Here is a 576,716-nt window from a genome sequence, read left to right as displayed (position 1 = left end):
TGTGTGTGTCTATATATGTATACATATGTATTTATATGTGTATTTATGTATTTACAGACAAATATACACATATAAACACACAAATACGTAAGTACACATATATAGACATATATATGTTCAAAGTATTTATAAATAGATATAGATATACTGTATGTATATATATATATATATATGTATATATCTATACCGATATCTATATATATATATATATATATATATATATACTAGTACTAAAGCCCGTGTACACGGGCCATTTTTTGCAGTACAGCGGTCCCACCCCTTGCTCTCTCCCCCTCTCTTTTGCTCTCTCTTCCCCCCTCTCTTTTGCTTTCTCTCCCCCCTCTCTTTTGCTTTCTCTCCCCCCTCTCCTTTGCTCTCTCTCTCCCCTCTTTTGCTCTCTCTCTCCCCTCTTTTGCTCTCTCTCTCCCCTCTTTGGCTCTCTCCCTCCTTTCTTTTACTCTCTCTCCCCCCTCTTTTGTTCTCTCCCCCCTCTTTTGTTCTCTCCCCCCTCTTTGGCTCTCTCTCCCCCCCTTTTTGGCTCTCTCTCCCCCCCTCTTTGGCTCTCTCTCCCCCCCCTCTTTGGCTCTCTCTCCCCCCTCTTTGGCTCTCTCCCCTCTTTGGCTCTCTCTCCTCTTTGGCTCTCTCCCCCCTCTTTGGCTCTCCCCCCCTTTGGCTCTCCCCCCCTCTTTGGCTCTCTCTCCCCCCTTTGGCTCTCTCCCCCCCCTTTGGCTCTCTCCCCCCCTTTGGCTGTCCCCCCCCTTTGGCTCTCTCCCTCCCCTTTGGCTCTCCCCCTCCCCTTTGGCTCTCCCCCCCTCTTTGACTCTCCCCCCCCCTCTTTGGCTCTCCCCCCCCTCTTTGGCTCTCTCCCCCCCTCTTTGGCTTTCTCTCCCCACTCTTTGGCTCTCCCCCCCCCCTTTGGCTCTCTCCCCCCCTCTTTGGCTCTCTCTCCCCCCTCTTTGGCTCTCTCTCCCCCCTCTTTGGCTCTCTCTCCCCCCTCTTTGGCTCTCTCTCCCCCCTCTTTGGCTCTCTCTCTCTTTCCTCTTTGGCTCTCTCTATCCCCCCTCTTTGGCTCTCCCCCCCTTTGGCTCTCCCTCTCCCCTTTGGCTCTCCCCCTCCCCCCTTTGGCTCTCTCCCCCCCCTTTGGCTCTCTCCCCCCCCTCTTTGGCTCTCTCTCCCCCCCCCCCTTGGCTCTCTCCCCACCCTTTGGCTCTCCCCCCCTTTGGCTCTCTCCCCCCCCCCTCTTTGGCTCTCTCCCCCCCTCTTTGGCTCTCCCCCCTCTTTGGCTCTCTCCCCTCTTTTGCTCTCTCTCCTCTTTGGCTCTCTCTCCCCCCCTCTTTGGCTCTCCCCCCCCTCTTTAGCTCCCCCCCCTTTGGCTCTCCCCCCCCTTTGGCTCTCTCCCTCCCCCCTCTTTGGCTCTCTTTCCCCCCCCTCTTTGGCTCTCTCTCCCCCCCTCTTTGGCTCTCCCCCCCCCCTCTTGGGCTCTCCCCCCCCTCTTTGGCTCTCTCACCCCCTCTTTGGCTCTCTCCCCCCCCCCCCGCTCTTTGGCTCTCTCTCCCCCCTCTTTGGCTCTCTCCCCTCTTTTTGGCTCTCTCTCCCCCCCCTCTTTGGCTCTCTCTCCCCCCTCTTTGGCTCTCTCCCCTCTTTGGCTCTCTGCCCCCTTTGGCTCTCTCCCCCCCCTTTGGCTCTCTCCCCCCCCTTTGGCTCTTCCCCCCCCCCTTTGGCTCTCCCCCCCCTTTGTCTCTCTCCCCCACTCTTTGTCTCTCTCCCCCCCTCTTTGGCTCTCCCCTCCTTTGGCTCTCCCCCCCCCTCTTTGGCTTTCTCTCCCCACTCTTTGGCTCTCCCCCCCTCTTTGGCTCTCCCCCCCCCCCTCTTTGGCTCTCTCTCCCCCCTCTTTGGCTCTCTCTCCCCCCCCTCTTTGGCTCTCTCTCTCTTTCCTCTTTGGCTCTCTCTCTCCCCCCTCTTTGGCTCTCTCCCCCTTTGGCTCTCCCTCTCCCCTTTGGCTCTCCCTCTCCCCTTTGGCTCTCCCCCTCCCCCCTTTGGCTCCCCCCCCCATTGGCTCTCCCCCCCTCTTTGGCTCTCTCTCCCCCCCTTGGCTCTCTCCCCACCCTTTGGCTCTCCCCCCCTTTGGCTCTCTCCCCCCCCTCTTTGGCTCTCTCCCCCCCTCTTTGGCTCTCTCCCCCCCTCTTTTGCTCTCTCTCCCCCCTCTTTGGCTCTCCCCCCTCTTTGGCTCTCCCCCCTCTTTGCTCCCCTCTTTTGCTCTCTCTCCTCTTTGGCTCTCTCTCCTCTTTGGCTCTCTCTCCCCCCCCTCTTTGGCTCTCCCCCCTCTTTAGCTCCCCCCCCTTTGGCTCTCTCCCCCCCCCTTTGGCTCTCCCCCCCCCCTTTGGCTCTCTCCCCCCCTCTTGGGCTCTCTCCCCCCCTCTTTGGCTCTCCCCCCCCCCTTTGGCTCTCTCCCCCCCTCTTGGGCTCTCTCCCCCCCCTCTTTGGCTCTCTCCCCCCCCCCCGCTCTTTGGCTCTCTCTACCCCCTCTTTGGCTGCCCCCCCCCCTCTTTGGCTCTCTCCCCTCTTTTGCTCTCTCCACTCTTTGGCTCTCTCTCCTCTTTGGCTCTCTTTCCTCTTTGGCTCTCTCTCCTCTTTGGCTCTCCCCCCTCCTTGGCTCTCTCTCTCCCCCCTCTTTGGCTCTCTCTCCCCCCCTCTTTGGCCCTTCTCCCCCCTCTCCTGCTCCTTCTCCCCCCTCTCCTGCTCCCTCTCTGGCTCTGTCTTAATTGAAAGCCTTTGCCTCTCTGGCCACGCCCCCATCACGGCACCCCGCCCGGCCACGCCCCATCACGGCGACACCCGCCCGGTCACGCCCCTCGCGAAGCCCGGCCACGCCCCCATCACGATGCTTCCGTCGGCCACGCTCCCTGACACTCCGCTTCAGCCTTGCTCTGTGCTGAGTGTCAGGATCCAAACGGCCAGGAATGTTTGTCACGTGCAGTCTCTACTGCGCATGACTGCATCTGACAAACATACTTGGCCATTTATTATATAGGATATATATATATATATATATATATATATATATATATATATATATATATATATATATATATATAGGTATAGAGATATATTGTACAAAAATACCATCAGATAAATATAGAAATACATATTTATGAATGAATAGAACATATTCTGCTATGTGAAGAACATTGGAATGTGAAATATTCATATTTTTATGTCAGTTATTGCACTTGAGAATATGCATTCGGGCTAGCATGAGAGTGGGGTGTTTTTCCCACATTTTGTCTCCATTGACTTCTATGAGGGGAATAGGTTATTACGCATGCAATATTCTAACTTCAGCTTTTTGAGTGCATCAGGTTTAGCGCAAGAGTGATAACTTTTTACTTTCAACTCATAATAATAAGAGTGTATCCCAACACACGCAAAAGTTTACTTCTAGTGCTAACGCTCCACTTGTAATGTAGCCCATGATCAATTAAGTACAGAGAGGACCGAGTCTCCTACTATTACGTTAAAGTGGTATTTCCTTCCATTCTCCGGATACCCGAATCTAATTACTACAATATCTAAGCACCATCACGGAAACAAGGAGCACTTCAGCACATGTACATTTGTGAAGCCGGTGGAAAAAAAACTGACAGGCATAGATGCTGAAAGGGTAAAAATTACAAAGTGATGATATGAAAAAAAAAGAATAAATAATGCATTGTTTACTTATTCTGGGTTTATATCTAGACATTCCGTATGCATAAATCAAATACTATACTTACCAACAGGCCCAGCAGGAGGAAAATGAATACATTTGACATACAGATTTACAGTTCCCTGCAGTACTGAAGAGAGATTATTTTTACAATCTCTTACCAGAAATGTCATAAAGATTTTGTACAGAACCTCCAGGAGACGTTTTACCACACACATTAAGATACACTGGGAAGTAGATGTTGGTTGATTGTCAGGGTTATTTGATGGTAGCTTAGTACTATATATTTTTTTAATTCCTAGATGTAAAATACAAACATTACATTATAAATTATCACCATCGCAATCATTTTTTAAAATCTGCTATTATAATCAGTAGACTGCTAGCTCTCTTTTATTCAATGGTTCAATTTACTGATATTAATGATAACATTTATGCATGTATACTCGCTCCGATATAGCTAGGTAGATAGACAGACAGACAGACAGACAGACAAATAGATAGGTAGATAGACAGATAGAGATACATAGATACTAGAATCCCAATTAACCCCTTGTGTGATTGATGAGTGATATCGTGGCAACGAGTATTTTTAGTGGAAAAATTTTCCGTCACCAGTTTCGCTTTTATTTTCAGAGCTCCATTTTTATTTTGATTCTCAGTGGAATCAATAATCAGTGGAATCAATAATCCGCTTTTCTGTGCAGAAAAATGATTGGCTGTCAAAGCTGACTAGCATAGCGACAACCATTTTGTTTTCATCAGAGGATTCAGAAACCCTACAGTAAAATATGAATCCTAAAAAATATTTTTTGGTGAACCTGTGTATTTCTTAATGGGCCTGCAGACTGAAGATGATTGTATTTCCATTTCATGTTACAGATTTTCTTTATATTATGTAATATTTTATCATAAATAATCTGATCATCTTTTTTTGTCTGTTTCTTTTCGTGCAGGCCTTTAGTTTATCTTGGGCTCAAAATGTTTGCTCGATTTGGTGTTTGCTCATTTCTAAGCTGCTCAGAAGCTACCATGAGGTCTTGGCTGCATGTTATTGAAACAAACTACCATGCGAGCAATGCCTACCATAATTCTACACATTCTGCTGATGTCTTACACGCCACTGCGTATTTCCTTTGTAAAGAAAGGGTGAAGGTGAGTTAAAAGGAAATCCCAACTTGTTTATTCCCAAGATGCTTTTTTATTCCAGAAAGACTTGTGGCTCATAACATTTTCTAATTCTGCATTAGTACAGTTTAAACACTTTCATTATCTGTGTGGAGTATAATATGGGGCAATTCCTTCATTGGACAGTAAAGTCAAAATTAAACTTAAATGGATTGGATAGTGCATGGAGTTTTAATCAACTTCCCAATTTATTTCTAATTTCTCCTTTCTTAGTTCTCCTAGTAATCCTAGATGAGCTCAGGAAAGTGCATTTGTTTTTAGTCCTCTTTTAGCAGTGTTTGCAACAATGTTTATAGGGATTTTTTACATTTTTGCACACGCTACTGCCATATAATACTAAAGACACGTTTATGCTCCTGTCAGCCTACCTAGGTTTAATCTTCAACAAAGGATACCAAAGCAAATTTTATAATAGAAGTGAATTGGAAAATTGAGTAAAATTGCATGCTCTGTCTGAATCATGAATTTTTAAAAGGTCAGTCTACGCCAGAATTTTTATTGTTTAAAAAGATAGACAATCCCTTTATTACCCATTCCCCAGTTTTGCATAACCGACACAGTTATATTAGTACACTTTCTCTTGCAAGGTGTATCCATTCCACGGCTTCATCCTTTACTTGTGGGATATTCTCATTTCCTACAGGAAGTGGCAAAGAGAGCACACAGCAGAGCTGTCCATATAGCTCCCCCCCTAGCTCCGCCCCCCAGTCATTCTCTTTGCCGGCTCTGGCAGCAGGGCCTCTCTACGGGAGGGTAAAGTGAATGTGGTGTTAGATTTGTAGTTTTATATCTTCAATCAAGAGTTTGTTATTTTTAAATGGTACCGGTTTGTACTATTTACTCTATAGCAGAAATGTGATGAAGAATTCTGCTGAGAGGAAAATGATTTTAGCATGTTGTAACTAAAATCCACTGCTGTTCCCACACAGGACTGAGGAGTACCAGAAAACTTCAGTTGGGGGGAACAGTTTGCAGGATTAACTGCAATAAGGTATGTTCAGTCATATTTTTCTAGACAAGATTCAGTTAATGCTAGAAGACTGACAGGAATCCCCACGTGGGGAAGGTAAGCTATGTTCTGAGACTCAGTATAGAATTGAAGGCTTACTTAACAGGGCTCAATAGGCTGGTTGACACTGTTACAGGGCAATCGCTTATTATTTGAGAAAATACTCATTGTAGACACTTTTTAAGCACTTTTGTGTGTTTATTATGGGGTTATTTTCCACATGGCATATGTTTAGTCACCTAATTGTGATTTTGAAGGCCCCACAACTCCGGAGTGGAGGGGGCCTAATTTTGCGCCTCAGTTGCGCAGTTAGTATTAACAGACAGTTCATGCTGCTTCACGTGGAGGGTCCAGGGACTGTTGAGGACTTCAAAGAAGCTTGTTTTTCCCAAAACTAATCCCTAAGGGCAGGTAGGGCCACAGCAGCAGGCTGTGGCAAGGTGCTGTAGTTGGTTAACCGGTTGTTGGCTTTAGGCTGCTCCGGTTTGGGCATTAAGGGGTTAATCGGGCTGAAAATTGTTGTGCAATCATATCAAAGCCTTAGGCTCATACGGTGAAAATTTCAAAAAGATTGGTTTATTTTTCACGATTTTGTAAAATTGTGTGCGCTTTTTATTTCTTAAAGGCACAGTAACGGTTTTTTTAAATTGTAATTTTTATTTGAATAAAGTGTTTCCAAGCCTGCTTGTGTATAATACTAGTCTGTTAAACATGTCTGACACTAAGGAAAGGCCTTGCTCTATGTGTTCAGAAGCCATGATGGAACCCCCTCTAAAATTGTGTTCCAAGTGCACTAATGTGTCTATACACTTTAAAGATCATATTGTGTCACTTAAAAATGTAGCCCTAGATGATTCTTTGACTGAAGGTAACGAGAATAGTCCACCTTCCTCTCCCCATGTGTTGCCACCAGTTACGCCCGCGCAAGCAATGCCTAGTACCTCTAGTGCGTTGGCCCCTATTACATTACAACAACTAGCGACAGTCATGGATAATTCCCTTGCGGCATTTCTATCCAAACTGCCAGTTTTTCCTACAAAGCGTGATAGCTCTGTTTTAAGAACAGATTATGAGCAGTCAGAAGCTTTGGGAGGTTTATCTGATGTACCCTCACAACACTCTGAAGTGGGGGTGAGGGATTTGATGTCTGAGGGAGAAATTTCCGACTCAGGAAAGGTTTCTCAGCGGGCAGAATCAGATTCACTAGCGTTTAAATTTAAATTGGAACACCTCCGCGTATTGCTTAGGGAGGTTTTATCCACTCTGGATGATTGTGACCCTATGGTGGTTCCAGAGAAATTGTGTAAGATGGACAAATACCTAGAAGTCCCAGTATACACTGATGCGTTTCCGATCCCTAAAAGGGTGGCGGACATTGTTTCTAGGGAGTGGGAGAGACCAGGTGTCCCTTTTGTCCCCCCCCCCTAACTGACCCCAGGTGGGACTCATGGCAGACGGTCCCTACGGTAGAGGGGGCAGTTTCTACACTGGCTAAGCGCACAACTATTCCAATTGAAGACAGCTGTGCTTTTAAAGATCCTATGGATAAAAAGTTAGAAGGTTTACTAAAGAAAAATCTTTTCAACAAGGTTTCCTTCTCCAACCCATTGCCTGCATTATTCCTGTAACTACTGCAGCTGCTTTTTGGCTTGAGGCGCTGGAGGAGTCGCTCCAGAGGGAGACATCATATGACGAAGTCATGGATAGAATTAAAGCTCTAAAGCTGGCTAATTCTTTTATCACAGATGCCGCTTTGCAATTGGCTAAGTTAGCGGCAAAAAATTCAGGTTTCGCCATTATGGCGCGCAGAGCACTATGACTCGTCATGGTCGGCCGATGTGTCGTCAAAATCCAAATTACTAAATATCCCTTTCAAGGGCAAAACCCTTTTCGGGCCAGAATTGAAAGAGATTATTTCAGAAATCACCGGGGGAAAGGGCCATACTCTCCCTCAGGATAGGCCCTTTAGGGCTAAAAACAAAGCTAATTTTCGTTCCTTTCGTAACTTCAGGAGCGGTCCCGTTTCAGCCTCTACAGTTGCAAAGCAAGAGGGTAACGCTTCACAGCCCAAGGCAACCTGGAAGCCTTTACAGGGCTGGAACAAGGGTAAACAGGCCAAGAAGCCTGCAGCTGCTACTAAGACAGCATGAAGGGGTAGCCCCCGATCCGGGACCGGATCTGGTAGGGGGCAGACTCTCTCTCTTCGCTCAGGCTTGGGCAAGAGATGTTCACGATCCCTGGGCAGTAGAGATTGTTACCCAGGGATATCTTCTAGAATTCAAGGACTCCCCTCCAAGGGGAAGGTTTCACATTTCTCGTCTGTCTACAGACCAGACAAAGAAAGAGGCATTCTTACGCTGTGTAGAAGATCTACTCACAATGGGAGTGATATGTCCAGTTCCAATTGCAGAACAAGGAATGGGCTTTTACTCAAACCTGTTTGTGGTCCCCAAAAAAGAGGGAACTTTCAGACCAATCCTGGATCTAAAAATTCTAAACAAATTCCTCAGAGTCCCATCATTCAAGATGGAGACTATTCGAACAATCTTACCAATGATCCAGGAAGGTCAATATATGACTACCGTGGATTTAAAGGATGCATACCTACATATCCCTATCCACAAAGATCATCACCAGTTTCTCATGTTCGCTTTTCTGGACAATCATTACCAGTTTGTGGCTCTTCCTTTCGGTTTGGCCACTGCTCCCAGAATTTTCACAAAGGTGCTAGGTTCCCTACTGGCGGTGCTAAGACCACGGGGCATAGCAGTAGCGCCTTACCTAGACGACATCCTAATTCAGGCGTCGTCTTTTCCCAGAGCCAAGGCTCACACAGAGATTGTACTGGCCTTTCTAAGGTCTCACGGGGGGAAGGTGAACATTGAAAAGAGTTCTCTGTCCCCGTTCACAAGGGATCCCTTCCTGGGAACACTAATAGATTCAGTAGAAATGACTGAAAATGACAGAAATGAAATGACGGAGGTCAGAAAGTTAAAGCTTTTAACTACTTGCCGAGTACTTCATTCCATTCTTCAGCCATCTGTAGCTCAGTGCATGGAGGCAATCGGATTAATGGTAGCGGCAATGGACATAGTCCCTTTTGCTCAAATACATCTCAGACCACTGCAACTGTGCATGCTCAAACAGTGGAATGGGGATTACGCAGACTTGTCTCCTCAAATACAATTGGACCAGGGGACCAGAGACTCTCTTCTCTGGTGGTTGTCTCAGGATCATCTGTCTCAGGGAACATGTTTCCGCAGACCAGAGTGGATCATTGTAACGACAGATGCCAGTCTGTTAGGCTGGGGTGCAGTCTGGGACTCCCTGAAAGCTCAGGGTTTATGGTCTCGGGAAGAATCTCTTCTCCCGATAAACATTTTGGAACTGAGAGCGATATTCAATGCGCTTCAGGCATGGCCTCAACTAGCTGCGGCCAAATTCATCAGATTTCAGTCGGACAACATTACGACTGTAGCTTACATCAATCATCAGGGGGGAACGAAGATTTCCCTAGCGATGAAGGAAGTCACCAAAATAATCAGGTGGGCGGAGGATCACTCCTGCCATCTCAGCAATTCACATCCCAGGAGTGGACAACTGGGAGGCGGATTTTCTAAGTCGTCAGACTTTTCACCCAGGGGAGTGGGAACTCCACCCGGAGGTTTTTGCTCAGCTGACTCAGCTATGGGGCACTCCAGAATTGGATCTGATGGCGTCCCGTCAGAACACCAAACTTCCTCTCTACGGATCCAGGTCCAGGGACCCCAAGGCGGTATTGATAGATGCTCTATCAGCGCCTTGGTCCTTCAATCTGGCTTATGTTTTTCCATTGTTTACTCTTCTCCCTCGTCTGGTCGCCAGAATCAAGCAGGAGAAGGCTTCAGTGATTCTGATTGGACTTGGTATGCAGACCTAGTGGACATGTCATCTGTTCCACCATGGACACTGCCAATGAGGCAGGATCTTCTAATACAGGGTCCATTCAAGCATCCAAATCTAGTTTCTCTGCGTCTGACTGCTTGGAGATTGAACGCTTAATTCTATCAAAGCGTGGGTTCTCTGAGTCAGTTATAGATACTCTGATTCAGGCTAGAAAGCCTGTCAGTAGGAAAATCTACCATAAGATATGGCGAAAATATCTTTGTTGGTGTGAATCCAAGGGTTACTCATGGAGTAAGATTAGGATTCCCAGAATATTGTCTTTTCTCCAAGAAGGATTGGAGAAAGGATTGTCAGCTAGTTCCTTAAAGGGACAGATATCTGCTCTGTCTATTCTCTTACGCAAGCGTCTGGCAGAGGTACCAGACGTTCAAGCATTTGCTCAGGCTCTAGTCAGAATCAAGCCTGTTTATAAACCTGTGGCTCCGCCATGGAGTCTAACTCTAGTTCTTTCAGTTCTTCAAGGGGTTCCGTTTGAACCTTTACATTCCATAGATATTAAGTTATTATCTTGGAAAATTCTGTTTTTGGTAGCTATATCTTCTGCTCGAAGAGTTTTAGAATTGTCTGCTTTACAGTGTGATTCACCTTACCTGGTGTTTCACACAGATAAGGTTGTTTTGCGTACCAAACCTGTTTTTCTTCCTAAGGTTGTTTCTAACAAAAATATTAACCAGGAAATAATAGTTCCTTCTCTGTGTCCTAACCCATCTTCAAAGAAGGAACGCCTGCTACACAATCTTGATGTGGTTCGTGCTTTAAAATTCTATTTACAAGCAACTAAAGACTTCAGACAAACATCATCTTTATTTGTCATTTATTCTGGTAAGAGGAGAGGTCAGAAAGCGACTGCTACCTCTCTTTCCTTCTGGCTGAAAAGCATCATCCGGTTGGCTTATGAGACTGCTGGCCAGCAGCCTCCTGAACAAATTACCGCTCATTCTACCAGAGCTGTGGCTTCCACATGGGCTTTCAAGAATGAGGCTTCTGTTGAACAGATTTGTAAGGCAGCAACTTGGTCCTCACTGCATACTTTTGCCAAATTTTATAAATTCGATACTTTTGCTTCTTCAGAGGCTATTTTTGGGAGAAAGGTTTTGCAAGCAGTGGTGCCTTCCGTTTAAGGTACCTGTCTTGTTCCCTCCCTTCATCCGTGTCCTAAAGCTTTGGTATTGGTAACCCACAAGTAAAGGATGAAGCCGTGGACTGGATACACCTTGCAAGAGAAAACAGAATTTATGCTTCCTGATAAATTACTTTCTCTTGCGGTGTATCCAGTCCACAGCCTGCCCTGGCAATTAAGTCAGGTAAATAATTTTTTGTTTAAACTACAGTCACCACTGCACCCTATGGTTTCTCCTTTTTCTCCTAACCTTCGGTCGAATGACTGGGGGGCGGAGCTAGGGGGGAGCTATATGGACAGCTCTGCTGTGTGCTCTCTTTGCCACTTCCTGTAGGGAATGAGAATATCCCACAAGTAAAGGATGAAGCCGTGGACTGGATACACCGCAAGAGAAAGTAATTTATCAGGTAAGCATAAATTCTGTTTTTTACCTCTGTGATTACCTTATATCTAAGCCTCTGCAGACTGCCCCCTTATTTCATTTATTTTGACAGACTTGCATTTTAGCCAATCAGTGCTGACTCCTAGGTAACTCCACGGGCGTGAGCATAATGTTATCTATATGGCACACATGAACTAACACCCTCTAGTTGTGAAAAATGTCAAAATGCATTCAGATAAGAGGCAGCCTTCAATGGCTAAGAAATTAGCATATGAGCTTACCTAGGTTAATCTTTCAACTAAGAATACCAAGAGAAAAAAGTAAAATTGATGATAAAAGTAAATTGAAAGTTGTTTAAAATTCCATACCCTATTTAAATCATGAAAGTTTAGTTTTAACTACACTGTCCCTTTAAAATTTTGGCTTTATTGTCCCTTTAAAGTTGTTAAGTTATTCAAAGCTGTTAAATTGTTCAAAGCTGGGACTTCTTGACCCCAGCAAAAAAAAAAAAAATGCATGCATTTGCAAAATATTATTATTATTATTAATAATAATAATAAAGAATTGTAAACAAAAGATGCATGCAGGACACATACCAGGTATAGATCTCCGTTCACAAAAATGCCAACAAACAAACGGCTAGATTATGAGTTTTGCATTATCAGTAAAAAAGCAGCGTTAAGGCTCATAACGCTGCTTTTTCACTACTGCTGCTATTACGAGTCTTGTAGGTACAGCTGTCCCGCTCACTTTTTTGGCCGTACCGCAAATTAACTTACACAATTTTCGTAAAGTTTTTTTTCAATGGGACTTCCATAGCGCCGATATTACAAGCTTTTTTTTGGAGGCCAAAAAGTGAGTGGTACAGAATATCCTGCAAGATTCATAACGCATTCTAAAGTCAGTAGTTATGAGTTTTACACTACAAAGCTGTAGCATAAAACTCATAACTAAAGTGCTAAAAAGTACACTAACACCCATAAACTACCTATTAACCACTAAACCGAGGCCCTCCCGCATCGCAAACACAAAAATAAAATTATTAACCCCTAATCTGCCGCTCCGGACATTGCCACCACTAGAATAAACATATTAACCCCTAAACCGCCGCACTCCCGCATTGTAAACACTAGTTAAATATTATTAACCCCTAATCTGCTGTCCCTAACATTGCTGCCACCTACCTACATTTATTAACCCCTAATCTGCCGTCCCCAACGTCGCCGCCACTATATTAAATTTATTAACCCCTAAACCTAAGTCTAACCCTAACACCCCCTAACTTAAATATAATTAAAATAAATCTAAATAAAACCTACTATCATTACCTAAATAATTCCTATTTAAAACTAAATACTTACCTGTAAAATAAACCCTAAAATAGCTACAATATAACTAATAGTTACATTGTAGCTAGCTTAGGGTTTATTTTTATTTTACAGGCAACTTTGTATTTATTTTAACTAGGTAGAATAGTTACTAAATAGTTATTAACTATTTACTAACTACCTAGCTAAAACAAATACACATTTACCTGTAAAATAAAACCTAACCTGAGTTACACTAACACCTAACATTACACAACAATTAAATAAATTACATAAATTAAATACGATTACCTAAATTACAGAAACAAACAAACACTAAGTTACACAAAATAAAAAACAAATTACAAGATATTTAAACTAATTACACCTAATCTAATAGCCCTATCAAAATAAAAAAGCCCCCCAAAATAAAAAAAAACCCTAGCCTAAACTAAACTAAACTACCAATAGCCTTTAAAAGGGCCTTTTGCTGGACATTGCCCCAAAGAAATTGGCTCTTTTACCTGTAAAAAAAATACAAACAACCCCCCAACAGTAAAACCCACCACCCACACAACCAACCCCCCAAATAAAACCCTAACTACAAAACCTAAGCTCCCCATTGCCCTAAAAAGGAAAGGGCATTTGGATGGGCATTGCCCTTAAAAGGGCATTTAGCTCTACTGCTGCCCAAACCCTAATCTAAAACTAAAACCCACCCACTAACCCCTGAAGATCCACTTACAGTTTTGAAGACCGGACATCCATCGTCAACGAAGCCGGGAGAAGGCTGGAACAGCCAATAGAATGGCATCAGCCAATAGGATTTTTTCAACCTTAATTCCGATTGGCTGATAGAATTCTATCATCCAATCGGAATCTAAGGGACGCCATCTTGGATGTATTCACTTAAAGGAACCTTCATTCGTCGGGAGTCGTCGTAAGAAGAGGATGCTCTGCGCCGGATGTCTTGAAGATGGACCCACTCCATGCCGGATGGATGAAGATAGAAGATACCGTCTGGATGAAGACTTCTGCCCGTCTGGAGGACCACTTCTCCCGGCTTCGTTGAGGACTTCTTGCTGCTTCGTTGAGGACTTCTCCCGGCTTCGTTGACGATGGATGTCCGGTCTTCAAAACTGTAAGGGGATCTTCAGGGGTTAGTGTTAGGTTTTTTTAAGGGTTTTGGGTGGGTTTTAGTTTTATATTAGGGTTTGGGCAGCAATAGAGCTAAATGCCCTTTTCAGGGCAATGGGGAGCTTAGGTTTTTTTAGTTAGGGTTTTATTTGGGGGGTTGGTTGTGTGGGTAGTGGGTTTTACTGTTGGGGAGTTGTTTGTATTTTTTTACAGGTAAAAGAGCTGATTTCTTTGGGGCAATGCCCCGCAAAAGGCCCTTTTAAAGGGACAGTCTAGTATAAATGAAACTTTCATTATTCAGATAGGACTTTTTATTTTAACCCCTTAATGACCGCAGCACTTTTCCATTTTCTGTCCGTTTGGGACCAAGGCTATTTTTACATTTTTTCGGTGTTTGTGTTTAGCTGTAATTTTCCTCTTACTCATTTACTGTACCCACACATATTATATACCGTTTTTCTCGCCATTAAATGGACTTTCAAAAGATACCATTATTTTCATCATATCTTATAATTTACTATAAAAAACATTATAAAATATGAGGAAAAAATGGAAAAAAACACACTTTTTCTAACTTTGACCCCCAAAATCTGTTACACATCTACAACCACCAAAAAACACCCATGCTAAATAGTTTCTAAATTTTGTCCTGAGTTTAGAAATACCCAATATTTACATGTTCTTTGCTTTTTTTGCAAGTTATAGGGCCATAAATACAAGTAGCACTTTGCTATTTCCAAACCACTTTTTTTCAAAATTAGCGCTAGTTACATTGGAACACTAATATCTTTCAGGAATCCCTGAATATCCATTGACATGTATATATTTTTTTTCAAAGACATCCCAAAGTATTGATCTAGGCCCATTTTGGTATATTTCATGCCACCATTTCACCGCCAAATGCGATCAAATAAAAAAAAATGTTCACTTTTTCACAAATGTTTTTTCACAAACTTTAGGTTTCTCACTGAAATTATTTACAAACAACTTATGCAATTATAGCATAAATGGTTGTAAATGCTTCTCTGGGATCCCCTTTGTTCAGAAATAGCAGACATATATGGCTTGGGCGTTGCTTTTTGGCAATTAGAAGGCTGCTAAATGCCACTGCGCACAATACGTGTATTATGCCCAGCAGTGGAGGGGTTAATTAGGGAGCATTTAGGGAGCTTCTAGGGTTAATTTTAGCTTAAGTGTAGTGTAATAGACAACCCCAAGTATTGATCTAGGCCCATTTTGGTATATATCATGCCACCATTTCACCGCCAAATGCGATCAAATTAAAAAAAAACTTTAATTTTTTCACAATTTTAGGTTTCTTACTGAAATTATTTACAAACAGCTTATGCAATTATGGCATAAATGGTTGTAAATGCTTCTCTGGGATGCCCTTTGTTCAGAAATAGCAGACATATATGACTTTGGCGTTGCTTTTTGGTAATTAGAAAGTCGCTAAATGCTGCTGCGCATCACACGTGTATTATGGCTAGCAGTGAAGGGGTTAATTAGGTAGTTTGTACGGAGCTTGCAGGGTTAATTTTAGCTTTAGTGTAGAGATCAGCCTCCCACCTGACACATCCCACCCCCTGATCCCTCCCAAACAGCTCCCTTCCCTCCCCCACCCCACAATTGTCCCCGCCATCTTAAGTACTGGCAGAAAGTCTGCCAGTACTAAAATAAAAGTTTATTTTTTTTTTTTTTTTGTAAAGAAAAAAAAAAGCATATTTACATATGCTGTGTTTAGGATCCCCGCTTAACCCCCAACCTCCCTGATCCCCCCCAAAACAGCTCTCTAAGCCTCCCCCTCAGCCTTATTGGGGTCCATCTTGGGTACTGGCAGCTGTCTGCCAGTACCCAGTTTGCACAATCAAATGTTTATTTATTAATTTTCTTTTAATTTTTTCTGTAGTGTAGCTCTCCCCCCCCCCCCACGTACCAACCCCCACCACCTAAATGACACCTAAGGGGGTTTTCTTTTTACATTAAATGTCCCACTTTTATTTTGTTTTGGGACACATCTTTTCTGTAGTGTAGCGGTTCCCACCCGCTCCCTCCCCGTGCACGCGCCCGCCCCCGCCCCCTCGTGCACATGCGCGCACCCGCGCGCTCCCCCGGACTTCCCCGCCCACGATCCCGCCCACCCTCCACATGACCAGGGCCATCGATGGCCGCCACCCACCTACCACACCGGCTCCCACCCACCAACGATACCGGCCATCGATGTTCGGTGCAGAGAGGGCCACAGAGTGGCTCTCTCTGCATCGGATGGCCGCAAAAGGTTATTGCAGGATGCCTCCATATCGAGGCATCACTGCAATAACCGGAAAGCAGCTGGAAGCGAGCAGGATCGCTTCCAGCTGCTTTCCACACCGAGGACGTGCAGGGTATGTCCTCAGGCGTTAACTGCCTTTTTTCTGAGGACGTACCCTGCACGTCCTCGGTCATTAAGGGGTTAATTAACTTTCCAATTTACTTTTATCATCAAATTTGCTTTTTTCTCTTGGTATTCTTAGTTTAAACTAAACATAGGTAGGCTCATATGCTAATTTCTAAGCCTTTGAGGGCTGCCTCTTATCACATGCTTTTTAAATCTCTTTTCAACACAAAGAGACAGAAAGTACACGTGGGCCATATAGATAACACTGTGTTCAGGCACAGGAGGTTATTTGAGATCTAGCACAAACCAATGCTAAATTTAAGACAATAGATAATAAACAGTCACAGTCATGTGATCAGGGGGCTGGAAGAAGGTTCCTAGATACAAGGTAATCACAGAGGTAAAAAGTATATGAATATAACTGTGTTGGTTATGCAAAACTGGGGAATGGGTAATAAAAGGATTATCTATCTTTTAAAACAATAACAATTCTATGGTAGACTGTCCCTTTAAGGGCTATTGGTAGTTTAGTTTAGGCTAGGGTTTTTTTTTATTTTGGGGGGGCTTTTTTTACTTTGATAGGGCTATTAGATTAGGTGTAATTAGTTTAAATATCTTGTAATTTGTTTTTTATTTTGTGTAATTTAGTGTTTGTTTGTTTTTGTAATTTAGGTAATTTAATTTAATTGTATTTAATTTAGGTAATTTATTTAATTGTAGTGTAAGGTTAGGTGTTAGTGTAGGACAGGTTAGGTTTTATTTTACAGGTAAATTTGTATTTATTTTAGCTAGGTAGTTAGTAAATAGTTAATAACTATTTAGTAACTATTCTACCTAGTTAAAATAAATACAAACTTGTCTGTAAAATAAAAATAAAACCTAAGCTAGCTACAATGTAACTATTAGTTATATTGTAGCTATCTTATGGTTTATTTTATAGGTAAGTATTTAGTTTTAAATAGGAATTATTTAGTTATTAATAGTAGGTTTTCTTTGAATTTATTTTAATTATATTTAAGTTAGTGGGTGTTAGGGTTAGGGTTAGACAGGTTTAGGGGTTAATAACTTTAGCATTGTGGCGGCGACGTTGGGGGCGGCAGATTAGGGGTTAATAAATGTAGGTAGGTGGCGGTGATGTTAGGGGAGGCAGATTAGGGGTTAATAATATTTAACTAGTGTTTGTGATGCAGGAGTGCGGCGTTTTAGGGGTTAATATATTTATTATAGTGGCAGCGGTGTCTGGAGCGGCAGATTAGGGGTTAATAAGTATAATGTAGGTGTTGGCGATGTGGGGGCGGCATATTAGGGTTTAATAAGTGTAAGATTAGGGGTGTTTAGACTCTGGGTTCATGTTAGGGTGTTAGGTGTAAACATAAATTTTGTTTCCCCATAGGAATCAATGGGGCTGCGTTAGGGAGCTTTACGCTGCTTTATTGCAGGTGTTAGGCTTTTTTTCAGCCCGCTCTCCCCATTGATGTCAATGGGGAAATCGTGCACGAGCACGTACAACCAGCTCATCGCTGACTTAAGCAGCGCTGGTATTGGAGTGCGGTATGCAGCACAAGTTTGCTCTATGCTCACTTCTTGTCTTTTAACACCGGGTTTATAAAAACCTGTAATACCATCGCTGTAGGTAAGTGAGCGGTGACAATAACGTGCAAGTTAGCACCGCAACCCTCATAACGCAAAACTCGTAATCTATCCGAAAGGAAGTCAAAATCCTAGAAGTAAACTGGTACTGACATTTTCCTGCGGCTTACTTCACCACTGAGCTCTGTATTCTTCTTTCCGCTCCCTTATTGCTGGAGGATAGCTACTTCCGATATCACCCATTCTCCGTGGACTTACTCACCAGGGGGGATGGAATCAATGACACCTCACACGCAATTCAGCTTGCCGCGGTTCAGGTTTCCTCGGATTGACAGTTCGAGCTGTGTCGGTTGACTCCTCCCACTCCTTTGACGCACACACTTAAGCCCTCAGACAGCAAAGGATCCGTACAGTAACAACGGAGACCTCACTCCGTGAAGTAGGTATTTAAAAACATGAGTAGAACGGATCCCTAAAAATATATCAAACTTTATTCCAGTTTAAAAATGCATAGTACAATCCACCTCGTAGCTAGAAAATAGGCTAAGAAATGGTCTTACGCGTTTCGGCGTGAGCCTTAATCATAGACCATGGTCTTTATTAGTTCTTTATTACTGTAGAACCAATTTGGAACATTTTTTAAGAGGTTTAAGAGGTTGTTTATAGAATGCGACATCTCTCTCTATCAGACTTAACTCATCAGTATGTATTGATGGTGACTATGAAAACTTGGCAAGCTTTTGAAACTGTAATACAAATAAAAAGTTTAAAATTCACTTGATACAAATAAACAATACAATAAAAAGTGAAAAGATAATGGCAATATTTAAGGATACATATCTTGAGTCCACGTGTTATTTCATGATAATTCGTATTTTTGTATTTCAAATGACTTCTTGCCTCAAAAGTAAAAATAAAAATATATAGTGAAGTATAGTTTCAGTGGTGATATTCACACAGTGATCCCGCCAATGGGTTACTCACACTGCTAGGAGTAGACTACTGCCAGGTACCCAGTATTCATCCAATCGCAGACCGCTGCTTTCGATGATAACATATGTTTATTTGGAACACCACGCTTCATAAATTCACTCTGGCATCTGTCCACAAATAAGTATAAGTGGGCGGTATGTCAAAAATGCCTGTCCGGATGGAATACTGATAGAGTGCAGAGCCTGCTACGCTCAAAACCGCTGCAATTTTGCAATACCCGCGATACCTGTCCTGGTGACCGTAGAGGAGGTGTGGCTATGACATATATGAAGCTTTTGAAAATGGAAAAGTTAATGCAAATGTCATTAAATATATTGATCCCAACAGAATAAAGATTATAATATCAAAAATATTTATTTTCATTGCAAATAAATGTATATACTGTATGAGTATTCTTGGGAGCAAGTATAGGTAATGTGCAGTAACTATATCAGGATATTGGACGGATGTTTACATGTGTTTGATATACCACCTAGTAGCTTCTGAGACACAAGATTAACAAAAGGATGCATAGGGAACACAAAATAAAATAGTTTGATCCTTTTTGCTCCTGCCCTTTTAGAGCAATGTTTCTCAACTGTGATCATCCTGTACCCCCAACTGGCCAGGTTTTCATTATAGCTAAACTAGAACACAGGTGAAGTAATCAGCTGATCAGTAACCATGATTACTAATCTGCTTTCACCCATCAGCTGATTATTTAACCTGTGCATTGGTTCAGTTATAATGAAATTCTGGCCTGCTGGGGGGTGGTTTGCGAAACACTGTTTTAGAGCTCATCCTTTCCAGGTCTGAAATCTTGAAACTACTAGAACATTATGCTTTTAGCTGTGATTAAATGTGCATATTCTTATTGTTACTGTTGTATACTCATCATGTAGCTTTAATAGGCAAACAACATTTACATAGTTTATAAAATATATTGCCAACAGTATTTGCATCAAGAGTTAAACATACCTGGATTCACCTTTGGTTATCTTCCCTAGCACTAATTTTACAAGTAACCTTTTCAATGCATTTCAAGGTAGGAAAGAGATGTTTATTTGGGCTATAGATACTTAGCTGTCATTATTATTATATCTCTCCTCAGCAAAGTCTGGATCCAATCGATGAAGTTGCTGCTCTTATTGCTGCGACTGTACATGATGTGGATCACCCAGGGAGGACCAACTCATTTCTGTGCAATGGTGGGAGTGACCTGGCCATTCTCTACAATGACATAGCAGTGCTGGAGAGTCATCATGCAGCTCTGGCGTTCCAGCTGACCCTGAGAGATGATAAGTGCAATATATTCAAAAACATGGAAAGGTGATGTTTCTCTTTCCTATACCCAGAAACTGCATATAGTTAGCAGGCAAAGAAATCATACAGAGAACTGGCAATAAACACCCTGTATTTACAAAATATAGCTTTACGTTGCATTTACAGCCAGGCACAGAAATGTCTCCTCCTTTTTAAAGGTTTAAATGTAAGTTGTGTTACTCAAATTAATCTTTTATTTTTTTTATGGAGATTTCTTTCTTTTTTTACTATTTCCAATTTAAAGTAGTACAAATCTGATCTCAAGTGCAGGTGCATGTGTTGCTATGCTGAGCTTTTGTCTGTGATCTACCTTTAAACAGGAATGAATTTCGGACTTTGAGGCAGGCCATCATCGACATGGTTTTAGCAACTGAAATGACAAAGCACTTTGAGCATGTAAACAAGTTTGTTAACAGCATCAATAAACCATTAGCAGCACTGGAAGAAAACGGGGTGAGCAACACAATGATTCCAGTAATACAGGACTGCAATCTTTTTAGTCTGAACACACAGTGGTTATAAATGACAACACTGTATGCAAGTTTTACTAGGGGATATTTAAGGCATATCACTTAAATATCACATGTTGCATTTATTTGTTTAATTATGTTTCTACTAATTTGGGTCTGAGCAAAGGTGTTTTAGCTAAGAAGTTTTAAAATCTGAGCTGTAGAAAAGGGTTAGTATCACCTTGTGTTTGTCAGGCCTCAGAGCTGTCTTCTGTGAGAATGCACCAGCTTTTGGGATAAAATATCAGAAATCACATTCAGGTAGATTACGAGTTTTGTGCGCTATAGGGAAATTAACGACCGCCACAAAAGTGGCGGTATTTAACCTCCCTATAGCGCTGCTATTACAAGTTTTGTAAAACCCGGCTTGCGCGGGCGATATAGTTGCGTTGAGCTACATACCTCACCCAAATACAAGCAGTGTTTTGACGTGCTCGTGCACGATTTCCCCATAGACATCAATGGGGAGAGCCAGCAAAAAAAAAAGCCTAACACCTGCAATCGCGAAAACAAAAGCTCCGTAACGCAGACCCATTGATATCTATGGGGAAAGAAAAAGTTACGTTTAAACCTAACACCCTAACATAAAAACCATGTCTAAACACCCCTAATTTGCTGCTCCTAACATCGTCGCAACCTACATAATGTTATTAACCCCAATCTACTACCCCTAACATCGCCACCACCTAAATAAACTATTAACCCCAAATCTGCAGCACCCGATATCGCCGCCACCTACATTACAGTTATTAACCCCTAATCTGCCATCCCCAATGTCGCCGCCACTATACTAAAGTTATTAACCCCTAAACCTCTGGCCTCCCACATCACTAACACTAAATAAATATATTAACCCCTAAACCTAACGTAACCCTAAGCATAACCCTAAGTCTAACCCTAACCCCCCTTAACTTAAATATAATTAAAATAAATCTAAATTAAACTTACAATTATTACCTATTTTTATTTCACAGGTAAGTTTGTATTTATTTTAACTAGGTAGACTAGTTAGTAAATAGTTATTAACTATTTAATAACTACCTAGTTAAAATAAATAAAACGTTACCTGTAAAATAAAACCTAACCTGCCTTACACTAAAACCTAACATTACAATTAAATTAATAAAATACAATTATCTAAATTACAAAAAAATAAACACTAAATTACATAAAATAAAAAATGAAATTATCAAAAATAATAACGAATTACTCCTAATCTAATAGCCCTATCAAAATAAAAAAGCCCACCTAAAATAAAAAAAAACCCTAGCCTACACTAAACTGCCAATGGCCCTTAAAAGGGCCTTTTGCGGGGCATTCCCTCAAAGAAATCAGCTCTTTTACCTGTAAAAAAAAAATACAAACACCCCCCAACAGTAAAACCCACCACCCACCCAACCAAAACCCCCAAATAAAAACATATCTAAATAAACCTAAGCTAACCATTGCCCTTAAAAAGGCATTTGGATGGGCATTGCCCTTAAAAGGGCATTTAGCTCTTTTATATAGCCCAAACCCTAAGCTAAAAATAAAACCCACCCAATAAACCCTAAAAAAAAAACTAACACTAACCCCCGATGATCCACTTACAGTTTTCAAAGACCAGACATCCATCCTCATCAAGGCGGCAGAAGTCTTCATCCAAGCGGGCAGAAGTCTTCATCCAGACGGCATCTTCTATCTTCATCCATCTGGTGCGGAGCAGGTCCATCTTCAAGACATCCGGCGCAGAGCCACCTCTTCTTACGATCGTCGCTGGAAAATGACGTTTCCCTTTAAGTGACGTCATCCAAGATGGCGTCCCTTACATTCCGATTTGCTGAAAGAATTCTATCAGCCATTAGGAATTAAAGGGGAAAAAATCATATTGGCTGTTGCAATCAGTCAATAGGATTGAGCTTTCATCCTATTGGCTGATTGGAACAGCCAATAGAATGAGAGCTCAATCCTATTGGCTGATTGCAACAGCCAATAGGATTTTTTCCCCTTTAATTCCTATTGGCTGATAGAATTCCATCTTGGATGACGTCACTTAAAGGGAACCTTCATTTTCCAGTGGCGATCATAAGAAGAGGATGCTCCGCGCCGGATGTCTTGAAGATGGACCCGCTCTGCGCCAGATGGATGAAGATAGAAGATGCCATCTGGATGAAGACTTCTGCCCGCTTGGATGAGGATGGATGTCCGATCTTCGAAAACGTGGATCATTTTTTTTGTAATTTAGATAATTGTATTTTATTTATTTAATTTATTTTATTGTAATGTTAGGTTTTAGTGTAAGGCACGTTAGGTTTTATTTTACAGGTAAATTTGTATTTATTTTAACTATGTAGTTAGTCAATAGTTAATAACTATTTACTAACTAGTCTACCTAGTTAAAATAAATACAAACTTACCTGTGAAATAAAAATAAAACCTAAGATAGCTACAATATAACTATTAGTTATTTTGTAGCTAGCTTAGGTTTTATTTTATAGGTAAGTATTTAGTTTTAAATAGGAATTATTTAGGTAATAATTGTAAGTTTTATTTAGATTTATTTTAATTATATTTAAATTAGGAGGTGTTAGGGTTAGACTTAGGCTTAGGGTTACGTTAGGGTTAGGTTTAGGGGTTAATATATTTATGTAGTGATGTGGGAGGCCAGAGGTTTAGGAGTTAATAGTTTATTTGAGTATATTTCATTGTGGGGGCTTGCGGTTTAGTGGTTGATAGGTTTATTATAGCGGCGGTGTTGTCGGACGGCAGATTAAGGGTCAATAATATTTAAATAGTGTTTGTGATAAGGGAGGGCCGTGGTTTAGGGGTTAACAGGTTTATTATTGTGGCGACAATGTCGGGGAGCGGCGGAATAGGGGTTAATACATTTTTTAAGTGGCGGCGATGTCCGGAGCGGCAGATTAGGGGTTAATATTTTTATTTTAGTATTTGCAATGCGGGAGGGCCTCGGTTTAGGGGTTAATAGGTAGTTTATGGGTGTTAGTGCACTTTGTGACAGTTTAGTTATGAGTTTTATGGTACAGCTTTGTAGCATAAAACTCATAACTACTGACTTTAGATGGCGGTACGGATCTTGTTATTTTAGGCTGTACCGCTTACTTTTTGGCCTCACAGCAAAACTCATAATACCAGCGCTATGGGAGTCCCATTGAAAAAGGACTTTTTTTAAAGTGCGGTACTGACGTTGCGTGACGGCCAAAAAGGTGTGCGGTACAGCTATTCTGACAAGACTTGTAATAGCGACGTTAGGGAAAAAGCAGCGTTATGAAGCATAACGATGCTTTTTCACTCATAACGCAAAACTCGTAATCTAGCTGATTGTGTGTTCACATTAAAGAGACTTCTTTATTATATGAAAATAGTATTTAGAAATACAAAAAGGAAATTCTGTAGTGATATGTAGCACTTATATAAGACACATAAATTAAAAATGATGGTAGCTTGTGGCTATTTGCAGACTCCAGTAATTAACAGACAAAAAATAATCAATTCCCTCTTTTAAAAAAAAAGAATTCCCATCTTAGTCCAATTTCTAAACAGTATTTTCTTTAATGACAAATCACACATTTCTAACAAACTTGTCAATATATAGAACACCTCTTTGTTGACATCATTTATTAAAGCAACATGAAACATGTTTTTTTTTTTATTTCATGGTTCAGCTAGAGCATAACATTTTAAACAACTTTCCAATAAACATCTGTTATCAAATTTGCTTAATTTTCTCTGTATTCTATGTTTTATCAAAGTAGTAGTAACAAAACTCTGTGTACCAATCACTGCTGATAAAATCATACACACTGTCAGAAATAGATCACCCTTTCATTACATTGAGGTGTCTAATAGTTTATATCTCCCACTCCCTCTCTTTCTGTAGGGTGGTGTTGCCGATGAGGAAGCCGTCAAAACTATTTTGACATCTCCTGATAATCGAATCCTCATTAAGAGAATGCTTATTAAGTGTGCAGACATTTCCAATCCATGCAGAGCACTCGATCAATGCATTGAATGGGCAGGCAGAATATCAGAGGAGTACTTTGCACAGGTAATGCAATAATAACCTTAACTTTATAGGTACAGCAAACAGAGCTTTCGTTTTTGATGCATGATTAAGGCCGTAATGGGCTGAAACGTTGGAGATTGTGGTGCCACAATGGATTAAAAAAAAGTTATTATATTTTATTCAGCTGGTGTTGTGGAGTCTATACTTATTTGACTTCATAAAAGGGTATGCAAATTCATAATTTGGCTATCTAGGTTTTATTTATTTGAGTATTAATGGTCTTGACAAATTTCTATCAAATTCCAGAGCCAGAAAAAGTCATAAGAAGCCAGACAATAATTTGTTTATATATGTGCTAAGGGCCAGTTGTAAAAATGTGATTAGTTCACACCTGTCTTAATGCATTCATCTTTGCCATATTTAGGATCAGTATCACATCTGTTCTCATAGGTCTATATTTAAACAGATGTTTACTATATTTACTGCCGGCCCTCCATTTTGACAGTTGTTGTATGTATGATTCTTTTTATAACTATTATATCTAAACCCTTAAGGACCAATGCTATCTTGCACATCTTTCAGTTTGGTCTTTGACATGATGTATTTGTTTTAGTCTCCTTTACATAGTGGTTTGTTATTCTCTAGTATCCATCTCTGCAGGAACTAAGAGAACTTGTCTATTAAACAAAAAGTCTCAGCTATGTGTCTCACTTGTCCAGAAGAAGCTCACATTGTGTTGCTAGTGCACATACAACAGTTGTCTGATGTGTGTAAGCTCTGCTCCACCATTTGTGTGGTGTCTCCATGATAAGGTAGTGTATTTGTGTTGTTACATGTTTGTCTTGCCACTTTTAAAGGTGGAGCGTTGCCTAGGCATTTTTCTAGAAAATAGGGTTTCTTGAGCCATCTTCTTTATAGAGCATGTTTTAGACCTCCTTGCAAGTTTAGATCTTCACAGAATTACCGAAACCCAGTAGTTTATAGTATGTGTTTCTCTGCTTCCAAAGCTTACATTTTGGAATTCATTACAGGAGCAAGTCCTTTTCTGGTAATGTGTCTTCTTATAATGCCAACAAAAAAAAGGTAAAAAGATTATGCTAGAAATTGCATTTTAAATCAATCAATGTTAGGCAATTACTTGTTTGTTTTTCTATTGAATCAAAGGAAGTGAGTATGCTTCTAAGTTTTTATAAGCAGTGGCATTGTCCTGGTCAAATGTTTTCATCCATGTTTAAAATTTGTTATGCTTTTTTTCTGATTATGCCCATTAGATTTGGGTAGGTGATGTTAAAGGGGAACCTCCCATCTGCAGATTCTCCATACATACTGTATATATATATATATATATATATATATATATATATATATATATATATATATATATATATAGTGTGTTTTCCCAGGACCTTCTTAGCGGGTTCACCACCCAGCTACCAACATTAAAGGGACATAATACTCATATGCTTAATCACTTGAAACTGATGCAGTATAACTGTAAAAAGCTGACAGGAAAATATCACCTGAGCATCTCTATGTAAAAAAGGAAGATATTTTACCTCACAATCTCCTCAGCTCAGCAGAGTAAGTTCTGTGTAAAAAGTTATACTCAGCTGCTCCCAGCTGCAGGTAAACAAATTTAAAAAAATGAAGAAATGAACAGCAGCCAATCAGCATCAGCAGTGCTGAGGTCATGAACTCTTACTGTGATCTCATGATATTTGACTTAACGCTCATGAGATTTCATAGTAAGCTTCCTTTACCTGATTGGTGAAATAATATGAGAGTGCACGATGCTAGTCCCTTCAGATGTCCCAGGACAAACACACTAAAATGCTGCTTAGAAATCCTTTACAATGGGAGGTGGCTACTGAGGAACTTTTGAGGTAAAATATCTTTCTTTTTTACATAGAGATGTTCAGGTGATATTTTCTAATCAGCTTTTTACAGCTATGCTGCATCACTTTCAAGTGTTTAAACATTTTGGGTATTATGGCCCTTTAAGCTGATAAGCTGAAGTTAGCCAGTATTAAAAGTGTTTAGTGCACACACTATCATTAAATACTTTTATGTTAAATTACGCAGTTACCCTGTGCATTGGATAGCTGAAAATGAGATAATATTACACTGCCCCCACCCGGCTATTTCATAAAGCCAACCGGCTGTCAAAATTTTCTGTTGAGAGTACTATATTACAAGCTGAACAAGCAGAACAAAAAATAAAGGGAGAAAAGAAAAAAAATTCAAACTGTTAGGTTAGTGTTTAGAGGTTGACCATATCAGCTGAGGACACTAACAGCAAGGAAATGCCAAAGCCATCTGGTCTGTTAAGGGAGTATGTCAGCGCTAGTTAACATGCTTTTCTATAGTGACTCATATTCAACAAAAATAAGGCTGATTGGTGATGTACTTCACACGTCATTAGACAAAGATACTCAAAACTTTAAATTAAGTTAATACTAAATAAGAGACATGAAGGATGCTTCTGCCTTCAAGGAATATATGCTTATCTCAGCTGCATAGTTTTAAGGCTTTTCAGTCTATCCGCTTTACTTATACATTAACTGTGTCTACATTTGCATCTTATATGGACATCAGTCTGCTTTTTTGTATCTGATTTTGAGTAAACTTGCTTTAGCTGAGCTTTCTAAGTTACTATATTTTTAGTGCACCAGGGATATTCTGTGTTAGTCTGTCCGCTCACTTTTTCTGCACAAACTAGTGAAGCCCTGAGGAGTTTACCTGGTGAGTGAATATGCTTTATGCATGCTATTTCCATTTCTGAATTAAGGAGATTTACTCTGTTCTTTAGATCATCTGCATGTTTGTAATACATATCTAGGCTTCTTCAATTTGAAATTTTACTGGTGGGGAATAGATCAGCCTAAGTTTAATCTCAACCATACACATCTCAAGCTTTCAAAATAGGAAAGCATTTCTGAGTTATCCAGACTTATTTAAATGAAATGTCTCTTCTTATCAATATCTTTCAGGATATTTTGCAAGAGTTGTGAAATCCAGATTCAAAAGTAAACAGAAAAGGTGCTTGTTAACCAAGTATTGGTCCACAAAGATGGATTCAAAGACATTTGAGATTTCTGGAATATTTTGTTTTTCGGGTGATCAGAAGGCTTAAATTAAATAAATAGGGAGTTATCTTTCTGGCTATTTCCTATCCAGGAAGAACTTGGTTTTCAAGCCTGGCTCTTCTCGTTAGACAGAGACTTGACGGTGCTTGCACTGATTGCTTGATTACTGTGTCTTAACTCTACAGGACAAGATGGCTACCACCTTTTTGTTTGTGCGTAAATGTTGAAAATGTTACAGTTTCTCCACAATGGTGTGGCTATTTATTAGTAATTTGAATGGCCACGTTTCTGCTCTTTTTACTTTGTTTACAAAAAAATTGCTCTTCACCCTGATGCTTTGACATTCTTCCTGGTGATGGAGATAATGTGTCTTTGTTTTCAGCCCACCCTTTTCACCATGGGATCTGAATTAAGCTCTTTAAGTGTAATTTTATCATATTTAAGAATATATGCAAAAAATATCCTTAAATGAGGAAAAACACAGCAATTGATCTCCAAAACATTTATAGCTATGGATATAAATGTATGCTTAGTCCATGAGCCCTGCCCTTTCTTTATGCAGTTGGAGGCAGTACTTGTTTTGCACTTCATTTGCCCGGCTTTGTCTTTCTTGCTTTTCTGTTTCTCTCCATTTACTTGGCCATATGTATGACTGAGGGATTATGGGAAAGTGGGAGGGATTAAAGATCCTGAATGTAGGGGTATTTTTGCCTCCTCCTATAGGACTGGACTTATTCCACATGGACGCACAGAATTCCACATGTGATGTCTCCTGGACCATAATGAAAGAAATTAATTTATCAGGTAAGCATACTAAACTATACTATATTTTCTGCTGGTCCTCCAGTTTAAATTGTGTAAGTATGTTTCTCATTGTAACCAGGGATGTCTTGCACATCAAAAAATTCACATTTCTCTTGTTAGGTGTATCCAGTCCACGGATCATCCATTACTTGTGGGATATTCTCCTTCCCAACAGGAAGTTGCAAGAGGATCACCCACAGCAGAGCTGCTATATAGCTCCTCCCCTAACTGCCATATCCAGTCATTCTCTTGCAAGCTCTCAACATAGCTGGAGGTAGTAAGAGGAAAGTGGTAAAATATAGTTAGTTTTTTCTTCAAACAAAAGTTTATTGTTTTTAAATGGTACCGGAGTTGTGCTATTTTATCTCAGGCAGCATTTAGAAGAAGAATCTGCCTGCGTTTTTCTATGATCTTAGCAGAAGTAACTAAGATCCACTGCTATTCTCACATATGTCTGAGGAGTGAGGTAACTTCAGAGGGAGAATGGCGTGCAGGGTATCCTGCAATAAGGTATGTGCAGTTAAGTTTTTCTAGGGATGGAATTTGCTAGAAAATGCTGCTGATACCGGATAAATGTAAGTTAAGCCTAAATACAGTGATTTAATAGCGACTAGTATCAGGCTTGTTATCAGAGGTATATACTCTGATTAATGTGCAATATAAAATGTTTGCTGGCATGTTTAATCGTTTTTATATATGCTTTGGTGATAAAACTTATTGGGGCCTAGTTTTTTCCACATGGCTGGCTTTATTTTTGCCTAGAAACAGTTTCCTGAGGCTTTCCACTGTTATAGTATAAAAGTTACAGTTGGTGCAGTTAAAATTACAAACTGTGACATTCAGCTTCCCTCAGCAGTCCCCTGCATGCTATAGGACATCTCTGAAGGGCTCAAAAGGCTTCAAAAGTAGGAGCTGTGGCAGTTGTTATGACTGTTTACAAAACATATTTTTCGTTTTGTTAATCTGTTTTTTGTATTAAGGGGTTAATCATCCATTTGCAAGTGGGTGCAATGCTCTGCTAACTTGTTACATACACTGTAAAAATTTTGTTAGTTTAACTGCTTTTTTTCACTGTTATTTCAAATTTTGGCAAAATTTGTTTCTCTTAAAGGCACAGTAACGTTTTTTTTATATTGCTTGTTAACTTGATTTAAAGTGTTTTCCAAGCTTGCTAGTCTCATTGCTAGTTTGTATAAACATCTCTGACATAGAGGAAACTCCTTGTTCATTATGTTTAAAAGCCATGGTGGAACCCCATAGGAGAATGTGTACTAAATGTATTGATTTCACTTTAAACAATAAAGATCAGCTGTTATCTTTAAAAGAATTATCACCAGAGGATTCTGACGAGGGGGAAGTTATGCCGACTAACTCTCCCCACGTGTCGGACCCTTTGACTCCCGCTCAAGGGACTCACGCTAAAATGGCGCCAAGTACATCAAAGACGCCCATAGCGATTACTTTGCAGGACATGGCGGCAATCATGGATAATACCCTGTCAGCGGTATTAGCCAGACTGCCTGAATTCAGAGGAAAGCGCGATAGCTCTGGGGTTAGACGTAATACAGAGCGCGCAGATGTTTTAAGGCCCATGTCTGATACTGCGTCACAATATGCAGAAGCTAAGGAAGAGCTTCAGTCTGTGGGTGACGTCTCTAACTCGGGGAAACCTGATTCAGATATGTCTACTTTTAAATTTAAGCTTGAGAACCTCCGGGTGTTGCTTGGAGAGGTTTTAGCTGCTCTGAATGACTGTGACACAATTGCAGTGCCAGAGAAATTGTGTAGACTGGATAAATACTATGCGGTGCCGGTGTGTACTGACGTTTTTTCCAATACCTAAAAGGTTTACAGAAATTATTACTAAGGAGTGGGACAGACCCGGTGTGCCGTTTTCCCCCCCTCCTATTTTTAAAAAAATGTTTCCAATAGACGCCACCACACGGGACTTATGGCAGATGGTCCCTAAGGTGGAGGGAGCAGTTTCTACTTTAGCAAAGTGTACCACTATCCCTGTCGAGGACAGTTGTGCTTTTTCAGATCCAAGTGATAAAAAATTAGAAGGTTACCTTAAGAAAATGTTTATTCAACAAGGTTTTATCCTGCAGCCCCTTGCATGCATTGCTCCTGTCACTGCTGCTGCGGCGTTCTGGTTTGAGTCTCTGGAAGAGGCCTTTCAGACAGCTACTCCATTGACTGAAATACTTGACAAGCTTAGAACACTTAAGCTAGCTAATTCTTTTGTTTCTGATGCCATTGTTCATTTGACTAAACTAACGGCTAAGAATTCTGGATTCGCCATCCAGGCGCGTAGGGCGCTATGGCTTAAATCTTGGTCAGCTGACGTGACTTCAAAGTCTAAATTACTTAACATTCCCTTCAAGGGGCAGACCCTATTCGGGCCTGGTTTGAGGGAAATTATTGATGACAGTATTGGAGGTAAGGGTCATACCCTTCCTCAGGACAGGGTCAAATCAAGGGCCAAACAGTCTAATTTTCGTGCCTTTCGAAACTTCAAGGCAGTTGCAGCATCAACTTCCTCTGCTACAAAACAAAAGGGAACTTTTGCGCAATCCAAGCCGGCCTGGAAATCTAACCAGGCCTGGAGCAAAGGCAAGCAGGCCAGAAAGCCTGCTGCTGCCTCTAAGACAGCATGAAGGAACGGCGCCCTATCCGGCAACGGATCTAGTAGGGGGCAGACTTTCTCTCTTCGCCCAGGCGTGGGCATGAGATGTTCAGGATCCCTGGGCGTTGGAGATCATATCTCAGGGATATCTTCTGGACTTCAAAGCTTCCCCCACAAGGGAGATTTCTCCTTTCGAGATTATCTGTAAACCAGATAAAGAAAGAGGCATTCTTACGCTGTGTGCAAGACCTCCTAATAATGGGAGTGATCCATCCAGTTCCACAGATGGAACAAGGACAGGGATTCTATTCAAATCTGTTTGTGGTTCCCAAAAAAGAGGGAACCTTCAGACCAATTTTGGATCTAAAGATCTTAAACAAATTCCTCAGAGTTCCATCGTTCAAAATGGAAACTATTCGGACAATCCTACCTATGATCCTGGAGGGTCAGTACATGACCACAGTGGATTTGAAGGATGCTTACCTTCACATACCGATTCACAAAGATCATCATCGGTTCCTAAGGTTTGCCTTTCTAGACAGGCATTACCAGTTTGTGGCTCTTCCCTTTGGGTTAGCTACAGCCCCAAGAATTTTTACAAAGGTTCTGGGGTCTCTTCTGGCGGTCCTAAGACCATGTGGCATAGCAGTGGCCCCTTATCTAGACGACATCCTGATACAGGCGTCAAACTTCCAAATTGCCAAATCTCATACGGACATAGTGTTGGCATTTCTGAGGTCTCATGGGTGGAAAGTGAACGAGGGAAAGAGTTCTCTATCACCCCTCACAAGGGTTTCCTTCCTAGGAACTCTGATAGATTCTGTAGAAATTAAAATTTACCTGACGGAGTCCAGGTTATCAAAGCTTCTAAATTCCTGCCGTGTTCTTCACTACATTCCGCGCCCTTCGGTGGCTCAGTGCATGGAAGTGATCGGCTTGATGGTAGCGGCGATGGACATAGTGCCATTTGCGCGCCTGCATCTCAGACCGCTGCAATTATGCATGCTCAGTCAGTGGAATGGGGATTACACAGATTTGTCCCCTCTGCTAAATCTTGATCAAGAGACCAGAGATTCTCTTCTCTAGTGGCTATCTCGGGTCCATCTGTCCAAAGGTATGACCTTTCGCAGGCCAGATTGGACAATTGTAACAACAGATGCCAGCCTTCTAGGTTGGGGTGCAGTCTGGAATTTCCCTGAAGGCTCAGGGATCGTGGACTCAGGAGGAGAAACTCCTCCCAATAAATATTCTGGAGTTAAGAGCAATATTCAATGCTCTTCTAGCTTGGCCTCAGTTAGCAACCCTGAGGTTCATCAGATTTCAGTCAGACAACATCACGACTGTGGCTTACATCAACCATCAAGGGGGGACCAGGAGCTCACTAGCGATGTTAGAAGTCTCCAAGATAATTCGCTGGGCAGAGACTCACTCTTGCCATCTATCAGTGATCCATATCCCAGGTGTAGAGAACTGGGAGGCGGATTTTCTAAGTCATCAGACTTTTCATCCGGGGGAGTGGGAACTCCATCCGGAGGTGTTTGCTCAATTGGTTCATCGTTGGGGCACACCAGAATTGGATCTCATGGCATCTCGCCAGAACGCCAAGCTTCCTTGTTACGGATCCAGGTCCAGGGACCCAGAAGCGACGCTGATAGATGCTCTAGCAGCACTGTGGTTCTTCAACCTGGCTTATGTGTTTCCACCGTTTCCTCTGCTCCCTCGACTGATTGCCAAAATCAAACAGGAGAGAGCATCGGTGATCTTGATCGCGCCTGCGTGGCCACGCAGGACCTGGTATGCAGACCTGGTGGACATGTCATCCTTTCCACCTTGGCCTCTGTCTCTGAGACAAGACCTTCTACTACAAGGTCCTTTCAATCATCCAAATCTAATTTCTCTGAGACTGACTGCCTGGAGATTGAACGCTTGATTTTATCAAGGCGTGACTTCTCCGAGTCAGTCATTGATACCTTAATACAGGCACGAAAGCCTGTAACCAGGAAAATCTACCATAAGATATGGCGCAAATATCTTCATTGGTGTGAATCCAAGAATTACTCATGGAGTAAGGTTAGGATTCCTAGGATATTGTCCTTTCTCCAAGAGGGTTTGGATAAAGGATTATCAGCTAGTTCTTTAAAGGGAAAGATTTCTGCTCTGTCTATCGTTTTGCACAAGCGTCTGGCAGAGGTTCCAGACGTCCAGGCATTTTGTCAGGTTTTGGTTAGAATTAAGCCTGTGTTTAAACCTGTTGCTCCTCCATGGAGCTTAAACTTGGTTCTTAAGGTTCTTCAAGGAGTTCCGTTTGAACCCCTTCATTCCATTGATATCAAACTTTTATCTTGGAAAGTTCTGTTTTTGATGGCTATTTCCTCGGCTCGTAGAGTCTCTGAGTTATCAGCTTTACAATCTGATTCTCCTTATCTGATTTCCCATACAGATAAAGTAGTTCTGCGTACAAAACCTGGGTTTTTACCTAAGGTAGTTTCCAACAAGAATATCAATCAAGAGATTGTTGTCCCATCATTGTGTCCTAATCCTTCTTCAAAGATAATAATTTGTACGTAGTCCATGCATTAAAGTTTTACTTACAAGCGACTAAAGATTTTCGTCAAACATCTTCCCTGTTTGTTGTTTACTCTGGACAGAGGAGAGGTCAAAAGGCTTCGGCAACCTCTCTTTCTTTTTGGCTTCGGAGCGTAATACGCTTAGCCTATGAGACTGCTGAACAGCAGCCCCCTGAAAGGATTACAGCTCATTCTACTAGAGCTGTGGCTTTCACCTGGGCCTTTAAAAATGAGGCTTCTGTTGAACAGGTTTGCAAAGCGGCGACTTGGTCTTCACTTCATACCTTTTCAAAATTTTACAAATGTGATACTTTTGCTTCTTCGGAGGCTATTTTTGGGAGAAAGGTTCTACAGGCAGTGGTCCCTTCCGTTTAAGTACCTGCCTTGTCCCTCCCTTCATCCGTGTACTTTAGCTTTGGTATTGGTATCCCACAAGTAATGAATGATCCGTGGACTGGATACACCTAACAAGAGAAAACATAATTTATGCTTACCTGATAAATTTATTTCTCTTGTGGTGTATCCAGTCCACGGCCCGCCCTGTCCTTTTAAGGCAGGTCTAAATTTTAAACTACAGTCACCACTGCACCCTATGGTTTCTCCTTTCTCAGCTAGTTTCGGTCGAATGACTGGATATGGCAGTTAGGGGAGGAGCTATATAGCAGCTCTGCTGTGGGTGATCCTCTTGCAACTTCCTGTTGGGAAGGAGAATATCCCACAAGTAATGGATGATCCGTGGACTGGATACACCACAAGAGAAATAAATTTATCATGTAAGCATAAATTATGTTTTTCAGTTTGGTCTTTGACGTCCTGTATTTGTTATAGTGTCCTTTTAGTTAGTGGTTTATTACTCCTTAGCATCCATGCAGCAACTAAAACAACTTGTCTGTTTAAAACAAATACAAATAAAATGTATACCTGATAAATTTCTTTCTTTCCGGACATGGAAAGTCCACAACGTCATTCCAATTACTAGTGGGATATTCACTCCTGGCCAGCAGGAAGAGGCAAAGAGCACCACAGCAAAGCTGTTAAGTGTCACTTCCCTTACCCATAACCCCCAGTCATTCAGCCGAAGGGAAATGAAGAAAGAAGATAACACAAAGGTGTAGAGGTGCCTGAGGTTTAGAAAAAAATTACTGTATAATCTTAAGGGAGGGGTCGTGGAAAGAAAGAAATTTATTAGGTAAGCATAAATGTTATTTTCTTTCCTAAGAAATGGAGAGTCCACAACGTAATTCCAATTACTAGTGGGAGCCAATACCCAAGTTAGAGGACACGGAATGAACAGGGAGAGAGAACAAGACAGACAAACCTAAACAGAAGGCACCACCACTTGAAGAACCTTTCTCCCAAAAGAGGCCTCAGCCTAGGCAAAAGTATCAAATTTGGAAAAAGTATGCAGAGAGGATTATGTTGCAGCCTTGCAAATCTGTTCCACAGAAGCTTCATTTTTGAAACCCCAAGAAAAGGAGACAGCCCTAGTGGAATAAGCAGTAATTCTCTCAGGAGGCTGCTCTCCAGCAGTCTTATATGGAAAACGAATAATACTTCTCAACCAGAGGGAAAGAGAAGTAGAAGTATCCTTTTGACCCTGAGAAACAAACAAACACGGCAGAAGACTGGCAAAAATCCTTAGTAGCCTGTAGGTAGAATTTTAGAGCACGCACAACATCCAATTTGTGCAACAGACGTTCCTTATGAGATGAAGGATTAGGACAGAGGCAAGGAACAACAATTTCCTGATTAATATTTTTATCCGAAACCTCCAAGGAGGAAGAGATGACATCTTCACAAGGTCTGCATACCAGATCCTGCAAGGCCAAGCAGGGGCTATTATAATTACAGACGCTCTCTCCTGTTTGATATGAGCAATGAATCGTGGAAGGAGCGCAAATGGAGGAAACAGGTATGCTAGACCGACCTTCCAAGGGACCGCCAGAGCATCTATCAGAGCGGCCTGCGGATCTCTTGAACCGTACCTTGGAAGCTTGGCGTTCTGATGAGACGCCATCAGATCTAACTCCAGCACCCCCCACTTTACGTTTAGCCTGGAGAACACCTCTGGATGGAGAGCCCACTCCCCGGGATGAAATGTCTGTCTGCTCAGAAAATCTGCCTCCCAGTTGTCCACTCCTGGAATGTTGATAGCAGATAGAAAACAATTGTTTTGGGGAGAACAGACTCCTCCCGAGTCCATAGGCCCTGAGCCTTTAACAAGTCCCATACTGCTCCCCCAGCCTAGAAGGCTGGCATCCGTGGTCACAATCACCCAGGAAGGTCTCTGGAAGCATGTGCCCTGAGACAGAGGATCCTGAGAAATCCACCATGAGAGAGAATCTCTTGTCAACTGGTCCATATCTATCCTCTGAGACAGATCTGAATGATATCTGTTCCATTGTCTGAGCATGCATAATTGTAGAGCTCTCAAATGGAATCGAGCAAAGGGAATGATGTCCATGGAAGCGACCATCAGACCATTTACCTCCATACGCTGAGCCACTGATGGCCAAACAGTAGACTGTAGAGAGAGGCAAGAGGAGAGAAGCTTGGATTTTCTGACCACCATCAGAGAAATTGTCATAGATAGGGAATATCTGATGGTCCTTAAGAAACAGACCAAAGGAACTCTTCTCCAGATAGCAAGGCCAAACGTTAGAGCAACAAACTGAAAGTGCTTGTCTAGGAAAGCAAATCTCAGGAAATTGTGATGATCCCTGTGGATGGGAACATGAAGATACGCGTCCTTCAGGTTTATGGTTGTCATGAGCTGACCTTCTTGGACCAAGGGAAGAATGGAATGAATGGTTTCCATTTTGAAGGACGGAACCCTGAGAAACTTGTTGAGACACTTTAGGTCTAAAATAGGTTGGAGAGTTCCCTCTTTTTTGGGAACCACAGACAGGTTTGAATAAAATCCCAGACCTTGCTCTCTTACTGGAACAATCACTCCCAGGGAGAAAAGGTCCTGAACACACTATAAGAATGCCTCTCTTTTTAACTGATCCGCAGATAACCTTGAGAGGAGAAATCTGCCCTTGGGAGGATGAGATTTGAATTCTATTTTATAACCCTGAGATACTATCACCAGAGCCCAAGGACTGGGACATCTTGTATCCACGCTTGACAAAAAATGGAAAGTCTGCCCCACACATGATCCGATCCCGGACCGGGGGCAGATCCTTCATGCTGACTTAGTCTCAGTTGAGGGTTTCTTTGATTGCTTCCCCTTGTTCCAAGACTGATTGGGTCTCCAAGAAGACTTGGACTGCTCCTGCTTAGAGGAGGGGGAGGAAGGCTTTGGACCTTTGAAGTTACGAAAGGAATGAAAATTACTTTGACATACTTTAAGTCTATTCTTCTTGTCTTGTGGTAGATAATTTCTACCAGACCAGGACCAAACAAGGTCTTACTTTTATAAGGTAGCGACGGAAACTTGGACTTGGAGGTAACATCAGCTGACTAAGATTTTAGCCACAGAGCCCTACGGGCTAGAACAGTGAAGCCAGACATCTTGGCTCCAAGTCTAATAACTTACATGTTAGCATCAGAGATCAAGGAGTTGGCTAGTTTGAGAGCCTTAATCCTATCTTGTATCTCCTCTAACGGAGTCTCTTCTAAAATCAATTCAGACAAAGCATTGCACCAATAAGATGCTGCACTTGCTACTGTGGCAATACAAACTGCAGGTTGCCATTGAAGACCTTGCTAAACATACATCTTCTTCAAATAAGCCTCCAGCCTTTTGTCCATGGGATCTTTAAAGGAACAGCTATCCTCAATAGGGATCATAGTTCTCTTAGCCAGGGTAGAAATAGCCCCTTCTATTTTAGGCACCAAGCGCTATGAATCTCTAATGGAGTCGGCAACAGGAAACATCTTTTTAAAGACGGGAGATGGGGAGAAAGGTATCCCTGGCTTCTTCCATTTCTGTGTAATAATCTCCGTCACACGTTATGGAACAGGAAACACTTCCACAGAGGAAGGAACATCATAGTATTTGTTAAGCTTACTAGATTTCTTAGGGTTGACAGCGACAGGAGAGTCGGAGTCGTCCAAAGTAGCCAGTACTCCTTTAATAGTAAACAAAGGTGTTCAAGCTTAAATCGGAAGTTTACTTCTTCAGCATCAGACAAAGGGATTATACTGTCCGAATCTGAGATTTCACCTTCAGAGGCTACTGAGGTATCCTCCTCATCAGACTTATGAGGGAGGGCAACCAGCGTAGTAGCAGACAGGACAGACACCTTACACTCTGATTTTTTTTTAGATTTCCTCTTGCACTTCCCCATCATGGGAAAAGCACATAAAGTCGCTGATATCGCAGAGGATATCTGTGCAGCAAAATCTGATGGCAAATAAACTCCTCCAGGAGGCTGAAAGGAACTGCAGGGCACTGTATGTGAAGCCATGGAGGCTTGGGTAGTTAGAGGAGAAAGCTGTGGCATTGCCTAAACAGTATCATCCTGAGAGACATTAGGCTCAGAAACAAACATTTCAAAGTCTTTTCTAAACATGAAGAACAAAATTGTATAGGTAACACAATTTGGGCCTCAAGACACAATAAACATTTATCCATAGGAGCAGACTCCTGTTCCATGTTTATAGGTAAAAGAATTCCCAATAATTAAAGGAATGACTGATATATGAAAATGACACTGTCACTTTAAGAGAAACTTTTAATCTCCTCAGAGCAATATTCAAAACAAATGAAAAGGTGCCTCTACACCTCAGGCAGACTGAGGTGCCTTACCTTAACCTTCAATTCCCAAATTGTTTGGCAAGCAACTGTACATCGATCGAAAAAACAATCTGACACCAAGAAGCTGTCCAAAATGACTCCGCTCAACTCAGGAACTCAGTCGGGTGAGGGAGAGGTCACATGACCAGCAGAAATAGAAACTGCACAGCAATAACTAAAAGCGCACGTTTCTAGCAGTAACTGCCTAGTAAAAACTTGATACAACAAAGTAGAGCCCAACAATCACATTCCGTAATAAATAAAAGTCCCAATAAACTGAAACTTATATATAGAAAGCCTCAGAGAAAACAACCCATAACCGCATGTAAAGTTAACCCCTTGGTCTCCACACATACATAAAGTGCGTGCACCCTGCCCAAATAAATCCTTCCTAAATGATTAATTATGTCCCAATAATTACTGCAGCTAAATCTTCTCAAGTGCAAGTCTACAATACCTAGAAGACAAAAGCACCTGCAAATCCAGCTGTCCGGCAGGAAGACAGCTCACAAGGTGTGATATCACACATACTCCTATCAGAGACCTGCAGAAAAAGAAAGAACAGAGTAACCAACACTGGCTTTCTATAACAAGGGCAGCAGGCATGTTAGAAAACCAAGCAAGGACTACCTCACAACTTTCTAACTGCTTAAAATCCACCACTACTCTTACTCAAGAGATTGACGTGGACACAGCTAAACCCAAAGCCTTGCTTGCAGGGAAAAGTACCTGAAAAAGGAATCCATTCTTCAGACACCGAACTTCACCTCTTCCATTGACAGAGGCAAAGAGAATGACTGGGGTTATGGGAAGTGACACTTAACAGCTTTTGCTAGTAATTGGAATGAAGTTGTGGACTCTCCGTGTCTTTGGAAAGAAAAAGGCGTTATCATGTTTCAGCTGTGTGTCTCACTGGGTTGTCTAGAAGTAGCTCAGATTTTTGTTTTAGTTGTAATAACTTTATTAAAGATGTTTAGATAAAAGTTACAAATATCAACATTGAAGTACAGTATAAAACAAGCTGCTTACCTCAAAGTGAGATGGCACTATATAGATGAATAGTGCAAGTAGGCAGGCTGAATGTCGCAGCCACCGGCTGGCTAATGCTGCCAGCAAAAACCTCCAGGTGAATTCCTCCTTAGACTTGAGAATCTCCAGTATCCAGCCACAGGCAATCAGGAGAAATTCAGCAGCCACTTTCCACAAAAAAGTACGCTGCAACATGATTAAAGTACTAAAAATTTTACTAAAACTTCTGGATACAGCTGATCTGTTAAAAACATGCAACGTGTTTCTCAGCCTAAAGGCAAGCCGTTTCATCAGGCATTACAATAGAGTGAAAAGTGCGCTCTTTATATACATCATCATATCCAGACGTTACCATGGTAATGATTATTGTTTTCATAAACATCTGAAATTTGCAACTATCTTACATCATGATCAAAACAAATACAGAACTTCTTAAAGAGATCAACAGTGGTATTTACAACATAGGAAAAATACTATGAAAAAAATTCTTAATACAAACTCTACCCCACGGAGCATTACAAGTTGTTTTCTATTTCTGAATTGTGAAGGAAGGCTCATAGTCCTGCAAGCAGCTCATGTTTTGTTGCTAGTGCGAATACAACAGTTTATGTGTGTAAGCACTGCTCCGCTATTTCTGCAGTGTCTGGATTTGTTATAGAGTCTTTTTACATAGAGATTTTTTTTCTCCCTGGCAAATCTATCTCTGAAGGAACTAAGAGAATGTATCTGTTAAAAAAAAAGCTTTATAATGTTTCAGCTTGAATTATCTTTAAATGTGTTTTTTCCCATCACGATAATGTTTGGGTAAATAAGTTTCTCATCTCCTTCTCAAAAATATATCCTAGCTTGTCAGGAAGGGAAAGCTTCTGCAAATTTCTACCTACTCCAATTAGCCATGAGGCCCATACCCCACCCGTACTTGAATTAGACAATACTAGTATGAAAAAGATATTTATTGCTTATTACAAAAAAACTATTTTCCCTTTGAGTGTAGACACCTAAGATGTCCCCCCCCCCCTCAAAAAAAAAACTAAAATAAATAAATAAGGTTTTGAAAACCTTACTGTTTATTGTGGATGACTGATTTACCAGAGTAACGCAACCGATCCGTTTTCCTCTCCATTACTTTGTGCATTGTGTTGCCTTTTTCTAACATTTTTTTTTTGTTACTGAAAAAACATAATTTATGTAAGAACTTACCTGATAAATTCATTTCTTTCATATTAGCAAGAGTCCATGAGCTAGTGACGTATGGGATATACATTCCTACCAGGAGGGGCAAAGTTTTCCAAACCTCAAAATGCCTACAAATACACCCCTCACCACACCCACAAATCAGTTTAACGAATAGCCAAGAAGTGGGGTGATAAGAAAAAAGTGCGAAAGCATATAAAATAAGGAATTGGAATAATTGTGCTTTATACAAAAAAATCATAACCACCACAAAAAAGGGTGGGCCTCATGGACTCTTGCTAATATGAAAGAAATGAATTTATCAGGTAAGTTCTTACATAAATTATGTTTTCTTTCATGTAATTAGCAAGAGTCCATGAGCTAGTGACGTATGGGATAATGACTACCCAAGATGTGGACCTTTCCACGCAAGAGTCACTAGAGAGGGAGGGATAAAATAAAGACAGACAATTCCTGCTGAAAATAATCCACACCCAAAATAAAGTTTAATGAAAAACATAAACAGAAGATTCAAACTGAAACCGCTGCCTGAAGTACTTTTCTACCAAAAACTGCTTCAGAAGAAGAAAATACATCAAAATGGTAGAATTTAGTAAAAGTATGCAAAGAGGACCAAGTTGCTGCTTTGCAAATCTGATCAACCGAAGCTTCATTCCTAAACGCCCAGGAAGTAGAAACTGACCTAGTAGAATGAGCTGTAATCCTTTGAGGCGGAGTTGTACCCGACTCGACATAGGCATGATGAATTTAAAGATTTCAACCAAGATGCCAAAGAAATGGCAGAAGCTTTCTGGCCTTTTCTAGAACCGGAAAAGATAACAAATAGACTAGAAGTCTTTCGGAAAGACTTAGTAGCTTCAACATAATATTTCAAAGCTCTAACAACATCCAAAGAATGCAACGATTTCTCCTTAGAATTCTTAGGATTAGGACATAATGAGGGAACCACAATTTCTCTACTAATGTTGTTGGAATTCACAACCTTAGGTAAAAAATCAAAAGAAGTTCGCAACACCGCCTTATCCTGATGAAAAATCAGAAAAGGAGACTCACAAGAAAGAGCAGATAATTCAGAGACTCTTCTGGCAGAAGAGATCGCCAAAAGGAACAAAACTTTCCAAGAAAGTAATTTAATGTCCAATGAATGCATGGGTTCAAAAGGAGGAGCTTGAAGAGCCCCAAGAACCAAATTCAAACTCCAAGGAGGAGAAATTGACTTAATGACAGGTTTTATACGAACCAAAGCTTGTACAAAACAATGAATATCAGGAAGATTAGCAATCTTTCTGTGAAAAAGAACAGAAAGAGCAGAGATTTGTCCTTTCAAAGAACTTGCGGACAAACCTTTATCTAAACCATCCTGAAGAAACTGTAAAATTCTCGGAATTCTAAAAGAATGCCAAGAAAAATGATGATGAGAAAGACACCAAGAAATATAAGTCTTCCAGACTCTATAATATATCTCTCTAGATACAGATTTACGAGCCTGTAACATAGTATTAATCACAGAGTCAGAGAAACCTCTTTGACCAAGAATCAAGCTTTCAATCTCCATACCTTTAAATTTAAGGATTTGAGATCCTGATGGAAAAAAGGACCTTGCGACAGAAGGTCTGGTCTTAACGGAAGAGTCCACGGATGGCAAGAGGCCATCAGGACAAGATCCGCATACCAAAACCTGTGAGGCCATGCCGGAGCTACCAGCAGAACAAACGAGCATTCCTTCAGAATCTTGGAGATTACTCTTGGAAGAAGAACTAGAGGCGGAAAGATATAGGCAGGATGATACTTCCAAGGAAGTGATAATGCATCCACTGCCTCCGCCTGAGGATCTGGAGAGATACCTGGGAAGTTTCTTGTTTAGATGAGACGCCATCAGATCTATTTCTGGAAGTTCCCACATTTGAACGATCTGAAGAAATACCTCTGGGTGAAGAGACCATTCGCCCGGATGCAACGTTTGGCGACTGAGATAATCCGCTTCCCAATTGTCTATACCTGGGATATGAACCGCAGAGATTAGACAGGAGCTGGATTCCGCCCAAACCAGAATTCGAGATACTTCTTTCATAGCAAGAGGACTGTGAGTCCCTCCTTGACGATTGATGTATGCCACAGTTGTGACATTGTCTGTCTGAAAACAAATGAACGATTCTCTCTTCAGAAGAGGCCAAGACTGAAGAGCTCTGAAAATTGCACGGAGTTCCAAAATATTGATCGGTAATCTCACCTCCTGAGATTCCCAAACTCCTTGTGCCGTCAGAGATCCCCACACAGCTCCCCAACCTGTAAGACTTGCATCTGTTGAAATTACAGTCCAGGTCGGAAGAACAAAAGAAGCCCCCTGAATTAAACGATGGTGATCTGTCCACCACGTTAGAGAGTGTCGTACAATCGGTTTTAAAGATATTAATTGAGATATCTTTGTGTAATCCCTGCACCATTGATTCAGCATACAGAGCTGAAGAGGTCGCATGTGAAAACGAGCAAAGGGGATCGCGTCCGATGCAGCAGTCATAAGACCTAGAATTTCCATGCATAAGGCTACCGAAGGGAATGATTGTGACTGAAGGTTTCGACAAGCTGAAATCAATTTTAGACGTCTCTTGTCTGTCAAAGACAGAGTCATGGACACTGAATCTATCTGGAAACCCAGAAAGGTTACCCTTGTCTGAGGAATCAATGAACTTTTTAGTGAATTGATCCTCCAACCATGATCTTGAAGAAACAACACAAGTCGATTCGTATGAGATTCTGCTAAATGTGAAGACTGAGCAAGTACCAAGATATCGTCCAAATAAGGAAATACCACAATACCCTGTTCTCTGATTACAGACAGAAGGGCACCGAGAACCTTTGTAAAAATTCTTGGAGCTGTAGCTAGGCCAAACGGCAGAGCCACAAACTGGTAATGCTTGTCCAGGAAAGAGAATCTCAGGAACTGATAATGATCTGGATGAATCGGAATATGCAGATATGCATCCTGTAAATCTATTGTGGACATATAATGCCCTTGCTGAACAAAAGGCAAGATAGTCCTTACAGTTACCATTTTGAACGTTGGTATCCTTACATAACGATTCAATATTTTTAGATCCAGAACTGGTCTGAAGGAATTCTCCTTCTTTGGTACAATGAAGAGATTCGAATAAAACCCCAGCCCCTGTTCCAGAACTGGAACTGGCATAATTACTCCAGCCAACTCTAGATCTGAAACACATTTCAGAAATGCTTGAGCTTTCACTGGATTTACTGGGACACGGAAAAGAAAAAATCTCTTTGCAGGAGGTCTTATCTTGAAACCAATTCTGTACCCTTCTGAAACAATGTTCTGAATCCAAAGATTGTGAACAGAATTGATCCAAATTTCTTTGAAAAAACGTAACCTGCCCCCTACCAGCTGAGCTGGAATGAGGGCCGCACCTTCATGTGGACTTAGAAGCTGGTTTTGCTTTTCTAGAAGGCTTGGATTTATTCCAAACTGGAGATGGTTTCCAAACTGAAACTGCTCCTGAGGATGAAGGATCAGGCTTTTGTTCTTTGTTGAAACGAAAGGAACGAAAACGATTATTAGCCCTGTTTTTACCCTTAGATTTTTTATCCTGTGGTAAAAAAGTTCCTTTCCCACCAGTAACAGTTGAGATAATAGAATCCAACTGAGAACCAAATAATTTGTTACCCTGGAAAGAAATGGAAAGTAGAGTTGATTTAGAAGACATATCAGCATTCCAAGTTTTAAGCCATAAAGCTCTTCTAGCTAAAATAGCTAGAGACATAAACCTGACATCAACTCTGATAATATCAAAAATGGCATCACAGAGAAAATTATTAGCATGTTGAAGAAGAATAATAATATTATGAGAATCATGATCTGTTACTTGTTGCGCTAAAGTTTCCAACCAAAAAGTTGAAGCTGCAGCAACATCAGCCAGTGATATAGCAGGTCTAAGAAGATTACCTGAACACAGATAAGCTTTTCTTAGAAAGGATTCAATTTTCCTATCTAAAGGATCCTTAAACGAAGTACCATCTGACGTAGGAATAGTAGTACGTTTAGCAAGGGTAGAAATAGCCCCATCAACTTTAGGGATTTTGTCCCAAAATTCTAATCTGTCAGACGGCACAGGATATAATTGCTTAAAACGTTTAGAAGGAGTAAATGAATTACCCAAATTATTCCATTCTCTGGAAATTACTTCAGAAATAGCACCAGGAACAGGAAAAACTTCTGGAATAACCACAGGAGATTTAAAGACCTTATCTAAACGTTTAGATTTAGTATCAAGAGGACCAGAATCCTCAATTTCTAAAGCAATTAGTACTTCTTTAAGTAAAGAACGAATAAATTCCATTTTAAATAAATATGAAGATTTATCAGCATCAACCTCTGAGACAGAATCCTCTGAACCAGAAGAGTCATTAGAATCAGAATGATGATGTTCATTTAAAAATTCATCTGTATAAAGAGAAGTTTTAAAAGATTTTTTATGTTTACTAGAAGGAGGAATAACAGACATAGCCTTCTTGATGGATTCAGAAACAAAATCTCTTATGTTATCAGGAACACTCTGAACATTAGATGTTGATGGAATTGCAACAGGTAATGGTACATTACTAAAGGAAATATTATCTGCATTAACAAGTTTGTCATGACATTCAATACAAACAACAGCTGGAGGAACAGCTACCAAAGGTTTACAGCAGATACACTTAGCTTTGGTAGTTCCAGCACCAGACAGCGATTTTCCTGAAGTATCTTCTGACTCAGATGCAACGTGAGACATCTTGCAATATGTAAGAGAAAAAACAACATATAAAGCAAAATTTATCAAATTCCTTAAATGACAGTTTCAGGAATGGGAAAAAATGCCAAGGAACAAGCTTCTAGCAACCAGAAGCAAAGAAAAATGAGACTTAAATAATGTGGAGACAAAAGCGACGCCCATATTTTTTTAGCGCCAAATAAGACGCCCACATTATTTGGCGCCTAAATGCTTTTGGCGCCAAAAATGACGCCACGTCCGGAACGCCGACATTTTTGGTGCAAAAGAACGTCAAAAATGACGCAACTTCCGGCGACACGTATGACGCCGGAAACAGAAAAGATTTTTTGCGCCAAAAAAGTCCGCGCCAAGAATGACGCAATAAAATGAAGCATTTTCAGCCCCCGCGAGCCTAACAGCCCACAGGGAAAAAAAGTCAAATTTTTAAGGTAAGAAAAATGATTGATTCAAATGCATTATCCCAAATATGAAACTGACTGTCTGAAAATAAGGAATGTTGAACATCCTGAGTCAAGGCAAATAAATGTTTGAATACATATATTTAGAACTTTATTAAAAAAGTGCCCAACCATAGCTTAGAGTGTCACAGAAAATAAGATTTACTTACCCCAGGACACTCATCTACATGTTTGTAGAAAGCCAAACCAGTACTGAAACGAAAATCAGCAGAGGAAATGGTATATATATAAGAGTATATCGTCGATCTGAAAAGGGAGGTAATAGATGAATCTCTACGACCGATAACAGAGAACCTATGAAATAGACCCCGTAGAAGGAGATCACTGCATTCAAATAGGCAATACTCTCCTCACATCCCTCTGACATTCACTGCACGCTGAGAGGAAAACTGGGCTCCAACCTGCTGCGGAGCGCATATCAACGTAGAATCTAGCACAAACTTACTTCACCACCTCCATAGGAGGCAAAGTTTGTAAAACTGATTTGTGGGTGTGGTGAGGGGTGTATTTGTAGGCATTTTGAAGTTTGGGAAACTTTGCCCCTCCTGGTAGGAATGTATATCCCATACGTCACTAGCTCATGGACTCTTGCTAATTACATGAAAGAAATTATAACTTTGGGTTGTTTCCTTTATAAAAAAAATGTTTTAATTGCTGAATATCCCTGTAACTAAGCAGGCAACTACGCAGATTATTAATCCTATATTGATGTTTGAATACTTGAATATGCTATCATCTTTAATGTTTTTTTAAACTGAGTCTTCTATATCCGTTCATCTTTCTTTAGAATACTGACTTTGTTTGAGTCTCCTGTACTGCATTCACTTGCCATTTTGCTGCGTCAATATTATCTTTGAGTCATGACATCTGAGATTTAACTGATTATTTATTTCCTTCTCTCTTGGTTTCTTTTTCTTGTATTAGAAAAGTTCAATAAAAGTATTTCACTTAAAAAAAACAACAACAAAATCATTGCTTGATTTTTGTTTTGTTTGCTTTTGTGTTTTTGTTTTTTCGTTTTCTCAAAAGACATAGACCAGGGCTCAACAAACCCAGGAGCCTGTGAGCCATTGGTTGCTAGAATTTTACCCCTGGCTCCTAAGTTTTTGGGTTATTCTCCATATATCTATATACAAATCCAACTGTTTGGCTCCTAAAAATATGACTGGCTACTAAATATTTCTTACTGGCTCCTAATTTTTAAACATGTTTGTCAAGCACTGAGTCATAGACAACAAACTAATATCTGTTTCTTGCACATTTTAAGTAAATGTATTATGTGGTTTGGCATTGAGGGCCCAATGATCTTAAACTCTTCGCTCAGACCAGATCATCTTAGATGGCTCGTCAGTACTGTGAGATCCCTCAATGAATTTTAGAAATGCAAATTTTAGATTGAGAGCTGTTTATCTTGCTATGCAGGGTTCTGGGTGTGAAGCACAGACAGCTATATTATAACAAAAGTTATGAACCAGTTTACTCACTAGTAACTCACAATGTGCCAGATTACAAGTAGCATGCTAACTAAATTTACCATATCCCTTTTAACCCTTAAAAATCATTTTTTATTTTTTCTATGATTTTTTTTTATCAGAAGGTGTGAGTATATATATATATATATATATATATATATATATATATATATATATATATATATATATATATATATATAAAGGTAAAGTCCAGCACCAATTTCTCCCTTTTGTTGATGGGTGCAAGCTGCCTCTGTCCCACCAAGACAGATAAATATAGAAATATTGAATAAGTTGCAGCACTCCAAGTTGCTTTTTTATGTGATTTTATTATAAGCAGTAAGACATAGGCGACGTTTTGGGCTTTCGCCCTTTCTCAAGCCAAGCCACTTGGCTTGAGAAAGGGCGAAAGCCCGAAACGTCGCCTATGTTTTACTGCTTGTAATAAAATTACATAAAAAAGAAACTTGGAGTGCTGCAACTTATTCAATATTTATATATATATATATATATATATATATATATATATATATATATATATATATATATATATATATATATATAAGTAATAGATTAATTTAAATGTGTTTGTGATGAGTTTTGTACAATTTTTTTTTACCCTTACACTATATGTTATGTCTTCAGGCACGCTAATACTTTGAGCGCAAATTTTGTTTGTGCTCATGTGCAATTGTTTACTTTCAACTAGTAATATGCGTGTTAGCACAGTCGTGATTACATTAGCGCGACACTTATAATCTAGCCCAGTGTACGTAAAGTAAAGCTCCGCCAAACTCCTTCACGCAAACTTAGAAACATTTACAAATAATCTTTTGTAATATAAGTTATGTTGAAACAGAGGCTATGACTTTTTAAAGAGACATTAAGCTACTCCAAACCAAATAACATGTATGTCCAATGTAATGTAGTATTATTCCTGTAATTTCCCTCTAAATGGAGAGCATACTTTAGTGTTCTGCAGTTTATTTGGCCCTGCTATTTTCTACATTGTGAAACGTAAGTGGGCTTTTGAAGAGTATATCCCTGTACTGTTATAGAATAGTAGGTGCTTATCACTTATAACAGGAAAATTATGCTAACATGAATTCCCAAATAATTTGCATGCAGGAGGCACCTCTTTAGGTTTCATTGGTATAATCCACCTATATTTATTTATCTGAAATCCCTAATATTTCTACAATGGTAGCACTGAACTACAAATATACAATGGCATACTTACATTAATGCACACAGTATTAGTACTTAAGTTATCTATGATACACACAGCTACTCGTGCATACACATCCATAAAGCCGCTACATACATACATACATACATACATACATACATACATACATACATACATACATACTGGCACAGACCATAGGAAAATAAATTTCTCACGTGGTCACACAAACGTGCATATGGCAGGATATAATGTAATGCAAGTAGGAAGTTTGCATAAGAGAAAGTAATGTGTTATAGTTTTCTTTGAGAAACAAAATGTTGATTTGCAGTGCACTGTGAAAGCGAAACACTTCTGATCTATCTTAAACATTGTTTGCTTTGCAGACTGATGAAGAAAAACAGCAAGGTTTACCTGTGGTAATGCCTGTGTTTGACAGAAATACGTGCAGCATTCCCAAATCACAGATCTCTTTTGTTGATTATTTTATCAGTGATATGTTTGATGCCTGGGATGGTAAGATTAAACTTTTTAACTTTCAGTTTTCTAGAGATAGAAAATAAACAATAAAACATTTTAAATGAAAAATTTCACCACAGAACAGGTATAATGAACTACAGTCACCTTGTAGCTGTGTAGAATTGAATTGGTGACGGTATATATGAGAAATATTGTCAACTGTATAATAGTGAAAACAGACTGTTTTATAGCTTGGTACTCATCTGCTAGCTCTTCTTACATCACTGATATCTATTTAGAAGCATTCTAAAACCCATTTAAGGATCCACCCATTTATGTTTAAACACTTTGCACGATTGCCAGTTGCAGGCATTGGTCATAATGTTAAAGCTTTCGGTTCAACTACAGTAACAGGGTCACTATTCACCATGCTATTGATTTTCCTTCTGTGCCTCCAATCCTCTTCTTTTGACCCATTGCAAGTACGGTTGGGGAATATCTGCATCTTCATACTGGAGACCGCCATTTTGAAGCACATGTATTCTTGCACCTTGTTCATAAGTGGTGCGCAAATATAGATATTCAGTTTAGCTCTCACATTAGAGAGTGGTAGCTTTTTATGTTTGCAGTTTTTTGTTTTTACACAGTTTAAAAGTTACATAACACATATTAAAACTAAATCAGGAATAATATAAATTAATGCTGCCACTACAGAGCGCATGCCAAACTAAAGTGCACTATGCGCTTGTAAAAGTTACATAACACATATTAAAACTAAATCAGGAATAATATAAATTAATGCTGCCACTACAGAGCGCATGCCAAACTAAAGTGCACTATGCGCTTGTAAAAAAAAAAAACGTCACTGATCTGTGAATGTGCACCACTGCAAGAATACTTAAGCTCCAAGATGGAGGTGCCCAGTGTGAAGATGCTGTGCTTCACTAAATGACACATGTAAGAGAACGGCTTAAAAGAAAGTTGCAGGCACAGTAGGAAAAACAATTGCATGTTAAGTAGTAACTATGCAAATATAGTTCCATCCATCAGTTTAATGTCTCTTTAAGAGATAGACAACTGCTCCCAAAGTTCTTCTTGCTTTCATTATTTATTTTCTTTTTACAATCCCAATTCTGAAAACGTTGGGACAGTATGAAAAATGCAAAAAACAAAACAAAAAGATTGATTTAAAAATCCAATTCGCCCTGTACTATATTGAACACTATGGCTGTTTTTTAGAAACCTATTTAAAATGTTGACTCATCAGACCACAAAACAGGAATCCACTGTGCTACTGTCCATCTCAGATCTCAGAGAAGTCAGCTGTGCTTCTGGACAGTGTTGACGTATGGCTTCTGCTTTGCATGATAAAGCCTTAACTTGCATCTGTGAATGCAGCAGTGAATGGTGTATACTGACTAAGGTTTACCAAAGTATACCCAAGCCCATGTCAGGATATCCATTATAGACTCATGATGGTTTTTGAGACAGTGACATCTGAGGGATCAGAGATCACGCGCATTCAGAAGTGGTTTTCGGCCTTGCCCTTTAGGCACTGAGATTAGCCCGGATACCTTGAATCTTTTAATTATATTGCGCACTGTAGAAGGTGAAATGCCCCAAATCCTAACGATTTGTCTTAGGGGAATGTTGTTCTCAAAGTGTTGGATTATTCACTGATGCATCTGTTGGCAGATTTGCGAGCCTCAACCCATCCTTGCTCTTGAAGGACTAGGCCTTTTTGGAGGCTCCTTATATACTATGATTACACGATTACCTCACCTGTTTCATATCACCTTCTTATTTCAACTTGCTACATCGCTATTAGTCCTAAATAGCCCCTGTCCTAACTTTTTTGTAACGTGTTGCAGTCATCAGATTTGAAATGAGTATATATTTTCAAAAATACATTAAATTTACAAAGTAAAACATCAAATAATGTGTTTCCAATATAGTACAGGGTGAATTGAGTTTTCAAATAACTGTTTTTGTTGGGGGGTTTTGCATTTTCCATACTGTCCCATCTTTTTAGGAATTGGGATTGTATGTATAGTACCAACTATACAGTGGGATATACTTCATTATAATCAGTGGGCACAATGAGCTGTCAAAAACATCACTTTCACGTGCTCATCAAACTGTTTTCAGCCATTTACAATTAAACATTAACTTAGGTGCTTTTACTTTAACCCTTTCACTATTTTAGGTGTTTGGCTATCGTTGCATTTACACATACATTTTAACTTTTTTCTATGAGGTAGACAAAGCATTTTTTAGGAAATAACTTTAGTTTGCAGAAGTATCAGAATATAGGAAAATACCACGATATGAAATGCAAAATATATATATTGTCATTTTCTATAGATGGGAGTCATTATTTCCCAAACATTTCAAACCCAAACTTTATCTTCCCACATTTTGCATCAGTTCACCTTCCCAAGACACCAACATTTAGGATTTTATTTTTTTATTTTTCAATTAGTATTGATAATTGTAAATTAGAAGATAAGATTTATTATTTTTGGAGCTGTTGAAATTGATATAGAATATGAGTAGGTATAGAATCTAACCATACAAATATTAGATAGATTAAACCAATTTGGCAATTTATGTATGATCCTACCCCTGTCCAAACTCAATCAGCACAGAAAAAATACAAAACAAAAACAGCATACAATAGTTCTATCAAAAATCATCCTATATAGAATTTCACAAATATCACCTATTTTTACATTTACCCAATTCTCCCATTTATTTTTATTCCTAATTTTTGTATTAGTTCAGAGGAACATGGACCTATAAGCTTTAACATCAACAACACAAACATGAGACTATCTGTTACTGCTAGGTTACCAATCTTACTATGGCAATTAGTTCATAGCTATAAGGACATGGAACTCCTTGTTTGAATTGTGAAACACCACTCTTTAAAAATGTTGTGGGGATCTTACAAAATATTATTATTGTGAAGGGTTAATGAAGGCCTCTTAAAATGTGATGTAACCTCCAAAATTGAACCAATGCTGAGAGGTTATGACAATCGGCTGGCAGAGGGCAGACACAGGACCACTCATTTCAAAGGGCAGGATTGTTGCTTTCAAATAAGTGGTCTCAAGTTTTTGTATGTATTGTGGGGAGATACATGGGGTATACCCCACCCACTGATGTTCCATATGCTTATGGTTCTGACCATATGCTTATGGTGGTTGCTGTTAACATTGGTCAGTGGATAACCACCTGGGAATGGGACCCCTCATTTAAAAGAACAACTGTATGCTACACCTAGTATACAGGTGGTTGCTATTTCTATGGCAATCACCTGCTATTTGAGACCCCTCATCTGATAATGGGTAATCTCCTCATTCATGTAAGGGATAGTATGTGAATATGTGTTGTATGTTGTTTTTTATGGCATAGGGGCTCCTTTGGGAATTCTACCCCCATACAGTAAATATATTAGGTAGGTGATAGCCATGTGTATGCTTATTATCTCACTAATCATAGGAGTTTGAGAACCCATACTGTAAAGAGGGAGTTGTTCCTCTTCTATACTGGTGTCTCATACCCCTCTGTGTTTTATGGGTAGGCACTAACAGTGCCCCCTCCCCATCTCAACACAGAGCGTTATTCCCTCTAATTAAATCACCTGCATCCTGCAAGTAAACCATAATTTGAAAAAGGAGATTCTGCCCTTTCAAATGAGGAGTCACCTGTCCCTTTAACCCACTGGTTTTAAATCCTGTCCTCAGGCCTCCCCTACAGTCCAGGTTTTCAGGATTACCTTGAATGAGAGCAGGTAAAATAACCGTTAACTAATCAGATGATTATTTCACCTGTGCTCTAGTTCAGATATCCACAAAATGTGGCCTGTTAGGGAGGTCTGAGGACAGGTCTGAAAACCAGTGCTTTAACCCAAACAAGAGCATAGATAGGGGCTTTGTTAGAGCCCTCTCCTCCTTAGGTTCAACATCATTTTAAATGCTGCTGCAGGTAATCACCGTTTTTATGGTGATCACATGCTTCTTACAGGGACATGCAATCCCTCATTTGAAAGGGTTTACAAAAAAAAGCACCCCATCTCTGGCTTGCTTTCTCTAACTCCTTTATCAGCAGTGAGTTTCCACCCACTTGTGACATCACCATGCATGTCTGTGGTGATGTCACAGGGCCTAAGAGGGGGTCCTCAATCTCTCAATTGGAAGGGGGACCCGCCCCCCACAGGATAACTACATGGTCAGTTAGGGAGGTAAAAATATCCATACAAATCAAGGCATAGGGGCCGTTTTATCAAGCTCCGTATGGAGCTTGATGCCCTTGTTTCTGCGCTAGCCTTTAGGCTCGCTGGAAACAGAAGTTATGAAGCAGCAGTCTAAAGACCGCTGCTCCATAACTTGTCCGTCTGCTTTGAGGCCGCGGACAGAAATCAACCCGATCGAATACGATCGGGTTGATTGGCACCCCCTGCTAGCGGCCACAAATCTGCAGTGGGCATTGCACCAGCAGTTCACAAGAACTGCTGGTGCAATGATAAATGCCCACAGTGTATGCTGTCAGCATTTATCAATGTGCAGCGGACATGATACGCTACATCATATCATGTCCGCTCGCACTATGATAAATCTACCCCTTCGTTTTTTCCACAGACTGATAACTCTAGCTGCAATTTATTCTACAGTGGCAAAAAGCTATCATAAAAATGCAAAAAAGTGATATTTCAATGTCATTTTTTTATAACGTGCAAAGTAAACATCAGCATGGCATTAATTTTTTAATATTTTACACACTCCTTAATGGTTTCACATTAAGGCATCTATTTATCAAGCCGTCAACCGCAAATACGCTGGAATTCCGCAGCGTATTTGTGGCGAGCCTGATTCCCCTTAGTTATCAAACCCTACAGACCGTCAAAAGTAGAATTTTGTGACGTAACATACGATCCGCCGGACTCAGTCCGACACAGATCAATGCTTACTTCACTACAGATGTTCCGAATGCAAATTCGGCACAATCTGACTACTTTTGCTAGTTATCAAGTTTCTACCAGGTACGCTCGCCACTATTCCGGCCCAGCGTACCTGTTTTTCAATCCGCCGCCCTGGAGGCAGCGGATACCATAGGAATCAATGGGAGTCTGAAAGCAGCAAAAGCTCATGTTCGCTGCAGCCCGATATCCCACTGATTCCTATGGTAACGTTTACACCTAACACCCTAACATGTACCCCGAGTCTAAACACCCCTAATCTGCCGCCCCCTACACCACCGCCACCTACATTATACTTATTAACCCCTAATCTGCCACCCCCTACACCGCAGCCACCTACATTATACTTATTAACCCCTAATCTGCCGCCCCGCCACCTACATTATACTTATTAACCCCTAATCTGCCCCCCTACACCGCCGCCACCTACATCATACTTATTAACCCCTAATCTGCCCCCCCTACACCGCAGCCACCTACCTACATATATTAACCCCTAATCTTCCGCCCCAACGTCGCCGCCACTATGATAAATTTATTAACCCCTAAACCTAAGTCTAACCCTAACCCAAACACCCCTTAACTTAAATATAATTAAAATAAATCTAAATAAATATTCCTATAATTAACTAAATAATTCCTATTTAAAACTAAATACTTACCTGTAAAATAAACCCCTAAGCTAGCTACAATATAACTAATAGTTACATTGTAGCTAGTTTAGAGTTTATTTTTATTTTACAGGCAAGTTTGTATTTATTTTAACTAGGTACAATAGTTATTAAATAGTTATTAACTATTTAATAACTACCTAGCTAAAATAAATACAAATATACCTGTAAAATAAAACCTAACCTAAGTTACAATTACATCTAACACTACACTATAATTAAATTAATTCCCTAAACTAAATACAATTAAATACAATTAAATAAAATTATCTAAAGTACAAAAACAAACAAACACTAAATTACAGAAAATAATAAACAAATTACAAGATTTTTAAACTAATTACACCTAATCTAATCCCCCTAACAAAATAAAAAAGCCCCCCCCAAAATAAAAAAAAGCCCTATCCTACACTAAATTACAAATAGCCCATAAAAGGGCCTTTTGCAGGGCATTGCCCCAAAGCAGCTCTTTTACCTGTAAGAAAAAATTACAAACCCCCCCAACATTAAAACCCACCACCCACACAACCAACCCTACTCTAAAACCCACCCAATCCCCCCTTAAAAAAAACTAACACTAACCCCTTGAAGATCACCCTACCGTGAGCAGTCTTCACCCAACCGGGCCAAAGTCCTCAACGAAGCCAGCAGAAGTGGTCCTCCAGACGGGCAGAAGTCTTCAGCCAGACGGCATCTTCTATCTTCATCCATCCGGCGCGGAGCAGCTCCATCTTCTAGACATCCGACGCGGAGCATCCTCTTTATCCGATGTCTTCTTGAACAATGATGGTTCCTTTAAGTGACGTCATCCAAGATATCATTCCTAGAAGATCACCCTACCATGAGAAGTCTTCACCCAACTGGGTCGAAGTCCTCAACGAAGCCGGCAAAAGTGGTCCTCCAGACGGGCAGAAGTGATCCTCCAGACGGGCGGAAGTCTTCATCCAGACGGCATCTTCTATCTTCATCCATCCGGCACGGAGCGGCTCCATCTTCTAGACATCCGACGCGGAGCATCCTCTTCATCCGACGTCTTCTTGAACAATGACTGTTCCTTTAAGTGACGTCATCCAAGATGGCGTCCCTTCAATTCCGATTTGCTGATAGAATTCTATCAGCCAATCGGAATTAAGGTAGGAAAAATCCTATTGGCTGATGCAATCAGCCAATAGGATTGAAGTTCAATCCTATTGACTGATCCAATCAGCCAATAGGATTGAGCTTGCATTCTATTGGCTGTTCCAATCAGTCATTAGATAATAGATGTAAATTGGAATGTTGTTTAAAATTGTATACTTTAATATATGCAGTCAGGTTAGAGTGTGAGTATGGGTGTTAGTTTTTTTTTTTTAGCAGTTTTCGCACTCCATTGAAGTCTATGGGAGAAGAAGTTAACTTGTTCACGATCATTTTTTGGCACGTGTCAGGTTTATGCTTGCACGCAAACATTTTACTTTCGATACACGCAAAGAACCTCCATCTAGCAACGTTTACAGGCGAGCGGAAGTGCTAAATTGCTCTCCACTTTTAATCTAACCCTTAGTGTGGTAAAATATTTGGAAAAAAAGTTTTGACACATGAAAAGCAGGTCCCTAGGATGACAACACATTGCCATACATGTTGTAGGCATAATACATATGGCTACTGCAAGTCCTCATCAAAGGTAGTGGCAAGGGCTTAGGTGGGTAATTGTTTAGGCAGGGTATGGTTGTGGCAAGGGCTTATGTGGGTAATTGTTTAGGCCAGGTATGGTAGTGGCAAGGGCTTAGGTGGGTATGTGTTTAGGCCAGGTATAGTAGTGGTAAGGGCTTAGGTTGGTATATGTTTAGGCCAGGTATGGGCACATTTTTGTGTATGTAAAAGCTTTTGTTTGCATATGTAACAAATAGTTGTATTTCTATGTAGCTGGAGCTATGTTTGTATATTCAGCCTTTTCATAGACTAAAATTAATTATTTTTATTATATTTGTATGTGTATGGATAACTTAAATGAACAGTATACACCAATGTTCATATAACTGCATTTAATAGACACTACTATAAAGAATAAGATGCACAGCTACTGATATAAAAATCCAGTATAAAACCTTTTAAAGATCTCAGTTTAGCTCTCTTGAAAAGGTAGCTGGAAAGCCCACTGCAAGTGGGAAATGAGACACTCCCCCTTCTTTTGCATATGAAAAGACCCTTTACACAAGTAGGAGCAAGCTGGAGTAGGTATCTGACGGTATTCTCCTAAAACTTTGGGGCTTGGTTAGGAGTCTGAAAATCAGAGCAATGTTATTTAAAAATAAGCAAAACTATACATTTAAAAAAAAAAAAAAACTTTATGGGCTATATACAGTTGTGCTCATAAGTTTACATACCCTGGCAGAATTTATGATTTCTTGGCCATTTTTCAGAGAATATGAATGATAACACAAAAACTTTTATTTCACTCATGGTTAGTGTTTGGCAGAAGCCATTTATTATCAATCAACTGTGTTTACTCTTTTTAAATCATAATGCCAACAGAAACTACCCAAATGACCCTGATCAAAAGTTTACATACCCTGGTGATTTAGGCCTGATAACATGCACACAAGTTGACACAAATGGGTTTGAATGGCTATTAAAGGTAACCATCCTCACCTGTGATCTGTTTGCTTGTAATTAGTGTGTGTGTATAAAAGGTCAATGAGTTTCTTGACTCCTGACCGACCCTTGCATCTTTCATCCAGTGCTGCACTGATGTTTCTGGATTCTGAGTCATGGGAAAAGTAAAAGAATTGTCAAAGGATCTGCGGGAAAAGGTAGTTAAGCTGTATAAAACAGGAAAGGGATATAAAAAGATATCCAAGGAATTGAGAATGCCAATCAGCAGTGTTCAAACTCTAATCAAGAAGTGTAAAATGAGGGGTTCTGTTGAAACCAAACCACAGTCAGGTAGACCAACTAAAATTTCAGCCACAACTGCCAGGAAAATTGTTCGGGATGCAAAGAAAAACTCACAAATAACTTCAGGTGAAATACAGGGCTCTCTGAAAACATGTGGTGTTGCTGTTTCAAGATGCACAATAAGGAGGCACTTGAAGAAAGATGGACTGCATGGTCGAGTCGCCAGAAGAAAGTCATTACTACGCAAATGCCACAAAGTATCCCGCTTACAATACTCCAAACAGCACAAAGTAATTTGGAGACAACCATAAACGCTACATTTGGAGAGGTGTCAACAAGGCCTATGATGAAAGGTACGTCATTCCTACTGTGAAACACGGAGGTGAAAATGTGCATTTATCAGCCCAGAAGCTGTGCATGGACGTACTTGGACATTCCAACATGACAATGATCCTTAACACAAGGCCAAGTCGACCTGTCATTGGCTACAGCAGAATAAAGTGAAGGTTCTGGAGTGACCATCTCAGTCTCCTGACCTCAATACCATTGATCCACTCTGGGGAGATCTCAAACCTGCAGTTCATGCAAGACAGCCCAAGAATTTACAGGAACTGGATGCTTTTTGCCAGGAAAAACGGGCAGCTTTACCATCTGAGAAGAAAAAGAGCCTCATCCACAAATACCACAAAAGACTTCAAGCTCTCATTGATGTTAAATGGGGCAATACACGGTATTAAGAACTGGGGTATGTAAACTTTTGATCAGGGTCATTTGGATAGTTTCTGTTATTATGATTTAAAAAGAGTAAACACAGTTGATTGATAATAAATGGCTTCAGCCAAACACTAACCATGAGTGAAAGAAAAGTGTTTGTGTTATCATTCATATTCTCTGACAAATGGCCAAGAAATCATGAATTCTGCCAGGGTATGTAAATTTATGAGCACAACTGTAATATATAATCTACAACACATTTATGCAAAAAAAATGAGTGTATAATGTCCCATTAAAGCATCCATATATTTCTTTTCTATCTTACACAAAAAAATCATATTAGAAAGTGAGCTCATGCTAATTGTTCTAATTGTTTTTGTTTTTTAATAGCATTTGCAGATTTACCGAACTTGATGCAACATTTAGATAATAACTTCAAATATTGGAAAGGACTAGATGAAAGACAGCTGAAGACATTGCGACCACCTCCTGAATAACGGTGGGAGCCCTGTGTGACATGAAGCAGTCAGTGATGCTCACCCTCCACTCTCACGGGGCTTGTATTTATTTTGGTTGGTACAGCATTAGCAGACCTGGTTTCTACATCTTGGAACGCTTATGTAATAAGTATCATCAGGGCAGACATTACCTCCAATACCCTGCAGTAAACGTAAAAAAAGCCTTTCGAGTTGACTTATCTCTCAAGTTGAATTACACTGGATTGCTGCAGTATCAGTAATGACGGGTTCTATGTTCTACAAAACATTTCGGTTCATTTTCTTCATGCCTGTATGAAAACCTTGAAGATATAACCTTGGGGGAAAAGTACTTTCTCCAAGACATTGCTCAGATGAAACCTCAAATTTACAAGTGAAGGAAAAACCATCTTTTGTGTCTCAGAGCTGTTAAGAGAACACTCTGCTTTTTTTTTAAAGCACTTAGAATTGTAACAATCAACACATTAAAATGCACTCTTATGGAGTTTTTGATCTCTGAAAAATAGATTCACTCTATTTTTTCATATCACATAAGGGGCGATCATTCACTTATGGGCACTACTGATAGGGAGCTTTCTTAAGTCTATTTAGTAGCAGTTGTATAAAGAACACAGAATAATTTTTGAACTTGATCATTAGCATATATGATTGAAATATGTTTTATTTATTTTGTTAGATGTTCAATATTTTCTATGAATTTATAAAAAAAAAAGCCAAAGCCAACCTTTAGATGCATTACAAATTCAAATGATTCATAGTCATAATATACCTTTATTGATGTACAGACCTTTTATTTTCATAATGCAAATACAAAATTACTATTCAATGACGCATTTGTATTGCACTGTAAGACTGTGGATGTTGAACTATTTTTTTAATGTTTTTGATTTATGTTGATTTAGAATGTTTCTTTTAAGGGACGGTCTTGCAGAAAATACGGTAGCATGAACTGTGTGCCACTTTTGAGTTAGTTTTGGTGATGGTCCTCTTTTGTTTGTTTTTTTAGTTGATTGAACTCTTTGACGTCAGTGGACCTGCAAGAAATTGCTATGCAATGTGTTGGATGGTCCATTGGCTACTAAGGGGAAAAAAATGGGACTTAGTGTAGTTTTCCCAAATTTTACAGTTGAGTTCCCTATCAGAAGTCTGCCTTATTTTATACAATATTTCTACAATGCATTCCACTGCATAGATGACAGGGGAGGTCAGAATATATTTAAGCATTTTGTAGCTTCTCTATTTTATTTTGCAAGGAGATTCCTTAACTCCAGTTTGTAAAGGTATGTACCTTCACAAATCAAATAAAACATTCACAATAAGCACCAGTAACAATAAAATGTATATTTTAATAATTGTTAACTCTTGAGAATTTTTTTTGTACATTTTTTTTTTCAGTTCTTGAAAGTGCAGGTAGCCAGACCGGTTCCCTGAAAAACAGTCAAATTATACTGAAACCTTAATTTGATTAATTGAAGGGGGAAAGTACAGGGTAAAGATGGTTTTACTATTAGTTTAATTAAAGGGCCATAATACCCAAATGTTGAAACACTTGAAAGTGAGGCAGCATAGCTGTAAAAAGCTAACTAGAAAATATCATCTGAACATCTCTATGTAAAAAAGAAACATATTTTACCTCAAAAGTTCCTCAGTAGCCACATCCCATTGTAAAGGACTTCTAAGCAGCAAATCAGTATGTCTGTCCCGGGACAGCTAAGGGATTGAGCCTCGTGAACTCTCATGTTATTTCCCTATTCAGTCTAAGGAAGTTTAGTATGAAATCTCATGAGAGTTAAGTCAAATCTCATGAGATCACAGTAAAAGAGTTCATGACCTCAGCACTGTTGATGCTGATTGGCTGCAGTTCATTTCTTCTTTCTTTTTCTTTTTTTTACCTACAGCTGGGCAGCAACTGAGTATAACTTTTTACACAGAACTTACTCTGATGAGCTGAGGAAGTTGTGAGGTAAAATATCTTCCTTTTTTACATAGAGATGCTCAGGTGATATTTTCCTGTAAGCTTTTTACAGTTATACTGCATCAGTTTCAAGTAATTTAGCATATGAGTATTATGTCCCTTTAAACTACAGCATAGGGCCTTAGACCACAATAATAGGAACCCATCCCTTTAACAAAAGCATGCCCTATGAAATTATTTTAAATATGTACTTACTACATTATTTTACTTTGGATTACAACAATTTGCAGTCCTTTTCTTTCATAAACTACCTTCCATACCAGTAGGAGGAGACAAAGATTTCCACCCAAGAGCTCTATATAACCCCTCCCACCTTTATGGTAGTTAGTCTTATCTTTGCCTCCACTGGAGGAAGGTAAAGATTAATGAAGCACAGATGATTTCTTCATTGAGAGTGGTTCTCAGACTGAGTTGAGGCCTATTTCCCCTCAGAGTGCAGTGTTTGTCAAGAGGGAAGTTTAAGGAGTTTGGCATCTGTCTTATTTTTTGTTTGAAAATTAAGAGAGAACCGAGCCCAATCCATATAGTTAAAACATAGCATTTATTGAACCCCAAAGGGTAGTATAAAAGTTCAAATCCGTCACCATAAAATACACAACAGTGTAGAGATCAAAAATTAGCTGTGTTAAGCATACGCGTTTCAGCAAGAAGCCGTATTCATAGCTTAACCTAAACACACATAATACTAAGTTTCTCTTGTTAAGTGTATCCAGTCCACGGATCATCCATTACTTATGGAATATATTCTCCTTCCCAACAGGAAGCTGCAAGAGTCCACCCACAGCAAAGCTGCTATATAGCTCCTCCCCTAACTGCCATATTCAGTCATTCTCTTGCAAGCCTCAACATAGATAGGAGGTTGTGAGAGTCTGTGGTGCTTTCTACTTAGTTTATTCTTCAATCAAAAGTTTGTTATTTTTAAATGGCACCGGAGTGTGCTGTGTATCTCAGGCAGTATTTGGAAGAAGAATCTGCCTGCGTTTTTCTATGATCTTAGCAGACGTAACTAAGATCCATTTGCTGTTCTCACACATTCTGAGGAGTGAGGTACTTCAGAGGGGGAATGGCGTGCAGGTTTTCCTGCAGATAAGGTATGTGCAGTAAAATATTTTTCTAGGAATGGAATTGACTAAGAAAATACTGCTGATACCGAAGTAATGTAAGTAAAGCCTTAAATGCAGCGATAGCGACTGGTATCAGGCTTATTAATAGAGATACATACTCTTGTAAAAATGTGTTTTAAAACGTTTGCTGGCATGTTTAATAGTTTTTTAACAAATGTTTGGTGATAAAACTTATTGGGGCCTAAGTTTTTTTCCACATGGCTGGCTTAAATTTTGCATAGAAACAGTTTCCTGAGGCTTTCCACTGTTATAGTATAAAATTTACAGTTGGTGCAGTTAAAATTACAAACAGTGACATTCAGCTTCCCTCAGCAGTCCCCTGCATGCTATAGGACATCTCTGAAGGGCTCAAAAGGGCTTCAAAAGTAGGAGCTGTTATGACTGTTTAAAACATATTTTTCGTTTTGTTAATCTGTTTTTTGTATTAAGGGGTTAATCATCCATTTGCAAGTGGGTGCAATGCTCTGCTAACTTGTTACATACACTGTAAAAATTTTGTTAGTTTAACTGCCTTTTTTTCACTGTTATTTCAAATTTTGGCAAAATTTGTTTCTCTTAAAGGCACAGTAACGTTTTATATATTTGCTTGTTAACTTGATTTAAAGTGTTTTCCAAGCTTACTAGTCTCATTATTAGTCTGTTCTAACATGTCTGACATAGAGGAAGCTCTGTGTTCATTATGTTTTAAAGCCATGGTGGAACCCCATCTTAGAATGTGTACCAGATGTACTGATTTCATGTTAAACAATAAAGATCATTTTTTGTCTTTAAAAACATTATCACCAGAGGATTCTGTCGTGGGGGTAGTTATGCCGACTAACTCTCCCCACGTGTCAGACCTTTTGACTCCCGCTTTAGGGACTCACGCTCAAATGGCGCCAAGTACATCAAGGGCACCCATAGCGTTTCTTTACCAGGGGATTCTGTCGAGGGGAAAGTTATGCCGACTAACTCTCCCCACGTGTCAGACCCTTCGACTCCCGCTTCAGGGACTCACGCTCAAATGGCGCCAAGTACATCAAGGGCGCCCATAGCGTTTATTTTACAAGACATGGCAAAGGTGGTGAATAATATTCTGGCAGCAGTATTAGTCAGACTACCTGAAATTAAAGGAAAGCAGTTAGCTCTGGGGGTAGATACAGAGCATACAGACGCTTTAAGAACCATGTATGATACTACCTCACAATATGCTTAGTCTGTGGGTGATTATTTTTTTTTGACTCAGGGAAGATGATTTAACCTGATTCTGATATTTCTACATTTAAAATTTATGCTTGAGAACCTCCACTTGCTGCTCAGGGAGGCTTTGGCTGCTCTGAATGAATGTGTACAATCGCAGGGCCAGAGAAATTGTGTAGACTGGATAAATAATATGCAGTGCCGGTGTGTACTGATGTTTTTCCAATACCTAAAGAGGTTTACTAAAAAATTTTTTAATAAGGAATGGGATAGACCAGGTGTGCCGTTCTCTTTCCCTCCTATTTTTTAGAAGAATGTTTTCTAATAGTTACCACCACACGGGACTTCTGGCAGACAGTTCCTAAGGTGGAGAGAAGAGTTTCTACTCTAGCTAAGTGTACCACTACCTCTGACAAGGACAGTTGTGCTTTTTAGATCCAATGGATAAAAAATGTTTATTCAACAGGGTTTTATCCTGCAGCCCCTTGCATACATTGCTTCTGTCACTGCTGCTGCGGCGTTCTGGGTTGAGTCTCTTGATGAGGCTTTACAGTTAAGCGACTCCATTGGATGAATATATTTGACAAGCTTATGCTAGCCAATTCCTTTGTTTTCTGATGCCTTGTTCATTTGACTAGACTAACGGCTAAGAATTCTGTTTTTTACTATACTGGCGCGCAGAGCGCTATGGCTTATATCATGGTCAGCTGTCGTGACTTTAATAAATAAGCTACTTAACTTCCCTTCAAGGGGCAGACCCTATTCGGGCCTGGTTTAAAGGAGATTATTGCTTATATCACTGGAGGAAAAGGTCATGCCCTTCCTCAGGATAGGTCTAAATCAAGGGCAAAAAAAAAAAAGTCTAATTTTCGTACCTTTTAAAAACTTCAGGGCAGGTGTGGCATCCTCTTCCTCTAAGGCAAAACAAGAGGGAATTTTTGCTCAGTCCAAGGCGGTCTGGAGACAATCGGACCTGGAACAAAGATAAGCAGGCCAAGGAGCCTGCTGCTGCCTCTAAGGCAGCATGAAGGAACGGACCCCTATCCGGTAACGGATCCTATAGGGGGCAGACTTTCATTCTTTGCCCAGGCGTGGGCAAGAGATGCCCAGGATCCCTAGGCATTGGAATTTATATCCCAGAGATATCTTCTGGATTTCAAAGATTCCCCCCCCAAAAAAGGGAGATTTCGCCTTTCACAATTATCTGCAAACCAGATAAAGAAGGAGGCATTCTTACATTGTGTACGAGATCCATCCAGTTCCAAGAGAGGAACAGGGACAGAGTTTTTACTCAAATCTGTTTGTGGTTCCCAAGGAGAGGGAACCTTCAGACCTATTTTGGATATAAAGATCTTAAACAAATTCCTCAGAATTCCGTCATTTAAGATGGAAACTATTCGTACCATCTTAACTATGATCCAGGAGAGTCAATAGAGGACTACAATGGATTTGAAGGATGCTTATCCTCACATTGTGATGCATAAAGATCACCATCGTTTTTCAGGTTTGCCTTTCTAGACAGGCATTACCAGTTTGTAGCTCTTTCCTTTGGGATATCTACAGCCCCAAGAATCTTTATGGAGGTTCTGGGGTCGCTTTGGCGGTCCTTAGACCGCGGGGCATAGAAGTGGCCCCTTATTTAGACGACATCCTGATACAGGCGTCAAACATCCAAATTGCCCAGTCTCATACGGACGTAGTACTGGCATTTCTGAGATCACATGGGTGGAAAGTGAACAAGGAAAGAGTTCTCTATCCCCAATCTCAAGGGTTTCCCTCCTAGGGACTCTGATAGATTCTGTAGAAATGAAAATTTACCTGACGGAGTCCAGGTTGTCAAAGTTTCTAAATTTCTGCCGGGTTTTTTTTTTTTTCATCCCATCCGCGCCCTTCGGTGGCTCAGTACATGAATGAAATCGGCTTAATGGTAGCGGCAAGGGACATAGTACCGTTTGCACGTCTACATTTCAGACCGCTGCAACTATGCATGCTCAGTCAGAGGAACGGGGATTACACAGATTTGTCCCCCTGTTAAACCTGGACCAAGAGACCAGAGATTCTCTTCTCTGGTGACTATGTCGGGTCCATCTGTCCAAGGGTATGACCTTCCGCAGGTCAGATGGGACAATTGTTACAATAGATGCCAGCCTTTTAGGTTGGGATGCAGTCTGGAACTCCCTGAAGGCTCAGGGATAGTGGACTTAGGAGGAGACCCTCCTTCTAATAAATATTCTGGAACTGGGAGTGATATTCCATGCTCTTCAGACTTGGCCTCAGTTAGCAACTCTGAGGTACATCATACTCAGTCGGACAATATACACGACTGTGGCTTACATCAGCCATCAAGGGGGAACAGAAGTTCCCTAGCGATGTTAGAAGTCTTACAATAATTCACTGGACAGAGACTCACTCTTGTCTATCAGCTATCCATATCCCAGGTGTTGAGAACTGGGAGGTGGATTTTCTAAGTCGTCAGACTTTTCTTCCGGGGGAGTGGGATTTCCTCCGGAGGTCAAGACCAAGCAGGAGAGGGCTTTGGTGTTTTTGACAGCGCCTGCGTAGCCACGCAGGACCTGGTATGCAGATCTGGTGGACATGTCATCCTTTCCATCACGGTCTCTGCTTCAGAGACAGGTCCCTCTACCTCAGGGTCCTTTCAACCATCTAAATAGAATCAATCTGAGATGGACTGCCTGGAGACTGAACGCTTGATGTTATCAAAGCATGGCTTCTCCGAGTCAGTCATTGATACCTTAATACAAACATGAAAGCCTGTCTCTAGGAAAATTGAACATAGATATGGTGTAAATATCTGATTGTTATGAATCCAAGGGTTACTCATGGAGTAAAGTCTGGATTCCCAGGATATTATCTTTTCTCCAAGATGTTTTTGAGAAAAGGGTTGTCAGCTAATTCCTTAAAAGGGGACAGATTTTTACTCTGTCTAATTTTTTGCACAAGCGTCTGGCAGGTATTCTAGACGTTCAGGCATTTGGTCAGGCTTTGGTTAGATCCAAGCCTGTGTTTAAAACTGTTGCTCCGCCATGGAGCTTAAACCTGATTCTTAAGGTTCTTCAAGAAGTTCCGTTTGAACCTTTTTTGTTCCATAGATATCAATCTTTATCTTGGAAAGTTCCTTTTGGGTAGCTAATTCCTCGACTCGTAGAGTCTCCAAGTTATCTGTGTTACAATGTGATTCTCCTTATCTGGTCCTTCGTACGGATAAGGTAGTCCTGCGTACCAACCTGGGTTTTTTCCTAAGGTGGTATCTAACAAGTACATCACTCAAGAGATAGTTGTTCCATGCTTGTATCCTAATCCTTCCTCAAAGAAGGAACGTCTATTACACAATATTGGACGTGGTTTGTGCTTTAAAGTTTTACTTACAAGCTACTACAGTTTTCATCAAACGTTCACCTTGTTTGTTGTCTATTCTGGACAGAGGAGAGGTCAAAAGACTTCAGCAGCCTCTCTGTCTTTTTGGTTAAAAAGCATAATTCATTTAGCTTATGAGACTGCTGGACAGCAGCCTCCTGAAGGGATTACAGCTCATTCTACTAGAGCTGTGGTTTTCACTTGGGCCTTTTTTAAATGTGGCTTCTGTTGAACAGATTTACAAGACGGAGTCTTGGTCTGCGCTTCATACTTTTCAAATTTAACAAATTTGATACCTTGCTTCTTCGGAGGCTATTTTTGGGAGAAAGGGTTTTTTACAGGCAGTGGTAACTTCCGTTTAAGTACCTGCCTTGTCCCTCCCATCATCCGTGTACTTTAGCTTTGGTATTGGTATTCCATAAGTAATGGATGATCCGTGGACTGGATACACTTAACAAGAGAAAACATAATTTATGCTTACCTGATAAATTTATTTCTCTTGTAGTGTATCCAGTCCACGGCCCGCCCTGTCACTTTAAGGCAGGTAATTTTTTCATTTGAACTACAGTCACCACTGCACCCTATGGTTTTTCCTTTCTCTGCATGTTTTCGGTCGAATGACTGAATATGGCAGTTAGGGGAGGAGCTATATAGCAGCTTTGCTGTGGGTGGACTCTTGCAGCTTCCTGTTGGGAAGGAGAATATATTCCATAAGTAATGGATGATCCGTGGACTGGATACACTACAAGAGAAATAAATTTATCAGGTAAGCATAAATTATGTTTTTATTACCATAATAACACAGCCATTGGATAAAACGAAATTGGTCACAGCTAAATTGAACTAATTAATTTCTTGTAACAGCCCTCTATTTAAGACAACTCCCAGTAGGGGAGAAACTTGTGACTATTTAACCATTTATAACTTAATGTTTACTTTATTTCTTCCACTGATATTAACTGATAGCTTCAAAGCTTTGTTGTGACTGATTGCAGTAAGTGCAAATAAATTGGATTAAATTACATGTTATCTATTCACAAAAAAATCACTCTGTAATCTGAAAAATTCCTGAGTTACTTAATGCGAAAAGATTAACATCTTGTCAAAAGGAGATAAAAAATTGATACAAAATTATTGTTAATGTAGAGTAGCTATTAGGGGAATCAAACTCTCAACCCCATATTTCTAGGCAAAGGAGACTACCACTAGTCTATGTGGGAAACATGGTCTAAACAAACTGAGTGACTAAGTAATGGGCCATAGTATCCAAAGCCTACTCGTTTACCATATCAAGTGACATATTTTGCAAACATTATGCTTATGATGGAATACACTGACAAAAATCTAAATAAAACATAGTTAAATAGACATGATAATATAGTAGCTCATATGTAAAGGACTATGTCCCATAAGGTACAGAATTCAAATAGGAGAATGATAAACCTAGGCTATAGAACTTAGTTTTCCGTATATACCTTACTCTAAATAAACAAGATTATATAGTGGCTCATATATAAAGGACTATGTCCCATATTGTGTACAAAATTCAAAAAGGAGAATGATAAACCTAGGCTATAGAATTTAGTTAACCATATATACCTTACTCCAACCTCTAAAACAAATGCACATTCAAAATCAAAAATAAAAAATAAAAAAGAGAGTACTCTAGTGATGTGAAACCGGAGGGAATTGAACTCTTCATCTTCTAGTTGATAAGCAAGGGAATTAGTCCCCTAGACCATGTCAGAAATAGATGTGAACTAATTAACTCTGTAGAGGAAGATTGACATTGTAGAGGAAAACCCACCTAAACTGATTGGACTCACTGGATCAAAAGAAGGTTCCTAACTAGAAGAAGAGTGTGATAGTTAATCTACCTATAAGGAAACTTCCAGCTGAACTACAGGAAATTATGATTTGAAAAATGCATTAAAACTGCCAATGATTAATAAGATCATATTCAGAGTTGAAGCCCTGTGGGACTCTTGTCTCCAACCTGAAGATCCAATACATCTCATTGCGGCTTACGATTTTGCTTCTATCACCCCCTCTTTTGGGAAGAACTATCTTATCTATTACCTGCCAGCTGAATGTTTCTATAGTCGTATTATGATGTAAGGCAAAATGTTGTACCAGAGGGGTGGTTGATTTACCCACCGTAATCGTAGAGAAATGTTCTCTAATAAGTGATCCAACATCTCTGGTAGTTTGTCCAACATATTGCCGCTTACATGCTACACATGTAATGAGGTAGACCACATAGGAGGAGTTGCAATTCAATAAATATTTGATGTCAAATGTTTCTTGTGTAATTTCAGACTTAAAAGTTTTAGAGATCGTGGCATAGTCACAAGGTTTGCACATGTTTCTCCCACATCTATACATCCCTGTGTGAGTAAGCCATGAATTTGTACAATTGATACTGGGGCAAATCAGATGGAGATCATGATTCCTATGCTCATTCCTCGTCTGAAAGAGGTACGAAGCCCTTCTTCCACACAAGGGATGAGTTTGTCGTCAGCTTTGAGAATTTCAAAGTTTTTCTTAACAATGTCACAAATTTGTTTGTACTGTCTACTATGCCCAGTGACAAAATTAACACCTTTAAACGTATTTCTCTCTTTGTTGACATCACATGTATTGTTCAAGAGAAGGTCTCGTCTGAGGTTACTCACCTCTAAATTAGCTTTGTTAATGACTTTGTTGGAATAACCTCTCTGTCTGAGACGTGAGTCTAAATCCCTTTCTCTTTTCTGATACTGAAGTCACTACAGTTCCGTTTAAGGCGTATATATTGGCCCTTGGCCACTGCATGAGGGACAAAATCAGGATGACAAGATTGTGCGTGAAGCAGGGAATTAGGTTTTCTATATACATCAGTATGTACTTTTCCATCTATACCCGCCGTAAGAGTAAGATCCAAATAGTTGATGGACTCTTTTTGGAACTCAAAAGTAAAAGCCAAATTTAAATCATTATCATTTAACCAGGTGACGAACAGAGAGGCTGTATGCTCGTCCCCTCTGAATATGAAAATGAGGTTGTCAATATATCTCTTATAAAAAGAGATATATTGACGGAAGGGGTTTCCCTCTCCATATATGCGGGACAGCTCCCACCAACCTAAAAATAGGTTGGCATAGGAGGGGGCAAACTTAGCCCCCATAGCTGTCCTGCATACCTGGAGATAGAAAACCCCCTCAAATCTGAAAAAATTGTGTGAAAGAAGGAACTGAGTTACTTTCAGGATGAATTCCTGGAAGTCAGACGTGTAATCAGTGTATTCTCTCAAACAGAACCCTATAGCCTCAACACCCTGCTGTTGGGGTATTGAGGAATAGAGGGCTACAACATCTATTGTGAGCCAAGAGTCAACACTGCAGTTCCAAGTGACCTCATTAACCAAATTCAGGATGTGTTTGGTATCTCTCAGATGGCTTTTAAGAGAAACTACCAAAGGACGCAATAAGGCATCCAGCCACTGGGAAAGGTGTTCAAGGAGTGAGCCAATACCGCTCACGATTGGACGTCCCTTCACCTCCTCTAAGGATTTATGTACCTTAGGGAGTTGATGGAAAATGGGGACTACTGGATTCGAAACATACAAGAAATCTGCAGTATCTTTGTCAATGTGTCCTTTATCCAGGGCCTCATCTATTAGATGTGACAACTTCTTTTGGAAAATTTTGGTTGGATCAGACGGAAGTGTTCTGTAATTTTTAGTATCCTGTAATTGGCAATGTGCCTCTTGTATGTATACCAAACACATCCTGAATTTGGTTAATGAGGTCACTTGGAACTGCAGCGTTGACTCTTGGCTCACAATAGATGTTGTAGCCCTCTATTCCTCAATACCCCAACAGCAGGGTGTTGAGGCTATAGGGTTCTTTTTGAGAGAATACACTGATTACACGTCTGACTTCCGGGAATTCATCCTGGAAGTAACTCAGTTCCTTCTTTCACACAATTTTTTCAGATTTGAGGGGGTTTTCTATCTCCAGGTATGCGGGACAGCTATGGGGACTAAGTTTGCCCCCTCCTATGCCAACCTATTTTTATGTTGGTGGGAGCTGTCCCGCATATATGGAGAGGGAAACCCCTTCCGTCAATATATCTCTTTTTATAAGAGACATATTGACAACCTCATTTTCATATTCAGAGGGGGTGAGCATACAGCCTCTCTGTTCGTCACCTGGTTAAATGATAATGATTTAAATTTGGCTTTTACTTTTGAGTTCCAAAAAGAGTCCATCAACTATTTGGATGTTACTCTTACGGCGGGTATAGATGGAAAAGTACATACTGATGTATATAGAAAACCTATAGCAGGTAATTCCCTGCTTCACGCACAATCTTGTCATCCTGATTTCTCTTGTTAAGTGTATCCAGTCCACGGATCATCCATTACTTGTGGGATATTCTCCTTCCCAACAGGAAGTTGCAAGAGGATCACCCACAGCAGAGCTGCTATATAGCTCCTCCCCTAACTGCCATATCCAGTCATTCTCTTGCAAGTCTCAACAAAGATGGACGTAGTAAGAGGAGAGTGGTGTATTATAGTTAGTTTCTTAACTTCAATCAAAAGTTTGTTATTTTTAAATGGTACCGGAGTGTACTGTTTTATCAAAGGCAGCATTAGAAGAAGAATCTGCCTGTGATTTCTATGATCTTAGCAGAAGTAACTAAGATCCATTGCCGTTCTCACATATTCTGAGGAGTGAGGTAACTTCAGAGAGGGAATGGTGTGCAGGTTTTCCTGCAATAAGGTATGTGCAGTAAACATATTTCTAGGGATGGAACTTGCTAGAAAAATGCTGCTGATACCGGATTAATGTAAGTTAAGCCTAAATGCAGTGATTTAATAGCGACTGGTATCAAGCTTATTAACAGAGATACATACTCTTATAAAAGTGTAATATAAAACGTTTGCTGGCATGTTTAATCGTTTTTATATATGCTTTGGTGATAAAACTTATTGGGGCCTAGTTTTTTCCACATGGCTGGCTTTATTTTTGCCTAGAAACAGAGGCTTTCCACTGTTATAGTATAAAAGTTACAGTTGGTGCAGTTAAAATTACAAACTGTGACATTCAGCTTCCCTCAGCAGTCCCCTGCATGCTATAGGACATCTCTGATGGGCTCAAAAGGCTTCAAAAGTAGGAGCTGTGGCAGTTGTTATGACTGTTTAAAAAACATATTTTTCATTTTGTTAATCATCCATATGCAAGTGGGTGCAATGCTCTGCTAACTTGTTACATACACTGTAAAAACTTTGTTAGTGTAACTGCCTTTTTTCACTGTTATTTCAAATTTTGCCAAAATTTGTTTCTCTTAAAGGCACAGTAACGTTTTTTATATTGCTTGTTAACTTTGTTTAAAGTGTTTTCCAAGCTTGCTAGTCTCATTGCTAGTCTGTACAAACATGTCTGACACAGAGGAAACTACTTGTTCATTATGTTTAAAAGCCATTGTGGAGCCCCATAGGAGAATGTGTACTAAATGTATTGATTTCACCTTAAACAGTAAAAATCAGTCTTTATCTATAAAAGAATTGTCACCAGAGGGGTCTGTCGAGGGGGAAGTTATGCCGACTAACTCTCCCCACGTGTCGGACCCTTCGCCTCCCGCTCGAGGGACACACGCTAATATGGCGCAAAGTACATCAGGGATGCCCATAGCGATTACTTTGCAGGACATGGCTGCAATCATGAATAATACCCTGTCACAGGTATTAGCCAGATTGCCTGAATTGAGAGGCAATCGCGATAGCTCTGGGGTTAGACGAGATACAGAGCGCGTAGATGCTGTAAGAGCCATGTCTGATACTGCGTCACAATATGCAGAACCTGAGGACGGAGAGCTTCAGTCTGTGGGTGACGTCTCTGAATCGGGGAGACCTGATTCAGAGATTTCTAATTTTAAATTTAAGCTTGAGAACCTCCGTGTGTTACTTGGGGAGGTATTAGCTGCTCTGATTGACTGTGACACAATTGCAGTGCCAGAGAAATTGTGTAGGCTGGATAAATACTATGCAGTGCCGGTGAGTACTGATGTTTTTCCAATACCTAAAAGGCTTACAGAAATTATTAGTAAGGAGTGGGATAGACCCGGTGTGCCCTTTTCCCCACCTCCTATATTTAGAAAAATGTTTCCAATAGATGCCACTACACAGGACTTATGGCAGACAGTCCCTAAGGTGGAGGGAGCAGTTTCTACTTTAGCAAAGCGTACCACTATCCCGGTTGAGGACAGTTGTGCTTTTTCAGATCCAATGGATAAAAAAATTAGAGGGTTACCTTAAGAAAATGTTTATTCAACAAGGTTTTTATTTTACAGCCCCTTGCATGCATTGCGCCTGTCACTGCTGCGGCGGCGTTCTGGTTTGAGGCCCTGGAAGAGGCCATCCATACAGCTCCATTGACTGAAATTATTGACAAGCTTAGAACACTTAAGCTAGCTAACTCATTTGTTTGTGATGCCATTGTTCATTTGACTAAACTAACGGCTAAGAATTCCGGATTCGCCATCCAGGCGCGTAGGGCGCTATGGCTTAATTCCTGGTCAGCTGATGTGACTTCAAAGTCTAAATTACTTAACATTCCTTTCAAGGGGCAGACCTTATTCGGGCCTGGTTTGAAAGAAATTATTGCTGACATTACTGGAGGTAAGGGTCATACCCTTCCTCAGGACAGGGCCAAATCAAGGGCCAAACAGTCTAATTTTCGTGCCTTTCGAAATTTCAAGGCAGGTGCAGGATCAGCTCCCTCTACTTCAAAACAAGAGGGAACTTTTCCTCAATCTAAGCAGGCCTGGAAACCTACCCAGTCCTGGAACAAGGGCAAGCAGGCCGAAAGCCTGCTGCTGCCTCCAAGACAGCATGAAGGAGCGGCCCCCTATCCAACAACGGATCTAGTAGGGGGCAGACTCTCTCTCTTCGCCCAGGCGTGGGCAAGAGATGTTCAGGATCCCTGGGCATTGGAGATCATATCTCAGGGATATCTTCTGGACTTCAAAGCTTCTCCCCCACAAGGGAGATTTCACCTTTCAAGATTATCTGCAAACCAGATAAAGAAAGAGGCATTCCTAAGCTGCGTGCAAGACCTCCTTGTAATGGGAGTGATCCATCCAGTTCCGCGGACGGAACAAGGACAGGGGTTTTATTCAAATCTGTTTGTGGTTCCCAAAAAAGAGGGAACCTTCAGACCAATTTTGGATCTAAAGATCCAAAACAAATTCCTCAGAGTTCCATCATTCAAGATGGAAACTATTCGAACCATTTTACCCATGATCCAAGAGGGTCAGTACATGACCACAGTGGACTTAAAGGATGCCTACCTTCACATTCCGATCCACAAGAATCATCATCGGTTCCTGAGGTTTGCCTTTCTAGACAGGCATTACCAGTTTGTAGCTCTTCCATTCGGGTTGGCTACAGCCCCAAGAATTTTTACAAAGGTTCTGGGCTCACTTCTGGCGGTTCTAAGACCGCGAGGCATAGCGGTGGCTCCTTACCTAGACGACATCCTGATACAGGCGTCAAGCTTTCAAATTGCCAAGTCTCATACAGAGATAGTTCTGGCATTTCTGAGGTCGCATGGGTGGAAAGTGAACGAAGAAAAGAGTTCTCTATCTCCTCTCACAAGGGTTTCCTTCCTAGGGACTCTGATAGATTCTATAGAAATGAAAATTTACCTGACGGAGTCCAGGTTATCAAAACTTCTAAATGCTTGCCGTGTTCTTCACTCCATTCCGCGCCCCACGGTGGCTCAGTGCATGGAAGTAATCGGCTTAATGGTAGCGGCGATGGACATAGTGCCATTTGCGCGCCTGCATCTCAGACCGCTGCAATTATGCATGCTCAGTCAGTGGAATGGGGATTACACAGATTTGTCCCCTCTACTAAATCTGGATCAGGAAACCAGAGATACTCTTCTCTGGTGGTTATCTCGGGTCCATCTGTCCAAAGGTATGACCTTTCGCAGGCCATATTGGACCATTGTAACAACAGACGCCAGCCTTCTAGGTTGGGGTGCAGTCTGGAACTCCCTGAAGGCTCAGGGTTCATGGACTCAGGAGGAGAAACTCCTCCCAATAAATATTCTGGAGTTAAGAGCAATATTCAATGCTCTTCTAGCTTGGCCTCAGTTAGCAACACTGAGGTTCATCAGATTTCAGTCGGACAACATCACGACTGTGGCTTACATCATCCATCAAGGGGGGACCAGGAGTTCCCTAGCGATGTCAGAAGTCTCCAAGATAATTCGCTGGGCAGAGACTCACTCTTGCCACCTATCAGCGATTCATATCCCAGGGGTAGATAACTGGGAGGCGGATTTTCTAAGTCGTCAGACTTTTCATCCGGGGGAGTGGGAACTCCATCCGGAGGTGTTTGCTCAATTGGTTCTCAATTGGTTCTCCGTTGGGGCAAATCAGAACTGGATCTCATGGCGTCTCGCCAGAACGCCAAGCTTCCTTGTTACGGATCCAGGTCCAGGGACCCAGAAGCGGCACTGATAGATGCTCTAGCAGCGCCTTGGTTCTTCAACCTGGCCTACGTGTTTCCACCGTTTCCTCTGCTCCCTCGTCTGATTGCCAAAATCAAACAGGAGTGAGCATCGGTGATATTGATAGCGCCTGCGTGGCCACGCAGGACCTGGTATGCAGACCTAGTGGACATGTCATCCTTTCCACCATGGACTCTGCCTCTGAGACAAGACCTTCTAATACAAGGTCCTTTCAATCATCCGAATCTACTTTCTCTGAGACTGACTGCATGGATATTGAACGCTTGATCCTATCAAAGCGTGGCTTCTCCGAGTCAGTAATTGATACCTTTAATACAGGCAGGAAAGCCTGTCACCAGCAAAATGTACCACAAGATTTGGCGTAAATATCTTCATTGGTGTGAATCCAAGAATTACTCATGGAGTAGGGTTAGGATTCCTAGGATATTGTCCTTCCTCCAAGAGGGTTTGGACAAAGGACTATCAGCTAGTTCTTTAAAGGGACAGATTTCTGCTCTGTCTATTCTTTTACACAAGCGTCTGGCAGAAGTTCCAGACGTTCAGGCATTTTGTCTGGCTTTAGTTAGAATTAAGCCTGTGTTTAAACCTGTTGCTCCCCCATGGAGATTAAACTTGGTTCTTAAAGTTCTTCAAGGGGTTGAACCCCTTCATTCTATTGATATCAAACTTCTATCATGGAAAGTTCTTTTTCTGATGGCTATTTCCTCGGCTCGAAGAGTCTCGGAGTTATCTGCCTTACATTGTGATTCTCCTTATCTGATCTTTCATTCAGATAAAGTAGTTCTGCGTACAAAACCTGGGTTTTTACCTAAGGTGGTTTCAATCAAGAGATTGTTGTTCCATCATTATGCCCTAATCCTTCTTCAAAGAAGGAATGTCTTTTGCATAATCTAGACGTAGTCCGTGCATTGAAGTTTTACTTGCAGGCTACTAAAGATTTTCGCCAAACATCTCACCTGTTTGTTATTTACTCTGGACAGAGGAGAGGTCAAAAGGCCTCGGCAACCTCTCTTTCTTTTTGGCTTCGGAGTATAATCCGTTTAGCCTATGAGACTGCTGGACATCAGCCCCCTGAAAGAATTACAGCTCATTCTACTAGAGCTGTGGCTTCCACCTGGGCCTTTAAAAATGAGGCCTCTGTTGAACAGATTTGCAAGGCTGCGACTTGGTCTTCGCTTCATACCTTTTCAAAATTTTACAAATTTGATACTTTTGCTTCTTCGGAGGCTGTTTTTGGGAGAAAGGTTCTACAGGCAGTGGTTCCTTCCGTTTAAGTTCCTGCCTTGTCCCTCCCATCATCCGTGTACTTAAGCTTTGGTATTGGTATCCCACAAGTAATGGATGATCCGTGGACTGGATACACTTAACAAGAGAAAACATAATTTATGCTTACCTGATAAATGTATTTCTCTTGTAGTGTATCCAGTCCACGGCCCGCCCTGTCCTTTTAAGGCAGGTCTAAATTTTAATTAAACTTCAGTCACCACTGCACCCTATGGTTTCTCCTTTCTCGGCTTGTTTCGGTCGAATGACTGGATATGGCAGTTAGGGGAGGAGCTATATAGCAGCTCTGCTGTGGGTGATCCTCTTGCAACTTCCTGTTGGGAAGGAGAATATCCCACAAGTAATGGATGATCCGTGGACTGGATACACTACAAGAGAAATAAATTTATCAGGTAAGCATAAATTATGTTTTTGTCCCTCATGCAGTGGCCAAGGGCCAATATATACGCCTTAAACGGAACTGTAGTGACTTTAATCAGTATCAGAAAAGAGCAAGGGAATTAGACTCACGTCTCAGACAGAGAGGTTATTCCAACAAAGTCATTTACAAAGCTAATTTAGAGGTGAGTAACCTCAGACGAGACCTTCTCTTGAACAATACACGTGATGTCAACAATGAGAGAAATACGTTTAAAGGTGTTAATTTTGTCACTGGGCATAGTAGACAGTACAAACAAATTTGTGACATTGTTAAAGGGACAGTACACTGTAAAATTGTTTTTCCATAAATGTATTTTAAATGACTTGTTATACCAACTGCAGAGTATAAAATATTTGAGAAATTGCATTTTCAGGTTTATTTGTGTATCTGAAGTAGCTGGTTTTGTGCTTTGAAACCACAGCCTATTACAATGGGTTGAGCTTCAGGTAATATCAGATCTCATTATGTTATCACTTTTATGTACACAGACTTGCTTCCTTATCTTATATTTGTCTGGAACACCAAAGCTCAATACATAGAGAGAACAATGGAAAATTATCATTTTATTACTTAACTATCATGGCCCCCACTGAGGGTGTAATCTCTTCTGCTGGCTGTGTTTACTTAGGCTTGTCAATAGCGTATACGCCAGTATCAAAACTTTCAGTATAGGTTGGGAAACCACAAGCTAAATCAGCTATTTCAAATGCTGAAATATGTGTAAAGGAGCTACTTGCAACCAATTTAATACACTCTAGCAGGTAAAAAGGATCATTGGGAATAATTTAAAGGGGAGAAAGTTTTTGGGTGAACTGTCCCTTTAAGAAACACTTTGAAATTCTCAAAGCTGACGACAAACTCATCCCTTGTGTGGAAAAAGGGCTTCGTACCTCTTTCAGACGAGGAATGAGCATAGGAAACATGATCTCTCCATCTGATTTGCCCCCAGTATCAATTGTACAAAGTTCATGGCTTACTCACACAGGGATGTATAGATGTGGGAGAAACAAGTGCAAACCTTGTGACTATGCCACGATCTCTAAAACTTTTAAGTCTGAAATTACACAAGAAACATTTGACCTTAAACATTTATTGAATTGCAACTCCTCCTATGTGGTCTACCTCATTACATGTGTTGGATGTAAGCGGCAATATGTTGGACAAACCACCAGAGATGTTGGATCACGTATTAGAGAACATTTCTCTACGATTACGGTGGGTAAATCAACCACCCCTCTGGTACAACATTTTGCCTTACATCATAATAAGAGTATAGAAACATTTAGCTGGCAGGTAATAGATAAGATAGTTCTTCCCAAATGAGGGGGTGATAGAAGCAAAATATTAAGCCGCAATGAGATGTATTGGATCTTCAGGCTGGAGACAAGAGTCCCACAGGGCTTCAACTCTGAATATGATCTTATTAATCATTGGCAGTTTTAATGCATTTTTCAAATCATAATTTCCTGTAGTTCAGCTGGAAGTTTCCCTATAGGTAGATTAACTATCACACTCTTCTTCTAGTTAGGAACCTTCTTTTGATCCAGTGAGTCCAATCAGTTTAGGTGGGTTTTCCTCTACAATGTTAATAAGTTCACATCTATTTCTGACATGGTCTAGGGGACTAATTCCCTTGCTTATCAACTAGAAGATGAAGAGTTCAATTCCCTCCGGTTTCACATCACTAGAGTACTCTCTTTTTTATTTTTTATTTTGAATGTGCATTTGTTTTAGAGGTTGGAGTAAGGTATATATGGTTAACTAAATTCTATAGCCTAGGCTTATCATTCTCCTTTTTGAATTTTGTACACAATATGGGACATAGTCCTTTATATATGAGCCACTATATAATCTTGTTTATTTAGAGTAAGGTATATATACGGAAAACTAAGTTCTATAGCCTAGGTTTATCATTCTCCTATTTGAATTCTGTATCTTATGGGACATAGTCCTTTACATATGAGCTACTATATTATCATGTCTATTTAACTATGTTTAATTTAGGTTTTTGTCAGTGTATTCCATCATAAGCATAATGTTTGCAAAATATGTCACTTGATATGATTAACGAGTAGGCTTTGGATACTATGGCCCATTACTTAGTCACTCAGTTTGTTTAGACCGTGTTTCCCACAAAAACTAGTGGTAGCCTCCTTTACCTAGAAATATGAGGTTAAGAGTTCAATTCCCCAGATAGCTACTCTACATTAACAATAATTTTTTATCTATTTTTTTATCTCCTTTTGACAAGATGTTAATCTTTTAGCATTAAGTAACTCAGGAATTTTTCAGATTACAGAGTGAATTTTTTGTGAATAGATAACATATGTAATTTAATCCAATTTATTTGCACTTGCTGCAATCAGTCACAACAAAGCTTTGAAGCTATCAGTTAATATCAGTGGAAGAAATATAGTAAACATTAAGTTATAAATGGTTAAATAGTCACAAGTTCCTTCCCTACTGGGAGTTGTCTTAAATAGAGGGCTGTTACAAGAAATTAATTAATTAGTTCAATTTAGCTGTGACCAATTTCGTTTTATCCAATGGCTGTGTTATTATGGTAATAAAACTTAGTATTATGTGTGTTTAGGTTAAGCTATGAATACGGCTTCTTGCTGAAACGCGTATGCTTAACACAGCTCATTTTTTATCTCTACACTGTTGTGTATTTTATGGTGATGGATTTGAACTTTTATACTACCCTTTGGGGTTCAATAAATGCTATGTTTTAACTATACGGATTGGGCTCGATTCTCTCTTAATTTTCATCTGATAATGTGTCTAGCATTTTTGAGCCTTTTCTACCCCTGTAAGGAGTAGATCCTGTTTGCTGCCGGAGAGGAGCGCCCCTGATTGGATCTGGAGACAAGCCTCCTGAAATGGACCCACTGATTGGAGACTGCAGCGACACTACGATACGCCCATGTCTTGGCGTCATCTGGAGCAGCGTCTGGAGTATTAGTGCTTACCCTGCATGCACAGACGGAGAAGGGAGCCGTTCTGACAGGAGAATCACACGTGTGTGGACCCGGTGCGATCCGGTTGATCCCCCTGAATCTACAAGGATCTCCGAACCTTTGGCTCGTACCCTGCACAGAGAGCATTTCCTGACAGCAGTAAGTACCCCCAACGCCCAAGCTTTGGCGGTTTGTGGAGGGGTCGTCTCGATTGAAACAGGGTAAGCCAAGATTTGAACATTTGAATGCCTGTGTTACTGGCACTTTTACATATGGGCTGCTATAATTATAAACTGTACTCCGGCATTTGGCTCCTCCTAAGTACTAATCTTTACATACTAACTTTTATACAGGCCTGAATACATATATACATTAAGAGGCCTTATTAGTAATTCTCTGTCTCAGGATTGTCTCTGTTTATTTTTTGTTTCCCATGAAAATGTAAAGTTACTCTTTTGCCTCTCCTATTGGGTCTACAGTTGACTGCTTTAGTGTGTCCACTGCTGATATATTTTCATCACCGGACTGTTTTTTCCTGCTATTGAGCATAGTAGGAGAGGGTTTTAGGTAAGTGGCTTTTATTGTTCATTTAACAAACGTAACACTTGTATAAAACCTATACCTGGCATTGTTATATATATATATATTATATATATTAGCCTGGGTCCAATTCGTTTGCAACCCATATATAAGGGGCTCTCTTTTGGGTTAAACCTCCTGGTTAGTACAAATACATATGCTTGCGGTACACACCTGGATGCATGGGGGTGCACAGGGGTGCTTGTGCGTGCACGCTGACGCACTTGCCTGCTTGTTTAGGCTCTTTTTTGTTACTTTTAAATTTCCATTTGTTTGGGCGCTTTCAGCTATAGCTGTGATCCCAGGAGGGGTATTGTATACTCATTCCCTAACAGCTCATGAAGTTATTTCTCTGTGTTTTTCACTATAGAATCTTTTGAATCTGTCCCTAATTCTCCTTTGGAAGCTGAAATTGCTGAACATCTATCTACCAATATAAAGTGTGTTTATTGTAAACAGCCTGAGGTTTCCCCTCCTTAATACTTACGCGATACCTGTCTTAGGGCTAGATTACAAGTGGAGCACAAAATATCGCTTTTGCAAAAGCAATATTTGCGCTCCACTTAGTAATACCAGTGCACGCAAATGTGCGCAGGTATAACAATTAGCCGCAATGCAGGGAAGCATTGTGCTCACAAGAGACGCGTTTCCATAGACACCAATGAGTTCTCATGCTGTGAGACATGGCATGAAAATCTAGCACAGCGAAGGGATGGACAGCAAATTGAAATATATATGTATATGCTTATGTATATACTTATATACATATATATTATATATATACATATATATTTATAGGAATTCCATAGTTCCCTATAAACTGCAATGTAAAGGTACTTTTCAGTGCTTTTTTTTTCACACCTCCACTTTTAACCCCTAAAAACTACTTCAAGCTGTTTTTTTTTTTGGGGGGGGGGTTTAATAAAGTGCTACAATTTTTTTTTTATAACATTAACTTCACAGTTGGGGTACATTTAGAAAATTAACCAAAGATCTGATCTCTAGTTAATTTTCGGAGCACTAATTTCTACCATGAGCTTGTAGTAGCAATAACCAGTCACTTGTAATGGCTAGTTATATATTGCGTGCCCGTAAACGGTTGAATTTGCCGTTAACGGGCACGCAATAAATGAGTGCTCCACTTGTAATCTAGCCTTTAATGTTTTCATGCATTTCGACCAATCTAATGCTGCACTTGCTTCCAAAGGTTTTATTGCTCCTTCTGTTTGTTCATTACAGGAACAAACAGAATTGCTCCTGGAATTAAAGAATTTATTAAAGCTACAGTGTCTGAAATTTTGGCGGTCATTCTGCCTTCAAGCAGGGCCGCCATCAGGGGGGTGAAAGGGGTGACTCTAGTCAAGGGCCCACTGGGCTAGAGGGATCCTGGCACTGACTAGGTGCTGGCAGCATGTTTGGGGTCCTCTACAGGGCCCTCCTACTGACCGCCGCTCCCGAAATTTAGTCTAGTGCTTCCGGACCCAGTCTCTGGACTGAAGGGCTCGAACTACAAGTTCCAGAATGCCTTGCAGCAAGTGCCTGCAAATCGGAGGGACAGGGAGGGGCTCCCGCCGAGTGGAGGTGGTACGAGTACGATCAGGTTGATTTGCACTATTGATTGACACGATTGGTCGCGAGTCTGCAGGGGGGCGTTGCATCAGCAGCTCATGTGAGCTGCTGGTGCAATGCTGAATACGGAGAGCGTATTGCTATCCGCATTCAGCAATGTCTGTCGGACCTGATCCGCACTGTTGGATCAGGTCCGACAGACATTTGATAAATATGCCTCATTGTGTCAGATAATCACATTGGAAGGATGGTGAGAGCAGAAACAGCTCATATCTTTGGATGGGAAAAACACTGTGGGGCACTGACTGTTCCCTCTGAGCAAGAACTCAGTTTGCTGTCAACTAAGTTACACATAGTTTTGTTTGAAGACCCTGATTTCTCATCTGCTGGATATGCCACAGCTGTAATTAATCTTTATGATGGTGCAGTCCACCTGTTAAATAAACAAAACTGACCCTCTCTTTCCTTTATTAAAGGAACAGTCTAGTCCAAAATAAACTTTCATGATTCATATAGGGCATGTAATTTTAAACAACTTTCCAATTTACTTTTATCACCAATTTTGCTTTTTTCTCTTGGTATTCTTAGTTGAAAGCTAAACTTAGGAGGTTCATATGCTAATTTCTTAGACCTTGAAGGCCGTCTTTTATCTGAATGCATTTTGACATTTTTTCACCACTAGAGGGTGTTAGTTCATGTGTGTCATATAGATAACACTATGCTCACACACGTGGAGTTACCTAAGAGTCAGCACTGTTTGGCTAAAGTGCAAGTCTGTCAAAAGGACTGAAATAAGGGGGTAGTCTGCAGAGGCTTAGATACAAGGTAATCATGGAGGTAAAAAGTGTATTAATATAACAGTGTTGGTTATGCAATACTAGGGAATGGGTTATAAAGGGATCATCTATCTTTTAAAACAATAAAAATTCTGGTGTAGACTGTCCCTTTAACCCTTACTGAGCAGACAGCTCACTGTTATTGTCAACCCCAGTGTCTTTAATAATGACTTGTCAGTTTAGGTGTTGAGGCTTAGAGGAGTATGTTAATTTTGTTCTGCTTGAGTGAATAAAACGCCTGCTTTTGAAGCTATCAAAACTGCTAAAAAATGCACATTGCTGCTCCTGAGAAAACTAAAGTTTCCATGTGTGGTTTATTACAGCCAAAGTAGGGATTGTGTACACTCAAGCAGAATAAAAATGTGTGTGTGACTGTGTTTGTGTGTTTGATTGTGAATGCATGTCTTTCAAGGTGTGTGTGTATGTCTGGCTATGTGTGTGATTGTGTGTATGTCTGGCTATTTGTGTGATTGTGTGTATGTCTGACTATGTGTGTGATTGTGTGTGTATGTCTAACTATGTGTGTGATTGTGTTTATGTCTGGCTATTTGTGGGATTGTGTGTATGTCTGACTATGTGTGTGATTGTGTATATGTCTGACTATGTGTGTGATTGTGTGTGTATGTCTATGTGTGTGATTGTGTGTATGTCTGACTATGTGTGTGATTGTGTGTGTATGACTAACTATGTGTGTGATTGTGTGTGCATGTCTGGCTATGTGTGTGATTGTGTGTATGTCTGACTATGTGTGTGTATGTCTGGCTATGTGTGCGATTGTGATTGTATGTCTGGCTATGTGTGTGATTGTGTGTATGTCTGGCTATGTGTGTGATGGTGTGCATGTCTGACTATGCATGTGTGTGCATGTCTGGCTATGCATGTGTGATTGTGTGAGTGTGTATATGCATGTCTGGCTATGCGTGTGTGATTGTGTGTATGCATGTCTAGCTATGTGTGTGTGATTGTGTGTGTATATGCATGTCTGGCTACACATGTGTGAGATGTGTGCGTATATGCATGTCTGACTATGTGTGTGTGTATGTCTGGTTATGTGTGTGATTGTGTGTGTATGTCTGACTATGTGTGTGATTGTGTGTATGTCTGACTATGTGTGTGATTGTGTGTGAATGTCTGGCTATGTGTGTCATTGTGTGTATGTCTGGCTATGTGTGCGATTGTTTGTATGTCTGACTGTGTGTGATTGTGTGTGTATGTCTAACTATGTGTGTGTATGTCTGACTATGTGTGTGATTGTGTGTGTGTATGTCTAACTATGTGTGTGATTGTGTGTGTATGTCTGGCTATGTGTGTGATTGTGTGTATGTCTGACTATGTGTGTGATTGTGTGTGTATGTCTGGCTATGTGTGTGATTGTGATTGTATGTCTGGCTTTGTGTGTGATTGTGATTGTATGTCTGGCTATGTGTGTGATTGTGTGAATGTCTGGCTATGTGTGTGATGGTGTGTATGTCTGACTATGCGTGTGTGCATGTCTGGCTATGCATGTGTGATTGTGTGTGTGTATATACATGTCTGGCTATGTGTGTGTGATTGTGTGTGTATATGCATGCCTGGCTATACGTGTGTGATTGTGTGCATATATGCATGTCTGACTGTGTGTATGTCTGGCTATGTGTGTGTGAGTATGTTTGATTGTGTGTGTGTGCCTGAGAGTATGAGGCCTATTTATAAAAGGTCTGTCGGACAGGCATCGCTGAATACGCTCTCCGTATTCAGCATTGCACCAGCAGCTCACAACGTGCAACGCTGCCCCCTGCAGACTCGGGGCCAATCGCCTGCAAGCAGGGGGGTGTCAATCAAACCGATCGTACTGGATCGGGTTGAATTGTGGCGATCTCTGTCTGCCTCATCAGAGCAGGCGGACAGGTTATGGAGCAGCGGGCTTTAGACCGCTGCTCCATAACTTGCGTTTCTTCAGACTCGCGAGAAACACAGGCCCTCAAGCTCCATTCAAAGCTTGATAAATGGGCCTCTATGTCTCATTCTGTGTATGTCTGACTATGTGTGTGTATGTCTGTGTGTGTGAGTGAGTGAGTGTGTGTGTGTGTATGTCTGACTATGGGTGTGTGTATGTCTATTTGTGTGTGTGTGTGAATGTCTGACTATTTGTGTGTGATTGCGTGTGTGGGGATGTCTAAGTGCTTGATTGTGTGTGAAAGTCTGGTTATGTGCGCATGTCTGGTTGTGTATGTGTGTGTGATTGTGTGGCCGTATGTGTGTATGTTTCACTATGCGTGTGTGCAGTAGTGGTGTACTGTGTGATTTCTTTTAACAAATTGGGTGAATATATGATGTCTTTATAAATAGCATTTTCACATATACAATCATATTTTTCTATGCCTGATGCAAAGAAACTCATAACTGATTCCCAATGTGGAATGAGTAGGTCTGACTTTCAGTTTAAAGCAGCAAGCATTTTGTTTGTGTGTGTGGGGCATGATGTATGTAGGTGTCATGATGTGTGTATGACGTGGTATAGTATATAGGAGCCCCGACAACTAGTTTAGTAAAGAGGCCCTGCTTTCAAGTAAGCGTAAAAGGTCAATACAAGATATGCCTTCTACTAGTAGCAATATTCCTGTGTCTCATGATGCTAATGAAGCTTCTGAGGGTGAGTTTTTTCTCTTGTAAGGTGTATCCAGTCCACGGATAATCCATTACTTGTGGGATATTCTCATTCCCAACAGGAAGTTGCAAGAGGACACCCACAGCAGAGCAGTTATATAGCTCCTCCCCTAACTGTCATACCCAGTCATTCTCTTGCAACTCTCAACAAGCTAGGACGTTGTAGGAGAGAGTGGTTAAATATAGCTAGTTTATTTTCTTCAATCAAAAGTTTGTTATTTTTAAATAGTACCGGAGTTGTGCTATTTTATCTCAGGCAGTAAATAGAAGAAGAATCTGCCTGAGGTTTCTATGATCTTAGCAGGTTGTAACTAAGATCCATTGCTATTCTCACATATGTCTGAGGGGATTACACAGATGAGGTAACTTCAGCGAGAGAATGGCGTGCAGTTTATTCTGCTATCAGGTATGTGCAGTTATAATTTTTTCTAGAGATGGAAAACACTAGAAAATGCTGCTGATACCGGATTAATGTAAGTTAAGCCTGAATACAGTGATTTAATAACGACTGGTATCATGCTTACTCCCAGGGGTAATACCCTTATGATATTTACAATATAAAACGTTTGCTGGCATGTTTAATCGTTTTTATATATGCTTTGGTGAAAAAACTTTATTGGGGCCTAGTTTTTTCCACATGGCTGGCTTAAATTTTGACTAGAAACAATTTCCACTGTTGTAGTATAAAAGTTACAGTTGGTGCAGTTAAAATTACAAACTGTGACATCCAGCTTCCCTCAAAGGCCCTCTGAATGCTATAGGACATCTCTAAAGGGCCCAAAGGCTTTCCAAAGTCGTTTATTGGGGAAGGTAGGGCCACAGCTTGCTGTGGCAGTTGGTTGTGACTGTTAAAAAACGTCTATTTCGTTTTTTTGATCCGTTTTTTGAACTAAGGGGTGCAATGCTCGGTTAGCCTATTATACACACTGTAAAAATTTCGTTTGATTTACTGCATTTTTTCACTGTTTTTCAAATTCTGACAAAATTTGTTTCTCTTAAAGGCACAGTACCGTTTTTTATATTTGCTTGTTAACTTGATTTAAAGTGTTTTCCAAGCTTGCTAGTCTCATTCCTATTCTGTATAAACATGTCTGACATAGAAGAAACTCCTTGTTTATTATGTTTAAAAGCCATGGTGGAACCCCCTCTTAGAATGTGTACCAAATGTACTGATTTCATTTTATGCAATAAAGATCATTTTCTGTCTTTAAAAAATGTATCACCAGAGGAATCTGACGAGGGGGAAGTTATGCCGACTAACTTTCCCCACGTGTCAGACCCTTTGACTCCCGCTTAAGGGACTCATGCTCAAATTGCGCCAAGTACATCTAGGGCGCCCATAGCGTTTACTTTACAAGACATGGCGGCAGTCATGGATAATACACTGTCAGCGGTATTAGCCAGACTACCTGAACTTAGAGGTAAGCGAGATAGCTCTGGGGTGAGACAAAATGCAGAGCATACTGACGCTTTAAGAACCATGTCTGATACTGCCTCACAATATGCAGAAGCTGAGGAAAGAGAGCTTCAGTCAGTGGGTGATGTTAATGACTCAGGAAAGATACCTGATTCTAATATTTCTACATTTAAATTTAAGCTTGAACACCTCCGCGTGTTGATTAGGGAGGTTTTAGCTGCTCTGAATGACTGTGATACCATTGCAGTGCCAGAGAAATTGTGTAGACTGTATAAATTATTTGCAGTGCCGGTGTGTACTGATGTTTTTCCAAATACCTAAAAGGTTTACAGAAATTATTAATAAGGAATGGGATAGACCAGATGTGCCGTTCTCTTCCCCTCCTATTTTTAGAAAAATGTTTCCAATAGACGCCACCACATGGGACTTATGGCAGACAGTCCCTAAGGTGGAGGGAGCAGTTTCTACTCTAGTAAAGCGTACTACTATCCCTGTCGAGGACAGTTGTGCTTTTTTTTTTTAGATCCAATGGATAAAAAATATTTATTCAACAAGGTTTTATCCTACAGCCCCTTGCATGCATTGCCCCTGTCACTGCTGCTGCGGCGTACTGGTTTGAGTCTCTGGAAGAGGCTTTACAGGTAGCGACTCCATTGGATGACATACTTGGCAAACTTAGAGCACTTAAGCTAGCGAATTCTTTTATTCTGATGCCATTGTTCATTTGACTAAACTAACGGCTAAGAATTCTGGTTTTGCTATACAGGCGCGCAGAGCGCTATGGCTTAGATCATGGTCAGCTGACGTGACTTCAAAATCTAAGCTACTTAACATTCCCTTCAAGGGGCAGACCCTATTCGGGCCTGGTTGAAGGAGAGTATTGCTGATATCACTGGAGGAAAAGGTCATGCCCTTCCTCAGGACAGGTCCAAATCTAGGGCCAAACAGTCTAATTTTCGTGCCTTTCAAAACTTCAAGGCAGGTGCGGCATCAACTTCCTCTAATAATAAACAAGAGGGAACTTTTGCTCAATCCAAGACGGTCTGGAGACCAAACCTGACATGGAAAAAAGGTAAGCAGGTAAAAAAGCCTGCTGCTGCCTCTAAGACAGCATGAAGGAACGGCCCCCTATCCGGGAACGGTTCTAGTAGGGGGCAGACTTTCACTCTTTGCCCAGGCGTGGGCAAGAGATGTTCAGGATCCCTGAGCGTTGGAAATTATATCCCAGGGATATCTTCTGGACTTCAAAGCTTCCCCCCCAAAAGGGAGATTTCACCTTTCACAATTATCTGCACACCAGATAAAGAGAGAGGCATTCTTACACTGTGTACGAGTCCTCCTAGTTATGGGAGTCATCCATCCAGTTCCAAAGGAGGAACAGGGACAGGGTTTTTACTCAAATCTGTTTGTGGTTCCCAAAAAAGAGGGAACCTTCAGACCAATTTTGGATCTAAAGATCTTAAACAAATTCCTCAAAGTTCCGTCGTTCAAGATGGAAACTATTCGTACCATCCTACCACTGATCCAGGAGGGTCAATATATGACTACAGTGGATCTAAAGGATGCTTATCTTCACATTCCGATACACAAAGATCATCATCGGTTTCTCAGGTTTGCCTTTTAAGACAGGCATTACCAGTTGTAGCTCTTCCCTTGGGATTAGCTACAGCCCCAAGAATCTTTACAAAGGTTCTAGGGTCACTTATGGTGGTCCTAAGGCCGCGGGGCATAGCAGTAGCCCCTTATTTAGACGACATCCTGATACAGGCGTCAAACTTCCAAATTGCCAAGTCTCATACGGACGTAGTACTGGCATTTCTGTGGTCGCATGGGTGCAAAGTGAACGAGGAAAAGAGTTCTCTATCCCCACTCACAAGAGTTCCTTTCTAGGGACTCTGATAGATTCTGTAGAAATGAAAATTCACCTGACGGAGTCCAGGTTATCAAAGCTTCTAAATTCCTGCCGGGTTCTTCATTCCATTCCGCGCCCTTCGGTGGTTCAGTGTATGGAAGTAATCGGCTTAATGGTAGCGGCAATGGACATAGTGCCGTTTGCACGCTTACTGCTGCAACTATGCATGCTCAGTCAGTGGAGCGGGGATTACACAGAATTGTCCCCTCAACTGAATCTGGACCAAGAGACCAGGGATTCTCTTCTCTGGTGGCTATCTCGGGTCCATCTGTCCAAAGGTATGACCTTTCGCAGGCCAGATTGGACAATTGTTACGACAGATGCCAGCCTTCTAGGTTGGGGTGCAGTCTGGAACTCCCTGAAGGCTCAGGGATCATGGACTCAGGAGGAGTCTCTTCTTCCATTAAATATTCTGGAACTAAGAGCGATATTCAAGGCTCTTCAGGCTTGGCCTCAGTTAGCAACTCTGAGGTACATCAGATTTCAGTCGGACAACATCACGACTGTAGCTTACATCAACCATCAAGGGGGAACGAGAAGTTCCCTAGAGATGTTAGAAGTTTCAAAAATAATTTGCTGGGCAGAGATTCACTCTTGTCAACTATCAGCTATCCATATCCCAGGTGTAGAGCACTGGGAGGCGGATTTTCTAAGTCGTCAGACTTTTCATCCGGGAGAGTGGGAACTCCATCCGGAGGCATTTGCACAACTGATTCATCGTTGGGGCAAACCAGAACTGGATCTCATGGCATCTCGCCAGAACGCCAAGCTTCCGTGTTATGGATCCAGGTCCAGGGATCCCAAGGCGACACTGATAGATGCTCTAGCAGCACCCTGGTCTTTCAACCTGGCTTATGTGTTTCCACCGTTTCCTCTGCTCCCTCGACTGATTGCCAAGATCAAGCAGGAGAGAGCATTGGTGATTCTGATAGCACGCAGGACCTGGTATGCAGATCTAGTGGACATGTCATCCTTTCCACCAGGGTCTCTGCCTCTGAAACAGGACCTTCTATTTCAGGGTCCTTTCAACCATCCAAATCTAATTTCTCTGAGGCTGACTGCCTGGAGATTGAACGCTTGATTTTATCAAAGCGTGGCTTCTCCGAGTCAGTTATTGATACCTTAAGACAGGCACGAAAGCCTTTCACCAGGAAAATTTACCATAAGGTATGGCGTAGATATCTTTATTGGTGTGAATCCAAGGGTTACTCATGGAGTAAGGTCAGGATTGCTAGGATATTATCTTTTCTCCAAGAAGGTTTGGAAAAAGGATTGTCAGCTAGTTAAGCGTCTGGCAGATGTTCCAGACGTTCAGGCATTTTGTCAGGCTTTAGTTAGAATCAAGCCTGTGTTTAAACCTGTTGCTCCACCATGGAGCTTAAACTTGGTTCTTAAGGTTCTTCAAGGAGTTCCGTTTGAACCTCTTCATTCCATAGATATCAAGCTTTTATCTTGGAAAGTTCTCTTTTTTTTTGGTAGCTATTTCCTCGGCTCGTAGAGTCTCTGAGCTATCTGCCTTACAATGTGATTCTCCTTATCTGATTTTTCATACGGATAAGGTAGTCCTGCGTACCAAACCTGGGTTCTTACCTAAGGTGGTATCTAACAAGAATATCAATCAAGAGATTGTTGTTCCATCCTTGTGTTACACAATTTGGACGTGGTCCGTGCTTTAAAGTTTTACTTACAAGCTACTAAAGATTTTCGTCAAACATCTGCTTTGTTTGTTGTCTACTCTGGACAGAGGAGAGGTCAAAAGGCTTCGGCAACCTCCTTTCTCCAACATAGGTGTGTCCGGTCCACGGCGTCATCCTTACTTGTGGGATATTCTCTTCCCCAACAGGAAATGGCAAAGAGCCCAGCAAAGCTGGTCACATGATCCCTCCTAGGCTCCGCCTTCCCCAGTCATTCTCTTTGCCGTTGCACAGGCAACATCTCCACGGAGATGGCTAAGAGTTTTTTGGTGTTTAAATGTAGTTTTTATTCTTCAATCAAGAGTTTGTTATTTTAAAATAGTGCTGGTATGTACTATTTACTCTGAAACAGAAAGGAGATGAAGATTTCTGTTTGTAAGAGGAAAATGATTTTAGCAACCGTTACTAAAATCGATGGCTGTTTCCACACAGGACTGTTGAGATGAATTAACTTCAGTTGGGGGAAACAGTGAGCAGACTTTTGCTGCTTGAGGTATGACACATTTCTAACAAGACTTGGTAATGCTGGAAGCTGTCATTTTCCCTATGGGATCCGGTAAGCCATTTTCTTAATTTTTAATATAAGAATAGGGCTTCACAAGGGCTTTAAAGACTGGTAGACATTTTTCTGGGCTAAAACGATTACTTTATAAGCATATTTAATGGTTTATAACTTTGAAGGGTTATTTTAATCTTGGGAATTCTGTTAAAAAAACGGCAGGCACTGTATTGGACACCTTTTTCACTGGGGGCCTTTTCTAGTCATAGGCAGAGCCTCATTTTCGCGCCACTAATGCGCAGTTGTTTTTGAGAAGCAAGGCATGCAGATGCATGTGTGAGGAGCTCAGATCCACTGAAAAAGCTTATTGAAGGCGTCATTTGGTATCGTATTCCCCTCTGGGCTTGGTTGGGTCTCAGCAAAGCAGATACCAGGGACTGTATAGGGGTTAAATGTAAAAACGGCTCCGGTTCCGTTATTTTAAGAGTTAAAGCTTTCAAATTTGGTGTGCAATACTTTTAAGGCTTTAAGACACTGTGGTGAAATTTTGGTGAATTTTGAACAATTCCTTCATACTTTTGCGCATATTCAGTAATAAAGTGTGTTCAGTTTAAAATTTAAAGAGACAGTAACGGTTTTATTTTAAAACGTTTTTTGTGCTTTGTTATCAAGTTTATGCCTATTAACATGTCTGAACTATCAGATAGACGATGTTCTGTATGTTCGGAAGCCAAGGTTCCTCTCCATTTAAATATATGTGATGAATGTGACAAACAAAGTAGGGACAATGATGCCACTGATAATAATGTTGCCCAAACTGATTCCTTAAGTGAGGGGAGTAAGCATGGTACTGCATCATCTCCTTCCATGTCTACACCAGTCTTGCCCACTCAGGAGGTCCCTAGTGCATCTAGTGCGTCAATCCTCCTTACTATGCAACAATTAACGGCTGTAATGGATAATTCTATTAAAAACATTTTAGCCAAAATGCCCACTTATCAGCGAAAGCGTGACTGCTCTGTTTTAGATACTGAAGAGCATGAGGACGCTGATGATAATGGTTCTGACATGCCCTTACACCAGTCTGAAGGGGCCAGGGAGGTTTTGTCTGAGGGAGAAATTTCAGATTCAGGAAAAATTTCTCAACAAGCTGAACCTGACGTTATTACATTCAAATTTAAATTGGAACATCTCCGCGCTCTGCTTAAGGAGGTGTTATCTACTCTGGATGATTGTGACAATTTGGTCATTCCAGAGAAATTATGTAAGATGGACAAGTTCCTAGAGGTCCCGGTGCCCCCCAAAGCTTTTCCTATACCCAAGCGGGTGGCGGACATTGTAAATAAAGAATGGGAAAGGCCCGGCATACCTTTTGTCCCTCCCCCTATATTTAAGAAATTATTTCCTATGGTCGATCCCAGGAAGGACTTATGGCAGACAGTCCCCAAGGTCGAGGGGGCGGTTTCTACTCTAAACAAACGCACCACTATCCCTATAGAAGATAGTTGTGCTTTCAAAGATCCTATGGATAAAAAATTAGAGGGTTTGCTTAAAGAGATGTTTGTTCAGCAAGGTTACCTTCTACAACCAATTTCATGCATTGTTCCTGTCACTACAGCAGCGTGTTTCTGGTTCGAAGAACTAGAAAAGTCGCTCAATAAAGCATCTTCTTATGAGGAGGTTATGGACAGAGTTCAAGCACTTAAATTGGCTAACTCTTTTACCTTAGACGCCACTTTGCAATTAGCTAGATTAGCGGCGAAAAATTCAGGTTTTGCTATTGTGGCGCGCAGAGCGCTTTGGCTAAAGTCTTGGTCAGCGGATGTGTCCTCCAAGAACAAATTGCTTAACATCCCTTTCAAGAGGAAAACGCTGTTTGGCCCTGACTTGAAAGAGATTATTTCAGACATCACTGGGGGAAAGGGCCATGCCCTTCCTCAGGATAGGTCTTTTAAGGCTAAAAATAAAACAAATTTTCGTCCCTTTCGCAGAAACGGACCAGCCTCAAATTCTACATCCTCTAAGCAAGAGGGTAATTCTTCTCAAACCAAGCCAGCCTGGAGACCAATGCAAGGCTGGAACAAAGGTAAGCAGGCCAAGAAGCCTGCTACCGCTACCAAGACAGCATGAGATGCTGGCCCCCGATCCGGGACCGGATCTGGTGGGGGGCAGACTCTCTCTCTTCGCTCAGGCTTGGGCAAGAGATGTTCAGGATCCTTGGGCGCTAGAAATAGTTTCTCAAGGTTATCTCCTGGAATTCAAGGAACTACCCCCAAGGGGAAGGTTCCACAGGTCTCAATTGTCTTCAGACCAAATAAAAAGACAGGCATTCTTACATTGTGTAGAAGACCTGTTAAAAATGGGAGTGATTCATCCTGTTCCATTAGGAGAACAAGGGATGGGGTTTTACTCCAATCTGTTCATAGTTCCCAAAAAAGAGGGAACATTCAGGCCAATTTTGGATCTCAAGATCCTAAACAAATTTCTCAGGGTTCCATCGTTCAAAATGGAAACCATTCGGACAATTCTTCCTACCATCCAGGAAGGTCAATTCATGACCACGGTGGATTTAAAGGATGCGTATCTACATATTCCTATCCACAAGGAACATCATCGGTTCCTAAGATTCGCCTTTCTGGACAAGCATTACCAGTTGGTGGCACTTCCATTCGGATTAGCCACTGCTCCAAGAATTTTCACAAAGGTACTAGGGTCCCTTCTAGCGGTGCTAAGGCCAAGGGGCATTGCAGTAGTACCTTACTTGGACGACATTCTAATTCAAGCGTCGTCTCTGCCACAAGCAAAGGCTCATACGGACATTGTCCTAGCCTTTCTCAGATCTCACGGGTGGAAAGTGAACGTAGAAAAAAGTTCTCTATTCCCGTCAACAAGAGTTCCCTTCTTGGGAACAATAATAGACTCCTTAGAAATGAAGATTTTTCTGACAGAGGCCAGAAAATCAAAACTTCTAAGCTCTTGTCAAGTACTTCATTCTGTTCTTCTTCCTTCCATAGCGCAGTGCATGGAAGTAATAGGTTTGATGGTTGCGGCAATGGACATAGTTCCTTTTGCGCGAATTCATCTAAGACCATTACAACTGTGCATGCTCAGACAGTGGAATGGGGATTATACAGACTTGTCCCCGACGATCCAAGTAGATCAGAGGACCAGAGATTCACTCCGTTGGTGGCTGACCCTGGACAACCTGTCTCAAGGGATGAGCTTCCGCAGACCAGAGTGGGTCATTGTCACGACCGACGCCAGTCTGGTGGGCTGGGGCGCGGTCTGGAACTCCCTGAAAGCTCAGGGTCTATGGTCTCGGGAAGAATCTCTTCTCCCGATAAACATTCTGGAACTGAGAGCGATATTCAATGCTCTCAAGGCTTGGCCTCAACTAGCAAAGGCCAAATTCATAAGGTTTCAATCAGACAACATGACGACTGTTGCATATATCAACCATCAGGGGGGAACAAGGAGTTCCCTGGCGATGGAAGAAGTGACCAAAGTAATTCAATGGGCGGAGATTCACTCCTGCCACTTGTCTGCAATCCACATCCCAGGAGTGGAAAATAGGGAAGCGGATTTTCTGAGTCGTCAGACATTTCATCCGGGGGAGTGGGAACTCCATCCGGAAATCTTTGCCCACATAACTCAATTATGGGGCATTCCAGACATGGATCTGATGGCGTCTCGTCAGAACTTCAAGGTTCCTTGCTACGGGTCCAGATCCAGAGATCCCAAGGCGACTCTAGTAGATGCACTAGTAGCGCCCTGGACCTTCAACCTAGCCTATGTATTCCCACCGTTTCCTCTCATTCCCAGGCTGGTAGCCAGGATCAATCAGGAGAGGGCTTCGGTGATCTTGATAGCTCCTGCGTGGCCACGCAGAACTTGGTATGCAGACCTGGTGAATATGTCATCGGCTCCACCATGGAAGCTACCTTTGAGACGGGACCTTCTTGTTCAAGGTCCGTTCGAACATCCGAATCTGGCCTCACTCCAACTGACTGCTTGGAGATTGAACGCTTGATTTTATCAAAGCGTGGGTTCTCAGATTCTGTCATTGATACTCTTATTCAGGCTAGAAAGCCTGTAACTAGAAAAATTTACCATAAAGTATGGAAGAAATATATCTGTTGGTGCGAATCGAAAGGATTCCCATGGAACAGGGTAAAAATTCCTAAAATTCTATCCTTTCTACAAGAAGGTTTGGAGAAAGGATTATCTGCAAGTTCTTTGAAGGGACAGATTTCTGCTTTATCTGTTTTACTTCACAAAAAGCTGGCGGCTGTGCCAGATGTTCAAGCTTTTGTTCAGGCTCTGGTTAGAATCAAGCCTGTTTACAAACCTTTGACTCCTCCTTGGAGTCTCAATTTAGTTCTTTCAGTTCTTCAAGGGGTTCCGTTTGAACCCTTACATTCCGTAGATATTAAGTTATTATCTTGGAAAGTTTTGTTTTTGGTTGCAATTTCTTCTGCTAGAAGAGTTTCAGAGTTATCTGCTCTGCAGTGTTCTCCTCCTTATCTGGTGTTCCATGCAGATAAGGTGGTTTTGCGTACTAAACCTGGTTTTCTTCCGAAAGTTGTTTCTAACAAAAATATTAACCAGGAGATAGTTGTGCCTTCTTTGTGTCCGAATCCAGTTTCAAAGAAGGAACGTTTGTTGCACAATTTGGATGTAGTTCGTGCTCTAAAATTCTATTTAGAGGCTACAAAGGATTTCAGACAAACATCTTCCTTGTTTGTTGTTTATTCTGGTAAAAGGAGAGGTCAAAAAGCAACTTCTACCTCTCTCTCTTTTTGGCTTAAAAGCATCATCAGATTGGCTTATGAGACTGCCGGACGGCAGCCTCCTGAAAGAATCACAGCTCACTCCACTAGGGCTGTGGCTTCCACATGGGCCTTCAAGAACGAGGCTTCTGTTGATCAGATATGTAAAGCAGCGACTTGGTCTTCACTGCACACTTTTACCAAATTTTACAAATTTGATACTTTTGCTTCTTCTGAGGCTATTTTTGGGAGAAAGGTTTTGCAAGCCGTGGTGCCTTCCATCTAGGTGACCTGATTTGCTCCCTCCCATCATCCGTGTCCTAAAGCTTTGGTATTGGTTCCCACAAGTAAGGATGACGCCGTGGACCGGACACACCTATGTTGGAGAAAACAGAATTTATGCTTACCTGATAAATTACTTTCTCCAACGGTGTGTCCGGTCCACGGCCCGCCCTGGTTTTTTAATCAGGTCTGATGAATTATTTTCTCTAACTACAGTCACCACGGTATCATATGATTTCTCCTATGCATATTCCTCCTTTACGTCGGTCGAATGACTGGGGAAGGCGGAGCCTAGGAGGGATCATGTGACCAGCTTTGCTGGGCTCTTTGCCATTTCCTGTTGGGGAAGAGAATATCCCACAAGTAAGGATGACGCCGTGGACCGGACACACCGTTGGAGAAAGTAATTTATCAGGTAAGCATAAATTCTGTTTTTCTTTTTGACTAAGAAGCTTAATCCGCTTAGCCTATGAGACTGCTGGACAGCAACCTCCTGAAAGGATTACAGCTCATTCCACTAGAGCTGTGGCTTCCACTTGGGCCTTTAAAAAGGAGGCTTCTTTTGATCAGATTTGCAAGGCGACGACTTGGTCTTCGCTTCATATTTTTTCAAAATTTTACAAATTTGATACTTTTGCTTCTTCGGAGGCTATATTTGGGAGAAAGGTTTTACGGGCAGTGGTTCCTTCCATTTAAGTTCCTGCCTTGTCCCTCCCTTCATCCGTGTACTTTAGCTTTGGTATTGGTATCCCACAAGTAATGGATTATCCGTGGACTGGATACACCTTACAAGAGAAAACACAATTTATGCTTACCTGATAAATTTGTTTCTCTTGTGGTGTATCCAGTCCACGGCCCGCCCTGTCATTTTAAGGCAGGTAATTTTTAAATTTAAACTACAGTAACCACTGCACCCTATGGTTCCTCCTTTCTTGGCTTGTTTTCGGTCGAATGACTGGCTATGACAGTTAGGGGAGGAGCTATATAACAGCTCTGCTGTGGGTGTCCTCTTGCAACTTCCTGTTGGGAATGAGAATATCCCACAAGTAATGGATTATCCCTGGACTGGATACACCACAAGAGAAACAAATTTATCAGGTAAGCATAAATTGTGTTTTTCTGATGATTAGGGGCCTATCTCTGATCCTGAGCCTAATTCTTCCTTGTTTTTATTCAAGATTGATCACATTTGTTCTTTATTAAAGGAAGTTATGCTTACGTTAGAAATAAAGGACATTTATGTTTCTTGAGAGTGGTCTACCAGTCTTTTAGATTCTTATAATAGACCTGCTAAGGCCTCTTCTGAGGTTTTTTCCAGTGGCTGATGCTTTGGCTTGAATTATTTTAAAAAGAATGGTCTAAACCTGGTAGTTCATTTAATCCTTCTGCAAGGTTTAAAAAAATGTATCCTCTTCAAGCTTCTAATATTGAGCTTTGCTAATCTGTCCCTAAGGTAGATGGGGCTATTTATACTTTGTCTAAAGGTACTACTATCCCTTCTTTTAAAGACCCTTTGGATAGGAAACTTGAATCCTTTCATAGAAGGGCCTATTTGCAGGCAGGTTATCTTTTCACAACAGCTATTGCTATTGCTGATGTCTCAGAGTCTTCGATCTATTACTCATGGGAATTACATTTCCTACTACTAGGAGGAGGCAAAGATCCCAAACCCCAAGAGCTCTATAAAACCCCTCCCACCTTTCTGTACCTTAGTCTAATGTATAGCCAAGCAAGATGAGGTAAGAAAAAGTAGTAGAGAAAAAGATGTGCTAAAAAAACAGATACAAGAACCCAAAAAACAAAGGGTAGGGTCTTGTGGACTCTCACCACTCTGAAATAAATTAATTTATCAGGTAGGCATACATTATGAAGCAATGTTAGCACTTCCCTTCAGGTGCTCGCTGCCAGCCCCGGTTCTCCCAAACCATGTATAGAAGCAGAAAGTGTTGGAAATGGAGGGGCTGTGTCACCTCCAGGGAACCAAGCTGACCACGTCCTCTAAATCAACCTTGCTGCTTTCACCTCCAAAATAAGAGCCTTTTATTAAAATCATCACAAAGGTGTCTTCAGGTGCAGGTTCAGGTTTTATTTAAAATACAACTCAACGCGTTTCGTCTAAAATAAGCCTTTATCAGGAGCATAAAGTTAAAACTATTTCTGGAACATATGGTTATAACGAAACGCGTTGAGATGTATTTTAAATAAAACCTGAAGCTGCACCCGAAGACACCTTTGTGATGATTTTAATAAAAGGTTTATTTTAACTGCAATCTTGTGAGTATAACCAGTTTGTGCGCCTACCACATTGTCTGAAATCTGCTACACTATTGTGAGCTCTTTTATTTTGGAGGTGAAAGCAACAAGGTTGACTCAGAGGACGTGGGCAGCTTGGTTCCCTGGAGGTGACACAGTTCCGCAATTTCCAACACTTTAGGCATAAATTATGTTTTATTTCATATAGGTAATGTGAGTCCATAATCCATTACTCATGGGAACTAATACCCAAGCTGTGGAAGTCCACAAGTAATAACATAAAGGGGAGGGATTTAAAAACACCTTTTCTTTCCTATGGCATAGAGAGTCCACAACGTCATTCCAATTACTAGTGGGATATTCAATTCCTGGCCAACAGGAGGAGGCAAAGAGCACCCCAGTAAAGCTGTTAAGTTTAATCCCCAGTCATTCTCTTTGCCTCTGTCAATGGAGAATGTGCTAAAATGGTGTCTGAAGATATTTGTTTGGGGTTCTCTAAAAGCTCAGGGCCTGTGGTCTCGGGAAGAGTCTTCTCTTCCCATAAACATCTTGGAGTTGAGAGCAATCTTCAATGCCTTGACAGCTTAGCCTCAATTATCCTTAGTCCGGTTTTCAGATTCCAGTCGGACAACATCACCTCAGTGGCTTACATCAACCACCAGGGAGGAACTCAGAGTTCCTTGGCCATGAAGGAGGTGACTCACATTCTGCAGTCGGCGGAAGCTCACAATTGTCTCCTATCTGCCATCCATATCCGAAGAGGGGACAATTGGGAGGCAAATTTACTGAGCCAGACAGACTTTTTATCCTGGGGAGTGGGCTCTCCATCCGGAAGTGTTCTCAAGGATAACCCTCAAGTGGGAGGTACCGGAGTTGGATCTGATGGTGTCTCGTCAAAACGCCAAGCTTCAAAAGTATGGATCAAGGTCAAGAGATCCTCAGGACGCTCTGATAGATGCTCTGGCGGTTCCTTGGAATTTTGGTCTAGCATACCTATTTCCTCCATTTGCTCTCCTTCCACAAGTCATTGCTCATATCAAACAGGAAAGAGCGTCTGTGATTCTAATAGCTACTGCCTGGCCTCGCAGCATCTGGTTTGTGGATCTAGTGATTATGTCATCTCTTCCACTTGGAGGTTACCTCTGAGGAAGGACCTTCTAATTCAGGGTCCATTTCTCCATCCAAATCTAGATTCTCTGAAGCTGACTGCTTGGAGATTGAACGCCTAATCCTGTCTAGATGTGGTTTTTCTGAAGCGGTCATTAAAACTATGCTTCAGGCTCGTAAACCTGTTACTGGCAGACTTTACCATATGGTATGGCATAAATACCTTTTTTGGTGACCCCCCTGCCACCCACTCAGCTATTTTTTTTAATTTAAATTCGACTGTCGCATGTCCAAATGAATTCTAATCTCAACAAATACAATCATATTGCGCAAGTAGGTAGAGGCTGTGAGCCCTTCCGTTGCGCAATATGATTGTATTTGTTTGTAAGGGCCACAGGAGACTTCCACCCAGTGGCAACTAACATTTTATGTCTCCTCTTCGCGGCCCCGTACAGCTCCCAAATGAGGCTGGTCTATGGCAGCCCTCTCAGCCCTGCCTGCCCCGCCTCAGCCAATCGCGTGGTCCCAGTCTCTCTGACAGTGAGTGATTAGTCAGTGGGTGGGACTGGGAGATCATCTCAGGCGGCGGCGCGGAGTGAGAGACGCGTTGTGAAGTCAGGTGCCCGCCCGGCCCCAGAGTCACTAGTGATTAGTGAATGAAGAGGTCGGTGACACCCAGTGAGAGGTCTCGATGGATGGACTGACTCTGCACTCTGCAGCCGCTGCCACGCACAATATGTTCCATGTGTACTGAGTCAGTGTAGCAGTGTATGTCTTCTATGCAGCTTTTTAAGGCTAAATAGATCAGGAGGGGAAACGAATGAAAATGTGAGGTTACTAAAAAGAAACCCTAACAACTGCAGCGAGCGACTTAAGGTGGCATTACCATATGTACCACAGTATCCACATCACTGGCTTTAATGCCGAGTACAGAAGAGAGAAAGGACATTGCGAGTTAGTGAATGCAGGTAAAATGGATGTAAACTTCCTGCACATCTAATAGTAATACACTCAGTACAGTAACTCCAATTAACACCTTAGCTGCTGGCGCCAGAATAAATGAAGCAGTGACATAAAAAAGGCATTAGCAGTGTAATTACTACTTGTTAAGCACATTAATTATTGACTATACGCTGTAAAACAAATAAACAAGCAAGCTGTGAGGGAAATGCTGGTAAAATGAATGTAAAATAATAATATGTCGGTGCAGAGGAAATACATGGCTATAACTGCTTGTGTCCCCCATGTGTGCTGAGTGTAGCAGTGTATGAATATGAACCTGCTGGGGAAAAAATACAAAAATTGTTGTGGTAGCAAGCACACATAGTAATTGCGCCTCTGAATTAAAAAATGTAAAGCTCAACTGTACTTACTTTAATCCTCCAATATGAGAATTAAGTGTATGTCCATTTGTAATAATCTTTATTTCAAAGATTTTTTAATTTAAAAGCTATGGTTGGTTTTGATATTTGATTAATAGCAATCCCTCCAGAAGGCTGTAGATTCCCTTGTCGGTGAGGCTATTACTGGCACTTGTCTCTAGTTTGCTGCTTGTTCCTACTATTTTGATGCACCAGCTCTGCTGACTTGTCTGCCGCTACCTTACTTTCAAGGGTTAAAACCACCCATTAAATATCATGTTAGATCATGGATGTGTGTGACTAGTGAGTATGCTGCCTAATGCCTTCCTCAACTAAGTGTCGACGTGGTGTGCTTAACTGCTCAATTCCACCATAACAGCAATACACTGTCTCCCCCCCCCCCCCTCCCCTGTGTCTCTCCCCCCCTCCCCTGTGTCTCCCCCCCCCCTCCCCTATGTCTCTCCCCCCTCCCTGTGTCTTTCCCCCCCTCCCCTGTGTCTCTCCCCCCCCTCACTGTGTCTCTCCCCCCTCACTGTGTCTCCCCCCCTCCCCTGTCTCTCTCTCCCCCTCCCTTGTCTCTCTCTCCCCCTTCTCCCCTGTCTCTCTCCCCTGTCTCTCTCCCCCTTCTCTCTCCCCCTTCTCCGCTGTCTCTCTCTCCCTTCTCCCCTTTCTCTCTCCCCCTTCTCCCCTGTCTCTATCCCCCTTCTCCCCTGTCTCTATCCCCCTTCTCCCCTGTCTCTCTCTCTTCTCTGTCTCCCTCTCCCCTCTGTCTCTCTCCTTCTCCCCTCTATCTCTCTCTCGCTCTCTCTCGCTCTTTCTCTCTCTCTCTTTCTCTCTCTTTCTCTCTCTCTCTCTCTTTCTCTCTCTCTCTCTCTCCCCTCTGTGTCTCTCTCTCCCCTCTGTGTGTGTGTCTCTCTCTCCCCTCTGTCTCTCTCTCCCCTCTGTGTCTCTCTCTCTCTCCCCTCTGTGTCTCTCTCTCTCTCTCCCCTCTGTCTCTCTCTCCCCTCTGTCTGTCTCTCTCCCCTCCGTGTCTCTATTTCTCTCCCTCTCCCCCTCTGTCTCTCTTTATCCATCTCTCTCTCCCTGTCTCTCCCACCCCCTCTGTCTCTCTCCTTTCATGTCTCATTCTCCCCCATGGTCTCTTTCTCTGTCTCTCTCCCCTCTGTCTCTCTTTGTGTCACTCTCTCCCCTCTGTCTCTCTATTTATCTCTCCCTGTCTCTCCCACCCCCTCTGTCCAATTTACATCTAATATCTAATTTCCTTAATTCTCTTGATATCCTTTGTTGAAAATCATATCTAAATATGCTCAGTAGCTGCTGATTGGTGGCTGCACAATAGATACCTCATGTGATTAGCTCACCCATGTACATTGCTATTTCTTCAACAAAGGATATCTAAAGAATGAAGACATATCCTAGAAAGTGCCTCACCTGCCTCTGACCTCACTGCACGTCACTGAACGTGGAAAAATTATAGTTTTAATTAATTTAACCCTAGCCATTAATGACAGAGGAAAAGAGGTCCATAATTGTAGATCTGTCTTAATTTTTTGAAATAGAGGCCTATAATTGTCAACATACCAGTGTTTAGGATTTTTATGTAACATCAGTCCCAGATATTTAATGGTATCTACTTGCTTAAAAATATTACTAAAGGTTCTGGGCACTGTCTTTCCTATTATCATCAATTCGCTTTTTTCAGTATTAAAGGGCCATAATACCCAAATATTTAAACACTTTAAAGTGCTGCACCATAGCTGTAAAAAGCTGACTAGAAAATATCACCTGAACATCTCTATGTAAAAAAGAAAGATATTTTACCTCAAAAGTTCCTCAGTAGCCACCTCCCATTGTAAAGTATTTCTAAGCAGCATTTTAGTGTGTCTGTCCTGGGACAGCTGAAAGGATGAGCGTCATGAACTTTCATATTATTTCACCAATCAGGTAAAGGAAGCTTACTATGAAATCTCATGAGAGTAAAGTCAAATCTCATGAGATCACAGTAAGAGTTCATGACCTCAGCACTGCTGATGCTGATTGGCTGCTGTTCATTCTTCATTTTTTTATATTTTTACCTGCAGCTGGGAGCAGGTGAAGTATAACTTTTTACACCGAACTTACTCTGCTGAGCTGAGGAGATTGTGAGGTAAAATATCTTCCTTTTTTACATAGAGATGCTAAGGTGATATTTTCCTGTCAGCTTTTTATAGTTATACTGCATCAGTTTCAAGTGATTTAGCATATGAGTATTATGTCCCTTTAACTCTATATCCTGAGAATGAACCAAATTCTTCCAATAAATTAATCAGGTTAGGAATCGATTGCTGCAAATTTTCCAAGAAAAGTAAAATATCATCCGCATATAATAAAATATTTAGACGATATGGACCTAATAATATCCCTGAAATACAACTCCTTACCCGAATCGCGAATGGCTCTAATGCTACATTAAACAGTAACGGCGATAATGGGCAGCCTTGCCGTGTGCCTCGCTGTAATATTATCTTCAGGGAAACAGTCCCATGCACTAATATATGCGATATAGGTTTTGAATATATTCTATGTATAAATTGCGCAAAATTCCCCATAATGCCGAATTTTCCCAATGAAACAAATAAATGCTCCCATACTATAGAATCGAATGCTTTGGCTGCGTCCAAAGTTAGGACCGCCCTATCATGCCCTCTACTTCTTTTAAGTTCTTGCTCATCATTCCAGGCATAATCAAGAAAGGTTGTTAATTTTCTTATATTCTTACATGAATTTCTATTACTCATGAACCCAGTCTGATCTGGATGAATGAGTTTCTGTATACAAAATGAAAATCTACTAGCTAAAATACTAGTAAGAATCTTGTAATCAGAATTTAAGACCGAAATCGGTCTATATGATGCTGGATCCTCTGCATCTTTACCCTTTTTCAATATAAGCGAGATGTTCGCCAATGAAAAATAAGTTGAGATCGGACTATCTACCGTATAGTACCTGTTAAAAAGATTCTCTAATACTGGTAATAAATCATCCTTTAAAGGGACACTCAATCAAAATTAAACTTTCATTATTCAGATAGATCATGCCATTTTAAAAAACTTTCCAATTTACTTCCATTAACTAAATGTGCACCGTATTTTTATATTTAAACTTTTTGAGTCACCAGCTCCTACTGAGCATGTGCAAGAATAAGTGTGTATGCATTTGTGAATGGCTGATGGCTGTCACATGGTACGTGTATGCATTTGTGATTGGCTGATGGCTGTCACATGGGACAGGGGGAGTGGAAAAAAACATAACTTTTAAAATTGTCAGAAAAACAATCTACTACTCATTTGAAGTTCAGACTAAGTGCTATTGCATTGTCTTGTTATCTTGCATTTGTTGATTATGCAAATCTACTGTGTTGACTGGTCCTTTAAGCATTTATAGAATTCTGAAGGAAAACCATCTTGGCCAGGGGCCTTATTTGGTTTCAATTTATCAATAGCAATAGCAATTTCCTCTCTTGTTATAGGTTCATTTAACCTAGAGAGATCTTCCGCCTGCATCTGAGGGGTCAAGATATTTGACCAGAAAAAGTCTTGTTTATCTAAGTCAATCTTAACCGCAGAATAAAGATGCTGATAATAAGAAGCAAATATTTTACAAATATCTGCAGTATCAGAATATCTAATCTCTTTGTCTTTAATAACCGATATAAAAAAAAAATTCCTCCTACATTTAATAAGATTAGCTAGATATTTTGCCGAGCATCCATGAATACCTTTATAATGACGATTTATTCTAATTTCCTCCAACTGGGATTTTTGTTTTAAATAGAGATCTTGCTCTTTTCTAGCAATCACATAATTGTCCCAATTTTGCTGTGAAGGAACACTCTGTACCTGCGAATATGTAGTTTTTACATTTTTTGCCAATAAGCTTTCTCTGGCTTTAATCTTCTTCCCTCTTATATTCAAAAAGGCCATAATCTCACCCCTAAGCACTACTTTAGCAGCCTCCCAGAATATTTCAATTTCTCTTGTAAGGTGTATCCAGTCCACGGATTCATCCATTACTTGTGAGATATTCTCCTTCCCAACAGGAAGCTGCAAGAGGATCACCCACAGCAGAGCTGTCTATATAGCTCCTCCCCTAACTGCCACCCCCAGTCATTCTCTTGCAGCTCTCGACAAGAAAAGAAGTATCAAGAGAGATGTGGTGAATTAGTGTAGTTTATCTTCAATCAAAAGTTTGTTATTTTTAAACGGTACCGGTGTTGTACTGTTTTTACCTCAGGCAGAAATTAGAAGAAGAGTTTTGCCTGAGGTTTTTGATGATCTTAGCAGGTTGTAACTAAGGTCCACTGCTGTTCTCACACATAACTGAAGAGTATAGGAAAACTTCAGCTGGGGGAACGGCCTGCAGAATTAACTGCTCTGAGGTATGTTCAGTATATTTTTTTCTAGAGAGATGATAAGGTCTAGAAAATGCTGACAGTGCCTGATATATTTAAGGTAAGCCTGATTACAGTAATTTAACAAACGACTGGCATCATGCTTGCAGTAAAGGGTAATATTCATGTTACTTGCTCTTATTGCTTAGTATGTTAAACGTTTGCATGATATATAAAAAACATTTTTTACTGAGGGTGATAAATCTTTATTTGGGGCCTAGTTTTCCACATGGCTGACTAGATTTCTCCTAGGAGTAGTTATTTATGGCCCTTTCACTTTGAGTGCATGGTGGGAGGGGCCTATTTTCACGCCCTAATTGTGCAGAAGTTTTTACATTCTGAGACATCCAGCTTCCCTGAAGGAGTCCCCTGACATATTGGACCTCTGTAAAGGGTTTTTTGTGCCTACAAAAGTCGTTTTATGGGCAGGTAGGAGCCACAGTAGAGCTGTGGCAGTTTGCTTGTGACTGTTATAACGGTTTTACCGTTTTTCTGCTTCGTTTTTGAGCCTGAGGTGTTAATCATCCATTTGCAAGTGGGTGCAATGCTATTTTAGTCTATTATACACACTGTAAAAATTTTGTAGAGTTAATTGCTTTTTTTCACTGTTTTGCAGTTTTTGTGTTTGTTTTTTTCCCTTAAAGGCACAGTACCGTTTTTTATATGCTGCCTTTTCACATTAATTAAAGTGTTTTCCAAGCTTGCTGGTCTCATTACTAGTCTGTTAAACATGTCTGACATAGAGGAAACTCCTTGTTCATTATGTTTAGAAGCCATTGTGGAACCCCCTCTTAGAATGTGTACCAAATGCACTGATCTTACTATACATTTTAAAGACCATATTCTGGCTTTAAAAGATTTATCACCAGAGGAAATTGACAAGGGGGAAGTTATGCCGACTAACTATCCCCATGTGTCAGAGCCTATAACTCCCACTCAAGGGATGCCAAGTACATCTAGCGCGCCCATTGTGTATACTTTACAAGACATGGCGGCAGTTATGAATCATACCCTTACAGAGGTATTGTCCAAACTGCCAGGGTTACAAGGAAAGCGAGACAGCTCTGGGGCTAGAACAAATACTGAGCTCTCTGACGCTTTAGTAGCTATGTCTGATATACCCTCACAATGTGCAGAAGCCGAAGCAGGAGAGCTTCTATCTGTGGGTTTAATTTTCTGACTCAGGGAAGACACTTCAACCTGATTCTGATATGTCTACATTTAAATTTAAGCTTGAACACCTCCGCGTGTTGCTCAGGGAGGTTTTAGCAACTCTGGATGACTGTGACGCCATTGTAGTCCCAGAGAAATTGTGTAAATTGGATAAATACTATGCAGTGCCTGTTTACACTGATGTTTTTCCAATACCCAAGAGGTTTTCAGAAATTATTACTAAGGAATGGGATAGACCAGGTGTACCATTCTCTCCCCCTCCTGGTTTTAAAAAGGTGTTTCCTATAGATGCCGCTACACGGGACTTGGGGCAAACGCTCCCTAAGGTGGAGGTAGCAGTCTCTACCCTTGCAAAGCGTACAACTATCCCTGTCGAGGACAGTTGCGCTTTTCTAGATCCAATGGACAAAAAATTAGAGGGTTACCTTAAGAAAATTTTTATTCAACAAGGTTTTATTCTCCAGCCCCTTGCATGCATTGCCCCTGTCACTGCTGCTGCGGCCTTCTGGTTTGAGTCTCTAGAAGAGGCTCTACAGGTAGAAACCCCATTGGATGATATCCTTGACAAGCTTAAAGCTCTTAAGCTAGCCAATTCATTTGTTTCTGACACCGTTGTTCATTTAACCAAGCTAACGGCTAAAAACTCAGGTTTTGCTATTCAGGTGCATAGGGCGCTATGGCTCAAATCCTGGTCAGCTGACATTACTTCAAAGTCTAAGCTTCTCAACATTCCCTTCAAAGGGTAGACCCTATTCGGGCCTGGACTGAAGGAGATCATTTCTGATATTACTGGAGGAAAAGGTTACGCCCTTCCTCAGGATAGGTCCAACAAATTAAGGACCAAACAGACTAATTTTCGTTCCTTTCTAAACTTCAAGAGTGGCGCAGCTTCAACTTCTTCTAATACAAAACAAGAGGGAAGAGACCTAACCAGGCTTGGAACAAAGAAAAGCAGGCCAAAAAACCTGCTGCTGCCTCTAAAACAGCATGAAGGATCAGCCCCCGATCCGGAAACGGATCTAGTAGGGGGCAGACTTTCTCTCTTCGCCCAGGCTTGGGCAAGAGATGTCCAGGATCCCTGGGTCCCAGGGATATCTTCTGGATTTCAAAGCTTCTTCCCCAAAAGGGAGATTTCATCTCTCACAATTATCTGCAAACCAGATAAAGAGAGAGGCATTCTTACATTGTGTTCAAGACCTCCTAGTTATGGGAGTGATCCACCCAGTTCCAAAGGAGGAACAGGGGCAAGGCTTCTATTTAAATCTGTTTGTAGTTCCCAAGAAAGAGGGAACTTTCAGACCAATCTTAGATCTCAAGATCCTAAACAAATTTCTCAGGGTCTCATCCTTCAAGATGGAGACTATTCGAACCATCCTACCTATGATCCAGGAGGGTCAATATATGACTACCGTGGACTTAAAGGATGCTTATCTTCACATTCCGATACACAGAGATCATCATTGGTTTCTCAGGTTCGCCTTCCTAGACAGGCATTACCAGTTTGTGGCTCTTCCCTTTCGGTTAGCTACGGCACCAAGAATCTTTACGAAGGTTTTAGGGTCACTTCTAGCAGTCCTAAGGCCGCAGGGTATAGCAGTAGCCCCTTACCTAGACGACATTCTGATACAGACGTCGAATTTTAAAATCGCCAGGTCCCATACGGACATTGTTCTGGCATTCCTGAGGTCTCATGGGTGGAAAGTGAACGAAGAAAAGAGTTCTCTATCCCCTCTCACAAGATTTTCCTTCCTAGGAACTCTGATAGATTCTGTAGAAATGAAGATTTACCTGACAGAGGCCAGGTTGTCAAAACTTCTAAATTCCTGCCGTGTTCTTTATTCTACTTCTTGCCCTTTAGTGGCTCAGTGTATGGAAGTAATCGGCTTAATGGTAGCGGCAATGGACATAGTGCCGTTTGCCCGCCTACATCTCAGCCGCTGCAACTCTGCATGCTCAGTCAGTGGAATGGGGATTACACAGATTTGTCCCCTCTACTAAATCTGGATCAAGAGACCAGGGATTCTCTTCTCCGGTGGCTATCTCGGGTCCATCTGTCCAAGGGTATGACCTTCCGTAGGCCAGATTGGACAATAGTAACGACAGATGCCAGCCTTCTGGGCTGGGGTGTAGTCTGGAACTCCCTGAAGGCTCAGGGCTCGTGGACTCAGGAGGAGGCACTCCTTCTGATAAACATTCTGGAACTAAGAGCGATATTCAATGCTCTTCAGGCTTGGCCTCAGCTTGCTGCGGTCAGGTTCATCAGATTTCAGTCCGACAATATCACGACTGTAGCCTACATCAACCATCAAGGGGGAACAAGGAGTTCCCTAGTAATGTTGGAGGTTTCAAAAATAATTCTATGGGCAGAGGTTCACTCTTGCCATCTATCAGCTATCCATATCCCAGGAGTAGAGAACTGGGAGGCGGATTTTCTAAGTCGGCAGACTTTTCATCCGGGGGAGTAGGAACTCCATCCGGAGGTGTTTGCACAGTTGATTCAACTTTGGGGCAAACCAGAACTGGATCTCATGGCGTCTCGTCAGAACGCCAAGCTTCCTTGTTACGGATCCAGGTCCAGGGATCCCAAGGCAGCGCTGATAGATGCTCTAGCAGCGCCTTGGCCCTTCAACCTGGCTTATGTGTTTCCACCGAAGATCAAGCAGGAGAGAGCTTCAGTGATTTTATAGCACCTGCGTGTTCACGCAGGACTTGGTATGCAGATCTGGTGGACATGTCATCCCTTCCACCATGGACTCTGCCGCTGAGGCAAGACCTTCTACTTCAGGGTCCTTTCAACCATCCAAATCTAATTTCTCTGCATCTGACTGCTTGGAGATTGAACGCTTGATTTTATCAAAGCGTTGTTTCTCCGAGTCGGTCATTGATACCTTAATTCAGGCTCGAAAGCCTGTCACCAGGAAAATCTATCATAAGATATGGTGTAAATATCTTCATTGGTGTGAATCCAAGGGTTACTCATGGAGTAAAGTCAGGATTCCTAGGATATTATCTTTTCTCCAAGAAGGATTGGAGAAGGGATTTTAAGCTAGTTCCTTAAAGGGACAGATTTCTGCTCTGTCTATTCTTTTGCAGAAGCGTCTGGCGGATGTTCCAGACGTTCAGGCGTTTTGTCAGGCTTTAGTTAGAATCAAGCCTGTGTTTAAACCTGTTGCTCCGCCATGGAGTTTAAATTTAGTTCTTAAAGTTCTTCAAGGGGTTCCGTTTGAACCTCTGCATTCCATAGATATCAAGCTTTTATCTTGGAAAGTTCTGTTTTTGGTAGCTATCTCTTCGGCTCGAAGAGTTTCAGAGTTATCTGCCTTACAGTGTGATTCCCCTTATCTGATCTTCCATGCAGATAAGGTGGTTTTGCGTACCAAACCTGGGTTTCTTCCTAAGGTGGTATCTAATAAGAATATCAATCAATAGATTGTTGTTCCGTCACTGTGTCCTAATCCTTCTTCAAAGAAGGAACGCCTATTACACAATCTTGACGTGGTTCGTGCTTTAAAGTTTTATTTACAAGCTACTAAGGATTTTCGTCAAACATCTGCATTGTTTGTTGTCTACTCTGGACAGAGGAGAGGCCAAAAGGCTTCAGCAACTTCTCTTTCTTTTTGGTTAAGAAGTATAATCCGCTTAGCTTATGAGGCTGCTGGCCAGCATCCTCCTGTAAGAATTACAGCTCATTCCACTAGAGCGGTGGCTTCCACATGGGCTTTTAAAAATGAGGCTTCTGTTGAACAGATTTGTAAGGCAGCGACTTGGTCTTCGCTTCATACTTTTTTTCTAAATTCTACAAATTTGATACTTTTGCTTCTTCGGAGGCTATTTTTGGGAGAAAGGTCTTACAGGCAGTGGTGCCTTTTGTTTAAGCGCCTGCCTTGTCCCTCCCTTCATCCGTGTCCTATAGCTTTGGTATTGGTATCCCACAAGTAATGGATGAATCTGTGGACTGGATACACCTTACAAGAGAAAACAAAAATTTATGCTTACCTGATACATTTATTTCTCTTGTGGTGTATCCAGTCCACGGCCCGCCCTGTCATTTTAAGGCAGGTGTTTTTTATTTTTAAACTACAGTCACCACTGCAGCCTATAGTTTCTCCTTTCTCTTGCTTGTCTTCGGTCGAATGACTGGGGGTGGCAGTTAGGGGAGGAGCTATATAGACAGCTCTGCTGTGGGTGATCCTCTTGCAGCTTCCTGTTGGGAAGGAGAATATCCCACAAGTAATGGATGAATCCGTGGACTGGATACACCACAAGAGAAATAAATTTATCAGGTAAGCATACATTTTTGTTTTTGTTTCTGTACTCTATATTATTCAGTCCATGCTCTTGCCATTTTATTTGTAACCATGCTTGGAATCTAGGGTCTGCGCATAAAAAGCATGGAAAGCAAAACACCTTCTGGGGTCTACCCTTATTTCCTAAGGAAAGAGTTAAAGAAATTATTGCGTGGTCCGATATCATGATCTCTCGAATCTCTGTCCTCGTTTGCCATATAGAGAGAGATTCAGCGACTAGAAACAAATCGATCCTAGAAAATGTTCTATGGGCTCTAGATTCACACGTATATTTCAAACTATCTGGGTTTTGAATTTGCCAGATATCTGTTAATTTTAATCTATGGCAAAATTTCTGAAAATATTTTGCACTATATTTATTCGCTACTATATTTTTATGTGAAAATCGATCTATTAATGGATCTAGAGTCAAATTGAAGTCTCCACATATGATTAAATTTTGGCTTTTAAATGGGTATACTCTATTTTGGATTTTTTCCCAGTATTCTATTGAAAATCTATTAGGAGCATAGATATTACAGATTACAAATTTTATACCTTTGACATATATTTGCAGCAAAATAAATCTTGCTTGATTATCAACATCTATCTTAAGTATCTTATAGTCTAAATATTTATTTAATAAAATTGCCACACCACATTTTCTATTTGTAGCTTTAGTGGAGATTACTTCCCCTACCCAGTTAGTCTTCAACTTTATTGCCTCTAACTCATTAAGATGAGTCTCCTGGAGACACACTAGGTCGGGTTGTAATTTACCCAAAGTTCTAATTACCAGTTTACGTTTCACTGGGGATGATATTCCTCCCACATTCCAGGAAAACAACCTAATATTCTCTAGCGTTATTTTTTAGATAAAAAGAAAAGAAAAAAACGCCCATAACTACATATCGCTAATTCAACTCCAGTAAAAATATACATATCGCTAATTCAACTCCGAAGAGCTAAAAACAAGGGGGGGGGAGAGAGAAAAGGGAAAGAAGAGAGAGGAAGAAAAAAAAAAAAAAAAGAAGAAGAAGAAACCTAAAAAGAAAACCTAAAAAAAACCTGTCACAGGCTATCAAACAAGGACACCATTGGTCCAAAAATAAACTGCAATTCACAGCTAACATATTATTATCACAATCATCAACCTATAATATATACAATGCATCCTTATCCTAAAGTCTTTAAAAATTCAGCAATCTCTGTTATAGTATTAAACGTCTGTCTATTGTGCTTATCCTGGATTACAATCTTAGCCGGGTATACCAGCCAGGCCTCTATACCTTTATTTATTAATTGAGAACAATACGGGGCCATGGTCTTTCTCTTGGCAGAAGTCTCGCTGGAAAAATCCTGAAACAACAAAATCTTGTTGTTACAGAATGTCACCTGCTCACTTTTTTTTTTTTTTTTTTTTTTTAAAGATTTAATAATTCTACCTTATCCTGGAACCTCAGGAGCCTGAAGACAATCATCCTTGATCTCATTACCCCATTACCCATGACCCTTCTGGGGCCCACCCTATGCTCTCTCTCAACTATCAATGGTAATAAATGGGTTGGCATACCTAGGGCCTGTGGTAGGGTTGTGGAGGTGAAAGTCCTGAGATCCTCAAACTCCGGAAGCTCCGGTAGACCAATAATCCTAATGTTATTTCGCCTGGAGCGATCTTCAAGGTCCTCCAGACGCAATTGCATATTATTTAGCTTATCCTCTTGCTTTTGTATAGTTAATTGCTGTACATTTGTCTGATCTTCTAATGTGGAAATCCTTTCTTCAGCTTCCGTTAATCTAATAGCAAACTGCTTGATTTCCAAAGAGAGTGCCCCTATCTCAGATGCAATAATTCCTAACTCTTTTTTGATAGAATCGAACTGGGGTGTAAAGACAGCAGATAACTGGCCAATTAAAGCCTGAGTATCTATTACTAAAGGAGCTGCATCTGTTATATTATCAATGCTGTTATCTGCCATTTTAGTCTTTTTATCTTTAGATTTAGCCGGCATTTTAGGGGAGTTAGTTTTAGTTTGACTAATTAATTTTTCCATTGAATGTGCACAAAAAACCTTAAGCTTTAGTGAAGAAAAAAAACACGGTGATAAAAAAAAGAAAAAGAAAAGAAACAACTTATGTGTGGAATCAATAATAACAGTGTATTACATTAAATAAGGCTGACAAAAGTATTATTTTAGATTTTGTCCAGTGAGGACAAAAAGCCCCCTTTTTTTTTTTTTTTAGAATGTGTGATTACAAGCGTGTATAGTGACCTATAGTAAGTGTTTACTAAAAATCAATATTTGTGTTATGGGAAAAACACCATTTGACTTAGCTAGTGAATACAAAAAGAAAAAAGCCATGCAATATCAAAAAGCAAATAAACATATCCAACTGATATATTTATAATTAACTATATAAAACCAAATATCTAGACCTTTCTCCTCTAGTTCCAGACTCAGGAATAACTTGGCTATTGTTTATCTACAGACCATATCCATTTCTTTGTTATATCCAATTATTATCCTTTATACACCTTTTACTAAGCTTTGTTAAAGATTTACACTAATTTTAAACCTGCTGATCTTTTACTTATATACCTAGAAATAGTATCTAGATCCAGAAATAAACAACTTGAACACAGCTCATAACACAGGTCCAATGTAGCAGCATATTTGAACATAATATCTCGACATATCATTTGCTAAAGATAGTTTGAAAATTAACAGCAAATCTTTTCTGCAGAGATAAATCCAACAGATTCTCCTGTATCATTAGGTCCACTGGAGAGAAAACAGAGTGTTCCAGGCTAAATATATCTGCCGCCAGTTGTAGTCCAGTATAATAATTAAATATATTTGCCACTAGTATTTAGTCCAATATAACAATTATTAAACCGAAAATACAAGCCACTAGATTTTTTCTTTTTTTGCTGCGTTTGTTTCTCTTTTTTTTTTAAGCTATAATGTCCAAAACCAATGTTTCCGAACTTTAACATACGTAGCCTATCACATATACTTGCAGTCTTTGCTGTACAGTCCCAGACGCCTTCAGAGTTTCAAGCCCATGTATCTCTGCCACCACGAGTCCACCAGGGGACCCGCCACCAACTTCATCCGAGGGGCACAGTCGATGCTCGGCCACAACTACTCAAACGCCGGGCCACGCTCTAGCAATCCAGGTGCACAGCGTTCTTCTGGGCCCTCACCATGCTGCACTGCCTGCAGATCTCTCCGCGGCTCGTCAGCAGTCCCTACGTTAGTGTGCCTCCGGTCGGCCTCCGACACACACCGGGCCTCGGGACTCCTAATACAGGTAAGACTGGACTTGAAATGCCTCCACAGCATTAACCGCTTTCACTTTAGGCCGCCACCAGTTGTCAGCCAGGGCAAAACAGTAGCACTATAATCCAGTAGACCCGTGCCTGGAAAAAATCATGGGGATTCTCCTTCTCCCGTCTGGGCACTCTGCAGCTGAACTTAGCTTGAGACAGGTTGTGCGGCCATGCCGCTAGCCAATTGGCTTCCTAGACTTCCAACTCCGGCAGGTTACACTTGCCACAGCTCCAACAGAACCACAAGAGCCTAGTGTTATAGGGCGAACAGAGGGGGGATATCGTGTTAAACGGTCGAACTAACCGCCACCAAACAACTTGCGGCCGTCAGTCATGCCCCCTAACAGGAAGTCCTCCCTCAGGGATTATTTTAAAGGCAATTTTACCTTGGGAAATATTTATCTCATTATGGGGTGTTCACTTATATTTTTATATGAAGGAAAGATACTTACTTTATAATTTAGTGCTCAGTAAGATAAGCTGGGAGTTTTTGATAATCAGTCACTGTAAAAGTCCAGGACTTCTAAGACCATTTTTCTTGCTCAGAATTAAAAAAACTATGCTCATATTAGCCTCATTGACTGGCCCTGTTGCATAGATAGTTATTTCTGTAATATACAAGGAACACAGAAAGGTATTATGCATTATGAAAATCTTAAAATGCAATGATTATCTGACTCAGAATATGGAGCTCATCACATTTCCTTGTGTTTGATAGAGTTTCTAAGCTTTAGTATTGGGGCTAGAGTCTTTACATGGTTTCCACAAAATAAACAGACGTATCCAAAAAAATATATATTAATGGGCTGTAAAAATACAAAAACAGTCCCCTTATAGTTCTTCCAGTACCACAATAGCTGAGAAAACGTCTGTGAAGGAGTGACATCAAATCTACCCTAGATCTCCCCATTCACCTTTTAGGCAATATTATGTCGTCTATAACTGGTATGTATATCCAATGCTGCAACAACAATTAGTCCTTAAGCACTCCGCAGCCCCTTTGTTTACTTTGTTATCCAGTATTCTGCACTTAGGAGCTAAGTGTAAGACAGGTACTCACATGTATGTAGCCTGCCCAAGAAACAGTTGCTGTTGTCTTCCACGTGCAAGTGCTTCACATGTCCCTTTAACACTGACCTTCTATATATAGGCAATACAGAAAATAGTGGTTCTCACAGCGCCTACCCTGTGTCCTACTAGCTCCCCAGAAAACAAGACACCTAATATATCTTGGAAGTAGTAACAGATAACAGTGGGGTCTGAGGAGCGCCTCGAAATGGGCAGAGGATAACTACGTCGCTATGGTTTCAACAAATTTATTAATCCACAGACAGTAGATGATCTAATAGTGACCAGTTAAAATGGTAAAAACAATGTCACATATAATAGATGATCTAATAGTGACCAGTTAAAATGGTAAAAACAATGTCACATATAATAGATGATCTAATAGTGACCAGTTAAAATGGTAAAAACAATGTCACATATAATAGATGATCTAATAGTGACCAGTTAAAATGGTAAAAACAATGTCACATATAATAGATGATCTAATAGTGACCAGTTAAAATGGTAAAAACAATGTCACATATAGTATCACATATAAAATCACATAAAATTATGAAAATCACATAAAAATACATGGATCCATGTTACATAAAAAATAAGATCAATACATATCACAATGTACAATAACCTTGAAAATTATGCAAATAAAACACTGAAAAAGCAATCTTTGGTTATCCTATTTAGCCAATCAGATATGGTGTTCTGAAAGAGTGGCGTGGTTTTTGAATGGCTCGTGATTGGTGAGTAAATTTATTCAAAAAATATAATTCCTAGTCTTCGAAGGTTATTTGGTCAGATATAAATCATAAATAATGTCTCTCCTATGAATAAAGGTGTCGGTGTGACAGTGTCCAAAAAAAGATGAAAAAAATAGTAAAAATGTAAACATTTAAAATGTGTCGGCGGTGATGCTGAATTCAGTGATAAAAAACAAATTTAAAAATTGAGATACATGGTGAAGTTCCAAAGAAAACTCTTGATGGAAAAATGTGGTAGACAAAATAAAAATAAAAATATAATTCCAAATGTGTACTGAAAGTTAATTTCCACAGATAAGTTCTGTCAGAATCAGTGAATCCTGTGTTGTGGTGTATTAAACAGTTTATCCAAAGATATGGTGTAGTACAAAGTATATCCAAAAGAAATCGAAAAAATTATAAACAAAAATAGAGCATGAATTCCCAGTGTCCCTGTGGAAAACTAACACAAAATAGTGCAATAACGCTAAATAATTCCTATATGCAATTGAAATAAGGCTTACCATACAATAGCCAACGCGTTTCGGCCCTTCCCTGGGCCTTTCTCAAGACTGTAGTATGGTAAGTGTTGTTAAGCCTCTTTATATACTGTTTGTGATTCAGCCTAATTTGCGCTATTTTCGCGCCAAAAATAGGGCCTTTGACCCGGAAGTGGTAGCTTCCACTCTGTGCCTATATTCTCATGTATTACTTCATAGTGTTTTTATTCATATATTAGTGTTTCCAATTATAATATTAGTGTTTCTAATTTAAATGTTCCTTGGAGAGTGTTAGTTTCATATATCTACTCTCTTAAACGCTAGACTTCTTGTATTGATCGAAACCGGAAGTGTGATGTATTAGTAATACTAATACACTAATACATCACACTTCCGGTTTCGATCAATACAAGAAGTCTAGCGTTTAAGAGAGTAGATATATGAAACTAACACTCTCCAAGGAACATTTCAATTAGAAACACTAATATTATAATTGGAAACACTAATATATGAATAAAAACACTATGAAGTAATACATGAGAATATAGGCACAGAGTGGAAGCTACCACTTCCGGGTCAAAGGCCCTATTTTTGGCGCGAAAATAGCGCAAATTAGGCTGAATCACAAACAGTATATAAAGAGGCTTAACAACACTTACCATACTACAGTCTTGAGAAAGGCCCAGGGAAGGGCCGAAACGCGTTGGCTATTGTATGGTAAGCCTTATTTCAATTGCATATAGGAATTATTTAGCGTTATTGCACTATTTTGTGTTTGTTTTCCACAGGGACACTGGGAATTCATGCTCTATTTTTGTTTATAATTTTTTGGATTTCTTTTGGATAAACTTTGTACTACACCATATCTTTGGATAAACTGTTTAATACACCACAACACAGGATTCACCGATTCTGACAGAACTTATCTGTGGAAATTAACTTTCAGTACACATTTGGAATTATATTTTTATTTTTATTTTGTCTACCACATTTTTCCATCAAGAGTTTTCTTTGGAACTTCACCATGTATCTCAATTTTTAAATTTGTTTTTTTATCACTGAATTCAGCATCACCGCCGACACATTTTAAATTTTTACATTTTTACTATTTTTTTCATCTTTTTTTGGACACTGTCACACCGACACCTTTATTCATAGGAGAGACATTATTTATGATTTATATCTGACCAAATAACCTTCGAAGACTAGGAATTATATTTTTTGAATAAATTTACTCACCAATCACGAGCCATTCAAAAACCACGCCACTCTTTCAGAACACCATATCTGATTGGCTAAATAGGATAACCAAAGATTGCTTTTTCAGTGTTTTATTTGCATAATTTTCAAGGTTATTGTACATTGTGATATGTATTGATCTTATTTTTTATGTAACATGGATCCATGTATTTTTATGTGATTTTCATAATTTTATGTGATTTTCTATGTGATACTATATGTGACATTGTTTTTACCATTTTAACTGGTCACTATTAGATCATCTATTATATGTGACATTGTTTTTACCATTTTAACTGGTCACTATTAGATCATCTATTATATGTGACATTGTTTTTACCATTTTAACTGGTCACTATTAGATCATCTATTATATGTGACATTGTTTTTACCATTTTAACTGGTCACTATTAGATCATCTACTGTCTGTGGATTAATAAATTTGTTGAAACCATAGCGACGTAGTTATCCTCTTCTATATATAGGCCTCTATTAAAAAATACAAGCTGCATGTTTTTTTCACCCAGGTTTGCTTTAATGCCATATTTCTAAGTATATTAAAAAATAAATGGGGGCAAAATAAGTTGCCAATATTTGCACAAATGAAAGTGAGTTTTCAAGCACTGCTTAAAAAAAAAAAACAAGCAGAGAAATTGGGGTATTTTTATTTCTGTTTTTTTTTTACTATGGCCATTTTTTTTCAGTAAAACAAAATTGTGTTTAGTGCTTTAAATGGCCATAATAGTAAAACAAATACATGCTCTAAACCATTAGAACATGTCATTTTAAGACTATCGACCCTAGACTACTGCGTATTTAACCCCATATGTTCATTATGTCTAGAGAAGCTTACGAAGAGCTCATGTTTGGGGTAAACTTGCTCTATGTTTAGATAAAATGTGAAATGTACAACAAATATTATTAATAAGGTTTATTTTGTGCAAATTTGTAAAAAGAAAAAAAAAGTTCCTTTGACTTGGCGATGCATTCCCATCTTATTAAAAGAAAATAAACATTGCTTTATTGTTGTATATTGCACCTACCAGCTATTAACATGAATATATACACGTTTCACATAGCCTGGGCACATAGAAATATAAACCACGCAACTTCTATAACAGTTTCAGGCACTTTGGGAACTTTTAATAAGAAACAATATTAAAAAAAATGGGTTACTGTAATTTTATATTGACCAGTTTACATATAATAGCTCTGCGGTGCAGTAGTCATTTTCACAAGCAGGTAAAGAGCTCTCAAGGGAAAGGTCGGTTTGACACCCAGGCTTAACAGAGCTGGTGCAAATTTCATCATTTTAGCACCTTATTTGCTGGGCTTAATTAATTTCAGTTTAAAATAGCTATTTCAATAAAAATTCCTTAGTTGCAGTTATTGTATATACAATAATTAGTGTTATTGTAGATCAGCGGTATTTAGTGCCATAACTATATTTGTTTAACCCATCTGGGATTAACTATTTCTCTTGTTAAGTGTATCCAGTCCACGGATCATCCATTACTTATGGGATATTAACTCCTCCCCAACAGGAAGTGCAAGAGGATTCACCCAGCAGAGCTGCTATATAGCTCCTCCCCTAACTGCCATTACCAGTCATTCTCTTGCACCCAACGAATAGATAGGATGTGTGAGAGGACTGTGGTGATTATACTTAGTTTCATACCTTCAATCAAAAGTTTGTTATTTTATAATAGCACCGGAGTGTGTTATTCCTTCTCTCGTAGAATTTGAAGAAGAATCTACCTGAGTTTTTCTATGATTTTAGCCGGAGTAGTTAAGATCATATTGCTGTTTCTCGGCCATCTGAGGAGAGGTAAACTTCAGATCAGGGGACAGCGGGCAGATTAATCTGCAAAGAGGTATGTAGCAGCTTATTATTTTCTGACAATGGAATTGATGAGAAAATTCTGCCATACCGATATAATGTAAACTCAGCCTTAAATGCAGTAGCAGCAACTGGTATCAGGCTGTCATGTATGTATATTTTACACTTCAGTATTCTGGGGAATGGCACTTCACTGGAATTATACTGTATGCATAAAACTTTAGCCTAATTTGCAGGGACTAGCAACAGGCTTTTTAATAACACTCAATTTATTAATGTTAAACGTTTTTTGCTGGCATGTAAAATCGTTTAATTTTCTGAGGTACTGGGTGAAAAAATGTTTTGGGCACTATTTTTTTCCACTTGGCAGTCATTTTATTTAAATTATGACAGTTTACTGATCTCTCTCACTGTTATGTGTGAGGGGGAGGGGCCTTTTTTGGTGCTTTTGCTACGCATCAAAAAATTCAGTCAGAAGTTTATTGTCTTCCCTGCATGATCCGGTTCATCTCTACAGAACTCAGGGGTCTTCAAAACTTGTTTTGAGGGAGGTAGTTGACTGTGATAAAAAAAAAACGTTTATTTCTGTATTTTTTTTTTTTTTTTCTGCTATCAGGGTTAGTTATCCTTTGCTAATGGGAGCAATCCTTTGCTAAAATTGTGTTTTTTACAAAGATTTGATGCTATAACTTTTCAGTTTATTAATTTTCAACTGTCATAACTTTTTCTGTGCTTCTTATAGGCACAGTACGTTTTCATATTATAGTAAATTACTTGAAAAGTATTTCCAAGTTGCTAGTTTATTTGCTAGTGTGTTAAACATGTCTGATTCAGAGGAAGATATCTGTGCTATATGTGCTAAAGCCAAAGTGGAGCCCAATAGAAATTTATGTACTAACTGTATTGATGCTACTTTAAATAAAAGTCAATCTGTACAAATTGAACATATTTCACCAAACAACGAGGGGAGAGTTATGCCGACTAACTCGCCTCACGTGTCAGTACCTGCATCTCCCGCTAGGGAGGTGCGTGATATTGTAGCGCCGAGTACATCTGGGCGGCCATTACAAATCACATTACAGGATATGGCTACTGTTATGACTGAAGTTTTGGCTAAATTACCAGAACTAAGAGGTAAGCGTGATCACTCTGGGGTGAGAACAGAGTGCGCTGATAATATTAGGGCCATGTCAGACACTGCGTCACAATTTGCAGAGCATGAGGACAGAGAGCTTCATTCTGCGGGTGACGGTTCTGATCCAAACAAACTGGATTCAGATATTTCAAATTTTAAATTTAAGCTGGAAAACCTCCGTGTATTACTAGGGGAGGTGTTAGCGGCTCTGAATGATTGTAACACAGTTGCAATACCAGAGAAAATGTGTAGGTTGGATAAATATTTTGCGGTACCGGCGAGTACTGACGTTTTTCCTATACCTAAGAGACTTACTGAAATTGTTACTAAGGAGTGGGATAGACCCGGTGTGTCGTTCTCACCCCCTCCGATATTTAGAAAGATGTTTCCAATAGACGCCACCACACGGGACTTATGGCAAACGGTCCCTAAGGTGGAGGGAGCAGTTTCTACTTTAGCTAAGCGTACCACTATCCCGGTGGAGGATAGCTGTGCCTTTTCAGATCCAATGGATAAAAAGTTAGAGGGTTACCTTAAGAAAATGTTTGTTCAACAAGGTTTTATATTGCAACCTCTTGCATGCATTGCGCCTGTCACGGCTGCAGCAGCATTTTGGTTTGAGTCTCTGGAAGAGACACTTGAATCAGCTCCATTAGATGAGATTACACACAAGCTTAAAGCCCTTAAGTTAGCTAACTCATTTATTTCAGATGCCGTAGTACATTTAACTAAACTTACGGCTAAGAATTCCGGATTCGCCATTCAGGCACGCAGAGCACTGTGGCTAAAATCCTGGTCAGCTGACGTTACTTCTAAATCTAAATTGCTTAATATACCTTTCAAAGGGCAGACCTTATTCGGGCCCGGGTTGAAAGAAATTATCGCTGACATTACAGGAGGTAAAGGCCATGCCCTGCCTCAAGACAGAGCCAAACCTAAGGCTAGACAGTCTAATTTTCGTTCCTTTCGTAATTTCAAAGCAGGAACAGCATCAACTTCCTCTGCACCAAAACAGGAAGGAGCTGTTGCTCGCTACAGACAAGGCTGGAGACCTAACCAGTCCTGGAACAAGGGCAAGCAGGCCAGGAAACCTGCTGCTGCCCCTAAGACAGCATGAATCGAGGGCCCCCGATCCGGGAACGGATCTAGTGGGGGGCAGACTTTCTCTCTTCGCCCAGGCTTGGGCAAGAGATGTCCAGGATCCCTGGGCGTTAGAGATCATATCTCAGGGATACCTTCTAGACTTCAAATTCTCTCCCCCAAGAGGGAGATTTCATCTGTCAAGGTTGTCAACAAACCAAATAAAGAAAGAGGCGTTTCTACGCTGCGTACAAGATCTTTTATTAATGGGAGTGATCCATCCGGTTCCGCGGTCGGAACAAGGACAAGGGTTTTACTGAAATCTGTTTGTGGTTCCCAAAAAAGAGGGAACTTTCAGGCCAATCTTGGATTTAAAGATCCTAAACAAATTCCTAAGAGTTCCATCGTTCAAAATGGAAACTATTCGGACAATTTTACCCATGATCCAAAAGGGTCAGTACATGACCACAGTGGATTTAAAGGATGCTTACTTTCACATACCGATTCACAAAGATCATTACCGGTATCTAAGGTTTGCCTTTCTAGACAGGCATTACCAGTTTGTAGCTCTTCCATTCGGATTGGCTACGGCTCCGAGAATCTTCACAAAGGTTCTGGGTGCTCTTCTGGCGGTACTAAGACCGCGAGGAATTGCGGTAGCTCCGTTCATCAGGTTTCAGTCGGACAACATCACGACTGTAGCTTACATCAACCATCAGGGAGGGACAAGAAGCTCCCTAGCAATGATGGAAGTATCAAAGATAATTCGCTGGGCAGAGTCTCACTCTTGCCACCTGTCAGCAATCCACATCCCGGGAGTGGAGAACTGGGAGGCGGATTTCTTAAATCGTCAGACTTTTCATCCGGGGGAGTGGGAACTTCATCCGGAGGTCTTTGCCCAAATACTTCGACGTTGGGGCAAACCAGAGATAGATCTCATGGCGTCTCGACAGAACGCCAAGCTTCCTCGTTACGGGTCCAGATCCAGGGATCCGGGAGCGGTTCTGATAGATGCTTTGACAGCACCTTGGACCTTCCGGATGGCTTATGTGTTTCCACCCTTCCCGATGCTTCCTCGATTGATTGCCAGAATCAAACAGGAGAGAGCATCAGTGATTCTAATAGCGCCTGCATGGCCACGCAGGACTTGGTATGCAGATCTAGTGGACATGTCATCCTGTCCACCTTGGTCGCTACCTCTGAAACAGGACCTTCTGATCCAGGGTCCCTTCAAACATCAAAATCTAATTTCTCTGAAGCTGACTGCTTGGAAATTGAACGCTTTATTTTATCAAAACGTGGTTTTTCTGAGTCAGTTATTGATACCTTAATACAGGCTAGGAAGCCTGTTACCAGAAAGATTTACCATAAGATATGGCGCAAATACTTATATTGGTGCGAATCCAAGAGTTACTCATGGAGTAAGGTTAGGATTCCGAGGATATTGTCTTTTCTACAAGAAGGTTTAGAAAAGGGTTTATCCGCTAGTTCCTTAAAGGGACAGATTTCAGGTCTGTCCATTCTTTTACACAAACGTCTGTCAGAAGTTCCGGATGTTCAAGCTTTTTGTCAGGCTTTAGCTAGGATCAAGCCTGTGTTTAAAATTGTTGCTCCACCATGGAGTTTGAACTTAGTTCTTAATGTTTTACAGGGGGTTCCGTTTGAACTCCTTCATTCCATTGATATCAAGTTGTTATCTTGGAAAGTTCTGTTTTTAATGGCGATTTCCTCGGCTCGAAGAGTCTCTGAGTTATCTGCCTTACATTGTGATTCTCCTTATCTGATTTTTCATTCAGACAAGGTAGTTCTGCGTACTAAACCTGGATTCCTACCTAAGGTGGTCACTAACAGGAATATCAATCAAGAGATTGTGGTTACATCTTTGTGTCCTAATCCTTCTTCGAAAAAGGAACGTCTGCTACACAATCTAGATGTAGTCCGTGCCCTGAAATTTTATCTACAGGCAACTAAGGATTTTCGACAAACGTCTTCCCTGTTTGTCGTTTATTCTGGTCAGAGGAGAGGTCAAAAAGCTTCGGCTACCTCTCTCTCCTTTTGGCTTCGTAGCATAATACGGTTAGCCTATGAGACTGCTGGACAGCAGCCTCCTGAAAGAATTACAGCACATTCTACTAGAGCTGTGGCTTCCACTTGGGCCTTTAAGAATGAGGCTTCTGTTGAACAGATTTGCAAGGCTGCAACTTGGTCTTCTCTTCATACTTTTTCCAAATTTTACAAATTTGACACTTTTGCTTCTTCGGAGGCTGTTTTTGGGAGAAAGGTTCTTCAGGCAGTGGTTCCTTCCGTATAAAGAGCCTGCCTGTCCCTCCCGTCATCCGTGTACTTTAGCTTTGGTATTGGTATCCCATAAGTAATGGATGATCCGTGGACTGGATACACTTAACAAGAGAAAACATAATTTATGCTTACCTGATAAATTTATTTCTCTTGTAGTGTATCCAGTCCACGGCCCGCCCTGTCACTTTAAGGCAGGTAATTTTTCCATTAAACTACAGTCACCACTGTACCCTATGGTTTTCCTTTCTCTGCATGTTTTCGGTCGAATGACTGGTAATGGCAGTTAGGGGAGGAGCTATATAGCAGCTCTGCTGGGTGAATCCTCTTGCACTTCCTGTTGGGGAGGAGTTAATATCCCATAAGTAATGGATGATCCGTGGACTGGATACACTACAAGAGAAATAAATTTATCAGGTAAGCATAAATTATGTTTTATGTGCATTTATATTGTTTCTGTGCTACTATCTCTCTCAGATGTTCAGGATCTGACCTTACTGTTTTATTTCAGATGAATTTCTGGTAGGAGCAGATTGTATCTTTTTCAAGAGGCTTGGGAGAGATCAGATCAAGACCTTTGGGTGCTGGAAATCATATCTTGCAGTACCGAATAGGCTTTTCAATCAAAACCTCCTCAAGGAAGATTCCTTGTGTCTCGAGTTCTGCAAGAATCATTTGAAGGCCATAGTCTTTCTAGCTTATATAAAAGACTTGGAGACAATGAGAGAACAAGGGTTCTATTCCAATCTCTTCATAGTACCAAAAAGGTACCTTTTGGACTATTTTGGATCTCAAAAATTTAAACATGTTTCTGAAAGTGCCAACTTTCTAAATGTAGAGGATTTGCACTATATTTCCTTTAGTGCAGAAGCATCAATTTATGTCTACCATCAGCTTAAAGGGACACCAAATTCAAAGTTTTTTCTTTTGTGATTCAGATAGAGCATGCAATTTTAAGCAACGTTTTAATTTACTCCTATTATCATTTTTTCTTCATTCTCTTGCTATCTTTATTGGAAAAAGAAGGCATCTAAGCAATGTTTTTGGTTCAGACCCTGGACAGCACTTGTTTATTGGTGGGTGAATTTTTCCACCAATCAGCAAGAACAACCCAGGTTGTTCACCAAAAATGGGCCGGCATCTAAACTCACATTCTTGCTTTTCAAATAAAGATACCAAGAGAATGAAGAAAATTTAATAATAGGCGTAAATTAGAAAGTTGCTTAACATTGCATGCTCTATCTGAATCACGAAAGAAAAAAAGTTGGGTTCAGTGTCCCTTTAAAATATGCCTATTTATATATCCCTATTCACAGGGATCGTGTCAGGTTCCTGAGATTTGCTTTTCTCAACAGGCATTATCAATTTGTGGTCTGCCAACTGCACTGAGAGCCTCTACAAATGTTCTAGGGGCATTGCTTACTGTGGTGCAAACTCATGGAATCTCTGTAGCGCTTTACCTGGACAATATTCTTGTGCATGCAACCTCTCTTCAGCTGGTAATGAAACACACACAATTGGTTCTTCAGATGCTTCACAGTCATGGTTGGAAAATCAACCTACCAAATAGCTCCTTGACTCCTTGGACGCAGAGATCCTTGCTAGGGTCTATGATTGTCTCACTGACTATGAGACCTAAATTGCAACAGGCCTATTTTCAACTCCAGCTCAATCCCCTTCCTTCATTTGTTCAATGCATGAAAGTTGTAGGCCTCATGGTCACTACATCAGATGCAGTTACATTTGCCAAATTTTATCTGCAGCCTCTCCAATTAACCCCTTAATGACCGAGGACGTACGCCATACGTCCTCAGAAAAAATACAGTTAACGCCTGAGGACGTATGGCGTACGTCCTCGGTTTGGAAAGCAGCTGGAAGCGATCCTCATCGCTTCCAGCTGCTTTCCGGTTATTGCAGGATGCCTCAATATCGAGGCATCCTGCAATAACAATTTGTACCCCTCCGGTGCAGAGAGAGCCACTCTGTGGCCCTCTCTACACCGGACATCGATGGCCGCAATCGTTGGTGGGTGGGAGCTGCAGTGGGAGGCGGGTGGGCGGCCATCGATGGTTTCTGAGACACAGAGGGGGGCGGGATCGGGGGCGGGACAGTCAGGGGCGCGCACATACACGCGCACGTGCACGGGGGGCGGGCGCGTGCACGGGGAGGGAGCGGGTAGGAACCGCTTACACTACACTGTATAAGTGGGAGGAAGAGGGGGAATAAATGCCCCAAAAAAGTAATCTAAGGGATCTGGGAGGGGGTGGGGGTAGGGGTTGGTCGTGGGGAAGCTACACTACAGAAAAACATAAAAATAAAATAAAAAAGAGAAAAAATATTGTAAACTGGGTACTGGCAGACAGCTGCCAGTACCCAAGATGGCCCCCAATAAGGCAGAGGGGGGGTTAGAGAGCTGTTTTGGGGGGGATCAGGGAGGTTGGGGGTTAAGGGGGGATCCTACAAAGTAGCATATGTATATATGCTAAAGATGTATTTTATTTTTATTTTTTTTTTAAAAAAAACTTTTATTTTAGTACTGACAGACTTTCTGCCAGTACTTAAGATGGCGGGGACAATTGTGGTGTGGGGGAGGGAAGGGAGCTGTTTGAGAGGGATCAGGGGGTCTGATGTGTCAGGTGGGAGGCTGATCTCTACACTAAAGCTAAAATTAACCCTGCAAGCTCCCTACAAACTACCTAATTAACCCCTTCACTGCTAGCCATAATACACGTGTGATGCGCAGCAGCACTTAGCGGCCTTCTAATTACCAAAAAGCAACGCCAAAGTCATATATGTCTGCTATTTCTGAACAAAGGGGATCCCAGAGAAGCATTTACAACTATTTGTGCCATAATTGCACATGCTGTTTGTAAATAATTTCAGTGAGAAACCTAAAATTGTGAAAAATTTAACGTTTTTTTAATTTGATCGCATTTGGCGGTGAAATGGTGGCATGAAATATACCAAAATGGGCCTAGATCAATACTTGGGGTTGTCTACTACACTACACTGAAGCTAAAATTAACCCTAGAAGCTCCCTACATGCTCCCTAATTAACCCCTTCACTGCTGGGCATAATACACGTGTGGTGCGCAGTCGCATTTAGCAGCCTTCTAATTAGTAAAAAGCAAAACCAAAGCCATATATGTCTGCTATTTATGAACAAAGGGGATCCTAGAGAAGCATTTACAACCATGTATGCTATAATTGCATAAGTTTTTTGTAAATAATTTCAGTGAGAAACCTAAAGTTTGTGAAAAAAATTGTGAAAAAGTGAACAATTTTTTTTATTTGATCGCATTTGGCGGTGAAATGGTGGCATGAAATATACCAAAATGGGCCTAGATCAATACTTTGGGATGTCTTCTAAAAAAAATATATACATGTCAATGGATATTCAGGGATTCCTGAAAGATATCAGTGTTCTAATGTAACTAGCGCTAATTGTGAAAAAAAGTGGTTTGGAAATAGCAAAGTGCTACTTGTATTTATCGCCCTATAACTTGCAAAAAAAGCAAAGAACATGTAAACATTGGGTATTTCTAAACTCAGGACAAAATTTAGAAACTATTTAGCATATGTTTTTTTTGGTGGTTGTAGATGTATAAAAGATTTTGGGGGTCAAAGTTAGAAAAAGTGTGTTTTTTTCCATTTTTTCCTCATATTTTATAAAAAATTTTAAAGTAAATTATAAGATATGATGAAAATAATGGTATATTTTGAAAGTCCATTTAATGGCGAGAAAAACGGTATATAATATGTGTGGGTACATTAAATGAGTAAGGGGAAAATTACAGCTAAACACAAACACCGCAGAAATGTAAAAATAGCCTTGGTCCCAAACGGTCAGAAAATGGAAAAGTGCTGTGGTCATTAAGGGGTTAAGGATTTCAAGAGTTCTTTAGTTTCTATAGGACAGTCTGGACAAAGGTGTATCAGACAGTTCTCTATCAGATTTCGGCCTTATCCAATTTGTATCACATGAAAATTGCCAGGATCCATGATATCCAGACCTTTGTTCAGCCCTTAAAGTGAATGTAAACTCAGGTAGTTTGCTATAGTTCTGCGTAACAGTTAGGTTTAAATAACATGAGTTTAATTCATGATTTTTTTTTAAACATCGTATTTACCATAATTTTTAATCTTTATATCCTTTCCCCCGTCATCCGTATCCTCCGCATCATTGTAATTTTTAGTCACGCTCCTTACAACCAATAACGTTATTAACCACGGGGGGACCCACCCCCTTTATATGTCGTCATGCGTCTGTATTGCGCTTGCGTTTGACAGCTCTTTCGATCATCTTATATGAAGCTCGTTCACATTTTGCGCATGCTCATTTGAATACTTCACGGACTTCATCCATTCTACAAATATTATAGTGCCCGATAAGTATATTTTGAAATGGGCTCCGTATATCTATTAGATTATATTGTAAAATATCATGTTGAATTATTGTTCCAAATTTAGAAAGATTTATAAACGTAATGATTGCAAAAAAGACGTTTCAAACTATACTTAAAATCGTATTTTTTACACAAGAAGCTTCTGAATATTACGGTAATTCGGAGGAGATGCTTTGCTTCTATAGCCAACGATAGTATTCAGTGAATTTATTCATTCACTGAATACTATGTTGAGTGACAGCGGAATCGGGGTTTGACGCATGCGCAGTGTTGAGCAGAGACGGGAGCGCGCATTGCCACTACGTAAACAGCGGGTGGGACCGCTGTATACGTAATATTGAACATAATAAGGAAGTTGAGAGTGGGAGGAGCAGGTATACACAAATATCGATATTTGCAAATGTATATAAAACTTTTATTATACATCTTATGACAAAATGAAAGTTACAGTTCAATTAATATACTTATTAGCTATATAATCATACTTTTTGAACTTAAAAAATTGACATTCACTTTAATTAGGATCAGACTGTTTTTTTGACCAGTTACTCCATTGTGGCATCTTAATCTGGTTTAGACCATCAGCTGTTATCCTGGAAGGTTCTCCGTCCCTTGGCCATTTCTTCAGACAGGAGAGTTTCTGAGCTTTCAGCTTTATTTTACAATCATTCTTGCTTTTTCATCACGATAAAGCTGTTCTGAACTAACTATTCTTTTATTTTTCAAGTAGTTTATATTAACCAAGAAATTGCGGGTTTCTTTATGTCCTGTTCATAAGAATTCTAAGAAGTGAATTCTTCACAACCTGGATGTTGTGAGAGCACTAATATTCTATGTTGAATCCACAAAGTATTTTAGGCTTCTTCTTCTTTGTTCATTAATCTTTTGGGGCCTCTTAAAGTCAGAAAGCTACAGCAGATAAACTAGCTTGATTTGATTTGTAAAGCATATCTGGTTGCAGGAAAGACTCCCCGAGTGCATTATTGCTCATTCCACTAGAGCAGTTGCCACTTCTTGGGACTTCAGGAATGAGGCTTCCATAGAAAAGACATGTAAGGCAAATGCGTGGTCTTCATTACATACTTATACAAAATGTTACCACTTTGATGTGTATGCCAATTAAGAGGCTGCTTTGGAAAGAATGTCCTGCTGACCGCAGTTCCTGATCAGTAACATACCTTCCTTAACTGTTGTTAGGGTGGCTACTTCAAAAGTGGTCTCATGGACTTTCACTGCATGAGTATAGGATCCCACATGTGATGTCTTGTGGATTGATAAATTAATTTATTTCATGATCGTGATTCAGACAGAGCACACAGTTTTAAGACACTTTCCAATATACGTTCAAATTTTGCACACTCTTTTTATATTCACACTTTCTGTGGAACCAGATCCTACTGAGCATGTGCACAAGCTCACCAGGTATACATATAATAGTCTGTGATTGGCTGATGTCTGTCACATGATACAGGGGGCAAAAAAATGGAAGAAAAAAGAAATACTGCTTATTTGAAATTCAGAGTAGGTTTTATTACATTGTGTTTTTATTATGTACGTGTTAATTATGTAATTCTACTGCATTGTGTGGTCCTTAAAGTATATAAACTTTCAGTATAGGCAGGGATACCATGTGCAAAATCAGCTATTTGTAAACATTTTAATACACTCCAGCTGGTAAAAGAAATCATTGGGAAAAAATTAAGGGGGGGGGGGATTGTGTACATTGCCCCTTTACTGATCAGGTTTGTAAGTAGGTCCTAAGGACTGCCATTAACAAACCTTCAGTACTAGCTTGAGGCTATAATGCAGCATTTATAAAATAAAAAAATGCTTCAGTAGTTTCTGACCCTGATATCATCACCATGTGCATGAACAAGATGGTGTTCTGAACAGTAACACAGGCGCCAGTTATCAAGTATGCTCTGCATGCTGCATAGAGATCATATCTTCCAATAAGTGCCTGTGCCGCATTTTATAATGCACTCTGCATTGCAATGTGCCCTGCTGTAGTATGCTGAGGCTGTACTATGTCCCTAGCTCCATGATGCAAAGAGTCTTGAGATAATAGTAAATCAAACCTGCATGGAACATCATTGTATGAAATGGTTTACTATGCAGTGAAAACAGGAAATCACTAAATAATTATTTTATTTCTTTACAGCAGAAAATGGTGTAGATGTTAAAGGCCGCTGTCAGCAGTAATTAGCAGTTATAGCAACTAGCAGCTACGGGTTAGATTGCAAGTGGCGCGTTAACTGTTGCCCATGAGCGATATTGTGTTTTTGTGCACGTCAGAAATAGAGCTCGTATTAAGAGCTAAAAGTAAACGCAATTGCGAGAGAGCAATCGCATTTTACACTCCGCGGGTTGGCGCCACTAAAACCCTTGTGTAAAGAGTAATGTGTTTAAAAAAGTTGCACTAAACACAACATAAATCCATTATAAATTACAGTTACACTCATATAAATACTAACTGATAAAAATTATTCATATAAATATTTAAAAAAGTTATAAGGGTTAAAAGGTATATGGTATATCACAAGTGTTTGAATGTAAAGGGCTATATTGTATATATACAAACATATACACAGAAGTCTAACTGATGTGGGCTGCTCTGCGTTTAAATATCTGGGCCTAATTTTGGTCTCAGTCTGGTCCTGATATATATATATATATATATATATATATATATATATATATATATATATATATATATATATATGTGTGTGTGTGTACATATCTATTTATGTGTTCTTTTATTCATACTATTTGTACGGTGATCTCATCAGATGAAAGTTTTTCAGGCTTGGGTGCAGTCTGGGTGAGCACCAGGGGTGTCTGGTCTCCTTAGGAGGATAGGTTACCAAAAAAATTTTTTTCCTTTTTTTTTTAAATGCAATTTTGAAGGCCCTTCAGAGTCGGCCCCTCTTGGAAAGGAGGTCTTATCTGTGTTTTCAGTCAGACAATGCTATAGCAGTGGCATATAGTAATTAGGGGTAAAAAAAAAAAAAAAAAACAACAGGCAACATGGTAATGATTTTTTAATTATTTTTTAAACTCATATCCCCTTCTCACCATGTTGGAGATTGTTAATTGATAAAAAAAAATGTTCAGCTAGTAGTGGAAAGGAAGTGGTCTAGGAAGGTCCCAGGTTTATTATGGGTTCATCAAACATCTTTTGTGTAAATAGTTTGCTTTGTCCAACACTCCATAGGGAAGCTAAAAAGCAAATATCTATAACACAGTTTTTTTTTTTTTTTTTTTTTTTTAAATGTATTTTTATTGAGGTAAAATTAGCTTTTATAATACAGTCATATCGGAAAAGATACAAACTATACACATCCTGTAGGAATAACACATATCAAGCAAGTACAATACATCATATGGAAACATCAACACTCATCAAATCAACAGGATATAATATTCTGGTTACCTCATTTTTTTAAGATTGTTGGATCGTAATGTCCTCCAAGCAAACAGGCCCACTTAGGGGGCCAGAAACCTTAGCCAGTCACTGAGGACCCAAAAACAAAGCGAAAATCAGAGAGTCTAGTGTCAATGTGAATGAAATAGCGTCAAAGTTGGGAGTCCATAGATACTATTGAAGTATAGAAGTACAGCAGTGTACTTAAGTTATTCCTAGTTAATGTATTATAGTCTACTCGACAAACTGATAGAGGAGATATATTGATATGGGCTTCTGTTACTACTGCAAACCTGGGTAGACACAAACATTGAACATTATTAAGTACCCAGGATCGCCACTCTGAGCTAGAAAAATAAGACTGTAGTGACTGCGTCTCGCATAACTCTGTAAATTAGTAGGGGAGTAAATGTAGCTAGTCATCCTAGATCAGCTAGTACAAGATGAGTAGGGTTCGCATCTAAGGTTGCAAGCTTAGGAAAATGAGTAATCTATCTGGAGAAATACATGGGGATCGCATATATTAATCACTCAAAATCTTCGAACTTAGATCATCACATCAGCAGTTCTAACACATTTGTCAAACATATAAACAAGCTAACATCAACATTAAGATTATGATAGCAAACAGTCTGTAAACATTAGACACATAAAACAATCCTAACAAATCTATTTATTGTAAAGATCCGAAGAGCCCTTTTTTCATGCTCATATAGGTGCAAGATGCGGTAAGGGCTCTGCGAACAGGGCAGAGACTACCTAACTCTGCCAAAAGGGGTGTGGAGGATAAGGTGATTATCCCTTCCCACACAGTTTTTTTCCCTTTTTTTTTTTCCTCCCTTTTTTAAAAAAAAATAAAAAAAAAGGGGGGGGGAGAGGGGAGGGGAAAGAAAAGGTTGGAGAGGAAGGGAAGGAGGGAGTGGAAGAGGGGAAAGAAGGAGGGGGAGAGGGGGAAAGAAGGAGGGGGAGAGGGGAAAAGAGAGGGGAGGGAGAAGAGGGGGGAGAGGGGGGAAGAGAGGGGAGGGAGAAGAGGGGGAAGAGGGAAGGAGGCAAGAAAGGGAAAGGGGGGGTGAAAGGGAAGGAGGGTAGAAAGGGAGGGAAGGGAAGGTTGGGAAGGGAGGGGGAGAAGGTGGGAAGGGAGGGGGGAAAGGAAGGAAGGAGGGGAAAAGGGAGAGCGGGAAGGGAAAGGGGTGCGGAGCCTAAAATGATAATAAAGTCCCACTTAATAAGCAAACAGTGGTTCTCAAGTCGTTTTCAGATGGAAATACTTTCTCTCTCCTCAGTGCATAATCTCAGAGAGGGGCCACAGTAGAGATGAGGGGTTTGTCTTTCTACAGGGCATATATGGAAAAGGGATCTTAACCAGACCTCTAATAGGGCCCTAAGGTTATTAAATTCGATGGTAACCTGAGCACAAATCAAAAATTAACTAGGTAAGTTCTATATTGTTGGTTATATGCTATAAAAGCATCACTCTCTTCAGCTCTCAGGGTGTCCACTTTAACACTAGACTGACCCCTATTTACATAAATTTGGCTACTGTGATCTAGAATTTATCGTATTCATTTTACTTAGTGTAATAACTATAAGAATTATCTGTTTCTCACCAGGTCAATCTCAATAAAATATTGTTTACTCTAATATAGTTGGATTTGTGACTTTTCATTATAAACCAAAGGATGGGTAACGGGTCACAGGATATTCAAACATAACTCCACAATGTGGGGCGGACTAAAAGATATAATCTTTATAAAAGCTCGTGTGCAGTATTAGACTGAGATGGTTGGCTTGCATGTGTACATTTAAATGTTGTATAAGGCATATCCCTCCCACACTGGTTTCACTCATCAAACTAAGCAGATTTCATTTATAGGACCGAACATGTATTATGGACTTTCTTCTAGGAAACATATTAATGAGGGGGATCAAGGAGGCAGGAAACACCCCAACTGCACAATAAACTTATAGTGAAAATTGGGGGAACTTCCGGGCGGTGGCCATCTATGGACGCAAAACTGCTAGCTGCTCACACCTTCCTACTAAGATTACAGAATATAGCAAGAAATCGCTATTATTTGGGCTTCAAATTGTCAGAATCAAGACTATAAAAAGTTTGTCTTTCATTTGATGCCTCCTTCCTTAGGATCGTGCAGCACTTTCGGTTACCGGAGCTATTTCGAGGCTGAGGCCTTTTCAGAACCCCCCCAGTGGCTCCCGTACGGGTAACCGCTGTCGCGCAGCCCCCATTGTGGGCTGTTCAATACATAAGCACCTAACGCTTCTAATATGGAACCATATACCAATGAGGGCTTTCTTGAGGAGCTGCGATCCCTACTAGCTGACTACCTCGTGGCATTTGAGGAATCACTGTCAGCAGCACTGAGCTCTAATGGCGGCTGCTCCGCTCAGAAACCTACCCTACCTAAGCTGGATTCTCCGGAGCACATTAGAGAGACTGATAAGGAGCACCAGTGTTCACTTCCCACACCTTACAACTCTCAGCCGGAATCAACTGATGTGGGCTTGGTAGTGTGGAAGGAGGAAATTGCAGCTGGGTCACCATCTCTGAGTATCCACATAGGCACTGGAGATACAGGCAGACATGTCTCGGTGCTGCTCCGAGAGCTCTGTGGCCTTACACCTACAGGGACCACGGGTGTAAACTCTGCTCTAGTCACTCTGATCCCGCTGCCCGCGCCGATGATCATACCAAGTATCTTCCCTGCTTAAATTAAGGCGATCTTGCCCATGGGATCTCTGACTCCAGCTACTGAGGTGGCCATCGTGCCCAGGCTTACTTGCACTTACTCTGCCCACCTTGATACCATGACCGCCACAAGTCATTTTCGATCGTTGTCCCAACTCGGGGCTGAGATCGCAGGGAACCACTTGGCCTGGCGGTCTGGGGGCTTGGCGATGGCTTCAAGGTATGTGTTTGGGTCCCAGGTCACCCGAGATGTCGCACTTCCCACTCGCGCTGGCATAGGCTAGCAGAAGACAGCTCATGGGGCACTCAGGACATTAAGCTCCTACCCGGTGGCTATTAACTTTTTCCCTGAACTTATTTACTTGTCATTTAAAGGACTTTACTGAACTGCTCCCATGTAGCCCCAGGTGGACTTTGCCCTATGATCTACCTGTTAACTTCCCTTAGAATGCATTTTTAGGCCAGATGCAATGTGTGTCTTCATTATTATTTATATTATGTGCACCATACAAACACAATCACCACTGTTTAACTCACACCTGTTATTGAATACTGTAGCGTTTCATTGCATGGCAGGCGATGCATTTATATCCCTTCCCCCACAGTGGTATAGCCACTTGAAAGTTATGTATTCTTTGTCACATGCATGCTCTTCATTTTGGCCATCCTATTCCCTGAGTTCTTAAGGGTACACATTAACTTTTTAAATAATTTTGGACCTGATGTGTCTAGCAGTTATACATACTTAAGGTATACTGCTTTTCCTTTATTAGACCTCTGCCTGCCCTGTTATATGAATAGGTTTTTTATGAGAAGCAGAGTTCTGGGTGCACAGCGAAAACCTGATATCTACAAGCTGATGTTGTTATGGAAATATGACTGTTTGATATGTTTTGTTTAACTCTCTCACTTAGCCCCAGAGTATCATTTGTATTTATTGGTTGCACAGGGTTTGAAATTCGAAATTTATGTCACTCATATGCCTCATAGGTTTTAGATAAGCTCTTCTGCTGTTTATATTGCCTTGGATATCCTTTTATTGACTATCTAACACAAGCTGGGTCTGTCTCATAGATATATCATACTAATGTGGGGAGGCCTACCAGTTTAACCAATCTACCCCTATACATCACTTTCACCAGTTAAACCTGGCAGAGCCCCTGAACAACGAAGTATAAAGCACAGGGATCCCTTATACCAATAAATTAGGCTCTTAATTTCCAAATATTGTGGATACAGATGCATTTACCCATTCCCATAGCCATAACTAAATCCTCTCAGGAGTGCGGTAGAGGGGGTTGCACCCTGAAGTGGTAGCTAACAATGATCTGGGTACATGCATTGGCCCCCGATTGATTAGTATAGTCACTTGTACCATTCTTGCCCCATTCTGAAAACATCAGTAACTATGACTTTACTGATAGGGGTGTTTATTTTATTGGAACCTCATACTTTCTCATTTAGCTATGATAATAGGGGTTCATATTAGAAATCATCTACACTAATGCCTCTATGTTGAAATTTGCTTATACACTGACCTTTGACAGAGGTATTGGATTATATTCCCTGTATCTCTGTTTTTTTTTGTAATGAGGCCCTACTGCACCTACTCCTCCCAACAGCTCATTCCTTAACTGTTCTTAAGAATGGTTCCCTTACTAATATTGCTATTACTATTACCATTATTAATATATTATTACATCAATATAGCTCAATTCAAGGGTCTTATATAAGTTTTTCAGTTTTCTCAATTGATCTAAACCCTAAAAAAATAGAAAATGGAGATTCTTTCATAGAGACCCATGAGTGGTCTCCCTAGTTTCAGAAGTTACCTTCCTAGATTATGTTTAAGATTGTAGAAGGGGCCCAAAAGTGGTCCTGCTGGTTTTGTGAAGGTACAAAGCTGTCTTGGCATTGACTCTGATAGTTGAATATGTGGAAACCATTTGTATGTAACTCTTTCGACATGTTTATGTTTGTTTGCCTTTTGATGAATCTCAATAAAAACATTTATTAAAAAAAAAAAAAAAAAAAAACTTATAGTGAAAATTAGTAAGATGACGCACAGCTAATATGTGAGCCCTGTCAGCCTCTGACTCCCCACCCCAGTCCCAGGATATATATGATAAAATCGAAGGCTTAAGTTGCACAGACCAGTACAGTTCAGTACTATTATAGAATGTTTAAACATGAGTGTATTGAATAAGACATACAGTATATTATAAATTTCCAATCCTGAAATGTATAGGGAGCCCATCCAAGTTCAGACCTCGTGGCTTCATACAAACAGGCTCCCCACACCTAGGTACGATCGCTACCCCCCACACCACAAACCCGTTCTATATATACAAAAAATGGGTGCACAAAGGAGGTAAATTTGTAGGTGTCCACCCTGTCTCAGTTGCTTTACATTTATGAGAGCAAAATCCTCCGCTTCAACTAAAGCAGCCAAGGCAACAGTGTTCAAGACTCAGTGCGGGGTAAACGGCAGGGACCAAGAGCTGTACTAGTCCTGAGCAGACCGCATCCCCGTTTGTGACCAATACCTCACCCGACTCCGACTGGGTCATGAATGTCAGACAGCCAAGTGCCCCCAAGCAGTATGGTCCCAAGCTGTAGGGCTATATCCAGATCTAAAGCGGCTGCGGGACTCAGGTCAGTAAAATGGCGGCAGACCACTTTCTCCTTACTCACGTCGGCAGTGTCATGTCCGCGGGCGCTGGTCACACACCAACCCACATCTCCACCAGTAACCTTAACTGCTTCCGTTACCTCACTGCCATAAGCTGGGGCTTCCTTGTACACATAGACACTGTGCTTGAGTGCCCATAGGTCACGATGCAGCCCACCAGGTGATCCACTAGCGCTGCCGAAGCTATCCACCACAGCTACAGCCTGCGACCGCGACTCCTGAGGGTAGGTAGGCATATCAGGAGCTTCCGCCATGTTTAGCTGAATGATGTCGAGCTGTACTCTGGGGCTTGTCTCCTCCTTCACAGCAGGCTCATGTCGCCTTACACTGGTGTGCTCCGCTTCTACAGCTGCTATTAGGGTGTCAAATCTATTGAGTATCAGCAGCTCATGCCTCGCAAACAGGGCTTGAATCTCAGAAAAGATGGCTCCCTCCATGCTATTGATGAGATCTTCAGCGCTGAAAAAGGCTGCAAGCTTGCAATCATTAGGTCCCCAGCTAAAGTCCTCGGCAATATCCCACTGCAGGGTGCAATTATCTTTAGGATCCTGTTGGAAATCTTCCTAGAGGTTAGATTAATATAATTTAAAGCAAATAAATTCAGGAGCCTCTTTAGTATTGTTAAGGAAAAATGTTTTTAATTCTATATATATATTTTTCTTATATGTGTTATGAGGGACTGACAAGTGATATTTTTAAACAGTTACATTTCTTTTTGTCAATTCAGCTAGTATAGAAACTGCTGTATATGCAAAGTAAGTATTTTCAGCTACAGTAACACCCAAAGTTTGTATGGACAAGATAAGAAGAAGACCACGAGGTGCATAATGTGAAGATTCTCAGAAACACCCAAGATGGCCTATAAAAGAGAGACATTGCTGCAATCTAATGCTGCACGCCACACACTCTGTATTACTGTAAAATGACCGGTTGTCATTTTTGTTGTAATATGTTTAATTGTACAATTATAACCTTATTAATTTGGACCAGCTGTCTTCACGTTATTTTACTTTAACAATTTGGTGCCGAAACCCGGGAGTTTGAAAGCGATTATTGACGGAGCCAGGACTGGAACTATGAGGACAGGAGACCACAGGCGCCAAAAAGGTGAGAACCTTTGTTTCTCAAATTGCTCTCCTATCCTCTGATTCCTAAACCCTCTGTCCTGTCGTGAGTACAAACTCCCAAGAACCTGAGACAGTTGTATTTTATGTTTTATGTTTTAACATCTTTTGTTATGAATGTGTGAGTGTAAGAGGTCCTTTACGGCGTGTGAATGTACTGCTCCAAGACGCCCCTCTGCGGAGAAAGCAAGTGGGAGCAGTAGTGTGTTAAGTAAGAGGATTCTACTGTCCTCAGAGACAAATGTTTTCTATTTTCTGTGTTTGTTAAGTAAACGTAAACTGTTACTAAAATGGTCTGTACAGCAGAGGAAAAATAGAAGGTTAAGTGTGGGTAGCTGCAGAATTTCTTACTAGTCAACCTTGGTCTGTCAGTACAAAGTCTCTGGGTACCCCCTATGCTCGGCCTATGGACATCGTTGATTAAGTTCAGCTTCAGTCCATTGCTGCTATTGGGCATAGTGCTATTCCCAGAGAACAAGGGCGAATTCTGATCTTTTTGATCACCTCTTGGCTTTGTTTCTGAAAACCTTGGACACACTGGTTTGAGTTTGCACGCTCCTATACTGAAGGGCGCATACCTGAGCTGTAGTAGACTTGTCTCTAATGATGTATAAAACTGTTGATGTAAGTCCCCTAGCATGGTTTGATTTTGATGATATAAGAGGCCAAGTACTTTTAGGATTTCTCTCCCTACTGTTTATTATTTGGGTTTGTTGGAAAATTAGGAGGGATTTATAGTGTGGGATTTATAGTGTGGGCCTTTCCCTGACAGCCACAGTATTGCTAAGAGTCGAGAGAGAAGGGTAAGAGTCCCCTCCATCATAACTGGGTTATGAGAAACGATTCTTAGAAAGGGTGACATGAGGTCATCCTTAAGCAATGGACGTCCAAAATTTCCTCAATAGCCCACAGGAGGAAATGTATAAAGAATATAGTATGTGGGTCAGCTGGCATCTACCTGAATGGTGCAAGTTGACTAAGGGAATGGATGTTGGGTTTCCAAAGGGGGAACCTTTGAATTATTCCACTAGGAAAATCTCTATAAAAATAACTGTAGAATCCTATCAGAAACAGCCCAGTGTATTTTTCTGTAGAAGACAAAGTATGTTTAGAATCCAGTTTCTCTGATGTGTGCTGCAGCTGCTGTACTGGGTGGAGGCTTCCAATCCCCCCTCCCTCCTGTTGTTTTTTTAACCCTTTTTTGTCCTAGACTTTATGTGCTGTTTAAAAGTTTTGTTCAACTGAATTAAATGTAAGATTATGTATGTTTTGCACACACACATATGCAAGTCTTTCATTAAAAGACATAAGAGTGTATGCTATGTTTGAGGGCATTTAGGGCTTTTACATTTCTGCTTGGTATTTATATGGGTTAACTGGAGTTTTAAAAGGCCAGCACTACTGTGACTTGCATAGGTGACACTGCAATAGACATACATTGTCCCTTTGTACATTATGGTCCTTCTTTGCAGTAGAATTAATATAAATTACAATATACACAAGATTCTAGTAGTGAATCTTTAAGAGGTCTGATTTGCTAGTTACTTAATTGGTAATTACACTTTTACTACTCTCAAGTATTTTCACTACTGATAAGACCACTAGTACTTACCCCCTTGAAAGTTTTTTGGTTACTAATGGTAGCCCTTGCATTTATAAGGTTAGAGTGTGAATATTTATGTCACAGTGTGTTCATGTGTGATGTATATGCATATATGTATGTGTATGTATGCGCTGTATATGTGTATAGATGTATGTATGTGTATACTGTGCATATATACTGTGTATATATATGTATGTTTTTCTAGGTAGGTTTGGGAGGAGGAATGCATTACTGGGAGCTAGCTGTTGATTGTAGGCTGCACATAGATGGACCTTTTCTTTGGTTTACCTGATGTGTTCAGCTGACTACCAGTGGTGCCTTGCTGATCCTTTAATAAAGAATATCAAGTGAATAATGATATTTTGCTAATAGACATGAAATGGAAAATTGTTTACAACTGCATGCTCTAAGTAATAAAAGGAAACTGTTGGGTTTTAGTATTACTGGGGAAAAAAATTTGTGCCCCGAGTTTTGACTGCAGTATCTTATGTGCCCAATACCACCTCATGGCAAGATGTATATGCCCCAAGGGGAGGTAACCTTGAAGACCAAGGTATGGGAAAAATGCTCACTGCCACATTGGTGTCAGGACTGACTAAAGAAATCCATAATAAATTGGTTTCTCAATTGGTTTCCGCCCATTCTGATTGGCGATATAAATCAGTCCCAACACTAATGAGCTTAGCGAGCGCAATACAAAGGAACATAGAAGTATAGAAAAAGAAAGCACTAAGGGTAATGCCAGTATGTGCCCCTGGGAAACCCCAATAGAAACAGTTTAAGGGATAAATGAGGGGGAACCCAGAAAAGGTAAATGTTATAACTGTGGGAGAACATTTGATGGACTGGGCTTCCAGTGCTACCAATCTGTCTGAGAGCAGAGGGGGTGATGCCTTTGTTTGCCTGACCCTCTCTGACATGCCATACCATAGTTGTGGAGTGTTTGGTGGACACTGGAGCAGACCGCAGCGTTTTCAAAAGAGCTATAGCTGTTATGAAATTAAAGGCACATCAGCGAGCAATAGATCCTATCACTATAGGTAATAATAGGGTAGATGAAGCAGCCAAGAAGGCAGCTCTCATGATACTCCAACAGTCCTCTGAAACTGTGGAGAATTTGAAAGTGGAAAATGCTGGTTGCAAACTGGAAAATAAGGTTTGGAAACATGGGGATGGTAGATTATGTGCACCTACAGTGCTATATCCTGTTTTAGCCAGTTTATCTTATCTCCCTTCCCATGTTTCCAAAGGGGGAATGATTGCAAGAATGATTGCAAGTGTTAATAAATTTTGGTTTGCACCAGGTTTCTCACAATTTGTAACTGACAAAGTTGGAGATGAAACACCTTGTAAAACCTGACTACCCATTCCAAAGACTGCAAACGGCTGCACAAATGTGGTGTGTATGAGTATGTTTTGGTGTGTGTAGACGTTTTCCTCTTGGGTGGAGGCCTGGCCGGTTGCCAAGGCAACAGCAGGTGTAACAGAAAAAAACTGATAACTGAAATTGTGTGCAGATATGGTTTACCTGAAACAGTAGAATCTGATAGAGGGACTCATTTTACTGGGCAAGTGTTTGCAGAAATGATGAAAGGGTTGCAGATTAATCATCTGGGAAAGTAGAGAGAGCCAATGGTGTTTAAAAAATAAAATAGCTAAAATCTGTGAGCAGACAAAACTTACTTGGGTACAAGCCTTACCTTTAGCCCTCTTTGCAGTAAAAACACACCCCAAAGGCAAAGCATGGCCTTTCACCATTTGAAATTTTGTTTGGTAGACCACTAATAGGTCTTTTCTTTCCACAAGAATTACATGGGCAGTATGCTTCTCTAACTGATTATGTTGTTCAGCTGCATGAGCAACTGACTCATTTGTATGGAAAAGTTTTCTCTTCATTACCAGATCCAGAACAAATAACTGGAACTCACTACCTACACCCTGGAGACTGGGTGGTGATAAGAAGATACGTGAGGAGACACTTAGAGCCCTGGTTTGACGGCCCATAGCAGGTGTTACTGACAACACCCACCTCAGTCAAAGTGGAATGGAAACCAAACTGGATCCTCTCACTGTAAGAAAGTGAACTTCCAGGCTGGTGATAAAAACCTGTGTCAAAGGGTGAGACCACTGGGGACAAAGTGGGTTAACTAACTGCCAAGATGCATATACTGTCCTGTTTTTTCTTTGTCCTTTTCTTTGTGTTTTATACCTCTATATACCAGTGAAGGGTGACAAACGGACAAAATTCCATCTGGCTTTTACACCAACAAACCGCCAAGCAACTGAATGCCACAGACTGTTGGATATGCTCTCATGTTCCTGCCAATCATAAAGGAATCCCTTTAATAGGTGTACCAATATCAATGAATGATTTAAATGTGACAGATTACAGCTATGATGTTCAAATAGATATAGATAACTCTGTTCATAATGCTATCTCAGATCAAGGTACATACTTAGAACTTGCTGGTATAGTTTCTATAGCTACAATGTGTCTTGGGCCAATGTATGTTAATTACATAGCAAACATGAAAGGTTACATATTTAGTTTGCCCAAGGTATATGTGGGGGAAACAGATTGTAGAAATGCTACTTTAACATTTAATATGGAATCTAACAAAGTACCATGTGATACAGTAACTGCTGATTCTAATAGTTTATGTTTTTGTTCAACATTAAAAGCTTTGTGTACCACTAGGTGTGCCTGTCTTGAACAGACAGACAATGATGAATGGACCTGTCAAACTCAGTTATATAACAATATGAGATGGTTTCAACTATGGCTGGGAAAGATGGTAAGATTATTCCAATGGTCCTTAAACAAGGTATAAGTGAGAATTATTCTCATCTGCAGATAAAGTCTGGATGTGGTTTCCTGCCTGGACAGGTTGGGGAATTGAGCTAGCAAATAGAATTAACAAATATGCTAGTTTTATGGATGGGATTATTAATGACACTATAAGTTTTACACATGAATAAAGTAAAAGAGTTACAACAAAGATCTAGAGATATAGCTAAGGAAGGATGGGATCGATTGGAACCTGGTTTAAAAATATGCTTACAAATCTTTTAAAACCCATAGTGGTAGTGATAGGAGTAATTCTAATGTGCCTAATTGTTTGGAAATTGTTAATGATTTGTGTTTCTCATTGCAGAAAAAGATGAAGATACTGATTGTTTAGGGTGATGATACAACGGCTACAGAGATGACCGACTGATAACTTAGTTCAGCTACCTGCCTTCCCTGCAGACCCTCCAGTCATTTTAGGAGACAGGTGGAAGATCTCATCTCTGCGAGGGGGTCCCACAATTGCACCTCATCAGCTTTGGGCCTACTACAGGATTTGGACCTAGGCCTGTGAATGGATGCAGTTCTGGCTGCTGTTGTTATCTGTTTAGATAGAGATTGCATATTTTGTGTTTGTGTGCTACCAATAAAGATGTGTGAATGCTTAGAGGAAATGATAACTATGTAGGCAGATCTGGAATGGAGGCTCAGCATCCCACTGTCTATGCAGCTTATCTGTATACTCAGTGATATACAGTCTGTTTAAGGGGTCATTTCCAGGTAGGAAGGTTGTTAGTTAGTCAAATGAGAGACACAAAGTAATAATGGCGTGATAATAAACGCAAGGTAATAGATAAATACATGTGATAATAAAATTATCAAAAGGGTGAGAAATGTTAAGGAAAAATATTTTTAATTCTATATATATTTTTCTTATATGTGTTATGAGGGACTGACAAGTGATATTTTTAAACAGTTACATTTCTTTTTGTCAATTCAGCTAGTATAGAAACTGCTGTATATGCAAAGTAAGTATTTTCAGCTACAGTAACACCCAAAGTTTGTATGGACAAGATAAGAAGAAGACCACGAGGTGCATAATGTGAAGATTCTCAGAAACACCCAAGATGGCCTATAAAAGAGAGACATTGCTGCAATCTAATGCTGCACGCCACACACTCTGTATTACTGTAAAATGACCGGTTGTCATTTTTGTTGTAATATGTTTAATTGTACAATTATAACCTTATTAATTTGGACCAGCTGTCTTCACGTTATTTTACTTTAACAGTATGCGTCTTGCTTCTTCAGCTACAGGCTCCGCCCCCAACACAGTTTTTTAATGCAGCAAATTGCCTATTTTATTTGCAGGTTATAACACTTTATTTGGGGGGACAATCACTTTTTTTTCTTCATAAAAGCAAGATGTATTTAATGTCAATTTAATTGGGAATATCCAGATTTCTACTGTAAATACTAGAATATATAAGACAATGTGTAAAAGAGTGAGTCAATTTGACTATTGAATGTACTATACCACAATTGCATGAAAACAAATTCTGTCTCTCAATTCATGGTAATTGGAGTGAGGCAGTAACAGCAATTTGTAAAGGTACTTGCAATAGAGCTTTTCTATAAGATTCCTAAATGAGCTCTGCATTTAATAATAATCAGTTTTCATAATTAAAAAGTATTATATTGGATCTGAGATGTGTTTTTGAAATGTAGTGCCTCATTCACTGAACATCTTATCTACAAAGTATTTATTTAATCAGTAGTAATTATGTGGCCACAGAAAGTAATAACATAAGTATTTTACAGTGCCATATTTATACAGTTTTAATAATAAATTATAATTATATTATATAAATAATACATAATAATAATAATAATAATAATACATTAGTCACAATTGCACCATTGCAGAAAACTGAAATGTGCAACAAATATGCTTCAATGACAGAGTTGTTATGCACACCAGTAACCAGACGATGGAGCCATAGAGAAAAATGTGATGCAAAAAGTATTGGTAAAAACAGAGCGTCATATTTTCTTGAAGAACCATACAAAGATACACCTGACCTCCAATAGTGCTATATGGGTATGAATGAATCTGCTGTAACAGAAATTACAGTTGTAGCACTTTTCATGATGTATTTTACAGACGAATTTGTTTACTAACTGGGCAGCATATAGCAGAAGTGTATGATTGTATATTCTTTACTGATAGGCATCCAGTGGTTTTGTTATGATTGTTGTGAGCAGGAACTATTTTTATAACGTATCGATCTACATTTGTTACAACCTCGTGGTTTGTTGTTTGTAACATTCAGATTTCAGAAAAGCTTAGAACTCTTAAAAGTAGGTCAGCAATGCACGGTGCTGCTAAATAGGAAGGTGGGATTCAAATGGCGTTTAACACGTTCAGAATCTGTAGCCTTGTGGTAGCGAACGTTCTATACAGAGCAACTCCTTCTCTAAAGCAGAAGTTCGAATTCCACTTTCACTGATGTTTAAAAAATAATACTAAAAAAAACAGCGAAATCAAATGGAGGACTAAGAAAGTAAATCCTAGCAAAATTCATGGAATTTACTGATACTATCCTCCTATACTATGCGGCAGAAGAACAGATCTTGTGCGGAAGTTGTACATTGGGTCTACTAAGTCTGCCTACATTTTTTTCCCCCTGGTACTGTGTTCTGTTGATTTGTAAATATGTGACAGAAAAGGCGCCAGGTTTTGCGTGTAACTTACATGGAGAGGCACCTACAACATTACTGCAAACATTATAGGTAAAGAGGCAACAAGGCTCTGTAGAGGAGGGATTATCAACTAGTCTGCACTGTTGCCCTTTGTGCAATACGTATTTTCATTATTTATGCACTTTACGTAAAGTGTATTGTTTGTGAGCATTTATTAAGTGTCATGTGTTTATTTAAAGAGCCCGTAATTTATTTTAGTTTGAGACTGTATTTCTGGGTTATTAATTGTTGAGCTGGCTACTTTCAACCCGCCCCCCTAAAACCCATAATTTAAAATAAAAAAAAGAAAATCATAATTAAAATATTAAACATGACATTTGCGTTGCCCTCCATATACATTTAAAAAAGTTCCTTTCCCTTTTGAAATCCTCTGCAACAACAAGGGCTTTATCGGGGATGTACTAAAAGGAATGACAAGGGTGAATGACAAAATGGAATGCCCATAGACTTTAATGGGATGTAAAATTAAAAGTGTTGAAGCAACAAAACTATGAGACATATCAACTAGATATTTACCAGATATGTTCCCCAGGTACAGTAGCATATTCTGAAAGTGAGATTATGTGAGATTATAGCTGCTTTCTATGGAATTAAAAGGGTGAATGACAAAGTGGAATGCCTATAGACTATAATGGGATTACATTTAAAAGTGCTATAGAAACTAAACTATAATACATATCAAATAGATTTTTACCAGATATGTTCCCCAGGTACAGTAGCATATTCTGAAAGTGAGATTACGTCAGATTATAGCTGTTTGCTATGGAATGACAAGGGTGAATGACAAAATGGAATGCCCATAGACTTTAATGGGATGTAAAATTAAAAGTGTTGAAGCAACAAAACTATGAGACATATCAACTAGATATTTACCATATATGTTCCCCAGGTACAGTAACATATTCTGAAAGTGAGATTATAGCTGCTTTCTATGGAATGACAAGGGTGAATGACAACATGGAATGCCCATAGACTATAATAGGATTACATTTAGAGCTATAGAAACACAAATATGAGACATATCAAGTAGCTATTTTACCAGATATGTTCCCCACGTACAGTAGCATATTCTGAAAGTGAGATTAAGTGAGATTATAGCTGTTTTCTATGGAATGACAAGGGTGAATGACAACATGGAATGCCCATAGACTATAATAGGATTACATTTAGTGCTATAGAAACACAAATATGAGACATTCTGAAAGTGAGATTAAGTGAGATTATAGCTGCTTTCTATGGAATGACAAGGGTGAATGACAAAATGGAATGCCCATAGACTATAATGGGATTACATTTAAAAGTGCTATAGCAACAAAAGTATCAGACATATCAAATATATATTTACCAGATATGTTCCCCAGGTACAGTAGCATATTCGTAAATGAGATTATTTCAGATTATAGCTGTTTTCTATGGAATGACAAGGGTGAATAACATAATGTAATGCCCATAGACTATAATGGGATTACATCTATAAAGAGGGGGAAAGAGCAAAATAGAGGGAAAGGAGAGAGAAAAAGAGATGGGGAGAGAGCAAAAGCGAGTGAGAGAGAGAGCAATAGAGAGGGGGAGAGATCAAAAGAGAGGGGGAGAGAGAGCAAAAGAGAGGGGGGAGAAAGAGCAATAGAGAGGGGGGGAGAGAGAACAAAAGAGAGGGATGGAGAGAGAGAGAGCAAAAGAGAGGGGAGAGAGACAGAGCAAAAGAGAGGGGGAGAGAGAGCAAAAGAGATGGGGGAGAGAGAGAGAGCAAAAGAGAGGGATGGAGAGAAAGAGCAAAAGAGAGGGATGGAGAGAGAGCAAAAAAAAGGGGAGAGAGATAGAGCAAAAGAGAGGGGGAGAGAGAGAGAGCGCAAAAGAGAGGGGGAGAGAGAGCACACAAAAGGGGGGAGAGAGAGAGCGCAAAAGAGAGAGAACGCAAAAGAGAGGGGGAGAGAGAGAGCGTAAATGAGAGGGGGAGAGAGAGCAAAAGAGAGGGGGGAGAGGGAGCAAAAGAGAGGGGGGAGAGAGAGCAAAAGATGGGGGGGAGAGAGAGCAAAAGAGAGGGGGAAGAGCGAACAAAAGAGAGGGGGGAGAGAGAGCAAAAGAGAGGGGGAGAGCACAAAAGAGAAGGGGAGAAATAGAGCAAGGGACTGCTGTACTGCAAAAAATGGCCTGTGTAAACAGGCTTTAGGACTAGTAGACTATAATGGTATTAAAAGTTCTATAGCAACAAAAATATCAGACATATCAAATAGATATTTACCAGAGATGTTCCCCAGGTACAGTAGAATATTCTGAAAGTGAGATTATGTCATATTATAGCTGCTTTCTATGTAATGACAAGGGTGAATGACAGAATGGAATGCCCATAGACTATAATGGGATTACATTTAAAAGTGCTATAGCAACGAAAATACGAGACATATCAAATAGATATTTACCAAATATGTTCCCAAGGTACAGTAGCACATATTCTGAAAGTGAGATTACGTGAGATTATAGCTGCTTTCTATGGAATGGCAAGGGTGAATGACAAAATGGAATGCCCATAGACTATAATGGGATTGCATGGAACAGGTATATATAAACTGCGCTTTCCAGTTATCACATAAAGTATTTCACAACAGATATAGAACCAACATATTAAAATACTATAGAAAGTAAGTGGTATATAGTTTTACGTACACTATACAATACAGAGAATATAGGGTAAAACTTCAAAGTGACCTGTATACTTATAACCAGATCAGAAAGTGTATATCACCCCTGTTGGTATGTAAGTTCCTGCATATAATGGAAGCAGAGGAAAATGTATTTTTCAATATATGTCCCTGGAAAGCGGTGTGGACAATTCCAAGCGGAAGCCTCAGAAAATGCTGTCAATGGATGCTGCTCTTATTATACTGAGAGGACTATGATCCCCCTCCCAAATGGAACTTGTAAAATAAAAACAGAGAGTGCAAACCACTCTAAGAGTAAAAGTATTTAATACAAATTGTAAAGTGCAAGTAAAAAATATACGTACAGGAATTAAAAACAACAAAGCATATAGTGCATATCACCACAGAAACTCTGTTGCAGGCCAGATGAGTGTTGACTTGTGTCACTCGGTCCTTCCTACAGTCTAAGCGCAACCGGAACACCGTGAAGACTTGGAGGTGCGGGGCTACTCAAAGTAATAGCCTGTGTCTTGAGATCATGTGACTACGATATAGCTCGTCAACGCGTTTCATCGGGATCCGACCCAACTTTGTCAAGAAGTGATGTATCAACAAACCGCTTAGAATCTTTTGAATTCAGCGGGCTTTCAAAGGTCAGGTACGTTGCAGCGTCTGATTGGCTGACTACGTGTCACTTAATGATTGGCTACTGAACGCCAATGAAATCCTCCCAAGCAGCTGTCATAGCGATATGTGATATAATACATAAAGTGCTAAGAAGGCATATACCTAGCTATTGGACAATACTCATATAGCTATACACATACAAGAATGTATTAAGTAACACTGTAAAAGGGGTACAATGTAAAAAAATTCAGTAATATAAAACGCTTATGATTGAAAACATTAGAATACGTAAAAGGCTATCCGGCAGAGAAAATACAAACTATCAATAGTTAATGATGTAAGTAATTGTGTACTGTGATATGATAAAGTGATCCAGGATACTAAATTTGAAATCCTATCTGCTATCAAAAATGGTTGACTATTATGTGATCTCATAGATAGTTCTGAAGATTATCAGCTGCTACCGCTAAAACACTGTCCTTACTAAAAGAGGGGAGAGATAAGATATATGGAAACACTACTCCTCTGTGATACAACATGGCGTGTTAAACCAAATAACGAAAATAGATGTATGAGGTTGTAGAAAACTGCGCCTAGATTTATATATATATATATATATATATATATATATATACACGCTACACTATATAAGACCCCCTAACTGGATCTTTGATTCAAAGTAACGAAAAAGGGAATAGTAGCGCCAAGGTTGGCTAAAGTATATATAAACAGGATAATTCCGGGACAAAGCTGACTGAAAAGGAGGGTGATATTGTCAATGGTTTATCTAATAATATACAGTTGTGCTCATAAGTTTACATACCCTGGCAGATTTTATGATTTCTTGGCCATTTTTCATAGAATATGAATGATAACACAAAAACTTTTCTTTCACTCATGGTTAGTGTTTGGCTGAAGCCATTTATTATCAATCAACTGTGTTTACTCTTTTTAAAACATTATGACAACAGAAACTACCCAAATGACCCTGATCAAAAGTTTACAGACCCTGGTGATTTTGGCCTGATAACATGCACACAAGTTGACACAAAGGGGTTTGAATGGCTATTAAAGGTAACCATCCTCACCTGTGATCTGTTTGCTTCTAATTAGTGTGTGTGTGTATAAAAGGTCAATGAGTTTCTGGACTCCTGACAGACCCTTGCATCTTTCATCCAGTGTTGCACTGACGTTTCTGGATTCTGAAACCTTTTAGTAAGGACAGTGTTTTAGCGGTAGCAGCTGATAATCTTCAGAACTATCTATGAGATCACATAATAGTCAACCATTTTTGATAGCAGATAGGATTTCAAATTTAGTATCCTGGATCACTTTCTCATATCACAGTACACAATTACTACATCATTAACTATTGATAGTTTGTATTTTGTCTGCCGGATAGCCTTTTATGTGTTCTAATGTTTTCAATCATAAGCGTTTTATTTGCGTTGCAAAGTTTTTATATTACTGAATTTTTTACATTGTACCCCTTTTACAGTGTTACTTAATACATGCGTGTATGTGTATAGCTATATAAGTATTGTCCAATAGCAAGGTATATGCCTTCTTAGCACTTTATGTATTATATCACATATCGCTATGACAGCTGCTTGGGAGGATTTCATTGGCGTTCAGTAGCCAATCATTAAGTGACACATAGTCAGCCTATCAGACGCTGCAACGTACCTGACCTTTGACAGCCCGCTGAATTCAAAAGGTTCTAAGCGGTTTGTTGATATATCAATTCTTGACAAAGTTGGGTCGGATCCCGATGAAACGCGTTGAGGAGCTATATCGTAGTCACATGATCTCCAGGCACAGGCTATTACAAGTTTGAGTAGCCCCGCATCTCCAAGTCTTCACGACGTTCCGGTTGTGCTTAGACTGTAGGAAGGGCACAAGTCAACACTCATCTGGCCTGCATCAGAGTTTCTGTGGTGATATGCACTATATGCTTTGTTGTTTTTAATTCCTATACGTATATTTTTTACTTGCACTTTACAATTTGAATTAAATACTTTTACTCTTAGAGTGGTTTGCGCTCTCTGTTTTTGTTTTAAAAAGTTCCATTTGGGAGGGGGATCACAGTCCTCTCAGTATAATAAGAGCAGCATCCATTCACAGCATTTTCTGAGGCCACCACTTGGAATTGTCCACACCGCTTTCCAGGGACATATATTGGAAAATACATTTTCCTCTGCTTCCATTATATGCAGGAGCTTACATACCAACAGGGGTGATATACACTTTTCTGATCTGGTTATAAGTATACAGGTCACTTTGAAGTTTTACCCTATATTCTCTGTATTGTATAGTGTACGTAAAACTATATACCACTTACTTTCTATAGTATTTTAATATGTTGGTTCTATATCTGTTGTGAAATACTTTATGTGATAACTGGAAAGCGCAGTTTATATATACATATTTGATATGTCTCGTATTTTCGTTGCTATAGCACTTTTAAATGTAATCCCATTATAGTCTATGGGCATTCCATTTTGTCATTCACTCTTGTCATTCCATAGAAAGCAACTATAATCTGATGTAATCTCACTTTCAGAATCTGCTACTGTACCTGCGGAACATATATGGTAAATATCTACTTGATATGTCTCATATTTTTGTTGCTATAGCACTAAATGTAATCCCATTATAGTCTATGGGCATTCCATTATGTTATTCACCCTTGTCATTCCATAAAAAACAGCTATAATCTGAAGTAATCTCACTTTCAGAATATGCTACTGTACCTGGGAAACATATCTGGTAAATATCTAGTTGATATGTCTCATAATTCTGTTGCTTCAACACTTTTAATTTTACATCCCATTAAAATCTAAGGACATTCCATTTTGTCATTCACCCTTGTCATTCCATAGCAAACAGCTATAATCTGATGTAATCTCACTTTCAGAATATGCTACTGTACCTGGGGAACATATTTGGTAAATATCTACTTGATATGTCTCACATTTGTGTTTCTATAGCACTAAATGTAATCCTATTATAGTCTATGGGCATTCCATTTAGTCATTCACCCTTGTCATTCCATAGAAAGCAACTATAATCTGATGTAATCTCACTTTCAGAATATGCTACTGTACGTGGGGAACATATGTGGTAAATATCTACTTGATATGTCTCATATTTGTGCTTCTATAGCACTAAATGTAATCCTATTATAGTCTATGATATGTCTCATATTTGTGCTTCTATAGCACTAAATGTAATCCTATTATAGTCTATGATATGTCTCATATTTGTGCTTCTATAGCACTAAATGTAATCCTATTATAGTCTATGGGCATTCCATTTTGTCATTCACCCTTGTCATTCCATAAAAAGCAGCTATAATCTGATGTAATATAACTTTCAGAATATGCTACTGTACCTGGGGAACATATCTGATAAATAGCTACTTCATATGACTCATATTTTTGTTGCTATGGCACTAAATGTAATCCCATTATAGTCTATGGGCATTCCATTATGTTATTCACCCTTGTCATTCCATAGAAAACAGCTATAATCTGAAGTAATCTCACTTTCAGAATATGACACTGTACCTGGGGAAGATATCTGGTAAATATCTATTTGATATGTATCATAGTTTAGTTTCTATAGCACTTTTAAATGTAACCCCATTATAGTCTATTGGCATTCCATTATGTCATTCACCATTGTCATTCCATAGAAAGCAGCTATAATCTGATGTAATATAATTTTCAGAATATGCTACTGTACCTGGGGAACATATCTGATAAATAGCTACTTCATATGACTCATATTTTTGTTGCTATGGCACTAAAAGTAATCCCATTATAGTCTATGGGCATTCCATTTAGTCATTCACCCATGTCATTCCATAGAAAGCAGATATAATCTGATGTAATCTCACTTTCAGAATACGGTACTGTACCTGGGGAACATATCTGGTAAATAGCTACTTCATATGTCTCATATTTTTGTTGCTATAGCACTAAATGTAATCCCATTATAGTCTATGGGCATTCCATTTTGTCATTCACCCTTGTCATTCCATAGAAAGCAACTATAATCTGATGTAATCTCACTTTCAGAATATGACACTGTACCTGGGGAAGATATCTGGTAAATATCTATTTGATATGTATCATAGTTTAGTTTCTATAGCACTTTTAAATGTAACCCCATTATAGTCTATTGGCATTCCATTATGTCATTCACCCTTGTCATTCCATAGAAAGCAGCTATAATCTGATGTAATATAACTTTCAGAATATGCTACTGTACCTGGGGAACATATCTGGTAAATAGCTACTTCACATGTCTCATATTTTTGTTGCTATATCACTAAATGTAATCCTATTATAGTCTATGGGCATTCCATTTTGTCATTCACCCTTGTCATTCCATAGAAAACAGCTATAATCTCACTTAATCTCAGTTTCAGAATAAGATACTGTACCTGGGGAACATATCTGGTAAATATCTACTTGATATGTCTCATATTTGTGTTGCTATAGCACTTAAAGTGAAGGTCAAGTCTGGGGTTGTGCTTAGCAGTTTTCAATATTTTAGCTAAAATGAGTATGATGTTCATTCATCAAAGTATAGATAGATACAAGCAAAAGATTTATATTTTACGTTTTGAAACCGCTCCGTTTCAGCTGTAAAATCCGCCCGTCATAGTGCCTTTATTGATTGACATCTTTTGGCTCCAATCTATTGTTTTACCCCGTGGCGTCCAGCCCCTTTTCGTTTTCGTCATTGTCAGCTTATGCGCATGCGTGTAAGTAAACATCGCGTCATCATCATCATGCTCGTCCCCGTAACGCGCATTCGTTGTTTGCTCGCAAAATTACTGCATACAAAGTTACGGCCGTTAATTACGCGCATGCGCTATTGAGCTGACCGTACGCATGCGCATTTCAAACAGAACAAGGGTGCACGAGCGTAGTCTCGTTGTAAGAAACAAAGCGACGTCATCAAGTCAGAATAAGGAAGTCCTGTATGGGCGGAGATAAACGCAATAACGGAGCAACATTATAAATACATTTTTTGGGCAAAGGGTTAGTTATTTATACATATAAAGTAAGCGAATTTAATGTTTTTAAGATAATCTTCAACATGATGTATTTTGAATCCCAAAAATTGACCTTCACTTTAATGTAATCCTATTATAGTCTATGGGCATTCCATGTTGTCATTAACCCTTGTCATTCCATAGAAAGCAACTATAATCTGACATAATCTCACTTTGAGAATATGCTACTGTACCTGGGGAACATATGTGGTAAATATCTACTTGATATGTCTCATATTTTTGTTGCTATAGCACTAAATGTAATCCCATTATAGTCTATGGGCATTCCATTATGTTATTCACCCTTGTCATTCCATAGAAAACTGCTATAATCTGAAGTAATCTCACTTTCAGAATATGCTACTGTACCTGGGGAACCTATCTGGTAAATATCTAGTTGATATGTCTCATAATTTTGTTGCTTCAACACTTTTAATTTTGCATCCCATTAAAGTCTATGGGCATTCCATTTTGTCATTCACCCTTGTCATTCCATAGCAAACAGCTATAATCTGATGTAATCTCACTTTCAGAATATGCTACTGTACCTGGGGAACATATCTGGTAAATATCTACTTGATATGTCTCACATTTGTGTTTCCATAGCACTAAATGTAATCCTATTATAGTCTATGGGCATTCCATTTAGTCATTCACCCTTGTCATTCCATAGAAAGCAGCTATAATCTGATGTAATCTCACTTCAGAATATGCTACTGTACCTGTGGAACATATCTGGTAAATAGCTACTTCATATGTCTCATATTTTTGTTGCTATAGCACTAAATGTAATCCCATTATAGTCTATGGGCATTCCATTTTGTCATTCACCCTTGTCATTCCATAGAAAGCAGCTATAATCTGATGTAATATAACTTTCAGAATATGCTACTGTACCTGGGGAACATATCTGGTAAATAGCTATTTCATATGACTCATATTTTTGTTGCTATGGCACTAAATGTAATCCCATTATAGTCTATGGGCATTCCATTATATTATTCACCCTTGTCATTCCATAGAAAACAGCTATAATCTGAAGTAATATCACTTTCAGAATATGCTACTGTACCTGGGGAAGTTATCTGGTAAATATCTATTTGATATGTATAGCACTTTTAAATGTAACCCCATTATAGTCTATAGGCATTCCTTTATGTCATTCACCCTTGTCATTCCATAGAAAACAGCTATAATCTCACTTAATCTCACTTTCAGAATTTGCTACTGTACCTGGGGAACATGTCTGGTAAATATCTACTTGATATGTCTCATATTTGTGTTGCTATAGCACTAAATGTAATCCTATTATAGTCTATGGGCATTCCATATTGTCATTCACCCTTGTCATTCCATAGAAAGCAACTATAATCTGACGTAATCTCACTCTCAGAATATGCTACTGTACCTGGGGAACATATCTGGTAAATATCTACTTGATATGTCTCATATTTGTGTTTCTATAGCACTAAATGTAATCCTATTATAATCTATGGGCATTCCATTTTTGTCATTCACCCTTGTCATTCCATAGAAACCAGCTATAATCTGACGTAATCTCACTTTCAGAATATGCTACTGTACCTGGGGAACCTATCTGGTAAATATCTAGTTGATATGTCTCATAATTTTGTTGCTATAGCACTAAATGTAATCCCATTATAGTCTATGGGCATTCCATTATGTTATTCACCCTTGTCATTCCATAGAAAACAGCTATAATCTGAAGTAATGTCACTTTCAGAATATGCTACTGTACCTGGGGAACATATGTGGTAAATATCTACTTGATATTTCTCATATTTTTGTTGCTATAGCACTAAATGTAATCCCATTATAGTCTATGGGCATTCCATTATGTTATTCACCCTTGTCATTCCATAGAAAACAGCTATAATCTGAAGTAATCTCACTTTCAGAATATGCTACTGTACCTGGGGAACATATCTGGTAAATATCTAGTTGATATGTCTCATAATTTTGTTGCTTCAACACTTTTAATTTTACATCCCATTAAAGTCTATGGGCATTCCATTTTGTCATTCACCCTTGTCATTCCATAGCAAACAGCTATAATCTGATGTAATCTCACTTTCAGAATATGCTACTGTACCTGGGGAACATATCTGGTAAATATCTACTTGATATGTCTCATATTTGTGTTTCTATAGCACTAAATGTAATCCTATTATAGTCTATGGGCATTCCATTTAGTCATTCACCCTTGTCATTCCATAGAAAGCAGATATAATCTGATGTAATCTCACTTTCAGAATATGCTACTGTACCTGGGGAACATATCTGGTAAATATCTACTTGATATGTCTCATATTTTTGTTGCTATAGCACTAAATGTAATCCCATTATAGTCTATGGGCATTCCATTATGTTATTCACCCTTGTCATTCCATAGAAAACAGCTATAATCTGAAGTAATCTCACTTTCAGAATATGCTACTGTACCTGGGGAACCTATCTGGTAAATATCTAGTTGATATGTCTCATAATTTTGTTGCTTCAACACTTTTAATTTTACATCCCATTAAAGTCTATGGGCATTCCATTTTGTCATTCACCCTTGTCATTCCATAGCAAACAACTATAATCTGATGTAATCTCACTTTCAGAATATGCTACTGTACCTGGGGAACATATCTGGTAAATATCTACTTGATATGTCTCATATTTGTGTTTCTATAGCACTAAATGTAATCCTATTATAGTCTATGGGCATTCCATTTAGTCATTCACCCTTGTCATTCCATAGAAAGCAGATATAATCTGATGTAATCTCACTTTCAGAATATGCTACTGTACCTGGGGAACATATCTGGTAAATATCTACTTGATATGTCTCATATTTGTGTTTCTATAGCACTAAATGTAATCCTATTATAGTCTATGGGCATTCCATTTAGTCATTCACCCTTGTCATTCCATAGAAAGCAGATATAATCTGATGTAATCTCACTTTCAGAATATGCTACTGTACCTGGGGAACATATCTGGTAAATATCTACTTGATATGTCTCATATGTTTGTTGCTATAGCACTAAATGTAATCCCATTATAGTCTATGGGCATTCCATTTTGTCATTCACTCTTGTCATTCCATAGAAAGCAACTATATTCTGATGTAATCTCACTTTCAGAATCTGCTACTGTACATGGGGAACATATCTGGTAAATATATATTTGATATGTCTCATATTTTTGTTGCTATAGCACTAAATGTAATCCCATTATAGTCTATGGGCATTCCATTATGTTATTCACCCTTGTCATTCCATAGAAAACAGCTATAATCTGAAGTAATCTCACTTTCAGAATATGCTACTGTACCTGGGAAACCTATCTGGTAAATATCTAGTTGATATGTCTCATAATTTTGTTGCTTCAACACTTTTAATTTTACATCCCATTAAAGTCTATGGGCATTCCATTTTGTCATTCACCCTTGTCATTCCTTTTAGTACATCCCCTTTATCGCACTGCAATAGTAAACACTTGCTTGAAGTTCCTCTTTTTATATGGGCAAGTTCTTGAAGTTCTGCCTGTACACTACACATAAAAAGAAAAAGTAAACAAGATCTACGGCATCCCCTGACTATGGTCTAGAATGGGTTAAGAATAGAATTAACCCCTTGGATTCCAGAGAAAGGAATGCTCACTAATGGAGACTGATAATATTTACATGTGGTTGGTGTTTAATAGAAGTATTGAATTAATATGTATTTATATCATGAGTTAAATTTATAATACTTGGAATGCTTTGTGTATGTACAGTATCTATGTATGTATATAGACAGACAGATATAATTTGTGGAGCATTTAAAGCCATAGCTTCAGTTATACAGGTATACCTCACTTTACAGCGCTTCACTTTACAGAGCTTCGCTAATACAGCGCTTTGTGGAGCTGAAGTTCAACTTCCAAGAATTTTGAAACAGTGCTGTAATCTTTGTGAGATTGCAATAAAAGTGACTGGCACCATTTTGCTATGCGCAATTCACCCTTTGTACAGCATTACAGTGCAATCTGTGTCTCAGTGTTATAGTCTGACAAGTTTTACTACAGTAATTGTCACTATTTTACAGGTACAGTTTCTAATGAATACCAATTGAATGCTGTGCTGTGCGAGTGTTAAACTAAACTTAGCACTATTGCACCCCTAATATATGTTAGTTCAAACATGTTTTCATGTTGTTTAAACACTGGCAAGTGAAAAGAAAGCTACAACTGCCTTGTTTCACTTTAAGGCGGTTTTCACTTTACAGCATGGCTCCGGTCCCTAACCCGCTGTATGAGCGGGTTATACATGTACTTGATTTTATATTTAAAGGGCCATAATACCCAAATGTTTAAACACTTGAAAGTGATGCAGCATAGCTGTAAAAAGCTGACTAGAAAATATCACCTGAACATCGCTATGTAAAAAAGTAAGATATTTTACCTCAAAAGTTTCTCAGTAGCCACATCCCATTGTAAAGGGCTTCTAAGCAACAAATCAGTATGTCTGTCCCAGGACAGCCGAAAGTTTGAGCCTCGTGCACTCTCATCTTATTTCCCTATTCAGTGTAAGAAAATTTACAATGAAATCTCATGAGAGTTAACTGAAATCTCATGAGATCACAGTAAAAGAGTTCATGACCTCAGCACTGTTGATGCTGATTGGCTGCTGTTCATTTCTTCATTTTTTTACCTGCAGCTGGGCAGCAGCTGAGTATAACTTTTTACACAGAATTTACTCTGGTGAGCTGAGGAAATTGTGAGGTAAAATATCTTCCTTTTTTACATAGAGATTCTTATATGATATTTTCCTGTCAGCTTTTTACAGTTATACTGCATCAGTTTCAAGTGATTTAGCATATCAGTATTATGTCCCTTTAACCCTTATCAACAGGTGAGCAATCAATTAAAACATGGGTCAGAACATTATGTACTTAAAAAAACCTCCTGAGGAACTAGTATAGTATACAGTCATTTTATTGTAATTACATTAATTTTCAATTAACTTCTTGTAGTTATTTTTCTACTACAGCTGTCAGCACCAATTAATGCATATGTAGTGCTATAAATACAGGTAATTACAAAAACATGTCCTTATCTTGTAGCAACTACTATTCCTAGATAACTGAACAACATAAAGGCAAAAGTAACAGTTCAGGTGAAGTGATGAATGGACAGCAAAGTAGATCAAATTATTAAAATAAAGGTCATAAACTGTCATATCTGTGGCTTTTTGTAATAATATGTATTCTGTTGTAGCTTTGTGTTCTTAGTCTTTCTTTGCTGTGTTCTGGGGGTTTTAGGGAACTTGTATGCTCTGGCGGGGGGGGGGGGGGGCTTCTATTTGACTTATCGTTTAAACTGTGTTTGTATTGTAGACATTTCCTTTACAACTTGTATTTATGTCTGATTGTATGTACTCAGACTTGTCCTATGGATTTATTAGTCTCTTACGGCTAGATTTAGAGTTTTGTCGGTAACAACCCGCGTAGCTAACGCTGGCTTTTTTTCCCTCCGCACCTTTTAAACACCGCTGGTATTTAGAGTTCACAGAAGGGCTGCGTTAGGCTCCAAAAAGGGAGCGTATAGCATATTTACCGCCATTGCAACTCTCAATACCAGCGGTGCTTACGGACGCGGCCAGCTTCAAAAACGTGCTCGTGCACCACCCACATACTTGAAACTGATGCAGTATAACTGTAAATAGCTGACAGGAAAGTATCACCTGAGCATCTCTATGTTAAAAAAGGAAGATATTTTACCTCACAATCTCCTCAGCTCACCAGAGTAAGTCCTGTGTAAAAAGTTATACTTCAGCTGCTGTCCAGCTGCAGGTAAAAAATAATAATGAAGAAATGAACTGCAGCCAATCAGCATCAACAGTGCTGAGGTCATGAACTCTTTTACTGTGTTCTCATGAGATTTTACTTAACTCTCATGAGATTTCATAGTAAACTTCCTTAAACTGAATAGGGAAATAACACAAGTGTGCACAAAGCTCGCTCCCTTGCCTGTCCAGACATACTAATTTGCTGCTTAAAGTCCTTTACAATGTTGTGTGAATACTTAGGACATTTTGAGGTAAAATATCTTTCTTTCTTTCATGTAATTGGCAAGAGTCCATGAGCTAGTGACGTATGAGATATACAATCCTACCAGGAGGGGCAAAGTTTCCCAAACCTCAAAATGCCTATAAATACACCCCTCACCACACCCGCAATTCAGTTTTACAAACTTTGCCTCCTATGGAGGTGGTGAAGTAAGTTTGTGCTTGATTTTTATGATTTCTTCTGTGATAAGCGCTTCTAAGCATTCTGAAGCACATAGAGATGTTAAGGTAATATTTTCTGGTCAGCTTTTTACAGCTATGCTGCATCACATTCAAGTGTTTCAAAATTTGGATATCGTGGCCCTTAAAGCAATTTTTTAGAGAGTTTAGTTTACAAGTTTGGTTATATCATTTTCTTGTCTCCTACTTTGCTACTTTGTGTTTAAACTTGCAGTATACCAGTAAGAGAATTTGGTAAATGTGGCCTCTCAGCCATTGATTCCAGCTCTCTGATATTTGGTAAATCACAGCATTTCCACCTGACATTGGTGGCCAGGAATGCAGTTTGCTGTTTGTTACATAAACAAAAATAGAGCACATATGTTGTGGCATAAACTTTATTTCTCATTTTAAATCACAGACAATGGAACCGGTATACCATTGTGTATTTTCAAAGTACCTGGCTTCTCCAGAGCAAAACATGGATGTACAAAATGTCTAAAATGGCAATCAAATGTAAACAAGTGTTGAAAAATTCCCATGTTAAAAAATGACAGTTTCTCGTGATCATAATCCAGAAGAATTCCAATTCTCTTTGGTGGTATTGTAAGTCGAATATCTGGAGAAATCCCACAATGCAAAAATTCATATTTGTGCCTGTTAAGAAATTAAAATTTTAGTAATATATCATCCCCTATGTGTATTGTTTCAAAATATTCTCCAATATAAATGCAGGAAACAAAAAAACCCTGATATAAATGGTCAGATTGTAGCATATCCCTTTAAAAAAGACGCATCATTTGTAACTAACAGATTTTTAACTTTCAAACTAGACAATCAAGAGTGATCATAAAGCTCCCTAAACAGACTGTGCTTACATTTTTATAATGTATATCAATGAGCAACAATTGCTAAAATCTTTTTTGGATGAAAATGTTTTAGTACAGCCAGTTTAAATGTAAATCAAAATGAACAGGATATTGATGTTTGTGCATAGCTGATACTGCTGTAGTTATGTAATGACAGAACAAGGCCTAAGACCTCTGTTGATAGATAGAGACTAGTCTTAACAACTGTGGCAATAAAAGGTTTGTTTATTCAGTATAGTAACACCAGCAAAAAGTTGCAGTACATATTGATTTTTTTTGTTATTTGGGGCAAACAGTACAATGTCCCTTCAAGACAAGCCTCCTAATAATTTGAATGTGGCACTAGGTTTCAAATGGGTTGGATCTTGGGTCTATGCAAGCTATATGTTTTGAATGTGTTAGTCTTAGGTGGATCATTCCTAAAAGGTGGTATGGCTTGTGCAGATTATTGTAGAGACAAGTACTTTCACTGAAGCCTGGTAATCATTACTCACAATTAGCAGTAACCAAGACTTACCTCCTACCCCTCAGTAATCCCCACCTCCAATAAGGATGTGGCAAACACAGAATTGACCACTGCTCATTTTGAGGGTACAGAGTGCATGGAGAAGGATGAGACAGCAAGACAGATGTCAGTTCAATGAGAATATTTATATTTACCACATATACACCTTTATGTCAATTGTAATAGGTAGAAATTATAGCTAAAAACTTTCCAGAATTCTTCAAGAATCTTCCTCCATTTCCTGTGTATACTCACCTCTCTCTGAGAGAACTTTTGTCTGGGTTTGCTATATGACGTATGGTAGCAGAACACCCTTTTAACCTGTACATTGCACAATTATAATATTTTGGGAGTTTTGTTTTACCTCACTTCTACTGTGTTCCTACTTTATTTTAGTTAAGAACTGTGGACAATTGAAACCAACCCACAATATCCCTAGCCCCCAAACCTGAACCCTATACCTATGGATCACCAACCGTTTCAGCTGAGTTTTATACTGTCCTTGCTTTCACAAATCAGCCTTATCACACTACTGCAGCAATATTCCCAATTTGCTGATCAAACAGCTCCAGAAGTGTTCTCACGTAGCACCAAGATTATGCCTTTATCCCTGCAGGGCAATCAACTCATGGTAGTCTAGTTCAGGGTGTTTCTTGCAATTTACTAGTGAATTGGGCTGTCACGTTTCTTGCTACATCACAAAAACATTAACCTCCAGGTACTCCTGCAGTGCTTATTTAGATGTGTACACTGAGAAATATATTTTTTTTTTTTTGAAAAAAGGTTTTTATTGCGTTTTTCAATTAAATTTATACATACAAGAAAATTCAAGACAATGCAAATCTGGTAAGTATATTCAGGATGCATACTGTGAAACCCTTGACATTTTAATTTTTAATAAGCTATACTGATCCCCCTCATATCCTATTTTGTTATGCCCATTCTCATCTCAACAGAGTACAGACACTCCCTATTTCCATGGGGCAAGGGGCCCAGCCATGTTATATTTGTCACACAAAATCCTACTCTACATCGAATGATCACTAGGAATCAAACTAAGTATCAGGTTTGTGAGTATGTCGTCTACTTCTATCTTCTGTATACATAATCCAGGGTTCCCAGATTGATAAAAACTGATCTTTAGTATCTAGAATGTCCGCAGAAGCACTACTCATCTGGAAATAAAAATTAATCTTACGTTTGATAATTTGAAATGTTGGTATTACTGTAACCAAATGTTAGAAACATGACTACAATACCACCACATATGTAAGTTCCCCTCTCGTCACAACCTCTCAGGCAATTATTATTATGATCCTGTTTGCCATGTATTCTAGAAGGGTGAAAGTACCACCTAAATGTTGGTATTACTGTTTTCCAATATCTCGCTTTACTTATAACTATAGTGCATATCATGGCTACTAATTTGTTTGCCTTGGGATTGAGACCTGATACTGGTTAATGCAACAGAGCTTGAGTAGGTGTAAAACAAATGGTTTTATAAAAAATTTGTCTCTGCAGATTAGAAGCCTGTAACCAAATGTTAGAAACATGACTACAATACCACCACATATGTAAGTTCCCCTCTCGTCACAACCTCTCAGGCAATTATTATTATGATCCTGTTTGCCATGTATTCTAGAAGGGTGAAAGTACCACCTAAATGCCACCTTTAAATAGTTTTCCTTTAAGTGTGCGCATATGGAGAAAGAGGGACCTGATCCCAAAATATCATGCCATTTTTCTGTTGGCCAGGCAAAATGAAAGTCAGATTCCCATTTCTGCATAAACGGGAGCATAACTGTTGTGGAAGTATTATTGAACATCATATATAAGTTAGAAATAGTGCCTCTTGTTCTGTGTGGTGTAAGACATATATGTTCTAGGTAAGTGTTAACGCCTGCCTTGTTTGTCCTTACTACCTCAGCAACTCTAGATCTTAACTGTAGTGAAACCAGCTTGAAGTCAAAAAGTTATTACCCCTAATGGTGTCTGCAATTCTGTAAAGGCCTCTGTTGGCCCATTTTTGTTGAAGAATATGATCTTGTTCTTCATTTGAAATTACGAGGGGAGTAACCCTCGAACCTGATTGAACAATAGGATATTTAGTTTTTAAGTGGTCCCATAACATTATAGTATGAGAGATAGCAATAAATATTCGCCATATTGGGGGCCTGTCTTTTTTGGGCACCAAAGCAATTTATAAAGTGGGAACATCATCAGCATGTCAGATTAAATTTTTACCCAACTGATATTATCTGCTTGGTTATACCATAGTGACGTTTGCACTGTTCTTGCAGCATAATAATACGCGACCAGGTCTGGCAATCCCATCCCACTCTTTTTCCTATGACGCACGAGAGTTTGTTTATTGACTCTAGCTTTCTTTCCCTTCCAAATGAATGATATTAGTTCTTTTTGAATTTTCAGCAGGATTGTTGTCGATATATTTATAGGTAATGACCTAAATAAGTAAAGGATCTTTGGTAATATTGTCATTTTTACTGCAATTAATCTACCATATAAAGATATGTTGAATTTACTCCATTTAGATAAAAGGGTTTTTATATTTGAAAATAAAGGGGTATAATTGAGTTTGTACAATAAATCTAAATTATTTGGCACCAAAATACCTAACTATTTTATGCCCTTATCTGACCACCGAAAGTCAAAGTTAATTTCAAGCAACTTTTTGGTATGTTGTGGAAGGTGTACTAATAGCCTCGCATTTATCGTTATTAATTTTATAACCTGAGATCTTAGCAAATTGATCAATAGTAGATTATATTAAGGGGAGGGATATCATGGGCTTAGTAACCAATAGACTTATTTTATGCTCTAGATAATTTATTTTAATTCCTGAAATATCTACATTTTGGCGAATGTGAGCAGCTAAAGGTTCGATGCATATGGCAAAGAGAAGTGGAGACAGAGGACATGCCTGCCTAGTTCCATTCATAATGTGTACGGATTTTGATTTTTAGCCTGCCACCTTAATAATAGCTGTTGGGCATGAGTAGAACGATGAAATAGCAGAGCAGAAATTTCCGGACATTCCCCTTATTTTAAGGACTGAGTGCAAATAGCTCCAATTCACTCGATCAAATGCCTTCTCTGTGTCTACACTGAGAAATATTTTAAAATACCCCAAATCTTTTTACCCTAAAAGAGAAATGTTAAAGGAGAAGCACATTATAATGTAATACTACGTGGATATCATCCAAACGATACTGAATAACTAAATTGTGACTCAGCCTTCAAGGAGATAAGTGTGACAGAGTTGAGATTGTCTTTATCTTGCAAACGGTAAAAAACGTTTTGTTTATTAAGCCCTCTTAAGTAAAGTCTATTGGTTTTCTGTGAGGTAGCTGTCCCATAAGGAGGAAGATTTTGTAAACACATTTGGTGTCCTATCATCATTATAAACCTGGCGTAAGAGGCTTAAAAGGATAGAGTCAGCACTAATTGCCTGAAATGCAAGTCTTTCAAACTATCTGAGATAAGGAGGCAGTCAGCAGAAGCTTAGATACAAAGTAATTGCAGAGGTCAAAAGTATATTTCTATAACAGTGTTGGTTATGCAAAACTGGGGAATGGTAAATAAAGGGATTATCTATCTTTTTAAACAACAACATTTTTGGTGTTTACTATCCCTTTTAAGTACTGAACTTCTTAACGTTCCATGATTGCCATATAGCTTTTCTCAGACAGGAATTGGTTTTCTTTTAAATACTCTGTCTTTCGAGTGTTTTATTTTTTACATTTTTCTAAATGATTGTGATCCACTCCTAAATGAGAAATGCTAAACTAAATGAGAAATGAGTTTATCTCCCCTGTGGTATCAGTCTTCCTTTTAATGAAACCCTCAACCTGGTTAAATTATTTTATTTTTCTAGCAGGCTTGAATATGTTTTTCTTTCTCTTGAAGTCTTATTGAAAATCTTAGATTATTTCCCCATAGTAGACAAGCTTTTTTATTCTTCATTTATTCCTCATGTATCTGTCCTTTGAGATCAGACTCCCTTTGCATTATTCTATGGATAAACAGGCCGAAGATAGCTTCAAAAAAGACTATGCAGTATACAGAGACGTAACTAGAAACCACAGGGCCCAGGTGCAAGAATCTAAGAAGGATCATTTTTAACCAGTGCTAGCAAGTCTCTCTGGAACTCTAAGTCTCCTCCAGGAAAGGCCAGAAAAATAAGACCAAAGATGCTTAATTTTCAAGTCATTCCCAGAGAGTACTTGTTAAAAGAACATTTACTTCAGGAGAAATATTTTTAAAATGCCTATGCTATTTAATTATCTTTAATCCTTTTAAGATCCCGTTTTTCTATGTAAGAAATGCTAGAGAAAGGCACTGTAGTATCTGGCTTCTTAAGCACTCATCCAATTCGAGACAAATTATCTAGCTCAAAGAAAAAGGAACAGAAAACATACAATAATCCTATATTACATAAAAGAGAAGAAGCCAGAATCAAAACATATACACTTGTTTTTGGGACCTCAATTCCACATGGATTTTTTTTGTCCTTGGTTTATAGTTCTTTTTAGCGCAAGACTAGCAAAACTAGACATTTCCCTCTCTAGAAAAGAGGAGCTTGCATAACAATATTACTCTCTACTTTGTATATTGTAAGAGGCAATTTAACATAGTTTCATCTACAGAAAAGGAACTGCCTACTGGTAGGCTGTGTCACTACAGGGTCTGAAAATATTACAATTTGTTGTTTAAAAAAACTTTTTAAAAATTTCCACCATGTGGACTATGGATGATACCAACTCTCAATGTTTACTGTCTTTCACTGTGCTGTAGCTAACTTTATGCTTGAACAACACCCCAAGCTGAGCTGCTTCCTCGCTGAGCACAGGAAGTCCTCTATATATGTTCCAGCATCCACATAACTCCAGCTACAGCTAGACCATGTATACATATACACAGTGGGCCCTCTCCAGCAGATTGTGGCTTTGAGGAAGCAGAGAACCACTCTTCATGATCTGCATTGGCTCCTGGCATCCTATAGTGTATCCAGGAGTCTTTAAAGCTATTTCTGCCTATGTCCATAAGTACAGTGTGTCAGATCCTGGGGATCTAATCTGTGTGACTCATTTTCTGAATGACAAGGCAGTTCTGATATTATTTAATAGTGATATAAGCAAAACATACTACATTATTTTGTCCTCAGTTCTGGATCTAAAAAGAGACACAAACCTTTAGCTGATTGGAAGTTTTTCATCTATTTGTATGGCTGTTAGTTCAGTATGACACTCCAACTTGTTAAGGGGGATGTGTATCATGGACCAGGTATAATGATATATCTTGATTGGCTGTACAAGGAATCACATGGTCTTACATGCAAAATGTTTACCATTTAAATGTTTTTGCTTTCTTGCTATCAGATTTTTGTATAAAGTTGAGGACAGTATTTGGCTTAGATAAGGAGTTGTCGCCAAATCCATGTATTTATATAGGTTGCATTTGTATTATCCCATAAATCAAGGTGCATGTATGCCAGCTAGCACAAGACTATAAGGGAAACAGAATGTGCATTTATGACGAAGTAACTGATTCATACAATGGGGGGTAGTTATCAAGCTGTCAACCTCAAATACGCTGGAATTCCGCAGCGTATTTGTGGCGAGGCTGATTCGCCTTAGTTATCAAAGGCTAGAGACCAGCAAAAGTAGAATTTTGTGACGTAAGCTTCGATCCGCCGGACTCAGTCCGACACAGATCGATTCTTACGTCACTCCAGATGTTCCGCACACAAGTGCGGCACAATCTGACTACTTTTGCTAGTTATCAAAAAACTAGCAGGTACGCTCTGCACTTTTCCGGCCCAGCGTACCTGGTTTTCAATCCGCCGCCCTGGAGGTGGCGGATCCCATAGGAATCAATGGGAGTCTGACCATAGCGAAAGTTCAGGTTCGCTGCTGCCAGACATCCCATTGATTCCTATGGAAGATGTCTGCACCTAACACCCTAACATGTACCCCGAGTCTAAACACCCCTAATCTGCCCCCCTACACTGCCGCAACTAAATAAATGTATTACCCCCTAAACCGCCGCTCACAGAGCCCACCGCCACTATAATAAACATGTTAACCCCTAAACCGCCACTCCCTGACCCCGCCGCAACTATAATATATGTATTAACCCATAAACCGCCGCTCCCAGACCCCACCGCCACCACCTACATGATACCTATTAACCCCTATCCTGCCCCCCTATACCGCCGCCCTCTATAATAAAGTTATTAACCTCTATCCTGCCAATCCCGGACCTCGCCGCAACTAAATAAATAGTTTAACCCCTAAACCGCCGCTCCCGGACCCCGCCGCAAACTATATTAAACTTATTAACCCCTAATCTGCCCCCCTACACCTATAATGCATTTATTAACCCCTATCCTGCCCCCCTACACCGCCGCCACTGTAATAAAATTATTAACCCCTAAACCTAAGTCTAACCCTAACACCCCCCAACTTAAATATTAATTAAATAAATCTAAATAATATTTCTATTATTAACTAAATTAATCCTATTTAAAACTAAATACTTACCTTTAAAATAAACCCTAATATAACTGCAATATAAATAATAATTATATTGTAGCTATCTTAGGATTTATATTTATTTTACAGGCAAATTTCAATTTATTTTAACTAGGTACAATAGCTATTAAATAGTTATTAACTATTTAATAGCTTACCTAGCTAAAATAAACAGAAATTTGCCTGTAAAATAAATCCTAACCTAAGTTACAATTACACCTAACACTACACTATACTTTAATAAATTATTTCTATTTAAAACTAAATACTTACCTGTAAAATAAACCATAAGATAGCTACAATGTAATTAATAATTACATTGTAGCTATTTTAGGATTTATATTTATTTTACAGGTAACTTTGTATTTATTTTAGCTAGTTAGAATAGTTATTAAATAGTTATTAACTATTTAATAACTACCTAGCTAAAAGAAATACAAAATTACCTGTAAAATAAATCCTAACCTAAGTTACAATTAAACCTAACACTATCATTACATTAATTAGATAAATTAAATACAAATAACTACAATTAAATCCAATTACATAAACTAACTAAAGTACAAAAAATAAAAAAAGCTAAGTTACAAAAAATAAAAAAAATAAGTTAAACATTTAAAAAATATTACAACAATTTTAAGCTAATTACACCTAATCTAAGCCCCCTAATAAAATAACAAAGCCCCCCAAAATAAAAATTCCCTACCCTATTCTAAATTAAAAAAGTTCAAAGCTCTTTTACCTTACCAGCCCTTAAAAGGGCCTTTTGCGGGGCATGCCCCAAAGAATTCAGCTCTTTTTCCTTTAAAAGAAAAATACAACCCCCCCAACATTAAAACCCACCACCCACATACCCCTAATCTAACCCAAACCCCCCTTAAATAAACCTAACACTACCCCCTGAGGATCATCCTACCTTGAGTTGTCTTCAGCCAGCCGACCCACCGATGGAACGAAAGAGGAGATCCGGAGCGGCAGAAGTGATCCTCCAAGGGGCGCTGAAGAAGTCTTCCATCCGATGAAGTCATCATCCAGGCGGCGCTGAAGAAGTCTTCCATCCGGACGATGTCATCTTCCAAGCGGCGCTGAAGAAGTCTTCCATCCGGGCGATGTCATCTTCCAAGCAGGGTCTTCAATCTTCTTTCTTCAGGATCCATCTTCATCCCGCAGACGCGGAACATCCTTCTTCCCCGACGGACTAACGACGAATGAAGGCTCCTTTAAGGGACGTCATCCAAGATGGAGTCCCTTCAATTCCGATTGGCTGATAGGATTCTATCAGCCAATTGGAATTAAGGTAGGAAAAATCTGATTGGCTGATTCACTGAGCCAATCAGATTTTTCCAACCTTAATTCCGATTAGCTGATAGAATCCTATCAGCCAATCGGAATTGAAGGGACACCATCTTGGATGAGGTCCCTTAAAGGAGCCTTCATTCGTCATTAGTCCGTCGGGGAAGAAGGCTGTTCCGCGTCGGCGGGATGAAGATGGATCCTGAAGAAAGAAGATTGAAGACCCCGCTTGGAAGATGACATCGCCCGGATGGAAGACTTCTTCAGCGCTGCTTGGAAGATGACATCGCCCGGATGGAAGACTTCTTCAGCGCCGCCTGGATGATGACTTCATCGGATGGAAGACTTCTTCAGCGCCCCTTGGAGGATCACTTCTGCTGCTCCGGATCTCCTCTTTCGTTCCATCGGTGGGTCGGCTGGCTGAAGACAACTCAAGGTAGGATGATCTTCAGGGGGGTAGTGTTAGTTTTATTTAAGGGGGGTTTGGGTTAGATTAGGGGTATGTGGGTGGTGGGTTTTAATGTTGGGGGGGTTGTATTTTTCTTTTACAGGCAAAAGAGCTGAATTCTTTGGGGCATGCCCCGCAAAAGGCCCTTTTAAGGGCTGGTAAGGTAAAAGAGCTTTGAACTTTTTTAATTTAGAATAGGGTAGGGAATTTTTTTATTTTGGGGAGCTTTGTTATTTTATTAGGGGGCTTAGATTAGGTGTAATTAGCTTAAAATTGTTGTAATATTTTTTAAATGTTTGTAACTTATTTTTTTTATTTTTTGTAACTTATCTTTTTTTATTTTTTGTACTTTAGTTAGTTTATGTAATTGTATTTAATTGTAGTTATTTGTAGTTAATTTATTTATTTATGATAGTGTAGTGTTAGGTTTAATTATAATTTAGGTTAGGATTTATTTTACAGGTAATTTTGTATTTCTTTTAGCTAGGTAGTTATTAAATAGTTAATAACTATTTAATAACTATTCTAACTAGCTAAAATAAATACCAAGTTACCTGTAAAATAAATATAAATCCTAAAATAGCTACAATGTAATTATTAATTACATTGTAGCTATCTTAGGGTTTATTTTATAGGTAAGTATTTAGTTTTAAATAGGAATAATTTATTTAATGATAGTGTAGTGTTAGGTGTAATTGTTACTTAGGTTAGTTTTTATTTTACAGGTAATTTTCTCTTTATTTTAGCTAGGTAGCTATTAAATAGTTAATAACTATTTAATAGCTATTGTACCTAGTTAAAATAAATTGAAATTTGCCTGTAAAATAAATATAAATCCTAAGATAGCTACAATATAATTATTATTTATATTGTAGCTATATTAGGGTTTATTTTAAAGGTAAGTATTTAGTTTTAAATAGGATTAATTTAGTTAATAATAGAAATATTATTTAGATTTATTTAATTAATATTTAAGTTGGGAGGTGTTAGGGTTAGGGTTAGACTTAGGTTTAGGGGTTAATAATTTTATTACAGTGGCGGCGGTGTAGGGGGGGCAGGATAGGGGTTAATAAATTTATTATAGATGGCGACGGCATAGGGGGGGCAGGATAGGGGTTAATAAATGTATTATAGGTGTATGGGGGGCAGATTAGGGGTTAATAAGTTTAATATAGGTTGCGGCGGGGTCCGGGAGCGGCAGTTTAGGGGTTAAACTATTTATTTTGTTGCGGCGAGGTCCGGGATCGGCAGGATAGGGGTTAATAACTTTATTATAGAGGGCGGCGGTATAGGGGGGGCAGGATAGGGGTTACTAGGTATAATGTAGGTGGCGGCGGGGTCTGGGAGCGGCGGTTTAGGGGTTAATACATTTATTATAGTTGCGGCGGGGTCCGGGATCAGCAGGATAGGGGTTAATAACTTTATTATAGAGGGCGGCGGTATAGGGGGGGCAGGATAGGGGTTACTAGGTATAATGTAGGTGGCGACAGTGTCCGGGAGCGGCGGTTTAGGGGTTAATACATTTATAAGAGTTGCGGCGGGGTCTAGGAGCGGCAGTTTAGGGATTAATAACTTTATTGAGTTGTGGGGGGCTCCGGTATAGGGGGTAGAACAGTGTAGTTTAGTGTGGGTGCTTAGTGACAGGCTAGCAAGAAAGCTGTCAAAAAGCCGAAGAGCAGCGAGATCGGATGAGTGATAACTATCACAGTCCGCTGCTCATCGCCCCGTACTTGGTGCGCGGCTTTTTGACAGATTTATTGATAACTTTGGCGAAATTTTGCAGGTCCGCGGCGGCGATGGTAGGCGGCGTATTGGGCCGGCGAAGGCAGGTAAGTTGACACGTTGATAACTAGGCCTCAAAGTGTTAACATTTCTTTTGGCACCATTTATCTCATGTTTATAACCTTTTAACTGGTTCATTGTTAGAGACAACCCTCTTTCTCTTTCAAAATGCTAGTTTGGCTATTTGTGATAAGGAGGCTGCTCAAAACAATTTGCCATCTAGTTAAAACCTGTATCTTATTACTTCTGAATACAAATAAATTAGTGCACTCATGCAAGTAATTAATGAGTGTTACACAAACTCCCATTTAAATGGGCTGGGCTCCTTTTCCCACCCCTACTTGGAAATTGATTTCTGCTTTTTGTTTTTGGTTGCATAGCTTATCTATAGTAAATACAGCAATATTGAAATTTATAGGTTGTGGTTTCAACAGGCAACAGCAGCCTTTTCAAATGACAAGGTACTATAAACGAACTATTTGTGAACAACCTAATACACCCCTGCATATAAAATGTATCTTTGGAAAAATATTAAAGGGGAGAAAATGTTACAGTTTCATATCCCTTTAAATTATTACAAATATAAATCCGGTTTTGTTTTTTATTACTAAGTAGTAACATTTACAATGGTATTAGCACCTAAACCCATGTTAAACTATTTTTATAAATCTTATAAAAAGTTAAAATGTTTTTTCATGACGAGAACAGATGTGTTTTTATGTTATTTTCTTCCTCTAATATAATAAAGTAATGCTTGCTAAGTAGTGCTAGCAGAGTAGAACCAACAGAAAACAAATCTAGTTGGCATGGAGAGCATTGCTTGCTTTATGTTCTATATAAACATTCTTCACTGCAGGCGGTTTTCAGAATTTACGCTTTACAAAAAAACATATTCTGAGTTTGTTTTTCACTCTACCAATCTGCTTTAAAACAGTTTATCTGCACAACAAATTTATTTCTGCAGCAAAGCTGTTTATGGGGAATATAGTCAGTTCACCAATACTGTCATCCTGATATTAAAGGGACAGTCTACTCCAGAATTGTTATTGTTAAAAAAAGATAGATAATCCCTTTATTACCCATTCCCCAGTTTTGCATATCCAACACTGTTATATTAATATACTTTTTACCTCTGTGATTATGTTGTATCTAAGCTTCTGCAGTCTGCCCCCTTATTTCAGTTCTTTTGACAGACTTGCATTTTAGCCAATCAGTGCTGACTCATAAGAAACTCCAAGGGAGTGAGCACAATGTTATCTATACAGCACACATGAACTAGCGCTGTCTAGCTGTGAAAAACTGTCAAAATGCAGAGGCTTTCAACAAAGAATAACAAGTGAACAAATCAAATTTGATGATAAAAGTAAATTGGAAAGTTGTTTAAAATTGCATTCCCTATCTGAATCATGAAAGTTTAATTTTGACTAGACTGTCCCTTTAATATTTGGATGTCATTTACAGGAGATAAAACAGTATGATTATAAACTACACACAAATATATCATCATTGTACCACAATTTACTGTATACCTGTTAATAACTATGCTATATTGCAAGTTCATAGGACCAAAGTTAATTTAATTTTATTACTGTTACTTTAAATATTTAATTTTGCTCTGAAACCAGTTCAAAGACGTATTACTTTAGATAATCATTTTCTTCTGTTGTGTTAAATAATGGCAAACAGATTATGAGCCCATTTATCAAGGGGTCTGAGCGCTGTTAGCTGCAGGTTTGCATAAGTGAACCTGTAACAGAGATTTAAGAAGCAGTGTTCCTAAGACCGCTGCTTCTTAAACCACTTCTCCACCTGTTATGTGGCGTACGTCAATCTCCCCCAGACGTTTCCGACCGGGTAGATTAACGCCCATTGCTTGCACGCTATTAGCTGTGGTGTACAATGGTAAATGCGGGCAGCATATAACACGTGGAGCGCAAAATATTGCTTACGCGAGCACGGTATTTGCGCTCCATTCAGTAATACCAAGGCACGCAAATGTGCGCTGGTATTACAAGTTAGGTGCAATGTGAACGGGACCTTGTATTCACATTGCACGGAAGCTTTGCGCTGATGAGAGCACGCTTTCATAGGCTCCAAAGGGAGCCTCGTTCTCATGCCATGAGACAGCAAAGGGGTAAGTCGCACATCGATGGGCAGCAAATGTTATATACACAGTATCTCACAAAAGTGAGTACACCGCTCACATTTTTGTAAATATTTTATTATATCTGTTCATGTGACAACACTGAAGAAATTATACTTTGCTACAATGTAAAGTAGTGAGTGTACAGCCTGTATAACAGTGTAAATTTGTGCCCCCTCAAAATAACTCAACACACAGCAATTAATGTCTAAACCGTTGGCAACAAAAGTGAATACACCCCTAAGTGGAAATGTCCAAATTGGGCCCAATTAGCCATTTTCCCTCCCCGGTGTCATGTGACTCGTTAGTGTTACAAGGTCTCAGGTGTGAATGGGCAGCAGGTGTGTTAAATGTGGTGTTATCTCTCTTACACTCTCTCATACTGGTTACTGGAAGTTCAACATGGCACCTCATGGCAAAGAACTCTCTGAGGATCTGAAAAAAAAGAATTGTTGCTCTACATAAAGATGGCCTATGCTATAAGAAGATTGCCAAGACCCTGAAACTGAGCTGCAGCACGGTGGGCAAGATCATACAGCGGTTTCACAGGACAGGTTCCACTCAGAACAGAGCACGTGCTCAGCGTCATATCCAGAGGTTGTCTTTGGGAAATAGATGTAGGAGTGCTGCCAGCATTGCTGCAGAGTTGAAGGGGTAGGGGGGGGGGTCAGCCTGTCAGTACTCAGACCAATACGCTGCACACAACATCAAATTGGTCTGCATGGCTGTCGTCCCAGAAGAAAGCCTCTTCTAAAGATGATGCACAAGAAAGCCCGCAAACAGTTTGCTGGAGCTATGTCCTGTGTTTCCGATAAGACCAAGATAAACTTACTTGGTTCAGATGGTGTAAAGCGTGTGTGGCGGCAACCAGGTGAGGAGAACAAAGACAAGTGTGTCTTGCCTACAGTCAAGCATGGTGGTGGGAGTGTCATGGTCTGGGCCTGCATGAGTGCTGCCAGCACTGGGGAGCTACAGTTCATTGAGGGAACCATGAATGCCAACATGTACTGTGACATACTGAAGCAGAGCATGATCCTCTCCCTTCGGAGACTTGGCCGCAGGACAGTATTCCAACTTGATAACGACCCCAAACACACCTCCAAGGCGACCACTGCCTTGCTAAAGAAGCTGAGGGTAAAGGTGATGGACTGGCCAAGCATGTCTCCAAACCTAAACCCTATTGAGCATCTGTGGGTATATCCTCAAATGGAAGGTGGGGGAGTGCAAGGTCTCTAACATCCACCAGCTCCGTGATGTCATCATGGAGGAGTGGAAGAGGACTTCAGTGGCAACCTGTGAAGCTCTGGTGAACTCCATGCCCAAGAGGGTTAAGGCAGTGCTGGAAAATAATGGTGGCCACACAAAATATTGACACTTTGGGCCCAATTTGGACATTTCCACTTAGGGGTGTACTCTCTTTTGTTGCCAACGGTTTAGACATTAATGGTTGTGTGTTGAGTTATTTTGAGGGGATAGCAAATTTACACTGTTATACAGGCTGTACACTCACTACTTTTCATTGTAGCAAAGTGTAATTTCTTCAGTATTGTCACATGAAAAGATATAATAAAATATTTACCCAAATGTGAGGGGTGTACTCATTTTTGTGAGATACTGTGTGTGTGTGTGTGTGTATATATATATATATATATTTATGTGTTTATATGTGTATATACAAATATTGACACATAAATATATAAAGTATATAAGCATATACATATATATTTTTAGAGAACACACAGTTCCCATAGTCCGCAATGTAAATGCACTTTTCTAATACCCTACAGCCACTCACTTTAAGCCATAAAACTGTTCTGTGCAGTTTTTTTGGGTTTTTTAAAACAAACCTTATACTTAAATTTGGGGACAATTGGGGGGACATTTAGAAAATTAACCAGAAATCTTTTATTTGGTTAATTACAAGCTTGCGGTAACAATAACCAGCCACTCATAATCTAGCCCATTGTAGGATAAAAATGCTTATAAACCTTATTTTTTTCTTAAATAGGATACATTATTTGTAATTCCAGTGTTCTGTTGACCTGCCCCAAGTATTTGATTCACAAGATATTAGCAGACCATTATTAAGGTGACAAACAAACTTCTGTTAAAAGTCAGGAGCTTTAAATAATACATTGAGGTTTAAGCTTAAACAACTTTTTACATTCCCTAAAAATACTTTCAGTTTTTCTTTTAAATTCTAAAGGCACCAATACAACTAATGACATCAAAATACTTACTGCCAGTACTCTTGTATTGGTCTGGCTTTACTAGGTGTTGTTCTAGTCAAAATCACCTCAATTTTTCATTTTGCACCCCCATTAGGCTAAGGGTGAGCGTGAAAAGGTAAAAATGACTACTCCCTATCCCTTTTAGACAGGCTATGCCCCACAACTAACACTAACCACACCCCCGGGTGACCTATCTCTGCCCTCAGAACACCTGCTACTTCACCTTCCTCTGGCCTGCAGATGTAACATCCATAACTACGTCTCCACCCACATTGTCCCCACCTGTGACTAATACCAGGAGTGTCTGTCCCCCATAATAAGGTTTCTGGAACCGCCACTAGGCTTAAATTTGACCTTGCCTGCAGCAGTCACTCAGGGCATGCATCTGGATAGTGTTGGAAGCAGGCAAGATACTAAATCTTTACAAACTTTAAGATATTTATATTCTTCAACAAAAAACAACTTTATATCAGATTTCAATTTAATTTTAAAGTTATCATATTAAATGCCTGCATCAAATATAGTAGCAACGAAAAACTTCAATACTGTATCATATTGTGGTTTGTTCTTATATATTACTTATACAATTGGTCTTTGTAGCAGGGTCAGCAATGTAGTCACCCCAGATGTTTTGGAACTACATTACCCATGATGCTCAGACACTCTTTAGGCTGGCTTAGTACCATGTGAAATGTAGTTCTAAAACATCTGGGGTGCCAAGGTTACTGACACTTGCTGGATTATTTAACAGGTGTAACAATAGCACAAAAAAATGTTATGCTGGTCAAGAAGTGCACATTTCTTTTACCTTGAAGGTGTGAGGATATGTCTGAGGCACCAAGAGGTATTGTTTGCCCCGATTAATCCATTTCTGTTTGTATCCTCATAGGCTATTCCAACTCTATATTGTGTGTCTTCATCAACTTCCACCTCCCAGTAATGATACCCTTTGAAAGGTATGAGATTTCCAAGAACTGCTATGCATCTACCGAAAAAACATATATTAATAAACAAGTATTAGAGGAATCATATATGCATCATTTCTTTCAGCTTTTTAACTCTGCCAGTCACCATCTACATTGTAAGGACTGGCAAGAGCAGGGTCCTCAGATTCTTCTGTAATAATATTTAGGTTTTGTGTTAACCATTCATTGTACCCCTTGTATTTGGCGTAAAATGTGTTGCCACCCTATAAATAAAGGATATATTTCATAACAGAAGTAAATTGAAAACCATCATTGAACCAAGAGAATATAATTTGATGTTCATGTCCCTTTAAAGTGAATGCAAATTTAGATGATAAAGTGCTTGGTTTTTTAAAAATCCGATTAAAAACAGGGGCACTTTAATTCATCAAAATTTACATTTCATGCATGTTGTGAAAATACTTACCATTTAATCTTGACAGCCGCTGCATCGCTTCCCCCGCCTGTTGCAAAGCCTCTTCCCGGGTCTAAAATTAGGAATCTGGCTTCCTCCATTCACGGCGTGGAATCAGAAACTGATTCCCCCGGGGGGGGGGGGGGGGGGGGAAGCCGTTATTGGAGGGTGACCGATCCGTCATTTCTGGCGTATGAAGAGGCTTGCGACGTCCGGGGGAATCGCTGGAGCGGCTGTCAAGATTAAAAGGTAAGTATTTTCACAACACGAGTGAAATGTAAATTTTGATGAATTAAAGTGCCCTTAAAAACCAGGCACTTTATCATCTAAATTTACATTAACTTTAAGTGTGCTAGCTTGTTCAAGGAGCATCAAATGCAGTAGAATTGCATATTCGACAAGTGCATTATAAAGAGAATGTGATAGCTCTTACTCTGAATTTACACTTTTTTCTGACAAATTTCAAAATGTACTTAAATGTTCTGGCCCCTTTTATAATGTGACAGCTATCAGCCAATCACAGACTCATATACGTACACACTGTGAACTCTTGAACCTATTCAGTAGCAGCTGATGACTCAGAAAGTGTGCATAAAAAAACTGTGCACAATTTGAGAATTGGAGTAAATTGGAAAGTCTCCTAAAACTGCATGCTATACCTGAATCATATAAGTCTAATTGTCCTCAGAAAAAAGGCAGTTAACGCTTGAGAACGTACCCTGCACGTCCTCGGTGTGGAAAGCAGCTGGAAGCGATCCTGCTCGCTTCCAGCTGCTTTCCGGTTATTGCAGTGATGCCTCGATATGGAGGCATCCTGCAATAACCTTCTACGGCCATCCGATGCAGAGAGAGCCACTCTGTGGCCCTCTCTGCACCGGACATCGATGGCCGGTATCGTTGGTGGGTGGGAGCCGGTGTGGGAGGTGGGTGGCAGCCATCGATGGCCCTGGTCATGTGGAGGGGGGCGGGATCGTGGGCGGGGGAGTCCGGGGGCGCGCGCGGGCGCGCACACGTGCACGAGGGGGCGGGCACGTGCACGGGGAGGGAGCGGGTGGGAACCCCTACACTACAGAAAAATTTGTCCCAAAACAAAATAAAAGTGGGACCTAGAATGTAAAAAAAAAAACCTTAGGTGTCATTTATGTGGTGGGGGTTGGTCCGTGGGGGGTGGGGTGGGGGCAAGCTACACTACAGAAAAAAATAAAAAAATAAAAAAATAAATAAATATGTGTTTGTGTGCAAACTGGGTACTGGCAGACAGCTGCCAGTACCCAAGATGGCCCCCAATAAGGCAGAGGGGGAGGCTTAGAGAGCTGTTTTGGGGGGATCAGGGAGGTTGGGGGCTAAGGGGGATCCTAAACACAGCATATGTAAATATGCTTTTTTTTTTTTTTTCTTTAAAAAACAAACAAAAAAAAACTTTTATTTTAGTACTGGCAGACTTTCTGTCAGTACTTAAGATGGCGGGGACAATTTTGGGGTGGGGGAGGGAAGGGAGCTGTTTGGGAGGGATCAGGGGGTGGGATGTGTCAGGTGGGAGGCTGATATCTACACTAAAGCTAAAATTAACCCTGCAAGCTCCCTACAAACTACCTAATTAACCCCTTCACTGCTAGCCATAATACACGTGTGATGCGCAGCAGCATTTAGCGACTTTCTAATTACCAAAAAGCAACGCCAAAGTCATATATGTCTGCTATTTCTGAACAAAGGACATCCCAGAGAAGCATTTACAACCATTTGTGCCATAATTGCACAAGCTGTTTGTAAATAATTTCAGTGAGAAACCTAAAATTGTGAAAAAATTTACGGGTTTTTTTAATTTGATCGCATTTGGCGGTGAAATGGTGGCATGAAATATACCAAAATGGGCCTAGATCAATACTTGGGGTTGTCTACTAAACTACACTAAAGCTAAAATTAACCCTAGAAGCTCCCTACATGCTCCCTAATTAACCCCTTCACTGCTGGGCATAATACACGTATTGTGCGCAGTGGCATTTAGCAGCCTTCTAATTACCAAAAAGCAAAGCCAAAGCCATATATGTCTGCTATTTCTGAACAAAGGGGACCCCAGAGAAGCATTTACAACCATTTATGCTATAATTACATAAGTTGTTTGTAAATAATTTCAGTGAGAAACCTAAAGTTTGTGAAAAAATTTGTGAAAAAGTGAACAATTTTTTTTATTTGATCGCATTTGGCGGTGAAATGGTGGCATGAAATATACCAAAATGGGCCTAGATCAATACTTTGGGATGTGTTCTAAAAAATATATATACATGTCAAGGGATATTCAGGGATTCCTGAAAGATATCAGTGTCCCAATGTAACTATCGCTAATTTTGAAAAAAAGTGGTTTTGAAATAGCAAAGTGCTACTTGTATTTATGGCCCTATAACTTGCAAAAAAAGCAAAGAACATGTAAACATTGGGTATTTCTAAACTCAGGACAAAATTTAGAAATATTTAGCATGGGTGTTTTTTGGTGGTTGTAGATGTGTAACAGATTTTGGGGGTCAAAGTTAGAAAAAGTGTGTTTTTTCCATTTTTTCCTCATATTTTATGTTTTTTATAGTAAATTATAAGATATGATGAAAATAATGGTATCTTTAGAAAGTCCATTTAATGGTGAGAAAAATGGTATATAATATATGTGGGTACAGTAAATGAGTAAGAGGAAAATTACAGCTAAACACAAACACCGCAAAAATGTAAAAATAGCCTTGGTCCCAAACGGACCGAAAATGGAAAAGTGCTGCGGTCATTAAGGGGTTAAACCATGATTTTGGGTGCTTGTGAAACTTAATTGAATACATTTCTAAAAAATAATATTTTTTAGATATTACACATTAAAAGAAATTTAATGTTCAATGTAAAGAGATAAATTAATTATTAGGCCAACCAATATTTATGAAATTTGGTGTATGTTAATGTCAGAGTTCAAGTTCCCGATCAGAAGCTTAAAAAATATCCCAGAAACTTAGAAATTAAAATGTTCCCACCCCTCAGAATTTAATAATTTTATATAATAGAAAAGATCTTTTGATAGGGGAATTTAACATTTTTATTACACAATTACCTGCACTTTATACATATTAAAAGTAATTGGTCAATTTTTATCCACACGTGCTTACCTTGTGAAATTTTTGCAGTGATAAGGTAAGTCCTCCAGACTTTCTTCCTTGTCGCAAGTAATTGTAAATCCATTATCAGTAATAGACAAAAGGGGATGTGCAGTTTCTTCGTTGAGATGAAAAAAACTGCCTTAAAACACAAGAGACGCATTTTGATGCAGTGTTTTACAAAGTGGGAGTCAATTTTCTGCCTAAACCAGTTATGCAGAATATAAAAATGATATCCTGTCAGTAATATAAATTATTCGTACCCATATAAAGATCATCATTCATCAATTGTAGGTTTTATGTGTTTACCATTTAATTGGATTTGAAGTTACGAGTTTAATTAATTATGTAGGCAAAATTATATAGAACTGAGAGCTTTATCACCACATTCCAGAATATATTTGTTATGGGCAGAAACATTTAAAGCTTTAACCTGAATTAAAGCTTGTTGAGACGATAGCACAGTTCCTCATAGTTTTTTATTTGGGTGATCAGTGTAGGGTGAATCAGCTGTTTTGTTTTTTAACATGTGATAAATCCTGCTGCTATACAGGTGTTTTACACGAGTTTTGACAATAAGTAAGTAAATAACCTTTATTAGACAAAGCAGAACTAATATCTTTGGATTTTAATGTGTATTGCACAATTTAATGTTAAATATGTTAGGCCTTTGTAAAAATAATATTGCACAAATTCATATATGTTTAGCTCTTTCTCTCATTCATTTAAACGGAGGTGTTAAATGTTATTAAGTTTTAACATTCTTAGGCCTAGATTTAGAGTTTGGCGTTAGCCGTGAAAACAAGCGTTAGAGGCTCCTAACGCTGGTTTCTTACGGACTCCGGTATTTAGAGCTCATTTACCGACACTCAAAAATCACCCAACGCACAAATCTCTACCGACAGCTCAAACCCAGTAGTTAACATATACCGACAAAATAAACATCCACGAATCACAAAACAAATATTACACAAACTACACTTACACTCATACACAACACTATATTTATTTTTCAGATTTAATAATTTTTCATCCAAATACAAAGGATCAAAGTTGCGAGATCTCGGGTGTTAGAAAAAAAACAACACAAATCCATTTTCCCATTGACTTACATTGACACACGGGAAAAGACCCTCATATAGCTACATCTAACTAATAACATTATCACAAACATACACTCATCGATGCATACAAACAATATACACCACATTACATACACAAACAAGTTATTTATTACAAAATTAACACGATTTAGCTACTTTTTCACACAAGCTCATGACGTCACTCACTTTACGAGGAAAACCAGTCTTAGAAAAAAAAATTGACCAAAATTTGGAGCCTCCATTGACTTCTATGGGGAAGACGTGCTTGTGCACGCGACAGACCAATTTCCCTAACGCACGCAAATAGCGTAGACAAAAAAACTCCAAATACCAGCGCTAGAAATAGGAAAAAAATACATGCTTTTCTGCGTTACACCCAGCTAGGATAAATAGATCAAGAAATGACTATTTCCCTATGGTGGACTTAGGGATTTTACTTATTGAATATTCACAACACCATTAAATTGTTTCAGACTTTTATATTACATCAACTACAAATCAACATCACTAGTAACAAACTTTTTAAAAAAAAATATTGCATTTAAACCGACACAAAAATAATTTAAACTTTTCAGGATTCACAAACAGTACACAATGGGAAACACCTCTCATTTACCTTTATTATTGCATTTCATTTATTCAACTCATATGCTTGCAGCAACTGCATATCTACATAGGCTTAACACATGATCAGTCATGGATGCACATACATTACTTTTACCATTCACTCATACATGTGCCTTCAAATGATGGGGGAAAAACACATTACATTCTCTATAGGAATCACAAAACAGAACATATGGATTTTAATGTACTTTTAACATCATGATTCCATCACAATATACCATTAGGAATTACGTACAAGAAGAACATCATTACACCAGATTACAGATGTCACTTTATGGGAAGGAACAACAATACCAGACCGCTATATAGAAGTCATCATATGTGGGACACAATCACAATATATACGTATATGTACATAACACGCATCACGCAACCACAAAGCACACATTTATATTTAATTCAGCACACAATAACAATGTAGCACAATACAACAACACAATGAAGATTTCAGAACTACATAGGCAGGTTAATAATATGATGACGTCATTAGAAGATTCAACCATACACAGATTCACCACTGTACCGCCCCTTTCTGAACTTTAACACTCAATACTACAATACAACATATACGTAAATAACAGTTTGGAACAGCATACTACAGATGACAGACGGAAGTTATTCAGTATTAGTGCGATTTGAATGGGACGCATACAATATTGACAGCTCGGCAATCACTTATATATACAATACTACAGATGGCAGACGGGAAGTTCGGAATTATTATTGCGATTTTAAAGGGACGCATACAATATTGACAGCTCGGCAATCACTTATATATACAATACTACAGATGGCAGACGGGAAGTTCGGAATTATTATTGCGATTTTAAAGGGACGCATACAATATTGACAGCTCGGCAATCACTTATATATACAATACTACAGATGACAGCCGGAAGTTATTCAGTATTAGTGCCATTTGAATGGGACGCATACAATATTGACAGCTCGGCAATCACTTATATATACAATACTACAGATGGCAGACGGGAAGTTCGGAATTATTATTGCGATTTTAAAGGGACGCATACAATATTGACAGCTCGGCAATCACTTATATATACAATACTACAGATGGCAGACGGGAAGTTCGGAATTATTATTGCGATTTTAAAGGGACGCATACAATATTGACAGCTCGGCAATCACTTATATATACAATACTACAGATGGCAGACGGGAAGTTCGGAATTATTATTGCGATTTTAAAGGGACGCATACAATATTGACAGCTCGGCAATCACTTATATATACAATACTACAGATGGCAGACGGGAAGTTCGGAATTATTATTGCGATTTTAAAGGGACGCATACAATATTGACAGCTCGGCAATCACTTATATATACAATACTACAGATGACAGCCGGAAGTTATTCAGTATTAGTGCCATTTGAATGGGACGCATACAATATTGACAGCTCGGCAATCACTTATATATACAATACTACAGATGGCAGACGGGAAGTTCGGAATTATTATTGCGATTTTAAAGGGATGCATACAATATTGACAGCTCGGCAATCACTTATATATACAATACTACAGATGGCAGACGGGAAGTTCGGAATTATTATTGCGATTTTAAAGGGACGCATACAATATTGACAGCTCGGCAATCACTTATATTTACAATACTACAGATGGCAGACGGGAAGTTCGGAATTATTATTGCGATTTTAAAGGGACGCATACAATATTGACAGCTCGGCAATCACTTATATATACAATACTACAGATGACAGCCGGAAGTTATTCAGTATTAGTGCCATTTGAATGGGACGCATACAATATTGACAGCTCGGCAATCACTTATATATACAATACTACAGATGACAGCCGGAAGTTATTCAGTATTAGTGCCATTTGAATGGGACGCATACAATATTGACAGCTCGGCAATCACTTATATATACAATACTACAGATGGCAGACGGGAAGTTCGGAATTATTATTGCGATTTTAAAGGGACGCATACAATATTGACAGCTCGGCAATCACTTATATATACAATACTACAGATGGCAGACGGGAAGTTCTGAATTATTATTGCGATTTTAAAGGGACGCATACAATATTGACAGCTCGGCAATCACTTATATATACAATACTACAGATGGCAGACGGGAAGTTCTGAATTATTATTGCGATTTTAAAGGGACGCATACAATATTGACAGCTCGGCAATCACTTATATATACAATACTACAGATGGCAGATGTTACTTTATCGTTTTCAAACAATGTTGCAGCAACATTGATCGATCACATTCGATGCACATTATACACAACTATGCACTTTCATTCATGTTAGCCTGGACGTGTGCTTGTTACTATAAGATCGCGTTTAAGAAATATTGATTACGCATATGATCAAACATTACAAACATGCACTGTATGTGTGATATTTTACACTTTCACATTGAGATTCATTGGGGGAAAACAACATTTCAGCCAAAAAAACAAAAACGCCCACTTTGAAAGCATTCGCGCCGCTCACATACAAACAAGTGAATACAATCAGCAATCATTACAAACTCACTACCATTGGACTAATTGTACTATAAATCCCCCAAACAACATGGCCAAAGCATCACTTGTGATCCACATCAGATCAAGTGCATACCTTGTTACGCTGTTTTGAAAGATGGATGACGATGACATGGTAGACACTGCTGGTGCTGCTATTGGCGAACTAGCTGTTGATTGAATCAGACAGCCTCGGCGGCTCAGACTGAGACGAAGGGGTCATCTGGTTCGAGGTCCTCGTGTCTACAGGGTGAGACCCACCTTGGAAAACATGAGCGACTTTGAGGTTTATGATAAGTATCGGCTCAATCGCGAACAGCTCATTGGCCTTTACGATCTTCTTAAACCTCATTTGGAGCCACGTATAAGAATAAGGACTGCTGTTCCCGCCATGAGTAAGATGCTAAGTTGTCTATACGTCCTGGCCTCCGGGAGTTTTCAATCCAGAGAAATGTACATGCATGGCCTGGCTCAAGGTACATTCTTTGTGGTGTTTGATAACTTTCTGGACGCCATGGTACGTATCAGTAAGCATTACATAGGATTCCCACAAAATGATGGTGATTGGAGGCGCCTGAAGCGGGAATTCTTTGATATTGCTCAATTGCCCAATGTCTTGGGAGCCATAGATTGTACCCACATTGCGCTGCGTGCTCCAATTGATGACTTGCCCTTCAGAAATCGCAAAATTTTCATAGCCTCAACGTGCAGTATGTTTGTGACGCACAGATGAGGATTATGCATGTGTGTGCGAATTTTGGAGGGGCTTGTCATGATGCCCGCATCCTCGCTCAGTCGTCCCTGTGGAGACCGTTTGAGGAAAGACAAATGCCCCCTGGTTATCTCGTTGGTGAGTATTTGTGCACAACATGGTTAATTAGTTAGACAATTGCCACTGTAGTTTTAAAATGTTAGCGTAATGTTCAGCTATAGGATGCAATTTAACCATTTATTTCTTTTTCCGCAAATGTCTAGTTTTAGTTCAATGCAGATATGTAGCATGTCTTACCTTAAATGCTCAGATAGAGAATGCAATGTAACCATTTAGTTTGCATTTTACACAAGGTTTGGTTTAGGAGAAATACGCATATGTAGCATGTCTTAGCTGAAATGGGAAGATAGAGAATAAGATTGAACTAGATTATTCTTTTAAAATAAAACAATTTGTTAGTGGATTATTGTGTACAAAAACTTTTATTGGAATCAAAATACTATTTTGAGGATTCAGTTTGAATTATGTTCTGTTCATAATTTATAGGTGATTCTGGGTACATGAGCCGGCCTTGGCTTATTACCCCCTTGCGTAGCCCGACTGATGTGTCTGAGGAGCGCTACAATAGGGCTCATAAGAGAACCAGGGCGGTGGTTGAACGGATGTTCGGGCTCCTGAAGATGAGGTTCAGGTGCCTGGACCGGTCGGGAGGAGCCCTCCAGTACAACCCAAAGAAGGTGGCTAAGATCGTTGTAGCCTTTAGTGTCCTGCATAATATTGCACAACGGGCTGGGATGCTGCAGGGCGTCCAGGCGCACCGAAACCTCCTCAGAGATGAGGAGGATGATCCTGTTCTAGAGGGGCCATTCCGGGACGAGGGGCTCAATGTCAGAGCAGACATCATCAACCGCCACTTTAGACGGTAAATAATAGAAGTTAGACTGGAGTATTGTCAATAGATGTGAACTCTAGGGAAATGACAAGTAGAAAATTGTGCAAACATGTTAGGATTGTTCATCAAATGCTAAAAATGTGTTTGATTTATTAATATAGGTGATGCTCTGGTCATTGGGTCCTGTAGTGAGTCTTTGCCACCTGGTTTTTAAAGAGGACATCAGCTGGTAAGTATAAATGTATGGACTGTTGCTGGCATGAATTGTACACAAATACATCATATGGCATACATTTTCAAAACTAGTATTTAGTTTACACATTACTTAAAATGTACATACTCAGAAAGGGATCCTCTAGCATAACTATCCTCTAGCATGACTATGGTTCAATGTCACACATTAGAGGTTCGTTCTGCTCAATATGACTCATCTTCACACTTGATAGAACAGAACACAAGATGCTACACACGCTTAGTAAGCTAGTGACAGAAATGTATTCTGAAATGGGGGGTGGGAGAGGGGTACAGAACTGATTCACACACTTGTAGTAATTTTTATTAAACTTTTTCTGCCATTAGGGAGCTGACTTAATCTAAAGACTGAAAGGGAAGAATTAGAAGCCTGACAGTGAAGATTGCCCAGACTGACAGTGGAAAAAGCCAAGATTGAAATTGAAGTATACCAATGGGATCATGTCTGGCATTATCTTTCCAATCTGCTGACCTTGAAAAACATACAAAGACATGTTCACATGGTAAGTGCCAACTATTTGATAGAATAAGGCTGTGGAGGCATCCTATTGGAGACACTTAGATTATTTTCTAATTTTTAGATGGTATTTCACAGTCCTCTATTTTTGAAATGATGAATAAGGCACCTATTGAAGATCAACTGTTTACCCCTGAATTGACTTTCAAAGACCATGCATTATCCAGGTTGGTTTACCAATGCATGCTAGTGAAGAATGTTGAATATTAGTAGCTTACATACTTAGTCATATTTAGTTCATAATTAGATATTTAGGGATCACAATCAGACACTTAGATGATTTTACTTTTTTAGATGGTATTTCAGTCCTCTATTTTTGAAATGATGAATAAGGCACCTATTGAAGATCAACTGTTTACCCCTGAATTGACTTTCAAAGACCATGCATTATCCAGGTTGGTGTACCAATGCATGCTAGTGAAGAATGTTGAATATTAGTAGCTTACATACATTAGTCATATTTAGTTCATAATTAGATATTTAGGGATCACAATCAGACACTTAGATGATTTTACTTTTTTAGATGGTATTTCAGTCCTCTATTTTTGAAATGATGAATAAGGCACCTATTGAAGATCAACTGTTTACCCCTGAATTGACTTTCAAAGACCATGCATTATCCAGGTTGGTGTACCAATGCATGCTAGTGAAGAATGTTGAATATTAGTAGCTTACATACATTAGTCATATTTAGTTCATAATTAGATATTTAGGGATCACAACCAGACACTTAGATGATTTTACTTTTTTAGATGGTATTTCAGTCCTCTATTTTTGAAATGATGAATAAGGCACCTATTGAAGATCAACTGTTTACCCCTGAATTGACTTTCAAAGACCATGCATTATCCAGGTTGGTGTACCAATGCATGCTAGTGAAGAATGTTGAATATTAGTAGCTTACATACATTAGTCATATTTAGTTCATAATTAGATATTTAGGGATCACAATCAGACACTTAGATGATTTTACTTTTTTAGATGGTATTTCAGTCCTCTATTTTATGAACTGATGAATAAGACACCTATTGAAGATCAACTGTTTACCCCTGAATTGACTTTCAAAGACCATGCATTATCCAGGTTGGTGTACCAATGCATGCTAGTGAAGAATGTTGAATATTAGTAGCTTACATACATTAGTCATATTTAGTTCATAATTAGATATTTAGGGATCACAATCAGACACTTAGATGATTTTACTTTTTTAGATGGTATTTCAGTCCTCTATTTTATGAACTGATGAATAAGACACCTATTGAAGATCAACTGTTTACCCCTGAATTGACTTTCAAAGACCATGCATTATCCAGGTTGGTGTACCAATGCATGCTAGTGAAGAATGTTGAATATTAGTAGCTTACATACATTAGTCATATTTAGTTCATAATTAGATATTTAGGGATCACAATCAGAAAAAGGAATACATATTATAGTTGATATAGAGGTATTTGAATGGACATGAAATATTACATTTATGTTCAGCATACATATATATTTATTATTGGAATGTGATATACATTATTATGTATAATTCGAAATTCTGATATTTAAATTTAATTTTTATTACACAATATAATGGTGTATGTTTATTTTTTTATTTTTTTAAATTTAAATCATAAATATCTTGATAAAATGTTGAACAAAGTTAGAGCATAGACACAAGATGATTGTAAATGTATTTTATGAATATTTGACAACGTGTGTATTAACTTTGTAAAATTTTGTTTTTTAATTTCAGATTGTCATCTGATGACTTCCAGTAATATTTTTTTGTTTTTGTTTCAAAAACTTTTTTTTTTTAAATGGTAATAATCAACATTTTATTATTAAATACACTCTTTTGAACAGATTATAATAAATATCCATATAATCTGTCAATAAAAAACAATTTGACAAGCACATGCATAAGATCAAATAATGCATTAATTTTAGAAAATCCACTGATTCAGAGAATATTAAATTAAACTATCTTTTTTAAATTAATTGGGGAGTGAGATCCATCGATGCTTTTCTTTTGAAATTCTTAGATGTTAAAATAATTTTGGATATGTATTCAAAATTTTACATAAATTATTTTGTTTCACTTTTAAGAAGGGGAAGTGGTTCACTTACATTAAAGTGACAGTGCTGTTGAATGTAAAATTAATTTTATAAGATCTTGTATCTTCCTTAGGTATCTCAAAACATTATTTTATTAAATTTATAAATTTTTACATTTATAAATGGTAGGTCATTTAACTTCATATTTTTCACAAGCTAGTTATTGGATGCCATGTTAATAGATTTTATTTTCTAGTGGAGTCATTTAAAGGGACATTTAACTATAGTTATTAATATTATGTAGTTTTTAAAATCTTACCTCTTGGGTTAGACATCACATATCTATATATAATTTTCATTCCCCTTTAGTTTCTTTTGACAATGTTAAATCAACATTCAAAATGTTTTGGTCCTTAAAGGGACATTCACAAAGTATATTGTGTCTTGATTTTTAAAAAAATCATAAAAGAATTTAAACATATTTAGAAAGTACTATAGAATTACATTCAGTCTTTAAATATACTTCGAAAAATATACATCAATATACATATCTTAGTCAATTACATAAGGCATCTATGTGCAACCAACAATCATCATCAAAATAGCCTATGTAGATATGTATTTAATCCAAGAATATATATAATTACAATCTAATGATTGAATACCAAAACATATTAAGTTGTTCAAATATTATAATCTTATCCAAAATGCATACATAACATATAGCTTAATGTCCCTCTAAGCTGAAGACTGCGAAATACATCCATTACAATATATATTTCAGTCAGTGTGTAAAACAATCCAGAAGTTAATCTAAATATGCTTTACTCATATGTTATACTAATTTAGCAAAAGGAAGGTGGCTAGGTTTATGATTTTTCAAGCATTATTGTGAAATGTCTCTTTAAAGGGACATGAACTCAAAATATACTTAAAGGGAGACAGTTAAAAAAATTAATGATTTATACATTCTGAATGAGTATTCTATTTTAAGCAACTTTAAAAATTGTCTCATATTATCAATGTTCCTCGTGATGTTGCTATCATTACTTTAAAAATAAGGCATTAAATAGATAATTTATTTGCTTCAGTACTCTGGACAGAACTTTTTTTTTTTGGTTGGATTAATTGATCCAACAATCATCAAGGACAACCCAGGTTTTTTTGCAAAAATTGTCCGTAATCTAAAATATCATTATTGATGCAAAGAAAGATAACAAGATAATTCTTAACATTTGAGAATCGGATTAAATTATAAAGTTGCTTAACATTTCATGCTCAATCTGAATCACGAATGCTAAATTTGTTTGGACAGTGTCCCTTTAAGAGATTTAAAGAGTGTATTTACTTCTCTTCTTATCTTGACATACTTTGCTTGAAAAGCATATCGAGATAGGCTCAGTAGATGAAGATTGGTGGATGCACAGAGATGCTTTATGTGATTGGCTCAACCATGTGCATTTAAATTTCTTCTGTTGAGAATATCTAAATACTAAGATACATTGAGTTACATTTTAAAGTCTAAACAATTTTCTATCTCACAGATCATTTGATACAATTGTTTGTTTGTAATGTCTATTTAAAAATAAAGACGCCATTACACAATAACATATATGAACACTTCAGACAAATACAAGCTCAAGGTTTATTTACTAATAACAAACAAACCTGTAGTTTAACATTTATAAACAGATTATACAAGTTACGGACATTATAACCTGAATTTGAACATTCAGAAATATTGCGTGGGAAACGGATCTTGAAACAACAGATTTGCATCTTTAAACATTAGAGTCTAATGTCACGCAATAGCACACAATCAATGTGCATTATAAATACATTTAATAGAGCAATGTCAATACTTCACAATAAGTCAACAAATTGATTTTATGAACAATAAAGACATACAATATTAAATGTGTATTTGTATTAAAGAAACAGACCGTTATTAAACCGAAAAATGTATACAACATTTAATAATGTGATAGTATTAGATTTTAAAGAGAATTTAAACATTAATATTTAACGGATCACGGATATTAAATCTGCGTCACACATATCCGCATGACAGGCCCATGAGTTACAAATAAGTCTACATGAAAAATGAAGTAACAGCACCACCAGGAGGTATGTGTAAGGAAGTTACTAAGATATGAAACATTAAGGAACGGCCAATCCGAGTTCATCACACAAACACAACTTGAGTCAGGATGGTCTCACAGACATTCTAACAATATTTCAAACTTTTATCCAATCAGATGTACAGATAACTTGTCCCATGGTGCATCTCATGTTTACTTCACCATATAAAAGTCCATTACACGTTGCCATCTTTGTCAGTTCTCTAATGCCTGCAGGCAGTTATATATTTATATTAGACAACCTAGCAGGCATGACGTCTCCCAGGTTCACCAAGCCAGAGAGTGCTGCACTGGTCCACGCCGTCAAGGACTTTTATCCCCAGCTGTTTGGGAACAAGAGGAGGTCGACAGATGCGCCTGTTAAGAAGACCCTCTGGGAGTCTATCACCAATGCGGTTCAATTGGTGTGTGACGTCCAGAGGAGCCAGGATCAAATCATGAGGAGATTCGGAGATATGAGGTTGCGCTTGACAAAAAAAGTCAACCTCATAAGGGACTGGGTACAAGCCCGTAAAAGAGGGGGCCAAAGAAAGGCCCCGCGGAAACTATACCTACTCCCTTATGAGGTGACTTTATGCGAGCTCCTCAATCTCCGGGTCCCCAAAAGATTTAGATCCTCGCCATCCTCGGCCTCCTCTTCTTCCCTCCCAGCTGCGGGATCTGAAAGTCCTGACGTGGGGGCCAGGGCAGCTGCTTCTCCGTCCGGTGGCCTGGGAGGAGCTGATAGAGAATCTGAACCAGGTAACTATCCAACTTCATATAATATCTTAATATTTGATTATTTTTTAAAAAATGTGTATATAGTCAGATACTAAACCTATACAGATCTCACAACATACACTACATATGATGTTTAGATATCTGATTTTAGATTAGTGACACATGAAATAGAAATGATGTTTCTTGCGCTCTACAGAATATGCGTCACAGAGCGAAAATTGAATTGCACATACACGTTAACATGGGTTTGCTGTAAGTGGCATTGCTTTATACATGTTGGTCAAATGACGGATGCGTAATTCCGCTTGGAATCATTGTGCAATGATCGCGAAAATTGAATTGCGCATACACGTTAACATGGGTTTGCTGTAAGTGGCATTGCTTTATACATGTTGGTCAAATGACGGATGCGTAATTCAGCTTGGAATCATTGCGCAATGATCGTGAAAATTAGAATTGCGCATACACGTTAACATGGGTTTGCTGTAAGTGGCATTGCTTTATACATGTTGGTCAAAATGAAATGTGAATTATTATATATGTGAAGAATCCAGTATTCTTATTTTCAATATTATGCATAATAAAAAAAAAGCAGAATCAAAAACAAAAATAACATATGCCCATCAATTGATGAGAATGAAATAACACCAAAAAATAATTAAAGCTACAGTAAACAACACAACTGATTGAAAATAAGAGTACAGGATATATTTATCATGAATTTAATTGAGGAAACAATTAACTCATGGAACTACCAAAAGATTAATAGTTTTTAATTGATTTGCTAATAATGTAAAGATTTTAAACATGGCATGATTTGTATTAATGATATCCAATCCTCATTTAATATATTACAGATCTGGATGTTGGTGCTGGATCCTCAAGCCAGGGCTTGTCACAGTATGGTATGTCTCATTTTAATTGACATTTGTCTTAGAAACATGGACAGAACATTACATACTAAATCCACATTGTTCAATATTTATATGTATCTGCAAAATGGATTAGTAAAATATTTACAAATAAGAATTAAAAAAATATAAACAGAGGATTACATTGTAAGACTACTCTGAATTTTTATCAAATTTTAAATATCCCATCTATTCTGGATATCTTAATTTTAATGTAAGATTCTTAATCTTATTTGTATACATTTTTAAAAAACTCACACACTTTTGCATATGATTTGTTTTTAAAAATATAGATTCCATTTTTGAAATTGATCACGTCATTTAAGGGACATGCCAACGAAATTTTACATTGAATGATTTGTAAACGTGATTTTATTGTTTTGTTTAAACATTTTATGAGCTACATTGGTTCAGTCTATTGTTTTAGTTCTTCTAAAAACATATTGATTTTGGTTTAGGTTAAACAATTCATTACTGGTATTATCCGGCTGTTTTTTTATGCATAAATTGGCATTGGGTCAAAAGTTAAAATCATGTGTTGAGATAACAGTAGTACATAGTTTCAAAAAGTATACAATTACACATTTAGAGCTTCATGTCCCTTTAATAGATGAAAATTAAATAATTCTTAGGATATCCTTAAATAACATATTAGATTCGAATTGCATGCTCAATCCCATTCATTACTTCAACATATGGAGTAGAGAATTCATTAACACCAACCTTGTCAAATCAATATATTTTTATATTAAAGGGACCCTGAGCTAAAATTATTAATGTTGTCATTCAGATAGAGCATGCAATATTAAGCAACATTTAAATATAATACTATAATCATATGTGAAATATTCTATTGCTAAATGTATTTTAAAATCAAGAATGTACGTTTATCTGCAGCTCAATTTTGGTTGACCAACCTGGGTTTTTATTGATGATTGTTGGATACCTTCAACAAACAATATTTATTGAATCCAATATTGCTTATCTGCCTTTAAGATTAAAATGTAGCAACATTAAAATTATAATAGGAGTCAATGTTAAATCATTTGGAACAGTTTGAACAGTGAAATCAATGATTGAAATAAATCATGTCAGTGTCCCTTTAATAAACAATAGATTCATTAATCCTTCCATTCTTTGGATTAGACAATATTGATATATAATTCACATATTCACTGTTGGAGTTACTTTCTAGATATAAGCATACTCTAACAGCACCATGATTACATATTTGTACTAATCAATTTGGTTTGGTATTGTGATCAATATGTGTTGTGTCCTAAACAAGATTACTGTACATTGCACAAATGGCTCGATGTGCCACATGTCTTTGTTTATATTTGTCAACAGCTGTTATTCAAAATGTGGTTTGTGTGTATTCTTTGAAGAACATTGCTCAATGGGTATATTTAGATATGCAATAGCATCGTATGAGATGAGTTTGATGTCTAATATAGTCAGAAATTAAACATATGTTCAATACATCATTTTTTACAGAATCCCCTTGATTCAATCAAGCATTTTATTTTATAATGACTGCTCTATTCTTCACATTTTAAAGTTGATTATTCTTATAAATCGATACAGATGTGATTTAGTGCTATCCCAAATGTGTTCACTAATATATATCTATATCATTCATAGAGAGAGTTGGTGTGGGGAGCCCAGAGGAATCCAGCACTGACACAGAGCCGCCTTTGCGGTCTTCTGGTAAGTCCATTGACTCATTTATATGTCATTGAAGGTGTATTGGTAATCAATATTATGAGCATGATTCTGATGAAGCATAACATTTGAAACAAACATATAATTTACTCCTCTGATTATATATTCATTTTATTTGAATATTGAAAGATTAAGAATTAAAACTTTCTTAGTCTACACCTTTGTTATTCAGAAGATGTATAGCATATGTTTGTTTCCATGTTCATTTTTGACAACAATCATCAAGTGATACACACATGAGAAATCTTAAATGTTCAATGTACTATGCTTTTATGATTTTAAAATTAATACAAACAATAAATAGAAAATCTGAATCATTGATAATAACAAATCTAATGTCATTTGTATGCTCCATCAAAATGATGTAAATCATAACTTTGGGTGTGTATATCTTTAATGCAACATTGATGTGTGTCTTTGAGCAACAGTAACATATGTTATAATATCTGATCTTAACGTGTACACAACATGTTATGTTTTACAGAGATTGATTTAACATGTGGGACGGAGGAGGAAGAGGCTCCCTTGGAGTCTGATGGTATGTGAAATATATCTAACATGTATCCAACATGTTTTTTTATTGGAAATCATTTTATTGAAGACATTCAAAGTCTACAGCTTTTGCACTTTAAAAAGGAATATTATTTGTCTGTTCAAATACACTACTGCCCCCTTTATATATCAGGCAGCATGAAGATATGCTTGGATTTGTTTAAATATTTGGATTGGAAATTCATGCCATCATGATGTCACATGCATATTCTAGGCCAAACCACAATAATAATTTTAGAATTGTACAGACAGTCATTGATATTCATCTGAGTGCCTATATGCATACCATATCCTCATGTCATCATTGTTTAGAAATTCAAACACACTTCTAAGTATATTGCAAACATAATCAAGTTGAAATGCGTTGATTTGATTTCATGATGTATGAGATGTTAATATATTTATTATATTTATTTCAGATGGATCCTCTGCTTCTGGTCATCATTGTTCCTCCCCTGCCCAGTCCCCTGCCCAGCCCCCTGCCCAGTCCCCTGCCCAGCCCCCTGCCCAGTCCCCTGCCCAGCTCCCTGCCCAGTCCCCTTCCCCTCCCGGCCCTTCCCATTTGTCCTGTCGTATCCCTCCCAAAAAACGCCCCTTCGTCCCCCTTCGCCGCTCTCCCCGTCTTTTGGCCCGTACAGCTACCCCAGCTGCCCAGCCCCCAACTCACCACTCCCCAGCTGTACGGGCTACCCCAGAGCAGCAGCCCATCCCTCCCCAACCCAATCCCATCCCTCCTCCCTGTCTCAACCTTCATTGTCCTGGGTGTCGGATTGTCCTTCCCAGGCACAGCTGTAAGTATCATTCAAAATCAACATTATAAGATACTTAAAGGTACACTGACTGAAAATTTTTCAATTGTGATTCAAATAGAGCATGCAATGTTAATCAAATTTATAATTTACTACTCTTATCAATTATTCTTCATTCTCTTGCTATCTTTATTGAAACAAAGAAATGCCTATATTTAGTTTTTATTTAAAAAAATATGGACATCATTTCTTTATTGTTGGATGGATGTATCCATCAATCAGCAGGGACAACCAAAGTTGATAAACAAAAATGGCCTGCCCTATAAACTTACATTCTTGCATTTAAAATATAGCTTGAGAATTCAAACATTTAAAGAATACGAGTAAATTAATAATTATTTTTAATGTCATGCTCTATCTGAATCAGTAACTAAAATATTTAGGTTTACTGTCCCTTTAATTTGATATCACTACATATACCAATCACCACTATTTGGATCCAAATATTTATGTCCAAATGATCATACATTATCTCTTGTATAACCCAGTGGGAATGTAATTTCTTCTGGTTGCTATGTTTACACAGCTTGTCCTCAACGCCAAAATGTTTAAGGATAGGTGTGCCTACCACAGTATAACTAAAATCTTAAAATTGCTAATGTAAGTACAATGTAAATCCTTTAACAAGATTTAAGACACTCAAGCTGTAAAAGTGGATCATCAAAAAACAATTAAAGGGGACAACATGTTGGATTAAAATGTCCATTTAATGGTTTAGGTCTGTCTGAATAACATATTTCATGTGTAAATAATCAATGTCAACAAATTAATTTAAAAAAATATTTGTCTTTATGATGACAATGTATATTTGCTTTTAATTTTGTCTGTTGTGTAATTATCATTAATATTTTATTTATTCTTTATTTTAGGCTGTGACTGAACATGGCTCATGCTCGAAGCTCTAGCACGCATAGAGCAGGCCGTGTTGAGGAACGCAGCTGTCCTGAGAGAGATGGCCGACACCATGCAGGCCCAGCCAAGGGCGCAGATAAGAATCCTCCGTCCACATGTTGATGTTTTTGTTATGGTTGCCATTTGGCCTTTTTTTCTTATTATTGTTGTGCCTGTTGCACTCTTTTACCTTGTCATATGGCTCAAATGGGGCTATGCTGGCCCTTGGCAATTCTCTTCATGGACTGTGATGCACTCTGTTACCTTGTCATATGGCTCAAATGGGGCTATGCTGGCCCTTGGCAACTCTCTTCATGGACTGTGATGCACTCTGTTACCTTGTCATATGGCTCAAATGGGGCTATGCTGGCCCTTGGCAACTCTCTTCATGGACTGTGATGCACTCTCTTACCTTGTCATATGGCTCAAATGGGGCCATGCTGGCCCTTGGCAACTCTCTTCATGGACTGTGATGCACTCTGTTACCTTGTCATATGGCTCAAATGGGGCTATGCTGGCCCTTGGCAACTCTCTTCATGGACTGTGATGCACTCTCTTACCTTGTCATATGGCTCAAATGGGGCTATGCTGGCCCTTGGCAACTCTCTTCATGGACTGTGATGCACTCTGTTACCTTGTCATATGGCTCAAATGGGGCTATGCTGGCCCTTGGCAACTCTCTTCATGGACTGTGATGCACTCTTTTACCTTGTCATATGGCTCAAATGGGGCTATGCTGGCCCTTGGCAACTCTCTTCATGGACTGTGATGCACTCTGTTACCTTGTCATATGGCTCAAATGGGGCTATGCTGGCCCTTGGCAACTCTCTTCATGGACTGTGATGCACTCTGTTACCTTGTCATATGGCTCAAATGGGGCTATACTGGCCCTTGGCAACTCTCTTCATGGACTGTGATGCACTCTCTTACCTTGTCATATGGCTCAAATGGGGCTATGCTGGCCCTTGGCAACTCTCTTCATGGACTGTGATGCACTCTGTTACCTTGTCATATGGCTCAAATGGGGCTATGCTGGCCCTTGGCAACTCTCTTCATGGACTGTGATGCACTCTTTTACCTTGTCATATGGCTCAAATGGGGCTATGCTGGCCCTTGGCAACTCTCTTCATGGACTGTGATGTACTCTCTTACCTTGTCATATGGCTCAAATGGGGCTATGCTGGCCCTTGGCAACACTCTTCATGGACTGTGATGCACTCTGTTACCTTGTCATATGGCTCAAATGGGGCTATGCTGGCCCTTGGCAACTCTCTTCATGGACTGTGATGCACTCTCTTACCTTGTCATATGGCTCAAATGGGGCTATGCTGGCCCTTGGCAACTCTCTTCATGGACTGTGATGCACTATGTTACCTTATCATATGGCTCAAATGGGGCTATGCTGGCCCTTGGCAACTCTCTTCATGGACTGTGATGCACTCTGTTACCTTGTCATATGGCTCAAATGGGGCTATGCTGGCCCTTGGCAACTCTCTTCATGGACTGTGATGCAATCTCTTACCTTGTCATAAGGCTCAAATGGGGCTATGCTGGCCCTTGGCAACTCTCTTCATGGACTGTGATGCACTCTCTTACCTTGTCATATGGCTCCAATTTTCCTGATATTTACATGATTATTTATAAACGTTGTTGATGTTTTCTGACATACTAATAAAAGACATGTCATTGCACGATTCTTTGTCCTCCTTATTCATGTCATTGATTGAAATCTCTAGTTTATCTGGTTGATCCTTAAAGGGACCTTACCAAAAATAATGGTGTTTCCTGAATCATATATGTAATACAATTGTAAATGACTTTAAGATTAACATCTCCAATGTAATTTTATTATTTGTCTTTATATATTTTTCGAAAAGCTTTATCATTGCATGATTATGATTAGCATAGTAATTGTTTATATATGTATATATAGATAGTTATTTGTGTATATATATGTATATTTCAAATTTCACATCCATGTGTGTATTTATAAACTCTGCATGAATTGATGCACCTTTAACAAATGATCTGAGGATTGATACAATGATATAATCCCTGTAAAGTGTTCATGTTATTGAATTAGTATTGTCTCTGTGTATCCTCTTTTTATAAATAAAAATCATGTCCCTTTAAGTGATGGTGAGCACAATTGTTAATGAATGTATTTCCATTTCTAAAGCGTTTTTGTCCTTTTTACATGGACATAGGACATATAATCTTATTAATAAACAATCTTATTGTAATGTTGACAGCACATGTATTTAATTTTCAATTCTATCTTATTGTAAAAGTGTAACCAAATCAATCTCTGTGTGTAATGCGCATATTTTAGATGAGGAATATTTTTCCCCAAATATTTAAAAAAAATACTTCTCCCATATATGGCTATAGGTAGGCTGACCATATTTCAACTTGAATAAATGACACGTTTGATCAATACATGTGTCATTATTGTTATTCCAAAACAATCTAAACATATCTTAAAACATCAATGGCATATGTATTTCTCATGTGTATCTTTTAAATGTTAAAGATATACACCATAGCTATAGTTAAAGGGACAGTCAAGTCCGAAAAGATGATTCATGATTTCGTGACATTCCTAGATAGCAATCTAGACACATACTAGTTACTAAAATATAAATACGTTTCTTATTGATATGCCAAGCTGTCAACTGAGTCCTTGTATTGGCTGCAGTTTTTCAGCGATCTCGGATGCGCCATGTTGCTTAAGACGTCACCTGCCAGGCTGTCCAATGATTCCTTGTATTGAGTGACGTTTTTACGCGATCAAGGATGCGCCTTTTTTTGGTTTGCATTCTTACGCGATCAAGGATGCGCCTTTTTTTGGTTTGCGTTCTTACGCGATCAAGGATGCGCCTTTTTTTGGTTTGCGGTCTTACGCGATCAAGGATGCGCCTTTTTTTGTTTTGCATTCTTACGTGATCAAGGAAGCGCCATGTTAATTAAGACGTCACATGCAAAGGTAAAAAATCGTCTGATTGTATTACGTATTCCCGCAATATTTGTTTGTGCACGTTAAACACGTTTGTGAATGAGAAGACAGGTTTAAAAACATGGCGAATATGGATTTTTTGCATCATGTTACATTGTTGACCCATAGCTGATAAAGACCACCACATTCTCTTTTGCTGGATGTCTGGTTGAATAAACGAACGAAAGCAAAATGTTTTCATGCATAAGATATATTGAGACAAGTGCAAATCTCTATAGTCCATGTTGTTTAATATGTTGGTCAACAATATGTTCCTTTTTATGAAAAAGGACTGTTGTGTTTAATGTTAAAGATATCTAATTCATAAATATGCGCTATTGTGTTAGAATCAAGTAATCAATATGCATTTATCTTTATCATATGCTAAATATATGATGCCGACTTCTTCTAAATGTAATTTCGTCGTATATTTTATTAAAGGTTCATTAGACACTCACATTATAAATCAAAATATTTTATTTGGTCTCTAGTTAGATAGTCCATTGTTTTCCAAATACACGTCTCATTTTGCTTCTGTTCAAATAAAATGTAAGTAATTTTCAGACTCCTCGCCAAGCCTCAAAGTTTCATGTGAGTACCATCTCCAGCTTTCTCCTGTTTGTGTAAAGGGTCTTTTCATATGTTAATGATGGGGTATTGTCTTGTTTTACGGTTGTAATGGGGGTTCATCTATATTTTCAAGAGAGCTAACCCGATTTTCTTTGAAAGTGTTTAAAGCTTTGTAATATTGATATCAGTATATGTTAATCTTGTTGTTTCTAGTAGTGTCTATTATATACAGTTCTGTTAAAAATATAGTATACTGTCCCTTTAATGCAAATGTTTATTTTTGTATCATGTATGAGTTCCACATTGGTTAATCTCCAAATATATTATTGTTAGCATATTTTCACCCCCCACTCCTAAAAGGACTTTAAACCATATTCATTGTTAAAACAAATGTCTTTATAAAAATAAATTAACACAATAATGTCTCTTTAAGAAAATAGACTTTATTTAACACGTCAATATAAATCTGTTTTCAATATTTATTGTTTGAACAAGTACATGTAGATATACCAACAATCTGCAAATATATGTTAGCATATGTAATTTTGTTAAAGGGACAGTTTATAAAACAAATCATGTTTTGCATTATTATAAAAGTCAATTTTGTAATTTCAATGATATCAAAGGTTTCTCACCAATTAATCATTTGTCTGTGTTTATTTTAATTTGCTAGCTAAACCTATGAGGTTCGTGTGCTCATTTCTTAGAGCTTGAAGAGTGCATGTAATCATTATGCAATTTGACCACTAGAGGGCATTTGGATAGCATTTGTATATCTAAAACCTTGTGCTCATACAGCATATTATTTACCATGTATTGATCATTGATGTCTAAAATGTTGTTATGTCAGAACAACAAATAAGTGGTCATTTTTCATAGTCATAGATACAAGGGTAAGCACATAAGTCACACGTATTTCTCCATGTTTTGTTGTTTCCAACTTGATAATGCGTAATACAGTGTTTTCTTTGTAATCAATAATTTTTTGACTGTCCCTTTAAGCTGTGTTATTGGCATTCAAACAGTAATATGCCATCATGGATAATTGTAATGGTAATTTTGTTTGCGATTCGGGAAACAGTTTGGACATCACATCACAGAAACCAATCAATATCATGAACAAGGATAGGTATGTGATGTGGTTTTCACACACTTATAACCCACACTCTGCAAACAATCTGCCTCCATGGACCCGGTCCCATAGAAGTAGATTATATACAGAGTGTGGTCCACAAGTGTATGAAAACCACATCATTACATACCTATCCATTACACATTAAATAAAAATAACATTAAACATGAAAACAAATACTTACTTCCTCTTCCTTCCCCTCTTCCCACGGGGCTGAGGCTCTGGGAGGGTCAACTCCGACGAGTTCTCATTGGATATGTTGTGGGAAGAGTGGAAGGAAGAGTACTGGGATGACCAAGGTGAGGAGGAGGAGATGGCCCGGCAGGAGGAGATGGCCCGGCAGGAGAAGATGGCCTGGCAGGAGAAGATGGCCCGGCAGGAGAAGATGGCCCGGCAGGAGAAGATGGCCCAGCAGGAGAAGGCCCAGCAGCAGGAGGCCCAGCAGCAGGAGGCGGACCAGGAGGCAGACCAGCATGCGCCTCCCGGAAAAAATTAAACATCTCTTGGTGTAGATTAAAGGTTCTGTTTTGCCCTTCTTCTATTCGAGTAAGTATGTTTATTATTTGGTTTTGGCCTTCAATTATTTTGTTTTGTCCTTCAAGAATTCTAGTTCGGCCTTCTATATTTTGTATCCAGGAGTTACGCATCTGGTCTATGTAGTCTAGTAGAACCCGCACCTCCGCTATTTCCTCTTGTTGTGCTTGGCGGGGTACCCGTGCACGGCGGGGTGCCCGTGCACGGCGGGGTGCGGGTCCTTGAGGGACCTTTGGTTCCGCGGCCTCCTCCTCTGCTTCCGGGGCCTCTTCATCTGCTTCCGTGCCCTCTTCGTCACGGGGGGCCTCTTCCCTCCGAGGTGGAAATTCCTCCCCACCACTCTCATCCCGGGGAGAAGGAGGAGGCTGTATTTGCTGTGCTGCCTCCTCCCCAGACTCTGTATATTTGAAAAATAAAGAAATGTATATATTAGCATATTTCCAAATCAAGCTTTAAATGACTTAGCTTACGATACAATTACAAATGCAGCCTCATTAATCCACTTTGAAATCTAACAATCAATACGATTTCTGCATTTTCTAAACCGTGTTTGTGATATCTCTGGTCAATCTGAATGTTTTAGCGTTTGTTTTCAGTCTGTTTAAATGCACACCTAACCTATAGCCTAGATACTGATGTAACCGCAAAGTAATTGTGAATGCGTGTAAACAACGTTATAGCATTAATCTGATCCTTAAAGGGACATGAAACCCAATGTTTTATCTTTCATGATTTAGAAGCATACAATTATAATCAACTTTCTAATGTACTTTTCTTATCTAATTAGCTTCATTCTCTGGATATTCTTTGCTGAAAAGCATATCTAAATATGCTTAGAAGATGCTGATTGGTAGCTGAATATAGCTGCCTCCTGTGATTGGTTCACCGTGTGCATGGCTATTTCTTCATTAAAGTATATCTAAAGAATGAATCAAATTAGGTAATATAAGTAAATTGGAATGTTTTTGAAAATTGTATTCTCTACCTCAATCATGAAAGTAAAGGTTTGCGTATAGTGTCCCTTGAAATACATTCGTATGTTAATTTATTCTTAAATGAGCTTACCGTCAGATGAGAATGGCAGGTTCCCGGTATCAATTCCTCCGATACCGACTACATCCACCTCAGAGATGCTGGGACGCAACATTTCCTCCCATCGGCAGTACTCAATTTCCAGTGCAGGGCCGCCACCGGTTCCTGCGGAATGTCGGGCCTCCAGGCTTAACTTTTTCTTGAGATCCATCTTGCAGTCCCGGTATCGATGTTTTATAGAGTCCATATCTCTATTCCGTCCACCCACGGCATTGACTGCATTCCTTATCTCATGCCAGAGCTTCCTCTTCTCAGTTGGGGTGGTCTTCTGATGCTGCAGCCTCCTATACCTGGCCATATAGGCCTCTACAAGGGCCTCCTTCTCCTCCATCGAAAACCTCGCCTCCCTAGTCACCTTGGCCTTCCCCTGTGACGATGCCCTCTGTTTCCCGGACTGTGAAGCCCTACTCTGTCCGCCACTGGGCCCAGCCACTTGTTCATCTTGAACCAAGTGGCTGGGTCCACCCACCGCTTCCACCCCCGCTTCCTGCCCCCCTTCCTGCTCCCCTTCCTGCCCTGTTCCTCTCCCCCTCCCTCTCCTCCCCCCTCTACCTCTCCCCTGCCTGCCCTCTATCTCTTCCCTAAACTAAACCCCAACTAAGCAAACCAAAAGTGAATGTGATCAAATGAAAGGGGGTCAAAATAAAGAACTAAAAAGACCAAAAAAAGTGCTGAAAGTGTGAAAGGGATATAAATAAAAGAGGGTAAGGAGTATTTAAATGAACAAAATGAAGAAGAAGACAAAAAGGAGGATATGTAAACTAAATGTAACTAGGGGATGGGTATGGTATGGGGTATTGGATAAGAGTAAATGGGATTACAGGGAATGGGGTATGGAGTGTAGTATGAGAGGGTATGGGGTATGGAGTGTATGTAGTGTTATTGATAAGTGTATGTATGTATTGAATGTGTTTGCGTGTAAATGTGTTAAGTGTACAGAAAAAGCACTCGCTCGCTAACTCACACTACTACTAATTCTCACTAACTCACACTACTACTAATTCTCACTAACTCACACTACCACTAACTCTCACTAACTCCCACTACCACTAACTGACTCTCTCCCACTACCACTAACTCCCACTCACTCACTCACGATAACACTAACAACTGACTCTCTCACACTAACACTAACTCACTCACAATAATGCACAAACTCTCTAATCTTAAACCTCCAATCTCCAAAGAAGCCATGCTTGTGTGGTGCTTATATACCCTGTGTAAATGTTTAATGATGTACCTATTTGCGTTGTGTTCATGTGTGCTTTATTAGCAATTAGTATTTGTGCAATGTGTATTAGGTGTGTGAATTTGCGCATGCTCATTTTGAGTTAGTATTTGTGGAATGTGTAGAATGCGATGATGTCATAGTGCTCGTTTTCTATAACATTGACCAATAGTATTATGTTTAAATGTGAATTTGCGATGGTGTGGTATTAGTGAAGTGTTGTATATGTATGTTTGTCCTAATATATAGTGATATTGAATGCGATTATTTTGCTAGTGTATGTATTTTTTTTATTTTTCTTGTTGTTATTTTGCGTATTTCCGCATCTTAAAGTATATGCGTATTCCGTGTATTTTATTTAAATAAAATTCCCCCCGCTTGTGAATGTGTAATGCTTCTGTGCTTTGTTTAGTGATTGTTGTTGTGACATTTGCGGTGTGTTATTGTTGTGCATGATGTGGTATACGTCATATGACCGAGCTGTGCGTATTTCTCGCGAGATCGAGTGTTAGATGAAAAATGCGTGTTTGTTTGCATTTCCATTGATCTCTATGGGAGACTGTCTAACGCGGGCAGGATTACGCGTGTGAAATACACGCGTTAGGAGTATCGTTAGAAGGTTTTTTTTAACTCTAAATACCGGAGTCAAACAATGCTGTGCGTTAGACATAAACCACGCGTAGCATTAACAACCCATCTACCGCCAAACTCCAAATCTAGCCGTTAGGAAAGAATAATTAAATTAAGTCTTTAACGGTGAAAGGAGGAAGAAGAGATAGCATGAATATAAACTAATTTTGTCAGTTTACTGGTATTTTCACAAGTGAATAATATAACATCACTCTCACCGCTGGACTCCTCAAGTCACTTGCAAAATATATTTTTCTTTATCTCATAGAAAAAAATATTATTTTTATTTTGCACACTACCTCATTACAAGTTATTCATGTATCAAGCTTGTTACCTGTTTTTTAATTATCACTGGTGTCCTCACAAACTAATTAAATAATATCTATTTCACCTTCTCACTTTTTGCTATTTCTAGTGGATTTATTTTTTTTTAAAAATTTCCCTACTAAAGATGACATATTATGAAATTGTCTCAACTGGTGATTTGTACATTTTGAAATAAGAAAAAAAATATAGATTTTATCTTCCAAATTGTAGTGCTGAGCTTTATAAGTAAACAGTTATAAATGACTAATATTACAAAAAATGAAACTATAAAGCCAATCATAGAAAGAATTAGATATTAATTATACTATAAAATATTATTAAAAAATATTATTTTTATTTTTGAGTTGTAGTTCTGAAAAATAAGGCACTGTTAATTATTATTGAATACAGCTATTCACTATTACTTTTTACATGAAAAAAAATTAAGCTAAGCTTTTTATTTAGTTTTAACTTCAAATAAGTAGTAGATTTGTTTCTGACAATTTTCAAAGTTATGTCTATTTCACCTCCCTCTGTATCATGTGACAGCCATCAGCCAATCACAAATGCATATATGTATATAATATGAATTCTTGCACGTCCTCAGTAGGAGTTGGTGAATTAAAATGTGTAAATATAAAAAGACTGCACATTTTGTTTATGGAAGTAAATTGTAAAGTTGTTTAAAATTGAATGCTCTATCTGAATCATGAAGATTAATTTTCACTTGAGTGTCCCTTTAAGTGAATATTGTGCAACACTGCTCTGTGGCATAGAAGCTCACTTTCTGATAAGCAAAACTCACAGCTCTATTATTCAACAGTAAAATACCTTACAAAGATATGGGGAAAAAAAGTTTTTTCTTTTTCAGTAGAGGAAACTCAGTTTTACAAAAGTAAAAAAAAACTTGAATGACACTTTTAAAGATGGAAAATAATAAACTAAAGAACAAAGTAATCTAATATATGCTATGTATAAGCCCTGCAGCATAATTATGGGCCTTCAGAGACAGGTAAGAATCACCAGTCTGTTCTTTAAGGCCTTGTCTAGACTTTTCTTCTCCTGAGGATCACTGTCCATCATGACTTTGGAACTGAACCCAGGACATTTTAGTGGGTATGTTGTGTTTTCTTACAAATTGAGTTACACTGATAAAAAAAACTGTATGTATATATGTATAATATCCATTTACACTTAAACAGAAACTGACAGTGTGTTCTTTATATTGTTCCAACAGATGATATAGAAGCTGTTGCTAATTTGCATTCCTTCTGTACAGGGTGTACAAACTGCACTTAATGAGCTCAAGAGCAGCTAATGATGATGCAATTATTACAATGTGTTTCTAAATATAAAAACAGCTGGTTTAGAAGTATAGTACAAGTCAACTTAAGCTGGCTTGATTTGAAACTCATAGTGGTATTCAAGCAAAAAAAAAAAGAAAAGCTACATAAAGTCGTAAAATATTCTGGTTAAAGGGACACTGAACCCAAATTTTGTCTTTCATGATTCAGATAGAGCATGCAATTTTAAGCAACTTTCTAATTTACTCCTATTATCAAATTTTCTTCATTCTCCTGGTATCTTTATTTGAAAAGCAAGAATGCAAGTTTAGATGCCGGCCCATTTTTGGTGAACAACCTGGGTTGTCCTTTCTGATTAGACAGCACCAATAAACAAGTGCTGTCCAGGACACTGGACCAATAATTCGTTGTGTCCTTACAGCTTAGATGCCTTCTTTTTCAAATAAAGATATCAAGACAATGAAGAAAAATTGATACTAGGAGTAAATTAGAAAGTTGCTTAAAATTGCATGCTGTATCTGAATCATGAAAGGAATAATTTGGGTTGGTTTAGTGTCCCTTTAAATGATTAATAATAAACTTGACAATTTTTAAAAGCAAAGAAAAATGTTATAAATCATATCCATAGTTCAAAGATAATTCATTCATTGCATTTGATTAGGATCTCAGGCAATAAATCTCTTTACTCAACTTTAAAAATGTGTATTTAGAGTGTATGCTGCCGAAAACAAAACACTGTGTACGGTTTTGTCTAATTTACAATAATAACTTTATAGAGAATGCTGGCACGCTATTATCTGTGGTACTATATAGTCCCCACTTTCTGTCTCTTGAAATCAATTAAAACCAGCTAGTCCAAACCAGGACCCTGGCTTTACCAGTTAAAATTGCTAAATAAAGGCCAAAATTAACTAAAATAACATAACATATTTATTGTTTTGTTTATATATAAATTAAAACCATTACACTTTTCCAACGCCTAGATTTAGAGTTCTGCGGCCAAAGGGGTGCGTTAGCTACGCGTGTATTTTTCCCCCCGCACCTTTTAAATACCGCTGGTAGAGTTCACAGAAGGGCTGCGTTAGGCTCCAAAAAGTGAGCGTATAGCATAATTTACCCCCACTGCAACTCTCAATACCAGCGGTGCTTACGGACGCGGCCAGCTTCAAAAACGTGCTTGTGCATGATTCCCCCATAGGAAACAATGGGGCTGTTTGAGCTGAAAAAAAACCTAACACCTACAAAAAAGCAGCGTTCAGCTCCTACGCAGCCCCATTGTTTCCTATGGCAAAACACTTCCTATGTCTGCACCTAACACCCTAACATGTACCCCGAGTCTAAACACCCCTAACCTTACACTTATTAACCCCTAATCTGCCGCCCCCGCTATCGCTGACCCCTGCATATTATTTTTAACCCCTAATCTGCCGCTCCGTACACCGCCGCAACCTATGTTATCCCTATGTACCCTTAATCTGCTGTCCCTAACCCCCGCCGACCCCTATATTATATTTATTACCCCCTAATCTGCCCCCCCCCCCATGTCGCCGCTACCTACCTACAATTATTAACCCCTAATCTGCCGACCGGACCTCACCGCTACTCTAATAAATGTATTAACCCCTAAAGCTAAGTCTAACCCTAACACTATCACCCCCCTAAGTTAAATATAATTTTTATCTAACGAAATAAAATAAATCTTATTAAATAAATTATTCCTATTTAAAGCTAAATAATTACCTGTAAAATAAACCCTAATATAGCTACAATATAAATAATAATTATATTGTAGCTATTTTAGGATTAATATTTATTTTACAGGCAACTTTGTATTTATTTTAACCAGGTACAATAGCTATTAAATAGTTAATAACTATTTAATAGCTACCTAGTTAAAATAATTACCAAATTACCAGTAAAATAAATCCTAACCTAAGTTACAATTAAACCTAACACTACACTGTCATTAAATAAATTAAATACAAATACCTACAAATAAATACAAATAAATACACTAACTAAAGTACAAAAAATAAAAAAATAATTTACAAACATTATAAAAATATTACAACAATTTTAAGCTAATTACACCTACTCTAAGCCCCCTAATAAAATAACAAAGCCCCCCAAAATAAAAAAATGCCCTACCATATTCTACAATAAAAATTGTAAAGCTCTTTTACCTTACCAGCCCTTAAAAGGGCCTTTTGCGGGGCATGCCCCAAAGAATTCTGCTCTTTTGCCTGTAAAAAAAAAATACAATACCCCCCCCCAACATTACAACCCACCACCCACATACCCCTAATCTAACCCAAACCCCCCTTAAATAAACCTAACACTAAGCCCCTGAAGATCTTCCTACCTTGAGTCGTCTTCACTCAGCCGAGCCGAATTCTTCATCCAATCCGGGCGATGTCTTCATCCAAGCGGGGGCTGAAGAGGTCCATCATCCGGCTGAAGTCTTCATCCAAGCGGGGGCTGAAGAGGTCCATCATCCGGCTGAAGTCTTCTATCAAGCGGCATCTTCAATCTTCTTTCTTCCGGCTCCATCTTCATCCCGCCGACGCGAAACATCCTTCCTCCACAACGAACTCCCGACGAATGAAGGTTCCTTTAAGGGACGTCATCCAAGATGGCGTCCCTCGAATTCCGATTGGCTGATAGGATTCTATCAGCCAATCGGAATTAAGGTAGGAAAATTCTGATTGGCTGATTGAATCATCCAATCAGATTCAAGTTCAATCCGATTGGCTGATTGGATCAGCCAACCAGATTGAGCTTGCATTCTATTGGCTGATCGCAACAGCCAATAGAATGCAAGCTCAATCTGATTGGCTGATTGAATCAGCCAATCGGATTGAATTTGAGTCTGATTGGCTGATTCCATCAGCCAATCAGATTTATGAATTTGAATCTGATTGGCTGATTCCATCAGCCAATCAGATTATTCCTACCTTAATTCTGATTGGCTGATAGAATCCTATCAGCCAATCGGAATTCGAGGGACGCCATCTTGGATGACGTCCCTTAAAGGAACCGTCATTCGTCGGGAGTTCGTCGTGGAGGAAGGATGTTCCGCGTCGGCGGGATGAAGATGGAGCCGGAAGAAAGAAGATTGAAGATGCCGCTTGATAGAAGACTTCAGCCGGATGATGGACCTCTTCAGCCCCCGCTTGGATGAAGACTTCAGCCGGATTATGGACCTCTTCAGCCCCCGCTTGGATGAAGATTTCAGCCAGATGATGGACCTCTTCAGCCCCCGCTTGGATGAAGACATCGCCCGGATTGGATGAAGAATTTGGCTCGGCTGAGTGAAGACGACTCAAGGTAGGAAGATCTTCAGGGGGGTAGTGTTAGGTTTATTTAAGGGGGGTTTGGGTTAGAGTAGGGGTATGTGGGTGGTGGGTTGTAATTTGGGGGGGTATTGTATGTTTTTTCTTTACAGGCAAAAGAGCAGAATTCTTTGGGGCATGCCCCGCAAAAGGCCCTTTTAAGGGCTGGTAAGGTAAAAGAGCTTTACAATTTTTATTTTAGAATAGGGTAGGGCATTTTTTTATTTTGGGGGGCTTTGTTATTTTATTAGGGGGCTTAGAGTAGGTGTAATTAGCTTAAAATTGTTGTAATATTTTTATAATGTTTGTAAATTATTTTTTTATTTTTTGTAACTTAGTTCTTTTTTTATTTTTTGTACTTTAGTTAGTGTATTTATTTGTAGGTATTTGTATTTAATTTATTTAATGATAGTGTAGTGTTAGGTTTAATTGTAACTTAGGTTAGGATTTATTTTACTGGTAATTTTGTATTTCTTTTAGCTAGGTAGTTATTAAATAGTTAATAACTATTTAATAGCTATTGTACCTAGTTAAAATAAATACAAAGTTGCCTGTAAAATAAATATTAATCCTAAAATAGCTACAATATAATTATTTGTTATATTGTAGCTATATTAGGGTTTATTTTACAGGTAAGTATTTAGCTTTAAATAGGAATAATTTATTTAATAAGATGTATTTTATTTTGTTAGATAAAAATTATATTTAACTTAGGGGGGTGTTAGGGTTAGACTTAGCTTTAGTGGTTAATACATTTATTATAGTAGCGGTGAGGTCCGGTCGGCAGATTAGGGGTTAATAATTGTAGGTAGGTAGTGGCGACGCTGGGGGGGGCAGATTAGGGGTTAATAAATATTATGTAGGTGTCGGCAGTGTTAGGGGCAGCAGATTAGTGGTACATAGGGATAATGTAGGTGGCGGCGGTGTGCGGTCGGCAGATTAGGGGTTAAAAAAATTTAATAGAGTGGCGGCGATGTGGGGGGGCCTCGGTTTAGGGGTACATAAGTAGTTTATGGGTGTTAGTGTACTTTAGAGCACAGTAGTTAAGAGTCTTGTCGTTAGATTTCTAACGCTCACTTCAGCCAAGACTCTAAATACCGGCGTTAGAAAGATCCCATTGAAAAGATAGGCTACGCAATTGGCGTAGGGGGATCTGCGGTATGGAAAAGTCGCGGCTGGAAAGTGAGCGTTAGACCCTTTCCTGACTGACTCTAAATACCAGCGGGCGGCCAAAACCAGCGTTAGGACCCCCTAACGCTGGTTTTGACGGCTAACGCAGAACTCTAAATCTAGGCGTATTATTTTTGCACTTTTATCATTCAGAAAAAAACAGTTTGCAAAATGTAACAGATCACTTTTTATAGTTTTCACTATAAATGACACCAACCAATCAGAAAGCTATACAGTCTAGGCTTTAAATAAATATAATTTCTTTGGTGTCAAAACGGACGCAAGCAAACCCCCCCCCCCCCCAAAAAAAAAAAACAGCTTTAATTAATCAGGTTAAGGAGAAGACATTTCTTACATCATGGAAGGGTCCTTTTGTCGTTATTGACAAGGTACCTTCATCCAAAGGTACCTTCATCCAAAGAATTTAGGATTGTAGCTGTAAATAAAGGTCTCAAAATGCTTGTTTTTCTTTCTTTAGCATATTTTTTTAAGGGTAGTGGGTTATAAAGCCTTTATACCAGGTTTGAGCTGGTGTAGACAAAAACTGTTGGGTAGCAACAGCTAATCATCAATGTGACATGTGTTACCAAGATAAATATAACTATTATTTAACAATAGTCCCTGAACTCAGTTATACACAGCCATGAACTTAATGTTAGTTTTTCATTAATTTTAAACAGCTTTTACTTAACTTTTTCATGCAAAATATTTTAATTTATTTAACTGCTGAGTACTATGTTCCCTTAATAGCAACGGTTTTGTAATCCCATTGACATTAAGAACTGTTGCTATTAATTGTGCAATAACAGGAAACAGCTGCTGGTGCTAATTTACCCACTTCTAATTGATAGGCCTAGCTGAAATGAAGTAACAATGACCAGCTGCAGATTATTGGTTGTGAGTACTCCATGAGTATCTTGAGGAGAGAAGCCCTAAATAATTGATACTATAAGAAAAACAACTAGTGTTGATCTATATATATTACCTGTGGTGTGAATAGACTCAGGTCTGCTGCTTTCACTCGGGCCACCCACGTTCACAGCTTTGACTGTGATGTGATAAGTCTGACTTGGCTGCAGCTGTATTAGAGATTCACAGATGGGAATTCCTACAATAGATCTGTGGTAAATAAATTGTGAATTTGTTATTGTTAACCACAAAAACAAAAATAAGACTGTCGCTATTGCAGATTTCCTAACTATTTTCAGTTTTACCACTTTGTCCTGGCAACAGGCTGGTATATATAATAGAAAACAATATAACATTTATATAACACTGGGTTTTAATACACACTCTTATTTCAGTCTAAAGCAAGTATCTAGGGAGATGAGTAGTTAGTGCATTTACATCAACTTTATAATATCTAAAATGCCATGTGACCCATTATTTATCACTGGTGTATGGATTTATTTTTTGCTAAGAAAGACGCAGTTTTAGCATCCTTATCTTTCTATTACTCTGAACTTTATTTTTATTATAACAGGTTAAAAATGACAATTTATACATCAGCCATGTGAGGTCTAGACATTCAAGAAACCCCACTTCAAAAAAGGAGACACTTTTAAAACTAAATGGCATTGTGTCTGTATGGATTCATTTTCCTTGAGATAAATGTACATTGCAGAGCACTCACACATTTATTTCTCTAAACCTGGTGTCAGATAAGCAAGACAGCCATCATTTTCACGCTAACAAAATGATAGCCAGATGTCCACATTGCCAGAAATATAATTAGAGGATTAGACATGTGCCCTCAAATTTGTAAATGCTTTTAACAACAATATACACTTTTGAGCACTAGGTGGCAGCAGTGTTTATACATGTATAACATTGTTAAAAGCATTCTTTGCAAAACTGCTGCCACATATAGTTCTCCAGACACGTGCATGCTACATACCTAGGTATGCTTATTAAGAAAACCTTAAGAATTAAATTTGACAATAGAAGTGGAAAGTTTCTTGTTTTTAAAAAAAATGGTATGCTCAGTCTGAATCATGAAAGAGAAAAAAAAATAGATTTCTTGTCTCTTTAAGAACTGATGAATTTAAATAAAGTATAAAAAAGATTTTACAACTACCGTTGATTTGCTTCCAAACATATGCAGTGATTATCTAAATGAAATGATACTTGAAGTATAGCTTCTTTGAGCTCTGATTTACATGACTGGAATGTGTGTTTTTAAACCAAGTGGATGCTTATTAACTCAGGAGAAAACGGCAGAATGAGGCAGAGATAATTTAGATATGGGGGTTTAATGTATAATGTACTCAGAAAGCAGCTGAAAAGAGTATTCAAACTTGCTGCCGAAATACCCTTTCAAAAAGGGGCTTTCTCTCCCACCTTACACTGGGAGGGTGATTTCTGCTGCTGACTCTCGTTTACATAGTCAAAACTGCAGATTTGATTGGCGAATTTAACAGGAAAAACAGCTATTTCAAAAGACAAAATAAAGTTAAAGAAGCTATTTGTTAAACAATTTACTAGATTCCAGCAAGTAAAATGGATCACTGAGAATTCAAAGGGGAGAAAAGTTTACAGCACAATGTCCCTTTAAGAGTTCTAAACACAAGTGGTAAAGTTTAAAGGAGATTAACAAAGATTAAGTGACATTAATTGAGGCAGATTCTACACAGCCAATTGAGTTGCCAGATATGTATTGTGGGAAAGCCATATAATCAGTAATAGGATGGTTTTCTTTACTCTCTGTCTGTCCTCAAGAAACCTACCACAGCATTACAAAACATTTTAAAATATTCCAGGAATATCATATTTATTCTTTTTAATCTGAGACAAGAGCATTATCTAATGATTCTTTAGCTTAAACAAAAGGCTGAAAGGCTAGCTAGCATATCTATCCAATCATCTGTCAGCTCATTCATATGCTCTGAAATAATTTGCCTTGACATAGACAGGTGTTTATGAGTCTTTCCATCATAAAAATGCCAAAAGCAATGCTTAATCAATACAAAGACATCAGGACAGTGTCTTAAGAAAGACATTCATCTGAAATCTTTATAGAAATGTTCAATCCCCCTGAGGTATTTTAATGTCTTAAACATGAGCTTTCTATTCTGGACCAGTCAACTACACTATACTCAGTGCATAGTAATTCCTGGCAGAGGCCCTTATTACTAAGGCAGACACACTATTTGGGTAAATTTTGATCTTCCATTAGAATTATTTTAGGAAAAATATTTATATTATTATTCATCTAAAAAAAATAATGACTTTATAAATATATTATAAATAATTTTACATAAAAAAAGCTAAATATGAAATATGACAACAAAAATCAGCAATGTACTATTGGGATGGCTGGTGATTGGTGCTACTCTGGAGCTGATTTTAACTGGGTATTTAACCTCTCTAAAGGAGTTAAACACATATGGTCATTCCAATCTAGTTGATTGTGTTTTTTGGTATCGAAGTGATCACCAAAAAAACGATAACATTCTTATATTGGAAAAAAACGTGCATCGGATATTGGAAAAGTGACCCATACGATGCATGGACAGCATAGACCTTTACAATCACAATCCACTTAACCACAATTTATCATAAAAAAATGGACAAGTCAAATTCAACAACCAAAGGCACTGGGTTCATGCTCAACTCCCACAGACTGATTGAAAACACACACTGAATAAAGGTTAATAATATCGGCCACTTATTTGCTCATGCTTCGACCTGAAAAACACAATTGGCGCTTCCCATGCCAACAACGGTGATTGCTCTTTTTCATTTTGATGACTGAATCCCCCCAAATAAAAAAATTATAGTGAACATGTCAACACCATGAATTATAACAGTTGTAAAATGCAGGAGAGAGACTGTCAGCAGAGGGGAGAATGCTAAACCAGCAGAATGAGTTGCCCACTCAGTTGGCATGGGCGACTAGGCAGCCTGGAAAGCAGTTGTATTTTTTTGTGTATCGATTGTTTTTTCGGTGATTAACAACTATTATTATTATTAGTCCCTTTTCTGGCAAATGGAGATTAAATGTTTTTGGAGTTATCAAGATCTGTTGTGTATGACTTGGTAAAAAAAAAAGTGGCAACTCATGGGAATTTCAGAAAGATTGGAATCAAGTCCATAGTTATTTGCAAGCAAATTGCAATAATAAAATACTCTATGGTATAAGAGAATATTTTTGCACTTTTATGCAGATCAACTGTGCTCATTAATATTTCATATTAATATTTAATATATTTTTGCATTTGTATTTTTCTTCGATGTCCTTTTAAATTAGAAAAGTCCTGAAGAATATCTACCATTTTTACTTGATATATGTGTTGTGTCTTCACAACTTACAGAATAAGGCCTGGCTGATAAAAGGATTTAAAAAGCTAAATAACAAGGGTGAAGGTGGTAATCATATGGGATATTATCTGTTATCTTTATTTATTTTAATCTTCCTTCTCCATCCTGTACTCTCTCCTTGCTCTGTGTAGAGCACTGGCCACAAAGCTAGTAAGATAAGAGACAATGAGCCAAGATCCACCATGGAATTTAAATCTAAGTGTTCATTTTGGGCAAAACAAAATTTGCTACAAAAAGGCCTAGAATGGCTACTTCCCAAGTTGTCAATTAAATGCATCCATTCTAGAAGGGAGAGAGACAATAAGCCACAGACCTACCAAACAATCTGCATCATATAAGATAAGGAAAAAAAGTAACACAATTCACATGTTCCCAAGGGCAAGAGGGGATAAAAACAATGAGCCCCAAACCACTATGGAATCCTTGTCCAACTGTTTGTTCTGGGCTATAAAAACGTTTTGCCCCAAAAAGCCTAGAACATCTACTTCCCAAGTTGCCACACCCATTCTAAAAGGCTAGCAATATGGGAAACAGACCTACCGTGTCAAATTTTGACCCAAAAATCCTGGAATACCCACTTCCCAAGTAGCCACACCAACTAAATTCACCCATTCAGGGCTAGATTACAAGTGGAGCACTAACAGTTCTGCGCGAGCGATAAGGGGTTTATCGCGTGTGTTTCTGCACGTCAGCTTTTCCGTTCGTATTACAAGTTGAAAGTAAACACGATCACTTAAGCGCAATTCATGTTAACACTTGTTGTGGTTAGCGCGTCTTTAGAGTTTGGGCTAACTGTTTCATGAAAGAAAAAGGCACAAAAACACATAAAAAATACATATAATAGTACAGTTACACTCATAATAAAACTAATAAAAATTATTTAAATAAAATATTGCACAAAAAAAGTTATAAGGGCTCAATGATATGAGGTCTCAGGTGTTAGAAAAAAAAGTCAGGAAAAGGGCTTTAACATAGACATTATACATGTATATATATATATATATATATATATAAATATATATGTCAATATATATGTGCACATATATATTTATAAGTGTATATTTATATTTACAGACATATATATACACACACACAAATACATATGTACACATATATAGACATATATATATATATATATATATATATATATATAAGTGCATTGGTACCCTTTGCAGTTAAGTAGATAAAAACACGAAAAAGCATATTTATGCAATATTCATTTTTAATAAGTGGTATACTGTGTATTTACTGTAAATATTTCACACTCCAATGTTCTGCACATAGGGGAATATGTTCTATGTATTTATAAATATGTATAACTATTTATTTATTTTTATATATATATATATATATATATATATATACTGTATATACTGTATATATAGGTATAAATATATATTTGTGCAAAAACAAAAACAGATGTATATAGAAATAGTTATTTATGAATAAATAGAACATATTCTGCTATGTGAAGAACATTGACATTGGAATGTGAAATATTCATATTTTCATGTCGGGTTAGCGACCTTGAGAATATGTGATCATGTTTGCGCGCAAGTAGAGTGTTTTTTTACACTTTTTTTACTCTGTTGACTTCTATGTGGTAATAGGTTATCGAGCGCGTGATATTCTACGTTCGGCTTTTTGTACTTGTCGGTTTAGCACGCAAGCGAAAACAGTTTACTTTCAACTTGTTATATGAGCACAACCCGACGCACAGGACATTTAAATAGCGTTCCACTTGTAATATGGCCCTCAATGGGGCTAAGAAAGAGCTAGGCAGCAAGCCACATACCCACCATAAAATCCACATACAAATGTTTGTTGTTTTCTTTTTGAGCAACAAAAATTTGCACAGAAAAGAGAGATACAAACAACAATCCACAGGTCATCAAGGAATCTCCATCTAAGGGTTTAAGTTTGGGAAAAAATATGCCCAAAAAACTAGGGGTCAAGCGGGAAGGTTTGGGAGTACAGTTCCATCACTAGCAGAGTTCCCATTCAGCTCTAACACTTTAATTATTTATACTTAGACTTAAAAAAACAGCGAGAAGGCAAGCAGTAAGGAGTCACATCCAGGCACACTTGCTGTGACATAGAACCGCTGCTGATCTGCCCATTTAGACACAAGTTTACAAAATTCCAGGGCTTGAGTACAGTGGAAATGAGTGTGGATATCATTCTCTTTCTACCACTATAGTTTACTAGTCAGGAGATAAATGTTAAACGTTACTAGTAGACCTAATGTTAAAGATAGAAAAAAGTAGTCTACTGCTATTTGTTACTTGTCCAGGACTGCTACACTTGTGGTTATTAACAGTCCTATAACTATGTGTGTGCGTTTGTATATACAGTATGTGTGTGTGTGTTTGTGTGTATATATATACACATATACTCATATACAGTATATATGCATTGAATCAGTGTGGGGTGGTGGTTTAAGTGTGAGATGACAATGGTTATGGGGGGGGGGGCAGAAATCTTGCTGAGTTCCAACACACTTACGACTTCACCCCTGCCCTAAATACCCCCCTTTCCCAAGTAGCCACACCAACAAAATTCAAAGAGAGAGCTAGACAAGCCACAGAATCGATATCAGTTTTCTTATTGATCAGAATACAAACGTTGAATTGTTCCCATTTCAATAAATGGATTTTTTCATGAACAAATACACTTTAAAAGCATAAAATAAATTGGTTATGCTAGATTTAAAAAAAATTGAGAAAGGGCTTGAATAATTGACAGAAACCCATGCTATACACAAGGGTGATTCTAGACCATAAAATATAGGGGTTCAAAAAAGTGACCACAATACTAAGGGCCCCATGTATTAAATGGCATGCGGACAGCTTCTTAAAGGGACAGTCAAGTATAAATTAAACTTTCATTATTCAGATAGGACTTTTAATTTTAATCGACTTTCCAATTTACTTTTATCATCAAATTTGCTTTTTTCTCTTGGTATTAAAACTAAACATAGGTAGGCTCATATGCTAATTTCTAAGCCTTTGAGGGCTGCCTCTTATCACAGGCTTTTTAAATCTCTTTTCAACACAAAGAGACAGAAAGTACACGTGGGCTATATAGATAATACTGTGTTCAGGCACAGAAAGTTATTTAAGATCTAGCACAATACAATGCTAAATTTAAGACAAAGGTAAAAAGTACATTAATATAACTGTGTTGGTTATGCAAAACTGGGGAATGAGTAATAAAGGGATTATCTATCTTTTAAAACAATAACAATTCTATGGTTGACTGTCCCTTTAACTTGTGAAGCTGTCCGTGCGCCTTTGCTGCATACAGGCAGTGGATCTGTTAGTCCACAGGCCCGTATGCATTATTACACACTCCAATTAATGTGAAATACCCGCCTCTTCACTCGCGCGACTGGATCAGTGGTCATTAGACAAGAAGCAGCGGTCTAATGACCACTGATTCATACATTGCAGGGAGCAGGCATACGCTACTTCGTACATGGAACCCTAAATATCCAAGAAGATCTTATCATTTTACTTGTTATTCAAACCTTTATTTTTTATTTATATATTTTATTTATAATTTTTTATTTTTTTTTCGATTCACAAAGTAACTTTTATTTCTGGGATAGAAATTGGATTTATTACAGGGAGGGACAAAAAAATAAAGATTCTGTCCAATATTTACAAGAAAACAAGCCACAGGCTTTCAGAACTGTACAGGTCTGGGAGATGAGACACTGGGAGTAATTATCTGCAAGAACAGCGTCTGCCCACAACAGGGATGAAAAATAAGTGATATTTTGCAAAGATGTAGGCAACCTGTCACATGATGTCCATTAATAGTATTTCAAATATATCTAACACTCCACCATAACAGCTCACAGTCTAAGAGCAAAATTCTTATTTATTAATACTTACTGGTTGAGTTGGACCATTAGTATTAAATAAGAGTGTGCTGAATTATTTTTTTGCCTGAAGACTTGATTTGGGCTTACGTGGCCCAGTAAGGATTTCCAGCACCAGCTAATATTGTTGCTATTTGTCCCCCTGTATGTGGAATCACAACTCTTGCAGAGTTAATTCTTTTTTTCTTCTAACTCAACCTCCCAGGAACTATATACAATTCTCCCCTTTCGCAATCTTCATAACCCATTCAACATAATAAACATTACAACTCAAGGGTGTCCTTTTCGGAGACTCCCACTTGATACCGCAGTTTCAGAGTTCTCCTGCTCACGCAGACTTTCCACACACAAACTCTAGAGTTCCCCAAAAATAAAATGTCCGATAACCCCAACTTTTCCCTCAGACTGCAGCTGGAGGAAAGCCAATATGAAGAATTATGCTCCACCTTCAAGTCCGTTTCAGTAAGAGGGAAGGTAGTGTCAGGGTTCTGCCCGGGGCGTTGCACTACCCACTGGCCGCCCTCCCCTGCACTTTTGACAGTAATAAATGTCAGGAACATTGCTCTTCTTAATCTTGGCGCAGGAAAGGTGAACCCAGGTGCAGCACCCATTATACTCGATCATAGGACGGCCGGCAAATGGCTTTTCACAATAGCAAGTCACAAGGTCCCAGGAATCATCACCTGATTCTACCATGATGTCTTCGTCCATCACTTGTGTGTCTGCATCACTAGAGCTGCCTCCCCCGTCTCGACTGCTTTCTGCACTTGGGGGTGGCTGGGGAGTTGTTGGTGATACAGAAGGTAAACCCCCCCTGTCCTCCTCAGTATCTGTGTCACTCAGTCTTAATCCGGGACCTCCCCTGTATCTTTGTCACCTTTTCCTCCTGCTGCTTTTCTTTACTCTTGATCACTCTCCTACAGGAACAGCTCCTCCTTTCCTCTTGCTGCTGCCCCCTGCCCCTCCTTGGTTTTTGGCCTTCATTACAAAGGTCTGGATGGTACTGAGATCCGATGTTGGCTGGGGTCGAGGAAGGTCAGACGGTAGAGCTGGTCTTGGTGGGTCAGGAGAGTCCCAGCCATCACTCTCCTCAGTCCGGTGTGGAGAATTAGATGGTGTCCATGCCCTCTCCTCTTTTGTAGAGGGAGGTATATATCCAGCATAGGACAAGACAAAGCTGCAAAATCTGTTAAAGTCTTCAACTGTGCAGGTGCGTTTCTGAGGTGGCTGAGTGACGGATTTCAGGTTCAACAGTGAATCTTCCGGATTCGCTTCCCCCATTGCAGTCTCCAGCATGCCCAGCTTCGGATACCCCTCCTAGTGCTAGTCTGTTACTGTGCAGGAAGCTTTCACCACCGTGGCCAAAACGCGATCTTCAGACCCCTCCGAAGGGCCAGTATCATCGAGAAGGTAATCGTTGCCCCTCTCGGGGGCAAAATAGGACACGTACTCTAGAACTACCCCTTTTTATGGGTAACTGCTTTGTGTTTGCTCTGGCCTTCAATCGGTAAATACCCTTCTCGTACAGACCATCCCTGGAGTGCTTTTAACCCCTTCGCTTCCCTTCTTGTGGGCAGGTTTCTTCTTCGGGTCCAGTGACTCTTCCAGAGGCTGGATACACCTCTGCTCGTGATCAGAAATTGCCCCTCGATCCTTTGTATTTACCCTTCAGCAGCAGTAGCTTTAATCCTACTCCTGTCAATAACCGCCTGCTCCCTCGGTAGCTCCCCCTTTCCTACAAGCAGTTTATCCGTGGTGTTACCTCTCTCGTTATGTATCGCTCTTTTTATGTGCCTGTCTCGTCGCTAGTCGCCACTCACAATAACTGCACCCTCTCCCGGTATCTACCCCCCTTCTCCTCCGCCGCTCCCCGGCCGCCATTTATATATTTTTTTATCCCCCCTTGTCCCCTTAACTGTTATCCAGGGACACTAATGTAAAAATGACACACTTTAAAGGGTTAATACTTAATTTTAGTATTATGTTTAAAGCTCCCATATGCCACCACTGAAATTGGATTAAAATATTTTTATACTTCATACAATTACATGTATAACTTATAATTATCTTTAACCATAGTTTTATTTATTCAGTGATGGCTAACTTCCTAACACATAGGGCCCCAGATCAATATTTGATAAGCCTAAAGGACTGCATATACATTTAATGGCTTTGAAAAGCACAAATAATTATATATTCCCTAGCATTGTTCATATTTTTAGCTCTGCTTTTTCCTGGGGCCACAAAAACTAGGGCAGAGGGCTGCCATGACACTGCAAGTGTTGCTACGTTACAGAGGATGGTTCATGCTCTGCAACTCTAAAACTGGGGACGGACTATCACTGCAATATTTTCTGCATATTAGTCTCTAAAAATGATCATAGTAGTAGTAGCATAAGGTTTTTATTGTACCATTAATTCAGTGAAACATTCAATAATATAAAATAAAAGCCTATATTAGACATTATTGCAAAGCAATAGAAACCATTGTCAACCGCACATCATAAATAATACATTCTGAACTAGAAAAGTGTTTTAAAACTCAATTAAACTCGTACATGAAAATCTATGCTGCAAGAACCTTTCATGCATGAGAGATGTAAAATACTTACTCTGTAATAAAATCTTTATTTGCATCATTAGTCACTTTGTGTAATTCAACCGTGTAAGAGTCAACTGGGTTAATATTTCCAGATTCCCAGCATATCAAAGCAGCATTTTCACAACTTCTACAGTCTTTGCTTTTAATTATTGGTGGGGAAGGAGCTACAACACACAGAGAAAAGAAATTGTATGTTATAACTAGTCTTAAAATTATTTTAGCATAAACTATTTAAATCTATGTCCGCAAGCCATTTAAAACTTCAAATCACCACCCATTAAAATTGTAACTGAATCAATGTCACAAGAAATATCTCTATGGCGACATGACAAAAAAATTAAATATTGTTAGTGTTTTGTTAATATAGGCAAGTGCTAATATATATAAGCCTTGGCCTGCTTATTTTCAGACACTTTGAAGCAGCAATTTTCAAACATAAACAAAATCTTGCACCACAGCATTTACTATACAGTACAATATAATCCAAACTAAAGTTGGATGGCTGGTCAACGCGAACAACTAGGCCTCTGTATTCGCAGGTTTCGGATGCCTCCTAATGTGAAAGAAGGTGGCCACTGACGGCGTTCGGTCCTCTTCAGAGCTGGATTTCTTCTTGTGAAAGTGCAAAACACACTAAGATCAGTGTAAATCTAGTGTGTTGCACTTTCAAAAGAAGAAATCTGACTCTGAAGAGTCAAACGTTGTGAGCATTCAAATGCACAAGCCTACCAACTTTCAAACTTCAAAACCAATAAAATAGCAGACTTACATGCCTAGACCCTTTAGACTGCTGTTCAACATCAGCATACATTTCTGTCTCTATCTCCTAGCCTCAGCACAATATTTAACAAGTGCTAATTGGCAATTATCAGCTGCAGGTGAAGTCTAGATTGTGGGGAAAACCTGGACTGGATTCTTCACCTGCAATTCTGCCACATCCAAAGTATGAGGTATCAAAAATTAGTAAATTTGTCACTTGATAGTCAAACTTAGCAATTGATGTATTAGTGGAATTTATAACACAGGGGAAAAGTTGAATATACATATCACTAGAGGTAAACCCAGTATTTATTGTTTTCATTCATGTCCTTATGAGTAACGACATTCATTAAGAAAATCCATCTAGTTTATTTTTGTAGGAGGGGCGATTTAGCATGACCTTTTCTGATTCTGGTTTTAACTCTTTATTAATTCTCACGCCTTTCTCGATATTCTTTTTTGCATTACATATATTACTGAGATGTTCAGTGATGTGGGTACCAAGTGCCTCTAGTGGTTATTCCCACATATTAAATATCACAATCACAGAACATACAATAGACACATTCATTGCTTTACAACTGATATAATCTTGAATCTGCCAAGTTTTTCCAAACTGGTCCCTTATATGTTGCTTTTTTATTATATGGTAAAAGAGGAATTAATTAGGAGCGCCAAGGGGTTAAGGTTACTTATCAAGAGGAGTGGGGATAAATAAATTCAAGTACAGAAGTTAAAATAAAGGAGTAAAACAAAGGTTTAATTGCGTCCTGAATACCCACATAGGGCTAAAATTATGAACACATAAAATGTGAACACATAGAAAATGTATAAAGAGGTAGAATCTACAGAGTATATATATACAAAAATGTATGCTCTTTACTATACAGTGCTAAATAAAGTGCAGAATTAATTACACAATCAATAGTGACAAATGGTCACATAAAAACATACATCAAGAAAATAAAAAATAGGGTGGCGTGTCCAACCAACGACCAAGATGGCTGCTTTCAACATGGGCTGTGATTTAGTGCAACCTAATCCGCTGTTTATTGCCTAACTACTGTAAAATCTACAGTTACTCTGAGTGATATTGTACACTTGAACATCTGAGGAACAGATTTATATATTTTTGTTCCACGGCAGTTCAGCCCAGCAGACCATACTAGAGGAGGTGCACAGCGGAGGCCTTACAGCGCCCTGGACCTTCATCTACCCCTCGCCACTACCTGCTTAAGGTTATAAGTACGCAGATACTAAAATTGTTTTAAACCCTTGCTTTGAGAAAAGCCAGTATTTCGTAAAGGACACATTTTTCTACTCCAGCCAGTTGTGCTGTCGTAAGAATATCGGCTAGATTTCACAATGGCTGGTCAAGTACGCTACAATATTATTGAACTAATAAGTGCTCACTTGTCTTATGTTGAGGAGGAATTGACAAAAGTGTTGCGCACATTTGGGGCTGTGATCACTACCGAAAGAGAGAGTGAGCCTGACCTAATGGAAGCTTACGACCTGGGACATGAAATGGCTTTGCCAAACCAGATATCATTTATAACGGAGCCAGCTACCGCTGAGGAATCTGAGGAAATGTTTCGTAGTCAGGAGTCTTATATCATAACCCGCCATGAGCCGCTATCACAACAGGGGCTTGTCTACCACAAGGCAATCTGGAAAATAGCGCAGAATAAAGGGCATTTACTACCGCTAAATACCTCCCCAGTTGAATATGACTGCCAAGAGTCAAACATCGCCTATAAAGAATACCGACTCACTGCGCACCACGCTGAGCAGAAACTTTGGACCCTGATCCCCCTGACAAATGAAGGGTCACGAAACACGCTGCGAGAAGGCCACTTGTAGCGGGGAACGTAGCTTACTTGAAGCAGAGCCCTGGTTGGGTCATGACACTAAGTTCACTTAATCCAGTGGAGAGGGAGAAATGGAGCTGGGAGTCAGGGGGACTCACCGAGGATGCCTTGACCATGCTCCGGTACCGTATCTCACCAAGCGAGATTGTTTCTAGAGGGTTCTGTTATGCTTCACTAAGCCTCCTCTGGTTCACCGGACTGAACTTTGTCGCCAGGGTAGGATGCCGGTCCCAGATTGATAGAGTTGGTGTGGGGTAACTCTAAGGTGTGGACTGATATATGGTTAATTGACCCCAATGTTTTTCTTTTCTTTATACCCTATTCCTCTCGAACATGACTCCCCTTTGTAAAGGGTACAGTTTACCCCCCATCCTATCTACTATATCTCACTGGTTGAATTTAGGGACAATCCACAACTATTTTTATTTACCGGTAGTAGTTATTATGTATAGTATTACAGATTATTGTGATCATTATTTGGGGCTCAATTTGTTTATTTAGATATAAGAGTCACAGAGGTTATTGTGCTATATTTGTGGGCTTTTTTTTTTTCTATATGCAATAGGGATACTGTTGTGTTTTGATTTGTCTTTTGTGGGATATTTATAATTTTATTAGTTGCTAGTATAGTCTGTCCTCCATTTGCCCAAATCCTAAACATTATGCTAATCATATTGCTAATACATGTATATACCTGTGCTGTAATCATAATGTCTGTAATAACTCTGTAAGGACTGCTATGTTTCACATTGTCAACAGATACTAGGTTAAAGTTATCAGTCATGCCATTAGGATTTGCTATATATAGTTGATTTATGGAGAGTGTATATGGAGCTAGAGACACCCACCCTTTTTTACAGCCTTAGGAATAGTTCAATAGTCAGTGTATACTCCCCCATGTTATTATTTTGCCCTAGTATATTAGTCCTCAGATTCTCTCCACATTGCCCCACTTTAGTGATTTGATCCTACACTAGACAGCCCTTTTGCTCCATATCTACTTTTGATATGAGTACTATTATTTCCATATAAGCCCAAGCATATGTATTGATCTTCATAGGTCCACTTATCATACTGTAGGTGTCATCACAATTCGATGTAGTAAGAGTATGTGTTCCACATTTTCCCCATGTTTATTTTAATGTCTCTTCAGTGTTTTGATTTATAGTGCTTCTATATAAACTTATTTGTGCAAGTATGGTTTAAGGGCCCAAAAGTGACCCTGTATGTTGCTAATTTAAAAAATTGGAGGTTTGCTTTTTGCCTTTATCATTCATACAGTTAACAGTATAATACTAGATTCATCTCTGGAGCTCAGAGTTCTGTCATTTTTAGTTATTGAATTGTATATTATTATTTCTGCTTCATAATATTGTTATTTGTGAAGTTTGTATAAGAATAATTTCTGTATACCACTATAATTTGCCCTTACGGGTTGAGGGCCTTTGTAAGTGGTTGCTATGTAATGTCATATTTTTTGCCTCAATAAAAATATATATATAAAAAAAAGAAAATAAAAAATACATCAAGAAAATAAAAATATATTACAATACCCTGGTATCAGTGGGAAGGGATCCCAAAAATTGATTGGCCCCTCCAGGGGTGAGGTGAAGGAAAAAAAGTCTAAAGATGTATAACGGGAAGTCCAAAAATCAATGTGAAGTATATGGGATAAAAGCTGAATAGTGTCCGTAGAGTAGAAGAATAATAAGTCCTTGATGGTGTCCTAAGTGAAAGTAGTGGTAATAGTACCAGCCTGTAGGTGTGAGCTTCGTGAAGACAGTGAGTCCAAGCTTGCTATACCTGTAGAAATTAAATAAAAAACAACATGCAAAAAACAACTATAAGAAATGAGTCTATAAGAAACTGACTCACCAGGGTAGAATACTAGCCTCCTTATGTGCAGTCTACGCGTTTCAGCCCTTAACAGGGCCTTTCTCGAGACATAAGGAGGTGTGTATATTGAGGCCTTATAAATGTTAAAAGTACCAATCAATGGGTCAGGATTTTCCTGCCAAACAAATCACTGCAAACCTATGCCGTAGCATCAAAAATGTGTGTCACGTATGGACGCCACATGTATTTCCGGTTTCGGTGTGATGACTTCCGGCTTCGCGTCACATCTGGTTTGTGGGCTTCCGGTTTAGTGCTGTGGCGCTATTTCCGGTATTAGGTGGAATCCATATTTAGTGTGGGCATGTTTGCCCTGATTTGAATATGTTAGATGTCGAATTAGAAATGTGTTATAACAATTAAAGAAAACTTGTTTTCTAAAACATGTATGTGTATGTGTCTATTCTATAATTCGAATAGAGCATGAAACTAGTATCGCTGTGAACATGGATGACTATTAATTACCATGACCCAGATATGAATAACTCATTTGATCACATGACTAATGGATCAAATAAAGAATATAGATAAGATTAAAAATAAACAATAAGAGTAAAAATGTAGATACAATAAAAGAGTAAACGGAGGCCTGTATTCTTCCCAATTCTGTTAATGCAAAGAATTATCCATCAATCCTGCTTATAGCAAATATAACAATGCTAACATAAAAATAACGTAACATGATTGCAAACGTCCCATCGCATTGGTTATAATACATATATGACACAATGGGAGCTAATGAACAAATTCTATGTGTAAAACATAAGTGACCGTCACTCAAAAGAGACGTGATGGTTAGTGTATAGTGGTGATGGACCTAGACTTATAGTGAAACAAATTAATAGTTGATTACAATAAACAGCATCAAACTCAGTGATGAGGTACAATATACAACAAAAATATGATCAATAGAGATGTAAATGCATACATCAACATTCACTTAAAGAAAATACAAATAGAAAAAATGACCATGAAAATAAACCTAGGAAATAAAAAGTATGTAAGAGTATGTATAAAGAAAAATAAATGTACATTAACATATTCTGTCAATGGGTGAGGTAGGTAGGGTCTCTAGACTCCAACTAAGAATTAACAGATGCATTGCCAGCTAGTACGAACATACATACAGGTGCATATGAGTCCTCAGGGTGTCTAGAGAATATGATTATTGTTAGAATAAAAAAGAAAAATACAAAATATAGAATAAAATAACGACTATCCCAAAGTATAATAATGAAGCCTAAAACTAACAGACTAGTAGCCCATATTGGTGCATAGTGGTGTCACAGATAAACGGCAATATGATGAAGCATTAAGTTAGAATAGATGGACTACTTCAAAATTGGCATTTAAGCCTTTAGGGTAAACACAATCAAGGTTAAAAACCATTTTGATTCTATCCTGAGCATTTTTTGTTCTAAGTCACCCCCTCTCCAGTCTTTTCCTACCTTACAAATTCCCATGAATTTGAAAGTGTCATCTTTACCCTGATGGTAATCTTTAAAGTGCCTATAAATGGGTAAATCTGTTTTCCCCATTTGATCTGAAGGAGATGTTCCCTAATCCTATACTTCAAATGGCGTGTGGTTTGTCCTACATATTGTAGACCACAGCCACATTCTATCAGATAGATAATGAACTTATCTGTACAGCGGATCATGTCTTTAACATTAAATTGTTCTTGATTAACATGGGACTTGAAAATATCTGTTTTTTTTACCATGTTTATAGGCTTTACAGTAGTGACAGGGAAAGAAGCCTTTAAGTTTATTACCCTTTACATCATGATCAATTTGGGATTTTTTAATTGGTATACTTGGGGCTATATATGAATTGAGGTGTGTTAGTGAGATGTTCGCCTATCACATCATCATCTTTTAGTAGGTGCCAATGTCTTTTGATAATCTTTTCTATGGTGCCCCTTTCTTCATTATATTGGGTAATGAATGGTACTTCCAATTTGCTTTTCATTGTTAGGGATGTCTTGTTATTTTTATTCTTATAGTTCAGCAAAGAATTCCTGTCAATCTCACCAACCTCATTGATAGTCATATCAATTAGTCAGATGGCAACTAGTGTGGTGAATGTAATTGTTGCAATCAACCTCCTAAAAGTATGTTGATGTTTCAATAATCCCATCTTTAACTCGGATGTCAAGATCTACAAAGTTGATACTTTCTTTACTCATTGAATAGGTGAATTTCAAATTGGCTTGGTTCTGGTTCATCACCTCTAGGGTGTGAGTGAGGTCATCAAGACTCCCCTTCCAGATCATTAATATATCGTCGATATATCTCTTGTATAGGACTGGGTCCGCGCTAGCTGGGCAGGAATCACCAAAAAATTGATTCCCATTTCCCCATATACAAGTTAGCATAACTAGGCGCGAACCTTGTCCCCATGGATGTGCCACGTAGTTGTCTATAAAACTTGCCTTCATTATTGAAATAATTATGATTCAAGATATATTCTATGCCATTTAAGATAAAATCTTTCTGTTCTTGTGGCATAGAAAGATCTTTGTCCAAATAATATTCCACTGAGTTCAAGCCCTCTAAATGCGAACATTTCACTAACTCACCTCAATTCATATATCGCAAAGCTTAAAATCTTAAAGCCATCCTAGCCCCAAGTATACCAATTAAAAAATCCCAAATTGACCATGATGTAAAGGGCAATAAACTTAAAGGCTTCTTTCCCTGTCACTACTGTAAAGCCTGTAAACATGGTAAAAAAACAGATATTTTCAAGTCCCATGTTAATCAAGAACAATTTATTGTTAAAGACATGATCCGCTGTACAGATAAGTTCATTATCTATCTATCTGATAGAATGTGGCTGTGGTCTACAATATGTAGGACAAACCACACGCCATTTGAAGGATAGGATTAGGGAACATCTCCTTCAGATCAAATGGGGAAAAACAGATTTACCAATTTATAGGCACTTTAAAGATCACCATCAGGGTAAAGATGACACTTTCAAATTCATGGGAATTTGTAAGGTAGGAAAAGACTGGAGAGGGGGTGACTTAGAACAAAAAATGCTCAGGATAGAATCAAAATGGATTTTTAACCTTGATTGTGTTTACCCTAAAGGCTTAAATGCCAATTTTGAAGTCCCTCTATTCTAACTTGATGCTTCATCATATTGCCTTTTTTCTGTAACACCGCTATGCACCAATATTATTTTATTCTATATTTTGTATTTTTCTTTTTTATTCTAACAATAATCATATTCATATTCTCTAGACACCCTGAGGACTCATATGCACCTGTATGCAACAATTATTCTTTAATTGTTACAACACATTTGTAATTCGACATCTAACATATTCAAATCAGTGCAAACATAGGGGACTTCCGGGCGGCGGCCATGCGTAGTCGCACCACTGCATACTGCTCCAGCATTTCTAAGGTTTCTACTTGATTTTATTACTCAGCTGTCCCATTCTTGCGACATCTAAATAATTATAAGACCTACTACAGATCCTTCATCTATTAAGCCTATTCTTACAGAAATAGCTGCTGGTATCAGTGCCCGGAGCAACACAGCAATACAGGAGGTTGAGGCCTCTATTAAACCCCCCGGCGAGGCACCTTCTGGCCTTGTAGTTAGGCAACACTCAATGCTGAATTCACCTACCATTTTACTGACAAAGGACTACCATGGCGACTGCTTGTTACCTACTAGAGGAACTGAGGGCACTATTCCATGAACATCAACTCGCTTTTACGGAGACTATGCGCACTGCCTTTGACCAACGCAGTTCAGATGCCACGACTGCGACACAGAAGAGGCTGGAGGATGCGGCCCTAAATGAGCGGGGATACAAAGAGAAGATCCCGATCGCTACCATAGTGTCTAGCGATCTGACGAGAGACATTGGCGCTTGTGAAGAGCTAGTACATGAGCTGAAACACGAGGATTTCAAGCGACTTGCGATATCCTTTACACAGGAACCCGGTGAGAGGAACCAGCATATTGCCCCGGAGGCAGCAGGGCAATCACCCGGTATGGGTCCTGCCTCATATCAAAGACGCTTCCCTAAGAGACCGCGAAGTGGTCAGCACCATAATGCATACCATCCCTTACCTAGTAGCGTAACATGGGGAGTACAATTAAGGACTCCTAATACTCTGCAGCTCTCTTTAATACCGAATGTCTGGCTTTTTGCTGGGTAGTAGTGTGTACAATCGCACTGGTGTTGGTTAGTATAAGAGTCCCAGTTCCCTGAACTTTCCACACACTATGGATAACCAAGTGATTATGATATTACAAAACTTTACTGTTTGTTCTTCTTTTTTGGCACTGGACTTAACTTTCCCTACTGTCTATCATGAAGCCTTATGGGACTGATGTTTGTTACCAACGTTATTCCCTTCAAAAGTTGTACCTTACGCTACTTAATTGTGCATACCTAGGTAGAGATTATTATAGTTATCTCTGTTTCACTTATTGGCATCCCACACTTGTCACTAAGTCTTCCTGTTCATATCTTCTTTTTGCAAATATAACTGCTACTATTGCTAACAATAGATACAGGTTCATTACTGTCCTTTAGCTATGTCATTCTACAATGAGGCCTTGACTATGGAGTGTGGTGGTCCTGCTGTCTGCGGCCGGGATGCTGGACTATCTCTGCTCTATTATAATGCCTCATAACTAATTATAAGGACATGGCTGAGAATTAGCGTATATTGCACCTTTGTTCCATATCAAATCGTTCCCATAACGCCCATTAAGTATTAGATAGACTTATAGATGTTTGTATTATTACTCTTGACCTTAATGAGTTAAAAAAAACAAAAACATGAAGCACGTTATATTTTGAATTCAATCCATCTAGGTACTCCTTCCAATATGCTCATCAAGGGTATCCCTCTTAAGCTCAATTAAGCATATTATTTCTATCGCAAAAATCACTGGCATGCACCCCTCAATAATTACCACAGACTGAATTATTATAAGTATTACTCATACTTATGACTTTCATTGGGCTCAGCGTCACTTGTATGCTCAATATTATAGAACCTACATGAACCGTGTTTATGCTTACATTATGGACCGAAGCTTGACATATTGTTATGTTCACTAGGTATGTACAGTCTTATTAATATTATTCACAGTTGTTTTGTCTCTAGCAGATTATTTTAGACTGTTTACTAAAAAATGAGGTTTGTCAGTTGAGATCCAAAAGTAGTCTCCATTATTGGGAATAACCTCCTACTCTTGGGATATACAGTGACGAGGCCCATGAGTGACCTCTTATGTCATCACGGAGGTTAACTGAGTATTAGGCATCTGAATTATTGACTATAACCTTGGACCTTTGTTTTAGAAATATATATTGTATACTTGAAACTCTTTACCATGAGATTTATGTATTCTAGCAATACTGTGTTTTACTGTCCTATGTTTTATGTATGCCTTTTTTCAAACCTCAAAGAAAAAAAAAAATCAGGGCAAACATGCCCACACTAAATATGGATACCTAATACCGGAAATAGCGCCACGGCACTAAACCGGAAGCCCACAAACCGGATGTGACGCGAAACCGGAAGTCATCACACCTGAACCGGAAATACATGTGGCGTCCATACGTGACACACACTTTTGATGCTACGGCATAGGTTTGCAGTGATTTGTTTGGCGGGAAAATCCTGACCCATTGATTGGTACTTTTAACATTTATAAGGCCTCAATATATACACCTCCTTATGTCTTGAGAAAGGCCCTGTTAAGGGCTGAAATGCGTAGACTGCACATAAGGAGGCTTGTATTCTACCCTGGTGAGTCAGTTTCTTATAGACTCATTTGTTAAAGCTGATTTTTGCATGTTGTTTTTTTATTTAATTTCTACAGGTATAGCAGGCTTGGACTCACTGTCTTCACGAAGCTCACACCTACAGGCTGGTACTATTACCATTACTATCACTTAGGACACCATCAAGGACTTATTATTCTTCTACTCTACGGACACTATTCAGCTTTTATCCCATATACTTCACATTGATTTTTGGACTTCCCGATATAGACTTTTTTTCCTTCACCTCACCCCTGGAGGGGCCAATCAATTTTTGGGATCCCTTCCCACTGATACCCGGGTATTATCATATATTTTTTATTTTCTTGATGTATTTTTTATTTTCTTGATGTATGTTTTTATGTTTTTCTCTGACCATTTGTTACTATTGATTGTGTAATTAATTCTGCACCTTATTTAGCACTGTATAGTTAAGAGCATACATTTTTGTATATATACTCTGTAGATTCTACCTCTCTATACATTTTTTATCTGTTCACATTTTATGTGTTCATAATTTTAGCCCTATGTGGGTATTCAGGACCCAATTAAACATTTGTTTTACTCCTTTATTTTAACTTCTGTACTTGGATTTATTTATCCCCACTCCCCTTGATAAGTAACCTTAAGCCCTTGGTGCTCCTAATTAATTAATCTTTTCCTCTGTTACCTTGGGCCTTTTGTTAGGTAGGCCCATTTTAGTGAGCGTGGTTACTATATTCCAGGCGCAGTCAGCTCCATTCTTCATTCTTTTTTATTATATGGGAACAAACCTTCTTGCAATAGCATCATGGAATAGATCCATGAAATAAAGGTGTTTTCTTGGCATTATGGTTAAAATTATTTTTAAACAGATAGTCATTCAGATTTCTTGCCCTCCTATAAATAAAACACGGTTGGGATGAAATATGTGTTTTGAGTAAATTGTCAGATAAAAGCATATACCAATATTTCTTAAATATGGACTTAATTTGTTTACTCTTCTTATCTTGATACATTGTTACTTAGAGGGCTCAGGTGTTTCTTTTTTACACCTAGATTGATACTCTGTTTTGTATATGTAATATAGTGCTGGTACAAACCAATAATATACATATCAACACAGCCATGTAATTAAATCATTTGTAAATAAACATATTTAATTATATACAATCCCCTGAGCTATGTCACTATATATATATATATATATATATACAAAACACGGAAGGGAACTGCACTCTCATACCGGACCGGGTACACATCCCATGACCCTGCAACATGCTCAGCCCTGGGTGCCACTGGCACTCACAGGAAGCTGTGCTGTCCCCAGAGCCACAAGCAGTTAACCCCAGACAGGTCTGGGTGCAAGAACCATAGGGAAAATTACAAAACAAATTAATACAACACACAGAGAAAACCCAGCACTCACTTACAAGCTCTCAGCTAAGATTTAAAAGCAAAAATGGAAAGGTTAGTCACCGCATCTGGCCAAATGGGACAAGCTCAGGTACCACGTCAAGGTCCTCTCCAATACCTGAGACCCTAAAACAGCCACACAATGCAAGCTTTCAAATCCAAACAAACTGAAAACAAGGGAAGGGTGCACAGGAATATGTAACCACCCTAGACATATACAAAACACGGAAGGGAACTGCACTCTCATACCGGACCGGGTACACATCCCATGACCCTGCAACATGCTCAGCCCTGGGTGCCACTGGCACTCACAGGAAGCTGTGCTGTCCCCAGAGCCACAAGCAGTTAACCCCAGACAGGTCTGGGTGCAAGAACCATAGGGAAAATTACAAAACAAATTAATATAACACACAGAGAAAACCCAGCACTCACTTACAAGCTCTCAGCTAAGATTTAAAAGCAAAAATGGAAAGGTTAGTCACCGCATCTGGCCAAATGGGACAAGCTCAGGTACCACGTCAAGGTCCTCTCCAATACCTGAGACCCTAAAACAGCCACACAATGCAAGCTTTCAAATCCAAACAAACTGAAAACAAGGGAAGGGTGCACAGGAATATGTAACCACCCTAGACATATACAAAACACGGAAGGGAACTGCACTCTCATACCGGACCGGGTACACATCCCATGACCCTGCAACATGCTCAGCCCTGGGTGCCACTGGCACTCACAGGAAGCTGTGCTGTCCCCAGAGCCACAAGCAGTTAACCCCAGACACGTCTGGGTGCAAGAACCATAGGGAAAATTACAAAACAAATTAATACAACACACAGAGAAAACCCAGCACTCACTTACAAGCTCTCAGCTAAGATTTAAAAGCAAAAATGGAAAGGTTAGTCACCGCATCTGGCCAAATGGGACAAGCTCAGGTACCACGTCAAGGTCCTCTCCAATACCTGAGACCCTAAAACAGCCACACAATGCAAGCTTTCAAATCCAAACAAACTGAAAACAAGGGAAGGGTGCACAGGAATATGTAACCACCCTAGACATATACAAAACACGGAAGGGAACTGCACTCTCATACCGGACCGGGTACACATCCCATGACCCTGCAACATGCTCAGCCCTGGGTGCCACTGGCACTCACAGGAAGCTGTGCTGTCCCCAGAGCCACAAGCAGTTAACCCCAGACAGGTCTGGGTGCAAGAACCATAGGGAAAATTACAAAACAAATTAATACAACACACAGAGAAAACCCAGCACTCACTTACAAGCTCTCAGCTAAGATTTAAAAGCAAAAATGGAAAGGTTAGTCACCGCATCTGGCCAAATGGGACAAGCTCAGGTACCACGTCAAGGTCCTCTCCAATACCTGAGACCCTAAAACAGCCACACAATGCAAGCTTTCAAATCCAAACAAACTGAAAACAAGGGAAGGGTGCACAGGAATATGTAACCACCCTAGACATATACAAAACACGGAAGGGAACTGCACTCTCATACCGGACCGGGTACACATCCCATGACCCTGCAACATGCTCAGCCCTGGGTGCCACTGGCACTCACAGGAAGCTGTGCTGTCCCCAGAGCCACAAGCAGTTAACCCCAGACAGGTCTGGGTGCAAGAACCATAGGGAAAATTACAAAACAAATTAATACAACACACAGAGAAAACCCAGCACTCACTTACAAGCTCTCAGCTAAGATTTAAAAGCAAAAATGGAAAGGTTAGTCACCGCATCTGGCCAAATGGGACAAGCTCAGGTACCACGTCAAGGTCCTCTCCAATACCTGAGACCCTAAAACAGCCACACAATGCAAGCTTTCAAATCCAAACAAACTGAAAACAAGGGAAGGGTGCACAGGAATATGTAACCACCCTAGACATATACAAAACACGGAAGGGAACTGCACTCTCATACCGGACCGGGTACACATCCCATGACCCTGCAACATGCTCAGCCCTGGGTGCCACTGGCACTCACAGGAAGCTGTGCTGTCCCCAGAGCCACAAGCAGTTAACCCCAGACAGGTCTGGGTGCAAGAACCATAGGGAAAATTACAAAACAAATTAATACAACACACAGAGAAAACCCAGCACTCACTTACAAGCTCTCAGCTAAGATTTAAAAGCAAAAATGGAAAGGTTAGTCACCGCATCTGGCCAAATGGGACAAGCTCAGGTACCACGTCAAGGTCCTCTAATTTGTTTTGTAATTTTCCCTATGGTTCTTGCACCCAGACCTGTCTGGGGTTAACTGCTTGTGGCTCTGGGGACAGCACAGCTTCCTGTGAGTGCCAGTGGCACCCAGGGCTGAGCATGTTGCAGGGTCATGGGATGTGTACCCGGTCCGGTATGAGAGTGCAGTTCCCTTCCGTGTTTTGTATATGTCTAGGGTGGTTACATATTCCTGTGCACCCTTCCCTTGTTTTCAGTTTGTTTGGATTTGAAAGCTTGCATTGTGTGGCTGTTTTAGGGTCTCAGGTATTGGAGAGGACCTTGACGTGGTACCTGAGCTTGTCCCATTTGGCCAGATGCGGTGACTAACCTTTCCATTTTTGCTTTTAAATCTTAGCTGAGAGCTTGTAAGTGAGTGCTGGGTTTTCTCTGTGTGTTGTATTAATTTGTTTTGTAATTTTCCCTATGGTTCTTGCACCCAGACCTGTCTGGGGTTAACTGCTTGTGGCTCTGGGGACAGCACAGCTTCCTGTGAGTGCCAGTGGCACCCAGGGCTGAGCATGTTGCAGGGTCATGGGATGTGTACCCGGTCCGGTATGAGAGTGCAGTTCCCTTCCGTGTTTTGTATATGTCTAGGGTGGTTACATATTCCTGTGCACCCTTCCCTTGTTTTCAGTTTGTTTGGATTTGAAAGCTTGCATTGTGTGGCTGTTTTAGGGTCTCAGGTATTGGAGAGGACCTTGACGTGGTACCTGAGCTTGTCCCATTTGGCCAGATGCGGTGACTAACCTTTCCATTTTTGCTTTTAAATCTTAGCTGAGAGCTTGTAAGTGAGTGCTGGGTTTTCTCTGTGTGTTGTATTAATTTGTTTTGTAATTTTCCCTATGGTTCTTGCACCCAGACCTGTCTGGGGTTAACTGCTTGTGGCTCTGGGGACAGCACAGCTTCCTGTGAGTGCCAGTGGCACCCAGGGCTGAGCATGTTGCAGGGTCATGGGATGTGTACCCGGTCCGGTATGAGAGTGCAGTTCCCTTCCGTGTTTTGTATATGTCTAGGGTGGTTACATATTCCTGTGCACCCTTCCCTTGTTTTCAGTTTGTTTGGATTTGAAAGCTTGCATTGTGTGGCTGTTTTAGGGTCTCAGGTATTGGAGAGGACCTTGACGTGGTACCTGAGCTTGTCCCATTTGGCCAGATGCGGTGACTAACCTTTCCATTTTTGCTTTTAAATCTTAGCTGAGAGCTTGTAAGTGAGTGCTGGGTTTTCTCTGTGTGTTGTATTAATTTGTTTTGTAATTTTCCCTATGGTTCTTGCACCCAGACCTGTCTGGGGTTAACTGCTTGTGGCTCTGGGGACAGCACAGCTTCCTGTGAGTGCCAGTGGCACCCAGGGCTGAGCATGTTGCAGGGTCATGGGATGTGTACCCGGTCCGGTATGAGAGTGCAGTTCCCTTCCGTGTTTTGTATATGTCTAGGGTGGTTACATATTCCTGTGCACCCTTCCCTTGTTTTCAGTTTGTTTGGATTTGAAAGCTTGCATTGTGTGGCTGTTTTAGGGTCTCAGGTATTGGAGAGGACCTTGACGTGGTACCTGAGCTTGTCCCATTTGGCCAGATGCGGTGACTAACCTTTCCATTTTTGCTTTTAAATCTTAGCTGAGAGCTTGTAAGTGAGTGCTGGGTTTTCTCTGTGTGTTGTATTAATTTGTTTTGTAATTTTCCCTATGGTTCTTGCACCCAGACCTGTCTGGGGTTAACTGCTTGTGGCTCTGGGGACAGCACAGCTTCCTGTGAGTGCCAGTGGCACCCAGGGCTGAGCATGTTGCAGGGTCATGGGATGTGTACCCGGTCCGGTATGAGAGTGCAGTTCCCTTCCGTGTTTTGTATATGTCTAGGGTGGTTACATATTCCTGTGCACCCTTCCCTTGTTTTCAGTTTGTTTGGATTTGAAAGCTTGCATTGTGTGGCTGTTTTAGGGTCTCAGGTATTGGAGAGGACCTTGACGTGGTACCTGAGCTTGTCCCATTTGGCCAGATGCGGTGACTAACCTTTCCATTTTTGCTTTTAAATCTTAGCTGAGAGCTTGTAAGTGAGTGCTGGGTTTTCTCTGTGTGTTGTATTAATTTGTTTTGTAATTTTCCCTATGGTTCTTGCACCCAGACCTGTCTGGGGTTAACTGCTTGTGGCTCTGGGGACAGCACAGCTTCCTGTGAGTGCCAGTGGCACCCAGGGCTGAGCATGTTGCAGGGTCATGGGATGTGTACCCGGTCCGGTATGAGAGTGCAGTTCCCTTCCGTGTTTTGTATATGTCTAGGGTGGTTACATATTCCTGTGCACCCTTCCCTTGTTTTCAGTTTGTTTGGATTTGAAAGCTTGCATTGTGTGGCTGTTTTAGGGTCTCAGGTATTGGAGAGGACCTTGACGTGGTACCTGAGCTTGTCCCATTAGGCCAGATGCGGTGACTAACCTTTCCATTTTTGCTTTTAAATCTTAGCTGAGAGCTTGTAAGTGAGTGCTGGGTTTTCTCTGTGTGTTGTATTAATTTGTTTTGTAATTTTCCCTATGGTTCTTGCACCCAGACCTGTCTGGGGTTAACTGCTTGTGGCTCTGGGGACAGCACAGCTTCCTGTGAGTGCCAGTGGCACCCAGGGCTGAGCATGTTGCAGGGTCATGGGATGTGTACCCGGTCCGGTATGAGAGTGCAGTTCCCTTCCGTGTTTTGTATATGTCTAGGGTGGTTACATATTCCTGTGCACCCTTCCCTTGTTTTCAGTTTGTTTGGATTTGAAAGCTTGCATTGTGTGGCTGTTTTAGGGTCTCAGGTATTGGAGAGGACCTTGACGTGGTACCTGAGCTTGTCCCATTTGGCCAGATGCGGTGACTAACCTTTCCATTTTTGCTTTTAAATCTTAGCTGAGAGCTTGTAAGTGAGTGCTGGGTTTTCTCTGTGTGTTGTATTAATTTGTTTTGTAATTTTCCCTATGGTTCTTGCACCCAGACCTGTCTGGGGTTAACTGCTTGTGGCTCTGGGGACAGCACAGCTTCCTGTGAGTGCCAGTGGCACCCAGGGCTGAGCATGCTGCAGGGTCATGGGATGTGTACCCGGTCCGGTATGAGAGTGCAGTTCCCTTCCGTGTTTTGTATATGTCTAGGGTGGTTACATATTCCTGTGCACCCTTCCCTTGTTTTCAGTTTGTTTGGATTTGAAAGCTTGCATTGTGTGGCTGTTTTAGGGTCTCAGGTATTGGAGAGGACCTTGACGTGGTACCTGAGCTTGTCCCATTTGGCCAGATGCGGTGACTAACCTTTCCATTTTTGCTTTTAAATCTTAGCTGAGAGCTTGTAAGTGAGTGCTGGGTTTTCTCTGTGTGTTGTATTAATTTGTTTTGTAATTTTCCCTATGGTTCTTGCACCCAGACCTGTCTGGGGTTAACTGCTTGTGGCTCTGGGGACAGCACAGCTTCCTGTGAGTGCCAGTGGCACCCAGGGCTGAGCATGCTGCAGGGTCATGGGATGTGTACCCGGTCCGGTATGAGAGTGCAGTTCCCTTCCGTGTTTTGTATATGTCTAGGGTGGTTACATATTCCTGTGCACCCTTCCCTTGTTTTCAGTTTGTTTGGATTTGAAAGCTTGCATTGTGTGGCTGTTTTAGGGTCTCAGGTATTGGAGAGGACCTTGACGTGGTACCTGAGCTTGTCCCATTTGGCCAGATGCGGTGACTAACCTTTCCATTTTTGCTTTTAAATCTTAGCTGAGAGCTTGTAAGTGAGTGCTGGGTTTTCTCTGTGTGTTATATATATATATATATATATATATATATATATATATATATATATATATATATACATACATCCATACACATACACACACCATGTGAGCAAAATTCTAGTGAGGGGACATTTCCCTTTTTGCCCCTCTCCTTCAATCATCTTTTAATGCATCAGGTACCCAGATACCTGTTTACATATGAATTCCAGATATATTTCTAATTTACTGTTTTCCATGTCCAGCAGTGCTATATACAGCTTTCCATGTCCATCAGTGCTATAAAAAAGATTTTCCATGTCCAGCAGTACTATATAAAGTTTTCCATGTCCAGCAGTGCTATATACAGTTTTCCATGTCCAGCACTGCTATATATAGTTTTTCATGTCCAGCAGTGCTATATACAGCTTTCTATGTCCAGCAGTGCTATATACAGTTTTCCATGTTCAGCAGTGGTATATAATATACTTTTCATGTCCAGCAGAGGTATATACAGTTGTCCATGTTCAGCAGTGCTATATACTGTCCCCACCCTGGGCTAAACATTAATACATAAATGCTAAAAACCCTCCAAATCCCACTTAATATATGTACTTTATATGTGTGTTAATATGTGTCTGTATGTGTACTTGTTTATATGTGTGTGTTTGTGTTTCTATGTGTGTGTGTGTTTTTGTATGTATATATTTATGTGGGTTTGTTTTATATGTGTGTTTGGGTTTATGTGTGTGTTTGTTTACATATGTGTTTGTATGTTTATATGTGTGTGTGTGTATGTGTTTGTGGTTTATACGTGTGTTTGTTTACATATGTGTGTGTGTGTTTGTTTACATGTGTGTATTTATATATGTTTGTGTGTTTATGTGTGTATATGTGTGTGTGTGTGTTTTTGTATTTATATGTGTATGTGGGTTTGTTTTATATGTGTGTTTGGGTTTATGTGTGTTTTTTACATATGTGTTTGTATGTTTATATGTGTGTGTGTGTATGTTTTTGTGGTTTATAAGTGTTTGTTTACATATGTGTGTGTGTGTGTTTGTTTACATATGTGTGTATTTATATATGTTTGTGTGTTTATGTGTGTATATGTGTGTGTGGGTTTGTTTTATATGTGTGTTTGGGTTTATGTGTGTGTTTGTTTACATATGTGTTTGTTTGTATATTTATATGTGTGTGTGTTTGTGGTTTATAAGTGTGTTTGTGTTTATATGTGTGTGTGTTTGTTTACATATGTGTGTATTTATATATGTTTGTGTGTTTGTGTGTATATGTGTGTGTGGGTTTGTTTTATATGTGTGTTTGGGTTTATGTGTGTGTTTGTTTACATATGTGTTTGTTTGTATATTTATATGTGTGTGTGTTTGTGGTTTATAAGTGTGTTTGTGTTTATATGTGTGTGTGTTTGTTTACATATGTGTGTATTTATATATGTTTGTGTGTTTATGTGTGTATATGTGTGTTTGTATTTATATGTGTGCGTTTGTGTTTATATATGTGTTTGCGTGTTTATATGTGTGTGTGTGTGGGGGGGTAGGAAATATTTTAGTTTTTTTCTTCAGAGATTGTTCAGAGATGAGTGCATGCAGTGAAATTATGAGGTAATGATGTGCTTTGAACTACTTATTTTCTCATAATTTAGCAAGTTGACAGAACATGACACTACATGACACTAAATGTAGTGTTTGTGGTGACTTTATGCTATCAGAGTGATGTGACCATGATTGTTATTTTCATGTAAGACAAAATGGAAAACAAAGCAGTTGATTGACACTAATAAATATTCATGGTCACAGACGTAATTGCTCAAACCATAACATGACGATGCACAGAATTTAAATTTGGTAGGAAAATAGAGTAACTGACAAGTACATACACACAAGTACAAGCATGAATTGTTATCGCAATAACAAACCTTGAAAAAAGCAAGCTGTCATTGGGATGGTAAGTACAATATATGTTCTGTTTTATTTAGTTTGTTTTTTGTTTTATCATTTAATTCACATCATGTGATCAAAAACAACAAACCTAAATACAGAGAGGTAAGACAACATCAGATCCTAGACATGTATATGCCCCATGTTAGAAATGATCTATAATTATAACATGCTGTGTTGGGAATGTTGTAAAATTACTATGCACAGTGATACATACAAAACATAAGAATACATCAAATTACCTGTGACATATACTGAACTTTCACTTGCTGGGCTTGTACCTGTGGTGTTTAAAGCTGTCACCCAAAATTCATAATGTGTATTTGGCATCAGGTTGTTAACTATGCAGTAGGTTTCTTTGGCTGGTATCATAAACTCTGGAATGCAAACATTGAAAATCAGATACAATTACTTGCAAAACTGCCATATCCACCGTATTGCTAGTTTGTTCTTTAAACAAAGACTATAGATAATATATAGTCCCTAACCTATATCCACACATGCTAGCATCCAAACAAACTGATATAAACAAGGATGACAAAACCAATTTGTGATTTTTCTAGATACACCCATAATATAGAGAAGGACTGCATTCTCAGACTGGAGTGGGTACACATCCCATGCAATTGGTAAGGTTAAAGGGATAGTTTAGTCAAAATTAAACTGTTATAATTCAGATAGAGCATGCAATTTTAAGAAACTTTCTAATTTACTCCTATTATCAATTTTTCTTCTATTGGTATCTTTATTTGAAAAAGCAAGAATGTAAGCTTAGGAGCCAGCACCATTTTTGGTTCAGCACCTGAAAAGCTTTAACAACCATAATCTATTTTATAGCCATCTGCATTAGGGCACTGTAGAATGTTTATTGCACTGTTAATACAAATGCTTTGAGCTTTGCATATAGAAAGACACTTACCTTCCTGATCTTCCCCCGGTGTTTCATCACACACGGGCCTGTAGCACAGCTGGTAACTTTCTACACTATCATCAGAGAAAACACTCCAGCACACGCGTAATGATGTCGCCGTCGCAGAATTTGGAGTCTGAGGGTTTATTACAGGAGCAGACGGAGCTACAATACAAGGAGTAATACACTTTATAAATGTCATGTTATGTCACAGCTTATTGTAGATTTGGCAGATGATGGCCTCGCAAAGCAAATAAAAGCCAAGCAGGGACATAATGTGAATAAGTTATGACCTTTTCCGCTGATCTGTCTTTGTTTGATGAATTTCCTTCTACTTACACTGATCTGCAACACGAAGCTCACAAGCTGAACCAAGAAATTGACATCCTGACCCAAGTCATCATTTATTTTCTACATGAAAAATTACACTCAGATTTAATCAACTTTTTTCTAATTGAAACATGTTTTCAGGATTAAATTAGAAGGCTTTTTCCTTTATCATAGCACTTCCTGCAAAGCTTTGCTTCGGATTTGAGTAATTTGGAATCACAGGAAAGTATTTATGATATTTTTAGATTATGTTATACTTCAATGAGAAAAATAATTACAGATTTTTTTATGTTAAAAAGGTGTTTGCGGCTGTGGGCTTTTAACACATTTTGCATTGTGATCACTAGAAAAACCCGACAACCAATTTTGGTGGAAAGTACAAAATCAGTTTTAAAGATTGTAATCAAACCTTATGGGCCAGATTATGAGTGGAACACAAAATTGCGATTTTGCAAACATAATATTTGCGTTCCACACACTGTTTTTTTAACTGGTCCGCAATGTGAGACACTGCATGAGAACTAGCGCAGCGTAGGGGGTAAGTCACGCAGCGATGGGCAGCAGATTGTAAATATATATGTATATGATTTTTTATATATATATGTTTATATGTGTATATACACATATTAACACATACATCTATAGGTATATAAGCAGATACATATATATTGACAGGGAACACATAGTTCCCCATAGAATGCAATGTAAAGGCACTTTTCAATGCTGTTTTTTTTTCTAACACCCCACACCCGCCAACTTTAGCCCCCAAAAACTGCTTAGTGCAGATGTTTTTTATTAAAAAGATAATTTTTTTAAAATAAAAAACTAAAATATACTTTATTTTTGGGGCAATTGGGACACTTGTAATGGTTGGTTATTTATCGTGCGCCTATAAACAGGCGAATTTGCTTGTTTAAGGGTGCGTGCTAAATTAGCGCTCCACTTGTAATCTAGCCCTATGTGTTTATCCCATGCAAAGGTACCAAACAGTTAAAGTTATCTTCATAGCAGCAATGCATTCAGTGAGCCAATGGCAAGAGGTATATATATGTGTAGTCACAAATCAATGCATTCAGTGAGCCAATGACAAGAGGTATATATTTATGTGAAGTCACAAATCACCAGCTAGCTCCCAGTAGCTCATTGCTGCTGCTGTTGTTGCTGCTGAACATATATATATATATATATATATAAGCTTTTAAACAAAGAACACAAATAGAGCAGAATATATGCGATAATACAAGTGAATTTAAAAAAGGGACTTAAAATGAAATAAGCTGATTCATTAAAGTTTAATTTTAACTTTCATGTTTCTTTAACAAATGAAGAGAACAGATGTATGAAGCCCTCATTTGCAATATATATTCCATATATAAATATTTTTACGGTCTCACTTGCTGTATTCAATATACCCCTATAATGAGTTATTATTCATAAACAATGTCGTGTTGTGCTTGCTTTCTGCTGTATTTAGTTTATTTTGTTTTATAGACAAAAGAAAGCAGCGCATCTCCAAATCATTGTGAATTTATTACAATTACAGTGCGCAAGAAATATTGCACTTACTAAAAACAATTAATATTGAGCATTGAATCACACAAATCCTTGTTCCCTGGATCCGCCTGCTCTGTGTGGTTTTGTCTAGCTTTTTCTTTCTGCCCGTGTTCTGTTATATTTGCCTACTGTGTTGCGTTTTCCTACTTACATAACGCGTACGGCCAGATAGAGCACTTTCCTATCCGCCATTTTTCTTTGAAACGGAGGCTGATGTCAAAATATTGATCAGATGGTGATATTTGGCTGTTTTGAGTGCAGATCTCGCTCAAACATAAAACATTAAAACATAATTAAAAAATATTATGTATGTTATTATATTGTGATGACAGCATTCATTTTATAAATGTAGTTTTTACGGATACAGATGTTTCGATTATTTTTTGTTATATAGCCTGAAAAATACATTTATAAAATGAACGCTATCATCACAACCTAATACCATACATAATATTTTGTGTTTATGTTTTAATTATTTATATTTGAGCGAGATCTGCACTCAGCCAAATATAATGTGGTCGGAAAATTATACATAATCTGATCACTATTTTAATATCAGCCTCCTTTTGAAACAAATATTTCTCTATCTCGATGTAGGTTTGGCCGTACGCGTTACAAAGCTAGGAGAACATAACAAGATAGGGAAATATTACAGAACACCGGTACTTGCAGGTGGACAACTACTCGCCCACTGGAGGTCACTGACTTATCTTCAGCACCATCAATGGTAGAGGAAACTTTTTTAAGAATAAAAAAGGAAGATGGCTCCTATATACCGGTAGTTGGATCTACTATCTGAGAACTGATTGAACACTGTTTAAAGCCTGTATATACTGGTGCAGTATTGTTTCTGGGCACGTTTTGTGATTGAGGCCTCATATTTTTGTAATTAGTAAATCACACATGGGGGCCTATCTATCAAAGTGTCAACCACAAATACGCCGGAATTCCACGTCGTAATTGTTTTGCGAGATTGATCCGACCTAGTTATCAAAGCCTCAAGACCTGAAAATGTTGATTTCCGATGCAGATCGATGCTTACATCATTACAGATCTACTTGACACGTTTTCCAATTTATCAAATAGTCGGCTATTGCGACGCATCGTACCTGGTTTTTAATCTGCCACCCTTGAGGCCGCGGATGCCATAGAAATCAATGGGAGTCTGAAAGCACTGAAAGTTTTTGTTTGCTGCTGCAAGACAATGAAATATACCCCATTGATTTCTATGGTAGAAAACAAGTTACGTTTACACCTAACACCCTAACATAAACCCTGAGTCTAAACACCCCTAATCTGCCACCCCTGACATCGCTACAACCTAAATAAAATGTATTAACCCCTATTATGCCGCTCCCTGACACCGCCGCCACTAAATAAACTTATTAACCCCTAAACTCCTGGCCTCCCACATCACCACCACTAACTAAACCTATTAACCCCTAAACCGTCAGCCCCACACATTGCCAAAAACTAAATTATGCTATTAACTAAACAACCCCTTAACTTTAAATTAAAATTTCAAGATCCCTATCTTAATATAAATTAAAACTTACCTGTAGAATTAAAATAAAATAATTTTAAACTATTAATTAACCTACCCTAACTATTATACTAAAATTAAATAAACTAAATTACATATTAAAAAAACCTAACCCTACTTAAATTATTTAAATATACAATTAAACCTTATTAAAAGTACTAAATTACAAAAACAAACACTAAGTTACAAAAACCCCCCACTAAATTACGAAAAATAACAAACCAAATTATCAAAGCTATATTTTTTACACGTAATCTAATAGCCCTATCAAAATAAAAAAAGTCCTCCCCCAAATAAAAAAAAAAACCCTAGCCTACAATAAACTACCAATGGCCCTTAAAAGGGCCTTTTGTGGGGCATTGCCCCAAAGTTATCAGCTCTTTTACCTGTAAAAAAAATACAAACACCCCCCCAACAGTTACAACCCACCCCCCAACCAACCCCCCAAATAAAAATCCTAACTCTAAAAAAAAACTAAGCTACCCATTTCCCTGAAAAGGGCATTTGTATGGGCATTGCCCTTAAAAGGGCATTAAGCTCTTTTACATTGCCCAGACCCTAATCTAAAAATAAAACCCACCCAAAAAACCCTTAAAAAAACCTTACACTAACCCCCAACGATCCACTTACAGTTCTTGAAGTCCCGCTTGAAGGATCCATCTAACCGGCAAAGTCTTCATCCAGACAGCCTCTTCTATCTTCATCCAGTTGGTGAAGTCTTCATCCAGGAGGCCTCTTCTATCTTCATCCAGCCGGCGCGGAGCTGATTTGAACAGCCAATAGAATTTCAGTAGCTTGTATCCTATTGGCTGATTTGAGTGTTAAATTCAAATCAGCCATCTTGAATCGCCTCCCTTGCATTGAAGCTTCAGTTTACGGCGGCGACCGTAAGAAGTGGAGCTCCACGCCCGATGTCTTTAGGATGGACCCGCTCCGCACCGGCTCGATGAAGATAGAAGAGGCCGGCTGGATTAAGATAGAAGAGGCCGTCTGTATGAAGACTTCTTGCCGCATGGATGATGATTTCGCCGGCTGGAGGGATCCTTCAACTGGGACTTCAAGAACTGTAAGTGGATCGTCAGGGTTAGTGTTAGGTTTTTTTTAAGGGCTTTTTGGGTGAGTTTTATTTTTAGATTAGGGTCTGGGCAATGTAAAAGAGCTAAATGCCCTTTTAAGGACAATGTCCATACAAATGCCCATTTCAGGGCAATGGGTAGCTTAGGTTGGGGGGTTTTATTTGGGGGGGTTGGTTGGATGGTGGGTTTTGGTTGGGGGGTGTTTGTATTTTTTTTTTTACAGGTAAAAGAGTTGATATCTTTGGGGCAATGCCCCACAAAAGGCCAGAGGTTTAGGGGTTAATAAGTTTATCTAATAAGTTTATTTAGAGGCGGCGATGTCAGGGAGCGGCGAGATAGGGGTTAATACATTTTATTTAGGTTGTGGCAATGTCGGGGCCGGCAGATTAGGGGTGTTTAGACTCAGGGTTTATGTTAGGGTGTTAGGTGTAAACGTTATTTAATTGTCTTGCAGCATCGAACATAATCTTTCAGTGCTTTCAGACTCCCATTGATTTCTATGGCATCCACAGCATAGTTTAATTTAATTTTAGTATAATAGTTAGGGTAGGTTAATTAATAGTTTAAAATTAGTTTATTTTAATTCTACAGGTAAGTTTTATATTAAGATAGGGATCTTGTCATTTTAATTTAAAGTTAAAGGGCTGTTAGGTTTAGGGGTTAATAGCTTAATTTTGTTTTTGGCGATGTGGGGGGCTGACGGTTTAGGGGTTAATAGGTTTAGTTAGTGGTGGTGATGTGGGAGGCCAGAGGTTTAGGGGTAAATAAGTTTATTTAGGTTGCGGCGGTGTCGGGGAGCGGCTGGATAGGGGTTAATAAGTTTAGTTAGGTTGCAGCGGTGGCGGCGGGATAGGGGTTAATAACTTTATTTAGGTTGCGGCGGTGGCGTTTAGTGATATGGTATAAATAAAGTTGGGAAAAACACGAATAGCAGCGTCATCGATGACTGTTAGTTAACAACAGTCCGATGCTCATCGCCCCGTACTTGGTGCGCGTGTTTTTGACGGCTTTATTTATAAATATGGATATCATATTCAGATCCTCAGGCGCGATGTTTGGCGATGTTAGGCGAGCGTATTGACACCCGTGAATGCAATATAGTTGACGCTTTGATACATATCCCCCATGATGGTTTTAATATTTTTAATTATAGTTTTATTTTTACCTTTTGTGATCTGCATAAAAAAAATAACGAGGTTACATCTATTTATAAGGTTATCCAATATATGGGCAGCCACATATTCACCTATTTTTATTATTAATATGAACTATATATTTTGTCTCATTGCTTGATATATAATCTTATAGCCATGTATTTGCATTTCATTATTATTATGAATCAGTGTCATTTGTCTATATGCAAAAAAGAAAAAACTTGCAGCAACTCAAAAATTACAGAATTTGTACCTGTACCTTGTCACATCTGGAAGTTTAGAGTCAGTCTCCATTATAATCAATAGACCAGCATCTATGTTGTAACCATTCACCTCTAGGAACTAATGCCTTTTTTTAGCATTATATTGCAATGTATGTGTCTCTCCTCACATTCAAAATCTGCATAAACAGCTATCAAGCTATCAAATTTGCCTTTATAAAATTGAGGGATCTCACAGTACTGATGAGCCTTCTTAGATAATCTCGCCAGAGTGGAGAGCTTTAGATAATTGGGCCCTTAAAGAGAAGTAAAATAAATATATAAAGTAGACAACATTGTCATCTTTGATATGGTTGGACATGACTGTGATATACTTTACAAGGGCTATAGCGTCTTTATGAATTCCACATGCTGGGTATAAGTGTAGGTGAAAATCCTGACCACCCCCTGGAGACAGCATTTATTATAACCAAATGAGACTACTTTACCCTCAGGAATGCCAATTAATATAGGTAAAGTAACAATGAATTTAGAACATGCTCTTGCCTTTACAACAAAGCCTCTCAAATGTATATCTAGTTTACTGTTGTGCACACCTACTCATGTGCATCTACTCATGTGCATCCACTCATGGGCATCTACTTATATGCATCTACTTATGTGCAACTACTCATGGGCATCTACTTATGTATACCTACTTATGTGCACCTACTCATGTGCATCTACTCATGGGCATCTACTTATGTGCACCTATACATGTATACCTTATTATGTGCATCTACTCATGTATACCTACTTATGTGCATCTACTCGTGTGCATCCACTCATGGGCATCTACTTATATGCATCTACTTATGTGCAACTACTTATGGGCATCTACTTATGTGCAACTACTCATGTGCACCTACTCATGTATACCTACTTATGTGCACCTACTCATGTCCATCTACTTATGTGCACCTACTCATATATACCTACTTATGTGCATCTACCCATGTATACCTACTTATGTGCACCTACTCATGTATACCTACCTATGTGCATCTACTCATGTGCACCTGCTCATGTATACCTACTTATGTGCACCTACTCATGTGCACCTGCTCATGTATACCTACTCATGTGCACCTACTCATGTGCATTTACTCATGCGCATCAACTCATGTGCATCAACTCATGTGCACCTACTTATGTGCACCTACTCATGTATACCATTTCATGTATACCTACTTATGTGCACCAACTTGTGTGCAAATACTTGTGTAAAATGATGGCAAATTCTGAAGTGCTGGGTACATGATTACATGCAGATGAGTATACATGAGCAGATTTTTACGGTACAAACATCTGTCTACTGCCCTTTGTTCTCAAACATTGGTAAACTCACCAGCTACTCTTGTACAGTTATATAGAGAAAAAATATATTTTAAAGGTCTCTAATTTTTTCAAATGGCATTTTTAAACCTTGGTAAAATAAACTGTCTTTTATTGGACTGAAAGTATATATTTCTTGTTTGTCTTGGTTCTATTCTTATTGAGGTTCAAAGCATGAGCTTTATTTTTCTTCCATCTTGTGCTTTATTTTCTCAGCAAACTTTATATACAGTTTTAATTTTACCTAAAACAGATAATTCCCAGTCTATATAGTTATATATATATATATATATATATATATATATATATACAGGGTGTGCAGAATTATTAGGCAAATGAGTATTTTGACCACATCATCCTCTTTATGCATGTTGTCTTACTCCAAACTGTATAGGCTCGAAAGCCTACTACCAATTAAGCATATTAGGTGATGTGCATCTCTGTAATGAGAAGGGGTGTGGTCTAATGACATCAACATCCTATATCAGGTGTGCATAAGTATTAGGCAACTTGCTTTCCTTTGGCAAAATGGGTCAAAAGAAGGACTTGACAGGCTCAGAAAAGTAAAAAATAGTGAGATATCTTGCAGAGGGATGCAGCACTCTTAAAATTGCAAAGCTTCTGAAGCGTGATCATCGAACAATCAAGCGTTTCATTCAAAATAGTCAACAGGGTCGCAAGAAGCGTGTGGAAAAACCAAGGCGCAAAATAACTGCCCATGAACTGAGAAAAGCCAAGCGTGCAGCTGCCAAGATGCCACTTGACACCAGTTTGGCCATATTTCAGAGCTGCAACATCACTGGAGTGCCCAAAAGCACAAGGTGTACAATACTCAGAGACATGGCCAAGGTAAGAAAGGCTGAAAGACGACCACCACTGAACAAGACACACAAGCTGAAACGTCAAGACTGGGCCAAGAAATATCTCAAGACTGATTTTTCTAAGGTTTTATGGACTGATGAAATGAGAGTGAGTCTTGATGGGCCAGATGGATGGGCCCGTGGCTGGATTGGTAAAGGGCAGAGAGCTCCAGTCTGACTGAGACGCCAGCAAGGTGGAGGTGGAGTACTGGTTTGGGCTGGTATCATCAAAGATGAGCTTGTGGGGCCTTTTCGGGTTGAGGATGGAGTCAAGCTCAACTCCCAGTCCTACTGCCAGTTTCTGGAAGACACCTTCTTCAAGCAGTGGTACAGGAAGAAGTCTGCATCCTTCAAGAAAAACATGATTTTCATGCAGGACAATGCTCCATCACACGCGTCCAAGTACTCCACAGCGTGGCTGGCAAGAAAGGGTATAAAAGAAGAAAATCTAATGACATGGCCTCCTTGTTCACCTGATCTCAACCCCATTGAGAACCTGTGGTCCATCATCAAATGTGAGATTTACAAGGAGGGAAAACAGTACACCTCTCTGAACAGTGTCTGGGAGGCTGTGGTTGCTGCTGCACGCAATGTTGATGGTGAACAGATCAAAACACTGACAGAATCCATGGATGGCAGGCTTTTGAGTGTCCTTGCAAAGAAAGGTGGCTATATTGGTCACTGATTTGTTTTTGTTTTGTTTTTGAATGTCAGAAATGTATATTTGTGAATGTTGAGATGTTATATTGGTTTCACTGGTAAAAATAAATAATTGAAATGGGTATATATTTGTTTTTTGTTAAGTTGCCTAATAATTATGCACAGTAATAGTCACCTGCACACACAGATATCCGCCTAAAATAGCTATAACTAAAAACAAACTAAAAACTACTTCCAAAACTATTCAGCTTTGATATTAATGAGTTTTTTGGGTTCATTGAGAACATGTTTGTTGTTCAATAATAAAATTAATCCTCAAAAATACAACTTGCCTAATAATTCTGCACTCCCTGTATATATATATATATATATTTTTTAAATGAACGCACTCCATTTAAATAAAGCCAGTGCCCTTTTTGTTAATCTCCAACAAATAACTATCACCTAGATTACGAGTTTTGCGGTAACAGGGGTGCGGTGTTAACGAGCAGTTTTCCCTCACCGCTCACCTGCAGACAACGCTGGTATTACGGGATTTTTTTAAACCCAGCGTTAGCCGCAAAAAAGTGAGCGGAGAGCAAAATTTAGCTCCACATCTCACCTCAATACCAGCGTTGCTTATGGTAGTGGTGAGCTGGCTAAAAGTGCTCGTGCACGATTTCCCCATAGGAATCAATGGGGCTGATTCGGCTGAAAAAAAACCTAACAACTGCAAAAAAGCAGCGTAAAGCTCCTAACGCAGCCCCATTGATTCCTATGGGGAAAATACATTTATGTCTACACCTAACACCCTAACATGAACCCCGAGTCTAAACACCCCTAATCTTACAATTATTAACCCCTAATCTGCTGCCCCCGCCATTGCCGACACCTACATTATATTTATTAACCCCTAATCTGCCGCCCCCAATGTCGCCGCCACCTAACTACACTTATTAACCCCTAATCTGCCGCCGCCAATGTCGCCACCACTATAATAATGTTATTAACCCCTAAATCTAAGTCTAACCCTAACACCCCCCTAATTTAAATATATTATAAATAAATCTAAATAAAATTACTAAAATTAAATAAATTATTCCTATTTAAAACTAAATACTTACCTATAAAATAAACCCTAAAATAGCTACAATATAACTAATAGTTACATTGTAGCCATCTTAGGATTTATTTTTATTTTACAGGCAAGTTTGTATTTATTTTAACTAGGTACAATAGTTATTAAATAGTTATTAACTATTTAATAACTTCCTAGTTAAAATAATTACAAATTTACCTGTAAAATAAACCCTAACCTAAGTTACAATTACACCTAACACCACACTATAATTAAATTAATTACATAAACTAACTACAATTAATTACAATTAAATTAAATAAACTAAAGTACGGAAAAAAAACACTAAATTACAGAAAATAATAAAATAATTTCAAGAATTTTAAACTAATTACACCTAATCTAATCCCCCTAATAAAATAAAAAGCCCCCCAAAATAATAAAAAGCCCTACCCTATACTAAATTACAAATAGCCCTTAAAAGGACCTTTTGCGGGGCATTGCTCCAAAGTAACCAGCTCTTTTACCTGTAAAAAAAATAATACAATACCCACCCAATCCCCCCTTAATAAAACCTAACACTAAACCCTTGAAGATCACCCTACCAGCCGGGCAGAAGTGGTCCTCCAGATGGACAGAAGTCTTCATCCGATCTGGGCAGAAGAGGACCTCCAGACGGGCAGAAGTCTTCATCCAGGCGGCATCTTCTATCTTCATCCATCCGGAGCGGAGCGGGTCCATCGTCAAGCCATCCGACGCAGAGCATCCTCTTCCATCCGACGACTAACACCATGGATCAGCCAATAGGATTGAGCTCGCATTCTATTGGCTGTTCCAATCAGCCAATAGAATGCGAGCTCAATCTTATTGGCTGATTGGATCAATCGGAATTGACGGGACGCCATCTTGGATGACGTCACTTAAAGGTACCGTCATTTGGTGTTAGTCGTGGGATGGAAGAGGATGCTCTGCGTCGGATGCCTTGAAGATGGACCTGCTCTGCTCCGGATGAATGAAGATAGAAGATGCCACCTGGATGAAGACTTCTGCCCATCTGGAGCGCCTCTTCTGCCCGGATCGGATGAAGACTTCTGCCCATCTGGAGGACCACTTCAAGACGTCTCAAGGTAGGGTGATCTTCAAGGGGATGGTGTTAGGTTTAATTAAGGGGAGATTGGGTGGGTTTTAGAGAAGGGTTGGGTGTGTGGGTGGTGGGTTTTAATGTTGGGGGGTATTGTCTTTTTTTTTTACAGGTAATAGAGCTGATTACTTTGGGGCAATGCCCTGCAAAAGGCCCTTTTAAGGGCTATTTGTAATTTAGTATAGGGTAGGGATTTTTATTATTTTGGGGGGCTTTTTATTTTATTAGGGGGATTAGATTCGGTGTAATTAGTTTAAAAAATTGTAATTATTTTATTTTTTTCTGTAATTTAGTGGGTTTTTTTCGTACTTTAGTTTATTTAATTTAATTGTAGTTAGTTTAGGTAATTAATTTAATTATAGTGTAGTGTTAGGTGTAATTATAACTTAGGTTAGGGTTTATTTTACAGGTAAATTTGTAATTATTTTAACAAGGAAGTTATTAAATAGTTAATAACTATTTAATAACTATTGTACCTAGTTAAAATAAATACAAACTTACCTGTAAAATAAAAATAAATCCTAAGATGGCTACAATGTAACTATTAGTTCTATTGTAGCTATTTTAGGGTTTATTTTATAGGTAAGTATTTAGTTTTAAATAGGAATAATTTATTTAATTGTAGTAATTTAATTTCAATTTATTTAAATTATATTTACGTTAGGGGGGTGTTAGGGTTAGGGTTAGACTTAGATTTTGGGGTCAATAAATGTAATATAGTTGCAGCGACGTTGGGGGCGGCAGATTAGGGGTTAATAAATCTAGGTAAGTGTCGGCAATGTTAGGGACGGCAGATTAGGGGTTAATAAAATTTAACAAATGTTTGCGAGGCGGGAGTGCGGCGGTTTAGGGGTTAATATATTTATTGAAGTGGCGGCAATGTCCGGTCGGCAGATTAGGGGTTAAAAAATGAATTTAAGTGTTTGCGATGTGGGGGGGGCTCGGTTTAGGGGTTAATAGGTAGTTTATGGGTGTTAGTGTACTTTTTGGCACTTTAGTTAAGAGTTTTATGTTACGGCGTTAGCCCATAAAACTCTTAACTACTGACTTTTAAATGCGGTAGGAATCTTGACAGGAGAGGCTGTACCGCTCACTTTTTCCAAGACTCGTAATACCAGCGTTAGGCAAATCCCATTAAAAAGATAGGATACGCAATTGACGTAAGTGGATTTGCGGTATGCTCGAGTCGCGGAGAAAAAGTGAGCGGTACACCTGTACCTGCAAGACTCGTAATACCAGCGGGCGTTAAAAAACAGCGTTGGGACCTCCCAACGCTGCTTTTTAAGGCTAACGCAAGACTCGTAATCTAGCAGAATGTATTTTAAAAACAAAATGTACTGTTTTGTTTCCATAGCAACATGGTTAGACTGCAGTTATATAAGAAGAAAAAGAATATAAGAAGGGGATGTATTGACCATGCAAAATGATCTAAGAATTCTAGTAATGTTTTTCGTGCAATGTTCACAAATGCTTGCAGTCTGGTAAATATATTAGATACTGTTATTCTCATGACTGGGACACAATCATACCTGATTACATCAGGAAAAAAATGGGGTGGGTTCCTGTACATAAAATATTAAAGCAACTGAAATTGTAGAAACCAATGTCAATGTAGAAAGTGTTTGGGCAACTATGGAAACTGAAGGGAAACAGGCGTTTAGAATATAATTATAAACTGAAATTGCCAAAACTGCAATAAAGGGCAAAGTTATAGTAGTGGGGGACTTTAATATGCTTAGTGTAGATTGAGCGTACCAGTTGCTAAATCAACTAGAAGTAAGGGGAATATGTTGAACAACTAGTAAAAGAACCAACACGTAACGGAGCTATATTAGATTTAGTACTTACAAACAGTGATATAGTATCTGAAGAGTCTGTAAGTGAGAACTTAGGCTCTAGTGATCAGCTTTCTGTATGATTTATTATTCAGGCAAATGTATTGTGCAATCATAGTAAAACAAAAGTTTTAGATTTTAGAAAGGCTGATTGTTCTTACATGGGCAAATACCTAAATGATTCTATAAAATGGATTACACAGAAGCACAAAAACAGTGTGAATATTTTAAGAACGCTATTTTAGATGCCACTAAACACTGTATTAGCCTTGTTTGTAAAAGTAAAAGAAAATAATGTGTTTTTCAAGAAAAGTAGCACATGCAGTTAAGACAAAAAAAAGACAGTCTACAAAAAAAAAAATAACTCACTGGCTCAGAAGAGGATAAGGAAAATGGAGAACCCAACAAAAGATGACAAAGAAGTTAATCAGAAAGGCTAAAGCTGATGCAGAAGAGAGAGCAGGGCAATCAATAACTACGGAGACAAAACCTTCTTTAGATATATCAGTAAAGACAGGAAAACTAGGTAATGGATAGTATGAATAAAGACTGATGATAGAGTAGTGGAAGGAGATAAACAAATAGCAAACTGTCTACATGATTACTTTTGTTCAGTCTTCACAACAGATTATAAAGATAGTGACATTTTATTAAGCAATGCTACTTTAAATGATAATGGGCCAGATTATGAGCGGAGTGCAAGTTATAAGGGGTTTATTATGGGTGTTTGCGTTCATCGGTCTTATAGCTCATATTACAAGTTCAAAGTAAATGCGATCACTTCAGTGCAATCACGATGCTAGATTGATTACAGCAACTTCAGAGCTCTGGTTAACTGTTTTGCAAAACAAAAAAGTTGTACAAAACACATAAAAAACACATTACAAAGTTACAGTTACACTCATAATAACAGCATATAATAAAAATTATTTTAAAAAAAAATTGCACAAAAAAGTTAAGGGCTCAAAGATATCAGGTCTCAAAGAAAAAAATAGAATATGTTTTAAGTATTTTTAAATAGATATTCCTATATATATCTGTATGTATCTATACCTATATATAATCATATAATATTCAAATTACTCTATGTTTTGATGAATCCCGCAATCAGTGGGCAGTCAGGGGGCTTAACCCATCATCATTCTCTATTTATTCGTCATTTGACCAAACATAATACAAATCTATCTTAACACCCCCGCAGCAGCAGTTCTTATTGGTTCAAAGTGGGTACCAATTGTTGCCCGCCATTTACGGCATGCAATAGCCGCTCCCCTCACACGTCAGAGGGGAGAGTATTGTTTACTCTGTCTATAGTTACACGTCTAACTTGTAAGCTTCGAACATTATTGTTACATCCAAAACTGGGTGCCCATCTCATATGATCATAAGGATAGGCAGACTTAATTACAGGGGAATTGTATCCAGGGTGCACAGAAGTATATTTACTTGTTTAGTCTTGGGACATCAGGATTAGTGATGATACAGTAGTATCAATCTATTAGAAGGACATATGCAGCCATATTCCTAATGGCTATGATCATTCTTTGTTAGAGATGTTGATACAGGCAACAGTGGCATCACTAGGGGTTGCGGGGGGTGCGGGCCGCACCTGGGTGACACCCTCCAAGGGGTGACACCAAAAAAAAAAAAGAAATACAATGTTGAGATGCATAGATTATTTTATTAGAGGCTGGCATTTGTGAACATTAGTGGGACTGGGGAAGTTGTAGACACACAATTTTTTTGCCCCTTGAGCCAGTGCTGCAATTTCAACAAATAGTTTTCCCGGCTGCTTTTGCTTGTTTGTACTTTTCTCCTCCCCTGCCCAATTTCACTATGAATGTTGTGGGTGTGCCGTGGGGCTTGCAAAGTTGCGCTGCTAGCCTAAACCTGCCTGCCTATCTGTGCTCAGTGACATGCGGCCCAGGGCTGTGCACTGACAGACTTGGAACAGAGTCAGCAGAATTTTCATAGTTTGCGCGCCTAAACCTTTTCTTCAGTGATTTAATTTAGAGTGCTCTGTTTATCTTTCATTTGATGTTCTGCTGAGCCAGGGAGCAGCTCTAGGCATGAGCTTCATAATTAATGCAGTGCAGTTTACATATTTTGTATGTGTGTGTCTGAGTTTTTGTGTGTCTCAGTGTTTTTGTGTGTGTTTTTGTGTGTGTGTCTGAGTGTGTTTCCAAGTGTTTGTGTGTGCATCTGAGTATGTTTTTAAGTGTGTTTGAGTGTTTGTATGTGTGTTTGCCTGTGTTTTTGTGTGTGTCTGCTTTCTGGGGGGGGGGGGGGTGACACCATGACTTACCGCACCGGGTGACACCAACCCTAGTGACGCCACTGACAGGCAATATTATTATTGGAGCTCAACAAAAAAGTATTGGCTACATGGTAACAATATCCATTTCTTAATATCTTATGGTAGGCAAAGTCTGAAAGTGCTTAAGCAAAATCACAGCATAGATTCTCTATAAATTAGAGTATACACTACCATAATTATATAGTTAGACAGGTAGATCAAAATATATATATGAGTATCTGTCTTTCTCAACATAATCTCGTATTGGTGCATAGGATAATAATGGGGATAGTTGGACATTAGTGCCATTCGCCAGTATCTAACATGTTTTCAACTAGCTGTACAATATACAGTAGGGCAAAAAAGTATTTAGTCATCCACAAATTGTGCAAGTTCTCCCACTTAAGAAGATGAGAGAGGCCTGTAATTTTTCATTATAGGTATACCTCAACTATGAGAGACAAAATGTGGAAACAAATCCAGACAATCACATTGTCTGATTTGGAAATAATTTATTTGCATATTATGGTGGAAAATAAGTATTTGGTTATCTACAAACAAGCAAGATTTATGGCTCTCACAGACCTGTATCTTCTTCTTTAAGAGGCTCCTCTGTCCTCCACTCATTACCTGTAATAATGGCACCAGTTTGAACTTGTTATCAGTATAAAAGACACCTGTCCACAACCTCAAACAGTCACACTCCAAACTCCAATATGGTGAAGACCAAAGAGCTGTCGAAGGACACCAGAAACAAAATTGTAGACCTGCACCAGGCTGGGAAGACTGAATCTGCAATAGGCAAGCAGCTTGGTGTGAAGAAATCAACTGTGGGAGCAATAATTAGAAAATGGAAGACATACAAGACCACTGATAATCTTCCTCAATCTGGGGTTCCACGCAAGATCTCACCCCGTGGGGTCAAAATGATCACAAGAGCGGTGAGCAAACATCCCCGAACCACACGGGGGGACCTAGTGAATGAACTGCAGAGAGCTGGGACCAACATAACAAAGGCTACCATCATTAACACACTACGCCGCCAGGGACTAAGATCCTGCAATGCCAGACGTGTCCCCCTGCTTAAGCCAGTACATGTTCGGGCCCGTCTGAAGTATGCTAGAGAGCATATGGATGATCCAGAAGCGGATTGGGAGAATGTCATATGGTCAGATGAAACCAAAGTAGAACTGTTTGGTAGAAACACAACTTGTCGTGTTTGGAGGAGAGAGAATGCTGAGTTGCAACCAAAGAACACCATACCTACTGTGAAGCATGGGGTGGCAACATCATGCTTTGGGGCTGTTTCTCTTCAAAGGGAACAGGACGACTGATCTGTGTACATGAAAGAATGAATGGGGTCATGTATCGGGAGATTTTGAGTGCAAACCTCCTTCCATCAGCAAGGGCATTGGAGATGAAACGTGGCTTGGTCTTTCAGCATGACAATGATCCCAAACCGCCCGAGCAATGAAGGAGTGGCTTCATAAGAAGCATTTCAAGGTCCTGGAGTGGCCTAGCCAGTCTCCTGATCTCAACCCCATAGAAAACCTTTGGAGGGAGTTGAAAGTCCGTGTTGCCCAGTGACAGCCCCAAAACATCACTGCTCTAGAGGAGATCTGCATGCAGGAATGGGCCAACATACCAGCAACAGTATGTGACAACCTTTTGAAGACTTACAGAAAACGTTTGACCTCTGTCAATGCCAACAAAGGATATATAACAAAGTATTAAGATGAACTTTTGATATTGACCAAATACTTATTTTCCACCATAATTTGCAAATAAATTCTTTCCAAATCAGACAATGCGATTGTCTGGATTTGTTTCCACATTTTGTCTCTTATAGTTGAGGTATACCTATGATGAAAATTACAGGCCTCTCTCATCTTCTTAAGTGGGAGAACTTGCACAATTGGTGGCTGACTAAATACTTTTTTGCCCCACTGTATGTAGGAAGGTACTAATTTAGTTATTCACTTATAGTATAGTTTTGATTTGCTTTATAGAAATGAGCTGTACACAATTTGCTCATTTTAATCCATATCTATACCTATATATAATCATGTTCCTTGTTTAATGGTTTAATTTTTCTTCATGCATACCTCTCTTATCTCTGTAATTTGTGAACTGTCCCTGTGTGTTTTTTGCCTGAACGACCCCTAGCTCAAATATCCATAGATAACCCCTCCCTTAACTTTTTTGGAAGGCCCATCTAACACTAATATATATCTCTCCCTCAGCTGAATTTAAAGTATATGCCACAGTCTAAAAAAATTCAGACCTGAATATTTCAGCTGTTCCACTGCTCTCTGCAACCAGGTAGCCTCTGGAAGGTAGTAGTATACAAGCCCAAAATCATTGTGATATCTGAATCTTGGCTAACTGCAAAAATACCTGACTCTGCCATTGCAATACATAGGTATTCATGCCATAGAAATGACAGAGCAAAGAGAGGAGGCGGCTAGGGTTGCCAGGTGTCCGTTATTAGACCGGACTGTCTGATATTTCAGGCTACTGCCCAGTAATTTTATTTTTACAAAACCAGACATAGCCTTAGGTAGATTTCCTTATATTTTTTCACTATGATTGATGCTGCTTTACCTAAGCCCAGCCCCCTGGCAGCCGCCTGCAGGCTGCAGCCCGTGTCCACTCAGACTCGGGCTCTGCTGATCAGATCATCTATCTGATCCTGACAGTGGTGTGTGGAGTAAAGTTGCGGTCGGACCCTCTCCCCTCTCCCCTCCGCCCTCCTTGCTGCCTGCCACCTGCTGTGTGTGTAAGACAGACTGTCTTCTATTGGACTGGGACGTCGTCACGTGATCACACGGGTGACGTGACGTAATGATAGCAAGAAGACCCGCTCTGTCACCCAGTCGCTGCAGTGAGTACAGACCGCTGTGCTGAGCCAGCAACAATTTAGAATAGTGCCCAGCCAAGGGAATAGACTGTCTTTGTGTGATTGAATAGTGCCACAAATTCCATAATCCATTGAAGCAGCTGCAGCCAGGGAATGAGAGACTTAGTTAACAAACATTACTAACTGTATTTGTGGCAGTGTGTGTGACTGTGTATGTGTGACACTATATGTGAGACAGTTTTAGGGGTGGAACTACCGGTGGTGCAGAATTCGCAACTGCGACCGGGCCCGGCAGGTCCAACCCTCAGGGGGGCCCCAGCTTCAGCAAACTTTTTAAAAAAAAAAAAAAAATTCCGCCCCTAACAGTTTTTAATCAGAGCGTTGCCGTGGCTTACCATGGCAACGCTCTGAAACATTTGCTTATTTTGCTGCACTAACTATTACGCACACTGCCACTCTGAGCGGACCTCTGCATTGGACTGGGAGAGAGGAGAGACCTGCTCGCTTCTTGGCTGGGAGAGGTATGTGAGGGCATTTAGTTTGCAGAAATGTTTGTCATGATGTCATCCATGATCAGCATTTAATGGGGGTCCCACATGAACACACACCCCACACGAGTGGCCCTAGTGGATCCTAAAGAGTGTATCGCTGCCACATGGATCTCTAAGACGACCCACACAGGCACAGTGAGTACATTTATGTGTGTGAGATGGTGGTCTTGTCGCCCCAGTAATTATCCCTGGCGATTGACACACATGCATGGCCAGGCTGGCCCTAATCCACTGGCTGTTGCTGAACTTCATGTACCTTAAAGGAAGTTTCTCCCGTACGGCAGCCAGCGAGGGAAGTGGGGCACTGGGCAGTGGGAAAGCGCGGGACTCGGAGCCTATATTAGGTTAGGTAAGATGTGTGAAAACTCAACCAACACTGTTGTGGGATGAGACGAACTTCCTCAGCCCATCTTAACTACTGAGTAAGTGGGCAGATGATCCCTCAGCAACTTTACTTCACACTCTTTCCCTAGCAACGTATATATCATGTGGTTGCCTAGTAGAAACCGTAACAGCGGTCGCTAGAGCAGGTAAGGCTGCATTGCCTGTATTATATTATCTATAGTTTTGCAATATTTATATGATATGTGTGGAATATACACTAATACACAGTACCCTGACTGTGGTGCATGTGAATACCGTGGCGTGTTCTACTGGCTCTCTGACATTTATTGTGTGTGTTGTTGCATACTATTTAGTTACTTGAGTGAATATTCTAAAGAGTTTTTGTCACTTAAGTGTGAGGAGCTCTCTGTAGCTCAGTGAGGCAGCTGCACAGGACCGTATGGGGACTGGGGATTCGTCTTACTCTCTGATAAGTTGTTGTGAGTTTAGTTCACTTTATTTAGTTCACTTTATCATATTGTAATGGGAGTCATTTTATGTTGTTAATATTAAGTACCTAACTTTATTGTACTCTGTATGAGTTTTTATATAGTGTGTGTAGTGTGTGTGTGTGTGTAGTGTGTGTGTGTAGTATGTGCGTGTAGTGTGTGTAGTGTGTGTGTGTAGTATGTGCGTAGTATGTGCGTGTTGTTTGTGTAGTATGTGTGTGTAGTGTGTGTGTGTGTGTGTGTAGTGTGTGTGTGTGTGTGTAGTGTGTGTGTGTGTGTGTGTAGTATGTGCGTGTAGTGTGTGTGTGTAGTATGTGCGTGTTGTTTGTGTAGTATGTGTGTGTAGTGTAGCTGGGGATCTGACATGGGCCTGACGTCCGATCTAAAGCTTATCTAAATTATCCAAAAGCTCATAAGATAAAATATAATGCTCAAAAAGAGTGATTTAAATTTTTTCTCCATACCACTAGTTTTTAATCAGTTACTATGTGTTTGCTACTCCAGTGGTTCATTTATAAATATATTTGCTTTGAATACACAATTATTTCTAGCATTTATTTTCTCCTTTAAGAACATTATGGTATTGGATGAAGTAGTAATTGCAATGGTTAATATACTATATATGTGTGTAAACAGCAAAGTCAGATAGATAGAATATATATATATATTTATATATATATATATACTGTATATGTGTGTGTGTGTATACAGCATAGTCAGCTATATATGTATACAGCACACACAAAAATGTTTTTTTTTCTGTGTTAAATGTTGGGGGGGGGGGAAATGTATTAAATTCACTTTTTTTTTGGCGGGGTGCGGGGGACCCTGCTTGGATTCTTGCACCTGGGCCCTATGGTTTCTAGTTACGCCTAGTTACGCAGTCTGTGTATGTCTGATTGAATGTCTGTTACATAATGTGTTTAAAAATTATAGAAAGCTGTTTACCTTACTCTCTATTAAGGAAAATCAGACTAAAATGTTTTACTACATGAAAGAACAAAAACAAAATACTTCTCAATTGTTTACATGAATTCATACTGAGTTGTTTTTTTTTAAATCCTGTGAATGTGTGTATGTATATATGTGCATGTTTGAGTGTGCTTTCTTAGGCTGAGTGACAGCATGTGTGTGTAGTTAGGTGTGAGAGACTATAAATAAGCAGCCTTCACTGTGAAGCTTTACGACTGTGTATGATATGACTAAAATTATTAAAAATATTGCAGTGCAGTTTCTAGATTCTTTTTTAGTTTGAACATATATATAAATATAAATATATATAATATATATGTGTGTGTGTCTTTATATGTATATGTATATATATATATATTTTTTTTCAGTAAATGTCACCGCAAACTAACCCCCCACCCTGCGCAGTTTTTTCTTGGGTGTTCGGTATTTTTGTGGAGGACACCTGGCAACCCTAGAGGCGGCATTGTAATTTATGTTGACAATTCCACAAAGTATACCCCCTTACAAAAATCTAGCTCTCCTGCCACCTTTGATTTCCTTTCTGGCACAATTGAGATCCCATGCAGTAAATCAATCATTGTTGCAGGAATCTACCGTCCACCTAGCTCCCCTGTGCATTCCATTTCTGACATAGCACATCTCCTTAGTGAAACCTTAGCTCAAAACCCAAAAAGTAAAATTTTGGTTTTTGGAGATTTTAATATTGATTGGCTGAATCCAAAAAATAATAGTTGTTGCTCGCTGTTTAAATCCTTGCAGCTAATGCAATTAATCTCCTCCCCAACTCGCATAAACATCAAAAGCCATAATCACGCCCTGCTCAATTGGATTCTCTCCACTTCTCCCGACCGAATCCAGGAGGCTGGTGTTCTCCCTAACAGTTTCAGTGACCACTGCTTAGTGTACTGCGTGCGCAAAATAAAGGCAACAAAATCCTCTCCCAAGGTTAAAATCACCAGGTCCTTCAAAAAATTTAATCTTCAATCATTTCTAAATGACATCAAGAACCTCCCCTGGCACAGATTATACCTAATCCCAGATCTAGACTCTGCAGTTGAATTGCTTCAGTCTGAACTCCTACAAGTTTGGAATTTACATGCCCCGCTGCGTAAGGTGAGAGTAAAAGGAGCACAATTGAATTGGATCACAGCTGACCTCATTCAAATGTACCAGTTTCGGGATTCATTGTGGTCAAAGTTCAAGCATACCGGCTCTATGAACGATCACTGTGTATATACACAATGGCGAAATATATGCACTAAACAAACAAAATTGGCCAAGGCCCAATATTTCTGTGAAAATCTGAACAATAACATACCCTAGAAAGTTTTGGAAAATCATAAATAACACATTCCACTAATCCACTCCCAACCCTCCACTGTTAAAGTGGACAACCAAACCCTGCAACTTCCCTTAGAAGTAGCAAATGCCTTTAACAATTATTTTGTAGGATGCTCCACCACCCTGATTGACAAACTAATAAATGAGACGCATCCTGAAACTACAAATGTAGATCAGGCCCCTCTAAATCTTCAAAGGCCCAATATAGAGAAGTTCAATTTTAAACCTGTACCCATCAGTGTTGTTCAGAAACACCTTAATAATCTAAAAATGAAAAACCAGTCTGGACCTGATCAAATCCCAGCAATGCTGTTGAAGCTCAGTGCGCCGGCAATTGCTAAACCTGTCCCAACCCTAATTATCGAATCCTTGGTGTCTGGATATATACCCAAACTTTGGAAGACTGCAAGAGTAGTGCCTATGCATAAAAGTGGTGAGATAAGCTTGGTTTCTAATTATCGTCCAATATCATTGCTCCCAGTATTGTCAAATCTTAGAAAAGTGCGTCCATACGCAACTATGTGAGTATTACCAACAATCTAACTATATGACCCCTAATCAATCAGGTTTTCGCCCGAACCACTCCACTACTACTGCCCTCCTAAAAATTTGCAACGACATCCAAACTGGCATGGAACAAGAAGACCTAACTGGAGCTATTCTCCTTGATTTTGCAAAGGCTTTTGACACAGTAGACCACGACATACTACTGCTCAAACGAAAAAACTTAGGTAATGGTGATCGTCCGCTAACCTGGTTTATGTATCGGATCGATCACAATATGTCTCCATTTCTGACAGCGACTCCCTCCCTCTCCCAGTCACGTGTGGTGTTCCCCAAGGTTCCATTCTCGACCCCCTACTATTCACATTATTTATAAATGATCTGCCAAATGTCTGCAAATCCTCAACTGTACACATGTACGCAGACGACACGATAATCTATGCAAGCAAATCCAATCTGCCGCAGCTTGAGGCAGTGCTCCAAGACCAGTTCACAGAGGCAGAAAAGTAGATCTCAAAAAACAAACTCTTCCTAAACACTGACAAAACTGTCACAATGATCTTTGGAACGGTACCTAAATTACACAAACTACAAAATTCCCATCTACGCATCAAAACAAATTCAAATTGCACGCTGATCGCAGTCCACTCTTTCAAATACTTGGGTATGTTGTTAGACCCCTATCTATCTGTTGGCCTCCACATAGAAAAAACTTGCATCTAAACTCTATAAAAAACTAGGTGCCCTGTACAGCCCTACAGTAAAGGAAAAGATTGTACAGCAAATGCTGATGCCGATCATGGATTATGGGGATGTAGTATATGCACCCCCACCGCAAACTCACCTTAATAAACATAATACATTGTATATCTCGTTCTTCCGCTTTGTGCTACAATGTAACTACAGGACCCACCATTGTGACATGCTAAAAGAACTAAACTGGCTGTCGCTGGAATCCAGACACACCCTTCATCTTTCCAGCCTTGTGTTTAAGAGCTTTTTTTGGGAAGCTCCCACCCTACCTGAGCAGAATGCTCTCCCCGGCTGTTCCCACCTCCCATAACCTACAATCCAGTACCAGCACATTATTTAGTCTGCCTCCATACAAAAAGAAAGCAGCTCGATCCTCCTTTTCCTACAGAGCACCACAATTATTGAACGACCTCCCGCACACTTTCAAACCTTCCCCAAGCCTAAAATCCTTTAAGAGATCCCTCTCTACATATCTCAAAACAGAATGCACCTGTCATGGTTGATTATATATTTCCTACATTTTCTATGTTAAATTTTGCATATATTATGTATTAATATTGTTTCTGTATTTTATTGTACCCTATTGTAACAATGCAATGTTTTGTGGACACAAGAAATACTTGAAAATTAGAGAAATCTCAATGTATCCTTCCTGGTAAAATATTTTATAAATAAATAATAATAATAATATAGTTATAGATATATATTGTACCAAAAAAAGTCAGATTTATGTAGAAATATTCTTGAATGTGAAATATTCATAATTTCATGTCGGGTTAGCACACATGCAAATATGAAATCGGGTTTGCGCAAGAGTGGGGTGTTCTCCATTGACTTCTATGGGGGAATACGTGACTATGCACGCAATATTCTAACCCCTTTTTTTGGTTCGTCGGGTAAGCAAAAACTGTTTATTTTCAACTCATATACAAGCGTAACCCGGCGAGTGCAAACAGCTTACTTCTAGCACAGTTAAAGCTTGAGCGGGAGCGTTAATCAGCGCTTTACTTGTAGTCTGGCCCAATGTGGGTAGCACTTATCTTTTTACAGAGGAAGACGTTTCACAGGCTTTCTCAAAAATTTAAGTAAATAAATCTGTGAGTCCAGATAATATTCATCCAAGGGTTCTAAGAGAAATTTGATCCGTGAAAGCTACTCCATTAGCTAATTTATTTAATCAGTCACTGTTAACAGGAATTGATCCAGAAGACTGGAAAATTGCTAATCTAGTCCCTCTTCTTAAAAGGGTAGTAAGGAAGATTCTGCTAACTTTAGGCCAGTCACTTTGATCTCAATTGCAGGAAAATAAATGAAAATTCTGTCTGAAGGTAAGAAACAAGTATTTCCATTAAAAACAACTTAGAAGATAAATGACAGCATGGTTTTACTGCTGGAAGATCATGCAAGACTAACATAATTTATTTCTTTGACCATATAACTAAATTAATAGACCAGGAAGGAGCCGTAGATGTATCATATCTAGACTTTAAGCAATACATTTGACACTGCCCCACTCAAGAAATATATTTACAAAATGTATTGCCTTGGAGTAGATGCTAACATTGTTAAGTGGGTAGAATGCTGGCTAAAGGATAGAGGGTTTCAATTAATGGAGTACATTTAAATAAATGGTCAGTTACTAGTGGTTGTGACAAACCCTACCGTCACTGGGGCTTCTGGAGGGGGTTGTGGGCTAGCCTCCTGTCAACTGACTATGGACCCTGGAACTTGAGGGGATTCTGTGTTTTGGGAGGCGGGTGCCCAGGGGACATTTGGAGTACTTTTACCCTGGATGCAGATTTAGCCCATTTCCTCGAATTCCCAGAGACTCTGAGAGTACTGGAGGGCCTTGATACAGAATTGGGGTTTCTGTGTTTTTTATTGGGGTATAAGGTGACAGCCCAAACCAGCATTGCAAACCCCCCCTAGACTCAGAGCAGGAGATTGCAATCAGCACAGACATTCTAATGTTGAGGCCTCCTGCTGTTATGTGTCTGCATATACAGTCTAGGTGTGAAGTGTTTTTCTGTCATTGTGTGAGTCAGGATGTGATTAGAGTCTTGTTTAACTAACCATTGCCTGATGTTTGTTCCGTTGCATAATATTTGTTTCTATTGTTCATGTGGTTACTACCCCCTTGTTGGAAATGTATAAAATGTGTGGGAACCTTCCAATAAAGTATTATTCTTTTGGTTTCACCTCAACCTGAGTACTGTCTCTTGTTTGAGGTAAAGGGCTGGGTGTCAGCTATCTGTCTGCTGGAGGGGTTTGGAGGGCAGGAGGCATCTTTTTGGCGGAGGCACTCAGTTGGGGTACCAGGCGGTCCGTCACAGTGGTGTTCCCCAAGGGTCAGTTCTTGGGCCTCTTTGGTTAAACATGTTTATAAGTGATATTGGAAGTGGGCTTCAGGGGAAGGTTTGCTTGTTTACTGATAATACAAACATTTGTAACAGAGTTGATGTTCCAGGAGGAGTGGATCAAATGAGTAGTGATATTAAAAAAACTGGAGGACTGGGCAAATAAATGGGATATAAAATTTAATATTACCAATAGCAAAATTATGCATATAGGATCTAAAAAAAAAAAAAGGCCAATTACATTGGTAGATTACTGACTGTAACTAAAGAGGAAATGGACTTGGGAATTATTATTTCAAATGATTTAAAATTTGGTAGACAATGCAGCAGTTCAGCCAGCAAGGACAGACAAATACTTGGTTGCATTGGGAGAGTTATTAGTAGCAGAAATAGCTAGGTTATTATGCCAGATTACAGATAACTAGTTAGGCCTCATCTGGAATAATGTGTACAGTTCTGGAGACCATGGGCTCGATCACATATGCGGAGTCACTCACAAAAGCCAGCGTCGGCTATTTTTAGACGGATTTAGAGATCACATATATGGCGTAGCATACAAATGAGCCACGTACATTTTACCCGTAGCCCGCTGTTTTTACTCCCATAAACTAACATAGAACCAGCGTCACAACTCGCAAGTCGGTATAACATATTCATCGCAAAGGACTTACCTGGCGAATATGGAGAAATTTTACTCCATTTCACCTCGACACATATAGGGAGGCGCAGCAAGCCTTGCACTGAGTATATGAGCACATTAACTCCCTGGAAATCTTAGCAAACATTCAGTAAGATAAAAGAAAGAAATATAAATCTCTGGCACACACTTATAAGGAAAGGGACGAGAGGGGGATTGTATAATAAAACATAATTTTTAATGCTATAAGTTAAAAAGTGTAAACATAACACCACATAAAATCATTTAAAAGAAAAACACAAAGTAGCACTGTCTGAGTGATAGGGAGAACAGGAGGGTTGTAGGAGTCAAAGAAAAATGATAAAGATAATCCAAGAGCGCCAACTAAAGGCAAAGGAAAATTCTAACAGGAAAACAGATAATTGTCAAAAAACATTTATTTAACATATACTAAAAGCATGGATCCATGTAACATATACTAAGATAAAAAACAGTTAAAAAATATACAATGATAAATAATGATATTAAAACAAAATGGTATCGCCAACTACGGGGATAAGCAAAATAAGAGTCACATTTAATGATCTCTTGAGGAGAAAGAAAAGTTCAAAAAAAGTTCAAAAGTAATATGATTCCTAGGTATATGAATAATATATGTCAAGTGAAAAAGTCCATTAAAGAAATCCAAAAAAGTTCAGTGAAAAAAATCCAGTGAAAAAAAGTCCAATGAATTAATAAAAGTGGATACAAAAATGTGTAATGTGAACTGGGGATCCCCTAAAAAGTGTAAAAAAATACTTTTAAAAGGAAAATATGTGAAAAAATGTGAAAAAAATGTCCTTTAAAACTTAAAAATGAAAAACAAAAATAGAAAATGTATAAAAATATAAAAATTTTAAAAAATGTAAAAATATATAAAAATGTATAAGGTGTATATAAAATCCAAGTGAAAGTCAAAGGCCTAGATTTAGAGTTCGGCGGTAGCCGTGAAAACCAGCGATAGAGGCTCCTAACGCTGGTTTTGGCCGCCCGCTGGTATTTGGAGTCAGTGATTAAAGGGTCTAACGCTCACTTTTCAGCCGCGACTTTTCCATACCGCAGATCCCCTTACGTCAATTGCGTATCCTATCTTTTCAATGGGATCTTTCTAACGCCGGTATTTAGAGTCGTTTCTGAAGTGAGCGTTAGAGCTCTAACGACAAAACTCCAGCCGCCGGAAAATAGCAGGAGTTAAGAGCTTTCTGGGCTAACGCCGGTTCATAAAGCTCTTAACTACTGTACCCTAAAGTACACTAACACCCATAAACTACCTATGTACCCCTAAACCGAGGTCCCCCCACATCGCCGCCACTCGATTTAAATTTTTTAACCCCTAATCTGCCGACCGCCACCTACGTTATACTTATGTACCCCTAATCTGCTGCCCCTAACCCCGCCGACCCCTGTATTACATTTATTAACCCCTAACCTGCCCCCCACAACGTCGCCGCCAGCTACTTACAATAATTAACCCCTAATCTTCCGACCGCAAAGCGCCGCCACCTACGTTATCCTTATGTACCCCTAATCTGCTGCCCCTAACACCGCCGACCCCTATATTATATTTATTAACCCCTAATCTGCCCCCCTCAACGTCGCCGACACCTGCCTACACTTATTAACCCCTAATCTGCCGAGCGGACCTGAGCACTACTATAATAAAGTTATTAACCCCTAATCCACCTCACTAACCCTATCATAAATAGTATTAACCCCTAATCTGCCCTCCCTAACATCGCCGACACCTACCTTCAATTATTAACCGCTAATCTGACGACCGGAGCTCATCGCTACTATAATAAATGGATTAACCCCTAAAGCTAAGTCTAACCCTAACACTAACACCCCCCTAACTTAAATATAATTTACATCTAACGAAATTAATTAACTCTTATTAAATAACTTATTCCTATTTAAAGCTAAATACTTACCTGTAAAATAAATCCTAATATAGCTACAATATAAATTATAATTATATTATAGCTATTTTAGGATTAATATTTATTTTACAGGCAACTTTGTAATTATTTTAACCAGGTACAATAGCTATTTAATAGTTACCTAGTTAAAATAATAACAAATTTACCTGTAAAATAAATCCTAACCTAAGATATAATTAAACCTAACACTACCCTATCAATAAATTAATTAAATAAACTACCTACAATTACCTACAATTAACCTAACACTACACTATCAATAAATTAATTAAACACAATTCCTACAAATAAATACAATTAAATAAACTAGCTAAAGTACAAAAAATAAAAAAGAACTAAGTTACAAAAAATAAAAAAATATTTACAAACATCAGAAAATTATTACAACAATTTTAAACTAATTACACCTACTCTAAGCCCCCTAATAAAATAACAAAGACCCCCAAAATAAAAAATTCCCTACCCTATTCTAAATTAAAAAAGTTAAAAGCTCTTTTACCTTACCAGCCCTGAACAGGGCCCTTTGCGGTGCATGCCCCAAGAATTTCAGCTCTTTTGCCTGTAAAAAAAACACATACAATACCCCCCCCCCCCAACATTACAACCCACCACCCACATACCCCTAATCTAACCCAAACCCCCCTTAAATAAACCTAACACTAAGCCCCTGAAGATCTTCCTACCTTGTCTTCACCATCCAGGTATCACCGATCCATCCTGGCTCCAACATCTTCATCCAACCCAAGCGGGGGTTGGCGATCCATCATCCGGTGGCTGAAGAGGTCCAGAAGAGGCTCCAAAGTCTTCCTCCTATCCGGCAAGAAGAGGACATCCGGACCGGCAAACATCTTCTCCAAGCAGCATCTTCGATCTTCTTGCATCCGGTGCGGAGCGGGTCCATCTTGAAGCAGGCGACGCGGATCCATCCTCTTCTTCCGTTGTCTCCCGACGAATGACGGTTCCTTTAAGGGACGTCATCCAAGATGGCGTCCCTTGAATTCCGATTGGCTGATAGGATTCTATCAGCCAATCGGAATTAAGGTAGGAATATTCTGATTGGCTGATGGAATCAGCCAATCAGAATCAAGTTCAATCCTATTGGCTGATCCAATCAGCCAATCAGATTGAGCTCGCATTCTATTGGCTGATCGGAACACAAGAAGACAAGGTAGGAAGATCTTCAGGGGCTTAGTGTTAGGTTTATTTAAGGGGGGTTTGGGTTAGATTAGGGGTATGTGGGTGGTGGGTTGTAATGTTGGGGGGGGGTATTGTATGTGTTTTTTTTACAGGCAAAAGAGCTGAAATTCTTGGGGCATGCCCCGCAAAGGGCCCTGTTCAGGGCTGGTAAGGTAAAAGAGCTTTTAACTTTTTTAATTTAGAATAGGGTAGGGAATTTTTTATTTTGGGGGTCTTTGTTATTTTATTAGGGGGCTTACAGTAGGTGTAATTAGTTTAAAATTGTTGTAATAATTTTCTGATGTTTGTAAATATTTTTTTATTTTTTGTAACTTAGTTCTTTTTTATTTTTTGTACTTTAGCTAGTTTATTTAATTGTATTTATTTGTAGGAATTGTGTTTAATTAATTTATTGATAGTGTAGTGTTAGGTTAATTGTAGGTAATTGTAGGTAGTTTATTTAATTAATTTATTGATAGGGTAGTGTTAGGTTTAATTATATCTTAGGTTAGGATTTATTTTACAGGTAAATTTGTTATTATTTTAACTAGGTAACTATTAAATAGTTCTTAACTATTTAATAGCTATTGTACCTGGTTAAAATAATTACAAAGTTGCCTGTAAAATAAATATTAATCCTAAAATAGCTATAATATAATTATAATTTATATTGTAGCTATATTAGGATTTATTTTACAGGTAAGTATTTAGCTTTAAATAGGAATAAGTTATTTAATAAGAGTTAATTAATTTCGTTAGATGTAAATTATATTTAAGTTAGGGGGGTGTTAGTGTTAGGGTTAGACTTAGCTTTAGGGGTTAATCCATTTATTATAGTAGCGATGAGCTCCGGTCGTCAGATTAGGGGTTAATAATTGAAGTTAGGTGTCGGTGATGTTAGGGAGGGCAGATTAGGGGTTAATACTATTTATGATAGGGTTAGTGAGGCGGGTTAGGGGTTAATAACTTTATTATAGTAGCGGTGCGGTCCGCTCGGCAGATTAGGGGTTAATAAGTGTAGGCAGGTGTCGGCGACGTTGTGGGGGGCAGATTAGGGGTTAATAAATATAATATAGGGGTCGGCGATGTTAGGGCAGCAGATTAGGGGTACATAGGGATAATGTAGGTTGCGGCGGTTTACGGAGCGGCAGATTAGGGGTTAAAAAAAATATGCAGGGGTCAGCGATAGCGGGAGCGGCAGATTAGGGGTTAATAAGTGTAAGGTTAGGGGTGTTTAGACTCGGGGTACATGTTAGAGTGTTAGGTGCAGACGTAGGAAGTGTTTCCCCATAGGAAACAATGGGGCTGCGTTAGGACCTGAACGCTGCTTTTTTGCAGGTGTTAGGTTTTTTTTCAGCTCAAACAGCCCCATTGTTTCCTATGGGGATATTGTGCACGAGCACGTTTTTGAGGCTGGCCGCGTCCGTAAGCAACTCTGGTATCGAGAGTTGCATTTGCGGTAAAAATGCTCTACGCTCCTTTTTTGGAGCCTAACGCAGCATTTGTTTGAACTCTCGATACCAGAGTTAAATTTATGGTGCGGCCAGAAAAAAGCCCGCGGAGCGTTAACAGCCCTTCTACCGCCAAACTCCAAATCTAGGCCTTAGTGATTAGATACGTGTAAAATCCAGATGAAACTCAGTGAATAAAAAATAATAATAGTAATTAATGAATAATCCTCCTTATGAATATGTCCATGTGAATGATGGTATTAAACTTTTTATGCTAGATGACTTTGCTTTGTCTTTTCAATATGAACTTCGGTTATCCCTGTAAATTAAAAAGATAATATAGTGCAATAACGTTTTAACATGTAGAAGATAATGAAATAATGCTCACCAAATTTGTCAACGCGTTTCGGCCTCTATAAAAGGCCTTTCTCAAGACTATCTAAAGGTGAGTGTTGGTGGCTCTATTTGTATATATCATCAGCCGATGAATTATCGAAGTTTTGGTGCCAAAAATTAATTTTAGCGCCAAAAAAAAACGGAAGTTCTCTTATTGTTATGCTTCCGTTTTTAGAGTATTGTTTATACATACTTAATTAGTCGGTATTTTTGTTACTGATCAATATACCCCATGGTTTGGGAACAAATTAATAAGTTCTATCCCACTAAAAAGCTATTGATGTATATTGCCGATCACTCCGTTTCTCGTTAGCGTCGGACCGGAAGTGACGTCATGTTTGTTTACTTCCGGTTCTTTATACTTCCGGTTGTGGTATTTCTATAGCGGTTTTACAAATAGCGATATTCATCACAGGGGCATTATACAGTATAAAATATCGGAGATCCCACACAAACATATTTAACAAGTACAAATTAATTGTACAAGGTCCATGCAAAGTGGTTATATTCCAGAATATATTGATAATGTGATGAGCAGTATTTTAAACATATAAAATACTGCTCATCAATCTATAACAATAAGAGAACTTCCGTTTTTTTTGGCGCTAAAATTAATTTTCGGCGCCAAAACTTTGATAATTCATTGGCTGATGATATATACAAATAGAGCCACCAACACTCACCTTTAGATAGTCTTGAGAAAGGCCTTTTATAGAGGCCGAAACGCGTTGACAAATTTGGTGAGCATTATTTCATTATCTTCTACATGTTAAAACGTTATTGCACTATATTATCTTTTTAATTTACAGGGATAACCGAAGTTCATATTGAAAAGACAAAGCAAAGTCATCTAGCATAAAAAGTTTAATACCATCATTCACATGGACATATTCATAAGGAGGATTATTCATGAATTACTATTATTATTTTTTATTCACTGAGTTTCATCTGGATTTTACACGTATCTAATCACTAACGGCTAGATTTAGAGTTTTGTCGGTAACAACGCGCGTAGCTAACGCTTGCTTTTTTCTGGCCGCACCTTTTAAATAACTCTGGTATTGAGAGTCCACAGAATGGCTGCGTTAGGCTCCAAAAAAGGAGCGTAGAGCATATTTAACGCAACTTCAACTCTCGATACTAGAGTTGCTTACGGACGCGGCCAGCCTCAAAAACGTGCTTGTGCACGATTCCCCCATAGGAAACAATGGGGCTGTTTGAGCTGAAAAAAACCTAACACCTGCAAAAAAGCCGCGTTCAGCTCCTAACGCAGCCCCATTGTTTGCTATGGGGAAACACTTCCTACGTCTGCACCTAACACTCTAACATGTACCCCGAGTCTAAACACCCCTAACCTTACACTTATTGAGCTCGCATTCTATTGGCTGATCGGAACAGCCAATAGAATGCAAGCTCAATCTGATTGGCTGATCGGATCAGCCAATCGGATTGAACTTGATTCTGATTGGCTGATTCCATCAGCCAATCAGAATGTTCCTACCTTAATTCCGATTGGCTGATAGAATCCTATCAGCCAATCAGAATTCGAGGGAGGCCATCTTGGATGACATCCCTTAAAGGAACCGTCATTCTTCAGTTGGACGTCGTCGCAAGAAGATGGGTCCACGCTGGAGGTCTTCACGATGGAGCCGGTCCTCATCGGATGAAGATAGAAGATGCCGCTTGAAAGAAGATGGTTGCCGGTCCGGATCTACTCTTTTTCCCGGATAGGATGAAGACTTTGGACCCTCTTCTGGACTTCTTCAGTGGATGTCTAGCCCCCGCTTGGGTTGGATGAAGATATCGGAGCCAGGACGGATCGGTGTGATACCCGGTGAGGTGAAGACAAGGTAGGAAGATCTTCAGGGGCTTAGTGTTAGGTTTATTTAAGGGGGGTTTGGGTTAGATTAGGGGTATGTGGGTGGTGGGTTGTAATGTTGGGGGGGGTATTGTATGTGTTTTTTTACAGGCAAAAGAGCTGAATTTCTTGGGGCATGCCCCGCAAAGGGCCCTGTTCAGGGCTGGTAAGGTAAAAGAGCTTTGAACTTTTGTAATTTAGAATAGGGTAGTAGGGCATTTTTTTATTTTGGGGGGCTTTGTTATTTTATTAGGGGGCTTAGAGTAGGTGTAATTAGTTTAAAATTGTTGTAATATTTTTCTAATGTTTGTAAATATTTTTTTATTTTTTGTACTTTAGTTAGTTTATTTAATTGTATTTATTTGTAGATATTGTATTTAATTCATTTATTGATAGTGTAGTGTTAGGTTTAATTGTAGATAATTGTAGGTATTTTATTTAATTTATTTATTGATAGTCTAGTGTTAGGTTTAATTGTAACTTAGGTTAGGATTTATTTTACAGGTAATTTTGTAATTATTTTAACTATTTTAGCTATTAAATAGTTCTTAACTATTTAATAGCTATTGTACCTGGTTAAAATAAATACAAAGTTACCTGTAAAATAAATATAAATCCTAAAATAGCTATAATATAATTATAATTTATATTGTAGCTATATTAGGGTTTATTTTACAGGTAAGTATTTAGCTTTAAATAGGAATAATTTATTTAATAAGAGTTAATTTATTTCGTTAGATTTAAATTATATTTAATTTAGGGGGGTGTTAGTGTTAGGGTTAGACTTAGCTTTAGGGGTTAATACATTTATTAGAATAGCGGTGAGCTCCAGTCGGCAGATTAGGGGTTAATGTTTGAAGTTAGGTGTCGGCGATGTTAGGGAGGGCAGATTAGGGGTTAATACTATTTATTATAGGGTTAGTGAGACGGATTAGGGGTTAATAACTTTATAATAGTGGTGCAGTCCGCTCGGCAGATTAGGGGTTAATAAGTGTAGGCAGGTGGAGGCGACGTTGAGGGGGGCAGATTAGAGGTTAATAAATATAATATAGGGGTCGGCGGTGTTAGGGGCAGCAGATTAGGGGTACATAAGAATAACGTAGGTGGCGGTCGGCAGATTAGGGGTTAATTATTGTAGGTAGCTGGCGGCGACGTTGTGGGGGGCAGGTTAGGGGGTAATAAATATAATATAGGGGTCGGCGGTGTTAGGGGCAGCAGATTAGGGGTACATAAGTATAACGTAGGTCGCGGTCGGCAGATTAGGGGTTAAAAAAAATTAATTGAGTGGCGGCGATGTGGGGGGACCTCGGTTTAGGGGTACATAGGTAGTTTATGGGTGTTAGTGTGCTTTATAGCACAGTAGTTAAGAGCTTTATAAACCGGCGTTAGCCCCGAAAGCTCTTAACTACTGACTTTTTTCTGCGGCTGGAGTTTTGTCGTTAGATTTCTAACGCTCACTTCAGCCACGACTCTAAATACCGGAGTTAGAAAGATCCCATTGAAAAGATAGGATACGCAATTGACGTAAGGGGATCTGCGGTATGGAAAAGTAACGGCTGAAAAGTGAGTGTTAGACCCTTTCCTGACTGACTCCAAATACCGGCGGTAGCCTAAAACCAGCGTTAGGAGCCTCTAACGCTGGTTTTCACGGCTACCGCCAAACTCTAAATGTAGGCCTAAGACTTTCACTTGGATTTTATATACACCTTATACATTTTTATATATTTTTACATTTTTTTTAAATTTTTATATTTTTATACATTTTCTATTTTTGTTTTTCATTTTTAAGTTTTAAAGGACATTTTTTTCAAATTTTTTCACATATTTTCCTTTTAAAAGTATTTTTTTACACTTTTTAGGGGATCCCCAGTTCACATTACACATTTTTATATCCACTTTTATTAATTCATTGGACTTTTTTCACTGGATTTTTTTCACTGAACTTTTTTGGATTTCTTTAATGGACTTTTTCACTTGACATATATTATTCATATACCTAGGAATCATATTACTTTTGAACTTTTTTTGAACTTTTCTTTCTCCTCAAGAGATCATTAAATGTGACTCTTATTTTGCTTATCCCCGTAGTTGGCGATACCATTTTGTTTTAATATCATTATTTATCATTGTATATTTTTTAACTGTATTTTATCTTAGTATATGTTACATGGATCCATGCTTTTAGTATATGTTAAATAAATGTTTTTGACAATTATCTGTTTTCCTATTAGAATCTTCCTTTGCCTTTAGTTGGCGCTCTTGGGTTATCTTTATCATTTTTCTGTGGTCTTATCAGGGTAAGCTAGATACCCTTTTATCCAGTAGCTGTGAGGAAGCAGGTTGAGCGCTGTCAGATTGTTTTGTAGGAGTCAAAGAACAGAGAGACCCATTGTGTGGCACCAAGAAACATAACAAAAAGTTCCCTATATTCAAATTACTCTGTTTTGATGAATTCCACAATCAGTGGGCAGTCAGGGGGCTTAACACTATACTGACGCTCTGTGTCCTCACACAATTATTGAAAAAGGATCAGGGCATCATCCTCAATAACCAAAGTTCAAAATAAAAAATTAGTAGTACCTCCTAGTTTGATAACCATTAAGAACCACAATTAAATTCCTAATCGAGTGCTCAGACAGGCGAACACCTGACGCGCGTTTCGCCTGAGCTTTATCAAAGGTGCGAGCGGCCCCATCATCATTCTCTATTTATTCATCATTTGACCAAACATAATGCAAATCTATCTTCACACCCCTGCAGCGGCAGTTCTTATTGGTTCAAAGCGGGTACCAATTGTTGGCCGCCATTTATGGCATGCAATATCCACTGCAAGAGAAAGAAAACCCAGAATATGGTCGGCAGTCCGTAATATATGGTCAGCAAAAAAGATGTCTCATAAAGTGCAAAGTGCTAAAGCATGAACTACAATGTTCCTTAATGTACCACTCATTCACTCGCTCCTATGCAGACAGTGGAGCTCTCACTCACCCAATCCGATGGGGAAGGCGGGTATCGCCGTTCGCGGCTGTAGGTTCTGTCCGGACGCCTCTATGGGGGCACGGCCCAATCCTGGCCAATGAAACACACTCTGGAACGAGGCAGAGATCCCTTGCTCCGCCTCAACTTATTCCAGACACCTGTTCCTCCGGTAAAACCAGTATCCCTCCGCCAGTGACGTAGCAGAAAACAGTTCCTGTTAGCAATAGTGAACTGCTGGAAGTAGGACAGCACACAATGCACTCTTTTTTGCGAAGTACACAAACTTATAATGCACAGCAGGAAACAGCCAAACTCTGGACAATGACAGCTTCAATAAGAGAAAGTGGAGGCTGCTTCCATAAAACAATTCCTTTATTGATTAGTTTAAAAACGGCAAAACACAGCAAGGTTAGGACATGGTGTAGAAGGCGCAGCACAGTCTGGCTTACGCGTTTCGGATGAAATCCGTAGTCATAGCCTACTGTGCTGTGCTCTACACCTGTTTAAAACTAGTTAAAACAAGTGTGATTGGTGCACACATAAAGACACGCCTTCAGGTTGTAGCCAATGCCTACAATGTTTAAATTAAACCCACTGGTGCCTGGACCGCACCTTATAATACATAACAATAGCTTATAGAATCGTGATATATACACTGCAACAAATATGTGCAAAACCAATATTGTAGTATACTACTATACACAAGATGTCAAATCTTGGGGATTAATTAATAATAAATTCTAAATCATAAATTATGCATTATAAATTACAAATTATAAATTATATTGCCCTAATCCTGCGCATAGAGGACTCCATTGGTAAAATTCCAATATGAAAGAGTCAAATTTTCTTCCTGTCTTATCTAGTATGCTGGTGGGCAACAAAATACAAGTGGTGTACATATTAAGAAGATATACTGCAATGAATGGATTTCGTGTGACAAGTGAATGAATATATTAACAAACTAATGAACATACAGTGTATAAGTATGTCATAGGGGGAGGGACCTGATGAATATAGGTGAAATAAAGATATCTATGCAAACTGACATCATACTGACATCAGGTGGGAAACCACAAACAATCAAATGGTGCCTCCCCATGTGTAATTTGTAATATTGTACCGGTCAAGCACACCTGACCACCCGATGTGTCTAGCACTATTGTTAACAAGGGAGATCTGTTAGTTAATGTGATGAAAGTACCCTACTAATTCATTCCCACAGGTTCATTACATCATATCTAGAATTTAAATAATATGCAATATCCACTCCACTGTATTGGTGTGTTGGGTTAATAAACTATGCGCTGTGGGGGTAAAAGCTAGGGAGTCTCGAAGAAGTAATCTCACAAACTTCAAAGTGGGGGTAAAATCTGGATTGGATGAGACTCTTAAGCGCTTGTGCTTAATTACCCAATAAGGAAAGATAGTCTTACTATGTAGTTGGATTCAATGAGATCTATTTATTTTTAGAATTATAAATACATACAATAAAATTTAAAACAATAGAAATTGATTCTTAAAACAAATCTAACTGGTTGGCCAACCATACAGTGTGAATAAAATGATATAATACGTTTTCCAATCCCTGTTACTTAGTGTATTATACAAACATATCTGTATATTTGAATTTTTGAATTTTGGTTTAATTGCAGATATTTTTTATGGATTTGATATAGTGGACTTGTGAAGAAGTATGGTATCCACAAAGAATATTCGCAATATTAATTCTTAATTACCATGTTTACCATATTCGTTTGTTTAAAGCTGAACATACATAATTAAAATAGCGTCAATGGTATCAACAATATAATTAAAATAGCGTCAATGGTATCAACATTAGTAACAAATAATAAAAGTGAAACAAAAATAAAGTGATACAGTAAAAATCGTATAAGTTATGAAAGATAAAGTCTTTCTGCCGTGATCGTTAGAGTAATTGTTAATTGCTTTTTGTTAAAAGCGCTGTTGTTAAGTCCTTCGTGGGGATAGTATGTGCGGGCGTGCTGCAACACGTTTTTGTCTAATTGCTATATATATTGTGATTATAAGTCACTGTTAAGTAGTTTTGGTTATCTGCCCTTCACATTAACTTCCTTAGTTTGTGTAGGTATAATAAATCTTACCTGTTGTTTCTTTTGGGATACTTTGTTTCTGGTCTAGTTTCTTTTTGTACCCAATTCAATCTTTACTGTGATAAATGTGGATCGGAAGCCGGGATAGCCGCTGCCGGTGTTGTAGTGGTTTCAGTATGTCGAGTTGGTTTGTCTCTGCGATTACACACACTTGAAGGAGTAGATGCTGGGGTATTGTGGTCGTGTGCTTTAACCGTTAATCCTTTCGTCAGATGGCTGGGCTTTTTGCCCGGTTCAGGTTTTCAAAACCTCTTGAATTGTTGCGAATGTGTTCTGTTTAGATCCGTACTCTATTTGTTTCAGAGTATCCTATCTGCAGGTGTCCACAGGTTTCTTTAGGCCCAATAATTAGGTAAGGTATTTCAGTTGTTCTTGGCGGTCCTTTAAAAGGAGGACTAGGTGCTTTGAAGGTTGTTCTTGAACGCTTCAGAATATCTTTCAAGCGTATTTGTTGGTCCGTGGTTTGATGTAGTCTTGGCTGTCCACTTCGAAAGTGGACTATGAATATGTTTAGTGTAGCAAGGAGTAGGCAACGCGTTTCAGCTGATTAATACAGCCTTTATCAAGCATATCCTTGCAGTTGTAAACAGTGGGTTTTTGTATTCTGTGATTTGATTCTATTGGATCCCCTAGGTAGTTGTATCTTTACAAACTGGTGATCCTATTGGTTGTTGTGTCGGTGCTTTTGATTGGTCATTCCTTAGCATGTGACCTATTAATGGTTCAGTTTATCACGGTGATGGGGGAATTTTCACTTATTTGTATCAGATGACCAAGTAAATGCATAAAACGTTATGAAAACTTGTTCCAGTAGTAAACACAAATACGAATGTATTGTTATAATAAAAACATAAATAACTTTTTGTACATCAGAGAATCTGTCCTTACAGGGTTTGTGAGTCAGTATAAGGTTTTTGGTATATGCCAATTTGAATATTTATTATGTTCTTTTTAGTCCTTTAGTGCAATAATTCATATTTTATTGTTGGTTCAATTCTAGGGTTGGTAAATTAGAGGTTGAGTCATTTGTTTTGATGATGCAATTTAATATAACAGTGGAATGGGAAATTTCAATTTTGCGTGTTCTTGTTTGATCTTTAGTAATCGTTTGTTAAAAAGCAGGTATTTTATTAATAATCGTTATTTCCATTATTATTGCTTTGGTGCAAGCATATGAAACATGCATTATTGGTTCTGGAATTTTTATTCCTATTTTTGTAATTTATTTGTTTTTAGTGTTCGTTCTTTTATAATCTTTTGTTGAAGAGCAGGTTAATCTTTTGGTATTCATCATTTCAAATGTATTGGTTCAAGGATTTAAAACATCCATTATTAATAGTTGTGTATCAATCTGTTGGGTTTCTCTTCCGAATTTGGAGTGTTTGTTCTCTTTTAGCCTTTGTTGAAAGAGGGTATCATAAAACGATTTTTTAAAATTTGGTGAAATTTTGAATTGTTTATGAAGTGTTGTTATCAGATGCATTATTATTGGTTCTGGAATTTTTATTTTTGTAATTTATTTATTTTTAGTGTTCGTTCTTTTATAATCTTTTGTTGAAGAGCAGGTTAATCTTTTGGTATTCATCATTTCAATTGTATTGGTTCAAGGATATAGAACATCCATTATTATTAGTTGTGTATCAACCTGTTGGGTTTCTCTTCCGAATTTGGAGTGTTTGTTCTGTTTTAGCCTTTGTTGAAGGAGTGTATCATAAAACGATTTTTTAAAATTTTTGGTGAAATTTTGAATTGTTTATGAAGTATTGTTATCAGATTGGGTTTTTGATGAAACATGCATTATTATTGGTTCTGGAATTTTTATTCCTATTTTTGTAATTTATTTATTTTTAGTGTTCGTTCTTTTATAATCTTTTGTTGAAGAGCAGGTTAATCCTTTGGTATTCATCATTTCAATTGTATTGGTTCAAGGATATAGAACATCCATTATTATTAGTTGTGTATCAACCTGTTGGGTTTCTCTTCCGAATTCGGAGTGTTTGTCTCTTTCAGCCTTTGTTGAAGGAGTGTATTATAAAACAATTTTTTTAAATTTTTGGTGAAATTTTTAATTGTTTATGAAGTGTTGTTATCAGATTGGGTTTTCGGTGTTGGCATGCAGGATTTTTTGTGGTTCAAGTATTCAAGAAACAGTTTAGACTGAAGTCTATATTCAGACCTTTTGGTCTTAAGGTTTGCATTTCGAAGATCCATTTTGCTTCTTTTTTAAGTAGGTTGTTTGCCTGGCTACCACCTCTTATATTTTGTTTAATTTTTTGTATAGCTGTGTAGTTGAAATATTTTAGATTGCTGTTATTGCAAGTTCTGAAGTGTTTGGGAACTGGCAGGTCTTTATTTCTTTCTAGTTCCGATTTTTCTATTGATAATATGTGTTCCCTTATTCGTTCTTTTACCATCCTTTCCGTTTCACCTATATATTGTTTGTCACATTTTGTGCATGTTATAAGATATATTATGTTTGTGTCTGTACATCTTATAGTCTCTTTTATTTTATATTCCTTGTTTGTGATGCTGGATTTGAATGATTTAGCTTTTTTTGCATGTCTGCATGCTTTGCAGAAACCGCAGGGATAAAATCCCTGTAATGTTTCACCTTGAACTCCTTTTTGGATTTTCGGTTTGTTATGTTTTATGGTTGGAGCTAGTGAACTTTTTAGATTTTTGGCCTTTTTGTAAATGAATTTTGGGTTTTGTGGTAATTTTTCTCCTAAGTGTGGATCTTGTTGTAGTATTTTCCAGTGTGATTTGATATTTTTTTCTATTTCACCTCTATCCTCACTGTACTCTGTGATGAAAGGGATGAACCATTCTTTAGATTCTTCTATAGTGTTAGTTTTATCTTTGGGTTTATATTTGAGTATGTCCTTTCTGTTGGTTTTTTGTACTTTAAGTCTTTCCACTTCTATTTCTTCCTCTGTGTATCCTCTTTCTATGAATTTCTCTTTAAGTCTCTTTGATTGGATTTCAAAATCTGTGTCTTTTTTACAGTTTCTTTTGAGTCTAAGGAACTGACCCTTTGGTATATTTTGTTTCCACCGCTTGAGGTGACCACTTGTTTCGTGTATGAAGTTGTTTGCATCGACCTCTTTGAAATAGGTTTTTGTGAGAAGCTCGTTATTTTCTATGCTAATTTCTAGGTCTAGATAATGTATTTTCTCTGTACTGTAGTCTGCAGTGTATTTTAGATTAGGTTGATTATTGTTCATATGTTCTAAGCAGGTATTTAAATCTTGTGTTGTGCCTTTCCAGACAAAGAAGAGATCATCAATAAATCTTTTATACATGATGAAATTATTTTTGAAGGGGCTCTCTTGTAGGAATTGTGTTTCCCATAATCCCATGAACAGATTTGCGTAACTAGGGGCAAATTTAGTGCCCATAGCTGTTCCGCAAATCTGTTCATAGTATGTGTTTTCGTACATAAAAAAGTTATGGGTTAGAATAAATTCTATACAATCTATTATGAATTCTCGTTGTTCTTTTAACATAGTTGGGTCATTTCTTAAATATTTATTGATGGCATGGAGGCCATCTTCGTGTCTAATGGAGGTATACAGTGCCTGAACATCGCATGTCACTAGTATATATTCATCAGTCCATTTGAAATTATCTAACATTATTAATAGGTTTGTTGAGTCTCTTAAATATGAGTCTAAGTTTATGACGTATTTTTGAAGATATTTGTCGATATAGGCTGATAAATTTGATGTTAGTGAGTCAATCCCTGAAATAATTGGTCTGCCTGGTGGGTTAGTAAGTGATTTGTGGATTTTTGGAAGGACGTATATGACTGGAATAATAGGGTGGTTAGGGAGAAGGTAGTTGTGTTCTTTCTCATTAAGAATACCTATATTAGATGCTTTATCCAGAAGGTGTTTTAGAAATACTTTGTAAATGATGGTTGGATTACACCGTAATTTTTTGTAGGTGTTCACATCTTGTATAAGTGAATGTACCATTTCTTTGTATTTGTTTGTATCTAAGATGACTATCCCTCCTCCCTTATCCGCTGGCTTTATTGTGATTTCGTTGTTTTCTTCTAGTTCTTTTATAAGGTTTTTTTGTTTTAGTGTGATGTTATGTTTATTTTCTTTTGTGCGATATTGCTTATATCTTGTAAAATCAGTTTCTCAAAGGTTTCTATGTAGTTGCCTTTTTCATGTTTAGGATAAAAGTTTGATTTTTCTTTTAGCCCTGAGTGTATGAAGTTGTCTGTTTGGGTGTTTGTGATGTCATTAGTTATTTCTCTTTCGAGAGAGGTCTTCTGGAAATATTTTTTGAGGGTTAATTTCCTAATAAATTTGCTGGCGTCTATATATGTTTCAAATTTATTTAGTTTTCTTGTTGGTGCAAAAGAGAGGCCTTTATTCAAGATTTCTATTTGGGATGTATTTAGAGTGACTTTGCTAAGATTAAAGATGCCATTTTGCTTTATCTCATTCTTTTCGCTTGTTGGTTTTGGTATTGGGGCTCTCCTCTTTCTCCTCTCTGTTCCCCTCCCTCTATTACCTCTTCTTCTGAATGGTTTCTTTTTCTTCTGGTATTTGGGTGTGGTGACTCACTAACGTCAAATTTATCAGCCTATATCGACAAATATCTTCAAAAATATGTCATAAACTTAGACTCATATTTAAGAGACTCAACAAACCTATTAATAATGTTAGATAATTTCAAATGGACTGATGAATATATACTAGTGACATGCGATGTTCAGGCACTGTATACCTCCATTAGACACGAAGATGGCCTCCATGCCATCAATAAATATTTAAGAAATGACCCAACTATGTTAAAAGAACAACGAGAATTCATAATAGATTGTATAGAATTTATTCTAACCCATAACTTTTTTATGTACGAAAACACATACTATGAACAGATTTGCGGAACAGCTATGGGCACTAAATTTGCCCCTAGTTACGCAAAGAATTGTGTTTCCCATCTGATTATGGGAAACACAATTCCTACAAGAGAGCCCCTTCAAAAATAATTTCATCCTGTATAAAAGATTTATTGATGATCTCTTCTTTGTCTGGAAAGGCACAACACAAGATTTAAATACCTGCTTAGAACATATGAACAATAATCAACTTAATCTAAAATTCACTGCAGACTACAGTACAGAGAAAATACATTATCTAGACCTAGAAATTAGCATAGAAAATAACGAGCTTCTCACAAAAACCTATTTCAAAGAGGTCGATGCAAACAACTTCATACACGAAACAAGTGGTCACCTCAAGCGGTGGAAACAAAATATACCAAAGGGTCAGTTCCTTAGACTCAAAAGAAACTGTAAAAAAGACACAGATTTTGAAATCCAATCAAAGAGACTTAAAGAGAAATTCATAGAAAGAGGATACACAGAGGAAGACATAGAAGTGGAAAGACTTAAAGTACAAAAAACCAACAGAAAGGACATACTCAAATATAAACCCAAAGATAAAACTAACACTATAGAAGAATCTAAAGAATGGTTCATCCCTTTCATCACAGAGTACAGTGAGGATAGAGGTGAAATAGAAAAAAATTATCAAATCACACTGGAAAATTCTACAACAAGATCCACACTTAGGAGAAAAATTACCACAAAACCCAAAATTCATTTACAAAAAGGCCAAAAATCTAAAAAGTTCACTAGCTCCAACCATAAAACATAACAAACCAAAAATCCAAAAAGGAGTTCAAGGTGAAACATTACAGGGATTTTATCCCTGCGGTTTCTGCAAAGCATGCAGACATGCAAAAAAAGCTAAATCATTCAAATCCAGCATCACAAACAAGGAATATAAAATAAAAGAGACTATAAGATGTACAGACACAAACATAATATATCTTATAACATGCACAAAATGTGACAAACAATATATAGGTGAAACGGAAAGGATGATAAAAGAACGAATAAGGGAACACATATTATCAATAGAAAAATCGGAACTAGAAAGAAATAAAGACCTGCCAGTTCCCAAACACTTCAGAACTTGCAATAACAGCAATCTAAAATATTTCAACTACACAGCTATACAAAAAATTAAACAAAATATAAGAGGTGGTAACCAGGCAAACAACCTACTTAAAAAAGAAGCAAAATGGATCTTCGAAATGCAAACCTTAAGACCAAAAGGTCTGAATATAGACTTCAGTCTAAACTGTTTCTTGAATACTTGAACCACAAAAAATCCTGCATGCCAACACCAAAAACCCAATCTGATAACAACACTTCATAAACAATTCAAAATTTCACCAAAAATTTAAAAAAATTGTTTTATAATACACTCCTTCAACAAAGGCTAAAAGAGAACAAACACTCCAAATTCGGAAGAGAAACCCAACAGGTTGATACACAACTAATAATAATGGATGTTCTATATCCTTGAACCAATACAATTGAAATGATGAATACCAAAAGATTAACCTGCTCTTCAACAAAAGATTATAAAAGAACGAACACTAAAAATAAATAAATTACAAAAATAGGAATAAAAATTCCAGAACCAATAATAATGCATGTTTCACCAAAAACCCAATCTGATAACAATACTTCATAAACAATTCAAAATTTCACCAAAAATTTTAAAAAATCGTTTTATGATACACTCCTTCAACAAAGGCTAAAAGAGAACAAACACTCCAAATTCTGAAGAGAAACCCAACAGGTTGATACACAACTAATAATAATGGATGTTCTATATCCTTGAACCAATACAATTGAAATGATGAATACCAAAAGATTAACCTGCTCTTCAACAAAAGATTATAAAAGAACGAACACTAAAAACAAATAAATTACAAAAATAGGAATAAAAATTCCAGAACCAATAATGCATGTTTCATATACTTGCACCAAAGCAATAATAATGTAAATAACGATTATTAATAAAAAACCTGCTTTTTAACAAACGATTACTAAAGATCAAACAAGAACACGCAAAATTGAAATTTCCCATTCCACTGTTATATTAAATTGCATCATCAAAACAAATGACTCAACCTCTAATTTACCAACCCTAGAATTGAACCAACAATAAAATATGAATTCTTGCACTAAAGGACTAAAAAGAACATAATAAATATTCAAATTGGCATATACCAAAAACCTTATACTGACTCACAAACCCTGTAAGGACAGATTCTCTGATGTACAAAAAGTTATTTATGTTTTTATTATAACAATACATTCGTATTTGTGTTAACTACTGGAACAAGTTTTCATAACGTTTTATGCATTTACTTGGTCATCTGATACAAATAAGTGAAAATTCCCCCATCACCGTGATAAACTGAACCATTAATAGGTCACATGCTAAGGAATGACCAATCAAAAGCACCGACACAACAACCAATAGGATCACCAGTTTGTAAAGATACAACTACCTAGGGGATCCAATAGAATCAAATCACAGAATACAAAAACCCACTGTTTACAACTGCAAGGATATGCTTGATAAAGGCTGTATTAATCAGCTGAAACGCGTTGCCTACTCCTTGCTACACTAAACATTTTCATAGTCCACTTTCGAAGTGGACAGCCAAGACTACATCAAACCACGGACCAACAAATACGCTTGAAAGATATTCTGAAGCGTTCAAGAACAACCTTCAAAAACCTGGTCCTCCTTTTAAAGGACCGCCAAGAACAACTGAAATACCTTACCTAATTATTGGGCCTAAAGAAACCTGTGGACACCTGCAGATCGGATACTCTGAAACAAATAGAGTACGGATCTAAACAGAACACATTCGCAACAATTCAAGAGGTTTTGAAAACCTGAACCGGGCAAAAAGCCCAGCCATCTGACTAAAGGATTAACGGTTAAAGCACACGACCACAATACCCCAGCATCTACTCCTTCAAGTGTGTGTAATCGCAGAGACAAACCAACTCGACATACTGAAACCACTACAACACCGGCAGCGGCTATCCCGACTTCCGATCCACATTTATCACAGTAAAGATTGAATTGGGTACAAAAAGAAACTAGACCAGAAACAAAGTATCCCAAAAGAAACAACGGGTAAGATTTATTATACCTACACAAACTAAGGAAGTTAATGTGAAGGGCAGATAACCAAAACTACTTAACAGTGACTTATAATCACAATATATATAGCAATTAGACAAAAACGTGTTGCAGCACGCCCGCACATATTATCCCCACGGAGGACTTAACAACAGCGCTTTTAACAAAAAGCAATTAACAATTACTCTAACGATCACGGCAGAAAGACTTTATCTTTCATAACTTATACGATTTTTACTGTATCACTTTATTTTTGTTTCACTTTTATTATTTGTTACTAATGTTGATACCATTGACGCTATTTTAATTATATTGTTGATACCATTGACGCTATTTTAATTATGTATGTTCAGCTTTAAACAAACGAATATGGTAAGCATGGTAATTAAGAATTAATATTGCGAATATTCTTTGTGGATACCATACTTCTTCACAAGTCCACTATATCAAATCCATAAAAAATATCTGCAATTAAACCAAAATTCAAAAATTCAAATATACAGATATGTTTGTATAATACACTAAGTAACAGGGATTGGAAAACATATTATATCATTTTATTCACACTGTATGGTTGGCCAACCAGTTAGATTTGTTTTAAGAATCAATTTCTATTGTTTTAAATTTTATTGTATGTATTTATAACTCTAAAAATAAATAGATCTCATTGAATCCAACTACATAGTAAGACTATCTTTCCTTATTGGGTAATTAAGCACAAGCGCTTAAGAGTCTCATCCAATCCAGATAATATCCACTCCCCTCACATGTCAGAGGGGGCGTATTGTTTACTGTGTCTATAGTTACACGTCTAACTTGTAAGCTTTGAACATTATTGTTACATCCAAAACTGGATGCCCATCTCATATGATCATAAGGATAGGCAGACTTAATTACAGGGGAAATTGTATCCAGGGTGCACAGAAGTATATATACTTGTTTAGTCTTGAGACATCAGAATTAGTGATGATACAGTAGTATCTATTAGAAGGACATATGCAGCCATATTCCTAATGGCTATGATCATGTATTGTTAGAGATGTTGCTACAGGCAATATTATTATTGAAGCTCAACAAAAAAGTATTGGCTACATGGTAACAATATCCAATTCCTAATATCTTATGGTAGGTAAAATCTGAAAGTGCTTAAGCAAAATCACAGAGTAGATTCTCTATAAATTAGAGTATACACTACCATTATTATATAGTTAGACAGGTAGATCAAAATCTATATATAAGTATCTGTCTTTCTCAACATAATCTCGTATTGGTGCATAGGGTAATAATGGGGATAGCTGTAATATGAGTTCTAATTCAATCCCTATATATGAGCTTTTGCAAAACATAATATTGCAATATAGTGTGTCATATAGGCTAACTATTATCCAATTCAACAACAGATTACACCAGCAAAATGTCCCTATATTTCCATAAACATAAATGGATAAAAAAAAAAAAAATATTCACAAGTATCTAGCTAATATGTCCTCTGGATATTAATTCAACATCATTACGGAGTGGAGAAGAAGGGGATAGAATATTATCAATAGTAATTATCCTAGTTGGATATTAGTGCCATTCGCCAGTATCTAACATGATTTCAACTAGCTGTATAATATATGTAGGAAGGTAATAATTTAGTTATTCTCTTCTAGCATAGTTTTGATTTGCTTTATACAGGGAGTGCAGAATTATTAGGCAAGTTGTATTTTTGAGGATTAATTTTATTATTGAACAACAACCATGTTCTCAATGAACCCAAAAAACTCATTAATATCAAAGCTGAATAGTTTTGGAAGTAGTTTTTAGTTTGTTTTTAGTTATAGCTATTTTAGGGGGATATCTGTGGCCTAGATTTGGAGTTCGGCGGTAAAAGGGCTGTTAACGCTCCGCGGGCTTTTTTCTGGCCGCACCATAAATTTAACTCTGGTATCGAGAGTTAAAACAAATGCTGCGTTAGGCTCCAAAAAAGGAGCGTAGAGCATTTTTACCGCAAATGCAACTCTCGATACCAGAGTTGCTTACGGACGCGGCCGGCCTCAAAAACGTGCTCGTGCACGATTCTCCCATAGGAAACAATGGGGCTGTTTGAGCTGAAAAAAAACCTAACACCTGCAAAAAAGCAGCGTTCAGCTCCTAACGCAGCCCCATTGTTTCCTATGGGGAAACACTTCCTACGTCTGCACCTAACACCCTAACATGTACCCCGAGTCTAAACACCCCTACCCTTACACTTATTAACCCCTAATCTGCCGCCCCCGCTATCGCTGACCCCTGCATTACACTTTTAACCCCTAATCTGCTGCTCCGTAAAACGCCGCCACCTACGTTATCCCTATGTACCCCTAATCTGCTGCCCTAACATCGCCGACCCCTATGTTATATTTATTAACCCCTAATCTGCCCCCCACAACGTCGCCGACACCTACCTACACTTATTAACCCCTAATCTGCCGAGCGGACCTGAGCGCTACTATAATAAAGTTATTAACCCCTAATCCGCCTCACTAACCCTATCATAAATAGTATTAACCCCTAATCTGCCCTCCCTAACATCGCCGACACCTACCTTCAATTATTAACCCCTAAACTTCCGATCGGAGCTCACCGCTATTCTAATAAATGGATTAACCCCTAAAGCTAAGTCTAACCCTAACACTAACACCCCCCTAACTTAAATATAATTTTTATCTAACGAAATAAATTAACTCTTATTAAATAAATTATTCCTATTTAAAGCTAAATACTTACCTGTAAAATAAACCCTAATATAGCTACAATATAAATTATAATTATATTATAGCTATTTTAGGATTAATATTTATTTTACAGGCAACTTTGTAATTATTTTAACCAGGTACAATAGCTATTAAATAGTTAAGAACTATTTAATAGTTACCTATTTAAAATAATAACAAATTTACCTGTAAAATAAATCCTAACCTAAGATATAATTAAACCTAACACTACCCTATCAATAAAATAATTAAATAAACTACCTACAATTACCTACAATTAACCTAACACTACACTATCAATAAATTAATTAAACACAATTGCTACAAATAAATACAATTAAATAAACTAGCTAAAGTACAAAAAATAAAAAAGAACTAAGTTACAGAAAATAAAAAAATATTTACAAACATAAGAAAAATATTACAACAATTTTAAACTAATTACACCTACTCTAAGCCCCCTAATAAAATAACAAAGCCCCCCAAAATAAAAAATTCCCTACCCTATTCTAAATTAAAAAAGTTACAAGCTCTTTTACCTTACCAGCCCTGAACAGGGCCCTTTGCGGGGCATGCCCCAAGAATTTCAGCTCTTTTGCCTGTAAAAAAAAACATACAATACCCCCCCCCCCCCAACATTACAACCCACCACCCACATACCCCTAATCTAACCCAAACCCCCCTTAAATAAACCTAACACTAATCCCCTGAAGATCTTCCTACCTTGTCTTCACCATCCAGGTATCACCGATCCGTCCTGGCTCCAAGATCTTCATCCAACCCAAGCGGGGGTTGGCGATCCATAATCCGGTGCTCCAAAGTCTTCCTCCTATCCGGCAAGAAGAGGACATCCGGACCGGCAAACATCTTCTCCAAGCGGCATCTTCGATCTTCTTCCATCCGGTGCGGAGCGGGTCCATCTTGAAGCAGGCGACGCGGATCCATCCTCTTCTTCCGATGTCTCCCGACTAATGACGGTTCCTTTAAGGGACGTCATCCAAGATGGCGTCCCTCGAATTCCGATTGGCTGATAGGATTCTATCAGCCAATCGGAATTAAGGTAGGAATTTTCTGATTGGCTGATGGAATCAGCCAATCAGAATCAAGTTCAATCCGATTGGCTGATCCAATCAGCCAATCAGATTGAGCTCGCATTCTATTGGCTGATCGGAACAGCCAATAGAATGCGAGCTCAATGTGATTGGCTGATTGGATCAGCCAATCGGATTGAACTTGATTCTGATTGGCTGATTCCATCAGCCAATCAGAAAATTCCTACCTTAATTCCGATTGGCTGATAGAATCCTATCAGCCAATCGGAATTCGAGGGACGCCATCTTGGATGACGTCCCTTAAAGGAACCGTCATTAGTCGGGAGACATCGGAAGAAGAGGATGGATCCGCGTCGCCTGCTTCAAGATGGACCCGCTCCGCACCGGATGGAAGAAGATCGAAGATGCCGCTTGGAGAAGATGTTTGCCGGTCCGGATGTCCTCTTCTTGCCGGATAGGAGGAAGACTTTGGAGCACCGGATTATGGATCGCCAACCCCCGCTTGGGTTGGATGAAGATCTTGGAGCCAGGACGGATCGGTGATACCTGGATGGTGAAGACAAGGTAGGAAGATCTTCAGGGGATTAGTGTTAGGTTTATTTAAGGGGGGTTTGGGTTAGATTAGGGGTATGTGGGTGGTGGGTTGTAATGTTGGGGGGGGGGTATTGTATGTTTTTTTTTACAGGCAAAAGAGCTGAAATTCTTGGGGCATGCCCCGCAAAGGGCCCTGTTCAGGGCTGGTAAGGTAAAAGAGCTTGTAACTTTTTTAATTTAGAATAGGGTAGGGAATTTTTTATTTTGGGGGGCTTTGTTATTTTATTAGGGGGCTTAGAGTAGGTGTAATTAGTTTAAAATTGTTGTAATATTTTTCTTATGTTTGTAAATATTTTTTTATTTTCTGTAACTTAGTTCTTTTTTATTTTTTGTACTTTAGCTAGTTTATTTAATTGTATTTATTTGTAGCAATTGTGTTTAATTAATTTATTGATAGTGTAGTGTTAGGTTAATTGTAGGTAATTGTAGGTAGTTTATTTAATTATTTTATTGATAGGGTAGTGTTAGGTTTAATTATATCTTAGGTTAGGATTTATTTTACAGGTAAATTTGTTATTATTTTAAATAGGTAACTATTAAATAGTTCTTAACTATTTAATAGCTATTGTACCTGGTTAAAATAATTACAAAGTTGCCTGTAAAATAAATATTAATCCTAAAATAGCTATAATATAATTATAATTTATATTGTAGCTATATTAGGGTTTATTTTACAGGTAAGTATTTAGCTTTAAATAGGAATAATTTATTTAATAAGAGTTAATTTATTTCGTTAGATAAAAATTATATTTAAGTTAGGGGGGTGTTAGTGTTAGGGTTAGACTTAGCTTTAGGGGTTAATCCATTTATTAGAATAGCGGTGAGCTCCGATCGGAAGTTTAGGGGTTAATAATTGAAGGTAGGTGTCGGCGATGTTAGGGAGGGCAGATTAGGGGTTAATACTATTTATGATAGGGTTAGTGAGGCGGATTAGGGGTTAATACATTTATTATAGTAGCGCTCAGATCCGCTCGGCAGATTAGGGGTTAATAAGTGTAGGCAGGTGTCGGCGACGTTGAGGGGGGCAGATTAGGGGTTAATAAATATAATATAGGGGTCGGCGATGTTAGGGGCAGCAGATTAGGGGTACATAGGGATAACGTAGGTGGCGGCGATTTGCGGTCGGAAGATTAGGGGTTAATTATTGTAAGTAGCTGGCGGCGACGTTGTGGGGGGCAGGTTAGGGGTTAATAAATATAATACAGGGGTCGGCGGGGTTAGGGGCAGCAGATTAGGGGTACATAAATATAACGTAGGTGGCGGTCGGCAGATTAGGGGTTAAAAATTTAAATCGAGTGGTGGCGATGTGGGGGGACCTCGGTTTAGGGGTACATAGGTAGTTTATGGGTGTTAGTGTACTTTAGGGTACAGTAGTTAAGAGCTTTATAAACCGGCGTTAGCCAGAAAGCTCTTAACTCCTGCTATTTTCAGGCGGCTGGAATTTTGTCGTTAGAGCTCTAACGCTCACTTCAGAAACGACTCTAAATACCGGCGTTAGAAAGATCCCATTGAAAAGATAGGCTACGCAAATGGCGTAGGGGGATCTGCGGTATGGAAAAGTCGCGGCTGTAAAGTGAGCGTTAGACCCTTTAATCACTGACTCCAAATACCAGCGGGCGGCCAAAACCAGCGTTAGGAGCCTCTAACGCTGGTTTTGACGGCTACCGCCGAACTCCAAATCTAGGCCTGTGTGTGCAGGTGACTATTACTGTGCATAATTATTAGGCAACTTAACAAAAAACAAATATATACCCATTTCAATTATTTATTTTTACCAGTGAAACCAATATAACATCTCAACATTCACAAATATACATTTCTGACATTCAAAAACAAAACAAAAACAAATCAGTGACCAATATAGCCACCTTTCTTTGCAAGGACACTCAAAAGCCTGCCATCCATGGATTCTGTCAGTGTTTTGATCTGTTCACCATCAACATTGCGTGCAGCAGCAATCACAGCCTCCCAGACACTGTTCAGAGAGGTGTACTCTTTTCCCTCCTTGTAAATCTCACATTTGATGATGGACCACAGGTTCTCAATGGGGTTCAGATCAGGTGAACAAGGAGGCCATGTCATTAGATTTTCTTCTTTTATACCCTTTCTTGCCAGCCACGCTGTGGAGTACTTGGACGCGTGTGATGGAGCATTGTCCTGCATGAAAATCATGTTTTTCTTGAAGGATGCAGACTTCTTCCTGTACCACTGCTTGAAGAAGGTGTCTTCCAGAAACTGGCAGTAGGACTGGGAGTTGAGCTTGACTCCATCCTCAACCCGAAAAGGCCCCACAAGCTCATCTTTGATGATACCAGCCCAAACCAGTACTCCACCTCCACCTTGCTGGCGTCTGAGTCGGACTGGAGCTCTCTGCCCTTTACCAATCCAGCCACGGGCCCATCCATCTGGCCCATCAAGACTCACTCTCATTTCATCAGTCCATAAAACCTTAGAAAAATCAGTCTTGAGATATTTCTTGGCCCAGTCTTGACGTTTCAGCTTGTGTGTCTTGTTCAGTGGTGGTCGTCTTTCAGCCTTTCTTACCTTGGCCATGTCTCTGAGTATTGCACACCTTGTGCTTTTGGGCACTCCAGTGATGTTGCAGCTCTGAAATATGGCCAAACTGGTGGCAAGTGGCATCTTGGCAGCTGCACGCTTGACTTTTCTCAGTTCATGGGCAGTTATTTTGCGCCTTGGTTTTTCCACACGCTTCTTGCGACCCTGTTGACTATTTTGAATGAAACGCTTGATTGTTCGATGATCACGCTTCAGAAGCTTTGCAATTTTAAGAGTGCTGCATCCCTCTGCAAGATATCTCACTATTTTTTACTTTTCTGAGCCTGTCAAGTCCTTCTTTGACCCATTTTGCCAAAGGAAAGGAAGTTGCCTAATAATTATGCACACCTGATATAGGGTGTTGATGTCATTAGACCACACCCCTTCTCATTACAGAGATGCACATCACCTAATATGTTTAATTGGTAGTAGGCTTTCGAGCCTATACAGCTTGGAGTAAGACAACATGCATAAAGAGGATGATGTGGTCACAATACTCATTTGCCTAATAATTTTGCACTCCCTGTAGAAATGAGCTGTACACAGTTTTGCTCATTTAATCCATTTGGATATAAGGTATTGAGCCAGAAGATCCATCTGCTCTCGACCTGAAGTAGGGATGTCTCAATGTCCCCTCCTCTGATACCTAGGTGGATACACTGCAGTATGAAGCATTTTAAATCTGGTTTGCAGTTATGTTTGTCAAGAAAATTTCTTGCTACTGATGTCAATTTCTTGCCCCTTTCCAGATCTTTTTTTTGCTGTTTCTGATATTGCAGATGTGTTCGCCTAGTCAGGCTCTTATTTCTCTCGTTGACATACCAACTAATTTCAAATAATGTTCGAAGATTAGGGATTTAATTGTGGTTCCTTATGGTTATCAAACTAGGAGGTACTACTAATTTTTGATTTTGAACTTTGGTTATTGAGGGTGATGCCCTGAACCTTTTTTCAATAATTGTGTGAGGACACCGAGCGTCAGTATAGTGTTAAGCCCCCTGACTGCCCACTGATTGTGGGATTCATCAATACAGAGTAATTTGAATATAGGGAACTTTTTGTTATGTTGCTTGGTGCCACACAATGGGCCTCTCTGTCTTTTGACTCCTAAATTGCTGCCTCCTTAATTTGTACTGGTATTGATAGGTTACAACCCTCCTGTTCTCCCTATCACTCAGACAGTTCTACTTTGTGTTTTTCTTTTAAATGATTTTATGTGGTGTTATGTTTACACTTTTTAACTTATAGCATTAAAAGTTATGTTTTATTATACAGCCCCCCTCTTATCCCTTTCCTTATGTGTGTGCCAGAGATTTATATTTCGTTCTCTTATCTTACTGAATTACATTTCTATATATCCTCTTGGCACCCCCAGCATCCCTGAATATAACATATAGTGTAACTACAGGATTTGTATGGGCGTATACATATTCTATACTTGGAAATAGGTTCAGCATCTTGCAACTATTTATAAAAGTCTTAACAAACACCTAACGCATGTGAAATATGTACCATCCCCCACCGCAATAACTAATAAAATGTATTAACCCCTAATTCGTCAACCCCCAAATCGCAAAGTATCTAATAAAGTTATTAACCCCTAATCTGCCACCCACCCACAATGCAAAGTATCTAATTACACTATTAACCCCTAGTCTGCAAACCCCCACATCGCAAAGTACCTAATAAATGTATTAACTCCTAATCCGCCATCACCCACATCGCAAACTACCTATTAACACTATTAACCCCTAAACCACCAACCCCCACATCACAAAGGACATAATAAAAGTAATAACCCCTAATCCGCCACCCCCCACATCGCAAACTACCTATTAACACTATTAACCCCTAAACCGCCAACCCCCCACAACGCAAACTACCTAATTAACCTATTAAACCCTAATCTGCCACCACCCCCACAACGCAATCTAACTATTAGCACTATTAACCCCTAAACCGCCAACCCCCACATGGCAAACTATCTATAAACACTATTAACCCCTAAACCGCCATCCCCCCACAATGCAAAGTATTAATCTAATCTCTAAACCCCCTAACCTAACACTCCCTAAATTAACCCCAATTAACTACACTTACATAAAATAAAAAAAACTACCTTATTAATAATAATTACCAAACATAAAAAATACTATCTTTATATTGAAAAAAAAGATGAAATTAAAATAAAAAATCTAATATTATACAAAATAAAAAAATCGAAGATTACAGAAAAAATAATTGAAATTATACAAAATAAAAAAATGTAAACCTAATCTAATACCCATATAAAAACAAAAAAGCCACCCCAAAATAAAAACACCCCCTAATCTAACACTAATCTACCAATAGTCCTTAAAATGGCCTTTTGTAGGGGATTGCCCTGAAGAAATCAGCTCTTTTACATAAAAAAAATACAAATTAACCCCTAACAGTAAAGCCCCTAAACCCTCAAAATAAAAAAGACCTAACTCAAAAAGAAATCTAATCTACGCATTGCCCCTAAAGGGGTATTTCTATGGACATTGCCTAGCTCTATTGCTGCCAATTAAAAAATACAAAAGCCCTAATCTAAGAAAAAAAACACCCCAAAAAAACTAAAAAAAAAAACTAACACTAATCCCAAAAAATGTATTCACCATTTATGAAGTTCGTACATCCATCTTCTTCCAGGTTGAGCAAAGTCTTCATCCAGGCGGCGAAGATCTTCTTCCAGGGCGGCATCTTCCATCTTCATCCCAATGGCGCGGAGGCAGAGCGGAGCTGGAACAGTGGGGGCGCAGACATCCGACGTGGAGTGGAGTATGTTATTTTTGCATATTAGTTTAGTTTAATATTAAGACATATCAGTTTGTACTGCCTTTGTAGTTTTAGACTTATAATTCTGTATTTAGGATCTATTTGAATCACAGCCAGAAAGAATATTACAAGGTGAAAATAAAGATTAGTTAAAATGAGATAGAATAAAGACAACAATGGTTGAAAAAAACTATTTTAAAGTCTTAGGGGTTTATTGCGGGTGTTTGTGCGCCTTGAGTTTAGCACTTGTATTACAAGCTGAAAGTAAACGTGATTGATTGACCGCAACAGGATATCGATTCCTATAAGCTCTGGTTAACTGTTTCACAAATAAAAAGGTTTCACAAAACACATCAAAAATACATTACAAAGTGCAGTTACATTCATAATAACACTTTCTGATAAAAAAAACATGTTTAAAAAATTGCACAAAAGAGTTGTAAGGGCTTAAAGATATGTCTTAGGTTTTTTTTTTTTAAAAGCCATGCAAAGGGCATTAACATAGAGATACATGCATATACATTTCTAAATATGTATGTATGTGTGTGTAAATATATATATATAATGTATATGTACATATATGTATTTTTGTATGTGTTTATATGTATTTACAGATATATATATACATATATAAACACATAAATACATATGTATACATATATAGACATATATTTAAGTGCATTGGAGTCCTTTGCAGTTAAGTAGATGAAGTAAAATCATCTTTATGCAATATTCTTATTTAATAAAGTGTTATACTGTATATTTAAATATTTCACATTCCAATGTATTTATAAATGGATATTCCTTTATATATCTGTATATATCTATAAATATATAATCATGTACATATATAGGTATAGATATATATTATACCAAAATACCATCAGATATATAAATAAATATGTATTTGTGAATAAATAGAACATATTCTGCTATGTGAAGAACTTTGGAATGTGAAGTATTCATATTTTCATGCTGGATAAGCGCAAGTGAGAATATGCGATTGGGTTTGCACCACTTTTTTTTGCTCCTTTGACTTCTATGGGGGAATACGTTAACTTGCGCATGATATCCTAAGATTTTTTCAACTTGTAATACGAGAAATACCCAATGCACAAAAAAAACTTACTTCTATAACAGTTAGTGTGCGAGCGGAAGCACAAAATACTGCTCCACTTGTAATCTGGTCCTAGATCGGAATACTCCGATAAAGCATGTTAATCGGGTGTCAGCACAGAAGCCCATTGCTGACCAAGCATCATTAGTAGGCATATTTGTATTTGATAATTACAATTTCTCTAACACAGAGACTGAAAACAGAGAAGGATATCATTGGTGCAGTCAGCTGAGTAAATCCTCCACTTTATACGTTAGTCCTTCAAATATCAGAGAGAAAAATTTTGTTTTATAATACAATACATTGCACAATTGGTAAGAAACACCGGACAGTGTGAGGCACAAATGCAAAACCCTACCCAGATAGATCTAATTCTTTTTTCATTTTTTTAAAAAGATAAACTGAACATTTTCCCTTCCATAATTTTAATATTTAAAAGTAATTACTCCACATTCTGCATTAAAATAACATAACATTATCATCACCACATTACCTGGGACAGTATTAATTGAGTCCAACAACTGATTAACTTCTGTGAAGTCTATGTCCTTACTTTCAAATTCTGCATTTGTGGAAATATTTAAGTTTATATCGGTATTGAAGTATTCATTAAGTCTGCAAAAGCAAAGAAGAACATGGTCTAAAAAAAAACACTTTACACAAATGAACATAGATTGCACAGAACACACTTTCAGATAGGCTTGTGAAAAAACAAAGTAGCATTACCGATGAAGTAGCACTGGGCATTTAATGTAACCCATTTACATTCTATTTTTTTTTTTAAACATAAACAGAAATACAGTCAGCATTACAGCTTAAATTGGCAATTACCTGTTGGTTGTACGCAATGCTGTCTGCAGCAAGGGAAGAAGAAGGAGAAGAATTGTTAGTTATATATAACATAATCTTATACTATGCCATACTTTATGCTTTTCTTTTTCAACATTTTGCAGTCTAGCATTTTAAAGGCTTATAGCAAATCATTAACACCTACTTGCCTAGATTACAAGAGGAGTACACAAATATTAGCACTATTGAGCACTAATAGTGCTAATACAATAGAGCTCTTATTCTTGTGCCCGTATTAAAAGATGAAAGCAAAAAGGTAGAGAAAGTCTCAGGCCCGCTAATATCCAGAGATTGGATAGCACAGCCGCCATAACTCTCACCTTATAGACTTCTATGGGATGCACTACAAAACTCTGTTTTGGCTTTGCTCTGCTCGAACACTAACCCAAAGGTGTGCTACAAAATCGTTATATAGTTTTGTTCTTCACTCAGAATAAGATTGTTATTTTTATTTAGTATATATGTTGTGACGACCCAAGGTTATCCAACCCTGCACCAGTCACTTATTTGGCACAGAAAGGGTTTTCAGCCCCCTTTTCTGTCACCTACAGCTCAAATGCTGCCACCACTTAAATTTATTAAAGGGAAAATCTTAAGGAAAACCCCAGACTTTACACATTAACTCTAGAAATACAATTTAGCAGAAAATAACTTAAAATTATACAGTTCTAATATTCCAGTCTCTTTCAGTAAAGTGGTTCAATTATTAGACAAAGGCCAAACTTAATAAAGGAATTATTTATTATGCCAAAAATATTATGCACAATGCATTAATAATAAAAAGTTGTTACAAATAAAATTACACACGCAAACAGTGTTTTAAAATAAAAAGGAGAAAAACAGAATTGAATACTTTACTAGCTTCAAGATCTGCGCCAGGGGAATGGCAAGAAAATGATGGCTCCTTACTTCTGTACAGCAGCTCCCCTTGTAAGAATGACAATCTTATTGTTAAAAAATAAGATTCTTAAACCTACTTCTCAGAGATCATGTTGCTTAACCACACCCTCCTGGGCGGGCTAAGAAACCCCACTGTCTTTACAACCTTCAATAGACTAAATTTCTTGCCTGAATTTATACAATCCATTATCATTCCTGCTAGGTAAGAAATTTCTATATTTACATATTTAGAACCTCTTAGTTTTATTGGGAGAACCAGTTTGATATCAAATATGCCATAGGTTGTCATATTTACCTGCCGTTAAGGTTATAACACTTTTAACCCACATATGTACATAATATACCAATGTCCTGTCAGTGACCTGGTCAGTTTTTGTAATGAAGGGCCTGTTTTGCATCATGCATTCTATTGACAGCTTAAGCCATAAACTTTATCCTGTGTATCTCTGTGACTAAGAGCTTCAGTGATTTTATGACTCAATGCATACACACTAACATTTGGTGGCTAGTTAGAGGGTTCTGGCACTTCAAAGAAAATACAAACACAATTCTTCTTGAAAACAAATAACTGTTTTGAGTGCAAGCTACACAAAGTTAACTCCTTAGCAGCTGAATCCTGAGATATTTGTGACACCTCCCCCAATAAGAGACGCAAAAGGGGGTGGCTACGAGCCACTCCCGATGCGTATCAAAAGGAGCTTCCCCTTGCGGTGAGAACACCATTGCCAGACAGATTGCACCTAGCAGCTTTGGCAGCAGGATGCCCTCCTTTTAAAAGTGACACACTAGTTGCTCTACCCAACTGATTGATTGATCCATGAATAACACATCATCCCCTGTTACAGAGGTGCCTGTGAAACCTAGTGTCTTGCTACCTATGGTGTGCTCTCTAAACATATTGTGTGCTGTCAGTTGCTGCTTAACTACCATAGGCTCTTGCCCTCCCACTGGAGTAGAATTCCTGTACTCCTGCACTCTGTTATGGTTGGTAGGGGGTTGACTAACTGCCCCCCACCTCCTCACTGTGCGTTCTAACTGCTGAACCTGCGGAGGACACTGATGCTGCACATCTATCAGTGTATTTGCTGAATGGCACTGTGGGGCTGTGTAAATACACTTCTCTGTACTCCTCCCCCTGTGCCTGCAGTCTGTGTCAGTCTCTGTCCCCTAGCCTGTGCAGGCTGTTTATAGGTCACAGCTGAGGTTACTGGGGTCTCTGTCACCCACAATCTTTCACACTCACTCTGGGGGTTCCTCAAAGAGTATCCGGTACCCTCCTCCCCCACACACTCTGAAATCTGTGGCTTTGCTGCTTCTGTCATAGAGTGGGCTAGTTTGCCCCCCTGCTCTCTCTCACAGTCAGTCTGCCACTTTGCATAATCACACAGAATCTGGTATCCTTTTGACACTGGTGCAGACAAGCACACATCTTCCTTCTGCCATTTATCCCAACTATTGTGTCTTTTCACAGGGTACCGAATTGTCCCTGGCAGAGACTGGCACACATCATCCAGCGGCCCAGTCACCCAGTCATTCTCTCCCCCGTCAATCTCACCTCCTTCTATAGAATCCACTGATTCAATCACAGGCAGACACGCACCCCTCATCTGCCTTCTCTCACAAACAGCTCCTCCCTGTACAGGTAAACTCAGTTCAGGCACAGACAGACCCACACAATCTATCGGCCTTTCTCCACCATCAGTTTCTCCCTGACCAGCTAATGGTAATTCTGCCGATACTGCTGGTTTAAGTACAGGAAGACACACACCGTCTGTCTGTCGTTCTCCCCAGTCAGCATCTCCTCGTACAGCTTCACCTCTCAGCACAGACACCCCCAGTTCAGGCACAGCCCTGCGCACACATGCACTCTGTCCTCCCTCCTGGTCATAATGTCTCTGAGCATTTTTATACACAGCCCTTTCCACATAAGGGTCCGCAACTAATGTCACTAGGTCACATGTAGCATTGTCAGGCACATAAAGAGATAACAATCTACCCAAATCAGTACCCAGTAAAACATCATTAGGAATATTTTCAGATACCCCCACATTTCTTAAACCTTTCCCCACTCCCCAATCAAGATATACACGTGCCATAGGCACTGCAAGTTTCATTCCCCCAATCCCTTTAACTGCTAGAGTCTTTCCAGGGATAATGTTCTCAGAGTTCACTAGCTTTGGATGCACCATAGTCACTTCTGCACCTGTGTCCCTTAGCCCTAGGGTTACCTTATCTCCAACAGTCATAGGTTGCAAGTTCTCATGGTTGTTTTCCTCTGGACAGGTAACAAACAAAATAGATGCTGGTACTTCTGAGGGATTACTTCCTCCAGCTGATTGCCCCAAGTTAATCCTCTCTGGGCAAGTGGAGCTGATGTGGCCCACTTTGTTGCAAATAAAACATCTGCGGGTATCCCCCTGCCCAGATGCAGCACTCGCCCCTCCTTTCCCAGAGGGAGCAGATACACTGGATAAAGGCACAGCAGGTTTTGTGAAGGGGGGTCGTGCAGCAGCTCCTTTACAGGTGGATCCCCCCTTAGAAAAGGATTTCCTCCCATACTCTGGAGACCTGTTAGCTGTGTAAAAATCAGCCAGCTCGCCAGCTTCCAATGCTGTTATGGGCTTCCGATCTAAAACCCATTCTTGAACTCCGGCTGGGTACAGCTGCATAAACTGTTCCTTCACAATCAAATCTTCCAGCTCCTCCATAGTGGCAACTTTTAATCCTCTGACCCACTGTTTAAAGGCTGTCCTCAAGTTCCCAACAGCTGTAATATAGCTCTCTGACAAACCTTTCTGCAGAGAACGAAATTTCTTTCTGTACACCTCAGGAGTAAGATTGTATCTTCTGTGCAGGGCAGCTTTAATGGAATCATAGTCCTGATCAAACTCTGGGGGTAGTTCAGCAAACGCCTCCAGTGCAGGACCTTTCAGGCCAGGGGTAAGGTACTTGGCCCACTGCTCCCTTGGCAACTGGAACTGTCTGCAAACTTTCTCAAAGCTACGCAGGAATACATCCACATCTCCATCTTTCTCCAGGGTGGGAAAGTTCTCTGCACCCACTCTGGGAGCAGGTAGGTCTCTAGGTTCACCAACAACAGGTGAGGCCATCCCTCTCTCCAACCGTGCAAGCTGTAGCTGATACTCTCTCTCTGCCTGTCGTTCAGCAGCCTGTCTTTCAGCTGCCAGAACCTCTCTCTCAGCTGCCAGAGACGCCTGTCTCTCAGCCACAACAGCCTGTCGTTCAGCAGCCTGTCTTTCATAAAACTTTGTAATCAGTTCCATGCGCAAACTTGCATCCACTGAGCCCATATGTTTAAGAACAGTTTGCAAATAACAGTCCAAGGGATCCCCAGATTCTGATTAATCACTGCCCCCAGCCGCAGACATCTCTCCTGAGACCTCAACTGGTGTGATTTGGCTGTTATCATATTCAACAAGAGCTTGTATTAGTAAATCTTTGTTCTTTGAACGTGTTGGAATATCCCGCTCCTGGCATAGGAGTATAAGTGCCTCTTTAGATCGCTGCTCGTATGCCTCCATGGCAAAAATAAAATAGAAAAGAAAAACAGAGAATAGGGAAGGGGACTGTTTGCAATGTGTGACTATATAATGCACTGAGTTTTAGCCTTTGGAAATTGTAAGAAACAATTTCTTTTAGTACCGGGATTTCCACACTAGCAAATCCTCAAGCACTAAAATCTAATAATAAAAAAAATTATCTACACCGCTGCCCACCAATTTGTGACGACCCAAGGTTATCCAACCCTGCACCAGTCACTTATTTGGCACAGAAAGGGTTTTCAGCCCCCTTTTCTGTCACCTACAGCTCAAATGCTGCCACCACTTAAAATTTATTAAAGGGAAAATCTTAAGGAAAACCCCAGACTTTACACATTAACTCTAGAAATACAATTTAGCAGAAAATAACCTAAAATTATACAGTTCTAATATTCCAGTCTCTTTCAGTAAAGTGGTTCAATTATTAGACAAAGGCCAAACTTAATAAAGGAATTATTTATTATGCCAAAAATATTATGCACAATGCATTAATAATAAAAAGTTGTTACAAATAAAATTACACACGCAAACAGTGTTTTAAAATAAAAAGGAGAAAAACAGAATTGAATACTTTACTAGCTTCAAGATCTGCACCAGGGGAATGGCAAGAAAATGATGGCTCCTTACTTCTGTACAGCAGCTCCCCTTGTAAGAATGACAATCTTATTGTTAAAAAATAAGATTCTTAAACCTACTTCTCAGAGATCATGTTGCTTAACCACACCCTCCTGGGCGGGCTAAGAAACCCCACTGTCTTTACAACCTTCAATAGACTAAATTTCTTGCCTGAATTTATACAATCCATTATCATTCCTGCTAGGTAAGAAATTTCTATATTTACATATTTAGAACCTCTTAGTTTTATTGGGAGAACCAGTTTGATATCAAATATGCCATAGGTTGTCATATTTACCTGCCGTTAAGGTTATAACACTTTTAACCCACATATGTACATAATATACCAATGTCCTGTCAGTGACCTGGTCAGTTTTTGTAATGAAGGGCCTGTTTTGCATCATGCATTCTATTGACAGCTTAAGCCATAAACTTTATCCTGTGTATCTCTGTGACTAAGAGCTTCAGTGATTTTATGACTCAATGCATACACACTAACATTTGGTGGCTAGTTAGAGGGTTCTGGCACTTCAAAGAAAATACAAACACAATTCTTCTTGAAAACAAATAACTGTTTTGAGTGCAAGCTACACAAAGTTAACTCCTTAGCAGCTGAATCCTGAGATATTTGTGACATATGTATATACTTTTAAATATGCATAGATAGATTAGATAGATAGATATATAATTGATTGATAGATAGATAGAAAGATATAGATAAGCAGACAAACATAGCTATATAGTTTTATTAAAAAAAAATCTGAGTGACCTACAGCGCTAAACTAGAGGGTAGTTATGCATATTTTACATTCCAATGTTCTTCACATAGAAGAAAATGCTCTTTTTATTTCCATTTCTATATATACCTGATGATTTTTAAAAAAACATTTATATATATATATATATATACTGTATATCACAATTAATAAAACAGATAAGACCCTACCATTTCAGCATACACCCCAGGATGGTATACCGCTGTGCTAGCAACCTACGAGATCTGCTTGTTAAAACAGACCCTGTGAAATGCTATGATGGATCCAAACAAAGTTAAACCCAGCACACAGTCCAACTGGTCAAATCCTCCTGGAGTTACTACCAAACTCCCAATGAACCAAACTGAATAAACAAAAGATGGAGGATATCCAAATATGCCAAATTGTCTTTAATATGATATATTCAGCCCTTAAGTCGTTAAAATCTAATGAAAATTTAATTTTGAAGCAGGCAGATAAGGGCGGAGCTACAGTTGTTTTGAATAAAGTAGATTATAAATCTGAGATTTGTCAACAGTTAAACACTGGGAATGTATATAGGGAGATTCAAGGTAATCCTGTTATTAAAATCAATAGGGAAATACAGACGACCATTAAATTTGCACTAAATAATGGTATTATTGATGAGAAAACTGCCACATTTTTGACAGTTAAAGGGACACTGTACCCAAAAAAATTCTTTTGTGATTCAGATAGAGCATGCAATTTTAAGCAACTTTCTAATTTACTCCTATTATCAATTTTTCTTCGTTCTCTTGCTATCTTTATATGAAAAAGAAGGCATCTTAGTTTTTTTCTTGGTTCAGCACTCTGGACAGCAGTTTTTGATTGGTGGATTAATTTATCCACCAATCAGCAAGGACAACCTAGGTTGTTCACCAAAAATGGTCCGGCATCTAAACTTACATTCTTGCATTTCAAATAAAGATACCAAGAGAATAAAGAACATTTGATAATAGGAGTAAATTAGAAAGTTGCTTAAAATTGCATGCTCTATCTGAATCACAAAAGAACATTTTTGGGTACAGTGTCCCTTTAAGGATCCCATTACACCTGTTTTATATATTTTGCCCAAGATCCACAAGTCCTTGACTGTTCCACCCGGACGCCCGAATGTGGCTGGGACTAACTCTATTTTTTCAAAGGTCTCGATATTTTTGGATAAAATATTAAGACCCCTGGTGGAGAAGTCCAGTACTTTTGTAAGGGACGCTAATGATTTCTTACTAAAACTGAAGGATTTGCAACTCCAGACTGACAAATGTATTCTTTTCAGTCTGGATGTTGCTAGTCTATACACATCTATTACTCATGTAAGTGGTTTAGGGGCAGTACAACATGCACTATTGACTGCTGGTATTCACTCGATGGCACAGATTTGGTTCATTATGCAATTATTGGAGATAATACTTTACAATAATTATTTTTTATTTGAGGATTTTTTTTATTTACAGTTACAGGGTACGGCCATGAGCTCCAACGTCGCCCCGAATTCTGCCAACATTTTTATGAATCTCTTTGAAGAGAAATTTGTGTTTGACAATTCCCTGTTTCATCAATGTGGCGCCACCTGGTGGTGCTACATTGACGATATATTTGGGATATGGCTGGGCGACGTTGGAGACCTTGAGCTGTTTGTTGCTGAGTTAAATAACTCTACATGCAACATTAAATTCAAGTTATCTTATAGTGAGGTATGCATTGATTTTTTTGGATGTGACTGTTTCTAAGGATGGATATGGCTTTAAGACTGATATTTTCAGGAAAGACATGGATAGAAATAACCTATTGGTTTATAATAGTGCCCATCACCCTGCTTTGATAAAGTCATTACCCAAAAGTCAGATGCTAAGGGTTAAACGCATTGTAACTGGGGAGTCAAAGGTTAGACTCTCAGAAATGGGAGACAAATTTTTGCAGAGGGGGTACTCTGGTGATTTGATATTAAACACCATTAATACTGTATCCCAGATGGATAGGGATTCGCTTTTAAAACCACAGCAATCTGGAAAAAAAAATAATAAGGATGATAAGAGAATCATTTTTGTGTCTGAGTATTCTCGACAAAGCTAGCAGGTTTCAAGAATTATTCGTACACATTGGGATATCTTAAGTAGATGCAATTTGGGTGTGGAGGAGTTTAGCCAATTGTCAATGCCAGCTTACAAGCTTAAGAGATGTTCTAATTTGTGCAGACATTGGCTCTGGAAAAACACTATCCCAACATTACATCACTAAGAAGAATTTAGGCTGTTTTCCTTGTCTTGGATGCAGTAATTGCAATTCAATAATTAAAAGCCCATACTTTTTACATCCACATACTGGACATAAATTTTATTATAAGGAACATTATACAGGTAACAACAGCTATGTGATATATATGATCAAGTGCCCTTGTGGGCGGGCCTATATTGGCGAGTCTTCCAGGAGGGTCCGTGACCGCATCACAGAACACAAAAGCAACATTAGATGTAAGGTATTGACAGCTCCTGTTGCCCATCATTTTTTAACAGCAGGTCACCATATTAGTCAACTCCGGTTCCAGGTTATTGAGCAGATCAAGGTACCCAGAAGAGGTGGAAATAGAGATCTTTTGCTCAAACAACATGAGACTTTTTGGATCTTTCATCTTGATACCCTGGAACCGAAGGGGTTAAATAGGGATATAAATTGGTCAGTATTCTATTAGTGGACATTTCTAGTGTTATGTTCTATTGGTGTTCTGCATAAAATGTATTATCTGGGATCTGTACCTATAACTTTGTATGTGTCTATAAATCTAAAATAAGTTATTCTAATAGAAGTGTATTGATTGTTGTTAACAATTTTTATTAGACATAGCCATCATAGTTATGTGTTGTCCAATTGTGGGTTTCTAATTAATGCTTGGTACACTGTATTTATATACAGACACTATTTTGTTTAGTGGATTAAGGATTTGTCTGGGGGTTTCATAGCTGTTTGTTTTTATTGTTTGTCAGATTCACCCTATGTTAGAACAGTAGATGGCGCTAGTAGCTATAAGCAGAATGCTTATGATAGATTGTAAGGGTAAATCCCAGAAGGCTATTTAAACAGGTGTATCTGCACAATTGTTTAACACATGATTAAGGGGCATGTAGCCCCGAAACGTTGTGGCTGTTTTTGACCTTGTTATGATTTGAATATATCATATTAAATACTATGATGGACACACTTGGTTGAAGTCCACTAAAAAGGGCTGTTTTAAATGTGGAGACTGCATCGTATGCGACAGCATGTTAAAAGGTGACATGTTTCAACACCCACATAAAAACAAGAGTTACTAAAAATAATTATAGGTTGACTTGCACCAGCACACATGTCATCTACATCTTGATTTGTCCATGCTCCATAGTTTATGTAGGTAAAACGGTCACTACATTCGGGAAAGAGTGGGCAACCATCACTGTGCGATAAGGGAAGCCCTTTCCAAAGGGGACTCTGATCAGTCAGTTTCCCGCCACTTTGCCCGTTGCAGACACAGTGTCTCTAGTCTAAGGACTATGTTTTAGTTGACCATGTACCACCACTACTAAGGGGAGGCAATAGGACTAATCAGCTACTTCGTCTGGAGACCAGATGGATTTATACATTGGATACCATATCACCCAAGGGGTTGAATACAATGCTGGATTTGGGCCATTCTACTCAGGGGACTGAGACATACATGATTGTCGTCTAGTACCTGCATTAACCCAATAATGTTTCTATACTACCTGACTATTATTACTGTCTAAGTCAGCACTGTGAAGTAACTGTATATTATAGAATGAGAGTGCTGACCATTGGATTAATCTAAGTGTCAGGGTTTTTCCCTGTTTTGTTTGCCATGTGCTGCTGGCAGCCATTTTACTCACCTCTCTTGCTGACTATGGTACATTGTGGGGGATGCTGCTCATTTCCTGCACTTCCTTTTATGGCCAGACTGGTGTGCATCATCTGTGTGAGACAGGATGCAGTCTCAGAATTCTGATGTCATCACTTATTATTTAAAGGGCCTCTGTTCAGAATGCTTTGCCTTTGCGTTGTCTCAGACCTGTTTATGAGAGTTCCTGTGTATTACCTGGCTGTCTGACGTCCTTCATGGTTCCTGATCCCTGGCTTGTTCCTGACTCTGCTGTTTTCCTTGTTCCTGATTCCAGCTCGACTCACTATTCGCTTTGGCTCCTGACTCGGCTCGTCTGACTACCAGCTCTGGTTTTGACTCCTGGCTTGTTATTTGACTTGTGGACTTTTTATTATTTTTTTGTTATTAATAAAGGTGTGATTATTTTTGCACTTCTCGTCTCAGTCTGATTCCTGGCACCCTGAAACTAAGTCCTCTGCTATAAGGTTTTTCTACCATACTCTCTTTTGCACAAATGCTAAATGCGGCATTATTGTGCAGCATTATATACATGGATGCTAATTGTTGCATTACGGTGCATTGTTATATGTACAGTGCTATGCATTATGATGCTTTACTTTATTTGGGACTGTAATTATTTTTTTCACTATTTTTTATTAATTGACGTTTTTTTATTAATTGATGTGTTTTTATTAATTAATATTTTAACTGTAAGTTACATAATTCCGCCTTTTATATTTTCTAGAATTTCAGGAGACCGGTAGATGGTATTGGTTATAGTGGCATCATCATATTACACGCCCCCTTGGTGCACGTGTCAGCACGAGTCGAGCATTGATGATGTCATAACTATTGGACACAACACGTGGGCTGCAGTGGCGGATTAGCATTCAGAGACTACACATTTGGGGTATTTAAGGTAACGATTTTAGAAGGTTGATATATAGCTCTGTATAGATTTCTTGCTATATCTTGCATTTTACAAAGAGAACGTAATGTTCTCAAAATGTTATGCTTTTTTAATTTACGTTATTAAATGTTACATTTTATTATGATCTAAACCAGTGAGTGCCTTTTTCACTTTTGCAAAACTTGGATATTCTTTGAAGCTGCACCTTGGTAGTTTGGTAGTTGGCTATTTTGGATTATGGAGTACCTGTTCTAGTGACTTTTTTTGTATTATATATATATATATATATATATATATATATACATATATATATATATATATATATATATATATATATACATATATATATATATATATACATATATATATATATATATATATATATATATATATATATATATATATATAAAATAAACAATTTCCAGTTCAGCCCACCAATGGACAGCTCGCCTGGGTGCAAGGATGCAAGATGCACTCTCAGGACATTCTCAAAACCAGTTTAATGGAACGTTTTCGGGGTGTTGAAGGGGTTGTCAACCCCGAAAACGTTCCATTAAATTGGTTTTGAGAAAGTCCTGAGAGTGCATCTTTTGGTTTCTATATATATATATATATTGATATATAAATATATACAGGAATAGATATTATATATATATATATATATATATATATATATATATATATATATATATATATAAAAAAATGTATTTAGAAATACAAACAACATTTTCTTCAAAGTAAAACATATTAAAAGATATTAAAAAATTGATTTTTCATGTTTAAATGTATTTGAGTAGAAATGGCTCCAAAGGGTACACACACATATATATATATATATATATATATATATATATATATATATATATATATATATATATGTGTGTGTGTGTGTGTATGTATATATATGTCTGTGTGTGTGTGTGTGGTGTATATATATATATATATATATATATATATACAGTGCATGTGTTTATGTACAACCCCAATTTCGAAAAAGTTAGAAAATGCAAAAAACAAACAAAATTAGTCATTTGAAAATGTAATTCTGCCTGTACTATATTGAAAACACATTATTAACACATTATTTGATATTTTTCTTTATGAATTTTATGTATTTTTGAAAATATACACTCATTTCATATGATGACTACAACACACTCCCAAAACGTTGGGACAGGGGCAATTTAAGACTAATAGCGAAGTGACAAGATGAAATAAGAAGGTGATGTGAAACAGGTTGAGGTAATCATGTAATCATAGTATATAAGGAGCCTCCAAAAAGGCCTAGTCCTTGAAGAGCAAGGATGGTTCGAGGCTCACCGATCTGCCAACAGATGCGTCAGCGAATAATCCAACACTTTGAGAACAACATTCCCCAAAGACAAAATATGGGCATGAAAAGAGGTAACTAAAAGCTGTTTAAATTTAAAGTGAAACTAGCAGGAAGTGTGTGTTTGTGTACAGCCTAGGCATCTATTGTTCATTGGCTGAAAAAAGTTGTTTATGACAGAAGCATACGTTAGAAAAACAATAAACAATTAACTTTGTTAAAAAAATTACTTGAATATTTGTTTTATGGTTCATATTTATTTTTCATATAACATTTTTAGATTTTGCTTTATAGTTCCCCGTTCATGTGGGACTGTTTGATCTTTGCTCCCTGACATCTCAAAAACTTATGAAGGAGAAAGGCCAGGTAGCTTTCATCCAGGTTTTTTCTTACATATCATTTAGGTATCATTGAGTTTGTTGTACACTATCAACATGCTGCCCACTGATAACTAAATGTATTGTTCTTCCATTTGACAAAAGATTCCTTTGCTTAGATTATATCACCTTACATGTACTACTCTTACCTTTACAAATTCAACTTTGTCCGGTCCTTTGAATATCTCTTGAACAGTCTCCATCAAGTCTTTGGACAGGTCAAGGCTCTTTCCACAATTAATTAGCTGCTCGTATAATGATTCTAATTTCAGGGTTTTTTCCTCTCTCAGAGCATTGACCTTTTCTTCATGTTTTGACACAACTGCATCCATCACTTCAGTATAATGATTCTCAAAATGCTGCTCTTGCCTTACATAATTTTCCTGTAAGATTGCACAAAACAGTTACGTGATATGTGCTTTGAGTACGTACTCTATGCTCTAATTTTACTTACCTCCACAGTGACAAATATTTCTTCCAGGTGACTGGCAAAGTTTTCCATCTGTGTAATTTGTTCTTCCAATCTGGACATATTTTTGTGAATTTCTTTCTGTGAAGTCAATTAAATGATTTAGCCTAATTACAGAATGTGCATTTTATCAAATTCTTAATATATGATATATACTGTGTATTCCTACCTTGTTCTCCTCCACAGCAGTGGTGATCTCTTTGACATCATGATCCTTGTGCACACCAAACAGCTTTTCAAAAGCTCTGATTGGAGTTTTGCAAGTAATGCAAAAAATGTCAGGAGCATCATTGTAATCCTCAGAAGGTTGCTCTTTCATTTGTTCTTGAGTTTCAGCAGCATCTCCTACTGAATCATCCTGAGTGTTAGCACTGTGGTCTTCAGAAGGCTCTGATGTTTTAGGTGTTGCTTGCAATGGAGGTTCGTCGAAATGTTTTTCATCAGATTCCTTTTCTGTTCCATCATGATCATGATGTGTTCCTTCAACAGATCGTCCTCCAGTTTTAGGCTTCTCTTTCTTCTGTTCAGGATTGGTTGAGTTTGGAGCAATAGTGCATTTAGATGACATATGTTCCATGTGTTTCAAAGTCAGTGGTGTCAAAAATGGAAGGTCCTCTTCTTCTTTTTCTTCAGACAGCCCATATAATTTTGCTAATTCATCCACTTCATTTTGTAAGTCAGTTTGTTTTTTTTCTGGACTAGTGTCATACTGTTCCTTTGCTAATTCTGACTCATTAATATTTGAGTATCTCTGCTCCTGATTGAAAATCTCTTCAGGAAAGATAGCCAATCTGCTCCGTGAACCATACAGATCCGTATGATAAAACGTCAGTCCCTTTTGTTCCTTACCCTTCTCTTCAAGTTCCTTTTGAATCTCTTCTTCATCCCTGATTGCATGATATTCTTCTGGGTTGCTACACATCACAAATTCTTCTACAGAGTCTGGCTCCATGATATATGCACAAAAGAGGTGTGGACTTGGAATGAGTTGATGTATTTTTAAATACAACTGCAAAAAGTAAAATAATTATTTATGGTCTTAAAAACATACATAAAATAAACATTACTAGATGTAAGCACCATATATAACATCTACAACTTTTTTCCTTTTCCTATAAATAACAATAATGAATCCCCCCAAGATTATTACAGAATTGCACCAATGTGTTTGCTATGATTAAATCCTGCTAATTGTATTTAGTCTAAAAGGCTAATTCTCAAATTATTTTATGCATGAATATGTTTTGTAGAACTTTGTAAAAAAATAATTCTAAGGGGCCCATTTTCTATGCAGCATATGCTACAGTTTCCGCGCAAGCCTTCAAGTTTCTTAACTCGTCCGCCACCTCTGAGGCGGCGGACAGCAATCATCCCGATCACATACAATCAGGATAATTGACACCCCCTGCTAGTGGACGCGAATGTGCAGGGGCGGAATTCCACAAGCATTTCACTAGAAAAGCCTGTGCAATGATAAATGGCGAAAGCGGATCATATCCGCCCGTACATTCATAAATCAGCCCCATGGAATCAACCTGTTACAATATATTAATTTTAATTCAACAAAGTAATTTTCATCTGTAGAAAGGTTATATGTGCAACATTTTTCTTAGTATGGTGCATAACACAGAATATTTTTCCCATAGAATTTAGCACCCCTAAGAGAAATATTTATGGGCAAATGCATTTGACATTACAGTTGTCAATGAGAGCAGGAGGTATTGGGTAGTTCTCAAGTTTTCTCAAGCTACAGCAGTTCCTAAACAAGTATACAAAATTACTTTCAATTGCAGAGCATAACTTTCTACCTATGTGAATGTCACCCAAGTATAGTCTACCTTCTATATGTAACTTCTGAAATCATGTGATTACAAGCATCTGCAACACCAATTCATGTACACAAAGATAGGGGTGTCCGGAACACGGTCAGGCCATCAGTCCGTGTAAGCAATATTTGAAAGAAGCTGCTGTATAAAGCTACTTGGAGTGCCGTAGCTTGCCGGCTGATCAGGCCGTAAAAGTGCTGGAGGAGAAATAATGGATGCAGGCACTCAGGTTGAGTTGGAAAAATAAAACGTACCTTTTTTGTACAATTAAAACATTCACAAGGTTCCCAAACAGAGGGCAGGCATAGTTAGAAACAGTCTAACACGTTTCACGCCCCCTAGTGGCGCTTATTCATAGACTAGAGTATAGGGATGCACACAGGACATTTATACCCTTAATTGTGAACAAGTTAACCCTTGCAGTCCCAAACGGAACAATAACAAGAGAAAAAATCTTTATATAAAAAACAACAGTAAATTTAAAAACAATGATAAGTGGAGGAGAGAATATACAAACATCTTGATATTAAGTTTTAAGTGGTAAATAATAAGCAAAAACCACTAAGTGTGACGTTTGAAGAAAAACTTAACACTAATGCTAAGCATAAAGATATCTTGAGAATAAGGCCTATAGATCTATAGCAGCATGAATATAGGATACAAAATCAATAATTAGTGAATAATTGATAAAAATTATTCCTTATGACATGCAACTAATTTTTCTTTCAGGAGGTTGCCGTGGAATTAGCTACAACTACCTGAAAGTAGAAAAAGCAGCAAAACATAACTTTAAAGGTAAGACCTACTAGCAACTAATAAAAAAACATTTAGCATAAAGAATTGACAGGAGGCCAACAAATGCTTAATATATAAATCAGAATATGTAAGTCAGAATAATATAGCTTCATTGGACAAACAACTATTGTATTTACCAGTTATTTTAATTATCAATAAAGTAGCTGATATCGAACTCTTTGTTCATCCAAGTGATACTCTTGTCCTTAATTTTAGAATCCAAAATAATTCCTTTTTGTCTAGGACCTTATTTTGGTTTCCACCTCTGATAGGAATTAGAGATACAAAGAATTATGTTAAGGAGTCAGCTGTGGCTAGTCATTTCAACAGCATACATTTTACTAATAAAGCTGATTTTTCAGTTCGGGTGATTGACCTAGCCAGAATTCCTATCAGAGGTGGAAACCAAAATAAGGTCCTAGACAAAAAGGAATTATTCTGGATTCTAAAATTAAGGACAAGAGTACCACTTGGCATGAACAAAGAGTTCGATATCAGCTACTTTATTGATAATTAAAATAACTGGTAAATACAATAGTTGTTTGTCCAATGAATGAGCTGAACAGAACAATAGAATGCGAGCTCATTCTGATTGGCTGATTGGATCAGCCAATCGGATTGAATTTGAATCTGATTGGCTGATTTAATCAGTCAATCAGATTTTTCTTACCTTAATTCCGATTGGCTGATATAATCCTATCAGCCAATCAGAATTTGAGGGACGCCATCTTGGATGACGTCACTTAAAGGAACCTTCATTCGTCGGTAGTCGTCGGTAGGAAGAGGTTGTTCCGCGCCGGAGGTCTTGAAGATGGAGCCGCTCCTCGTCGGATGGATGAAGAAAGAAGATGCCGCTTGGATGAAGATGTCTGCCGGTCCGGATGTCCTCTTCTGCCCGGATAGGATGAAGACTTCTGCCGCTCCTGATGTCTTCTTTTGGTCCATCGGTGCTCGGCTAAGTGAAGACGACTCAAGGTAGGGAGATCTTCAGGGGGGTAGTGTTAGGTTTATTTAAGGGGGGTTTGGGTTAGAGTAGGGGTATGTGGGTGGTGGGTTGTAATGTTGGGGGGTGGTATTGTGTGTTTTTTACAGGCAAAAGAGATGATTTCTTTGGGGAATGCCCCGCAAAAAGCCCTTTTAAGGGCTAGTAAGGTAATAGAGCTGTTAACTATTTTAATTTAGAATAGGGTAGGGAATTTTTTATTTTGGGGGGCTTTGTTATTTTATTAGGGGGCTTAGAGTAGGTGTAATTAGCTTAAAATTCTTGTAATCTTTTTTTATTTTTTGTAATTTAGTTTAGTTTATTTAATTGTAGGTACTTGTAGTTAATTGATTTAATTTATTTATTGATAGTGTAGTGTTAGGTTTAATTGTAACTTAGGTTAGGATTTATTTTACAGGTAATTATTTTAACTAGGTAGCTATTAAATAGTAAATAACTATTTAATAGCTATTGTACCTAGTTAAAATAAAAACAAAGTTGCCTGTAAAATAAATATAAATCCTAAAATAGCTACAATATAATTATTGGTTATATTGTAGCTATATTAGGGTTTATTTTACAGGTAAGTATTTAGCTTTAAATAGGAATACTTTAGTTAATAATATTTAATTTATTTCGTTAGAATAAAATTATATTTAAGTTAGGGGGGTGTTAGGGTTAGGGTTAGACTTAGCTTTAGGGGTTAATCCATTTATTAGAGTAGCGGCGAGGTCCGGTCGGCAAATTAGGGGTTAATACTTGAAGTTAGGTGTCGGCGATGTTAGGGAGGGCAGATTAGGGGTTAATACTATTTATTATAGGGGTTGCGAGGCGGGAGTGCGGCGGTTTAGGGGTTAATCCATTTATTAGAGTAGCGGCGAGGTCCGGTCGGCAGATTAGGGGTTAATAAGTGTAGGTAGGTAGCGGCGACGTTGGGGGGTGCAGATTAGGGGTTAATAAATATTATGTAGGTGTCGGCGATGTTAGGGGCAGCATATTAGGGGTTCATAGGGATAATGTAGGTGGCGGCGATGTGCGGTTGGCAGATTAGGGGTTAAAAAAAACATATTTTATGTAAGAACTTACCTGATAAATTAATTTCTTTCATATTAGCAAGAGTCCATGAGCTAGTGACGTATGGGATATACATTCCTACCAGGAGGGGTAACGTTTCCCAAACCTTAAAATGCCTATAAATACACCCCTCACCACACCCACAATTCAGTTTAACGAATAGCCAAGAAGTGGGGTGATAAGAAAGGAGCGAAAGCATAAAAAAAATAAGGAATTGGAATAATTGTGCTTTATACAAAAAAATCATAACCACCACAAAAAGGGTGGGCCTCATGGACTCTTGCTAATATGAAAGAAATGAATTTATCAGGTAAGTTCTTACATAAATTATGTTTTCTTTCATGTAATTAGCAAGAGTCCATGAGCTAGTGACGTATGGGATAGCAGATACCCAAGATGTGGAACTTCCACGCAAGAGTCACTAGAGAGGGAGGGATAAAATAAAGACAGCCAATTCCGCTGAAAAAAATTAATCCACTACCCAAATCAAAGAGTTTCAATTTTTATAATGAAAAAAACTGAAATATAAGCAGAAGAATCAAACTGAAACAGCTGCCTGAAGTACTATTCTACCAAAAACTGCTTCTGAAGAAGAGAAAACACCAAAATGGTAGAATTTAGTAAAAGTATGCAAAGAAGACCAAGTCATTGCTTTGCAAATCTGATCAACAGAAGCTTCATTCTTAAAAGTCCAGGAAGTAAAAACTGACCTAGTAGAATGAGCCGTAATCCTCAGAGGCGGAGATTAACCCGACTCCAAATAAGCATGATGGATCAAAAGCTTTAACCAAGATGCCAAAGAAAAGGCAGAAGCCTTCTGACCTTTCCTAAAACCAGAAAAGATAACAAATTGACTAGAAGTCTGTCTGAAAACTGAGTAGCTTCAACATAATATTTCAAAACTCTTACCACATCCAAAGAATGTAAGAATCTTACCAAAGAATTCTTAGGATTAGGACACAAGGAAGGGACAATAATTCCTCCACTAATGTTGTTAGAATTCACAACTTTAGGTAAAAATTGAAGTGAAGACAGCAAAAACCACCTTATCCTGATGAAAAATCAGAAAAAGGAGATTCACAAGAAAGAACAGATAATTAAAAAAACTGTTCTAGCTGAAGAGATGTCTAAAAAGAACAATACTTTCCATGAAAGTAATTAATGTCCAAAGAAAGCATATGCTCAAATAGAAGAGTCTGAAAAGCCTTCGGAACCAAAATAAGACTCCAAGGAGGAGAAATTGGCTTAAATGACAGGCTTGATACGAACCAAAGCCTGAACAAAACAATGAATATCAGAAAGATTTAGCAATTCTTACTGTGAAACAGCACAGAAAAGCAGAGATTTGTCCTTTCAAGGAACATGCAGACAAAACCTTATGAAGAAACTATAAAATCCTAGGAATTCTAAAAGAATGCTAAGAGAATTCATAAGAAGAGCATCATGAGATGTAAATCTTCCAAACTCGATAATAAATCCTACTAGACACAGATTTACGAGCCTGCACATAGTATTAAACACTGAGTCAGAGAAACTTCTATGACTAAGTACCAAGCGTTAAATTTTCATACCATCAAATTAATAGTTTGAATTCCTGATGAAAAAAACGAATGTTAAGATATAAGGTCTGGCCTTAATGGAAGTAACCAAGATTGGCAACTGGACATCAGAACAAGAACCATATACCAAAACCTGTGTGGCCATGCTGGAGCCACCAGCCACACCAAAGATTGGTCTCTGATGATTTAGAAAATCACTCTAAAAAGAAGAACCAGAGATGAAAAAATATAGGCAGATTGATAATTCCAAGGAAGTGTTAATGCAAACACTACTTCCGCCTGAAGATCCCAGAACCTGAATAGGCCCCTGGGAAGTTCCTTTTCTAGATGAGATGCCATCAGATCTATTTCTGGAAGCCCTCACATCTGAAAAATTGAAAAACATATCTGGGTAAAGAGACCATTCTCCCGGATGTAAAGCTTGATTAACAGAGATAATCCGCTTCCCAATTGTCTATACCTGGGAAAAAGACCACAGAAATGAGATAGGAGCTGGATTTAGTCCAAGCAAATATCCGAGATACTTCTGTCACAGCCTAAAGACTGATAGTCCCACCCTGATGATTGACATACGCCACAGTCGTGACATTGTCTGTCTGAAAAAAAAGTCTCTTCTTCAAAAAGAAACCAAACTGAAGAACTCTGAGAATGCACAGAGTTCCAAAATATCAAATGGTAATCTCGCCTCCTGAGATTTCCAAACCCCTTGTGCTGACAGAGATCCTCAGACAGCCTCCCAACCTAAAAGACTCGCATCTGTAAAGATCATGGTCCAGGTTGAAAGAACCGAAGAGACCTGTAGAACTAAATGATGGTGATCTTAACCACTGAATCAAAGATAGTTAAACTTTAGGATTCAAAGATATAAAAAGTGATATCCTAGAATCCCTGAACCATTATTCAGCATAAAAAACTGGAAAGGTTTCCTATGAAATGAGCAAAGGGAATCGAATCCAAATGCTGCAGCCATGAAACCTAAAACTTCCATGCATATATAGCAACTTGAAGGAAATAATAGAGACTGAAGGTTCCGACAAACGGAACCCAATAAACTTGTCACTTGTCTGTTAGAGACAAAAACATTGACACAATCTATCTGGAAACCTAAAAAAGGTGACCCTTGTGTGAGAAATCAAGGAGATTTTGATAAAAAGATCCTCTAACCATGTTTTGAAGAAACAACAAAGTTGAATCGTATGAGATTCCACAGAACGAAAAAGACTGAGCCAGTACCACGATACCGTCCAAAAAAGGAACACTGAGAACCTTGAAAAGATTCTTAGAGCTGTCGCTAGACCAGAAGGAAAAGCAACAAATTGGTAATGCTTGTCAAAAAAAGAGAATCTCAGAAAATAAAAATAATCTGAATGAAAACAGAAAATGAAGATATGCATCTATTGAATCTATTGTAAACAAATAATGCCATCACTGACCAAAAAGGCAGAATAGACAATATAAACACCATTCTAAAAGATGGTACATTTATATGACAATTTCAAAAAGATTTTCTATCTTTGGAACAATGAATAGTCTTGAATAAAACCCCAAAACCCAGTTCCTAAAATGAAACTGGAAAAAATACCCCAGAAAACTCCAGGTTTGAGACACACTTCAGGAAAGTGATAGTCTTACTGGAATAGCTGGAATATGATAGAGAAAAAAGACTTCTCACAGACGGTTTTACTCTGAAACTTATTCTGTACCCAAAGTTTAAGAAGTTTGGACCGAATAGAACCAAACAAATTTCAAAAAAGTCTTAACCTGCCCCTTACCAGCCAAGCTGGAATAAGAATCGCACCTACATGCAAATTTAGGGAGCTGACTTCCAATTATAAACATGTTACTTGGGGAAGAATTCAGGATTCTGTTCCTTAGTAAGAACAGAAAACTAATATAAGCTTAAAGTTTTAGTCTTAGAACTCAATCTTGAAGCCCAGAGTAACAGATAAATAATTGAATCCAATTATGAACCAAATAATTGAATATCTTGGAAAAAAAGAAATATGGATTTTAGAAATCAAATTAGCATTCCAAGATTGAAATCACAAAGTTCTTCTAGCTAAAATAGAATTAAACCTCATTTGCGAAATATTTTAATAAAATGACAACACAAATGAAATTATTAGCATGTCAATCAAGTTAAAGGATCAGACAACACACTGGACTTGCATAATCAACAAATGCAAGATAACAAGACAATGCAATAGCACTTAGTCTGAACTTCAAAAAAGTAGAAGATTTTGTCCTTTTAACAATGCTAAAACAAATCATAATCCGATACTTGATCCTAAAGTATCCAACCAGAAAGATGCAGCAATTGCAACATCAGCCAAATAAATTACAGGTCTAAGAAAAGTACCTGAAAATAATTTTCCTTAAATAAGATACGACCATCTGAAGGAAAAAAATAAATACTATTTGCTATAAGAATAATAGTATATTTAGCAGGAGTAGAGATAGCCCCATTAACTTGGGGAATGTTTCCTCAAAACTGAAAACTAACTGCCGGCAAAGAATACAATTTAAAAACCTTAAAGAAGGACTAAAAGAAAATTCTCAGCCTATTCCATTCCCTAGTATCAGGAACTGGAAAAAACCCTCTGAAGAAACCACAGAAGATAAACTAGCAGAATTTAAATGTTAGCTAGTCTTTAAAATCAAAAGAACTAGATATTTCAATATCCAAAATAATCAACACCTTTTGAACAAGGAACAAATGTACTCTATTAAAGAATAAAAAAGTAGATTTGATAGTGTCAATATCTGATGAAGAAATATTCTGAATGAGAAAAAAAGCACCATCAGAGAAGGATAATTCATTATGTTGTTTGTCATTTGAAACTTCATCAACTAAAAGAAGTTTGAAAAAGACCTAGAAATTTTATTAGAAGGCGGGACATCAGACAAAGCCTTTAAAATAGAATCAGAAAAATATTCTTATAAATTTCTAAGTATATCTTGTACATAAGATATAAAAAGAATAGCAATATATAAAGCATAAATACTAATGGATTCTGTATGTAAAAGTTTATCATGATAACTTATTACAAACCATAGCTAAAGATAAACATTCATAACATTAAAATAAATTAACTTAGCTTTGGTAGGACTGATATCAGTCAACAGGAATCCCTCAGCATCTCTTGAAACAGGAACAGTGTTTTGAATATCTTGCAATATGTAATAGAAAAAAACAACATATAAAGCAAAATTATCAAATTCCTTAAATGACAGTTTCAGGAATGGGAAAAAATGCAAAATAAACAAGCCTCTAGCAACCAGAAGCAACAAAAAAGTGAGACTTAAATAATGTGAGAAAAAAGTGGAACAGGTATGACGCCCACATTTCTGATGCCGAGTATGACGCCCACATTATTGACGCTAAGTACAACGCCCATATTTTTTGGCGCCAAGTATGATGCCACATCCTCTGACGTCGAAACTGACGCCCACATTTTTTGGCGCAAAAAAACGTCTGAATATACATGCGTCAAAAAAATGAAGTAACTACAAACAACTTCCGGCGTCAACTACGATGCCGGAAATGACAAAATTTTGCGCCAAAAAAAGTTTGCGCCAAGAATGACTCAATAAAATGAAGCATTTTCTGCTCCCGCGAGCCTAACAGCCCGCAGGGAAAAATAGTCAATTCAAAATTTTCAAGGTAAGAAAAAAATATTTATTCATATGCATTATCCCAAATAATGAAACTGACAGTCTGAAAGAAGGAATACTGATTATCCTGAATCATGGCAAATATAAGTTTAAAGACATATATTTAGAACTTTACATATAAAGTGCCCAACCATAGCTTAGAGTGTCACAAAAAATAAGACTTACTTACCCCAGGACACTCATCTACATATAGTAGATAGCCAAACCAGTACTGAAACGAGAATCAGTAGAGGTAATGGTATATAAGAGTATATCGTCGATCTGAAAAGGGAGGTAGGAGAAGAAATCTCTACGACCGATAACAGAGAACCTATGAAATAGATCCCCTAGAGGAAGACCATTGTATTCAAATAGGCAATACTCTCTTCACATCCCTCTGACATTCACTGCACTCTGAGAGGAAAACCGGGCTTCAGCCTGCTGCGAAGCGCATATCAACGTAGAATCTAGCACAAACTTACTTCACCACCTCCATGGGAGGCAAAGTTTGTAAAACTGAATTGTGGGTGTGGTGAGGGGTGTATTTATAGGCATTTTAAGGTTTGGGAAACTTTGCCCCTCCTGGTAGGAATGTATATCCCATACGTCACTAGCTCATGGACTCTTGCTAATTACATGAAAGAAATTTATTATAGTGGGGGGCCTCGGTTTAGGGGTACATAGGGAGTTTATGGGTGTTAGTGTACTTTAGAGCACAGTAGTTAAGAGCTTTGTAAACCGGCGTTAGCCCAGAAAACTCTTAACTACTGACTTTTTTCTGCGGCTGGAGTCTTGTCGGTAGAGGGTCTACCGCTCACTTCAGCCAAGACTCTAAATACCGGCGTTAGGAAGATCCCATTGAAAAGATAGGATACACAATTGACGTAAGGGGATCTGCGGTATGGAAAAGTCGCGGCTGGAAAGTGAGCGTTAGACCCTTTCCTGGCTGACTCTAAATACCAGCGGGCGGTAAAAAGCAGCGTTAGGAGCCCTTAACGCTGCTTTTGACGGCTAACACAGAATTCTAAATCTAGGCCTAAGTTTAAAGGGACATAAAACCCAAACGTTTTTTTTCATGATTTAGACAGGGCACACAAATTTAAACAACTTTCCAATGTAATTCTTTTATATAATTTGCTTTGTTGTCTTGGTATGCTTTCTTTAAAAGCATATCTAGATAGGCTCAGAAGCTGGGGGTTAGCTTCTGATTGGTGGCTGCACATATATGCTTCTTGTGATTGGCTTACCAATGTGTTCAGCTAGTTCCCAGTAGTGCATTGCTGCTCCTTCAAGAAAGGATTACAACAGAATGAAGCAAAATTGATTATAGAAGTAAATTGGAAAGTTGTTAACATATATATGCTCTGTCCTAATCATGAAAGAAAATGTTTGGATTTAATATCCCTTTAAGCTGATATGTTATTCTATAGCAACACAACAGAAATGTCTGGTAATTACAATGGGCCAGATTACAAGTGAAGCACTATTTAACGCTCCCGCTCGAGCGTTAACTCCATTAGAAGTGATAATGACAAAAAATATATCAAATAAAAAAGGCCCAAACTCCATTACCTAAAGTTGATAGTAAGCTAGAACTACTTAAGCAGCATGCCAGAATGTCTTTGCATATATGAGCTACCTGACAGGAATAATTTTAGTGGGTGTCATAATAGAATTCCATTTCCTATGGGGAAGTAGAGGTTAAAATGACTTTTACAAACGTGTCAGCTCACCGCTTCAAACTCCATACCGGGCACTTCCTTGGCTCACAATAGTGACGTCAGACGCCACAGATACCGGCATAAGGGCTTAGCAAAAGGGCAAAGGGTGCAATGCTCAAAAAGCAGAAACCAACTGCTATGGATACATAAAAATAATTACAAGAGCAGCACGGCAGTATTATTGAAACGAAATACCTTTATTTCACATGTAAGACATACATGCATGCAAGAATGGACAAAACGTCTAGACGTATGTCTTACATGTGAAATAAAGGTATTTCGTTTCAATAATACTGCCGTGCTGCTCTTGTAATTATTTTTAAAATGACTTTTAGTATCCACTCTATAAATAATGTTTTTTGTTTTTGTTTTTTTAATTCTTTATTTATATTTCAATTTATTTATTTTTATTCGTTTTGAACAATATAAACAACAAACGGGGGCTCGCAGGACCCCTACACAGTCTGACACATATCAAGTATATAGGTGCACAAAATCTATATCAAGTATCCTGTGTATTTAAAAAGAAAAAAAGAAAAACCCTCAATCATAGGTGAGGGAACGTTAATGAAACATTTATGTTTGAGAACAAAGAATAAAGTTGATACATTTCAAAGTAGCTATTGAGGGGGGTGGGAGAGGTGAGGGGACGGAGGGAAGAGGGATCTTGATGAGAGGGAGAGGGGGAGGGGAACATCTCAGAAAGTCGCCTCAATGAGGGCAGGGACGAAGTCTCTTATGTCCTAACTGAAGGTATCCATAAAGTGTCATGTTTATCTTTCCAGTCAGCCCAGGCTAATTCAAATAAGTCTACTTTATCTAAACTATAATGTATGTCTTTTTCCATTGTGTACAGGAAGGCCATGGTGTTGAGGATATCAGACCACCGGGGAGGGGTTACTTTTTTCCAAGACCTAGCAATGTTAGTTTTAACTGAAGACAGGAGATAGACACAGAAAATCTGCTGGTGTTTAGGAAGGGTATGTAAATTTAGGTGGAGTAGCGCCGTACTGGGGCTTTTAGGTATCATAATCTTGAGTGCCATCAGGGTACGAAAACATGAGTTCCATAGGGGTTTTAGTTTGGGGCACTCCCACCACGTGTGGAGCATATCGCCAGGGAGACCACATTCCCTCCAACACAAGGGTGAAGTCAGTGGGAACATTTTAGACAACCGCGTGGGGACCAGATACCATTGAGAGATGACTTTGTAGTAAGTTTCGAACATTGTTATGCAATGTAAGGTCTTTTTGGTTAAAGTAATGGACCTCTGCCAAGAGTTCACAGGAATATGGATGTGGAGAGCTACATTCCACCTAAGTAGGTGTGTTGCCGGGACAGGGGGTACAGTGCCCTCAAACAAACCATAGTGTCTCGAGAGACGCTTGAAAAGTCTGCGGCCCCCGCGCCAAACGGACTCCCATGGAGTAAGTGGGCGAGCAGCAGTAGGGTGGAATCCCCAGCTAGAAATGAAACTCTTAATTCGAGTGAGTTCGAAGTGGAGGAAGGGCGGAATGTGATCGCGAGATCTGTCCTGGGTCAGCGAGATATAACCATCTTTACTGGACCTTGACCAGAAGTCTGAGACTTGTTTGACTCCTATTCGAGCCCAGGTGTTGGGATGCATTTCCGCAAGGCCTGTAAGAAGGCCCGAGACAGAAGTAATCGGGGAGGGATGAAGTGCGATCAGGCTACGATGCCGAATCTTATCCCAGACTGCCAGACATTCAAGAATTACGAGGTTATTTATGCCTAAGGGTCTACGACTATGGGCTGGGGTCTTTGAGGTAAATGTCAAAAGGTAATGAGGCTTGCTCAATATCTCTCCACCTGTCTTGTGTTTGGAGCACCCCCCATTGGGAAATATGCGTGAGCATGGCTCCCTCGTAGTATTTAACTATAGATAGGGAAGCTAACCCTCTAAGCTGGATAGGAAACTGTAATATTCTATGGGCTATTCTGGGTGTCCTATTCTGCCAAATAAACTTCGTACACTCGCTTTGAAATTGTAATAAGAGATGGGCAGGTATTCTAATTGGGAGACACCTAAATAGATAGGTGACCCGAGGAAGAAATTACATTTTGAGGGAAGTTATACGGCCCATCCAAGAAATAGTCTTGTGGTCCCATTCATTCTTTAGAGCACGCAAGTCTGCCAATAGAGGGAGATAATTGTCTTTAACCATTTGCTTCAAATTATTAGAGATCCTTACTCCAAGGTGATTTACACATTTGTTAGACCATTTAAAATTGAACTTGTTTTGCAACTCCGTAACGTAGTCTTGGGAGTAGCCCCACCAGTAAATTTCTGTTTTGGGAGCATTAAGCTTATAAAAGGAGACAGCGCCAAAGGCCTCCAGGATTTCCAGAAGTCTGGGGATTGTGCGGAGTGGGTCTGAGGAAAACACAGTGACATCGTCCGCAAACAGGGCGATTTTGTGTTTGGAGCCGGATAGCGTGATTCCCTCTAGACCCGCGTCAGTACGTATTGTTTCAGCAAGTGGCTCAATGGCTAGAGCAAACAGTAACGGGGAGAGTGGGCAACCCTGCCTCGTACCATTAGAGATGGAAAATGGGTCCGATTGGAAACCCAGACCCCTGCCGTAGGTCTGGAGTATAAGGCTTGAATCGCAAGGCACGTGTCAGAGGGAAACTTGAAAGCATTCAGAGTCTCCCAGAGGTAGCTCCATCTGACTCTGTCAAAGGCCTTCTCGGCATCCAAAGAGATGACCGAGAAGGGCTTGTTCAGTCTAGTCGACTTGCAGACAACATTAATAAGACGCCTCGTGTTATCCGGGCCCTCGCGGTTGTGTATGAACCCTACTTGATCCGGGTTAATTAAACGGGTAAAAGTTTACAAATTCAATTGGCCAGGAGTTTTGAATATATTTTAATATCCACGTTGATTAGCGAGATGGGTCTGTAGTTGGGGCAAAATGAGAGGTCTTTATTTGGCTTGGGGATCATAATAATGTTGGCTTCGAAAAATTCTTGCTTAAAGCTTCCTTCTTGTCTAGCTAAACTAAAAAGTCTAAGGAGCAGCAGCATCAATTCCTGGCAGTAAGTTTTATAGAACTGGGCAGGAAATCCATCAGGCCCAGGGGCCTTAAAGGGTTTGAGACGCTTGATTACTTATTTAAGTTCAAGCAGAGTAAATGGGTTGGTCAGGGACTCTTGTTGTTCTAACGTTAAAGTTGGGAGGTTGAAGGAGCTAAGAAATTGTCTGATGTGTAGCGCAGGGGCAGGAGTTTTATTTTTGTTCTTTTCAATGTTGTAGAGCTTGGAATAATAGTCTGATAAACAATCTCCTATCAGTGAGGGAAGTCTAAGCGTCTTATTATTGTACAGGATTTGGTGTATTCGAGACGTGTGGTTCCGCTGGCGCAGTTTGTGGGCTAGCATGGTGTCTGCTCTGTTGCCTTTATGGTAAAACAACTGCCTAAGTTTAGTGAGGTTCGCTTGAGTGCGGCATAATTCTAACTGGTTAATATGTGTTCGAACAGCCGAAATCTGTTGCTTCCGTGATATTAGTTTGATTAGTGGATTCCAGTAGCCTAAGTTTACAATGGGCTTGGGCCAAGCTAAGTCCTGCTAGTCTCCTAAGTCGGGCCTGCTTGCGGATAACATAACCCCTAACTACAGCCTTAATGACTCCCCATAAAGTGTCATCAGCGGTCTGTCCGTTATCATTCTGTTGGAAGAGTTCTATTATGTCTCTGCGTAATTCTTCCTTAAAGGGAGTGTCTAACAGGATGTTACGTGGTAGGGACCACTTGTTTTTATGGAAACGGGGGTCATTAGTGCGTAGGTCAGCAATGACTGGATCGTGGTCTGACCTTGGACAAAGGGAGATACTGGTGTGGGAAACTGAGTCTAGGGTCGCTACTGAACAAAATATATGGTCCAACCTAGAGTAGGTTTTGTGAGCGTAAGAGTAGTGGGTATAGTCCTTGTCTGTCGTGTGTAGTGACCTCCATACATCATAGTATCCAAATTCTGACATAAGAGTCTTGAACCGTGTAGAGAGAAGGTTCAACTGAGGAGGGATCTTAGTCGGGGATAGAGTCTTACGGTCCATTTTGGTGTCCCAAATCATGTTAAAATCCCCCGCTATCAGGACCCTACCCTGTTTGTATTGGTCTATTAACCGCAGTATTTTTCTGAGGCAAGTGGGTTGATGCAAGTTGGGTAGATATACTGAGACTAGGGTATGCAGGGCGTGATCTAATTTACAAACTATGATGGTGAACCTAGCTTGGGGGTCTTTTATGACCTGTATTTCTTCGTAAGCTATTCTCCCGTGAATCATGACCGCTGTTCCTCTAGCTTTCTTCGTAAACGGGGAGTATTCTATAGTCGTGTATGAACGCGAGTGAAATCTGTGAGGTGAGTCTGTCTGCCAGTGCGTTTCTTGTAAGAATACAAGATCAGGATTGTGGAGTTTGAGCATACGGGTGAGCAGACTACGTTTGAAAGGGGAGTTTAAACCTCTGGAATTGTGTGTGAGGATTCTAAAGCTGTTAATTTTCTAAGTCTGTTACAGAACTGGGAGTAGGCCGGGGTGGGGTGAGGGAGGGGAAGCTCAGGTTGGGACTCAGTCAAGTAGTGGTCACAGGCTGATAAAGGTGGGAGGGGAAAGGGGATTAGATAACACTTGGAACAGAATAATGTATCGACAGTAAGAGGTGGAAATAGTCCACCTGGGTGGAACCCTGGTGTGGGTTAACCTGTATGGGGGGGAGCTAGGAGCAAGAGTATATACGGGGGGGGGGCGGAAACTCCAGCCCCACTCAATGAGCAACTGAACCAAACAAATAGCGAAAAGACTTCGTGGATTATTAACATTTGTCAACCAATGGGCCTCCTAAGAGGCGATAACAATACTTTCAACAACATTGTGTCTAACATAAAACAATTGAATTTGACTACTAGGGTGTAGAAAATGGCATGTATCAATAAGTACAGGCCCTGCTCCTTAACATATTAAGTGTTAAAACAAATAATAAGGCAAATAGAATTGAGCACAGTCTACAAAATTGAGCCTGCACATTACAACCGTAGTCATATAACTAGTTCTTCTGATGGCCCGATACCTCCATGTCGACTTCTAAAGCTCAGTCCAGAAGGACAGGGTATATCGGGGGAAAGGTGAAACTACTATCAGTGGACTCAAATTCAGGAAGATGAGTTATGTTGTCGAGTTGTATCCTGAGTCTGTTGTGTTTTCAACCTCTTGGTTCTTTGGTCCTTGGCAGACCACTCAGGAGCTGTAACTCTCAATTTTGAGCTTGAAGTCGGGGGTTCCCTCATGTCGTCTGTCATAAGCCCCCACTGAGTGAGAAGGGAGGTCCCCTGGGGAAGGGAAGACACTGTAAATGTTTTATTGTCTTTTGTTATTATCAGTTTAGTTGGGTAACCCCACCTGCACTTGATATTTGCCCTGCAGAGAATTAGTGTGACTGGTTGGAAATATCTCCGATGCTGCAAAGTATGCGCAGAGAGGTCAGGTAACAATTGGATGTCTTTAAACCTTTCCGAAACCTGTCGCTTACGAAAGGCTGCCTGCATGAGCCTGTCCTTGAAACAAACGATAACGTCTCTCGGTTTCTCTTGTGAGACTGTTCTAGGGCGCAAGGCTCTATGAGCCCTTTCCATGGTGTCAGTCAGCCCCTCCATTGGACCAATGAGATCTTTTAAGTAGTTTTGTAAGTCAGCCAGCTGAACATCTTCTGGGATTCCCCGAAACCTAACATTGTTTCTACGAGCTCTGTCTTCCACATCAGCAAGCTTAAACTTCAGCTGATTTATCTGTTCAGCAAGGGATTCCGAGTAAGACCGCAAATTTGTTTGATCCGTAGCGATATCGTCCTGCTTTCTTTCTAAGGAGTCTACCCTTTCCCCAATCTCCGAAATGTCTTTACGAAGTTCAGCATGACTGTGCTGAATCTCTTTGGTTATGGAATGAGTTTGGTTTGCAAGCATTTTTTTCAGGGTGGCTTCCGTGATAAAATGTTGCAGTCTTGCAGATGACATATGATCAGGCTGAGAACCATCCCCCAATGATTCCAAGTCGCTTTGACCCTCATTGGATTCTACAAACTGCTCCTTAGAAGATTGTGTAAAATGGTCCAGGACCGTTTTTTTTTACAGATCCTGGGGTTTTCGTGTGTCTTCTGGAAGTATGAGGCATTTTCATATGGAGAGCAGATAACATACACTAAGCAGCTAAACCTGAGTTAGAGGTTGCAAGTAAGGTTCTGAGACCCTACTGGTTGACAGAATAAAAGAGAAAAATTCACATATGCATTGATGCTACTCTACGGAGCATGGCCGGATGTGTACCCAAGACCTCTATCTCCCCATGTCGGCACTTATGGGCAGAATTCTACCCTTCAGAACTTAACGTCTGTCTGAAAGTGCCAACACAGATGGAGAAAGGGGCCAAATAGGCACCATTGGCCGAATTGCAAGTCAATAACAATAAAGTACCTACAGATGTTTAGTGAAGAGACACTAAGAGTAAATAACTAAACAATTTTTTCTGGAGCAGTGTAAACTAGGCTTGTTGGGTGGACCAGTACCAAACCAGGTAAAGGATATTTGACCAAACCTCAGGTCGCCAGGGAATTGCAAGTGCGAGAGACTAGCCACCCAACAAGTTTCAAAATGCCCCCTTTGGACTCAGGGAAGGGGGGATATGACCCGAAGGAAGGGGAAAAGGTAGGTGGAAGTGACAAGCCCACGGAAGTGGGCCGGAAAGGAGGAGTCCCAAGGGGGTTCAATGAGGCTGACACACAAATACAAAACTACAGCAAAAATTTTAGGGTAGAAAAAGTGTTTAACATGAAACATGCAAGGAAAATTTTGTTGTGAAATATAAGGTATGAAACTCAGCTCCAAGTAGGCGACCCAGACAGCCCTATGTGGGCCCAGCTGCCAGACAGGCTATATAGGGATGGGGAAGTGAGGGGCAGTCAAATAAGTGATATTCAACAATTTCTCTTGCTCAGTTCGGTCTGAGAGGGTAGAGTATAAAAGGGGGTGGAGGGTGGGGGGTAGCTAAGTAGAGTAAGGAGCTGAGCTTGCTTTCTCTGAAACCTATAGGACACCAACCCAACATGGGCAACCAGGGCACGTGTGACTATGGCCAAATTGAGGAACACTGAGATATATGAGGCTGGTAAAAATTGGATGGCAATTGTCAGTTATGTGTGAGTGAGGCTGGTGTACACATAAAAAAAAGAAAACACTCCACCCTGTGCCTGGGTAACAGAAAAACACAAGCTGACGCAGCAGCAAAAATAAGAAAAACAAAGAATTACAGCAGTTACAAGATAATGTCCCCTTTAAATATGACTGGTATGCATCTCATTAATGCAAAAGCTGAAGCACAACAAATGGGTATGCCTTCATGATAAGTTATCAGAGAGTGCTGTGTGGAAAGTCTGCTGCAGGCCAACAGGCAGTGAAGAAATCTATAAGTCCCTGAGGGACCTCAGGTATACCAGGGAATGAAATGAGCTGTGGCTGTCTATGCAAAAAACAGGCTGCCCCTGCTTGTGGACTGCCAGTCAGGCCTGGGGTCTCAGACGTGGGTTAACTTAATTGCAGGCCTTGCTTCCAGGCTAGTTCCTACTGTGCACCTCTCAATGCCAGCCCTGATAGGAAAGGGGGGCCCTTTTGTTTCCTAGATAAGACTGCAGGGCTCGAATACTCCGTAGGTATCTTCTGGAGGTGGCAGATATAGAAATACAGAGCCAGCAGTAAGGGTCAGGTAGGGCAATTTTAGGTTATTGTGCTAGTGACCCCGTATAAAGCATAGCAAAATGTTGTGGGAATAAGGGAGGCTGGAGAAGGGCTGTATTTGAAAAACAAAAGGTGAGTCTCACCTAAGTAAGTTCAGGGATGTCAGCCGCCAGGAACGATACCAGGATGTGTAGGCTATGGAGAACTTGGAACCCGTTAGGCCCAGGAGGCAAAATGGCGGTCGTCTGCACCTTGTTATTCTCCAGGCTGTGATCCTGGCCAGATGAGGAGTGGTAAGTGCAGGGACAGCCAGGCTATGTGTGGGCAACCATGTGGTCCTCTATCCGGCAACAGAATCTGCAAGGCCTCTATTACCAACACTCAGCGTCGGTAGGGCCAGGAAGGCCTGAAGCCAGGTGGGCGCGTGGGCGCAATTACACGCCGGGCCAGCTCTCACAACGCCCGGTCAAAAATGTTGTCTGGAGTTTGTAGCTGCACTGGAGCAGAGCCCCGACCCTCCGGCGCAGTAGTGGAGTGTGGCTGACTGTTTTGAGGAGGGTGTGTAGGAGAGGTACTTGCTACACGTCCAGAGCAGGCTTCTCGGCAATCCGGCCTCAGGCTTCTAGGTGTTGAGCCACAAATGTCCTGGCCAGAGTGAGCGACCTCAGGTAGCTGGTCTCCCGAGCGGAGCCCCGACCCTCCAGAGGACAATACACTTGGTTATTAAGTAAACGGGGTCTGTATGGTGGAGTCCCCTGTTGCGAGTTATGAGGCCCTAAAATTAGAGGTGATGTGCCACCAATACACAGCGAAAGTTCTCAAGGGGGTTGCTCATATGAAGTATCACAAAGTCTGGCAAATATGAGGTAGAGTTAGCCAGTATTAGGAGCAAATATCTCAAGTTTTATCACTTTTCTTGGAGGAGCTCCATAAACGTGCGACTGCTCTGAATGGTGGTTAGCTCCGCCCCCCAATTCTTTATTTATATAACGACATAAAACTATATATGAAACAGAAAAATGAGCTGCAATCGAGATACAATCGGTTGGTTTAAATCTATATACTTATACACAGTCAGGTAGTTAATAGGTTGTATCTTATCTAGTACATTTTTTTCATACTCATGCATGCCTTAAAATTTTTAGCAAAACTAACTTGAGTAACCTCTTTAAATCAAGTATTGGGATACTTGAGTTCCGTTTTATGGGGTTGATCAACCACAGTCCCCATATTACAGATTGTAAGAGGGAGAGAGCAGGAATGGGCAAGAAAGGGAGGTATATGTAAGATTCTTACCATTTTTATTGTGGTTGGCAGTCTAAGTATTATCATCTTAGGGGCTTTAGTAGCCGGTAGTTTTGTTCTGAGTCCCCAGGGTGACAACTGAGGACCGTTTTGATTTAAGCACTACGTCCTTCGAAATTGAGCAGCCACTCACCTCTCAACTGAGAGTTTGGATGTATTCAGTATTTCTAATTGGATATAGTATTTGGGTCTGGTGGGCTTTATCTAGCATGAGTATATAGGGTTCCCATTTTCTCATAAAGTGGGCCGTTCTTCCCTGAAGATCCCCCTGTGTGTCTGCTTGCTCATAGAGCATTTGTTGGTGTATCTCACTTTTTAGCTAGGGTAGGGGCATCGACTTTCAGCCAGTATTTGAGTATGGTTTTCCTGGCTTGTAGGATCACATTGTGTGCAAAGAGCAGAGTTGTTTTGGTCGAGTTATTAAACGCAAGGAACACTATTGTCTGAGGTGTGATAGTTAGGGTCATTTTTCCTGTAGAGTTTAGCTAGTGTTTTACCATTACCCAGAATTTGTACAGTTTAGGGCACGACCACCGCATGTGGAGTAGATCTGCTTTTGGATTTGAGCATTTCAGACATTTCCCTTCAGACTCTGTCTCCCAGTTCTTATATAGATTGGGTGTTATGTTTTCTGATTGTAGTAGCTTGGTATGGCTGTGGAGAGCGTAGCTTGTCTATCTTTCTGGCTACTTTGTTAAACCATTTTCTGCTAATGTGTTGTAGATCATTTTGGTTGTCCAAAGCCCCTAGTGCTTTATATATTGGGGATATTGACTTAATCCCGTGTACATATAGATGACACAGCTGGTTTATAGGATTGTCGCTTCCAGGAAAGTCCTCAGAGTTCAGTAGTGCTGTTATATAGTGTTTCGCTTGCAGGCATGCAAAATGTTGTTTATGTAATATGTCAAATAATGTCTGTAAGTGTGTGAAGGAGCAGACTGTCTTCCCGTCTCCTTCCAATAGTTTTGAACTTTTGACTATTCCTAGATTTTTCCAATCCCTGAATGACCTCTATAAATAATGTTAGTGTGCAATACTAACATGCTTTACTTGTAATTAAAACTCAAAATGATTGCATTTTGTGCTCGATTTGTAATCTGATCCATAGTTTGCAATGGATACTATTTATAAAATAACATGCTATAATGAATAATAGTGTGTTATTTTTTTTACACACCAGCCACCAATTGGTAGTCACAAACACCCCGTCAATACTTAAGAATAAGTATACAATGTTGGGCAATCAACCAAACCAATGGTTTATAGAGCATAACATTTTAAACAAATTTCTGTATTTGGTCAATAAGCAAATTTGTTTCATTCACTTAGTATCTTTTGTTTAAGGAGCAGAAATGCACTACTGAAAGCTAGCTGAACATATTGGGTGGGTAAATGACAAGAGGCCTATGTGTGCTGCCACCAATCAGCAGCTAGCTCCTAGCAGTGCATTGCTGCTACGTAACACTTCCTTAAAGGGACAGTTTACTCAAAAACAGTATCCCCTTTAATTTGTTCCCAATGATCCACTTTACCTGCTGGAGTGCATTAAATTGTTTACAAATATTCCATTACCCTTATATTGGCATTTGAAATAGTTTATTTAGTCTGTGGTATCCCCACCTATCCTGGATAACACAGCCAGTAAAAGAAATTACACTTCCAGTGGGTTATAGAAGAGATAAGGTAATAAAATGTTAATTTTCCATTATTCTCTCCAAGTATTGGTGATTGGTTTATGGAAAGATATAAGATAAAGAAGCAGGTATATGTACACAATGTGATAAAGTAATGAGATCTGATTATACCTACAAGCTCAACCCATTTTATTAGGTTGTGGCTTCAAAACACAAAACCAGCTAATTCATATACATAAATAAACCTTAAAAAAGCAAATCTCATACGTTTTAAACTCTGCAGCTGGTAAAAAAAGTAATTGGAAACACATTAAGGGCAAACCAATTTTATAGTATACTGTCCCTTTAATACTTCTGAATAAGTATACAATATGGGGCGATGAACCAAACCAATGATTTATTCACTTTACGTCTACTGTTATCTAGTACCTTATTCTGCACAAATGGTGAATTTAACTCCTACAATAAAATTATCTGCTTAAACCTTCTGTAAAGAGAAAGTCAACTCGTTTTTGTTAAAATTGGTTACAGTATATTAATTGGAAAATTGCTGCTAAATATGTGCAAGTAGATCACGTTTACCAAATTCATAAATCTTTCGCAACAGCTTGTATAGGACATCAGATTCATAATTAAAACAAGATGTCTTAATGATGTACGATACTCTGGGGAAATAGCCTCCCCTTCAGGTTAACTTTGGAGCCATAGAAACAAAAATATCAATGCTGCGCTTCTCTCATAAATAAATAATGAAATATAGAAATATTAGAGCATATAATACAGAGAAATACAGAATAATATGAATGTAGATTAAAAAAGTAAATCTTAAGCCTGCATCAAGTATTAGTGATTATATTCACATCCAAACGCAAAAGCGTGATAATAGCTGCAGATGGCGTATGGATTCACCTATATGGTATAAATCAATGTGTAACAAACAAAAAACATAATAAATAAAACAAATATTTATATATACCAAGCATACAACCTTAATGCTATCATAGAGGTTCACAAACAGTGGTAAATCCTTTCAAAATAATGGACCATATAGAGTGGCTGCTGCTCCAAAGAAACTGGGAACGCTGTGGCTCAGATCCCAAGAGCTAAAAGCATAGGAGACAAAAGAAGAAACAGAGTGCACGCCACTCTAAGGGTAAAACTGAGATTTAATATAACAAACATGCGCATCAATAAAATTGCACGTACAATGTGTATAATAAAAAAAAGCAATGGATATATCATGTGTATATCACCACATCCTGCTTAAGCCGTAGGTGGTGGAGAGAGAGTGTTCTGTCCTGTCCCTTGTCGAGCTCCAGGCATTTCCGGATCGCCACTCAGAAGCAAAGGGCTGGAAGCTGTATGACACCGACCTGGCGTCCGAAGGAATGCAGAGAAGACTGACTGGCTGGTTTCTCTACGCGTTTTGTCGGGATCCGACCCGACTTTCTCAAGAGTTATTGCAGTCTGAGTTCATTTTGGAACATCCGGGCTATAAAGGCCTCCCAAACATAAGAATGTCTCTGATTGGTCAAAGAAAGACTGTGACACACTATGCATAAAGATTTCACGGAAAGTTTGTATCCATCTATCATTCTACTTGAAACAAAACAAAAAATGTACCAGAACAAAGTATTACACAATATTAAAAGATATAAAAAATTCATTGTTACTATATACATTTCTGCTATAAAAAAATGTGTCTATACAACGCACTATATATATATATATATATATATATATATATATATATATATTGTAAAATACAGAATGTGATCTATATAAAAAATGAACTGACATAATAATGGCCAGACCTAAGTATGGACAAAACCAGGATTAAATACTTATACTCATAGTTATATCATAAGTTAATCATGCTATAAAAGAGAGGTGAAGTTAATGAAAAAAAATCAAAAATACCTATAGTAGTTAGTAACCTGCCATAAACATTACATGAATGCCTGCAGGTCCAAATCAATGTTTAGACCTTTAGAGTTTTCAGTGTTGAGTGTCTGCAGCTCGTGATTCCAAAAGGTTTCACGTTGTTGCAGACTCCTCAACCTATTCTTAGAGCTGTTTGGTGGAATCCAATCAATAACCATAATGCCAAACCCTTTGGCATTGGCATCATGGTACAGCTTATGATGTCCCGACATGCTATGAGTTTCTATCTTGTTTTTAATATTACAACAGTGCTCATTGTACCTAGTTCAAATGAGCCTTTTAGTACGCCCTACATAATAACAATTACATCTACAAATTAAAAGATATACTACATAAGATGATTTGCAAGAGAATTTGTTTTTATTTGAAAAGTTTTATTTTGATGAATATTATGGAAGGTATTACTCCTAATAACATTTTTACACATATTACAATTAACGACTCCACATGGCCATCTGCCGTTAGCTCTAGTGAGCCATTGTGTATTACTTATAACCGTGGGAGGTTGGAAGGATTTCAATTTGGACGGGGCTAACAAGTTCTTGAAATCTCTATTTTTCCTATATGTCACCAGTGGTCTATTGGGGAGGGTTCTACCCAGTATAGGATCACTAGTAAGAACACCCCAATGCTTTTTTAGAATTTTTTCAATATCTGTGCTCCCTTGACTATACGTGGTAATAAATCTAATCTCCTTGTCAGTTGTCTCTAATTGTCTCCTCGATTTCGGAATCAGCATTTCCTCTCTATTCATCTTGGATACTTTATCCTTCACTGTTTTTAATAGATCGACATCATAACCCTTTTCTTTAAACCTATTATCTAATAGGACAGATTCTACCAGGTAATCCTCCTGATTTGTGCAGTTCCTGCGTATTCTTTGATACTGTCCGAAGGGAATATTATTCTTCCACCTCGGAAGATGTCCACTATCTGCACAAAGGAAACCATTCTTATCTGTTGGTTTCTGATAATTCTTAACTGAGACTTTATCCTCATTGCCAACAAATAAGAAAAGGTCAAGAAATTCAATACTATCCTTATGGGTTTTGCTAGTAAATTTAAGGTTCATACTATTGTTAGTAATATGTTCTATAAAATCCATGACCTGATCTTCTGAGCCTTTCCAGACGATAATAATATTGTCTATATATCTAAAGTACTCAATGAGATGACTACTGAAAGGATTGTTATGCCAGATGTATTGTTTCTCAAAGCTGTTCATAAATAAATTTGCATAGGATGGGGCAAATGTAGTCCCCATCGCTGTGTCTTGTAACTGTAAATAAAATTGTGAATTAAACAGAAAATAATTATGTCTTAAAATAAAATCAATACTTTCCAAAATAAAATCTATCTGTGCTTTTGGTAGGGGACTGTCTGCCAAATTCTCCTCTATGGCTTTTAACCCAAGATAGTGTGGGATGCAGGTATATAAGGCTGTAACGTTGCATGTAAGCCATAATAGTTTGGGAGTTATCTTTAAGAAAAGACCTGGTCTTTCGAACAACGGGCTGCAAAAAATAATCAATGTAGGTGGATAAATTACTGGATAGAGACCCTATCCCTGAAATAATAGGCCTCCCTGGAGGGTCCACCAAAGACTTTGGGAAGGTGATAAAAGATATGTATAGAGGGGTCTCTATCCAGTAAAAAATGAAATTCATCTTGTGTGAGAATATTATTTAATTTAGCTTGTGTCAATATTATATTACGTTCTTTGGTAAATTTAACTGTTGGGTCAAATGAAAGTTTATTATAGGTATTGGATTCACTAAGTAGTCTAATAGCTTCTTTGATATAAACTGGCTTATCTTGAACCACTACTCCACTGCCCTTATCTGCTGATCTAATGACTATGTTAGTGTTATTTTTAAGGGCTGATAAAATATGTCTTTCACGAATAGTTAAATTGTCATTAAACTTATGTACCCATTTGCCTTTTTTATCTTCCCATAATTTGGACAGATCTGAGCTAACCAATTTATTAAACATTTTAATGTGTTCCCCTTGTGAACTGACTGGGAAAAAGGAAGAAGGTTTTTTGAGGCCAGTGTGTACAAATTCTATCTCGTCCCTATTAATATTTTGAGAATTGCTAGCTATAGGAGTGGCTTGCGAAGCAGTCAAAGAATATTGTGTCGGGTTTTCACCATCTAATGATTCTAAAATATTAAGAACACTGTCATCATTATTATCTAGTGAAGTAATAGTATGAGGTTGTTTTGGTATACGGGGTTGTTGCTTAATGAAATATCGCTTGAGAGTCATTTTTCTAATGTACTTCTGTAAATCAATATACGTATCAAATTTATTAGGTGCTTTTTTAGGGGCAAAATTGAACCCTTTCGAAAGAAGACCAATTTCTTGTTTATTAAGTTTCTGAGACAGATCATACATGCATTCTTTATTATTATTTAGAATTGTCTTCTGTGATCGAATTCTCTGAATAATTTGTCCCCCTCTACCTCCTCGCTTATTCTTTTTCTTTTGTGTGGTGTCATTGGAGTATTGGATAAAGGTTCTCTTCTTAATTGTGTGTGCTGTTGACTGGGTGGCAAGAATTTGTGTCCTCCAGCTGTTCCCACCTCTAAAAAATGTTGTTGATGTTGGTTGTTATGGCTAAAGTGCCCATTAGAATTCTCTTGTTGATGTTCATGAGTGTGAGAATAATTAAATCTCGGTCTAGCTCCCTGGTTAGAATAATTAGAATCTAGTTGTTGATCTGCTAGAACTTGATATCTATTTGTTTTTGATATATCTAAATCATTATTATGAATCTTAAAATATTTATTTTCTGTGTATCTATTCACATATTTATTGTTTGAGGACAAATTTTCTTTATGACGGCCATTATATGTCTTTGGATTTTTGGCTGGATAATATCTATCATTCCAGACATAGGAATTATTTCCTTGCCTAGAGTTACAGTGGGGCAAAAAAGTATTTAGTCAGCCACCAATTGTGCAAGTTCTCCCACTTAAGAAGATGAGAGAGGCCTGCAATTTTCATCATAGGTATACCTCAACTATGAGAGACAAAATGTGGAAACAAATCCAGACAATCACATTGTCTGATTTGGAAAGAATTTATTTGCATATTATGGTGGAAAATAAGTATTTGGTCACCTACAAACAAGCAAGATTTCTGGCTCTCACAGACCTGTATCTTCTTCTTTAAGAGGCTCCTTTGTCCTCCACTCATTACCTGTATTAATGGCACCTGTTTGAACTTGTTATCAGTATAAAAGACACCTGTCCACAGCCTCAAACAGTCACACTCCAAACTCCACTATGGTGAAGACCAAAGAGCTGTCGAAGGACACCAGAAACAAAATTGTAGACCTGCACCAGGCTGGGAAGACTGAATCTGCAATAGGCAAGCAGCTTGGTGTGAAGAAATCAACTGTGGGAGCAATAATTAGAATGGAAGACATACAAGACCACTGATAATCTCCCTCGATCTGGGGCTCCACGCAAGATCTCACCCCGTGGGGTCAAAATGATCACAAGAACAGTGAGCAAACATCCCAGAACCACACTGGGTGACCTAGTGAATGACCTGCAGAGAGCTGGGACCAACGTAACAAAGGCTACCATCAGTAAAACACTACGCCGCCAGGGACTCAGATCCTGCAGTGCCAGACGTGTCCCCCTGCTTAAGCCAGTACATGTCCAGGCCCGTCGGAAGTATGCTAGAGAGCATTTGGATGATCCAGAAGCGGATTGGAAGAATGTCATATGGTCAGATGAAACCAAAGTAGAACTGTTTGGTAGAAACACAACTCGTCGTGTTTGGAGGAGAGAGAATGCTGAGTTGCAACCAAAGTACACCATACCTACTGTGAAGCATGGGGGTGGCAATATAATACTTTGGGGCTGTTTCTCTGCAAAGGGAACAGGACGACTGATCCGTGTACATGAAAGAATGAATGGGGCCATGTATCGTGAGATTCTGAGTGCAAACCTCCTTCCATCAGCAAGGACATTGAAGATGAAACGTGGCTGGGTCTTTCAGCATGTCAATGATCCCAAACACACCACCCGGGCAATGAAGAAGTGGCTTCGTAAGAAGTATTTCAAGGTCCTGGAGTGGCCTAGCCAGTCTCCAGATCTCAACCCCATAGAAAACCTTTGGAGGGAGTTGAAAGTCTGTGTTGCCCAGCGACAGCCCCAAAACATCACTGCTCTAGAGGAGATCTACATACAGGAATGGGCCAACATACCAGCAACAGTGTGTGACAACCTTGTGAAGACTTACAGAAAACGTTATATATGTATTATGTATAATATGTATGTGTATATATATATATATATATATATATATATATATTTTTTTTATTATTTTTATTTAAAGTAACAGCACCACACAGTTAATCAATATTGGAGAGATTTGACACTTATTTGCTACCTTGTTAGTTTAGAAGCAAATAATGGTGCAAGGAGACTGTATATCAAATATTTTAAATAAAAGACAGAAAAAATAAGGATTAGTTGAGTTTCAGACAGAATAAGTGAAAAAGGAAGGGGAATGGGAAAAGACAGTCTTGTCTAGCACTAAACCATTAATTAATAATACACTAATAGGTTAAATCTGAATCAGTAATATTAACAGCCAGTGGAATGCTACAATAAACTTCTATTTATTGCCATATGCAAACAATTTCCAAAACGGCAGCAATGAATCAATATATTACAGCTTGAGCTCAGATAATTACAGCAAGGGGCCCCTTGGACATTGCCATCTCCAAATTTTGCAAATAATGTTCCAAGTTGAAATGGTTTTGAATCCTTAATTGGACTTTGAATATAATAGGGATCCCCTTTGTATAGCAGTGGATAGTTGTTACCATGAAGTCACAGTCACCCAGTTTGGGAATACCTTTATGCCAGATCGCAGGTGTAATATATGTAAATTACCCAGTTAGAGATTAACCTTCTGTGGTTCCTCCAAACAGCCACTATTTAACGGAACTTCTAATGTACTCACACAGGTTGCTTGCGGTGATATACAGCGGAGTGCATTCAAATACCTCCTTTACTGACACGGAGTATGCTTCCAATCCACTCCTCCTTTACATAATGCTTGCTTGCATCCAACCACTGCCCCTGTGATCACGGAAAGGTCTGTCATATATTCATCTGTTCCTCATGTGGCTACAAAGTTCCTGGGTGTCAAATACATTGCACAACTGCTGGCTGGTACAATCCACTTCATTTTGATCCACTGCAGTCTGTTTACGCTGCTACTCAAATAGTGCTTAACGTTTTTTTTATCACATACTGGTTACCGTAGCACTGAACGCCAAGCTACACGTGTTTCACCCCTTAGGCTTAGGGCTTCTTCCGGCAAACCAATTGATGATGTCATCAAGAGGATTCCCTTTTTATTTCCAATATTGGTTCCTCCTTGTTAACACTTAAAGTTTCAGAAGAGGGTGAAATATGTTAAACTTCCACTGCGCTGTGTTGCTTTATTTTCGTTTTCATAATTACTCTAATTATATTGAAGTTCTTTTAAACACCTTAGTTTTAATAGCCTTTATAATTTCGTTATAGTCCTTTGATACATATTAACAGGATTTTGGTGTTTACATTTTTCATTATAACCTTTAATGTAATTCTTTATATCATTTGTACATTAATAGTGGTTCATTTTCCCACCTTTATTTTTATAAACTTTATACTAAAAAATGAAAAGAAAGAAAAAAAGAGAGTCATAGACAAAAGAAAATTTGTTTTAATAATCTTGTGTCTCCAAAAAATATTTGGAGCAAAGGACAGGAAAGAGTTTGATTTTTATTTTCAGGAAACAATAGTAATAAACTGAACTCATTTAGTTCCTATTTTTATTTTTTGACATTAGTGAACGAATGGAGCATAATTCATTTCTTCATTCAGTCCTGTTGGTTTTAGAGACTCTAAATTAAAAATCCATTTACATTCGTTCTGTAACAGTATAGTATCAAAGTCACCACCTCTACATTTTAAATCTATCTTTTCCAAGCCTCTAAACCTTAGTTCATTCTTATTACCGTTATGATAAATTGCAAAGTGTCTTGCTACACTGCTTGTTTTAATCAAGTTATTTTTAATGTCTCTTGTGTGCTCTTTTATTCTGTCTCTGAGTTCTCTGTTGGTTTTATCTACGTAGTACATGGGGCAACTGCATGTCACTAAATATTCTACTCCTTCTGTTCTGCAATTAATATTGCCTTTAATAAACTGTTTCTTATTATTTTTTATCGACAAATGAAATTCCTGTAAGTATATTCTCACATACTGAACATTTTTTACATTTAAAATTACCATCCCCCACCCCAGTAATTTGACACAATTTGTTTCCTTTTTGATATAATGACTTGTAACAAGTTTGTCTTTTAGGTTAGAGCCCCTTATAGCTGTCAATTGTGGAGACTCCCCTATCACTTTTGATAGTATTGGATACATTTTTAGAAGATGCCAGTGTTTGCTCAAAATTGATCTAAACTCTTCCCAATTTTATTACAAGACCAGAGACTCATATTTTGCATTCTCTTTCTTTACTACTTAAATGCAGTTTTTAAAAGTATACATAATAAATACAAATAACTGTCAAATTTTAAAAAGAGACAGTAAAACAAAAAACAGATCAGTGACCAATAAGAATTGAGAACTGATTAGACTAAAACAACATAGCCAATCAGGTTGATAATGTAACCTATAAACTGTCCAATATACAGTAACACATCCTCTTTCTTTTACTGCTTCAGGAAAAGATAAGTATTGTGCTGGATAATAAACAAAATTTGTTGCATTATTTATTTTCTCTCTCATATATTCTCTATTTAATTTTTCTGTAATTTCAATCATTTCTTATTTGCTTTTCTTTTTATATTTACTTCCGTTTTTGTTTTTTTACAATATTTTCGTTGGTTACTTTGTTTTATCATATAATAATCGTTGGTTATAAAATTTTTGTTTCCCCTTTTGTCTTTTTTTTTCTATTTCTGTTCGTATAATATTGGCCCTTCCTTGTTTCTAACTACTACCGTTTGTTCCTTACCCTCTCTGCGCTTTCACCGTCATCCATCTTGTGGATGTCGGCCTTTTTGCGCATGCTCAGTATTCCCCTCCTTACTGCGTAGTTCGTCACTGCTGTTTTCCCGCCCTCTTACCTCAAAACAGCTGTTTTGCCGTTGGTGCTCATTTGTATACTTTGTTGCGATCTAACTGGCAATAATTGTTCCGTTTTGCCTGACTAAAATATTATTTGTAAGGCTTTGGCTCCATCTCCTGTTCAAATCATTTAATTACATTGGAGAAATTTTTTTCTTTCTACAAATTCATTGTTTAATCATAAATACTTTGGGGTAATTTTCTTCATAAATTAACTTAGATAAGATATTTACTTTTAAATTAATATACTTTATTTTAATATAGTTTTGTATTTATTTATTATTACTTAAATAAGTTTTATAACATTATTATATTTTATTTTATTCAACATGTCTCAATCCCCAGACATTAACCCTTCACTTAATTGTGAGAGTGTACAAAAAATGATTGACAATTCCATGAATTCTATGCTGGAAAAAATAACATTTTTAATTGAAAAATTCTCAAAAAAGGCTACTAAAAGAAAAAGACCAATTTCTAGTGGTATAAAAACAAGTAAGAAATTGGTAAAGAAATCTCGCCAGCTTGTATCTGGCTCTGCCGTTCCTTGCAGGAAAGGAAGAAAAACACCTGCTATTTCCTCTACTCCCAAGAGGTCACTTATGGGAGAGGCTTTGGCCAATGATGATAATGTTGAAGTTTGCTCTGATACAGATATTAATTCCGATTCTTCTTTAGATTCGGTAAAATCTGAAGTTTATTTTTCTCATTCTTCATCTGAAGATTCTTCGGCCTCTCCGAAGATTAAAAAATTTAAAAAATGCCTTAAAAAATCCAAACATTTGGATTCTAAAAAAGTAAAATTTTTCAACTGCCTAGGAAATCCTAGGTTTAATGCAGATGATTTGCACCACCCTAGATCTGCGGAGAGGTGCCCTTCATCTGATATTGCAGAGTTTATTGACTTCCAGCTCCGCCAACCTTTAAAAAGGGATTCTAGAAACAAAATGAGGGCAGAATGTCCTAGACCAATTCTGGATTAGAAAAGAAAAATACAGCGCTAAAATCCAAAGGTTTATCTTAAGCCACTCTCCTACCACCTCCCCTAGATGGCTAAATTATAAAACTTAACAAAAAAAAACGTAAATGAGAGGGCGCTAAAAGCTAAGAGAAACCAACACACTTAATCAGCATTAATTAGGCATCCATATTAAAGAAAACAATACACCAAGTAATTTAAAAAGATTTACTATCAAAAATAAATTGCACAATATGCGGGACGTCTCCCTGCAGCAGATAAATATTACAGATAAAATAAATCAAAGAAAAGTACTATATGGAATACCACCCTAAAAGTTAAAAATGTAAAAAATGAAAAAATAAAAAATGAAAAAATATATCAAAAATCAAAAAACAAAATTTTTTTAAAAAACAATATTGCTGGCTAAGAGAATGTCCAATCTAAGGAAACTTCAGATGTTCCTCTTTGTTGCTGGGGGATCCAGTGTGTATCAAGGTTGGAAAACAAATGTTGCTGATTAGAAAATGTCAATATAGTAGTTACTCCTTATGTTTGTATCAACTCTTCAAGTGTTAACACATATAGCAATTGTTTCCCATAATCTTATGTGTAGGCCAAAATACTGCTTCAATATATGCAGAATGTTATGTGTAGGCCAAAATACTGCTTCAATATATGCAGAATGTGCAGTAGGTGGGACTTTGTTTATGAAGAAAGATATATTTGGATCACTACAGATAAATAAATATTGACTCTGTGAGCCTTGTTTGATAGTCACTGATTATTAGTATTTGTATACACTTCTCACCTTAACAGCCTGCTGTATGACATTTTACTTGGCAAAAATTACTTATACTTTTTACCGGAACTTTTCCTCGCCAAGCGCGATGACACTCTTAAGCGGCTGTATGCCAGATGATCGCTTGTGACAGGCAGCTTGGGGTAATACCGGAATCTTTTCCTCGCCAAGTTCGATGACAATCTTGAACGGCTGTATATCAGATGACCACACTTGACAGGCAGCTGGGGTAATGCCGGAATCTTTCCTTCTCCGAAACCGTTACCTCTCCAGTCAGCGTCTTTACAGATTTTCGCCTCCGTTGGTTGTATGCAGCTGTAGCAAAAGGGTAATCAGCTGAGCTGATATTTTGAAGCAACCTCCGCTCTTAGCGTATTTCACGCGCGGGTAATCTACTAGGTACCTAGTTGTAAGTTCTTGACAGGGTCAGCAACTCTCTTTCTCTACGCGTTTCACCCGTGTAGATGGGCTTTCTCAAGATGACAGTTGCTCCCGGAACTCATGTTTAAAAATCCGCTGCTGTGTTTCAATTGGATGATCATTTTCCTCAATTAGATCTTAAGGTGAGTTGCTTGTTAAGGTGGTATGTAGAGATCCAAAGCAAAACTTTTTTGCTGCAACATTTGAATATTCATCATTTAAAGGAGTTTCTATAAGTTTTTGCTGGCCCCAGGAAATTTCGATTATTTGACATAGGTTATATCCGTACATTAAAGTTTTTCTTCAAAATACTATTTGAAGTATAAAGTGCTAAATGCATTAACAGAAAAAAACATTATTAGGGTGGTATATTCCATTGGGTGGTATTCCAAAGTTTAAAATTTTTTTTACTCTAAATTTACTCTATAGTTTAAACAATTTACTCTGAATAAAAGGAGTTAGTAATCAGATTGTACTCTATATTCTTTACTGGCTTCTAAATGTGATATCTTTTATGTACTTTATTTATTAGAATTTGTTCTCCTAAAGGTGCATTTTAAGATGTATAGCAGTACTGTTAAACTGTCCATGCCTGGCTTTGTCATAGAATTGTGTTTTTGTTTTTTTGTAGTACATATTATTAGAAATCTGGGAGAGTTATTTGTATATAAAAAACAGAAGATGTGAATTGGTCACTTTGGGCTTATACTTTACATATAGTCTATAATTTTGGGGGGTCTCTCTTGCTTTTAGACTCCTAGAAATGGTTATAGGTCCATTTCTGATATATGAGCTCTTGGATGGAGGGTGTCAAATTGATATATGAGCTTTTTTTGTTAAGCTAGACCAATTCTGCCAAACAATGCAAGTACTACCCCTGAAGTTTATCCAAAAATGTTAAAATTTATAGGGTCCCCCGGTTTTTAATTAAAGAAAGGGATGGATAGGGCGTGGAAAATTTGTCAGGACAAAATGTTAGACACCATTGGCCCCTTAGCTAAACTTTTTGACTTATCGGAACAAGCTGTATACGATAATTCTCTGTTAGACCCGGTCATTGTCAGAGAATGGCTTCAGAGAATGCTCACCTTTTTAGGGAATGCCAATTCTGCTATGTACACTGAACGCAGACGCAATATTCTTAGAAGAATTGACCCCAGGGTGTGTGATTTCGCAATAAATGAGATTCATACCGATACAAATGGCCTTTTATTTGGCGATACTTTTATCAAAGAATTAAATAGTTATGTAAATACTTTCTCCAATCTTAATAAAGTGAGATCATCAATGAAAAAGATCTTTCACTAGGATCGTTTTTCTGAACAGGCTGGGAAAGGTAGAGGCCGCTTTCCCAGCCGTGCTTCATACCCAAATAGGTCTCAATTTGCCAATCAGCAATTCCACAATCAAAGACAATATCAGAATCCAGTCTCCTCAAGCTTCCAGAGGAAGATTTTGGAACCCAAGACTTCAGCGTTCGAGGCAAAGATCCCGCTCACCTCAAGGTAAATCTTTCTTTTCCTCCCTCTCAGATTTCTTCCCAAAACATAGGAGGCAGATAATCTCTTTTCACACACAACTGGAATCTGATCACTACAGATCATTGGGTTCTTCTCACTGTTTCAGGTCTTTTTATAGATTTTATTTCTCCTCCAGTTCAAAATTCTCTTCCCCTTCCAATAAAGATTTCAGTTTCAGACAGAATTTTAGTTCAAAACGAAATTTCAAACCTTTTAGCAAAACAAGCAATAGAACCAGCTTCAAACATTCAAAACTGTTTTGTCAGCAAGCTTTTTCTCGTAAAAAAGAAAAATGGTCAATTTCGCCCAGTTATAAATTTAAGATCTCTAAATGCCTTCGTTGTCTATCAACATTTCAAAATGGAAGGTATTCATCGTCTCAGAGATTGCCTTTTAGACAACGATTTTTTAGTCAGATTAGACCTAACAGATGCTTATATCACTGTCCCAGTAGCTCAAGAGCACAGAAAATTTCTCACTTTTGTTTGGGAAGGAAAGACTTGGAGCTTCACTTGCATGCCTTTCGGTTTATCTTCAGCTCCTTGGATTTTCACCAAATTAATGAAACCTATAATTACCTGGCTTCGCCTTCGAGGCGTTCGTCTCATCATCTATTTAGACGATATTTTGATTATGAATCAAAACTCTGTTATTCTAAATTCACAACTCCATCTGACTATTTAGATTCTAGAAAATTTAGGTTTCTTAGTCAACAAAGAGAAGTCCGTCCTTTCTCCAACCAAATCTTTAACCTTTTTAGGTTTCCAAATAGACACATTGAAGTCTACACTCAGCCTTCCCAGAGAGAAAATTGTGAATATCAAGAAAGAGATTTCAAAAACTCTTTCTTTATCTTTAGTTCCCAGGACTATAGCCAGAATAGTTGGGTTACTCTCATCCTCTATTCAGGCTATTTTCCCTGCTCCTCTTCATTACAGGGAACTTCAACGTTTAAAAATGTGTCATCTTCAGAAAGGTCTCTAACTTAATTCCTCTTTCTTCAGAAGCCAAAGAGGAACTTTCGTGGTGGCTCTCCAATATAGAAGCTTGGAACGGGAGAGCCATTTTTGGGAAAACTCCAGATCTTATCATAGAGTCCGATGCCAGTCGTTCGGGCTGGGGAGCTCGTTGTGGACCCTCAATCACAGGAGAAAAATGGTCTTCAGAAGAAAAAAGTTTTCATATCAACTGCTTAGAACTTTTGGCAGGCTCTTTTGCAGTCAAAAGTTTTGTCAAAGATTCTTTGCCTGTCTCCATTTTACTCATAATTGACAATATTTCTGCCTTGGTGGTACAAAATCGAGAGATTTATCAATTATTACGAAGGAATTCATTCATCTTTGCTTGGACAGAAATATTTCTGTCAGGGCAGAATATATTCCAGGTTTATACAATGTGGCAGCGGATTGGGGTTCTCGATATCTGACAGATTCTAGCGATTGAAAACTTCCTCATCAAGTTTTTCATTCGCTTCAATCTCTCAGAGGTCCCTTTTCAATGGATCTGTTCGCTTCGAGACTGAATCATCAGATTTGTCCTTATTTCAGTTGGCGCCCTGATCCAGATGCCTTAGCGATCAATGCATTTCTTCACCCCTGGCCTCTTCGGACAGCTTATGCGTTTCCCCCATTCTCAATGATTCAGAGAACCATATCAGTAGTCTGTCTGGATCTCCTTTCAATTCTCCTAATCACTCCCCTTTGGTGATCTCAACCCTGGTACCCATCTCTTCTAGAATTGTCTGTCAACCATCCTGTTCTTCTTCCTGTTTTTCCCCTTCTCTTGTCAGATCCAGAAGGTCATCCTCACGATCTTATCCTTCATGATCTCTTCGTCTCATAGCATGGTCAATTTCGGGCAATCTTCATCTCTCATAGGTTTATCACAACAAGCTCAGGAACTCCTTCAAGACTCATTGGCCCCCGGGACCAAAAAATGCTATTTTTCCGCATGGACCAGATGGTCTAGCTGGTGCGTGGAAAGAAGTTTGGATCCCCTTTCAGTTGATATAATTTATATCATTACTTTCCTTACATCTCTTTTTGATTCGGGATTAGCTTACAGAACCATCAATGTTTCTAGATCTGCCATTTTGGCTAAACATTCTTTTATTAATAATTTTCCTGTGGGTCAACACCCTTTAATTTGCAAATTAATGAAAGCAATTAAACTCAAAAGACCTTTAGCTCCTAAATATTCTTCTTTTTGGGATGTTGATCTTATATTTTCCCTTTTTAAATCTTGGCCTTCAAATGAATTTTTATCCTTGAAACAACTTTCTGCTAAAATTAGCTACCCTTTTGTGTTTAATTTCTTTTCGTAGAGTTTCTGATGTTAGAGCTTTAGATTTTAATTCTAAACGTTTTACTCCTGAAGGTGTTACTTTCTTTATCTCTAAAAGAACTGTCTTTTTCAACCTCTATATTCTATCCTTATTTACCTTCTGAACCTCTACTTTGTGTGGTTGTATGTCTCAAAGAGTATGAACGCAGAACTTTTTCTTTTCGTTCTTCTGCTTCTAATCAACTTTTGTTATCCTTTACTCCTCCTCATTATCCTGAATCCTCCACTTCTATAGCCATGTGGGTTAAATGGGTTATGAGTGAAGCAGGTATTGATATGTCTTTTTCTGCTCATTCTGTTAGAGGATCAGCCGCTTCTAAAGCATTTTTGAAAGCTGCGACCCTTCAACAAATTTTGGATGCAGCTGACTGGTCCTTCTGATTCTGTTTTTAAACAATTTTATTTTAAACCCATTGAACACGCCTCGCTTAACTTATTTTGTTAGTTGCTTTAAACTAGCAAAATATGAGTCTCTGGTCTTGTAATAAAATTCGGATTATCCTAAATTATGAAGGTATAATCTAGATTTTATTAAAGACACAGAGACAAGTATTTTCCCTCCACTATATTATATTGTTATATTTTCCCACCCTTTATTTGTTTTATTATATTATTAATCTTGATTGTATATTTGTTTCAGTTACCAATCAATAACAGGGATATACTCCTAAGTGGTTTTGTCCCATCTCATCTCTGTGAAAAGACGAAACTTCAATCAAGTTTTCCTCATCTGGTTCAGTCTTCCAGTTGTTCTTCAATCCTTGCATATGAGACGGATATTTCCTCACGGATGATGCTTCTCCTCAAGTTTCTACTCTTCTGTGGTATCTGTTGCCTTTTCGTATGGGTTTATTTCATCATGATGGACTTTTTGTTTCCTTCTTCAGTTACAAAGAAAGAGGATGTGTTACTGTATATTGGACAGTTTATAGGTTACATTATCAACCTGATTGGCTATGTTATTTTAGTCTAATCAGTTCTCAATTCTTATTGGTCACTGATCTGTTTTTTGTTTTACTGTCTCTTTTTAAAATTTGACAGTTATTTGTATTTATTATGTATACTTTTAAAAACTGCATTTAAGTAGTAAAGAAAGAGAATGCAAAATACTCGTCTCTGTGTCTTTAATAAAATCTAGATTATACCTTCATAATTTAGGATAATCCGAATTATTGTTTTAGGTTGTAATGAATCTTATTGTCTCAGTTTGTTCAGTTATTTTTGTTTTATATAATAAATCTTCTCTCTACTCTCAATTGCCTTTATATAGGACTTTTTTTTTAATTTAATCTCTTTATGGTACAAAGTTTCATAAGGTACAGTTCTCAAAGGAAAAACATTGATTTGATAGTGATAAGTTTCAAGAGTACCATGATGGAAAACCCAAAACCAACACAAAAGGGGAAACACAATATATAGGCCTTTTTTAGCTGGCCATCAGTACAGCCTCTTTCTCTAAACCTATTCTGTAGATCTCTTGCCTCATTTTTAAATTGATTTTCTTCAGAGCAGTTCCTTTTATGGCTTAGATACTGTCCCTACGGAATATTATTAATGAGATTGGGTGTATGGTGACTTTCTGCCCTTAAAGAGTGTTACCTGTAGTTTTCTTCCTATGTATTCCGGTGCTAAGTTTGCTTCCATTTTTGATTATATTTAAGTCTAGAAAACCTCTCTCACTGTTACTGTAATTAAAGGTAAATGTTACATTGGATTCATTTTGATTGAATTTTTCCATGAATGACTCCAATTCGATTACTGTTCCCTTACAAAACATCAGGATATCATCTATGTAGCGTATCCATACTCTGAATACATTTTCACTTAAGCCACTGTCCAGGATCACATTGTTTTCCCAATGTCCTAGGTAGATACAGGCATAGGTTGGTGCACAGCATGTGCCCATGGCTGTCCCTAGGGTCTTTTCATAGTATTTCTTGTTAAATACAAAATAGTTATAATTTAATACATTTTTTTTAGCAATTTTACTACAAATTCTGTGTGCTTTTTATAGTTTGGGCCTCTTTGTTCCAAAAATGTTTTCATTGTTTCTATCCCTTTTTCATGCAGTATTGAGGAGTATAACCCCTCAACATCAATTGTAACTAAAAGAGTATCTTCAGTTATTGACATTCCATCTAACCTTTTTAATACATCAAGAGAATCTTAAACAAAGGATGGTATGTTGCTAAAATAGGTCTTAAGCAATAATGCAAATATTCAGATTTTTTTTCCATTAAGGATCCTGTTCCCGAAATTATGGGCCTCCCAGGAGGGGGTAATTTTTCTTTATAAATTTTCTGTATAGTGTAAAAGGTAGATATTTTTGGAAATTTTACATATAAAAATTATTTTTCTTTTTTCTTTATCACATTATTGCACATTATATATAATTTCTTGTAATGAAGAGGCACTCTCGGACTTAATTTTCAATATGTTCAATATGTGACTCTGCCTTTTTGTGACATCACCACACAATTGTGGCCACATCACTTGCACTCCTATTGAAAGATTGGGAGCGCTGCCCATTAGGCCACTAAAGATCCCCAGCCTATAGTGTGGGGATCGCCAAAACACTAGGGATGGGCGAATGTTTCTAAAAATTCGAAATTTAAAACGAATTTTGATACAGTCATTCATTCAAATCAAATTTCGAATGTTTATATAACATTCTGACATTCTATTTTCGAATTTTCTTTTTTTGAATTTTTCAATAAAATTCGAAAATATTCGTTCGAATAATAGAATGTTTAGCTATGTATTCATTCAATTTCGGAATGTAATATTCGAATTCGAATGTGACATTCAAATTCGAAATAGTATTTCTAGTCTACAACTGTGTTTAATAAAAGTAATATTCAAATTCGAATGCTACATTCGAATGTCACATTCGAATTTGAAATAGTATTTCTAGTCTAATACTGTGTTTTAAATGTAATATTTGAATTCGAATGTGACATTCGAATTCGAATGTGACATTCGAATTCGAATGTCACGTTCAAATTCGAAATAGTATTTCTAGTTTACAACTGTGTTTAATAAATGTATATTCGATTCGAATGTGATATTCGATTCGAATATGACATTCGAATTCGAAATAGTATTTCTAGTCTAATACTGTGTTTTATAAATGTAATATTCAAATTCGAATGTGATATTCGATTTGAATGTGATATTCAATTTGAATGTGACATTCGAATTCAAAATAGTGTTTCTAGTCTACAATTGTGTTTTATAAATCTAATATTCGAATTCGAATGTGACATTCGAAAACTGTAAATAACATTCGAAAATCGAATTTTTAAGAATATTCGTTCTTATCAACATTCTATTATGTAAATCGAATTTCTACAATAACATTTGTTCTAACATTCGAATTCGAATATAAACACATTCGCCCATCCCTACAAAACACAGCTTCTGATTATGTGATCCCCCTGCATGATGAGAATGCTCATCAGAACTGTTAAATATATGAAAAAGCAAAGTCAGCACACCAATTTTCTTCTAATAAAGGCTAAGTTATATGGTATTAATCAGTGCAAACATACAGGTCCTTACAGGTTTATCAAGTGGGAGTGACTCAATAAAGTCTTTAATCGTATAGGTCTTTATTGGTAAGATACAGTGGCGCATTTAGGTTTTGTACTGCCTAGGCACTTTAAAATTCTGCTGCCTCCCACCCATAACCCCCTAGGATTCAGGCATTTTTTGGCCATAATATTTTTTGGTCAGGGTATAACATGACTTTTTGTTTCATGGTATTTCCAAAGTAAAATGTTTACCAGGGCTTGCAAAACATTTGCATACACTCAGGTGGGTTGAATTAGCATGTGTATACAGAGCATATATATATATATATACTATATATATATATATATATATATATATATATAAAATACAGATGGCTAGCGCTAGTTAAAGGGATACTAAACCTAACTTGTTTCTTTCATGATTCAGATAGAGCATGCAATTTTAAGCAACTTTCTAATTTACTCCTATTATCAATTTTTCTTCCTTCTCTTGCTATTTTTATTTTTAAAAAAGCAGGAATGTAAACTTAAGAGCCGGTCCATTTTTGCTTCAGCTCCTGGGTTGATTGGTGGCTAAATGTAGCAAACCAATCAGCAAGCTCTACCCAGGGGCTGAACCAAAAATGGGACGGCTCCTAACCTTACATTTCTGCTTTTTCAAATAAAGATCGCAAGAGAACAAAAGAAAAATTGATAATAGGAGTAAATTAGAAAGTTGCTTAAAATTGCATGCTTTGTCTAAATCATGAAAGATTTTTTTTTGGATTTAGTGTTCCTTTAAATCAGCTGTTGCTCCCTTGTTTGCCTAGGCCAAATTACACCCCAGGTAAGATATGTATGTGATTTATGTATCATTTAGCTTTATAAATAGATAGAAGACACAAAACATTTCTATATACAAGTTGGATTAAGGTTCTTAACTTTAATTTATATCAGTTATTGTATTTTTGCGCATAATGTAAACTTATTTGCGCACCACTTGTAACCTAGGCGATAATGTTGTCAGAACATTTGTGATGCCACTGCTTAAATCATGTATGATGTCATCAACAAAGCCCAGAGTCATAGAGTAAAAGTTGAGACTTTAGTGACCTTTGTGTATTTCAGCATGTATATAACCCACATACTTTATGCAAGAGCTTTGAATCCTTCCTTTAACAATGTGTTTTACAGTGGAATGTATAAAATAATCTTGTGCATTTACTGCCTGATCGCCTTGCAACATTCTACACTAGGATGATTAGAAGCAGTGTTACATGATAACACAATACAATTAATATACTTTCAAAATGCTTGTAATATTTAATAAGATGTCACTACAGTTTACACTGATATATCACACCAGAAACTTTTAAGCTATCAAAAAGAAACAAAAACTAAACACATTTCAAACCATATAAATGAACTATAACCACTGTATTAGAACTCATTAAACACACTATTGACAGACACACATTATGTTGATAGTACATGAACACAGTTGATGATTAACATAGCCTGCACTTCACTTAAAACATTATAAGAAATAGGAATGTATTACAGGCACAGACTGAAATTGCTAATGAACACACAAATAAAATATATTTGTACAAAGTTACCTTGTGATTTAGGTCCAGACCAAGAGAAAAAAAACATTAAATTAAATGCACGCAATTCTGTGCTGTGCTTCTGGGAGAACAGCTTAGGAGCCAGAGAGTAATTTTAGACAGTGTGCTGAGAAATACTGATGTCCAAGCAGAGAGAGACAAATATAGCTCGCACCCAGCTGTCCTTCACTCATCCTGTATCTGAAAGAAGGAGAATCACAAGTGTGTCAGGGAATATTGCACAGTGTTTAGTGCTTATGTTTAACAAGATACAGAGTATTACATGAAGTTTTTATAGGAGATACAGAAGTAAAATCACATACAATGTTATTAATGTACCAAGAAGCGCATAGAATTTTTGAATTTGTGTCACCTTTATCTGTAACAGAAGTGTACAAAATTAGGAGAGAATGTTCACTCTCTGACCTATTTACATCTTCTTTGTGTCATGATAATTTATCATTAATTAAAGGGACAGTAAATTCAAAATTAAACATTGATGATTCAGATAGATAATGTCATTTTAAACAACTTTCCAATTTACCTTGATTGTAAAATTTGTTTTGTTCTATTGATATTCTTTGTTAAATAGTAAAGCTAGGTAGGCTGATAGACACTCAGGAGCATGTATGTGTCTTTATCATTCTACAGCAGCAGTGTTTGACACATTGTTGCAAACACTGCTGTCAGATGGCTAAAGACACATGCACACTCCTGAGCTCACCTAGAATTACAAGAGAAATAGGCAACATTGATAATAGAATAATTGAAAAGTTGCTTAAAATTACATTTTCTATCCAATCCATTTAAAGGGACACTGAACCCAAATTTTTTCTTTTGTAATTCAGAAAGAGCATGCAATTTTAAGCAACTTTCTAATTTACTCCTATTATCAATTTTTCTTCGTTCTCTTGCTATCATTATTTGAAAAAGAAGGCATCTAAGCTTTTTTGGTTTCAGTACTCTGGACAGCACTTTTTTATTGGTGGATGAATTTATCCACCAATCAGCAAGGACAACCCAGGTTGTTCACCAAAAATGGGCCGGCATCTAAACTTACATTCTTGCATTACAAATAAAGATACCAAGAGAATGAAGACAATTTGACAATAGGAGTAAATTAGAAAGTTGCTTTAAATTTCATGCTCAATCTGAATCACAAAATATTTGTTTTGGGTACAGTGTCCCTTTAAGTTTAATTTTGACTTTACTGTCCCTAATCGTTATTCCCTTAATGACCAGGATGTACCCTGTGCATTGTATATCCTTAAGGGGAGTTTGGCTCTGCAATAGCAGAGGTCTCGCCAAAAGTGGAGAGACCACGCTATTACAACATACCTCCCTTATGTAGGCATTGGGCTATAGCGCGGCTTTGCCGCTGGTGGTGAAAGCCCAACATAGAAAAAGGGTACGACATGTCGGCAGTCATTAAGGTGTTAAAGGTGTATGTTAGTGATGCTTAGGACATGTTGCTCTGGAAGTACCAGATGTTTATTGAAATGTCTTTGTTATATTTTATGTGATTCAGAAGCAATGATACGGAGGAAACAATCCTTCTGCAGTTTTCTTCCTTACAAAAGCTTCAGGACTCATATAATAATGTGTCTAGGGTAAGCTGATACATACTTCAAGCACATCCTGATAGAATTCCTGTGCAATGCCCCTTGAATGCTTTTTGTGGGGGTTTTCACATTTGAAACTATGACAGTCTGTTTAAAAACATGGTATGACTCATTTATCACATGCTTTTCAAGTACCTTTGTGGAGCCCCAATGTTGTCTTTTTCCATAGTTATATTTGACTGTTCATTCAGCTTTTCATAAGTTAAAGATTTTACCCATGATCAGTATGCAAGTTAATAAACACTGATGTTTCATAATTTGATTAAAGGAACATAAAGCACTTCCTGCTTTTGTGTAAAAACTGTGCTTAGTCCCACACCCCTGAGAGAGTCTAAAAAACCCCTATTTTAAAATGCTACAAATTGCCTAAACCAACTATATTATTTGCAGCATTTGCAGGTTTGGCCTCTCTGGGTTGTGTGGAACAAAACACAATGTTTATACAAAAGCAAGAGCTATTTTTTTTTTACAAATGCAAATATAATTCAGATCAAATTTTTAAACTATGGAACGTGAGCCGAACTTGAAAACAATCATAAGAATGTTCATCTATGAGTGCTGTTAAATGTTTATTTAAAATTAGTAGTTGTAAATGTACTCAAAATGATATGAAATACTAAATTGCACACATGATATAGAGGAGGGTGGTGCATATATAATATACATACACCACACTCCTAGGGGGCGCTAACAATAAACAACAAACAGATAAGCAGATATGTGCAGATAAATGTGAAATATAAAATGAACCTAACACACTTGTATCAAATTATTAAAATGATATGCTCACAAGTAGACCCAGATGAAAGTGATATATACAAATAACAAAATGTCCACACAAAGAATAGTCCAAAAAAAGGAAGGCAGCTCTCTGTCATAGGACGATCATCCTGGTGTGGCGTGATCTAAAAGAAAAAGAAGCACAGAGGCGCCAACATGGCCCAGTAACGTCAGGACAATCGGATATACAACATCAGCAGGATAGGAAATATACTCACAAACGAAGCGCACCCAGATGGTGCTATTGTGGCAGACTGGAACTTCAAACAGTGGTCCAGCTCACTGGTGTCTCCAGCCAGATAGAGATGATCCTTAGCGAGGGCCTATCATATGATGCCTAGAAGGACAAAAAAGGCACACACATAGCCCAGTAACGTTTGTACACCGGATAAAAAGGATTCAAGGTTGTACTTACAGGAAACAAAGCACCACCAGGTGCAATATCAGCAGTACTGGGACCTCTCAGCCGCCCAGTGGACTGTAGAATCCAATAGCCAGGAGCAGAGAATCACCACTTAGGAAGATAGGACCAGCAGAAAAATAATATATATATAAAAAAAAAACAATCACAATAAAAACATTTGTTGTACACCTCAAAATAAGATGATCACAATATGTGCAAAATTATATTATACCCACATAAGACATAAACATAATACATGTATTTTAATAATTCCTATTCTACACACAAACACCTGATATGCCTAACAACATGTATGATTTATAGCACGATGTATCTATATTTTTTCATTGGTATTACAAACCTTTTTTAATGTTATTTCTACATTATTCCCTCCTTTGGGATATAACATTTAGTACATTCATCCCTAGCAAAAATCACTCATAATAATTCTGTTTATAACTAAAAAATAATGTGATGGTGTTTTGACAATTTTTACAAGTTAATCTATTCTCAGCTCCAGATCGTGTCACTTACTTAGGTAATATATAAGTATAAAACTCACGGGCTATACGCACACTATGTTCCTGTTATGCTTGTTCAGTTTAGGAGTTGATTGCATAGATAATAATATTCTACGGGTTTATTTAGAAAACAATAGAATTTATGTTTAGCGGCAGTTCCTAAAATATCCGCCCACCCACGTCATCTTAAAGGTCAGCCTAGACCCTATTCGTCATTGCTATCTGTATCTCAATAGGCTACCAGCCTTCACGTCGAGGAGCGTATTGATCAACGCCCTCATGAGTCATCTATCCCAGCGTGACTTCCATTGGACTTAAGTCCGTGCCAAGCCTCCTGAATCCTCCAATCACAGAGCAGAGCGAGGCTCGGGGAGGAAAAAATATATATAGCAACCAGCCTCATACAAATGCCGCACAGCCCCTAAGATCAATGTGATAACACATACCCGAGGCTATATCCGAAATCACTCTGTTTTTAAACATATTTTTTGTATGCAAACTATTTTTAATTAATTACCCCTTTTAGGATATGCACAGATCTCAACCTGTTTTATGTTCCTTTAACTTTACTATCCATGGTAGATTCAGTGAATTAGAAAAGCTCATTATCTAAAAAGAATGTACTTAAGAAGACTGAAAACAAATAGCACCACTGCAAGGGCAATTATTGTTGAAAAATTACATCCTCTAATTTTTTAGACCATGCAATTTTAAGACTAGTGACCCTGCACCTCTATGTGTTTATTAACCCCCCACAAATGTTTCATTTATCGAATTCAACAGCTAAAAGGACTTGATAAACCCAAGACAAGACTTTTCAACTTATTACCAAGTACCCCAAAAAAATGTTTTCAAATATAAAATTGGTTTTCACATGGGAAAAACACACTGAAATTATCCTCCCTCTGTACTAGATGACATTGGGAAGCAACATCACCAAACAGAGAAATGTTCCCTGCTCAATCAATTCAAGTTAAACAATTAATAAGCACTTTCCACTAATAAACATTAGTGAAATCAATAACACAAAAAACACATACCAACCATACTGATAATGCTGCTGTTCAGATCACTTAAAGAGCCATACACCCATATATCTCTGGTTTTGGAGCACAAGAGGTTAATTGCACACGTCATCTTTAAGCATCACTATGCACTATTAAAGGGATCAGTCAACATACAATACCTTCAACCTGTGATGATCATTCACTAAACCCCCACATTTGCTATCTTGATTTTTTTTGGACTACGAAATTAGGAGACGAGGATAACTATTCTGTGTTGTTTTAGGGAGGTACTAATTTAGAGCTTCAGTGGTATTAACCGCAGAAGGATGTTTGGATTGTGATCACTGAAAAAAAAAGCTACTTAAAAGAAGCACAAGATTGTGATAATACCCTAAATTTGATAATAGAAGTAAACTGAAAAGTTGATTTAAAATTGTTTAAAATTGCATATTCTATCTGAATCATGAAAGGTAATGGGATATTAAACAGTATGAGATTGTAATATAAAATAATTAAATCATTGTAGTTCAAAAAAACGTTGCAATATAGTTTCTTTATTTATTTTGTCTCCTTTTTCCTGTAATTAAAAATAATGGCCGCCACCATGTTTGAACTTAACTTTTCCTGTTATCTCACTCTCCTGCTTAGAACAATTAGGGACATGTATAAGACAGGCAATAAAGGAGACTTTCTAAACAAGGCTGTGTTGAACATAATATTATCAAACAGGGTTTCTACAAACACTATTTTATTGCCTGATTTATAATTGTACCTAATTGTTCTCAGCAGAAGACAGAGAAAAATAGAAAACTAGTTAAAACATGGCGGCGTCTATTACTTTATAGAAACTAAACGTTTAAACTTATAACTTCAATATTTACATAACTAATATAATTGTAAAAATACATATACATATTATTTTAAGGCTAATCTTTGCTTTGGATACATCATAGTGTCTAGTATGTATTTACTGTTTAATCCCTTTAAATGTTGACTTTACTGTCCCTTTAACAGGTGAAACAAGACTAAACTTTTGTTAGTCTGTAATAATAATAATAATGTAGGAATAACTGATAAAACTCAGTAATATATACATATGACCCTGGTATAACAAAGGCATATTTTATTCAATTTGGTATATAAAAAATGCTAAAAAAGCTAATGCTGGAAATGGATACCCTATAATGCAGCTCTACATACAACAGTATGTATTTTCAATAGAATAAAAAAGAATCCTAGAGAGGATTCTGGTACCTTACATGTTTCACAACAATGGCTTAAATCGAGTATCTTCTAGTTGAGTCATTCCTTGTGTATAGCCTAAATGCTTATTGAAAACCCTGGCTGTTTCTTCCCTCCTCTCCCAGCCAACAACTCATACTGCAGTGCCTTGCCCTAGCAGCAGTTCTTTTAACCTCTCCAACATGTAACACACTGACCTGCGAGAGTTTCCTATAAACTTTAAAGCAGTATTTTGAATTGCGTATTAGCACAACACACCTCGCCACTTGTAATACAAAACCAATGAGAACGCTAATAGAGTTCTCTGCACTATCCATTAAATATACAGGGCACACTAAAATAAAGTTTGTCATCGTTAAGAAGCCTTGTTTAACATTTTTAACCATCCACTTGCAGTGTTCTCCACAGCAAACTTTGCCAGCCAACTGGCATTATGAAGTAGCCGTGTGGGGGCAATGTAATATTTTCTAATATTATATAATTTTCTGCTATCCAAAGCACAAATTATTTGCATAATTTTCCATAAATGTATTTAATGATGATTTGTGCAATAAACATTTAACATTTTTAATATTAGCTCATTTTTGCTTAATAAATAATCAGCCAGGTGGTGCACCCGCTAAAAAGGTCCCTGGTAGCGGGGAGAACACCACACTTGTAAAAACAGATTGAGTGTTATTCTTTGCATGAGTCAAAGAGCAAGATAATGCACCCTGTTCTGTTGATTGTGCTCAACTTGTAATCTAGGCCAGAGATTTTACAGAGCTGGTGATGTCATGAGGAATCCTGGCAGGTAGGATCGTGGTGTATCTGCAGAAAGTAGATTTGTTCCCTTATTTACTATCAGCCCAGATCTGTATGTCTTTCTGGTGTCTCTAAAACAAAGAAAATAATGTTGTTTTTATTTTTATGTAGAGTTTCTTGCTGAAATAGAAGAGGCTACTGCTAAATAACTAGCAATCTTCTGTGGCTACCAGTAAAATCTAAGGCAGCCTCCAGTGACTCACACCACGGGTTGCTATTGCCAGACGCAATCAGAGGTTCCCAAGTTAAAATAGTGTTGGATAAGTGGTTACTTGTGCTAAAAAAACATTTAAAATAAACAATAGGTAAAAACGTTTACTGTTGAGGCATCCTGATGAGTATTGGAGTTATTAAAAAGCCTCTGGATGAATAAATGATAATAAAAAACATGAATTAATAAAACAAACAAAAAAGTAACTTTACACACACTTGCATGTTGTATACAAATATGTATATAGTTTCTAGTCCTCTCTATATTAAATATAGGAAAAGTCTATGTAGGATATGTCTGAAGGAGTTTAAAACTATTTGCTAATGTTTCAGGACATAGGCAATAGTTTATATCTAAAGTACATAATTTAACTCCCTGAATGTGAAAGATGTAACCCCTAAGGACAGAATACAACACACAGTACCACTCACATGAAATAGGGGATCATCAGCAAGAGTAATAATCCCCTACAGAACCATAAGCAAAAAAATATTTGTGGTGATGTAGCCCCACTGTCAACCCCCCCCCATATACATATTTGCATGACAGCCCTTATTTAGGAGCATATTGTCCTCTTACAAAAGACTTGCCCCCCTGTCAATGGTTTTTTGTCCCATTTAAAAATATATATATTTTTAAGTGTACCTGTACAGACTAACCAAATTCAGCTGTCCCTATAATTAAACTGTTTGATAAAAAGAGTTTGTGATTTAAATTATTTGCTCTTTTGACAGCTTTTAATTTGTATAATGTCTGTTACAATTTGTTGTTGTTTTATTGTGAGCATTGAATGACTACCATGGGCCTTTAATTGCAGAGCTTCCAGTGACAGTGTTAAAGGGACAGTCAACTTTAAACATGTTATTGTTTAAAAATATAGATAATTCCTTTATTGTCCATTCCCCAATTTTGCATAACCAACATGGTTATATTATTATACGTTTTACCTCTGTGATTACCTTGTATCTAAGCCTCTTTTGATAGCCCCCTAAGCACATGAGTTTTTATTTATTATCTATTGACTTACATTTTAGCCAATTAGTGCAGTGTCAGTCACAACTCCACAGGAGAGAGCACAATGTTATCTATATGGCCCACATGGATTAGCTGTGTCTTGTTGTGAAAAGCTAATAAAAAAGCATGGAATAAGATGCTGTCTGTAGTGGCTCAGAAACAGGCAGACATTTAGAGGTTTAAATGTTATAAAGAATATTAATATAACAATATTGGTTGTGCAAAGCTGGGGAATGGGGAGTAAATTAGTTATCTTTTTTAAACAATAACAAATAACAAAGACTGTACCTTTAAATTTGATGTTTTTTTTTTTTTACAAAAAAAAATCACTCATACTAAACACGGCTATGGCAAACGTGCGGAACAGGTGTGTCTTCACTAGAGACTGTCACTGTGCCTTGCATCATGTGACAGTCACCTGCATTTGACTACAAACCTCACTAGCCCCGCCCCTTTCACCCTGTAAGACTTTACTGTCAGAAGTGAGAAGAATTCGGAGCGTCACAGCCAATCAGCATTCAGATGGAAAGCCCCCTCACGACAGTTCCCTCCCACCACACAAGGCAAAGGTCATGTTTATATCTGGGGCATAGTGATGCAGGCAGGGGATCTGCTGATCATACCGTAAAAGCCCCTTAAATATGGTGACAACTTAATAACTAATACAATACAGATGAAGTGGAAAAGGCCGGAGAAGAACTAATAAGAGGAAAATAAAGGACATGCAGAGAATTGAGTAGGGTACAAGTTAAAATGAAAGTAAGGAAGATCTAACTAGTAGGCGCAGATTTAAAGGTATCTGTCTGCCATCGTAGAGTGGCCCTGGCAGGGAATGGAGTGCGAGCGGATGGACAGCCTAGACGGCTGGGTGGCGGTGCGGCCCAATGTGTTCGCGGAGCCGGAGCCCTTCAAGCTGGGCTTCATCGTGGCCTGGAATGAGGTGGAGCGCAAGTTCGCCGTAACCTGTCACAACCGAACACTGCAGCGGAGAATACGGGCAGCTGGGGATGATGGAGAACAGAGCAGCTGGGCCGGCCTATACTCAGTGCAGGACATGGAGCACATCCACAGGCAGCTGAGCTCGGTGTGCAGCCTGCTAGAGCACTGCTTCCCCAGCCTGCCCATCCCGCAACCCGCCGGCAGCCTTTGGACACTGTTGTTCCCTGACACCTCCTGTTGGGAGTGCGATCCGGCCGAGCTGGACACTATGTGCCGGGCCTTAGAGTCTTACCTGAGGGCCGCTATAGAGCACTGCGGCCGCAAGATAGTGCTGGACGTGCTGTTCACCGATGACTTGCAGGATACCGATCAGTACTTTGAAAACATGCACGAATTCCGCAGGAAGAGCTTTGAAGAGCAAGTGACCAGAGCCAAGGAGAACCTGCGCCGGGTACGAATTGGGCAAACACGGTTGGGGGTCACAGACTTTCAGGGATGCATACAACTAATGAATTAGTGTCACGTAACCACTATATTGATGCTTAACTTTTTAAGGGGACAGTAATGTCAAGAGGATTGGGCACTGGTCAGAGAACATTTTAAACAACTTTCTGATGTATTTATATAATACATTTTGTTTAGTTCTCTTGGTATCCTTTGTTAAAGAGTAATCCTAGGTAAGCTCAGGAGCATGCACGTGTCTTGCTTTGCAAAAAGGTTTATGTCAATCTTATACATACAAAAACAGTTATTATAGAATGCTACAGACACTCAGCAGAGTTTGCAACTATGTATAACTATAAGCATATAAAACACTGCTTCCGCATGGCTAAAGACACTTGCACACTCCCGAGTTTACCTAGAATTGCTTTTTAACAAAGAAAACTAAGCAAAATTAATAGGAGTAAATTGGAACGTTGTTTAATCCCTTCACTACTGGTACTTTCAGGAGAACTTGCCCAAAATACAGAATAATTGTTTGCATTTTTGCTATCACTTCATTTAAAGGGCTATTCCAACCAAAATTGAAAATCACATGGGTGCATTTCGGTATTGAACAGAAGCAATTTTGTAATATACATGTATTAGCAAAAATGCTTCTTATAAAAGCTATAGCTGTTTCAAAAGTGTATTTAAGTATGCACCGTGCACCAGCATTTTAAACACAGCACTTGCTTAGAGAGCCAAAGGTGCTTGTACCATCTGGTAATGACTCAATTTTTCATTGCTGACATGATACAAGCCCCAGTGATGATCTGAGCAGCTACATTATTTAAAATGTGGGTGCAGTGAAAACATCTAGCTATGCTTCACATGCACGTGCAGAGAAAAACGTTAACACTAAAGCAGTGATAACTTATACTAGAAGCATTTTAGCCAATACATGTATATTGCAAATATCTTTCTATTCAAAGATGTAATTCATCTATGTGCATTTAAATTTTGACTGGAATGTCCCTTTAAACAGAAATAGAGCCTTGTTTTTTTCTATTTACCTGTTAAAACTATACATTTTTTTAAGTAGACAACCCAAGGTATTGATCTAGGCCCATTTTAGTATATTTCATGCCACCATTTCACCGCCAAATGCGATCATATACATTTTTTTTCTTCTATGGGATCCTCTTTGTTCAGAAGTAGCAGACATGTATGGCTTTGCCATTGGTTTTTGGTAATTAGAGGGCCGCTAACTGCATCTGCTCACCACACTTCTATTATATCAGGTAGCTTTTAATGTTCATTTTAGCTTTAGTGTAGAGATTACCCTCCCACTTGAAACTTCCCATCCCCTGATTCCTCCCAAACAGCTCTCTTCCCTCCCTCACCCCCACTGGTCACCACTATCTTAGGTACTGACAGACAATCTGCCAATATTAAGGATTTTTTGGTTTTTTTTTAAATCATTTTTTCTTTCTTTCTGCAGTGTAGGATCCCTCCCAAACAGCTCTCTAACCCCCCCCTCCTCTAACTATGTCTGCCATTTTAGGTACTGGCCCCTTTCCTCCATCTCCCTTTATTTTTTATTTTCCGCAGTGTAGGGACCTCCCACCCCTCTCTGCTACTCGGCCACCCACCTGCCTCCTGAATGCCCACCCACACCTCCTGCAACACCAGCAGATGATCGTTACAGACAATGATACACCCAGTGTCACTAACGAGCTGCCTATGCCTTCCAGTGGAACTGGTGCACAGATTGTGCTCTGGTTCCATATGCGAACAGATGTCTGGAGCTCAGGAACTCCAGCTCTCGGCTGTAACTTAAAGGGACACTGAACCCAAATTTTTTCTTTTGTGATTCATATAAAGCAAGCAATTTTAAGCAACTTTCTAATTTACTCCTATTATCAATTTTTCTTTGTTCTCTTGCTTTCTTTATTTGAAAAAGAAGACATTTAAGCTAAGGAGCCAGACAATTTTTGGTTCAGAACCATGGACAGCACTTGTTTATCGGTGCTGTCCAATCAGCAAGGACAACCCAGGTTGTTCACCAAAAATGGGCCGGCATCTAAACTTAAATTCTTGCTTTTCAAATATAGATACCAAGAGAATAAAGACAAATTGACAATAGGAGTAAATTAGAAAGATGCTTAAAATTGCATGCTCTATCTGAATCATGAAAGAAAAAATGTGGGTACAGTGTCCCTTTAACCCCTTAATGACCGGACCATTTTTCAATTTTCTTACCCTTAATGACAATGGCTATTTTTACATTTCTGCGGTGTTTGTGTTTAGCTGTAATTTTCCTCTTACTCATTTACTGTACCCACACATATTATATACCATTTTTCTCGTCATTAAATGGACTTTCTAAAGATACCATTATTTTCATCATATCTTATAATTTACTAAAAAAAAAATGATAAAATATGAGGAAGAAATGGAAAAAAACACTCTTTTTCTAACTTTGACCCCCAAAATCTGTTACACATCTACAATCACCAAAAAACACCCATGTTAAATAGCTTATAAATTTTGTCCTGAGTTTAGAAATTCCCAATGTTTACATGTTCTTTGCTTTTTTTGCAATTTATGGGGCAATAATTACAAGTAGCACTTTGCTAATTCCAAACCACTTTTTTTCAAAATTAGCGCTAGTTACATTGGAACCCTGATATCTGTCAGGAATACCTGAATATCCCTTGACATGTATATATTTTGTTTTAGAAGACATACCAAAGTATTGATCTAGGTCCATTTTGGTATATTTCATGCCACCATTTCACCGCCAAATGCGATAAAAAAAAAAAAAGTTCACTTTTTCACAAATTTTGTCACAAACTTTAGGTTTCCCACTGAAATTATTTACAAACGGCTTCTGCAATTATGGCACAAATGGTTGTAAATGCTTCTCTGGGATCCCCTTTTTCAGAAATAACAGACTTATATGGCTTTGTGGTTGCTTTTTGGTAATTAGAAGGCCGCTAAATGCCGCTGCGCACCACACATGTTTTATGCCCAGGAGTGAAGGGGTTAATTAGGGAGCTTGTAGGGTTAATTTTAGCTTTAGTGTAGTGTAGTAGACAACCCCAAGTATTGATCTAGGCCCATTTTGGTATATTTTATGCCACCATTTCACCGCCAAAGGCGAGCAAATAAAAAAAAAAAAACTTTACATTTTTTCACAATTTTAGGTTTCTCACTGAAATTATTTACAAACAGCTTGTGCTATTATGGCAGAAATTGTTGTAAAAGCTTCTCTGGGATCCCCTTTGTTCAGAAATAGCAGACTTATATGGCTTTGGCGTTGCTTTTTGGTAATTAGAAGGCCGCTAAATGCTGCTGCGCACCACACGTGAATTTTGCCCAGCAGTGAAGGGGTTAAATTAGGTAGCTTGTAGGGAGCTTGCAGGGTTCATTTTAGAGATCAGCCTCCCACCTGACACATCCCACCCCCTGATCCCTCCCAAACAGCTCTCTTCCCTTCCCCACCCCACAATTGTTACCGCCATCTTAAGTACTGGCAGAAAGTCTGCCAGTACTAAATTAAAGAGTTTTTTTTTTTTTTTAAATAAAAATTATAAAATATTTTAGTTGTGATGGACCCCTGCCTTAGCACCAACCTCCCTGATCCCCCCCTCCAGCTCTCTAACCCTCTCCCCTACCTAATTACCGCCATCTTGGGTACTGGCAGCTGTCTGCCAGTACCCAGTTTGGCCCCACAAACCAAACTATTTTAATTTTATTTATAACTTTTATTTGTATGTTTAATTATTTCTGTAGTGTAGCAGCTCCCCCACAATACCCCCACCCCCTCCCCCTCCCCGATCCTTTTAAATGTAAAAAAAAAAAAATAACTTTTTTTCCCCTTCCTTTTTCATTGGTGTCAGTGTGGCTAATGCGCGCATGTGCACGCGCGCCCACGTGCACACGCGCGCACCCGCATCGTGCACACGTGCGCACACGCTCCCTCCTCCCACCGGACAAAGGCACCATCACTACCGGTGCAGAGAGGGCCACAGAGTGGCTCTCTCTGCATCAGAGGCTTGTAAAGGGGTATTGCAGGATGCCGCCATATCGAGGCATCACTGCAATACCCTCAGAGCTGCTGGAAGCGATTGTGATCACTTCCAGCACTCTGTTAGACAACTGACGTACCAGGTACGTCTATTGTCATTAACAGTTAGTTTTTGCATGACGTACCTGGTACGTCAGTTGTCATTAAGGGGTTAACAGCTGAGACTGCTGGAGCTTCCTGCAGCTTTGACGTATATATATGTTGTGCAGTACGATAAGCAAAGTGCCACATGACGTGTATATATGTCACATTGGCTTAAGGGGTTAAAACTGCATGATCTACCTGATTCATGAACATTTAATTTTGACTTTACTGTAGATTTAATTATACATTGTTTTAAACAGTCATGGGTTAGTATGCCAGTTACATTTCTTGGTGCAGAATGCTGTTATTGACTTATTAGTTTTGGGCCAGTATATTGGTAATGGCATGTTGTTATGGCCGGCCTGCCAATTGTCCATTGTGTTGTTAACAACGCATTTTTATGGTTATCAAATCCGAGGCCCATTATATAGTTGTTATATATTATTATAACTTGATAAAAAGTGAGACAGTTGCTTTAAATATTGCTTAGTATTTATTTTTATTTTCTAAATGAAAACTCATTTTTTTTTAGTCTCTCTTGCTTCATATTCTAGGCACATTAAAGGGACATGAAACCCACAATTTGTCTTTCATGATTTAGATAGAACATGACATTTCAAACAACGTTCTAATTGACTTCTATTATCAAATTTTCCTTGTTCTTGGTATCTTTTTTTTTTTTTTTTTTTTTTTTTAAAGCAGGGGCGTAATATCAGGCTCGTGCATGTTTCTGGAGCAATATATGAAAGCAGGTTTGGAAGAATGGCAGAAGTTTTTACTGCCATGTACTGCTCCAAACACCTACCTATGTATCGCTTCAACAAAGAATACCATGGGAACAAAGCAAATTTGATAATAGAAGTAAACTGGAAATATTTTTAAAATTGTATACTCTTAATCACAAAATAAATGTTTTGGGTTTCATACCCGTTTAAAGTTCTTTAATAAATGAAGCAATACTGAAATCGATTGCATTTGCAATGAGAGTGCACATTTTACCTTGTCCTTCTGTTGAAAAACATGGAAGTCACCACTGCCTTTATCATTATCCACTGGCAACGAAGTGCATGTTCTCATTAATAGCTTAGGTTCAGGCTACAGGCACGTGCTCAGCTAATGAGGAGGCTGTACTTGAGTAATTCATGGGAGCGCACATTTCAATGCTCGTGGAAGGTGCCAGATATAACAGTCCCTTGTTTCCCAGAAGACGAACCCTGATGCACGTTAGGTGTGATCCTTCTTGCTTTAAAAAAGCAACTATTTTCAGTAATGACTAAATAATTAAAGGGATAGTAAACCTTAAAAATAATGTTATATAATTCTGCACATAGTTCAGAATTATTTAACATTATTTAAGTGCTATATTTCTAATAGCCTTTTTTCTCTTTAAATATGTAAAAATTACGGCGCTTTTACAGACCCGCTCTCTGCTGAGCGGGTCTGTAATATTTAGTCAGCGCATCGGGCCAGCTGTATAGTCACAGCCCGGCCCGACCGCGCCATAAGACTAAGTGCAGCTCGCTCCTGTGGTGGTGATGTAATTGTAGCAGCATATACGATAAACCTAGAAGTCTATTTTTGCTCCAGGAAACTACTGCAAGACTCTTTAAAGGGATACTAAACCCAATTTTTTTCTTTCATGATTCAGATAGAGCATGACATTTTAAACAACTTTCTAATTTACTCCTGTTCTCAATCTTTCTTCGTTCTCTTGCTATCTTTATTTAAAAAGCAGGAACCGGACCATATTAGGTTTTGCACCCTAGATGGCACTTGCTTATTGGTTGCTACATTTAGCCACCAATAAGCCAGCATACCCCAGGTTCTCAACTAAAAACGGTCCGGCTCTGAAGCTTTACATTCCTGCTTTTTAAATAAAGATAGCAATAGAACAAAGGAAAATTGATAATAGGAGTAAATCAGAAACTTGCTTAAAATTGCATGCTCTGTCTGAATCATGAATTAAAATAAAATTGGATTTAGTATCCCTTTAAGTTATGGGTGTTCATAAAGCCTGCATTAACTCCAAGCTATGGACCACCTGTGTGTGTGTATATATGTGTATGTATGTATATATATATATATATGTATGTGTATATATATATATATATATATATATATATATATATATATATATATATATATATACTGATTAGTGTACTGTGAATAGACCAGTGCATGCAAATTTAGAGGCGTAGTAAGGGCATGAGGCACCCATGGTCAAGGCTGTTATCGGAGTCCTCCAACCTCTAAAAAAATAACAAATCCCTTAACTGGGAAATGCTGTATGACATTAAATTCAATATAAAATTATTTCCCAAATATGCTTTGTTTTTAAGATATTTATAACATATAAATTATTAGCAGAAATTGTGCTCCAGATATAGAGTATGACTGCAGATCTGAGCTTAGATCCGTATTAAAATAGTTCCTTATACATGATGAAAACACGCAGAAAACAATGAAAACACACATATATACAAAGCATGTCTGAGAGACAGAGAGGGGTAAGAGCTGCGGGCCCACTGATCTAAAGCTCTCCTCTATGGTGCGATTATCTAACAAGTCTCGTCAGTATTGTAAGGTCCCCCAAAAAGTTTAGAAAGCAATTTTAGCTTGAAAACAGTTTCTCACTATACTTGGTTATGGATGTGAAGGAGAGTTTTTTTTATTTATCATCAGGCCTAGGGAGGAGGAGAGAAAGAGGGGGGGGAGAGATACTGGGGGAGACGGAGAGGGAGAAAAAGTGGCAGACATAAGCTAATACTCATGCGGGTAGAAAACTTTATCAAAACTGCTTGGGACAAAGTTGGAAAATTTGCATTTGTGAAATGAGATAGGTTGGAGACGGGATGGAATCAAGTTTAAACAGCAATAACATTTAGGCAATATTTACATTACATAATACAGTTTATACATGCAACCTAAAGTTTTTTTTAATAATATTAAATACTTTTGTATACATAGTACCCTCAGAAAGTACAGTACTGTAGTCAGAAAGGTAATGTTATTTGTTTTAAATAAATATAGACTACTATTTGCATTTTTATAGCACAAAAAACAAACCAAAGACGAAGGCAGAGACGATTGTGACTTACATATGGGGACAAAAGGAATTCTTGGTAACTTTAGTTTTAAAAAAAAAAATATTAATTAAAAAGTTTATATTTCAAAATAATTTTGTATTATGGTAATCTGGATTTGGAGATTTCTACCTGTACATATCCTCCTAAGGGCTGCTTATTGTTTTAGAATTGAAATTGTTTCCTCAGTAAAAAAACAAACAAAACAAAACCTAGTTTTGCAGAGGGTGGCCAGAGTGGGCAATAGAAATATAATAATAGAGGTAAAAAAAAATGACTGAAGGTACAGATCAAAAATAATATAGATAAAGAATAGGAATATAGTTGATCTTTAAAGTGAAGGTCCCCAAGGCAGAACATACAGTGATCTGAGATGTCATCGCAGAAAATGCAGCATGTCTGCAGAAAGAACAGGACACATGCAGGAACTGTTGGCGCTTGAACTTTTTAGTGCTGCTCCACATTAGACAGTTCTCTTCAAACAGAGCTGTGCTCTGGTTGCAGTGTGCAAGTTTTCCTTATCATAGTGCATCCAGAGCAAAGTGCTGTTTGAACTGAGCAGTCAAATATGCAGTAGCAATACAAAGCAGCAGTACATTGCTTGTTGACTAGCTCTCAGAGATTTTTTCAAACCCGCCCCCTAGCCTAGCCTAGCCTGTTTATTCTGAATGTAAGACGTTAATATGAGCATTGCATCTTTTTATTGCTACATTTCTATGTTAGACTAAGAGAAAAGGAAATGGATTTATTCAAGAGACATTTTAAAATGGTTTTTTTTTTTGTATGCAGCTAATTTGCAATGCAATTATATTATAAAGCATTAAAAATTGCTTTATTCTTCAGTTAACCAACACATTGCGGTTGAACTGGTGCCTTAGTGTAACTGTCTAATTTAAATTGTATTTAAAAATTACCTGCAGAAATTTTTTCACTAAAAAAATCTCATCGCAGAAAGTGAAGAAAAGTTCTGCCTCTGGGGTGAAGGTAAACTTTGATGAAATAGTGCCCGGTTTTTAAAAATACTATTAAAAACAGGGGCACTTTCATCAAAGTTTATATTGCATCGAATTTTACAAATACTTACCTTCTCCTCCTGAAACACCAGATCGCCGCTTCCCCCCGCCTGCTTTTTCCTGGTGTACTTACACAGCAATGATGAAACCGTCTTTCTCCAATCACGGCGTGGTCTCACCAGATGGACGATTCTGGGGGGGTAAGCCTTGATTGGAGGAAACTGGTTTCATCATTGCTGACGAAGTACAGAGGACTTCAGGCGGCGGATCAGCAATACAGCTTTTCAGTAGAAGAAGGTAAGTATTTGTAAAATCTGCTGCAATGTAAACTTTGATGAATGAAGGTGCCCCTGTTTTTAATAGTATTTTTAAAAACCAGGCACTATTTCATCAAAGTTTACATTCACTTTAATTTACCACCACTTTAACCCCTTCGCAAGAATTTTAGAGAAAAACTTGCCCAAAGTACCGGACAACTAGTTATTCAAAGAATTAGGAAATTTAAAAAAATAAAATAAAAGATTATCATATTTTACAAAAACCATTGGGTATTCTCTAATTCACCCAAGACCCAAACATATGGGTTTTTTTTATTATTATTTTTGATAATTTTAAGATCTTTATCTGCAGCTATTTTAACCACTTAACGACGCATGTCGTACAGGGTACGTCGCACACAACCTGATCTTTATAGACCAGCGACGTGTACCCTGTACGACATTAGGGGTTTAAAGCGGCTGGAAGCGATCCAGCCGCTTTCCGGTTATTGCAGTGATGCCTCAATATTGAGGCATCCTGCAATAACACCCCTTGGCCATCCGATGCAGAGAGAGCCACTCTGTGGCCCTCTCTGCACCGGACATCGATGACCGGTATCGTTGGTGGGTGGGAGGCAGGTGGGTGGTAAATAATTTCAGTGAGAAACCTAAAGTTTGTGAAAAAAATTGTTAAAAAGCAAACTTTTATTTTTTTGATCGCATTTGGCGGGGAAATGGTGGCATGAAATATACCAAAATGGACCTAGATCAATACTTTGGGTTGTCTACTACACTACACTAAAGCTAAAATTAACCATACAAGCTCCCTAATTTACCCCTTCACTGCTGGGCATAATACACGTGTGGTGCGCAGCTGCATTTAGCGGCCTTCTAAATACCAATAAGCAACGCCACAGCCATATTTGTCTGCTATTTCTGAACAAAGGGGATCCCAGAGAAGCATTTACAACCATTTGTGCCATAATTGCACAAGCTGTTTGTAAATAATTTCAGTGAGAAACCTAATATTGTGAAAAATGTAACGTTTTTTTTTTCATTTGATCGCATTTGGTGGTGAAATGGTGGCATGAAATATACCAAAGATGGGCCTAGATCAATACTTGGGGTTGTCTACTACACTAAAGCTAAAATTAGAGGGACAGTATACACTAATTTTCATATAACTGCATGTAATAGACACTACGATAAAGAATAAGATGCACAGATACTGATATAAAAATCCAGTATGAAACTGTTTAAAAACTTACTTAGAAGCTCTCCGTTTAGCTCTGTTGAAAAGGTTGCTGGAAAGCCCACTGCAAGTGGGAAATAAGACACTCCCCCCCCCTCCCCTTCTTTTGCATATGAAAAGACCATTTACACAAACAGGAGCAAGCTGGAGTAGGTATCTGACTGTATTCTCATAAAACTTTGGGGCTTGGTTAGGAGTTTGAAAATCAGAGCAATGTTATTTAAAAATAAGCAAAACTATACATTTAAAAAAAAACAAAAAACGTTATGGGCTATATAAATAGATCATCTAAAAAACATTTATGCAAAGAAAAAATGAGTGCATAATGTCCCTTTAACCCTAGAAGCTCCCTACATGCTCCCTAATTAACCCCTTCACTGCTGGGCATAATACACGTGTGGTGCGCAGTGGCATTTAGCGGCCTTCTAATTGCCAAGAAGCAACGCCAAAGCCATATATGTCTGCTATTTCTGAACAAAGGGGATCCCAGAGAAGCGTTTACAACCATTTATGCCATAATTGCACAAGTTGTTTGCAAATAATTTCAGTGAGAAACCTAAAGTTTGTGAAAAAGTGAACAATTTTTTTTATTTGATCTCATTTGTTAGTGAAATGGTGGCATGAAATATACCAAAATGGGCCAAGATCAATACTTTGGGTTTTCTTCTAAAAAATATATACATTTCAATGGATATTCAGGGATTCCTGAAAGATATCAGTGTCCCAATGTAACTAGCGCTAATTTTGAAAAAAATTAGTTTGGAAATAGCAAAGTGCTAATTGTACTTACTGCCCTATAACTTGCAAAGAACATGTAAACATTGGGTATTTATAAACTCAGGACAAAATTTAGAAACTATTTAGCATGAGTGTTTTTTGGTGGTTGTAGATGTGTAACAGATTTTGGGGGTCAAAGTTAGAAAAAGTGTGTTTTTTTTTCTTTCTTTTTTTTCCTCTTATTTCATAATTTTTTTTTTATAGTAAATTATAAGATATGATGAAAATAATGGTATCTTTAGAAAGTCCATTTAAAGTGATGGTAAAGTTCCCCTAATGTCTATGTAGTATAGCATTATGTGTGGAAAAACACTATAACTTTCATTCATCAGATTTTATATTAATGCGTATAAAGAAAGATATCACCTTTATAAAGCTGTTTCTATCTGTGCACAAATTCAACCCATAGATATATCATTTTTTTTCCCCTTTAGATCACTTGTTTTTCCTAGCCAACTGATTTTTCGGCCGTTAGGCGACCGTCATTCTACATCACCCGCCCCTTTACTGTAAAGTGCATGCGCCATTGATCTTTTTCCTTAGCTTGATACCCACGCGCGCTCCTGTTTTGCGCATGCGTCCTGCCAGGTAGGAATCCCAGACCTAATGCGTCATCACATCTACTTATTACGGATGCAGACAAGCAAATCTCTTTACATCGGCAAGTAGCGCATGCGCATTGAATATCAGGATCGGCGAGTAGCGCATGCTCATTTTATTTTGGATCCGTGAACGCGCATTTCAGAGGCGGAGAGAGCGGGTGGGATCGCTGAAGAAGGAAGTAGGGCTTGGGAGGAGTCAGGACCCAAATGGTAGGGAATTGGAAATAGATTTTTTTAAGTAAAATACCTGAACAATCACAAAAAACTTAGCGACTAGTGTAAGGTGATAATGAGAAATGGTAGATTGTAGTTAATAAAGGCTAACTTTACCTTCATTTTAATGGCGAGAAAAACGGTATATAATATGTGTAGGTACAGTAAATGAGTAAGAGGAAAATTACAGCTAAACACAAACACCGCAGAAATGTAAAAATAGCCCTGGTCCTTAAGGGAAATAAATTGAAAAATGGCCTTGTCCTTAAGGGGTTAAGATCTTTATCTGCAGATTCTAAAATGATGCAATGAGGAAACACTCATTTAGTATAGCACACTTGCCTAAATACACAAAATTGACCCCAAAACTATATATATAATATAGACATCCCAAGGTATTGAACTAAGCCCAATTTGGTATATTACATGCCACCATATGGCTTACAATTGTACGCAAAGTGCGATCATATAACAATTAAATAAAATAACTTTTTCACAAACCTTTTCTCACTGAACTTATTTACGCACATCTTGTGCAGTCATAAGACAAATTATTTTAAAAGCTACTCTAGGATCCCTTCAGAAATAGCAGACATGCAAGAAAGCTTTGCCATTGGTTTTGGTAATTAGATGTCTGCTGACTGCAGCTGTGCACAACACGTCTGAAAGAGGATTTTTAGACTCATTATGGCCATGGGTCCAGGGCACTGATGACATGAATTCTCAAAATTGACCCCCAAAACTATATTTATTTTTAAAGTAGATAACCCAAGGTATTGATCTAGGGCCTAGGCACATGCCTCACATACACCCTTCTTGTCTCAGGGGACTACTGAGCTGTCAAGAAATGTATTATTTATATCAGTTGTTGGAAGAGATGATGAATAAGTGGTCCTGTTGGAGAGATGATTAACCCCTGGCATGCCAGTAAGTTTGTCTTAAGAAATTGAAATAGCAATGCATTATATGTGTGATTTTCAACACCTTCTAAGGTACTGGCCTCCAGTCTGCCAGTGTGTAGTTTAGGGCAAGTTTTTATTTATTTATTTTTCTGTAATATTGGGATCCCTCCTCACACTCCTTCCAAGCAATCAACTATTTTTCTGTAGTGTAGCGACCCATGCCCCCTCCAAGTGATCACTGTAGTGTAGGGACCCGCCTCTCCCTCCCTTGTCCAAGATCATCACTCACCCTACTCTTTCCCCTCCCAACTGCCATGACACTATATCAGATCTGACTTCAGGTAATGGAGCACGATCAATGCTTCCTTACCGTATGAAGGCAGATACCTTCTGCACCCAGTTGTGGATTCCTGCTGTCAAAGATGACAGCAGGGCTGCAGTCTGCTTCTCTGTGCTGGATGTAGTTACTACTCCAACACAGTAAGCTGGGCAAAGTATTATGTCTTAAGAACTTTGCTTCATAACTTCTCTGGAGGTGTAAGATGAACAAGTCTGTATGTGTGAGAAGGGGAGGTGCTACATGGGTACCTGCTTTTGCAACGTTAAATGCAGGTGTCAAATGCAGCCTCACTCGTCTGAACATTGTTTATCAGGTTCCCTGACAGGAAACATTGTCTGTCCACAACTTGTTTAAAAGGACTGTGTATCTAAAAGTGAGTTGTGCTGCAGTCCAAGCATACTATTGATATGTTTGCCTTAGTAATTCTGGTCAGTCATTCCTTTATACCGTATATAATCTATGATATGCTTAGACAGCCCTTTGTCTAGTATATTTTTTATGACATGCTCTTGCTGTCAGCTATTCCTTAGTATAGTATATTGTTCATACCATGCACTTTTGTAGTATAACTATAGGGGATAATACTATTTTCTGTAACAGGAAATCCGTAGTGTGGTTAAAGGTAAGCATGCTCTTTTAACTTAAAGGAACATGAAACCCAAACATTTTCTTTCATGATTCAGATAGAGAATACAATTTTCCAATTTACTTCTATTATTTAATTTGCTTCTTTATCTTGTTATCCTTTGCTGAAAGTTCTATCTATGCAAGCTCAGGAGCAGCAGAGAACCTAGGTTCTAGCCATTGATTAGTGGCTGCATATATATATCGATTGTGATTGGCTCACCCATAAGTGCAGTTAGAAACCATTAGTGCATTGCTGCTTCTTCAACAAATTATACCAAGAGAATTAAACAAATTAGATAATAGAAGTAAATTAGAAAGTTGTTTAAAATTGTATTCTCTATCTGAATTGTGAAATAAATTTTTTGGGTTTTATGTCCCTTTAATATGCCTCATATCTTCCATAAGGAATGTGTGGCTTTTTATGTCCATTTTAAACTTGTGTTTGTCAGAGAATGCTAAAACAATGGCATTCTTCTACATCAGCCTCTGGGCTAGATTTATCAATTTGGGGATAGACAAGGTTCACATGTGAACCTGTCCGTATTTCTTCTCAAATTGTAGGACGCATTTGTTTCCCATATTTGGTTGCTTGTGCATGGCTTGTCAGAGTTTGCCAGATGAAAATCAACCAAGACTAAGTTGGCAAATATTAGTTGCAGGCTCAAGTGAGCAAGCCTGCAACCGGTCGTGGCATTCCCATCATGAAAAATAAGGCCCTCAGTGTTTCACTACATTCAGTTTCTTGAAGAAGTTTACTATGCGAATTGGATTTTTCCATCATAATAGTTTTTCTGGGTTACTACAAAATATTTTTTAAAACCTACATACATTTAAACAAGATCATTTTGTCTCAAATAAAAGGACTGTAAACACCTTGTAATTAGAAGACGTTTGTGTTGTGTTGCTGTAGAATAACTTATCCAAGTCTTAAAGTGAAGGTCCATTTTGATTAATTAGTGCCCGGTTTTTAATAATCCTATTAAAAACAAGGGCACTTTAATTCATCAGAATTGACTTTTCACTCGTTTTCTTCAAAAACTTACCTTTTAATCCTGGCAGCCACTCCAGCACTTCCTCCGCCCGTCGCAAGCCGTCTTCTCGGGTCGAAAATGACGAATCCGGCTTCCTCCAATCACAGCGTTGCATCAGGCCAAGATTCTCCCGGGGGGGGAGCCTGATTCGTCATTTCTGACGTCTGCAGAGGCTTCCGACGGCCGGGGGAATCGCTGGAGCGGCTGCAAGGATTAAAAGGTAAGTTTTTGAAGTAAACAGTGAAATGTAAATTTTGATGAATTAAAGTGCCCTTATTCTTAATAGGTTTATTAAAAACCGGGCACTAATTCATCAAAATGGACCTACACTTTAAAGGGATACAAAACCAATTTTTTTCTTTCATGATTTGGATAGAGCATGCAATTTTAAACAACTTTCTAATTTACTCCTATTATCAATTTTCTTCATTCTCTTGGTATCTTTATTTGAAAAGCAGGGATGAAAGCTTAGGAGCTGTCCCATTTTAGGTTCAGCACCAGGGTAGCACTCTTGCCAATCGGCAAGCGCTATCCAGGGATCTGAATAAAAAATAACGCCAGTTTGACACCCCTGGTCTAAAGTATGGTAGCACAGCATTTTTAAATAACTTTATGGGTTCATCTGCATTTATGTTTCCTCTCTCACTTTTAAAGTGTGGTGAAGTATGGTAGCAGTTATTTATTCTGCATCTGTTTTCTCCCACATTTCTTTTCTTTATTTTTTTGAGGTATCAAATAATTGATCTAGAAAACTGTTTTTCAAACCTGTCCTCAGGCCTCCTGAAGAGGCCAGATTTTAAGGATATCTGAACTGGAGCACAGGTGAAATAATCAATAATCCGGCTTCTTATGAAGTCCTGAGGACAGGTTTGAAAACCAGTGTTCTATGGTTTAGAGACCCATTATCTCACACACATGCAGCTGTGTAGCAGCTGTGTTCTTTCTATAAAATGATTATGTCTTTGTTATTGTGTTAACAATAAAATACTGGGTTTTTTTTTTACTGCTTGTCCACAATTTCAAGCACATCACTAGTCAGATAAATTGATCCGATATACATTAGTGCCCTTAGTGAAAATAGTGTATACCTAATCTTTTACATGAAATTAAATTGGGAAGTGATAAACCTATGTTAAGTCTTTCTGATATAAATTAGTATACATTTACTATAGTAATTACTTCTCTGACACTAAATTGGACAAAGAGCACTAATGACTTGTTTAGCACTTGGTTAAAGTTGAGGACTTGCAACTTGACTAAGGACTTGACTTGAGACTTGAATGCAAAGACTCAAGACTTGTGCGTTGCAAAACCATGACTTGGTCACAACCTCCTGGACTTTACCCAGCCAATTTGAAAGGGTGTGTAAAACACAGATTTATGAAATACGTACTACAACTCTCTTAACTGCAGGCAGACCAGAGTCTATTTGGTATTCTGTTTCATTTCATGGCTCTCTACACTGAAATCAGAAACCAAATAAACAATATGTTATCTTAATTTGGTCTGACCTCTATAAATGTCATTGGTAAGCTGCACCAGTAAGACATCTGATCTCTTCATTAGCATTTTAGTTTTGTGTTAAAGGGACATTGTACACTAGATTTCTTTCCAATTGCATGGAGAGTCCACAAATCCATTCTAGTAATTGGAATGGAATCGTGGACTCTCCATGCCAGGAAAGAAAGAAATTTATCAGGTAAGCATACATTTTGTTTTCTCCTTGCATAATGTTTTGTAGATTTATACAGTATAGTCTATCTGGTGGTGTTTTTGTAAAAATGTATAGTTTTGCTTATTTTTAAATAACATTGGGCTGGTTTTCGGACTCCTACCCAAGCCCCAATGTTTTAGATGTATACTGAAGTCTACAGACTCCTGTTTGCTCTTTTTTGTCTAATGGGTCTCTTCATATACAGAGGAGGGGGTAAGAGTGTCTGCTCTTCCTGCTTTCCCAGCCCTTTTCAGTGGGTGTCCCAGCCTAATCTCATCAACAGTGCTAAACTAAGTACATTTTTAAAAGGTTTTATATTGTATTTTTAGATCAGTATCTGTGCATATTCTTCTTTATAGTAGTGTCTATTACATGCAGTTATATGAAAATTGGTGTATAATGATTCACAGCTGTCAGTGCACTTTGATAATAAAATACACAACTTACTGGTGACATTTGGTGGAAGTATTACATTAACTCTGAGCTATATCTGTGCTTTGTTTTCAGGGAAATACTTGGGTTGCACATATTCTTAGAAAGGGGTTCACAAACCATGGGAAGGGATCCTTAACTCCTAAAATCCCCCCCCTCCCCCGACCTGTTTTGAATTATTATTCTAAATGTAGACCTTGTTACTGGCTCGTAAATAATATATTGCTAGATTCTAAATTTTCTTGTGGCACTGGAATTTAATTAATAAATACATGTGAAGTCCTGCCATTGTGTATGTTATGCAAATCTAGTAAATGACATCACCCAAATATATCACAAAGCAAACCTTATCTGAGTATGTATGTGCTTTGTTTGGACAGCTACGTGGGGAAATTAGAAGCATACAAAAAGATTTGCATATTTCACATATAAACTTATAAAAATAATAATGTTGCTGTGCCATTGATATTACAAACCTAGTACGTTTGGGTAAGGATACTGAAATTGTGGGCTAAATGGGAATTTGCAAACATGAAATAAGAGGCTTATATATTTTATAAGAAGTTGGAGGAATCCAGTTTGCCACAAATTGCTTGATTAGTGTAGGGCAGATTTTAAGTATTACAAACAGAATAGGCTATTACTATATGCTTGTCATGAACACTATGATTTGCCACCATATTTTTAAATATGACATGAGAAAATGAGAATGAGAAATGCTTAGTGGAAGGGACTTGAAAAAATGAGACGGCATTTTCAAGCTATTTTAACCCTTCATTCAAAGCATTTAGTATTTCCTACATTTTTTCCCCTGTTCTTTTCTTTGCTGTTCCTTTTATTTAAGAACTCTTAAAGTGATATGAAACCCAAAAATGTTCTTTCATGATTCAGATAGAGCATGTAATTTAAAACAACTTTCTTATTTATGTATATTATCATTTTTTCTTCATTCTCTTGGTATTTTTCTGTGGAAAAGCAAGAATGTAAGTTAAAGGGACATCTTTGCATAGATGTTTTGTAGATGATCCATTTATATAGCCCATACAGGTTTAAAAAAAATAAAAAAAAAGTATAGTTTTGCTTATTTTTAAATAACATTACTCTGATTTTCAGACTCCTAACCAAGCCCCAAAGTTTTAGGAGAATACTGAGGTATACCTTCACCAGCTTGCTTCTGTTTGTTTAAAGAGTCTTTTCATATGCAGAGGAAGGAGGAGTGGGGGGAGTGTCTGTTATTTCCCACTTAAAGTGGGTGTTCTAGCTACTTTTTTAACAGAGCTAAACTGGGAGCTTCTAAGTAAGTTTTCTAATGGTTTTATACTGGATTTTTATATCAGTATCTGTTCATATTATTCTTTACACTTGTGTCTATTAGTTATATGAAAACTGGTGTATACTGTCCCTTTAAGAAGCCTTTCCATTTCTGGAGCACTATATGGCAGTAGTTTTGCAAGAATGTTATCCATTTGCAAGAGCACTAGTTGGCAGCACTATTCCCTGCCATGTAGTGCTCTAGACATGTTAGCTTAGGAGCCGGCCTATTTTTGGTTCAGAACCTGCGTAGCGCTTGCTCATTTGTAGCTAAATGTAGCCACCCAAGTGCTAAACCTAAGCTTACATTCCTGCTTTTTCAAATAAAGATACAAAGAAAACAGAAAAATTAAGAATATGAGTAAATTTTAAAGTTGCTTACAATTGCAGGCTCTATCTGATGCATGAAATAAAAAATTGGGGTTTCATATCCCTTTAAGGAAAAACTGAGTAGGACCAGACCAGTGGTGAGGAAGGAGTTATCTAGTGATAGAATGGGGAGACCCATAGATGTTGGGGACACTGGGTCTTAGAACCTGCTGGCATGGAGAGAAATGTTGCAACATATTTGGCTTTTTTTTTTTTTTTAGGACTTACACTGTAATGTAGAGTCCACAGCTGTATTCATTAATTTTGGGAAATAAGAACCTGGCCACCAGGAGGAGGCAAAGACACCCCAGCCAAAGGCTTAAATACTCCTCCCACTTCCCTCATCCCCCAGTCATTCTTTGCCTTTCATCCCAGGAGGTTGGCAGAGAAGTGTCAGTTTGTTTTCGTTTCTTATGGGGGTAGTGCTCTTCGACATGGGACGGGAGTTTTAAGTAATCCTGTCAGTCTCTCAGTGAGGGCTTGCATGAAAGTTAGAGCCCGGAGACGAAAGGAAGAGGCTTTCTGCGAAACCATAACGACTCATTTAACAACTCCACAAGCAATCAGCGCTGTCTAACTTCGCTTCGCTGCCTGCTTCCTTCTCTCAAGTCCATGGCGGAGGCGAGGCTACTATCCGTCACACTTGAAGGGCCGTGTTCCTGTTCCATGGCGTAGATTCCGGTAAGATCGTTTCATTTTACTTCTTCATGATTGTACTGTAACTCATTTGTTCCTGCAAACTCACATGAAAAATACAGGGTCTCAGTGGGACTCCTTTAGTATCTTGGAATCAAGGATTAATCTCTCCTGAGGGGGATAATTGAACAGGGTTTTTTTTAATCATGTTTGTTATGTGATTCAATTTGCTTGTAGTGTTAACTGGGCTCGTGGCTTTTTGGAACTTAACGGCCTTTCGATGGGACGCGACCTTACGGTTTGGCGCGCTTTTTTTGGACTGTACGGTTCACCTTGTGACCGGGCGTGTTTACATTCTGGTCTCCCATTTCCGCATTTCTGACTGTTTGGCAATGGAAAATTCTAGTCAATCTTTTTGGTATCCTGTTATGGAGGATGCTGATGTTGAGATTATTCAGATTCTTCGTCCTGTGACGAATGCGAATTGGCCCCACTGACTCCGCCATCCGCCTCGGGGGGCCCTGTCCTCCGGGAGGCGAGTTCCCTACCGCTCCCTACTACTACTACACATGCAGGTAACCCAGGTTATGTGTTTCCCTCCTCGGAGGGTGGATTGTTCCCCCCCCCCCCCCAGGGTTGTGGCACGTTTTCGCTTTTACATACTTTTGGTGCTTGCTCGTCTACAAAGTCCAGATGTTTATTTGCGATTTTGCTTGTGTCCGATTGCCCCATGTCTCTCGGCCACTGGAGGGCATGTGCAGTTCCCTGCTGGTGTAATTGTTCCTGAGTGTTGTTTTACTCAGACACGTTTTTGAGCCGTTTGGTGACCCTATCCTTCTTGGTAATGAGACTCATCAGTCTCCTCCTTCGAATGGCTCACCTCGTTTGACATGGGGGGATAAAGTAATCTCCTTTTAAGTCTTGTTATCGAGATCCTTCACAGTTTTGTTGGAAGAACAGGGTTTCCGTTAGTCTGGTCCTGCAGATCTTTCTGTTCTTCTTGGGCGTTAACCCTCAAGTTACCTGTTATTTTATTTTATCCGGTTAGGATTTATTTTCTTTTCTTTTTCATACTATGTTTCCTGCGGGAACTTATAATCTCTGGGATTGATACTCCCTGTTTACTTCTATGGAAGTTGTTTGGGACATGTTAGTCCCATGTTTTGTCTGTTTTTCTTCCTCCTTCTCTGAGGACAGATTTAGCCAGCTTGGCAGTTATAACCCTGGTTGCAGGCTGGTCCTGCTTGGGTTCAGAGCTTCTGTCTCGCGGCTTATTCATACACGTGGCGCCTATTATACCTTGCTGGTCAGGTTGGGGTGCCGAGTGCTCTTAACATCATTTATGTTCTTGTTATTTGTTTTACAAGTTTCAGCTAAGCATTCCTTGCGGGTCTGTGCGGCTCTTGGGATTGTTTCAGTCATTAATAGCCGTTTCTCTGGTGACTGGGTCAGTGAATTTTGCTGCGTCACTCTGTTGTTTTCCGATACCCTCGGAACCTAGAGTATTCCTTGCCACATGGTGGGAAATTAGAGGGTTTAGCGCCTCTTTCCGCCGGTCTATCTTTAGGAAATTTGTCCTTTTTGGCCTTGTTCCTTTAGTGGTTTTCCCTTGGGACAGCCAACTGACATGACCTGATAGTGGGCTTTCCTGCCTAGCGAACGGAAGGTTTGCGGTTGCTCAGCTGTCACTTTTGCGCCTGATATGTGTGCTAGCACGACGGTGTTTTGAGGGCTTCTTCCGTGTTCGTCAATGACGTGGCCTTGTGTCCTCTAGGTTCTTCCTACGACTTCCTGTCTTTAGGGCAGGTGTTTCTCAATGCTCTCCTTTTCAGGGGTTCGTTGTCCTCCTTACGGAGGTGTGGTTCCCTTTTCAGGGACCCCTCCTGTGTTCGGGATTTTGGAACAGATGTTTAAAATCTGGTTTAGGGATTGGTCTGCTCTTTGAGTTGTTCCTGTCCATCTGGGGAGCTCTGCTGGCTCCGCATTGAGACTTGGGGGCCTATCTATCAAGCTCCGAACAGAGCTTGTGGGCCCGTGTTTCTGGCGAGTCTTCAGACCGCTGCTCCATAACCCTGTTCGCCTGCTCTGAGCAGGTGGACAGGAATTGCCACAATTCAACCCGTACAAGAGCTGCTGGTGCAATGCTGAATACGTAGAGCGTATTACTCTCCGCATTCAGCGATGTCTGTCGGACCAGGTCTCCTTAGGTCTAACGCCTGCTCGATTGTCTTTAGGTTTAAGTGGCTGTGTCCATTCTTCCACACCTTTGGGGCTGGTCTTGGGGTTCCCTTGCTTTCAGATCTGCCGTTGCTTGGGCAGGTCCAACTAGGTGTAGGATCTGAGATCCGTTGTTCTTCCTCAGGTCTTGGGGGTGACAGTGGACCTTCTTTTTTAGATGTTCTGTGCCTCTCCCCCTTTTTGAGATCTGTGGGTAGGCTTAGCGGCCTGGATTGCCTGGAGAGTGTCCTCTGTCTTGGAGGTTGGGCAATCTATGTCTTGAAGGTTGGGCAGTTTATTTTGTGCGGCCGCTTCTTCCTTACAGATGGTGTTTTCTCTGTGTCTTCCAACATATGGTGGCCTGTGTTACTAGACTCAGATGTTTATTCTCTGAGTTTGCTACTTGTTATTTCTGTGTGCTCAGTCTCTGAGTTCTGCCGTTTTGAGGACTTTGTCTTCAGCTGTCCTTTTCGGTGCTGTTGCATGAGGTTGGGGAGATGTTTCTTCTCCTTGATGATGCCCAGTTGCTCCTTGTGGGTTGGGTATTGTCTCCCCTTGTTCTCGGGATTCTTTTGGGTCTCTGTGGACTTGGTGTACCTTTTGGGTATCCCTTTGGCTCACCCTTGTCCTCTCTCTTTTGGGGATTTTGGTACTGTACTAGTAAGGGTTGTGTGGGGACCGACTTCTGGGCGACGGTTCACCTGGATGAGTGTTGGCTCAGTGAGTTCTGCTTTGCGGTCTCTAGTTAGGCTTTCAGACTATCTGCGGGTCAGTGTCCTTGGGGCCTTTTCCTTTTAGTTTTTTGCCCGGCTCCGACGAAGCAGGGTTTGGTTGGGTTGTGGGTTTTTTCAGGCCTGGTGCCCTCAGAATGGGCCGCCTATTGTGCAGTCCCGTTTTTGCATTCAGTGTTTTCTATAGCTTGGGTATTGTTTTCCCAAAAGTAATGAATGCAGCTGTGGACTCTTACATTTATTTTCTTCAGATGGAAAGAGTCCACAACTCCCCACCCATATTTTTTCTGTTGGGTGTTTCATTTTTTATTCTTCTGGCACCTTTCACCCTGGTATTTCTTCTACTGTTCCTTGTTCCTTGGCAGAATGACTGGGGGATGAGAGAAGTGGGAGGAGTATTTAAGCCTTTGGCTGGGGTGTCTTTGCCTTCTCCTGGTGGCCAGGTTCTTGTTTCCAAAAAGTAATGAATGCTGCTGTGGACTCTTTCCATCTGAAGAAAAGAAAATTATTAGGTGAGCATAATTTAATTTTTTTTTTTTTTTTTTTAGGGACCTCTCCATACTGGCGAAATGTCTTAGATCATCTTGCATGAGGTGGAGAGCTTTTGAATATCAAGCCCATTGGGAGGAGTGTGCATTGGAAGGGGGTTGTGTATGGGGTTCCTAAAGGGTTGGGAGTGCAGTTGGTGTCGCCAGATGGTGATATTGGTTATTGCAATTTGAGGTTTGCAATTTAGTGTTTTTCTTTGTTGGGGGTGGAGTTTACATATACAATATTACTAGAACTTATATGATAAAGGTACTGATCTTATTTTGGCTGGGGTCTGAAGCTCCTAATGCACTTAAATAGCACATCACTATAATGATTTGAGCTTTATGGAGAAATAAGGAGAATATGATGGTAAACTATGTTTTTTTTTACAACTAGATTTTGATTTAATCCATTTCATTCCTATTCATTTAGGGACAGATTACAAGTGTAGTGTTATTTGGCGCTCCCGGTCGAGCGTTAACTGCGGTAGAAGTAAGATTTTTGCACGCGTCAGGTTGCGCTTGTATTATGAGTTGAAAGTAAACTGTTTGTGCTCCTGTGCTAATTCAATGAGTGCAAAAAGCCAAACTTAGAATATTGTGTGTGCAATAATCTATTCCCCAGTAGAAGTCAATGTGGGAAAAAAAAACCTGACAGCCAGCTCAGCTCGCACGCAAACCCGATCGCGTATTCTTATGTGCGCTAACCCGACATAAAAATATGAATATTTCACATTCCAATGTTCTTCACATTAGCAGAATATGTTCTATTTATTCTTAAATAAATATTTATATGTATATATCTTTGATGGTATTTTGGTACAATGTATGTATCTCCTATGTTAAAGCCCTTTGTCTGCACTTTTTTTCTAACACCTGAGACCTCATATCTTTGAGCTCTTATAACTTGTTTTGTCCAATATTTTTTTGTAATTTATTTTTATTAGATGGTGTTATTATGAGTGTAAAAGTACTGTGTAATGTATCTTTGATGTGTTTTATGACTTCTTTGTTTAGTGAAACCGGAGCTCTCAGGACGCAGTAATCATTTTTGCGTAAATTTCAATTGCGCTCAAGCAATCACGTTTACTTTCAACTTGTAATATTAGCGGAACACCAAACGTGCGCAAACACCCGCGATATACCCCTTATCTCTCGCGTGTAACTGTTAACGCTCCACCCATAATTTGGCCCTTAATCTTTACTTCTGTGCTTGTGGCACTTACCCTGCTAAAGAATTGCTCATTTGAAGTTTGATAGTATAGAAGTATGTGTTATTTCTGAGATTGTTTACTGGACAGTACTTTCTTTTTAAAGACACGATGAGTCCACAGATTTCATCCTTGTGGGATATTCACCTCCTGGTCAGCAGGAGGAGGCAAAGAGCACCACAGCAGAGCTGCTATATATAGCTCCTCCCTTCCCTCCCACTCCAGTCATTCTCTGCCTACGTTAGTGATAGGAAGAGGTAAAGTGAGGTGTTAGAAAAAGATTCTTCAATCAAGAGTTTATTATTTTTAAAGTAGTGCCAGAGTGTGCTCCTTTGTTCTAGGGTGTAGCCGTAGTCCATATCAGTCTCTTCAGCAGGGCATTGGTGACTTTAGAGCAATGGGAACTCGTGGGACATAATTCTCACTGCGCCTCCCATATAATTTGTGCTGTCCTTACCAAGAAAATCTAAGGGATATTACTCAGGACTTTCATTTATTTACAGGCCCATGAGAGGGAGAGGACCTCTCAAACCTGGGAATTGCTTTGACTGTCAGGCAGAAGATGAGGTAAGTGCTGACTTTTTTCTGGGAGATGTACAGTAACTCAGAAGAAAGGTTAGACACTTTATCGTTTATTTATACCTCATCAAAATTTGGTCTCCCTTTTTAGAGGGTTACAAGTTAGATTTCCCTAGAGTTTTAAGGGACATCTTGGACAGTCTGGGCACAGGCACTGAGGCTGGACAGGAGATATTATTAAAGACCTTGATGATTTTCACTATAGAACAAGGGTTCAGTTTCGTGTTCAGTGTGAGGGGATTGGAGTGTTAAATTGTTTATTCTCGGACTAGCAGCTGCTCCGTACAAATTAGAAGCTGATCCGTCTGTTATTAGGCTCCCAGCGTTTCGCCTAGTACTGATTTCAATGGCGACCGGGAGATGTCTATGTTAATGCCCACGATGGGCGGAGTTTGTTGTGGTGCCAATCTAGTGGCGCAACACTTTGAAGGTTTTTCCGGGAATCGGAAGGCATAGATTGGATTGTTAAATTGTTTATTCTCGGACTAGCAGCTGCTCAGTACAAATTAGAAGCTGCTCTGTCCGTTATTAGGCTCCCCGCGTTTCGCCTAGTTCTAATTTCAATGGCGACCAGGAGATGACTATGTTAACGCCCATGATGGGCGGGGGGTTATTGTGGTGCCAATTTAGTGGCGTAACACTTTGAAGGCTTTTCCGGGAATCGGAAGACATAGAGTTATCCCTGAGTGTTGACTCTTAAAGAGAATGGACCGGACAGCGCTTCAGCTGAGTCCGGAATATTTACTGTGTAGATCGGCTAACAGGCTTCTCAGTTAGGAAACACTTGAATTAATGTTTATGCTGAGGTTTACAGTAGCATGCACCTCTATAGTTAACACACATAAATAAAGCTGTTGCATTTCTAAACAGTAACATAAATAAAAGGGTTCCGTTTTAAAAATTAAAGAGACAGTAACGATTTTTTTACTGTGTTAATTTTTGTTTATTACCCCATATGTGAACAAGAGTGGTCCTAGAGACTTTACAAAGTGCCTCCTCAGGGTTTGAGTCGAAATGTGGAACCACCTATATCCTTCTCTTCCCCTATGTTGTGAGAGATTGTTAATATAGGAATAAAATAATAAATAATAAAAGAAAATAATTTTTCCACGAGTGTCCAAAAAATGTTGTAGCCTACACATGCAGTGCCCTGCACTTCTCCTCATACTCCATCTGGAGTTACTTGGCAGGACATCGCTTCCTAGATTCGTTGAAGCGATTTCTGATGCTTTGTCTGTCCCCCCCCCCCCCACATTACAGGGAAAACGCTGGAGGAAATGTTGCTGATATAGCAGTAGCTATTCCTGAATTTTCTTCCCTGAAGTGGAGGATACTTCGGTAGTTTATAAGGGAGAATTCTCAGACTCTGTGTATTTCCATTATTTTATGCTGACGTGTTTTCTTTGAACACCTCCAAAATGGGAGAGACCAGGCATTCCTTTTTTCCCGTCTTCTATTTTTAAGACGATGTTGCCAATTGCTGACTCTTTCAAAGAGGCTTGGCAAACAGTTCCTATGGTGGAAAGGGCTGTTTCCACCTTAGCGAAGAGAACTACTATTCCCATGGAGGATAGTTGGGCGTTCAAAGATCCTATGGACAAGAAGTAAGAAGATTTATGTTCACTAGAGTCTGCAATGTCATCCATCTGCGTGCATTGCTACCATCAATAGTGTGGCAGCATATTCTTTTGATGCCCTGTCTGATCTTCCTTAGAGGAGACTCAAGGCAGGATAAAAGCTCTGAAACTAGCTAATGCTTTTATTACGGACGTTTCCCTTTAAATTATTAAGCAGGGACTAAGATTTCTGGTTTCTCTTTAATTGCCCGCCTTATGGTTAAAACCTTGGTCTGCGGATGTGTCCTGAGTCTAAACTTCTAGTTATCCCTTACAAGGGGAAGACCTTGTTTAGACCTGGCAGACATTATCTCTGATATCACGGGAGGTAGGGGTCATCTTCTTCCTCAGGATAAGAGAATCAAACAAAAGGGACGACAAAGTAATTTTTGTTCCTTTCGTAATTTCAAGGGAAATTCTTTCTCTTTTTCCTCTAAACAAGAAGGAAACTATTCGCAATCTAAGCCTACTTGGAGACCCAACCAGCCTTGGAACAAGGGTAAACAGTCCAAGAAGCCTGCTGCTGACTGCAAAACAGCATGAAGGGCATGCCTCCAATCCGGGACCGGATCTGGTGGGGGGCAGACACTCTTTCTTCGTTCAGGCTTGGGTTCGGGATGTTCAGGATCCCTGGGCTATAGAGAGAGTGTCCCAGGGATACAAACTGGAGTTCAAGAATTTTCCTCCCAGGGGAAAATTTCTTCTTTCAAGATTATCTGCAAGCCAGATAAAAAAAAAAAAAAAAGAGGCATTCTTACATGGTGTAAGAGACCTCTCCTCCTGGGAGGAGTAATTCCCATTCCAGCACAGGAACAGGGGCAGGGGTTTTATTCAAATCTGTTTGTAGTTCCCAAAAAAGGAGGGAACCTTCAGACCTATATTAGATCTCAAGAGTCTGAACAAGTTTCTCAGAGTTCCATCATTCAAGATGGAAACTATTCGGACCATTCTTCCATTGATCCAGGAGGGTCAATTTAAGACGACAGTGGATTTGAAGGATGCATACCTTCATATTCCTATCCACAGAGATCATCACAAGTTCCTAAGGTTTGCTTTTCTGGACCAGCACTTTCAGTTTGGGGCTCTTCCTTTCGGGCTGGCCATAGCACCCAGAATTTTCACAAAGGTTCTGGGGTCTTTGCTGGTGGTTCTAAGACCATGGGGCATTGCGGTGGCACCTTATCTGGACGATATTCTGATTCAGGCGCCATCTTGTCAACAAGCAGGGTCCCATACCGACATTGTACTGTCCTTCCTGAGGACTCACGGGTGGAAAGTAAATCTGGAAAAGAGTTCTTAATCCCGAAAGCAAGGGTGACTTTCTTGGGAACTGTAATCGATTCTATGTCCATGAGGATTTTTCTGACAGAGGTCAGGAAATCAAAGATTCTAGATACCTGTCGAACCCTTCAGTCCAATCCTCGGCCGTCAGTGGCCCAGTGCATGGAATTAATAGGACTGATTGTGGCAGCAATGGACATCATCCCGTTTGCTCGGTTTCACCTCAGACCTCTGCAGTTAAACATGCTCAGGCTGTGGAATGGAGATTATGCAGACTTGTCTCCTCGAATAACCCTGGAGCAGGAGACAAGGGATTTACTTCAATGGCGGTTGTCTCTGGATCATCTATCCCAGGGAACATGCTTTCGCGGACCATCCTGGGTGATTGTGACAACAGATGCCAGCCTTCTAGGGTGGGGGGCTGTCTGGGGTCCTTTAAAAGCTCAGGGAGTGTGGACTCCGGTGGAGTCTGTTCTTCCTATAAACATCCTGGAACTGAGAGCGATCTTCAATGCTCTTCTGGCCTGGCCTCAGTTGGCTTCGGCCCAGTTCATCAGATTCCAGACGGACAACATAAAGACAGTGGCCTACATCAATCATCAATCATCAAGGAGGAATGAGGAGTTCCTTAGCGATGACCGAGGTAGCCAAGATAATCTGGTGGTCGGAGGCCCATTCTTGTCATCTGTCAGCTATCCATATCCCAGGGGTGGGATTCCCAGAATTTTGTCCTTTCTCCAAGAAGGATTGGAGAATGGTGTATTGGCAAGTTCCCTAAATGGTCAGATCTCTGCCTTATCTATTTTCTTACTCAAACGTCTGGCGGATGTCCCAGATGTTCAATCCTTTTGTCAGGCTTTGGTTAGAATCAGGCCTGTGTTTAAACCAGTTGCTCCTCCTCTGAATTTAGTTCTTAAAGTTTTTCAAGGGGCTCCGTTTGAGCCTATGCATTCCCCCCTCTCACTCCTAATAATAAATATATTAACCCCTAAACCGCCGCCCCCAGACCCCGCCGCCACCTATATTATATGTATTACTCCCTAATCTGACCCCCCTACACCGCCGCCAGCTACATTTAAATGTATTAGCCCCTTATCTGACCCCCCTACACCGCCGCCACCTATATTAAATATAGTAACCCCTAATATGATCTCCCTACACCGCCGCCACCTATTTTAAATATAGTAACCCCTAATCTGAGCCCCCTACACCGCCTATTTTAAATATAGAGAGAGTGTCCCAGGGATACAAACTGGAGTTCAAGAATTTTCCTCCCAGGGGAAGATTTCTTCTTTCAAGATTATCTGCAAGCCAGATAAAAAAAAAAAAGAGGCATTCTTACATGGTGTAAGAGACCTCTCCTCCTGGGAGTAATTGTTCCCGTTCCAGCACAGGGGCAGGGGTTTTATTCAAATCTGTTTGTAGTTTCCAAAAAACACAATTTATGCTTACCTGATAAATTTATTTCTCTTGTGGTGTATCCAGTCCACGGATCATCCATTACTTGTGGGGATATTCTCATTCCCAACAGGAAGTTGCAAGAGGACACCCAACAGCAGAGCTGTAATATAGCTCCTCCCCTAACTGTCATAGCCAGTCATTCGACCGAAAACAAGCAGAGAAAGGAGGAACCAAAGGGTGCAGTGGTTACTGTAGTTTAAATTGAAAAATTACCTGCCTTAAAATGACAGGGCGGGCCGTGGACTGGATACACCACAAGAGAAATAAATTTATCAGGTAAGCATAAATTGTGTTTTCTCTTGTAAGGTGTATCCAGTCCACGGATCATCCATTACTTGTGGGATACCAATACCAAAGCTAAAGTACACGGATGAAGGGAGGGACAAGGCAGGAACTTAAATGGAAGGAACCACTGCCTGTAAAACCTTTCTCCCAAATATAGCCTCCAAAAAAGCAAAAGTATCAAATTTGTAAAATTTTGAAAACGTATGAAGCGAAGACCAAGTCGCCGCCTTGCAAATCTGTTCAACAGAAGCCTCATTTTTAAAGGCCCAAGTGGAAGCCACAGCTCTAGTGGAATGAGCTGTAATCCTTTCAGGAGGCTGCTGTTCAGCAGTCTCATAGGCTAAGCGGATTAAGCTTCTTAGTCAAAAAGAAAAAGAGGTTGCCGAAGCCTTTTGACCTCTCCTCTGTCCAGAGTAGACAACAAACAAAGCAGATGTTTGACGAAAATCTTTAGTAGCTTGTAAGTAAAACTTTAAAGCACGGACCACGTCCAGATTGTGTAACACAAGGATGGAACCACAATCTCTTGATTGATATTCTCGTTAGATACCACCTTAGGTAAGAACCCAGGTTTGGTACGCAGGACTACCTTATCCGTATGAAAAATCAGATAAGGAGAATCACATTGTAAGGCAGATAGCTCAGAGACTCTACGAGCCGAGGAAATAGCTAACAAAAAAAAAAAAAAAAAAAAAAAAAAGAACTTTCCAAGATAAAAGTTTGATATCTATGGAATGAAGAGGTTCAAACGGAACTCCTTGAAGAACCTTAAGAACCAAGTTTAAGCTCTATGGTGGAGCAACAGGTTTAAACACAGGCTTGATTCTAACTAAAGCCTGACAAAATGCCTGAACGTCTGGAACATCTGCCAGACGCTAGTGCAAAAGAATAGACAGAGCAAAAATCTGTCCCTTTAAGAAACTAGCTGACAATCCTTTTTCCAAACCTTCTTGGAGAAAAGATAAAATCCTAGGAATCCTGACCTTACTCCATGAGTAACCCTTGGATTCACACCAATAAAGATATCTACGCCATACCTTATGGTAAATTTTCCTGGTGACAGGCTTTCGTGCCTGTATTAAGGTATCAATAACTGACTCGGAGAAGCCACGCTTTGATAAAATAAAGCGTTCAATCTCCAGGCAGTCAGCCTCAGAGAAATTAGATTTGGATGGTTGAAAGGACCCTGAAGTAGAAGGTCCTGTCTCAGAGGCAGAGACCATGGTGGAAAGGATGACATGTCCACTAGATCTGCATACCAGGTCCTGCATGGCCACGCAGGTGCTATCAGAATCACCAATGCTCTCTCCTGCTTGATCTTGGCAATCAGTCGAGGGAGCAGAGGAAACGGTGGAAACACATAAGCCAGGTTGAAAGACCAGGGCGCTACTAGAGCATCTATCAGTGTCGCCTTGGGATCCCCGCACCTGGATCCGTAACATGGAAGCTTGGCGTTCTGGCGAGACGCCATGAGATCCAGTTCTGGTTTGCCCCAACGGAGAATCAGTTGTGAAAATCGCTCCGGATGGAGTTCCCACTCTCCCGGATGAAAAGTCTGACGACTTAGAAAATCCGCCTCCCAGTGCTCTACATCTGGGATATGGATAGCTGATAGGTGGCAAGAGTGAATCTCTGCCCAGTGAATTGTTTTTGAAACTTCTAACATATCTAGGGAACTTCTTGTTCCCCCTCGATGGTTGATGTAAGCTACAGTCATGATGTTGACCGACTGAAATCTGATGTACCTCAGAGTTGCTAACTGAGGCCAAACCTGAAGAGCCTTGAATATCGCTCTTAGTTCCAGAATATTTATTGGAAGGAGAGACTCCTCCTGAGTCCACGATCCCTGAGCCTTCAGGGAGTTCCAGACTGCACCCCAACCTAGAAGGCTGGCATTTGTTGTTACAATAGTCCAATCTGGCCTGTGAAGGTCATACCTTTGGACAGATGGACCCGAGATAGCCACCAGGGAAGAGGATCCCTGGTCTCTTGGTCCAGATTCAGTTCCAAATCTGTGTAATCCCCGCTCCACTGACTGAGCCTGCATAGTTTCAGCGGTCTGAGATGTAAGCGTGCAAACGGCACTATGTCCATTGCCGCTACCATTAAGCCGATTACTTTCATACACTGAGCCACCAAAGGGCGCGGAATGGAATGAAGAACCCGACAGGAATTTAGAAGCTTTGATAACCTGGACTCCGTCAAGGTAAATTTTCATTTCAACAGAATCTATCAGAGTCCCTAGAAAGGAAACTCTTGTGAGTGGGGATAGAGAACACTTTTCCTCGTTCACTTTCCACCCATGCGACCTCAGAAATGCCAGTACTACGTCCGTATGAGACTTGGCAATTTGGAAGTTTGACGCCTGTATCAGGATGTCGTCTAAATAAGGGGCTACTGCTATGCCCTGCGGCCTTAGGACCGCCAAAAGCGACCCTAGAACCTTTGCAAAGATTCTTGGGGCTGTAGCTAATCCAAAGGGAAGAGCTACAACTGGTAATGCCTGTCTTGAAAGGCAAACCTGAGAAACCGATGATGATCTTTGTGTATCGGAATGTGAAGATAAGCATCCTTTAGATCCACTGTAGTCATATATTGACCCTCCTGGATCAGTGGTAGGATGGTACGAATAGTTTCCATCTTGAACGACGGAACTTTGAGGAATTTGTTTAAGATCTTTAGATCCAAAATCGGTCTGAAGGTTCCCTCTTTTTTGGGAACCACAAACAGATTTGAGTAAAAACCCTGTTCCTGTTCCTCCTTTGGAACTGGATGGATCACTCCCATAACTAGGAGGTCTCGTACACAGTGCAAGAATGCCTCTCTCTTTATCTGGTTTGCAGATAATTGTGAAAGGTGAAATCTCCCTTTTGGGGGGAAGCTTTGAAGTCCAGAAGATATCCCTGGGATATAATTTCCAACGCCCAGGGATCCTGAACATCTCTTGCCCACGCCTGGGCGAAGAGTGAAAGTCTGCCCCCTACTAGATCCGTTACCGGATAAGGGGTCGTTCCTTCATGCTGTCTTAGAGGCAGCAGCAGGCGTTTTGACCTGCTTACGTTTTTTCCAGGTCTGGTTTGGTCTCCAGACCGTCTTGGATTGAGCAAAAGTTCCCTCTTGTTTATTATTAGAGGAAGTTGATGACGCACCTGCCTTGAAGTTTCGAAATGCACGAAAATTAGACTGTTTGGACCTGTCCTGAGGAAGGGCATGACCTTTTCCTCCCGTGATATCAGCAATAATCTCCTTCAAACCAGGCCCGAATAGGGTCTGCCCCTTGAAGGGAATGTTAAGTAGCTTAGATTTTAAAGTAACGTCAGCTGACCATGATTTAAGCCATAGCGCTCTGCGCGCCTGTATAGCAAAACCAGAATTCTTAGCCGTTAGTTTATTCAAATGAACAATGGCATCAGAAATAAAATAATTGGCTAGCTTAAGTGCTCTAAGTTTGCCAAGTATGTCATCCAATGGAGTCGCTACCTGTAAAGCCTCTTCCAGAGACTCAAACCAGTACGCCGCAGCAGCAGTGACAGGGGCAATGCATGCAATGGGCTGTAGGATAAAACCTTGTTAAATAAATATTTTCTTAAGGTAACCTTCTAATTTTTTATCCATTGGATCTAAAAAAGCACAACTGTCCTCGACAGGGATAGTAGTACGCTTTGCTAGAGTAGAAACTGCTCCCTCCACCTTAGGGACTGTCTGCCATAAGTCCCATGTGGTGGCGTCTATTGGAAAACATTTTTCTAAAAATAGGAGGGGAAGAGAACGGCACACCTGGTCTATCCCATTCCTTATTAATAATTTCTGTAAACCTTTTAGGTATTGGAAAAACATCAGTACACACCGGCACTGCAAAGCACTTATCCAGTCTACACAATTTCTCTGGCACTGCAATGGTATCACAGTGATTCAGAGCAGCTAAAACCTCCCTAAGCAACACGCTGAGGTGTTCAAGCTTAAATTTAAATGTAGAAATATTTGAATCAGGTATCTTTCCTGAGTCATTAACATCACCCACTGACTGAAGCTCTCCTTCCTCAGCTTCTGCATATTGTGAGGCAGTATCAGACATGGTTCTTAAAGCGTCAGTATGCTCTGCATTTTCTCTCACCCCAGAGCTATCTCGCTAACCTCTAAGTTCAGGTAGTCTGGCTAATACCGCTGACAGTGTATTATCCATGACTGCTGCCATGTCTTGTAAAGTAAACGCTATGGGCGCCCTAGATGTACTTGGCGCCATTTGAGCGTGAGTCCCTTGGGCGGGAGTCAAAGGGTCTGACACGTGGGGAGAGTTAGTCGGCATAACTTTCCCCTCGTCAGATTCCTCTGGTGATAATTTTTTAAAAAAAGAATACGATCTTTATTACATAAAATGAAATCAGTACATTTGGTACACATTCTAAGAGGGGGTTCCACCATGGCTTTTAAACATAATGAACAAGGAGTTTCTTCTATGTCAGACATATTTATACAGACTAGCAATGAGACTAGCAAGCTTGGAAAACACTTTAAATCAATTTAACAAGCAAATATAAAAAACGGTACTGTGCCTTTAAGAGAAACAAATTTTGTCAGAATTTGAAAAACAGTGAAAAAATGCAGTAAATCAAACGAAATTTTTACAGTGTATGTAATAGGCTAGCAGAGCATTTCATCCACTTGCAAATGGATGATTAACCCCTTAGTTCAAAAAACACATATAAAAAAAAAACGAAATAGACGTTTTTTAACAGTCACAAAGAACTGCCACAGCAAGCTGTGGCCCTACCTTCCCCAATACACGACTTTGGAAAGCCTTTGAGCCCTTTAGAGATGTCCTATAGCATACAGGGGACTCCTGAGGGAAGCTGGATGTCACAGTTTGTAATTTTAACTGCACCAACTGTAACTTTTATACTATAACAGTGGAAAGCCTCAGTAAAACTGTTTCTAGTCAAAATTTAAGCCAGCCATGTGGAAAAAACTAGGCCCCAATAAAGTTTTATCACCAAAGCATATATAAAAACGATTAAACATGCCAGCAAACGTTTATATTGCAATATCATAAGGGTATTACCCCTGGGAGTAAGCATGATACCAGTCGTTATTAAATCACTGTATTCAGGCTTAACTTACATTAATCCGGTATCAGCAGCATTTTCTAGTGTTTTCCATCTCTAGAAAAGATTATAACTGCACATACCTGATAGCAGAATAAACTGCATGCCATTCTCTCGCTGAAGTTACCTCATCTGTGTAATTCCCTCAGACATATGTGAGAACGGCAATGGATCTTAGTTACAACCTGCTAAGATCATAGAAACCTCAGGCAGATTCTTCTTCTATTTACTGCCTGAGATAAAATAGCACAACTCCGGTACTATTTAAAAATAACAAACTTTTGATTGAAGAAAATAAACTAGCTATATTTAACTACTCTCTCCTACAACGACCTAGCTTGTTGAGAGTTGCAAGAGAATGACTGGCTGTGACAGTTAGGGGAGGAGCTATATTACAGCTCTGCTGTTGGGTGTCCTCTTGCAACTTCCTGTTGGGAATGAGAATATCCCCACAAGTAATGGATGATCCGTGGACTGGATACACCTTACAAGAGAAAAGGGAGGGAACCTTCAGACCTATATTAGAACTCAAGAGTCTGAACAAGTTTCTCAGAGTTCCATTATTCAAGATGGAAACTATTCGGACCATTCTTCCATTGATCCAGGAGGGTCAATTTATGACGACAGTGGATTTGAAGGATGCATACCTTCATATTCCTATCCACAGAGATCATCACAAGTTCCTAAGGTTTGCTTTTCTGGACCAGCACTTTCAGTTTGGGGCTCTTCCTTTCGGGCTGGCCATAGCACCCAGAATTTTCACAAAGGTTCTGGGGTCTTTGCTGGCGGTTCTAAGACCATGGGGCATTGCGGTGGTGCCTTATCTGGACGATATTCTGATTCAGGCGCCATCTTGTCAACAAACAGGGTCCCATACCGACATTGTACTGTCCTTCCTGAGGACTCACGGGTGGAAAGTAAATCTGGAAAAGAGTTCTTAATCCCGAAAGCAAGGGTGACTTTCTTGGGAACTGTAATCGATTCTATGTCCATGAGGATTTTTCTGACAGAGGTCAGGAAATCAAAGATTCTAGATACCTGTCGAACCCTTCAGTCCAATCCTCGGCCGTCAGTGGCCCAGTGCATGGAATTAATAGGACTGATTGTGGCGGCAATGGACATCATCCCGTTTGCTCGGTTTCACCTCAGACCTCTGCAGTTAAACATGCTCAGGCTGTGGAATGGAGATTATATGCAGACTTGTCTCCTCGAATAACCCTGGAGCAGGAGACAAGGGATTCACTTCAATGGCGGTTGTCTCTGGATCATCTATCCCAGGGAACATGCTTTTGCGGACCATCCTGGGTGATTGTGACAACAGATGCCAGCCTTCTAGGGTGGGGGGCTGTCTGGGGTCCTCTAAAAGCTCAGGGAGTGTGGACTCCGTTGGAGTCTGTTCTTCCTATAAACATCCTGGAACTGAGAGCGATCTTCAATGCTCTTCTGGCCTGGCCTCAGTTGGCTTCGGCCCAGTTCATCAGATTCCAGACGGACAACGTAAAGACAGTGGCCTACATCAATCATCAAGGAGGAATGAGGAGTTCCTTAGCGATGACCGAGGTAGCCAAGATAATCTGGTGGTCGGAGGCCCATTCTTGTCATCTGTCAGCGATCCATATCCCAGGGGTGGACAACTGGGAGGCGGACTTTTTGAGCAGGCAGACTTTTCATCCGGGAGAGTGGGAACTCCACCCGGAAGTGTTCTACAATCTGATTCTCAAATGGGGTCGGCCGGAGTTGGATTTCATGGCATCTCGTCAGAATGCCAAGCTTCCGAGATGCGGGTCGAGGTCCAGGGATCCCCAGGCAGAACTGATAGATGCTCTGGCGGTTTCTTGGCCCTTCAATCTTGCATACCTATTTCCTCCGTTTGCGCTTCTTCCTAAAGTCATTGCTCGAATCAAACAGGAGAAGGTATCAGTGATCCTCATTGCTCCTGCGTGGCCTTGCAGGATTTGGTATGCATATCTGGTGGACATGTCATCCCTGCCACCTTGGAGACTTCCATTGAGGAAGGACCTTCTCGTTCAGGGGCCCTTTCTTCACCCAAATTTAGTTTCTCTGAAGCTGACTGCTTGGAGATTGAACGCTTAATTCTATCCAAGCAAGGGTTTTCTGATTCAGTCATAGAGACCATGTTCCAGGCTCGTAAGCCTGTGACTAGAAAGATTTACCATAAGATATGGCGTAAATATCTTTATTGGTGTGAATCCAGGGGCTACTCATGGAGTAGAGTTGGGATTCCCAGAATTTTGTCCTTTCTCCAAGAAGGATTGGAGAATGGTGTATTGGCAAGTTCCCTAAATGGTCAGATCTCTGCCTTATCTATTTTCTTACTCAAACGTCTGGCGGATGTCCCAGATGTTCAATCCTTTTGTCAGGCTTTGGTTAGAATCAGGCCTGTGTTTAAACCAGTTGCTCCTCCTCTGAATTTAGTTCTTAAAGTTTTTCAAGGGGCTCCGTTTGAGCCTATGCATTCCTTAGATATTAAGTTGTTATCTTTGAAAGTTTTATTTCTTGTTGCCATTTCTTCAGCTCGAAGAGTGTCTGAGCTTTCGGCATTGCAATACAATTCGCCTTACCTTCTTTTTCATTCGGATAAGGTAGTTTTACGTACTAAAACTAGGGTTCCTTCATAAGGTTGTTTCAGACAGGAACATTAATCAGGAGATTGTTGTTCCTTCCTTGTGTCCTAATCCTTCTTCTCAAAAGGAACGTCTGTTGCACAATTTGGACGTGGTCCATGCTCTGAAATTTTATTTACAAGCGACTAAAGACTTTAGTCAGTCTTCTTCTTTGTTTGTCGTTTTTTCTCTGGAAAGCGTAAGGGTCAGAAACCTACGGCTACCTCTCTTTCTTTTTGGCTGAAGAGTATCATCCGTTTTGCATATGAAACTGCTGGACAGCAAACTCCTGACAGAGTTACGGCTCATTCCACTAGGGCTGTTGCTTCCTCATGGACATTCAAAAATGAAGCTTCTGTAGAACAGATTTGCAAGGCTGCAACTTGGTCATCTCTTCACACTTTTTCAAAATTTAACAAATTTGGTACTTTTGCCTCGTCTGAGGCTGCTTTTGGGGGAAAGGTTCTTCAAGCAGTGGTGCCTTCTGTTTAGGTTTCCTGTCTTGTCCCTCCCTTATCATCCGTGTACTCTAGCTTTGGTATTGTATCCCACAAGTAAGGATGAAATCCGTGCATTAATCGTGTCTTTAAAAAGAAAAGAAAATTTATGCTTACCTGATAAATTTGTTTCTCTTTAGACACGATGAGTCCACGGCCGCCCTGTTCTCTGAGACAGGTTATTAATTTTTGTAAACTTTAGACACCTCTGCACCTTGGTTTTTCCTTTCTCTTCCTAACTTCGGTCGAATGACTGGAATGGGAGGGAAGGGAGGAGCTATATATAGCAGCTCTGCTGTGGTGCTCTTTGCCTCCTCCTGCTGACCAGGAGGTGAATATCCCACAAGTAAGGATGAAATCCGTGGACTCATCGTGTCTAAAAAGAAACAAATTTATCAGGTAAGCATAAATTTTCTTTTTCACAGTAAGTAGAGCAGTTTATTTAAGTATTTGTTTACATTGCCCTTTTACAATATTTGGTAGCAATATGATTAATTATTAAAACTATAAATGGAGACATGCCTGCCCATCTTATACAACTCTACATCTGTGTCAGCAATCTTATCTGCTCTGTGATGTTGAAAGCATACATCAACAGATGCTTTAAAATCTCACAGGGTGTAGTAGCTGTGTGATGGTGGGAGGGTGCATTTTATTTTGAAAGTTTTTTTTTCATAGTTTCTTCACACCACTTTGCTGGTAATGTACAGGAGTTGTGTCTGTGGGCAGACATGGACATTCCAGTGCTTATCTTTGATGAGGGGGTTATGCACAGGGAAATTCCAAATTTAGACCAAGCACACAGGATTTGGAACAATGTGGATGTTGCATAAAAGCCTATGTGACCTGATATGTATGGTGACCACAGTTTGGTTAAACGAACGCCCCCGAAGAAGATTTTTTTTTTATTAACTTTAACTTTTTTTTGTTCCCTGCAGATTCTTCATCAACATAAAAATGCCGATAAAATGGTGTCTTTACTTAAAGTTTATGAGGAAGAAGATGAAGCTTTTATGGATTTGGTTACCGTGGCAACACAATTCTTCCAATACTTACTACAGCCTTTCAGGGATATGAGAGAGATTGCAATTTTATACAAGCTGGAAATACTGGTAGGGAATTATTCAGTTTATCTGTTTTTTTTTTTTAAGATTTTGTATTGGTAATCCTTGAGGGCTTTGTTTACAGAATAGTTTGAACCAATTATAGTCAAAATGATTTATACTTGCAATTGTATCAGTCCAAATGTAGCTTATGTTTATTGGCTTTCATTTCCACTGTGCACTTTTTTCCCTTTATTATCTTTGTTAAAAAAAAAAAATCATGACAAGCATTCTTTAAACGGCTGCCTGTTACTGAAATAGTATGTCATAATAATAATCTCTTAAATGTTGCCCTTTTATCCATTTTATTATGAACTTCCATATTAACAGACTGCCCTAGTAAACGTAATGGCTATGACATAACTACAACCAAAAGTGAACATCTTAAAGGGACATTAAAATGTTTTTTTTTTATTTATTCCTGTTATATTTCAGAAGTTATGTTATTAAAAATATTGATGAGCAAAATAAGTTTTAAATTTATTTTAGACTGAAGTTTTTTTTTGACAATTTTGTGTTGCAAATCAAGAACATGTTTACCCTGTCTCCTTTTTTTGCTGTGGCCATTCAGAGGCCAGATGTAAATGACCTCCTGCACTGGTATCATTTTAAAGCAAACAACATTTATTTATTTATTTATTTATTTATTTCTAAAATATTTTACCAGGAAGGATACATCGAGATTTCTCTCGTTTTCAAGTCAATTGTATCATAATTATGTAACTCATTGCACTCTTAACCTCTCTTGGAAGACCCCAGCAGGTAAAAACATGTGATGAATGTACACTGCACTGTTCTTTTTGATATACTTAAAGTGAATGTAAATTTAGATGATAAAGTGCCCGGTTTTTAAAAATCAGATTAAAAACATGGGCACTTTAATTCATCAAAATTTACATTTCACTTGTGTTGTGAAAATACTTACCTTTTAATCTTGACATAAAGCCTCTTCCTGGGTCTAAAATGAGGAATCCAGCTTCCTCCAATAATGGATTGGAGGATGACCGATCCGTCATTTCTGACGTAGGAAGAGACTTACGACGATCGGGGGAAGCTGGAGTGGCTGTCAAGATTAAAAGGTAAGTATTTTCACAACACAAGTAAAATGTAATTTTTGATGAATTAAAGTGCCCATGTTTTTAATCAAATTTTTAAAAACCGGGCACCTTATCAACATTTACATTCACTTTAAAGAGACAGAAAAGTCAGAATTTAAAATTTCAGGATTCAGACAGAGCATCCAATTTTAAATAACTAAATTTTACTTCTATCTAATTTGCTTCATTCTCTTGGTATCCTTTGTTAAAAAAAGTATAATTGAGAAGGCTCTGGAGCAGTAATGTACTACTGGGAGCTAGCTGCAGGTTGGCGGCTCCACATATTTATTCTCCTTGTCATTGGTTTGCCAGTAGTGCATTACTTCTCCTTCAACAAAGGATATGAAGAGAATGTAGCAAATTTGGTAATAAAAGTAAAATAGATACATGTTTAAAATTGCATACTCAAAATTTTGTGTTTTCATGTTTTTAAGATATAATTTTATGAATGACTTAAAGTGAATATAAAGTTTGACGAATATGTGCCGGGTTTTTAAAAATCCTATTAAAAACCGGGGCACTTTCATTCATCAAATTTTACGTTTCACTTGTTTTGTTAAAATACTTACCTGTTTTTCTTGAAAGCCGCTCCAACGCTTCCCCCGCCCGTCGCAAAGGCCTCTTCATACTTCAGCAATAACGAATCCGGCTTCCTCCAATCACGGCTTCCTCCCCAGACCTAATTGGAGGAAGCTGGATTAGTCATTTTTGACATAAGAAGAGACTTGCGGGGGAAGCGCTAGAGCGGCTTTCAAGAATAAAAGGTAAGTATTTTTAAAAAAACGAGTGAAATGTAAAGTTTCATGAATGAAAGTGCCCCTGTTTTTAATAGGATTTTTAAAAACCGGGCACACATTCATCAAACTTTACATTCACTTTTTATATTTAGTTCAATTTGCCATTTAAGGTAAGTGCTATTAACTTATTAAACTGGTGACAACTGTGAGTACTGTCTGATGCCTTTTATGAACTGTACTTCTTTTCTCAGAAGTGCACATAACTCTTGTCCAGTTGCACGCGAGTTATACTCAGTGCCCCCCCCCCCGCTCGCTCCCACAGGCTCTATAGTGGTAGTAACCTAGCATCACCCTGTGTTTTTGTTTTTGACAGAAATCTCTGGAATTAGATGACTTGGGCCCTAAAAGAATAGAGGCTTTGCAGGAAGAGGCCAACAAATGGAACTCAAGAGCAGAAGAAGCAGTGTGCTCCATACAGAATGTGACTGTGAATTACTTCAAGGAGACTTCAAAGGCCTTAGCAGGTAAGTAAACCGAGCAGGTCTTTAGCTAAATAAATAATAAATGCAGTGACCTGATTTCATTAAACTGGCTTTTAAGTGGGAATTAATAATACTTGAAAACTCAAACGACACTCTGAAATTGTATTAGAGCCCTTTTATTTTTTACATATTCCTGCTGGGTGTATTATTAATCAGAAAGGGTTAAAGGGTTTACATTCCTCCTGGCCTATCGGCTATTGATTGTCTGAACCACGCATCCTCATCTGTGGGCGTCAGGGGAGCAAGCTGGTGCAAGACTTTTTTATTTTTTATGGTCAACCCTTTAGCATGGGTTAAACACATTTTGTTCCTTAAAATGATAAACTCCATTAACAAAGTAGAGCAGGACATTTCTTTCATTATAATTTCTTATGTCTCTAATTCTTAGCTTTATCCTCTGGCTTTAAAGAAAAAAAACAAAAACCCCAGGAAGACTGCTGTAAACCAGTAGAATTGTTTTGTGTTTGTGTTGTTTTCGTTATCTGCGTAGTAAGGGATTACATTTTATATATGTTATGTTCCTCTGACCCAAAATCCAAACAGGAACCAGCACTGTAACCAGAGGAGCTGACACATCCGTGGGCCACTGCCAAGCCCACTATCAAATCATAAGAACAGCACAGAGGTGTCAGGTTAAAAATCCCTTTATTTTAGAACATGGGGATCAAAAAGAACACAACGTTTCGGGGCGGTCATCACATGATTAAGGGGACCGCCCCGAAACGTTGTGTTCTTTTTGATCCCCATGTTCTAAAATAAAGGGATTTTTAACAAGACACCTCTGTGCTGTTCTTATGTTCCTCTGACCCGTCAACATAAGGTGTTGGACACTGATGATTTTTAAGGTACATGTCTCTATTGAAGATCATACTGCTAAGGAACGCTGATTTTGTTTCTAATTTATTTCCTTAAAGACTTTGGAATATCTTCCTGCCACTGAAGGTTTTTTTATCATTAAATTGTTTTTTATTGTATGGATTAGGGGCAAATCCTTAAAAGGCTTTTGTATTATATTTCAACAGCAATGCAGAAACATATGGAACTGGATGGAAAAAGATTTGGAAAAACCACATGGGCCTCAGCATTACCCAGACTGGAGCGGCTGAAATCTATGTTAGCAAAAGAAACTCTTCAACACATGAGATCAAAGGAGATGTGCTTGAATCAAAAGAGAGGGGAGATTAAGAGAAATGTGAGATTTTATTATATCTAGTCTTGGCATTTAATTGCTGTTACATTTTTTTCCTTGAGAAAAAGAAAAACCCCCCCATTAAATTGCATTCAAATTAAACTTTAATGAGTCGGATACAGCATGCAGTCTTAAACAACTTTCTAAATAACTTCTATTACAATATTTACATCATTTTCTTGGTATTCTTTGTTGAAGAGCATACCTTGGTAGACATGGGAGCATGCATTTGTCCTAAATACTATATGGCAGCAGTGTTCACATTTGCAAATGAGGCAGCCCTAAAATGTTCAACTATGTATAACATTGCTAAACACATTGGCTGCTATATAGTGTATGCTCCTGAGCCTATGTAGGGATGCCAAGGAAACAAACTAAATGCAATTTAATAGAATTAAGTTTGAAAGTTGTTACAAAATTTGCATTCTTTATATGAATCACATTTTTTTAATTTATTTTTTATTTTATTACTATGCCTCTTTAAAGTATGCTTTAGTGTAGCAGAGCTGATGCCCCATAAATAAATTTGCAAATGGAACCACACACGTAAAAGGCTAGATATCAGTGGAATGACTTCCCAAATGAATGAGTTGCTCCGAAGAGAATGATAGGCATCTATGATTTCCTATAGCAGATATGTAAAAAAGAAAGTACTGTCCAGTAGAGGAAGACCCTGTTTCTCATGACTGCTAGTTAGAATAGGGCCTTGGATGAAATACAGATTTGCATAAAGACATTCTAAACCACAGTAGAGTTTTTGTGCGAATAACATTTTACGCGGTAGAAATGCATTATAACATTTGACTGACACTTCACATACATGTAGATCACATGGGCAAAAAAGTAGACCCCCCAACTTATTAATGTTTGGGCATCAATGCCCTATGGATATGTTAAGTACTACAAAATAGGGATCATGGTGCAAATTAATACCTCAAAGCACCCTGAAAACTTCACAATAGCTTCTAGTAACAGTAGAACATTAAGATATAATAATAATAATAATAATAATAATAATAATATTATATACTGTATATTAATATGTACAATATTTTTCTCTGTTCTTTCTTCTCTCTAAAAGCAATGTTAATAAGCTCAGACTCATTATCTGGCCATCTATTATTCTGCTTCAACAGCTAGGAGGTAAGGGAGATTTTCCCTGTTTTGGTTTCAGATCTCACTCATAGTTTTCTAGAGAATAGAGGAATATGCTGGTCATACAATATTCAGTGCGTCTGTTCCCCATCTCTCCTTTGTCAATTTGTGAATAATGACCAGGGTTGGATTGTGATGTTAATGTTACTATATGGAAGTAATATAAGTATACATAGACTATATTGATGTGTTTTGTTGTTATTCCGTGATAGTGTACCGCAGACTACTTCTGTGTTGTTGTCTTTTGCGTTCTGTTTTATTAGGTTTTTGACAATAGCATTTGACAAATGCGAAGAAATTTTTTACTTTCCTCACTCGTGTTACCTCCTCCTGCTCAATGTCTGCAACTTTCCACCTTAGGTTATAGAATATACTGCATTATTTGTTTTTCCAGTTCTGCATGGCTACATTTCAGATTTTAGAATTTAAATATCTGTGTGTGTGCTATTACTTTGTATTTGTTTTATTTTAGGGAATGCTGTCCAATCCATATCCATATTATCGTAATAGATTTTTTATTTTTTTTTATCATTCTAGAACTGAAGAATACGTAACTGTATATGTGTGTTTACAGATCTTAAACTTTTGCATTTTATTTCTGTAATTATACAGATGGGAAGCCTTTCTGATACAGACAGCGCCATGGAGGTATTGGATGAGCTGGAACTGCAGTTTTATGAAACTCAGCTAGAGCTCTATGACGTACAGCTTGAAATCCTCAAGTATGAAGAAATGTTGCTTACGACAGAATTAAACACAATACACCGACAAATTAAAGGTAACAAATTTATCATTTTAATCCTAAATCCTAAAAGACTTTTTTTGGTTAAATTTTTAGACCTGATATATAGGGTTGGACAAAATAATGTGAATACTTGGGAAATATATGATATTCCTTTATTAACAAGGTGTTGGACCACCATTTGCCTTTGATACAGTGGAATGTTGTACCATTCATCTGTCAGAACATCTGCCAATTGCTTCAGAGTTGTTGAAGATGGGAATCTGCTGGTCACTCTGCTCTCCAAAACTGCCTACAGTGGTTTAATGATATTCAGGCTAGGGGATTGAGATGACCAGGGCAAATGTTAAGTTAATCTTGGTGCTCCTTAAACCAAGACTGCACTGTTCTGGCCATGTGTATGTGGGCGCCTTATCACCTTGACAAATGTCATCATTTGGACCATGGTATGCACCTGATTATCTAGAATATCCAAGTGCTTGCCGACAGTAACTCAACCATTTAGGGTAATAATGGGGGGAAGTGAATACCAAGATATGCCTGACCGAATCATCACAGATCCACCCCCATGTTTGACTGTTGAACCATACAGTCCGAGTTGTATGCTGCCTTGGGGGTCCTCCTTACATAAACCTGAACTTCTGTTAGGAGTAATGTAAAGGATGAGCATATTGTTTTTAGGTGTCCAGGTTTTATGATCATAACACAATATTTTTTCCATTTTAACTTTGGTGTTTGTGATTAAAATTTTAGCAATTGCAGCTCCTCCATGGATGTTGGCTTTGTGAAGAATTCTGTGGACTATTTCTCTTGCAAGGTGTATCCAGTCCACGGATTCATCCTTACTTGTGGGATATTCTCATTCCCTACAGGAATTGGCAAAGAGAGCACACAGCAGAGCTGTCCATATAGCTCCCCCCCTAGCTACACCCCCCAGTCATTCTCTTTGCCGCTCTAGCAGTAGGGCATCTCCACGGGAGGGTAAAGTGAATGTGGTGTTAGATTTGTAGTTTTATATCTTCAATCAAAAGTTTGTTATTTTTAAATGGTACCGGTTTGTACTATTTACTCTCTGGCAGAAAAGTGATGAAGATTTCTGCTGAGAGGAAAACGATTTTGGCATGTTGTAACTAAAATCCACTGCTGTTCCCACACAGGACTGATGAGTACCAGAAAACTTCAGTTGGGGGGAACAGTTTGCAGGCTTAACTGCATTAAGGTATGTTTCAGTCATATTTTTTCTAGTCAAGACACGATAATGCTAGAAGACTGACAGGAATCCCCATGAGGGAAGGGTAAGCCATATTCTGAGACCTAGTATAGAATAAGAGCTTATTTATCAGGGCTCAATAGACTGGTGGACACTGTGAAAGGGCAATCGATTATTTTATTCAGCAAATACTCATTGGTAGACACTTTTAAACACCTTTGGTGTGTTTATTAAGGGGTATTTTATCCACATGGCATAAATTTAGTCACCTAAGTGTGACTTTGAGGGCCTCACAACTCCGGAGTGGAGTGGGAGGGGCCCTAATTTCGCGCCTCTGTTGCGCAGTTCATTTCTCCAGACAGTTCATGCTGCTTCACGTGGAGGGTCCAGAGACTACTTGAGGGACTCACAGAAGCTGTTTCTCCCCTAAACTAATCCATAAGGAAAGGTAGGGCCACAGCAGACTGCTGTGGCAAGGTGCTGTAGTTTTAAAACCGGTTGTGGGCTTTAGACTGCTCCGGTTTGGGCATTAAGGGGTTAATCAGGCTGAAACTTTGTGTGCAATCATATCAAAGCATTAGGCACATACTGTGAAAATTTCAAGATTTGGTGCATTTTTCACTGTTTTGTAAAATTGTGTGCGCTTTTTATTTCCTAAAGGCACAGTACCGTTTTTCTCAAATTGTGTTTTTATTTGATTAAAGTGTTTTCCAAGCCAGTTTGCATATAATACTAATCTGTTTAACATGTCTGACACTAAGGAAAAGCCTTGCTCTATGTGTTCAGTAGCCATGGTGGAACCCCCACTCAAAATGTGTCCCAAGTGCACTAATGTGTCTATACAATTTAAAGATCATATTGTGTCACTTAAAAATGTTGCCCAAGATGATTCTATGACGGAAGGTAATGAAGATAGTCCTTCTTCCTCTCCCTAAGTGTCACCACCAGTTACGCCCGCGCAAGCAATACCTAGTACCTCTAGTGCATTGGCACCTATTACATTGCAACAACTAGCGACAGTCATGGATAATTCCCTTGCGGCCTTTCTATCCAAACTGCCAGTTTTCCCTAAAAAGCGCAACATCTCTGTTTTAAGAACAGATGAGGAGCAGTCGGAAGCTTTGGGAGGTTTATCTGATGTACCCTCACAACACTCTGAAGTAGGGGCGAGGGATGTGATGTCTGAGGGAGAAATTTCTGACTCAGGAAAGGTTTCTCAACGGGCAGATTCAGATTCATTAGCTTTTAAATTTAAGTTGTAACACCTCCGCGTATTGCTTAGGGAGGTTCTATCCACTATGGATGATTGTGACCTTATGGTGGTTCCAGAGAAATTGTGTAAAATGGACAAATACCTAGAGGTCCCTGTATACACTGATGCGTTTCCGATCCCTAAGAGGGTTGCAGATATTGTTACCAGGGAGTGGGAAAGACCAGGTGTCCCTTTTGTTCCCCCTCCTATTTTTAAGAAAATGTTTCCCATTACTGACCCCAGGAGGGACGCGTGGCAGACGGTCCCTAAGGTAGAGGGAGCAGTTTCTACGCTGGCCAAGCGCACAACTATTCCAATTGAAGACAGTTGTGCTTTTAAAGATCCTATGGTTAAAAAATTAGAAGGTTTACTAAAGAAAATTTTTGTTAACAAGGGTTCCTTCTACAACCGATCGCCTGCATTATTCCTGTAACTACTGCAGCGGCTTTCTGGTTTGAGGCGCTGAAGGAGTCGCTCCAGAGAGAGACCTCATATGACGAAATTATGGACAGAATTAAAGCTTTAAAGCTGGCTAATTCTTTTATCACAGATGCCGCTTTGCAATTAGCTAAGTTAGCGGCAAAAAATTCAGGTTTCGCCATTATGGCGCGCAGAGCGCTTTGGCTCAAGTCATGGTCGGCCGATGTGTCTTCCAAATCAAAATTACTAAATATCCCTTTCAAGGGAAAGACCCTCTTCGGCCAGAGTTGAAAGAGATTATTTCGGACATCACCGGGGGAAAGGGCCATGCTCTCCCACAAGATAGGCCTTTTAAGGCTAAAAACAAGGCTAATTTTCGTTCCTTTCGCAACTTCAGGAGCGGTCCTGCTTCAACCTCTGCAACCGCTAAGCAAGAGGGTAATGCTTCACAGCCCAAGGCAACCTGGAAGCCTTCGCAGGGCTGGAACAAGGGTAAACAGGCCAAGAAGCCCGCAGCTGCTACTAAGTCAGCATGAAGGAGTAGCCCCCGATCCGGGACCGGATCTGGTAGGGGGCAGACTCTCTCTCTTCGCTCAGGCTTGGGCAAGGGATGTTCACGATGCCTGGGCATTAGAGATTGTTACTGAGGGATATCTTCTAGAATTCAAGGACTCCCCTCCAAGGGGAAGGTTCCACATTTCTCGTCTGTCTACAGACCAGACAAAGAAAGAGGCGTTCTTACGCTGTGTAGAAGATCTACTCAAGATGGGAGTGATATGTCCAGTTCCAATTACAGAACAAGGACTGGGTTTTTACTCAAAGCTGTTTTTGGTTCCCAAAAAGGAAGGAACTTTCAGGCCAATCCTGGATCTAAAAATTCTAAACAAATTCCTCAGAGTTCCATCATTCAAGATGGAGACCATTCGGACAATCTTACCTATGATCCAGGAAGGTCAATATATGACTACCGTGGATCTAAAGAATGCGTACCTACATATTCCTATCCACAAAGATCATCATCAGTTCCTAAGGTTCGCCTTTCAGGACAAGCATTACCAGTTCGTGGCCCTTCCCTTCGGGTTGGCCACCGCTCCCAGAATTTTCACAAAAGTGCTAGGGTCCCTTCTGGCGGTACTAAGACCGCGGGGCATTGCAGTAGCACCTTATTTGGACGACATCTTAATACAGGCGTCGTCTTTTCCCAGAGCCAAGGAGATTGTTCTGGCCTTTCTAAGGTCTCACGGGTGGAAGGTGAACACCGAAAAAAGTTCTCTGTCCCCGCTCACAAGGGTTCCCTTCCTGGGAACATTAATAGACTCGGTAGAAATGAAAATATTTCTGACGGAGGTCAGAAAATTAAAGCTTTTAACCACCTGCCGAGTTCTTCATTCCATTCCTCGGCCATCTGTAGCTCAGTGCATGGAGGTAATCGGATTAATGGTAGCGGCAATGGACGTAGTCCTTTTTGCTCGAATACATTTAAGACCACTGCAACCCTGCATGCTCAAACAGTGGAATGGAGACTATGCAGATTTGTCTCCTCAAATACAACTGGACCAGAAAACCAGAGACTCTCTTCTCTGGTGGTTGTCTTAGGATCACCTGTCTCAGGGAATATGCTTCCGCAGACCGGGGTGGATCATTGTAACGGCCGATGCCAGGCTGGGGGGCGGTCTGGGACTCCCTGAAAGCTCAGGGCTTATGGTCTCGGGAAGAGTCTCTTCTCCCGATAAACATTTTGGAACTGAGAGCGATATTCAACTCGCTTCAGGCATGGCCTCAACTAGCGGCGGCCAAATTCATCAGATTTCAGTCGGACAACATCACGACTGTGGCGTATATCAATCATCAGGGGGGAACAAAGAGTTCCCTAGCGATGAAGGAAGTCACCAAAATAATCAGGTGGGCGGAGGATCACTCCTGCCATCTATCTGCAATTCACATCCCAGGAGTAGACAACTGGGAGGCGGATTTTCTAAGTCGTCAGACTTTTCACCCGGGGGAGTGGGAACTCCATCCGGAAGTTTTTGCTCAACTGACCCAGCTATGGGGCATTCCAGAATTGTATCTGAAGGCGTCCCGTCAGAACTCCAAACTTCCTCTCTACGGATCCAGGTCCAGGGACCCCCAGGCGGCATTGATAGATGCTCTAGTAGCGCCTTGGTCATTCAATCTGGCTTATGTCTTTCCACCGTTTCCCCTTCTCCCTCGTCTGGTAGCCAGAATCAAGCAGGAGAAGGCCTCGGTAATTCTGATAGCGCCTGCGTGGCCACGCAGGACTTGGTATGCAGACCTAGTGGACATGTCATCTGTCCCGTCATGGACACTGCCAATGAGGCAGGACCTTCTAATACAGGGTCCATTCAAGCATCCAAATCTAGTTTCTCTGCGGCTGACTGCTTGGAGATTGAACGCCTAATTCTATTTAAGCGTGGTTTCTCGGAATCAGTTATAGATACTCTTATTCAGGCTAGAAAGCCTGTCACCAGGAAAATTTACCATAAGATATGGCGGAAATATCTTTGTTGGTGTGAATCCAAGGGTTACTTGTGGAGTAAGATTAGGATTCCAAGGATATTGTCTTTTCTCCAAGAAGGATTGGAGAAAGGTTTGTCAGCTAGTTCCTTAAAGGGACAGATATCTGCTCTGTCTATTCTTTTACACAAGCGTCTGGCGGAGGTACCAGACGTTCAAGCGTTTGCTCAGGCTTTAGTCAGAATCAAGCCTGTCTATAAACCAGTTGCTCCGCCATGGAGTCTAAATTTAGTTCTTTCAGTTCTTCAAGGGGTTCCGTTTGAACCCTTACATTCCATAGATATCAAGTTGCTATCTTGGAAAGTTCTGTTTTTGGTTGCTATTCCTTCTGCTAGAAGATAGATATTAAGTTGTTATCTTGGAAAGTTTTTTTTTTTTTAGCTATATCTTCTGCTCGAAGACTTTCTGAATTGTCTGCTTTGCAGTGTAATTCACCCTATCTGGTGTTCCATGCCGATAAGGTAGTTTTACGTACCAAACCTGGTTTTCTTCCTAAGGTTGTTTCTAATAAGAATATTAACCAGGAAATCATTGTTCCTTCCCTGTGTCCTAATCCAGCTTCTAAGAAGGAACGGCTATTGCACAATCTTGATGTGGTTCGTGCTTTGAAATTCTATTTACAAGCAACTAAAGATTTCAGACAAACATCATCCTTGTTTGTCGTTTATTCTGGTAAGAGGAGAGGTCAGAAAGCGACTGCTACCTCTCTTTCCTTCTGGCTGAAAAGCATCATCCGATTGGCTTATGAGACTGCTGGGCAGCAGCATCCTGAACGAATTACAGCTCATTCCACCAGAGCTGTGGCTTCCACATGGGCTTTCAAGAATGAGGCTTCTGTTGAACAGATTTGTAAGGCAGCGACTTGGTCTTCACTGCATACTTTTGCCAAATTTTACAAATTCGATACTTTGCCTTCTTCGGAGGCTATTTTTGGGAGAAAGGTTTTGCAGTGGTGCCTTCCATTTAGGTTACCTGTCTTGTTTCCTCCGTTCATCCGTGTCCTAAAGCTTTGGTATTGGTATCCCACAAGTAAGGATGAATCCGTGGACTGGATACACCTTGCAAGAGAAAACAGAATTTATGCTTACCTGATAAATTACTTTCTCTTGCGGTGTATCCAGTCCACGGCCCGCCCTGGTAATTAAGTCAGGTTTAAAAAATTTTTGTTTAAACTACAGTCACCACTGCACCCTATGGTTTCTCCTTTTCTCCTAGCCTTCGGTCGAATGACTGGGGGGTGGAGCTAGGGGGGAGCTATATGGACAGCTCTGCTGTGTGCTCTCTTTGCCACTTCCTGTAGGGAATGAGAATATCCCACAAGTAAGGATGAATCCGTGGACTGGATACACCGCAAGAGAAAGTAATTTATCAGGTAAGCATAAATTCTGTTTTTTGTGGAAACAGGGTTTCCATGGTGGATATTCAGTTTTGCTGTCACTTCTGTTGCTGTAGTTCTGTGTTTGGACACAATCCTTGTTAGTGTGTGGTCCCTATCATTGCATATCAGTTTTCACCCCCACTATTAATCTTCATGGATGATATCTTGGCATGCTTTGTGTATGCAGTCATAACCAGGGAGAATGTTGCTCTTGAAACACCAAACAATTTAGCTGTTATGGTTACAGAGGCTCCCACAATTTGTCCTTTTTGGAAGTCTGACAAGTCGCCCATTTCACAGACTTGTATGCTTCTACTAACCACTGCTCAACACAACATGTACTACACTGACATACAACCTGGAGAATATAGACAAATGACAAAAGATAATTGCAACGTTTGCTTTTTTTTTTTCTTTCTTTTTTTTTTTACTGTAGCCTTCAATGATATTATAATATTAACCCCTATAATAATGGTGTTGACATATATTTTGTTCAACCCCTGTATTTATTACATTTTGACAGTACACGGGTCTACCTTTATTATATGTTAATTTTCTATAATATATAACCATGGTCAACATGCTATTCCCCAGCATTAGTAACACAATCACCATTTTATGGATTGTAATCTGATAACTACTATATGTTGGTCACAGTAATCTAAAGTTTTAGAAATCTTTTTGAGTGATAGTTGTAAAATTATTGCCCATTATATCTTCTTAATCCCTTCTTGCTTTTGGATAGTTTTGTTTGTTTAGTAGATGTGCATAATATTAGTAATATACATAATTTATAGAAAAATATCGGCAGAATGCTTACAAAGAATTGGAAAACGCTTGCAAGTGCGTGGAAGACTTTATTCAGGGTTAACTAACCTGGGGATTTAGAAACTATGAAACCTTTATGCAGACTTGGTGGACAGGTCTGGTGACTCTTAGGTGTGTGTAAAGGACAATGATTAGTACAATGGGGAAATTGATCATATTGTTGGAAGCTTTTTGTAAGAATTGCATTGTATCAGTATGGAAAATATTCAATCCCTTTATTATAGCAATAGTAGATCACGTGCCAGCTTTTGGAATCACTTTCCTTATTTCTAACGGAAGTAATTTATATAGTGAGATGCATAAAGTGTTGGTTTGTTACACCAGTTAACTCGTCTTTTTCATCCTGTACCCTGTTAACATAAGAACAAGATATGAATTGTAAACCGCTTTCAATTCATGCAGATTTTTGTCTTGTTCCAAAGTGGTGCAGTGACAAGAGAGCCACCTGTGAATTCGTACTGATGTTTTTGATACTATCATCAAGCCTTTCTTTTCAGTAATGTACTGTGAACCGAATAGGATGTGGACAGTACAAAGGTACACAGGAAGGTTCAACCCCTTGGACATCTTGTTTTGCACAGAGTTTAGAGGACAACAGCAACAGTTTGGCCCAAGCTTTGTCATAAATGTAGCTGTCACTTATACACTGACCAAATACCTAAGCTTTTATAGTTCAATGTGTACCCATATATATTTATCGTTTTTTTAAACTATTGAGTAATGGTTGTTTTGCCTTTGTAATCTGGAATGTTGTTGTAATTATTTGCTGAAAAGGAAACCTGCATATATTTCTGTTATCCTCTACAATCAAGCTCCTGAGGCAGATTTTCTGCCTATTTGGACTTTCTTTTCACATATCCTTGCTTATTTGAACTTTTGTTGTTTTGTATTGTATGTATTTATTTGAGTGCTTTTAGGTTTATTAGTAATTGCCTAATATTGATGTTATATAATTGCTAAATAGGGTTTACCAATAAATATCTTAGAACTAACCACCAGGAGGAGGTAAATAACCCTACACCAAGAGCTTTAAAGGGACAGGGACTTAAAATGTTTTATTGTTTAAAAAGAAAGATAATCCTTTTTGCATAACCAACACTGTTATATTAATACACTTTTTACTTTTTATCAGTCATAAATAAGTCCACGGGAGTAAGCACAATGTCATTTATATAGCACACATGAACTAGCGCTGTCTAGCTGTGAAAAGCTAATAACATGCACTGAGATAAAAGGTGACCTTCAAGCGCTTAGAAATTAGCATATGAGCCTACCTAGGTTTAGCTTTCAACTAAGAATGCCAAAAGAACAAAGCAAATTTGATGATAAAATTAAATCTGAAAATTGTTTAAAATTGCATGCCACACCGGAATCATGAAAGATTAATTTTGAATAGACTGTCCCTCCTACTTCCCTGACCCTGTCAGTATTTCTTTGCCTCTTCTAGGAGTAGGTGAAGATTGACGTTCTCAGGATTGTATTAAGAATTTATAGGAACATTTGTTTCCCTTTCTCCCCTCATAGGTAAAACCTGGTAGAGTGGGACATGGGAGAGTACTGTCTGTGCAATGTAATTTTTCTTGCGGGAGTAGTAGTCACAAGGCTGCCTCAGTTGTCACTGGTATTGTGCCGTTAGCCTCCAGCTATTTGGCCAGGTAAATGTACTCCCTCAGTAATTTGTAGCTAGTCACAAAAGGAGATGAGGTCAAATATACCTCTGAAAAGCCCCAACATTATCTGCAATACCCAGGCTCACCCCAGTATATCTGAGACTTACTAAGAAAGGTTAACAGTATAGCATTTCACATCCTTAGGCTGGTATAACATGCTGTATGGATATTTGGCACAGGTTGACTGTTTGTGCACAAAGGGGTATTTTGGGCTTTAAATAGATTTATCACTCATTCTGTGATATATGTGATGATTATATATATATATATTTTGTTTTGTTAACAAAAGCCTTGATCTTATTCCAGCTAGCATCCTTAGCACTCTGGGCTATACAGAGGCCACTTCAGGAGCGCTAAGGGGATACCAAGTTTGGCGCAGTACAGTGAGAGGAGGGTCAGAGCACAATGCAGTGGTTCTGTCGTAAGGGAGATAGTTAATAGTTTTTCCCACCACTGGCGTTTCTTGGCCTGCTCCTCACCTCTTCCTCTCACTAGGCTCAGTGCGCAGCAGAAGTCCTTGTGCGAGAAGTCCTTGAACTGAGTAAGTGCTCCAGAACTGGATATTCTAGGAACTGGAAGTGACATTTACACAAGTAGTAGTGCATGGTGGGAGTTGTAGCCCACAGCAGACATACACAGTTGTCTATACTAATATTGTGATTGCCAAGTGACCTGATTATTCGGGAAGTGTATAACAATGAAAAAAGTGACATTTATTGAAGCAGTGTATGGTGGAAATCTACACTGAGCACTTGTATTTATATTTATCTTGTGAGTGCCTATATAGATCAACTAGAACCTTAAAAAAATTGACAGCCCAAATTAATGGTTTACCTGTTAAACAAAGGCCAGATGAAACTATCTTGAGGGCCGCATATAGCCCCAGGGCCTGTACTTTGAGACCACTGCGTTAGAGGGTAGATCCACAGATTTTGTTTTTCCAATAAACAAATGTATGCTTTGTAAGTTGGTAGCTATCTGTCCATCAGCTTAACTTTGCAGCACTTGCCTAAATTCTGTTTAAAAACCTCAAGTATCTGTCAGTTTGTCCTCCTGTATATATCACACAGGGGGAGTTACTGATTTTTCCCCAGGTTTAAGGATCACTTAGTCTGCCATATCTGAAGTGTTTGTCATTATGCCACCTTTAAGTAAAAGTATTTCCCCCAGCTCCTCTACTAAATGTAAGGTTCCGACTGTTTCTACGGTTGTCAAGACAGTTCAGATGTCTGATTCGGATGGATCTTCCTCTCTCTCTGAGGGGGGACTGTCAGATGAGGAATTATCCTCAAATTCAGATCAGGAAACTGAGGAGATTACCTTTCAGTTTAGGATTGAACATCTGCATTTCTTACTTAAGGAAATTTTAAAGACTTTAGGGGTTCAGAGCCCTAAACCTGTTGTGAATAAGACTGCAAAGCAACTGGGTATTATCAAACCCACAAGTCATCTGAGGTTTTTCCTGTCCCAAGCCTGGAGTTCCATTTTACTCCTCCTAAATTTAAAAGTCTATTTCAGATATTAATTTTGAAACTTTGGGAGACCATTCCTAAGGTGGACAGAGCTATTGCTACTTTGACGAACCACAATGCCATTGGAAGACAGCACTTCTTTCAGAGAACATATGGATAGGAAGCTATAAAGTTTTCTTTGTAAAACCTTCATGCAAAAAAGGTTTGTTTCTACCGGCTGTGGGTATAGCTTGTGTTGCAGGAGCAGCATCTCTTTGGTGTGGTTCTTTATCTGAGTTGGTTTCCGGAGAATCGTAGAGGATATTTAAAAGCGCATTTGCTGTCTGCAGTCAGCACAATCCTTTATTTGTGATGTGATCATTCAGATTATATAGATTAATGAAAAAAAATACAGCCTTGGCTGTTCTCGCTAGAAAGGCCCTATGGTTAAAATCATGATCTGCTGAGACAATATCAAAGTCGAGACTTTTTTAACGTTCGCCTTTAAGGGTAAGATCTTGTTTAGTCCAGGCTTGGATTCTATTATCTCCACCGTCATGGGGGCAAGGGAGCCTTTTTGCCTCAGGATAAAAAAAAAACTAGGACCAAGGGTAAATCAGATAACTGATTTTGCTCCTTTTGCCAGAAATTGGTACCAAATCTAGTATGGAACAAATCCAAGCAAAACAAGAAGTCACAATCTAATGCAAAGTCTGCATGAATCTACGGCCCCTGACCCAGACTCGTTACTGGTAAGGGGGCATGTTAAGCCTTTTTCAAATGGCCTGGTCCCAGTCTGTTCAGGGTCCCTAGTAATAGATATACAGTAGCTTCTCAGGGGTACGGAATAGGTTTTCAGTCACAGCTTCCTCAAAAGGTTCAAAAAGACCAGAGAAACAAGCAGTGTTCCTTCAGTATGTTCAGGATCTAGAGGACATGGGGAGTGAACGTTTCTGCTCCTGTGTCAGAATGCAGGAGTGGATTCTATTCCACTCTTGTTTTAGCTCAAAAGAAAGAGGGAAAGTTCAGATCCATTCTGAATCTGATAACCTCAAACAAATTATTGAAGGTTCTCCCTTTCAAGATGGAAACTATCAGATCTATTCTCTCTTTTCTTTCATGTAATTAACAAGAGTCCATGAGCTAGTGACGTATGGGATATACATTCCTACCAGGAGGGGCAAAGTTTCCCAAACCTTAAAATGCCTATAAATACACCCCTCACCACACCCACAAATCAGTTTTACAAACTTTGCCTCCAAGGGAGGTGGTGAAGTAAGTTTGTGCTAGATTCTACGTTGATATGCGCTCCGCAGCAAGTTGGAGCCCGGTTTTCCTCTCAGCGTGCAGTGAATGTCAGAGGGATGTGAGGAGAGTATTGCCTATTGAATGCAGTGATCTCCTTCTACGGGGTCTATTTCATAAGGTTCTCTGTTATCGGTCGTAGAGATTCATCTCTTACCTCCCTTTTCAGATCGACGATATACTCTTATATTTACCATTTCCTCTACTGATTCTCGTTTCAGTACTGGTTTGGCTTTCTACAAACATGTAGATGAGTGTCCTGGGGTAAGTAAGTCTTATTTTCTGTGACACTCTAAGCTATGGTTGGGCACTTTATTTATAAAGTTCTAAATATATGTATTCAAACATTTATTTGCCTTGACTCAGAATGTTCAACTTTCCTTATTTCCAGACAGTCAGTTTCATATTTGGGATTATGCTTTAATTATCATATTTTTCTTACCTCAAAAATTTGACTTTTTCCCTGTGGGCTGTTAGGCTCGCGGGGGCTGAAAATGCTTCATTTTATTGCGTCATTCTTGGCGCGGATTTTTTTGGCGCAAAAATTCATTTCCGTTTCCGGCGTCATACGTGTCGCCGGAAGTTGCGTCATTTTTTTGACGTTATTTTGCGCCAAAAATGTCGGCGTTCCGGATGTGGCGTCATTTTTGGCGCCAAAAGCATTTAGGCGCCAAATAATGTGGGCGTCTTATTTGGCGCCAAAAAATATGGGCGTCGCTTTTGTCTCCACATTATTTCAGAATCATTTTTCATTTGCTTCTGGTTGCTAGAAGCTTGATGTTTGGCATTTTTTCCCATTCCTGAAACTGTCTTATAAGGAATTTGATCTATTTTGCTTTATATGTTGTTTTTTCTCTTACATATTGCAAGATGTCTCACGTTGCATCTGAGCCAGAAGATACTACAGGAAAACCTCTGCCTGCTGGATCTACCAAAGCTAAGTGTATCTGCTGTAAACTTTTGGTAGCTATTCCTCCAGCTGTTGTTTGTATTAAATGTCATGACAAACTTGTTAATGCAGATAATATTTCCTTTAGTGATGTACCATTGTCTGTTGCAGTTCCCTCAACATCTAAGGTGCAGAATGTTCCTGATAACATAAGAGATTTTGTTTCTGAATCCATAAAGAAGGCTTTGTCTGTTATTTCTCCTTCTAGTAAACGTAAAAAGTCTTTTAAATCTTCTCTCTCCACAGATGAATTTTTAAATGAACACCATCATTCTGATTCTTTGGACTCTTCTGGTTCAGAGGATTCTGTCTCAGAGATTGATGCTGATAAATCTTCATATTTATTTAAGATGGAATTTATTCGCTCTTTACTTAAAGAAGTACTAATTGCTTTAGAAATAGAGGATTCTAGTCCTCTTGATACTAATTCTATACGTTTGGATAAGGTTTTTAAAGCTCCTGCGGTTATTCCAGAAGTCTTTCCTGTTCCTAATGCTATTTCTGCAGTAATTGCTAAGGAATGGGATAGATTGGGTAATTCATTTACTCCTTCTAAACGTTTTAAGCAATTATATCCTGTTCCGCCTGACAGATTAGAATTTTGGGACAAAATCCCTAAAGTTGATGGGGCTATTTCTACCCTTGCTAAACGTACTACCATTCCTACATCAGATGGTACCTCGTTTAAGGATCCTTTAGATAGAAAAATTGAATCTTTTCTAAGAAAAGCTTATCTATGTTCAGGTAATCTTCTTAGACCTGCTATATCATTGGCTGATGTTGCTGCAGCTTCAACTTTTTGGTTGGAAACTCTAGCGCAACAAGTAACAAATCGTGATTCTCATGATATTATTATTCTTCTCCAGCATGCTAATAATTTCATCTGTGATGCCATTTTTGATATTATTAGAGTTGATGTTAGATTTATGTCTCTGGCTATCTTAGCCAGAAGAGCTTTATGGCTTAAGACTTGGAATGCTGATATGGCTTCTAAATCAACTCTACTTTCCATTTCTTTCCAGGGAAACAAATTATTTGGTTCTCAGTTGGATTCTATTATTTCAACTGTTACTGGTGGGAAAGGAACTTTTTTACCACAGGATAAAAAGTCTAAAGGTAAAAACAGGGCTAACAATCATTTTCGTTCCTTTCGTTTCAACAAAGAACAAAAGCCTGATCCTTCGTCCTCAGGAGCAGTTTCAGTTTGGAAACCATCTCCAGTCTGGAATAAATCCAAGCCTGCTAGAAAGGCAAAGCCTGCTTCTAAGTTCACATGAAGGTACGGCCCTCATTCCAGTTCAGCTGGTAGGGGGCAGGTTACGTTTTTTCAAAGAAATTTGGATCAGTTCTGTTCACAATCTTTGGATTCAGAACATTGTTTCAGAAGGGTACAGAATTGGTTTCAAGATGAGACCTCCTGCAAAGAGATTTTTTCTTTCCCATGTCCCAGTAAATCCAGTGAAAGCTCAAGCATTTCTGAATTGTGTTTCAGATCTAGAGTTGGCTGGAGTAATTATGCCAGTTCCAGTTCCGGAACAGGGGATGGGGTTTTATTCAAATCTCTTCATTGTACCAAAGAAGGAGAATTCCTTCAGACCAGTTCTGGATCTAAAATTATTGAATCGTTATGTAAGGATACCAACGTTCAAGATGGTAACTGTAAGGACTATATTGCCTTTTATTCAGCAAGGGAATTATATGTCCACAATAGATTTACAGGATGCATATCTGCATATTCCGATTCATCCAGATCATTATCAGTTCCTGAGATTCTCTTTTCTAGACAAGCATTACCAATTTGTGGCTCTACCGTTTGGCCTTGCTACAGCTCCAAGAATTTTTACAAAGATTCTCGGTGCCCTTCTGTCTGTAATCAGAGAACAGGGTATTGTGGTATTTCCTTATTTGGACGATATCTTGGTACTTGCTCCGTCTTTACATTTAGCAGAGTCTCATACGAATCGACTTGTGTTGTTTCTTCAAGATCATGGTTGGAGGATCAATTTACCAAAAAGTTCTTTGATTCCTCAAACAAGGGTAACCTTTCTGGGTTTCCAGATAGATTCAGTGTCCATGACTTTGTCTTTAACAGACAAGAGACGTCTAAAATTGATTACAGCCTGTCGAAACCTTCAGTCTCAATCATTCCCTTCGGTAGCCTTATGCATGGAAATTCTAGGTCTTATGACTGCTGCATCGGACGCGATCCCCTTTGCTCGTTTTCACATGCGACCTCTTCAGCTCTGTATGCTGAACCAATGGTGCAGGGATTACACGAAGATATATCAATTAATATCTTTAAAACCGATTGTTCGGCACTCTCTAACGTGGTGGACAGATCACCATCGTTTAATTCAGGGGGCTTCTTTTGTTCTTCCGACCTGGACTATAATTTCAACAGATGCAAGTCTCACAGGTTGGGGAGCTGTGTGGGGATCTCTGACGGCACAAGGAGTTTGGGAATCTCAGGAGGTGAGATTACCGATCAATATCTTGGAACTCCGTGCAGTTTTCAGAGCTCTTCAGTTTTGGCCTCTTCTGAAGAGAGAATCGTTCATTTGTTTTCAGACAGACAATGTCACAACTGTGGCATACATCAATCATCAAGGAGGGACTCACAGTCCTCTGGCTATGAAAGAAGTATCTCGAATTTTGGTTTGGGCGGAATCCAGCTCCTGTCTAATCTCTGCGGTTCATATCCCAGGTGTAGACAATTGGGAAGCGGATTATCTCAGTCGCCAAACGTTGCATCCGGGCGAATGGTCTCTTCACCCAGAGGTATTTCTTCAGATTGTTCAAATATGGGGGCTCCCAGAGATAGATCTGATGGCCTCTCATCTAAACAAGAAACTTCCCAGGTATCTGTCCAGATCCCGGGATCCTCAGGCGGAGGCAGTGGATGCATTATCACTTCCTTGGAAGTATCATCCTGCCTATATCTTTCCGCCTCTAGTTCTTCTTCCAAGAGTAATCTCCAAGATTCTGAGGGAATGCTCGTTTGTTCTGCTAATAGCTCCGGCATGGCCTCACAGGTTTTGGTATGCGGATCTTGTCCGGATGGCATCTTGCCAGCCTTGGACTCTTCCGTTAAGACCAGACCTTCTGTCACAAGGTCCTTTTTTCCATCCGGATCTGAAATCCTTAAATTTAAAGGTATGGAGATTGAACGCTTGATTCTTGGTCATAGAGGTTTCTCTGACTCCGTGATTAATACTATGTTACAGGCTCGTAAATCTGTATCTAGAGAGATATATTATAGAGTCTGGAAGACTTATATTTCATGGTGTCTTTCTCATCATTTTTCTTGGCATTCTTTTAGAATACCGAGAATTTTACAATTTCTTCAGGATGGTTTGGATAAGGGTTTGTCCGCAAGTTCTTTGAAAGGACAAATCTCTGCTCTTTCTGTTCTTTTTCACAGAAAGATTGCTATTCTTCCTGATATTCATTGTTTTGTACAAGCTTTGGTTCGTATAAAACCTGTCATTAAGTCAATTTCTCCTCCATGGAGTTTGAATTTGGTTTTGGGAGCTCTTCAAGCTCCTCCGTTTGAACCTATGCATTCATTGGACATTAAATTACTTTCTTGGAAAGTTTTGTTCCTTTTGGCCATCTCTTCTGCTAGAAGAGTTTCTGAATTATCTGCTCTTTCGTGTGAGTCTCCTTTTCTGATTTTTCATCAGGATAAGGCGGTGTTGCGAACTTCTTTTGAATTTTTACCTAAAGTTGTGAATTCCAACAACATTAGTAGAGAAATTGTGGTTCCTTCATTATGTCCTAATCCTAAGAATTCTAAGGAGAAATCATTGCATTCTTTGGATGTTGTTAGAGCTTTGAAATATTATGTTGAAGCTACGAAATCTTTCCGTAAGACTTCTAGTCTATTTGTTATCTTTTCCGGTTCTAGGAAAGGCCAGAAAGCTTCTGCCATTTCTTTGGCATCTTGGTTGAAATCTTTAATTCATCTTGCCTATGTTGAGTCGGGTAAAATTCCGCCTCAAAGAATTACAGCTCATTCTACTAGGTCAGTTTCTACTTCCTGGGCGTTTAGGAATGAAGCTTCGGTTGACCAGATCTGCAAAGCAGCAACTTGGTCCTCTTTGCATACTTTTACTAAATTCTACCATTTTGATGTATTTTCTTCTTCTGAAGCAGTTTTTGGTAGAAAAGTTCTTCAGGCAGCGGTTTCAGTTTGAATCTTCTGCTTATGTTTTTTGTTAAACTTTTATTTGGGTGTGGATTATTTTCAGCAGGAATTGGCTGTCTTTATTTTATCCCTCCCTCTCTAGTGACTCTTGTGTGGAAAGATCCACATCTTGGGTAGTCATTATCCCATACGTCACTAGCTCATGGACTCTTGTTAATTACATGAAAGAAAACATAATTTATGTAAGAACTTACCTGATAAATTCATTTCTTTCATATTAACAAGAGTCCATGAGGCCCACCCTTTTTTGTGGTGGTTATGATTTTTTTGTATAAAGCACAATTATTCCAATTCCTTATTTTATATGCTTCGCACTTTTTTTCTTATCACCCCACTTCTTGGCTATTCGTTAAACTGATTTGTGGGTGTGGTGAGGGGTGTATTTATAGGCATTTTAAGGTTTGGGAAACTTTGCCCCTCCTGGTAGGAATGTATATCCCATACGTCACTAGCTCATGGACTCTTGTTAATATGAAAGAAATGAATTTATCAGGTAAGTTCTTACATAAATTATGTTTTTTCTTCCAGGGTCATTTCATCACTTACATATACTTGAAGGACGCGTACCTGCACATTCCTATTTACAAGAAACATTACTGGTTCCTCTGTTTTGCGTTCCTGGACAGACATTATCAGTTTTTAGCTCTTTCCTTTGGTCTTGCTACGGCTTCCAGGATTTTTTCCAAAGTTCTGGGCGCTCTACTCTCCATTGTTAGAGCTCAGGGAAAAGCTGTGACTCCCTACTTGGACAATATTTTGGTTTATAGCTCCAACTTTAAGAACTGCTCATACAAAGAAACTACTCTTGTTTCTTTGCAGTTTTGGTTGGAAGGTCAACTTTGCAAAGAGCTTGCTGAACCCAAGTACAAGGGTTTAATTTCAGGAAATGATCATAGTCTCAGTGCTGTTGTTTTTAGATTAGCGCAATTAAAATTTAATCTGCTTGTCGAAATTGGCAGTCCCTGCCTAAGGAGTCTGTGGTTCAGTGCATGTAGGTAGCAGGTCTGATGGTGGTAGCATCAGACGTCATTCTGTTTGCAATGATGCTAAAGCAGTGGAATGGAGACCACACCAACCTGTCTCAGTTAATCCATCTGGATTCTTCAGTCAGACAATATCTTTCCTTGTGGATATTCCGCATTCTTGTTTTTTGGGGGATGGTCTTCCTCCATCATGGGAAATAATTACCACAGATGCCAGCCTTTTGGGTTGGGGTACAGTCTGGGGATCTCAAAGATCTCAGGGTGTTTGGTCTCCTTACAAGGCAAAGTTACCAATAAATATTTTGGAACTCTCCCAGAGCTCTTCAGGCATAGTCTCTACTCCAAACTGTTCTCTTGATTCCTTTTCAGTCTGACGACATTACATCGGTAGCCTATATCAATCATTAGGGTGGTACATGCAGCACTCTAGTGATGAAAGAGGTTTCTTGCATACTGAATTGGGCAGAAGCTCATCACTGTACCATCTCAGCAATTCACATTTCACATTATCTGAGTCGTCAAACCTTTCCTCTCAGGGAAATAGTCCCTCAATCAGGAGATATTCAATGAGTTAGTGTGTCGCTGGGGTCTCCCAGAGATTGATTTGATAGCTCACCTCCTGAATCACAAACTCCACTCGGTTGAGAGATCCTATAGCAGAATTGATAGGTGCTGTAGCAGTTCCAGGTTATTTTCATCTAGTTTACCTGTTTTCTCCAATTGTACTTCTATTGAGGGTAATTGCTCGGATCAAACAGGAACACATTTCAACAGTCTTAAAAGCTTCTGCTTTGCCTTGCAGGACATTGTATGCTGATTGATTTAGATGTTCAGCTCTCCTCCATGGTGTCTTCCTTTCATAGTGGTGAGAGTCCACAAGTCCTGTACAGTTAATTTTTTCTACATTTTAGTAGTAGTGTTTATTTGCACCTCTTCATACCCTGCTTTGCCTTTCCTACCTTTCTGTTAGCCTTTCCTCTGCTTGACTATACAATTGGATTGATTCAAAAGCTCTTGGTGTTTGGCGTATCTTTGCCACCTCTTAGTGGCAGGAATTCAATCCCACACATCAAGGCTAGTGGAATTTATCAGGTAAGTATAAATTATGTTTTCATTTTCTCTTTAGGATAACGAAGATAGAATACAGTAAGCTATCTCTGTAAAGAAGGCAATAGATATACTTATATACTTTTTGGCACAATGTGTGCGCTTCTGCATTTATGCAAGTGCATATTTTCTGCTTTTTATCATTCAGTAAATAGGGTGAGGTAAACTGGTATATTGTGTCTATCTTATTTACATCTGTGTAAAAAGCCTGTGGTCACCAGCTCTTTATGGCATATTCAAAATGAAATGTTCATATCCTGTAATATTATGCACTTGCCCTATGATGTAAAGACCTCTTTGCCATGATTGGCAGAGTTAATACAAACCTTTTTTCTTTCCTACAGGTGGGGAGAGTCCACGATCTATTACCCCTGGGAATTACTCTTCCCTACTAGGAGAAGACGAAGATTCCCAAACCCCAAGAGCTCTATAAAACCCCTCCCACCTTACAGGTACCTCAGTCTTGTCTTTTCCTCTGCTGGAGGAAGGTAAAGAATGAAAATGTGCATATGATTCATCAGTGAGTTTGGTTTTCAGTCTATCTTAAGTCCTGTTTTCCCCTCAGAGTACAGTGTTTGTTTGTCAGAGGGATGTATATGGGGTATGTTTAGTAGTTCTTTTTTTCACCTCATGGGAACATTTATTACAGACCTTTCATAAATGGTTGCAGGTACTTGTCTTTTGCCTCCTTATGGATCTACAATATCCTCCTATTCATTTCATAACCTCTACTGATATGTTTCAGTATTGGTTTGGCTTTCTACTGATTTACTAGTGGATGAGTGTCTGTTGGTAAGCATCATATTTTCCTCTATATGACACTATCACCTTACGTGGGCAATTTTTAGTTATATATTTTATTTAAGTTTTGGTTGTGTAGTATACTTGTCCCCTGCATTATTTTTCAGATTGGCTTAGAGCAATTTGAGTTTGTAATTTATATATATATATATATATATATATATATATATATATATATATATATATATATATATATATATATATCTCTTCTCTTGGAGGGGGTAGGTTTTCTATTCCTCAAGAGCATTTTTAAGGGGATATAATTTAGGTTATTGTGATTCAATGCTATTATAGAGCTTTCTGATTTTGTCCCTAAATCTTCCTTAGAAGCAGAGTCCCCTGAACACCTTCCTACCTATATTAAGTGTGTTTATTGTAAATAGGCTGTTTCGCCTCCAGCTTATTTATGTGACTCCTGTTTAATTATGTTAATGCATTCAGACCAACCTAATGCTGTTTCTATGGGTATTACTGCTCCTTCTGCTTGTTCTTTACAGTGTAGCTCTACAGATTTTGTTCCGGGTGTGAAAAATCTCATAAAATCTGCAATTTCTGAAGTGTTGGCAGCTCTCCCACCTTGAAGTAAGCGTAAACGGTTAGTTCAGAATTTTACGTCAACTAGTTATGTCTCCTGTGGCCAGGAATACTGTTGTTTCTTCAGAGGGGGGAGTTTCCTCTGATGATGATGAAGAATCCTCCTCTGATGTTGAACTTGATACATCCTCTTTTTTTTTTTTTTTTTTTTTTTATTTAAAGTTGAACATATCCGTTCTCTTTTGAAAGATGTTTTACTTTTACATTTTAGGGATTAAAGACTCTTTAATGGTGTTGAGGATAAGCCTTTAAATCGTTTTTCAAACTGTTGCTAAAACCCCTGAGGTTTTTCCTATTCCAGATGCTTTCTCTGAGATCGTTTCTAGGTAATGGTCTAAGTCAAGTAATTATTTTAATCCTTCTGCAAAGTTTAAGAAGTTATTTCCTTGACCCGTCCGAAATGTTGAACTGTGGGAAACTATCCATAAGGTAGATGGGCCATTTCCACTCTGGCTAAGCGTACTACTACACCTTTGGAAGACAATACTTCTTTTAAGGACCATTTAGATAGGAAGTTAGAATCCTTTCTTAGGAGGGCCTTTCTGCAAGCAGGGTATTTGAGTAGCCCTGCTGTCTCTATTGCTGATGTAGCTGCTGCTTCTTCTTACTGGTTAACTAGCCTTTCAGAACAGTGTTCTAATGATTCTGCCAGTGAAGATTTTTTGGGTTTACTCAAGAGTGCCAATTCCTTTATTTCTGATGTTTTATTTGATATTGTTAAAATCAATGTCAAAAGCATTGTCCTTGGCAGTCCTTTCTAGAAGAGCTTCGTGACTTAAGTCCTAGTCTTCTAATATGGATTATAAATCCAGACTTTTGTCTCTTTCTATTTAGGGAAATAAATTGTTTGGTTCTGATTTGGATTCTATCATTTCTACTGTTACTGGAGGTAATGACGCTTTTCTTCCTTAAGACCAAGAGAAAATCTAAAACTTCCAATGGTTTTTGTTCTTTTTGTCAGAACAAGGAACAGAAAGATGATTCCTCTCAGAAACAAAGCACCTCTGGCCCAGTTTGGAGGCCTAGTGCTAATTGGAACAGGCCCAAGCAAGTGTTTTTGTCAGAACAAGGAGCAGAAAGTTGATTCCTCTCAGAAACAAAGCACCTCTGGCCCAGTCTGGAGGCCTAGTGCTAATTGGAACAGGCCCAAGCAAGTCATTGCCTGTTATCAGATTTCAGGGTATTGCAGTGTTTCCTTACCTGGACAATATCTTGGTTCAGTCTCCATCTTTTTATTTAGAAGAATATCACACCAACAGACTGTTGTTTTTCCTACAGCATGGGTGGAAGATCAATTTTCCAAAGAGTTCTTTAGTGACTCAGACAAGGGTTACTTTTCTGGGGTTTCAAATAGATTCAGCCTCCATGAGTCATTCTCTAACAAATCAGACAGATTACACAAACAGGACCTAGCAGGAATCTGTAGACTTCAGTCTACATCTGATACTTTGGGGCTTGGTTTGGAATCTGAAAATCACCTCAATTTTGTTAAAAAAAATAAGCAAAACTATACATTGTTACAAAAACATTCTCAGATGGTCTATATAAATGGATCATATACAAACCATTTATGCAAAGAAAATCTAGTGTGCAATGTCCGTTTAAAGGCTTATAAGGTGATAAGACTTTTTCTTTTTTTCCCCTCAGAATAAAAAGTAAAAGCATAAACAATTTTTCTCTCTGAGCATGCTCTCTTCTTCACAGTTACTACTTAGAGATGCTACTCATGAAGTAAAACTAATTCATAAATGGATAACTTTTATATCTCACATAGATGCTTATTTTGCCTCTTGTTGCACAGATGTATCCCTCTTTTGTATTTGTTTCTTTGAAGATGATCTATTTTTAACATTACCATTTGGAAGATCTGTATTTATCTCTGTATTTCAGCTTGATAAGTAAGATGAAACTTAGCAGTAAAAGACTACAATGTTCCCTGCTTCACGCATTTGTTAGTGGAGCGGAAGATTGTGTTATAAACCATCTTGTATGTTTGTCAATGCTAATGTGATTGTTTTTCTAGTACAAATTTTCTGTAATGTTGTTCTGCTGTTTTTTTAGAAAAGCAGGAAGAGGTTGTGTACTATGATGCATATGAAGACCCAAACGACCTGCAAGCGAATGAGCAGTCACAGCGCCACCTCAGTTCTTCAACTCTGCAACTCAAGAAGAAAGTACAGCAGCTGGAATCTAAACGAGGCCACATCTGTGCAAGAAGGGCGCTGCTAAGGAATAAAAAAGTATGTCATTTTACCATCTACTTGAACCTTGTGTATTCTAAACTAGTTATCTTCATTGTAACCCATAATTATTTCCCCCCATGTTATTCTAAGCAATAGGTTAAAGGCATACTGAACCCAATTTTTTTTCTTTCATGATTCAGATAAAATTTGCTTAAAATTGCATGCTCTAATTTACTTCTGTTATCAATATCTTCGTACTCTTGTTATCTTTATTGGAAAAAGCAGGAATGCAAGCTTACATGCTGGCCCATCTTTGGTCCAGCACCTGGTTAGCGCTTGCTGATTGGTGGCTAAATGTACCCAGGGTGCTGAACCAAAAATGCGCCAGCTCGTAAGCTTACATTCTTTTTTACAAGCTTTTTCAAATAAAGATACCAAGAGAACTAAGAAAATTTGATAATAGGAGTAAATTAGAAAGTTGCTTAAAATGGCATGCTGTATTCTAACCATGAAAATATAGTACAGTACTGTAATCAGAAAGGTAACAGTTGTTATTTTAAATAAATATTGAGGTGCATTAGCATTTTAGAACACACAAAAAAAAAACTAAGATTCAGGCATAAAAGTTTGTGACTTAATGGGGGCGGGGGAATTTAAGGTTTTTAATGAATTTATATTTTAAAAAATGTGAATAAAAAGTTTGGATTTTGGAATTCGGGATTTGGACATTTGTACCTGTATATATAAATTGTAAGTTGTTTTTATTTTTTTATCTGTACGCTCTTTCTGAAAGTCCCTTTTTAATGTTCATATTTAAAGGTGATTTCTCCAACATTGGTGTGTCCGGTCCACGGCGTCATCCATTACTTGTGGGATATTCTCCTCCCCTACAGGGAAAGGCAAGGAGAGCACACAGCAAGAGCTGTCCATATAGCTCCCCCTCTGGCTCCGCCCCCCAGTCATTCTCCTTGCCGCTCTGAACAAGTAGCATCTCCACGGGGATGGTGAGGAGTTTGTGGTGTTAGTTGTAGTTTTTTATTTCTTCTATCAAGAGTTTATTTTAAAATAGTGCTGGTATGTACTATTTACTCTGAAACAGAAAGAAATGAAGAGTTCTGTTTAAAAGAGGAGTATGATTTTAGCAGCAGTAACTAAAATCGATTGCTGTTCCCACACAGGACTGTTGAGATGAGAGAACTTCAGTTGGGGGGAACAGTTTGCAGACTTTTCTGCTCAAGGTATGACTAGCCATTTTCTAACAAGACTGTGTAATGCTGGAAGGCTGTCATTTTTCCCTCATGGGGATCGGTAAGCCATTTTCTTAGACTTAGAAAGAATAAAGGGCTTATTATGGGCTATTAACTGGTGGACACTCTTAAGGGCTAAATCGATTGTTTATTTAAGTTATATTTGGAAAGTTTGAATTAATTTTCACACTTTTATTGTTTGGGGAACGTTTTTATTGCCAGGCACTAGTTTAGACACCTTCCCAGTCAGGAAGGGCCTTTCACTGTATTAGGCAGAGCCTCATTTTCGCGCCATTTTTGCACAGTTTCTTTTAAGTACAGTGCATGCAGATGCATGTGAGAGGGTCTGGTGTCCACTGAAAAAGTTCCTAGAAGGCTTGAAATACCCCCCTGGGATAGTTAAAGTCACAACAAAGGCTGTGGCTGGGACTGTAGTGGGGTTAAAATTGCAAACGGCTCCGTTTTAAGGGTTAACAGCTTGAAAATTGGGGTGCAATACTTTGAATGCATTAAGACACTGTGGTGAAAATTTGGTAAAGATTGGATAATTCCTTCATAGTTTTTCACATATTCAGTAATAAAGTGTGCCCTGTTTAACATTTAAAGAGACAGTAACGGTTTTGTTTTAAAACGGTTTTTGTACTTTATTAACCAGTTTAAGCCTGTTTAACATGTCTGTACCTTCTGATAGATCATGTTCTGTATGTATGGAAGCCAATGTGGTTCCCCCTTCAAATATATGTGATAATTGTGCCATAGCGTCCAAACACAGTAAGGACAGTATTGTCACAAATAGTAAGGTTGCCCAGGATGATTCCTCAGATGAAGGAAGTAGAGATAGTTCTACATCTTCTCCTTCTGTGTCTATACCAGTTATGCCCGCGCAGGCGACCCCTAGTACTTCTAGCGTGCCAATGCTTGTTACTATGCAACAATTGACGGCAGTAATGGATAACTCCATAGCTAATATTTTATCCAAAATGCCAGCATTTCAGAGAAAGCGCGATTGCTCTGTTTTAAACACTGTAGAGCAGGAGGGCGCTGATGATAATTTCTCCAACATAGGTGTGTCCGGTCCACGGCGTCATCCTTACTTGTGGGATATTCTCTTCCCCAACAGGAAATGGCAAAGAGCCCAGCAAAGCTGGTCACATGATCCCTCCTAGGCTCCGCCTACCCCAGTCATTCTCTTTGCCGTTGTACAGGCAACATCTCCACGGAGATGGCTTAGAGTTTTTTAGTGTTTAACTGTAGTTTTTATTATTCAATCAAGAGTTTATTATTTTGAAATAGTGCTGGTATGTACTATTTACTCAGAAACAGAAAAGAGATGAAGATTTCTGTTTGTATAAGGAAAATGATTTTAGCAACCGTCACTAAAATCCATGGCTGTTCCACACAGGACTGTTGAGAGCAATTAACTTCAGTTGGGGGAACAGTGTGCAGTCTCTTGCTGCTTGAGGTATGACACATTCTAACAAGACGATGTAATGCTGGAAGCTGTCATTTTCCCTATGGGATCCGGTAAGCCATGTTTATTACGATCGTAAATAAGGGCTTCACAAGGGCTTATTAAAACTGTAGACTTTTTTTGGGCTAAATCGATTCATTATTAACACATATTTAGCCTTGAGGAATCATTTTATCTGGGTATTTTGATATAATATCGGCAGGCACTGGTTTAGACACCTTATTCTTTAGGGGCTTTCCCAAAGCATAAGCAGAGCCTCATTTTCGCGCCGGTGTTGCGCACTTGTTTTTGAGAGGCATGGCATGCAGTCGCATGTGAGAGGAGCTCTGATACTTAGAAAAGACTTTCTGAAGGCGTCATTTGGTATCGTATTCCCCTTTGGGCTTGGTTGGGTCTCAGCAAAGCAGATACCAGGGACTGTAAAGGGGTTAAAGTTCAAAACGGCTCCGGTTCCGTTATTTTAAGGGTTAAAGCTTCCAAATTTGGTGTGCAATACTTTTAAGGCTTTAAGACACTGTGGTGAAAATTTGGTGAATTTTGAACAATTCCTTCATGTTTTTCGCAATTGCAGTAATAAAGTGTGTTCAGTTTAAAATTTAAAGTGACAGTAACGGTTTTATTTTAAAACGTTTTTTGTACTTTGTTATCAAGTTTATGCCTGTTTAACATGTCTGAACTACCAGATAGACTGTGTTCTGAATGTGGGGAAGCCAGGATTCCTATTCATTTAAATAAATGTGATTTATGTGATAATGACAATGATGCCCAAGATGATTCCTCAAGTGAGGGGAGTAAGCATGGTACTGCATCATTCCCTCCTTCGTCTACACGAGTCTTGCCCACTCAGGAGGCCCCTAGTACATCTAGCGCGCCAATACTCCTTACTATGCAACAATTAACGGCTGTAATGGATAATTCTGTCAAAAACATTTTAGCCAAAATGAACACTTATCAGCGTAAGCGCGGCTGCTCTGTTTTAGATACTGAAGAGCATGACGACGCTGATAATAATATTTCTGAAGGGCCCCTAACCCAGTCTGATGGGGCCAGGGAGGTTTTGTCTGAGGGAGAAATTACTGATTCAGGGAACATTTCTCAACAGGCTGAACCTGATGTGATTGCATTTAAATTTAAGTTGGAACATCTCCGCATTCTGCTTAAGGAGGTATTATCCACTCTGGATGATTGTGACAAGTTGGTCATCCCAGAGAAACTTTGTAAAATGGACAAGTTCCTAGAGGTGCCGGGGCTCCCAGAAGCTTTTCCTATACCCAAGCGGGTGGCGGACATTGTTAATAAAGAATGGGAAAGGCCCGGTATTCCTTTCGTCCCTCCCCCCATATTTAAAAAATTGTTTCCTATGGTCGACCCCAGAAAGGACTTATGGCAGACAGTCCCCAAGGTCGAGGGAGCGGTTTCCACTTTAAACAAACGCACCACTATACCCATAGAGGATAGTTGTGCTTTCAAAGATCCTATGGATAAAAAATTAGAAGGTTTGCTTAAAAAAATGTTTGTTCAGCAAGGTTACCTTCTACAACCAATTTCATGCATTGTCCCTGTCGCTACAGCCGCATGTTTCTGGTTCGATGATCTGATAAGAGCGGTCGATAGTGATTCTCCTCCTTTGGAGGAGATTATGGACAGAATCAATGCTCTCAAATTGGCTAATTCTTTCACCCTAGACGCCACTTTGCAATTGGCTAGGTTAGCGGCTAAGAATTCTGGGTTTGCTATTGTGGCGCGCAGAGCGCTTTGGTTGAAATCTTGGTCGGCTGATGCGTCTTCCAAGAACAAGCTACTTAACATTCCTTTCAAGGGGAAAACGCTGTTTGGCCCTGACTTGAAAGAGATTATCTCTGATATCACTGGGGGTAAGGGCCACGCCCTTCCTCAGGATCGGCCTTTCAAGGCAAAAAATAAACCTAATTTTCGTCCCTTTCGTAGAAACGGACCAGCCCAAGGTGCTACGTCCTCTAAGCAAGAGGGTAATACTTCTCAAGCCAAGCCAGCTTGGAGACCAATGCAAGGCTGGAACAAGGGAAAGCAGGCCAAGAAACCTGCCACTGCTACCAAGACAGCATGAAATGTTGGCCCCCGATCCGGGACCGGATCTGGTGGGGGGCAGACTCTCTCTCTTCGCTCAGGCTTGGGCAAGAGATGTTCTGGATCCTTGGGCGCTAGAAATAGTCTCCCAAGGTTATCTTCTGGAATTCAAGGGACTTCCCCCAAGGGGGAGGTTCCACAGGTCTCAGTTGTCTTCAGACCACATAAAGACAGGCATTCTTACATTGTGTAGAAGACCTGTTAAAAATGGGAGTGATTCATCCTGTTCCATTAAGAGAACAAGGGATGGGGTTCTACTCCAATCTGTTCATAGTTCCCAAAAAAGAGGGAACGTTCAGACCAATCTTAGATCTCAAGATCTTAAACAAGTTTCTCAAGGTTCCATCGTTCAAGATGGAAACCATTCGAACTATTCTTCCTTCCATCCAGGAAGGTCAATTCATGACCACGGTGGATTTAAAGGATGCGTATCTACATATTCCTATCCACAAGGAACATCATCGGTTCCTAAGGTTCGCATTCCTGGACAAACATTACCAGTTCGTGGCGCTTCCTTTCGGATTAGCCACTGCTCCAAGGATTTTCACAAAGGTACTAGGGTCCCTTCTAGCTGTGCTAAGACCAAGGGGCATTGCTGTAGTACCTTACTTGGACGACATTCTGATTCAAGCGTCGTCCCTTCCTCAAGCAAAGGCTCACACGGACATTGTCCTGGCCTTTCTCAGATCTCACGGATGGAAAGTGAACGTGGAAAAGAGTTCTCTATCCCCGTTAACAAGGGTTCCCTTCTTGGGAACAATAATAGACTCCTTAGAAATGAGGATTTTTCTGACAGAGGCCAGAAAAACAAAGCTTCTAGACTCTTGTCGGATACTTCATTCCGTTCCTCTTCCTTCCATAGCTCAGTGCATGGAAGTGATCGGGTTGATGGTAGCGGCAATGGACATAGTTCCTTTTGCGCGCATTCATCTAAGACCATTACAACCGTGCATGCTCAGTCAGTGGAATGGGGACTATACAGACTTGTCTCCGAAGATACAAGTAAATCAGAGGACCAGAGACTCACTCCGTTGGTGGCTGTCCCTGGACAACCTGTCACAAGGGATGACATTCCGCAGACCAGAGTGGGTCATTGTCACGACCGACGCCAGTCTGATGGGCTGGGGCGCGGTCTGGGGATCCCTGAAAGCTCAGGGTCTTTGGTCTCGGGAAGAATCTCTTCTACCGATAAATATTCTGGAACTGAGAGCGATATTCAATGCTCTCAAGGCTTGGCCTCAGCTAGCGAGGGCCAAGTTCATACGGTTTCAATCAGACAACATGACAACTGTTGCGTACATCAACCATCAGGGGGGAACAAGGAGTTCCCTAGCGATGGAAGAAGTGACCAAAATCATTCTATGGGCGGAGTCTCACTCCTGCCACCTGTCTGCTATCCACATCCCAGGAGTGGAAAATTGGGAAGCGGATTTTCTGAGTCGTCAGACATTGCATCCGGGGGAGTGGGAACTCCATCCGGAAATCTTTGCCCAAGTCACTCAGCTGTGGGGCATTCCAGACATGGATCTGTTGGCCTCTCGTCAGAACTTCAAAGTTCCTTGCTACGGGTCCAGATCCAGGGATCCCAAGGCGGCTCTAGTGGATGCACTAGTAGCACCTTGGACCTTCAAACTAGCTTATGTGTTCCCGCCGTTTCCTCTCATCCCCAGGCTGGTAGCCAGGATCAATCAGGAGAGGGCGTCGGTGATCTTGATAGCTCCTGCGTGGCCACGCAGGACTTGGTATGCAGATCTGGTGAATATGTCATCGGCTCCACCTTGGAAGCTACCTTTGAGACGAGACCTTCTTGTTCAGGGTCCGTTCGAACATCCGAATCTGGTTTCACTCCAGCTGACTGCTTGGAGATTGAACGCTTGATTTTATCGAAGCGAGGGTTCTCAGATTCTGTTATTGATACTCTTGTTCAGGCCAGAAAGCCTGTAACTAGAAAGATTTACCACAAAATTTGGAAAAAATATATCTGTTGGTGTGAATCTAAAGGATTCTCTTGGGACAAGGTTAAGATTCCTAGGATTCTATCCTTCCTTCAAGAAGGATTGGAAAAAGGATTATCTGCAAGTTCCCTGAAGGGACAGATTTCTGCCTTGTCGGTGTTACTTCACAAAAAACTGGCTGCTGTGCCAGATGTTCAAGCCTTTGTTCAGGCTCTGGTTAGAATTAAGCCTGTTTACAAACCTTTGACTCCTCCTTGGAGTCTCAATTTAGTTCTTTCAGTTCTTCAGGGGGTTCCGTTTGAACCCTTGCATTCCGTTGATATTAAGTTATTATCTTGGAAAGTTTTGTTTTTAGTTGCAATTTCTTCTGCTAGAAGAGTTTCAGAATTATCTGCTCTGCAGTGTTCTCCTCCTTATCTGGTGTTCCATGCAGATAAGGTGGTTTTACGTACTAAACCTGGTTTTCTTCCAAAAGTTGTTTCTAACAAAAACATTAACCAGGAGATTATCGTACCTTCTCTGTGTCCGAAACCAGTTTCAAAGAAGGAACGTTTGTTGCACAATTTGGATGTTGTTCGCGCTCTAAAATTCTATTTAGATGCTACAAAGGATTTTAGACAAACATCTTCCTTGTTTGTTGTTTATTCTGGTAAAAGGAGAGGTCAAAAAGCAACTTCTACCTCTCTCTCTTTTTGGATTAAAAGCATCATCAGATTGGCTTACGAGACTGCCGGACGGCAGCCTCCCGAAAGAATCACAGCTCATTCCACTAGGGCTGTGGCTTCCACATGGGCCTTCAAGAACGAGGCTTCTGTTGATCAGATATGTAGGGCAGCGACTTGGTCTTCACTGCACACTTTTACCAAATTTTACAAGTTTGATACTTTTGCTTCTTCTGAGGCTATTTTTGGGAGAAAGGTTTTGCAAGCCGTGGTGCCTTCCATTTAGGTGACCTGATTTGCTCCCTCCCTTCATCCGTGTCCTAAAGCTTTGGTATTGGTTCCCACAAGTAAGGATGACGCCGTGGACCGGACACACCTATGTTGGAGAAAACAGAATTTATGTTTACCTGATAAATTACTTTCTCCAACGGTGTGTCCGGTCCACGGCCCGCCCTGGTTTTTTTAATCAGGTCTGATAATTTATTTTCTTTAACTACAGTCACCACGGTACCATATGGTTTCTCCTATGCAAATATTCCTCCTTAACGTCGGTCGAATGACTGGGGTAGGCGGAGCCTAGGAGGGATCATGTGACCAGCTTTGCTGGGCTCTTTGCCATTTCCTGTTGGGGAAGAGAATATCCCACAAGTAAGGATGACGCCGTGGACCGGACACACCGTTGGAGAAAGTAATTTATCAGGTAAACATAAATTCTGTTTTTTCTGTCATACCCTCACACCAGTCTGAAGTGGCAGTGAGGGAGGGTTTCTCAGATGGAGAAATTTCTGATACAGGAAGAATTTCTCAGCAGGCAGAACCTGATGTTGTGACATTTAAATTTACATCAGAGCATCTCCGCGCATTACTTAAGGAGATGCTATCTACTCTGGATGATTGTGACAATCTGGTCATCCCAGAAAACTTGTGCAAGATGGACTAGTTCCTAGAGGTCCCGGTGCACCCTGATGCATTTCCAATACCTAAACGGGTGGCGGACATAGTGAATAAGGAGTGGGAGAAGCCAGGCATACCTTTTGTCCCTCCTCCTATATTTAAGAAATTGTTCCCTATGGTCGACCCCAGGAAGGACATATGGCAAACAGTCCCTAAGGTCGAGGGGGCGGTTTCTAAACTAGCCAAACGCACGACCATTCCCATTGAGGACAATTGTGCTTTCAAAGATCCTATGGATAAAAAATTGGAGGGTTTGCTTAAAAAGATTTTTGTACAGCAAGGTTACCTCCTTCAACCTATTTCGTGCATTATTCCTGTCACTACAGCGGCGTGGTTCTGGTTCGAGGAACTGGAAAAGTCGCTCAGTAGGGAGACTCCGTATGAGGAAGTCATGGACAGAATTCACGCACTTAAGTTAGCTAATTCCTTTATTTTAGACGCCGCTTTGCAGTTGGCGAGATTAGCGGCGAAAAATTCAGGGTTTGCATTTGTGGCGCGCAGAGCGCTCTGGCTAAAGTCTTGGTCGGCGGATGTATCTTCCAAGACAAAATTGCTTAATATCCCTTTCAAAGGTAAGACCCTTTTTGGGCCAGAATTGAAAGAAATTATTTCAGACATCACTGGGGGAAAGGGCCATGCCCTCCCACAGGATAGGCCTTTCAAGGCTAAGAATAAGTCCAATTTTCGTTCCTTTCGCAATTTCAGGAACGGACCGGCTTCTAACTCGGCAGCCTCTAGACAAGAGGGTAACGCTTCCCAGACTAAACCAGCTTGGAAACCAATGCAAGGCTGGAATAAGGGTAAACAGGCCAAGAAGCCTGCTGCTGCTACCAAGACAGCATGAAGGGGTAGCCCCCGATCCGGGACCGGATCTAGTAGGGGACAGACTCTCTCTCTTTGCTCAGGCTTGGGCAAGAGATGTTCAGGATCCCTGGACACTAGAAATAGTCTCTCAGGGTTATCTCCTAGAATTCGAGGAACTACCCCCAAGGGGAAGGTTCCACATTTCTCACTTATCTTCAAACCAAATAAGTAGACAGGCATTCTTACATTGTGTAGAAGACCTGTTAAAGATGGGAGTGATACACCCAGTTCCAACTGTGGAACAAGGTCAGGGGTTTTTACTCAAATCTGTTTGTAGTTCCCAAAGAAGAGGGAACTTTCAGACCAATTCTGGATTTAAAAATACTAAACAAATTTCTCAGAGTTCCATCGTTCAAAATGGAAACCATTCGAACAATTTTACCTACAATCCAGGAGGGTCAATATATGACTACCGTGGATTTAAAGGATGCGTATCTACATATTCCTATCCACAAAGATCATCATCAGTTCCTAAGGTTCGCCTTTCTGGACAAACATTATCAGTTCGTGGCTCTCCCATTCGGACTAGCCACTGCTCCCAGAATTTTCACAAAGGTGCTCGGGTCCCTTCTAGCGGTTCTAAGACCAAGGGGCATTGCAGTGGCACCTTATCTGGACGACATTCTAATTCAAGCTTTGTCTCTTTCCAAGGCAAAGGCTCATACAGACGTTCTAGCCTTTCTCAGATCTCACGGGTGGAAGGTGAACGTAGAAAAGAGTTCCCTGTCTCCGTCGACAAGAGTTCCCTTTTTGGGAACAATAATAGATTCTTTTGAAATAAAGATCTTCCTGACAGAAGTCAGAAAGTCAAAGCTTCTAAACGCTTGTCAAGTTCTTCTCTCTATTCTGCAGCCTTCCATAGCTCAGTGCATGGAAGTAGTAGGGTTGATGGTTGCAGCAATGGACATAGTTCCTTTTGCTCGAATTCATCTAAGACCATTACAACTGTGCATGCTCCAGTAGACAGGATCACCTGTCTCAGGGAATGAGTTTCTGCAGACCAAAGTGGGTCATTGTCACGACCGACGCCAGTCTATCAGGCTGGGGCGCGGTCTGGGATTCCCTGAAAACTCTGGGTTTATGGTCTCGGGAAGAGTCTCTTCTCCCGAGGGATTCCCTGAAAACTCAGGGTTTATGGTCTCGGGAAGAGTCTCTTCTCCTGATCAACATCCTGGAACTGAGAGCGATATTCAATGCTCTCCGGGCTTGGCCTCATCTAGCGAAGGCCGGATACATAAGATTCCAGTCAGATAACATGACGACTGTAGCTTACATCAACCATCAGGGAGGAACAAGGAGTTCCTTGGCGATGAGAGAGGTATCCAAGATCATCAAATGGGCGGAGGATTACTCCTGCCACCTATCTGCAATCCACATCCCAGGAGTAGACAACTGGGAGGCGGATTATCTGAGTCGTCAGATTTTCTATCCGGGGGAGTGGGAACTCCATCCGGAGGTGTTTGCCCAGTTGACTCAATTATGGGGCATTCCAGACATGGATCTGATGGCGTCTCGTCAGAACTTCAAGGTTCCTTGCTACGGGTCCAGATCCAGGGATCCCAAGGCCACTCTAGTGGATGCATTAGTGGCGCCTTGGTCGTTCAACCTAGCTTATGCGTTTCCACCGTTCCCTCTCCTTCCCAGGCTTGTAGCCAGGATCAAACAGGAGAAGGCCTCGGTGATTCTGATAGCTCCTGCGTGGCCGCGCAGGACTTGGTATACAGACCTGGTGAATATGTCATCGGCTCCACCATGGAAGCTACCTTTGAGACAGGATCTTCTAGTACAAGGTCCATTCGAACATCCAAATCTAATTTCTCTGCAGCTGACTGCTTGGAAATTGAACGTTTGATTTTATCCAAGCGTGGGTTTTCAGATTCAGTGATAGATACTCTGGTCCAAGCCAGAAAACCTGTGTCTAGAAAGATTTACCATAAAATATGGAAAATATATATCTGTTGGTGTGAATCCAAGGGATTCTCCTGGAGTAAGATTAAAATTCCTAAGATCCTCTCCTTTCTCCAAGAAGGTTTGGATAAGGGATTGTCAGCGAGTTCTCTAAAAGGACAGATTTCTGCTTTATCTGTCTTGTTATACAAACGACTGGCAGCTGTGCCAGAGGTACAAGCTTTTGTACAGGCTTTGGTCAGAATCAAACCTGTTTACAGACCCTTGACTCCTCCTTGGAGTCTAAATTTAGTTCTTTCAGTTCTTCAGGGGGTTCCGTTTCAACCCTTACATTCCATAGATATCAAGTTGCTATCTTGGAAAGTTCTGTTTTTGGTTGCTATTCCTTCTGCTAGAAGAGTTTCTGAATTATCTGCTTTGCAGTGTGATCCACCCTATCTGGTGTTCCATTCAGATAAGGTTATTTTGCGTACCAAGCCTGGTTTTCTTCCAAAAGTTGTTTCCAACAAGAATATTAACCAGGAAATAGTTGTTCCTTCTCTGTGCCCGAATCCAGTTTCAAAGAAGGAACGTTTGTTACACAATTTAGATGTAGTCCGTGCTTTAAAGTTCTATTTAGAAGCAACAAAGAATTTTAGACAAACCTCATCCTTGTTTGTCGTTTACTCTGGTAAGAGGAGAGGACAAAAATCTATTGCTACCTCTCTTTCTTTCTGGCTGAAAAGCATTATCCGATTGGCTTATGAGACTGCCGGACGGCAGCCTCCTGAACGAATCACAGCTCACTCCACTAGGGCTGTGGCTTCCACATGGGCCTTCAAGAACGAGGCTTCTGTTAATCAGATATGTAAGGCAGCGACTTGGTCTTCTCTGCACACTTTTGCCAAATTTTACAAATTTGATATTTTTGCTTCTTCGGAGGCTGTTTTTGGGAGAAAGGTTTTGCAAGCCGTGGTGCCTTCTGTTTAGGTAACCTGATTTGCTCCCTCCCTTCATCCGTGTCCTAAAGCTTTGGTATTGGTTCCCACAAGTAATGGATGACTCCGTGGACCGGACACACCAATGTTGGAGAAAACAGAATTTATGCTTACCTGATAAATTACTTTCTCCAACGGTGTGTCCGGTCCACGGCCTGCCCTGGTTTTTTAACCAGGTTTGAAAATTTTTTCTTTTTCTTTATACACTACAGTCACCACGGCACCCTATAGTTTCTCCTTTTTCTCCTAACCGTCGGTCGAATGACTGGGGGGGCGGAGCCAGAGGGGGAGCTATATGGACAGCTCTTGCTGTGTGCTCTCATTGCCTTTCCCTGTAGGGGAGGAGAATATCCCACAAGTAATGGATGACGCCGTGGACCGGACACACCGTTGGAGAAAGTAATTTATCAGGTAAGCATAAATTCTGTTTTACTTGTTATCTTTCCATTTGCTCTGTTAGGTAGGAGCACATTATTGTATATAGTGTACTCCAAAGTAATGATTTCCTTAAAGGGATATGAAACACAAAATGTTTCTTTTGTGATTCAGATAGAGCATGCAATTTTAAACAACGTTCTAATTACTTATATTATAATTTTTTCTTTGTTCTCTTTTTTGAAAAGCAGGTTCATATACTTAGGAGCCGGCCCATTTCTAGGGGCGCTATATGGCAGCAGTTTTGCAAGAATGTTATCCATTTTAAAGAGCACTAGATGGCAGCACTATTCCCTGCCATATACTGCTCCATATATATACCTAGGTATCTCTTCAACACAGAATATCATGGGAACGAAGCAAATTTGATAATGGAAGTAAATTGGAAAGTATTTTTAAAATGGTGTGCTCTGTCTGAATCACAAAAGAACATTTTTGGTTTCATATCCCTTTTAATCTAAGAAGAACAACTTGTACCTTTCATTAAACTTTTTTTTTTTATATATTTAAACCAGGATCAGTGTGTGGAGACACAGGAGATTAAACTTAAACAGTATCATGAATCACAGAAACTCCTTCATCAGCACCATTCTATACAGATAGTAAGTACATCTGCTAGTAATATATTTAAACCCTTATATGTTAATGTCTAACAGTGTTTCTTAATGTTGTAACAGAAAAGAGACCAGAGAAAAGAGGAGGTGAAAAAGAAAAAAGAATTTGTAGACCAGGAGCGAAAGAAGACACTACAGCGATTAAAATCATTTAAAGATGTGAGTATATACAGTATTTCAAATAGCGCGTAACAATGATGTAACCGAAAAGGGATTAGCAGCGGTTTAGCTTCTGGTTTGTTTCAAAATGGTTTATATTTCAATTCAGAATATCAGCAAGGGTATATAAGAATTCATCAGGATTGATGCGTGTTTTATTTACTGTGCTGCTCGCTATTAGTTTGTTTACTTTCAAACATTACCCATTTTCTTACATGATATTCTGCAAGTATTTTTGGCCATTTTTGGTTATTATTATCCTTAAAGGGACACTGTACCCAAATTTTTTCTTTCGTGATTCAGATATAGCATAACATTTTTAGCAACTTTCTAATTTACTCCTATTATCAAATGTTCTTTATTCTCTTGGTATCTTTATTTGAAATGCAAAAATGTAAGTTTAGATGCCGGCCCATTTTTGGTGAACAACCTGGGTTGTCTTTGCTGATTGGTGGATAAATTCATCCACCAATTAAAAAGTGCTGTCCAGAGTTCTGAATGAAGAAAAAAGCTTAGATGCCTTCTTTCTCAAATAAAGATAGCAAGAGAACGAAGAAAATTTGATAAAAGGAGTAAATTAGAAAGTTGCTTAAAATTGCATGCTCTATCTGAATCACAAAAGAAAAAAATTGTGCTCAGTGTCCCTTTAATTCAGTATTCTTTTGTTTCAGATTTTGTTTTTGCAGCTTGCATGTCTGTTCTTGAGTTTCTTTTTTTTTTTTTTTTTTTTACAAATAAAAAAAGAAAAGAGGACTTCTCAAACAGTAATGAAGGACTTTATTACTGTTTGATATGAAACTTTATATTTCAACTGTCCAATCTTGTTTGTTAGTTTTTTCCTTAGGTCACACTTGTATTGTTTCTGGAAATTTTTGTTTTGAAAGGGAATATTTCAGGCTGTGGCTTTTGAAGCTCCGTAGGAAAAAAAAAAACAAACTTTTTTTTTTCTTTTACCTTTCCTTATTCAGATATAAAACAAATGAATTTGATATATATATATATATATATATATATATATATATATATATATATATATATATATATATATATATATATATATATATATATATATATATATATATATATATATATATATATATATATATATATATATAAATAAATAAGAGGAGAAAGCACAGCTGCCCTATATACTGTGTTATATATATCAATAAAACCAATAACACAGAATGCTTTATTCAAGATTGAAAGTCCCAAAAGGAAGCGTATGTCCTGCTGTTGAAATCCTATTCTTGTGACACTTATATCATAGATTTGTAGCAACCCCAAAACACCAGTTTATGCATTAGATGTGTATAAGTAAATCAAATCAATAACAAGCAGCATAGGCGTTTTTTTAAGCGCATAAATGCTCAACACTTATAGAGAATAGTGGTCTAAGAGACCTGCACTCACCGCTACACCAGACCGGGTGTATACAAGCCTCAAGTAATCTTCACCTGTAGTGAACCGGAGGAAGACTTTTACGCTGCTTCTGTGATGTGCTGCTGGAGATAGACAGAGCGTCCTGACGTGCTGGCGTCCTACTGTGCAGGGAGGGGAGCGTGCGGTCACATGGGATAGAATCCAATCAAACGAGTAAGCCCAAATGCCGGGTCACATGACACCAGGGTCCAATCAGCAGGTCCGGTTCATCCGTGTGTAACAGACGACGAGTTAACAATTTGTAACAGGAACTCCGTGTGGTCAGCAAATCCTTGTGGGACTCCAAGGGAAAGAAAATCGTCTCTGCTGCCTGACGAAAAATGATAAGGTAACAAAGGCAGAATGCAGCAGACGAAATTAGGTAAAAAGTCCAAACTTTAATGCAAAATAGTTTAAAAATCCACAACATCCATGGGAACAGTGAGTGAGACACAGTCACTTGTGCAAAACGGCTGACATGTGGATTTTTAAACTATTTTGCATTAAAGTTTGGACTTTTTACCTAATTTCATCTGCTGCATTCTGCCTTTGTTACTATATATATATATATATATATATATATATATATATATATATATATATATATATATATATATATATATATATTATGTATACCATATAAATATTATAACTACATAAAAACATGTTTTAAACCTGCATGAAAATGAAAAGCTGGTTTGCACAGTTAGTCCAAAATCTATATTGCCTGGTTTAAAATCCCAATCCATAATTGGTCCTTGCCTTTAAGAGCATTCTTTCTTTTGATCCTCCTGTAAGGAGCAAATGTTACACAGTATTCCGTGGCTTGCCATCCTTAAAAGGACATTATACACTCAATTTTTCTTTGCATAAATGTTTTGTAGGTTATCCATTTATATATCCTATACAGCTTTTATTTAAACAAAAATTATAGTTTTGCTTATTTTTAAATAACATTGTGCTGATTTTCAGACTCCTAACCAAGCCCCAAAGTTTTAGGAGAATACCGACGTATACCTACTCCAGCTTGCTCCTGTTTGTGTAAAGAGTCTTTTCATATGCAGAGGAGGGTGGGAGTGTCTGAATATTTCCCAGTTTCAGTGGGTGTTATAGCTAATCCTTTTAACAGAGCTAAACTGGAAGCTTCTAAGTAAGTTTTTAAACTTTTTATACTGGATTTCCATCTAAAGGGGAGGAGAGTCCATGGCTTTATTCATTACTTGTCGGAATTAAGAACCTGGCCACCAGGAGGAGGCAAAGACACCCCAGCCAAAGGCTTAATACCTCCCCCACTTCCCCCAGTCATTCTTTGCCTTTCATCACAGGAGGTTGGCAGATAAGTGTCGGAAGTAGTCTCTTATGGAGGGTAGTACTCTTTGAAATGGGACTGGAGTTTTAAGTAGTCCTGTCAGCCTCTCAGTAAGAGCTTGGGTGAATGTTAGAGTCCGGAGATGCAGGGAGAGTCTTTCTGTGAAACCATCCCGACTCATATTAACAGCTCCATAAGCAATCAACGTTGTTGAGTTTTGCTGCCTGCTTTCCTCACTCAAGTCCATGTTGGGAGTGATGCTACTACACTGTCACACTTAAGAGACCTATTCCTCTGCTTGTCTGGCGGTTACAGGAGACGTAACGGTTTCTGTGGTCCGGGTTATAGGAGGTGGTGAGTGCCCCGGCCTTTAGAGGTTATAAAGGTGCCATTTTATATATAGTACTTCTTGTCCGTAATAAAGGCGCAAGCTATGTAGGACTCTGACGCGTTAGAGGGTACTCCCTCTTTACCTAAGTCTAGTACCTGTGTTTATTGTGAGGAGGTTCTGGTAGATCCGCCTGCTCAACTATGTTCCACATGCCTTAATAAAGTTACGACATCTAGAATGAATAGAATGTCTAGTACTACTGAGCTGTCCACCTCTGAGGGTTCTTTGTCCCGCGAGGTGCGTTCCCTACATTCATCTCCGATTACACATGCAGCGCTCCAGGGCACGACTATTTCTCCTACGGGAGAGATCCGTTGGCCGCCAAATTTTGCGGATCAACTGCAAACAGCTGTGTCTAAGGTGATTAGTGCCTTACCACGTTGTGCTAAGCGCAAGCATAAGGTAAAATATGGCGATCCGACCCAGGGGTCATCTACTCCAATGGATATTTCGGAAAGATTATCCGCTGACGACTCCGACTCTTCAGAGAATGTTCCTTCTGGGTCGGAGTCTGTCATCTAAAGCTCTGACTGCTGAGGAGCCTAACTTTAGGATGGAAAATTTATGCTTTTTGCTGAAGCAAGTGCTTGCTACCCTCGAAGTTCCGGAACCGAAACTACCAGAGGAACCTTCGATTCCTAAGCTGGATAAAGTATTTAAGGACAGGGTGGTGCCTCAGACGGTTTCTGTTAAGATGGCTAACATTAAGAATGAATGGGAGAGATTCGGTTCTTCCTTTTCCCCTTCTTCCTTTAAGAAGCTGTTCCCCGTCCTGGACTCTCAGCTCAAGCTATGGGGGTCTGTCCCTAAGGTGGATGGTGCTATCTCTACGCTCGCGAAGCGGACGACGATTCCTCTTGAGGATAGTTCGTCGTTTAAAGAGTCCATGGATAAAAAGTTAGAGAACATGTTAAGAAAGAGGTTTCAACATACAGGGTTTGTTTTCTTCTATAAGATACGACGAGTCCACGGATTCATCCTTTACTTGTGGGATATTATCCTCCTGCTAACAGGAAGTGGCAAAGAGTACCACAGCAGAGCTATCTATACAGCTCCTCCCTTAACTCCACCCCCCAGTCATTCTCTTTGCCTACTCTAAGTACTAGGAAGGGTAAAGTGAAAGAAATTATCCGGTTTTTACAGTAAGGAATCAAACAGGAGAGAGCTTCGGTGATTTTGATAGCACCTGCGTGGCCACGCAGGACTTGGTATGCAGGCCTGGTGGACATGTCATCTCTACCACCGTGGACCCTGCCACTGAGACAGGACCTTCTCATTCAAGGTCCATTCCAGCATCCAAATCTAGTTTCTCTGCGGCTGACTGCCTGGAGATTGAACGCTTGATTTTATCCAAGCGGGGATTCTCCGAGTCGGTCATAGATACCTTGATTCAGGCTCGAAAGCCTGTCACTAGGAACATTTATCATAAGATAGGGCGTAAATATCTTTATTTACTGCAAATCCAAAGGCTACTCATGGAGCAAGATCAGGATTCCTAGGATTTTGTCCTTTCTCCAAGATGGATTGGAGAAGGGGCTATCAGATACGTTCCCTAAAGGGACAGATATCTGCTTTATCAATTTTACTGCACAAGTGTCTGGCAGATGTTCCAGACGTTCAGTCGTTCTGTCAGGCTTAAGTTAGAATCAAGCCTGTGTTTAAACCTGTTGCTCCGCCATGGAGTTTGAATTTAGTTCTTAAAGTTCTTCAAGGGGTTCTGTTTGAACCTATGCATTCCATAGATATTAAGCTTCTATCTTGGAAAGTTCTGTTTCTAGTTGCTATCTCTTCGGCTCGAAGAGTTTCTGAACTATCTGCATTGCAATGCTACTCGCCTTATCTTGTTTTCCATGCTGATAAGGTGATTTTGCATACCAAACCTGGATTCCTTACCTAAAGTGTTTAAACAAATTTCTGACTGTTCCATCGTTGAAAATGGAAACAATCAGATCTATTTTGCCCTTAGTTGAAGAGGGTCAGTTCATGACGACAATAGACTTGAAGGATGCCTACCTTCATGTACCAATTCACAAGGATCACTTCAAGTTCCTGAGATTTGCATTGCTAGACCAACATTTCCAGTTTGTGGCCCTTCCCTTTGGTCTTGCGACGACCCAGAGCGTCTTCACAAAGGTTCTGGGGGCGCTACTTGCGGTGGCCAGATCCAGAGGCATCGCTGTGGCGCCATATCTGGACGACATCCTAGTCCAGGTGCCGTTGTTCAGTCTGGTAGAGGATCACTAGAGGGCTCTTCTTCTTCTTTTGCTCCAATCCCACGGTTGGAAGATAAATTCAGGAAAGAGCTCCCTGATTCCCAGCAACAGGGTGGAGTTCCTGGGAACGATTATAGATTCTATATTCATGAGGATATTTCTCACAGATCAGAGACGCAGGAAGATTGCGTCCCCTTGTCTTGCCCTTCAGTCCTCCTCCAGTCCCTTGGTGGCTCAGAGTATGGAGGTGATCGGGCACATGGTGTCCAGCATCAATGTCATTCCATTCGCCAGGTTCCACCTCAGACCTCTTCAGTTGTGCATGTTGAGTCAGTGGAACGGCGATCATACAGACCTATCCCAATAGATTTCTTTGGACGATCAGACGAGGGAATCCCTCTCTTGGTGGATCCGTCCGGAACAACTGTCCCAAGGGACGTCCTTCCCGAGACCATCCTGGGAGATTGTGACCACGGACGTGAGTCTGGGAGGATGGGGAGCTATTTGCACAGGGCAAATTGTCTTGCGAAGAGTCTCTCCTCCCGATCAATATTCTGGAACTTCGAGTGATCTACAATGCTCTGAAGGCGTGGCCTCTACTGGGGTTGTTCAGCTTCATCAGATTCCAGACAGACAACATTACCTCGGTGGCTTACATCAACCACCACGGGGGGGGGGGGGGGCGAGAAGCTCTCTGCCAATTCCAATTTCTGAGAAACCTCCCTCATTGCCAGAGTCCCACAACTGCTCGCTCTCCGCAATCCACATTCCGGGTGTGGACAACTGGGAAGCAAATTTCCTCAGCAGGCAATCCTTCCATCCGGGGGAATGGTCTCTCCATCCCGAGGTGTTTGCGGAGATTTGTCACAGATGGGGGACGCTGGAGATAGACCTCATGGCGTCCAGACTCAATTGCAAGCTACCCAGATACGGGTCGCAGTCCAGGGATCCCCAGACAGAGCTGATATATGCTTTAGCGGTGCCTTGGGGGTTCAACCTAGTTTACATTTTTCCACCATTGCCACTTCTACCTCGTTTAGTGGCCCGAATCAAACAGGAGCAAGCTTTAGCTATTCTGATTGCTCCGTCGTGGCCGCGGAGGACGTGGTTTGCGTATCTGGTGAGGATGTCATCTTCTCCTACATGGAGGTTTCCCTGTCGCAGGGATCTGTTGGTACAGGGTCCTTTTCAACATCAAAACCTAGATTCTCTGAGGCTGACTGCGTGGAGATTGAACGCTTAGTCTTGGCCAAGAGAGGTTCAGGCTAGGAAACCGGTCACTCGTCGCATCTATCATAAGGTGTGGAGGACTTACTTGTCCTGGTGTGAGAAGCATGGATATCCTTGGCTCAAAGTTAAGGTATCCAGGATTCTGTCCTTTTTCCAGGACGTTTTGGATAATGGACTTTCCGCTAGTTCTTTGAAACGACAGATTTCGCATTATCTGTTTTGTTGCACAAGAGGCTCGCTGAGCTTCCTGATATTCAGTTCTTTGTTCAGGCTTTGTCTAGAATCAGGCCTGTTTTTAGACGGGCCCCTTCTCCCTGGAGCTTGGTTCTGAAGGTATTGCAGAGGGTTCCGTTTGAACCTATGCATTCTGTTGACATTAAGATTCTTTCCTGGAAGGTTCTCTTTCTGTTGGCTATTGCATCGGCTCACAGAGTCTCTGAGTTGGCGGCCTTGCAATTTGAGTCTCCTTATTTGATCTTTCATGCTGATAAGGCTGTTTTGCGCACTGGTTTGGGATTTCCTCCCAAGGTTGTGTCTAACCGTAACATCAATCCGGAAATAGTAGTTCATTCTTTGTGTCCTAACCCCTCTTCTCCTAAGGAAAGGTTACTTCATAATTTGGACGTGGTTCGAGCCTTGAAGTTTTATCTTCAGGCTACAAAGGATTTCAGACAATCTACATCTCTTTTTGTGGTATATGCAGGGAAGCGCAAGGGGCAGAAGGCCTCTTCTACTTCTTTGTCCTTTTGGTTGAGGAGCATGATTCGCTTAGCCTATGAGACAGTGGGACATAAGCCTCCTCAGAGGATCATGGCTCATTCAACTAGAGCTGTGGTTTCTTCTTGGGCCTTCAAGAATGAGACCTCTATGGAGCAGATTTGTAAGGCGGCTACCTGGTCCTCCTTACATACCTTTACAAGGTTTTACAAATTTGACATTTTTGCTTCAGCAGAAGCAGTTTTAGGAGAGAGGATTTACAGGCTGTGGTGTCCTCAGATTAGGGTCCGCATTTTTTGCCCTCCCGTTTTTTCATTTTGTCTTCTAGAGTTTGGGTATTTGTATCCACAAGTAATGAATGAAGCCGTGGACTCTCCTTCCCTTTCGATGGAAAACATAAATTATGCTTACCTGATAATTTTATTTCCATCAAGGGGAGGAGAGTCCACGGCCCCGCCCGTTACTCCTGTGGGCGGACCTAAATTTTTGTTTTTTGCTCTTCTGGCACCATTTATACCCTGATATTTCTCCTACTGTTCCTTGTTCCCTCGGCAGAATGACTGGGGGATGAGGGAAGTGGGGGAGGTATTTAAGCATTTGGCTGGGGTGTCTTTGCCTCCTCCTGGTGGCCAGGTTCTTAATTCTCACAAGTAATGAATGAAGCCTTGGACTCCTCCCCTCGATGGAAATAAAATTATCAGGTAAGCATAGTTTATGGTTTTTCTATCAGTATCTCTGCATATTATTCTTTAAAGTAGTGTCTATTACATGCAGTTAAATGAAAATGGTTGTATACTGTCCCTTTAAGCTACTGCATGACCTCTTGCTCTTTCATTTGTCTTTTAGAAAAATGAATCAAAGTTTGTACTGAAGACCTCTCATATGCAACCTCGAAGTAATTTGAACAAGACTGATAAACTGCAAGCAAAAAGCCAGAGAATAAAATTTGCAGCAGAAAGAGGCAATGTTGGCCTAGCTGACATCCCTGTACAGATCTTTGTTCCTAATAAAGGACTAGAACAAGGAATTTCTAGTGGGCAATCCCTTCTACCAGGACCTCCTACTGTACCACCTCCGCCACCACCAAGAGCGCCGCCACCACCACCTCTTCCGCCAATGCCCCCTGCCCCTCCTTTAGCACTTGTTACACCAAAGACTTTAACATCCGATGAACCTCAAATGTTGCGTGAAGGGCCAAAAGTATCTTCAAACCAATATTCAGGTATGATTTAACCATACAACCTCTTCCTTCTTCACAGCTGAACATGTCAAAACCAACTTTATGTTGGTTTTGACATGTTATGTTAACTATATTATTAGCAGCTCCTGTGTCTGAAATGTGCTCACCATTTAAAATGTGTCTGAAATATTGCATGTTCATAATTTTGTTTACATAGTGTAATGTGTCTGTTGCTAATGCCTTAGGTAGCCGACACATACTCCAGACCTAAAGAAGCGAGATTAAAATGACAGTATTTCAAAAACATTTTAAACATAGTTTATAGAATTTTGTAAAAGAAATCATGGAAGCAACAAATGGCTACTAGAATATTCTTAAATTTTGTATTTTTATTTCAATTACAAATGAATGTATAATAAGTTATACAAAATGTAGGAGCCGTTTAGTTGGTGCTGATATGAGCTGGATAGTCATTTTGGTTGTATGACTGAGATAACTATTGCAGTCACAACACAATCTCTATTAAATAGCTTATATAAGCCCTGTTTAAAGGGACACTGAACCCAAATCTTTTCTTTTGTGATTCATATAGAGCATGCAATTTTAAGCAACTTTCTAATTTACTCCTATTATCAAATTTTCTTCATTCTCTTGGTATCTTTATTTGAAATGCAAGAATGTAAGTTTAGATGCCTGCCCATTTTTGGTGAATAACCTGGGTTATTCTTGCTGATTGGTGAATAAATTCATCCACCAATTATAAAGTTGCTGTCCAGAGTCCTGAACCAAAAAAAAAAGCTTAGATGCCTTTTTCAAATAAAGATAGCAAGAGAACGAAGAAAAATTGATAATAGGAGTAAATTAGAAAGTTGCTTAAAATTGCATGCTCTATCTGAATCATGAAAGAAAAAATTTGGGTTCAGTGTCCCTTTAATTGAAGTACAAATATGTAATAGTCTAATACAATTATGCTTCCATGTTGCACAATGTTTTATGGTCCCAGGAACCCTTCAAATTATGTTATTATATTGAAAAGTAATTTTGCATGTCTGAATCTCTACAGTATTCTGCAGTTTGCAAGTAATCTTAAACCCGATCTCCACATCAAACCGTTCTTTTAATATGTGTTAACTGCTCTCTGACTTTTAATGCCTTGTTGCTGGGGGAGACAATTCATTAATGCTCATCATGATGGCACATGAGATTGTTCATTACAATTGGGTTAATCTTAAAACAGCAGTTACAGATAATGTGTATTAGCGAGATTAAAATGACAGCATTTCAAAAACCACATTTTAAACATAGTTATAGAATTTTGTAAATAATTATTGCAATAATTAAGTATGCTTAAATTAAATGGGATGGTATGTAGACATCTCCCATTTTACCTTATACTGTATAGAGGAGGCCTCCTTGCTGTCCTCGTTTTGGTGTGATGCCACATACAAAGAGGGAGAGTAATAGACAAATGACTTCCTAACCTCTTATGGAGCCCATATCTTTGACCCTGTACATGTTAAAAGGGCATGCAACCTCTTAAAGTGAAGGTCAATTTTTACGAATTAGTGCCCGGCTTTTAATAATCCTATTAAAAACAAGGGCACTTTAATTAATCAAAATTGACATTTCAAGCGGTTTCTTCAAAAACTTACCTTTTTAATTCTGAAAGCTGCTCCAACGATTCCCTCAGCCGTTGGTAGCCTCTGCTTACATCAGAAATGATGAATCCGGCTTCCTACAATCATGGTGTTCCCCCCAAGGGGGATCATGGCCTGAGGGTACGCCGTGATTGGATGAAGCCGGATTCGTCATTTTGGACCCACGAAGAGGACTTGCGACGGGCGGAGGAAGCGCTGCAGCGGCTCTCAGGATTAAAAGGTAAGTTTATGAAGAAAACGCTTGAAATTTCAATTTTGATTCATTAAAGTGCCCTTGTTTTTAATAGGATTATTAAAAACCGGCACTAATTCGTCAAAATTGACCTTCACTTTAAATAAAGTCACAGAGCGATGTATATGGGGTATGGTTTGTGATTCTTTCTTTTTTCACCTCATGGAAAAAAATTCTTAAACCTTCCATAATTGGTCACAGGGACTTGCCTTTTGCCTCCCTTTATGGATCTACAATATACTCCTATTCCATAACCTCTGCTGATATGTTTCAGTACTGATTTGGCTGTATTTGCTAATATATATGGCCCCGGGACAGAATCCTTTACATTATTTCCCATGCTGGTTTGTGCAGGTCCGCTTTTTTGGTGCGCTTAGTTTGAATTCCGTGTGTCAGGCTTTTGGTTTATGTGCGTGGGGTTGCCCATGTTTTATTATAGTTACTTTTGCGCTTTGGTTGGTTTATGCATGTCGGGTTAGCACTCCTCGACTATGTTCACATCTTGTTTTGGAGTGCTAAATCCCTTTTTTTCACGCTTGTTTTCCTCATTCTGATGAGCGTTATCTGCCCTTCGTATGTAATGTTAATTTCTCCTGCTCCTGTTTTGCAGTTCAGCTTAGTGCGCATTGTACATTGTGCCTGTGAGTTTATTTAAAAAGCTTCTTAGGAGGGGGTAAGTGATTTCCATTCATCTAGAGCTTTTTAAGGGGGTTAATAGTGTTTATTGCATTGCTTTGTCATATGTTATAATGGAGCAGTCTGAGTCCCCTGAACACCTTTCTACCATTTGGTGTGCTTACTTTTTGGCTCTGTGCAAATAAAGATCAATCGGCTAGATTACGAGTCTTGTGTTATGAGTAAAAAAGCAGCGTTAAGGCTCATAACGCTGCTTTTTTACTACCGCTGCTATTACAAGTCTTGTAGGTACAGCTGTACCGCACACTTTTTTGGCCTTACCGCAAATCAACTTACGCAAATTGCGTATAGTCTTTTTTTTCAATGGGACTTCCATAGCGCCGGTATTACAAGCTTGTCCTGGGAGGCCAAAAAGTGAGCAGTACAGCCTATCCTGTCAAGATTCGTAACGCATTCTAAAGTCAGTAGTTCTGAGTTTTACACTACAAAGCCGTAGCATAAAACTCATAACTAAAGTGCTAAAAAGTACACTAACACCCATAAACTACCTATTAACCCCTAAACCGAGGCCCTCCCGCATTGCAAACACTATAATTCAATTATTAATCCCTAATCTGCCGCTCCCGACATTGCCGCCACTATAATAAACATATTAACCCATAAACCGGCGAATACTCCCGCCTCGCAAACACTAGTTAAATATTATTAACCCCTAAACTGCCGCCCCTAACATCGCCACCACCTACCTACATTTATTAACCCCTAATCTGCCGCCCCCAACGTCGCCGCCACTATACTAAATTTATTAACCCCTAAATCTAAGTCTAACCCTAACAACCCCTAACTTAAATATAATTAAAATAAATCTAAATAAAACCTACAATTAATAACTAAATAATTCCTATTTAAAACTAAATACTTACCTGTAAAATAAACCCTAAGCTAGCTACAATATAACTAATAGTTACATTGTAGCTAGCTTAGGTTTTATTTTTATTTTACAGGCAAGTTTGTATTTATTTTAACTAGATAGAATAGTTACTAAATACTTATTAACTATTTAATAACTACCTAGCTAAAATAAATATAAATTGACCTGTAAAATAAAACCTAACCTGTCTTACACTAACACCTAACCTAATTAAATACAATTAACTAAATTCAATACAATTCGCTAAATTACACAAAATAAAAAACAAATTACAAGATCTTTAAACTAATTACACCTAATCTAATAGCCCTATCAAAATAAAAAAGCCCCCCCAAAATAAAAAAAACCCTAGCCTAAACTAAACTACCAATAGCCCTTAAAAGGGCCTTTTGCGGGGCATTGCCCCAAAGGAATCATCTCTTTTACCTGTCAAAAAAATACAAACAACCACCTCAACAGTAAAACCCACCACCCACACAACTAACCCCCCAAATAAAACCCTAACTAAAAATACCTAAGCTCCCCATTGCCCTGAAAAGGGCATTTGGATGGGCATTGCCCTTAAAAGGGCATTTAGCTCTATTGCAGCCCAAACCCCTAATCTAAAAATAAAACCCACCCAATAAACCCTTAAAAAATCCTAACACTAACCCCCAAAGATCCACTTACAGTTTTGAAGATCCGACATTCATCCTCAACGAAGCCGGGAGAATTCTTCATCCAAGCGGCAAGATGTCCTCATTGAAGCCGGCAGAAGCAGCGCTGGTATTTGAGTGCGGTATGGAGCTCAATTTTGCTCTACGCTCACTTCTTGCCTAATAACGCCGGGTTTAGAAAAACCTGTAATACCAGCGCTGTAGGTAAGTGAGCAGTGACAATAACGTGCAAGTTAGTACCGCATCCCTCACAACGCAAAACTCGTAATCTGGCCGTTAGTGTGTTGCTCTTTCACTATAAGAAATCTGGCTAAAAAAAAAACAAACACTGCAGGCGGCTGCCTTTTTCCGCATTTGTTTGCATCCGAAACCTCTGAATGAAAATGCAACATTTTTCTTCCCCCTGCATTGTGTGAAAGCCATCAACCAATCACAAAATGCATATACTGGGAAATCTTTCAATGCTCAGTAGTAGCTGTTGCCTCAGAAAGTGTGCATAGAAAAAGATTTTGCACATTTTGATAATGGAAGTGAATTGAAGAGTTGTTTTAAAATGGTGTGCTTTATTCGAATCATGAAAGTTTAATTTTGACTTTCATGTTCCTTTAATGTTTTAGAGCATTTTATTATTGTACTATTGCTTGTATACAACAATCTGTGTAATGCAATGCACCACTGCGACGTAGCTGAACACCTCTGTGAGCCAATCACAAGGCATATAATGTAAAATATTGAGTTGTTTTTTAAAAAAAATAAATAAATAAATGCTAACTGTGGGGCTGTTTAGTGTGAAAGTATGTTGGTTGTTTAAATATTGATATATTGTGTTGAGATTTAGTTTCTATAAAGTAACAAGCACTGTCATATTGAAACCTAGGTGCTATCTAATCTCTTTTTTGGGAAATATAAGAGTCACTTAAGTGTGTAAACAGTGGCTTTGAGGAATATAGCAATGCCAAAGGTACCTTAACCCTTTTCCCAGTGCTGAGACAATTTGTGCTACCTACATTTAAACCCTATTGTAAGTCAATTTGCAGTGAGTGACCCACCTACCTGTCATCAAGGGTAGCCACATGTGAAATAGAGGCCCATGCAGGCTTTTGGGGGTTATAATATAGATTAGAGAGGCACCATTGTGCAGTACAGAAATAAAAGCACTTTTCTTTCCTAAGATATGGAGAGTCCACAACGTCATTCCAATTACTAGTGGGATATTCACTCCTGGCCAGCAGGAGGAGACAAAGAGCACCACAGCAAAACTGTTAAAGGGACAGTCTAGTCCAAAACAAACTTGCATGATTCAGATAGGGCATGTAATATTAAACACTTTTCCAATTTACTTTTATCACCAATTTTGCTTTGTTCTCTTGGTATTCTTAGTTGAAAACTTAGCCTAGGAGGTTCATATGCTAATTTATTAGACCTTGAAGGCCGCCTCTTAAGAATGCATTTCAACAGGTTTTTCACCACTAGAGGGTGTTAGTTCATGTTTTTCATATAGATAACACTGTGCTCATGCACGTGAAGTTACCTGGAAGCTATCACTAATTGGCTAAACTGCAGTCTGTCAAAAGAACTGAAATAAAGGGGCAGTTTGCAGAGGCTTAGATACAAGATAATCACAGAGGTAACAAATATATAAATATAACTGTGTTGGTTATGCAAAACTGGGGAATGGGTAAAAAAGGGATTTTCCCAAGTCATTCTCTTTGTCTCTGTCAATGGAGCAGGTGAAGTTTGGTGTCTGAAGAATAATTAGATTTATTTTCGCTACAAGCAAGATCTGGGTTTAGCTGTGTCCATGTCAATCTCTTCATTAGAGTAGTGGTGGATTTTAAGCAGTTAGAAAACCAAGCAAGGACTACCTCACAACTTTCTAATATGTTGCTGCCCTTGGTATAGAAAACCAGAATTGGTGACTCTATTTCTTTTTCTACAGGTCTCTGATAGGAGTGTGTGTCCTGTCATGCCTTGTGAGCTGTCTTCCTGCCAGACAGCTGGATTTGCAGGCAAGTGCTTTTGTCTTCTAGGTATTGGAGACTTGCACTTAAAGGGACACTGAACCCAATTTTTTTCTTTCATGATTCAGATAGAGCATGCAATTTTAAGCAACTTTCTAATTTACTCCTATTATTAATTTTTCTTCGTTCTCTTGCTTTCTTTATTTGAAAAAGGCATCTAAGCTATTTTTTTGTTTCAGTACCATGGAAAGCACTTGTTTATTGGTGGGTGAATTTATCCACCAATCAGCAAGAACAACCTAGGTTAGTCACCAAAAATGGGCCGGCATCTAAACTTACATTCTTGCATTTCAAATAAAGATACCAAGAGAATGAAGAAAATTTGATAATAGGAGAAAATTAGTAAGTTGCTTAAAATTGCATGCTTTATCTGAATCACCAAAAAAAAAAATTTGGGTTCAGTGTCCCTTTTAAGATTATCTGCATTAGTTATATGGACCATTAATCCTTAATGTAGGATTTTATATTGGCAGTGTGCAGGCACAATAGTATGTATGCGATATGGAGACTTAGGGTTAATTTTCCTTTATGGGACTGAAGGGGTTAACCTAATATGTTGCTGGCTCATTTTTATTTAGTGCTTATTAATTGTGTATTAAGGAAGCATTCAGAGATGCATGGCTTGTCAGAGGAAGCACAGACGTTTAGTGTGTCTTGAGTGTTTTTTTGTTTTTTTTTACTTTCTATTTATCAACTCCGGAAGGCTTGTTAGAGGGAGACCAGTAAACCTGTTCAGTCAGTTGTTCCGGTCTGACACAGCTCCAGAAACGCGCGCTTTTTCTTTTACTGCACAGTTTCTGTTCAGCCGGTAAAATGACTCCTCCCCTTCTGCTCTTAGAGTCCGGAGCGGTGTCGGCTGTTAGTCGTTTTCTCTGTGAGAACTGCTGCCTTTTTCCTGTCCGTTTTCTTCCTCGGTGGATTAGGTAGGGTACCTCAGTCTGCTGAGGTCCAGAGGTGCTATTTGAGGAGTACTTTTTGGAGTGATAATTCCGCTCAGGGAAAAATTTAAAGTGAAAGTGTAAAAATTTAATTTATTTATTTAGGGACACTGAACCCAAATTTTTCTTTCGTGATTCAGATAGAGCATGCATACAGGGAGTGCAGAATTATTAGGCAAGTTGTATTTTTGAGGATTAATTTTATTATTGAACAACAACCATGTTCTCAATGAACCCAAAATCTCATTAATATCAAAGCTGAATAGTTTTGGAAGTAGTTTTTAGTTTGTTTTTAGTTATAGCTATTTTAGGGGGATATTGTGTGTGCAGGTGACTATTACTGTGCATAATTATTAGGCAACTTAACAAAAAACAAATATATACCCATTTCAATTATTTATTTTTACAAGTGAAACCAATATAACATCTCAACATTCACAAATATACATTTCTGACATTCAAAAACAAAACAAAAACAAATCAGTGACCAATATAGCCACCTTTCTTTGCAAGGACACTCAAAAGCCTGCCATCCATGGATTCTGTCAGTGTTTTGATCTGTTCACCATCAACATTGAGTGCAGCAGCAACCACAACCTCCCAGACACTGTTCAGAGAGGTGTACTGTTTTCCCTCCTTGTAAATCTCACATTTGATGATGGACCACAGGTTCTCAATGGGGTTCAGATCAGGTGAACAAGGAGACCATGTCATTAGATTTTCTTCTTTTATACCCTTTCTTGCCAGCCACGCTGTGGAGTACTTGGACGCGTGTGATGGAGCATTGTCCTGCATGAAAATCATGTTTTTCTTGAAGGATGCAGACTTCTTCCTGTACCACTGCTTGAAGAAGGTGTCTTCCAGAAACTGGCAGTAGGACTGGGAGTTGAGCTTGACTCCATCCTCAACCCGAAAAGGCCCCACAAGCTCATCTTTGGTGATACCAGCCCAAACCAGTACTCCACCTCCACCTTGCTGGCGTCTGAGTCGGACTGGAGCTCTCTGCCCTTTACCAATCCAGCCACGGGCCCATCCATCTGGCCCATCAAGACTCACTCTCATTTCATCAGTCCATAAAACCTTAGAAAAATCAGTCTTGAGATATTTATTGGCCCAGTCTTGACGTTTCAGCTTGTGTGTCTTGTTCAGTGGTGGTCGTCTTTCAGCCTTTCTTACCTTGGCCGTGTTTCTGAGTATTGCACACCTTGTGCTTTTGGGCACTCCAGTGATGTTGCAGCTCTGAAATATGGCCAAACTGGTGGCAAGTGGCATCTTGGCAGCTGCACGCTTGACTTTTCTCAGTTCATGGGCAGTTATTTTGCGCCTTGGTTTTTCCACACGCTTCTTGCGACCCTGTTGACTATTTTGAATGAAACGCTTGATTGTTCGATGATCACGCTTCAGAAGCTTTGCAATTTTAAGAGTGCTGCATCCCTCTGCAAGATATCTCACTATTTTTGACTTTTCTGAGCCTGTCAAGTCCTTCTTTTGACCCATTTTGCCAAAGGAAAGGAAGTTGCCTAATAATTATGCACACCTGATATAGGGTGTTGATGTCATTAGACCACACCCCTTCTCATTACAGAGATACACATCACCTAATATGCTTAATTGGTAGTAGGCTTTCGAGCCTATACAGCTTGGAGTAAGACAACATGCATAAAGAGGATGTGGTCAAAATACTCATTTGCCTAATAATTCTGCACTCCCTGTATTTAAGTAACTTTCTAATTTACTTCTATTATCAAATTTTCTTCATTCTCTTGGTTTCTTTATTTAAAAATCCAAGAATGTAAGTTTAGATGCCGGCAAATTTTTGGTGAACAACCTGGGCTGTTCTTGCTGATTGGTGGATAAATTCACCCACCAATAAACAGGTGCTGTCCATGGTACGGAACCAAAAAAAATAGCTTAGATGCCTTCTTTTAAAAAAAAAAAAAAGATAGCAAGAGAACAAAGAAAAATTCATAATAGGAGTAAATTAGAAAGTTGCTTAAAATTTCATGCTCTATCTGAATCATGAAAGAAAAAAAGTGGGTACAGTGTCAAAATTGAATTTTGAAATATTTATTTTATTTCAAAATCCTCTTGTCATTCCATTTTTTTCTGGGAAGCCTTAAGCTTTAGTCATGGAGCATGAGTTATCTGCTTTTCATATGCTTGGAAAACACAAAAGGAAAATTAGACATTCAATTAGTAAGGTTTCTGTTCTACCTACTGCTATTCAGGTTGCCCTCCCTCATAAGTCTGATGAGGAGGATACGTTGGTAGCTTCTGAGGATGAAATCTCAGATTCAGACAGTATAATGCCTTCATCTGATACTGAAGAAGTAAACTTCAGATTTAAGCTTGAAAACCTTTGTGTACTGTTAAAGGAGGTTTTGGCTACTTTGGACGACTCCGATACTTCTGTTGTTGTCAACCCTAAGAAATCTAGTAAACTTAATAAATACTATGATGTTCCTTCCTCTGTGGAAGTTTTTCCTGTTCCAGATCGTGCGACAGAGATTATTTCTCAGGAATGGGAGAAGCCAGGGATACCTGTCTCCCGTCTCCTGTTTTTAAAAAGATGTTTCCTGTTGCTGGCTCCATTAAAGATTCATGGCGCACGGTGCCTAAAGTAGAAGGGGCTATTTCTACTTTGGCTAAGAGAACTATGATCCCTATAGAGGATAGCTGCTCCTTTTAAGGATCCTCTCTCTCTTCCAAGCAGGAACAGTCCAAGTCTTCTTGGAAACCCAGTCAGTCTTTGAGCAAGGGGAAGCAATCTAAGAAAACCGCAGCTGAGTCTAAGTCAGCATGAAGGGTCTGCCCCCTTTCCGGGATCGGATCAAGTGGGGGGAAGACTTTCTCAGTTTTGTCAAGTATGTATACGAGACGTCCCAGATCCTTTGGTTGTGGACATTCAAATCTCTTCCTCCCAAGGGCAGATTTCACCTCTCAAGATTATCTGCAGACCAGGTAAAAAGAGAGGCATTCTTGAACTGCGTTCAGGACCTTTCCTCCCTGGGAGTGATTGTTCCAGTTCCAGTAAGGGAACAGGGTCTAGGATTCTATTCAAATCTGTTCGTGGTTCCCAAAAAAGAGGGATTTTTCAAGCCATTCTGGACCTAAAGTGTCTCAACAAGTTTCTCAGGGTACCGTCCTTCAAAATGGAAACCATTCGCTCCATTCTTCATTTGGTCCAAGAGGGTCCGTTCATGACGACCATAGACCTGAAGGATGCGTATCTTTATGTTCCCATCCACAGGGATCATCACAAATTCCTGAGATTCGCTTTTCTAGACAAGCACTTTCAGTTTGTGGCTCTTCCGTTTAGCCTTGCCACAGCTCCCAGAATGTTCTCAAAAGTTCTGGGGGCTCTCTTGGCAGTGGTCAGGTCTCAGGGAATTGCAGTGGCGCCTTACATGGACGACATATTGGTTCAGGCGCCATCTTTTCAACAAGCAAACTCTCATACAGAGATCTTGTCTTTTCTACGTTCCCACAGATGGAAAATGAATCTGGAGAAGAGTTCCCTTGTTCCATCTACAAGGGTGGTTTTTTTGACCATCATAGATTCCCTATCTATTAAAAATTTTCTGCCGGAGGTCAGAAAATTCAAAATTCTTTCCTCTTGCCTCTCTGTACAGTCTACTGTTCGGCCATCAGTGGCTCAATGTATGGAGGTAATTGGTCTGATGGTCGCTTCCATGGACATCATTCCCTTTGCTTGATTCCATTTGAGAGCTCTGCAATTATACATGCTCAAACAATGGAACAGAGACCATTCAGATCTGTCTCAGAGAATAGATCTAGACCAGTCGATAAGAGACTCTCTTCTGTGGTGGCTTTCTCAGGAGCATCTGTCTCAGGGCACATGCTTCCTGAGACCTTCTTGGGTGATCATGACCACGGACGCTAGCCTGCTTGGCTGGGGAGCAGTCTGGGGCTCAATAAAGGCACATGGACTTTGGACTCGGAGGAGTCTGCTCTCCCCATAAACATCTTGGAGTTGAGAGCGATTTTCAATGCTCTGATGGCTTGGCCTCAATTGTCCTTAGCCCGGGTTATCAGGTTCCAATCGGACAATATCACCTCAGTGGCTTACATCAACCACCAGGGAGGAACTCTGAGTTCTTTAACCATGAAGGAGGTGGCATGGATTATTCAGTGGGCGGAAGTTCACAATTGTTGTCTATCTGCCATCCACATTCCAGGAGTGGACAACTGGGAGGCGGATTTCCTGAGCAGACAGACATTTCATCCTGGGGAATGGGCTCTCCACCCGGAGGTGTTCTCCAGGTTAACCCTCAAGTGGGGGATGCCGGAGTTGGATCTAATGGTGTCTCGGCAGAATGCCAAGCTTCCAAGGTATGGTTCAAGGTCAAGAGATCCTCAGGCCGCTCTGATAGATGCTCTGGCGGTTCCTTGGGTTTTCGGTCTAGCATAGTTGTTTCCTCCGTTTTGCGCTCCTTCCATGAGTCATTGCTCGTATCAAACGGAAGAGAGCATTGGTAATTCTAATAGCTCCTGCATGGCCTCGCAGGATCTAGTATACAGCTTTAGTGAAGATGTCATCTCTGCCACCTTAGAGGTTGCTTCTGAGGAAGGACCTTCTAACTCTGGGTCCATTCCACCTTCCAAATCTTGTTTCTCTGAAGCTGACTGTTTGGAGAATAAATGCTTAATTCTGGCTAAGCGTGGTTTTTCTGAGTCGGTCATTGAGACCATGCTCCAGGCTCGCAAGCCTGTTACTCGTAAAATTTACCATAAGGTATGGGGTAAATACCTTTTATTGGTGTGAATCAAAGGGCTACTCTTGGAGTAGGGTCAGGATTCCTAGAATTTTGTCTTTTCTCCAGGAAGGTCTGGAGAAAGGGTTATCAGTCAGTTCTCTGAAAGGTCTGATTTCTGCTCTATCTATTCTTTTACATAAACGTCTGGCGGATGTGCCCGATGTTCAATCCTTTTGTCAGGCCCTGGTCAGAATCAGGCCTGTGTTTAAACCTGTTGCTTTTCCTTGGAGCCTTAACCTTGTTCTTAAAGTTTTGCAGCAGGCTCCATTTGAGCCTATGCATTCCATAGATATTAAGTAGTTATCTTGGAAGGTTTCGTTTCTTATTGCTATCTCTTCTGCTCCTGAGTGTTTTGGAACTCTCGGCTTTGCAGTGTGATTTGCCTTATCTTTCATGCGGATAAGGCGGTTCTTCATACTAAATTGGGGTTTCTTCCTAAAGTGCTTTCGGATAAAAATATTAATCAGGAAATTGTTGTTCCTTCTCTCTGTCCCAATCCTCCTCCTCATAAACAACGTCTGTTGCATAACTTGGATGTTGTGCGTGCTCTAAAATTCTACCTACAGACGACTAAGGATTTTCTCCATTGTTTGTTTCTCAGGAAAGTGTAAAGGTCTGAAGGCTAATGTTACTTCTCTTTCACTCTGGTTGAGAAGTATAATTGGTTTTACTTTTGAGACTGTTGGTCTGCAGCCTCCTGAGAGAATTACAGCTCATTTCATGAGGGCTGTCTCCTCTTCTTGGACTTTCAAAAATGAAGCTTCTGTGGAACAGATTTGCAAGGCTGCAACTTGGTCCTCTCTTTTTCCAAATTTTACAAATCTGCTGAGGCTTCTTTTGGGAGAAAGGTTCTTCAAGCAGTGCCTTCTGTTTAGGTCTGCCTGTCTTGTTCTCCCTCCCTTTTCATTCCATGTCCTCTAGCTTGAGTATTGGTTCCCACTAGTAATTGATGATGTTGTGGACTCTCCATATCTTAGGAAAGAAAACAAAATGTATGCTTCTTTCTTTCTGGATATGGAGACTGAGTCCACGACCCCACCCTTAATTAAGACAGTTATTTTTGACTAAACCTCAGGCACCTCTACACCTTTGTGATATTCCTTTATCCATTTCCCTTCGATCGAATGACTGGGGATTATGGGTAGGGGAGTGATACTTAACAGCTTTGCTGTGGTGCTCTTTGCCTCCTCCTGCTGGCCAGAAGTGAATATCCCACTAGTAATTAGAATGACGTCGTGGACTCTCCATATCCGGAAAGAAAGAAATTTATCAGGTGAGCATAATTTTTTTTTTCTTTTTTTTTTCCCTTGCATGGTGTTTTGTTACCTTAGTGATCACCTTGCTGTGCAAACAAAATTTAATATACTTTTTGAGAGGGATTTGTCTACTAGAAAATAAACTTTTAGGGGTCTCCAGACATTTTTTCATATAATGTCCTATTCCCAAGCAAATTCCCTTGTGTTTTTTTTCCCACTTTATTTTTAAGCACCTTTTTTTTTGCATTACTGACCACCACCATTTGAAAGAGCAGGCAATTCTCTTTCAAATGAGGGATCTTGGAGGTTTGTAGCTGCTAAGAGGGCTAAAATTGAAGGGTTTGAAGATACCCCCCCCATCCAGCTCCCTTACAGCTACACTAAGCTGCTGCCCCATTTGTGAATTCACAACATGCAGCACTACCATGAAGCCTGGGAGTGCCATTTTCTAGGCCATCAACGATCCCCAGCCTGTAGTGCAGGGGATCACTGAAAACATTGTTTGATCAGCAATCTCCCTGCATGACCAAAAGGGCTTGTCATGTCCACAGGTAACAATGTGCATGACGAGAATAGCTCTGCAAGATATTGACTTTGCTAGCTTTTTTTCTATTGTCACTTTATGGCTTAAGCAGGGGAAAAGATGTGGTACAGAATTTTGCAGCTATATACTAATAAATGATGATGATTATATGAGACCTGTTTTAAATCTTGATAACTAATTCACAATATTGCAAGGAATTATTAAAAGCTAATAATTTTCAGAGGTAAATTACAGGGAAATGAGACAAAATAGTGAAAGTATTTTGTAATGTGTTTTAATACACATAATTAAACATTTGATATTAAAATCACAAATTGTTTAATTTTCCTTTTTAATGAAGAAATACACTTTGTGATTTTTATTTAAAAAAACAAAATCGGATGTCATGCGGTACATAGCTCATTGTACCTCATAACATAGATCTACGTCCGACCTTCAGGAAGCTTGAGCATTCTCGGTTGTCAAGTGACAACCGAGACTTGCTCTTCCTGGGCTGCAGGCATCTACTTTCAAAAGGTAACAGAGCATGATCAGTGCTCCGTTACCAGATAAATGCAGACTGCCTGATTGTTACACACTGTCTTTGTCACTATGCAGACTGCCTGATTGTTACCCACGGTCTTTGTCACTGTTTGTTAACATTCTCCTTCATTGGGAGGTGCTGAAGGGAGGCGGGTGGGCAGCACAGTGGTGGAGGGGGGGGGGTTTGAATGGCCCTACACTGCAGAAAAGATTTTGAAGGGAGAAGGAGGGAAGGGATGATACACTACAGAAATATGGAGAATCAAGGACCGCAACACTACAAAAAAAAAAAGGTAAATATGAACTAGGAATTGGCAGACAGCTGCCAGTAGCTAAGATGGCAGACATAATTATTAGTTAGGGGGAGGGTTAGATAGTTGTTTGCGAGGGATCGGGAGGTGGGAGGGTAAAGGGGGATCCTACACTGCAGAAAATCAATAAATAAATACAATTACTTTTTATTTATTTATTTTTAAACCCAAAAACATCATACTGGTAGACTGTCTGCTAGTACCTAAGATGGTAGTCAGTAGTTTGGCTTTGTGATGGGGAGAGAGCTGTTTGGAAAGGATCAGGGAGGGTAATCCCTGCATTAAAATACTATTATCCTTACCAGCTAACTCTATAACCCCTTCATTGCCAGGATTTTCAGAAGTGTGGTGCGTGGTTGCAATTAGCAGCCTTCTAATTGCAAAGCAATGCATGTCTGCTATTTCTTAACTAAATGGACCCCAGAGAACATTTTTACAGCCATTTGTCTATTATGTTATGTGTAAAAAATTCAGTAAGAAACCCAAAGTTTGTGGAACTATTTTCTTTTACAAAGATATGACGAGTCCAAGGATTTCATCCTTACTTGTGGGATATTAACCTCCTGCTAACAGGAAGTGGCAAAGAGCACCACAGCAGAGCTGTATATATAGCCCCTCCCCTTCCCCTCCACCCTCAGTCATTCTCTTTGCCTGTGTTATACTAGGAAGACATGGTAAATTGAGGTGTTAGTTTTAGTTTCTTCAATCAAGAAGTTTTTTTATTTTAAATGGTACCGGTGCGTACTATTTTCCTCAGGGGGATATGGAAGAAGTTTTCTGCCCTGAGGTTTGATGATCTTAGCATTTGTAATTAAGATCCACGCTGGTTCCCACAAGACTTCTGAAGGTAACCATGAGACATCTTCAGTGTGGAGACCGGTTTCATGCTACAAGCGGCATTAAGGGTAAGCAGTAAAACCTATTTTAATAAGAGGGGTGTTACTGGAGTCCCTATATTATATTTATCATTAGTTGATATTTGGGCATTATGTGACATGGGAGACAATATAAAAAACAATGTTTTATGTTTTTTATTTTTGGCACTTAAAACTTATTGGTTTTATGCTTGAGGGTTGTATTGTGTGTGTATTTTTACTTTAGTGCAAAACTGCATTTCCATGCGGTGTTGTTTGGGCCTACTCCAACTTTTGACCTTAAGGGACGGGGCCTATTTTGGCGCAATTCCTTCAGGCTTAGCAGCAGCAAACAGTAACTCGGTGGCTCCTGGACTGTGTAGCTGGTTTGAAGGGTTGGAAACTTGATTCGAAGTACCCTGGGGGCAGGAAGGCGCCACAGCAGAGCTGTGGCGAGGTGCAGAGTGTATTTCTCTTGTTAAGTGTATCCAGTCCACGGATCATCCATTACTTATGGGATATTCTCCTTCCCAACAGGAAGTTGCAAGAGGATCACCCACAGCAGAGCTGCTATATAGCTCCTCCCCTAACTGCCATATCCAGTCATTCTCTTGCAAGACTCAACCAAGATAGAGGTTGTAAGAGGAGTGTGGTGTTTTATACTTAGTTTATTTCTTCAATCAAAAGTTTGTTATTTTTAAATGGTACCGGAGTGTGCTGTTTATCTCAGGCAGTATTTAGAAGAAGAATCTGCCTGCATTTTCTATGATCTTAGCAGAAGTAACTAAGATCCATTGCTGTTCTCACATATTCTGAGGAGTGAGGTAACTTCAGAGAGGGAATGGCGTGCAGGTTTTCCTGCAATAAGGTATGTGCAGTTAATATTTTTCTAGGGATGGAATTTGCTAGAAAATGCTGCTTATACCGGATTAATGTAAGTAAAGCCTTAAATGCAGTGATAGCTACTGGTATCAGGCTTATTAATAGAGATGCATACTCTTATAAAAATGTAATATAAAACGTTTGCTGGCATGTTAATCGTTTTTATATATGTTTGGTGACAAAACTTATTGGGGCCTAGTTTTTTTCCACATGGCTGGTTTGATTTCTGCCTAGAGACAGTTTCCTGAAGCTTTCCACTGTTGCAATATGAGTGGGAAGGGCCTATTTTAGTGCTTTTCTGTGCAGATAAAAATACTGACAGAGACATTCAGATTCCCTCTGCATGATCCAGGACATCTCTGAAGGGCTCAAAAGGCTTCAAAGTCGTGTTTGAGGAGGGTAACAATCACAGTAGACTGTGGCAGTTGTTGTGACTGTGTTTAAAAAACGTTTTTGTCATTTATTATTCTGTTTTTGTTATTAAGGGGTTAATCATCCATTTGCAAGTGGGTGCAATGCTCTGCTGACTTGTTACATACACTGTCAAAATTTGTTTCTCTTAAAGGCACAGTAATGTTTTTTATATTGCTTGTTAACTTGCTTTAAAGTGTTTTCCAAGCTTGCTAGTCTCATTGCTAGTCTGTACAAACATGTCTGAAACAGAGGATACTTGTTCATTATGTTTAAAAGCCATGGTGGAGCCCCATAGGAGAATGTGTACTAAATGTATTCATTTCACCTTATACAGTAAAGATCAGTCTATATCTATAAAAGAATTGTCACCAGAGGGGTCTGTCGAGGGGGAAGTTATGCCGACTAACTCTCCCCACGTGTCGGACCCTTCGCCTCCCGCTCAAGGGACGCACGCTAATATGGCGCCAAGTACATCAGGGACGCCCATAGCGATTACTTTGCAGGACATGGCTGCAATCATGAATAATACCCTGTCAGAGGTATTATCCAGATTGCCTGAATTGAGAGGCAAGCGCGATAGCTCTGGGGTTAGATGAGATACAGAGCGCGTAGATGCTGTAAGAGCCATGTCTGATACTGCGTCACAATATGCAGAACCTGAGGACGGAGAGCTTCAGTCTGTGGGTGACGTCTCTGATTCGGGGAGACCTGATTCAGAGATTTCTAATTTTAAATTTAAGCTTGAGAACCTCCGTGTATTGCTTGGGGAGGTATTAGCTGCTCTGAATGACTGTGACACAATTGCAGTGCCAGAGAAATTGTGTAGGCTGGATAAATACTATGCAGTGCCGGTGAGTACTGATGTTTTTCCAATACCTAAAAGGCTTACAGAAATTATTAGTAAGGAGTGGGATAGGCCCGGTGTGCCCTTTTCCCCACCTCCTATATTTAGAAAAATGTTTCCAATAGATACCACTACAGAGGACTTATGGCAGACTGTCCCTAAGGTGGAGGGAGCAGTTTCTACTTTAGCAAAGCGTACCACTATCCCGGTTGAGGACAGTTGTGCTTTTTCAGATCCAATGGATAAAAAATTAGAGGGTTACCTTAAGAAAATGTTTATTCAACAAGGTTTTATTTTACAGCCCCTTGCATGCATTGCGCCTGTCACTGCTGCGGCGGCATTCTGGTTTGAGGCCCTGGAAGAGGCCATCCATACAGCTCCATTGGCTGAAATTGTTGACAAGCTTAGAACTCTTAAGCTAGCTAACTCATTTGTTTCTGATGCCATAGTTCATTTGACTAAACTAACGGCTAAGAATTCCGGATTCGCCATCCAGCCGCGTAGGACGCTATGGCTCAAATCCTGGTCAGCTGATGTGACTTCAAAGTCTAAATTACTCAACATTCCTTTCAAGGGGCAGACCTTATTCGGGCCTGGTTTGAAAGAAATTATTGCTGACATTACTGGAGGTAAGGGTCATACCCTTCCTCAGGACAGGGCCAAATCAAAGGCCAAACAGTCTAATTTTCGTGCCTTTCGAAATTCCAAGGCAGGTGCAGCATCAACTTCCTCCGCTTCAAGACAAGAGGGAACTGTTGCTCAATCTAAGCAGGCCTGGAAACCTAACCAGTCCTGGAACAAAGGCAAGCAGGCCAGAAAGCCTGCTGCTGCCTCTAAGACAGCATGAAGGAACGGCCCCCTATCCGGGACAGATCTAGTAGGGGGCAGACTTTTTCTCTTCACCCAGGGGTGGGCAAGAGATGTTCAGGATCCCTGGGCATTGGAGATCATATCTCAGGGATATCTTCTGGACTTCAAAGCTTCCCCTCCACAAGGGAGATTTCATCTTTCAAGGTTATCTGCAAATCAGATAAAGAAAGAGGCATTCCTACGCTGTGTGCAAGACCTCCTAGTAATGGGAGTGATCCATCCAGTTCCGCGGACGGAACAAGGACAGGGTTTTTATTCAAATCTGTTTGTGGTTCCCAAAAAAGAGGGAACCTTCAGACCAATTTTGGATCTAAAGATCTTAAACAAATTCCTCAGAGTTCCATCTTTCAAAATGGAAACTATTCGGACCATCCTACCCATCATCCAAGAGGGTCAGTACATGACCACAGTGGGCTTAAAGGATGCCTACCTTCACATACCGATTCACAAAGATCATCATCGGTTCCTAAGGTTTGCCTTTCTAGACAGGCATTACGAATTTGTAGCTCTTCCCTTCGGGTTGGCTACAGCCCCGAGAATCTTTACGAAGGTTCTGGGCTCACTTCTGGCGGTTCTAAGAGCGCGAGGCATAGCGGTGGATCCGTATCTAGACGACATCCTGATACAGGCGTCAAGCTTTCAAATTGCCAAGTCTCATACAGAGATAGTTCTGGCATTTCTGAGATCGCATGGGTGGAAAGTGAACGAGGAAAAGAGTTCTCTATCCCCACTCACAAGAGTCTCCTTCTTAGGGACTCTTATAGATTCTGTAGAGATGAAAATTTACCTGACGGAGTCCAGGTTATCAAAGCTTCTAAATGCTTGCCGTATTCTTCATTCCATTCCGCGCCCTTCGGTTGCTCAGTGTATGGAGGTGATCGGCTTAATGGTAGCGGCAATGGACATAGTGCCATTTGCGTGCCTACATCTCAGACCGCTGCAATTATGCATGCTAAGTCAGTGGAATGGGGATTACACAGATTTGTCCCCTCTGCTAAATCTGGATCAAGAGACCAGAGATACTCTTCTCTGGTGCTTGTCTCGGGTCCACCTGTCCGAGGGTATGACCTTTCGCAGGCCAGATTGGACAATTGTAACAACAGATGCCAGCCTTCTAGGTTGGGGTGCAGTCTGGAACTCCCTGAAGGCACAGGGATCGTGGACTCAGGAGGAGAAACTCCTTCCGATAAATATTCTGGAGTTAAGAGCAATATTCAATGCTCTTCTGGCTTGGCCTCAGTTAGCAACACTGAGGTTCATCAGATTTCAGTCGGACAATGTCACGACTGTGGCTTACATCAACCATCAAGGGGGAACCAGGAGTTCCCTAGCGATGTTGGAAGTCTCAAAAATAATTCGCTGGGCAGAGACTCACTCTTGCCACCTGTCAGCAATCCATATCCCAGGCGTGGAGAACTGGGAGGCGGATTTTCTAAGTCGTCAGACTTTTCACCCGGGGGAGTGGGAACTCCATCCGGAGGTGTTTGCTCAGTTGATTCATCGTTGGGGCAAACCAGAGTTGGATCTCATGGCGTCTCGCCAGAACGCCAAGCTTCCTTGTTACGGATCCAGGTCCAGGGACCCAGAAGCGACGCTGATAGATGCTCTAGCAGCGCCTTGGTTCTTCAACCTGGCTTAGGTGTTTCCACCGTTTCCTCTGCTCCCTCGACTGATTGCCAAAATCAAACAGGAGAGAGCATCGGTGATTCTAATAGCGCCTGCGTGGCCACGCAGGACCTGGTATGCAGACCTAGTGGACATGTCATCCTTTCCACCATGGACTCTGCCTCTAAGACAGGACCTTCTAATACAAGGTCCTTTCAATCATCCAAATCTAATTTCTCTGAGACTGACTGCATGGAGATTGAACGCTTGATTCTATCAAAGCGTGGCTTCTCCGAGTCAGTCATTGATACCTTAATACAGGCACGAAAGCCTGTTACCAGGAAAATCTATCACAAGATATGGCGTACATATCTTTACTGGTGTGAATCCAAGAATTACTCATGGAGTAAGGTTAGGATTCCTAGGATATTGTCCTTTCTCCAAGAGGGTTTTGGACAAAGGATTATCAGCTAGTTCCTTAAAGGGACAGATTTCTGCTCTGTCTATTCTTTTGCACAAGCGTCTGGCAGAAGTTCCAGACGTCCAGGCATTTTGTCAGGCTTTGGTTAGAATTAAGCCTGTGTTTAAACCTGTTGCTCCCCCATGGAGCTTAAACTTGGTTCTTAAAGTTCTTCAAGGAGTTCCGTTTGAACCCCTTCATTCCATTGATATTAAGCTTTTATCTTGGAAAGTTCTGTTTTTGATGGCTATTTCCTCGGCTCGGAGAGTCTCTTAGCTATCTGCCTTACAATGTGATTCTCCTTATCTGATTTTTCATGCAGATAAGGTAGTTCTGCGTACCAAACCTGGGTTTTTACCTAAGGTGGTTTCTAACAAGAATATCAATCAAGAGATTGTTGTTCCATCATTGTGTCCTAATCCTTCTTCAAAGAAGGAACGTCTTTTACATAATCTGGACGTAGTCCGTGCCTTGAAGTTTTACTTACAAGCTACTAAAGATTTTCGTCAAACATCTTCCCTGTTTGTCGTTTATTCTGGACAGAGGAGAGGTCAAAAAGCTTCGGCAACCTCTTTCCTTTTGGCTTCGGAGTATTATACGCCTAGCCTATGAGACTGCTGGACAGCAGCCCCCTGAAAGAATTACAGCTCATTCTACTAGAGCTGTGGCTTCCACCTGGGCCTTTAAAAATGAGGCCTCTGTTGAACAGATTTGCAAGGCCGCGACTTGGTCTTCGCTTCACACTTTTTCAAAATTTTACAAATTTGATACTTTTGCTTCTTCGGAGGCTGTTTTTGGGAGAAAGGTTCTTCGGGCAGTGGTTCCTTCCGCTTATTCCCTGCCTTGTCCCTCCCATCATCCATGTACTTTAGCTTTGGTATTGGTATCCCATAAGTAATGGATGATCCGTGGACTGGATACACTTAACAAGAGAAAACATAATTTATGCTTACCTGATAAATTTATTTGTCTTGTAGTGTATCCAGTCCACGGCCCGCCCTGTCATTTTAAGGCAGGTCTAAAATTTAATTAAACTACAGTCACCACTGCACCCTATGGTTTCTCCTTTCTCTGTTTGTTTCGGTCGAATGACTGGATATGGCAGTTAGGGGAGGAGCTATATAGCAGCTCTGCTGTGGGTGATCCTCTTGCAACTTCCTGTTGGGAAGGAGAATATCCCATAAGTAATGGATGATCCGTGGACTGGATACACTACAAGAGAAATAAATTTATCAGGTAAGCATAAATTATGTTTTTTATCTACATGTTGATATAAGTACTTCTAAAGCCTTATTTCTGCCCTTGCTTCTGGGTGTAGTAATTTTTGGATTAACCAACGATATTAAGTTAAATTTGGGAATAATTTAATGTTTTTTTGTGCATTTTGGAAAAATTGTTCACATTTTCTTTTCTTAAAGGCACAGTACACGTTTTTTCAAATGTTTATTTTATGCTATAAGTGTTTAAACGACTTTTGTGGTATTACTAGTCTGTTTAACATGTCTGACATTGAGGTTGCTCATTGTTCGATGTGTTTAGAAGCTATGGTGCATCCCCCTCTAACATTGTGTAACTTTTGTACTGAAAGGGCTTTACAATGTAAAAAGCATATTTTAAATAAAGTGTGCCTAAGGATGATTCTCAGTCTGAAGAGAATCAGGATATGCCATCCAATTCTCCCCAAGTGTCATAACCTTTTATGCCCACACAAGCGATGCCTAGTACTTCTAGTGCGTCTAATTCCTTTACTCTGCAGGAGATGGCTGCAGTTATGTCAACTACCCTTACGGAGCTATTGTCTAAATTACGAGTGTTGCAGGGTAAACGCAGTAGGTCAAGTATTAATGTAAATACTGAATCCCCTGATGCTTTATTAGCTATTTCCGATGTTCCCTCACAGTGCTCTGAGTTGGGGATCAGGGAATTACTGTCTGAGGGTGAAATTTCTTATTCAGGGAATGTTTTACCTCAGACAGATTTGGATGCTATGTCATTTAAATTTAAGCTTGAACACCTCTGCCTGTTGCTTAGGGAGGTTTTAGCGACTCTGGATGATTGTGATCCTATTGTTATTCCTCCAGAGAAATTGTGTAAAATGGATAAATATTTGGAAGTTCCTACTTACACTGATGTTTTTCCGGTTCCTAAGAGAATTTCGGAAATTATTAGTAAGGAATGGGATAGACCAGGTATACCGTTTTCTCACTCTCCTAATTTTAAGAAAATGTTTCCTATATCAGATACCATTCGGGACTCATGGCAAACGGTCCCTAAGGTAGAGGGAGCTATATCTTCCCTAGCTAAGCGTACTACTATACCCATTGAGGATAGTTGTGCTTTCAAGGACCCTATGGATAAGAAATTAGAGGGTCTACTAAAGAAATTATTTGTTAATCAGGGATTTCTTTTACAACCTATGACTTGCATTGTTCCAGTAACTACTGCAGCAGCTTTTTGGTTTGAGGCTCTAGAAGAGTCTCTTAAGGTTGAGACTCCATTAGATGACATTCTAGATAGAATTAAGGCTCTTAAGCTAGCTAATTCTTTTATTACTGATGCTGCTTTTCAAATTGCTAAATTAGCGGCAAAAAATGCAGGATCTTGGTCTGCTGATGTGTCATCAAAACATAAGCTTTTAGCTATTCCCTTTAAAGGTAAGACCCTTTTTGGGCCAGAATTGAAGGAGATCATTTCTGATATTACAGGAGGTAAGGGCCATGCCCTACCTCAGGATAGATCGGTTAAATTGAGGGGTAAACAGAATAATTTTCATTCCTTTCGGAACTTTAAAGGAGGACCCCCCGCTTCTTCTTCTTCCACTAAGCAGGAAGGGAATTTTTCCCAATCTAAGTCAGTCTGGAGACCCAATCAGAACTGCAAGAAGGGTAAACAATCCAAAAAAAAACACTGCTGGTCCTAAGACAACATGAAGGGGTGGCCCCCGATCCGGGACCGGATCTAGTAGGGGGCAGACTTTCTTTCTTTGCTCAGGCTTGGGCAATTCAAAGATTTTCTCCCAAGAGGGAGATTTCATCTTTCAAAATTATGTGCAAACCAGATAAAGAGAGAGGCGTTCTTACGCTGTGTTAAAGACCTTTTTACTATGGGAGTAATCTGTCCTGTTCCAAAATTGGAACAGGGACCAGGGGTTTTACTCAAACCTATTTGTGGTCCCCAAAAAAGAGGGAACATTCAGACCCATTTTGGACCTCAAGTGTCTAAACAAATTTCTAAGAGTTCCATCATTCAAGATGGAGACAATTCGAACAATTTTGCCAATGATCCAGGAGGGTCAATATATGACTACCGTGGATTTGAAGGATGCTTACCTTCCAATCCACAAAGATCATCATCATTAGGGTTGCACCGATACCATTTTTTTAAGACCGAGTACAAGTACCGATACTTTTTTTTCAGGTACTCGCCGATACCAATTACCGATACTTTTTTTGTCATGTGACAGTTTCCCAAGAGCAATACAGAGACTAATGATTTAGCTACTCTCACAGACACACACACTCTCTCACACAGACACACACTCTCTCACACAGACACACACTCTCTCACACAGACACACACTCTCTCACACAGACACACACTCTCTCACACAGACACACACTCTCTCACACAGACACACACTCTCTCACACAGACACACACTCTCTCACACAGACACACTTTGTTGAACTAACAGCAATGCACTACTGGGGGCTAGCTCAACAAGTTAAGTGAGCAAATGACAGGATGAATATATGTGCAGCCACCATCAGCTAGCTCCCAGTAGCGTATTTCTGCTAGTGAGAATATAAAAATATGTGTTTCAACAAAGAATACCAAAAACACAACTCTGAATAATTTTGACTTTACTGTCCCTTTTATCAGTGTATAAAATTCAGAAGGAGTTTGCTTGGAATAAAATCTGTGAGAGGATTGAAGATGTACTGCCAATGCCTAAGCATGCTAGGGTTGAAGAATCCAAGCATGCTACTGTGACACAATATAATAAATCAGCTGCAAATCATGATTTACACTGAAAGGGACGTAGAAGTCTCTAAAAAAATAGCTTAATTTTATGATATAAAATCCTGTCCAGAAAGCCAATAATAAAAATGTATTCATGTACAATGTATTAAGTTCTACACAAGTACACATGCCCCGCTTCACAAATTCAAAGGTTGATTTTACCAGTTTTTGTAAGGGTAGTTGTTCCTTTTCAAAGCCAGAAGGTTTTCAAAAATGAACATTTATAGGATCATGAGAAATGAATTTGCTCTTAAAAAGAGTATCTTTGCTCCAAAAGAGAGACATGTTAGAGGTGAAATATTTTTAACAGGCAAATTAACACACTGCATCACAAAATTAAACAGGGCCATAAATATTAAGAATTAATATAGGGAGAATTGCTTGTTTCAAAATTACTGAATTTAAATTTGTTCTGTATAACGTACAGAGCTAAATATATTTAGAAAAAATGGTCTAATATTTACCAGTCCATAACCATATTTTACAAAATGTATAAAATATAAATAAAACATAAAACAGTGGCCTGAAAAGCACTGCAGCATTCTGGAAGTGGAACTTTGACTTCATACATTTAATTTAACTTTTATTTTATTTGATAAGCAAAAAAACAAAGCGTTTTTGTTTAAAAATAAAATGCTCTAAGCAAAGAGACCTTTTTATTTAATACTTAGCTACAGTCTCCTTTTTTAGCTTGTGCCATATTTTGACATGTATGAAAAACGTATGTAACGTTTGTAGATAACTTGCTGCCAAAAATCTTATATCACTGACACTGATATAAATATGCAATTGCTTTGAATAAAGTTTGTTTAAATTAAACTGGGACTACAATTATGCCCAATTTTTGCTGTTACACAAGATTATGCATATACTGATCATCATTATAGATCAGCTTACCTCAAACCTCCACGTGCCGTCGCTCTATTGTGCTCTCTCACTGGGTCCGCCCACCCCCTGTAGCGTGTTCTCCTGAAACAATTTGTGTTAGCGTGGCAGCGTGTCTATACTAAGGGCAGAAGTAAAGGCAAAAGCTCCCTTGCGTCACGTCCCTCCTTCCTTCAAAGCAGCTCCAAAAGTATCGATAGAGGTATCGGAGCATTTTGCATGAGTACAAGTACTTGTGCAAATGCTAAGTATCGGCACCGATACTAGTATCGGTATCGGTGCATCCCTAATCATCATCATCGGTTTCTAAGGTTTGCCTTCTTGGACAAACATTATCAGTTCGTGGCTCTTCCTTTCGGGTTGGCCACAGCACCCAGAATCTTCACAAAGGTTCTAGGGTCTCTTTTGGTGGTTCTCAGACCGCAAGGGATAGCGGTGGCGCCTTATCTGGACGATATTCTGATTCAGGCGTCAACATATCATCTGTCAAAATCTCACACGGACACAGTGTTGTCTTTTCTGAGAACTCACGGCTGGAAGGTGAACATAGAGAAGAGTTCACTTGTTTCACAGACAAGGGTTCCTTTCTTGGGAACTCTGATAGACTCGGTAGCCATGAAAGTATTTCTGACGGAGGTCAGAAAATCAAAAATTTTGAATACTTGCCGAGCACTTCTGTCCATTCCTCGGCCATCAGTGGCTCAGTGTATGGAGGTAATCGGATTAATGGTAGCGGCAATGGACATCGTTCCGTTTTCTCGCTTTCATCTCAGACCACTGCAACTATGCATGCTCGGTCAGTGGAATGGGGATTATGCAGAATTATTTCCAAAGATAATTCTGGATCAAGAGACCAGAAACTCTCTTCTTTGGTGGTTGTCGTCGGATCATCTGTCCCAGGGGACTTGTTTCCGCAGACCCTCGTGGGTAATAGTGACAACAGATGTCAGCCTTCTGGGCTGGGGTGCAGTTTGGAATTCCCTGAAGGCTCAGGGTCTTTGGGCTCAAGTGGAGTCTCTACTTCCAATCAATATTTTGGAACTGAGGGCAATATTCAATGCACTTCAGGCGTGGCCTCAGTTGGCTTCGGCCAAATTCATCAGATTCCAGTCGGAACACATAACGACTGTGGCATATGTCAATCATCAGGGGGGAACAAGGAGTTCCTTAGCGATGATAGAAGTATCCAAGATAATCAGTTGGGCGGAGGCCCACTCTTGTCATCTGTCAGCGATCTACATCCCAGGAGTAGAGAACTGGGAAGCAGATTTTCTAAGTCGCCCCATTGATTCTCAGATGGGGCAGACCGGAACTGGATTTGATGGCATTTCGTCAGAATGTGAAGCTTCCAAGATACGGATCCCGGTCAAGGGATCCTCAGGCCGAATTGATAGATGCCTTGGCAGTACCTTGGTTGTTCAGCCTAGCTTATATTTCTTTCATGTAATTGGCAAGAGTCCATGAGCTAGTGACATATGGGATATACAATCCTACCAGGGGGGGCAAAGTTTCCCAAACCTCAAAATGCCTATAAATACACCCCTCACCACACCCACAATTCAGTTTTACAAACTTTGCCTCCTATGGAGGTGGTGAGGTAAGTTTGTGCTAAGATTTCTACGTTGATATGCGCTTCTCAGCATTGTTGAAGCCCGATTCCTCTCAGTGTACAGCGAATGTCAGAGGGACGTGAAGGGAGTATCACTTATTTGAATACGATGATTTCCCTAATGGGGGTCTATTTCATAGGTTCTCTGTTATCGGTCGTAGAGATTCATCTCCTACCTCCCTTTTCAGATCGACGATATGCTCTCAATTTACCATTACCTCTACTAATAACTGTTTTAGTACTGGTTTGGCTATCTGCTATATGTGGATGGGTGTCTTTTGGTAAGTATGTTTTTATTACTTAAGACACCTCAGCTATGGTTTGGCACTTTATGCATTTATATAAAGTTCTAAATATATGTATTGTACTTATATTTGCCATGAGTCAGGTTCATGTATTTCCTTCAGCAGACTGTCAGTTTCATATTTGGGGAATTTAAACATTTTAAGAAATGTATTTCTTACCTGGGGTTTAGTCTTTTTTTCAATTGACTACTTCTTGCTGTTGCAGGTATTAGGCCCGCGGGTGCGTCAAATGCTAAACTTTATTGCGTCATTCTTGGTGCGAAAATATTTTTGGCGCGAAAAAATACGTTTATGACGCAACTTCGTCATTTCCAGCATCATACGTGACGCCGAGACCTTTCACACGGCGGCGTCATTAGTGACGCGAGTGTGTTATTTCCGGTTATTTTTGGCGCCAAAAAAGTTTGTTACGTTGTGTGTCATACTTGGCGCCAATTTTTTTTCATTATTTCAATATCCCATTGATGTTTGCCTCTTTCTTTTTTCTCTATCAGAGGCCTATGCTTTTGCATTTTTTCCCATTCCTGAAACTGTCATATAAGGAAATAGATAATTTTGCTTTATATGTTGTTTTTTCTCTTACATTGAGCAAGATGTCCCAATCTGATCCTGTCTCAGAAGTTTCTGCTGGAACATTGCTGCCTGACATCGGGTCTACCAAAGCTAAGTGCATTTGTTGTAAAAGTGTAGAAATTATTCCAACAAATGTCATTTGTAATAGTTGTCATGATAAACTTTTACATGCAGATAGTGTTTCCATCAGTAATAGTACATTGCCAGTTGCAGTTCCTTCAACTTCTAATGTACATGATATACCTGTAAATTTTAAAGAATTTGTTTCTGATTCTATTCTGAAGGCTTTGTCTGCATTTCCACCTTCTAATAAACGTAAAAGGTCTTTTAAAACTTCTCATTTAGCTGATGAAATTTCAAATGACCAGCAACATAATAATTTATCCTCTTCTGATGAGGATCTATCTGATTCAGAAGATCCTTCCTCAGACATTGACACTGATAAATCTACTTATTAATTTAAAATAGAGTATATGCGTTCTTTAATAAAAGAAGTGTTAATTACTTTGGATATTGAGGTAACCAGTCCTATTGACGTTCAGTCTAATAAACGTTTAAATGCTGTTTTTAAACCTCCTGTGGTTTCCCCAGGGGTTTTTCCTATTCCTGAGGCTATTTCTGATATGATTTCTAGGGAATGGAATAAGCCAGGTACTTCTTTTATTCCTTCTTCAAGGTTTAAAAAATTGTATCCTTTACCAGCAAAATCTATAGAGTTTTGGGATAAAATCCCCAAAGTTGATTGGGCTATTTCTACTCTTGCTAAACGTACCACTATTCCTATGGAAGATAGTACTTCCTTTAAGGATCCTTTAGATTGGATGCTTGAATCTTATCTAAGGAAGGCCTATTTATATTCAGGTCATCTTCTCAGACCTGCTATTTCTTTGGCTGATGTTGCGGCTGCCTCAACTTTTTGGTTGGAGAATTTAGAGCAACGAGAATTGGATCCTGACATATCTAGCATTACTCGCTTACTGCAACATGCTAATCATTTTATTTGTGATGCCATTTTTGATATTGTCAAAATTGATGTTAGATCCATGTCTTTAGCTGTATTAGCTAGAAGAGCTTTATGGCTTAAATCTTGGAATGCTGATATGACATCTAAATCTAGATTACTATCTCTTTCTTTCCAAGGTAATAATTTATTTGGTTCTCAGTTGGATTCTATTATTTCAACTATCACTGGAGGAAAAGGAGTTTTTCTGCCTCAGGATAAAAAACCTAAGGGTAAATCTAAGGCTTCTAACCGTTTTCGTTCCTTTAGTCAGAATAAGGTACAAAAACTCAATCCTCCTCCCAAGGATTCTGCTTCCAATTGGAAGCCTTCCTCAAATTGGAATAAATCCAAGCCATTTAGGAAACCAAAGTCTGCCCCTAAGTCCGCATGAAGGTGCGGCCCTCATTCCAGCTCAGCTGGTAGGGGGCAGATTAAGATTTTTCAAGGATTTTTGGATAAAATCTTTCCAAAATCATTGGATTCAGAGCATTGTCTCTCAAGGGTACCGAATAGAAAAAATATTCTCACAGGAGGTCTTACTTTGAATCCTCTCACGCATCCCTGTAAATCCAGTAAAGCTCAGGCTTTTCTGAAGTGTGTTTCAGACCTGGAGTCTTCAGGGGTAATCATGCCAGTTCCTCCTCAGGAACAAGGTTTGGGGTTTTATTCAAACCTATTCATTGTACCAAATAAAGAAAATGTATTCAGACCAGTTCTGGATCTGAAAATTTTGAATGGTTATGTAAGAGTACCAACTTTCAAGATGGTGACTATAAGGACTATTCTGCCTTTTGTTCAGCAAAGACATTATATGTCCACAATAGACTTGCAGGATACATACCTTCATATTCCGATTAATCCAGAACACTATCAGTTTCTGAGATTCTCTTTTCTAGACAAGCATTACCAATTTGTTGCTCTTCCATTTGGCCTAGCAACAGCTCCAAGGATCTTTTCACACGTTCTGGGTGCCCTATTATCTGTAATCAGAGAACAGGGTATTGCGGTGTTTCCTTATTTGGACGATATCTTGGTACTAGCTCAGTCTTTACATACTGCAGAATCTCACACGAATCAACTAGTGTTGTTTCTTTGGAAACATGGTTGGAGGATCAATTTGCCAAAAAGTTTCTTGATTCCTCAGACAAGGGTCACCTTTTTAGGCTTCCAGATAGATTCAGTGTCCATGACTCTGTGTCTAACAGACAAGAGACGTTTAAAATTGGTCGCAGCATGCCGGCACCTTCAGTCTGTCATTCCCTTCAGTGGCCATGTGCTTGGAAGTTTTAGGTCTCATGACTGCAGCATTGGACGCGATCCCCTTTGCTCGTTTTCACATGAGACCTCTACAGCTTTGCATGCTGAATCAATGGTGCAGGGATTATACAAAGATATCGCAATTAATATCCTTGAATCCCAATGTACGACACTCTCTGACATGGTGGATAGATCACCATCATTTGGTTTAAGGGGCTAATTTTGTTCGGCCAACCTGGACTGTAATCTCAACAGATGCGAGTCTTTCAGGTTGGGGAGATGTTTGGGGATCTCTGACAGAACAAGGGGTTTGGAAATCTCGAGGCGAGATTACCAATAAATATTTTAGAACTCCGTGCAATTCTCAGGGCTCTTCAGTTTTGGCCTCTGCTAAAGAGAGAACCATTCATTTGTTTTCAGACAGACAATATCACAACTGTGGCATATGTCAATCATCAGGGTGGGACTCACAGTCCCCAAGCTATGAAAGAAGTATCTCGGATACTTGCTTGGTGGAATCCAGCTCCTGTCTAATCTCTGCGGTGCATATCCCAGGTGTAGACAATTGGGAGGCGGATTATCTCAGCCGCCAGACATTACATCCAGGGGAGTGGTCTCTCCATCCAGATGTGTTTTCTCAGATTGTTCAGATGTGGGGTCTTCCAGAGATAGATCTCATGGCCTCTCATCTAAACAAGAAACTTCCCAGATACCTGTCCAGGTCCAGGGATGTTCAGGCGGAAGCAGTGGATGCACTGACATTTCCTTGGTGTTATCATCCTGCTTACATCTTCCCGCCTCTAGTTCTCCTTCCAAGAGTGATATCCAAAATCATCATGGAACAGTCTTTTGTGTTGCTCGTGGCTCCAGTATGGCCACACAGGTTTTGGTATGCGGATCTGGTTCGGATGTCCAGTTGCCCGCCTTGGCCACTTCCGTTACGGCCGGACCTACTATCTCAAGGTCCGTTTTTCCATCAGGATCTCAAATCATTAAATTTGAAGGTATGGAAATTGAACGCTTAGTTCTAAGTCATAGAGGTTTTTCTGACTCGGGATTAATACTATGTTACAAGCTCGTAAATCTGTCTCTAGAAAGATTTATTATAGAGTTTGGAAGACTTTCATTTCATGGTGTTCCTCTCATAAATTCTCCTGGCATTCTTTTAGAATTCCTAGAATTTTACAGTTCCTTCAGGATGGTTTGGATAAGGGTTTGTCTGCAAGTTCCTTGAAAGGACAAATCTCTGCTCTTTCTGTTTTATTTCACAGAAAGATTGCTATACTTCCTGATAATCACTGTTTTGTACAGGCTTTAGTTCGTATTAAGCCTGTCATATTGACCGGGTATTAGAGTAGTTAGCGCCGCTGATTAGGACAGAAGCAAGGCGGCAAGGGAGGAGGGGTATAGTGTAGGCGGACCTCCGTTTCTTAATTTACAATATAAAAACCTGTTACACTAAGTGTTGAATGTCCCTTTAATTTGGTTCTGAAGACTTTACAGGCTCCTCCGTTTGAGCCTATGCATTCTTTGGACATTAAACTACTTTCTTGGAAAGTGTTGTTCCTTTTGGCTATCTCTTCTGCTAGAAGAGTTTCTGAGCTATCTGCTCTTTCTTGTGAGTCTCCTTTTCTGATTTTTCATCAGGATAAGGCAGTTTTGCGGACTTCTTTTCAATTTTTACCTAAGGTTGTGAATTCTAACAACATTAGTAGAGAAATTGTTGTCCCTTCCTTATGTCCTAATCCTAAGAATTGTTTGGAGAGATCCTTACATTCTGTGGATGTGGTAAGACTTTGAAATATTATGTGGAAGCTACTAAAGATTTCAGGAAGACTTCCAGTCTATTTGTTTTATTTTCTGGTCCTAGGAAATGTCAGAAGGCTTCTGCTATTTCCTTGGCTTCTTGGTTGAAACTTTTGATTCATCAAGCTTATTTGGAGTCGGGTCAGGCCCCGCCTCAGAGAATTACAGCTCATTCTACTAGATCAGTCTCTACTTCGTGGGCTTTTAAGAATGAAGCTTCAGTTGATCAGATTTGCAAAGCGGCGACTTGGTCCTCTTTGCATACATTTACTATATTCTACCGTTTTGATGTATTTGCTTCTTCGGAAGCAGTTTTTGGTAGAAAAGTTCTTCAGGCAGCTGTTTCAGTTTGATTCTTCTGTTTTTGATTTAATTTTTTTTCTTTCAAAAATGAAATAAACTTATTTTTTTGGGTTGTGGATTAATTTTTTCAGCGGAATATGGCTGTTTTTATTTTGTATTCCCTCCCTCTCTAGTGACTCTTGAGTGGAAGACTCCACATCTTGGGTATTGATATCCCATATGTCACTAGCTCATGGACTCTTGCCAATTACATGAAAGAAAACATAATTTATGTAAGAACTTACCTGATAAATTAATTTATTTCATATTGGCAAGAGTCCATGAGGTCCACCCTTTTTATGGTGGTTATGATTTTTTGTATAAAGCACAATTCTTTCCAAATTTCCTTTGTTGATGCTTTCTACTCCTTTCTTTATCACCCCACTGCTTGGCTATTCGTTAAACTGAATTGTGGGTGTGGTGAGGGGGTGTATTTATAGGCATTTTGATGTTTGGGAAACTTTGCCCCTCCTGGTAGGATTGTATATCCCATATGTCACTAGCTCATGGACTCTTGCCAATATGAAAGAAATTAATTTATCAGGTTAGTTCTTACATAAATTATGTTATTTCCGCCGTTTCCTCTCCTCCCGCGCGTGATTGCTCGAATCAAACAGGAGAGAGCTTCAGTGATCCTGATAGCGCCTGCGTGGCCACGCAGGACTTGGTATGCGGATCTAGTGGACATGTCCTCTCTGCCACCGTGGAAACTTCCGTTGAGACAGGACCTTCTCATTCAAGGTCCTTTACAACATCCAAATCTAATTTCTCTGCAACTGACTGCGTGGAGATTGAACGCTTGATTTTATCGAAGCGAGGATTCTCTGATTCAGTTATCAATACTTTGATACAGGCTAGAAAGCCTGTCACTAGAAAAATCTATCATAAGATATGGCGTAAATATCTTTATTAGTGTGAATCCAAGGGTTACTCATGGAGTAAAGTTAGGATTCCTAGGATTTTGTCTTTTTTCCAAGAAGGATTGGAGAAAGGGTTATCAGCAAGTTCCTTAAAAAGACAAATTTCAGCTTTGTCAATTTCACAAACGTTTGGCAAATGTATCAGATGTTCAGTCTTTTTGTCAGGCGCTATCTAGAATTAAGCCTGTATTTAGACCTATTACTCCTCCCTGGAGGTTGAATTTAGTTCTTCGAGTTCTGCAAGGGGTTCCGTTTGAACCTATGCATTCCATAGATATTAAACTATTATCTTGGAAAGTTTTGTTTTTGGTTGTTATTTCTTCTGCACGAAGAGTTTCTAAGCTTTCAGCATTACAGTGTGATTCGCTTTATCTCATATTTCATTCTGATAAGGTGGTTTTACGTACCAAACCTGTGTTCCTTCCTAAGGTTGTTTCGAATAAGAATATTAATCCGGAAATTGTTGTTCCTTCCTTGTGACCTAATCCTTCTTCTAAGAAGGAGCGTCTGTTACATAACTTGGACGTGGTCCGTGCCTTAAAGTTTTACTTACAGGCAACTAAGGATTTCCGTCAATCATCTTCATTATTCATTGTTTATTCTGGAAAGCGTAGGGGTCAGAAAGCTATGGCTACCTCACTTTCTTTTTGGCTGAGAAGTATCTTCCGCCTGGCATATGAGACTGCTGGACAGCAGCCTCCTGAAAGAATTACGGCTCATTCTACTAGGGCTGTTGCTTCCACATGGGCTTTTAAAAACGATGCATCTGTTGAACAGATTTGTAAGGCTGCGACTTGGTCGTCCCTTCACACTTTTTACAAATTTGATACTTTTGCTTCTTCTGAGGCTATCTTTGGGAGACAGGTTCTTCAAGCAGTGGTGTCTTCCGTTTAGGTTCCTGTCTTGTCCCTCCCGTTCATGTGTGTCCTATTGCTTTGGTATTGGTTTCCCACAAGTAAGGATGAAATCCATGGACTCGTCATATCTTTGTAAAAGAAAACTAAATGTATGCTTACCTGATAAATTACTTTCTTTTACGATATGACGAGTCCACAGCCCACCCTGTTCTTTTTAAGACAGTTTTTCTTTATATTTTTTGTAAACTTCAGTCACCTCTGCACCTTTTAGCCTTTCCTTTTTCTCTTCCTATACCTTCGACCGAATGACTGAGGGTGCAGGGGAAGGGGAGGGGCTATATATACAGCTCTGCTGTGGTGCTCTTTGCCACTTCCTGTTAGCAGGAGGTTAATATCCCACAAGTAAGGATGAAATCTGTGGACTCGTCATATCGTAAAAGAAAGTAATTTATCAGGTAAGCATAAATTTAGTTTTTTTAATGTGATTGCATTTTGGGCGAAACAGTGGCATGAAATGTACCAGAATGGACCTAGATCAATACCTTGGGTTGTCTACTAAAAAATAAATATAGTTTTGATAGGTAAATAAAAATTCAAGTTTAAATGGAGTGATAGCAATATTCTTCTGTATTTTGGGCAAGTTTTTCTATGAAAATCACGGTAGCGAAGAGGTTAATAAACCTAACTTATCTTGTATGCCAGTTTTATAAACATCACTCAGGAATCTTTTTAAATTATTTAAGAAAAAAGTATTAATAATGCTTGGTTATGCCAGACATGATTATTTTGTATAAGTATGCATAAACTACCATTTTTTTATATTTCAATAGGAAGATCTACTATTTTTGAGTAAACATTCCAGAGTAGTAGGAGGAGCTATATAGCATATGTAGTTCCTGAAATTAGTATTTTAGAATTTCTGCCAGACTGGAATATGTGGACTCTCCTCATAAATATATAGCTAGAGGAGGGATGGGAGGTTACAAAGCTTTAGTTTGCAGCTGTAGACTTAAAGCTGCTTTACCGTTCTGGTAGCAGGAGAACTCATTTTCCTAACTTGAGCTCTTTTTATACTTTGAGACCTTGATTCATAATCCTTGCTGTAACATGTATCCAACTTGCTAAATCCTCCACAGGTTCAATGGAAGAAGTGTTAGCATCATTGAAGCGAGGGGAGAACCTTCTCCGTAGGGTGGAGCAGCCAAAACTATCTGGCAGTGATGTCAGAGACGGCATCCTAACAGCCATTCGACAAGGTGTTAAACTTAAGAAGGTAAGCAGAGAGGTTAGCAACAAAGAACCTGAAAATGAACTTGAGAAAAGCATCAAGGCAGCAATGCAGAGAATGAAGAATGTATCAGCTGACTCAGAAGATGATGAGAAAAGTGAGTGTGCCAGTGCCGAATGGGATATTTAAAATGAATTCTAATTGGACAACTGCAGGATTTTAAATCTTTGTCAAACTGAGTGGGCAGGTTTTTATCACTTGTTATTTTGTATATTATAACTGCTAAATTCTTTTAAAATAACCATTTTTGTGCATAACTATGTTATTTGGATAAGAACTGACTCATTTTTAGTTTACATTATTTTTCAATATTTAAAGAAAGCCTTACTTTCACATGATTTATTAAATATTTAATGCAACATTATTTTATAGGAATTATAGCTTCCAGTACATTATTATGGTTGCAGACTAATGGTTGTCCATGATTTCTGTGAAATTAAAGCACTGATCGTTACACCTTTTTGTATTGTTTTATTTGTGTTTTCTCTCATTTAAATTTTTTTTTTTTTTTAAATCCTATGACACAAAGGATAGCAAATCCTAGTGTATACTGAATTGTTTTAAATATTAACTCACTATACAGTTATTTATTATAGGTCATCCAATTATAAGACTCGTTATATGTAAATTATCTGCTGACTCAACACAGTAAAAGAGATTAGCTGGAACACGTTCATACCTACAAATAATGTTAACATTCTTGCAAACACTGATAACTAATTAGCACCTACTGTTTGTGCAGTCGATTATCATATTTATGTAATGTGTATATAAAATAAGATGTGTGTGTGTAGTTAAGAAATCAGTAAAAAGAGGTACTGGTCAGCACATGCATATTCCCCTCAATAAAAACACTTGAATGCCTGGATAGAACCACAATTAATCCTGGCTGGTTTAATGCCAAATAATTAATCATATTAAAGTGAAAGTCAATCCTAGCACTTTTGAAACGCTATGATTGACTATTGAAACAAATAAATGGGACTTTCATTCATTAACTATAAGATACTTCATGTTGAAAGCTCCTTTATTTGTATCAACCGATCACCGTTCTTAGTTGCTATGAAGCCCACGGCAAAACATTTTTTTGCTAAGAGGTGACGTTTTCACCTCTTAGCAAATAGCCGTGTGGTAAATCCGGTTCCCAAGGGCGCCAAGCCAGATTTACCGCACAGCTATTGGCTAAGAGGTGAAAATGTGACCTCTCAAGCAAAACAGAGATCTGCCGTGGGCTTCCTTAGTAGCTCGGAACGGCGATCGGTTAAAACAAATAAAGGAGCTTTCTACATGAAGTATCTTATACTTTATGAATGAAAGTCCCCTTTATTTGTTTCAATAGTCAATCCTAGCATTTCAAAAACGCTAGGATTGACTTTCACTTTAACTATTGCAATTGAAAAAAGATAATAAACAAAAAAATCATTTATGTTTACCTGATAAATTAATTTCTAATGAGTCCACAATTCATTACTCTTGGGAATTCCTTACCTGGCCACCAGGAGGAGGTAAAGACACCCTACAGCAAGAGCTTTAATATCCCTCCTACTTCCTGTTCCATTCCAGTATTTCATATAGCCAAGTATAGGAGGAAGAAGTAAGAAAAATAGTAGGGTCAAGAGGTGCAAACTAGAACTGCCGGCACTAAGAAAAAATTGGGTGGGTTTGAGTACTCAAGAAAGAAAGGAATTTATCAGGTAAGCATAAATTTATGTTTTGTTTCTTATGGTAGTAAGAGTCTACAATTCATTACTGTTGGGCACAATTACCCAAGCTGTAGATTCCATGAAAAAAATGGGTGGGGCAACAGGAAAGAGGCAGGCACCTATTTACCAGAACTACATCTCTAAGAAACGTCCTGCAAAAAACTGCCGCAGCCGAAAAATGAAAGCTTTTTACTTAGACGTCGATTAGGGTATATGTCGTGGATAATGTATTGTGTTTTTTTACACCTGAGGAAACGGTCAGTCGCGACCGAGAAACGTTGTGTATGAACAATAAAGTCTTTTTTACTTATTAGAATTTTATCCACGATCTTTGTATTTATCTATTCCCACTGTGTGGATCATTGAAGTTTGGTTTTTAGGAACTGAGCCACATTTCTACCATCCTTCTGCAGAGCATCATATGTGATCCTTAAGGCTGATTACTGAGTTCCGCGGCCCCAGTCTACCAAGGAATTGGTTGTTTGCAGCACACAAGGGAGAGTTATCTGGATGACTTTTTAAGAGTCCAGGAGGCCTTTGTAGCACTTCTCAAGTGCTTGAAACGTTGTAAGTATAACGGTATCTGCGCATATGCGTGATTTAGCTACGGATTGTGCACTATGGTGGCACCTTCTTCTTTTTGGCACTAAGAAAAAATTGGGCAGGATTGAGGACTCAAGAAAGAAAAGAATTTATCAGGTAAGCATAAATTTATGTTTTGTTTATTATGGTAGTAAGAGTCCACAATTCATTACTGTTGGGAACAATTACCCAAGCTGTAGAGTCCATAAAAAAAATGGGTGGGGCAACAGGAAAGAGGCAGGCACCTATTTACCAGAACTACATCCTGAAGAAACGTCCTGCCAAAAACTGCTGCAGCCAAAATGAAAGCTTCAAACTGATAGATTTCCATTTATTTATTTTTGAAGGAGTGTAAAGACTAACCTGATGCCGCCTTGATAACTTGTTCTACAATTGCCTCATTCTTGAAGACCCAATAAAGGACACAGAACGAGGCAAATGAATTGTAGTCAGCGACTATCCCTTCACCAAGGAAACTTCGTGAATGAGACTCTTCAACCATAAAGTTAAGACAAACAAGTCACCTTCTGACCCCTACACTTACTGAAAACAAAGAAACTGGGGAACTGCTTACAGTCTGAAGATAAAAAGGTTTAATAACCTGCACTGAACAATCTCACTTTGAAAATTTTGGGTTAGTACCTAAGGAAGGAACCACAGATTACTGGATAATATTCTCTGAATAAACTACCCTAGGTAAGAACCCTGAGGCAAAGCTATCTAAATGATTGGCTTACTATCCTGATCAAAATATCCACTTACAGAGACATCAAAACCTCTCTGAGAAAAACTTAGTCTTCAGCCTCCAGTTCCAGAAAAGGTCAGAATCTTCAAACCCTCTATGGAACTACAAAGGGAAAATCCTGCTTACTGATACTTGAACAATAACATATTTCTCCAATGACTTCCCAATCCTGAACTAAGAGAAAGGAAGCTGCTTGTAACTCTGGTCTCCTTAAAGACAGGAATCAGGAAAAACCTCTGTTGTGTGATCTAGAGCACTTATAAGTTAGGCCCCTGGAATAAACGTAGGCTACACAGTCTCTCTGGCTTTTGGGCAAGACTTAGAATGATACAATGCAAGTCGGAGCCCACACGGTCTAATCCTTAAAAGATAGCGTTCAAGTCTTCTGGCGAGGACAACGTAAATTATATCTAAAAATAACTGTGAAAAATCTTAGAGATTGCACCACAAATTAAAAGGAGTGGAACACCTGCAAATCAGAAAATGTGAACCTAACTATCTCCTTAAAGGATAAATGTAGGGAAGGAATATACTGAGTCATATCTAGGAATAAATACCATCCAGAACTTAGAGTCCTAGGCTCCCTAATGGAGAAACATAAAAGAAAAGCCCTCTCAGGACACCACCTCAGATTCCACAATCTGATTGATTAAAGATAAACCTTCAGAAGCCAATAAAGCAAGCAATGACAGCTGGATTCAAACTTCAAACCTTGTGCTTCTAGTTAGGCAAGCTAATCACTAGAGTCTGAACAGAAGCTATGACTGCGGCAAGTGAAGCCGAAACGCGTCAGCTCTGGTGAAGCTATGACTACGGCGAGTGAAGCCGAAACGCGTGAGCTCCAGTGACCACCAACCCTGTGTTGATGCTACAAGGTGTGCTGTGTTGTACTGATGGTTGAATCTGTTTTAATATGGTAATACAATAAAGAAAAAAAATATTTTCTACAGAAGCAAGGTTTCCGTGTTTAAAAAAATAAAAAACAGAGGCGCCACCATGGCCTAATATCGCCAGTACAGGTAAAATGAGCAGCAATATGAGAATGTGAATACTCACAAACATAAAGCACCCCACTGGTGCTAGTAGAGCAGACTGACACTTCTCAGTGGTTCAGCACACTGTATCCAAAGCGCAGAGACAGTCAGGAATCCTCTGACACTCCAATGTATATGTGCCTATGGATAAAGGAAAAAGCAACACGACATGGCCCAATATCATCAGGACAAGGGGAAAATAATACCAATAGCTTGCACTTACAAGATGGTGGGCACCTGCAGGTGCAATCTCAGCAAACTGGAGCCATAACGTCGCCCAGTAGACTTGAAACAGCAATCCTCAACAGGAACCAGGATCAACGATATAATTTATCACAGGAGGTGAAAAAAATACACACAATAGCAAGTGTATAAAAGTATAAAAAGTCTTTATTAAAACAGCAACTAGTTTCTCAGCCTACTCAGGGCTGTTTCATCAGGCTATCATATTGCTGCTCATTTTACCTGTATTGGCGATATTAGGCCATGGTGGCGCCTCTGTTTTTTATTCTTTTTTAGATTCCATACTACAGGATAGCCATCCTTTGACAGAGTGCAGCCTCAAACATCTGGGAACTGTCATTACCCTGGACCCATAGACTTTCACATTATCATTAATTGGTTTTAATATTTTTTCCAATCTATGTTTATATTCCAGTAATATATATATATATATATATATATATATATATATATATATATATATATATATATATACAGGGCCGGTGCTAGGATTTTTGGCCACACAGGCGAAGATAAATTTTGCGCCCCCCCCCCCCCAAAGTACATACCCATGCTGTTTTTTTTACAAAATGTTACAAATATGTATTTAAAAAAAATGTATATATACACACATTATATATATATATATATATATATATATATATATATATATATATATATATATACACACACACACACACTATATATATATACATATACACACACTATATATATATATATATATATATATATATATATATATATATATATATATATACACACACTATATATATATATATATATATATATATATATAAATATACACACACTATATATATATATATATATATATATATAAATATACACACACTATATATATATATATATATATATATATATATATATATATATATATATATATATATATATATATATATATATACATACATACATTATATCTTCATGCAGGTATTGATATTTAGGGTAAGACATCCGAAGGCTTAACATTAGGGCATAGAGGGTTAGGATTAGCATCAGGGTAGGTTAGTCTGTGGCTTCACTGCTAAACACTAACACTATCTATTGACCAAAAAAATCTCTGCTAAGGCTGCCATTGCAAGAAACCCGGTACTCACAGTCAGCCAGTGCAGTGGTCACAGAGCAGAGGAGAGCCGAGCAGTTGAGGACTGGAGGGAGCGCCAGAGCGGGCTGACACTGTCACACACAGCATGCACGCAATACCTCCTGTCTTCTTGAGCAAGAGCCAAGAGGGATAAGTGGTGGGTCACATAGTTGAAGTTACTTGACAGAGTCAGAGGCCCGCCGCCCGCGCTTTAGGGACCGGATGGAGCCTGGAGGAGGAGGCGGAGCTTACCGGCACTGTGCCACTGACTACTTTGGACTGGCACCTAAGAGGCCGGAAATGGTGCTGCACTGCAGTGCTGCTTGCTGGGAGAAGGGAGTCGGGAGTCCTAAGTAGCGGATCTGATATTTAAAAAATAAATAAATATATAAAACACTGGCTCTGTCAGCTCTTAGGCTGATTTACGAAATTGCGCCCCACTGATAGTGCGCCCTAAGGCGATTGCCTAACTTGCCTATATGCAAGCGCCGGCCCTGTATATATATATATATATATATATATATATATATATATATATATATATATATATAGTTTTTTACTATTATCATTTTCAGCATTGTGGTTACTTACTTATGTCCACATTTTAGATTTTTTAGGGTTTTATTTATAGTTTTATTATTGTTGCTATTATCATATTTCTAGATTTAGGCCTGTTTTTTTCTGTTGAGACATTACAAGCACTACCATATCACCTATTATATTGAAACTGAGGAAGCGCCCCCTAAGGGCGTGGTGTGTCCACTGAGTACACACCACTCTCTCCATACATAAGGTTTCCGTGTTTCTTCCCTTCCTTGAACGTACAAGCTAATCACTAGGTCACACAGCCTGCAAGATTTTTTCCTAAGTAGTATACCCTGAAGTAAGTGAGTATATTAATATAACCGTCTTGGTTATACAAAACTGGGGAATGGATAATAAAGGGATTATCTAACTTTTTTAAACCAAACAAAAAATCTGGTGTAGACTGTCCCTTTAATTGTAAGTCCCTACAGAAGGTGTCCAAATAAACAGGATTAAGGTATACAGTAGAACAGCCCTACAGATATTAAGCAGCTACTGTGGTATAGCTCAGAACTACAATACAGGATCTACACCAGTACTGCACCTTACATTATACCTGCACTGCAGGTTTTATATAGTTACTGTCATAAACAGAACTGCAACACAGGTTTTAAACAGTTACTATGATATACGCTATAACTGCAAGATAGGGTTTAAAAACTTCTCAGGCTATACACTAGAAGTGCAAAACAGGATTTAAGCAGATACCACAGGATACACTAAAACTGCAATGCAAGATCCTCGCAGTTACTGCAGTATACACTAGAAATGCAACACAGTATTCTAGCAGTTACAGATACACTAGAACTCCAATACTGGACTAAGCACTCTGGTATACACTTGAACTGCAATACAGGAAGCAAGCAATTACTGCAGTATACACTTGAACTGTAATACAGGATTTAAGCAGTTACTGCGGTATACACCAGAACTGCAATACAGGATTTAAGCAGTTACTGCGGTATACACTAGAACTGCAATACAGGATTTAAGCAGTAACTGCAGTCTACACTATAACTCCAATACTGGATTTTAGAGCTGCGGTATACACTTGAACTGCAATACAGGAATTAAGCAGTTACTGCAGCGTACACTAGAACTGCAATACAGGAATTAAGCAGTTTCTGCAGTGTACACTAGAACTGCAATACAGGAATTAAGCAGTTACTGCAGTATACACTGGAACTGCAATACAGGAATTAAGCAGTTACTGCAGTATACACTGGAACTGCAATACATAACACAGTGCTAAAGGCACAATCAAACATTTAAAACATAACGCAAAACACCTATAGTTCTAAAAGTAGTACTGAACTCACTATATAACAACTATATAGGCATAGCAGATACAAGGACTAGATAGAAACCCAAAAAGGCATACTAAACCACAAGCTTGATGAAACAGCCACTGGTTGGCTGAGAAATGCGTTGCTGTATTTATTGTATTTTAATAAAGTGAGTTTTGAACTTACCACCTGCTATTATACCATCTTTAGTCATCCACACCTTATCATATGGTGTACAACTACCTTGGACATCGTATCCTGATCCATTGTGGTTTGAGTTACACCGGAGGCCAGTCTGCTGGGTGACTGTTTGATTCCCGCCTACTCCACTTGCACCAAGAGGGGTGCTCCACTAAATGTGAGTGAAATATTAAATGCACAATCTCACACAAATATATACAGTGCTAGTCCATGTGGCGCTTCTGTTCCTTTCTACTTTAAACCACAACGTGTGTGCTATAAACGAGTGGAAAAAGCCTTGTGTACCAAGTAATACTAGTGGTACACAACCTAACATGAAAATACTTTTTAAACCACCACCCCCCCATAGCTCCAGCGATAGGGGTCTTACCCCCACCAGTATTATAGATGACACTAGTGGATTCCTGTTTCCCACTGTAGCCGTGGCCATCAGAAGAAGAAGGAGCGGGGAGCGTGCTAAGAGGCAGAGGGGCAGGAAAAAACAGGAAACTGCTGCCATTAACACTCTCCAGTAACAATACTGATTCTGGTTTCTCCTTAGCACTTTTGCTGCATTCTGACAAAGAGAGTAGTGCTAAGGAAACTGACCACTATTAGTAAGCACAGATAAGTACTCTTCAAGCTTCAAAAACATATGCCTAAAAAATTTTTTTACAGACCAGGTATAGAAAAGTAGAGTCCTTGGCTGAATGCTAATTTTCCATGAAACTATAAATGTATTATAAAATCTGATCTGTGGAACAAGAACAATGCTATTTTCTACCCCTGCGCCAAAAGCCCTCCTGTGGTGGGAAAAGACTTGGTTCCTTCCACGCCCACAAGTAAGATTAAAAAAAATGAATACCATTCATCCTATTCTCAACCTAATTCAATAGTATACATTTTTGACAACCATACACCTAAAGGATACTTCTCTTCATATTCCTATTGACTGAGATCATTGCCAACTACTTAGGTTTACCTTTCTAGACAAACATTACTATTGTAGCTATCCTATTTGGGTTAGCCACATTTTTGGTACAAGCTCCATCCCTCCATCGGGTGGCGTTTCATTTCAAGAATGTTCTTCCTTTTTCTACTAGTTCACGGCTGAAAGTAAATGTAGCAAAAGAGATTATCTTCTCAGTCAAAGGTAGTGTTTCTGGGGGGGTATTCTTAGACTCAGTGGGCATGCATCTATCTATTACTGATTAACACATATCAAACCTGCAGAGAGCTTGTGTTCTTCAGGCTCTTTTTCATTCCTTGGGTGCCCGGTGCATTGAAAAGTGGCTGCTTGAAGGTGTGCAAGGTTGTTTTTTTTTATCTTCGTCCTCTGCAACTGCAGATGCTTAAGCAGTGGAACAGAGTCTACAATAATCTTTTTCAGAAGATTTTCCTTGATCACAAAGCCAAAAAATCTCTCTGTTGGTAGCAGGGGCATCTTTTTTTTTTATCGATCTTGGGTAGTCCTCACCACAGATGCCAGTTTATCAAGTTGGGGCTCGTAAGGTGTTTGGTCTCCTGAGGTGAGGTTACAAATCAACTTTCTGTAACTCAAAGCAATCTTGAGGCATTTTCAAAATTGGCTCCTTCTTATATAAGGGACTTTTATCATTTTTTTCAATCAGATAACGTCATGGCTGTCATACATATCACTAATTAGAGAGGAAATCCAGATGAGGTAGGAAATATCTTTCTTTCTGAGATAGGTGGAATCCAATATCTGCATAATATCGGCAATACTTATTCCTGGAGTGAACAACTGGAAAGTAGATTTCCTCAGTACGCCATCTGGGGGAGTAGTCCCTCAACTAAGAGGAGTTTTCTCAAATTTCTCCAACATAGGTGTGTCCGGTCCACGGCGTCATCCTTACTTGTGGGATATTCTCTTCCCCAACAGGAAATGGCAAAGAGCCCAGCAAAGCTGGTCACATGATCCCTCCTAGGCTCCGCCTTCCCCAGTCATTCTCTTTGCCGTTGCACAGGCAACATCTCCACGGAGATGGCTAAGAGTTTTTTGGTGTTTAAATGTAGTTTTTATTCTTCAATCAAGAGTTTGTTATTTTAAAATAGTGCTGGTATGTACTATTTACTCTGAAACAGAAAAGAGATGAAGATTTCTGTTTGTAAGAGGAAAATGATTTTAGCAACCGTTACTAAAATCGATGGCTGTTTCCACACAGGACTGTTGAGATGAATTAACTTCAGTTGGGGGAAACAGTGAGCAGACTTTTGCTGCTTGAGGTATGACACATTTCTAACAAGACTTGGTAATGCTGGAAGCTGTCATTTTCCCTATGGGATCCGGTAAGCCATTTTCTTAGTTTTAAATATAAGAATAAAGGGCTTCACAAGGGCTTTAAAGACTGGTAGAAATTTTTCTGGGCTAAAACGATTACTTTATAAGCATATTTAATGGTTTATAACTTTGAAGAGTTATTTTAATCTTGGGAATTCTGTTAAAAAAACGGCAGGCACTGTATTGGACACCTTTTTCACTGGGGGCCTTTTCTAGTCATAGGCAGAGCCTCATTTTCGCGCCACTAATGCGCAGTTGTTTTTGAGAAGCAAGGCATGCAGATGCATGTGTGAGGAGCTCAGATCCACTGAAAAAGCTTATTGAAGGCGTCATTTGGTATCGTATTCCCCTCTGGGCTTGGTTGGGTCTCAGCAAAGCAGATACCAGGGACTGTATAGGGGTTAAATGTAAAAACGGCTCTGGTTCCGTTATTTTAAGAGTTAAAGCTTTCAAATTTGGTGTGCAATACTTTTAAGGCTTTAAGACACTGTGGTGAAATTTTGGTGAATTTTGAACAATTCCTTCATACTTTTGCACATATTCAGTAATAAAGTGTGTTCAGTTTAAAATTTAAAGTGACAGTAACGGTTTTATTTTAAAACGTTTTTTGTGCTTTGTTATCAAGTTTATGCCTATTAACATGTCTGAACCATCAGATAGACGATGTTCTGTATGTTCGGAAGCCAAGGTTCCTCTCCATTTAAATATATGTGATGAATGTGACAAACAAAGTAGGGACAATGATGCCACTGATAATAATGTTGCCCAAAATGATTCCTTAAGTGAGGGGAGTAAGCATGGTACTGCATCATCTCCTTCTATGTCTACACCAGTCTTGCCCACTCAGGAGGTCCCTAGTTCATCTAGTGCGCCAATCCTCCTTACTATGCAACAATTAACGGCTGTAATGGATAATTCTATTAAAAACATTTAGCCAAAATGCCCACTTATCAGCGAAAGCGCGACTGCTCTGTTTTAGATACTGAAGAGCATGAGGACGCTAATGATAATGGTTCTGACATGCCCTTACACCAGTCTGAAGGGGCCAGGGAGGTTTTGTCTGAGGGAGAAATTTCAGATTCAGGAAAAATTTCTCAACAAGCTGAACCTGACGTTATTACATTCAAATTTAAATTGGAACATCTCCGCGCTCTGCTTAAGGAGGTGTTATCTACTCTGGATGATTGGGACAATTTGGTCATTCCAGAGAAATTATGTAAGATGGACAAGTTCCTAGAGGTCCCGGTGCCCCCCGAAGCTTTTCCTATACCCAAGCAGGTGGCGGACATTGTAAATAAAGAATGGGAAAGGCCCGGCATACCTTTTGTCCCTCCCCCTATATTTAAGAAATTATTTCCTATGGTCGACCCCAGGAAGGACTTATGGCAGACAGTCCCCAAGGTCGAGGGGGCGGTTTCTACTCTAAACAAACGCACCACTATCCCTATAGAAGATAGTTGTGCTTTCAAAGATCCTATGGATAAAAAATTAGAGGGTTTGCTTAAAAAGATGTTTGTTCAGCAAGGTTACCTTCTACAACCAATTTCATGCATTGTTCCTGTCACTACAGCAGCGTGTTTCTGGTTCGAAGAACTAGAAAAGTCGCTCAATAAAGCATCTTCTTATGAGGAGGTTATGGACAGAGTTCAAGCACTTAAATTGGCTAACTCTTTTACCTTAGACGCCACTTTGCAATTAGCTAGATTAGCGGCGAAAAATTCAGGTTTTGCTATTGTGGCGCGCAGAGCGCTTTGGCTAAAGTCTTGGTCAGCGGATGTGTCCTCCAAGAACAAATTGCTTAACATCCCTTTCAAGGGGAAAACGCTGTTTGGCCCTGACTTGAAAGAGATTATTTCAGACATCACTGGGGGAAAGGGCCACGCCCTTCCTCAGGATAGGTCTTTTAAGGCTAAAAATAAAACAAATTTTCGTCCCTTTCGCAGAAACGGACCAGCCTCAAATTCTACATCCTCTAAGCAAGAGGGTAATTCTTCTCAAACCAAGCCAGCCTGGAGACCGATGCAAGGCTGGAACAAAGGTAAGCAGGCCAAGAAGCCTGCTACCGCTACTAAGACAGCATGAGATGCTGGCCCCCGATCCGGGACCGGATCTGGTGGGGGGGCAGACTCTCTCTCTTCGCTCAGGCTTGGGCAAGAGATGTTCAGGATCCTTGGGCACTAGAAATAGTTTCTCAAGGTTATCTCCTGGAATTCAAGGAACTACCCCCAAGGGGAAGGTTCCACAGGTCTCAATTGTCTTCAGACCAAATAAAAAGACAGGCATTCTTACATTGTGTAGAAGACCTGTTAAAAATGGGAGTGATTCATCCTGTTCCATTAGGAGAACAAGGGATGGGGTTTTACTCCAATCTGTTCATAGTTCCCAAAAAAGAGGGAACAATCAGGCCAATTTTGGATCTCAAGATCCTAAACAAATTTCTCAGGGTTCCATCGTTCAAAATGGAAACCATTCGGACAATTCTTCCTACCATCCAGGAAGGTCAATTCATGACCACGGTGGATTTAAAGGATGCGTATCTACATATTCCTATCCACAAGGAACATCATCGGTTCCTAAGGTTCGCCTTTCTGGACAAGCATTACCAGTTTGTGGCACTTCCATTCGGATTAGCCACTGCTCCAAGAATTTTCACAAAGGTACTAGGGTCCCTTCTAGCGGTGCTAAGGCCAAGGGGCATTGCAGTAGTACCTTACTTGGACGACATACTGATTCAAGCGTCGTCTCTGCCACAAGCAAAGGCTCATACGGACATTGTCCTAGCCTTTCTCAGATCTCACGGGTGGAAAGTGAACGTAGAAAAAAGTTCTCTATTCCCGTCAACAAGAGTTCCCTTCTTGGGAACAATAATAGACTCCTTAGAAATGAAGATTTTTCTGACAGAGGCCAGAAAATCAAAACTTCTAAGCTCTTGTCAAGTACTTCATTCTGTTCTTCTTCCTTCCATAGCGCAGTGCATGGAAGTAATAGGTTTGATGGTTGCGGCAATGGACATAGTTCCTTTTGCGCGAATTCATCTAAGACCATTACAACTGTGCATGTTCAGACAGTGGAATGGGGATTATACAGACTTGTCCCCGACGATCCAAGTAGATCAGAGGACCAGAGATTTACTCCGTTGGTGGCTGACCCTGGACAACCTGTCTCAAGGGATGAGCTTCCGCAGACCAGAGTGGGTCATTGTCACGACCGACGCCAGTCTGGTGGGCTGGGGCGCGGTCTGGAAACCCCTGAAAGCTCAGGGTCTATGGTCTCGGGAAGAATCTCTTCTCCCGATAAACATTCTGGAACTGAGAGCGATATTCAATGCTCTCAAGGCTTGGCCTCAACTAGCAAAGGCCAAATTCATAAGGTTTCAATCAGACAACATGACGACTGTTGCATATATCAACCATCAGGGGGGAACAAGGAGTTCCCTGGCGATGGAAGAAGTGACCAAAGTAATTCAATGGGCGGAGATTCACTCCTGCCACTTGTCTGCAATCCACATCCCAGGAGTGGAAAATTGGGAAGCGGATTTTCTGAGTCGTCAGACATTTCATCCGGGGGAGTGGGAACTCCATCCGGAAATCTTTGCCCACATAACTCAATTATGGGGCATTCCAGACATGGATCTGATGGCGTCTCGTCAGAACTTCAAGGTTCCTTGCTACGGGTCCAGATCCAGGGATCCCAAGGCGACTCTAGTAGATGCACTAGTAGCGCCCTGGACCTTCAACCAAGCTTATGTATTCCCACCGTTTCCTCTCATTCCCAGGCTGGTAGCCAGGATCAATCAGGAGAGGGCTTCGGTGATCTTGATAGCTCCTGCGTGGCCACGCAGAACTTGGTATGCAGACCTGGTGAATATGTCATCGGCTCCACCATGGAAGCTACCTTTGAGACGGGACCTTCTTGTTCAAGGTCCGTTCGAACATCCGAATCTGGCCTCACTCCAACTGACTGCTTGGAGATTGAACGCTTGATTTTATCAAAGCGTGGGTTCTCAGATTCTGTCATTGATACTCTTATTCAGGCTAGAAAGCCTGTAACTAGAAAAATTTACCATAAAGTATGGAAAAAATATATCTGTTGGGGCGAATCGAAAGGATTCCCATGGAACAAGATAAAAATTCCTAAGATTCTATCCTTTCTACAAGAGGGTTTGGAGAAAGGATTATCTGCAAGTTCTTTGAAGGGACAGATTTCTGCTTTATCTGTTTTACTTCACAAAAAGCTGGCGGCTGTGCCAGATGTTCAAGCTTTTGTTCAGGCTCTGGTTAGAATCAAGCCTGTTTACAAACCTTTGACTCCTCCTTGGAGTCTCAATTTAGTTCTTTCAGTTCTTCAAGGGGTTCCGTTTGAACCCTTACATTCCGTAGATATTAAGTTATTATCTTGGAAAGTTTTGTTTTTGGTTGCAATTTCTTCTGCTAGAAGAGTTTCAGAGTTATCTGTTCTGCAGTGTTCTCCTCCTTATCTGGTGTTCCATGCAGATAAGGTGGTTTTGCGTACTAAACCTGGTTTTCTTCCGAAAGTTGTTTCTAACAAAAATATTAACCAGGAGATAGTTGTGCCTTCTTTGTGTCCGAATCCAGTTTCAAAGAAGGAACGTTTGTTGCACAATTTGGATGTAGTTCGTGCTCTAAAATTCTATTTAGAGGCTACAAAGGATTTCAGACAAACATCTTCCTTGTTTGTTGTTTATTCTGGTAAAAGGAGAGGTCAAAAAGCAACTTCTACCTCTCTCTCTTTTTGGCTTAAAAGCATCATCCGATTGGCTTATGAGACTTCCGGACGGCAGCCTCCTGAAAGAATCACAGCTCATTCCACTAGGGCTGTGGCTTCCACATGGGCCTTCAAGAACGAGGCTTCTGTTGATCAGATATGTAAGGCAGCGACTTGGTCTTCACTGCACACTTTTACCAAATTTTACAAATTTGATACTTTTGCTTCTTCTGAGGCTATTTTTGGGAGAAAGGTTTTGCAAGCCGTGGTGCCTTCCATCTAGGTGACCTGATTTGCTCCCTCCCATCATCCGTGTCCTAAAGCTTTGGTATTGGTTCCCACAAGTAAGGATGACGCCGTGGACCGGACACACCTATGTTGGAGAAAACAGAATTTATGCTTACCTGATAAATTACTTTCTCCAACGGTGTGTCCGGTCCACGGCCCGCCCTGGTTTTTTTAATCAGGTCTGATGAATTATTTTCTCTAACTACAGTCACCACGGTATCATATGATTTCTCCTATGCATATTCCTCCTTTACGTCGGTCGAATGACTGGGGAAGGCGGAGCCTAGGAGGGATCATGTGACCAGCTTTGCTGGGCTCTTTGCCATTTCCTGTTGGGGAAGAGAATATCCCACAAGTAAGGATGACGCCGTGGACCGGACACACCGTTGGAGAAAGTAATTTATCAGGTAAGCATAAATTCTGTTTTTCCATGGGTAGGGCCTTCCGGAGATAGATCTAATGGCTTTTTAGTTGACTTTCACACATCCTAGATATTGTTCCAGATCACGGGTTCCCCAGGCAGACTTAATAGTCACTCTGGTAGTCCCTTAGTCTTTTCATCTAATTAACCCATTTCCCCCTTTGGTGTTGCTGAATGTAACAGCTTGGATCAAGCAGAAAGAGGCATGTGTCATTCTTATTGCTTCATCTTGGCCTAACAGAAATTGGTTTGCAGGTCTTTGTTTCTTGATGTGAAGCTAGGGTTTTTTGCTGCTATTCCTTTAGAATTTCTTGAATTCCTCAATTCCTTTAAGACGGCCTAAATAAGGGTTTATCTACCAGTTCATTGATAGATTGCTAAACTATTAGATATCCAATATTTTGTTTAAGCTTCACTTAGGATTAGTCAGGTATTTGAACCTTTCTCCTCCTTTTTTTTTTTTTGGTACAATAGTCTGGATGTTAAGCCTCTGTCCTGGAAGGTTTGTTCCTTCTTGCTATGTCTTCTGCAATGCAAGTTTCAGAACTATCGGCATTATCTTGCGATCCACCTTTTTACTTTTCATCAAGATAAGGGAGTTCTTAGTACTACTTTTGGCTTCTTGCCTAAGATAGTATCTTCAAACTCTGTTATTCATTAATTGTGGTTTCCCGATTCCATTTTCTAATTAATAAAGCTTGTTTTGTTGTGGGGAAGATTCATCTGAGCAAATTACAGCTCTTTCTACTTGATCAGTTTCCACGCCCTTGGCTTTCAGAAATGACGTGTCCATAGAACAAATTTGCAATGTTTAGCAAAAATACATGGTTACCTGATAAATTTCTTTTATGGGGTGGTGAGAGTCCCACCTTTTCTTTTAGATTCAGTTGATGGCAGTTCTAGTTTGCACCTCATTTACCCTGCTTTGTCCTTTCCTGCTTTTCTGTTGCCCTTTCTTGGCTATATGTTAGACTGAGTAAGGCATCGATGTGGGAGGAATTAAAAGCTCTTGGTATATTGGGTATTTTTCCCCTGCCTCATAGTGGACTGAAGTTTAATTCCACATGTCACGGCTCAAAGACTCTCACCACCATGAAATAAATTATTTTATCCGGTTAGCATAAATTTTGTATTTTCTACTCTCTTTAAATATGGTCTCTGTGGAATCATTTTGAGAGTAGAGGAGAAATTGTCCCGTGAAGATACCCTTGATCAGTGTTCTTGTATAATGTCTTCCTGGCAGTATTATTGCATTTCCTGACGTTTTCTTCCAATAAGCCTTATTTTAGATTCAAAACTTTACTATTTTGTGTCAAGAGTTATCCAATATATTTATTACCTTAAGGTTCTGTTGACGAATGCCTTGTTGGATCCCTGTACCTCCCTCTTGTGCCTTTTTTGTTTTTATACTTGTTTTATAAAAACAAAAAAAAATATTATTCATGAATGTTTATATACCTTTGCTATTTATGTCCCTTGTCTTCTATTTGTTGTGAACTTTGCAATACCAAGGAGATGTGGTAATTTCTGTATCTTGACATTGAATATTTGTTATAAAACTGCTTAAACCTTAATAAAAACAGTTAAATATATATATATATATATATATATATGTCATAGAAGATTTTCTGACTCTGTGTTTAACACTATGATTCAGGCCGCAAGCTTGTTTCTAGAAAGATCTATCACAAAGTTTGGCAAAACTTACATTTTGTGGTGTACTACCCAAGATCATTCCTGGCATTCTTTTAGAATTCCTAGGATTCTTCAATTTCTACTGAATGGTTAAGATTAAGGTTTATTTGCCAGTTCTTTGAAAGGCCAAATCTCTGCCCTTTCTGTATTGGTTCATAGAAAAAATTGCTAATCTTCCTGATGTTCATTGTTTTGTTCAGGCTTTAATCTGAATTAAACCTATTATTAGTCTTATTTCTCCTCCTTGCAGTCTTAACCTAGAATTAAGTTTTACAGGCTCCTCCTTTTGAGCCTATGCATACATTGGACATTAAACTACTTTCTTGGAAAGTGTTGTTTCTTTTGGCTATCTCTTCTGCTAGAAGAGTTTCTCGATTGTCTGCTCTATCTTATGAGTCTCCTTATCTGATTTACCATCAGGATAAAGCTATTTGCAGACTACTTGTGTCCTAATCCAAAGAATGCTACTGAAAAATCCTTGCATTAGTTGGTTGTTAGAGCATTGAAATATTGTGGATGCTACTAAGGATTTCCGACAGACTTCCAGTCTATTTGTTCTTTTTTCTTGCCCTAAGAAAGGCCAGAAGGCCTCTGCTATTTATTTAACCTCTTGGTTAAAACTTGTGATTCAAAAAGCTGATTTGGAGGCAGGTTAGCCTCTGCCACAGAAAATTACAGTTCATTCTACTAGATCGGTTGCCACATCTTGGGCTTTTAAGAAAGAGGCTTCAATTGATCAAATTTGCAAAGCGACCACTTGGTCTTCTCTTCATACCTTTTACTAAATTTTACCATTTTGATGTTTTTGCCTTCAGGCAGTTGTCTGTTTGATAATTGTGCCTATATTTAGAGTTTTGTCATAAAAGATATTAATTTGGGTTACAGATTTAATTTCTCAGCAAACTTTCTTGTTACTCGTGGACGTCCACAATCTTGGGCATTATATCCCATATACAACAGCTCGTGGACTCTCACCACCTATATGAAAGAACACATAATTTATGTAAGAACTTACCTAATAAATGAATTTCTTTCCTGGTGGCGAGAGTCGACGAGGCCCCACCCATTTGGGGCTGTGTTTTTGTTTAAAGCACAACATTTTACCTGCCCCTTATTTTGTCTTTTACTCCTTTTAAACACCTCACCACTTGGCTATTCATAAAACTGAGGTATGTGTGAGGGGTGGGGGGGGTTATAGGCGTTTGAGGTTTTTTTTCCTCCTGGTAGGAATGTATATCCCATGCGTAACAGCTTGTGGACTCTCGCCACCTTGAAAGAAATTAATTTATCAGGTAAGTTTTTACATAAATTTTATGTTTTTTTTTTTAAATTTTATTTTGGTTTGCCAACCAACCCCCCCCCCCCACCAACAAACATTTCTGTAGATGCTTATGCTCATAGCTACCCAACACACCTGAAGGTGCACTGATCCTATTAGCTTGGTTATTTGCTTTGGGCTCGAACAGAGAGGCTGCGTGTTGGGACAGATTTACAAGAAATTGTAACTGCCTCATCACCAGAAATCATTTGATAAAAGTGGATAACGACCACATTTTTCTAATACAAGTAACTTATCTTCAATAAATATTGCACAACCCGCAAAGTAGGACCCAGGATTGTAACAACAATCACTGCATTAGAAAATGTAAGTTTTCTGCGGGTGCACAATTTTTTAAACAAGATGTAATTGGTGGGGGGAGGGACTGTAAGGATTTTTTTTCTTGTCTGCTTACAGACGTTTACATTAAATTTCATGGGTAAGCAAGAAGTTTTAGAATTAATTTGTTCCTGTTACAGTACACTTATCTAAAAGGGGTTTGGAAAATCACTGTTAACGGGATAAATTTAAGAAATTTTTGTTTCCATAAATAATTTTCAAGAAGAAATAAAATAGTAGAATCAGCGTAATATAACTTTATAACTGGCTCCTGACTGTTAAGAATCTTATCAGTACTTAGACTTAATTCGGATCATTCAAAAAAGAATGACTTAATATATACTGGATATCCTGACATCTTATGTCTGGTGTAGCCCTTATTATGACCAATAGAGATCGGTAGAAGGGCAGCTCAACTGTTACATCCAAAGTAAAAGCACTGATGTTATGTTTATACATATATCTGTCAGAAAGCAGGAACAATTGGCCACCTTTAAAGTATTAAGACTTTAAGGACTAGTTAAGAAGAATTTCTCCAACATTGGTGTGTCCGGTCCACGGCGTCATCCTTACTTGTGGGAATATCTCTTCCCCAACAGGAAATGGCAAAGAGTCCCAGCAAAGCTGGCCATATAGTCCCTCCTAGGCTCCGCCCACCCCAGTCATTCTCTTTGCCGTTGCACAGGCAACATCTCCACGGAGATGGTTAAGAGTATGTGGTGTTTAAATGTAGTTTTTTTATTCTACTATCAAGAGTTTGTTATTTTAAAATAGTGCTGGTATGTACTATTTACTCTGAAACAGAAAAGGATGAAGATTTCTGTTTGTGAGAGGAAGATGATTTTAGCAGACAGTAACTAAAATCGATTGCTGTTTCCACATAGGACTGTTGAGATGAAGTAACTTCAGTTGGGGGAAACAGTTAGCAGACTTTTCTGCTTAAGGTATGACTAGCCATATTTCTAACAAGACTGTGTAATGCTGGAAGGCTGTCATTTCCCCTCATGGGGACCGGTAAGCCATTTTCTTAGTTTCAAACAGAATAAAGGGCTTAATATGGGCTATAAAACTGGTAGACACTTTTATGGGCTAAATCGATTGCTTTATTTGGACATTTTATACATGTTTATGCTGATAATTCACACTTATAAACTTGGGGAACGTTTTTTAACGTCAGGCACTATGTTAGACACCTTTTCCAGTCAGGGAGGGCCTTCCCAGTTGTAGGCTGAGCCTCATTTTCGCGCCATTACTGCGCAGTTGTTTTTGAGAGCAAGACATGCAGATGCATGTGTGAGGACCTGAAAGTAGTTGGAAAAGTTTCTAGAAGGCGTCATTTGGTATCGTATTCCCCTCTGGGCTTGGTTAGGTCACAGCAAAGGCTGTAGCTGGGACTGTATAGGGGTTAAATTTGTAAACGGCTCCGGTTCCGTTATTTAAAGGGTTAAAGCTCTGAAAATTGGTATGCAATACTGTTAATGCTTTAAGACACTGTGGTGAAATTTTGGTAAATTTTGAACAATTCCTTCATACTTTTTAACATATTCAGTAATAAAGTGTGCTCTGTTTAAAATTTAAAGAGACAGTAACGGTTTTTGTGCTTATTGACAAGTTTAAGCCTGTTTAACATGTCTGTGCCTTCGGATAAGCTATGTTCTATATGTATGAAAGCCAATGTGTCTCCCCATTCAAAATTGTGTGATAATTGTGCCATAGCGTCCAAACAAAGTAAGGACAGTACTGCCACAGATAATGAAATTGCCCAAGATGATTCCTCAGATGAGGGGAGTAGACATGATACTACATCATCTCCTACTGTGTCTACACCAGTTTTGCCCACGCAGGAGGCCCCTAGTACATCTAGGTCGCCAATGCTTATTACCATGCAACAATTGACGGCTGTAATGGATAACTCCATAGCAAATATTTTATCCAAAATGCCTGCATATCAGAGAAAGCGCGATTGCTCTGTTTTAAACACTGAAGAGCAGGAGGGCGCTGATGATAATTGTTCTGTCATACCCTCACACCAATCTGAAGTGGCCATGAGGGAGGTTTTGTCAGATGGGGAAATTTCAGATTCAGGAAAAATTTCTCAACAAGCTGATCCTGATGTTGTGACATTTAAATTTAAATTAGAACATCTCCGCGCACTGCTTAAGGAGGTGTTATCTACTCTTGATGATTGTGACAATTTGGTCATTCCAGAGAAATTATGCAAGATGGACAAGTTTCTAGAGGTTCCGGTGCACCCCGACGCTTTTCCTATACCCAAGCGGGTGGCGGACATAGTGAATAAGGAGTGGGAGAAGCCCGGCATACCTTTTGTTCCCCCCCTATATTTAAGAAATTATTTCCTATGGTCGACCCCAGAAAGGACTTATGGCAGACAGTTCCTAAGGTCGAGGGGGCCGTTTCTACTCTAAACAAGCGAACTACTATTCCTATCGAGGATAGTTGTGCTTTCAAAGATCCTATGGATAAAAAATTGGAAGGTTTGCTTAAAAAGATTTTTGTACAGCAAGGTTACCTTCTACAACCCATTTCGTGCATTGTTCCTGTCACTACAGCAGCGTGGTTCTGGTTCGAGGAACTAGAAAAGTCGCTCAGTAGAGAGACTCCATATGAGGAGGTTATGGACAGAGTTCATGCACTTAAGTTGGCTAACTCTTTTATTTTAGATGCCGCTTTGCAATTAGCTAGATTAGCGGCGAAAAATTCAGGGTTTGCAATTGTGGCGCGCAGAGCGCTTTGGCTAAAGTCTTGGTCAGCGGATGTATCATCCAAGACAAAATTGCTTAACATCCCTTTCAAAGGTAAAACTCTCTTTGGGCCAGAATTGAAAGAGATTATCTCAGACATCACTGGGGGAAAGGGCCACACCCTTCCACAAGATAGGCCTTTCAAGGCCAAGAATAAGTCTAATTTTCGTTCCTTTCGCAATTTCAGGAATGGACCGACCTCTAATTCTGCATCCTCTAAGCAGGAGGGTAATGCCTCACAGCCCAAACCAGCCTGGAAACCTATGCAAGGCTGGAACAAGGGTAAGCAGGCCAAGAAGCCTGCTGCTGCTAACAAAACAGCATGAAGGAGTAGCCCCCGATCCGGGACCGGATCTAGTAGGGGGCAAACTCTCTCTCTTTGCTCAGGCTTGGGCAAGAGATGTTCAGGATCCCTGGGCACTAGAAATAGTTTCTCAGGGTTATCTTCTGGAATTCAGGGAACTACCCCCAAGGGGAAGGTTCCACATGTCTCACTTATCCTTAAACCAAATAAAGAGACAGGCGTTCTTACATTGTGTAGAAGACCTGTTAAAGATGGGAGTGATACACCCTGTTCCAATGACGGAACAAGGAATGGGATTTTACTCAAATCTGTTCGTAGTTCCCAAAAAAGAGGGAACATTCAGACCAATTCTGGATTTAAAGATCCTAAACAAATTTCTCAGGGTACCATCGTTCAAAATGGAAACCATTCGAACGATTCTACCCACTATCCAGGAAGGTCAATTTATGACTACCGTGGATCTAAAGGATGCGTACCTACATATTCCTATCCACAAAGAACATCATCAGTTCCTAAGGTTCGCCTTTCTGGACAAACATTACCAGTTTGTGGCCCTCCCATTCGGGTTAGCCACTGCTCCAAGGATTTTCACAAAGGTACTCGGGTCCCTTCTAGCGGTTCTAAGACCGAGGGGCATTGCAGTAGTACCGTACTTGGACGACATTCTAATACAAGCGTCGTCCCTTTCAAGAGCAAAGGCTCATACAGACATCGTTCTGGCCTTTCTCAGATCTCACGGATGGAAGGTGAACATAGAAAAAAGTTCTCTGTCTCCGTCAACAAGAGTTCCCTTCTTGGAAACAATAATAGATTCCTTAGAAATGAGGATTTTTTCTGACAGATGTCAGAAAGTCAAAACTTCTAAGCACTTGTCAAGTTCTTCACTCTGTTCCACGTCCTTCCATAGCTCAGTGCATGGAAGTAGTAGGGTTGATGGTTGCAGCAATGGACATAGTTCCTTTTGCACAAATTCATCTAAGACCATTACAACTGTGCATGCTCAAACAGTGGAATGGGGACTATACAGACTTGTCTCCAGTGATTCAAGTAGATCAGAAGACCAGAGATTCACTTTGTTGGTGGCTGACCCTGGACCATCTATCCCAGGGAATGAGCTTCCGCAGACCAGAGTGGGTCATTGTCACGACCGACGCCAGTCTAGTGGGCTGGGGCGCGGTCTGGGAATCCCTGAAAGCTCAGGGACTATGGTCTCGGGAAGAGTCTCTTCTCCCTATAAACATTCTGGAACTAAGAGCGATATTCAATGCTCTCAGGGCTTGGCCTCAGCTTGCAAAGGCCAGATTCATAAGATTCCAATCAGACAACATGACGACTGTTGCGTATATCAATCATCAGGGGGGAACAAGGAGTTCCCTAGCGATGAAAGAAGTGACCAAAATAATTCAATGGGCGGAGGATCACTCCTGCCATCTATCTGCGATCCACATCCCAGGTGTGGAAAACTGGGAAGCGGATTATCTGAGTCGTCAGACATTCCATCCGGGGGAGTGGGAACTCCACCCGGAGATCTTTGCCCAGTTGACTCAATTATGGGGCATTCCAGACATGGATCTGATGGCGTCTCGTCAGAACTTCAAGGTTCCTTGCTACGGGTCCAGATCCAGGGATCCCAAGGCGACTCTAGTGGATGCACTAGTAGCACCTTGGACCTTCAACCTAGCTTATGTGTTTCCACCGTTTCCTCTCATTCCCAGGCTGGTAGCCAGGATCAAACAGGAGAGGGCCTCGGTGATCTTGATAGCTCCTGCGTGGCCACGCAGGACTTGGTATGCAGACCTGGTGAATATGTCATCGGTTCCACCATGGAAGCTACCTTTGAGACAGGACCTTCTTGTTCAGGGTCCATTCGAACATCCAAATCTGGTCTCCCTCCAGCTGACGGCTTGGAGATTGAACGCTTGATTCTATCAAAGCGTGGGTTTTCAGATTCTGTGATAGATACTCTGGTTCAGGCCAGAAAACCGGTAACTAGAAAGATTTACCATAAAATATGGAAAAGATATATCTGTTGGTGTGAATCCAAGGGATTCCCATGGAATAAGATAAAAATTCCTAAGATTCTTTCCTTTCTGCAAGAAGGTTTGGATAAAGGATTATCTGCGAGTTCTCTAAAGGGACAGATTTCTGCCTTATCTGTCTTACTACACAAACGACTGGCAGCTGTGCCAGATGTTCAAGCATTTGTTCAGGCTCTGGTTAGGATCAAGCCTGTTTACAGACCTTTGACTCCTCCCTGGAGTCTAAATCTAGTTCTTTCAGTTCTTCAAGGGGTTCCGTTTGAACCTCTACATTCCATAGATATTAAGTTATTATCTTGGAAAGTTTTGTTTTTGGTTGCTATTTCTTCTGCTAGAAGAGTTTCAGAGTTATCTGCTCTGCAGTGTACTCCGCCCTATCTGGTGTTCCATTCAGATAAGGTTGTTTTGCGTTCTAAGCCTGGTTTTCTTCCTAAGGTTGTTTCCAACAAGAATATTAACCAGGAGATAGTTGTACCTTCTTTGTGTCCGAAACCAGTTTCAAAGAAGGAACGTTTGCTACACAATTTAGATGTAGTCCGTGCTCTAAAATTCTACTTAGAAGCTACAAAAGAGTTCAGACAAACATCTTCTCTGTTTGTCGTCTATTCTGGTAAAAGGAGAGGTCAAAAAGCAACTTCTACCTCTCTTTCCTTTTGGCTTAAAAGCATCATACGATTGGCTTATGAGACTGCCGGACGGCAGCCTCCTGAAAGAATCACAGCTCACTCCACTAGGGCTGTGGCTTCCACATGGGCCTTCAAGAACGAGGCTTCTGTTGATCAGATATGTAAGGCAGCGACTTGGTCTTCACTGCACACTTTTGCCAAATTTTACAAATTTGATACTTTTGCTTTTTCGGAGGCTATTTTTGGGAGAAAGGTTTTGCAAGCCGTGGTGCCTTCCGTTTAGGTAACCTGATTTGCTCCCTCCCTTCATCCGTGTCCTAAAGCTTTGGTATTGGTTCCCACAAGTAAGGATGACGCCGTGGACCGGACACACCAATGTTGGAGAAAACAGAATTTATGCTTACCTGATAAATTACTTTCTCCAACGGTGTGTCCGGTCCACGGCCCGCCCTGGTTTTTTGATCAGGTCTGATGATTTATTTTCTCTAACTACAGTCACCACGGTACCATATGGTTTCTCCTATATTTTTCCTCCTGTCCGTCGGTCAAATGACTGGGGTGGGCGGAGCCTAGGAGGGACTATATGGCCAGCTTTGCTGGGACTCTTTGCCATTTCCTGTTGGGGAAGAGATATTCCCACAAGTAAGGATGACGCCGTGGACCGGACACACCGTTGGAGAAAGTAATTTATCAGGTAAGCATAAATTCTGTTTTTATTATGGTTGCAGTTTGGAGAGACTTGTATAATTATCCATTATAAAATATATAGTAACCCCTCCTTATTTTTCCTCTCTCTTTTTGGGAAAGATGAGAAATACCCTTTATTATCATATTGAGATTACCCTTTTATTGTGATTTAAATTGCTGCTATTTAAATCATATGATTCTAGACCTTAAAGCCTAATTAGCCTTGGTGTGATACATCTTCATACATTCTGTGTTCATTTAATCAAGGTATGAGGTAGATAGAAGGAAAACCCAGACACACAAAAAACGAAAAATTATGTTGTTATGATTTAGTAAGCACTGTTCAGTTTCACATGGTGTGTGCATTGAATGGAAAAGGGAAGAGAAAAATTAAAAAAATATGGAAAAAGAAAAGGGAATACAGTATAAATGCACTTAAGTGTATTTTTACAAATCTATATTAAGAGAACTAATAATAGCTTCACATTAGAGAATAACTATATTTCTCTTGCAAGGTGTATCCAGTCCACGGATTCATCCTTTACTTGTGGGATATTCTCATTCCCTACAGGAAGTGGCAAAGAGAGCACACAGCAAAGCTGTGCATATAGCTCCCCCCTCTAGCTCCACCCCCCAGTCATTCTCTTTGCCGGCTCTAAGCACTAGGGTCTCTCTACGGGAGGGTAAAGTGAATGTGGTGTTAGAATTGTAGTTTTTATTATCTTCAATCAAAAGTTTGTTATTTTAAATGGTACCGGTTTGTACTATTTACTCTCTAGCAGAAAAGTGATGAAGATTTCTGCTGAAAGGAAAATGATTTTAGCATGTTGTAACTAAAATCCACTGCTGTTCCCACACAGGACTGAGGAGTACCATAAAACTTCAGTTGGGGGGAACGGTTTGCAGGGTAATCTGCAATGAGGTATGTTCAGTCGTTTATTTCTAGACAAGACTTAGATAATGCTAGAAGAGACTGACAATATCCCCATGAGGGGAGGGTAAGCTATGTTCACAGACTTAGTAAGGAATTGAATGCTTACATAACAGGGCTAATTATGCTAGTTGACACTGATTCAGAGCAATCGATTGTTTATTCAAGAAAAATATCGTTTGTAGACACTTTGAAAGTCCTTTTGGGGTTCTTTCTGGGGTTATTACCCACATGGCTGGTTTTTAGTCACTTAAGAGTGATTTACTAGGCCTCACAACTCCAGAGTAGAGTGGGAGGGGCCTAATTTTGCGCCTCAGATGCGCAGTTAGAATTGCAGAGAAGTTCATGCTGCTTCACATGGAGGGTCCTGCTGCTGTTTGAGGGCCTTATAGAAGCTATATTCCCCCAAATCTGATCCCTAAGGGCAGGTAGGGCCACAGCAAGGCTGTGGCAATGTGCTGTACTATTTTAAACCGGGTGTTGGCTTTAGGCTGCTCCGGTTTAGGCATTAAGGGGTTAATTGTTTTGAAACTTGTGGTGCAATCTTATTAAGGCTTTAGGTACATACTGTGAAAATTTCAGGAGAATTGCTGCATTTTTCACTGTTTTGTAAAATTGTGTGCTCTTTTTATCTCTTAAAGGCACAGTAACGTTTTTTTCAAATGGTGTTTTTTATTTGATTAAAGTGATTTCCAAGCCTGCTTGTATATATTACTAGTCTATTAAACATGTCTTACACTAAGGAAAATCCTTGTTCAATGTGTTTAGAAGCCATGGTGGAACCCCCTCTCAGAATGTGTCCCACTTGTACTGATATGTCTATACACTTTAAAGATCATATTGTTGCACTTAAAAATGTGGCCCAAGATGATTCTCAGACTGAAGGTAACGAGGGTAGCCCGTCTGCCTCTCCCCAAGTGTCACAACCAGTTACGCCCGCATAAGCGACACCTAGTACCTCTAGTGCGTCTAACTCTTTTACATTACAAGACTTAGCGGCAGTCATGGATAATTCTCTTACAGCCTTCTTATCTAAACTGCCTGTGTTATCCGCAAAGCGTGATAGCTCCGTTTTAAGAACAGATTATGAGCATTGTGACGCTTTGGTAGCCGTATCCGATATACCCTCACAACGCTCTGTAGTGGGAGTGAGGGATTTGATGTCTGAGGGAGAAGTCTCTGATTCAGGAAGGGTTCCTCCTCAGACAGATTCAGATATATTGGCTTTTAAATTTAAACTAGAACACCTCCGCGTTTTGCTTAGGGAGGTATTAGCTACTCTGGATGACTGCGACCCTTTGGTGATCCCAGAGAAATTGTGTAAAATGGACAAGTACCTAGAGGTCCCTGTTTACACGGATACGTTTCCGGTCCCTAAGAGGATTGCGGATATCGTTACTAGGGAGTGGGATAGACCAGGTGTTCCCTTTGCTCCCCCTCCTGTTTTTAAGAAAATATTCCCCATACCTGACCCTGTGCGGGACTCGTGGCAGACGGTCCCTAATGTGGAGGGGGCTATTTCTACACTTGCTAAATGCACAACCATACCAATTGAAGACAGTTGTGCTTTTAAAGACCCTATGGATAAGAAGTTAGAGAGGTTACTTAAGAAAATTTTTGTTCAACAAGGTTTTCTTCTCCAACCTATCGCCTGCATTATTCCTGTAACTACTGCAGCTGCTTTCTGGTTTGAGGCGCTGGAAGACTCGCTCCAGACGGAGACCTCATATGAGGAAATTATGGATAGAATTAAGGCTCTAAAGCTAGCTAATTCTTTTATCACTGACGCCGCTTTCCAAATAGCTAAGTTAGTGGCGAAAAATTCCGGTTTCGCCATTTGGCGCGCAGGGCGCTATGGCTAAAGTCCTGGTCGGCCGATGTGTCGTCTAAATCCAAGCTTTTGAACATTCCTTTCAAAGGAAAAACCCTCTTCGGGCCTGAATTGAAAGAGATTATTTCAGATATCACCGGGGGGAAAAGGCCATGCTCTCCCTCAGGACAAGCCCTTTAAGACAAAGAGCAAAGCTAATTTTCATTCCTTTCGCAATTTCAGGAACGGCCCCGCTTCATCCTCTCCGGCTGCAAAGCAAGAGGGTAACGCTTCACAGCCCAAGGCAACCTGGAAACCTTACCAGGGCTGGAATAAGGGGAAACAGGCCAAAAAGCCTGCAGCTGCCACCAAGACAGCATGAAGGGGTAGCCCCCGATCCGGGACCGGATCTAGTAGGGGGCAGAGTCTCTCTCTTCGCTCAGGCCTGGGCAAGAGATGTACACGATCCTTGGGCATTAGAGATTGTAGCCCAGGGATACCTTCTAGAATTCAAGGACTCTCCTCCAAGGGGAAGGTTCCACATTTCTCGTCTGTCTACAGATCAGACAAAGGAAGAGGCGTTTTTACGCTGTGTAGAAGATCTACTTACAATGGGAGTGATCCACCCAGTTCCAATTGCAGAACAAGGACTGGGGTTTTACTCAAACCTGTTTGTGGTTCCCAAAAAAGAAGGCACTTTCAGACCAATCCTGGATCTCAAAATTCTAAACAAATTCCTCAGAGTCCCATCAATCAAGATGGAGACCATTCGGACAATCTTACCAATGATCCAGGAGGGTCAATATATGACTACCGTGGATCTAAAGGATGCGTATCTGCATATTCCTATCCACAAAGATCATCACCAGTTTCTCAGGTTCGCCTTTCTGGACAAGCATTATCAGTTTGTGGCTCTTCCTTTCGGGTTGGCCACTGCTCCCAGAATTTTCACAAAGGTGCTAGGGTCCCTCCTGGCGGTTCTAAGACCGCAGGGCATAGCAGTGGCGCCTTACTTAGACGACATCTTAATTCAGGCGTCGACTTTCCAAAGAACCAAGTCTCACACGGAGATCGTATTGGCCTTTCTGAGGTCTCACGGATGGAAGGTGAACGTAAAAAAGAGTTCTCTCTCCCCCCTCACAAGAGTTCCATTCCTAGGAACCCCCCTGATAGACTCGGTAGAAATGAAAATATTTCTGACGGAGGTCAGAAAGTTAAAACTGTTAACTACTTGCCGAGCTCTTTATTCCATTCCTCGGCCATCTGTGGCTCAGTGCATGGAGACAATCGGACTAATGGTAGCGGCAATGGACATAGTCCCTTTTGCTCGGATACACCTCAGACCACTGCAACTATGCATGCTCAAACAGTGGAATGGGGATTATGCAGATTTGTCTCCTCAAATTCAGTTGGACCAGAAGACCATAGATTCTCTTCTCTGGTGGTTGTCTCAGGATCACCTGTCTCAGGGAATATGTTTCCGCAGACATGTCGGCGCCGCTTCAAACTCCATACCGGGCACCTCCTGGGCTCACAATAGTGACGTCAGACGCCACAAATACCGGCATAAGGGCTTAGTAAAAGGGCAAAGGGTGCAATGCTCAAAAAGCAGAAACCAACTGCTATGGATGCATAAAAATAATTACAAGAGCAGCACGGCAGTATTATTGAAACGAAATACCTTTATTTCACATGTAAGACATACATGCATGCAAGAATGGACAAAGCGTCTGACATGTTTCGCGCCCTCTAGTGGCGCTTCATCATAGACTGAGGATAATACTCTGAAGCCTACATTATATAACCGCCCAGGTAATTATAAACAAAACACCTGGCACTTATACAAAACAGTCAAAAACAAAATGTACTTCATGTTATTATACAAGTTCTCAATATCAAACCTGAGGCAAAGGATATGTCAAAAATTATAATATTAATAGCAACACCATGATATTATTTTATGCAAAAACGATTGTTTGCAAAGAAAAATATAAAAAATAAATAAACAGCTATTCATAGTGTTACTTAAATCCATCTCTAAAAGGAATCACTATAATTATTTAAAGGCACATTTGGGCTGATATATATATTTGCACATATTTTTTGCATTTGGGCATTGGTTTTTTAAGGCAGTATATAATCACAAATTTTTTGTGATTAGTGCAAGAACATGGATTTGGATAACACAATATTATCAAGTTCTCTGTATGATGCTTAGGCTAGGAGGGAGCTGTTTCAACTGGTCTTTTCCTCTGAACGTTCTGAGGGGTTTAGTCCAGGCATGGAGTCTCAGTTTAAGGCATTAGAAAAATTGCTAATCTCTGATTTAAGGCTCACATGGGACATTGAAGCATTTGAGCAGTATGTTGAACATGACCGGGTTCCAAGGGGGCTGAGAATTAACAAGTTCCCCACCTTTGAAATTGAGAATCAGGATATCATTTTAGAATGGAATGATGCTCTATCTGAGTGCTCTTTAAAATTATTGAAAATTCTGATCCCATGTAAACAGCTCAAAAGAATTGACATCAAAGAAAGAATGGAGGATATAGAGAAAGAACTTAAGAAATTTGAAACACATGAAAAATTTCTGGAACATAAGAAAGTGAGGAAAGAGCATGTGGACAAATTGGATTCCATATTGGCCGAAAGAAAAGGAGAAAAGTTCCATAGGGACAGGATGGACTACGAAACTAATAGAGTCAGTGGCCTACATTTCAAAAGAAAGCTTGGAAAAATAATCCCAATCGTGGCAGAATGAAGGGTGAAAAAAGGAAAGAAAATTATAAAAATGAGAAAGATAAAGGACTAAAACCTATTTTGAAAAATAAGAACAAGAAGAAAGTTGTGTTCACGTCCACTGATGCTGATACCTCAGATCAAGAATCAGCTACTTCTTCTTCCTTATCTTCTTCCCCCTCTTCTGTCTCTTCTGTGTCCTCTTTTTCTTCTCGTTCTCTGCAGGTCAGTACAGATGAAGATGCTGGGGAAGCCCGTCCTAAAGATTCTAAAAAAGAGGCAAAAAAGGAGGTGTCCCAGAAAAAAGACAAGAAGGAACGAGTCCCTTTAGGAGGGTCAGAAGATCAAAGAACAAGAAGAAAATAGAAATAAGGATAAAGAATTTGGGACTTTCTAGACTAAATGTGATAAATTTGTCTAAACATGTTCTGACTGAGGATCAAACAAATCTATTGAGTAGAGGTTTGGGATTTGCCCCAACTAGAGAATTTTCTCCTTTTGACACTCTAATTGATATCAATAGATTTGTGAGAAAACTCACTCTTAAAAGATTTTTTGAATTGCAACCCGCCCCTAATAATAGTAATGCTGAATATGTTGGTTTAGATATGGTCACAACCAGTAATGTTTTGAGCCAAAATGACGTATCATTTAAGGATGCCTGTACATTGGGAACCCTGATTGATTTACAAGAGGGCTGTGATAATACAATTGAGCGATCACAGCCCCCAGGTCCAAGAAAAACAGGCTCTGATTTCTATCCAATACAATTTAGGGGCAATGCAATTAATACCTTTCAAAAATGTGTTGAGAAAGGAATTACTTGAGCTAGCAGTGTCTAAAAAACCTGGGCCTAGATTTGGAGTTCGGCGGTAGCCGTCAAAACCAGCGTTAGAGGCTCCTAACGCTGGTTTTGGCCGCCCGCTGGTATTTGGAGTCAGTGATTAAAGGGTCTAACGCTCACTTTTCAGCCGCGACTTTTCCATACCGCAGATCCCCCTACGCCATTTGCGTATCCTATCTTTTCAATGGGATCTTTCTAACGCCGGTATTTAGAGTCGTTTCTGAAGTGAGCGTTAGAGCTCTAACGACAAAACTCCAGCCGCCTGAAAATAGCAGGAGTTAAGAGCTTTCTGGCTAACGCCGGTTTATAAAGCTCTTAACTACTGTACCCTAAAGTACACTAACACCCATAAACTACCTATGTACCCCTAAATCGAGCTCCCCCCACATCGCCGCCACTCGATTAAAATATTTTAACCCCTAATCTGCCGACCGCCACCTACGTTATACTTATGTACCCCTAATCTGCTGCCCCTAACCCCGCCGACCCCTGTATTACATTTATTAACCCCTAACCTGCCCCCCCACAACGTCGCCGCCAGCTACTTAAAAAATTAACCCCTAATCTTCCGACCGCAAAGCGCCGCCACCTACGTTATCCCTATGTACCCCTAATCTGCTGCCCCTAACACCGCCGACCCCTATATTATATTTATTAACCCCTAATCTGCACCCCTCAACGTCGCCGACACCTGCCTACACTTATTAACCCCTAATCTGCCAAGCGGGCCGCACCGCTACTATAATAAAGTTATTAACCCCTAATCCGCCTCACTAACCCTATAATAAATAGTATTAACCCCTAATCTGCCCTCCCTAACATCGCCGACACCTAACTTCAATTATTAACCCCTAATCTGCCGACTGGAGCTCACCGCTATTCTAATAAATGTATTAACCCCTAAAGCTAAGTCTAACCCTAACACTAACACCCCCCTAACTTAAATATAATTTACATCTAACGAAATAAATTAACTCTTATTAAATAAATTATTCCTATTTAAAGCTAAATACTTACCTGTAAAATAAATCCTAATATAGCTACAATATAAATTATAATTATATTATAGCTATTTTAGGATTAATATTTATTTTACAGGCAACTTTGTAATTATTTTAACCAGGTACAATAGCTATTAAATAGTTAAGAACTATTTAATAGTTACCTAGTTAAAATAACAAATTTACCTGTAAAATAAATCCTAACCTAAGATATAATTAAACCTAACACTACCCTATCAATACATTAATTAAATAAACTACCTACAATTACCTACAATTAACCTAACACTACACTATCAATAAATTAATTAAACACAATTCCTACAAATAAATACAATTAAATAAACTAGCTAAAGTACAAAAAATAAAAAAGAACTAAGTTACAAAAAATAAAAAAATATTTACAAACATAAGAAAAATATTACAACAATTTTAAACTAATTACACCTACTCTAAGCCCCCTAATAAAATAACAAAGCCCCCCAAAATAAAAAATTCCCTACCCTATTCTAAATTAAAAAAGTTACAAGCTCTTTTACCTTACCAGCCCTGAACAGGGCCCTTTGCGGGGCATGCCCCAAGAATTTCAGCTCTTTTGCCTGTAAAAAAAAACATACCATACCCCCCCCAACATTACAACCCACCACCCACATACCCCTAATCTAACCCAAACCCCCCTTAAAGAAACCTAACACTAAGCCCCTGAAGATCTTCCTACCTTGTCTTCACCATCCAGGTATCACCGATCCGTCCTGGCTCCAACATCTTCATCCAACCCAAGCGGGGGTTGGCGATCCATCATCCGGTGGCTGAAGAGGTCCAGAAGAGGCTCCAAAGTCTTCCTCCTATCCGGCAAGAAGAGGACATCCGGACCGGCAAACATCTTCTCCAAGCGGCATCTTCGATCTTCTTCCATCCGGTGCGGAGCGGGTCCATCTTGAAGCAGGCGACGCGGATCCATCCTCTTCTTCCGTTGTCTCCCGACGAATGACGGTTCCTTTAAGGGACGTCATCCAAGATGGCGTCCCTCGAATTCCGATTGGCTGATAGGATTCTATCAGCCAATCGGAATTAAGGTAGGAATTTTCTGATTGGCTGATGGAATCAGCCAATCAGATTGAGCTCGCATTCTATTGGCTGATCGGAACAGCCAATAGAATGCGAGCTCAATCTGATTGGCTGATTGGATCAGCTAATCGGATTGAACTTGATTCTGATTGGCTGATTCCATCAGCCAATCAGAAAATTCCTACCTTAATTCCGATTGGCTGATAGAATCCTATCAGCCAATTGGAATTCGAGGGACGCCATCTTGGATGACGTCCCTTAAAGGAACCGTCATTCGTCGGGAGACAACGGAAGAAGAGGATGGATCCGCGTCGCCTGCTTCAAGATGGACCCGCTCCGCACCGGATGGAAGAAGATCGAAGATGCCGCTTGGAGAAGATGTTTGCCGGTCCGGATGTCCTCTTCTTGCCGGATAGGAGGAAGACTTTGGAGCCTCTTCTGGACCTCTTCAGCCACCGGATGATGGATCGCCAACCCCCGCTTGGGTTGGATGAAGATGTTGGAGCCAGGACGGATCGGTGATACCTGGATGGTGAAGACAAGGTAGGAAGATCTTCAGGGGCTTAGTGTTAGGTTTCTTTAAGGGGGGTTTGGGTTAGATTAGGGGTATGTGGGTGGTGGGTTGTAATGTTGGGGGGGGTATGGTATGTTTTTTTTTACAGGCAAAAGAGCTGAAATTCTTGGGGCATGCCCCGCAAAGGGCCCTGTTCAGGGCTGGTAAGGTAAAAGAGCTTGTAACTTTTTTAATTTAGAATAGGGTAGGGAATTTTTTATTTTGGGGGGCTTTGTTATTTTATTAGGGGGCTTAGAGTAGGTGTAATTAGTTTAAAATTGTTGTAATATTTTTCTTATGTTTGTAAATATTTTTTTATTTTTTGTAACTTAGTTCTTTTTTATTTTTTGTACTTTAGCTAGTTTATTTAATTGTATTTATTTGTAGGAATTGTGTTTAATTAATTTATTGATAGTGTAGTGTTAGGTTAATTGTAGGTAATTGTAGGTAGTTTATTTAATTAATGTATTGATAGGGTAGTGCTAGGTTTAATTATATCTTAGGTTAGGATTTATTTTACAGGTAAATTTGTTATTATTTTAACTAGGTAACTATTAAATAGTTCTTAACTATTTAATAGCTATTGTACCTGGTTAAAATAATTACAAAGTTGCCTGTAAAATAAATATTAATCCTAAAATAGCTATAATATAATTATAATTTATATTGTAGCTATATTAGGATTTATTTTACAGGTAAGTATTTAGCTTTAAATAGGAATAATTTATTTAATAAGAGTTAATTTATTTCGTTAGATGTAAATTATATTTAAGTTAGGGGGGTGTTAGTGTTAGGGTTAGATTTAGCTTTAGGGGTTAATACATTTATTAGAATAGCGGTGAGGTCCGCTCGGCAGATTAGGGGTTAATAATTGAAGGTAGGTGTCGCCGATGTTAGGGATGGCAGATTAGGGGTTAATACTATTTATGATAGGGTTAGTGAGGCGGATTAGGGGTTAATAACTTTATTATAGTAGCGCTCAGGTCCGCTCGGCAGATTAGGGGTTAATAAGTGTAGGCAGGTGTCGGCGACATTGAGGGGGGCAGATTAGGGGTTAATAAATATAATATAGGGGTCGGCGATGTTAGGGCAGCAGATTAGGGGTACATAGGGATAACGTAGGTTGCGGCGGTTTACGGAGCGGCAGATTAGGGGTTAAAAAAAATATGCAGGGGTCAGCGATAGCGGGGGCGGCAGAATAGGGGTTAATAAGTGTAAGGTTAGGGGTGTTTAGACTCGGGGTACATGTTAGAGTGTTAGGTGCAGACGTAGGAAGTGTTTCCCCATAGGAAACAATGGGGCTGCGTTAGGAGCTGAACGCTGCTTTTTTGCAGGTGTTAGGTTTTTTTTTCAGCTCAAACAGTCCCATTGTTTCCTATGGGAGAATCGTGCACGAGCACGTTTTTGAGGCTGGCCGCATCCGTAAGCAACTCTGGTATCGAGAGTTGCATTTGCGGTAAAAATGCTCTACGCTCCTTTTTTGGAGCCTAACGCAGCATTTGTTTGAACTCTCGATACCAGAGTTAAATTTATGGTGCGGCCAGAAAAAAACCTGCGGAGCGTTAACAGCCCTTCTACCGCCAAACTCCAAATCTAGGCCCTGGTAAGCAAAATTTAAAACTATGTGAAAGATTGGCTTTGGAGTCTCAAAATGAAATAGTGATTAGAAACTCTGATAAGGGAGGAAACATTGTTATTCTTAAAGAAGATTACTTTGGAGAGGCTTTACGCCAACTAAGTGACACTTCTACCTATAGGTTGCTTAATGGTAATCCTACGGTCAGCTTTAAAAGGGAATTACTTATGCTTTTGGATGATGGTATTCATCTTGGTGTTTTCAAAGAGGAAGACTTGTCATATTTAGTTCCAGATTTTCCGGTGACACCCTTATTTCATTATTTACCCAAAGTTCATAAAAACCCTGAGCGGCCACCTGGTAGGCCCATAGTGTCGGGCATTGGGTCCTTACTTGAGCCATTATCTGAATGGTTAGATTCCATCCTACAACCGTTAGTTAAGAATCTGTACAGCAATCTAAGAGACTCGGCTCATCTTTTAGATTGTCTAAAAAACATAGAGTGGGAAAATACATACTCTTGGGCAGTTGTGGATATTGCTTCACTCTATACCTGTATACCCCATACATTAGGTATTAGGGCAGTGAGGTTTTTTCTTGACAAATTTACAGCATATAACAATGAGGTGAAGATGTTTATTTGTTCAATATTAGAGTTTGTCTTAACTCACAATTTTTTGATGTTTAACGAGAACTATTACTTACAATGCTGTGGAACAGCGATGGGGGAGAAATTTGCCCCCTGTTTCGCAAATTTGTATGTTGGTTTTTGGGAATTAAACTTTTTATATAACTCTGACAATTCTGAAAATACCAAGAATATAATCTTTTATAAAAGATTCATTGACGATTTGATTTTTTATCATTGATGAACCTTTCAATAGGACATCTTTTGACCTTTTTCTTGGTTTTCTGAATGGTAATGATATGTGTTTAACCTTTATTGGTGGTTACAGCTGTACTAGTATTGACTTCTTGGATGTGACATTGGAGGGGGATGTGGAGAACAAGCAAATAGTGTCCAGGACATATTCAGAAAGCCAACTGCTGGTAACACTATATTGCATGCTAGTTCATGCCATCCTCCACACCTGATCCGTGCCATTCCAAGGGGACAATTTATTAGATTACGACGTAATACAGAAATAGATGAAATTTATCAAAAACAATCTGATGAGTTAATTGAGAGAATGTCAGCTAGAGGCTATAATAGGAATAGATTGTTGGATACTAGAAGAGAAGTTGGTACAATGAATTTGGTTGATAGTGGAATTAAAAAACCTGGCGATGCTTTTGAGGGTAAAATAGTATTCACTACTGAATACACAGCACAATTCCCTCAAATAGTTTAAATTTTGAAAAAACATTTGCCAATTTTGGCAAATGATAATGTTTTACAAAAATATATTGAAAACTGCAGGTTTGTGTCTAAAAAAACGGTCACCTTAGCATCCAAATTGGCTCCTAGTTGTGTAACCAATACTCTTAGACGTAGGGGTGTCAACTGGTTAAATAGAAAAGGAAACTTTAGATGTGGTATGAGAACATGTCTGACTTGTGACATGATGGAAGTCACTAACAGATTTAGATCCTCAGTGGATAATGGAACTTATGATATTTTGTTTTATGCCAATTGCAAGACAACATTTGCAGTTTATATGCTGGAATGTAAACATTGTAATATTCAATACGTTGGAAACACGACAAGAGAGGTAAATACTAGAATTAGGGAGCATGTTAATGATGTGAAAAACTACAATAAAGATTCTGTGGTGGCCAGACACTTTAATCTCTTTCATTTCACCAATAAGGGTGATTTCTCTGTGAGAATTATTGATGTAGCTAATATACCTATTAGGGGTGGTAACAGGTATAAGATATTGGACAGAAAAGCTATTTTGGATATATAAACTTAAATCCAGAACCCCAATGGGTTTGAACCTTGAGTGGGACATTAGCTATTTTGTCTAAAATGTTAGCTGCCCCTTTAAATATTTATGTCTCTTATTAGAACTATGGGACATGTAATAAAAATAACTAAAATATAACAAATTTAGTAACATCATGACTGACCCTTCAGGGCAATTTATGTGGGTTAATGGTATATAAAGTGGTTGAATTGAACAAACTTTCAGAGATACAAACATACCCCCATTTATTGTCCTGCTGAGTTGGTTATTTCATGATCTAATATAAGTGTATGGAAATCACATTAATATAAGAAAAAACTTGTTGAATATTAAAAGCTGTATATTACACTTAATTTCCATTTTTTATAATGGATTTGTGTGTGGCACTGTCACTTTAAATACCTGGCCAAATAACACAAGTCCAAATTTCTTGCTAATAAAGCTTAGATCTCATAATCTTTACAAATCCATCTTCTATGATGCATGAAGTATATAAATTTACTAATTCAGAATGTTTGGAAATTGTAAATTATGATTTATATAGACATATGGATTTAAGTAACACTATGAATAGCTGTTTATTTATTTTTTATATTTTTCTTTGCAAACAATCGTTTTTGCATAAAATAATATCATGGTGTTGCTATTAATATTATAATTTTTGACATATCCTTTGCCTCAGGTTTGATATTGAGAACTTGTATAATAACATGAAGTACATTTTGTTTTTGACTGTTTTGTATAAGTGCCAGGTGTTTTGTTTATAATTACCTGGGCGGTTATATAATGTAGGCTTCAGAGTATTATCCTCAGTCTATGATGAAGCGCCACTAGAGGGCGCGAAACATGTCAGACGCTTTGTCCATTCTTGCATGCATGTATGTCTTACATGTGAAATAAAGGTATTTCGTTTCAATAATACTGCCGTGCTGCTCTTGTAATATGGAGTGGATCATTGTAAGGACCGACGCCAGTCTGTTAGGCTGGGGTGCGGTCTGGGACTCCCTGAAAGCTCAGGGCTTATGGTCTCGGGAAGAAACTCTTCCGATAAACATTCTGGAACTGAGGGCGATATTCAACGCTCTTCAGGCATGGCCTCAACTAGCTGCTGCCAAATTCATCAGATTTCAGTCGGACAACATCACGACTGTAGCTTACGTCAATCATCGGGGGGAACAAAGAGTTCCCTAGCAATGACGGAAGTAACCAAAATAATCAGGTGGGCGGAGGATCACTCCTGCCATCTCTCAGCAATTCACATCCCAGGAGTAGACAACTGGGAGGCAGATTTTTTAAGTCGTCAGACTTTTCACCCGGGGGAGTGGGAACTCCACCCGGAGGCATTTGCCCAGCTGACTCAGCTTTGGGGCACTCCAGAGTTGGATCTGATAGCGTCCTGTCAGAACACCAAACTTCCTCTCTACGGGTCCAGGTCCCGGGATCCCAAGGTGGTATTGATAGATGCTCTAGCAGCACCTTGGTCCTTCAATCTGGCTTATGTTTTTCCACCTTTTCCTCTCCTCCCGCGTCTGGTTGCCAGAATCAAGCAGGAGAAGGCTTCGGTGATTCTGATAGCGCCTGCGTGGCCACGCAGGACTTGGTATGCAGACCTAGTGGACATGTCATCTGTCCCACCATGGACATTGCCAATGAGGCAGGATCTTCTGATACAGGGTCCGTTCAAGCATCCAAATTTAGTTTCTCTACGTCTGACTGCTTGGAGATTGAACGCTTAATTCTATCAAAGCGTGGGTTCTCTGAGTCAGTTATAGATACTCTGATTCAGGCTAGAAAGCCTGTCACCAGGAAAATCTACCATAAGATATGGCGGAAATATCTTTGTTGGTGTGAATCCAGGGGTTACTCATGGAGTAAGATTAGGATTCCCAGGATATTGTCTTTTCTCCAAGAAGGATTGGAGAAAGGATTCTCAGCTAGTTCCTTAAAAGGACAAATATCTGCTTTGTCTATCCTGTTACACAAGCGTCTGGCAGAGGTACCAGACGTTCAAGCATTTGCTCAGGCTTTAGTCAGAATCAAGCCTGTCTATAAACCTGTGTCTCCGCCATGGAGTTTGAATCTAGTTCTTTCAGTTCTTCAAAGGGTTCCGTTTGAGCCTTTACATTCCATAGACATTAAGTTGTTATCTTGGAAAGTTTTGTTTTTGATAGCTATCTCTTCTGCTAGAAGAGTTTCAGAATTATCTGCCTTACAGTGTGATTCACCTTACCTGGTGTTCCACGCAGATAAGGTAGTTTTGCGTACCAAGCCTGGTTTTCTTCCTAAAGTTGTTTCTAACAAGAATATTAACCAGGAAATAGTTGTTCCTTCTCTGTGTCCTAATCCATCTTCGAAGAAGGAACGTCTATTACACAATCTTGATGTAGTTCGTGCTTTAAAGTTCTATTTACAAGCAACTAAGGATTTCAGACAAACATCTTCTTTGTTTGTTATCTATTCTGGTAAGAGGAGAGGTCAGAAGGCAACTGCTACCTCTCTTTCCTTTTGGCTGAAAAGCATCATCCATTTGGCCTATGAGACTGCTGGTCAGCAGCCTCCTGAAAGAATTACTGCTCATTCTACCAGAGCAGTGGCTTCCACATGGGCTTTCAAAAATGAGGCTTCTGTTGAACAGATTTGTAAGGCAGCGACTTGGTCTTCACTGCATACTTTTGCCAAATTTTACAAATTCGATACTTTTGCTTCTTCGGAGGCTATTTTTGGGAGAAAGGTTTTGCAAGCAGTGGTGCCTTCCGTTTAAGGTACCTGTCTTGTTCCCTCCCTTCATCCGTGTCCTAAAGCTTTGGTATTGGTATCCCACAAGTAAAGGATGAATCCGTGGACTGGATACACCTTGCAAGAGAAAACAGAATTTATGCTTACCTGATAAATTACTTTCTCTTGCGGTGTATCCAGTCCACGGCCCGCCCTGGCATTTAAGTCAGGTCAAAAAATTTTTGTTTAAACTACAGTCACCACTGCACCCTATGGTTTCTCCTTTTTCTTCCTAACCTTTGGTCGAATGACTGGGGGGTGGAGCTAGAGGGGGAGCTATATGGACAGCTTTGCTGTGTGCTCTCTTTGCCACTTCCTGTAGGGAATCAGAATATCCCACAAGGATGAATCCGTGGACTGGATACACCGCAAGAGAAAGTAATTTATCAGGTAAGCATAAATTCTGTTTTTTTCCTCTTTATTTTCATCCTTGCTTATTAAAGGGACAGTAAGCCCAGACAATTCATTAATATACATGCAATACATTTTTCTGCTTTTGTTTTAATACTTATATTGAATAGTCAATGAGTTCCAAGTCCCCCATAATACTCATTATGCATGTCCTATCACAGAGGGCTACCCGTGTGCCAAGCCCTTCCATCACTACTGACATCATCTGTAAAAGAACATGTGCACATCAGCAGTACACGCTTCATCAATGATGTGTCCGGAATGTAAATACAGCCTGCCTTGCAGGAAGTTACTCATGGTTGAGGAAGTAGCCGCCGGAGTTCAGTCCAGAGCCGAATAAAATATCACTTTGGATTCAATCACTACTGTGAAGCACTACTCAAAACGCTGCTGCTGCCGCCGCCGCCGCCACCGCCATCCATTTTATTTAAAAAGTTAAAGCCAGGGGAACTGCCCCAACAGCCAACAGCCAACAGCCATGGTCAGAATGGTTGTTATTGTGAATTGGTTTATAAGGAACCCTTGTAACAGTTCCATGTGAACCAATTCACAATAACATCAGTTCCAAGGGCACTACTTCTGCTACTATCTGATAAACAGTGGCAAGCACCACATCCCAGCAGCAACAACAGACAATCTGCTCTGTGCATCTCACAAGCTAAATGCACTGGGGACTCCCCCCCCCCCCCCTATTTTACAAGAGACATATTTAAAAAAGGAAGATATAGAAAGGAAATTGACTTGGAGATTTGAGCCCAAGAAACGGATCCAGATGGGAGATTCATCATATTAGAGGCCAAAATTAAAAGAAATTAATTTGCAATGTTTGTGGCCCCAATAGGCCAGATCCATTATTCTGGAGAGACATCTCAGCCAAACTGATAACTTTTGATTGTTCTAACCTGTTATTAGCAGGGCATTTTAATTTTCTTTGAAATTATTTGATATTTGGAGAATATAAATCTGGTAGCTAAAGAATACACATGTAGCTCTAAAACACATGAAACATGCTAATGGATAGACCATTTTTAATATCAAATAATTTAATAGTAGGGGGAGGAGCTAGCCGCGGCAGCAACAAGTCACATATTCTGAGAGCTACTGCTCATAGCTAACATTTTGGGCTGAATAATATCCAGATTCTACAAACTATGGACCAAATTTAATGGGAACTTACTGGACACTGGTACAGAACTAGACCCTGAAGTGGATTCGACTTTCCGTTGAGTATTTGGCTACATAAGCGCCTTAGATAAAGCCACGTGGGAGTTCCCTATAACTTATGAGACCTAAGGCTAAGAAATTTTTCCAGACCTGACTAAAGAAACATGTTGATGGTGTTATAGGCTATGTCTACGCGTCTCCTTCGAATGTCTAGCATGGAGGATATATATACAACTATTCTTACTCTATTTGTGGATTTTGAGATTTTGTTGCAGCAGAAAGTGAATACTGCACTACAGGTGGCCTGACCTGGGAAAGCCGCTATGCAACTGTTGGCAAAAGCTGAGAAGCTGATCCAGAGCCAGAAGACTACCTTGTCACAGTCAAGCTTTCCAGCCAACCGCTTTGTTATTGGAGCCCTCCCACCTACCTCACCTACTCCTTCACTGGGAGTTGCGGCCGAACCCCGGTGGAGAAAGCAAGTTCTACAGTATAGGAGTTTACTAATGACGGATGGGGAATCTGGCTGGGAGGATGGCGATCGACTCTCTGTGATCCTGAACGTGCAAACTGTCGAGCAGAAGCTGGCAGCGATGGTGCTAGGCGACATATGTAGAGAACCGCAACAGCCTGTTACTGCAAGTGCATTAGGCTCAGACCCTGGTAACTCTTTTGTACAACTGTCTGGTGCTAGAAAATTTGATGAGGCGAGACACTTTAATCGAAGATACATGGAGACATTTTTATGTTAAGGATGCCCAGCAACTACCAATTGCTGTGGAGGTACAGCACAGACTTGGCATAGGCTAAGGCCCTATAAGCTCCGGCCACCTCTTAGTACCCCTATGTTTGGTCTGTATGGTACTTCTACAATACATGAGGTTTGGCTAGGTCGAACTGGAACTCTATATTTGATTGCAGCTAGTAGCTAGTGTTGGATGTATCCCTGCAGGTTATTTCTAAGGTTACACTGTCCTATATAAGCATGATGTTTATAATAATTGCACTATAGTGTTCTTATCTTTCTATCATATATTAGTTTGCTCCAACACTATATACAATATGATGCTGAATGTGAGAATGGAGGACGATTTTATGCTTCTGACCTTATGTAATACTTATATAGCCCTTCTACTTTACAGTTATTATACATAGGGGCACCCACTTGTAATAGTTATGGTTATGCTTTAATAAATTACATAGGTTTTACAACTCGGCTCCATTTTACTTTTAGATTTGGGCCTGTTTTATGTAGCAGACCATGGAAAGCTGTTTGAAGGACTAGTGGAGCTAAAAAAAAAAAATGAGACCTTATGTGGTTTGCTAGCTATAAGTTAAAGATTTCTATGTTTGTAGTCCCAACCTGGTGTGATGTGCCCTTGTTAATTTAATTTTATCCTAGGAGGTACATTTATTTGTTTCTAGTTGGACGTTTTGCTTCTGTTATGAGCGGAAGTCCAGTCCTTAGAATATCTAGAAGACCCACTGTCTAGTCTAAAGCTTATCAACAACTTGTAGCCTTTATATATCATTCAATATACTTGTTTGCTATGCTCGCGATGGGTCATACATGTATATTCAAGTACAAGTTTATGATTTCTCATTTAGAAATATATTTAACTATATCAGATTCTGATATATATAACTATTTAGATTTTCTAGTCTGAAATTTTAGAATCTATGTATTTAGGCAGATTGTCAATTGTCCATATATTTCTGTTCAGGTATTTGTTTAATTTATATTTTGTGACTATACGTATGTACCAGATTTATCCACTAGGTTGTAGTAAAACTATCATTTCAGATGTATAATTGAAGTGGGTCCTTATTAAGATGAGGGCGCATTCATTAGAGTAGGGATTAGGCACTTAAAATAGACACTAGTAAATGGCTAGAGTACCCTTCAGAAAGAACACTATATTCTCTTCCTGATCCTAGAGGTCCAGGTATTATGGATGTTGTACAGGATTTCAGGGTGAGGGGTTGCTACCCAACAATATGGGTTGATCTAGGGTTTTAGTCTTCTGTTTAACTAAGTATGCTATGAACAGGTTAATATAGATGTTGTTCCTACTTCTAATATGTTATAGGTCTAGGGGCCTATTTATCAAGCCGTCAACCGCAAGTACGCTGGAATTCAGCAACGTAATTGTGGTGAGCCTGATTCCCCTTATTTATCAAAGCCTACAGACCGGCAAAAGTAGAATTTTGTGACGTAACATACGATCCGCTGGTCAAAGTCCAACACAGATCGATGCTTACGTCACTACAGATGTTCCGAATGCAAGTTCGGCACTATCTGACTACTTTTGCTACTTATCAAAATTCTACCAGGTACGCTTGTCACTATTCCGGCCCAGCGTACCTGGTTTTCAATCCGCTGCCCTGAAGGCGGCAGATGCCATAGGAGTCAATGGGAGTCTGAAAGCAACGAAAGCTCATGTTCGCTGCTGCCCGATATCCCATTGATTCCTATGGGAGAATAAAGTTACGTTTACACCTAACACCCTAACATATACCCCGAGTCTAAACACCCCTAATCTGCCGCGCCCCTACACCGCCGTCACCTACATTATACTTATTCACTCCTAATCTGCCGCCCCCTACACCGCCGCCACCTACATTATACTTATTACCCCTAATCTGCCCCACGACACCTCCGCCACCTACATTATACTTATTAACGCCTAATCTGCTGCCCCTACACTGCCGCCACCTACGTTATACTTATTAACCCCTAATCTGCCCCCCCACACCACCGCCACCTACATTATGTTATTGACCCCTAATCTGCCGTCCCAAACGTTGCCGCCACTATATTAAATTTATTAACCCCTAAACCTAAGTCTAACCCTAACACCAATCTAATTTAAATAAATATAAATAAAAATAACTATCATTAACTACATTATTCCTATTAAAAACTAATACTTACCTATAAAATAAACCCTAAGATAGCTACAATATAACTAATAGTTACATTGTAGCTAGCTTAGGGTTTATTTTTATTTTACAGGAAAGTTTGTATTTATTTTAACTAGGTAGACTAGTTATTAAATAGTTATTAACTATTTAATAACTACCTAGCTAAAATAAATACAAATTTACCTGTAAAATAAAACCTAACCTAAGTTACAATTACACCTAACACTACACTATAATTAAATAAATTAACTAAATTAAATACAATAACTTAAATTAAATTAGCTAAAGTACAAAAAAAATACACTAAATTACAGAAAATAATAAACAAATTACAGAAATGTTAACTAATTACACCTAATCTAATAGCCCTATCAAAATAAAAAAAATCCCCCAAAATATAAAAACCCTTAGCCTAAACTAAACTACCAATAGCCCTTAAAATAACCTTTTGCGGGGCATTGCCCCAAAGTAATCAGCTCTCTTACCTGTAAAAAAAAAATACAAACAACCCCCCCAACAGTAAAACCAACCCCCAAAAAAATACTAACTAAAAAAAACCTAAGCTCCCTATTGCCCTGAAAAGGGCATTTGAATGGGCATTACCCTTAAAAGGGCAGTTAGCTCTTTTGCAGCCCAAAGCCCTAACCTAAAAATAAAACCCACTCAATGCACCCTTAAAAAAACCTAACACTAACCCCCTGAAGATCGACTTACCGGGAGACGTCTTCATCCAAGCCGGGCGAAGTGGTCCTCCAGACGTGCAGAAGTCTTCATCCAAGCCGGGGCGAAGTGGTCCTCCAGACGGTAGGATGCTCCACGTAGGATGTCTTGAAGATGGACCAGCTCCGCGCCGGATGGATGAAGATAGAAGATGCCGTCTGGATGAAGACTTTTGCCTTCTGGAGGACCACTTCGCCCTGGCTTGGATGAAGACTTCTGCCCGTCTGGAGGACCACTTTGCCCGGCTTGGATGAAGACGTCTCACGGTAAGTCGATCTTCAGTGGGTTCGTGTTAGTTTTTTTAAGGGTGTATTGGGTGGGTTTTATTTTTAGGTTAGGGCTTTGGGCTGCAAAAGAGCTAACTGCCCTTTTAAGGGCAATGCCCTTCCAAATGCCCTTTCCAGGGCAATGGGGAGCTTAGGTTTTTTTAGTTAGTATTTTTTTGGGGGTGTTGGTTGTGTGGGTGGTGGATTATACTGTTGGAGGGGTTGTTTGTAAAAAAAATTTACATGTAAAAGAGCTGATTAGTTTGGGGCAATGCCTTTCAAAAGGCCCTTTTAAGGGCTATTGGTAGTTTAGTTTAGGCTAGGATTTTTTTTTATTTTGGGGGGGATTTTTTTATTTTGATAGGGCTATTAGATTAAGTGTAATTAGTTTAAATTTCTGTAATTTGTTTATTATTTTCTGTAATTTAGTGTTTGGTTTTTATTTGTACTTTAGCTAATTTAATTTAATTTAGGTTATTGTATTTAATTTAGTTAATTGTATTTAATTTATGTAATTTATTTAATTGTAGTGTAGTGTTAGGTGTTACCTAACCTAAGATGTAACTTAGGTTAGCTTTTATTTTACAGGTACTTTTGTATTTATTTTAGCTAGGTAGTTATTAAATAGTTAATAACTATTTAATAACTATTCTACCTAGTTAAAATAAATACAAACGTGCCTGTAAAATAAAAATAAACCCTAAGATGGCTACAATGTAACTATTAGTTATATTGTAGCTATTTTAGGGTTTATTTTATAGGTAAGTATTTAGTTTTTAATAGGAATAATGTAGTTAATGATAGTAATTTTATTTATTTAAATTAAATTTAAGTTAGGGGGTGTTAGGGTTAGACTTAGGTTTAGGGGTTAATAAATTTAATATAGTGGCAGCAATGTTGGGGACGGCAGATTAGGGGTTAATAACATAATGTAGGTGGCGGCGGTGTAGAGGGGACAGATTAGGTAAGTATTTAGTTTTTAATAGGAATAATGTAGTTAATGATAGTAATTTTATTTATTTAAATTAAATTTAAGTTAGGGGGTGTTAGGGTTAGACTTAGGTTTAGGGGTTAATAAATTTAATATAGTGGCAGCGATGTTGGGGACGGCAGATTAGGGGTTAATAACATAATGTAGGTGGCGGCGGTGTAGGGGGGACAGATTAGGGGTTAATAACATAATGTAGGTGGCAGCGGTGTTGGGGGGCAGATTGGGGGTTAATAAGTATAATGTAGGTGGCAGCGGTGTTGGGGGGGCAGATTGGGGGTTAATAAGTATAATGTAGGTGGCGGCGGTGTAGGGGCAGCAAGCAGATTAGAGGTTAATAAGTATAATGTGGGTGGCGGCCGTGTAGGGGCAGCTGATTAGGGGTTAATAACATAATGTAGGTGGCGGCAGATTAGGGGGTTAATAAGTATAATGTAGGTGACGGTGGGCTCTGGGAGCGGTGGTTTAAGGGTTAATAACTTTATTTAGTTACGGCGGGGTCCGGGAGCGGCGGTATAGGGGTAAAACAGTTTAGTATAGTTGCGGTGTTTAGTGACAGGGTACCAATAAAGCTGGGAAAAAGCCGAAGAGCAGCAACAGTCCGCTGCTCATCACCCCATACTTGGTGTGCGGCTTTTTGACAGCTTTTTTGGTAACTTTGGAGAGCGGCAGCGATGTTAGGCGAGCGTATTGGTGCTGTCGATTGCAAGTAAGTTGACGGGTTGATAAATAGGGGCCCTAGACTCAGTTTTCTTTTCCATGAGGGAGGTGCAAGTATGTTTATGCTATTGTTATATAATTAAGGATCCTATAGTATCAAGGCCACCTCTCGAAAATGTTAGTAACATCATTAGATATGCTCCCCCATATATATCTGTTTACTGCTTAAACAGGAGAACATAGATTTTAAGAAACTTTTCCCTAAATTCCAATTATGTGATTCTAATTTAAGAAGTAGATACATATAGTAATTCATTTGGTATAAGAATTTGGAAAGGTGCATAGAGAAACGATTTAAAGCTGATAATAGACACAATTACTATGGTGCATTTTTTTTTTTTGTTAGTTTACTAAAATGTCATAGCTTTTGCCCCCTATTGAATATATTAGATCAGGAAAAGGGAAGAAAAAAAAGAGAGAAAAATGTTGTGAATCATATGACACTATTCAGCTAAATCTAGTTTACCAGGCATTTTTATAGCACCTGTTACCTTCCAGCGGGAATTATTGTATGCTTCTTTCTAGTGTAATCTTAAATTTTTACCCATTCCCCTATAATCATGGCACACGAGCGGCCGTTTAACTTTCATTAGCTTCCCCCTAATAAGTTAGCAGAGTTTGTAAAGGTCCTTGAGTGGCCTCTTATTCTATGGGGAATATATATAAAAAGTAAAACTGAGGTTGATTTTATAATTGTATATGCACTTCGTAGACGTTATCTTATGTACTAGAATAGGTGATATTGTTTTGACTAGTGCGTTCTCTTTTCCATATGTCTCACCTATAATTGTCTGTAACAATTTGTTTTTGTTCTGTTTTTTTTTTTTTAAACCTCAATAAAAACATTGAGAAAAAATAATAATAATAATAATTTAATAGTAAAAGTGGCAGATAAAATAAAAATATTCCAAGTAATTTTATCAGATCACGCTCCATTAGTCTTAATTTACAGACAAGAAGATTCTAAGTATAGAACTAACAGATTATTCTTCCCAGATTATTTAACAACGAACAATAAATTTTATATAATTCTTAAAAACTAAATAAGAATATCACTTTAAAAATGCATCACATCTAGATAGACCAGACTTTTTTTGGGAAGCTTCAAAAGCGGCGATCAGAGGTGACATTTAGTTTATATGTTAAGAAATAAGAAAACATTGATAGCCAGTAATGATCAACTAATTAAACAGAATGTTAATTCATACGATAAATACTTAAAGGGATACTAAACCCCATTATTTCTTTCATGATTCAGATAGAACATGCAATTTTAAGCAACTTTATCATTTACTCCTATTATAATTTTTTCTTTGTTCTCTTGATATCTTTATTTGAAAAACAGAAATCTACGCTTAGGAGCCAGCCCATTTTTGGTTCAACACCTGGGTAGCACTTGCTGAATGGTGGCTAAATGTATCGTGTTTCAGATAGAGCATACATTTTAAAACAACTTTCCAATTTACTTCTACAGCTTTTATCCAAACTGCTTGGGATGGGAAAAGGTTTGGATTTTGGAATAGTTTGGATTTTGGAATATTTGCATCTTTAAAAGGGAACCTTTTGGAGAGCAGCAATATCATGTAATTTAGGCCATGTTTACCTATCATAATGCAACTTCTGTAAGCTAAAGGTATTTACAGGCTTAGCCTTGGAGATATTGTGTGTTCGATTCCACACCACCGCAATAAAGCAAATATAGCATTATAGCTAATTGTTATGTTTCCCAGTGCATATAAAAGTTATATTTACACTATACTGCAGTCTATTAAGTGTGCAATAGTATTTTGTCTAAAAAAACAATGTAAATACCTTAATTAAAAAGTTATTTATTGCTAAAAAAATGCTATCATCTGAGCCTTCACTGAGTAATAATATTTGTGCTAGTGATGTGTATACACACACACACATATATATATGTTGCAAAATGGCACCAATAGGGTTGCCATAAACCTTCAATTTGTAAAAAGAGCAATATCTGCGAATCGAAATAAAGTGACGCACAATAAAACGAGGTATGTCTGTATATATCATTTGTAATACTTTTGGTTACATAGTACCCTCAGAAAGATAGTGCAGTACTGCAATAAGAAAGGTAATAGTTGTTTTAAATAGATATAGAATATTATTAGCATTTTAGAACACTAAAGCCAAACCAAAGTCACAGGCAGAATAGTCTTTATTGATACTTTTATTTAAAAAAAAAATATTCATTAAAAAGTTTGGATTTCAGAATAAATTTGGATTTTGGAATTCCAGAGTTGGAGATTTGTATCTGCATTATAACATTTTCTTTGTTTTCTTGTTTTCCTTTGTTGAAAAGCAGGGTTGTAAGCTCAGGAAGGTGCACGTGTCCACAGCACAATATGGCAGCAGTTTTGCAACAATGTTATACATTAGCAAGAGCACTAGATGGCGGCGCTATTTCCTGTCATGAAGCGCTTCAGGCATGTGCACGCTACCTACCTAGTATGAAACATATTTGATAATAGAATAAAATGAAGACTTTTTAAAATTGTATTCTCTATCTGAATAATGAAAGAAAAAGTGTGGGTTTCATGTACCTTTGCCTGAACCTACAATTGAGAACTGGAAATCTTATATGAAGAATAAACAAGATAGATAAATATTTTTAAAACAGAAAGCAGCAATAAGGGACATTAAAATGAGATGTACATCTTCTAGATTGTAAGTTCCCACGGGAATAGGGCCCTCAATTCCTCCTGTATGTGTTCGTCAAATTTTGTCCTGTCTCTTACAAGTTTTATATCATTGTTTTATCTTAATGAATTGTACCCATGGACAGCGCTGCAGAATATGTTGGCGCTTCATAAATAAAGTACAATAATAATAACAATAGATATGCACAGAAAACTGGCAAGACTCTTGAAAGACAGAGGAAACAGCAGGATTTTTTTTTAACTGTGTAAGCAGACACATTACTATTATATTTTTACTGTGTAAGCGCAATACATTGAGAACATGAAAACATTTTGGGATATATTAATTTACCAATAGTTACAACAAAGACTTGAGGTCAATAAAAGTATAACTGAAAAGAAATGAGTAAAACTATAAAAAGCTTAGCAAATCAAAAAGCACCAGGACCAGATACTCTTCCTTTAGAATATTACCCAATACTATATGATGATATTGTACCATATTTAATTCATATTTATAATATTTTTTTTTTGGGGGGGGGATGTGAAACTACAACCAGTTCATCTATCTGCCTTTTATTAAAACTGGAAAGAGACCAGAAAAACTGGAAGCATATAGACCAATGACAGCATTAAATGTAGATTATAAGATATTCAACAGGATAATGGCAATGTGTATACAAAGTATTATGAAGACCCTAATGCATCCTAGTCAAACAGATAAATATAAGAGAATGATTGTTAATTCTAGAAATACATAACAGGAAACTAGATTTAATTAAGGAAAATTAGAATGGAGCTATTATAACACTAGACACAGAAAAAGCATTTGATAACAATCTTTGGGACCATTTAAACACACCTTTAAAAAAATAATAATTAAGATATAAAATGTGTAATGTAATATGGATTCTGTTGCCAGTGTCCTGGTGAATGGGTTTGAACAAAAAAATAATAATTTATGCTTACCTGATAAATATATTTCTTTTTTGACACAATGAGTCCACGGATCATCTTAATTACTATTGGGATATTCACCTCCTGGTCAGCAAGAGGCGGCAAAGAGCACCACAGCAAAGCTGTTAAATATCACCTCCCTTCCCTCCCAACCCAGTCATTCGACCGAAGTAAAGGAGAGAATGGAAGTAAGGTGCAGAGGTGTCTGAAGTTTATAAAAGCCAACAACCTGTCTATCATAAACAGGACAGGCCGTCAAAAAAGAAATAAATTTATCAGGTAAGCATACATTTTCTTTTCTTTTTAATGACACAATGAGTCCACAGATCATCTTAATTACTATTTGGAATCAATACCCAAGTTAGAGTAGACAGATGATACGGGAGGGACAAGACAGGCAACCTAAACAGAAGGCACCACTGCTTGAAAAACCTTTCTCCCAAAAGCGGCATCAGCCGAGGCAAAAGTGCCAAACTTGTAGAACTTGAAAAAGTGTGAAGAAAGGACTAAGTAGCAGCCTTGCAAATCTGTCCCACAGAAGCCTCATTCTTGAATGTCCATGAAGAGGCAACAGCCCTCGAGGAACGAGCCGTAACTCTCTCTGGAGGCTGCTGTTCAGCAGTCTCATATACAAAACATATGATACTCTTCAACCAAAAAGAAAGAGAAGAGAAAACCACAAACAAGGCAGAAGATTGACAAATTGCTTAGTCGCCTGCAGGAAAAACTACAGAGAAAAAGGTAACAAAAAATATAACTTTCCGAGATAACAACTTGATATCTATGGAATTCATAGGCTCAAATAGAGCTTGAACTTTGAGAACCAAATTAAGACTCCACGGAGGAGTAACTGGCTTGAACACAGGCCTGATACTGACCAAGGCCTGACAAAAAGATTGTTCATCTGGAACATCTGCCAGATGCTTGTGTAACAAAATAAATAAAGCAGAAATTTGTTGATAATCCTTTCTCCAAACCCTCTTGGAGAAAAGACAAAATTCTAGAAATCATAACTCTACTCCAAGAGTAGCCCTTGGATTCACAAAAATAGTAGATATTTATGCCATATCTAATGGTAAATCCTTCTAGTTACAGGTTTACAAGCCTGAATCATGGTCTCTATGACCGATTCCGAAAAGCCCCACTTGGATAAATTTAAGCGTTCAATCTCCAAGCAGTCAGCTTCAGAGAAACTAGAATTGGGTGAAGGAAGAGCCCTTGAATTGGAAGGTCCTTCCTCAACAGAAGTCTCCAAAGTGACAGAGATGACATGTCCACCAAAGCTGCATACCAAATCCTGCGAAGCCAAGCCGGAGCAAAACAAACAGAGAAAATAGGTATGCTAGCCTGAAGGTCCAAAGTTCCACCAGGGAATTTGTTCAGTAAAGCATGAGGGTCCCTGGACCTCGACCCGTACTATGGAAGCTTGGCATTCTGTCCCCCATCTGAGAATCAGGCTGGGAAACCACTTCCGGATGGAGCTCTCACTCCCCCGGATGAAAGGTCTGCCTGCTCAAGAAGTTCGCCTCCCAGCTGTCCACCCCTGGGATGTGGATCGCCAACAGACAGCAAGATTGGGTATCCGCCCACTGAATTATTTTGAATACCACTGTCATCGCTAAGGAACTCCTTGTTCCTTCCCGATGAATGATGTAAGCTATTGAAGTTATGTTATCCGATTGGAATCTGATAAACTGGACCGTAGCTAACTGGAGCCAGGTCAGAAGAGCATTGAAAATCGCTCTCAGCTCCATAATGTTTATAGGAAGAACAGACTCTGACTGAGTCCAAACTCCCTGAGCCTTTAGGGAGCCCCAGACTGTTCCCCATACTAGAAGGCTGGCGTCAGTTGTCACAATCACCCAAGATAGTCTGCGAAAGCAGGTTCCCTAGGAGAGATGATCCAGAGACAACCCCCATTGAAGAGAATCTCTTGTCTCCTGCTCCTGTAGTATCCGAGGAGACAAGTCCACATAATCTCCATTCCATTGCCTGAGCGTGGTTAACGGCAGAGGTCTAAGGTAGAACCGAGCAAACGGGATGATGTCCATTGCCGCTACCTTCAGCCCAATTACCTCCATGACTGAGCCACTGATGGCCGAGGAGTGGACTGAAGAAGTAGACAAGTATCGAATAACTTTGATTTCCTGACTTTTGTCAAAATACTCTTATTGATAAGAAATCTATTATGGTTCCCAAGAAAATCACCCTTGTTCTTGGGACTAAGGAACTCTTTCCCAAATTCACCTTCCATCCGAGAGATCTCAGGAAGGATAATAGCAATTCTGTGTGGGATCTTGCTTGTTGTAAGGATGGCGCCTGGACTAGGATGTTGTCCAGATAGGGTGCCACTGCAATGCCCCGTAACTGAAGCACCGCCAACAGAGATCCCAAAATCTTTGAGAAATTTCTGGGAGCTGTGGCAAGACCAAAGGGCAGAGTCATGAATTGAAAGTGTTTGTCCAGAAAGGCAAACGTTAGAAACCTGTGATGGTCCCAGAGAATGAGAACCTGCAGGTACGCATCCTTTAAATCCACAGTTGTCATAAGTTGACCCTCCTGGACCAAAGGGAGAATGGAACTAATAGTTTCCATCTTGAAGGACGTAATGTGAGGAATTTGTTTAGACTCTTGAGATCTAAAATAGGTCTGAAGGTTCCCTCTTTTTTGGGGAAACACGAAAAGATGGAATAAAATCCCAGACCCCGTTCCTGATTCGGAACAGGAACTATCACTCCCATGTGGGAGAGGTCTCTTACACAGTGTAGAAACGCCTCTCTTTTTGTCTGGTCTGCAGACCAGACAAAAAATTCCACTCTTGCCAAATGTACTACTATTCCTATGGAAAACAGTACTTCTTTTAAGGATCCTTTAGATAGGAAGCTTAAATCTTATCTAAGAAGGGCATATTTACATACTGGCTATATTCTTAGACCTGTTATATCTATGGCTGATGATGCTGCTGCTTCTACTTTTTGGTTGGACAGTTTAGCACAGCAGTTGTCTTCAGATTCTGAATTATCTAACATTATTGTTTTACTTCAACATGCAATCATTTTATTTATGATGCTATATTTTATGTTATGAAAATCAATGTCAAATCCATGTCTTTAGCCATTCTAACTAGAAGAGCTTTATGGCTTAAATCTTGGAATGCAGACATGTTGTCTAAAACTAGATAATTATCTCTCTCTTTTCAAGGTAAAAATATTTTTGGTTCACAATTGGATTCTATTATCTCCACTGTTACTGGGGGTAAGGGAGTTTTTCTGCCCCAAGACAAGAATTCTAAGGGTAAATTTAAAGCTCCCAGTCATTTTTGTTCCTTTCATCAGAATAGAGAACAGAAAACCTCCTTCCCCTAAGGCCTCTGGCTCTAATTGGAGACCATCTCCGAATTGGAATAAATCCAAGCCTTATAAAAAAACAAATCCTGCCCCTAAACCTACATGAAGGTGTGGCCCTCAAGCCAGTTCTTCTGGTAGGTGGCAGACTCTGTCCAAAATCAGTGGATTCAGAATATAATTTCTCAGTGGTATCAAATAGGATTCAGAATAAGACCTCCCTTGGGAAGATTCTTTCTTACCCATGTACCAAAAAACCCAGTAAAAGCTTAAGTCTGAAATGTTTTTCAGATCTTGAACTTTCAGGGGTAATTGTCCCAGTTCCAGAGCAGGAACAAGGATTGGGTCTTTATTCAAATCTATTCATTGTACCAAAGACGGAAAATTCTTTCAGACCAATTTTGGATCTAAAAATTTTATAAGGACTATTCTTCAAAGACATGGTTGGAGGATCAATTTTCCAAAGAGTTTCTTGATTCCTCAGACAAAGGTCACCTTTTTAGGTTTCCAGATAGATTCAGTGTCCGTGACTCTATCCCTAACAGAAAAGAGACGTTTGAGATTGGTTTCAGCTTGTCTAAACCTTCAGTCTCTATCATTCACTTCAGTGGCTACAGTATGTGCATGAAAGTTTTCAATCTAATGATTGCAGCATCGGACGCGATCCCTTTTGCTTCATATGAGACCTCTACAGCTTTGCATGTTGCACCAATGGTGCAGGGATTATACTCAGATATCACAACTGATATACTTAAATCCCAACACTCAACTCTCTCTGACTTGGTGGTTAAACCATCATCTTATTGTTCAAGGGGCCTCCTTTGTTCATCCTACCTGAACTGTGATCACAACAGATGCAAATCTCACAGGTTGGGGAGCTGTTTGGGGGTCTCTGACAGCACAAGGAGTTTGTAATCCTCGAGAGGATCAATCAATATCTGGGGGAGTAGTCTTTCCATCCAGATGTGTTCTAAAGATTGCGCAGATGCAGATGTGTGGTCTTCCAGACATAGATCTGATGGCCTCTCATCTAAACAAGAAACTTCCCAGATACCTCTCCAGGTCCAGTGATCCTCAGGCAGAATTGATGGATGCTCTAGCAGTTCCATGGTTTCACCAACCTGCTTATATTTTTCCGCATCTGGTTCTTTTTCCAAGAGTGATCTCAAAGATCATAATGGAACAATCTTATGTGTTTCTGATAGCACCAGCATGGCTTCACAGTTCCTGTTATGTGGACCTTGTCCAGTTGCCAACTTTGGTCACTTCCTCTAAGACCAGACCTTCTGTCTCAAGGCCCTTTTTTTCCATCTGGATCTCAAATCTCTAAATTTGAAGGCATGGAAATTGAACGCTTAGGGGCCCATTTATCAAGCTCCGTATGGGGCTTGAAGGGCTGTTTTTCTGGCGAGCCTTCAGCTATGTCTGTCGGACATGATCAGCTGATCGAATCATGTCGGACAGACATTTCATAAATAGGCCCCTTAATCACAGAGTCAGAGAAACCTCTACGACTAACACTATGATACAGGCTCGTAAGCCTGTTTCAAGGAAAATATATCACAAGGTTTGGAAAACCTATACAGGTGGCCCTCGGTTTACGACGGTTCAATTTGCGCCATTTCAGAATAACGCCCTTTTTTTTGCTATTGAAAAGCATTGACTGCTATTGAAAGCTTTAGCACATGCATACATTAAAATAGCCAGTAGGTGGAGCTGTCCGATTGGGTTGCAGCAAACACATGCAAAGAAAAGCAAGCCAGACATGATTAATTGATCAGATTTCAAAGGAACAAGATCTAGCAGCCACTTCCCTTAGCTGCAGACTCAATGCAGAGAACTGTTTGCAGAAAAAGGCAAGTAAAAAACGTTTTTGTTCATTAAACTTAGTTTGATGATGATACAGTCTGTTGTGTGATTAAACACAGGCAGGCTGAAATTATTCAGTGTATAACCAGACCTGAGCAATGGAGCCGTTTTTAAAGGAACAAGATCTAGCAGCTACTTCCCTTAGCTGCAGAAAAATGCAAGTAAAAAAACGTTTTTGTTCATTAAAATTAGTTTGATGATGATACAGTCTGCTGTGTGATTATTTTGTTTTTGTTCATTAAACTTAGATTGATGATGATACAGTCTGTGTTTGTGTGATAATTTTATTAGGTGTGGTTTAGCAAATGTTTTTGTTTATTAAACTTAGTTTGATGATAATACAATCTATATTATTAGGTTTGTAATGCTGTTTCACATTTAAAGTCTTCATTTCAAAGCTTAAAAAATAATGTATTAGGTGTTACTTATGACAATTTTGAGAGGGGCCTGGAACCTAACTCCCTCACTTACCATTGACTTCCATTATAAACTGGGTTTCAATTTACAACGGTTTCAATTTACAACCATTCCTTCTGGAACCTAACCCCGGCGTAAACTGAGGGCTACCTGTATTTCAAGGTGTTTCACTCATGATTATTCTTGGCATTCTTTTAGAATTCCTAGGATTCTTCAGTTTTTTTCAAGATGGTTTGGATAAAGGTTTGTCTACCAATACTTTGAAAGGACAAATCTTCCTGATTTTGGTTGGTATTTACAACTTTGCAGGCTCCTCCTTTTGAGCCTATGCATTATTTGAACATTAAACTACTTTCTTGGAAAGTGTTATTTCTCTTGGCTATCTCTTCTGCTAGAAGAGTTTCTGAATTGTCTGCTCTCTCTTGCGAGTCTCCTTATCTGATTTTCCATCAAGATAAAGCATTTTGGCGGACTTCGTTTAAATTTTTGCCTAAAGTTGTGAATTCTAACAACATCAATAGGGAAATTAGTGTTCCTTCCTTGTGTCCTAATCCTAAGAATACATAAGAATAAGAAAGGTCTTTACATTCTTTGGATGTGGTAAATGCTTTGAAATATTATGTTGAGGCTACTAAAGTTTTCAGAAAGACTTCTAGACCCAGAAAAGGTCAGAAAGCCTCTGCCATTTCTTTGGCATCTTGTTTGAAACTTCTGATTCACAAAGCTTATTTGGAGGTGGGGCAGTCTCCGCCTCTAAAAATAAAAACTCATTTTAAAGGATCAGTTGCCATATCTTGGGCTTTCAAGAATGAAGCTTCAGTTAATCAAATCTGCAAAGCAGCCACTTGGTCTTCTTTGCATACATTTACAAAATTTTACAATTTTGATGTTTTTTCTTCATTGGAAGCAGCTTTTGGTAGAAAGATTATTCAGGCAGCTGTCTCAGTTTGATTCTAGTGCCTATGATTTAATTTTTTTTTAATTTTTAAGAAAAATTATTTTTTTGGATTTAATTTCTCAGCGGAAATAGCTGTTTTTATTTTATCCCTCCCTCTATAGTTACCCGTGGACTTCCACATCTTTAGTATTATATCCCATCAGTAACTAGCTCATGAACTCTCGCCACTTTAATGAAAGAAAACATAATTTATGTAAGAATTTACCTAATAAATTAAGTTCTTTCATGGTGGCAAGAGTCCACGATACCCACCCATTTTTTGGGGGTTATGATTTTTTTGTATAAAGCACATTATTTATCCTGTTCCTCTTTTTTATGCTTTTACTCCTTATACACCTCACTAACTTGGCTATATGTTAAACTGAGGTATTAGTGAGGTGGGAGGTGTATTTATAGGCGTTTGGGAAACTTTGCCCACTCCTGGTAGGAATGTATATCCCATCAGTAACTAGCTCGTGGACTCTTGCCACCATGAAATAAATTAATTTATATATATAAATATATATATATATATATATATATATATATATATATATATATACACACACACACAGTATATATTTATTATTCCCTCAAAGGGAAGAAAATAACATTTAGTAACGATGGAAATAAAAATTGATTAATGTAAGAACATATTGTTTACTTTGATGGAATTTGATCATTTTGATGGAATATGATGGGATGGATTGTAGTTTATATGTTGGAAAATTATAAATAAAAGAATAAAAAAAAAAACAATAAAGGTTCAGCGACAATTTATGAGCATAATGACATGGCTTTGGTGAAAATACTATTAATGTGCAGCTAAACCAAATGTACATCTTACACTGAGCAGCAAGTGTTCTGATCTGAGCTTCATTTCTCAGCTACATGCTCATTTTAAAAGTTGCAAGAAACCTGCAGAGCATTTCCACTAATGCCGTCTTACTCTATAGTTAGCTTGCAACAGAATGTTCTTTTTACTAAAATAAAATAGATATCTACTTTGTAATTAAGGGGTAATTAGAATTTCTACTCTTCCCAGTTTGGCAGTGTATAAGGGCAAAGGATATCCAGCTAAGAACCAGAATACAGCCTGTTTGGTTTAGCAGAAACAGTTCATTCTCAGAACAATAGTTCCACTCAGGAGGAAAGAAATCAGAAATGAAGGGTTTCAAAATATAGACGTGTGGAGGTTTGAAAAGGTTATAAGATTGAAATGCATCACTGGTTTGAATCAGCAGATGTGTATGTAGTTAGAAGTGGCTGAGCTAAACACTCACACCACGTATAAAGCAGTTTGGCCTGGATTCCAACCATTTAGATGAACACCAGAAATATTGGAAAGCTGGTCAGGTGTTTTTTTAAATTGATTTAAACGCTATTTCAAGCGATCAGTGAAACTGCCAAGTCAATATGAAAAAGCACCTGAGTTACTTACAGTATTATAATGTCCGTAGTTCCAATGCTAGGAAGGTAAACACAACACCAACACGATTAAAGTCCATATATCCCTCAACATCAAATAATTGTTGGAGAGAATGCGGTGACATTGGGACAATAAGTATTTAAACCTTTTTGGTCACAAATAATACTCCATATAAATACAATCCTACACGACCCCATCAACATATCCCCTCTGGTTGTCCTACTCAATTACCCACCCAAAATTTCATGCCAATATCAATTATCTCTCTTAAAGATAATGTTAAATAGTGCCAAACGCCTCATTCCAAGATATTGTGAAACAACTCAAATTCCCGCTATCCGTGAATGGAAACAACTAGTCACAAAAATCTTACAATTAAAAAAACACACTATATTAAAACGAGAAAACTAAACTTCTTTCTCAATGTTGAATTCTATTGGAAAGAAACTCCCTAAAAACATCATGGTTTCGGAGGTGACGATCTTACCTGGTCATTTCAGTTTAGACCATAAACCACTTCTCCCTGATTTAAATAAAATTGAACTCTCCAATGTTAACACCTGTATTATAATGTATACTTCAAAAGGAAAGCTTTATTATGTAATATTAGCCTAACGCAAATAATGTATTCATGAACCAAATTGTAACATTTTATGTCACGTCTACTTTCAAAGTCAATTTTGTACGTCTTATTGTCTTATTTAATATACGTCATATATTTGCAGTGTTTATTTTTCTATGAAAAAATTATTAAAAATAACAAACTTAAAAAAAAAAGGACGTAAACACAATGCATTATAACTAATCTATAAGAAACAGGGCTATCACATGTTTTCATGTAAGTTCTCTGAAGGAGTTTCAGATACACAGATGTGAAGGGTAATTATCTCAGTATTAATGACTGCCTAATATGCCTGAAAGCAGGTTTTAGTTCTTAAACAGACAACTATATTTACTACAATACTAAGCTTTAACAGATACTCCAATGCAGAATCGATTTCCTTTTTTAAAAAAATTTAAAGTAGGACTCTAAACATCCTGCTAAGCCACGGAAACTATATTTATTTGACTGATAAGGTGGTAAGACCAGTCAGAAGGATAATGCACATGGTATAAACCAGCGTTCCGAGCATGCTCACAAGCTAAACTCAATAGGGGAGTTCGCTTCTAATTAACCTACTGCCCTATCAGTCTAAAAAGAAGAAAATCATTGTGGGGGTTGGGCAGCTGTGCAGTATGTTTGCTCTATTTTGTGCTAAGGGATGCCAAGCTGAGGGACATTATTGTTTTTATTATACTAAATCCTTACACCTTCTATAAACAAGCGTGTGTGGATGAAACAGTGGACCCCTGTATCAGGAATCAAGCCCAAACGGACGACTTGTATGAGGAGCAGCACATCAGATGCTTGGGGGAGGTTTGCTGTGGGATGTCACTAAGCCACAATACCGTAGATATGCACTGCTATGTTTTAAGTATTGTAAGTAGCTGACTATGAAAGGGGCTACAATAAAGTTCACTTTATACTTCACTTGATGCAGTCCTATGCTCTTCTTCTCTTTTGTTTTATAGCGTACCTGAGTGTATATAGAACACTGTTTCTGAGGAGCAGCATCATCATCTTTACATTGGAGGTATCTGCCTTACTATAGATGGACATGATCCTAATTATTCCAGACAACACGTAAAAGGTTCCTGCACTACTCCAGGAGCACACAAATAAACATTGGACATTTAAATCAATTGATATTGGATACTGGATGTTTTCACTAACTCCAGGTATTAAAGGGCCATGATACCCAAATGTTGAAACACTTGAAAGTGCTGCAGCATAGCTGTAAAAAGCTGACTAGAAAATATCACCTGAACATCTCTATGTAAAAAAGAAAGATATTTTACCTCAAAAATTCCTCAGTAGCCATATCCCATTGTAAAGGACTTCTAAGCAGCAAATCAGTATGTCTGTCCCAGGACAGCGGAAGGAGCGAGCTTTCGTGCACACTCATCTTATTTCACCAATCAGGTAAAGGAAGTTTACTATGAAATCTCTTGAGAGTTAAGGGAAATCTCATGAGATCACAGTAAAAGAGTTCATGACTTCAGCACTGCTGATGCTGATTGGCTGCTGCTCATTTCTTCATTTTTTTAAAAAAAAATTTACCTGCAGCTGAGCAACAGCTGAAGTATAAATTTTTACACAGTACTTACTCTGCTGAGCTGAGGAAATTGTGAGGTAAAATATCTTTTTTTTACATAGAGATGCTCAGGTGATAGTTTCCTGTCAGCTTTTTACAGTTATACTGCATCAGTTTCAAGTGATTTAGCATATGAGTATTATGTCCCTTTAAGCATTAAAGGTATTGTTTTTTTCTGGAATTTAAAATCAATTTGCATTTACTTAAAAATCTTGCCACATCTAAAAGACGTTTTTTATACTGTTGTTATTTTTTTGTTATATATCTTGATATCTATTCATTATTAATCATTTTATATTTTTAGGTACAATATGGGCTAGATTTGGGTTCTGTACAGCAAATACAGTTGTGCTCATAAGTTTACATACCCTGGCAGAATTTATGATTTCTTGGCCATTTTTCAGAGAATATGAATGATAACACAAAAACTTTTCTTTCACTCATGGTTAGTGTTTGACTGAAGCCATTTATTATCAATCAACTGTGTTTACTCTTTTTAAATCATAATGACAACAGAAACTACACAAATGACCCTGATCAAAAGTTTACATACCCTGGTGATTTTGGCCTGATAACATGCACACAAGTTGACACAAAGGCATCTATTTATCAAGCCGCCAACTTACTTGCATTCAACGGCACCAAAACGCTCGCCTAAGATTGCCTAACATCGCTGCCGCGGACCTGAATATGTTCTCCAAAATTATCAAAAAAGCTGTCAAAAAGCCGCACACCAAGTACGGGGCGATGAGCAGCGGACTGTTGTTAACTAACAGTCATCGATCTCGCTTCGGCTTTTTCACAGCTTTATTGGTACCCTGTCACTAAACACCCACACTATACTGTTTTACCCCCTATACCGCCGCTCTCGGACCCCGCCGCAACTCTAATAAATGTATTAACCCCTAAACCACTGCTCACGGACCCCACCGCAACTAAATAAAGTGTTTAACCCCTAAACCGCCACTCCCAGAGCCCACCGCCACCTACATTATACTTATTAACCCCTAATCTGCCGCCTCCTACACCGCCGCCACCTACATTATACTTATTAACCCCTAATCTGCCCCCCCTACACCGCCGCCACCTACATTATACTTATTAACCCCTAATCTGCCCCCCCTACACCGCCGCCACCTACATTATATTTATTAACCCCTAATCTGCCCCCCTGTTCCAATCAGCCAATAGAATGCAAGCTCAATCCTATTGGCTGATTGGATCAGCCAATAGGATTGAACTTCAATCCTATTGGCTGATTTCATCAGCCAATAGGATTTTTCCTACCTTAATTCCGATTGGCTGATCAGAATTGAAGGGACGCCATTTTGGATGACGTCACTTAAAGGAACCGTCATTGTTGAAGAAGACGTTGGATGAAGAGGATGCTCCGCGTCGGATGTCTTGAAGATGGAGCCGCTCCGCGCCGGATGGATGAAGATAGAAGATGCCGTCTGGATGAAGACTTCTGGCCGTCTAGAGGACCACTTCGCCCGGCTTGAATGAAGACTCCTCCCGGCTTCGTTGAGGACTTCGGCCCGGTTGGGTGAAGACTTCTCATGGTAGGGTGATCTTCAAGGGGTTAGTATTAGGTTTTTTTAAGGGGGGATTGGGTGGGTTTTAGAATAGGGTTGGTTGTGTGGGTGGTGGGTTTTAATGTTGTAATTTTTTTTTACAGGTAAAAGAGCTGATTACTTTGGGGCAATGCCCCGCAAAAGGCCTTTTAAGGGCTATTTGTAATTTAGTGTAGGGTAGGGTTTTTTTTTTGGGGGGGGGGATTAGATTAGGTGTAATTAGTTTAAAAATCTTGTAATTTGTTTATTATTTTCTGTAATTTAGTGTTGTTGTTTTTTTGTACTTTAGATAATTTTATTTATTTGTATTTAATTGTATTTAGTTTAGGGAATTAATTTAATTATAGTGTAGTGTTAGGTGTAATTGTAATGTAGGTTAGGTTTTATTTTACAGGTATATTTGTATTTATTTTAATTAGGAAGTTATTAAATAGTTAATAACTATTTAATAACTATTGTACCTAGTTAAAATAAATACAAACTTGCCTGTAAAATAAAAATAAACCCTAAGATAGCTACAATGTAACTATTAGTTATATTGTAGCTATCTTAGGGTTTATTTTACAGGTAAGTGTTTAGTTTTAAATAGGACTAATTTATTTAATGCTAGGAATATTTATTTAGATTTATTTAAATTATATTTAAGTTAGGGGGTGTTAGGGTTAGACTTAGGTTTAGGGGTTAATAAATTTAATATAGTGGTGGCGACGTTGGGGGCGGCAGATTAGGGGTTAATAAATGTAGGTGGCGGTGTAGGGGGGGCATATTAGGGGTTAATAAAATTAAATGTAGGTGGGGGGGCAGATTAGGGGTTAATAAGTATAATGTAGGTGGCGGCGGTGTAGGGGGGGCAGATTAGGGGTTAATAAGTATAATATAGGTGGCGGTATAGGGGGGCAGATTGGGGGTTAATAAGTATAATGTAGGGGGGGCAGATTAGAGGTTAATAAGTATATTGTAGGTGGTGGCGGTGTAGGGGCGGCAGATTAGGGGTGTTTAGACTCAGGGTACATGTTAGGGTGTTAGGTGTAAACGTTCCCATAGGAATCAATGGGATATCGGGCAGCAGCAAACATGAGCTTTCGTTGCTTTCAGACTCCCATTGATTCCTATGGCATCCGCCGCCTCCAGGGCGGGGGATTGAAAACCAGGTACGCTGGGCCGGAATACCTGGTAGAAAATTGATAACTAGCAAAAGTAGTCAGATTGTGCCGAATTTGCATTCGGAACATCTGTAATGACGTAAGCATCGATCTGTGTCGGGCTGAGTCCGGCGGATCGTATGTTACGCCACAAAATTCTACTTTTGCCGGTCTGTAGGGTTTGATAATTAAGGGGAATCAGGCTCGCCACAAATACGCTGTGGAATTCCAGCGTATTTGCGGTTGACGGCTTGATAAATAGATGCCAAAGGGGTTTGAATGGCTATTAAAGGTTACCATCCTCACCTGTGATCTGTTTGCTTGTAATTAGTGTGTGTGTATAAAAGGTCAATGAGTTTCTGGATTCCTGACAGACCCTTGCATCTTTCATCCAGTGCTGCACTGATGTTTCTGGATTCTGAGTCATGGGGAAAGCAAAAAATTGTCAAAGGATCTGTGGGAAAAGGTAGTTGAACTGTATAAAAAAGGAAAGGGATATAAAAAGATATCCAATGAATTGAGAATGCAAATCAGCAGTGTTCAAACTCTAATAAAGAAGTGGAAAATGAGGGGTTCTGTTAATACCAAACCACGGTCAGGTAGACCAACTAAAATTTCAGCCACAACTGCCAGGAAAATTGTTCGGGATGCAAAGACAAACCCATAAATAACTTCAGGGGAAATACAGGACATGTTGTGTGGCTGTTTCAAGATGCACAATAAGGAGGCACTTTAAGAAAGATGGGCTGCATGGTCGAGTCGCCAGAAGAAAGCCATTACTACGCAAATGCCATAAAGTATCCCACTTACAATACGCCAAACAGCACAGAGACAAGCCTCAAACCTTCTGGCACAAAGTCATTTGGAGTGATGAGAACAAAATTGAGCTTTTTGGCCACAACTATAAACGCTACATTTGGAGAGGAGTCAACAAGGCCTATGATGAAATGTACACCATTCCTACTGTGAAAGACGGAGGTGGATCGCTGATGTTTTGGGGATGTGTGAGCTACAAAGGCACAGGAAATTTGGTCAGAATTGATGGCAAGATGAATGCAGTATGTTATCAAACAGAACGCCTCATTTTCCACTTCTTGATTAGAGTTTGAACACTGCTGATTTGCATTCTCAATTCCTTGGATATCTTTTTTTTTTTTTTTTTTAAGTTTTCAAAAAGAGCTTTATTGTAAGGAGTCAAAGTGCACATTACATGATATCTGTAAGCAACGAACCATTGACAGTAATACAAATATGTCATATAACCAGTAAACATATGGTGAGTGATAAATAATATTTCTATTACCCAAATGTTGAAACACTTGAAAGTGCTGCAGCATAGCTGTAAAAAGCTGACTAGAAAATATCACCTGAACATCTCTATGTAAAAAAGAAAGATATTTTACCTCAAAAATTCCTCAGTAGCCATATCCCATTGTAAAGGACTTCTAAGCAGCAAATCAGTATGTCTGTCCCAGGACAGCGGAAGGAGCGAGCTTTCGTGCACACTCATCTTATTTCACCAATCAGGTAAAGGAAGTTTACTATGAAATCTCTTGAGAGTTAAGGGAAATCTCATGAGATCACAGTAAAAGAGTTCATGACTTCAGCACTGCTGATGCTGATTGGCTGCTGCTCATTTCTTCATTTTTTTAAAAAAAAATTTACCTGCAGCTGAGCAACAGCTGAAGTATAAATTTTTACACAGTACTTACTCTGCTGAGCTGAGGAAATTGTGAGGTAAAATATCTTTTTTTTACATAGAGATGCTCAGGTGATAGTTTCCTGTCAGCTTTTTACAGTTATACTGCATCAGTTTCAAGTGATTTAGCATATGAGTATTATGTCCCTTTAAGCATTAAAGGTATTGTTTTTTTCTGGAATTTAAAATCAATTTGCATTTACTTAAAAATCTTGCCACATCTAAAAGACGTTTTTTATACTGTTGTTATTTTTTTGTTATATATCTTGATATCTATTCATTATTAATCATTTTATATTTTTAGGTACAATATGGGCTAGATTTGGGTTCTGTACAGCAAATACAGTTGTGCTCATAAGTTTACATACCCTGGCAGAATTTATGATTTCTTGGCCATTTTTCAGAGAATATGAATGATAACACAAAAACTTTTCTTTCACTCATGGTTAGTGTTTGACTGAAGCCATTTATTATCAATCAACTGTGTTTACTCTTTTTAAATCATAATGACAACAGAAACTACACAAATGACCCTGATCAAAAGTTTACATACCCTGGTGATTTTGGCCTGATAACATGCACACAAGTTGACACAAAGGCATCTATTTATCAAGCCGCCAACTTACTTGCATTCAACGGCACCAAAACGCTCGCCTAAGATTGCCTAACATCGCTGCCGCGGACCTGAATATGTTCTCCAAAATTATCAAAAAAGCTGTCAAAAAGCCGCACACCAAGTACGGGGCGATGAGCAGCGGACTGTTGTTAACTAACAGTCATCGATCTCGCTTCGGCTTTTTCACAGCTTTATTGGTACCCTGTCACTAAACACCCACACTATACTGTTTTACCCCCTATACCGCCGCTCTCGGACCCCGCCGCAACTCTAATAAATGTATTAACCCCTAAACCACTGCTCACGGACCCCACCGCAACTAAATAAAGTGTTTAACCCCTAAACCGCCACTCCCAGAGCCCACCGCCACCTACATTATACTTATTAACCCCTAATCTGCCGCCTCCTACACCGCCGCCACCTACATTATACTTATTAACCCCTAATCTGCCCCCCCTACACCGCCGCCACCTACATTATACTTATTAACCCCTAATCTGCCCCCCCCTACACCGCCGCCACCTACATTATATTTATTAACCCCTAATCTGCCCCCCTGTTCCAATCAGCCAATAGAATGCAAGCTCAATCCTATTGGCTGATTGGATCAGCCAATAGGATTGAACTTCAATCCTATTGGCTGATTTCATCAGCCAATAGGATTTTTCCTACCTTAATTCCGATTGGCTGATCAGAATTGAAGGGACTCCATTTTGGATGACGTCACTTAAAGGAACCGTCATTGTTGAAGAAGACGTTGGATGAAGAGGATGCTCCGCGTCGGATGTCTTGAAGATGGAGCCGCTCCGCGCCGGATGGATGAAGATAGAAGATGCCGTCTGGATGAAGACTTCTGGCCGTCTAGAGGACCACTTCGCCCGGCTTGAATGAAGACTCCTCCCGGCTTCGTTGAGGACTTCGGCCCGGTTGGGTGAAGACTTCTCATGGTAGGGTGATCTTCAAGGGGTTAGTATTAGGTTTTTTTAAGGGGGGATTGGGTGGGTTTTAGAATAGGGTTGGTTGTGTGGGTGGTGGGTTTTAATGTTGTAATTTTTTTTTACAGGTAAAAGAGCTGATTACTTTGGGGCAATGCCCCGCAAAAGGCCTTTTAAGGGCTATTTGTAATTTAGTGTAGGGTAGGGTTTTTTTTTTGGGGGGGGGGGATTAGATTAGGTGTAATTAGTTTAAAAATCTTGTAATTTGTTTATTATTTTCTGTAATTTAGTGTTGTTGTTTTTTTGTACTTTAGATAATTTTATTTATTTGTATTTAATTGTATTTAGTTTAGGGAATTAATTTAATTATAGTGTAGTGTTAGGTGTAATTGTAATGTAGGTTAGGTTTTATTTTACAGGTATATTTGTATTTATTTTAATTAGGAAGTTATTAAATAGTTAATAACTATTTAATAACTATTGTACCTAGTTAAAATAAATACAAACTTGCCTGTAAAATAAAAATAAACCCTAAGATAGCTACAATGTAACTATTAGTTATATTGTAGCTATCTTAGGGTTTATTTTACAGGTAAGTGTTTAGTTTTAAATAGGACTAATTTATTTAATGCTAGGAATATTTATTTAGATTTATTTAAATTATATTTAAGTTAGGGGGTGTTAGGGTTAGACTTAGGTTTAGGGGTTAATAAATTTAATATAGTGGTGGCGACGTTGGGGGCGGCAGATTAGGGGTTAATAAATGTAGGTGGCGGTGTAGGGGGGGCATATTAGGGGTTAATAAAATTAAATGTAGGTGGGGGGGCAGATTAGGGGTTAATAAGTATAATGTAGGTGGCGGCGGTGTAGGGGGGGCAGATTAGGGGTTAATAAGTATAATATAGGTGGCGGTATAGGGGGGCAGATTGGGGGTTAATAAGTATAATGTAGGGGGGGGCAGATTAGAGGTTAATAAGTATATTGTAGGTGGTGGCGGTGTAGGGGCGGCAGATTAGGGGTGTTTAGACTCAGGGTACATGTTAGGGTGTTAGGTGTAAACGTTCCCATAGGAATCAATGGGATATCGGGCAGCAGCAAACATGAGCTTTCGTTGCTTTCAGACTCCCATTGATTCCTATGGCATCCGCCGCCTCCAGGGCGGGGGATTGAAAACCAGGTACGCTGGGCCGGAATACCTGGTAGAAAATTGATAACTAGCAAAAGTAGTCAGATTGTGCCGAATTTGCATTCGGAACATCTGTAATGACGTAAGCATCGATCTGTGTCGGGCTGAGTCCGGCGGATCGTATGTTACGCCACAAAATTCTACTTTTGCCGGTCTGTAGGGTTTGATAATTAAGGGGAATCAGGCTCGCCACAAATACGCTGTGGAATTCCAGCGTATTTGCGGTTGACGGCTTGATAAATAGATGCCAAAGGGGTTTGAATGGCTATTAAAGGTTACCATCCTCACCTGTGATCTGTTTGCTTGTAATTAGTGTGTGTGTATAAAAGGTCAATGAGTTTCTGGATTCCTGACAGACCCTTGCATCTTTCATCCAGTGCTGCACTGATGTTTCTGGATTCTGAGTCATGGGGAAAGCAAAAAATTGTCAAAGGATCTGTGGGAAAAGGTAGTTGAACTGTATAAAAAAGGAAAGGGATATAAAAAGATATCCAATGAATTGAGAATGCAAATCAGCAGTGTTCAAACTCTAATAAAGAAGTGGAAAATGAGGGGTTCTGTTAATACCAAACCACGGTCAGGTAGACCAACTAAAATTTCAGCCACAACTGCCAGGAAAATTGTTCGGGATGCAAAGACAAACCCATAAATAACTTCAGGGGAAATACAGGACATGTTGTGTGGCTGTTTCAAGATGCACAATAAGGAGGCACTTTAAGAAAGATGGGCTGCATGGTCGAGTCGCCAGAAGAAAGCCATTACTACGCAAATGCCATAAAGTATCCCACTTACAATACGCCAAACAGCACAGAGACAAGCCTCAAACCTTCTGGCACAAAGTCATTTGGAGTGATGAGAACAAAATTGAGCTTTTTGGCCACAACTATAAACGCTACATTTGGAGAGGAGTCAACAAGGCCTATGATGAAATGTACACCATTCCTACTGTGAAAGACGGAGGTGGATCGCTGATGTTTTGGGGATGTGTGAGCTACAAAGGCACAGGAAATTTGGTCAGAATTGATGGCAAGATGAATGCAGTATGTTATCAAACAGAACGCCTCATTTTCCACTTCTTGATTAGAGTTTGAACACTGCTGATTTGCATTCTCAATTCCTTGGATATCTTTTTTTTTTTTTTTTTTAAGTTTTCAAAAAGAGCTTTATTGTAAGGAGTCAAAGTGCACATTACATGATATCTGTAAGCAACGAACCATTGACAGTAATACAAATATGTCATATAACCAGTAAACATATGGTGAGTGATAAATAATATTTCTCAAAGTCCATGTGATCAGGTCCATTGGTTATCAAAATAGTGCAGCCCTGCAAGCCCTGTAAACTTATGAACCAAGTATAAAAGTAAATGATAGGCTATCAGTTCACATTACATGGTATCAGCAAGCATCTGATCTTTGATAGTACTACAAATATGTCATATAACCAGTAAACATATGGTGGGTGATAAATAGTATTTCTCAGAGTCCATGTGATCGGGTCCATTGGTTATCAAAATAGTGCAGCCCTATAAACTTATGAACCAAATATAAACATATATACAAATTACATATATTGAAAGAATGCAATGTAAACACATTGCAGAGTAGATGATAAGCTATCAGTTATCCACATCACATCCTTGTCCATTAGCAACAACAACGTCTTGAAGAAAGGACAACATTTTATTTACATAGCTACCGGTTACTGTTATGGAGATGTAGGGGCCAATACTAAGAATAAATTAATTTCTGGCAAAATATAAATATGAAAGTGCAAACATAATTATTATTAAAGTGGGGGTTGCAGACAAATATGGAGATTCAGGGTCAAACTTTTACCAACATTAACTTTGCTCATGTATTTTCCAGGATTTGAGGGGTGCGACTACAGGAGGGGGAACTTTTTGGGGCCATTATGCGAAATACATTTAGCATAATAAAACTGTATTAACTGCGTGAGACATGTATTGAGCTAACCTATCATATGTATATGCTATGTTTTTCTTGCAACTTATAAATATAATACAGTCATAGTTATTATAGGGGGGTTGCTACCAAATATAATAACTCAGGGTCAACTGTTTACAAGCACCACCGTTGTTCATGCACTTTACAGGGTTTGAGGGAGGCAAACAATCATTTTACAGGGTCTGAGGAAGGCAGCCATAAAGAAAAAGCTTTTGGGGTACGCTTATACAAAATAATCTTAACATGAACAGATTTAGCTGAGTGAGATGTGTAATGTGCCAAATTTACATGTGGGAATGCTATGCTTTTAAGAGGATGCCTAGTATTGGTACTTTAGTCCAGAAATCTCTTCAGCCTGTGTCAAGTTGTATGCTCCGTGAGGTTGCGGCTGGTATGCCGTTTATAATGTTATATGCTGCCTTGATCTCGTATGGTGCTGGTGGTAAGTGCACTTTGCGGGGACACAGTCCTAAAACGATAACGACTATCCCCAATTCAGAGCCTCTCTCCTCACCTGGCCTGCTGTGCGGGAGGAATCGTGAGGCGGCATCTGATATACCGTTGATACTTTCCAGCCATGCAAGTAGCCCCGATGTAACCGGCATTGATCGGGTATTGCCGTGGCGCAGCTCAGGGTCTTTGTCAAGCCATGTGCTGTATAAATTTCTTCCAGCTGCTCCGATGTCCTTCACAGCCCGCAAGCCAGCTAAGGCTTCCCCTCTGTTATAGATAAGGTGATCGGTCTCTCGGGGGACATTAGTAATTACTTGGTCTTCCCGTTGCTTTGGTAGGGTAGATAGGAGTAAAGGTCTCACCTCTATTATTGCTCCCCTCTGGGCTCCATTTTTTGTTCCGGGCGCTGCAAAGTACGGGTCTGGTGTGTCAGCGTGTAAATGCTTATGGCCAGCGTTCTCTGTAACGACTAGATAAGACGAGTTTTGGCATATCTTGTCAAGCAGACTATCCAGCCTAGCGAAACGCAGATTAAGTTCCTTTTCCAGTTCCAACTCCCAAGCGGTCGCCATTTTAGAATTGTCCGTCACCTGGTAGCTTGCAGAATAAAGATCATTCATGTTGCGAGCTTTGTAATGATATGTTAGTTTATGCAATGTTGCTTAGAAGGTCAGTAAGGCAGTCTCCCGCTGCCAGCACTGGTAACCCGGAGGAGCCAGGGGGGGTTGCTACCTGTGTGTAGGCCGCCGCCTTAGGTATTAAGCTTCCGAACTGTGTCTCTGTTTTCATCAATACAGCAAAGGAAAGTTGGGTTATGTTCTCCTTATGTTAGGCAACAATAGCTTGTGTCAAGGTTTGCTGTTAGAAACTCTAAATCGGCGGATTGAAGAGAGATCTTACAGAGCTGACAGTAAATGCGACTGGTTAGGTACGCCATTCGGACACGCCCCCCCTTGGATATCTTTTTATATCCCTTTCCTGTTTTTATACAGTTCAACTACCTTTTTCCGACAGATCCTTTGACAATTCTTTTTCTTTCCCCATGACTCAGTATCCAGAAACGTCAGTGCAGCACTGGATGAAAGATGCAAGGGTCTGTCAGCAGTCCATAAACTAATTGACCTTTTATACACACACACTAATTACAAGCAAACAGATCACAGGTGAGGATGGTTACCTTTTATAGCCATTCAAACCCCTTTGTGTCAACTTGTGTGCATGTTCTCAGGCCAAAATCACCAGGGTATGTAAACTTTTGATCAGGGTCATTTGGGTAGTTTCTGTTGTCATTATGATTTAAAAAGAGTAAACACAGTCATCCTATACTATAAAAGTCCAAGTGTGTTTGTCCGAAGCTGTCATGCGCAGTAGAGACAGCACAAGGACAAACACACCTGGCCTTACAGTCCCTAAGTCTCTGCAGTGCGAGCAGAAGTGGGCATGACCGAGCGGGGCCAGGCGGGCTGTGAAAGGCTGCGCAGTCTGAGAGCTCAAAACAGCTCAAAAGAGAGGAGAGAGGGGGCAGGGAAAAGATAAGAAAGGTGAGAGAGAGATCAAGAGGGGAGAGAGAGATCAAGAGGGGAGATAAAGAGAGCACAAGAGAGGGAGCAAAAGAGAGGGAGAGAGACAGCAAAAGAGAGGGGGAGGGAGAGCAAAAGAAAGGGGAGAGAGAGATCAAAAGAGAGGGGGGGGGGAGAGAGAGAGAAAGAGAGAGAAGGGGGAGAGAGAGAGGGGAGGAGCGAGAGAGAGAAATATGGGGAGGGAGGGAGAGAGAGGGGGGAGGGAGGGAGAGAGAGGAGGGGAGGGGGAGAGAAAGAGGGGGGAGGGAGAGAAAGAGGGGGGGGAGGGAGAGAGATAGGGGAGAGAGAGAGGGGAGGGAGAGAGAGAGAGGGGGGAGAGAGAGAGGGGAGGGAGAGAGAGAGAGGGGGGGAGGGAGAGAGAGAGAGGGGAGGGGGAGTGAGAGAGAGAGGGGAGGGGGAGGGAGAGAGAGAGAGGGGAGGGGGAGAGAGGGGAGGGAGAGGGGAGGGGGCGGGAGAGAGAGAGGGGGGAGAGAGAGGGGAGGGGGGAGGGAGAGAGAGAGGGGAGGGAGAGAGAGAGGGGAGGGAGGGAGAGAGAGAGGGGAGGGAGAGAGAGAGGGGAGGGAGGGAGAGAGAGGGGAGAGAGAGAGAGGGTGAGAGAGGGGAGAGAGAGAAAGAGAGAGAGAGGGGGGAGAGAGAGAGGGGGGAGAGAGAGAGAGAGGGGAAGAGAGAGAGAGAGAGAGAGGGGAGAGAGAGGGGGGGGGGGGAGAGAGAGGGGAGAGAGAGGGGGGGGGGAGAGATAGGGGGGGGGAGAGAGAGGGAGAGAGAGAGATAGAGGAGAGAGATAGAGGGGAGAGGGAGAGAGACGGGGAGAGAGAGAGCGCAAAAGAGAGGGGGGAGAGAGAGCGCATAAGAGAGGGGTGAGAGAGAGCACATAAGAGAGGGGTGAGAGAGAGAGCACAAAAGAGAGGGGGAGAGAGAGCACAAAAGAGAGGGGGAGAGAGAGCGCAAAAGAGAGGGGGAGAGAGAGCGCAAAAGATGGGGGGAGAGAGCACAAAAGAGGGGGGGGAGAGAGTGCAAAAGAGGGGGGATAGAGAGAGCGCAAAAGAGGGGGGGAGAGAGAGAGAGAGTGCAAACGAGGGGGGGAGAGAGCGAGCGCAAAAGAGGGGGGGAGAGAGAGAGCACAAAAGAGGGGGGAGAGAGAGCGCAAAAGAGAGGCGGGAGAGAGAGAGCTCAAAAGAGAGGGGGAGAGAGAGAGCTCAAAAGAGAGGTGGAGAGAGAGAGCTCAAAAGAGAGGGGAAAGAAAGCGCAAAAGAGAGGGGGGAGAGAGAGAGAGAGCACAAAAGAGAGGGGGAGAGAGAGAGCTCAAAAGAGAGGTTAAGAGAGAGAGCTCAAAAGAGGGGGAGAGAGAGCGCAAAAGAGAGGGGGGAGAGAGAGAGCTCAAAAGAGAGGAGGAGAGAAAGCGCAAAAGAGAGGGGGGAGAGAGAGAGCAAAAGAGAGGGGGAGGGAGAGAGCGCAATGGGTGGGACCGCTGTACCCTGCAAAAAATGGCCCGTGTGAACGGGCTTTAGGACTAGTTGATAATAAATGGCTTCAGCTAAACACGAACCATGAGTGAAAGAAACGTTTTTGTGTTATCATTCATATTCTCTGAAAAATGGCCAAGAAATCAGAAATTCTGCCAGGGTATGTAAACTTATGAGCACAACTGTATGAATACTGAATAAAAACTAATACATTGTTTTGTTATGGAGAATAGGGAAAAAAAAGTTAAATGGCAAATGTAAATTGGTTTACAGCTATATAATATGACATTTAGGACACATTAACATATTCCCCCATATTAGTTGATGGAGCCAAAAAAGTGGTAAAAAAACACCCTATGCGCACGCAAACCCAATTACATATTCTCAAGTGCACTAACCCAACGTAGAAATATGAATAATATTTCACATTCCAATGTGCTCCATATAGAAGAATATGTTATATTTATTCATAAATACATATTTCTACATATATCTGATGGTATTTTGGTACAATATCTATCTATATATATCTATCTATATATACAGTGGATATAAAAAGTCTACACACCCCTGTTAAAATGTCAGGTTTCTGTGATGTAAAAAAAATGAGACAAAGATAAATCATTTCAGAACTTTTTCCACCTTTAATGTGACCTCTAAACTGTACAACTCAATTGAAAAACAAACTGAAATGTTTTAGGTAGAGGGAAGAAAAAATATAAAAATAAAATATTATGGTTGCATAAGTGTGCTAATACTTTGTTGAAGCACCTTTTGATTTTATTACAGCACTCAGTCTTTTTGGGTATGAGTCTATCAGCATGGCACATTTTGACTTGGCAAGATTTGCCCACTCTTCTTTGCAAAAACACTCCAAATCTGTCAGATTGCGAGGGCATCTCCTGTGCACAGCCCTCTTCAGATCACCCCACAGATTTTCAATCGGATTCAGGTCTGGGCTCTGGTGTATGCTGACTCCTATTTAACATGATTTTGAATGTGATTGCTTAATTCTGAACACAGCTACATCCCCAGTTATGCAACCACATTATTTTAGTTTTTTTTTGTTTTCTTCCCTCCACCTAAAAGATTTCAGTTTGTTTTTCAATTGAGTTGTACAGTTTATAGTTCACATTAAAGGTGGAAAAAGTTCTGAAATGATTTATCTTTGTCTCATTTTTTTACATCACAGAAACCTGACATTTTAACAGGGGTGTGTAGACTTTTTATATCCACTGTATATATATATATCTTCAGAGGATCCCATCAATCACTCACTGATCCAACCCCCAGGGTGCCAGCCAAAATTAGTACACAATAATCCACAAAGGTAGGCACGCACTGGCGTTTTAACAAAACAGTTATTCAGTAAAAAACTGTTTTGTTAAAACGCCAGTGAGTGCCTACCTTTCTGGATTATATATATATATATTTAAAAATACATAGAACATATTCCCCTATGGACAGAACATTGGAATGTGAAATATTTACAGTAAATACACAATATAACACTTGCACTTATATATATGTATATATATATATATATATATATGTATATGTATTTATGTGTTTATATGTGTATATTTGTCTGTAAATACATTTGTACACACGTTAAAACATATATATATATATATATATATATATATATTATATATATATATATACACACACACACACAGACATATACATATTTAGACATGTATATGTATGTATCGCAATGTTAAAGCCATTTACCTGAGAGCTCATATCTTTGAGCCTTTACAACTTTTTATTGCAATTTTTTAAAAATAACTTTTATTAGGTAGTGTTATTATGAGTGTAACTGTACTTTTAAATGTATTTTTTAATGTGTTTTGTGACACTTTTTCATTTCACGAAACAGTTAACCAGAGCTCTGAGGAAGTGCTATACCAACGTGCATTAACTTCAATTGCGCTATCATGTTTACTTTAAACATGTAATACGAGCTGAGATAAACTCCTTTTCACTTGCGCTTAACTTGTAAACTGGCCCAGGCCTGGACTGGCCATCGGGCATAACGGTCAACTGCTCGGTGGGCCCCTGGTCCCCACAGCCCTGCCCACCTCTTAATTATAACCCACCCTGACACACTCTACTTTGTTGATGCCCCCTCTAACAAGCGCAGCATGCATTGATTTAATTGGTCCTGCACATCACAAGGGGCGTTGATCATCCTGGAGACCTCAGCGCCCCAAAAGTCTGTCAGTGGCACAGTGCGCGATTGTGGTAGAGCCGGCAAGCACAGTGGCAGCATCGTGGAGGAGTCTGTGTAAAGGAGTGCTGAAAGCAAGAGCTTTATAAAATAGTGAGTAACACACTCTTAACTTGTAATAATCTGAATTCAAGATTGAATGGGAGCTTAATATGCAGTGCAGACCCCCAACTGTTAGTCTAGTAATTACCCCACCACAGGTAGGCACAGGGGACATTACATACCCATCTCTCCACCAAAGCAAAGATGATATTTATGGTAGATGTAGGGCGTTAGAAAGCTCTGACATTTTGGAGCACCTGAGCAGGCTGTAAAGGTAGAGATCCATGTTGAGCAGGTCTAGTATTAGCACAGTTGCCATCCCCACCAAGATCACCTTTTCCCTTGCATCACACAGATTATGTCTCCTTTGTTATCTGCCCACTCTCAGTATGCTCCATCCATCAACTACTTTTCCCTCACTACACTAGCCTAACGGCAATAGCTGTGCATAGTTACGTGGGGTGGAAAGCAAATTCCAAGTTGAATGTGCATGTTTGTGTGCCTGCATGTATGTGAATGCTTTGTGTGTTGTGTGCCTGCATGTATGTGAATGCTGTGTGTGTTGTGTGCCTGCATGTATGTGAATGCTGTGTGTGTTGTGTGCCTGCATGTATGTGAATGCTGTGTGTGTTGTGTGCCTGCATGTATGTGAATGCTGTGTGTGTTGTGTGCCTGCATGTATGTGAATACTGTGTAGTGTGTGTGTGTTGTGTGCCTGCATGTATGTGAATGCTGTGTGTGTTGTGTGCCTGCATGTATGTGAATGCTGTGTGTGTTGTGTGCCTGCATGTATGTGAATACTGTGTAGTGTGTGTGTGTTGTGTGCCTGCATGTATGTGAATGCTGTGTGTGTTGTGTGCCTGCATGTATGTGAATGCTTTGTGTGTTGTGTGCCTGCATGTATGTGAATGCTGTGTGTGTTGTGTGCCTGCATGTATGTGAATGCTGTGTGTGTTGTGTGCCTGCATGTATGTGAATACTGTGTAGTGTGTGTGTGTTGTGTGCCTGCATGTATGTGAATGCTGTGTGTGTTGTGTGCCTGCATGTATGTGAATGCTGTGTGTGTTGTGTGCCTGCATGTATGTGAATACTGTGTAGTGTGTGTGTGTTGTGTGCCTGCATGTATGTGAATGCTGTGTATGTTGTGTGCCTGCATGTATGTGAATGCTGTGTAGTGTGTGTGTGCGTGTTGTGTGCCTGCATGTATGTGAATGCTTTGTGTGTGGTTTGCCTGCATGTATGTGAATGCTGTGTAGTGTGTGTGCTGTGTGCCTACCTGTATGTGAATTATTTGTGTCTTGTGTGCCTGCAAGTATAAGAATGCTGTGTAGTGTGTGTGTGTTGTGTGCCTACATGTATGTAAAAGCTGTGTGTGTTGTGTGCCTGCATATATGGGAATGATGTGTGTGTTGTGTGCCTGTATGTATGGGAATGCTGTGTGTGTTTTGTGCCTGCATGTATGGGAATGTTGTGTGCCTGCATGTATGTGAATGCTGTGTGTGTTGTGTGCCTGCATGTATGGGAATGCTGTGTAGTATTTGTGTGTTGTGTGGCGGCATGTATGTAAATAAGAAATGGTGGGGGGGAGTGGTTCTTTTTGCCCTAAAATGTCCCAGTCTGGACCTGATCTGGCCCTTAAAGGGATACTAAAGCCAAATATTTTCTTTCATGATTTGGATAGAGCATGCAATTTTAATCAACTTTCTAATTTACTCCTATTATCAATTTTTCTTCGCTCTCTTGGTATCTTTATCTGAAAAAGCAGGAATGAAAGCTTTGGAGCTTGGTTATTTTTTGTTTAGTACCCTGGATAGGGCTTGCTGATTGGTGGCTACATTTAGCCATTCAATCAGCAAGCGCAACCCAGGTTCTCAACCTAAAATGGGCCGGCTCCAGAGCTTTTATTTCTGCTTTTTCAAATAAAGATAGCAAAAGAGCAAAGAAAAATTGATAATAGGAGTAAATTAGAAAATTGCTTAAAATTGCCTGCTCTATCTGAATCATGAAAGAAAATATTTGGGTTTACTATCCCTTTAATGTAGATTTAAATATCATGATGCTAAACAGAGATATTGAATATTGTGACGTTCAGCATGGAAGTGTGTAAAAAACTTGTTTTTATGAAATTGTAATTAAAGTTTAAACAGCACAGAAGTGTAAGCTGTAGCATCCTGAGAGATAGAGTGCTATTAAACATATGTAGCAGTATAGATTATACTGTGTTTTACACTGGAGAAAAAAATATTCCAATAACACTATAATATTTCAAATAAAAAAAGAAAGGCAAAGGATCTGTTAGCAAACAATCAAAAATAGTGTACAATGTCCTTTTAATTCTATCAAAACAGAATACTTGTGTTTTATAGTTAACTAGTACTAAAGCCCGTGTACACGGGCCATTTTTTGCAGTACAGCGGTCCCACCCCTTGCTCTCTCCCCCCTCTCTTTTGCTCTCTCTTCCCCCCTGTCTTTTGCTTTCTCTCCCCCCTCTCTTTTGCTTTCTCTCCCCCCTCTCCTTTGCGCTCTCTCTCCTCTCTTTTGCTCTCTCTCTCTCTCCCCCTCTTTTGCTCTCTCTCTCCCCTCTTTGGCTCTCTCCCCCCTTTCTTTTGCTCTCTCTCCCCCCTCTTTTGTTCTCTCCCCTCTCTTTTGTTCTCCCCCCCCCCCTTTGGCTCTCTTCCCCCCCCTTTGGCTCCCCCCCCCCCCTCTTTGGCTCTCTCCCCCCACCTCTTTGGCTCTCTCTCCCCCCTCTTTGTCTCTCTCTCCCCCCCTCTTTGGCTCTCTCCGCTCTTTTGCTCTCTCCCTTCTTTTGCTCTCTCCCTTCTTTTGCTCTCTCTCCTCTTTGGCTCTCTTTCCTTTTTGGCTCTCTCTCTCCCCCCTCTTTGGCTCTCCCCCCCCTTTGGCTCCCCCCCCCTTTGGCTCCCCTTCCTTTGGCTCTCCCCCTCCTCTTTGGCTCTCTCCCCCCATCCCTTTGGCTCTCTCTCCCCCCTCTTTGGCTCTCTCTCCCCCCTCTTTGGCTCTCTCCCCTCTTTTGCTCTCTCCCTTCTTTTGCTCTCTCTCCTCTATGGTTCTCTCTCCTCTTTGGCTCTCTTTCCTCTTTGGCTCTCTCTCTCCTCCCTCTTTGGCTCTCCCCCCCCCCTTTGGCTCTCTCCCCCCCTCTTTGGCTCTCTCTGCCCCCTCTTTGGCTCTCTCTCCTCTTTGGCTCTCTTTCCTCTTTGGCTCTCTACCCCCCACCCTTTGGCTCTCTCCCCCACTTTGGCTCTCTCCCCCCCTCTTTGGCCCTTCTCCCCCCCCCCCCCTCTTTGGCCCTTCTCCCCCCCCCCCCCCCCCCTCCTGCTCCCTCTCTGGCTCTGTCTTGATTGAAAGCCTTTGCCTCTCTGGCCACGCCCCCATCGCGTCACCCCACCCGACCACGCCCCATTGCGGCAACACCCGCCCGGCCACGCCCCTTGTGACGCCCGACCACGCCCCCATCCCGACGCTCCCGTTGGCCATGCTCCCTGACACTCTGCTTCAGCCTTGCTCTGTGCTGAGTGCTGAGTGTCAGGATCCAAACGGCCAGGTATGTTTGTCACGTGCAGTCTTTACTGCGCATAACTGCATCTGACAAACATACTTGGCCATTTATTATATAGGATTCTTATATTGCATCATAATATCATCAAATTAAAAGAAATATAAAATGCAATGAAAAGTTATAGAGATCTCCCATTCTTAAAGATCTATCAGGCGTAACTAAATGTGCTAAATAAAGTGCAAAATATATAAGCATAATAATTATAATAATAATAAATGTGATAATACAACGCCATGTTAATAACTCTATTATAAATTTGAACTGTTAATAAATTATGATTTTTTTTACTGTAACACTGTTTCAGTCACAAAGTGGATAAGTCTGAGATATGAAAAAAAGAAAAAGAAAAAACATAAACAAAAATATAATAAAGAACATTTAGTTAAAATGAATATATCCAAATATTTTCAGCCAGATGGTTACTCCAGAGCTTAATTAAAACTGTTTTTTAAAGACGTCTCTGATTTATGCTTCCTGTAGCCAGGCTCTAGGCTCAACCATAGTTATTACAGATCTATCAGGTATATATTACAATATGAAACACTCTGTCAAACATAGGATTATTTTCCAATCCATTTTTAGAGCCATTCCAACGCCTAGATAAGGGGCGTGATCACATATACGGCGCAGGTTTCGGCGCAAACGTGGCAACCTGCGCCGCCCGTAATTTCACCTCGCACATCGGGGTATTACATAAACTGCGCCGTTAGATGCTAAACTGGCGTAAGTAGGACAAACTGGCGATCTTCTGAAATGTGCGCAAATACACATTTTAGTTGTCGCAAGTAACTTACACCAGTATTTTATCCACGGAAAGTGTCAATAAAGAGTAGTTTTATGCAAATTAGGCTAACACTCATAAAAATTAACTGCGATTTCATAGAAAAATGTGACACGTAATTATGATATTCAAAATTCATATATAAACCCATATATAAAGAGATGAAGGTAATACAATTATGATTTCCAATTGTTCTCTCCTCCAAGTATTATTGATTGTTTTGAGAAGAAATTTAAAGTAAATAAGAAAGTATATGTCCACAATGTGATAAAGTACCTACAAGCTCAATCCATTTGATTATGTTGTGGCTTCAAACTATTTCAAATACACAAATAAACCTTAAAAAAACAATATCATAGTATACTGTCCATTTAACCTTGAGATGCTGCTTAAATGTATGTGTTTGTTAACGTTTCCAGGGAGTTACGTTGTTTTTTTAGTCCGTGCAAGGTTTGCTGCGCCTGCAATATGTGGCAAGATGAGAATGGAGTATATTTTCTGAATTCTGCGCGCGTAAGTCCTAACGCTGTATATTGGATACCAAATTGCGCTGCTGTTCTATGTTAGTCTATGGGTAAAAAAAAATACGTCCGAAGGGTGAAATATACGCGCGTAACTTGTATGCTACGCTGTATATGTAATACCAAAATCGCGTAAAATCTAGCGGTGGAGGATTTTGTGGGCGACGCTTCATATGTAATGGAGGCCTACGAGTTTTGCGGTAAGAGGGGTGCGTTGCTAACTTGCAATTTATTCTCACCGCTCACTTACCTGCAGCGCTGGTTTTACGGGTTTTTATAAACCCAGCATTAAAAGGCAAGATGTGAGCGTAGAGCAAAATGGAGCTCCACACAGCACTCCAATACCAGCGCTGCTTAAGTCAGCGGTGAGCTGGTTGTACGTGCTTGTGCACGATTTCCCCATAGACATCAATGGGGAGAGCCGGCTGAGAAAAAGTCTAACACCTGCCAAAAAGCAGCATAAATCTCAGTAACGCAGCCCTATTGATGCTTATGGGGAAACACATTTTATGTTTACACCTAACACCCTAGCATGAATTTGAAAGGAGTACAAGGAGCACAGGCGAGGGTGTATTTGCAAATAAAAATATTTATTAGAATAACAAGTCGCGCCTAGGCGCGAATGAGTGAAAAAGCACACAAAAACAAATACAGTGTCAGGGGGGAATACAACCACCCCGGGGTTAGAACTATACAAGAAATCTACTACCTTGGCAGACTGTGGACAAACAGAGTAATAATGCAAGTGGAGCAAGCCAAAATTTACAAAATCGCACTCCTCTTACGCTAGCATGTGTCAGTCTGCTCTCTATTCCACAGCCTGAAAATGAACTAACATGTTAGTATAGATGTAAAAAGACACACGCTGCGCAATTTTTATTTTATTTTATTTAATCAACATATTTTGTAAATTTTGGCTTGCTCCACTTGCATTATTACTCTCACAGAATGTCATATCATGTTGTGTTTCAGAGAGTGTGGAAGCAGATGCCTTACTTTAGCCGCAGTGGGTCCGGTGAATTGAGCATTCTTCATAAAACATTCCGCTATAGAAAGCCTGTCATTAATTTTTGCTAGCAACATTACAACCTGTCCACTGTTCCATTATGTAGATAAGGAAAATTGTATTGTTAATGTTTTATTGTTAACGTTATACCACATGTGCATTAGGAGATAACATTTCAAACTGGAATATCATTGAAATTGCTGGTTTGTTTATGCATTGTACCCCATTGGTGGTTTTTCAGAGGGGTGGGTCCCTTTAAACCTATGGGAATGCAGACTGTTAGCTTTTTAAAGAGCACTCACAGATGTTTTAATCAGGTAATGAGTAAGGCAATCCTCTGAAACGCGTATACCTGTTTGTCCACAGTCTGCCAAGGTAGTAGATTTCTTGTATAGTTCTAACCCCGGGGTGGTTGTATTCCCCCATCACACTGTATTTGTTTTTGTGTGCTTTTTCACTCATTCGCACCTAGGCGTGACTTGTTATTCTAATAAATATTTTTATTTGCAAATACACCCTCGCCTGTGCTCCTCGTATTCCTTTCAATATCTGCTTTCAGAGGCCAGCTTTCGAGTGAGCACAGGAGTCGGGTGTCTACAAGTTCCTGACTGCTAAGCTTGCTCTATGCTAGGGACGCTAAGGAGAGGAGGAGCTACATTCCGCACCGATAGTGGAGGCTGTTTGGGAACCACACTAACCTTGTCACGGACGGAGACATTAGCCACACGGTGGAGAGTGGTATACACAAGACTGCTCCAGGTGGAGTCTCACGAAGAACCTAATAGGAGGTACGTGTCCGTTTGCCCTGAACATTGTTCAGTTCAAATAACTGCTTTATACCTTTTGGGGATTTACCTAATAGAAGCGGTGGGACAGTAGCAACTTTTTGTCCTGTCTGGGAAGGAAAACTTATGGGACTTTACTCCTCTAAGCCAGTACTCGTTGTTTATACTGAGTGTACACGAGCTGCATGAAAAATATTACTACAGTGCGTTTAATTGCCCTGTGAAGCACGCCGTGTTAGAGGTTACTCTCCTGACAAACTTTTTCCTTACTTTTGTTCACCCTAGCATGAACCCCGAGTCTAAACACCCCTAATCTTACACTTATTAACCCCTAATCTGCTGCCCCCAACATCACCGACACCTGCATTATGCTTATTAACCCCTAATCTGCCGCTCCGGACATCGCCGCCACCTACATTATACTTATGAACCCCTAATCTGCTGCCCCCAACATTGCCGACACCTACATTATATTTATTATCCCCTAATCTGCTACCCCTAACATCGCCGCCACCTACCTACATTTATTAACCCCTAATCTGCCGTCCCCAACGTCGCCGCCACTATTCTAAATTTATTAACCCCTAAACCTAAGTCTAACCCTAACACCCCCTAACTTAAATATAATCTAAATAAAATTACTATCATTAACTAAATTATTCCTATTTAAAACTAAATACTTACCTGTAAAATAAACCCTAAGCTAGCTACAATATAACTAATAGTTACATTGTATCTAGCTTAGGTTTTATTTTTATTTTACAGACACGTTTATATTTATTTTAACTAGGTAGAATAGTTACTAAATAGTTATTAACTATTTACTAACTACCTAGCTAAAATAAATAAAATTTACCTATAAAATAAAACCTAACCTAAGTTACACTAACACCTAACACTACACTACAATTAAATAAATTACCTAAATTAAATACAATTAAATAAATCAAATACAATTAAATAAATTACAAAAAAACACACTAAATTACAGAAAATAAAAAACAAATGACAAGATCTTTAAACTAATTACACCTAATCTAAGAGCCCTATCAAAATAAAAAGCCACACCAAAATAAAAAAAATCCTAGCCTAAACTAAACTATCAATAGCCCTTAAAAGGGCCTTTTGCGTGGCATTGCCCCAAAGAAATCAGCTCTTTTACCTGAAAAAGAAATACAAACATCCCCAACAACAGTAAAACCCACCACCCACACAACCAACCCCCCCAAATAAAACCCTAACTAAAAAAACCTAAGCTCCCCATTGCCCTGAAAAGGGCATTTGGATGGGCATTGCCCTTAAAAGGGCATTTACCTCTATTGCTGCCCAAAGCCCTAACCTAAAAATAAAACCCACCCAATACACCCTTAAAAAATCCTAACACTAACCCCCGAAGATTCACTCACTTCATCCAAGCGGCAAGATGTCCTCAAGGAAGCCGGCAGAAGTGGTCCTCCAGACGGGCAGAAGTGGTCCTCCAGACGGGCAGAAGTGGTCCTCCAGACGGGCAGAAGTCTTCACCCAGACGGCATTTTCTATCTTCATCTATCGAGCATACTCTTCAATCGAAGTCTTCTTGCTGAATGAAGGTACCTTTAAATGACGTCATCCAAGATGGCGTCCCTTAGATTCCGATTGGCTGATAGAATTCTATCAGCCAATCGGAATTAAGGTTGAAAAAAATCCTATTGGCTGATCCAATCAGCCAATAGGATTGAGCTTGTATTCTATTGACTGTTCCAATCAGCCAATAGAATGCAAGCTCAATCCTATTGGCTGATTGGATCAGCCAATAGGATTTTTTCAACCTTAATTCCTTTTAACGCTGCTTATTAAGCTTAACGCAAAACTCGTAATATAGCCGAATGTATTTTACACAAGGTATTGCAGGTTTTCTAACCAAGGGCCATTCCAAACCATTTAAACACATAGCTAATAGTTTTCTAGGAATCTATTTTTGTTTTACTTTGTAGTGTGAAAACTCATATATTGAGAACTCCCCAACAGTTTTCCAATCAATCAGAAACACTTTAGGCACATATATTCACAAGATTTTTTAAAGTAGCCCTGACCATTTAAAAAACAATTTTGTCTCTTTCACATTACAAAACTTTGCCTTTTTTAACATGGAAAATCTTAGTATTTTATTTTCATGTATCCTCTTGAGAAAGCACTGTCGTGATGGGAAGAAACACGTAGCGGTGGACTTCCGCTCAACTTCCGTAGGCACACCTGCTTGCGAGCCGTGTTGAATCATTGTACTGATCGAGCCTGTAAAGTTTATGAGACGCCGGATTTCCAATACTAGGTAGCGGCACTGATTACCTAAGAACCTACATTACTTCAGGGGTAACACTGCTGGAGGTCGCATTGCCTTGTCATCTGGAATCCCCAGGACAAATACAGTACCTAGGATGTTTATCCTGAACTTATGCTTTACACGCTGTGAACACTTTTTTATCTTGTGAGTGTCTGCCTCCACTCTGGATCTTAACAGTGTCTAGAGAGAGAAGGACTGATGCTTTGAATAATTTTTATTATTATCACTATCACAGTGTGAACTCTGTAGAGACTTTTCACTCTAACAGTAGAGGTGCACTTTTTATGCCCATAGGAGCACTTAAGTGCGGGTTTGAGGTAACTACCTCTACCCTTTTTGGGTGATTGGTGTCATTTGTATCTGATATTTACAATTGTTGGTCATTAAACAAGTGCAGGGAACACTTGTGAGCGTAAGGTCATAAGGGATGGGCTTTTGGGAACCAAGGGGTTAAGTAGTGTGAGGGGGGTAGCTACAAAATAAGATAAGGCTGATAAGGAAGGGCTGGGTCAGCAAGTGCCTATTGGACATGATAATGGCGGGGAGGGGCCTAAGCAGTGGGTATTTTATAGAAGGTGCCAGCAGGAAGTGGTCACTAACCTTTTTTCTTTTTTGCAGGTAAGAAGGTGGTAGCTGCTCGAGAATGACATCTAAGAACAAAAGAATTCCAAGGTGCTATCTTGACGACGGAGAAACGGTATGGAGGACGATGACAATCCAGGCTCAGAGGAAGATCAAGCGGCTGGAGAAATCACGGAAGGATCAGCAGGCGGTTCAGGGAGTAGGGGTATCCAATGCGCTTCCAGCAGAGGTGGGTCCGGTTGCGGTGCAGCAGGTAAGCACACCTCCACGAGGTTCCCCAGTGCAAGCATCCAGGCCTGCAGGTATGATTCTGATAGTGGGAGGTGAGAAGCGGGAAGATCGGGCAACAAACTCTCCGGAGGGCAGCGTAGGGGCCCCGACATATTTGCGGTTAGTCCGGGCAAGAGGTAGTAGTGGGTCCTCAGTCCCCTGTAGTCCACCTTATTCCGGAGCCCAGTAGTCCCGTCGTGAGGGTTCACAGCAGGATTGCTGCAGCGGATAGGAGCAATTATGATGTCACCTTGGCGCAAAGGCGACGTAAGGGAGAGGGGCAGCCCTGTGAGATCTGTGCACACGCGCGCGTCTTGTGATGTTAGGGAGGGTGCGCCGGCATGGGGCCGGCCATTTTGGGAGAGGACAATTTCGAACAGCAGCAGGGTTTCAATGCTAGTGGGTGGGATAGGGAGGCGCAGCAGCAGGGCAACGAACAGCGAAGGTATGGTTGGGAAGGGAGGTGGATGGACAGGGAGCACCGTGGTCCTGGTGGGCTGGGCGGCAATTGGAACTATGGTCCCAGCAGACCAGCTGGGGGATAGCGCTTGGTTGGGGGGAAGGCAGAGCAACAGGAGGGAACATCTGGGGGAGGGATATATAGGATACAGGGACAGGGGTTATAGGGAGCTAGTTAGAGTGGACGTATTTCGAGAGGGGAGTATTAAAGGACAGCAGGCCGCAAAAAACGAGCAAGGGCAGCAGAGGGAGGCAAGGGCAATAATAGAGTGATTAGGGATACGGAGGGGTATAGGTACAGGCTTATAGAAGATGAGGGAGAGGAAATAAACAAGGTAAATTATATTGACAGAGAAGGGAGAGAGGTACAGGAAGTGGGAAAAGGGAGGGCACAGGGGGGTTAAATACAGGGATCAGCTGGAAATGGTAAAGGGGCAAATATTAATAACAGATTGTTGCCTCTACAGAAAAAGCAGAGAGAATCGTTATCTTTGGAGCAGCCGCAGCAAACAGAGGAGACAGCACTGGCCAGCAGCTCTGCAGGAGGGGTCAGAACATCAGCAGGGGCTATATCTCTGAGGACAGGGACGGAGGAGTTAGCACCGGCAAAGCAGTTCGAAGCATCGCTAAGGGTGGGGGAGACACAAAGTGCAAAACAAGGTAAGAGAATATTGTGTATGAAGAGTAATTTGTCTGATAGCTCATCTGAAATGGATTCAGAGGATGAGAATGTTAAAGGGGATGGGAATAAGAGGATATTGAAGATAGTTAAGGAGGTAATTTTGGAGGGGGAGGCCGAGACAGGGGAGGTTTTTAACGGGGACGACAAGGTGACGGGAACTTTGTTGTTTAAATAAAAAGAGAGAAGCACTCAACCTGGGAACAAACAATAGTATAATAGCTTGCTCTATGGCTAGTTACCACCCAAGACGCAGCCTCTTTTTGCTCAAAATGTGCCTTTCACAGAGAACTTTCCTGAAGCATATCAGTCTGATCCTGACTTAACAGTACAGTCCAGCCCGAAATACCAGGCAATCCCTCTCTGAACGAGAGAAACAGCAAAACCCCAGACATACATTTTGGCCTAGTGTGGGCCTCGTCAGTGAGGTGCAGCCATATCCCTCTAGGCACACTGAGTAACGGGTCCACGCCTGGACTCCCGCATCACACTTAGAGAGACTTGGGTACCTTATTGTTGCCACTGACAACGCACTTGAAGGCAAAAATAATCATTAGGGTGCAGAAAGGAAAGTATGTGAACGTATTTGATATCACGAGAGAAGCTGTGGCATTAAAATCCAGAGGGGACGAGGGTAAAGGGAAAAGATTAAACAGTCTTTTACAGAATGGATAAAAGGGATATTGATATACGCAGAATGCTTTATTTCAGCTAACCCGGGGAAGGTAAAGGGTATGTTAAGATACATTCACTTAATTACTGAGTGTTACACAACATACGGTGGGTTCGCATGGAAGGATTTCGATGCAGAGTTCAGAAGGGGTAACCTAAAGTTGGAAGACAAGGGGAGGAAGGAGTTTGGGGTTAAAATCCTAGACATGTACACAAGGTTAATGAAGGTGCAGGATACACATTGTGGCAGAAGCGCAAATTATTTTTTAATAAGGGCATTAAGTCAGAAACGAAGGAATGTTGGGCCTATAACGAGAAAAGGTGCGATAGAGGGGGTGCATGTAAATTTAAGTACGTGTGCAGATACTGTAATGGAGGTCACACAGGGGTGAATTGCAGAAAGAATAATGGTAGTAATAGTTATGGGAGGCAGTCCTTTTCGTAATCAGGGAAACACAGGGGGAGGACAGGCTATGGGAGCTAGTGGCAACCCCCCTGAAAATAGATAAACTGACAAGCTAATTGCAGGCCTATCCTTTATGCAGAGGATAGAAACTTACTGATTGAGGGGCTAAACAGGGGTTTCACAGTACCGGTAAGGGCGGAGGTAGTTGGGTCAGTTAAAGCCAGGAATTTAAAATCTGCAGGGGAATTTCCAGGAATTTTGAAGGAAAAATTAGAAAAAGAGATAGCATGGGGGAGGATGGCAGGCCCATTTGCGGAGAAGCCATTTGCTGACCTAGTCATTTCCCCGCTGGGGGTGGTTCCCAAAAGGTAGGTCGGTAAATGATGCAATCGATAAATTGGAAGCCACAGTACAATATCAATCATTCAACAGCGCGGTGAATATGGTAAGGGAGGCAGGTGTGGGGGCCATGATGGCAAAGATTGACATTGAGTCGGAATTCAGATTGTTACCATTGAACCCATCTAGCTTCAAGCTTATGGGATGTAAATTTGAGGGCCTGTTTTATGTGGACAAATGCCTGCCAATGGGCTGTTCCATCTCCTGTTCAATATTTGAGAAGTTTAGCTCATTTCTGCATTGGCTGCTGGTGGCAAGGCATAAAAGGGAGTCTGTAGTCCATTAATTGGATGACTTCATGGTGGTAGGAAGGGCAGTGTCTGAGATTTGTGAGCAAATGAAGGTGGGATTAACAGAAATGTTGGAGGAGCTAGGGGTACCAGTGGCAAAAGAAAAGAAAGAGGGCCGTGCACAAGGTTGGCTTTTTTAGGTATCATCATAGACTCGGTGAAAGGGCAATGTGAACTGCCGGCTGACAAGGTGGAAAAAGCGAGAATGCTAATAGCAGGAATGGTTAAGAGGAGAAAGGTAACGTTAAGGGAAATGCAGAAGATGTTGGGTGTATTTAACTTTGCATGTAAAGTCATACCGGTAGGGATTTTTAAAAGGCGCTTGGAGCTAAGTACCAAAGGGGCAAAAAGACCAGAGCACATGATTAGGGTGTCAGGGGAGTTGAGGGAGGATTTGAAAGTCTGGGACCAATTTTTACAGGAGTTTAATGGGGTCAGGATATGGGAGAGTATGTCCTCAA

The 576,716-nt window shown here is 39.4% G+C and overlaps 3 protein-coding genes and 1 pseudogene across 6 annotated transcripts in view; 2 read left to right on the top strand and 2 right to left on the bottom strand.

The window, feature by feature from the left end:
• The window catches only part of PDE8A (phosphodiesterase 8A), a 1,084,545-nt gene extending 1,024,469 nt beyond the window's left edge, over positions 1 to 60,076 (top strand). For all 3 annotated transcript variants that reach the window (XM_053717432.1, XM_053717431.1, XM_053717430.1), the window contains exons 17-22: positions 4,663 to 4,861; positions 19,845 to 20,062; positions 20,377 to 20,509; positions 24,443 to 24,610; positions 48,905 to 49,034; positions 58,611 to 60,076. In XM_053717432.1, the coding sequence (XP_053573407.1) occupies positions 4,663 to 4,861; positions 19,845 to 20,062; positions 20,377 to 20,509; positions 24,443 to 24,610; positions 48,905 to 49,034; positions 58,611 to 58,717 (955 nt within the window). In that variant the 3' untranslated portion in view covers positions 58,718 to 60,076. The remainder of the gene's footprint in view (positions 1 to 4,662; positions 4,862 to 19,844; positions 20,063 to 20,376; positions 20,510 to 24,442; positions 24,611 to 48,904; positions 49,035 to 58,610) is intronic.
• Positions 60,077 to 160,100: 100,024 nt separating this feature from the next.
• FSD2 (fibronectin type III and SPRY domain containing 2) lies at positions 160,101 to 355,238 on the bottom strand. 2 transcript variants are annotated; one of them, XM_053717427.1, is made up of 13 exons: positions 355,092 to 355,238; positions 312,687 to 313,526; positions 312,503 to 312,598; positions 312,198 to 312,431; positions 299,695 to 299,717; positions 299,357 to 299,478; positions 242,095 to 242,250; positions 241,418 to 241,552; positions 221,583 to 221,736; positions 211,750 to 211,883; positions 180,061 to 180,190; positions 176,352 to 176,528; positions 160,101 to 160,375 (listed from the first exon to the last, which is right to left on the bottom strand). In XM_053717427.1, exons 2-13 carry the CDS (start codon positions 313,467 to 313,469, stop codon positions 160,129 to 160,131), a joined length of 2,391 nt encoding a protein of 796 aa, XP_053573402.1. In that variant the 5' UTR covers positions 313,470 to 313,526; positions 355,092 to 355,238; the 3' UTR covers positions 160,101 to 160,128. The 2 variants fall into 2 exon arrangements, with proteins under 2 accessions (XP_053573402.1, XP_053573403.1); XM_053717428.1 differs by having other exon boundaries at positions 241,457 to 241,552.
• Positions 218,665 to 220,278, bottom strand: LOC128663215 (PHD finger protein 23A-like; annotated as a pseudogene).
• A 7,982-nt stretch (positions 355,239 to 363,220) lies between the features above and the next one.
• Positions 363,221 to 487,900, top strand: WHAMM (WASP homolog associated with actin, golgi membranes and microtubules). Its single transcript, XM_053717426.1, has 10 exons — positions 363,221 to 364,073; positions 401,854 to 402,027; positions 404,226 to 404,376; positions 405,417 to 405,586; positions 407,351 to 407,516; positions 430,232 to 430,410; positions 443,448 to 443,534; positions 443,610 to 443,705; positions 451,834 to 452,209; positions 487,295 to 487,900. Exons 1-10 carry the CDS (start codon positions 363,516 to 363,518, stop codon positions 487,573 to 487,575), a joined length of 2,238 nt encoding a protein of 745 aa, XP_053573401.1. The 5' UTR covers positions 363,221 to 363,515; the 3' UTR covers positions 487,576 to 487,900.
• Positions 487,901 to 576,716: the final 88,816 nt, after the last annotated feature.

The sequence above is a fragment of the Bombina bombina genome, chromosome 6 (assembly GCF_027579735.1).
Source record: "Bombina bombina isolate aBomBom1 chromosome 6, aBomBom1.pri, whole genome shotgun sequence".
Taxonomy (NCBI): domain Eukaryota; kingdom Metazoa; phylum Chordata; class Amphibia; order Anura; family Bombinatoridae; genus Bombina; species Bombina bombina.
The sequence above is the reverse complement of the archived record's forward strand: the minus strand, read 5'-3'. Positions and strand labels throughout refer to the sequence as shown.

Excerpts from the sequence above, each read along its gene's own strand:
- FSD2 (XM_053717427.1), bottom strand. The coding sequence starts at position 313,469 with ATGGAGCCAGACTCTGTAGAAGAATTTGTGATGTGTAGCAACCCAGAA. Across the intron at positions 241,553-242,094 it reads ACCGGGGGAAGATCAGGAAG|AGTTTATGATACCAGCCAAA; the intron begins GTAAGTGTCTTT and ends TTTGCATTCCAG. Across the intron at positions 160,376-176,351 it reads CATATCCTCACACCTTCAAG|GCACAAATATGAATTTTTGC; the intron begins GTAAAAGAAATG and ends ATTTCTTAACAG.
- WHAMM (XM_053717426.1), top strand. The coding sequence starts at position 363,516 with ATGGAGTGCGAGCGGATGGACAGCCTAGACGGCTGGGTGGCGGTGCGG. Across the intron at positions 443,706-451,833 it reads GATTAAAATCATTTAAAGAT|AAAAATGAATCAAAGTTTGT; the intron begins GTGAGTATATAC and ends TTTGTCTTTTAG. Across the intron at positions 452,210-487,294 it reads ATCTTCAAACCAATATTCAG|GTTCAATGGAAGAAGTGTTA; the intron begins GTATGATTTAAC and ends AATCCTCCACAG.